Source organism: Haliotis asinina, chromosome 3, assembly GCF_037392515.1.
Source record: "Haliotis asinina isolate JCU_RB_2024 chromosome 3, JCU_Hal_asi_v2, whole genome shotgun sequence".
Taxonomy (NCBI): domain Eukaryota; kingdom Metazoa; phylum Mollusca; class Gastropoda; order Lepetellida; family Haliotidae; genus Haliotis; species Haliotis asinina.
This window is the reverse complement of record NC_090282.1, coordinates 9880371-10439752: the sequence shown is the minus strand read 5'-3', so window position 1 is coordinate 10439752 and position 559382 is coordinate 9880371. Positions and strand designations below refer to the sequence as shown.

The 559382-nt window shown below is 39.0% G+C and overlaps 17 protein-coding genes across 22 annotated transcripts; 5 read left to right on the top strand and 12 right to left on the bottom strand.

The window, feature by feature from the left end:
* Positions 1 to 11083: 11083 nt before the first annotated feature.
* Positions 11084 to 32706, bottom strand: LOC137279208 (sialin-like). The gene is made up of 10 exons (XM_067811709.1): positions 32525 to 32706; positions 18453 to 18664; positions 17564 to 17797; positions 16537 to 16624; positions 15271 to 15491; positions 14726 to 14875; positions 14142 to 14274; positions 13382 to 13537; positions 12794 to 12879; positions 11084 to 12213 (listed from the first exon to the last, which is right to left on the bottom strand). Exons 1-10 carry the CDS (start codon positions 32583 to 32585, stop codon positions 11977 to 11979), a joined length of 1578 nt encoding a protein of 525 aa, XP_067667810.1. The 5' UTR covers positions 32586 to 32706; the 3' UTR covers positions 11084 to 11976.
* Positions 32707 to 34586: 1880 nt separating this feature from the next.
* On the bottom strand, positions 34587 to 37845 carry LOC137279207 (uncharacterized). Its single transcript, XM_067811708.1, has 2 exons — positions 37779 to 37845; positions 34587 to 35685 (listed from the first exon to the last, which is right to left on the bottom strand). The coding sequence occupies exon 2, from the start codon at positions 35670 to 35672 to the stop codon at positions 34629 to 34631; it is 1044 nt and encodes a 347-aa protein (XP_067667809.1). The 5' UTR covers positions 35673 to 35685; positions 37779 to 37845; the 3' UTR covers positions 34587 to 34628.
* A 1820-nt stretch (positions 37846 to 39665) lies between these two features.
* On the bottom strand, positions 39666 to 81312 carry LOC137277445 (glutamate--cysteine ligase catalytic subunit-like). Its single transcript, XM_067809174.1, has 16 exons — positions 80988 to 81312; positions 75511 to 75611; positions 71794 to 71913; positions 71521 to 71586; positions 67449 to 67562; positions 66514 to 66572; positions 65845 to 66062; positions 53934 to 54050; positions 51378 to 51516; positions 50993 to 51105; positions 50678 to 50770; positions 50336 to 50440; positions 47713 to 47794; positions 47313 to 47425; positions 46495 to 46612; positions 39666 to 45679 (listed from the first exon to the last, which is right to left on the bottom strand). Exons 1-16 carry the CDS (start codon positions 81135 to 81137, stop codon positions 45435 to 45437), a joined length of 1953 nt encoding a protein of 650 aa, XP_067665275.1. The 5' UTR covers positions 81138 to 81312; the 3' UTR covers positions 39666 to 45434.
* On the top strand, positions 59617 to 61450 carry LOC137277215 (serine-rich adhesin for platelets-like). The gene is made up of 2 exons (XM_067808886.1): positions 59617 to 60415; positions 60885 to 61450. Exons 1-2 carry the CDS (start codon positions 59617 to 59619, stop codon positions 61448 to 61450), a joined length of 1365 nt encoding a protein of 454 aa, XP_067664987.1.
* A 2467-nt stretch (positions 81313 to 83779) lies between the features above and the next one.
* On the bottom strand, positions 83780 to 96374 carry LOC137277447 (catalase-like). Its single transcript, XM_067809176.1, has 12 exons — positions 95906 to 96374; positions 94307 to 94478; positions 93796 to 93906; positions 92603 to 92733; positions 89440 to 89490; positions 88851 to 89030; positions 88293 to 88484; positions 87645 to 87797; positions 87174 to 87312; positions 86384 to 86535; positions 85845 to 86012; positions 83780 to 84837 (listed from the first exon to the last, which is right to left on the bottom strand). The coding sequence occupies exons 1-11, from the start codon at positions 95960 to 95962 to the stop codon at positions 85845 to 85847; spliced, it is 1506 nt and encodes a 501-aa protein (XP_067665277.1). The 5' UTR covers positions 95963 to 96374; the 3' UTR covers positions 83780 to 84837.
* Positions 96375 to 111142: 14768 nt separating this feature from the next.
* On the top strand, positions 111143 to 136377 carry LOC137279206 (thyroxine 5-deiodinase-like). Of its 4 annotated transcripts, XM_067811706.1 has the most exons (4): positions 111143 to 111249; positions 121081 to 121287; positions 122043 to 122135; positions 124176 to 125709. In XM_067811706.1, exon 4 carries the CDS (start codon positions 124190 to 124192, stop codon positions 124946 to 124948), a length of 759 nt encoding a protein of 252 aa, XP_067667807.1. In that variant the 5' UTR covers positions 111143 to 111249; positions 121081 to 121287; positions 122043 to 122135; positions 124176 to 124189; the 3' UTR covers positions 124949 to 125709. The 4 variants fall into 4 exon arrangements, with proteins under 4 accessions (XP_067667807.1, XP_067667808.1, XP_067667805.1 ...); XM_067811707.1 differs by lacking the exon at positions 121081 to 121287 and having other exon boundaries at positions 111147 to 111249; positions 124176 to 125708; XM_067811704.1 differs by lacking the exons at positions 121081 to 121287; positions 122043 to 122135; positions 124176 to 125709 and adding an exon at positions 134944 to 136377 and having other exon boundaries at positions 111174 to 111249.
* Positions 136378 to 148613: 12236 nt separating this feature from the next.
* Positions 148614 to 155800, top strand: LOC137279205 (15-hydroxyprostaglandin dehydrogenase [NAD(+)]-like). Its single transcript, XM_067811703.1, has 7 exons — positions 148614 to 148821; positions 149777 to 149900; positions 152139 to 152245; positions 153000 to 153096; positions 154298 to 154374; positions 154897 to 155042; positions 155343 to 155800. The coding sequence occupies exons 1-7, from the start codon at positions 148729 to 148731 to the stop codon at positions 155461 to 155463; spliced, it is 765 nt and encodes a 254-aa protein (XP_067667804.1). The 5' UTR covers positions 148614 to 148728; the 3' UTR covers positions 155464 to 155800.
* A 3097-nt stretch (positions 155801 to 158897) lies between these two features.
* On the bottom strand, positions 158898 to 167935 carry LOC137279204 (lim and transglutaminase domain protein ltd-1-like). Its single transcript, XM_067811702.1, has 9 exons — positions 167853 to 167935; positions 166865 to 166978; positions 166043 to 166269; positions 164365 to 165469; positions 161762 to 161921; positions 161163 to 161327; positions 159889 to 160175; positions 159511 to 159696; positions 158898 to 158966 (listed from the first exon to the last, which is right to left on the bottom strand). Exons 1-9 carry the CDS (start codon positions 167901 to 167903, stop codon positions 158898 to 158900), a joined length of 2364 nt encoding a protein of 787 aa, XP_067667803.1. The 5' UTR covers positions 167904 to 167935.
* Positions 167936 to 174070: 6135 nt separating this feature from the next.
* Positions 174071 to 182564, bottom strand: LOC137279203 (hillarin-like). The gene is made up of 10 exons (XM_067811700.1): positions 182482 to 182564; positions 180686 to 180799; positions 179819 to 180045; positions 178498 to 179605; positions 177974 to 178127; positions 177635 to 177808; positions 177143 to 177313; positions 176568 to 176854; positions 176065 to 176244; positions 174071 to 175685 (listed from the first exon to the last, which is right to left on the bottom strand). Exons 1-10 carry the CDS (start codon positions 182542 to 182544, stop codon positions 175635 to 175637), a joined length of 2529 nt encoding a protein of 842 aa, XP_067667801.1. The 5' UTR covers positions 182545 to 182564; the 3' UTR covers positions 174071 to 175634.
* Positions 182565 to 189652: 7088 nt separating this feature from the next.
* LOC137277446 (U3 small nucleolar RNA-associated protein 15 homolog) lies at positions 189653 to 303096 on the bottom strand. Its single transcript, XM_067809175.1, has 13 exons — positions 302813 to 303096; positions 298143 to 298235; positions 286288 to 286472; positions 285473 to 285596; positions 275875 to 275929; positions 275151 to 275276; positions 226591 to 226726; positions 217260 to 217344; positions 204959 to 205108; positions 191300 to 191401; positions 191043 to 191179; positions 190678 to 190736; positions 189653 to 189931 (listed from the first exon to the last, which is right to left on the bottom strand). Exons 1-13 carry the CDS (start codon positions 302939 to 302941, stop codon positions 189705 to 189707), a joined length of 1608 nt encoding a protein of 535 aa, XP_067665276.1. The 5' UTR covers positions 302942 to 303096; the 3' UTR covers positions 189653 to 189704.
* A 202-nt stretch (positions 303097 to 303298) lies between these two features.
* On the top strand, positions 303299 to 375709 carry LOC137277444 (AT-rich interactive domain-containing protein 3C-like). 2 transcript variants are annotated; one of them, XM_067809172.1, is made up of 7 exons: positions 303299 to 303420; positions 303920 to 304462; positions 321913 to 321985; positions 357910 to 358093; positions 363735 to 363964; positions 366050 to 366295; positions 368735 to 375709. In XM_067809172.1, exons 1-7 carry the CDS (start codon positions 303385 to 303387, stop codon positions 368836 to 368838), a joined length of 1416 nt encoding a protein of 471 aa, XP_067665273.1. In that variant the 5' UTR covers positions 303299 to 303384; the 3' UTR covers positions 368839 to 375709. The 2 variants fall into 2 exon arrangements, with proteins under 2 accessions (XP_067665273.1, XP_067665272.1); XM_067809171.1 differs by having other exon boundaries at positions 368723 to 375709.
* Positions 375710 to 409923: 34214 nt separating this feature from the next.
* On the top strand, positions 409924 to 489741 carry LOC137277442 (leucine-rich repeat serine/threonine-protein kinase 1-like). Of its 2 annotated transcripts, XM_067809169.1 has the most exons (29): positions 409924 to 410073; positions 422298 to 422373; positions 439994 to 440202; positions 440418 to 440589; positions 441346 to 441522; positions 442511 to 442638; positions 443133 to 443356; positions 444041 to 444225; positions 445227 to 445393; positions 445683 to 445818; positions 446347 to 446491; positions 447394 to 447591; positions 448726 to 448841; positions 452201 to 452295; positions 452893 to 453021; positions 454250 to 454405; positions 455132 to 455567; positions 456301 to 456428; positions 456644 to 456789; positions 477442 to 477693; positions 478346 to 478578; positions 479094 to 479578; positions 479906 to 480160; positions 480887 to 481111; positions 482206 to 482334; positions 482617 to 482820; positions 483908 to 484090; positions 484920 to 485024; positions 485267 to 489741. In XM_067809169.1, the coding sequence occupies exons 2-29, from the start codon at positions 422355 to 422357 to the stop codon at positions 487127 to 487129; spliced, it is 6900 nt and encodes a 2299-aa protein (XP_067665270.1). In that variant the 5' UTR covers positions 409924 to 410073; positions 422298 to 422354; the 3' UTR covers positions 487130 to 489741. The 2 variants fall into 2 exon arrangements, with proteins under 2 accessions (XP_067665270.1, XP_067665271.1); XM_067809170.1 differs by lacking the exons at positions 409924 to 410073; positions 422298 to 422373; positions 439994 to 440202; positions 440418 to 440589; positions 441346 to 441522 and having other exon boundaries at positions 442561 to 442633.
* A 3952-nt stretch (positions 489742 to 493693) lies between these two features.
* On the bottom strand, positions 493694 to 502365 carry LOC137277357 (uncharacterized). Its single transcript, XM_067809051.1, has 9 exons — positions 502345 to 502365; positions 500088 to 500239; positions 500019 to 500028; positions 499585 to 499754; positions 497284 to 498379; positions 496935 to 497100; positions 495980 to 496260; positions 495535 to 495717; positions 493694 to 493792 (listed from the first exon to the last, which is right to left on the bottom strand). The coding sequence occupies exons 1-9, from the start codon at positions 502363 to 502365 to the stop codon at positions 493694 to 493696; spliced, it is 2178 nt and encodes a 725-aa protein (XP_067665152.1).
* Positions 502366 to 506165: 3800 nt separating this feature from the next.
* Positions 506166 to 521957, bottom strand: LOC137279202 (hillarin-like). The gene is made up of 9 exons (XM_067811699.1): positions 521847 to 521957; positions 516056 to 516107; positions 515345 to 515455; positions 514551 to 514777; positions 513356 to 514457; positions 509401 to 509566; positions 508260 to 508540; positions 506916 to 507101; positions 506166 to 506779 (listed from the first exon to the last, which is right to left on the bottom strand). Exons 2-9 carry the CDS (start codon positions 516089 to 516091, stop codon positions 506642 to 506644), a joined length of 2247 nt encoding a protein of 748 aa, XP_067667800.1. The 5' UTR covers positions 516092 to 516107; positions 521847 to 521957; the 3' UTR covers positions 506166 to 506641.
* A 4839-nt stretch (positions 521958 to 526796) lies between these two features.
* Positions 526797 to 532479, bottom strand: LOC137279201 (lim and transglutaminase domain protein ltd-1-like). The gene is made up of 9 exons (XM_067811698.1): positions 532414 to 532479; positions 532134 to 532247; positions 531464 to 531690; positions 530238 to 531165; positions 529757 to 529936; positions 529323 to 529503; positions 528733 to 529013; positions 528098 to 528283; positions 526797 to 526868 (listed from the first exon to the last, which is right to left on the bottom strand). The coding sequence occupies exons 1-9, from the start codon at positions 532477 to 532479 to the stop codon at positions 526797 to 526799; spliced, it is 2235 nt and encodes a 744-aa protein (XP_067667799.1).
* A 5443-nt stretch (positions 532480 to 537922) lies between these two features.
* Positions 537923 to 544555, bottom strand: LOC137277339 (hillarin-like). The gene is made up of 8 exons (XM_067809026.1): positions 544505 to 544555; positions 541567 to 541683; positions 540992 to 541218; positions 539634 to 540741; positions 539346 to 539511; positions 538765 to 539045; positions 538321 to 538518; positions 537923 to 538006 (listed from the first exon to the last, which is right to left on the bottom strand). Exons 1-8 carry the CDS (start codon positions 544553 to 544555, stop codon positions 537923 to 537925), a joined length of 2232 nt encoding a protein of 743 aa, XP_067665127.1.
* A 5103-nt stretch (positions 544556 to 549658) lies between these two features.
* LOC137279199 (hillarin-like) lies at positions 549659 to 554219 on the bottom strand. Its single transcript, XM_067811697.1, has 8 exons — positions 554154 to 554219; positions 553620 to 553733; positions 552611 to 552834; positions 551290 to 552430; positions 551031 to 551196; positions 550457 to 550737; positions 550033 to 550218; positions 549659 to 549733 (listed from the first exon to the last, which is right to left on the bottom strand). Exons 1-8 carry the CDS (start codon positions 554217 to 554219, stop codon positions 549659 to 549661), a joined length of 2253 nt encoding a protein of 750 aa, XP_067667798.1.
* Between the last annotated feature and the right edge of the window lie 5163 nt (positions 554220 to 559382).

The window sequence follows — 559382 nt, the reverse complement described above, 5'->3', positions numbered from 1 at the left end:
GACAGCAGGGATTCTCAAACTGTGAGCACCGTTTGTTTAAAGTATCGTCATACACTTTCTGTCCCTCCCAACTGGCAGATCCATGCAACTCATTGTTGAACATGCCTCGACCGTCACATACGTGCGTGTACAGTCTCTACGGTAGCTCTGCAGCACGGACCTTTCTCTTTTTTTAAACATTATTTCGTTCCAATGAAAATAAGTATCTTTAGAAAAAAGGGGGAAATTCCACTTTTGAATACTAGTGATACTGCCCTTCATTACATATTTTTCAAGCTAGATGACCTAATGGTATTAATCACTCATATTTACAATGTTTGTCGTGTTATTACAATGCACACGTGAGTTTCCTTGGCGTCGTTTAAATATCAAATTTTGTCCCCCTTGATATCTTTTCAGGCCTGAGACATTCAGGCATTGCGCACTTAATCCTAGACGTCACGGACGTCACTTGACTCCTATTCGTTTCATTATGAAAATGTATGAACTGTTGTTTTCATGCAACTAGATTTCAGCAACTAGATTTTAGTCCTATGTCCAACTCGTCTAGAATTCTAGAGTAGCTAGACTTCTACTGTGGGTAAATTACTGCATTCATAACAGAAAGTCACAGAAATATGTATAATAAGAAAAACATAAAGTTTTGTCCTGAAAAGGTGTTTGAGCAATAATCGCTCCTCGTAGAATGAATGTTGCTTGTAGAAAGTTTGTTATAGTGATAATTTCAGCTCTCCATTTACACACGTTGCTGTTTAACTGTATTGGAGATTTCCACACACATCAGATACTAGCCTAGGGTGTATACAGTATTGAACGTTCACGATAACGACTGTGGTCGGGGAGATAAGCGTGTATCAGAACATAACAACGTGTAAGTAAGTGACATAATGTGATTTTATGTCCAGGTTCAAAACTGCCCTGCAGGAGTAAATGAACCAGTGTCAACATAACCGGTACAACATAGGTAATTATTCACTTGTAAATATGGCAAATGTTGATTAATGGTATTTATTACAGATATGGTGAAACATAACCTTAGGCATGTTCAGAACCGTGAGCGTCCGCGAACGCCCTCAAACGCTCGATCCTGAACGCCTGTGCCCCGACGAGCGCCCGCGAGCGTCTGCGAACCATCCTCACAGCTGCCTCGCCAAGCGAACAAACATGGCGACCATGTTTAATGAAAAAAAAATTCAAATCATCATCATTATTTAGCATCCATCTGACGAAGGGGCAAGGAATAGCCAAGAAACGTTGTGTAAACAATAAAGAGGAAGTTGTCATCCATAAAAGTTTGTCTTATACATGTTCAATGTGTTTCGTCACCACTCGCCCGTTTCCGTAACCTCCAACTAGAAGACGAAAAGATATTCGGCTTGTCCCGGAATAACACGACTTGGTCCCGGATGGTTTAATGTAACCAAGCGCTCGCATCAGTTCAGGGCCCATCCGAGCGCTCGCGGTTCAGAACACGCCTCAGGTCAAAACATTTGTCATACGAGTCTCGTTTCCTGCTGACTGGATTCCGTTCTATCGCGCAACTTAATCAGTCCATACTTTTTAGCCCAACTCATTCAACTGGATATATAGATTTTAACAAGTATTATCTGGTATCCAGACACCCACGAAGGTACCCACTACGACACACAGCACCATCATTGACTGTGTCAAGGGCAGAAGGACTGTGACAGAAGAACAAAATCTTCTTACGCGGAAGCAATATCCCGAGAGACATTCCCCTGTGGAACTGGCATAAACATCCAGCAACACTGACCAAGGCGTGCATCTGGCATCCCTGAGCAAACACTGAACACTGAGTGGTGAACGGTTGCACCTAACAGCTGATAGAATTACCACCCTGCAGGATCCGACTAACTGCTATGACAGCACAAACGGTAATTTTGTATGAAACTAAAGGTCAACATGATTATTGTCTCAATACTAATGCAATCATTTCGAAATTCGTCTTTTCCTAACTCATTAACACAAGTGTCACAGCGTACCTTACTCTACTGCGCTATGTCCTTGGCAAAACGTTGGTATAATATAAGGTTCTGCATGAAGCAGCTAGAACCCTAAACAGTACTCTGTTTCCGGACATGGTTGTACATGGCTTTGATATGAAATGCCATATAGTGCAGACGAGGGTACCGTATTTACGATGCGAATACCGATCTCTAGTAGAAGCACGTCTCTAACGGAGGTCTGGTCACCGCGATGCTCTTGAAATAAGCTTCACCCAGAAAATCTCATGTCTTTCTCTGTAAATCTTAATTTGCCCAGGCGTCTCCAAATGGTGCTATATTAAAGGCCTTTCTTGCTGCTCTAGAGCTAACATATGTTAGAGATCACTCATCGCCATGATCTGAGGATTTAACCCAGTGTGTTAAATTAAAATACTTAATTTCAAAACAGGACCCTGTACCCTGGACAATTGCAAGATTTAGGACAAGGGTAGAAAGTCATCATATGGTTCACAATATATTATCTTGTTGGCAACTACATAAATAAATGAATGTATGTCGTATTTATGACATTTGCTCAATTAAAGTGGATATATTAGACGTTTGTGACATGTTAATTGGTGGCTAACATGAAGGGGGTGCAGTTCTGCATGCGTGCCACCGATGTGTTTCATCTGAAATGACAATCGCGTGTTGAAAATTCATGAGATCATATTTATAGTCTGTTCATACTAATAGTCTGTTCACGTCATTGTTTGATCCAGAATCATATGGTGAAACTCACAGCAGACGAATTTCATAACATATTCGTTTGACTTGCCGACTGGAGTGAAGAAATTTAACAAAATGCTACAAAGTCGACGTGATCGTTGTGATGCAGATCGGTATTCGAACGTGAAGGTTTATCCTCACTGTTGACAAATAATGGGTGCCGAAGTCTACTGGAACAGGTTCTCAATGAAAATTTTTTCTACACTAACATCGCATTGAACGCCTGATACAGCCAATGAGAAAGAGGGTCAAGGGTATTGGTTGGCGAAAGCTGACAGTGCACTCGGTTTTGGGCGTTCTAGAAGTTGGTAAGTCAAAAACGAAACACACAAATTTATGGATTGCAACTTCTTGTGTAATGTTGTCCTATTACATGCTGTTAATCCGTTGTTTGTAACAGCATGTAGAGTATACAAGAGTCTCACCATTTGGTTGTAGTCACTTTTAGCTTGATGAAAATGAAAGAAATTACACAGAAACGTCGCTTAACACAATAAAATAGAAGAATCCATAAAGTTGTGTGTTTCATCTCTGAATTGCGTTTAGATTTGCCATTCACTTATCCTTTAAGAGTCAATTTGTCAAGATTGTACGTTACAGCGTAGTATAGATAAGTCAATTTGAAATGGGTTGTGGTAACTTGCTGATAGTGTGAAACGTGTGTGATGCGATACATTCTGCCAAGTATATATGAAAACAAATACACTTCACACCTTCGAGGATACTTTCTTTTTGTCGCCACTGAACTTTATTATTTTGTGCTGCATTGAATGTGGTTTCTCAGTATCATGCCGATTATTGCATCGTTCACAGAAACCTCTCACCTAGTACTTGTACATGCAACTTGTTTCAGGATAGTGTTAGTAAATAGCCTTACACTTCAGACAACTGGCGCCAAGGAATGCCTTGAAAGTGGTTAACTCCGATATAGTTAGAATAACTAAGAATAACTAAGAGCTTCGGGTGGCTTTTAAGAGAATTTGCATCGTTCAGCATTTTAGGCTACAATGCCATGGTTGTGAACTTTACATTCATTCGATACGAGCATCTGTAGAGTTATACAGTAAAGAAACCACTTTGTTCTGACTTTGTTCGATTCCCGAATGAAATCAACTAATTGATATTTATAGTGAGTTTAGTTTGATGCCGCACTGATAATCCACCAATGTGGCGGCGGTCTGTAGATAACTGAGCCTGCACCAGAAACTCCAGTGATAAACATGACATGTATAACATCAGAATGTAGTTAAAATGCTAGTGTCCGAATTAAACACCATAATATACAGTTCATTGTATACAGTGTAGTGTCATTTCACGATTATGGCCCGGCAACGCGAAATCTGAGATGAAGACAGTGTTGCGGTTCCGGTACTTTTTGCCATTTGTTACGGTTCAGTGATGTCGTGGTTCCGGTGCTTTGTGGAGTCACGTGCACTGTTACGGTACTCATCACAGAAAATCATATTAAGGGGGCTAGGGAATGATACAAGAAAACAAGACACAAGATAAACCTTGTTATTTTTTCAATAATTTTATTGTTAACGATATCTCAATGTTCACTCAATTGTACTGTATATAATCCATTTTTATGTTGCGATGTTTCATTCCCCATCTTGACTCCAAATGCAACAGATCAGACACAGAGTCGGCATACTGCAGCACACCCAACCTGTTGTTGCGAAGATCTTCCTTCAAACTTCGAATTTTGTTGTCCATTTGTCTGTACTTCTCCTTCCTGGCTGGTTCGTTCCAGTGCTGCTCTAGGCGGAGAATGGTGACATCTGTGTTGGATTGTTCTGTTTGAAATAGTTAGACGACCTCATAAATGTTCGGATGGCACTTGCTCGCAAGCTTGTTTAGTTTGGAATTCCAGTCCTCGCCATCATGCCGTCTCAAAATGGCGGGAACTGGGTGCCCTCCGCCCAGGTAGTTGTGATGTAATCCATGAAGGCTGCTACCTAAAACAAATTCAGCATTCATAAGTTACAAAACTTGTAATTACATAAATGATTACAAAAAGTTGTAGTTATAAAAAGAAATACACGTAGCTTGCGTAATGCATGCTTACCTTAGGACCCTCTTGACTGTTAGGTATGGTGTCCAGCCATACATCTTCCACCTGGTCTCTGGGCACCAGGTGCAGAGCAGCAGCTCGTCGAACAACACGCGTCATCATCGCGCTTGTATTCTTGTGAATATATGGCGCCAGGTGTTCCAAGTTCCTTTCCGTCATGAAGACTATAATGTGATCCCCCAGGTTGTGCAGGAACTACTCCCCTCCCTCAGTCTCAGCAAACTTGTCCGTCAAGTTGATCTATTGCCTTGATGCAGGTAATCTTGGCAGTGTTTTCTGTCTCTGTCTGTAGAGGATTGTCTCCATCGACTGTAACCACGGGATTTCTCAGAAGATCATCAGGAACAACGTCGTGATTCTCGATATCTCTTCCCCCAGAGATAGTTGGAATTGGCGTCGTCTGTTTTATCCATATGTAAATAACAAATAAAAAATGGATACATCAATGAACACAGTATAAGTAAATGCTAATATACCATTGAAGGAAGTAAACATAAATAAAAGTTGATGGTTTCATAATAGTTATCTCGTTTAACTCTATGAAAGGTGTAATTTCCATGAATGCACGAATATCTTACCTATGTAACAGTTTCGATTTTAAAGCAGCAATTTCCATCTCAAATTCAACAGCCTCGTGAGTATGTTGTACGCCGAGGGTAGCTTGAAGAACGCCGTTCCTGGTGGTAACGCCGGCTGCACACCCGGGAACAACAAAACTCCAATATCTTGTGTCATTTCTTGTTTTCCTACATATGAATCGAATTCCGGCTAAATGTTGTCCTCCTCTAAGTGTCTTAACCAAGGTAACTCGAACCTGTGCATTTGCCATGTTGATGATGAACATGAACATTTCAGTGAACATATGTATTTGTACTATGAAGGTTCACTTGCATTATATCAAGCGATCATTGGGGGATTTGTCCTGTCTGTTGAAAGGGTTTGCTGACTAGTTGAACCTGTAAAATTATGTCATGTCATATTTTGTTAGAATGAAGATTTTTATGGATATCAACTTCTTTATATGAGAACACAACGTTTCGGAGTTAATGCTTACTCCTTCATCAAGTGATAGAGAATGGGGTACAGAGCTATATTTATATGTGCAGATAAAACAGTAACAAAGTAACAAGTGGAATGAATTAACGAAAGCTGGAAGCCAGTATAAACAAGCACTGATAGGAAGCCAACAGTTATGATAACAATGATGGAAGCCAATGGTAATACATTACAGATGATAGGATATGTTTATATAACACAGATAGGAGATAAGGACGATATACATGATTGGGGATAAGGATGGAAGCCAATGGTGATACATTGCGCATGATTGGATGATGCTACACAACACATGATAGGGGATTAAGGATGATGTACATGATTGATGAGCATGTTTACATGAGGGTTGACGATGTACAAACACAAGTAGATTGGCTATGCATGAATACATAGATAGAACGTACACAGATAGATGAGATTAATTTATGAATGCCCTTCAAAGACTTCATATTTTGTTATAAATATTTCAAGGCAAAGATGTAGATGCTAATTTGAAACTCGTCACAAGAACCAGTGTACATTCGTAGCAAATGTGGAGAGCTAAATGCTCTTAGTACTGTGTCACAAGAAGACACAGATATGACAGTATATACTCATAGAAACACATGAAAGTACAAGTGTTGTTTCATTTATATCTAGAATTTCATTTACAGTGCAATACATACCTTGTGAAGACACCTTGAGAAGAATATACGAACACTTGCACTTTCATGTGTTCCCTTATTCGTTTTCACGAATGTATATACGCTAAATACGAAAGCAAGTCCACATCAACAAACCAAAGAGGTCAGATTGATAAAATCCAACTCATATGTCGATTTGTGACCTATAGCATACACCTAACTACTCATCTGGACAACTGTAAACAGATAACAACATACAAAAACAAAAAAATAGAAACAAAATGCAAACAAAATTACGTATATTGTTGCTCACGGTGTAGCCAAACAAATCATCATCCTGACCCATTTAGCATGTCTGAGCTTCATAAGCAATTGCCTACCAGGTGTCATGTAGGTCATAGTGTCTCCTCAATCTGGCTACGCTCGTTTTACCTACAAGCTAATTCTCCCGTACAAGTTAAAGCTAGGTCACCCACCCACATGTCTGCAAGAAACCATAAATCAAGCTGAACAATTATCCAGTGTGACCATGAGTGATGTGCACATCGACTGGCAATATGTCAGCTTTATCAAATACATCCTCTGTTAACCTTTGTTTATTTTTACGTAGATGTATATCATACGTGCGCGGTGGCTTCAGTTAGATGCTGATATATCAGTTTTTTTCTCTGTGGATGAGTTTGTCTAGGTCTATAAACAGTTCTACAAGAGCATTCATTAGTCAGCGCCTTCAAATGTATTGCACTGAATACTTACATCAAGCATGACCGGCCCTCGTCTGACAGAAACTTAGATCTCCCTTTAACAACAGCACCCTCTCTATCAATCCTACATCATCTGATATCTCCCTTTGAAACGATTCTATTTCTTGACCTAAACCGATGTGTTCTTTAATATTTGTCCATATGATGGGAGATTGCTTCTGACAGTCCCATTACTATGGCATCATATCTCATCCTACAGGACAGTATACCTCCACCATACAGGTCATTATATCTTATCCTACAGATCATATACTTCCATCCTACAGGGCCCTATATCTCTTCCTACAGGTCACTATACCTCCATCATACAGGACATTATACCTCCAGCCTACAGGTCATTATATCTCATCCCACAGGTCATCATACACCCACCCTACAGGTCATTAGATCTCATCCTGCAGAACCCTATATCTCTTCCTACAGGTCATTATACACCCATTCTACAAGTCATTATAGCTCCATCCTGCAGGTCAATATACCTCCACCCTACAGGTCATTACATCTCATCGGACGGTGGGGTAGCCTAGTGGTTAAAGTCACGCCGAAGACCCTGGTTCGATTCCCCACATGGGTAGAATGTGTGAGGCCCATTTTCCGGTGTCCCCTGCCGTGATATTGCTGGAATACTGCTAAAAGCGGCGTAAAACCAAACTCACTCACTCACTCACTCACTTACATCTCATCCCACAGGTCATTATACACCCATCCTACAGGTCATTACACCTCCATCCTAACCTCCACCCTACACGTCATTATACCTCATCCTACAGAGCATATACGTCCACCCTACAGGACCCTATATCTCTCCCTACAGGATATTGTACACCCATCCTACGTGTCATTATACCTCCATCCTTACCTCCATCCTGCAGGTCATTGTATCTCCACCATACAGGTCATTATATCACTGCCTACAGACCATACACTTCCATCCTACAGGTCATTATGCCTCCATCCTACAGGTCATTATACCTCCATCCTTACCTCCATCCTGCAGGTCATTGTATCTCCACCATACAGGTCATTATATCACTGCCTACAGACCATATACTTCCATCCTACAGAACCCTATATCTCATCCTACAGGTCATTATGCCTCCATCCTACAGGACATTATACCTCCAGCCTACAGGTCATTATATCTCGTCCCATAGGTCATTATACCTCCATGCCACAGGACATTGTACCTCCAGCCTACAGGACCATATTGCACTCTTCAAAAACGAAATGAAAATATGGTGTTATCTGGAGAATCTGGTCGATGTATGATAACACCATAACACTCTCCACTCTTGTGCCGTGTCCCGGCGGTACGATGGCGGTCACGTAGGTGGGTTACCCGGATGTATCGAACTTGGGAAGGTGTGGTGACTCTACACAAACACATACACACCAAAACGCTTGACATCATGATGACCAGTAGACAAATTCATTTATTGTGCTATTGCAGGGATACTGATGACTTTGTTTTCTTGTTGCAACATGTTTCATTGTCATAGGTCAGATCTCATACAAATAGTCACATCTACCCCTCAGAAATACTCCTAATGGCTAAGTGCTTTTCTTCAAATGCATCCTGTAGGTCTAGAAACTACACTACCTAAGACTAACACCTGGAAACTGAAGTATGCAGCTTTTGTAGTTAGTCATTGTATTAAGTTCCTGCATGTTTCTCAGTGGCTAATATAATTAAGTCCTGTTTGTAGTGGTCTGGTCAGCTAAATATACATGTGCAACCTGAGGCTCAAGACTTTTGCTTATAGACAACTTCTTTCTTGGAGTGGATGCGACGTTCCTATGTAGATTCTAACACCTCTGCATTACTTCCCCTCTGGACCCGCCTGCAGGACTGTGCCACATGGTGTCTATTACAACACAGTATAGTATAGTTGGCACACACGCTGGCCAGCCAGACCGGGAACAAAATTCGTGTCACGTCTCCGTGTTAAAGACCGCTTCAGTTGTTCTCCAACTGGTACCCCTCCCTCCAACTAGAAAAGTGCATGAGTTAGGCTAAATAACAACGTGAAATGTTTTTCGGGCATCGGCGCGTCACTTTCATTTGTGCGCGTAATAGTTTTTAGTACTATTTTTAAAAAGAAAAATTGACGTTTCCGCGTCCCGATCATCCATTTGTCCACTATAAGAGTGAGTGTCTGTAAGAACGAATGTGTCTGAAATCTACAACTCATTAACACTTTCTCATTAACTTATTTCTGAGAGAAAACAAATAATAATGTGTTCATCCCTCGTCTCTCTTTTTCTGTCAAAAATTAAAACAAACAAACAACAACCAAAAAACCCCAAAGTCTTACCGCCCTCGTCACTTTAGAAAAAAACGTGCCCGAGAAACTTTTAATTATGCTTATGCAGCCTAAGTAATTTATATGAACGTAAAATGACAAAAAATTACATATGTCACATCAGTTATCCAGCAACTGGCGTTACAAGAATTTACTTCGTTTGAAGGGCAGGTACAATTTACGGAGATTTTAATTACAGGACAAATACAGTAAAAGCTTTGGCACAAATCTCAGGTGGTACAATCCTGTGCACAGAGACATGTTTTCAAATACTGACTTCAGATACTGGAAGATGCTAGCGTACAATACCAATACCAGCAATCAACTGTCTCACCTGACTGATCCTCTGACCTTTGGAAGCTGTATGTGTGGGGTAATCAGCCTTACAAGGTGGTCATTTAAATATCTACCGCAGTGGAATATTACACGGCCTACCCCTCAAGGGCTCACTTATTTCATGCGCGTGTAATGCACTAGGCATGGTGAAGATGATCAAAATAAGTACACTTTTATGGGGTTTTTTAAAAGTAGAAACAATTGCCCTAGGTCAGGTGATCAGTGTCCTAGGTCAGTTATTTAAGTTATGCTAATACAATACTTCCAAAAACAACGGACATAACTTTCCCTATTGTTTGTTTTTAAAAATTAGTTATACAAGCAACATATTTGAGGTGAAATGTTGTGTACAATTTCTCTGACAAAATGGGCTGTCTTTTGCGTAATATATTTTCAGTTTCATCACAGTGAAGTTTACTGCAGTGGAACATTTGTCGTTCAGTAACCGGACACTAAACACTCTGGAGAAACGAAAACAGATTAACGGCTGATTAACCTGATCATATGTTAGCCCAACCCTTGTGATGATAGGATCCTAGCATGACTAAGGGCCGCAACTCTCAACAACAAATTCCGTCTTGTTTGACGACTGGAAAGTCCATGACCGCTGATTTAGTACCACTCACCCAACTCCCCAAATCCACCAACGGTTGATTCATGTTTGACTAAAACTGCAACCTTCCATATCCGTCTTCGTGTAGAGCAACATTTCAGTAGCCTCCCAGGTCTATATTTCACAACGTTTGTGGCAAAATCTGTTCTTTCGGAAACGGTTTTTAAAAGCGTCATTTGACACTTAATCACAACAGACATTCAAAACAAAAGATTACCGCCATGTCCTCCACCTTTTTCTTGTCTTATGTGACAGTGATATGTATTTTCAAACAATATTCAGTTTGACATATACTAAAGTTAAACAGAGAAATCTGGAAAGTACCAAGTAGCACATTCATTAGCATCGGAGTAGACCTTTCAAGCATCTCTTGTTTAGGTATAAAATACTGTGAATGAATGGTTGTCTGTTATCTCACAATCCATTCTATTCCATTCCGTCAAGCCTCGCTGGATTACGGTGAATCAGTATCATACTGCCTCTAAAAGTGTACTTGTGTTTTATACCGCCATTGTGATGCAGTTGTATTGATTCACGAAGTGAATCAGTTATAAAATACAGCTGTTGAATGATATAACATTTCTTTGTTACTGTTTGGTTTCATGTTTCACACCTACGTTTTTTATTTTCATGTAAACCAAAGTCTTCCATAATAGCGGCCATTACATAATGGCACATGTATATACATCGACATCATCAGAAATCCAACATATCATGATGTAAATGGCATCATATCAGACGTAGGAAATGATAAACGAATTTAGAAGGTGAGATTTCGCTGTCTTGGGTAATCCATGATTTTGGCGTGGAACTGCGATGGTAGCTGTTTCGGTGAGTCGTGGCGTATAACGTCTGAAATAATGATCCGACTGTGATCATTTATAGCTCATCATTTATAGATCATCGATGCTCACATCGTAGATCACTGGATTGTCTGGTCCAGACGCGATATTTACAGACCGTCGCCATATAGCGAGAATGGTGCTCAGTGAGGCGTTAAACATCAAACCAGCCAACTTATGGAATAGACAACCCAAGCTGCCTGTAAGGCTGAGTCACAGTCCCGTCTCAAGCTACCGGTACCCATTCACTGTCGAGTGAAGACTCGCACATGTAGAACTTTTTCAAAGAGACACAAGAAGCTACATGTGCGTGAGTGTGGGGCAGGAACCTTTCAAACTCGTCACCACAGTCAATCATCAAACACGTTTTGTCAACACGTTCTCTAAACGAGGTCCCATATTAGGAATCTACACGACCACAAGGCACTACTAATTCCAGGTTGTATCTGACCAATATTAAGTGTCCATACGAACATCTATAATATTCAAAAAGTAAGCCCTGGTCCCAATCGATACTGTACTATTATGGCCACATGGAAAAGCAAGTTTGTGCAAAAGCGCTCAAATCTGTTCCTGGTAAAGGGTTGTGAACGACACTGACCAAAGTCCATCAAGGAACAATTACACATCTCAGGAACGGTCAAGCGGTCCTTTCACTGCCCCGCCCTTGTCCATGCTTTCCTCGATGCCAGAGTCTCTGTCATCATCCCTTTCCAGATCCACCACACGGGGTAGCTGTACCCCTTTCGTCGCCACTATCGACCACACCTGTTCCTCACCTTGCGCAAAAACCACGAACAGCATCCCCCCGATGAAGAACAATCCTGCCGTGATAAAGAATACTATCCGCCATTGTGAAGCTGTTGCCTGAAATGCAATACAGTCAGGGTACATTAGTATGGCTGTATCTTTTTCTGTGTTTCTCTCTTTCTTTGTTTGTGTGTGTGTGTGTGTGAGAGAGAGAGAGTGTGTATGTGTGTGTGAGTGTGAGTGAGTGAGTGAGTGAGTGTGTGTGTGTGTGAGAGAGAGAGAGTGTGTGTGTGTATGTGTGAGTGAGTGAGTGAGTGAGTGAGTGAGTGTGTGTGTGTGTGTGTGTGTGTGTGTGTGTGTGTGTGTGTGTGTGTGTGTGTGTGTGTGTGTGTGAACTGTATATGTGTTATGGTTATTTAACGACTCACATTTATTCTTGACGACCTGATGTAAATAATAAAAATATAAAATATCGCGGTAATACAAGACGATGTATGTAAAAGATATTACGGACCAGTTCAAGAAGGTTTTGCATCCCCACGGTTAACGTAAAAGGTTTATGTGGAAAGTGTGGCGAATGGTGTCCCGCCCGCTCATATCAGTGTTCATGCCGTCAACCCTTTGTCTGCCCCGTTACTTGGCGTCGTGATGTAACATATACCTTAGCATAAGACATCATATACCTTTATATACTTACATTGTTGTTGGTGAGAGCGCCGACTATACTTGGGCCAATAAAACCAGTTGTTGTGCCAAATGAATTTGTGATACCCATGAGAATACCTACAATACAAAAGGGTTGACCCTTTAAATGCACAGCAAAGATTATAGTCAAACGACACTCGCTAACGCTGAAATAAATGAATTTCGGCAGTCCCATGGCCTAGTTAATATGATTTGTCTCCCTTACCCATTATGACAACGTTAGGTTGATGTTGAAATGCATATTAATTGTAGAATTTGAAGTATGACTCCTCATCTCGTACCATTTTTAGGCCATTGCTTGTTTTAGAACGAAGATTGTTTTTTTTTAAACAAAAGGAAAAGAAAAGAAAAAACGGTTGAAAATCATGAAACGATCCTCTCCCCCGTCCATATACGCCCTTCTGTCCTTCCTCCCTTGTATTCCTCCATGGCTATTCACTCACTGTTTCGGGTCCTTATTCCTATTTCGAATACTGTTGTTTCACGCCCAATAGAAGAACAACCACGTTGTTTATTTCTGTTATATAATCTTTCCCCATTCTTTCCCCACGAAAGTTGTCTACAACCCGCTCTACATTACCTGCAAAATGTGGAGCAATATCGAGATGGTTGACGCTATATCCCGCCATGGTGAATCCTGTTAACCCGATTCCGACACATAATAGTGCCACTGTCAACATCGGGTGGCATCCTGAGTAACCGATCCCAACCATGACAACCGCCGGCAGCATCAACCCTGTCAACACACAGGTACGACATTGTTCACAATCGCTGCATCAGATCACCATATTAGGAAGTTGTTGATGAAATTTAATCCCAAATTTCATCGACAGATCATCATCCATTACATATTATTTGAATCAGTCACCATACTGAAGTCACCAATGCGTTGCTTGTTTGCTTGCGCCAGAATCACAATATTCTAACTAAATGTCGGCGGGTAATAAATAATCAAGTCTTGAACAGAAAATCTGATGATTGATGTTATGAGCACCGATGCGCGCCGTCATAAATCCATGCTACAATCATTACTGAGTCAGGTCAGTGTCTCCCACTAATCTGACCACATTCTCTAGGCCAATTCAGAGAATGGACGCCGGACCTCAGGTGTGTGTGTGCGTGCGTGCGTGCGTGTGTGTGTGAGAGAGACTTGTATAATTATTATCTCACAAATGTACTCATATTCCCTGATATTATCTCAAATTTCTCACATATCTCAGATGTACTGATTTACACATTTACGCATGCGTCACATTTATTTCACATGCCTCATATTTACGTACATAGCTAAGATATTCATACGAAGTCACATCATGTACATACATTCATTGCTGCCTCACCTATGGAGTTCATCAGTTTCCGTGTGTTTTTAGTGGACAGGAATCCCCTTCGCCTGATAACATCGGCTACTTGACCACAGATGGTGTTGATGAGCCACAGGGTCACGTAGGGCAATGACGACAACAGGCCATTCTGCCATCAACGAAAACCTCTTACACAGGGTTTAAATACATGACCTTATTTTCCTAAAATGGGGAAAACATGCGATACCTGTTGACACTTAAAATGCCACAATTCCTTCAATAAGTAAATATTATAGACTTTCGAAAATCAGAAGGTACTAGTATATACTCTTGAAAACTGGTAAACCAGGCAAGACGAACAGACACTATCAAAATGGTACGAGGAGGAAGGGAGTCGGAGAAATACATGAAGGGAGGGTTTCTTTATTCCAGGAGTTTATCATTTCGCCTGCTGACCATATCAGCTTTGATCACTCTCGGTTAATAACGGTCAGTCAGCTTTCGAATTTTAAGTTATTTTCCCAAAATAAAATTTGTTTTGCTCAAGGCCGAATGTGGTGGTGTGGTGGAACACCAGACTTCGGCCTACAATACACACGGGCGGTGATTGTTGTACCCACCTGTTCAATATTAAACTTGAGCACCTGCTTCATGTACTGGGGAAGGCAGGACATGATGGTGAAGGAGCCCCAGTCCTGTGCGAAGTGGGCACCCACAATTGCCCACACAGCCTTAGACGAGAATATGTCCCTCCAAGGGGGAGGTATTTTCTGAGGAATGGACATGATTGACTGCAATAAGATCTCACGAACACTTCTACCGCGATGCATCGACAACAGAATATGTCTGACTATAGTGATTAAAGGTACTACTGTACAAATCATCCTGCAGACTGACATGCCCTCACAGCTAATTAGGCTTGAGGTAAGAGCCTGTGCAAGTCACGGTATACCGACTATAAATCGAAGCTCACAATTTCAATCACTGGATTGTATGGTCCAAACGTCATTATTTATATATAATGTTTGGAATATCAGAGGACGGATCCTAGTACAAGAATAAACAGGTGACTGATTGTTGCAACTGATTTGTTTGTACCTAAGTGGAAATTGTTACAGCAATATCAGGTGCCCTTCATATACGGCAAGCAGCATTGAACGCTTACATTGTGTTTCCTCCCAACTGAGTTCTCAATGTAAACTCTCTCTGATAAAGCGATGCGTGGGTGCTGTGCCGGTGAGTCGTGCACGAAGATGAACCACATTATTGACCACAGACATCCCACACCACCGAAAACGTAGAACACGGACGGCCAACCACCAGCAAACCCGTACTTGCACAGGTAACCCGTACCAAGCATTGCTACCACCGTACCTATCTGTGCACCTGTAAAATAACCAGTATCATCGTGATTATCATAAAGCAAACCCCCCCCCCCCCCCCCCCCCCTCAAAATATTGGCACTAATATCTTAGATGACGAGAAGCAGGTATTCATTATTTCAAAACATCGATAAGACACATAGTTTCCACTACCCATATCATCGTATCCCAGTCGCGTAGATCGATGCTCATGATTTTGATCACTGGCTTGTCTGGTAAAGACTCGATTTTTTACACCCCACCGCCATATGGCTGGAATACTGCTGAGTGCGCTGTAAAACTATACTCACTCACTCATTCTTCGTGGTCTGTGCGATGTCTCTCCTGTGGCTCCTTTCACGAAGCAACCTTTACTAGGATTAACCTTAACTCACATTCTTTAACACTGCACTAAGGTTACCCTAGGGACTTAAGATCACTTAGTGCTTTGTGAAAGGAGGCCCTGGGCTTCACCGCAAAAGTAACTTTCTAAAACACAGACTTTCCTCTTACACCAGCTGACACGTCATAACGCAGCTGAAGGTGGGTGAGCTGTCTCAAGTCCAAAGCTAGTTAGCTCCAGGTGCCTAGATCGATCCCTACTTGTGACCGGTGTAAAAACCTTCTCGTTAACCGTTACTTGCAGGCTCTTTAAGCGTTGTCACAACCGTAAACTACAGGCATTGTCATTGGAGTGAACGTCATTGGACAAAATATTGTGTCCCAGTTCACCCAACAGCAAATGGGTACCTTATGAGGATGAGTCCTGTGGTAATTCGCTGCGCTTAACACAGTGCATGAGAGAGTTGAGATGGTTAAAACAATACCCCCCAAAAGGCACCCGTCGAGGGAACACCTTGAGCACGCACTAGTTGCGTGGATATGTGCGCTATATATAAATATTCTATAATGAAGCGCTGGTTCAAATCCAGCGCCTTCACTCGGTGTCTCAAGATGTACGGTAGCAGACATTTGGTTACCCAATGGGGCTTCTCTTATTAAACTATGTACTTGATTGTTTCACACGAATGACCATTACTGCACGAATGCTTCTTATTTGTGCCACTTACCTGCGTAAGTATTAGTGATGAGTTTACTCCTCTCCAGTGGAGGCGCCCACTTCCCCCACAGTGAGTGCATCGCCGGGTATGCCACGCCCTGTAAGTATGAAGTATCCATGTGACCTATGTACCTTCGATACTTGTCAAGTACTGACGTTTTCGTATGTATCGCATATGCCCCATTACTAGTATTTCCTATTATTTCCTACAACGTGTTCTATTCATACCTGTCATGTGTCTCGAAAACGAGTTGAAATGTCCTGTACACACATTGAATCGCCCTCGCGAAGTCGTGTTCTTGGCATTTACGAAAAAGAAACAGGTCCTGCAACCCTTGGAATATGTCCTGTACCCCCAGGAATATGCTTTTATTTAAGTCTACGAAACAGGCTGTGCACCAACATGGAATATTTCTTCTAATTAAAGGAAACAGGTCTGAAACTCACCTGGAATATGCCTTCAAAGTACAAGAAACAAGTCCTGTACCCACCTGGAATATGCCTTGAAAGTACAAGAAACAGGTCCTGTACCAGCCTGGAATATACCTTCAAAGTACAAGAAACAGGCCCGGTACTCACCTAGAATATACCAGATCCTTCAAAGTACAAGAAACAGGTCCTGTACCAGCCTGGAATATACCTTCAAAGTACAAGAAACAGGCCCGGTACTCACCTAGAATATATCAGATCCTTCAAAGTACAAGAAACAGGTCCTGTACCCCCTTGGAATATACCTTCAAAGTACAAGAAACAGGTCCGGTACCCACCTTGAATGTACCTTCAAAGTACAAGAAATAGGTGCGGTACCCACCTTGAATATACCAGATCCTTCAAAGTACAAGAAACAGGTCCGGTACCCACCTTGAATATACCTTCAAAGTACAAGAAACAGGTCCGGTACCCCCTTGGAATATACCTTCAAAGTACAAGAAACATGTCCGGTACCCACCTTGAATGTACCTTCAAAGTACAAGAAACAGGTCCTCTACCAGCCTGGAATATACCTTCAAAGTACAAGAAACAGGTCCGGTACCCACCTGGAATATACCCTGTACAACTCTGATGACGACAATCCATACGATGTGGAACCTGACGGCGATGGGGATGAGGAGTGAGAGGAGGGAGGGGACGAGTATTCCAGCTCCGAATAACAACTTTCCTCCAAACCTCTCCGCCAGCCATCCCCCCGGGAGCTGCGTGAGACAGTAGCCGTAGTAGAACGCCCCCAGCACGTACCCCTGCGTCTGTTCGTCCCACAGGAACTCACCACGCTGGAACATGAGGAAATGCAATTGTCTCAATATTAGTGTCATGGTGAAAGCAGAGGTAAAGCAAGGTGCATGTAGTCCAGACGTCCTTAGATTGTAAAAGCTGTTGACGCACGATCTTGTGTCCCTTGGGAGTGGCATGATTCGCTGATAAGGGTTCGATGATGGCCCTCAGTTACTACCAGTGCTTGTTGTCTTCAAGCACTGCATCACTTCTGACTTTCTTCCGGTTAATATACATTCTGAGTAAAAAAGTTCACAGACGGTTCGCATTATTTCGTCCTAAACCAAACTCACTCACTAACTCGAAGACCCCATACAGTCTCCAACTAAATCGCACTGGTTCACTCTGTGAAGCCAAAACCAGACTAGAGGTAATGTTCAAAATGTTCTTTACATAACCTTTCACATGTAATCCAACAAGGACATGGCGTTCATATGCCTCGGGATCTATCTGTAGTTAACATAGTATACTAACCGAGTTCACGTGTATGTCTGTATAAGATAATCAGTAAAGATGATGGCCACCTTATCTGGTTTAATCTCGAAAGGCTCGTTATTTCTAATAAACGGAGATGAGAGACACATTCCATTTTAAAGCTATGTTATCAAGGTCAACCACCTGTCTCTTCATCCCGTATTAAAAAACATGTATTACCTCTGGTTCTGGATTGCTGGACGTATTTCTGTTAGAGTTGCCAGGACATTCGTCATCAAAGGAACTGTTCTGTCGAAGTTCGCTTGATGCGTTCACCATGGCAACCAGTGCCACACTCAGATTAACTCGAATAGCGAACAGGTTGATAAACCCCAGGAAGGACCATATTGCCAAAACATGGCGGGCGGCCACAGTCTTGCATACCAACGAACCTGCAAGTAGAAATATTGGTTTGAAGTTATATACCCACAAAAGTTAAAAGATGACACTTGTCACCGCGTCTGGCATTTGGAATTAAAGGGGCAACACGAGGATTGGTGGGTTGTCATTATGCGGGCGTGTGATTGGGTAACGTATACATATTAAACTAGGATATGGTATCTCCGCAAGCATATAACCTAAAACAGCACACCTATTAAATTTAGGGATAGCATGACAGTTTCACTGCTTGAGTGAGTGACTGAGTGACATAGTAACTTTCGTTTAAGTCTCCTTTTGATTATATTTCAGTTATGTACGTCATGGGTGAGGACAAAGGATCAGAGACGTTCATAATAATGTATAAACAAACCAAACCGGTGTGAATCTGAGATTCGAACCGGTGATCAGCATATTTAATCTTTCAGGAAGGAACGCAACTAACACTGGCAGATGGACTGAGCATGTGTGTGCTGTTGGATGGGTATATTAAGATAACAGGCCTTCATGTCATTGCGAGGATTAGAAGATTTTATAATATATATAATATATATATATGACCCCCGACCTGAAACGCTTCACAGTACAATATGTATCTAGACAATATTGTACTGTGAAGCGTTTCAAGTCGGGGGCCATCTCAAAGTGTTTATATTTTAAAAACAAATCGTTAATCCTAAAAAAATTCTTTAATTCTAAACAAAAACATCATGTTTTTCTTTCACACAATCAAGCAACACTAGCGTGTCGCACTGTTTGTATATCAATAGAGGATGTATCAGTATGTAAGGCAAAATACAGAAGCATCCATAACCCGCTGTATCACATGATACAGGTCGCTTTGGTGGTGATACGGTGTCCAGTCCACAACTCATAGATAAAAGGAATCAGGTGATCCCAAGCGACAACGTTCCCGTGACGAGTGTCATGGGCGACCCCGGTCGGCTTATTGACTCCTGCGCGTTTCCACACCTTGGCCTCCTTTCACACAGCACTGTCTTCATGCAGTGTTAAAGAATAGGAGTTCATGTTAACCTTAGTAGAGGCTGCTTCGTGAAAGGATCCCAGGGTTTCCTTAAACAAGGTACTAAGATGATCGTAAGTCCCTAAGGTAACCTTGGTGCAATGTTAAAGAATTAGAGATAAGGTTAACATAAGTAAAGGCTGCTTCGTGAAAGGAGCCCCTGACTCACAAACTGGCACATTCAGGCAAATGACTTGAAATGTGCCTCTCTCTATTCAGCGAATGGGTGCCCGGTAGGATGTGATACTAATGTGTCTGTGAACCTTCCAGTTCCTGACAGACAGTTTGGTGGTGTACTGAGAATGAAAGTCGAGCACATTCAACGGAGTAATAATCCAGATCACATCGACCCCTTTCATCCGTTGTCCCTAGGCTTTCAATGGGATGCACCGTAATACTATGTGCTGGGAATGTCACTTCAAAGCAGGACATTAACACTAATTCGAATGTTTACTGAAAAGGCGCATTCATACTTCCAAAATCAATGTTCGACTGCTTACCATTAAAATAAGAACAAATATGATCAGAAATAAAAGCACACCGCACCTAACCCACACACAATACCATTCATTTACTGCACATATTACAATTTAAGAAATGATACAGCATACGGTTGTTCCAGTGAAGATGCGCAATGCTCACGCAGAAAATATGGCATTTAGATAATTTCTTCATCCCTATATTCAAACAAAATCATTGTAATGCTAAAATCTTCTTGAAGTATGAAAATTAGATCACTGTAAATATTTCGCATACAGTGAATGAGTTATTCACGGCTCTGTAATAGTCTCTACCCTATAATGTATAACAGACAAACTGTAATGCACCTGAGCCAAAATGACCACTCTTCTCTGATGCGAGAGAAGCGTTTTGCTGTGTTGCTTAACTCACTTGCATTACAGATGCTTGTCTGCAGATAACGTATAGAATTCTCCAGGTAGAATTTTATTTCGTTTATATGACGTCTTCTTGTGAAACATTGTACGTTCAGGTAGAATATCGTTAGTTGTCTACAGGTTCCATAAATAACTACTCTTTTTCATTCACACATTTACATTTTTGGTGTTGTCCGTTTAATGGAGGCTATTACTAACAACGAATGGCAGTGAGTAGTCAAGTCACAGTGACAACGGGAACGAACAGTTTTGTGTTTCAATGAGGAATGTAAGTAATGATGTTACTGTTTATATTAGTTAACATGTGTAAAATACATCGCATAAGACCAGTTTCAAAGTCTTATTACCATCCTTTCAGGTTTTCTGAAATAATATCAGCCTAATCGGGATTCAGCCTTCTGACTGTGTTACCTGGTACTCCATTCCGATTCGGGTAAGTACATGCGGGTACTCGATTCTATTTTTTCTTACTCGTCCCAGCCCGACACAATTACAGTCTGGTCAAGAAATACTTAGCAGCTTACCACCGGGCTCCCTCATCGACTGAACAGAGATCATAATAGTCAACCCAGTCATTAAATGTAATCAAACATGACATGAAGCACGGGGGTTACCGAACAGCATTTCTTTAACGATAAGCCATTCTACAATCACAGAGGCATATGTTCACTTTGTTCCTAATCCTGCGGTTGTCAGAGTTTAAATGCTATGGTTACAAGTTTAATGTGAAATCAAGAAGAAATCCAACTGTCCACTAGAGATGCTGTGAGAAAGGTCGTCCGCCAACCATAAACACTTCCATCAACCTTGTTAGAGAATACAGGAAGATCAACAACCATAAACACTTCCATCACCTTGTTAGAAAACACAGGAACATCCACAACCATAAACACTTCCATCAACCTTGTTAGAGAATACAGGAACATCCACAACCATAAACACTGCCATCAACCTTGTTAGAGAATACAGGAACATCCACAACCATAAACACTGCCATCAACCTTGTTAGAGAATAATACTTCAGCCATATCGTGACACATCTGTAAATAAGCTACGATACGAATACAAGGGGGAGAATTACATAAATAGAACAAAGGGCCTAACAAAAAGGAACAAAACACGGAACTTCACATGAAGATGAAAATGACAGCGAGAAATGAGATTGCCCAAATCCGTCAAAACCAAACATGAATGTGGTTTTAATGGGTAAGCATGTCAAAACGAATCCTATTTCTGGAAACAATTATAGACGTTTGTGAATTAACATTATATAAACAATATTTAGTTATTACATGCCTTGGGCTGGCTGGAAAATATTACCGAGGATGGGGCTAGTAGAATATGATACACACTTTTAAGCATTTTCACCTTGCTCCAAAAGCAAACTTGTTGGGTAAAGCCGGTTCCGCTCATACTGTGTGTAGGGTCTCGAGTTGGAGGAGCGTAGTGTAAATACGACTGTGAAGAATCGATGAGACACCTATCAGTCTCACATCTACTCATTAGTGGCGGTTATCTCATATAAGTAGGGTTATTCTAGATATGACATGGGTAATTCAGCGCTCCTTGACTCCATTTTGAATGATTGACATCTGTATCGACAAGAAGTGCTAAAAATAGTATTCTGGTCACTAATGCCGTAGTAAACATCAGTGAACAATCTGTGAATCCGGGGCTAAACTGTAAAATTGTTTTTAAAAAAATCAATGTGCGTATTTCATTTAATTTCACTGATAAGTATGATAACGAATGGTGACAGTCATAAGTTTAATACTGATTGTCCTATCACAAGATACAGGTACGTTCAGTACAGTGGCGTTCCCATCAGTACCTGGTGAATTCTGGGCCTCCTTTTACAACGCCATTATTAAGTCACTAAGGTTATCATAGTGTAATGTTAAAGAATGGCTGTTATGGTTAACCTTAGTAAAGACTGCTTCGTAAACGGAACCCCAACCTGTGTTCAGTATCACTTCGCCTGCTCGGCGTGTACTGAATCTGTCAAGTAAAATTCCTCCGTTCATCCGCAACTAGTTTGAGAAATTGAGCAAGTGATAGTGTCTTGTGTTCACGTACATGTAGACTCAGAGATCCGAAAGGCTATGGCAAGACATGGGTGTTTGAATTATGAAGGACGTCACAATGGTACCAACTGTGTATTGTGATCTTGTAATTTAAAATAACTACCTTTGTGAGCTGTTGATGGGGGGGGGGGGGGGGGGGGGGAGGTGACGTTGAAGAATTTGGACGTTTTATGGATTTGCTGCCATATTCCCTTGAGCTGAAGTCAGATCTACGTGTGTGGAATATTGCTCCTCACATCATCATACACCATCACTCCCCTTCGACACTAAGGGTGCGTTGCAAGCAGGAAAACGCTTACAGTATGCAAATGAATCGCTTGTTTGGGGCTTGCAACGGGTCGAAGCATTTCCCACTCTTCCAGAAATGGCGGAGCCCTAATAAAATCTAATTGGAAAAAATCTCGATGACGAGTGATGAATTTATAATTGTTGATGACTACACTGAAACTGTGGAAGAAACTGAGGATGATGGGATGTAAGCTGTCTTTGTCAATGAGCCAGTCGAACAATACTTGTTCAGCAGTCGAATTAAAATTTCCCTAAGCCGCCATCTTGGTTTGAGAACGAAACGACCTCATCCATCGATTGCTGCGATTGCAAACCGTTGTAAGGTGAATCGTTGTACATCGCTTGCAAGCGATTGATTGTTTGCAACGCACCCAATGTTTGCACTCCGGTGACAGGTGAATCGCTGTACATCGCTTGCAAGCGATTGGTTGTTTGCGACGCACCCTAAATCAGTCGACGTCGCTAGGCTGTCTTTAGTCTGACCATCTCAGCCAGCCCGACTGCACAAAGGCCACACTTATATTAACTATGAGCTTGTTGTGGGTGCGCTTCAGAATTTTTACACTGGTTTCACAAACGTCATTAGAGTCATCGTGAGCAATACATTTCCTACGACGAACCTCAGGACTTAATTGGTATTCTTTGGAAATAGAGATGTGAATTTCGCTAAGTGTTCCCAGGAGCTATCTCCCTTGCCACAAGTGCACACGCACGCGGATAATGACGCAAACGATAGACGTGGTTGAGAAATTGAATGGTTACCCTGGAATGAGCACAGACCTATGCTTACACTTGTTCACGACAGCAAGTGTGCTAACTCTGCATATGGTGAAGAACACTGCACCAACACTACCAGCAAGACAGCCTCAAGTTGTCACAATATTTCATCATTAGTTTGGTCATGTGTCCACAACTTCGCTGCTACTATCACTGTATACCAATCCTATTGGAACTCACATTCGAGACTGACTTGTGTTAATCCGGGACAAGCCGAATAACGACCCGTGTCCCTCTGGAAGAATTGCACATCAGCGCATGAACATCTAAAACTACTTTACAGAATAACGATATCTCTATCCGTGTTTGATTCCAATGTTTCACCGAAGCAATCGTACATTGCATTGCTGTTTTGATCTTTTACTTATTGATTTCAAAGAATTAAACCTATTTGATACAACTGAAAGAAGGATAAAGACGTAGTGGTTAAAGGCATATTATATGTTATTATATGTTCACTTTATATTTTCAACTATAAATATATCACAAACATATGACAAATATTAACTGTTCCGCTGAATATGCAGATAAAATATACAAGATCAGCTACATTGAATCGCAAGGAAGACCGTCAAGTTTGACTTCAACATATTCCTGAAACTGAACATTCGTGTAACCTGCCTGTGATGCCCCTGGTGGAATTTTTCAATGAAATCGTTGAAAATATCTGAATGACAAAAATTAGTCAGACTAAAATATCTCCAGGCATGTGAAACATAAGCCCAATGTTAAAGATTAAAGTTGGTTAGCTACATACAGATACTGGTAAACACATATAAGATGATCCACGACCTGACAAATGACCCCAATTTGCATACTTGGGAACGCCCCACAGAACGATCCACTCGAAACAAGAGGGAGACAGGTTGTCTGATAAATATCGAGAAGTTCATTTTCCTCGTGCGTCCCCGTGAATTGTTATAGCACACTCGATTTGGGAACAGGTACAATCCCAACGAATTGAATTAACACAGTATACTGAGCAAATATGTTTATGACCACCGATCCATTTCACGAAGCAAATGACATTTTCCTGTTTTTTTTTAAAAACAAAATTGTTGAATATCTAAAATGCTTGTCAATGCCCCAATCATCTATTTGTCTTCGTCTTAACTAAAGGTTGGCGTGGAATATCAGTATCTTGTGCCTTAAATTGCAGGCTTATCATTCGAAGGAATATGCGGTGTTGATTTCATGTCACGGTTAGCATGCATTGCACGTGCATAATCGTCAAGCTACCTGTAGCAGCCAAGTGTACTCACCCAATTCGTTGTACTGCCTCTCTTGTCACAAATGCGTTTAGTGCGCAGGATCATCTAATATGTGTCTAGCAGTAAATATTATTGTTTTGATAATTGTATTCCCATAAAATGTAGGAAACGCACGTACAATCTCAAAAACAAGCCCGCAACACAAGCACCTACACGAGGTAGCATATTTCTGTCACCTACGTTCTTCATATTTATATTCTTTATTGTAATATTATACGAGGAATATTATAATGACGTTGTACGTTCAAGGGGAATGATTCAACATTTTTTTCCTTCTATACTTCAGAATACTGATTTTCAAACACAAAATGGGGTCAAGCGTGCTTATTGCAGCTACGTTGTTCAGGGTATTTCAAGCTATATCACATTAAATTTTAAACAAAAAAATATACAGGATTTGTCAAGCAATTGAAGATATTTTCAAACAAAACAAGATAATTTGATGGTTATAACACAATATGGTTTTAGCTATTTAAGAAAAGCCAGCATGAAATTGTTTCAGAGGACGGCATCTTACATAGTGTTAGCATTAACAGTTCTTAAAAATCGAAATACAATATGAAAATATTAGATATGGTACAGATTTTTTGTCGGTCGACTTTACAATATTTACGGTACTGCACGCGAGACTATAAAAACGTCTTGTAAAATATAGTATGGTACGTTAAATAGTACAAATTACCTTTGAACAACAACTTCCTCCCGCGCGCTGCTTGTTCATACTGTGCATCACTGTTCGTGAACTCGTCTACTAGTGCCGGTGCCATTAGTGTTCACCAGCATGACACGTGTGCACAAATATTTTCAAGTAGGGGACATTTGGTGCGGAATTGAGGGTTGATGTGTTCCGCTTCCAGTACTTGGAAAAATCGACGGGCAAATAGGACTGAATTTGTGTTGTGTTGTAGTTTTAAGGCCAGACTGTACCCCTATATACATGGAATGGCCTTTGATTGCCAGGATATTTATTTTAGAAAATATAGGGTTACTAAAGAAGTCTATGGGAACACGTTTGGTGTCGTGTAGCCTGAAGGCGTGCTGAACACGATGAGAGTCCGGCTGTAATGTTTCCACTGTGATGATTTTACATTCAATCTAATTCAAATAAATATTTATATTTTGTTTTCGGTAGTATCAAGATATACTGCCCGATCAAATGGAGGTTGACAGGAACATTTATTCTAAACTGTTTCTAAACGCATCTATTACCTACGAACACTAGAAAAAACAGAAGATATATCTTTGAAGTATACGATACGATTCATACCCACAGATCAATGAAAAGCTTGCATGCGTTCTAATGTGTGTATAAACCTACATCCTCATTGGCAACGGACAAAACGGGAAAATGTAAAATCATCGTCTGGATTTGGCAATGTTTTCTCACACTTTTGTTGAAGAGTCTGTATATAGAGAAGGTAAACCTGGGTAGCGTTCATCGTGTAACTGACATGTAAATGACCCTAGCCAAACTTCACATATTCAGTCATACATCGCGAGTACCATGCTCCAAAGATCCCAGTGTATATAAAATTAACAATTCATACACAACACTAAATTCTCATATGCAACCATGCATTTTGGGAGCGTTTGATTTATCCCTCTTTCATAATCATTAACAGTATATTCACATAAAAAATTGAAATATTTTGAGCGCGATTAATGCAGTCAAACATTTATAATAAGTAAGTCTGAATCCTTATAAATTCAATTTCGATCTCTCTTTTTTCGTTCCGGCACGCTCGATATGTTTATTCAGATGATGCTTGCTCACATGATCGTCAGCACGTGGCAGGATTCTATTATTGTATTGAGAATGCTTTCGCTCGTTTGATACTAAATCTTTAACGAGTTTAATAAAAATGATATTTCACGGAAGCAAGTTTAGTATTCCGTTTATTACTCGCCAACAGAAATTGACAGAATCTGCCGCGAAATTCCCTACAGTGTGATCACTCTCGGCTTTCCGTGAGTCAAGCAAGGTCTAGTAAAATTGCGACATCGGCATTAGCATTGTGACGTCACAACTTTGAACCATTTTGACGTCATACTTCAAGCGGTATTACACTAGTGCAGTATTGCCGTAAAAATATACTACCGACAGAAAATACGGGAACCAAGAAATTGAATGTAGATGACTTTGACTGTGACAGGGTCCGTCATCGTGGCGTATCTCCCAAACGCAACATCCAATGACAATGGAATTTCGCATAATGCATGCCCAGCACGTGCTACACGTGCTACACGTGCATACAGAAGTTAACTCCTGTAAATGTACTGGAGAAGTCGCAATCACTAATGCAATAGAGATTGACACGTACTGACAGAAATGCCTCCGAGGCAGTATCTCGATGAAGCAACAAAATGGAGAATTGTGGGGATGATAGAGGGGGGGGGGGGGGGGGGGGGGACATCATTATGTGAAGTTGCCCGGCAGATGGGTAAATCAAAAAGTGTAATTTCACGTCTGTGGGATAAGTACCGTCAAACGGGTGGGGTTGCAACGAGACCTGGGCGTGGTAGACCAAAATCAACGACACCACGACAGGATCGTCTCATTACGTTAATTGCTCTACGCGAAAGGTTTAAAATCGGCCCCTGCCATCAATAGAGAATTCCGCACACTCACTGGAAGACGCATTTCAACCTCAACCGTTAAAAACTAACTCTATCAAGCTCGTCTGAAAGCAAGACGGCCTTTAAGGGTGTCACCCTTTCAGCTCACCATAAGCACCAAAGATTGGCATGGGCTAGGCAGCATCAGGGACGGGCTATGCGCCACTGGCGTTACACCATGTTCTCTGATGAGTCAAGGTTTTGCCTACGATTCACAGATTGCAGAAAACGTTGTTGGCGTCGGAGCGGGGAGCGATATGCCAGAGCAGCAATTCTTGACCATGATCGATATGGAGGTGGTATTGTCATGGTGTGGGGTGGGATTACACATGACAGACGATCAGATTTGGTCATCATTAACGGGGCCATGACTGGTCAGCGATACGTTGACCAAATATTGCGTCCTGTTGTGGCTCCATTGGCTAGAGTTATCGGCCGAAAATTTGTATTCCAAGATGATAATGCCAGACCACATCGGACCCGAATTGTCTCCGCTTATCTCCGACAAGAAGGTATCCAGAGATTGGACTGGCCCTCTAAGTCCCCAGACCTGTCCCCAATTGAACATCTCTGGGACGTTCTTGGTCGAAGGGTGTACGCGAGGGACCTAGGACCCGCCAGTATCTTCGTGACGAGTAATAAGCAATGATTATGACACTGCCCAAGCGCAAGGGTATAGATCTACATAGTATACACTAATAAATATTCATGCTTATTTCTCCCAGACAAAACGTAGTAAATGCATTTGGCAACGTTAAACATAACGTCATCATTTTCACTTTTCAGCACTCTGACAATTTCAAACATTTTTGCATTTTCGAGGAGAGTAAACGATAAATAACACTGACGTATTTTCTGGTACCTAGGACAAATAAATAATACACGATACTCGTCTTCAATGTCATGTGTACAAAAGGACATTTCCTATCAATAAATGATATTGTAGCTTCACTCCATCTCGATCATAAGCATGTGGGAACAGAGTTCTCTACTTTTTAACGTCAATATTCGATAAATATTTTTCGAAACAAAGAGTTTCCATATTATAGTGATAAAATCTGGTTTCACTTAAAGTTGACAACTGATGTTTCCACATTTGGTGATATATATCTGTAACCCTCTGTACAAATCCTCTCACAAACGCATCGCTACTGGAAACAAACTGAGCAACCCACACATAGCCAAAACCGAACCTAAACGGGGTATCTCTCAACAATTCTGCCCAATATTCACGATTAGGATTTACATTCAAACTGTCCAATATTATATATCAGAACAATGTATCTATTTGAGATACGTCTCAAAATCTTAATCCGTACAAGCCTTAAAACGTCCATAGGATATGAAGACAGCTCTTCATATAGAAATGATGACAGAGTTAACATTTTCACATATAGAATATGTTTCAGAAACTTGAAATATATCAATTCAGTGGCATCGGTTTCCATAACACCCCAAACCTCACAGCCATGGGAAAGAATGGGGTAAACAACTTATTGAAATAAGTGATATTGTACCTCGGGAGTATTATAAGCATCGATGTTAAATATGTTACATATAGAACCAACTGCCTTTTGACCCTGTTCCGACAAAGTTTTCTGAGCCAGAGAAAACCTTCCACCTAATGAAAATATTAAACCACGATACTTAACATTTCTGACAACCTAAAGATTTGAACAATTATGGGTCCAAGTTTCCGACTTTACCTGCCAACTCCTTAGCGAAAAATAACAATCTTAGGGGTTTTCTGCAGTACTAATACGACTCGTCAATCCCTGTTTTGAACAATAAACATACATCATGCCCAAACCATCTTGTGACACTTGTATTCTATTACTGAAGAGGACCATGTAGTTGACTAATAACATGAGGAGCAAACGCACATTACAAATAACAATACCCAGGTTGTCAACAGTAGATAAATCATCTACTGTATCATTAATAAATAAAGAAAACAATATTGGCGACAAATCTTTCCCGTCTAACAACAACTGACGTGGTAAAAAGCTGGAATGAACATTACCGGTTAGCTTTTCACAAGACGTCTTTATACATACTTTGGACAAGATTTAAAAAATTCGAACTAGCATAGTGCATATCGATTTACATAATCAAACGCTTTTCGATAATAAAAAAGACACACACAAAAAAATAATAACTTTCTTCTTAATTGCAGTACACGTGTTCTGGTTGTATTACTAGTACTTTTTATGTCATATTGATAGAAAACGTAATTTGAAAGCCAAAACGTGCCTCACTGTGACAACTAGCTCTGATGGCCTCTTAGGAAGGCGTTTGGGGGGGGGGGGGGGGGGGGGGGCATGTATATAAACATGGGCCATTTTTCGATTTTCCCTTCGTGCGGAAAAGGTGGGCATTTGCAACAATGGGTTCGGGTGTATATACAAGAACCCTAAGACCCAGAGAAAGGCAACAACCACAAGACGTTCATGTTCATTTTATTAATGCATATGTATAATTATATAAATTATTTAACTGCCACTGTCCTTCTCACTTATCAAAATGTGTAGAAAGTATCACCTAACCTGCGAATGAACCACCCTGCAATGCTTAACCTATTTTTATCTATTAGATGCTAAATAATCAAACATATGCAGAGCACACCTTTACCAGCATTGAATATAGTGGTTGGGGCACGATAGTTCGATACGGGTCCCTCCCATACCTTGAATGTTAGAATGTAAATTTATCATGCAATCTATTTCGACTCAAAACCCGTCAAAGTACACTATCCCTTACGCTTAGTCTCTGAAATTATATAATATACACCTGACTAGCGTATTGCACGTTGGTCAAAGTCATTGCATCAGTCTCAGGAGAGCCGTTCGGGCGCAGGCGAACATTCTGGCAATAACGGTGTGGTCAACACCTTGTTGGGCGTCTCCGACAGCTTTCTGCCTGTTTAGGTTTGCCCCATGTCATATTTTTCGTGTTATTGTAACCACTGTGTTGCTCACGTGTCGTGTATAGGTTGTTCTTAACCGCTAGTACGCACGTCCATTCCGTGTTGCGTCAGGAAAAGGCCGTTTTGGATTTTTGACTACATTTAGGCGATTCCTTAATTCCGGGAAAAGGGGACTGTACTTTTGTGAATTTTTATGCGATACTTTATGGTGCATATGGTTTCTTTTGAGGACTAGTTTCCATACATCCGGGGATATTGCCTGTTCTTATGAAGGCCGCGAACTTGTACCAAAGAACTCTTCCTGTCTGGCTGGGATACCCCTAAGACTGGCCTGGGGACAGTCTGATATCTAGCTGACACTCTAACCCCACATGTTAACTGAACAGTCCCTGAATACTACCTGGGATACACAAAGTCTCGTGGGACACCCATCTTCCACTATAGTTTCAATGTGTGGTAGCGAACAGGGCTGCACCTTAAACATAGATAATTTGATGAGGCCATATCCGCTTAAACAGTTCATGATTACGACCAACGCAGCAACGTACACGTGCATATATATAACACTGACAGTGTGTTTCCTGATTGGTATTCCCCAGTGTATGTGTCATGTTTGTTTAAATTAAATGTACAATAATTATTACTTCGCATTAACCTATATCTACTCATAAATACGGGACATTATCCAGGTCAAATTCATGGAGTTTAGTATATGCATAAAAATGAATTTTTAAGAAGATTTATATAGCATTTTTTATCAGTTTGAAATATCAAACATGGAGGCTGCAGAGAGGTGTGATATCGGTAACGGAGTGCATGATGTTCAGCCAGTTCACGATGACAGCTGCATGATGGCAGTCTTTATTCAGTGGTGTCTGAGTGAGGCAAACCTATACAAGTCCACGTCATCAGGATAGTCGTGTTGTGACCAACATTGGGTACTGGGGATTCATCCAAGAATCGCAACATAACGACATATACATGTTTGTTCCACGTATCTGTCAAATCTCTACATAAGGAATCAGATGTCGATGAGTATAAAATACTAGCAAGTGCAAATTGACATGTAAAACTGTTCTTGGATATCAACCATTAATTCGACTGTAATCCGAAAATGTAACGCTGCAACACAGACCGGTCATCCGTTAATACATACTGTAACATAACATTCACCCGTTAGTACACGCTGTAACACAACATTCACCCGTTAGTACACACTGTAACACAGAACAGTCATCCGTTAGCACACACTGTAACACAACATTCACCCGTTAATACACACTTTAACACAACATTCACCCGTTAGTACACCCTGTTTTCACAGATCAGTCATCCGTTAGTTCACACTGTTACACAACATTCATCCGTTAGTACACACTGTAACAGACCAGTCATCCGTTAGTACACACTGTAACAGACCAGTCATCCGTTAGTACACACTGTAACATAACATTCATCCGTTAGTACATACTGTAACACAACATTCACCCGTTAGTACACACTGTAACAGACCAGTCATCCGTAAGTACACACTGTAAAACAACATCCACCCGTTAGTACACACTGTAACACAACATTCACCCATTAATACACACTGTAACACACACACCCCAGTCACCCGTTAGCGCACACTGTAACGCACACCTGCCATCCGTTAGTACTCACTGGAACACACACAGACACCTGCCATCAGTTAGTGCATACTGTAACATATACACATCTGTCATCAGTTGGTATGCACTGTAACATACACACGAGTCACCAGTTAGTTTACACTGCAGCACACACCAGTCATCCGTTGGTTTACTCTGTAACACACACACACACACACACACACACACACACACACACACACACACACACACACTCTCACACACACTCACACACACACAATCACACAATCACACACCAGTCACCCGTTAGTACATACCGTAGCACACACACACCAATCATCCGTTGTTTACACCAGCACATGCGTTATCCGTCTCTTACCCGATTCTGCTTTATCGGAAGATATTTGTCTCTGAAGAAGAGGTGTACGTTCATCCTCCATGTTGAAAGACGCAAAGATCGCAACTATCCAAGTCGTGTAACGTCATTCCAGACATACATCGTTTCCGGTGCATTTAGCACTGTCATACGTTATCCGTCTGAACTTGGCCTACCCACGTGACAGATAAAGGCATCTCGAGACAGATAGTGGAAGACCCTTGTGACATGCGTGTGACAGCACCGGAGATCCGAGGTTTAACACTATCTCAGTGCGCGCGTGCGTGTGCTCACTATTTACGTGTTACAGTCCATGGGGTTTCATATTAAAAGAGTCCAAAGTCAATGATTCTAAACACAGCGTTATTTGATATCGCTACACGGTCGATCCAAAATAGTCATAACGTTGAGTCGAACTCCAGTCAAGAGTTCAGCGGGCCACGGACTCACATTACATTATGAACTCCTTGGGAATTATGCTCCCAGGATGCTTGTGACATACAGGTACATCACGAACTATGTTACATGTTACATGTTACATGACTATGGAGACACTGCGTGTGCTACATGTAGTTTATTTGTGGTAGAATCTAAGCCCTTGACATTCTCCACTCAAAGGGCCTGTACACGGTGTAAAGTATGAAGTGTATGACGTAATTGTCATCACGAGCTAGAGATGACCCTCTCTCACACGAATCTTTCCCAACAGGAACGCGTCTGTCTACCTGGAACTTCCTGGAATACTGACCTTTACGTTCACATGCACGGAGGTTTGCACAGGGTGAGGGATTACATACACACGCAACGCTAGAATGCGCTAAATATTGGCTCGAATTGTCGGAAACTAAGATGAAAAAGAACTAGGGCGCTTGACTTGTTAGCATCATGTGCGCGTTCGGTGGCCCCATTAACATGATGAACCACAGCAATCTATCTCGTGCTGCATGATGCCCACAACTCTCAGGTTCACAGGTCATTAGAGACATAGTCACCGCTATTCAGCTGCTGAATCACAGACACAGTGTACAGGTCACCTTCATACAGCTGCTGAATCACAGGCACAATGTACAGGTCACTGCCATACAGCTGCTGAATCACAGGCACAGTATACAGGTCACCGCCATACAGTTGCTGAATCACAGGCACAGTGTACAGGTCATCTCCATACAGCTGCTGAATCACAGGTACAGTGTACAGGTCACCTCCATACAGCTGCTGAATCACAGACACAGTGTACAGGTCACCGCCATACAGCTGCTGAATCACAGGCACAATGTACAGGTCACTGCCATACAGCTGCTGAATCACAGTGTACAGATCACCACTATACAGCTGCTGAATCACAGGCACAATGTACAGGTCACCTCCATACAGCTGCTGAATCACAGACACAGTATACAGGTCACCACTATACAGCTGCTGAATTACAAACTGCTGCCATGGGTCGTGTGAGTATCAGACGTTCACCACTTGACAAAACAAACAAGTATGTGCACTGTACCGATAACACGTAATCAAGATAAATCAGGGATTCGAACTCACGATCACAATCACGCCTAAAACCTAGACCATCTGTGGTCCAAACATCAGCACAACAATGGAGAGTATATAGAATAGTGTTTAGATACACATATATCTCCGGAAACCCACACAAACCTCCATGTTGTGTAAATGTTATGTAAATTCCATGTTTGAAATAACCATTTCATGCACAAAGGCCCTATGTGTGAGTGTGCGTGCGTGCTTCACTGTCTTGACGTACTAGCGTCCTTGTTAACACTCCACATACATATAGAAAAGAGAGGGGCTAAACAAACAAAGGGGTGAGACTATTTATTCAAAGGTATATGTGTGATTAACTTGAGTTCAATGCTGTCTGGCATGAGGAATGGTGATGACATGATAATCTAAAGCTGCCAAAATTTACACGTAAATGGAAGGAGTAATGTATAAATAGTTTTGTAAAATTTGTGTCACTAGCTGCCAGTTCTTAACAAGCAAAAGTGGATTCTGGCACATCCAAACCTTTCTCTCTCTCTCTCTCTCTCTCTCTCTCTCTCTCTCTCTCTCTCTCTCTCTCTCTCTCTCTCTCCGTAAGCACTTTATATCAAGATTTCGCCACCTTTGTTCTTTTAATGATTTTTATGCCATCCCACGATTTCCCATCTTCTCTCTGACGAAAAATGATCTGTGCAGGAAAAAGGAAGTTCAGTCCCCAAAAGTCTCCGAAAACGCTTCGAAAGTTTTCATTGACGGGCCGCGTGCACTTGATATCCACCTTTTTAGCGATTTCATATATTGTAAGACCTTGGGAGACGATTATCATTTGACTTACGAAATATATTGACGCAATACAACCCATCGGAACTAATAGATAGGAATGGTAGATGAGTAGAAAGGTCAGTAGGTCAATGTCACCAAAGACCATTCTGTAAAACGTCACAGGTAGAACGAAGTCAGAGAGACAGGACTTAGGTACAAATACGTCGTACAAATACTTCCCCGTAAAATAACCTCCTAAAAGGCCAATAATGGTTGAGTAGAAGGCAAGGACTATGAAGTAACGCTGATTTTTAAAGCCTATGCACGTCCCTACCATGAAACAGTGGTGGTCGCGTTTGAGGATACACTTCTTGCAATAGTCACAGTGGTGGGCCCGAGGCGGGATGTTCATTTGGCACGTAACACAATACCCCCCGGACGACCATTCATCCGTTTCGGAACTGCTGGATAGGCTGCCATTTTTGTAGTGATTTTCGATTCGTCCTACAAAATGATCCGGGTTGTTTTCACACACTGCCTCCACGTTGTATTCTGGGCGATCCTTCGTCCTTTGAAACGAAGTGTCGTATAACATAACACAGAGCCAGTTGGCAACGGCGTTAATGCAGAGGTAACAGATGCCCACTTTGATGTAATACTGGGTCCAAGGGTCAAAATCTTCAAATATATAGGGGACGAGGTACTTGAGAGATACGTAAAGTTGAGTGATGGCTTGAAAAACAAACATTGTTCGCGTCAGGTGTTTTGCCCTGTCATCTTTAGGGTGTCCTTTCGCAAAATGGCGTCGCACCTTCTCCTTGAAGCTGAGTGTCCTGTTTGAGTCGGTTTCTATGGTAACTCGATGTGACGCCTGCATTACGTGAGGCATTTGGCCTTTTCGACTGTGGGAAAAATAAAAAGTGCATATATTTTAATTCTTTTGCGTATAAAACAGTTAACAAAAATGTAAAAGGACTTAATCTTGTATGTGGTTGTTACGTCAAACTGAGCTAATTAATAGCGCGTCAAGTATCTATCACAAATAAAGTTTTTTTCCTGTCAGGGAAACGTAATAACAAGTCAAATGAACAAAATTTCATCCGGATACATCGTTGTAGAGCTGTGTTGGTTTGGTTTTCAACACCACACTTAGCCACACTGTGAATGATCTAGAGTGGACAAGACAACCCAGTGATTAAAATCAAGAGTACTGATCCATGCAACAGAATCATACCATTGTCCGTGACAATGATCATACATACACAATCCCTCTGTAGGTGTTCCTAAGACAAGAATGGGTTGAAAAAGACGAATCGTAGTCCAAATCATATCCCTGCAGATTTATAGCTACACCACATCATAAGTGACTCAGAGTTTCAGTCGATGTCAAGCTTTCAATCGGATGCCACAGACATAAAGGTTGAATAGTACAGGTGTGTTATGTAAGGCTGAGTGTCATTTAAATTTCCTCGTGTGAGTGAGAAAATGCAGTTTGTTTGAAGCTGCTGAAAAAACGCCCATGGTCGCCGGAATACGTTGACTCATCAGTCACTGGGTGAGCAAGTGTGGTTTTAGGTCTCTGATAGCAATATTCCACCAGTACCACGGCGGGGGACATTAGAGATAGGCTTCACACATAGTACCCATGAGGGAACACAGCAATCCACCAAGTGACCGAACCTGGCTACCCGGTCCATTTGATCACCTCCTAAGACAGCTTGCGGAGGACTGGACAAGGGTGCATGGCGGGGTGAACGAAACACAAATACTTTCCTTCCAAAGAAATCTGCCCCATGTCCTGAATACAAAAAGGGTATCAAATTTGGGATCATGGCCAATCGTAAAAGAAGCCTCCCTCATTTTGTTCTTGCTCTCACAATACCTATGCCCGATTCAAGTTGAGATGGGTAGCCTAGTGTTTAAAGCGTTCTTTCGTCGCGCCTAAGTTCGATTCCCCACATGGGTACAATGTGTGAAGCTCATTTCTGGTGACCTCCGTCGTGATATTGCTAAAAGCGGCGAAAAACGTAACTCACTCAAGTTAGGATCCGTCTTCAGCAACCCATGCTTGCTGTAAAGGGCGACTAACGTGATCACTGACATGCTGGATCATGTCATCGTAGCTCAACTGCGTAGATTTACGCTCATGGCGTCAATCACTGGACTGCCTGATCAAAACTCAATTATTTACAGATCGTCGTCATATAGCTAGAACATTGGTGAGTGCCTCGGTAAACAACAAACCATACGCATGTGAATATCTTATGCGACCCGTGAAGGTCCGGGGTAGAATAGGCCATCAGCAACCCATGCTTGCGATAAAAGGCGACAATGCTTGTCTTAACAGGCGACTAACGGGATCGGGTGGTCAGGCTCGCTGACTTGGTTGACACGTCATCGATTCCCAGCTACGCAGATCGATACTCATGCTGTTGATCACTGGGCTGATTATTGATAACGTTATCACATGTTGATCGTAGCAACAACAAAATCTCTCGTACATATTTCACGCTTTACTACGTTAAAATTGTATGAACATGAAACTGTTATGTAATATACGTTTAAATAACAAAACCCCAACTTCATGAAGACAAAAACGTTTGAACGAAAACCAGTGTCTTTTTCCTTCCATGTCACTGAATAATACAAATGATTTAACATCGGCTAACTGCTATGAAACTGCTCGTGTCGCGGCGAGTACGTTCAAGGGAATTAACTCTTGTAGCTCTAGCACCGACGCTCAAAACAAGGCAATCTCACATCAGAATTTCGGTATCCTAACATACATTTTACGATCTTAGCAACATAGATTACACTAATGATGTATTTGTCTTTTCATCGGAATATTTATTGTGTTTGGAAAATGAATTAAGTCTTCTTAAAATAAGAAACGACTGATTCTACAGATTTAGCTCTGGTCCCCCATTAACGATTCACTGCAGATCCAGCAATGAACATGCGACCCGTAATTGCAAGAAAACGCGTTACTGCTTACCTTCACTACGGGCTATTTCGTTAAAATTTAGTCCTGTGTAACAGAACACAACACCACGATACTCCCGATATCGTGCATTGCCTGTTTATTCTTGCACGGGAACGTTGGTTGTTGTGGCGTTGCCCCTGACAACTTCCCATAGATGTGTGTCAGTGCGTGTCAGAGTTCACAGGGCTACGCGTTGTAGCAGATTCATCAATAGAAATACAATAATACCAGGCTTGACTGTATTTCCTATCTATACACTGACCTATTAAGTTTGGTTATACTAAGGTTGTGGTGATAACTATGATACCATACTGGCTAGCGACCACCTGGCTGTGGCGCTTGCGCAGACAGCTTTACTTGTACTTCCGTAGTATTTCACATATTGACACATCCAAAACGCGATAGGTTACAAGAGTTAAATTTACTGTGGGTATTTTACGTTGTAGACATTACAAATATGAATCCATCGGAAGACAAGACCCAAACACGTCAGGGTGGGTGGGGATCACGTGACCATTAGTGTGTTGACATGAAATTTCATAAATGATGAGAATTGAATGAAAATCATCCTGGCTGTGTTGTGAATCTATAATCTCCGACTTGACAATTCCGTCCACAAAAGTGCAGATTTTAATGTGTCTGAACCTACTCATAATGCCAACAGTCAATCACTTAACTTTGAATTGACCCAAATTTCCATCTCCGTTTTACGGACTCGACAGATACCATGCAGGCGATACTGACAAATTATAACTGTCAATTTTCACCTTTATCTTTACGTTTATCCCCGAGAAAACAAACTGCAAACAACTACTCAAAATGTCAAGCTTGGTAAGTTCAGTCCCGCGGTGACATCTCCATATTCCCATCAGCTTATATCAGCATCCTCAACATTCACAATGAAAGCGACCTTAGTTGTTTTAAACTTCTTTTTTTAAAAAGAAATACCAATTATGATATTTCGTGAATATGTCAAGGTTTCAAACACAATAGTTTTATTACCAAGTTTATATCAAATTAGGTGACTAACCTAAAAACTTCAGAAATGGCGATAATTGGACTTGTTAGTTGCAGGGAAAGCAGCGTCTACACTACCGCGCTTCCTGTTGTCCGCGTTGATCGACAACAGTAAACAAGCAGAAAACATCGGTGAATAGCTGATGTATCATCAAGATTAATTTTATTTCATTCTGTTAAGAAATATTGGAGCAAATCGTTAAAAAATGCTCAAAATGGCGATTACTGGTCGCTAATCAGTAGCATCCAGAGACCATCTTGATGTAACTACACAATGTACAAATACCAAATTAACAATTTGTTGACCCCTTCCCTGGACAAAAGCCCTGCCACAAGATGTGTGGTGGTCCTGTTGTCCTGTGCAAGAGCGCAGTCTACATATCAGATGAAGGTCTATGGGTGACCTGTTTGGCAGCTTGACTCCTGAGAGTTTCTAGGACACTGGTCCTGCCCAACAACAAAGCTCATGTGACACCTGTGGTCTTACCTGAGGCAAGCAAATTGGAATTGCCTCTGTTCACCAAGCAGAAAATGGGTACCCAGTGTGATAAGTCATGTGGCTATAAACTAGCACCTTTTAGGCAGCTTGGGTTATCCAGGGTAATATTAAATCAGGTTGTAGCGCTTTGAAGTTCAGCGCACTGAAAATGCCCTTATTAATATAATCTGAGTTGGTCCTTCTGCATAAGTGTGTAACTGGAAAACTTGTCCAAGTCAAGAAATAACTGAGTGAGTCAGTAAGGTCTTTTGCTTTTGCAATATTCCTCAAATGTAACAGTGGGGTACATGTTCAAACTTCACACATTCTGACTTGAAAGGCTGAACCAGATATGTGACTATGGTAAAACAACTTGGTCTGAAAAATACAACAAAACAAAATCGAACACAGCAACAAGTTTACTCTCAATGGTCTTATGATTCTCAACAAATAACCAAAGTTACTTTCATCAACATAAAATCATATGAAAAAGATAGCTTTGAATATCCAGGCTATATATTGTAATTGGTCAATGACTACAGTTTATTTCCACATGACATCATAGCATTTGACACAAATCATGAACACAAGGTGACTATGATGCCTAATAACATTTCTGCAAGCTGGAAATCAAATCCAGGCCATTTTCAGTGACAAGCAATCACATGAACTTTATGCCTAAACCAGACTTCCCTTAAATATATACTACCCAACACCAAGATTTCCTGATATAATGCAAGTGTACAAAATGCATATAGCACAAGCGTTTATCTCTGTACATAATCATCAAGCATCTGTGACCAATCATGTTATTCCAGAACAAGCCAGTAAGGGACTCATGACTCTTAAGACAAGTAGCAACTGCATTTATATAATAGCAAATGAACATAGCAAACTTTAGGTAAACTGCTTCTGAACAGCATATCCTTCAAGCAAGTGGGATTTTTTTTCTAAAATTTAGTCCAAATAGCAGCAACAAATGTTTCTGAACTACATTTATTTCAAAAAGCCTTCTTACATATATGTACTGATAGTCACATTATTTGATATTTTTCTGTAAAATTACACATATGATATACAATGGGGCCAGCAACGGGAGGCTGACAAATGGACTCATTGAGGTTTGTGAGTCAGCTTGTCAGTTAAAGCAGGCATGGAAACCTGGATACTCAAGGTCAGGTGACTGAGGATGCCTCAGTCAACATGTGTATGTAGAGTTGATTATTGGTCCATTACAGCACCTCCTGCATCCTGAAACCGCTTGTGTGTTAGTAACTCCTCCTCAACCATAACCAAGTTAATTCTATGGAACTATTATTCCTTAAGTGATAAAGTACAAAGTAGTAAAACACAGCATATATGTTAAAATTATACCCTGGTTCATTCTTTGACATTCTCCCAAGCCAGTCTTCAGTTGTGGCAACTTTCAAGCATTATGTAATATTATGCACTTCCACTCTTGGAATCCACATGACCCCCTGCACACTCAGATTTCTGGGAGTCCACAGCAACCCTGAGCTCTGCAAAACCTCATGGGAGTGCACTGTCCACATGTTAAGGCCCCTTGCAGATGAACGTGTGCGTAACAAGAAATGAGTAACTGTGAACAAAAACTCTTCGTGGAAAGAGCATGGTAACTTAGATGTTTTGTAAAACTAACAAAAATGAATATCTGTGCACATGTAGATTGTATAACAAGCTACGTAACAAATGTCAAGGCAATAAAATATTTAATATTGTTTTCAGTGTAATTAACACTGGTAAAAAATAGACTCAAATGCTAACAAAACTAGACAACAGTATGCCATGAGCGTGAGACATTTATAAAATCAACATGGTTGTAATATAAAACTATTTGTTATATATCTGGTATGTATCTGGGCAGGACAAAGCCAACAGATAAAGCTGTCTCTGTTGGGGTCATATACAGACATATGGGCAAAAAGAAAAATTTATGTAGTTTACTAGTTTACTAGTACACAAACTTCGCACTGTACTTGTCTAAAAATGATCAAGTCAGAACTGCTATTGGAATTTGTACAAATCACGGGAATAATTCTGTCACTGGGACGTAGATGAACTATTTCAACAAGGCTGGGAAACTGACCATAAAAAACAACATCAGTTGTCAGTCTTAATCTCACTCAGAATAATGTATATTCCTAACATAGGGTAATTACCATAACTACAAATTATCAAAAACAGTATATGTTAGGGTCATATGCATGTAAGTTACCTGCCAAGAGAAATATTTTCAGTGAACATCTCCTTTAGATCACATCAAATTTTTCCATATAAAATTAAAAACTTCTCTCTAAACCATTTCAAAATTAAAACTACCACTTATCATCATTTGAGGTCCTTGTGTTTCATCAATGCATCACTTGCATAAGACTTTCGACAGGGTTTACAAATTAGAGCAACATGAAGACATAAAACCTGTAACTTATGTAAGGAAAACCACTTCTTCATTACTTCCAACAAACGTTCCTGGCTGCTTTGATCCCTTCATCAGATGTGCATGTTCCAAAGATAGACAAAGATAGATAGATAGATAGATAGATCTTCTTCCAATTATTTTTTTAAGTGCATGAAATATTTCATACCAACACTATCCTTCGGGTTCATAAGAAGGAAATTAATATACCTCCGTGTCAATAAATAAGACTTTACTATCCTAATGGATGACTCTATCATAACTTAGCAAAACAAAAAAATGTAATTGAAAATATACTTTTTTAACATGTTTGTTTAAATATAAATCTGAAATCAACTGATTTTTTATTTTAGGTTCAACTCCAGGTAAACATGTGGAACAAGACATGTAAATGATGTCTTATAACACATTTACATAATTTTGCAGTAAACTATCCCTATCAAGTTATTATCGCTCTGTGCTGAAATGTTGAAAAACCGCTTTCAAACATCTTCTCAGATGAATACTAAGATACATTTCAAAGGGATTCATTTAAATATGTAGGAAATGATGTATACTTCTTTCGATTGGGATAATCAAATGTGTCATTTTATATTTACCTATACACTAGACACATTATGGGAAGTTTTGAGTATCAGTGAAATATAAAATCATATCGCTACCAGAGCTGGAGGAGACTCTCTTCAGCAGCATCTATACCAAGTACAGAAACCTGGTTAACAATGTCATACGTGTCAACAACAGCTGGAATCACAGGAACAATAGATGGGTTATTATCAACCAGATACACAATGGCTGGAAGTTAGATTATGAAATACAGAACATGCCGTAGATATATCACATCATAGCTTCTACTGAGACAGCACTTCATTGGAACATAATGTGAGACACCCTACACAACAAATATACTCTAGACAATTTCCGATGGGGATATTAGATACGTGATTCTGTCAAAAAGTAAGAGAATCAGATCTGTGCATTATAAAGAATAAAAGCATACATATGAAATACATATATAGACGAATAACTGAAATATGAATAGCTTTAAGGATGTCTGCATAACTCCCTGTGAATTGACGCATTTAATGACATAGTTATTTATCCTTTATTGCCACCATTCATAGTGCTGAGGATGAAGGTCACAAAATCTAATGATGAACTCTACAACATCATTTAACATAGCAAGGAGTGAAATATTCTAAAAATAAACAAAAGCATCACACCATGTTTGGTTTGTTGTATGACATCCTGGCACATCATTCGGGGATTTTTCCTGCTTTCACAAATTGAGTGAAATGTGAAAGTGTAAAAATAAATCAAAATAATGTGTTCCAACAAACAGAACATTCAACCATTTTGGACACAATGTTAATCAGTGACCGATTGTGTATCTACACAAAACCATGAGTGTGGTGGTAAGTTAACACTACACAACCCCTTTCATGTTTCAAACACAGATTACATCTTGACCATTCAAAATTTAGATAATGCAGACAATTTTAAATACTCTTAATAAAGTCTAGTTGACATGCATATTTCAGAACATGTATCATTTATGCAAGTCTACTTAATGTTTAGCAGTGGAGATCAGGCTTAAGATTGATATTACTAAAAAGATACACATGTAAAAATTACATCAGAAATTTTGAGATTCCTCATTAAACATGATCATATGCTGGTGCATCACTTCACAATGCAACATCTTATGACATACGTTTCTTTGCAGGTTAATATGCCACAGAACACAGGCCAAGTTCCTTGGCTGAAATCAAAAACATAAAATGGATGGCAAACTGATACCAAAACCTTCCCTTGAAATATGCAGGGACAAGTGTATGCAAAGAGGATCGACAGTAAAATGTTAGTGTTAGTAGTCTGCTGCTGTCTACACAAGTTTACCTAAATTGAAAATATTATCGTTATACATCTTTGATAAACTTAAAAAGTGATTTCAAGGGTTGACCGTAGGTGCCAGCCTATATCCCAGGTCGGCCAGTATTACATGATAAACAACAGGCAAGCTAAGTTGCTACATTGAAGATGATCAAAAGCTGAAACACAATGGACACAAAGACATGCATGAACATAGCACAAATCAATTACCATCCAACAAGACATGTTTTGACAGATCATATCAGAAAGTCTCACATGTCATCCCAAGAAATACCTGAACATATATATATCCATAAATTAACCCTGATTGCCTTGTAAAACAAGAGACTGCTGACAACACCAGCAAATCAACAAACTTATAACAATCATCCATTTTGAATTATCTTAAAAAAGGAAATGATTACACCAAGAACATAGAATGAAAGAAGCTCCAGTGGTAAAAGGGGAAAAAGAGCCTTCCAACCAACAGCATATCGTATCTTTCTGTAAATCATGAAATTTATGAGTCTCCAAATTAATGCAAGTGTCAACATCTGGCATAAAATTCATCATGAAATGCATCCCTACGAAAATGAGATACTTCACAATGTGAACCTCTCCTCGACTTGTGACCTTACTTCCATGAAATCTGTTCCAACATATAAAGATATTACAAATTTTTCATATCACATGAGATAGGTCATGTCCAGACAAAGACTGTAAAAAGTTCAAATTTTGTTTCTGTTACACAAATTAGAACAATCCACTGCATGCTATAACAGTAGTGTTGTATATTCACCACAGTGGCTGCTCTTGGACACTTTCACTTTGTGGGTGAGTACCATTTTGTAATTGTGATCTGAGATTATTTAACATGGTTGCTCAGAAACAAAATGCCAATATCCAAGAATGAAATCTGTTGTAGGCACCTGATGATTGGTTACAACTGATCACATCAGGTGAGAACACTATGTTTACTGACAGACTATGTCCACTCGCTGGATCTGTTGCTATGCCTACAGTGGCATCAAGGTGGTTCAATAAACCCCCTCAAAAGGCAATAATGGCCCACTTTAAAAATAATGTCAACAAGGGATAGTGACATCATTTGCATTAATTTCAAGGTCACATTTATTTCATGATTGTAAATTATCCAAACTCTAATTTTATCTAAAATCAATATCCTACATGTTTACAAAAACATATTTTCATCAGTTACAAATATTTTTTTTATTTTGATTTGAATATCCATCATGAACAATGCAACAATTGCTGAAATTAATCTTTTCATATACACAGTAATGTAAGTTTAGCAACACCCAATGAACAGTCCACTAAACAGACAGAAATGAGGATAAAAATCACTGCATCATTGTGGTGGACCTGAAAATGTCTGGCAACCTGATGTAAGCTCATCCCAGCTCTCAACATTCCAGTGGCTTCATATCTGCCATTTTCTGGCATTCCCGTGACGCTTCATCATGTTCCAACTTTGTGATATTGTGGGGTTTTTTTTTGACAGTAAGCAGTTCTGACGTGTGCAACTGTTTTCAAAATGATTATAAAAACTGAATTAAAGTGGGACCAATATTCTATTCAATCACATGCAGTGTAGCCCACAGAAAGCACATGGGTGTTGTTCTGCCCAATTTAGTGTGTTTGTGTAATGTGACACGCCAGTTCTTACAGGACATTACTGACTTCATAATAACATCTGCCAAGATTTGGGTGTTGTTAAACTTTTGTTACTGAGCATATATCTATAACAGCAGGCTTCCTGATTGAACCGTTGAATGCTTATGTGGCCAAACCATAGCACCATCACTTGAAACCAAAAGGGGAAATGATTCCTAATTTCCAGTTTCTACTTCTTCTTACTCTTCTCCTGGTAATACTGCTGTGCCTTGGACACAGCCAATGGAATGGTATCAGCAGATTTAGTTGAATAGGAAAATAAAAGTTCTGGCACATCGGTACTTTCTCGTGAAAAGGCAGCACATTTGGACAGAATGTCATAGGCAATGCTGTCGGACACGACTGAGTCATGTTTGTAGTCTGGATGGTTGTTGACCAACTCACGAACCCATCGTGCCGTTGTCATCAGCTCACCTAAAACAACAAATTGCACATGTATCATATGACCAAAGGCTATGGGAGTTATATTTACAAGCAAATATGTACTATCTGTCATAGGCATCTGATATTTCACCATAGACTTAATAAATCCTCATCCACACTTGAAATCTGGCTTTAGCACTATCATGCCTAAAATCCTCCTAACAGTTCATAGTGGTAAATGTATCCACAGAAATGATAAATACAGACCCACAAGTCACATGGCTCTAAAACCAACCTGAACGATGAAGAAATAATGGCAGCCATCTCTAAAACAGAATGCTGTGAGCACACTTCAGATGGCTGTGATCATTCGTATAATAAGTTCCAGCTTCACACACCTAAGGGTATCAGAGATGTAGACAGTGTAACAGGGATGACATGCATCTGGACAGCCAATTCCTGATTACATCAGCTCCTTTGAATACCAGAATACTGTTGTGAATTACCTAAGGATCTCTGTGAATACCAGGCAGTTATTGTGAAACAGTTACGTGAGGGTCTCTGTGAATACCAGGAAGTTGTTATGAAACAGTTACCTGAGGGTCTTTGTGAATACCAGGAAGTTGTTATGAAACAGTTACCTGAGGGTCTTTGTGAATACCAGGAAGTTGTTATGAAACAGTTACCTGAGGGTCTTTGTGAATACCAGGAAGTTGTTATGAAACAGTTACCTGAGGGTCTTTGTGAATACAAGGAAGTTGTTATGAAACAGTTACCTGAGGGTCTTTGTGAATACCAGGAAGTTGTTATGAAATAGTTATGTGAGGGACTTTGTGAATACCAGAAAGTTGTTATGAAACAGTTACCTGAGGCTCTCTTGGAGATGAGCTGTAGATACTGGAGGACAGTACAGCGAGTGTCCACATCAGTCTCCACACTGTCCATGTACTTGTTCATCAAGGACAACAAGCCAACAAAATCTCCCTGAAACATTCACAACAAATATCAGACTCATGGCTTTCCAAAACAGGAACCCTGTGTATAATCTTATAACACATACTATCAAACCTAGTTTGCATTTTCAACTACAATATCAATATACTGGTACACAGACTCAACTTTTCTTTATCAAAGTACTGCAAACAGCTTTGGAGGTAATAAATCTATGTACTGCTAAATGGCTTCAATGTACAGTTCAATTCAGGCAAGGAAGAATTCCCCTAAAGAAGTACAAAACTGTGTAAATAGCATGATGTTCCAGTGGTCAGGTTTACTCATCAGAATGCAAGTTATAATAAGCTTTCATAATTCCACTCATCATCCCCTAATCACTTCCATTCATGTTTACAAAACATTCTTCTATAATTTGTGGCCAGCTAGGTGTTTGTCATTCATGAAAATGGCCTTGAAAAATGTCAAATCATCACTAAAGGGGCCATCAACACTAAATATGAGAAAGCCTTAACAATCAACACTTGTTGTGTCCGAACAAACCTGTTATCAATAGTTCTGTTAGAACAAACCTGTTATCAATAGTTCTGTTAGAACAAACCTGTTATCAATAGTTCTGTTAGAACAAACCTGTTATCAATAGTTCTGTTAGAACAAACCTGTTATCAATAGTAATAACATCCCAATCGATCCTGCAAACAGGTTAACTCTGAGATTCTTGTTGACCACTCACATTGCCATTAATGATTTCATCAATGCTCATCAAGGTGTATTCATCAGCTATACACTTGCAGGGAGTCTTCTCACAGTTCACCATACACTCTGCTGCCTCAGGTGGGGAGCAATCTGTCAACGTAGCACTACAGAATAACATAGGAACATTGACAAATTACAGTAATCACTGGACTATTGGAGGGCTTGTTGCCAGTCTGACATAATGCTGAACGAGGTTTAAGTCACTCTCACTCACTAACCCTTGGTGGGTGACAATCAATAATACTTCGCAGTCAGATGTTACTCAGAATTCTCTACATTTCACATATGGCCTAAACTTGGTAGTCAGTCACTGACTTCAGTGATGATGAATGATCTATGACTGATCAATAGTACAGCTATGATTGTGACTTTCCCACCTGTGATGACATCCTTCCTGAAGTAGAACCGGCCCTGTCTCACTGCATCTCTCTTGGAGGCAGTCTTCATGTTTTCATCAACCTGGAGTATTAGTATTTAACATCATATCAAGGAACAATTCCTTTTACAAAGTCATGCTTGTCAGTTTGTTTGGTATCAAATATACTAGGCGAACTATTGCCTCTTCCAATGACGACATTGTGTTACGTAAACACTGTAAAAGTATCGAAGATATTGTTTATATTTGTAAACGCTATGAGGATATGCGTCGGCGTTACATTCCAAAAACGGTCCATGGATACTATTATTCCCTCCATAGCATATGTACATCATCAGACATTAATATCATAAATAACTTTGTCAAGTACTTAGAACATGTTTATTCTGCTCCTGTTAGCGTTGTTTCATGAAACTGGTAACCAAAATCACTATTGTACCATCTTGTTCTATGGGTCGTAAGGCCTTTATACAAATAAACCCTTCTTCTTCTTCTGTTTGCTATTTAATATTGCACTCAAGAATATTCCAAATATATACCAGAACTGGACAACTCAGAAACTGCAATTAAAAGCAGTGGTGAGCACTGTCAGGATACGATGACATGCATCAACCAAGTCACAAACTCTGGCCACCAGATCCCTCTTCTCACTACTATCAGAATTGGTTACCCTGGCATCAGTTGTAACCTGAAATCCCCTTCAGGGGACTGTACATAAACTTTTATCTGAACACTGCTGAAGTGTCAACACTATCCAAAACTGGAGGCATTCTTCAAAAATATAAACCTAAAGTGTGCTTCTCACTATGTGTTAGGTCATCTCATGTTTTCCAAGAATAACTGCATTTGAGGTTTTAGTTTTGGAGGGACAGGTTTTACTTTTTGTTAGTAAGACCGCTTCCAAGGGTTTACTTTTCCTAACTTTATATGAACATCAACATTCAAGTGATACATGAGTGTTTGAAATCAATTGGAAAATATCGTTCAAGATTAAAGTCACAATACAAAGGTTTTCCGAAACAGGATTGGAACCGCAATTTTCTCATCCGAAGGCAGACACTCTACCGCATGGCCACCGGGCCGACAAAGGTGAAAGGGTTCAATTATCTACTGTTACTGTTACTGTCATTAAATTGATTTTACGCGTGCTTCAGTTATTGCTATGTAGCTTCATTAAATGATCATCTACATTGTAATTACCCATCACTGACGGTATATGTTAGAAAAAACACTTCTCCTCAGTTTTGGTAGACAATGTAAAACCATCAGGTTCGGAAAATCCCTCCCCCTCCGGTTTTACATTGTCTAGTAAAACCGAGGAGGCATGTTTTCTCCTATACTAATAGTGGCTGAGTGACAGCATTCTAGTTCCAGACAAGGAACCTTTTTTCAGCTACTCACAAATTCAGGAAATGGCTTTATCAAAGTTAGTCCCAAATCACTGAAACAGCATTTCATTCGCATTACTACCTGTCGGCTTTTCAAGTGGGAGACAAGGTACCAGTTTCATGAAACCAACAAACTAGGTATACTGCTGACAAAAGCAAGACAGATCCAGGGCACTAAGGGACACTACTCTGCCTGGTCTAAGGCCAGTGTGTCTATGCTGCACTTCAGCAGGTACACCACACACTAGACACCACACAATATCAGATGTAAGGGCACAGAGAAGGGAATGATCATTACTGACGAACCCCACAGCAACAGGATGCACAATAATCAATGAGCAACATGGAATTACGTGACATGTAGATTATCTTCTTAGTAAATAACAAATAATTAGTCAATCAGGAAAGATATGTAATTCTCTTGTAGTTTATTTTCTCATTGCCTCCATGGCAACTAATGGACTGCACTGGCACAAACAGAATCTTTGAACACTACAGTCTTTGTCCCTTCTTACACAGTTTGACTAAGTGGTGTTCTGTCCCAGGAAACTGCCCTCATGATTACCACTGGACCTGGTAGTGGGCTTCAACAGTGATAAATGTCTGCAGTCAGCATCACTTTGGACTTCCCTCCCGCCAAAAGCTAACAAGCTGTCATGGTACCGACACACACAAAACAGGATGAAACCACACAGCACTTTCTGAATTTACACAAATATGCCCTGAAAAATGTCTAGAGGAAACCAATGACTAAAAACAAAGTTTCACTTTGATTAACTATGATAGCATATCTTGATTTATGCAGTGAAAGTAACCTGAGACTGACCAGTAGTGACAGTGACATCATTATCTCCATCATTCATACTATATAGAGGTAAGAATCAACAGAGAGGGATGAAGACTACTCAAGATTTGAATACTGGCAAAACAGTTCTTTGCATTAAAAAAGCAGGGAATTAATTAGATGTTTGTTTCTACCACTGACTGACCAGACTGACAAAAAGGTAAGAATTTATGGACATCACGTTTATTTTGAGGTAAACAACATATCAGAGTATATTCTTACTCCTTCGTCAGATGAGTAAAGCATACCCATCAAGTTGTGTCCCTCAAACTAACGTTGTTGACATCACCAATCCTCACTTTTATGTTTATCACTTCTAAAGACTGTTCAAAGGCACCAGACTGACAAGGAAGCTGTGTAAATGTCTTTCACTGGTTGCAAGAAGGACCTACCTTTGAGATGGGGATGAGGAAGTTGAGTTTGAATGTGAGGATGACTCGAGTGAGCAGCACGATGAACACTACATAGGCTGCATTCTCAAAGTCTGTCAGCTGAACCTAGAACCAGGACCAGGACTCATCATCAACACAGACAGTGAGGCAAAAGCTGCAAATAGCCCTGAACACTACAAAGAAATATCATAGGAATATAATGTGTTTTTCGAAATCATCAAACCATTATTATGCCTACTTTCCAAAACAGTTACATAGATACATCAACATGACAAGTGCTTGTTTTACTCATCGTCTAACCCATATATTCAGAGCATTATAACCAACACAAGCTATCCTTACCTCCATGGGTCTGAACTCCACCCTCCATCCTATGTCTGAGTTTGGTGGGGGTGGCTTGAACCTCATTGTCTGCCAGTTGGTTGATTGGATGTTCTGGGTGGTACACAAAATAAGCATATCAAAACACCAAGTTTGTCTGGTCATTGTACAAACACACATCCTGAGGTGAAACAAAAGTGTTTTCCCCCAATTAATCTACCCCGCACAAATGAGATGTCTCAAATGTGAAATATTTCGTCTGCTTTCTTGTTTCAAGCTTGAAATGACAATACTCTGCCAGCAATGGATGTTTACATAAACTTCCTCTTGAATTACCTCAAAATGGTCAGTGTCCTCATCATCATTCTGGTCAATCTTTTCACTGAACAGGGAGATTGGGTCTCGTATAAACAGGTGGGCAAGATGGCGTGACAACAGTTCATCAACACCTAAACAAGGACACAGAGAGGTACTCCAAAGTAAAGAAGAGGTGATCAGCCTCTGCAATCATGCTGACACTTAACATCATTAGCACTCAAAGCAAAACATCAGAATAAGGATGACATCAGCAATCTTTCAGTAGTGATAGTCTATCACAATATGATCACTGTATATCATTGATAATAAGACCAATTTTGAAAGAGGGGCAAGCATGTTTATATTACCAAAATATCTAAAAATTTAGAAAAATGAGAACTCCTCTGACTGAATGTGTACCTACCTCCATCGCGAAGCTGCTGGTAGAGTTCCTTGTCGTACACCATGTCAATGTCGTTGTAACAGGCACTTCCAGGAGACAGGTAGCTGTCAATCGAGTCATAGCGAGACTTGTTGATACAGAACTTGTTTTCTTTCAAAGGCTACAACAATAGCAACAAATCTCCAGACACTGAATTCTACATGCACAGTCAAATGAGGAGGATGATAGGGGATTCTGTGTCCACACTGGTATAACATTCTACAAGGATAAGACATTGTATAAGAATAAGACATTCTACAAGTACAGGACAATTTACACATATAGGTCTTTCTAGTGGACCTTCTGCATCTACAGCACATTCTACAGAACATTCTACAGAACTTTCTACATTTACCACACATTCTACAGAAGTTTCTACATCTACAGGGCTTGCAACATCTTTAGGAGTTGCTACATCTGCAGCACATAGTACATTGACATTTTACAGGACATTCTACAAGAACCGCACATTCTAAACTACTTTCTAGATTTACAGGATTTTTCTTATCTACAGCAAATAGTACAAAACATCTTACACTGACAACTTTCAACAGGGCATGCTACATCAACTGGGATTTATACAAAAACATTCTACATCTACAGCACTTTCTACAGGGCTTTCCACAACATTCTACATTGACAGAACATTCTACAGGACTTACAGCATCCACAGCACATTCTACAGAATTTCTACATCTACAGGTATTTCTGCATACACAGCACATCATACAAAACATCAATACGGACAATCCAAATACCAATCTGCATCTACAGCACATTCTACATCAACAGAACATCCTACATACAAGCTATAAAACATTATAAATCAAGAAGATATTCTATAGAAAATTCTACAGCAACAGGACATTCCTCATGAACAGGACATTCTGCAGGAAAGATATTGAAATTCTCAGTCCACTCACTTCAACCACACAACTACTCACACCCTTCAAGAGGGACCTTGAAACCTACTACATTTCTACATCAGCGTTACCACATGTGACAGAGCATAGTAAAAACTATGGCTACCTGAACCTGTTATATGTTACATTTCTAACAAAATATACATTGAATGTGACTCTATTGTGTATCAGGAACAAGATACACCCTTCCTTTCAATAACCTCTAACTGTTTTACCCACAAAAATTATAGTCCAGGCTTTCAAGGTATTTTCAAATTTACATCTACTAAAAATGGCTCATGCTGACAGAAATGTCTTCATGACTCAATGATGTGCACGTTATTTGTAAATAAGCTAGTGTAGAGGATGTCTTCAATAAATCTTCCAGTGTCAACAAATGGGTGCACTGACAATTCAAGGGCATTCACAGTTGTAATTTTTCATTGAGCTTCTATTGCATTCCTTCCTTGGTAAAATTAAGCTAAAAATCTATTCACATATTAAGTTCAAGGTCAGGCTAACTCCTAAGAAACCAAAAAGAAATCATGTTGGATCTTTGTCAAACTACACACAAAACTGTGTACTGAAATTGTTCATTTTCTTCAATTACTCATGTCCTATGCTACAGGATCTGCAAGATAACCAACAAAAAAAACCAAAAAAAAACACCATCACACTTTCAAATATTGAAAAAAAGGCAATTCTCAATTCATCTCAAAAAAATATTTTCTTCAAGGCTGCTTTTTTAAAGTTCACATTTGTTAAAAATGATACACAGAAGACATTAAAAGCTCAAAAAACATGAAATTGCAAAATTACTCCCATACTTTCGATGCCGCAGAAAGCAGTTCTTCAATTAATCAGAGCAAGCAAGCATAACAAAGAAGGAAGCAAAGTGGATTTTACAACTAGAGGTTAGGTCACAGTATTGCTTACAACCATGGAACGGGTAACAAGTACGAGTGTTCGATGTGACAGGGATTTAACAACCAACCTTTCCCCACAGTCTGGGGATCACAACCAATAGATATCAGATCTAGGTACGGATTCACTAACCAACTCAAATAAGTAACTGTTACATCTTGGAGATAATTTAGTTTTAATGCATCTCATATAATCAATACTAAAGTATTCTGGAATATTGCGGAGTATACACATGAAAACAACCAGAAGCAAATGAGGATTGTTGTGAACCCTTAGCAAACTTTCACTGACAATTTGGGTGAGTCAGATATGTTTCAAAACTTCATTTCAATTACATGACTTGATTCAGAAAATGTGTGAGGAGAACTCACATATAACATGGATGCCACAGCACTCAGAAACGAACGAACATGTAGGAAATAAAGGAAATTAATATCTTTCCCAAATTGTTAATAGCTATCATTTACATAATTGATGCGATGTTCCTGATAAAACCATATTGTATTTCACATTGCAATGTATTACCCTAAAGCCAGGAAATCTGAAAATCCTTGCACTACAAGCTGAAACAAGAGATAGTTAACAGAGCACAACTATGCAAAATTATCATGAACACAGGCCATGCTGGCCATGTTTTCGGTATTACTTAAAGATATTTCAGTAAGTCCCACAGGCAGAAAATGGTAAAGTCCAAAGACTGACAGACACTCACTTCAAGACCAAGCTCCTCTCTGGTGCGATCATCCACGGCCTGGGCGATGACAGTCCATCGTGTCTCGATGTCGGCAAGATGGCCCCGGAAAATGGGTGAAGCAGCACTCAGAGCCAGCTGTAGATGAAGGGAAAATAATTAGTAACAGTAAATGCGACAACCTTATATGAAATACTTTACACCTATTCCCAACATTCAACAGTGTTGTTGCACCATCAGTTACTCTATCCTTGGGATCTCAGGGAAATCTATATATACTGACTACATATACTTGTTTCAGTACTGCCAGGACACAGATGTATATTTACTACACAAGATACACAAACATATTTCAGTACCCCTGGAATAGAGATGCGTCTCCACTAAACAATATACCCAAACATATTTCAGTACCCCTGGGATGTTGATGTATACACCTTTCACAATATACACAAACTTATTTCAGGGATAGAGATGTATATTCACTACACAAAATAAAACAGCTGTCTTATTGTCTCTGATAAAGATCTATAATTAAACATGCCATAAATTTACATTGGTACCAGTAGGATATGGATGTGTATTTGTCAAGGGTTTCAACAGAGCTGATACTTTGCAAGCTAAGCCATAATCCAGGATAATCCAGTTTGATTGAGTCTGATACAGGTTCAGTCGTTTGAAGCAGGAAACACAACAAACAGCATATGAAAATAGTTTCAATTTCCAATAATCATAAGCTGCATCTGCCAAAGTATTGGTTGCTTTGCTCTGTATTTTCCTCCCTCATCCTTTCAAATACACCCCAAAGAACAGATGTATCTTATGCAAGATGCAAACGCTGCTTTTCTAAAAAGGGACATGTACATGAGAGGTGTTTCAATCTGTAGAGATATTGATAAATTCCTTGGCTGAGTTCTCACAAACTCAAATATTTAATGACAGTGTGATTCGATTCTGTAAACTAAACTGTTGTCATAAGACTGCCGATGTGTTTACTACTTGACCTTCACCAGGTCAACATTCATATGTAGGAGTGACCTCCCAAATGAGGAAAGTCTTACCCTGCAAACTAGTTTGTACTCCACATTTAATGCATCTCCACATGTAATCAATGTAAAAGTATTGGTGGAATATTGCTGAATCTAAACAAGCAAATGAGGGATGTTGTGAACCCTTAGCAAACTTAGACAATACGTCTTGGCTTGTGAGTCACATGCCAAAACTTTCAGCTTCTTTTCATTAACAAACTCAATAACAAAATGCAGCACATAAAGTTGATAATGGCTCTCCAGTTTGTATTTGCAAGTATGTAGTTTGATACATCATTTATTATGTTTTATTGTGTAGCTTGATATATTTTGTTCCAGTTTGCCTACTGGAGAAGCAGTTCCTGGTTGGAAAAGCTGAACCATAATGATCATTCTGTTACAAGAGCAGTGACTGACAATTGTGTCCAAGAATTCTAATTTCCTTATAAATTGTCAGCAAAAGTCATTGAGAGGGTGTATGATAGATCCCGGTGGGGCATTTTCCCCTATCCATCACAAAAAGCACAACCAACAAATATTTGATGATGATGATGATGATGATGATGATGATGATGATGATGATGGTGATGATGAACCATTTATGATTATGGTAACTACATAACACACACTTCGGCACACATATCACAGTTAATCTGTGCCTTAATATGAACTATGCAATCTTAAGTAGTTCACATATAAATTTGCATGAAAGAAAAAAACAAACCAATATTTCAAAAACATATTTATCCAGCAGTTTTTTTCAGAATGCATATATCACACATAATGCGAATGTATTTAGCAATAGATTTTTTTCTTACTAACATCATGTGAGAAAAGAGCTGTGATGAAGGGACTAATGCAACACTGTGTTAACTGTAATTTCATATCATCATACAGGAAATTCATGTGGAGGAAAATATCATATTGGAAAATGTTTCAAGTTTATAACGTAACACAACAGGAAATCATTTTGGGTAGATTGAGTGAATGAGTGGTTTCAGTTTAAGCCGTTCTGTACAATATTCCAGTAATATCACAGCAGGGAAATGGTCTTGTCACACTGTACCATTGTTGGGAATTGAGCCCGGGTCTTTGGGGTTCTATTCTCCAAATAGGTAACCACTGACCTGCCCCACTGTCTATTTCTGACAGAACATGAGTGAGTTTATGTTTTTAACGTCACATCAGCAATATTTCAGCCGTATTGGGATGAGTCAGAACATGAACATAGGTACGTTCATTTGAAACACTGACAAACTGGACCTAAACAAGAACAGTATGTTGAATACCCAAAGGACACATGCAACAGGATCATGTAACCAAAGTCTCAGAGCATGTAAGTATAAACACAGTGGCTTTAAGAGTTATCTAGAACCCACATGCAATATAGGCCTTTAATAACCTCACTTTGAGTCATCAGATGAAACTATTCCCCTAATCATCTGCAGCTAACATTAACTCACTGAATTAATATATTTATTAAGAGTTTGCTCCAAACAAGTTGCCTTTAATAGCTAAAAAAATGCCTTGAACATGATTGCCAGACAAATTGAAGTTAGGTGAGTGAGCTGATGAGAGGTTTAATGTCTCATATCAAAAACTTTCACTTACATTGAGAGATGCATGGTCATGTTTGTGTGGAATATTTGTACAAGTCCAGACTAATGTTCGTTTTACAGTCTGACCTCAAACCATCTTTCACTTACATGGTGCACTGTCAAGTGTCATGCTTATGTGGGTTACTTGTACAAGTATGTTCGTTTTACAGTCTGACCTCAAACCATCTGTCACTTACATGGTGCACTGTCAAGTGTCATGCTTATGTGGGTTACTTGTACAAGTATGTTCGTTTTACAGTCTGACCTCAAACCATCTGTCACTTACATGGTGCACTGTCAAGTGTCATGCTTATGTGGGTTACTTGTACAAGTCCAGACTAATGTTCGTTTTACAGTCACTGTTAACAAATCATCCCGCAGTATAATGACAATGCCAACTGTGACCATGCTGGTCAGTCCATTGTTTCATCCCCTAATGCCAAGTGTCAGGCAGGGGAACATGTACCGTCTTCTATAGTTCTTGTTTTGTATGCCATCTGGTACACATGTCATACAGGACGAATGCCATTTCTTGCTTGTCAGTCAAAATCAGCATGCAAACAGAGTGAGATATGTAGATAAGTATTATCGGGGACCTCCACATGAATTTAAATTAATAGAGCTGTTGCCATGTAAATCTAAATTATCATTGCTGCATTTGGTTAAGAATATGAAACTGTGTTTGCATATATAATCAGTCCAGTCTCCATTGTCTGGCACAAATGCAAGGATACGTGAAAACAGAAGAGTGGGAGTTACTAGGAGTCCAAGTCTTTGAAACAAATACACAATTGTCTTGTTTTGTCTGTATGTCTGCTTATTGACAACACATGGCTTTCATGACCACATATGTCAGTGTGAGAGGTAAAAAGTACAAATGTGTCAAGAAAACTACACCAACTGAAATGACAGTCACTGCCTAGTTTCTTCTGATACTCAATTTACCTGGCCAGGAATTTACTACAAGTATGTCCCTGTCATGCATTTGCTAACAGTAATGTAAAACCCTGATTAAGCTTCACTTCTTATAATATATAATACATCAGCTGTGGACATGTTACTGTATTTGTAAATATACATTCATATCCATCTCCCTATAACTGAGATCCATGTTACATACATATTCCTCGTATCTACATCACCATTCATGAAAATACACTTACAAGCTTAAGTTCAAAGATTTAATTCAAATAATACCAAAGGGGTGGAAAAGTTAAAGAGCTACAATGCCCAAGTTATTTTTAAGGGGAATTTCTAAATACAACCAGCGTGTCCCACCCACATAGGCCAAATATTGTTCAGGTGACAACACCAGCCTCTTGAATCTGTCCTCCTCATCTTGAACTGAGAGTGAAGTAAAACTGAGAGTCTGGAGGTAGCAAAATATCAATAAAGAATTTGTGCCCTGTATTTACTAAGTGGCATTAGGTGAAGCAATGTTTCCTAAGACGATATAAACATTTGATTCCTCACATTTCATGTTATGAACTAGGATACAGGATAAATTTGTACAGGCTTACCGGCCAAGGCGACAAACACATTTGTTTATATTTATTGTTTACGAAAGAAATAGAGTCAGCTTGTTTACTCCTATAAATGATACTTCATCGAGGAACAGGTCAGAGGACGGTTGAAACAGAGGACTCAGCATTGGAACATTAAGGATTTTCACAATGCTCTAAAAGAGAGTGGACTTGAAGGTTAGTGATGGACTTACACCTTTCATATAATGATACATTTTGCAATTGTAAGGGTACCAGTGTACACAATTAACATATCTTTAAAGAGATGAATACAAAAGAAAATATTTGAGCCTAAGGTACAATCTCGTCTTTGTGTCAGGTGTGTGATTAAAAGGGAATGTAAAACGACATACCTGGTTTCACACTATGGCTAAAACAAACTCAAAGGGACCAGTGATGTTATTTTGTGATGATATTAGTTCACTAAACACATCTGACTGAAACATACAAGTGTCAGGGACCCCATTATACAGTTAACACATCTGTGACGTGGTTACAAGTGTGCTTGTGATAACATAACTTACTGCAGTACATCTGTACTTAATGAACATACTTCAGAAAAAGCATTGTATTATTTGCAGACATAAATATAAAAAAAAGTCCAACCTGTAACATGGTTGATGGTATGTGGATGGCAAAGTATTTCATCTGTTACCTAGGCTCTATATCTCAACCTCATAGTCAAGTTAAAGTATGGCTAATGATGGAAACAAGACCGGTACTTAAATGAAGTTTCCTACTGACAAGCTCAATGAGAGAAGTGTTAATATAATATGATGTGAGTGATCATAAGTGTTTTCTAAGTCAGTGTTACATGTAAACCCAGGTCTGTCAGGCCTTAAAAACATATGCAACTATTTTACATCAGTGACATTTTCTCAGTCAACTGGTTTGAGGTCATAACAAGCCACTAAAAACATTGCCAAAAAGAGTTACATGGAGCAACCTCTCCTGAGGTTAACCTTGACTCCCATTCTTTAACATTGCATTAAGGTTATCTTAGTGACTTACAATCACCTTAATGCTTTGTGAAAGGAGACCCAGGTAAGTTGAAGGCCCATCATAGCCCATACAATCAGAATGATTAAAGAATAAAGCTGAAACTTTACAGTTATCAGATGAGCATATACGTCAGTGTGAAGCATTGGTCACATAGACACTTTCAGTAGCATACCATGGTTTGAACAGTGGTCACATAAATACTTTCAGTCGTGTAACATGTTCAATGTCCTGGATCATGATGATATTGGAATCATTTTCTACAATGCTACCTTCTGAACAACTAAGCTTTTGAAATCATATTAAAATCATATCAAATAAACCTTCAAAATTTAAAATTATGACAAAAATTGCAAATGGTATGAAAGATTTTAAAGAACATTTTCCAGTTTTTCAAAAATTACTGAAAAGTGGTGATGGACCAATCATGTAAAATTTGCTGAGGAGACAATAGTTATTCTCCCAAAAAATCCATTTTGATAAGAAAGACGTCTATCTGGTGATGTTACTTTTACAGACTTGCACCCAAGTAAGAGTGAAGAGCCATCTAGCAACTATGAGTATGGCTGTCACCTGTCTCCACACCGCCATCCTGACCTGTCTCAGTGTCACGCTCAGTGGCAACAGTGTTGACCTCAACACCACCCTCTCCTCCGTGCCAACACTGGCTAGTTCCCAGTATACATCACAATCACCCAGAACAGATGCACACCATAGTATTCATCCGACAAGACCACTGAATGTGACTGAGGTTATTAGCAGATCACGATCCACCCAGCTGACAGGAACCAAGATGACTCCAGCTACCAAGTCCTTTGTCACTCCTAATGCTGCTGAATCTTCAGAAGAAACAGGTGAAATGTCCTCAGCAACACCAACAACAGAAACACCAAAATCAACTTCAACAACTACATCAACTTCAACCACTGAATCACATTCCACTACATCTGCCACAACACATGTAAGTAAAGCGGTTTCAACAAGTTCACCAGGAATCAGTGTCATTAAGACAAATGGCAAGATGAAAAAACTGTCAATAGCAGATATAGCTAACCCAGCCTCTACAACAACAACCTCTGCTGACAAGACTACAACCAAAAAGACAAAGAAAAAGAAACGAAAGCCGAGAAAGATGCAGTCCACCAAACAAAATCAAAACCCCAGATCAACATCTCAGAAATCTACCCAAGGCATACAGTCTAAGAAGAAGCCTGTGACTCCACCCAACCCTACTCACACTGCCACTGCTATGGGTGGTGGGAGAAGTACAACCACCCCATTGTCACCGGAAGCCACAATCAGAGTTCACACCATAGACACCGATGTCAAACCTGTAGCATTTGCTGCAGCCTCTGGTATGTAATGAATAACATAGGCTTTTCTATCTTTCTTGTTTTTTTGCCATGCTCTCCATTATTCTAGATACATGATTGGAGGTTTTGTAGGATCGACATGAGGTACCTCCAGTAGTAAGTCCAGTTTGGGAGAGGTTATCTGTAGTAAGTACAGCTGGCATGTAATGATGGACCTTCTGTAGAAAAGACCTTCAGTAGTAAGCCTAGTTTGGAATCTTCCACAGAAGTCCAAGTTAGTGTTCTTATGAAGCACTGCTCACATGTAATGTTTATTTTTTAAGTAAAAGGAGCTGAGCAATAAACACAAAGGTCACAATTCCCACCTCTATTTGTTCATTTCCCACCGCTATCTGTTCATTTCCTACCTACACGTTGTCAAACAGATATACACAGTACTTATTTACAAATCAAGTACCTTTCTTTCCTAATTTATCAACTAGACATAAATGTCAAATTACCTATTTTCCAGATAAAAAGAAAAATGCAGGAAAAGGGAAGAAAGGGTCCAAGAAAGCCAACAAGGCTCAAGGGAAGAAGGGGGACAGGGGTCCTGCTGGTCCTCCCGGGCCCAAAGGAGCCAAGGGTGAGCCTGGACCTGCTGCCCAGGCATCAATGTCCATGCAGGCTGCTTCATCCTCTGTCCTCACAGAACACTTTGGGCCAGATAAGGATGTCATTGTGCCCTTTGATTTAAAACTGATTGATCTTGCAGACAACTATGACAACACAACTGGTGTTTTTATCTGTACAATTCCTGGTGTATATGTCATTTCCCTGTATCTCATGTCTCACCCAGGTGCCAAGGTAAATGCCCGTATCTTCATCAACAGTCGACCAATCGCAGCACTCTGGGCAGACGACAGTAAGAATTCTGGGTTTTACCCTTCCAGTAGTATACAGACGATCAGTCGATTAGAGTTTGGTGATCAGGTGTATGTCATGCTTGTTGATGGAGGGTATGGAGAGAGTTGGGTCCACGCCAACTATAATGCCTTTACTCTCTTCCTCCTATATGAAGAGATCTTCTTCAAATGACCCACTAGGCACCATCCCACAAAGCCATGGTAGGGCTACAATTATCATATCACTGATCTGGTAACAACAAACATGCTTTGTGGAACTAGTCTCTACTCTCACACTCTAATGACCACCTTACTGATCTCCCTGCTTCTCCTGTATAGTGAAAACAAACTCACAATGTTCTTTGTTTCCTTGTTAAAATTCTGAATATGTAAACATTTTTTGTCACTTCGGCTAATGTGTGAAACTGACTGATTAATATTGATTTTGTGTACTTTTGTAACTTGTGATGGTTGTCAACATGTTTCACACAATGTTTCATATAAATTAAACATGCAAAAACCATATCTTGATATCTGTCTGTTTAACAACCAACTCATTGTGCCTATTGGGGAGTCAGGTGGATGGGAAACAAGTGGTAGTAGTACTACAGGTCCTCCTAGAACTAATAAAACACACACAACAAAGAAACCCATCAACTTGATCATACAATTTAGCAACTTGTGAACATTACAGGTAATTGATATCAATTATTCATCTGATTTGACTGAGCAGACATTACATTTACAGACAAATGGCAAAATTGGTGTACTTGGTGAACATGCAATATAGGAGTCTTGAATCATTCATCCAGTCCTATGTCTGGGCTCACATGGATACCAATCCATACTACTAGTACCCTACTTGTAACAATACATCTGGAGGGGACATATAAAGTATGCAATATATCATATATGACAAAAACTAAACAACATTTGCAAAGTGTCTACATAGTGAGCATGACCACTGAGAATGTAACGTTGCATTCAATCACATTAACAGGCACACTCGCTGACTGGTTTATCTGTGTGCCATACATCCGCAAGTGCATTTAAACTGCTAATCATCATGGTAGATCATACCTTGGAGGAATGGCAGAATTCATACGGAGAAAAGCCACAGAGATAAAAGATATTCATGAACGTCCATTTTAAAGACACAGGTGGCAACAGACTGGCGCACTTATAAAAAATACCACTTAAGATCACTGGAAAAGAAGAGCTTGTTTGTGGACAGAATTTTAACAGTTTACCTGTCCAGGAAAAAGTTCAATTTTTATATGTCTTTCCATTTTGAAACCAACAGGAATCAAGTTGAATGATTCAATGCCATATTATTGAAATCACTTTTACATCTGAAGCATCTTTACTCTCCATTTGTGATGACTTGTCAAACTTTGAGTTCAAGATCATGAGACAAGTTTCTCATCAATGCAGACAGACTCAAAAGAAAGCCACATGCTTATACACACAAAATTGCTACAAATGAGTAAAACATGCATGCAGTTCTGAGGTGTCCACATCAAAGATCTTAGTTGAAGGGCAAATGTCCTCCTACATGAAAATGCAGCTACGCTATGTCACTTTTGTCAGAAGCTAACTTTATCAATGCATAATGCTTTGACAAAAACACAAAGTCCTTGCTCAACATGGGAAAACATTAAATCCTTCTGTGTCTAGGGAATCACAACCCAGTCAGATTTAGATTTGTGGATAGACATTGTTCAATATCCAGGTAATTACTTGACATATATGTGAGATACAGACTCGTGCCAAAAGTATTCAGACACTTGGTGTAATTTCCATAGACTTACATGTTAATTTAGTGTAGCATAAATATTTTTCTTGAATTAAATTTTCCAGGATCCAAGTCAAATTTTGCACCTATGTGAGAAATCATCATACCTAAAATCTCATAATTTCTGTTTAATTTTCTGCTGCTTATTTATCAAATGGCAACAATTTGATCAACATATGTACAGTGCCGTGAACTCCTTTATCATGGCAGTCTATGGGATTGTGCATGGTGGAACCAGACATAAATTGATAAATGTGATGTCATTAGTTAAACAGAGGTCGAAGGATTGAACACAAATTATGTGCACAGAGCAGAGTTGAAATTTACCTTTCAACTTTGACAAAGATCCATGTCACATCATTAAAATTATGTATGCTACACTGAAATAGCATGTAAGTCTATGGAAATGACACCCTGTGTCTGAATTCTTTTTGCAGGACTTTGTATATCAGGGTTCATCAACCTTATCATGCTTATTCAGAGGCCAACATTTGGCCACAAATCTGCAGCAATTCACAAATTTCCCAATTCTTATTGAGGCTTAGCAGAAATAGTATCAGTTCTCAGGCATCAACACATCATCACCAGGTGCCACATGTTTCACTAATATTTCCATTTTCAAACCATAAAATTTTATGAATAGGCTGCATCCTCAAGCATACCATCGTGGCTGTGAAATACTGTAATATAATGAACAACATGATCCAATATCGCGCTCAGTAGGACTGCGAGGCTACACTGATTGTACATATATTCAGTGAATTGTGCCATAAATCTCTAGGAATCCATTATTCACAATTACTTAAATCGAATATTCATTAATCTTGTTAAAGAAAACTGTTTGTGCATGGAAAGTTGCATTAATTAAAGTGAAATATGAAAAATGGAATATATCTAAGCCAGAAGGGACGTAAATCAACATTCATACATATTTAATCTGACAGTCATTTGTCACTTGTCATTGCCATGATAAATAAACATTGTCACATGGTTAAAATATGTTAAACATTACACCTTGCTACTGTTTATCTCAGCAATATGATTAATACCTTATTATATGGTAATGTATTCATTACCCACAACTCGTATAATATTGGCTGCATAGTAAATAGTATTTGTCCTTAGATTTCACACTACTTAATCTTGTGTTTCGGTGTTAAGGCAGCAAGTCTTGATAGCATGTTATGCTGTTTTGCTAGCAATTTGAAATTTTTATCAGACATCATTAGACAAGTATTTGTTTATAGGGTGCAAGACCTCTTTCAAGCAGAGAAATTAATATTACAAGTGTACTCGCCTTGCAAAAAACCAGGAAAATGCTATCAGCTGTTCACACATTTCCTCCCCAAAATGTGGGTGGATTTAGTTCTGAAATACTTTAATGTTGCCAAAATGATAATTTAAAAAAGAGAAAAATGGATAGAGTGGTACACAGAGACTTTGTATCTCTTATGATTAATTTGAATTTCAAGGAGAGTTCTTGGTGAGGTGGTTCTATTTACTGATATTATTATTACTATTGATAACATTTTGGTGGTGAGAAACAAAATAAAAGCTCATTGTACACATGTTACATAAACACTGACAGTCAAATTTAGCCCCAGACGGTATTATACAATAACAGGTAAAGTGCTGATCTGTGATATTAAAAGCAATATTTTCAGGAGTAATATATATGTATATGTATTTTCTTTATTGTATACTATGTTTCATTGTCATTGTACATTGGCAAAAACAAAATAATAATATTTCTCTGCATATGAAAACCAATTCTCGGAGGTGACCATAGAAACATATTACAGTGGAACATCTATGTAAGCCCACACATCTGTTCAACTGATCATTAGGCATGAATAATGTTTTTGTTATCTCAATACCGTACAGTATACTGTACACACTGGATAACATCAAGGGGCACTCTGTGAATTACAACTGTACAGAAGCTTGTTCAAATGGTGAATCCCTCCCTCCCCTCCTCCAAAATGTACCTTGCACCACCACTATCACAAAAGCCATTGCCTAAGAACTAATTCTTATACTTCTCCAGTCTGGCATAGTTACAATTCATGCAACAGCTTCAATGAGGTGACTTAGTGGAATGTTTGGCAAAAAAAACAAGAATTCAAGAAATCACAATTTCAAACAATGCAAAGATTGTTTTCCAAAACGGCCTGCAACTACATTTAGTCCTAGATATATCCCTGTACCTGCATAATAGAACCTCAAGCCAACAGCTAACAAAGGGCACTTTCACATCAGATACATTTTGTAATTTTGTGCACGCTGTTGAAAATAGTGTTCTGTTCGAAATGTTCAATGTGACAAAGAGGACAGTGTAAATGTTCTGTCACTCTGACCCAGAGAACTATGAAAGCAGGGACAGTGTAAGTGTTCTGTCACTGTGACACAGAAGACAGTGTAAGCAAGGACAATGTAAGTGTTATGTCACTGTGACACAGAAGACAGTGTAAGCAGGGACAATGTAAGTGTTCTGTCAATGCAACACAGAGGACAGTGTAAGCAGGGACAGCGTTAAGTGTTGTGTCACTGTGACACAGAAGACAGTGTAAGCAGGGACAATGTAAGTGTTCTGTCAATGCGACACAGAGGACAGTGTAAGCAGGGACAGCGTTAAGTGTTGTGTCACTGTGACACAGAAGACAGTAAGCAGGGACAATGTAAGTGTTCAGCCACTGTGAGCCAGAGGACAGTGTAATCAGGGACAGTGTTAAGTGTTCTGTAACTGTGACCAAGAGGACATGGGGTGTCTTGAGAGTGCAAGAAGTCCTTACCAACATCGGGCACAGTGTAGTGAGCTGATCATACAGCAGTCGAGCTTCGTCGATGTTGCAAGCCTGGAAGGTCACTTGAAGACATGAGTTGCCCATGCCGAAACCCATACAGTCCATGTATATGTTGTCTGGTTTGGCCGCTCTCTGAGCCTCGCCATCATCTCCAAGGGCAGAAAAGTCTTCTATAAATGGATCTTCTGTGTTGACGTCCTTATACACTGAAGGATAGGCAAATGAAGAATTCTGCAATATTGTATGTACAGATATATGAAACATATTTTCAGTGACATTTCTACAAAGACCATGAGGGATGTCCTTAGTCCTGTATACTTGAGGGATAGGCAATGAAGGATTCTGCAAACATGCTGAATGTGCAGATATACATTATGCAATGATACAAAAGGGAGAAATGCTGTCTTGTTCTGTGGTAGATATTGTGTTTGTATAAAAATTTCAGGGTTTAGTAACCATGGTAACATTATGTAACATATTTTTCTTCTTTTGCAAATACATGCATATGATATGGTTAAATGTTGTGACCTCATCAAGCAACATGTTTCTCAGGAATATTTCCAGTCTGATTTCCTGCAGTTTCAAAAGACACAAAAAGAATGATGTGTAGTGTATCAATGGGAAGGTGGGATTAAGGTCATCCAAGTTACTCCTCACCTGGTACATTGATCGTCACTTTCTGTCCACGGCGTTCCCTGATATTCCTGGTTAAAGTTCTGAAACAGGTTAAGGTTCATCTCAGTTAAGACTTCTGACACCATGGATAAGTACAATGCAGTCAATCATTTTATTTAACAAACCTGTCCAGGGATCAAAACAGTCCTTCATTTGCATTGCATTGATAAATATTGAGATGTGGGCCACAGCACGATATCAGGTAACAGTCACTATGATATGTGCAAATCGCAGTGGCTGAGTGGGTTAGACATCCCACTTTGTGTGCTGGCGATTTGATGCCTGACATTGAGAATGTGGGTTTGAATGGGACTCAAACTCAAAAAGTACTAGAATTTGTATTTTACTAGTTAGAATCCTTTTCATGGAACAAGCAATAAACCTGGCCAACTCAAAAGCTCCCAAACCTATTTTGACACCTAATCCAACTGCCTATTGGTGGCACTCGCCATCTCACAGCCTAACATGGGGATGGGCATGGCCATTTTGAATGTCGTTGTGCACAACAGGAAATCATGTTTGGACGATAACAGAGTTTCTGGGTCCAGGACAAAGGACTATCCTTGCAGTCATGATAGAGTTCAGGTTTTCACATTCTTATGTTTACATGGTATTTACTGATGCATTAAACAACAAACTGAAATGAAAAATACAACCAGCAGGAAAGAAGGTTCCAATGTAAGATTACTTGACTACAGCAAGTTTGAACATGACATTTCAGTTGTACTCATGAGGCTATACTACAGAACATACTCCTCTTGTCTTGTCTTGTATAGTTTGCAATCATTATCAAACACAAAAAAAATTTATGCCGTCATTTGATTATATTAAACCCTATGATTAAAATCTTTTCATTATGTAATCAATATCACTGAACATGAACAAGCTGAAGTGAAGTCAAGTAAGCATGACAATACCTGAAGCGTGGATGACCACTATTGATGGCTTCGTCAGGGAAGAAGAGAGATCGTGAAGCCCCAGATGTTGGTGTGGGCTCATACGTTGGCAGAGTAAAATTGGGACACCCGAGTCTGAAAACAGACATTCTGCATGAACAATGTTATCCATACTCATGTCTCCATCTGCAAATAAGACACTTTAATTCATAGCATAATCCTAGTGAAACCATATCAACTACATCTACAAATAAGACACTTTAATTCATAGCATAATCCTAATGAAACCATATCAACTACACCTGCAAATAAGACACTTTAATTCATAGCATAATCCTAATGAAACCATATCAACTACATCTGCAAATAGGACACTTTAATTCATAGCATAATCCTAGTGAAACCATATCAACTACATCTGCAAATAAGACACTTTAATTCATAGCATAATCCTAATGAAACCATATCAACTACACCTGCAAATAAGACACTTTAATTCATAGCATAATCCTAATGAAACCATATCAACTACACCTGCAAATAAGACACTTTAATTCATAGCATAATCCTAATGAAACCATATCAACTACATCTGCAAATAAGACACTTTAATTCATAGCATAATCCTAATGAAACCATATCAACTACATCTGCAAATAAGACACTTTAATTCATAGCATAATCCTAGTGAAACCATATCAACTACATCTACAAATAAGACACTTTAATTCATAGCATAATCCTAATGAAACCATATCAACTACATCTGCAAATAAGACACTTTAATTCATAGCATAATCCTAGTGAAACCATATCAACTACATCTACAAATAAGACACTTTAATTCATAGCATAATCCTAATGAAACCATATCAACTACATCTACAAATAGGACACTTTAATTCATAGCATAATCCTAATGAAACCATATCAACTACATCTGCAAATAGGACACTTTAATTCATAGCATAATCCTAATGAAACCATATCAACTACATCTGCAAATAAGACACTTTAATTCATAGCATAATCCTAGTGAAACCATATCAACTACATCTACAAATAGGACACTTTAATTCATAGCATAATCCTAATGAAACCACATCAACTACATCTGCAAATAAGACACTTTAATTCATAGCATAATCCTAATGAAACCATATCAACTACATCTGCAAATAGGACACTTTAATTCATAGCATAATCCTAATGAAACCATATCAACTACATCTGCAAATAAGACACTTTAATTCATAGCATAATCCTAATGAAACCATATCAACTACATCTACAAATAAGACACTTTAATTCATAGCATAATCCTAATGAAACCATATCAACTACATCTACAAATAGGACACTTTAATTCATAGCATAATCCTAATGAAACCATATCAACTACATCTGCAAATAGGACACTTTAATTCATAGCATAATCCTAATGAAACCATATCAACTACATCTGCAAATAGGACACTTTAATTCATAGCATAATCCTAATGAAACCATATCAACTACATCTGCAAATAAGACACTTTAATTCATAGCATAATCCTAATGAAACCATATCAACTACATCTACAAATAAGACACTTTAATTCATAGCATAATCCTAATGAAACCATATCAACTACATCTGCAAATAGGACACTTTAATTCATAGCATAATCCTAATGAAACCATATCAACTACATCTGCAAATAAGACACTTTAATTCATAGCATAATCCTAATGAAACCATATCAACTACATCTGCAAATAAGACACTTTAATTCATAGCATAATCCTAATGAAACCATATCAACTACATCTGCAAATAAGACGCTTTAATTCATAGCATAATCCTAATGAAACCATATCAACTACATCTGCAAATAGGACGCTTTAATTCATAGCATAATCCTAATGAAACCATATCAACTACATCTGCAAATAGGACACTTTAATTCATAGCATAATCCTAGTGAAACCATATCAACTACATCTACAAATAAGACACTTTAATTCATAGCATAATCCTAATGAAACTATATCAACTACATCTACAAATAAGACACTTTAATTCATAGCATAATCCTAATGAAACCATATCAACTACATCTACAAATAAGACACTTTTTTTAATTCATAGCATAATCCTAATGAAACCATATCAACTACATTTGCAAATAGGACACTTTAATTCATAGCATAATCCTAATGAAACCATATCAACTACATCTGCAAATAAGACACTTTAATTCATAGCATAATCCTAATGAAACCATATCAACTACATCTACAAATAAGACACTTTAATTCATAGCATAATCCTAATGAAACTATATCAACTACATCTGCAAATAAGACACTTTAATTCATAGCATAATCCTAATGAAACCATATCAACTACATCTACAAATAAGACACTTTAATTCATAGCATAATCCTAATGAAACCATATCAACTACATCTGCAAATAGGACACTTTAATTCATAGCATAATCCTAATGAAACCATATCAACTACATCTGCAAATAAGACACTTTAATTCATAGCATAATCCTAATGAAACCATATCAACTACATCTGCAAATAGGACACTTTAATTCATAGCATAATCCTAATGAAACCATATCAACTACATCTGCAAATAAGACACTTTAATTCATAGCATAATCCTAATGAAACCATATCAACTACATCTGCAAATAAGACACTTTAATTCATAGCATAATCCTAATGATACCATATCAACTACACCTGCAAATAAGACACTTTAATTCATAGCATAATCATAATGAAACCATATCAACTACACCTGCAAATAAGACACTTTAATTCATAGCATAATCATAATGAAACCATATCAACTACACCTGCAAATAAGACACTTTAATTCATAGCATAATCCTAATGAAACCATATCAACTACCAATTAGTAAAGTCTTGCGCTGAAGATATGCCCTATACTTGGTAATACCACAATTTTCTTTCTAATAAATGCCCTTGACTGACTGAAGATCCACCATAGCACTGATCTTCAGTAACCTATGCTTGCCAAAAGGGGCAAACGAATGGGTTTGGGTGGTTTTCGCTCTGTTACACTGTATCCCTAAAAATAACACTATTGCAAATAGCATTTGTCGAAATGCCTAACAGGTCTGTGACACACCTTCACATATTAACTACATAAAGTGTAGATATAAATGCAAAAAATCTTTTTTTCTCTATTTCCAACAGTGCTTTTTGAGAGGCACAGGTCACAAATACAATGGAAGTATTGGTTACACGCTCAGCCTCACAACATCCTGCTTCTGGTTTCCACCACAGTGAAGAAATAAACACGAAGCTATTCTGGGACTCTTACACGTCCTACAAAGCAAATGTTTTGAATCTATGTTGCCATAAACCAACCAAAACATAGGCCAATTCACCAACAGACTTGTATTTAGAGGCAGTTAGATGTTTGACCACTTAACAAGAGTAGGAACAACTTCTTCATTGTGTTTGGGTGTGGTGTTTCAGTGTAGGTTCTAACACCAGTATAAGCAAATGATGTACACAGTATCAATGTGCAGCATTATTCCAAACTGAAAAATAGATATTCTGTCTTCTCATTGAGAATGGATGCAAAAAAAAATGGGTGAGTTTTGTCTTTTGTTTGTCTCACTCTGTTTCATGTGCTATCACTGAACTTCTTGTTTCAACACATTTGTCTATATTTATGATAAAATAAGCCATTTCTGAGAACATTATCGCAATTTGCACATATTTATTACACATGTTACATGTTATATTTGAGATGACACTTTCTTTCTTGCATGAAGCCTATTCTACCTTGGACCTTCACAGGTCCCAACACAAGTACTAGTACCAGAATGGGTACTTCACTGAGGAAATGTTATCCAAAACACAACATGTCACATTTAACATTCTAAATGGCATTGTGTATTCAGGACATATTTGTTAATGAGAATTCACTTCGATATGTTTTATTCAGTCATCAACATAAAATGATGTGCATACTTACTTAAATGTGACATGCATATTTCAAGTTTGCACAATATCACATAAATTTAAAATATTGTAGTGAAGTTTAAAGTAAACCTACCTTGGAAAAACTGTGATGGACATGGCTTCCTCATCTGGCTCAAGCAGTGATTGGATCTCCTCTCGTCTAGAAAACAACATATATATATAGAAGACACTTTGTCTTTTCATGACAACTAACATGTTTATCTCATCTTGGACCTGACAAAGGGAATACTTAAAGAATCAACAGAAAGTCCTATGACAATAATGATGGTGTCATGGAGGCAGAGAGAGGTTCTGGTATACACTGATTGAATATTACCGGTTTTTCATTTCCAATGTGCCCACATACCTCAGCTTCATGCTTCTCTCTACCAGGTTGAAGTGAGCCATGAGACAGCCGTATGGCTTGCCTGGAGTGCCCTCCACCATGTAGTCGGCATATTCAGGGTGCCAAGTTGCTGGATAGTCCCTGGAGAAACAAGTCACAGTCAGAATCATGTCAAGCAGACTCTGTTCTTAATATCATCACTAAAAGAATGTATCTGTACCAATAATACGATAAATTAGCAGAGAACAAAGTTTACTAAATGTCCTATTCAACCATTGATTCGTCACTTAATACATTCAAGTATAAGTGAGTAAAAACATTTTGAATAAATAATCTTAAACTTCAGATAAAAGCATGATATGTGTAAGGGGTGTTACCATGCTACAGTTTAACATGGAAACTTTCCACACACACATTATAATGTTATATCTACTAACCAAACAAACCCTTTTTATCTCCTGGGTTAGAAACCCATGTTTGTTGTAAGAGGCCATTAAGAGGATCGAGGGGTTAGGCTCACTGGCTGGCTTGACATGTCATGTAAGTTTTTAACTGAAATTAATTAATTAACCGGACTCATCCTGAAGCTTATCATGCTTATCTTCTTCTTCTATGCAAATGATAGTGAATTCAGGTATCCCTTGTAGTTCCCTTAAAGAGGTCATAAAAGTTCACTCACCCATGAGTTGCCTCCCTTCAACCCTTTCCAAACAAAACAGTCATGTGACTTGCCAAGCTTGTCACTCTCTCCTGAATAAAACCTTGCACCTGGGTTTGCAGGGAAACATGAAGTGCATTCTACGTGGAGGTTGGTAGGGTTTGACACCATGAGTCAGGATAAGCATAAAATATCAATTTTACTTAAAACAATACATATTTTTCCTTATCTTGACACATGCTTATTATGATTAAAAAATAAACAGTGGTGGGTCAAAGCACCTTGTGGATTCATCAGCTGACCTTAGATATGTCCTGTATTCCCCTCATGGTAACTTCATAACAGCACTTCCTAGATCCTGTTCTTCCAAGTTCCGCTGTCAACTTGCAGGGACCACATCTTGTCATATCTTCTCCAAAACAAGTGAATCCTATAGATTTATGTGGAGCTTAGATATACTACTATCTTCTCCTTACTAGTTATCTATAAACAACCCATAAATTATGAAAAGCTCATTACCATAAATGAGTTGCGACCAAGAGCATACAGGTGAGATCATTACCCATACAGACATGATCACTTGGGCTAATCTGCTTTAGATGGTGCGTATGAACTCACAACCAAAATTCTCCAGGGTGAAAGTTATCAACAAATTAACGTGATAAAGGGTGAGATTTCCAACTCAACATCTTCGTGGAACCATTAGAACCACTGCTACAACAAGTGGCCCAAAGTGGTGACTGCTGGTGACGTCTTCAGTGGCGATGTGTCTGAAGTAGTGGTTGGCAAACACTGTGACTTCCAAAATCAGCCATCCATTTTTGATGATATCAAGCAGTTTGTGTGCAGAGTGAGTGTGGATGCTAGTGATCTGATTTTGTATTGCTTGGAAGCTCTTGGAGGTTTTAGTCTTGTTGCTTTGTAGGCCCTTAGTAAAACTGTTCTCATCCAAAACGATATTGTCGTTCTTGAAACTTCTACGGTCGTCTCTGCTGACAAGGGGATGAGTAGGCTTTTGAATTTTCTTCTCCTCATTTTAGTCTTTTTATTACTTTAAGATACATCTTTAGGGTTCTGACAGGATACAAGGATAAGTCTTGGGTGTCCTCTGGTCCGAGGATCGTCTTGAGACTGTCTGGTAGAGAGCCCTGTGTTGTACCGGACATACATGTAGTAGGTCTGTGCTGCCAAGATGGATGAGTTGTCTAAATTGAGGTGGAAACTTCCTCCTCTTCCCCCATGATGGCTGAGTCTCCCAATCGTGAGCATTAGCAAGCGTTGTCTTTAGCCACACTTGTTGGACGAGGATGTAGATCTCAAAAGAACAGGTTTCAAATGCCCATCAAGTGTGTCATCATCATCTTCAGCTAACTGAGGCTCCATCGTAATGTAAACTGCTTCATGAAGTTTCCAGACTCAAAGTTCTGCGTTGTAGGCTGCAAGTGATGCAATGTAGATGAAGCATTCAAGAACACTGTGGCGTCATCTGTGTCTTCTTGCAGCTATGATGAGACTACACTGGTGTTGCCTTTGTTGACAGACGTCTGCGTTGCTGGAGGCTGGTCTTCAAACACTGAGCGGTTGTCGTGATTGCAGGAGACAATTGTCTCACCATGGAGGTAGACTGCATCGACATTCTAGTAGATTTTAACTGGTACTTCAGGCAGCAGTATTGGAGGGTCAGCACTTACGTCTCACTTAGGAGACAGATGTCTGCATTGAATGACCTCTGATGCGTTATTTTACTGGAACGAATAAACTGATAAGGTTCTAGATGAAGATGATTTCTTCTGCGCTGCAGATGATGAGGACTTCTTCCTTTTACCCTCTGATGGTGTCGACTCACAAGTAGCAGACCTCTTCTTAGACATGGCTAAGTCCTGACCGGCAACAGACGACTGCCCCTGTAACGTACTTGGAAAGTCACCTGAGGTATTTCACCAGTAAACCACAGATGGTTATCAACATTATCTCCAGACTTGACTTCCTTGCCCTGTCCATTGCATGTCTATAGATGTAACACAAAATATGATGAAACTGCAAATCTGATAAATTTATACAGTATCTACACACAAGCTGGAAGAACATGGATTAAATTCATTAATGCATGATGGGCACTGAGGATGAGGATCAGCCGCTGATCCTCTGGTACCTGCAATCACCCCAAGATTTCATAAAAACATAAGCAAACTACATTATGATGAATAGATGTCACAAAATATGGATAATTTTCTCAAAAGTCTGACAGATGATAAAAGCTAAATATTGCCAAAAACATTCACAGCTTGATTTGGATAAAATATATAAATATGCTAAGGATATGGTGCAGTATACAGGACTCCATTGTTCGCCCAACCACTGGGCAAAAAAGGTAAGAGTGACATGCATGGCAAGTCACATGAGTGTCTTGGATTCAAGGGAACGTTAACATCCTCTTCATGGGAACTACAAGGGATTCAAGTATTCCACTATCATTTGCATACAAGAAGAAGATAAGCATCATACGCATGCGTCAAGATAAGGAAATATTATATGTTTTTGTCTACATAAATTGGTAGCTTTGTCTGATCCAGACTTTATTATTGAAAACCCACTGACATATTGATGAATTTTTGCAAAGTGCCAAAACCAAAACAGTTCAAGTTTTAAAGTTAATGAGCCAAATTGCAGTACCTGACACATCAATCTCACTGGATCCCCACACACTTCCATAAACATTGTTACAACTTGTGTGATACTGTGACAGCCCACTAAGAGGCACATGTTTTGCATGTGCATATTAGTACACTAAAGCATGATAGTACACTAAAGCACCAAAATTTCAAAATTGCCCCTGGATTCAGGGCTCCAGCTTTGTAGGTAGTGAGAGATTTGTACATATTGACAACAATCCAGTCAAGAAATAAGGACTGTTATGAATGACCACCCATTGCTAACCAAATGCATACCACACTGGATACTCCACCTTTGAAGTTAGTGACAGATAATCTCCACAATCTGGTCAAAAAATGAGGACTGTTGAACAAACAGCTGATGCTATCAATACTAATGCTAACCAACTGGCCACCTCTTAAACTTACTTTGTCTGCCTCTGAACCAGGGCCTGAAGGACCTCCTGGGCTTTGAGAGACAACTGGGTCTTCTTCTTGCTGTGGTCAAACTTCACCAACATATACTCAACCTGAAGAGAAATACATGTATTACAACCTCTTTATATCCTCTTGGGTAACACATTTCTTTCCCCAAACCACAGAGTCTGAGAACTAAACTACAGTGAAATAGCAATAAAAAGGGTTAATAAGAACAATAAAATATTGATACGTTTGGGAAATGTCAATTCAAATTGTACCTGCTACCTACTGATAATGTTCTTCATATTTACGCAGCTGGAACAAATTAATACCACAGGTGGAGTGGGCTGAGTCTTCACATGTGATCATGGTAATACATCGTACATGTAAAAAACATCTGCCATTCACAGCAAACACCCACGTTTGATTTCCCACATGCACAATGCATGAAGCCCATTTCTGGTGTCTGGTGATGTTGCTTGACTATTTCTAAATGCGCCATAAAACTAAACTCACTCACTCATTCATACAGAGAGGAGAAAAGAAGGCATTTCAAATAATATGAAAGGCTTACTACCTTACAAGTGAATACAAAGAATTCTTATGAAATGTTTTCCGTTTCATGCTAGAATATGAAGAAATAGATAACATCTATGATGACCACAACTGGTACCGGGTAGTAGTAGGAAATCTTCATCACAAACATATGCGAAACCATAGCAACACAATCCCAATCCTTTCGAAATTGATTTGACTAACATGATTAAGTGATGATCAACTGAGACAGTTAACAACATGACCTGGAGAAACTTGTTTCCATCATTACCGTTTTTTCAAACAGATCAAAGTTTAGATATTAATTATCAGGTCCTAGATTTTTTAAGCTCTCTTAGAGCTAATGTTAAGTTAATGTTGATATATGGCAGTAAGGCCGACTTAGTGCTAAGAGAGCTTTGAATATCTAGGTCCAAACTATAAATAAACTCTATAAAACCATTAAATATTTACTTTATCAAAAAAGATGAAAGTCAGATTGTTTACAATAATAGGAGCATTCTATGGAATCAAGTCATGCAAAACTGAGGCAATTTTTTGTAGTGTTTACCAACATACTACATGACATAGATCTGAGTTAACAATAACATAATACTTTTTCCAAATTCTAGAAATGTTTTGGTTCAATTGCCCAGCAGAATTTGAACTACAGGACTAAAAAGTCTGAACCCACTCAAGCAATGAGCCTTCCACAACATAGCGACAGTCTAGTTAGCACGAACAGGCATGTGTTCCTCTCTAAGAGAATGGCCGCTGCCAAATAATTACTGAATAAGCCTAGTCTCCAACATAAAACATGCTTTATCTGATTGCTTTCTAAAGGCATGGTGTATGAATGCTTGCAGTAACAGCAGAAATGGGCTTGCTGTTATTCTTAAACTTCGCAAGCTCGTGCTAGTTTGTATGAAGTATACACAAAAATGTTTATCATGACATACTTGAATGACAAAGAAAATAATAGTCACGTGCAGTCTTACTTTGCATCAATATGGAATATGTAAAACATCAGTTCAAATAAGAACATCATTTATTCATGTTCATACAACGAAAACATGACAGTGTGTCATTGACACAAATACTCAAACCTTTAATTCAAAGTGTTTACAATGAACATGGGTGTGATATTATCTAATGCCATTAGAACTTTGTATCACCTCATTTAATAACATTTAACTTGTGAAGATTTGTGTTAGAACTGATTTTTGGCAACCCATGCTGATCGAAAGACGTGACTAACGAGATCAGGTGGTTAGACTCATGATGTTGATCAACTGACTGTCTGGTCCAGACATGCTTATTTACGGACTGCAATCATATGGCTGGAATACTGATGTGTGTGGTGTTGAACTAAACTAACACGATGTCTCAATTTGGTAAAAACCATTAGTAAAATCCATGCATGCATTTTAAAAAAGAACACATCATGTGATATTTGATCAGATTTTTTTTGGAGATGTTTGATTCACAGCATGATTGCCTTAAGTGAGTACGTGAGTGAATTTTGTTTTACGCCACACTCAGCAATATTCCAGCTATATGGCGGCAGTCTGTAAATAATCGAGTCTGGACAAGACAATCCAGTGATCAACAACATAAACATCGATCTGCACTATTGGGAACAGATGTCATGTCTGAACCAAGTCAGTGACCCTAACCATCCGATCCCATTCATCACCTCTTCCAACAAGAATAGTCGCCTTTTAAATGCCTTCAGAAGAGAGGAGTAACCAAAATCTGAATTATGATTGTGTCAACACCTACAAACACTCCTCTCACCCAGCTCCTCCTACAATAATCTTAAACTACCAGTCCCTAACCGATGCTAAGGTTGTTAATATTATCAATACAACAATAATGATTGAGATACCAAAATACTGCAGCAGGAGACCTGGACTATCCAAATGTCTGGTAACCCCAAACCAACTCATACCTACTCAACTGGATCACTTGTTCTCAGTAAAATGAATTTGTGAACATCCTCAATATCTCCATGGTTTACGTTCCGAAGGGTCTTCACTATACCTTGTATGCATCTACAGCTCGGCCTGATAACTTTATTATCTCCCTTGGCTGGCTTTCTATCCAATCAGGTGTCTACACTGGGAAGTTGTGGGTATCAAGCTCCACTCACCTTTGCTTTCAAAATTATCTAACCAATTAACACATGATTAAACTTGGCAACACCAATGATGCAGGAGTACTCGGAAAGAGGCAGGAGTTCTTGCATACATTTTATAAAAGTTTTGGACCTGTCAATTTGTCTATATATTTCCCTTCAAATCTGAGTTGCGCTACGAAAAAACCTTCGCAACTGCGACCACTATCTTCGTTGACACTGGCAATCTCGGTTGTAACGGTGGCTTAGCTAATTGGCTACTGTGAGAATGAGCAGCCAGCATAGGGAGGTAAGAAAATTATTGGGCCCAAGAAGATGCATCTAGGGTATAGTGAACACTTATCAGAATGTATACCCTGGAGATATCAAGGTTTCTGGGAGCAACTAAAATATATATTATTTGAATTATTAGTAGCAGGGACAGGGAATTCAATTAATGTTTCAAATGTATAATAAATGAACTATGGAACTGTTGGAAGCAGACAGTGACCATAGTGTTCCGAATAAAGTGGTCTTAAAGGGGCACTGATGCGGAGCAATTTCCGTGGACTGGTGGAAACTTCTGTTATTGTTTTTCTCCCGTGAGTACCCGGATGATATCCCAGAATTCGTGACGGGTTCGTGACCTCTGCCGCGCAGTCCGTATGCGCAATTGAGAGTTTAATTACAGACAGATCAACTAAGGTGAATTCATTTTTACTTCATTACAAATATATTATCAAAACAAATGAAACACTTTGAACGTTAATCATCTGCCAGTGGCAGAAATGGTCAAAAACTATTAGGACGGAAAAATAACGAAGCCAATGTACGTCTCTGTATTTTGTCTCATAAACGCAATTAGTTTATTGTCATATTTGTGTGATTTTGAAAATTAATATAAGAACACACAGTCTGCTTATACTTTTCTAACATGACAGCAACATTTATACATTGTATAGATTGCCAATGTGGATCCTATTTCACAGACATATGCGATCTAGTGTGTGTTTTCTGTCATATAGATTCTGTTGAATGCTACAACAAATAAATTAAAATGAATGTAAAACAGACTAATTTTACAGCAACTATGTCAGGCTACTACCTTGTTCAGGAAAGTATACATCAATATCCACATAAAAGAAATCGTATTACATTCATCAGCTGGTAAATAATCCTGCTCTGTGTCTTGTGTCATACAACAGTCTAATTTGCGAAAAAGTAACACATCGTTTCACGTCTTTCACATTGGTGAAAACCTGATAAACCTCTCATTGGTCACCCAAGATAGCACACCTGGCAACTAATTGTATTATGTCCGCCATTCTAAGTAATTTAGTTAACCAATAATGAGCAATCAATCAACGCAAGGATGGTTAATTAATTCTTTGAAGGGAGGATGTTGTTTTTACACTCGCACTTTACGACAGGGTGTAGTCAGTATAGATTAGTACATCTACACACACTGCCTTTTGACAAATCGGTTGTAGAAGGGATAAAAGTAATTAATCGGTTAACCCTTTAATCAATGTTTGTTTTTGTAACTCAGCTGATAAACCCTCTTGCATCACTTACATGCACATATTACATAACATACAATACATTTGCCATTACAGACCTTAATTTATGATGTTGAGTATTTACTCCAGACAGGAGAAATGCCAAATGGGAACCTTTGTTGAGTAACCGAAGTGGTGTTACTACTAATTATACCTGTTATAAATTCATTAACTGACCATCCAGAGAATGATGACTAATAACACTTGTAGGCTTACACCATCAAACGCGAGTTACAGAAAGGAAGATGTAATCTCTCCGTCGCATGCAGCCTGAAAACACTTATGGGCCGAAACTGTTTTGAGGATACCAACGGAGCTTTGTTACATAAGGAATACATACAGGCATTTGCTGTGTACTTGGGTAAATAGGTGTATTAAGGGGTTTTTTTACGTAAGAAGATTTTCAGATTTCTCTACGAAAGGCAAAGTCATCGTTTTTAGTTTATGAATTCAAATAAATCAACTGCGTTTTTATTGCCATACATAATAAACCAGGGTAGCTACCATAGCTACCAAAATTTTCGTATGATATTTGCTATCATTGTTATCACAGCTGAACCAACACCCAAAACTATCTAAATATAAAGTTTTGCAATCTTTCGGACTGAAACAATGGCTTGCTACGTGCCTGTAGACATCATATTTTCTCAGAACATGATTAAATATCGAGATTGCATACGGTGGGCATCCGGCCTCCTGCTGTTTAGGCAAAGAAATTCTGCTAATGTGGACAGGAGCCCAGTCCATTTGTCCGTCACGTTCGAGGAAGCGGGCACTAACCAATTTGCAGTTTGCTTTCGTAATAAGACTGTTGGCGAGAAACATTATTCGCTCCACATCAGTGCCCCTTTAAAAGTCAGTTAGTAAGTAAGGATTGGGAAAGACAGGGGCCATGGGCCATTTTGCACATAAGAATAAAAAATGGCCCATTAAAATTTTGAGGTTTACTATTGATGCTAGGGCCATGGCCCATTCTAAATTCAAGAAATGGCTAATAATCCTGAAAATGTCCCATTGTCCAAGTTCTCTTTCCCAATCACATACTCCATGGATACAGATCGCCCTAGTACCTAATCAAGTGTCTCAGATATATTACATTTAATAGCAGTATACTTGCAAGAAAATAAATCCAAATTATGATATAAAACAGAATAAAACCTGACTGTCCAGTAGGAACTCACTTGTCCTACTGAGCCCCACATGGCCATGGCGATGACCTGTATATTACTGCAACTTATGTGCATAATTTCAGAATGACCGATCAAAAGAAGCCTCACCTCGTCTCCCCAGTAAAGGACATCCCGGGTCCGTCCTTTCAGTTTCTTGTACTGAGTAATAAACTGCTTGATGCCATGCTTACGAACGTGCTCGGCGTGTCGCTTCGTCTCTTCCCAGGTCAAAGGCGAACCTTCCGATAACAAACCCATTCCTCAGGACTTGATGAGCGATCTGCACAGATACACCGCGCAAATGCTAGTGCCGATATCGTTGGGACTGTTACTCAAACGCAAAATGACTCTAAATACCTGCTGACATAATATACATCACAGACTATTAGATCCGCTCTGGACTGATGTTTATATCCTGCACTGTAATTGATGTGATCATGTATTTTCTTAACGACTGGTTATATTATATATTGCATCGGATAGTCGTCTGCCTGACTGTTCAATAATTGATTAATTTTTTTTGTTTTCAATTGGTTGATCTAACAAGAATTTAGAGGACTCATCTTTACACTGTATTTTATACGCGTGGAATAGCCCTCTGAACAGAAAATCAAACATAAATATCATTATTTACACATTTGATTCTCGTAATGAAGAATTCCCCCAAACAGCGAGGTGGTTTGCTTGCTTTGTTGAAAAAAAACAGATATTAACATATGTTATATTTGGGATTACACTTTATTAGTAAAGTACAAATTGTAGTACATTTTGGTGGAGTCCCATCTGGGATTCGAACCGGCATCCTCAGAGTCTGGCACCTAATCAGCAGCACACAAAGCCAGTCACACGGTTTTCCCGATTTGTGGCTTCGCCTTTTTGACACAGGATTTATTGACATGACACGCATTTCTTATAACTCTTATTTCTCAAGAAAATGTTTGTTAAATCATAAGAAAACTAGATTTGTCGAAACATGATTATTGAGAAGAAATTTCTAAAGTTATCTGTGCCTCAGTTAATAACGAAAGGGTATGCAAGAAAACAAAATAAATGAGCGAAGTTGGGAGTCGTCTTAAAACTATTCAGAGTAGTTGTTACACAACCATCATGTTGACAAATGGATGAATTGCAGTGCGCATGTTCATTGGAAAGCACCCAAATGACTCAGCAAATCTGCGCGACTTCCAGAAAGGTTGTTTGAGCGATAGTGTACAAACCACATGCACAAATTGCTGTGTCATTGAATCATACTGAAGTCGAGTCACCAACTGTAATGGATTCGATGTGTTTTTTACTGCCAGAAAGTTAAAAAGACATTGTAGCGATAATGCAAGTCATCGTTTGTTGATAAAATCGTACAACGAAATGAAACGATACTTTATGTTCAGACGAATTTCATGTGACATACTTCAGAGCCCTCTTCAGGTCTCATCCGCAATCTAGTGGCAACAAAGAGCTAGTGTACGATTGTCTGATCCAGCACAAGCGTATGTGCATACAATATTCAGTATCAAGGCAGGACATGTTTATATTTTTATCAACTTGCCAATATTTACGTAAGGACAGGTTTCATTCGGACACTAGATCCTGGAGAGAACAGTCGAGACCCGTGTTGTTCAAAATGTTCTGTCAGATGCAGATCTATTATCGTCCAACTTTTGTTTAGCTGATACAGGGAGGAGTGGGTGAGACAATGACTAGTTGATGCAGGGAGGACAGGGTGAGAATGACTAGTTGATACAGGGAGGAGTGGGTGAGACAATGGCTAGTCGATACAGGGAGGAATGGGTGAGACAATGACTAGTTGATACAGGGAGGAATGGGTGAGACAATGACTAGTTGATACAGGGAGGAGTGGGTGAGACAATGACTGGTTGATACGGGGAGGAGTGGGTGAGACAATGGCTAGTCGATACAGGGAGGAATGGGTGAGACAATGACTAGTTGATACAGGGAGGAGTGGGTGAGACAATGACTAGTTGATACAAGGAGGAATGGGTGAGACAATGACTAGTTGATACAAGGAGGAATGGGTGAAACAATGACTAGTTGATACAGGGAGGAGTGGATGATACAATGGCTTGATTTCACAGGGAGGAGTAGGTGGGACAATGGCTAGTTGATAGAGGGAAGAGTGGGTGAGACAATGGATGGTTGAAAGAGTGAGGAGCGTCTCAATAGCTAATTGATAGATCAAGGAATAGATAAGACAATGGCCAGTTCATGTGGGACAATGGCTAATTGATAAAGGGAAAAGTGGGTGAGACAGTGCCTAATTGATAGAGGGATGAATGGTGAGACAATGACTAATTGATAGAAGTAGAAGGTGAACTAGCCATACTACATGCCTGTTAAATATACATAAAGGAAAGCGTTAAGCACCCCCGGTAATTTTACGATCGTCAATATTTGTGATGTTATCCCAAAGGAAGGACTGGATGAAAGAACACAGTGGTGTATGAATGATCTCTGGCAATAACATAGGGTCACAACAACTAGACAGAGTTACTCAATAACTAGACACAGGGACACAATAACTAGAACTCCGTCTGACATGAAGGCGAAAACAGACTTTGTACACAAACGTCACTTCCCATACAAAAATTATGTACGATGAAGTATGGTCCCCAAGACCTCGAAATGTAACAACAATGTTATTTTCTGTTGAGAGATGTCACTGAATGCTTCAAGATGCGATTAGAAATGATTTGAATCGAGGGCAACCTGCATTTTGTGGAAGGCATCCGTTGCTGCGTTCAAAACACTACTAATACCGGTATTCTAAACAAACCATTTCTTCAAAGGAATGAAGTGATGTCACAATTTCAATATGAGGATGCTTAACGTTTGTTTTTTTTTCATGCAGTTTGGTTCAGTCAACATAAAAGGAAGTGACAACGTGTATTTTAAAATTCTTTATTGCATATAAATGAAAAGGAGTATAGCACTAGTCTTCACCTCTCTAGATACAAATACAGAATTGAATAAACTTATAGTTATACATTCCAATTAGGTACATTGTATCTGTAAAATATATATGAGACAAGCTGAAGAATACACTCATCTATGCAGTACTTCGTGTAAGTGTGTGAAGTTCTCAATCTACAGTTATATCTAGGATGTACTGGTTATTAGGTACGCACGCGTTATGGGCAATAGAAAGACTTTCTGTATTCGAAACCTTTCCCTTTGCGTCTAAATTCAGTGCGCTTTTGAAGAAAATAACAAATATTCTTTGCATGTTACATGACATGTTCAGGAAATATATTTAATCCGAACAAGGCAAACTCTGCGAAAAAACACCAACTATTGTGCTTTGATGAGCAGTGTTTTGCCTAAATTCAGAATTTTCATTTAAGTCTCGAAACTGCAAGGGAAATGTGACGTTGGTAAAGTACATCACTGCCAGTCGAGCAAATATCATTGATGTGGATATACACTTAGCATGTCGACTACATGTCCACTATAATCAATGTACTTGACCAAAGCATGCAAAGTGTTGATACGGGTTTAATTATATTTTACTTGAACGGTAAAGAAAACTGACTACATTTCAGGTCTTAGTTCGAGTCAGGTACAAATCAGATTGGAAAGTGTAAACGTTTCACACTTCAGTGACAAAGCTCCTTACTCACTAGAAAGTACGCGCAGGATTATAGTACACCAGTCATACATAAACAATAGAAACTCGTTTTTATAGGAAATCGTAAACTGAAAGGTTTTCAAATATTGATTCGATTATTATTTTTATTTTATTCTATTTGTGCTTGTTTATTACTTTGTATGCTTGCTAATATTACTTATCAATTTCTCGAAACATGGAAATATTGCAAAGCAGGATATATAGCTGATCAATGAGTTACAAATTCCAGGTGTCATCTGTAAGCATTCTTCAGTTATATATTTGATGTGCCCGACCGTCCTGTATTGCGAGACTGTTTTCCACCTTTGTCAGTATCTGGAACAAACAAACAGAAGCATTTAGAAATACCTGTATTGTGGAAACATCGAGGCCACACCATAGCACTAGCATAGACAGTAGGATGTAGAGAGGAAGTAAAGTATATTCCGGTTACTGCATGGCGTTGAAGCTTAAAGTGGTAGGAAATCCCGAGTATTGCAGGTCGATGATGTTAACCACATTTGTGACACCCATGGTGGTTAATCTATGGTATTTAAAGGCCTAGGATTCGAAGCCTAAATTTCTGTTTTCTGTGCCGATCACCAACATAGAAGGGCCACCCAATCATAGCATCGTGCACGGGATTGCGCCGCTTCATGAATACAATTGTCGAACAGCTTCAATGACAACGTCTACAATGATTGAATGATGCTAAATCTACTTTCAATAGTATTTCACAGAGTGTACAGATGACAGTTTACAAATTTTAGAAGGCTACCCGACGAAACGACGAATCATACCATCCTCACCCCCCACACAGACAAGTGGACCACCCTGAACGCATGATGAGATCACACAGTAGGGACGGACTATAAAGCCGAAAGCCTTCAGTTTCATATGAATCCGGGAACGAAAGGTTTCGCCTAATTATAGTCATGTCATTTGACGACTAATATCGTTAATAATGAAGCGCAAGGAAAGTGGAGAAGGGAGGTAACCATTGCATTTCTTATTCCTTTCTCAATTTTCAACCATTTGCTGATGATTTTTCTATAGAAATTGACTGGAAATACCGCTATATCGCTACTCTGCAGTATCGATGCCCCACTGCTCGATATAAGAGGGACCGAGCTGGCCCGGTTACAGCAGTTGACCAATCTGGTTAATCCAAACAATAGGGGTGTGCATAAACCGAGAAACGCGATCAGGAACACGTTGATGTTCCAGCTCAGGACGACAGGGACGACATTCTCAACATGGAACGTACACAGCTGTATGTGATCTTGTTCCCATAGTTACATGGGGCAACCCTTCTCACCACTGTTTCAATAGTCTGTTCTCACCTATGGCTCCACTTTCAAAGCATGAAGGGCAGCCTGGAGACGGCGACCGAACTCGGGATCAGCCTTGCCGAAGTTATTGACAGCTCGTTTCTGGATGAACTCCTGGGCATTGATCAGATGCCCGGCCATGTTTTTGATCAGATGGTCCCGTTCAGCTGCGGACAGGACCTGGACGAGGAAGGCAGGGCACGTTTTAAAGGCATGAACAGTAAGTTTATAGCATCTGAATAGATATCAGTGTGATGTTGAAGGCTAAACAGCAATGGCAATAACAAGAGCAACGAACACATCAGGTGAGGCTACCTGGTGCGTGCGAAGTGTCCTGCTCTTGCCATGACCATCTCCGGTCACGAGTTTCAGTAAAGACTACAGCCACGGTGCGAAGATTTATGCTAATTATAGCAGTATTCACTCAAGGTGGAACAAATAAGACCGCGTTAGTGTGGGTGTAAGGGATAAGAACATGTTGGGGATGGGGCGGGTATAGGGCGAAGTACTCTATGTTTCAACGCCACTGGTTACTGATTGTGAGCATCTACCTTATTCCAGAAGATGCCAGCTTGGCTGAAGTTGTCTTCATCTTCAGTGTTGTATCTGGTCACGTCTCCAGTGATCTTGAAAGGGCACTCAATGGCCTTAGGATCCTCTTGTGGCCCTGAGAAACTGTTGGGGAAGTAATTAGGAGCGCCAGCTGGTGGAAAGGGAGGTAGAAATCCAAAATAAGTCTTTGTAATTTGATGAATGTGTAAATGACAGAAAAAACGTTATGACGACAAAACATCATTGCATGCACTGTGCAATATTTCACCTTGAGTTGTTTGTTTAACGTCTGTTCACAACAAGCTAAGCTTGAGTTCGATTCCCAGCACTGGTAATGTGTGAAGTCCGGTATTTCTCCTTGCCTTCATAGTTTCTGGAATACTACCGGAAGCAGTAAAACCAGTCACACACTGCAGCCTGGTTCCCTGGGTCTGATGCGCCTGCGCTAACGATCAGTGTCGGAGCGTTAGCGCAGGTGCATCAGACCCAGGGAACCAGGATGTTCACACTGACCCATACTATATGAAACCTCCGCACCGCATTGCCAACTGAAATTTGGTTTCGGGTCAGGATTGTTTCCTGGCAACATATATTGTTGGGACAAGAGGCTACCTAATGAATCGGCTGTGTATTCATGACCCGAGTGTATTGATCGTATCTCGTAATATCGACGGAACTGAACTAGTTTCAGACGTGCGACCCGCCACATATGATCTGAATGGCCGTTGAATGACACTCTCACTCACTCACTCAGCCATTGATCCACTCACTATCTCATCCCATTCTAACCTTGGTTGTCGTCCACGCATTGAGGACCGTCACGTTGGTAGTTGCGGAGCCGGGTGTTATAGGGGCAGTTGACGGGGAGCTGCAGGTAGTTGCTGCCGAGGCGATGTCGGTGGGTGTCCGAGTACGAGTAGAGGCGGCCCTGAAAACACAACGAGCAGGAATGTCTCAAACATTTTTCGAAAACATATTTATATTGGATATTTAAAGTAGCTGTGACAAATCAACACTCAGAATATCGTCAGTTTCTCTCGTCAAGCTAGGCATAGGCTTGTTACTTGAGAAATTATCCCGCATTACTGTATCTAAATAAAATATCACAACAAATGTCATCGATCATATCAACATTGAAACAAAATTACCTGGGCTGACTGACAATATGTCATCATTGCAATATTTACCTGGCTGATCAGTAACACGCCTTGTAACACGTGAGTATATTAACGGCAAATACACCTGACAGACACCACCCACCTGAAGCATCTTGTCGGGACTGGCCTCGATGCCTGGCACCATGTGGACTGGGGAGAAGGCGATCTGCTCCACCTCAGCAAAGTAGTTCTTGGGGTTCCTGTCGAGGACCATGCGGCCCACGGGGATGAGGGGGTAGTCCTTGTGGGGCCACACCTACAATGGCCAACAACATCAGTTGTATTGTCAAATGGAGGACCATACGACCCACGGGGATGGGGAATAATTTACAAAGACGTCCCTGTAATGAAGTGATGGCAGGATTATCAGGGTGGGGGTGGGGGGGGTGGGGGGGGGGGGGGGGTGGGGTACAATCTTTATGAGGTATTGAAAGGGTATAAATGAGGCCAAGGGTCGCCGTGATGACAGGATTAGGAGGACAGTGGGTGCAGAAACTTCGTGAGTTATTGGAATGGTATAACTGAGACCAAGGGTCCCCGTGGTGAAATAATGTCAGATTGTCAAGACAGTGGGTACACAACCTCCGTGGGGTCTTGGCAGGGTATAAATAAAGCCAAGGGTATCCGTGAAGAAGTAATGGCAGGATTATGAGGACTGTGGGTGTACAGCCTTCGTTAGGTTTGACAGGGTAAACATGGGATCAAGTGTGGTGGGATAATGTCAGGATTATGAGGATTGTTCGCTTCCTACCTTGGTAAGGTCGAAAGGGTTCCATTTCAAACTCTCAGCCTGCTTGAAGGTCATCACTTGGATGAAGAGAGACCACTTTGGGGGCTTGCCGCTAGCGATGGCGTTGTACAGATCACGTGTTGCGTAGTCGGGGTCGTCGCTAGCTAGTTTATCAGCCTGGGCTCCTGTCAAGTTCTTGATACCTTGGTCAGTCTGTTGACATACGACAGGATGAGTGAGTAAGGTAATCATTAGACCTTGGTAGGAACATTTGAATAACTCATCTAACTCATTTGCATCGAAGCGGACGATAGACGCCCAGCCACCCCATACTCGTCAATCGTCAATGACCTGAGTTACCTCCCTTGGACGCCACACTGGATGGAACAATGTTCAGGCGGCATGTGAAGACCAGGCAGTTCTTTGATTTACATCATGAGCATCAGTCTACGATTTGTTGACATGTATCAATGATACGGCATTCCCGATAACCTGATTCGATCAATGGTCGCTAACAAACATGGCCGCTGAAGACGGAACAGGTTTCGGAGGGGTAGTTATAATGACACCCATGCTTACCTTGAAGTGAAACTTGCAGTACACACTATCCCCTTTAGCGTTGACCATCTTGAAGGTGTGGCTGCCGTAACCGTTCATGTGGCGGTAGCCGTCAGGAGTGCCACGGTTGGAGAAGAGAAAGGACACCTGGTGGGTAGTCTCGGGGCGCAGGGAAATGAAATCCCAGAACATGTCGGGATCCTGACAACAATCGTCGTCACAGAAATATGGCAATTCACTACAATTCGCTATGTTAAGAGGGTAATGGAATATTTCATTTTCACACCTACATGTGTGTCTGTTGTTAACATTACGAACACCCGTTTTGAAGTTGAGTAGAGACAGGACATCAGAACATGCAATATCTTTACCATGTATTTCTGCTATATAAAGGTGACCTAACACTTGGAAAAGCACCACGCTTAACGTTCTGTACCTAGTTGTTTTTCAAAATTTCGACGTGTAATTAACACTCGTCAGTATAAGTATTGTTCAGGTTATTGGAATATAGCCATACTATATTGGATAAGGGAAACACATGTCATAAGGCCAGCAGGCAATTGGGCATTCATCAGCTGAACCTCAACCGAGGGTTGACGGAAAGCTGTACCTTCAGGTTGGTGACCGGGTTTCTCTTCTGTGTGTGGATGAAGCTGGGGAACTGAAAGAAACAAACGATGATGGAGTCGCAAGGAGATTGTCTGTTTTATAGCTCAAAAACAATAATAGGTTTGTAAATAAAGACAAAAACAATAAGCGCCATGGTAAAAAGTACAAACTGTATCAAGAGAAGAACGGTATCTGAGGAATGCTTGAGAGATCCGTATCAAGAGAAGAACGGTATCTGAGAAATGCTTGAGAGATCCGTATCAAGAGAAGAACTGTATCTGAGGGATGCTTGAGAGATCTGTATCAAGAGAAGAACGGTATCTGAGGGATGCTTGAGAGATCCGTATCAAGAGAAGAACGGTATCTGAGGGATGCTTGGGAGATCCGTATCAAGAGAAGAACGGTATCTGAGGGATGCTTGAGAGATCTGTATCAAGAGAAGAACGGTATCTGAGGGATGCTTGAGAGATCTGTATCAAGAGAAGAACGGTATCTGAGGGATGCTTGAGAGATCCGTATCAAGAGAAGAACGGTATCTGAGGGATGCTTGGGAGATCCGTATCAAGAGAAGAACGGTATCTGAGGGATGCTTGAGAGATCTGTATCAAGAGAAGAACGGTATCTGAGGGATGCTTGAGAGATCTGTATCAAGAGAAGAACGGTATCTGAGGGATGCTTGAGAGATCCGTATCAAGAGAAGAACGGTATCTGAGAAATGCTTGAGAGATCCGTATCAAGAGAAGAACGGTATCTGAGGGATGCTTGAGAGATCCGTATCAAGAGAAGAACGGTATCTGAGGGATGCTTGAGAGATCCGTATCAAGAGAAGAACGGTATCTGAGGGATGCTTGAGAGATCTGTATCAAGAGAAGAACGGTATCTGAGGGATGCTTGAGAGATCCGTATCAAGAGAAGAACGGTATCTGAGGGATGCTTGAGAGGTACGTTAACCCCCTAGTGCCCCATGTATCATACATGATACATTTTATTTCCTGGTATCTACTTTTGCCCATGGAGAAATTGGATTTATTTCCCCAATAAGGCCTTGATCCATGCAGCTTTGCTAGTTTCGTATTTGATATCAGACATAATTTCCTTATTATAAAACTTTCAAACCATGTATAGCAATATACTTTTGGAAAGACAACAACATAGGTTCAGTTCTGTTTACACCAGCAATGTGCGTTTTGAGGCGTGGATTACAACAAAGTTTGCCACTCGAGTTGGTCACGAATGACTGCTGATGAACACAAACTAAACGTTTCATAATCATAATCAATACACTTTACATGATATTCAGATTGAAATGATATCTATACTTTCTCATTTGATATCTGATGATATTTTAAGCCATCATGTGACTGATTTCCTTGTGTGGAAAATGAGACTTAACAACTTTTGAAATCTGTGACCCCTCCACGAATATGCTAAAACATGTAGAGATATTTATTAATGTTGACATTCGATTTCATGTTCAGTTCACATGGGCTTCAGTAAAAGATACGTTTTGTGTTGGAGATCGGTTCACATGTACATGTTGGAGGTCGGTTCACATGTACATGTTGGAGGTCGGTTCACTCGGAGTTATTATAAACATATGTGATAGCTTAGTGATTCACTGCAGTTCGATGACAGAATTCAATATCCAAAATACATGTACTTGTCATATATGTATAACTTTTCTAGTCTATGACTGAAGTACTACAGAGGGTAAATCTCAACTCTTTTTCGATAATTATGGCACTTTAAATTCAACTTTACCATATCTTACCGACAGTCAAACACTTACAATATCTCTGTTCACAAAAGACAGCTGAGAGCTCAATTTTCCCAAAGTTGATTCAAGTTACTCTGTGAAATTCAGTTAATAAACAGTTGTTAAGACAAATATGATGTTAGTTTTGATTGTTATATGATATTGTATCATATATAATGTACGATACCCTTATTCCCAAATGTATCATACATGATACATTTTGTAAATCCTTTATTTGTAAAGATACATTTTTAAAAAGTAGATGTGTTGAAATAGGACTGAAAGAAATATTTTACCAGAGTTTTAGAATTTTCCTGTGCATCTTTCATATAGTGGGCACTAGAGGATTACGGCAGCTCGCTATCTCAGGGCTATACACATGCTGGCATCTAAATCAAATTTAAATGTTAAGGAAGTTAAATCTAATCATTTACAAAAATAAATACTAACGTTTACCATTGAAAAGTCGTAATCCTGTGTGAGACCTTTCAATAAACTCCCTTATCTTTCAGCTAAACAAAATTTGGGCGAGGCATTGAAAGTGTTGACATGTTCTACTAGATGAAATCTATGTGACCGTGTTTCCGCGAGCATATCCTCAGTGAAGGCATTCTAGAATCAGAATGTCTGGAGCGGTCGTGGGATTAATTTGTGCTAAATGTAAATGCTTTTCCCCGCTGAGAATAAACACATGCTGACAAAGCTGATATTACTGCCATGTGAAATTCGGGTACATCTAAGGGATGTTAAAATGTCAAGTAAACTTATAGAATACCAATCAAAGAAATGAAACAACTCAACTGTCTTCTACTAAATGGCCAACCATTCAACTACAGTGTATTGTTCCACTTCTGTGTCTACTGAATTAATGGTCTATGGAACAATTCCACTATTGTTCCACTTCAGTGTCTACTTAATTAATGGTCTGTGGAACAATTCAACTATTGTTCCACTTCAGTGTCTCATGAATGAATGGTCCATGGAACAATTCAACTATTGTTCCACTTCAGTGCCTACTGAATGAATGGTCTATGGAACAATTCAACTATTGTTCCAACTTCAGTGCCTACTGAATGAATGGTCCATGGAACAATTCCACTATTGTTCCACTTCAGTGCCTACTGATTTAATGGTCTGTGGAACAGTTTAACTATTGTTCCACTTCAGTGTCTCATGAATGAATGGTCCATGGAACAATTCAACTATTGTTCCACTTCAGTGTCTACTGAATGAATGGTCCATGGAACAATTCAACTATTGTTCCACTTCAGTGTCTACTGAATGAATGGTCCATGGAACAATGCAACTATTGTTCCACTTCAGTGTTTAGTGAATGGTCTTTGGAACAATTTAACTATTGTTCTACTTCGACCAATGGTTATTGCATTACTGTTGGTCGTCGACTCACCAGCATGGGGTCCCTGATGAAGAAGATGGGGGTGTTGTTGCCCACCAGGTCCCAGTTGCCGTCTTCAGTGTAGAACTTGATGGCGAACCCCCGAGGGTCCCTCGCTGTGTCCGCCGACCCCTTTTCTCCACCTACAAGTAGGTAGGATATTGATATGAGTTGATAGTATATTCATATAAGTAAATGGGATATTCATAGAAGTAGATAGGGTATTCATACAAGTAGTTAGGATATTCGTACAAGTAGTTAGGATATTCATATAAGTAGATAGCATATTCATACAAGTAGTTAGGATATTCATATAAGTAGATAGGATATTCTAGTAGTTAGGATATTCATACAAGTAGTTATGATATTCATATAAGTAGTTAGGATATTCACAATAGAGCAAAATGTTCCGTGGAAGGCTCTGTACATATATGTGTAATGCAAAGTACCATGATACACACTACCATGAACACATACAGAATACACCCTAATGTGAAATACATACACAATGAATACACACTACCGTGATTACTCACTATCATGAATACACTACTACAAATACATACTATCATGAATGTATACTGTCTCGAATATTTTGTCATGAATACCAGATATGATGAACACCATTATGACATGCCATACTGTCTACACTACCTGGAGTACATGTTATAATGAGTACAGCCATCGTGAATACATAGTAACTATCATATCATTGATGCACTGGTACTGCACCATCCACAATATCATGTAGAGAAAACCTGCATTAAAGCTCGTAACGGTTGAAAATAACATGTAAAGAAGGACCAAGTGACCTATGTTAATAACGTATTGTTTTTAATTACGTATTGTTCACATTAAATGTTATTCTCGATTATTCTCTCACTCACTCACTCATTCACTCACTCACACTGGCGCGTCTGTTCTGAAATACAGCGAGTAAATAGTGTCACCGATACCTGTACAGACTCGTACGGATTAAAGCCACGAATAAAAAACGACGCATTGTTGACCCTCTGTCTGCCATTAACGCCCTTGAACAGACCGTGTTTTAATACATGTACATTCCTGAGCAAGTGTAAACTTGCTGTTTTATATACCTGCTGTGTAGTTAGGCTTGATGTGGGGGCATGAACACACCTTGGACAACATGATACGACTCTCTCTGTTTACGTACCTTACCACATCATCGTTACATGCTTGCTTACCTACAGTTGAAAACCTGACTGCTAGTGGCGTCTTCTTGCCCACACGTTCAAATATCTTTGCTTTACAATACTTGGTAATGTCGTGTGTCACCTCTAAATAGCCGAACGCTCCTGCAATGATTTAAAATAGAATTAGTTTCCGGGAATACATGATCGGAATTGTGGGTATTGGTTTGTGTCAAGATAAAATACTATAAACTTTCAATCATTGTTTATTTTCCAATGATTTAGTTTATAAATACACCTTCAGCAAGATTTACATTTTGAAAGTTATTGACTTGTCCACTCTTTATTTTCTCTTTTTACAGTTAAAGATGCTATTAAGAGTTGGGATTCTCCAGGATTATGATCCTTGTTTGGTTGGAAAAATCCAGGGTTCCAGAGTTGCATTTGTGTTTGGCATCTGTACCGAGGAGCACTTTAAGTCTTCATCTCAGCTGCCGTGTTATGACCGGAACACCTTTCAGCGCGGCACAAACCCACCCCACTCACTCACTCACTCTGGAAATACCTGCCCCCTTCGCATGCACGACTCTCTCGGGGATCCGTTCTCTGTTGAAATGGGCCATCTCGTCCGTGAACACAAAGTCCTGCAGCAACACAGGTCCCTTTGGTCCCACGGTCATGGTGGCTGTCTTGCGTCCCACAGGGGTACCTGTGCCTGTGGTGAGCACATCCGGTTTCTATAATGGAGTACAGAATATACAGGATATGAATAAAGAATAATGAATACCGTATTCTACATGCTCTGCACCTAGATAATGTGCAACTGAAACGCATTCATTATTTAACATACTTATGATTGCTATATAAAGGCCGATCCTCTGAATTTAACCGTTTTGAGATGTTTATCTGCGAACAGTCTTCGCTCAAAACCAGACAGCAACGAGATGTTTTTCAGGCTTCTGGCAATATTTTATAGGAAAGTGCGGAGGGCATCATATATGAGCTTAACAAGTGGAGAACGAACCTTGGCTTTCGCCGTAACGAGCAGATGCTTGAACTACAAGACTACCAAACTGCCCCACATATGCTAGCAATCAAGTTGGGGTCATCCATCGAGAAGACCATCTGGGAACTGGGCAACATAACATGATACTGCCCTCCAATACACATTGTTAATATTGTAGGTACAGCCATATGTATCTCACCATCCATTTTCCCGTTTTCATATGAATAAAAACATATTACCTTTAAAATCTCATAATTCAGCAGTTTTACAAATATCGACTTATGCCCAGTTTGCCTCAATGCATTTCTGCTGACGCCTGTTCACCGTAAGTACTGCGCAAAACAGACTACGACGGGTTTTTCCAATAAGTCATTGCAGGTCATACAGCCAGATTTTAAAAACGTGAGCCAGATGCAATGACCTACAATATTTCTTGTTGTGTGGTTAAGGTTCTTCCGTGTAAACTGGCCATAAGAAGTGCAATAAACCAACAGTTTTCATCTTACCTACAAAAATGTAACATTATCTAAAATAACAGAATTACGAAACAAAAGTATACTTTTAACTAAATGCCAATATGGTTTAGAACTGACGACAATCAACAAAGTCACCTTCACAATATAATGGCGCAGTATACTAAGACAAGGTCCAAAGGTTCTTTAAAATGCCTAGGATGCATCTAGACATCTGTTGAAGTCTTAAATTCGCAAGGAATATGGTCCATGGTGTGACAATCCGACACTGTGGTTTTCCCCAAAGAGAAAACTGCATTGTATCTATGTCGATATGGACCCACAAGGACCAGAGAGAACCTGAACCATGTTGACACTACTTTTCAAAACCGTCTCTCTACACAAGCAGTAATACAAGGCTTTATACTTGAAATGATGTTCTGAACGTTATACATTCTATGCTACGTGCACATGGTTCGTACATAGCTTGGTGACCTGCACGCTCACCACACCCTTTCATCGTCTAACATAGAAACGGACCCCAACACTGATGTAACAGGCGGACTGGGTATCTCTGACCCATATACTCAATACCACCATGATGCCCATGTTGCCTAACTGCTTAGTCTGTCCCTGGTGGAATTATTTCCATGTGATACTGAAATATCGGTGTATGAGACATAACATCTTACACATAAAAACATACCTTCTGTGATTTGCTGAATTCATTTAGCTGTTCTGCCGCCTTGTCTCTGTTCGCCATGATGCTGTTGCTCTGAAGAAATGCGCACTTTGCACACTTCCCACTGTAGTATATCTATTGGGGTCAAACTGCTCGTTGCATAAACCCGGATCTGTACGACCAGTCCTCCTGCTTGTATAATGCAGACCGAGCTTTCTGCTTGAGTAGGAGAGTGTGACTTCACGGATCTTGCATCAGACCGGATTTATATGTATCGAAAGTGCTCTGTCATCGCTGGATATTGTTAACAAAAGTGGAACTGCCTTCAGATACACCAAGTTTCGTGCTTTAAGAGAGAATATGGCTTTACAAACCCTCAATGGTGCCGATATTGCAAGTCATGACCAGTACAAGACTTATTGTACATGCTGACAAATATACACCATAAAAGCAATGGCCAGACAGGGAGTATACTGAAAAAGGTTGTTATATAAAGAAAATAGGTCATTGCTATAATTAAATGTGAATACTGGGAGTTTTATAGCTGTACATACCCTTGGTAGACACATCAGTTTTTCCCATGACTGCCCAAGGGCTTGTTAAATGAAGCGATCACTTTGGACGATTTACAGCACGTACACCAACTTAATGTACACATGCCCTCTATTGAGTTCCTATTTCCAAATAGCATTTAACTTCACATTTTCATGTCAAGTTTCAATTGACCCAGATTTTGCGCTAATTGTGATTAGAACTATTTATTGAACTACTGATTTATCCCATGGCGTCAGAACCTATTATATAACAGTCATGCCTCGCCATGTTTCCTCTATGGCGAATATTGCAGTGAAAACATCGTTTGTGTTTATGGGAATTGAAATTTGCCATTTTCAACACTTGTAGACAGATTTTTTAAAATTAGTAACGTTAATACATGTGTACTATTCGTTAAAATATATGGTTTCATAGTTTATGTCATGATGTTGAAAATATCGGAATAGAATGAGAGCAATATATCAAGTCTTGCAATAATGACATATAGAGTACCGGGTTATCAACTCTTCGAAGATCTGTTGAATCTGCCGAATTGTCACAACGTCGACCAATAGCAGAAAATCAACAGTAATTGATAGCATGAGCATCACTCTAGGACCGATCTGTACCTGCAATATGTATTAGTGGAACACTATCTTGCTAACAATGTTAGTCCGATAATGCCAACGAGCAGCAATGCTAGTTAACCTCCAGTCCACTACACTGTACAAGTGTTGTGCATATTAGAAAGTCGGATCTCAAACACCAGGATTGACACGAATACAGCTCGAGTGCCTTGCCACTTGGGTTTAAAGTGCACCTGGTGCTCTCGTCGAGTGATCTTCGAGACGATAATATTCAAGGTTGTGTAAGCAGCTCTCTTATCGAGTTTCTGGAGTGAAAGGTTCACGTGTGTTTGGTATTTTTTGTGATATCGATAGTAACCCGTCAGGGAACTATTTACAACTGACTTAATTTAAGTATTCTGTGCCGGGACGGGATGACATGGAGTCATATAACCGGCCCAGATTGCGCCGTAGTAAAACAACTGAAAACAGGCCTGAATGAAGCACCTGATTAATTTGTTCAGTTTAAACAATCTAACGCCAATAATTATTATATAACAATTCATATAGGCATCATGTAAGTATGTGAGTGTGTGTGAGTGTGTGTGTGAGTGTGTGTGTGTGTGTGTGTGTGTGTGTGTGTGTGTGTGTGTGTGTGTGTGTGTGTGTGTGTGTGTGTGTGTGTGTGTGTGTGACAGTACGTGTCTGCACCTGTGACCTATTACCAGAGTAATATATCTATATCTAGATTCAAGTGTGTTAAGGTGTATGAGTGCGTGCGGGCGTGCGTGCGTGCGTGCGCGTGTGTGAAATTTTATGCTTGAACATCAATAGAGGTTGACATAGCTTGTGGACACCTAGATCATACTCGAAACAACTAGTAAAATCGAGATATCATATTGTTGACTGTTACAGAATTCCTGTCGTTTCGGAGTTTGAAGATCCGGGGTAGAATAGGTCTTCAGCAACCCAAGATTACCACTAACGGTGACTATGCTTGCCTTTAAGGGGCGACTAACGGGATCAAGTGGTCAGACGCGTTGACGTGGTTGACACATGTCATCGGTTCCCATTTGCGCAGATATATGCTCATGCTATTGGCTGGTCCAGTCTCGAACGCGATAGCTTTAGAGAAAATAATAAAAGACAATGACTAGTGTCAAACGTATAGAAAACCATTCTGGAGCCTTGAACGTAGTAAGTGAGTGAGTTTAGTTTTACACCACACACAATATTCCAGCTATATGGAGGCTGTCTGCAAAATAATCGAGTCCTGTCCAGACAATCCAGTGATCAACAGCATGAGCATCGATGTGCGCAATTGGGAATCGATAACCGATGTGTCAACCAAGTTAGTGAGCCTGACCACCCGATCCCGTTAGTCGCCTCTTACGACAAGCATAGTCGTCTTCATGGCAAGCAAACGTTGCTGAAGGCCTATTCTACACCGGGGCCTTCACAGGTCTTGGTCACAGTAACCAATAGCAAAATCAGACATGTGACGTGAAACACTGGTAGATAGAGCACATTCGGGTGTACGTGACATGTGGTTAAATATTGCTCGACATGAAGGGAAAATGAAGCATACAACTTTATGGAAGACAACTTCTTGTTTATTGCGTTAAGTGGCGTTTCGGTGTAGATTACTACATCGTTTACAAGCTAAAAGAGACTCGAAACCAGATGGCGAGAAGCACATTTACACAATATGTTGTGACAAGCAGCTGAGGTCATATTGATGATGCCCAACATACCCGAAACAATACTGCTTAAAGGTACTGTTTACATTTGAAAAACCAATTAGTAACATTGACAAATTATTGTTAAAAATATAGTGGATCTCAGTGAAAACTGGCAAATACCTGCAGTGAAGGTTTGTGTTTGGTTCCCCTAAATTAGAGGAAAAATTCATCGCCGATGTAACAACACATACACTGGACAAAATAAGTCAGTGATATTGGTATTTTTATGACTGATATTGTATCAGTGTGCCAATGAATAAATACATAATTAATTTAAAATTATTCATTGACACACTGATAAAATATCAGTCATATAAATACGAATATCCATAACCTATTTTGTCCAGTGTATATGTGGCTGTAGTTTTGACCAGTGTATATGAGGTTGTAGTTTTGTCCAGTGTATATGAGGTTGTAGTTTTGTTCAGTGTATATGAGGTTGTAGTTTTGTCCAGTGAACATGAGGTTGTAGTTTTGTCCAGTGTACATGAGGCTGTAGTTTTGTCCAGTGTATATGAGGCTGTAGTTTTGTCCAGTGTATATGACGTTGTAGTTTTGTCTAGTGTATATGAGGTTGTAGTTTTGTCTAGTGTATAATGAGGTTGTAGTTTTGTCCAGTGTATATGACGTTGTAGTTTTGTCCAGTGTATATGACGTTGTAGTTTTGTCCAGTGTATATGAGTTTGTAGTTTTGTCTAGTGTACATGACGTTGTAGTTTTTGTCCAGTGTATATGAGGCTGTAGTTTTGTCCAGTGTATATGAGGCTGTAGTTTTGTCCAGTGTATAATGAGGTTGTAGTTTTGTCCAGAGTATATGAGGTTGTAGTTTTGTTAATTGTACATGAGGTTGTAGTTTTGTCCAGTGTCAAATCAAGTTTGGGGAATTCGAAGTCCTATCAACCAAGAATCACGTCTTCGCAAAAGAAATACTGTAGGAAGCCATCGATATCAGCAATGGAAAGTTACCAGAAGACAAGCGTCGTGCGTGATGATTGGCGTACCCTTACAGGCTTAGGTGCAAGTTTCATTACTGGTGGTGAGGAGTGACTACAACTGTAACTATTTCATGTGCTTTATCACTACTTCTGCATTACATCACTTCCTTGTACCGACACTTATTTTGTACTGTCATAGTGATACCATTGTACTGAATTTGTATTAATTTGTGATATTAGTTAATATTAGAATACAATTGCTATTTAAAGCACATTTTCTTGCTTGTTTTTCAAACCTAGTTCTTTTATGAACTTCTGGGATTCCTGGCTTTTTACTTTCAACTTTGGAATCAAAGGCGGCGGTCTGTTGATTATGGAGTCTGGTCAGTCTAGTGAGTGAGACCACGAGCATCGGTCTACACAATCCGGATATGACGTCAGCATCACCTGATCCTTTCAGTCCCATTTCATGCAGGAATTTGTTGCTGAAGGGCAATGTGATCCTGATTCGTGTCTGAGTGTCAGTTCCATCTTTGATCTTCACGATTAACCGACAGAAATAATCGTTTCATTAACGTTTCACAACAATAAGACGTTAATTGTGATGATAGTGATCACTGCTACAATTAAACCCGAGAAAACAGAACAGACGGAAGCAAGTCTAGATCGATGCTGAAGTTGTCTAGCTCTTCTTATTTCAGCCTCGGTTAGTGTTCTACATGATACAGAAGAACATATTGTGTACTTCAGGATCATCACGCCCCAGTGACTTGATCATATCTATAAACAAGGGAACCGAGTTGACGGGAAGACCAACCAAAACTATTCATAATTATTTATGTCTACTTCTTGCTCGCATGCGTCTGGAAGTAAACGTGAACCAGTGACAGAAACGACCAACACATTGACCTGTACTTATTCACGAGGTCGTCTTTTCTCGTGACCTATACAAAACTTTGAGCTGCGTCATGCTTTGGTGAACATATCTTTCATAAACGACGTACAATACGACTACTTGTGGCAGAACCAGTCAATTGATGTAAGTGGATCACGTAGCTCCTTGGGGGTAACTCCCATCGCAGAGTGTACCCTACTGAATACACACTTTTATCGGGAATAGGGCGAACTTTATATAATGGTTTGCCTTTGAGTGGGAATACTTTTGACATACTTCAGCTTAGACACACACATATATATGCATGAACATTCCATTTGGCAAGGAAGGTCAATCGAATATTGATGGCTTTTTTCTAATAAGATTTGGGCACAAGGCGGTCGGCAGTGTAGTGGGAGCCACAGATTTGCGGCCCTTGGGCTTGCTGACGTTAAACTGAGATCATATTTCTTCCCTTTCATTGACCGGGGTGTGCGTTCGAGGTAGTGTTAAAAATGCTTGGCTGAGCTTATGGCACGCGGCATCGCTAATCCCATATTAATAAAATAAAATATTAAACAAAATTACTAACCCCCGTAATTTATCCCGCGTATACTCGTCCAACTAATATAGAATCGCATCCGGACCTTTATCCATGGCTAGAGACTTCCCTCTTGTCTTAAGTTACAGTGGTCTCGGGTTAAATCCTATTTCATTAAGTAATGACAAAACCTTCGAAAAATTCTTCACATCGTCCCTCACAATCGTCTACCACCGTTTTGCACCTATGTCTCCCCAATCCTTTCAGCAAATAGCAACTGATGGGGTATTTGTCATCTGCGCGTGGTTTTTGTAACGCCAAGGACAGTGGTTCTGGCGCACCACGTTAAACTCCAGACACGCACGTACCAGCTTGCGTATATCGTATTGAAGCTAATTATTGCAGGCTGATTTTATCAGACAAAATTAATACAAAATACGTCTTCACTGACACAGGTTGCTCACTTACTTTCCAATTATGCATTCGCAATTCATACAATCATTACTGAATAAATACGCGTGAAAACATCAGCTTCTATGATAAAAAGTGCACGTTCGCACCAGTTATTTCAGATTCTTGGCCCTCAGCCTTTCACTAATCGGTCGCAAGATGGTGGCACGTGTTCATTCCACAGGGACCATCTTTCTGTACTGGGGCCTTGCTCAGTACCAGGTGATCTTAATACCCTCATTTTACAGGAACTGCAGCCATCTAAGGTACGCTTGTGCACAGGGTAGACATTACTTTAAGAACTGAGTGTCAGTTTGTGTGTTTGCTCTGAAACATCACCGATGTCACAGCATTGTTCAAACAAGTGTGACCGAGGGAGTATAGTTCATTAGGAACTGTCCTTCGTACTGTGCCAAACCTTTATACTGACTCCACCAAATAGGAAGTCTCCCGAACCCAACAAGAAGACGATTTGATTTTCTCCAACTCGTCCACAGAACCTGTCGAACCTGACTGCATCAGAAAGAAAACTAAACATTGCTTGATGTTGAACACAACCTGTCCAGCGTAGACATCGAGGCGATGTTGCCTCAACCAAGTGTAACTACAGAAGTCCATAAAGGTGGACATATACACACCGCCGAAAGAAACGTGAAATTCATCAATATATTCTGTGACGTACATCCATAGTGTTCAATAGGTTTCCGATATGTAATTGATTCCGCGGCAAAGGAAAATGTTCACCACAGACGCAGCATATATGACGTCGCACATCTCTAAAATGTGTACTTAGTGTTTTCATTTTGCCCATTTGCCTTCGCAGAAACAGGTCGTGAGGTTAGAATTGCATTCTTTGCATGATGTTCTTACTCCTACGATGCTACTTAAGGAACAGATACTGCTTAACGTCTGCTGTCGCATTTTCATGCAACAGTGAGCATACCACGGACGTCAGAGAGCAAGAGGGAAAATCGAGGTGATGTTGGAGGCAGGACCAACGCGTCGCCAGGCATTATGGAACACATAATTCCGCCATCTACAGACTGCTTGACCGCTATCAGCAGACAAACCCCGTCGCTGACCACCCTCGTAGAGGACGTCCACGTGTAACGTCATACTGGCAAGACCGCTACACGTTGTTTAACGTTTGACGCCACGACATAGACGTGGTCGACTGAACTGCTCGGCAGTCCATCAGAAATGGCGCAATGGACAGTGGCGGTACATCGTCTTCTGAGATGAAGGCCGCTTTTGTATCGATACAGCAGATGGCAGAGTGAGAATATGGCGCCGTGAAGGTGAAAATTCTCAGAACCTTGTGTTTTGGAGAGAGAGAGGGGGGCCTTCCCTCATGTTTTGGGGTGCCATAAACTGGGGACGTTATGTTCAATATGCAATCTTTCAGAACAAAGGGCAATGTCGTGGCTAGGGTGTGACTGCGCAGCGCTACATCGACTAAGTAATTCGTCCATTGTTTTCTCAAAGACGCCATCTTGTTTTTTAGCATGATAACACCAGAAAGCACACAGCAAGACAGACACACACGTTTCTCCAGAACAACAACATCCATACCATGGATTGACCAGCTTTAAACCCAGATTTGAATCCCACTGAACATGTCTGGAATGGACAGACAAATTCACCAGCAGCGAGTACGTCCAGTTAGCTTTCAACACCTACAACAGATCGAGTGTTGTTGGCGCTTACAACAACATCACCAGGAGGTTCATTCGACGTCTCTTCAACAGCATGGGGAGGAGACGTGCAACTGTTGCTGTAAAGATAGAAGAAGAAATGACATGTGTTCAGCCATTGTCAATATCATCATTTCACACTATTCGTGTCTTTTTTTGGCGGTGAGCATATTTATCCTATTCGCAAATCCGACAGTTGGGCCCTTATTAAGCACATTACCATGCATGTGCCCATTTGACACTTTCTATTCACTTTCTGAAAAGCCGTCCTCAAGCTGAGATTCACTGTGCGAAGTGCTGTGAAGATTGTAAAGAGCTTGGTTTTGAATCTGATGACGGCGCAGACAGGGGTTTCAACGTGTGCGTACACAAGGTATCAAGACAAGCGAAAAGCTTATATTTGTGCCCATGATGTTGTCTATCGACCCTGACAAGAACACAGACTCTGGATCTGTCGAAACTACTACGTTAACGCCCAGTAAACGATCAAAGATGTAATCGTTTAACCACTTCAGTCTGCATTTTGTTCCTGTACCTTCAGAACTGGCCAGCTGTTACAAAGGAAATCATGTCACGAGGCCGGAAGTGGTGTATAACGTTCGTTTGCCATACCAAGATCTCATGGACGTAGCGACATATGACCAGTTTAAGACTAAGTCTTACATCAATGAAGTATTACATGAATGCGGACCAATATTTACTATAACTGTATTGTGCATGTACTACAGGTTACCACAGGGTACACAAACAGATTCACTGAAAGGCATATATGTCGTAAAACACCAACAAATCTTTAGAAAGAAACTAATCAGACGGTCTACAATTGGCTGCTTGCATGTCACGGTGGCATAATGGTAGAGGTCGTGATGTCCCATGTGAAAGGCCTAAAAGGGACTAATGATATGAATGCTACGGTCGTCAAGAAATACATTTGCACTGCCGTGATGCTGCATCGTAACGATGCATTAGAAATACATTACATATCATGCATTAGCCGCACCTGATACACAATGTGTACGCTGATAGGGGAACTCACAATACCTGATTAATGCAAATGGGCCACTTACTACCCGTTTATAAATTCAAATGATCCGTTGTTGGCAAGACAAAGAATTTCTAGCAATCCGAAACGTGTGATTTCTGGACTGGGTGAGGGTGTGTGTGGGGGGGTGGGGGGTGGGGGGGGTGGGGTGGGGTGGGGTGTGTGTGTGTGGGGTGTATATGTGTTACTGTGCAACCGGTGCGTATTTGTTGACAGTATGTATTGCGATAATCCATCACAAATGGATGTGAATAGAATAATATGATGATGACACAATGTACTCTTACAATAGAACAGCACTTCGTCTGCTGATGGCGTCATGGTTGACGTTGCTGTCAAGAATTTCTTCTGTAGGAGGATCTGTCGGATGTAGCGATCTTTGGTCGGTGTCGTCACTCTCGGTTTCCGGATCTTGGGCGGTCTTGGGTCTGGCCTTTTTGCTGGTAACGGTATATCAGTTATGGTGGCCTGGCTGCAGTTGCGTTTAAGGTTCTTGTCAGTTGACGTTGTTAAGCCCCCATCTTGGCCATACTGATCGTCCTGTCTCGTCGCCCTGGCAGTTGTCTTGGCATATTCGTGGTTGAGACTTGGCACCTGCATGCTTGCTCTGTCCAACATCGGCATTTATGCCACAATCCTGCACATGCAACTGGACTAACATCCCAAATTACCTTTTGCACGTTTGGACAAATGGACGATTCGTGTGTTTCCGGACAGGTGCGATGTTACTGAAACCATGTTGCGTTATGGCGAATGTTTTCTGCTTGAGTTCAAACCGGGTCCAGTTATTTTTAATTTTTTTAAACTAGTACTTTAACATTGATAACTCTCTGTTGCCCGACAATTTGCACTGATAACGGTTTCTAAAAAAAACTAAACCTATGCCAAGATCTTGGGGTTACTCAGATATTATTAATCATAATTGTAGCAGACAGGTCGCAAGCGTCAAATGCAAAGAAATACATATCACTCAATCACATTGCATTGAAGTCAAGGTAGCCTGGGCGCTGGTGTAGCTCACTTGTACTGTGACCGGGATTCAAGGGCAACTTCCAACAATCTTGGTTAGTTTGTTGTTTAACGCCGCACCATACAGGGCAGGTTGTAAATATTCGAGTCTGGACCAGATAATTCAGTGATCAACAACATCGACCTTTGTAACTGGAATACGATGACATGAGTCAACCAAGTCAGCGAGTCTGACAACCTGATCCCGTTAGTCATCTCACACGACAAGTATGGATTACTGAAGATCACTTCTAACCTGAATCTTCACAGTTTGTCCTGTTAGGGGATCTCTTTCCAGCAGTAGCAGGCTCTGTCACCTGATTTTAATGAGATTCATATACGTGTGTTTGGGTACTCTTTCGGGAACAAATTATATGCTGTCTCGAAAAAACACCAAGAAAGCATGATTGCTAGTTCTCTTCTCCATTAGATATCAGTTAAGCGTAGATGAAGTATCGGCGACTGTATATTGCTTAACACCGCGTCTGCAGGTTTAAATCTTTCGCGGCGAGAAAATCTCTTTTATTTTACAATAAGCTGAACAATGTAAAAGTGATGTTGAAAATCACTAAAATCTCAGACGAGGAAGTTGATCATATGATTGACAGGAAATGTAGTGATGGATTTTGCGTTTCTTTCTGATTAAGTGGTTACTCAAAGCTCAAAGGAAACACAGATGGTTTGATTTGAGAATGTTTCATGGACACTGTGGTACCTCCTTAAGGACCAGTATATTCAACATTGGAGAGTACATATAATGGTAAGATCAACAGGTGTCTAGTATAGATGGTACCAAGTCTCCACATTTTGATTTATGTCTTGTCCCCTCTAAAGGTACATCACAACAACCGTTGATATTACGAACATCAAACAATGACCTACCGTTTGAGACTGGTTCAGACTGTCCGCTGTAGTGGAATATCGACTTTGCCCTCTCTGCAGCTCACCTGCAATCGCAGATCAGATACATTATCTCTTTAAATGCCAAGCCTTTATTTCCGAAAGACCCATTTTTACTCCCAATCAATTTCTACAATGGCAGAATCTCTCAGAAATGGAGAACCTTCTCCAATTAAAAAAACAACTTCTCCAATAATAAACATTTTAAGTAACTTAGAAAAATTGGTTTCCAAGAGGCACCAATTAAAATCTAACTTGTAACATTTATCCTCTTTCAGTTAGTTATAATATCTCGGTAAGTGTGTTTTAAACGTCCATGTACACCCCTGCTATCTTGGCATGTACTGTATCTATTTACATTTAATTGTCTCATGGGTATTTGAGAATAAAGATGATGAAATGAGAAGTGGAATCCCCACCCTGGGAACTCGCTAGTTCCAGTTATTGCTTTGGTATATCCACTGTCTCAAGTTCGGTCACATATCCTGTGTAAACAGTTTCGATGTGACAAATATGACACAATACTCATATCTCATGCTGGTTTTATACAGAGATAATGAACCGTTTACCTCATTTTGACCTCACATGCTTTAATACCTATCCAAGCCAAAAGGAAGATTTTACAGCAGCTTCTTTGACTTGCGACAGAAGACAAGGCACAGCATTGTGTTTAAGATCTGAATCGTGAATCCAAGCGCCTTTTCTGATTCATGGATCCATGTGGTTTGTGGATCCAATTCATTTATCTGATTCGCGGATCCAGGATAACAGCGTCGTGTCACGCGTTTAGATGTTCGTGCAACATGCAATCCAGAAGGGACAGACTCAACCTTAGACTTGTAAACTATACTTGCTTACCCATATGTGCTAATGATGCGTATTGCTAGCTGTTAAGCGTCGCCCTCTGCAATGCGCCAGCTCAACAACGGCGGTTTGTAAATAATCAACTCAGATGATATTTACTGTTGACTCACCGTGTCAAGTTCGGTGCTATATCGCGTTAGTAGTTGACATCCTGAGCATGGATCTACACAACAGGGGTACGACGAGATGCGTCAACCATGTCACTAAGCCTGACAACCCGCCGACACTAGTTACCAACTGGGTTTGTGTAACATGACTCGTCATGGGTGGCTTTCTCTATTCAAAGTAAATGTCATGTGCACATACAGATAACTTTAATCACACAAGCTGGTCAACTGAAAAATCACCCTGGTCATCGGATCCAAACTGAACGAAAAAAAATCAGCAGATATGAAGGTATTGTTGAAGCAGATATGCGCAGTTACAGAAACATGGAATATATTGTGTTACATGGTGTGTTCAAATCCTGCCCACTAAATCTTTTTCTTCCAGCACAGATCAAACATACGTCTTCACGACACCTTGTCCATAGAACGAAGCGGCTTTAGCTTGGCGCACAGTTTAGATCGGAATCATGGCAAAAACTTTCCAATCATACCACCCAGACACACCAAAACGTTTTCTTCATATTCTGATGTATGAAACATCGAGACATCTCTACATCTGGAGCACTATTACGACGACGAACTCACACACGAACCTACACATCCATGTTTCACATGTAAAGACCACTGAGTGTAGGGTAAGGCAGACAATATCTTTGTTTTGATACCTTGCGTGTTAACATTTATTTGGCAAACATGTGGGTGCTCACCCCATTTTGGTACGCTGGAAGCCTCAAAGCAGTCATTGTGAGTCCCCTGTTTGTTCTATGCGCCGTCATATAACTGTAACAGGTCTGGTGGAAGACCCTAGAAACTAACAAGATCAGTACGAGCTTTAGCCAGATACCTGTGGCCTGGTGGTAGACCCTAGAAACTAACAAGATCAGTACGAGCTTTAGCCAGATACCTGTAACCTGGTGGAAGACCCTAGAAACTAACAAGATCAGTACGAGCTTTAGCCAGATACCTGTAGCCTGGTGGAAGACCCTAGAAACTAACAAGATCAGTACGAGCTTTAGCCAGATACCTGTGGCCTGGTGGAAGACCCTAGAAACTAACAAGATCAGTACGAGCTTTAGCCAGATACCTGTAGCCTGGTGGAAGACCCTAGAAACTAACAAGATCAGTACGAGCTTTAGCCAGATACCTGTGGCCTGGTGGAAGACCCTAGAAACTAACAAGATCAGTACGAGCTTTAGCCAGATACCTGTGGCCTGGTGGAAGACCCTAGAAACTAACAAGATCAGTACGAGCTTTAGCCAGATACCTGTGGCCTGGTGGAAGACCCTAGAAACTAACAAGATCAGTACGAGCTTTAGCCAGATACCTGTGGCCTGGTGGAAGACCCTAGAAACTAACAAGATCAGTACGAGCTTTAGCCAGATACCTGTGGCCTGGTGGAAGACCCTAGAAACTAACAAGATCAGTACGAGCTTTAGCCAGATACCTGTAGCCTGGTGGAAGACCCTAGAAACTAACAAGATCAGTACGAGCTTTAGCCAGATACCTGTAGCCTGGTGGAAGACCCTAGAAACTAACAAGATCAGTACGAGCTTTAGCCAGATACCTGTAGCCTGGTGGAAGACCCTAGAAACTAACAAGATCAGTACGAGCTTTAGCCAGATACCTGTAGCCTGGTGGAAGACCCTAGAAACTAACAAGATCAGTACGAGCTTTAGCCAGATACCTGTGGCCTGGTGGAAGACCCTAGAAACTAACAAGATCAGTACGAGCTTTAGCCAGATACCTGTGGCCTGGTGGAAGACCCTAGAAACTAACAAGATCAGTACGAGCTTTAGCCAGATACCTGTGGCCTGGTGGAAGACCCTAGAAACTAACAAGATCAGTACGAGCTTTAGCCAGATACCTGTGGCCTGGTGGAAGACCCTAGAAACTAACAAGATCAGTACGAGCTTTAGCCAGATACCTGTGGCCTGGTGGAAGACCCTAGAAACTAACAAGATCAGTACGAGCTTTAGCCAGATACCTGTAGCCTGGTGGAAGACCCTAGAAACTAACAAGATCAGTACGAGCTTTAGCCAGATACCTGTAGCCTGGTGGAAGACCCTAGAAACTAACAAGATCAGTACGAGCTTTAGCCAGATACCTGTGGCCTGGTGGAAGACCCTAGAAACTAACAAGATCAGTACGAGCTTTAGCCAGATACCTGTAGCCTGGTGGAAGACCCTAGAAACTAACAAGATCAGTACGAGCTTTAGCCAGATACCTGTGGCCTGGTGGAAGACCCTAGAAACTAACAAGATCAGTACGAGCTTTAGCCAGATACCTGTAGCCTGGTGGAAGACCCTAGAAACTAACAAGATCAGTACGAGCTTTAGCCAGATACCTGTAGCCTGGTGGAAGACCCTAGAAACAAACAAGATCAGTACGAGCTTTAGCCAGATACCTGTGGCCTGGTGGAAGACCCTAGAAACTAACAAGATCAGTACGAGCTTTAGCCAGATACCTGTGGCCTGGTGGAAGACCCTAGAAACTAACAAGATCAGTACGAGCTTTAGCCAGATACCTGTAGCCTGGTGGAAGACCCTAGAAACTAACAAGATCAGTACGAGCTTTAGCCAGATACCTGTGGCCTGGTGGAAGACCCTAGAAACTAACAAGATCAGTACGAGCTTTAGCCAGATACCTGTAGCCTGGTGGAAGACCCTAGAAACTAACAAGATCAGTACGAGCTTTAGCCAGATACCTGTAGCCTGGTGGAAGACCCTAGAAACTAACAAGATCAGTACGAGCTTTAGCCAGATACCTGTGGCCTGGTGGAAGACCCTAGAAACTAACAAGATCAGTACGAGCTTTAGCCAGATACCTGTGGCCTGGTGGAAGACCCTAGAAACTAACAAGATCAGTACGAGCTTTAGCCAGATACCTGTGGCCTGGTGGAAGACCCTAGAAACTAACAAGATCAGTACGAGCTTTAGCCAGATACCTGTAGCCTGGTGGAAGACCCTAGAAACTAACAAGATCAGTACGAGCTTTAGCCAGATACCTGTGGCCTGGTGGAAGACCCTGGAAACTAACAAGATCAGTACGAGCTTTAGCCAGATACCTGTGGCCTGGTGGAAGACCCTAGAAACTAACAAGATCAGTACGAGCTTTAGCCAGATACCTGTGGCCTGGTGGAAGACCCTAGAAACTAACAAGATCAGTACGAGCTTTAGCCAGATACCTGTGGCCTGGTGGAAGACCCTAGAAACTAACAAGATCAGTACGAGCTTTAGCCAGATACCTGTAGCCTGGTGGAAGACCCTAGAAACTAACAAGATCAGTACGAGCTTTAGCCAGATACCTGTAGCCTGGTGGAAGACCCTAGAAACTAACAAGATCAGTACGAGCTTTAGCCAGATACCTGTGGCCTGGTGGAAGACCCTAGAAACTAACAAGATCAGTACGAGCTTTAGCCAGATACCTTTGGCCTGGTGGAAGACCCTAGAAACTAACAAGATCAGTGCGAGCTTTAGCCAGATACCTGTGGCCTGGTGGAAGACCCTAGAAACTAACAAGATCAGTACGAGCTTTAGCCAGATACCTGTGGCCTGGTGGAAGACCCTAGAAACTAACAAGATCAGTACGAGCTTTAGCCAGATACCTGTGGCCTGGTGGAAGACCCTAGAAACTAACAAGATCAGTACGAGCTTTAGCCAGATACCTGTGGCCTGGTGGAAGACCCTAGAAACTAACAAGATCAGTACGAGCTTTAGCCAGATACCTGTGGCCTGGAGGAAGCCCCCAAGGAATTACTAGATACTGTATTAACTTCACCGAGACACCTAGCTCATATGAGCATTCATATGTTACGGCAATATACATCACCCAAACGATTATAAATAATCTGCTTTATTGACTCGTCATAACACAATGATCGTTGATAAGCGTGGTTTATCAGCGTGTGGGACCAGATGACTGTTGCCTGTTAATAACATTACTTGAAATATTATACATTTTTCATAGATGTAAGTATAGAATTTCCGTCGTTATCAGGAGGACAGTGATGACATATATTGCATCTAGATCATACGCGACAACACATGTTGCCGCGGCGGCACGACAGCATCCGCATTCTGGGAGAAGACCCAGCAGTGAAACTTGAAGAAAGGTGCGTGTCATTTTTAAGACTTTTTAGGAAAACTGTTGATGGCAAATTGTCCTACTGGTTTGGGCAAACACCTTTTATTAAAACTGAGTGTCAGAGGTTCAGTTGTATCATTTTCACATCTATTTGTCCTTTTACACCAAACTGAATCTCTTTCCATTAATTGGATATGACTTTCTCTAGTCCACAGGATAAATACCTTGCACCATGTCTGTATTTGGCTCCTTAACAGTGAAATGTATACTTTCATAGAGAAACGTTGTGCTGTTGTTGTTTTTATCATTATATTCTGAGCTGCAAATTGGCGTGTTTGTTATAGAAACAGGACCGGAAGATACGTGTAGATGAAAACCAGCAATCGTGACGTTCTTTGTCAGAATTTTATTACTCAAGCGCCATGTCTCGGTATTAACGTAATCGCATGGATACGTCTGCAATGTATACAGACTGGTGTTTAACCTCAATGTATACAGACTGGTGTTTAACCTCAATGTATACAGACTGGTGTTTAGCCTCAATGTATACAGACGGGTGTTTAACCTCAATGTATACAGACGGGTGTTTTCCTCCTGTGTTGGTTCCCAGCTCTCCGTGGTAAAACTGTCAGAACGTAAACAAATATGGTGCTTGTTGGTCCTTGTCTGGCGCTCGACATTAACAGGTACTACAAGGGCATAACGTACCTCAGTGAGGCATTCACGCTCAGCTGCGGCATGGTATCTCAGGGAGTTGGCACTATAAAACCTAAGTCTGGACTAGTACCAGCAGCCACGTTCAGACACGCATGCACGTGTCCTGTGAGCGAATTATTCCTAAGTGTGACGTTAAACCCCATCTCACCTCATCTCACCCAGCACTTTGCGGTAGTTTTGGATAATTGGTAGTCGAAAGGAATGTACTAGTATTTTGGGTGATAATTATACTGGTTGTTAAATTTAGTAGATTGGTAAATAGATGCATCAATAGCTCGTTTGCTGATACGACAGAAATTGATAGTGTGTGAGAGAAAGAGAATGAGAAAGATAGATAGAAAGATAGATAGATAGATAGAGAGAGAGAGAGAGAGAGAGAGAGAGGAATATTCAGAATCTTTATGTCCTTCAGAAATCATTCCGAACATTATTGATAAGAATTCAATCACCCATAACATACATTAGTATTTACATACTGAACAATGTCTCTCAGATATCAGATATCAAACATTATAATCAAACATTCATAAAGGGATTGTCTCTATAAAAATACATATTCAATATATGGTGTCAAATGATGGTTGCAATATTTATAGTCACAATATGACACCCAGATAGCATCCAGAGGTTGGATCAGTGTGGCCCAATGTGTATCAACGTTGGGCTAATGTCTGTCAATGTTGGCCTAATTCTGAATGCTATCTGGGATATGTGTTCCATACGATTGATCGTGTGAACTGTGTATCTGCACCTTCCAACATTTCAAAATTTAAATAGGTTTCAGACACCAAGTAGATCAATCAGAGATGAGAAAAAGTTATTTCACAGTGTAGTATCACAAGGCTTTCGTAATCATAAACGTGCTTGTGACAAAGCGAACGTTCTTTTGAGATTTGTTTCGTGATGAAATTTTCAACATAATCGTAAGGCTACTCTGTGTTCAGGGTATAAAAATAAGTTCAAAAGTATGTGATATGTCGGTGATGTATGAGCTCGCATATAACGAGACAGCGCTGCTTCAAAGTGATACTTTTTTTACATCTTTGTAGCTGGATGTAGTCCAGTATTATTTAGCTCCAAGCATTTGAGTGAATTAACACATTGGCTTTCTCTCTAAGAACACTTTCTAATTCTTCTAATTCTAGACTCACATATCAAGCCAGACGTTAGGAGTATATCGTCGTAAGTAGGGGAACATGCTGATACAATGTTTTCATTGCCAACAGTGTAGTTTAAGCTTTACGTTTACTTTTACTAAAAATGGTTACTGTGCTTTTTGCAGGAGTGTATGTTAAGCGCCATTTACTGGCATATGTATGTACAGTATAGAGAGACATTTGAAGTCCATTGGTGAAGTACTAACAAGTGTTGTGTCGTCAGCAAACACAGCACTCAGGACCATACACACTTAGACCATTACTAGTCTGTCTCAGAGAAGAAATCAAACAAGTACACTAAGAAGAACCAGGGCGACATGACCCTGCCTTGGCCAGCACCTTGCTTAACAGGACACCCGTGAGTGTTCACCCTTATATCTTACAAAAGCATAGCTATTTGTATAACTGTAGTGCAGTAGTTTCCAGGTGTTTCCCTGGATACCCAGTTGATGTAACTTGTCAGAGAAGCCAGCGTGCCATAGTCTGTAAAAAACTATTTTCTCTCTATAAAAAGGCGGATACTTTCGATAAGAGCCAAAACAATCATAACTGCCCCATGTTCCTTTCTAAATCCAAACTGGAGTATATCAGGGAAATGAGGATTATTTTCAAGTAATTTAGTTTCAATGCGTTTAAGTAATATCTTCTCAGAACGTTTTCCATGGCATGTCACAGAGTAATTCCTCTGTAGTTTCAGGGAGCGGATATTTCCCTTTCACCTTCATAGACTGGAATGACCATACCAAGTCTATAGTTAAAAGTGAGCGAGTCAATATTCATAGTCACATCGGCAATATTGCAGCCATATCTTGACGAGAGCAGGTAATAATTACATCGTATATCAAGACAATAAAATAAAAGCTAGTTGACGAAGAACAGTAAACCACTAGTGCATCACAAATATCCATTTGAAACTAGAAAATGAATGTAAAACTTTAATCATAGAGGACAATGCAACATAATAATGGGCTACAGATTGGCAACAGCTGAAGGTAGATCACCATACTCGGGACCATGCTTTTAGTTAAAAGGCACATAGCGAAATTTAGTCATTTTGTTAAAAGGGTCACAAACACATAGCGATGTGTAATGAGACAATGACCCCCGTGCATAATGTTCTCCTTTGTAATATTATTATTATTACTAGAGATTAGTTTTTTGCTGGCAGATTTGACAGTCCTCTTTGTCTGTGAAATCACTTTCCAGTCCATCATCGATTAAATAGTCGTCTAATGCTCGTATTCCTCAGCGCCTTGACATATTTCATTTTTACATTTTTCATCAAACATCTATACGGAGGTAAGTCCGCGTAATATTTACACCACAGTCTACATATAACAGCAGGTGCTGACCCATTTTCAGTATAAAGTGTGGCTGTAACATCAGCTGTGGATTTTTGTTTTCTGACAGTTAAGTAAAAGTATTGACATCAGGTTCAGCTGCATGTTCAATTTCAGTCAAAATTCCATGCTTTTTGGATCTTTTGGATTTACGATGTAGTTACAAAATTTGACTTTTCAGATAACTGTGAAAGTACTACATGAAAACCTCTCCTCTGGGCCGTACCTCTGTTAACCCATGCTCTACGACCAGCTCTCATGCATATGGTACTGTGCATTATGTAAATAATCCTGTGTCCAGTAAGACTTGGAAATAGTTTGTGTGATACAGCTGACCCGTGAAAGGCCGTTGGTAATAATCTGACAATGGTTTCCTATTACTGGTCAATGGTCAGTTGCAAATTGGTGTGCAAGGGACATGGACGAAACTGATATATTGTGCTACTTCATACTCAAACATATGTTAGTTGTTCCTGTTAGTTTTGTTCCATTTTGAGACGAGGGTTTCCTTTGAAAATCGTCACGACATATGGCGTGTTCTGAAAAGGACATAAGACAAGGAAAGTGATCGGATACTGAATAGTAGATCTGTAATAAACTAGAGCTATATCGTCAACAGGAGGTGATAAAGTTTTGGTTATAAAGTACGAACCATGTAAAACACCTCTCAAATTCCATGTCATAAAGGATAGCACCATAAGGATATGAATACAAGTTGTATACATTTGTATACATATATATTATGTGGAAACAAGGAATGGAAGTCATCAAATGATATTTGTCAGACCGGAAAATGCGATTTATATTACGCTCAGCCTTGGAATTATGACCGACATTAAACATGCTGTATGTTAATAATGACTATCTTTAACCCAGGCATTTATTGCAATTTCCTAGTATTCTCTTTTAATAAAGGGTTTTCTCTGTTCTTTATCGTGATGCATTTAATAAGGGCATTTTTCCAACGAATCAGGAAACTAGACTCGTGTTACGCCAGCCCTATGTTGTAGATGTAAAGTTATCCTGCCCTTCTCCAGTTAATGTCAATATCTCTAAATCACACACCCATGTAGGTCTGGGATAATGGCGACAAGTGACTCGGCAAAACCTGAGTGTCCAAGCTGCTCCACATAACTGAAGTGTGCAATAGAGGCATACCTGAGCTGCAAACAGGACAAGGCCAACATTGCCTTAGAGTGTTTTAATAGGTCATGACGCGGGCGTTGTTGATTCAGTGGTATTCAACTGGACAGGATAAGGATAATATTGCCCTAGAGCTTTTTAACGGTACATAATAAGGCCAACATGGCCTTAGTGTTATGGCGGGGCAAGGTTAATATTGCCCCGGTGTTATTGAATTGAACTGGACAAAGTCGATATGGTCAGGTGTTATTGAAAGGGGCAGGACAACGCTAATATTGTCCCAGTGTTATTGAACGGGGCAGGACAAGGTCAATATTGTCCCAGTGTTATTGAACGGGACAGGACAAGGCCAGTTTGACCTTAGTGCTATTCAACTAGACAGGACAAGGCAAATATTGTCCCAGTGTTATTGAACTGGGCAGGACAAGGTCAATATTGCCCCAGTGTTATTGAACGGGACAGGACAAGGCCAGAATGGCCTGAGTGTAATTACACGGGACAGGACAAGGCCAATATGACCTTAGTGCTATTCAACTAGACAGGACAAGGCAAATATTGCCCCAGTGTTATTGAACGGGGCAGGACAAGGCCAGTATGGCCTCAGTGTAATTAAAAGGGACAGGACAAGGCCAATATGACCTTAGTGCTATTCAACTAGACAGGACAAGGCAAATATTGCCCCAGTATTATTGAACGGGGCAGGACAAGGTCAATATTGCCCCAGTGTTATTGAACGGGGCAGGACAAGGCCAGTATGACCTTAGGGCTATTCAACTAGACAGGACAAGGCAAATATTGCCTCAGTATTATTGAACGGGACAGGACAAGGCCAGTATGACCTTAGTGCTATTCAACCAGACAGGATAAGACACATATTGCCCCAGTGTTATTGAATGCGACAGGACAAGGTCAGTATGACCTTAGGGCTATTCAACCAGACAGGACAAGGCAAATATTACCCCAGTGGTATTGAATGGGACAGGACAAGGCCAGTATAACCTTAGGGCTATTCAGCCAGACAGGACAAGGCAAATATTACCCCAGTGTTATTGAATGGGACAGGACAAGGCCAGTATGACCTCATTATTACTGAACGGGACAGGACACGGCCAATATGGTCTCAGTATTATTGAACGGTCGAGAACAAAGTTCTTATGGCCTGGGGTTTATTACACGGTGCAAGGCAAGGCCAATATGGCCTGAGCCTGAGTTTTATTACACGGCAGAATGAATATCGGGTCGTGACTGTCTCTCAACTTGCATTAACCAACATCACGCCGCCTGCTCCATGGTACAGATAAACATGTATGGAGCATGACGTTGATTTAGGATATTTAGTTCATCCTTGATCCCTCATTTTTCACACTCCACCTTACACGTGCCAACTGATACAGATGAAGATGTGTGGAGCATGATGCTGAATTTGGATATTTTGTCTAACCTACATCCATTATCTTTAAGAATCCCCGTTACACGGATCAGTGTTTAACAAGTGCTTGAGTTTGATGTGCATGTTGTAAATATCAACATTACACGGACAAGTGTTTAACAGGTACTTGAGTTTGATGTGCATGTTGTAAATATCAACATTTCCTATAATTTTGGGAATGTACGTAGGTCAAGGTTATCCTGGAATACTGACAGAATGTCAACAAGGACTGACAGATTCACCTCCACGTCTCATATATGGCAGTACAGTGATATCACACCAACATGTCTTATGTCAATTTCGTTACAGGTGCAACTTATAAGTGTTTATCAGTTTAATGTACAGAAATACAGAAAGACGTCTTACGTTCACATACACTGAATATATTTAATGTAGCATTTTTAACCTTCTTTGTATGGTTGATGAGAAACATGCACAATCGAGATGACTTCTGATTCGTGCGTAAAATCTATTTCTGTTGTTGCATTCGGTCATCAGTTACCCCCCAGTTCTCCGAATCCCCCTCCCCAAAATAGCTGTATATGTTAACTATATATTGACCATGTCAGACTGATAATCACTAGGATACCACGACAGACTAACATGCATACACGACTAAGACAGTGAAAGCAGGCAGGTTGACCACACTCACCAGGCAGGGAAACAACAAGTATTCTTTGACCAGGGAATCGAATCGAGCTTTCGCTTTCAAGGCATGCGCTCTTTCCAGTAGACCACCAAGATTTATCATCTGGGCTCTCCTTTGTGCTTATAATAGGATCACGTTCGGCTGACGAGCTCATGGTTTTATCTAGAATTTAAGATCGGTTTTGAAATCTTTGGGCAACACTTCAAGGGCAACTCCGTCAATGTATGGTGAATGTATTTGTACCAGACGGCGGCTAGAGTGAGTGAGTTTAGTTTTACGCCACACTCAGCAATATTTCAGCTATATGGCGATGGTGGCGGTCTGTAAATAATCGAATGTGGACCAGACAATCCAGTGATCAACAACATGAGCATTGATCTGCGCAATTGGGAACCTATGACATGTGTCAACCAAGTCGGTGAGCTTGACCACCTGATCCCGTTAGTCGCCTCTTACGGCTAGATGTTACTTTGATCTGGGTGAGATAAAATTCAACATTTTACCTAGCATTACAGGCTGAGAAAGCGTTCATGGTAGGTTTTCCAAGATGTGAGGGTTTTAAATTTACTTATTTCATTACTTATTTACTTATGTTTATGTCAATTTTCAGTAGTTGGATCAAGGACCGCAGTATGTTGCACTTGTCCCCGTGGTCGATTTTGTAGCATTCCTATAAAACGTCTGATGGCATAGGGGGGCTATGGGTATTCATGCATTTGATTACTTGATCTGTGATTGTCTGTGACAATTCCTTTTATGTATACATGTATTGTACACATTATCGTTATATTCAAGTTACATCCAAATCCCTCAACTCTTGAAAACACAACACCATGGTAAGTTCGTTGCTTAATAATATATAGAGCAATACACTAGGGGAGATAACAGCATATGAGGCGAAACAATAGTAAATGTATAAAAGTGAAACTAGTAAACGGATATTACACTCGAGCAACTGGTTTTCTTCCAAGTGCGTATATGTTAATGCAACATTCTGAAACTTTTATTTATCCTATTTACAAACGTTATGTTAAATTTGAGGGGACACAGCGGTTTGTGATAATTGCACTGACATTACATTGTGATATTGTTAGTTTTTCATGTAAATTTGTAAAAAATCCTAAATTCATGGAACAAGTGTCAGGAACTTTGTCCCAGTAACTAGAAGGGGACGCTGCAACAATGTGTAGGTGTTGAATACTGCTTAACATCATCCTCGCATGCAACAGCTGGCCACAACCAACAAAACCTATTTTTTAACTTTTATTTTTGCCCGTGTTGATATAACATTCTGAATAACAGCTTCCGTCATTTATCAAAACAAAAATTTAAATTAACAGAGATGTTTTACATTGTGCTCTGAAATGTTTATCGGATATATTAGTAATCTAATATCGAGTGCATGTAATTTTTTTTAATTGTTTGCAAGGTGTTATATTTGGTCCACGTATTTTTAAAATTCCTGTCTGAATTGAACTTTATTCACTCAAAGAGAAGCATAAGAGATGCATAAACAATATATACATTTATCCAACTTAAACGATCTATATAAACTGTGTGATAAAAGCGATCTACATCGACCAAGTTGCATATGAAGTTATTGAGGCATAGAGTTTTATTCAAGCTCCTCGCATGGGTGGTAATAATTCAACAGAAGTGAACGACGTACAGTGGAGTTCTATTTTACCACATCCTAGATACCGGAAATAACGCCAGCTGAACTATAGCGCATATATTGACGTGGAACGGTTTTCAGGTCGAGAAGTGTATTTGCATTGTTAACCATGGAAATTATGTGTTGTTTTTTGACTCACTTACTTGTCAGCGGTTACATGTGATGTTCGTTCTGCTATACTTTGTCGGTCATCAGTCATCCAACATGACTTCCTCTTGACATCGGAGAACGACAAGACCCTGATCTTTCCAAATGACGATGTCATCCAACGCCTCTCAGAAACTACTGTGCTCTAGTGTGATGGTACCTTCGACCACAGGCAAACTGTAGGGCAAATAGGGTTGTGCAGCATACAGAATATGACCAGTTTTCTTATATGCGAGTGAAGCGAGCAAAGGTTGGCAACGTACTTCCGAATCGCTTCGATTCGAAAAATATTTTTCATGTCAAAATGAAATACCACCACCATCAAACGTACATTGCCATTTCCTCGCTTGGGTGTGCTATGATATTTCAAACCCAGTAATTATTCAACATTTTAAGCGCCACTAGTGGTATTCAGATCGTTCTTCGTCTCCATTCCCCCTACCAAATTAATTCCGGTTCAACGGAGTCAAGAAGCACGAATAAGCAGATATTAATAAGAAATACCATTTTGCGTAGTTTCACCATGAACCTGTTGGAGTTTATTTTTCTCATCTGTAGTCATTATTGTTAGAGTTTTCATAACGTTTATTCCACATACAAAAAAGTTCTGTAGCAGTGGGCCAATGAAGCAGGGGAGGTAACTTCAGAAGTGTTCCATATGGCGGACCACAGGCCGATTATAGCGCAAATGGGGTTGCGCAGCATAGAGAATATGACAAGTCTTGTATAAGCGAGCGAAGCGAGCAAAGTTGTACCCTTCGCTCGCATGTAATTTTCGCTCGCCGGTTATTTTCTCTGTGCTGCGCAACCCCTTTGCGCTACAGTTTGCCTCTAGGCGGACACGTAATTCTCGGTTATGTGGATATTGTTTCGTACATTACTGGCTATTTATGTTTATCAGTGTGTATTGTTGATATATAGTAACATATATCTGTCTTAAAGTAAATGTGAAAAATCTTATATCAATCAACAAGTACGCATTTATTAAAATGCCCAGTAAATATATAAAATGTGTATCAATGTCAACATGTGATGAAATTGTAAAATTTAATAAACTGGAGCGTAACAGACAACTGCAGATGTGCAGCTACCCTCAAGATGAGACATCCCTGCCATAAGGAGCACTGATTACAGTGATGACAACATCACAAGGTGAGCTTATCAAGAAATAATGTTCTGTTGGAGACGTTCATATTTTCGAGGAGATTTTCATACTGTGTCAGTTGCACAGTCATAGGCTCGATCTGTGTTACTGTTGTTATCACTTTAGACAAGCATATAGTCCCAGAACTACGCCACTACTCATCGATACAGTGAAACGTGCACAAGGCGGCATCTGACTAATCTGGCACGGCATTAAATGTGCCGCCATTTTACAACGACATTATGATCACTATATATAACATTGCCTAAACCAGCATATCTCTGAAATCCAGAATGCTTCATGGCAAACATCGAAACATGCTGTTTTTGACGCGCATTGAATTGTATTATTCATCCATGAATATATATATACAAACAATTCATGGATTAATAGTACAATTCAAAGCGCGTCCAAAACAGCAAGTTTCGATGTCTGCCATGAAGCATTCTGGATTTCAGCTTGACCATCATTTAACCGCATTGTTCGGGGTCTGGGACATACCGTTATCATCCCGTCACCGGGAAGTCACCTGATGGCCTATGACCTATTGAACACAACCTACATTTTCGTAACTGACCTGTTCATGAAAAGAAGTAGGGTGTGCCAGGATAGTGTCCCAGCTTCCCTGGCCGATACAGAACCACTGTGGGAGTGTGTCAGAAGAGGTAAGACATTTGTCGCCTTCAGGATACGTTTTTGTTTAGTCCACTTTTGTTTACCGTAACCAGCATAGATCATTGTCCTCAGTTTACGGCATCAAGTGTGTTCTCATTTTAGGACATCAAGAAAACGGCTATTAAAATGTAGTGACAATTAGCTCATCTTTTTCCATTCATAAAGTAGGTGTTTGAATACTGCAACAAACAGCTGGTAATGAGAGATGTTTTATGGTAAATCATTGGTCCATGAGATTTAAACCAAACTGTGCAAGGTTTCAATTCATCAGAAATTTAATTCATTATTTGGACAGCTGCAGCTAACTAGTTCTATGTCGACTTTAAGAGCTGATTAGAACCATATTAGCAGAGAGATCTTTTAATCGAGGAATCATAGACTAAACTCAGGTACACAGTGACTGTGCACGATGTGTAAACAAACTGTGTAGGTAGTGGCAAACTGTAAACAACTCAGAAACACCGCAAACAGTAAGATAAGACAAATTGGAATCAGACATTTTAATAAACAAATAGATAACCAGAAATCTGTACGCACACCAACAAATAAGAAAGTAACGTTACGCAATTGATAAATGTATTCAAAACTGTTTAGATTTAAGGATTTAGATTTAAGACTGAGGAACATGGTCAGTTAGTCTGTAACATTTCCAGTTTTCAATATCACCTACAGTTATAAGATAATGGTAAAACTTTGTCCCCTTTTTTCCGTGATAAAAGAATGATGGTAATATTCCAACTTGCAGTCAGGCCAGCTGTCATCCTCACACGCAATGCTTGTCGTCTGGTGACTTCATATGTACTGTGGGATTAGAGGTAACAGCCTGCCCTCCAAACAGGTAAGCCCTGCAGCTGATTTTTCAATAAACTTTCTACTATGTATTAATACAGCAATAGCTCAAGCGACAAAAAGCAACAACAAAACGCCCATTGTGTCATTATCAAATCAGAAGCCAGTAGCCCTCTAGAGGGTATGATCAATATGTGTTCAGGTAAATATCCGTCGGTTAAACAAGTAACTGTGATTTAATTACTTATAATAACCAATACAACGTTGTACAGTTGGTATGGTCGTAGTATAGATATACACGGAATTGCTGGATTTTGCCGTCGCAAAACTAAGTCGGATGAGGTCACTGACTTAGGGAGTAATGTCACATGTCATGTCATGACATTTACCTGTGGAGACGCCGACGCGCGGAAGTTGTAGTTAAAATGGGCGATGAGAATGCGATGTTTTGAAAGGAATTTTCAAATTGTGAGTACACTTCAGATCACGGGTACAGTCAGTCATCGGTGGCGCAAACACGTGTGGTAGTTCATATCTTCTCCTAAACATTCCATAGATTCATTGTTATGTCCTGAAATCCACGCTCCATAAGCTGACGTGAGATCAGGGGTGCAAGTCTCCATATGTTGAAAATTCAACTAATGTCCATCAGAGCAACTTATCGTTACCTCCTGATCTCAGCAGTAGTATTGCAGTCTGAATTCAAAGTCTTTTTCTGTTCGAAGTCCACCCCTTTACATGTACTTCAGTTGACAGCGTGTCCACATGCATATCTGTAATTACTACATGTGATGGTAGGCCTAAAGGTCTACATTAAGCTCCTGTGTACCATGTACAGCAAGAGTAACATACCCCATTTACACACACTGACAGTTCGACACCTGACAGTACCCTGTACCTCCGTGTTTGGCATTTATATCCACTTTATAAACGTTGTGAGACATGTTCTAAAATGCTTCAGTGAAAGATCAAAGGCGCCGACAATACTTTATCGGACGATATTGTACACTGTTTGCAACACGTCACGATGTGTTGACGTCACTGCGCCATCGAGGAATCGTAATCGAACTTTTTTGCATTACGTCACAATGTAACCGACGTCACGATGGATGTCAGTTTCCATCGCCTCCCACAGTAAACTGCTTCATCGCATCCCAATTCTTAGTTTGCAGTTGCATTACACGGCTAACATCACTGGTGGAAACATTACGTTAATGTTTTCCGAAGGATAAACTGTCTCATAGTTTGACTCAAAATTTTACAGAGACACGGTAATGTTTGCAATGTTTACATTCCCACAATGCAATCGTGGAACGTCGCATGACTAGTCAGCTTCAGCTGAATGTACTGATCTAAACTTTCGTTGGTAGTAGAAATGAGACGGTCATGTTGCCTTGTATGGTTTAAGGGAATCACAGATCTAGAGAAGATATTTAACCCGAACATAAACCGTCACCAAACTGTTCATCATTTGTTTTTCTTGTAACATTTGTCTTAACGTAGGGGGTTGACACGTCAAGAGAACAGCGCGTCCTCGTGCATTAACTGTAATAGTTCAGGGCGAAAGTTTGCTTTATTACACTATACATGGTGGTAGAACGAAATGTATTTCTTAATTATATTTGGGATTACACTGTCTTAGTGATGTACAGATTTGTGTACGTTTTGGAGGCAGGGTGGCGTGTTTAGGCGGCTGAGTTCGTCTGCCTGCGATTAGGTGCTTGACTCTGCGGGTGTGGGTTCGAATCACTGATTGGACTCAACTATCAGAACGTACTAGAATTCGTACTTTACTAAGAAAGTGTAATCCCAAATATAATATAAGCTATATTTGAGTACTTTATAAATGGCATTGTTTATGTATGTCCGTTTTATTCTGCGCAGGTCGGTGCTATTCTCGCCTCCAGTCATACCAGTACATGATTTTGATAATAATCAAACAAAATTAAATGCATAGCCTAGCAGTAAAATAAGCCTCCACCTTATCTGAAACATCGTGAGATTCAGTATCGAGACCTGTTACGAAATGTTGAAACTACTTCCGGTCATATCATGCATGCACTATTTCATATAGACATCACATTTTCAGGGAAAAGCAAAGAGATGGCGTCTCTAACGGCATCCTTGGCCTTGATGCTCCGAGTGTGTTTCCTGTGCTGCCACATGGTTGTGTTCTTTTTCAAACAACAAATACTGGCCCGTCTCTTCATGTCCTACCGCAAGGAACTCATTGACAAGATCGACTCCGTGAATGAGGGCTCTGGGCTAAGCAGGGACGATTGCTCACAAAGCATTAACAGCTTCCAGTTTCTGAGTGCTTACTTCCGGTCGAGATACATGGATCTTCTAAAAACAGCTTCTCTCAATAGCAAGGCTCCCAACCCGGAAGTGATTCTTATGGATGGAAAGACACGAAAGAGACTTCTAGACTTTGGGAAGAAAGATCGCCCTCTGGTGTTGAACTTTGGTAGCTGCACCTGACCCCCATTTATGGTAAAGATGGCGAGATTCAGTGAGATCGTTGCTGACTTTACCAACCTAGCGGATTTTCTGATTGTGTACATTGAAGAAGCCCATCCTGCTGATGGGTGGTTCTTCAGCAACAATGTAGATATCAAGTGTCACAACACCCTAGAAGACAGGGTCACAGCAGCCCGGCGCCTGGGTGAACTGGAACCATGCGATTGTGACATTGTGGTGGACAACATGGAGGACGAAGCCAACAAGAACTATGGCGGCCTGTTCGAACGCCTGTACATAGTGCTAAACGGAGTGATTGTTTATGAGGGCATGCGAGGACCACTTGGGTATAAAATAGAAGAGGTGTATGACTGGTTGTCAAAATACAGAGGAGATCAATAGGAAACGTCACATGGCAAATATGCATTATATCACTGTCCAAAGATATTCTGTTGTGTCTCATACAATGTCTACGCTTAGGTTAGCCGAGAAGGTAATCAGAATTGATGTATTTTTAAGATGGAAAGGGTATACAAATACCTGTGTATTTTACCTATGAAGATCAGGTTTAGAACATTGACCTTCAGTAACCCATGCTTGTCGTAAAAGGCGACAAATGGGATAGGGTGATTAGATTCGCTGACTTGGTTGACATCTCATCGGTTCCCAGTTGCTAAGATCGATGCTTATGATGTTGATCACTGCATTGCCTGGTCCAGACTCGATTATTTACAGACCGCCGCCATATAGCTGGAATATTGCTTAGTGTAGTTTATAAATAAACTCACTCACTCACTCACTCACCTGTGTATTGTACAGACAATAATGATTGGGCCACGGCAGTCTTCATCTTATTCCACTCAGTGGATGTTCTATAGAGTGTGACGTCACTGTGGCAAACTAACCACGGCTGCGGTGACTGAAGTGACTATACACATCACTGGGGAGAATGACATGCCGGCACGTGAGGGGGATGCATTGTGGGATGTATTCGTCACGTTAGTTGTTATTGATAGTTTGATTTTTCCATTAATAATTCTTTTTTCTCCTGTACTTAGAGGTAAATGGCAGTAATTTGCGTGTCCACCAATTCCATTCATGTCTACTGCTTTGAGTGCGATTGTTTACATGCATCCTCTTTCTGATTAAAGATTTGAATGCAGTGTATCTCTTTTTGTCATATGTTCAGACTAAGCAATATGCTTCTGTCAGTAACTGCTCTAGGATATGACTAAAGTGTTAAATCCAGTCCAAGTAAACTTAGTGTCAGTACTTTTCGTTTCCTTACACTACACTACCGAGTCTAACGAAACCGAGTAGGATGTCGCCTCAGGTAACCTCTGAGACTGACCAATCAGAACACAGCTTACCAAATCGCAAAAGTGGACGTTCGCACGTACGTTTTGAACTTTTACCGTTTTCTGATTAGCTAAATCCTATCTCCTGACTCGCGTTTGATTGGACGGTCATAGGTCGGTCAAAGGTTACCTGACGCAACCTCCTACTAGGATTCGTTAGTGTGGAGCGTTATTGCTTAGTAGTATTCTTGCGAGGGGTATCTTATCCTGATAAAGAAAACTGGCTCGTATTAAATTGTCTCATTATGTTCTTTTTTACCTTTTAAGCAGATATGTAACGCTACAAAACGAGTATATGTTTATAATCCATCCAATGTTGACATGTGATAAGTCAAGGTGACCTTGATGAAATGCCATTGTTCTGAGCAGTGGAATATATCACTTATACACAGCCACGAGACAAGACAGGGTATAAGTAGATTCCTTAGCAGGATCCTGGTCCGTTTTAAATCGCTACAAAACAAATAGTTACAGGAATCAATAAGTCGATCGAGCACGAGTGTGTGACTCAAACTAGCTAAGATACATTACGCTCACTAACATGAACGCTATGCAGCACCGCCTATGTCGCAAGTTGGCATGTATAGCAAAGTGGAAGGAGTGTCTTGACAGTTGTTTTTGGTGTTAAGAACACAACCACAATTTTCAGTTGAAGTCACACTTGTTGCCATGGAACGGAAAAACAATATTTCATTCAGAAATCGAAAAGTATTAAAAGTCACAAGTACATCCCTAGATCTGTCAATGTGCCGAGTTTGGTGTAGAAACAGAGAACGGTTGTGAAGATCTGCTCCCGAAAGGACGAATATGCACGAACGCAATACCAATGTGCCATGTTTGGTGAAGAAATACAGAATAGTTGTAAAGTTCAGCTCCCGAAAAGACAAATGTGCACGAACCCATGGACGAGGTCCTTTTTAACACCCTCGCAAAACGCGTTGCATGGGATAAAAATGTTTCAATGCCAAATTATAATGATTACTTTTGATAACAATCTTTGATAGTGACCTTTGATGCAGAATGAATGCCATACCTTGAATTAGAACTGTTTAGGCTTAGGGAATTTCCACGGACAGACATGACCTGGTGTTTTCACCCTGGTAACTTCACCACCGTCATGATCATTTCATTTTTGGGGCATAACTCAAAACCGTTCAACGTTTTTCAACACAAACTGGAATAAATATCAATCAGAGTCTGAAGTAGTGCCTTTTGCTATTTGCACAATTTTTACGTTTTTATTTTTCTCGGTTTGAAACGATAGGACTAGGCAGAAAAAAATTAACCTGGGGACATAAAGTAACTGTTAAATTATTTGTTATATCAAATTTGTGGTGTTCGGCAATATTTGTCATCGTTTGTTGACTCTGATAAATGACAGCAGCCAGTGTCAAAATATATATATAAAAAATTAAAAGGAAAAAAAAGACAGATACAGTACATCATCAAATACGAAGCTGCAAGTATATCCATACATTCCTTCGCTTTACTCCTGAACTTGCCCTTGTAATGGGCGCAGACAGTGTCATCCATGGTTTCTTCTCTGACCTTTCAAACTTGAATATAACAAAGGTAACAGCAGTAAATAAAGTGCATATTAATCATTACCTATCACTGTAGTTTATCATCAGCTTGAACTTATACCTTCAAAAGAACACGCTTCATGCATAATGTCATATCCCTGTCATTGTTAAAGTTCTCAATAAAAATCTAATTGCACCTTGAATGGCAGACTTTCTAAACTGACAATTCATTGATGAATATATCTACAAGTGAATATTTTGAAAAAATAGGGCGCACATGTAGGTACAAAGAAACCATTCATATAAGTTAGACAGGGCTTACAATGCGTCCGTTTTTGAACACATGCGTTATGCGTTGCGTTTTTGCTCTTACTCTATATGCGCTAGTATGCGTTTTGAACATGCGTTATAAGTAAAGATGGCGGCCATGGCTGTGATGAGTATGGTGTTGGAGGAAGAGGAGAAATTCGAAGAAGAGGATGAATTAATCACAACCACAGCAGTTTTATGCGAATAGTATTATATGGTATATTACTTAATATCTATGAAATAATTTAAGTTATATACAAACAGATAAAGCATTCTGGCGTGATAAGTCATCCAGTTACGAGGATTACATGTTACATTGGCTTGTTTCGTTCAGGAAATTACGAAAACAACTCACCGGAAGTGCTCACGTGTTGGCAAAATACCTTGTTCAAATGGCGTCATCAAGGGAATTCCTTCTGCGTTTCAATTTGCGTATTTGCGTATTTTCAACGCGCCCCAAAAACGGACGTAGTTTAAGGTATAAATGATAAAAATGCTAACGCACGACGCAACGCAAGAAAAAACGGACGTAATGTAAGCCCTGCCTTATGCGTGCGCAATAATCGTAACGCGTGCTCGAAAATGCGACAAAGGATTTCCACAATTGCGACCTATGGCTGCATAGCGTTCATGTTAGTGAACGTAAGGTATCTTACCTAGTTTGTGTCACACATGGATGAGCAAATTCTTTATTCAGGTGGTGCGACGTTTCGATACAGATTATTGTATCGTTGCGTACTAGCTGCTTGACAGCTTTACAATAATCTGTGTCGAAACGTTGCACTACCTGAACAAAGATGTTGTTCATTTATACTCTGTAATTTGAAAAACATGCCACTCAGAGATGACGGTGATGTATGATAACATTTTACTCATCACATTCAGCATTCAAATTGTCAGTGTAAGTGCAGTCTCAAATGAAATTACAATGTCGGCTTAGGGAGAGTAAGTTTGCGCTAAAAACCGATATGGGGCCGGATTTAAGTGTTGGAAATCTGAAAAGGGAAATGTCGGTATAGTTTCTTACTTATAGTTCTTAATTCGGGACAAAATCAACATATCGGCTTAGAATAATGTCGAAATAGAGGGATGACGGTTAAGTGCCTCTTAAGTACCTCTTAATCGTCTTACGTACACTCACACCTCTGCATACTTTTACATGTACATGTATGTCAGTGAAAACGTTTTGATATCTAAGTTAGATATTTCCGTTTGATTTTGTACAACCGACTTGTTACGGGGGGAAATATATACACTATTTACATGATGGTGACTATCATCTTTATGAAAAATAGATACTGATACATTTGGAAGTAAACGATCAACATCCGAGAAGTCTTCACTTCTTGATCTTTCAGTGCTCTTTCATTGTCCCCCATCTGAAACGTTTTTATTTTGTGAGATTAGAAAACACAATCAGGTGAACGATCCGTAGTGGGACGTCCTCCGATCTTCGTCCAACCGTTGGGGGATCTGGCCCCGATTTCTCGAAACAAACTTAAGTTTTTACTCAAATCTCAAACAGAGTTTGAGTTTTTTTACTCAACTGGGTTTTCTCAAATTTTCCGTTTCTCGAAACACTATCAACTCAAACTCAACTGAGGTTTTAACTCAGAATTTGAAATCGAGCTCATTTAACTTTTTAAACGTGGTGTAAGCGGCGCTGGCGCGGAAATCAACTTCCGTTTCTAATGTAAACACGGAAGAAGTCTTCTGCTCGCGAAATCGTCTACCGATAGATAAGACTACAACACTGAGAATGGTTTTCAACGGCGTTGGCCCCAAATGAAGGCCGAACTGGACTGAGGAGGGGCGAATCACGTTAGTTGGTGAGGTGAAGAAGAGAGAGGAACGGCTGTTCGGAAAATTTATGGGGTGGTGAGTGAAGAGTTGTAAATTGTAAAGTTGAAAAACTAGGTCGGCAAAGTGCTGAATAAGAGTTACCTGCCCCATACATTATCGCTGCAAGCTGATAGCCCACGGGAGTATTGCTTTACGTTACAGAATGCTTTGCAGTTTTAAGCTTATTCTCAATGTTTATGTCTGTGAAATACCTCATGTAATTGTAGTGGAACCGGTACCACATTCTTAAGCATGAAATATTTGTTTATGAATTATGAGATTAGAAAACACAATCCGGGAGTCAAGTGTACGATCCGTAGCGGGACGTCCTCCGGTCTGTGTCCAACCGTTGGGGGATCTCCATGGTACTGAGATGCATAAAACTCCCGCTCACAAAATAGTTCAAGCTACGTAACATAATTAGGGAGCATATTTTCTATGTGTTGTTTTGTGCTTCATCGTACTGAATGGTTCGCGCCTTTATTAAGCATGGCTCTACTGATCAATGGCTGCTGTTGGGCACCTGGTATATCAGCCTACTCTGTTGATGCATTTACTAGAGGTCAGTCCACAGTTCAAAATCAGTATCCTCCACAACCTTCATCGGTCAAAACCACGCATGTATATTACCAGTATATGATGTCGCCCTTTACACCACCAATTGTGGTGACCTAGAATATTTTACCATAGGCGCTTGACTCATATATATATTTGGAAGTATGACCTACATATATAAGATATAGAAAGGTGTGACACTAACAATGGCGGCCCGGCTCGCCTCGGCTCTTTTTCGGTCTGACAAATGCTTCTGTAGCTTTGATCGTAGAAAAAAACTGCACAGTTTATACTCCGTTGACCTATGTAAAGTGCCTTGCGTATCACTTACCTGCTGACATTTGTTTTCCATTTAAAGCTTTTTATAGTTTACCGTCCATTCTCGGACGAAGTCAGGACATATGCCCGGAAGTAAACAAATCTCAGTTTTCAAACCAGCACAGAGTAGCAGAGCGAGTCTCTGATTGGATTGCGTTTTTTATTATTCCCACCTCTTTTAACGTGCATCTATAATATCCAATCAGGGACTCGCGCCACTATTTGGTGCGGGTCTGTAGCTTGAGATTTGCTTTCTTCCGGGCATATGGTAAAATTTTTGAAAGCTTTAAATGGAAATAAAATCAGCAGGTAAGTGATACGCACGGTAGTTTACAGAGGTCAACGGAGTATAAATTGTGCAGTTGTTTCAGCGACCAAAGCTACAGAAGCGTTTGTCAGACCGAAAACGAGCCGAGGCGAGCCGGGCCGCCATTGTTAGTGTCACACCTTTCTATATCTTGTATATGTAGGTCATACTCCCAAATACGTATCAGTGTCGAGCGCCTGTGTGTTTAGCGACCTAAGGTCACCTCTTAGTTGACACCTAAACCCACTTCACATGGGAACAGTATCTGTCCGTCCAGGAGCCAGCTGTCGAGGTCAGCATTGTTCTTCTTGTTTGCATTCCTATCTTTCATACCTGACATATCTTTCACTTTATGCATGCATCTATATTTATGTCGTATTGTCGCTAATTAAACAATGTTTGGGTAGTTCAGGTAATGGCACGATAACCTTCAATGCTTATATATGAATGTAAAACTTGACAGAATCTAGTACATAGGTATCTTGACAAGTATCTTAATTAGGTGATATACAGAAAATTGCACAAATAGTTGTAGCAAATAGTTACTGTGTTAATGTGGTCATCCAGCATCTAAGCTGACAAGGGGCACAGGAAAAGGCGGGGTAATAACCCCATGTTTGTGGGATCGCTGTTAGATACAAACATGTTTGTAAAGGGCGGTGGGGTTGCCTAGTGGTTAATCGCTCTCTCGTCACGCCGACAAACCGGGTTCGACATACCGTCCCCACATGAGGACAATGTGTGAAACACATTTCTAGTGTCCCCAATATCATATGTATATTAAACGCCTTAAAACTAAACTCACTTGCTGAGTTATGTATAATAAAATGAGTTATTGCTTTAACAATTTGAAATAAAGAACAGCATTGAATGATTAATATTTTGAAATAATTATCACAGCAATAATTCAATTACTGGTAAGGAAATCGTTGTTATCTCAAATATTTTATGTCTTAAATTCTTATTTATTATATCAATAATCCATTTTGTGGCATAAAATCCTTATACATTTTACTTAGCATACACTGAATTTCTGATATTATCAATGTCTTTTCCACAATAACTGCCCCTTTCATTTTTCGAATTTCCACTAGCGCATGCACGGCAGGAAGTGGAACTCTTATTGACTGCCCGCTGCCCGGATACCAACATCGGTTTCATTTTCAAATTGATATTCCATTTCGCTTTCACGTTTCTCTTTCAGACTAGAAAAGCTGGAAAATACTAAGTCAGATGTAAATCATATTATGCCAATTCACAGAAAGTGTTACACAAAACTGCATCACTCACAAGGTGCATGGCAATCTACAACTGCTTACATCATGCCAAGATAAGAACAATCACCCTTTTCAACAAAACTAGATATGTATTGTGGCTGATTTGGGCCATCGCTTTCTCGCCTTAAACATTGGAGGCGAGAACGCGAGAAAGCAATAACGCCAGACGAGAAAGCGATATCATTGCACGAGAAAGCGACAGAGCAAGGAAGCGAGAAAGCGATATCAGTCCTGACTGGGCACGAATGACAACAAACTGGAGTTCAATCGCCATCCGTACTTTCTCAATAGTATTAAAATTAATGGTTTTCAGAAATGTTCGCGTCCATGATAGGCATTGTTTGACTTGATGTTTAGAGAAAATCTAAAATAGATGTAGGCTTTCCTTTGGCATACTATTTGAACATATACAATATTCTAAGATGTTTCGGTGAAAGATCAAAGGCGCCGACAATACTTTATCAGACGATATTGTGCACTTTTTGCATCACGTCACAATGTGTTGACGTCACTGCGCCATTCAAGTCTGCCCCCTCGTAATCGAACGCTTTTGCATTACGCCACGTTATATAGCTAAAATGGATAAAAATTATCATGAAAACGACCGCACGTTATCAGAAATGAGCGGTCCACTGTTATAAGGGTAACGCTATTTTCCACGGCATTATCATTTGCAGAAGCCCGAGGTCTTTCATTAACTGCCCGACGAAGGAGGGCAGTTGAAAAGACCGAGGGCTTCTGCAAATGATAATGCCCTGAAAAATAGCGTTACCGTTATTATATAGCTAAAATGAATAGAATTTTTAATACAATGAGAATACAAACAGTGGCATCGGTTTAGAAGCATTTACTACCAACAACAAAGCGACGAAGGTCACCGGCACACATTTTGCAAATATAGAAACGTCATAAAACAACACAGATGACGTCACTATTGAGAGTGACGACATTCGACCTTGACCTTTGCTCATACTACCAGCCGCCATTGTTTTCAGTCATCAACAACGTTAGACTTCAAGTTGATATTTTCATTGCTGTATGTTGTCATTTATGGTACAATTGTTATGGTGGGTACTGGCAAGAAAGTGCATAATGGCACAGGCACATGTGACGAATGTGAGCCAGATATATGGTCAATAATGAACCCAAGTTCATTCGAGCCGTAGGTGATTGAACTTCAACAGCTGAGCTACTTATGACGTCACCTAACAACGGGCTTGATAATGGCCCGTCGTCAAGCATTTTGCGGGCGTTATCAAGTTACAGTGGACCGCTCATTTCTGATAACGAGCGGTCGTTTTCATGATAATTCTATCCATTTTAGCTATAAAACTTGAGTCAGCTTCAGCTGAATGTACTGATCTAAACTTTCGTTGGTAGTAGAAATGAGACGTTCATGTTGCCTTGTATGGTTTAAGAGAATCACAGTAATCAAAATGATCTAGAAAAGATATTTAACCCGAACATAAACCGTCACCAAACTGTTCATCATTTGTTTTTCTAGTAACGTGTGTCTAAACGTAGGGAGTTGACACGTCAAGAGAACAGGGCGTCCTCGTGCTTTAACTATAATAGTTCAGGGCGAAAGTGTGCTTTATTACACTATACGTGGTGGTAGAACGAACTGTATTTCTTAATTATATTTGGGATTACACTGTCTTAGGGATGTATAGATTTGTGTACGTTTTGGAGGCAGAGTGGCCTGTTTAGGCGGCTGAGTTCGCCTGCCGGCGATTAGGTGCTTGACTCTGCGGGTGTGGGTTCGAATCACTGATTGGACTCAACTATCAGAACGTACTAGAATTCGTACTTTACTAAGAAAGTGTAATCCCAAATATAATATAAGTTACATTTGACGAACTCTTTTGCATTACGTCACAGTGTAACCGACGTCACGATGGATGTCAGTTTCCATCGCCTCCCACAGTAAACTGCTTCGTCGCATCCCTTTTCTTGGTTTGCAGTTGCATCACACAGCTAACATACAGGTGGAAACATTACGTGTATGTTTTCCGAAGGATAAACTGTCTCATAGTTTGACTTAAACCTTTACAGAGACACGATAGTGTTTGCAATGTTTACATTCCCACAATGCAATCGTGGAACGTCGCATGACTAGTCAGCTTCAGCTGAATGTACTGATCTAAACGTTCGTTGGTAGTAGAAATGAGACCGTCATATTGCCTTGTATGGTTTAAGAGAATGACAGATGTAATTAAAATGATCTAGAGAAGATATTTAACCCGATCATAAACTGTCACCAAACTGTTCGTCATCGCCGTCGTTTGTTTTCTGTCATAGATTAATCGAAATTACGCTTAGAAATTATTAAATACGGCATCTTGGAAAAGAAATACAGTTCGTTCTATAGTGTAGTAAGGTACAGTTTCGTCCTGAACTATCATAGCTAAAGCACGAGGACGCTTGTGCTTTAACGATATGACAGTTCAGGGCGAAAGTGTGCTTTATTACACAATGCATGGTGGTAGAACGAACTGTATGTCTTAAATCGCTTTCTCGCTTTACCGCTCTGTCGCTTTATCGACTGACTGAATCGCTTTCTCGCTCTTGCGCTTTCTCGCCTTCTTTTAGTGGTTTCATACTTTCTCGCTCTAGCGCTTTATGACCACGTCTAGTGCTATCGCTTTGTCGTCTCGTGATATCGCTTTCTCGCCTCCACATTTTAAGGCGAGAAAGTGATGGCCCTAATCAGCCACCATACATATGGATAAATTCGTAGAATAACTTTTGACGCCGTAGAATAACTTTTGACGGTGTAATTTCAGGAGCAGCTGTAATTGCTTCAAGTGAATGAGCAAATACGTTTAAGTCTGGTGTGCTCACTGGGTTAGTTTTCATTTGGAAATCGACTCACAGTTCAAATATATTTTCTGTTTCTAACTTTCAGTAAGATGGGCGTAGTCAGACAGGTGGTGTTGCTGTGGCGTTTATTGGGTATAATAGTCAGCCTCTGTGTCTACCTCATCTTAACCATCTTCAGAAGAGTGTTCAAGGCGACTAGACGAAGCCCTGTTCTCTCTAAAACAATAGTAGAGGGAGCCACCAGTGAAGACCTTGCCCGGGACTACGATCGTTCTGTTTTGAAGCTGAGCCACTTCAAAGCTATATTCCGTGCAGCGTATCTGGACTTGTATAAGGACGCTTTCCTCCACGAACTTGCCCCCAATCCTCGACTGCACTCTCTTGACGGAACAAAGATCTACCGACTGCTGGACTTTCAGAAACAAGGGCGACCCCTGGTGGTCAACTTCGGGAGCTGCACCTGACGACCGTTCATGAGCAAATTCAAGCGCTACAACTCCGTGGCGTCCGAGTTTGCCAACATCGCCGATTTTCTTATCATTTATATAGAAGAGGCGCATGCATCTGATGGTTGGCGCTTTGAGTACAATCTTCAGATTGCGTCTCACAAGTCCCTAGATGACCGCCGGAAAGCCGCAATGATATTGGCTGAGAAGAATCCAGTCTGTCCTATCGTTCTGGACAATATTGACAATACCGCCAACATCCAATATGGCGGCTATTTTGAGCGACTGTACATCATCAAGGATGGAGTTATAGCGTATGAAGGAGGAAGAGGTCCTGAGTTCTACAACTTAGATGAAGTACATCAATGGCTGTCTTCATACAGGGGCTCTACAGACAAACATTAGCCAGTCAGTTTCATTATCACTTGCTGCAATACGTATAAAGGAACGGAACGCATCCTATACAATGTCCTAGCTTGCAATCTTAATGTGTACGTTAAGAAAACCACTAATTGACGGTTACATGTTCATAAAATATGAAAATATCTTTTACAAAGACAGAAACATATAGCATATAGACTAGTAAGCATATTAGACAAACCAACAAACTAAGACAGAATTTATAGAATTATAACCAGTTAACGGTTTGGGTTGAAAGTAGTTTTAGGGACAGGTACATGTGAATGTTCCCAAGTGACCCTCCTAAGGCAGGGGCTGTCTTTTTAGCGGGGTCAAGATTGTGGTTGTCTGTCTAGCGGGGTCCCTACTATCTGCTTCTACCTGATCACGTGTGTACAGTTTGATAATTGTGGGTGTTTGATGATAGCACTGTACCATGTCAGGTTTATGTCAATAATTTAAGGAACATCGTGATAAATTGTTCCCTGTTGAACCCCAATGAGTCATGCCTTTATGACGTCACTATAGAAAATCTTTGCATCTACAGTGGCCGACGCCATTGGCTGACGTCAAAAGGGTTAGAACGATGGAAGTATTTTCATGATGTTTCCAGTTTACTCAGTGTAGACATGTGCTACTGTTTTGAATCTGTAATAAAATATACGCTCTGATCATGAAGAGATGTGTATTTACTATGAGCCAATAATAAAAGGCTACGCCAAATGTGAGATTTAAAGTGACCAGGACATACATGTAGTTGAATTGTATCACAGGAAGTTTTACCAGAGAAGAAAGTCAAACATCTGAATGTCTTGTACATGATAGCATCAGTGATAAAGTAAACAAACTGAAAAAGAAAAAAAAACAGAGTTGGAGTAAAAAAGAAACGACCACGCCTTTTCTGTATTTTTCCTGCTAAAACCAAATTCTATTGTATCATTTCGACTACATGTATATTATAACTTAGCATGTGTACATGAATCACCATGATAAAGTGATGGTTCCAGATGTCTTCACAAACACAGGCACAGGCAAGTCAACTTCTCATTACAGTTAATAAAGACGAGGATACTATCTCTGTCACTGATGCGCCAAATTTGGAAATGACCACATGCGCACCATATAACAGAAGAAAATATTATTGAGACATTGAATGATGAAATCATCAAACTACTTTTGAGCCATTTGGTGTTCTTCGAAAAGACCCCCAAAAGACCTCCGTACGGAACCGATGCGAAATGTAGGCAATGGAGCCGGAACTGCTGAAATATGTTTCGACGACAGGAAAGTCGAAATCGTCCTGAAACCCATCTGTCCCAGCCAGTTGTGACATAAATTGTGGCTGCCCTGTATGAAAGGTTTGTGGTTAGTCTCTCTGACAAGGCCTCTGGTAACATAACCGTTATATTTAGGCATTTAGTCTTCTGTAGTTTTACTATTATGTTATGCCTCATGTAAGGCCAAAGTCATGCTTTATTACATCAAAACACAATGTCTTTACTGAAGTGAAACACTGAGGACACCCTTCTTTTCTGTTTGATGCCAAGAAAGACAGGCACTTGGCATATACAGTGCCTGACTCAGCCATAAACTCATACAGGACGTAAGACATATTCTGCCAAAGAACTCGGACAAAAGATATCAATAAGAAGTAGATTCGCCAAACTTGAATGGATTTGCAAGAATTTTGGCAATCTCCGAAAACACCAGGTTCAATTATATTAAACGATTTCACCTTTTTTCGCCAGTACCCAACATGGCACACCCCAGGAATGACGTGGTTCCATTATCAATGAGATGTCACGTGGTGGTGACCAAAGACAATTTCACACACCAACTTGTCAAAAATATAAACAAGGCCTAGTATCATCTGACGGTTACCGAGAAATATGTGACATGCTAGTCTTCCCAATGCCTTTTTAGAACCTGGTCTTCCCTATTGATAATAAGTGACATTTTGATCATGATATTAGACATTTTAGACAAAAACTAGGAATCTCCATGAATGTGCTTTCCTTTTCACAACATGTTGTTTGTATGCATGTGACATCTTTCTAAGTTGGCAAATTAAAACGAAGAAAGGAAATTCGCTTTGGATGTTTAACTAACTAATACCTAATAATAGTATATTGTCAGCGACCAACCTTAAAAGAGGACCGAATGGTCAGATTTTGACTCATCATACGTCGTGTAATGATACTCCTGACCTTCATCTTTCAGTTATTTGGTCCAGAGTCGATTATTTACGACAGATGTGGTAAAACTGGATATTGGCTATTAAGCAACAACCGAACAATGTAGAATGTGGGTCAAGTCGTGTGTCGTATCAAAGGAATGCAGACACTTTTACTGGACGTGACCGACATAGCGTGCATTCATACATGTCGCTCCACGTGTCCAGCATGAACGGCTGTACAGTGACAGTCACGGTATATACGTTAAGTACTTAATCCATGTATACTGGAATATGGTGGACTTTTCAGGCAAATATTGTACGAAATCATAATTTTAAATATATCATTGCATTCTTAATGCTGACTAGATATCCTCAATCACTGTCCGTATACATTTTCATTTGTAATCAACGAATTTGCATGTTTCGGTTTCATTAAAATTTGAGCAGGCATGTGAGACTAGCAAGTCACAGAGTCCATCGTTTGATATTACTGCTGTTCATTTCGAATCCAAATTCTGATGACTGTACATTTTCACCGTTCAAATTCTCCACCTGTTTAATCACCACCAATTGTGTTGGGACTATCGCAATGTTGCCCTCTTTGTAACAGTAGGACACCAAGTATGGAGGCATATTTCACCTGGCCGGCACAGCTGTCAGATGATGACACGTTACTCCAGTGACGTGCGTGTACAGTCACACATTATGCAACTTGTTGATTCAGAAGGGTTTTAGGACGCATTCAGAGCACAATGCCACATACGTGTTTCTGTTTGGCATTGCATGGTGAAATGGGACCTGTTTTGCAGATAACAGTAGTAGTCAATTTAAAGACAACTTGGAAGTGTTTATAGTGCGACTCGACCTAAACTTTCAACCTACTTCGACCTATTCTCGACCTGCTCTCGACCCTTTATCTTTAATCACAGAGTGTATGTAAGCCATCGGACCATAACACATTATGTGCTTGCAGCCATATTTGATTGGCGCTACATTGCACCATAACAAATAAACATCGCTACATTTCTGATGACAAAAGTATTGTTTGAGGACATGACTATAATAAACTTTGGCAAAGAAGGGTACGTATAAAACACACTAAAAGAAAATTATGCTCGTTTTCAATATATCCATTATCACACATGTTACATAGCCTGTCTAGGATTATTTGTATATCTACCTGTCTCAAAACCTAACTGGTGGGAACCACAATGAAACGAAACATGCCAAACAATTTTCAGAACTTTGGTAGACCTGATTCGTTCTGAAACTCGACACACTCAACCCCCAACTAGGTCGAGGAGGTTGAGTATCCCAAGGTAGGCACTGGGACCGCACCATTAAACGTAGAATGTTATACAAATACTGAAACATGCAGGTGACGTACGTTTAAAGAACACGGCAAAATACTGTGAGAATGATGCCTAAGTACACACCTAACTCACTTTTTATTTGAGGTGAAGTGAGGTGAAACAGGATTTTCACATGGCACTTAAGATTATTTCGCTTATATGATGACGTGCATGCGTGCGTATGTGTCGGTGCTTGTACTTGCCCTGACATAAGCTGGTTCTATAGTGTCAGGTCACGGTGATACCATGCCTCATTTAAGAATGAATACCTCACTCAGATATCTTAGACTGACTCCTAACCGACAATATTGACAATACCGATAACATCCAATATGGCGGCTACTTTGCGCGACAGCACATCATCAAGGAGGGAGTTATGAAGGGGGAAGAGGGCCTGGGGTGTACATCTTAGATGAAGTACAACAATGGTTGTTTTCATACAGGGGTTCTACAGACAAATATTGCTGAAGTTTCTTTTTCATGTGCTGAAATACTTTTAAAGTCACGTAACGCATCTAATATACACTTTTCTCGCTTGCAACCTTACATTATGAACGTAAGAATACCACAAACTGACAGGTACAGTTTCTTTGAAAAAGAAGGAACCATACAGGATTGAACCTAGAGATACATTTATAACATTACACTCATGAAATCAATATTTCATTTCATACCTTAAAACATGACTGTTATACATGATGATAGGAAAATGGCGTCAAAACAATTATGCGAATAAAGTGCGTTGTTGTTCGAAGCATTCGTAAAAGGGCAGGTTACTGTCTCACAGCGCTTATTGATATGATGTGCAATATCTATAATATTGTGCTGCAGTAATGAAGGCATTTTACAGATACCCGATGTAGTAGTGTCTAAGTCAACTACGTTATTGCTTCCACCCAGGCCATAGTGTGAACATTGGGTTTTGTTTCGTTTTTTAGTGTTTTGCCACTCCAGCGTACCAATTACCCTAAGTGCTGTATAAAAGACGAAATCAACAATACTCCACGTTTTATCAGCCATGATGAGCTATCGGTTTCGACTGAATGAATCCAGCCAAGTTGCAGATTATTACGTCATGTAAAATACGAGCCCCACTTTACCGTACAGTCACCAGCACTCGCATATGCTCTTCTCAAACGTTTAGCATACATGCCTTGCGTAACTTGAATACGTCCAGCAAAACAATGGGTTTAAAAATATTTTTTGTGCCAAGGATGTGTGAGTAACAACCATGGTTTATCACATTTAAGAGCTGTCGTTGACACGGTTGGTTAGACACCTTAGAGCGATGTAATGAGTTAAGCCTTACAGAGAAAACTGACGGAGTTCGTGAATTACGATAAGCATGTTCTTTGAAGGCCAAACCTCGTGCATGTACTGTCAGGTGTATATGAACGTGTATGTCTCCTGCTGTACGTCTTCAGCGACATCCCTTGCCAATGGATTCTCAAGGTCAGTCCCCCAGTGAATATTTGTGAGGCAAAATGAACGTTTATCAGACTTCGGCACCATCATCTGATGTTAGCACAGCTGCGACAGACATTAATCTGAAATCCCACAAACCTTTCTCAGCCGTCTGGTATCAATGAGGCAGCATTTTCAACGGCACAAACGTAGGAGAAACTCAACTGAAGCAGAAGACAGCTGAGTTTGAAGGTAAAAGACTTTCACCAAAAGTCAGTGGGTGCCGAGTGTGGTCAGTAATATGTCTGGGAGAGAGTTGCCAGTTCGAGGTAAAGAAATACCACTCTCCATGCTGGCTGCTCTGGCAAAGGGGTTCCACCCAAGCCGTGACCTCATCATTAAAATCGAGCCCAATGACAACCGGGACTTTCACAGAGAAATGAACAGCAGGTATTTTGTCTGGATAGGATGAAAGCTGAATTTCTCCCTGCTATACCTGCCAAGTCTTTAATCATCATGGACAATATATCACGTCAAAAAAAGCAAGGCACGGCGTCTCATAGCATTAAAGGAGAGATGATGACGAGGCTGCAAACGGATGACGATTGCGTTCTTTTAAAGAACCTAATGACTACTCCTCTGTGGAATCATCACATCACATGGGTCCGAGGAGATGTTTGGTAATTACCTTAAACTTCAATGTCACATCGTCTTACTGCTTCGCTCCTTCCGATCGCAACCGAGTAGAGCTGATATGGGGTATATGGAGTAGATTTCTGTCCGGTACTGAAAGGCCAAAAGCCTGCAGTGCAACACATTTATAAATTAATATTTACACGCACATGTAATACAATTGCAAACATAACAGCAAACATGGACAGGTATTGAAGTATGGTATGATATTTATGTTTGATTTTTTATTGTAACATTTCATAAGAAGGCATCTTCAGTAAATTTAAACAGTATTTTATAACTCTGATATTTGTAAATATGTGGATCGTGTATTTAACACATCTTCCTTTGCATTCATCGTACTTGATTTACCACCAAGACATCTTTGACATGATTTCAGCATCACTCTTCTGATATCATTGTAATAATTCAAACCCCATATTTCGGTTCCATATAATAAAATTGGCTTAATTTTGGAATCAAGTATGAACTTATATTAATGTCTCCAAGTGCACTAAAATGTTTACAGATGCCTACCATGGTCGTTGTGCTTGTAAACTAGCGTTAATAACATGTGCGGTCCCAGACAAGCAATTACCAAAGGACATTCCCAAATATTTGAAGGTGCATTCTAATTCTTTACTATATACAATCATCTCTCGTTGGTTTTGTTTGTTTGTTCGTTGTTGGGTTGTTTTCTTTCTTTGTTTTTTTTTTTGTTTGTTTGTTGGGGTTTTTTTTAAAAAAAACTACTAGTAGTACTTTAGTTTTACGGCTACATACAGTTACTTAGTATTTGTCACAATTTCTTGCATAAGTCTTTGTAAACCTGCAACAGTGATTGAGAAGACCACGATGTCGTTTGTGAAAAGCAGCAGAAAAATATGTACTAGGTCAGGGTGGAACTGTGTTTACAAGAAAAACAACAGTCCCACGTCTGACGATACCTATCGCGACAAACATTATCTTGAGACGATCCCTCTTATGCTGGCATACAAAGAATTGTTGTGTAACACGCTGTGTCTATCGTCACTATCGTTTTGACCCCCTCTTAACTTGTAAGCATAATAGCAAGGCTGTATGTACACAGTCTTTGTTCAGCAGTGTATATAGAAATAACAAACAGCAGATAATGTCCATTGTCTTGTGCCATATTGACAATCAATTGGACTATTCTCGATTTTGAACTATTTTGCAATTCATCACTCTCCTTTGGAGACTGCAATGACAGCTCGATACTGTGCGCTAACAAGCGAACCCAGGCAACGTTCGGTCGGAGAGGACGTCCACAGATCACTTGTGTTTACACGGTAACGATGCAGCCGCGTTTCATAAGAGGGGTCGTCTCATGATCATCGTAGTCACAAAATGACTCGACTATGTTACAGCCCCCGTGGTCATATTGCTAGCTTCTGACACTGATGATAGCGACAAAACCTGAGGGGACTGTGATAGCTACACCTGAGGGGCCTGTGACAACGACAACACCCACTGGGACAGTTGCTCTGAAAGTACAGATTTACTTTCTCAGTAAACTACAGTTGTAAGCACTTCTGTTTGGTCGAACCCACACTCTCAGGCACCAAATCACCAGCACACAAGGTCAGTCGTCTCACCTACACACCCATCGTGGCTACTTGTACACTTAATGGCAGAAAATCTTTGCTCTGGTACACTGAACATAAAATCTTGTGAACAAACGTCAACGGATAATTAAATACAACTGACACAAACTTAACAGAAATGGACAAGAAAAATGTTCGAAGCGCCTAGAGTGTACAGGTGTAGGTCTGTTTGCTATATGGCCACAATTTACCCATATCCAACAATCCTTGCCTCGTTGTATTTGCGGTCAGGGATGTCGTTGGCCGATTCGGGGTCTGCTTTGCATAAAGTGGGTCAAGGTGCGATCGGGTAAATGTACTGTGAGGATGAGATGCCTCTTCAGGGAGAGTGTATAACGCCATGTGATAATCGTGCCTCTCTGGCCGTACCCCTTACAACATGCAATACTGAATCAACCGTAAAACCTCCTTCCAAAGTCACACTTAATTTGTGTGATGTGTCATTCGTATGTTGTAATTGAATAGATCGTTAGCATGTGTTTAGAAACGCAGTCAGCGATGATAACAGGTGTTCCCGAGTTTATCTTTACCCACAGAGGTATACAGATATTGAACCTTGTACCGGTGATTCAAGGTCTGCAACCATGGGTAATTAGTACTTTTACAGACTAATTTGTACTGGGCATATTGTGTGTCCTGCGAATACTGTGAAAACTATGTATGCACATATAAATAATAAACAGTTTAAATGAGTTTATTGCTTATAAAACAAGAACTCGGGGACTTTGCCCCTTGTCCCGGCCATTGTATATAGCAAGTCGAAGACTCATGCTGATCAGGTGACACTTTATGAGTGAGTGAACTGAATTTAATGCCGCTTGTAATCCCGATAACTCAGTACACTTAAACCGCGGCATGTCTGATTAATGTGGGCGGAAGTCCGTGATGACGTTTACCGATTAAAAGCAGGCCCCCCTAAGTAATTGAAGGAATTACAGCAAATTTGAAGGAATTGCATCTCAAATGTAAACAAACGCAGCCCACTCGCGAAACAATTGCAGCGATATCGGTAATTTAGCGGTAATAACAGAAACACATCGGCCCTATCGGAAGCAATGTCGGTAATACTGGAAACACGCTCGGCCATCTTCGGAGATTTTTCGGTCGCGAGCGGAAACTCACGCAGCAAAACATGGCGTCGTTGGAAGAAGCACCCGTCTCGGTGAGTTTTGTTTTTAGTTCCTACTATTACATTTTTATACTTATCCATCTTTGACCACCCGTGTTGAATGTGTTTAGATATGAGGTGTTGTCGGGGCAATAGCTTATGTTTTTAGGAAAAGATGGTCACTCTAGGAGAGTGTCACAAGTCATGCCCCTGGAGATTGTTTACATCTGAACATCGAAGTCGTGCCGATAATTACGAACGTGCGCTAGATATAACATCATTTGTTTTGTAAAATGTGTTTAAATTTGTCAATTGCACTTCATAGCAAGACAAAGTATGGCTCATAAACGTCTTCATGGCGCACGTTCATGATGTTCGTAATCATGGGCACGACTTGGATGTTCAGGTGTAAACAATCTCCAGGGGCATGACTTGTGACACTCTTCTGCAGTGACAATCTTTTCCTAAAAACATAAGCTATTGCCCCGACAACACCTCATACCTAAACGCATTCAACACGGGTGGTCAAAGATGGATAAGTATAAAAATGTAATAGTAGGAACTAAAAACAAAACTCACCGAGACGGGTGCTTCTTCCAACGACGCCATGTTTTGCTGCGTGAGTTTCCGCTCGCGACCGAAAAATCTCCGAAGATGGCCGAGCGTGTTTCCAGTATTACCGACATTGCTTCCGATAGGGCCGATGTGTTTCTGTTATTACCGCTAAATTACCGATATCGCTGCAATTGTTTCGCGAGTGGGCTGCGTTTGTTTACATTTGAGATGCAATTCCTTCAAATTTGCTGTAATTCCTTCAATTACATAGGGGGACCTGAAAAGGACCACTAAACTCAATTTTTCGGTACTCTTTTTATCACTGCATATGAAAGACTATTGGTTAGTCATAAACGAAACACCATTTTAAAAAAAACAACAACTTGTGGTTAATTAATACCAAGCGCTCAAAAAGTTGCTAAAAAGCCGTCTGCTTCTCTCTCGCCGGCAAAGAAACCGCAGACAGGTTACGTAACTCTGTCGGCAGAGCCCTACAGTGACATCATAGAAGGAACGATATCCAGTTAAATGTATAGAAAATGTGTAGGAAGCTCGTCATTATGCTGATTACGCGACGTCACCAAAGACATGCCGAATTGTTGTGTTGCCGTCAATTGTTTCTTGGTGTCGGATGATGGTGTCACTATGCACAGATTTCCACCAGACTCTGTAGTTTGTGCTTAAATTGGTTGTTAGTGTGTGCGAAGTGATCTTTGTGGAAGCCTGTGGTATATACTAAGTCGGATGGTTCGCCCTCTACCACGCTTCCAGGATAGAAAATGGAGTTTAAGTTTCGTCGAGTTTATAAAATTAAGACTGCTTACTACACATTGCTGACCAAAAGGATTTTGCATGATATAACGCTTTCTTCCTCGGAAACGAGGTTGTGGTCGAAGTGACAATATTATCGTAAGTAATATTATATTGACCCCTTATATTGATCGATTCCAAGGGTGAAATTGTTAAATTTATAAGCAATGTCATGTAAAATCCCAATGTCCATCAATAAAATACATATTTTACTACCAGTAGAAAGTAATTTTGATTTTGTAAGTCGGTGAAAACAAACTTAAATAGCATTCATCCTCAGATAGGGCGCCGCCATTTTTGAAAATCCTGAAGTCACGGGCTAAAGTCCGTTAGATTTATTGAGATTATGATTTTTTCTCATCATGCTAGAAAATCAAAACTACTTTTACTGGTAGTTAAATACGCATTTGAATCATAGTCAAAATGATTTTGCATGACACAACTTTTAACATAAGGACTTCTTCCAAGGAAGCAAGGTGGGGGTCGTAGTGACATTTATATTGCAAGCAATGTTATATTGATCTCCACCTCACGTCCAAGAGTGAAATTGTTATGTTATAAGCAATGTCATGCAAAATCCTATTGTCCATCAATAAAATACATATTTTGCTACCGTTAGAAAGTAATTGTCCTTTTGTTAGTCGGTGAAAACAAACTTAAATAGCATTCATCCCAAGACATGGCGCCACCATTTTTGAAAATCGTGAAGTCAAATCCATTTGAATTAAAGAGATTATGTATGATTTGTTCTCATCAAGTTAGATAATCAAAACTACATAAATATGTATTTGAATCATTACCGAAAGGAGTTTGCATGACACAACCTGTAATATAACCTGAGCGAGGTCGGGGTCGAAGTGAAAATACTGAGCGATACATTTCTTCACTTGCAATATTTACTTGGTTTGTAACGTTGACTCACCAGTATGTAGACACTTGTCAATATATGTCTTTATGCTTGGCCTCATAATCCTAATTACTTTATAATCATACTTGTATGCATTTTAAACTGAATAAAAAGAAGCGATCTGCGAATGTGTAACAGGAATGTAATATGTAGACATTTCATAGTTTTCCTATATGAATCATTATTCGCACGCACGCCCAAGTGTATGTCGTCTGCATCATTACACTTCACGACGAAAACAATGATTCTGTTGAAAGCTACGACAACTTATTAAAAACAAAAATGCAAATATTAATATTAAAGTTATAGGAGCAATGTCAGGCTATTACCTTCTTCGAGGAATGTATCCATCAATATCCACTAAAACAAGTCATATATAATTCATCTGCTGTTTTCCCAAGTGATGTGTCTTGTAACAGTCTAATATACGAAAACGTGATGTATCGTTTCAGGTTTTTCACATTGCTGTATAGTTTCATTGGTTACCCAAGATAGCACACCTGGCAACTAATTGCATAATGTGCGTTATTTTTTTTTAAAGTTATTTAGTTAGCCAATAATGAGCAATCAATCAATGTATTGGCGGTTAATCCTTTGAAAGAAGGGTGTTGTTTTACATAGACACAGACACGACAGAGTGTATTCAGTATAGATTAGTAAATGTACATACATAAACACTACCTTTTGACAAATCCCCCATTTAAATCCCAATAAAACTAATTTATCAATCAACGTGTTATAGGTTAATCCTTTGATCGATCCAGACAAGAGAAATGCCAAATTGGGGCCTTTGTCTGGTAATCTAAGTGGTCTTAACCACTAATTATACCTGTTATAAATTCATTAACTGAGCATCAAGTGAATGATGACAAATAACGTGTAGGTTTGTACCACGGATTACCACCTAGCGACACCAAGTGATTTTGACAGAATCGTCTATGAAAACAAGGGTTGTAACTCGAAAACTAGGCAAAGCAGGAGACAAAGCTAAATGATGGTAGATTGTGAGAACATATAGCTTTCATTTTTCTCAACAGCTTTCGCGATTTCAGGTTTGTACAAACCTGTAAACGAAATAATTTAACCCGTGAAATGTAGATGAATACTGCACAGACCCACATTTCTATACCCACTATTACGTCACGGAGACTCGCCGCTCTGATTGGTTTAAATTTCTTTTGCGGCTGAGAATTGTGCACTGTTGACAAAAAGGACGATTTAAGGTAATTAAAGATCGAAAAGAGCAGTATTAATGACAGGGTTTCATTTATAACGATGTCAGCAAGTGATTTTGCATTTGTACCCTATTAGAGTATATGTGACCTTTAAAATAACGGGAGAGACCGTAATTCGAACACACCTTCGTGTGTATTTAGTGTTCCCAAGTAAGGCAACTCGATAGTGACCATGCGTCACTCACCCAGATCTAACAAAAAAAAAAAAAACTTTTGGGACTGCACAAACAATGAAGGGTATCAGGGCCTCCTTAACACATGTTCATGGTATTCAGTTCGTCGCCCGGCGCCTTACAGAGCTGCTAAGACGACATTGCTGGGAGTCGACTTAACCGAATCAGACCCGACTGAGGTCAAGGAACAATCTAAAACGCTACACCTACAACACTTGTAGCTTGCAATGTGCATGTATATCCTGACCACAAGTGAACCAGTGACCTTATCGATGCTGTCCTCTGTCCGTTATTACTCCACGGATTAAGTTTGAACTGATTTGCCTTTAGGTGTCCATTTCAGTCGAGCCCACTCGTAGTCACGTGGACCTTGTCCGGTGGAAGGTCGGATGGAGTCCCATGGCGTTCCCATGCTAAAATGTGTCTCAGTTGGCTTAAACTGTAATACTTAGACTCACACTTAGTCACTTGATACATATACTGGTGATGGAAACAAGTATTTCCATTTTCAATGGCAAGGCGCTTAAGGAGATGGCCGATTCCTGAACCAGGAGCCCCAACAGTGTGACGAGATTTACTTGTCTTACGTGTGTGTGGTTCAATTCACTTGATTTTTTTTCATAATATGCTAGTGCGGGTTTTTTCAATGTTTTCCTCCAATCTGAATAGTGGCAAGTTTAATAAACATACTCTAGGCCCCGATAGAGCTACATTTCAACAATATTTATGAAATTTGCAAAACGTTCAGAAACTTGTAGTACTTAAATATTACTGACACCATTTGTATTTCTGGAAGAGAAACGGCTTGTCCATGACTTATTCTGGATATATAGGACGCGTCTGTGTAAACAAACTTCACATTACACATTGCAAGTATCTTGACCTAAATATACATTTACATAAGATTGATAACGAGTGTACGTGTGCGGAGTTTGAGCGCAAGTACTAACGTTTCAACGAGGAGACAGATTGTGGGTTCTTCATTCATCTCTTGACCAGCAACACAAGATGAAGATCGAAGGCTCTGTTGCGTTTATCACCGGAGGGGCCATGGGGGTTGGGAAGAACGTGGCAGAAGCTCTTTTGAAGGAAGGAGCTAAGGTTGGGTCAATGCACTTTTCATGCGTGATTGATAACGGTAAAAAATCATTTTGTTTTAATTCAAAGTAAATATGTTTGAAAAGTTAAAGTAAATTGAAGTATTGTTATTATTAGTGTTTTTTAATCAGTTTGCTCGAGTAAGGGCACTTTGTTAAACGTTTATTACAGTTAATATCTTTTAATGGTTCAGGCATAATTCTCTTCATCGTTACACTGGCTACGATAAACCATACTTTATACGGCGTTATCTTGTGACCGTGCAACTATTACCTTGTAATGTCCGCACCACAGTATGTGCTTAGGGAGACCACGAAGACGTTACGTTCAGTTTTGATCATTTTATTTACATAGACTAAGGCATAAAATTATCTTTAGAAATTGGCCCGGTAGGCTTATCGATGCTGCTTCCCTTTATGGTGTCAGATTTACTGTTAAAATTCTTGGGGTGTATTAAACACAGTGTGCAGTGAGCTTTTGAAAACTACGTGAGAATGAGTTTCGAAACAGCATTCCACAATATTTCAAATGTATCTGAAATGATACACAGTGATGCTGATGGTGAATGTGCTGGTGTTGACGAAAATGACCCAAGCTTCAGGAAGCGTGGGCATAGAACGTCCCGTGTGCTCTCTGTCTTCATAAAGCGTAACTCGTATGAACTGTCACTGGAATTAGAGCCAATTATCGATAATTTAGTTTTCTGAGGGCAAACATGACCATTCCCTCACAACATCCCAATGAAAATATAGATTTGATTCGCAACAAACTGCCAAGAAGTATTACACATAACTGTAACGCATTGCAATTGCACAATCTGTAAACAAGTTAATGCTCGAAGAGATGAACACGAGGAAGAAAAGGACGTCGATATTGTCAACTTCAGTTGATTTGTATGATACCTTTATCTGTACAGCATTGAACTGACGGATTTCTTCTACAACTTCCCATCGAACAGGTGGCCTTAGCGGACATTGCCACAGAGCAAGGGGAGGCAACTGCAGATGACTTCAGAAAAGCGTATGGAGAGGATAGGGCTTTTTTCGTTAAATGTGACGTTGGCGACGAACAGTCTTTCAAGGGTACGTATCGTGTTAAACTGCACCTGCTGTAAGGAATATCGTTCAATCACAGGCTAAATTAAATGCATGATACACCTGAATGCTAGCCATAGCTACATGCCTGTATTTAATGAAATAGTAAAGGATTACAGAATTGCCTTTCAAGGAGTGACGTCTTTCTCAAGTTTTCAGTAAATGACAGTTCATTAAAGTTTGGTAATACCCTGAAACCGGTGAGGACCCGGGTAAAGATTAGTCTTCAACAAGCCATAATTGTCGTAAAAGTTGACTAGGGTGAAAATAAGACATCACATTCCCATCGCGTAGATGGATGCGCTTGCACGTCACTGGAGTTTCTCATACGTGCAACTTCTTTGCAAGCATAACTGGGCATAACGCTAAAATCATTCGAATTTATTGTCTCAAATGAATGGATCACGGTGCGGTATAAAACTATCTCCAGTACGTGTGAGTTTCGTCTTGATCTTCACCTCTCCGGGCGGTCGTCTCACTTGACAAGACAACATGTAAATGGTATATAATATTCAAAGCGACTTCAAAAACCACCACTCACTGTACTACATTGTAGGAAGGAGCACGGTCCAGTTAAACATGATATCTGATCACCTCCCCTATGAAGTCCCCGGGCTGTTAGGGCAAAGATGGACGTTTGACCGAAATATGGTAACCCAGACAGCCAGCTAGGCTTGCAACTTAGTGGGTCATCAGAAGGTCTACTGGAACATATGGATTCCTTTGTCCGACCTGCGAAAATAGGTTTCATTTGTTTGACCTATATCCCATCTAAAGGCTATGACAGTCTTTATCACGAGGTTTACCATGGTAAAACAGGGTTGCATTATGGAGGAGCGTGACGTCATTGTAAGCTGTTGTTAACTCAGCCCTTACTCGCACACCTTTTGGCACCAAGATAGTATAAATAAGAAGGGGCATAATTTTTATGTAATCAGAGTCCGTTGTACGGTTTCTAATATACCTGACGCAGATACGGACGAGCACATGTACAGACACGCCATTGACTAAAGTCAACGTAGGGAATATATCAAATATCATATTTGGTCGCTGATGGGTCAAAGTCCTCAGCATGTCAGCTCATTAAGCAATGTAGGTGTCGTGTGACTGGCCTGTTAGACCCCGTTCCTCAGTGTACCTCAATAATGAACACCTCTGACAAGAATACACTATATAGCTAGCTGCTGGTATACTGCTCAGGTTCAAGGACAACTGACTATGGAAATGTCTTGTGTCGTCACGCTAAATTTTCATGCTCTCATTTACCCCCGATTAGCTCGGAAAGCAGGGAAAAACCTCCTTACGTAACCAAGTTGTACGATATCAGTGAACGCGGATTATACACCTTTATCACATATATAGTCTAAGCAGATCACAAAATTGGTATTCACATAATTTAGAAACAAGGTGAGAGTTGAATTTCAAACGTCAAACATCTCTCCTATCGTTCTCCCTCTACAATCAAAATTAACAACTTTAAAACACAAACCGATAAGAGTCTTGTTGACTTTGTGATTGAATATGTTCTGACAAATATTGCATTAGACATATTACAAAGGCATGATGTTTATTTAATACCTGTGTTATTGGAGGGTATGCGGTAAAGCCAAGCATGGTATCTGACTTGTGTGGTAGCATCATACGATAAATCTCGAGACTGATAACAAGGTCGACTCTAGACCGACAATAAGTGGGTAGGTAGATGTCTCGTCACGTTGGGTGTCACGTGTCACATGTGCTGGCATGCTTACAAAAATGCACTAATATTCTGGTTACTAAAACATCTGCACCAGAAGCTGGTTGGTTTAAAACACACTTACTCAATATCTTGATATAAACTGATTTCATAATTGAAAAAAGTAACAATATTTTGCATTGTATGTTATTTGCAATTTGTTTCTTGGGTGAGCGAGCAAAAATTATTTTACTCTCTATTTGATTTTTGAGAACACATACTCACATACACTAACACACATCCTGTTGATGGACGTTCTGTTACCCCATTTTTTTATACACATTCTGACAGTGTTGACAGACATGCGTCTTCTGTTACCCCCAACAATGGGAACGCTAAGTTGATGGACACCTGCATTACGGTGACACGCTATGATACTGACTGGAATGCTTTCGAGAATGTTTTCGAGAAACTTGTCTAAGCTCGATGAAAGTAAAAATAAATTTGGAAATAAATAAAAATATGAAGTGAACAATTTATTCCTGTTACAGATGCCTTTGCTAGCGCCGTGTCGAAATATGGCAACATAGATCTGATGCTGAACAACGCTGGCCTGGTGAACGAGAAGCGATGGCAGATGATGTGCTCTGTCAATATTGTAAGGGTTATACGTAGTTCCATTATTCATCTTATAATACTCAGTGTAACTTGTGGTCGTCTAGGAAATAAAGTCGAGATACAATCATATTACTTTTTCACTTTTTAAGTAAGATTTGTAATTATTTTTCAGCATGTTTTTTATCAGATTTGTTATGTATCTGTGCAACTCGCCCGCATGTATTGTATCTGTGCAACTCGCCCGCATGTATTGTATCTTTGCAACTCGCCCGCATGTATTGTATCTTTGCAACTCGCCCGCATGTATTGTATCTTTGCAACTCGCCCGCATGTATTGTATCTGTGCAACTCGCCCGCATGTATTGTATCTGTGCAACTCGCCCGCATGTATTGTATCTTTGCAACTCGCCCGCATGTATTGTATCTTTGCAACTCGCCCGCATGTATTGTATCTTTGCAACTCGCCCGCATGTATCGGATCTTTGCAACTCGCCCGCATGTATTGTATCTGTGCAACTCGCCCGCATGTATTGCATCTGTGCAAGTCGACTGTATGTTGTATTGTATCTGTGCAAGTCGACTGTATGTTGTATTGTATCTGTGCAAGTCGACTGTATGTTGTATTGTATCTGTGCAAGTCGACTGTATGTTGTATTGTATCTGTGCAAGTCGACTGTATGTTGTATTGTATCTGTGCAAGTCGACTGTATGTTGTATTGTATCTGTGCAAATCGACTGTATATTGTATTGTATCTGTGCAAGTCGACTGTATGTGTTATTGTCTTGTACTCCAGAACGGGGTAGTGACTGGAACCCAGCTAGCTGTGGAGCACATGCGCAAAGACAAGGGGGGTCGCGGTGGCGTCATCATCAACACCGCCTCCATGGTCGGTAAGGAAACAACTGCACATAGATCTAGTTCATCTGACAATTTCTATTCAGATATACGCCCCGTAAATTGTGTTAAAAATGAGCTGTTAATAATTACGGACGTTTCAGGTTCATCTGAAAGGTTTATATGGCAATACTAAAATGTTGGCTATACCAGTAAGTTGGAAGCTCTTATTTCACATAATATTGCGTGTATCTGTTATTGCATTATGTCAAGTTATGACCATATTCATGATATCGCAGTTTCACCAAGGTAGTCATAACAACACCCAGCGTGACATCCCCGCCAGGCAAGGAAGTGAACTCGACTGAAGATGTTCACTTTCCACTCTTGTAAGCTGATGGCTCTCTAAGTTTCAGTTTGGTTGGCTTGGCGAGTCTATACAGAGAAAAAAATAAATAAAGCAGCAAGTCAACGTCCGGTTCGAACGCACATGAGACTACCGTGAAGACCTCTGTCGACAGCAACATCGACGAGTTATGTTACGAGTTATATCCCTTCCACGCCCCTCGTATCGATAACCATGCCACGAGCATTTGCTTCAATCATGACGAAATAATCTTTAATCCCACTAGTTTACAGTACACGTGTTACAAATCTTCCAGTCCAGAAAATGAAACCTTCAAGCCTAAAACGGGAAGGGTGAATTTAGATTTCCACAGCTAGTTTAACTCCCCTACCTAGGGAAGAAACCCCAATGAAAGCTCCTCCTCGCAGTCACAGGGAATTGCCCTTATATTACATGTTCAAGGCCCAGATTTTCGAAGCTCTCTTAGTGCTAAGATAGTCGTAAGTAAATGTTAATGTATGGCACTTACGCCTGTCTTAGCGCTAGGAGAGCTTCGAAAATCTAGGCACAGAATACGCCATTGTGTGAACAGAGAAAGGACGTCTGATGAATGTAGTTTGATTGACTTGCAGGCATTCTGAAACATAGCACGAGTCTACAGCATATTAAATGTACTTAGGCATATGTACTTGACGAGTGGCGTAGGCTTGGGATGTTTGGCACATATTAGTTGGAGATTCAGTCAAACTCGTTCTTACAGACTCTCATTCCTATGGTGGACAAATGGATGATGGGGTCGCGACCAAGTCAAAAGTATTTTTTAAATGGCAATAAAAATTGTTTCGCGCCGATGCAGGAGAAATATTTCATTTTTTTATTATTTAGACTAACAATATCACGATGCATTCCAGGTCTCGTCACCAGATTTGTGTTCCCAGTCTACGTGGCCTCCAAGCATGCTGTGGTCGGTTTCACCAGCAGCTGGGCGGTAGGTTATGTCGTGTTGTAATATATTGCTCAATAACGGGTAACAAGGACCCGTACATGTAACACTATACAACATTTATATGGTATACAAAGTTTCCAGACATTTTCAAATACAAACATTTGTACACATATAGTATTCATACTCAATGACATTTCAGAAACTGTAGACAGAGAGGTAGAGAGAGTGTGTGTGAGAAATCCCAAGTATGACATATGTCATGTCGTGTGTGCGTTAGAATTACAGTACAGTGAAAGCCCTCTAAACCGACATGCGTTGGGACTAGCAAAAATGCCGGTGTACTGACAATTTCTCTGTAAGTAATTGCGTGTAGACCAAATACTCCAGTGACTGATATCATGGATCTAGCAAACTGGGTACGATGACATGCATTAAGGCTACGTGATCGCCATAGTCACGTCGCTGTTGGGGGTGCTGGATCAACCAAAACCCCGATCTTCATGGGTAGCGGTAAACTAGGAGATAAGCAAAGATACACAAGTTCTCACACGTCATTTGTTTCAGAAAAACCCTTACCTTGGTGACATGGGACTACGGTTTGGGACTGTCTGTCCCACAGCAGTAGACACAGCCTTCCAGAAGTTCAAGGACGAACAGTTACTCTATCCGAACGAGTTCAAGGAAATGCTCAAATCTATTTCTCTTATGGGGTGTGTAGAATCGTCGTTTCTTTTAATCTCAGAAAACCTCAAACTCCTAGAATCATCACTGTTCGATATAAATGATTCATAACCACATGCTTAACACATCGTCGGAATAGAGCAGGTAACTGCTTTTAGTGCTCTTATCAGATATTTGCAATTAGCGTGAAATTTTATGCTAATATTGTAACATGATAACATAAATAAATACGAAAACATGAAAAAAAACATTCTCCATGTTAAGTTACTAGGATCACCATAGATACAGGGACTACACTCATTTACTCACTCACTCTTCCGGTATTTCAGAGTAGACCAGGCAGTTGATGGTTTCATGAAAATAATCAAAGATGACGAAAGCAACGGCAAAAACTTAGCAATCACCAAGGACGGTTCAAAGTACACCCATAACGAACTAGTCGACGGCTAGAACCACCATTACAGATGGCTAAGTACGCTTGACACGTCACACGGGACACGTCCGGAGGTGGGATGAGGATTGAGAGTTATCTGCCCGTGGGTGTCGATGGCTGGACGATGAACAACTTTCTTTACTTCATATGCTGAGCGCGCACCATCAGGCAGCAAATACGGGCGTCTAGAAACCTATTTAATTAGCTTCATATGATACAGTTACGTAATTAAGTGTACATATTTTCTTGGACTAAATGTGCAAACAGACAATAATAGATTCCGTATGCCACTAAACAAATGGCTCAAGTAAGATGTGAAACGTGTAGTAGAATAAACAAAATGTCGTATTTGGATGTCATGTTATGGATTTCGTTATTGTAATATCAGTCATTGGATATAATTATCATGAACTATTCTACTGAATGAAGCTGGTGTAGCATCGCTTTCGAGAGGCTAATATGCATTCTGAGATATTTACCCTTTGGTGAAACCCACAAACACGAGTGGGATGCTCACAGAACATACATAACTGGTTCCTGACAGGTCTAAGGGATGCAACTCCATACAGCGAATCAATTCTTATGAGAATACTGTCATTTCATCAAGCTATCGGAGTACATTAAAAGCATTTTATTAAAATTACGTAGGTGCGGTATGCCTACTTATATTCATGATTGTTCAACTTCATGTAATGCGCTGCGCACAATCAGACCCTATTTCGGGTCCACGTCGACCTTGAACCAGTGTTCGAAGTAATTTCCATATTTTACTAGCCAGTCGGGCAAGCTATGCCTGAAAGTTACTAACCCACAAAAGTATTCACTTGGACGAAATTTGAATGTAGAGACCAAGCAAACCATTGAACTAAGGTAAGCTGGTAATAAGACGAAACATTTCTATCAGGCCGTAATTTTGCACGATTTAAAAGTATATTATTACTTATAAGTCGGAGGGAGTGATATATTTACAAATTGACCCCCTGAAAATTTACTAGCCAATCGGGCAACTGACGGTACAGATATACTGGCCCGACTTGATTTGTACTAGCAACGGGCTAACAGGCTGGTGGCTATATCGCACGCTGCCACCTATGCCACCACCGCCTTGATTCTTATAAGTCTAGGATACTGTTGTTCCTTTGGTGCAGAGTCTGTGGTGCACACTTTCCATTCCACTGGCCACAATTTAGTATGTTGTAATATTATTTCATAATATCAAATCACATTATACAAAAGAAGTTGACTACAACAAATAGCAAACATCCGAGATTCTCCATCCCTCGGCGCAGATTTCACTTAAACTGCAAATGAATGGTGAAGATAGTATGACTGGGTCGCGGAAAATGGTGCGCACTGACCCATCTACGTCTATGTTAGTGTATAGGAATTATAACAGAATTTCATTGCATTTGTGCAAAAGCAGGGTAAAATAGGTTCTGTTCAACTGTGCACCAACTTTAGAATGCATGGTATGTACATGCTCAGTAGAGACGTAGAAAATATAACATTATTCCCATTTAATTGTAATAAATTTGTTTTGATGTATCGGTGAATTATTAGAATAATATAGGTAAAGATGTTTGGAAAAGTGTTGCAGTGTAAGGTTCGGTCTGTGAGTTTGATAAGTGAGTAGAATGCATTACAGTTTAAGCCAGACTTAATACTTGAGTGACTGTGATGGCAAAGCCCACCTCATCGGGTTGTATGATGGGTACCTGGTACAGCACAAACTGCATGATTAGAGCAGAAAGACATACCTTGATGGTTTGTACTGCCGAATTGCTACCAGCAAGTACGTTTGAAGCTCCCGTAAAATCTATCTTTTACGAAAATGGACTTGTACAACATACTTCGAGTGTATCATGGTATCCTCCTATCTGCTAACCAGACAAATCAGGGGATGATGTTATGAGCACATTACGATGACGTGATCAATCAAACATAAAGTCAGTGGCGTGACACGATAAACTATAACTTGATGGAGCCCCATCTAGGTACCATCAGATGGCTGTGCTGTATTCTATTTAACTGGATTACTGTTCAGTGCAGCCTATGGGGGCGGTGGGATTGGTTGCCTAGTGGCTAAAGCGTTCGCTCGGCACGCCGAAGGCCCGGGCTCAATTCCACGCATGACTGCAATGTGTGAAGTCCATTTATGGTGTCGTGATATAGCTGGAATATTGCTAAAAGCGGCGTAAAACCAAACTCACTCAATGCTGTCCTCGACGTCACCAGGTTAATCTTTAACATAGAATGGACTTCATGGATAAGAACTTCTTTTAATGGAGAGAGCAACGTTTCGATACAGACTCTTCTACCGTTGACACGCATAACTGAACGTCGCTGTCTCGAAAACGTTTGTTCTATATTGCACTTCCCAACTTCTAAAATGCCACTCATAGACGTCATGATGATGTTGACCAGCTATCTAGTCCGGTCAGATCACGGTGGACAGACTCATATATTCAAACCCCCTTAATCCGAAACCTGTATTTCCGGACACTGTGGGGAAAATGACTGTCAGGGAGGTCGCCCTGTACATGCAGTCATGAAAGTTATCCCAGATGATTTTACTGAAAGTGGTTTCGTTCGAACAGGCGCCATTACCCGGATCAAACTATTCGTGGAATAGCAGATAATAACCAGTAGATTGTATGTAGTTTCAACAAAGAACACAAATCACTTCCGTTTGTGCCTATATTTTACCAACAAGACATAAGTAACGAAATGTACACATGTAGACCAGATGTGAGTATGTAGATAAGTAGGACATTTGCCAGTGAGTTAACAATACCAATATCATAAACTTTTATCACAGATGTGTTGAGTTATAATGTATAAAATATGATACTTAGATAAATTCCCACTTGAATCAGTTACAAGACAAGCTTTGCCAACTTTACGTATGATATTCTTTCAGGGAGCACCACCAAGCATGAAGGAAAATATAACTGATTCTATGCGCCATGTGAGAACATCAAACCTAATGGCCTAGCCGACGTTTTAACGACCAGTTTCCATGTCATCATTCTCCTCAGAAGAGTGCCACCATTCATCTCTGGCAGTGCGCCGCTGTAGTGTTGTGGACCCAGCGTCATCATGGAGAGTATATGGTCGGAGGTTTGACCCCCATAAAATCTTGTCAAAAGACATTAAATGTCCAGACAATAACAAGCACACACACACTCTCACACACGTGCGTACGTACTCGTACACGCACACGTACATGCACATGCACACGCATACTCAAATGCACACATACATCCATATACATGCACGTCGCACATTGTTCTAACGTGTCACCTCTTTCAGCTTCCCGAGGAGTATACAGCTGCCTACAATCTGATGTGAATTGTGATAGTTGTGACGCTCTTCCAATCCAGCTGATACACAGTTTCGTGCATGTTCAATATCAGTGCCGATATATCAAATGTTGTTGCTTTCATCACTCTTAATCATCATAATCGTCTTCATCCTCTTCCTTCGGAGGAGTCAGTGCCTCAACCACGATGTTAGAGCTCTGAAAAAATTGTACGAGGTCAGAAAGGCCGCGTAGCTCTCACACAACGAATTCCAATGAAAGCAAAACATGACCTCGTTAGTCATCCCGATACTGCTGAACCTATGTGGGTTTAATGATATCTGTACCAAGGCGACTCAGTAACACCTTCCTGATTGTAATAAAGCAAGAAGTGTCATACACTCGTAACGCTGCACTTCTCATGGCTATGACGTAGTCACCGCACAACGGTTCATTCTTATGCATATGAAGAGGGTAATATGTAGCTGTACTTAATGAAAGTTGCCTTTAAGAGTAATGTCTTTGTTGACACAAAATGGTGAATACTATTTTCATATTCTCAACGACTAGATATTATTATTTCGAAAGACTACCCTTAATAGCAATACAATCTTCACACTACCTCCACTGAATAAATGAACTGAAGGATCGAGATGTCATTCAAACAACAGTATTTCATCTTGACACATCTTCACTGAATTGTGGCCAAAGACGATGACAGGCGAAGCAAAAGAAGAGACAAAACTGTGTACGAGGTGCATACCCAGACATAGAAGGCTGCAGCCCCAGCGCTGACCACTCGGACACCGTCCACGGTATATTTATCCAACAAGTGTTTGGCCTGTTTGGCACGCCAGGCACTGAGGTCACCAACGTTGAAGTTCTTGATCCGGATGATGATACCACGTCGTCCCGGGAGACGAAGCATCGTCTGCACTCGCTGCCAGATCTGAAGCAATACATACATCCTCATTTACAGTGGAGAACACAATATATGAATAGGTTAGTGTTGGTCAATGTCTATAATCTAGTTTGGTTACCTCTATCGAAGATCCCACAGACATAACCCACCAAAGATCGTCTGTGCAGTTCTATTGTCTATTAACAAACCAAACAGTGTGACGTAATACAGTCAACGTACCTGGAGATCTGCCTTACGCTCGCCCAGGAGAATGTAGGTAGCCATGACACAATCGTGGCTCTGTACCAGGGGGTGGTTATACCGATGGATCTCCGACACCGTGGACGGCTTCAGCTCCAGGACAACACTCAGGTACTTTTGAAGCCTCTTCTGCTGATACAGGTAGCGCTCTGCCCGCCTCATCACCTCTGACTCGTCCAGTTCATGGGCAACAGGGGCTCTCCGGGACCGGTTCAGCAGGTGCTCCACCTCCTTCACATCATTTTCTTTCATCGCTTTCTCTGCCGCTGTGGACATAACATGCATGACATGAAATGTCTGTGGTCACAATCCCGCATCATTCATGTATGATGTAATACTTACATTTCTTAACCAGTGAAGAACATTTTATGCCAAGTGTCGTCTTGTTCTGAGCATACCATTGCAAAATGTACATCTTAGTAGTAATACTGAGGCAACGTCAAATGTTAACGCACTCGCCCTAAGTATCAATGCCAAATAATTTCCTATTCCATTTTGTCCCACTAACCTCACATGCTGAGGAGATATAGCTACGGGAAGATCAAGCAATATTTGGTCATTACACCACAATCAAATTTCATTCCTATCCTCTCTGCCACGGAACATCGTCCGATGTACACATAAGACACAGGCTAGCCCCACTAACCTCTTCAGTCCGTCCTTAATATATTGGTTGCGATCAAAGTTAAGAGTTCCTTCTGCTACGAATGTTTCGGGAATAAGGGCTCTGGTCATTAGTATGCAGCATAAACAGGTTGGAAGAATAATACTAGGTGATAACTAGAAACTCGACCTCGTGTCTTTTGACTTCAAGATATAAACATTTGATCGACACAGTTTTAATGTGTTTGATACTGACAAATTTAGGGATAATATATTCTTATGTTTTGTGTGTGCAATGTTTCCATATAGGTTCACACAATATCGTACTCACAAAATATAAGAAGTTGTTATATATAAATTAGTCAACATTGTACTTATCAACTTCCAAAATGGCACTCAAAGGAGTTATGTGCATTAGTTAGGAAAAGACACTTGTATGAGATTCTTTTGTTTGGTCCATCTGGATTTGAATCTTTCGAAAACTATATATATATTATTCACATCAAAACATAAGTAGCATAAGGAATAAATCCGTCTGCACCAAAACATTTTGATCAGCCGTTGATTTGAAATGGGGACTGAGTTGAACAGTGTGAATTAATAAAGCGACACGCCGTTCGTTGAAAGCATAAAACAATAAACAGAAATACCCTTTTCATAAAGTCTCACAAGAAGCTTCCTCGCCTTGATGACGTCTTCATGGTTAGAAAGGCCGTTTGCTTCACACTCAACTATGGCTTTCTGCAACTCTTCCAGATTCTTGTCGCTCATGGCTTTCTTCAAGTTGGCCAACAGCCGGTCTGGGTCGACTTGGTCTACGTTAATATAACAGGAACAATGCTGATGAATGCTGGTACAATACTGGGGGTCAAGGCATGGGTGATCTGATGTTTGGACTATATGCTAGTATATTTAGAACAGATGATGAATAGTCGACATAAACCAGAGTATTGTAAAACAAAATACGAATGTAACAGGTGGTATAAAGGGCCTGGGGTTCTTTACGCTTCTTCAGAGTCATTTTTCGGCAGCCTCTCGATGTTTATTTCAGATGTAACGAATAAAAGTTAAAAGAATCTAGCAAGAGTTTTCACTGAATTTGACGGATGACCCTATATTGTCCTCGTGCAAGCACAGTACCAGTGGTCTTTCTTACAAGCCTCGTATTAGAGAGTTATTGAAACTACAGGTGTACTGGTATTATTTCAGTCAACACCAGGTGATTCTTGCTGTCAGCAGATAGTCTCACCATCGCTTCCTTGTCGTAGTCGTTTGAGCTTCCTCTTGGCGGTGGCCAGATCTTTGTCATCATCAGACAGATTCGCCTCCTCAAACTCTTCAATTGCCTTCTCTAATTCCTGGGTATCTTCTCGCTTTAATGCCTCTTTCAGTTGTTTCCGAATTCGCTCCTGAATTGAAAGACACGTCAATGATGAGAATGTGTAACTGTTAAGGTCGCTTACCAGTAACGTACCTAAAAATCCAGTCAAAGTAACCGACCAGCAACAGGCCTCCACAACCCTCAATGTACACAGAACCAGGTGCCTACACCACCACTACCTGCTGGCAGATAACACCTAAATATCTGTCTGAACAACAATCCGTACATTCAAAACAAACGCTTTCTTCTCTGTAAATATTTATAATAATTTTAAAGTCCTTACCGACTTATGAAACTTAATGTTACAGTCAACGACAGAATGATATAAAGCATATAGTCGCAAGGGGCAGTGGTGTGCTAGAATTCGACTTGTGCTCTATTTTGACAGTTTCTGGAAGGTACCGAACCTTCTCCACTATATTCTGACCCATGGAAGTGGAGATTCCTCTGGCTTTCAAAGGTGTATAAGAGGATATAAATCTTGCTCCTCATCTCATGAAGGCCTGCAATTATGTAGAGATCATTCTTACCCTTGATACCAGGCGGTAGCAAGCCATTCTTTCGTGTAAGCCCGATAGGCTGGAATTCTTTATAAGCAGATAACATTGGGGGTTTGCCTAACACTTTTAGCAACAATTATATGTAAGCCCGGGGTTGTTTTATAATGGCAGCTACGTCCATTGTTTACTCAGCCTATTTTGGAATGTTGACCATTGTTTTAGTGATGTGACTATAACACCCCGTCTTTAAGCTATTATCACTACTTTTGTATTATGTTGCCATGTATTTGTACTGTCATCTTATTTTGAACTGTCACAGTAACACCTTTTGTTAGGGTTTGTATTAATTTGTAAACTTGGTAAATTTTAAAATACGATTGGTAATGGTATCCAATATGTTTGTTCTTTATTGGTGTCAAACGAACTTCTTTCACGGACTGACTGCAAATAATGTGTAGTTTCAACGGGGGACCCAACACATAGCAAATACCTGTTCATAAATGCGACAAAGCCTTTCCAGAATTGCGAGTGTTAGACGCCAATTAGAAGCGAATGTCAATAGCAGTTGCTTTATTAAGTTGTAGTGTGTGTCATACGGATGTTCACTGGTCAACAAGAACCACGACACCTATTGATAGATGCTATATACATTAAAACGGCCATGATATGCTTTCAATAGCTCAGATGATTGCCTGTATCGATCGATCTTCTTGGTAATAGAACTTACCAACCTTCCAAGTAAAACGACATTGGTTTTATTGAACTATACAAATATCTCCACAAGTGGTTCATGTGTGTCATGGAGGTGTGTCGTGTTAGCTAAGTGCTACGGTCTCAGTTCTATATGTTCCACATGAATGGTCTGCGTTCCTCAACAGGGTGTGAGGCGTTGCAATTCATTATCCTCTCATGAACAGTTATGTTCTCTTTTCAAACGGTCATGCGTTACCAACTGTGCACTGTTCTATTGTACAACTAGGTAGTGATATGCTCATATGAACAGTGTTGGTGTTAAAACATACAAGGATTCTACCAACCCAACACGTTTCTGATACCAGACTTAGTTACATGGAGAATATACACAGATATTTCGATCATGCGTTAGTGTGAAGGATGTGAATCAGTCTGGTGATATTTACATGACGTTACATTGATGGATATGAAAGAATATCTACAGTAAAAACAGGAATCAGTGCTACGTTCATTTACAATGCTATGTAGTTTAAAACCACTAACTGAGCGAGTGAGTATAGTTTAAAACCACTAACTGAGCGAGTGAGTATAGTTTGAAAGCAGAAACGGCCTTCACACATTGTACCCATGTGAGGATTAGAACCCAGGTGTTCGGCGAGACGAGCGGACGCTTTAACCATGAGGCTACCCCGGTCATTACGGATTAAGAATAACGGTTAATTTTCCGTGTATAATCTGTTTTCAGTTGTCACTCATAGTCTCATTTGGGGGACATGAGCGTTTGAGCTAAAACTCATTAATTACAAGGCTCCAGTTTGGTTTGAGTGAACTCGAATTGTATTAGCCAAATTGAACGAAGCTTATTCAGATGATTATTTCTGTCACCTTTATATATCGAATGTCGACACGGTTCCCTCGTTGCAAGAGATGTGTGAATTTGATCATGGAGAGAAAATATATCAAACATTGAGATGAAGTTTAGGTTTTGTTAGGGCGAAACATACTATTAGTTATTTGCGAAAATCAGAAAGTGTAATCCCAAACATAACATATATTAGCTATATATAAGCTGACATACAGCAATATCTCTAATAGTATCATATATCAGTTATATATTATTTACTTGGTAATATGTATCCTTTATGGACAGGTGATGATGGCATGCGGAGATAAAGTCTCCTGTAGTTCTAAAGGTTATCCAATAGAACTAATCTGAAGAAGAAAATGAGTACATTGTTGCCATGGTAACGCAATGACAGATGAAACGCAAAGACTCACCTCATCATCAGCCCCAAAATCCCCCTTATTGTTAGTTAGGAGATAGTTGACGACATTGACCTTTCCGTTGCTGTCCTGGCCATAAATCTGAAGAGCAAACTCTCCATTACCCACGTCTTCTGGCACAGTGACCTTGAACGTGACCTTGTCATCTTTTGTCTCTTTCTCAACACATTCCCTGAGTTTCCCTGGTTCAAGGTCATTATGGCGGAGATGAGCCTCCAGTTGTTGATCCTCACTGAGTTTAAACTGAAATTCGTTTGGTTTGTTTTTAACAGTTTCAATAATTGCCTCGGGTTCGGAAGGTGATTGTAGTCCAAAGTCTTTAGCAGTGTGTCCAAACCCGAAACCGATATCAGGGGTGATTGGGAAAAGGTGTTTGTTTTGCGACACCTCCTTGCAGTCAATCATGAATTCAACAATTCGTAACTTTGATTTTCCACCAATATAAATAATCGTTTTATATATACCAACGACATGGAAACGATAATTAAGTTTCTTTTCTTTTTCCGTTGATTCGAACAAAACACACCGGGGGAGTTTAACACTATCCGGCAATGTACCTTCAGAACGTTCTTCGTCAAAGAACAGTTCGTAAGAAATGTCAGATTTGCAGTTGGCATCATGCTCGAAGGCAATAACTGTTCGACCTCCTTGAGGAACGAGAACAGACTTGTCAGCACTGGTGAGAGTCATATCAGAACTGGTGAAGTAAGGATGTCTGAAATATGGAACATCCATGAACTTTTCAACTGTCCAAGGCTTGACCAACAGCTGCCACTCTTGGCGGTCAGCAAGACAGAAGTACACAAACTGGTCGGGGTCGGTCAAAAACCAAAACTCTTTGATTCCTGAGACGTGTTTCCCTTTCGATGCTGCCGGTTTGTCTCGCTTCTGTTTACCTTGGTCTTCTATCTTCATCCAGCGTCCAGCATCATAGCCCATGATTCCTGTGTAGGACCACAGCCCATGTACCAGCCTCCAGTCCCCGTCCACGTACACGGCGTTCCAGTCGCTGTAGAGGTCACTGGCGTCTCTGTCGCCCACCTCATAGCTCACACTCTTCCCTTTGCCGTGGACTATCACACATGGCAAACCAGCAGCCCTGAAAATAGGATTCGTTACATTGGTCATAAAATTACTTGAAAAACTGCCTATGACTGTTTCTCATTACATAAGTCAAATGTATTACTTGATCCCCAGCGTTTCGACTCACTGAGATTTGACTGTTTTTCTGTCTTCACATTGCCATTGTCTAGTATTTGTTCCTCCAACAATTGTAGTTTTCTATAATCGTTGTCTGTGAGATTGTCTTCATAAGTTCAGGGCCCATTCAATGTTTTAGAAGGTGTTATATTTATGTACACTTAGTTTACGCTTTTTATGAAGGTATCAAGGACATAATCGGGAAATCCTAACTCAATTTCGAGCTTTAGTGCCAGTCCTTTAGCAAAGTAACAGACTGAGCATTTTGGAACCTGCTTTTTTTCCACACTAATGTTGGGATAAAAAAGTACACAGTACTATGATATAGCACAAGGCAAAATATGTTTCGTTCAAAATATGTTTCGTATGTTTCCTTGCAGTTTGTTTTAGCATGCAACTCTATCCGGGCAGGGAGCAGTGGGTAACTCTCTGCCTCAACTCTAAATGAAAGGATATTTAAACAATGACTTACCGGCAAAGTAACGCAAAGAAGTCCGTGTACCACCCTTTCCCCAACTTGATGAGCTTCATGTGACCACGGGGCGTGTGGGGGTCGGTCACGCCATTGTAGAACTGTCTCTCGATATTCAGGCTCCCTACAAGATAGAAAATAGCTCGGAGCTTCTGTAGATCTGTCTTCAGGTCTTTAGTCAACGTCGTCACGAGCTCTTCATAGGTGGTGTCATGCTTGATAGTAATCTGTAACGTTCGAGTATACATAAGTATAGTTCTTGATGAATGATCGTGAAGGTAGTATAGTGATTGCACAGACAGTACTTTGTGAGTCTCTCAAGTGTAAATGGAAAATCAACCTCACAATGGAAAATCAACCTCACAATGGAAAATCAACCTCACAAAGGTGATGATAATGTCCGTCAAAGTTTCAACGGCGCTTTGAACACTTTGAACACTTTGAACACTTTGAACACTATTTCCATTCAAGAATAATTACTGGTACTAATCAGTAGGGCAGGGAGGGGAACCGGTCTGCACAGCTAATTGCCACATGGCCGTTTCTGACCCTTTAGTTAGCTGAGTCGAGTTGGCCTTTGCGTTACATCGGCACTATTCCAGCAATGTAGTGACGAGGTTTGCATTTATTGCCATTTTTACCCTTTAGTTACAAACGTTAAACTCTTTGTGGACGTGACTAAACATGGATGCACTGCATCTACATCAACGGAAGTATCATGTGCCATTGATTATAAAGGGAAAAGACACATTACGTCTTAAACTTTTACGGAGAGAGTTATGATAAAAGATAGACAATAGCAATATGTATATATTTGGTTACTTTGGAAGCATTTTGGTCAATTTCCTTATAATCCTCTGGGACGAAAATGTCATTCTTCTTTGATTTGGGTGGCTGGGGTTTCGGGTATCCATCCTCGGAATCTGGAACTTCGATCTGTAACAAGGTCAGCAGGATTGGATGCTTAGAATAGCACTGTGCTGCACTGCCATTTCCACATCGTACGTTGTAAGGTTTTAGCTGGTTTCAGTGTGTGAGTGAGTGAGTGAGAGAGTGAGTTTAGTTTTACGTCGCACTTAGCAATATTCCAGCTATATGGCGACGGTCTGTAAATAATCGAGTCTGGACCAGACAATCCAGTGATCAACAACATGAGCATCGATCTGCGCAACTGGGAACCGATGACATGTGTCAACCATGTCAGCGAGTCTGACCACCCGATCCCGTTAGTCGCCTCTTACGACAAGCATAGTCGCCTTTTAAGGCAAGCATGGGTTGCTGAAGGCCTATTCTACCCCGGGACCTTCACGGGTCTTCAGTGTGTAGTAATGGTAACAATATACAGAGAAGATACACAAACTGCTGCTGACCGACTTGAATCCAGCGTTGCAGAACTGTCACTTTTCTAACATTCCCAATTAAAGTGTAATCCCAGACATACGAGTAAAAGGAAGATTAGTACATTGTCAGATCTGGATATGACCTAAACATTAAAGGCGCTATTGAAATGTTTCTAGGCAATAAAAGTCGCCGAAACACGAGACACGTGAGGTTAAAAACAGCATTGTATCAGATACATCACCGTCAGATAACTATTTTCAGGGCACCAGAAAACGTTGGGGCATACTTTATTTCGGCCCTCAGCGTATTTTGATACCTACTAAATTAGACTACCTACAAACCATGCGTAACCTGAAAGTGCAAGACGTACATTGATTGCCATTATGATGGACATAATTGTGTAAATAGGATGGCACAAGTCCTTGGAATTATTTACCCGGACAGTACCCGACAACGAGTATGAACCTACCTCGTGTATATCCGGATCATCCGTCAAGGCGTTGCTTGATCCGCAGCCCATGATGGCCACCAACACACAACCAACACTCAAGTCGTTAACATGGACCCTCTGAAATACAGGTGAGTGTATTAAAGGGTTACTATAAACACTATGTGTGAATCAACAGCAGCAATTCAATAGATTCATACATGTAGCCAGCTCGCAACACAATGTGGTTTCTGTTGCCAGTGCACGTCTTACTAATGTGATCACATTACTATTGAGAGAACAGAAGTAGGTCCGACGCACGGACTACCGTGTGAACAGGGTTTAAACGGGTTGTCTTGTTATCTTAGCCGATTGTATTATTCAAGGTAATGAAGTATATTAAAAACACGTGGTAGAATAAATTTAGACAGGAATTAATGCTATCAATCGGATATATGACTTTGATCAGGCACTTTAACGCTATTCCAGAGTTCTTTTTAAGGAGTGATTCAGTGTTGGTAATACATAGCTTGAATATGATTTACATAAATGATTGTACCACTCAGAGGTTGGCAAGGATATTCTCAGTGTCAGCACAAGGACTTCCCGAGATCTATATATTATACAATTGTGGATGACATTTCTTGTAGGTTACAAACTCACCGATAATTTGTCAGCAATGTAACATCATGAAATACCTCACCATGTCTACCAAATGTTGAACAGTAGATGTTTATTATGATATCTGGCGGGTGGTACAGTGATTTAACCTGTTTCAGCCATGGGACGCGACTTAGTTAATTGGTACGGATATTTCGACCTTGACCTCCACTCGCGTGCAGAGAGGCGGGGTCATCACCATCTTGACGATCCCATGGGTATTTATGACAAGTGTTCCAAATCTACTGTTCCAGTTTTGGGCCCCTGTGAGAGAAAATCGTGTCTTAACAGCCACACACTATTGATGTTTTCAGTCTAGCACTGGTCAACCGACATGATGCATCCTGGGCTATAAAATAACATACCCTTACATACGTCTAATTATTAGCAATACAAATGATGACAGGGCGGGTCTCATCAAAACATGGCGGTTTCCTTAGGGGGTTCGTAGAAGGACATGTGATTTATATACAGTGGACCATTAAAAGGTATAACAGTGCATATGAAGCATCATCGTCATCAATGGAAAAGTGTCACCATTAAATCTGGTTATGCTGGCGGAAAAACGGTTTATGATTACTTCTGTTGCATCTAACGTGTGAGCAGGCGAGTTTTCACCTCGGGCAGACATAGATCTAAAACGCCTTAGTTAACGTTATGTTAGAAATAATCTTTCAACCACATTAGTTCATTATGTATTTACGTATGTGTTGTGTTGGCTATTGTGATTACGAGCAGTAACCAATAACAGACTCCTCCCTGGCCTGAGGGTGATACACGTGAATGGTATCAATTCCACACCTAGATACGGGGGTGAGGGTTGAGGTGTGACAAAAACAAGTGAATTTACAGCAGTCACCGCTGAAGTGAAGTTGAAGTGGGCCCAATAAATCACTATCATTTTCAAGTGCCATCAATTTGAAGTTTAATTCCTCCTTGACCTGTGCAGAAAGGCTTTACGTTGTGTGTTAACGTCACCTTGCCTACAGTTCCGTTGTCTGTGGTAACACAGCAACAGTTTCTTATTCCGGATGATTCAAACCTGTAATTCATCAGCTCCTCTTAGTAAAGAGATGCCCTAATTGCATTCAACCTTCAATGGTTGAATATTATGCAGGGATGGATATCACACCAGAAACGAGTCATGAGATGATAACAACAAAGACTACAAAAAAACATTCCAGTCATGGACGTTCAGATAACACTCTAAATTAAAAGCACGCATAAGGGATTTGTGATAAGCGTGGGCATATCAATATCACGGCGAGGGACATACATGGGCTTCACACACCGTCCCTACATGGGGAATCGAACCAGGGACGAACGAACGCTTCACCAACTATGCTACCTACAGCTCCGCTTTGTGATTTAACGGTACTCTAGATCACTGTCTGATCATAGAAGCTTCAGCTGTTGCTGTCTTCTTTTCACTCTTCTGATAAGAGCAGCATGTACGGCGACAAAACATCATCGGTTTATTCAGAAAATAGTGTAACAAAACTTTAAGTCACCTTACATCGTCCGTTCGTCAAGCTGAAGACCCGAGTTCGATTCCCCACATGGATACAATGTGTGAAGCCCATTTCTGGTGTCCCCCGCCGTGCTTTTGTTGGAATATTGCTAAAAGCGGCGTAAAATCATACTCACTCACTCCCTCTATGCAGTACAAAATGGTCATAATGATCATCACTATCTTCATGATGTTTATGATGGTGGAGGTGCGGTGACATATCTTGTTGTTAAAGCGTTCACTCGTCACACCGATTCCCATAACAGTGTAAACAATCCAGTTTCCAGACATGCTATTGATGAAATACTGCTTAATGAATCACTCACTCACTCACTCGCTCATCCACCAAGTATTTGTGGAAAAATCCTGTCAGACTACATTCAGTATCCCATAATATACATTTCCGTGACAAATGCGCGTAAAAAGGTCACTTCATATAACTGTTAGAATTTTATCTCAAACAGTAAAAACAAAGTAAGACTTACCTTTTTTATAACAAGTACTTCCAGCGCATTACCGAAGATAAGAACGACATACACCCTTGTAAGTTAGCGCTCATGAACATTGGACACATGCCACCGCACTTCGCCGGGCCTTGTAAACAGCTGCGTCTCATAGCTACCAGTACAACAGTGACGCTCAAAACATTCTCCCTGTCTGGTCCGTTTGGTGACTGGCTTCACTTTGAACTGGAACTACACTGAATGCTTTCAGATTTCACTGGACAAAGAACTATAGATCTTTCACGATTTGTGTCGAGTTAGTTATCATATGTGTTCGGAAGACCCTGTGGTTAAAGCGTTCGAGCAGTTCCTCCTAGTACTTGGTTTCAATTCCATGTATCCATGTACGCATCAATGGTATTTATGTATTTTATTGTATCCTTGAAACGATATTCATCTCATAAATTGGTAATTGGTAAACGATCCATACGACCCAACCCAAAGCAAGGTAACATATCACAAATAGTGAACCATTTGACTCGTCCGTTCACGCTCTCACTCACTCACTCACTCACTCATCCTATCACCCACTCACCCTCCCAATCACTTCCTCATTCACGCGCTCATTCATCATCTCAGCCGCCCTGTCACATAACCCCACACTCACCCAACCTCTCACGCACTCACTCACTTACTCACTCACTCACTCACTCACTCACTCACTCATCCGTCCATCTTTCTACTCATCCAAGGTCTTCCTCATCCATCCTCTCACTCTCTTAGTCTCTCACTCACTCACTCATATATTCAGGCACTCGACTATGATAGTTTGCCAGCAGAAATTTGCTCGTGCCTCGTAACATGTACTCTGTATGGAGGTGTGTCTGTTCCGACAGTTACGTTTCTTCCGCCCCACTACATATGTTTTATTCAAAAGGCAACAATAACACCCGCATGCATAACTGGAGAGGCAAGTTTTACATTCTTGTTCCCAATAGGCAATGTTTAGATAAGGTAGCTAAGGTGCTATGCCTTGCTGGCCGTACACAATCAATTACCACCTCCTTTTTTAACAGCCCATAACTGGAGTTGGCTGTTGTGTCACTGAGAGACACACCCAGTAATCATCCTCACAGACCGCAACTCTCACAAACCTAAGTGCTATATAGTCATGTGATTTATGTCTTGCGACGTCCTAATGCAGAAAATGTGCAAATTGTCGATCGAGGAGACTCGGATCAATATATCAATGGTATTGTCAAATAATTGCAAACAAGTTTTACTTGCAATTCATATTTATTCAACATTTACCACCATTGTGATATATTCAAATGAATTGCCTCAGTATATGTTCAAATGTATTTTCTCAGTATATGTTCAAATGTATTGCCTCAGTATATGTTCAAATGTATTGCCTCAGTATATGTTCAAATGTGTTTCCTCAGTATACGTTCAAATGTATTGCCTCAGTTTATGTTCCAATGTATTTCCTCAGTATATGTTCAAATGTATTGCCTCAGGTTAAGTTCGAATGTATTGCCTCAGTATATGTTTAAATGTATTGCCTCAGTTTATGTTCAAATGTATTGCCTCAGTATATGTTCAAATGTATTTCCTCAGTTTATGTTCAAATGTATTGCCTCAGGTTAAGTTCAAATGTATTGCCCAAGTTTTTGTTCAAATGTTTTTCCTCAGTATATGTTCAAATGTATTGCCTCAGGTTAAGTTCGAATGTATTGCCTCAGTATATGTTTAAATGTATTGCCTCAGTTTATGTTGCAATGTATTTCCTCAGTTTATGTTTAAATGTATTGCCTCAGTATATGTTCAAATGTATTGCCTCAATAAATGCATGTGTGTGTGTGTGTGTGTGTGTGTGTATATATATATATATATATGTGTGTGTGTGTGCGTGCGTGCGTGCGTGTGTAACTTTCGTGCATGGCGTGTACACGTGTGTACTTGCGTGCGTGCGTGTGTGTGTTATCATGGGTGAATTAGACACAAAAGAACTCTTTTAACCGAGATCATAGTCAGTGAATATGTGAGTGAGTGAGTGAGTGAGTGAGTGAGTGAGTGAGTGAGTGTACGAATGGATGAGAGAGTTCGTAAGGGACGTACTAAGCTATGTTTTAAGTATGGGGACATGTCCACTGAAATTATGGATAGGTATACTTATCTTGGTATCAAGATCCAGTTTTAATTTATCTTAGAGTGTTTAATATCACCTTTCGATACTTTGATAGTCCCTATTTTTATGAATGATTCCGAAATATGGGATTTTCAATGTCTATCAATAATAGAGAAAACTCACCCAAAATTTCTAAAATCTGTTTGTGGTCTTCGGAACGTAACTTCCAGTTTATGCTTTATGAAGACTTAGGAAGATCCGCTACACATCAAAATATGTAGAAGAATAATTTCATTCTGGCATAAACAAGCTACAAACACCCTTCAAATGAAACTGTCGACCTCAGTACTCAATTTCATTACATCTTACCCCAACTATGGAATCCAAGAAGGGCCAGTGTCGCGTTGACACATTACCGCGTTGTCGCCCTCTCACAAACAAACAAAAGGAAATGGTTTAAATTTATCAAAAAGATCTTTGATATTTTACTAAAATGACGATGTGAACTAGTGTTTAGTTGGAAAGAAAATTTTGCAAAGACAATTTATGCTTTGAAAACTACCTTTTCCTTCCCAAACCTATACGAATTCCAGTTCTTTGACCCACGTTATCCAGTCATAATTTACCGACAAAAACAGGACGCTGGTATAATATCCTTAGAGAAAATAGACTCTGTAAACCTTGCTGTTGGGGACGAATTCCATTGTGTTTTCAAAGCTCTCCTCCAACAGCGGATGACAAATATCCAACGGTATTTCTATAATTAGACTAATATGTTTAAACTTTAGAGGTTATTATCAATAAAGAAAACACAACACTTGAAAAGTCCTGCTAGAAGTTTAAATGCCTTGTCAAATGCGCTGAAATCGTAAACGTATTGTGCTATAATAAACATTTATTCACCTGTTCTAGTATCCGCCATCATGATTGTATATTTATGTATCTTTGTATTCTCAAATATACCGTCGTGGTGGGTTTTAGACAATAAAATGTTCTGTTCTGTAACGTTCTGTTCTGTTATGCTCAGTTCAAAACCAAGATGTCGCCATACGTAACACTGAGTGGCTAAAACACCCAGGTTTACTCCATTTAGCTGTGAAGTATGACATACTCATGTCTGGCTAGTTAGGACAACAGTGTTTTGGACAGAGGCTAAAAAACCCAGGTTTGCTCCATATAGCTGTGAAGTATGAAATACCCAATGTCTGGCTAGTTAGGACAACAGTGTTTTGGACAGAGGCTAAAAAACCCAGGTTTACTCCATACATCGGTCTATTACGTGATAACTAGCACGAGTATAACGGTTTGGTTATAGAAAACCATATTCTAGGAGACTGGGTAAAATTCCCTCTCTCTGTTTTACATGCTCGTTATTGCAGGTGTGTTTCTGCCAGGTGTAACGTGCCAGGAAGTTATGAGTGTGAGCGAGTGTGTGTCCATGTGTCGCATTCTTTATTTCCTTATCCATCTTGGATGTTTGTCTCAAAGCTTTGACATTAAGAAACACAACTCAGCGTTTCCTCCAGATAGCATTTAATGTTCGGATACAAACATATCACAGTCACAGCTAATGGTGGTATCACAGTCAAGAATGAGTTTACATAGGTTTTGTAAATAGTGAGCAAAGAATAATGAAATGTTATAATTGATATACAACATGCCTCTATACGACATAGGCTCACTTCCGTACGTGTTTACTGCCGGTATAATGAAACACAGCAAGCTCCCATTAAGACCTGGGTCACATTTGCCTCGGGTGCCCTACGACAGCAATGGCTACGACGTTTGTGTTCACGTTGTCTACTGGCATCGTGCCATTTCCTTGAGTCGAGAAAAACCTGTATGGAAACAGCACAAAAATCGGAGGCTGAACGGTGATCGTGCAGGATCCGTGCGGATATCCCACGACCCTTTAGTATCAAAGGATTGTGTGTGTACCGCATAATCACGTGTGGTCTCCGTGCAGTGGCCGTGCGATACCACCTACAGGCTACGGGTTTACGATTTTTTGCAAACTTTTCAAACTTCGCTCGACAAAATCATTGAGTGTACAGCACCCGTAAAATATATATAGTACGATACATAGAATCGTGCGATACGTAGAATCGCTATGATAACCAACGGTTCGTGTTCGGTGTGTGTTACATGTTATGTCCTGCAACAACAAATAGGGAGAGATCAACATGCTCGTGTAGTGTGGTAACGTACAAATAGAAAGTAATGATTATCACCGATAATGACAGCACGAAAAGGGAAGCAATGATACTCAACAATTTGGGTATAGGAATTAATGGTAACCCAAGGTTCGTATAAGATGTAAAAGCACAAATATGGAAAGATGATTATCAGCGGTTCGTGTAACGTGCAGATGCACAAGTAGGTAGCAATGATAGTCAGCGGTTGGTGTAACGTGCAGATGCACAAGTAGGAAGCAATGATAACCAGCGGTTGCTGCAATGCGTGTACGTACAACTGGACAGTAACGTTAGTCACTGGTCAGTGATGCCTATTAACGTACACACAGGAAGCAGTCATGATAAAAAAATCGTATGTTAGTCTTTATGCTTGCTAGTATACAGTGTATATTCAACAGTGAATGAATTTGCTTGGGCTGTCAGTGTTCTTGGCGTGGGCCTGACAGTTTTGGTCTGTGTAAAGGAATTTATCACATCCACATCAGCTGAAGCTCGGTCGCGTATGTTGTCAGACATTAAACAGAATTGGGAGTAACAGGTGTACTGTTAATGTGTTTGGGTGAATAACAGGTGTCCACGTTTTAATGTGTTTTGGGGAGTAACAGGTGTCCACGTGTTAATGTGCTTTGTGGAATAACAGGTGTCCTAGTGTGAATGTGTTTGGGGAACTGAACATGACGTCTGGCATCACGATAAAAAATTGATCCGTCGATCTCGGTGCCTATTCATGATCGTGTATCGCTGTCTACAGAAGGCCAGTGGTTGATATATATGGGTGTGGGCGTCTTTCCATCTCGATGTCTGGTCATGGTCGTGTTTTGCTGTCTACAACAGGTGGAGGGTTGATGTATGTGAGTGTGGGCATCTTTCCATCTCGATGTCTAGTCATGGTCGTGATTCGCTGTCTACAGCAGCTTCCTGAAGCACGTTGTTGCTCTGAAACGATCACATAAGGCAAACAATATCAGATGTTCTAGAACTTTGTTTTTCAAAATAACACACAAGCTATGAGGTGATGTTGATAGTCACATTCAACAATGGAGACGCATGTGTGATTGCATGCTGGACAAGGCAATGCCAGTGCCATACAAATGCTTGGAGATGTCACCAAATGTGGTAAACATCAAAGACTTGAATCGGACTTCACTCCCAGACTAAGCTTTCATGTGGTCATGTTACTGAAATAGCTCAGACAGAAAAGGTATGAAATACATACATAGACTGAACTACCAATGATGAGGTTATACAGAGATAACATAGAGGTAAAGTTTTACATGAATAATATTATCATATTTCTAATGTATGAGATACCCACCCATTTGTAGAAAGTGGCCAGCCCCGCACTGACCTCTCTGACATCATCAGTCGTATACTTCTGAAGTAACTTCCGGGCTCTGTCCGCCGTCCGGACATGCAGTTTGTCCAGGTTGAAGGATTTGATCCGTGTAAGGAATTTGGAACTTGGAACAAGTTGTTTTTGAATCGCGCTCCAACTCTGTAACAGATCAGAAATCAGTGAAAGGGTATAGAAGAGAGTGAAGCCATGGAACTACTGTACTATGAATATAAACAGCACTGACTGTCAGTGTGAAACTTCCTTCCTTCAACATTAAACTAAATGTTGGTACTGGATACGAAACCACGTACTGCAGACAGATGAAAGCACTATGAAAGCGTTTGATGATCACTTATGTTTTAATAACCAATCTGTTGTAAGCAGAAGTCGTCAACGTAAAGTTGACGGTAAACTGTTAAATGTGTAGAATATCGATGGGATACATGGGGGAGTCGATTACATCGGGGATGTTTCTTCGGTACCTCAAGTTCATTCTGTCTGTGTCCCAGTGTTATGAACGTGGCTTTCATTACGTCCACGATCAGTGGGTTTGTGTCCTTGTAGCCGTGGATCTCTGCAACAGTCCCGTTCTTCATGGCCAAGATTGGGCTCAGGAACCGTTGGAGTCTTTTCTGTTGCTGGAGGAATCTGTGAGCCTTCTGAATAACCTGTGACATCTGGAGCTCCTCCTCAATAGCACTGGCTTCAATGCTATCCAAGGAAGACTCTAGCCTTATTAAGTTCTTCTGGGTTATTTCGTTCTCAACCGCTGCGAAACGTAGGAATACATGCATTCTACGATGACAACAATCGATGTATAAGAAATCTCAAATCCAGACTGATAAAGAGTTTGTCACACAGTATGTCAAGAGAGACGTACATGCTAGGATGTGCATGGTAAAATACTAGGCAAAGAAAAACATATCCGGCCTCGTAGAATCCTGCTATGTAAATATATCATTACATTTGAATGAAACATTACATGGTCACTCCGAATGTAAATTCTCTAATGCTCGTCCTTATGTATTATTTCAGTGTTCATTACAACAGTATATACCTTCCTCATATAGATGAAGCAGAACTGTCCTAGCCTCAGATAAGTCGCCCTTGTCCTGTAGCTTGGCTCCCTGAAAGCGTACCACTGCAGCTTCTAGACCTTTCCTCTTCTTGGCCTTTGTGGCGGTAATTAACCGGTCTCGTATGTCGGATTCCATTTGTCCATCGATGTCTGTACATATGACAATAGTGATACCTTTGATGATGTATATAAATGCAAGTGTGGCAAATGATTGATGTTCATAGTGACAATCACTGGATTATCAGGTCTAAACTCAAATATTTACAGACTGACGTCATAGCGCGAATAGTGCTGAGTGTGTTGCAAACCAGCAAACAAACTTGCTGAGAGATTTATTAGCTAATGTTTCAGCTATTAGCTAAGTCTTGCAAGATATCTTGTTATATCATTATCCTTCGCGTGTATGGAAAGCCCACACATCTCTATCCTAATCAGCCCCAACTCTAACCGGTTGCTCCAGCATGTACTCACCCTCCTGCTCCAAGTCCACCACCATGGCCCTGGCTGTCAACAACACTTCTTGGAGGTCTGGATAACCCGATTCTTCAGCGGCGGCAATCGCCGTCTCCAAATCTATCAGGCTGCGATGTTTCAAGGCCTTCTTTAAATTTCGTTTAAGTGAGTTGATCTCCTTTTCCTTTATTCCTGTAAAATACGTCAATATTCTCTTTCACTATTATATATGTAGGTATGGGGTAGATGTATTCGGAACGGGACAAACCGACTGAAGCAAAAACAATTCATTTGCTTCTTCAGTGTAGTAATAAAATGCGTTATGATGCTTTAACGAAGGCCGGGGAGGTGTCTCACGTTCTTTCCTAAGTTTGTCCAACTTTAGCTTTGCTTTCCTCAGATCCCCACTTGTGTCTTTCAGCTTGGCTACTTCAAACTCTTTGATTGCTCTCTCCAGATCGCTGATTGTGTGGCCACCAAGGGCGATCCGCAGATTCTTCCGAACTTTGTACTAGATACACAAATAAAACACTATGGTTGTCATATTACTCCTTATGAACGTGGAAAGGGTTTTGATGCTTCTATTTGTGAGAGCAATTGAGTTTAAATAGTGGATGCTATAAGAGCCATACCTTTAATGTTGTAATATTATGAATAGTATATAAGATCACAGTGACACAAATCACATGGATTTGTATCATAGGGTTCCGACCAACAAACCATTCGTACAGCTATGATATTCTATATCCAATGGTAAACAATTGAGTTACGACAGGTCATAACTTTGTGGATCGTGACACTTGTCTCATAGGTACCTCCATAAGACTCTGGGCTCGTTTAGTATTAATGGTTTAAAAATAGACATTTATGGAAACACCTACCTCCTGAACCTTCTCGAAATCCTCTTTTCGACTCGTCAGCAAGTAGTTGATGACATTGTTGTCTTTCTTCTCTTCCCCAGTGTAAATCTGAAGAGCATACTCCTCGTGGTCTCCGTCCTCTGGCATCGTTACATGGATCTTAACGTTCTTGTCCCTCACCTCCTGATCCACGTATTGATCCAGGTCCTCTGACTGCATGTTGTTGTGACGTAGCCGGGCAACTACCTGCTTCCTCGTCGTCATCTGGAAACTGAAAGTCTGAATTGTGCGCCTCTGCATCACAACCACCCCTGATTTGTGGGAAGGGGCCGCCAAACCATTAACCTTGGCTGTTTGGCCAAAACCGAATCCAATGGGAGGATTTATTGGAAACATGTTTTTGTTTTCAGCCCTTTCGTTCACGACCAGTTTGAAGGCGGCGATGGGTACAGCAATAATCCCCAGCAAGTTGTATTTGATAGACAGTTTATATATCCCTGCCACGTGGAATCGAACAATAAGTCTCACGCGATTTCCGTTTGTTTCCAGGAAAACACATCGTGGCAGTTCAATTTCGTCTGGTAATTTATCTTTTGACTGTTTTTCATCAAAATAAAGGTCGTATGCAAGGTGTGATTTTGTGTCTTTCGTTTGCTCGAATTCCAGCTCACATTTTCCATTTTCAGACACAAGTATAGATTTATGTTCGCGTATGAGTTTGTAGCCTGATGTGAAGTACTTGAACTGAAAACGGGGCACATTGCAAAATTTATGAAGGTCCCACGTGTCTTTGATAAGCTGCCATTCTCGTTTCTCCGCCACACATGTATAGATAAACTCCTCGGGGTGCGGCAGAAAGAAATCTTCATCTATGCTCCTTATGCTTATTCCTTGTCTGGCTTTAGCTCTCTCCCTTGTCCCTTTGCCATCAGCCTCGATTTTCACCCATTTTCCACTGTCATGACCGATAACTCCCGTAAAGGCCCACATTGGGTGGACAATTTGCCACGACCCGTCAACGTAGACGACATTCCAGGTTCCTATCAATCTGGTGACGTCCTGATCGCCAACCTCATAGCCCACGCTCTTGACCTGCCCCCTGACTATGACGCATGGTAGTTTAGCAGCTCTGAGGAAAATCACAATGAGGAATATATTTTGTAAATGTCTCAGAGTAACTATATACCAGGTAGACTGTTTAAGAAGAACAAAGATGTAGGTGAATTTAGTAGGTACTATACATTGTTATTTGCCCAGTGTTATTCTAGAGTTATTTTACATAGACCTACTTTGTCGCTCGCCCTTGCTTTAGGCCATCTGTATTATTCTCTACACTACGTACCGACACAAAAGGGCGAAGAAGGAGGCGTACGACCCTTTCTTCAGCTTCATCAGCTTCATATATCCCCGTGGTGTTCGACCATCGGTCACTCCTGGGTAGACCTGCTGGTCGAAGTCCTGGTGGCCCAGCCACATGAACAGGGCTCGGACTCTCTCCAGGTCATTCCTCAGACCACTGGTCAGGTCAGAAGCCAGGACTTCAAATGTCGTGTTATCCGAGACGGTGACCTGCAAGTCAGTTGATACAGCTATCATTATATCAGGAAAACGGATTCTCTCAGCTGATGTATGTTTTCAAAATGTGGATTGTTTCATCAGATTTTTACTAACCAATATGGTGTTACCTGTACTCTTTGGTAAATAGTTTCAACCACAGAGAGGTGTCGTCCACTCTATATGTGGGTTTATCGCATGCCATTTAGTTCACAGCCTTTGACACACACTAATATATAGTTATGTACAAACCGAAAGGAAGGATATCATATAACTATCCATTTTATGAGGGAACATTAACACATACTATTAAAAAGTAGAGGATATTTGAATACAAGATTGATCAAATGCAAATGATGAAGTCAAGGAGGATGAAGAAAAAATTAAGGAAGAATGTGACAATTTATTTCATACCTTTCTGTGTAGATATATATTAGTGGTGTTGGCTAGTGGTATATACAAAGACACACACACACACACACACACACACACACACACACACACACACACACACACACACACACACATTTGACCCTGGCGTTCATGTATGGTGCTATTGTTTCTTATTTAGTCATTGTCATATAAAGGTTTAAATACAATCACGAACAAAAGGCTGTGAACAACCGATTACACAATGGCTGGAGTTCAACAATACCTGACTTGCTCGGCTGTCAAGTTCTTTGCTGTTTGTTACGTCGAACACATCTCTCTTCTTCCACTTAGGAGGTGAAGGTGATTTATACCCTTTTGGGACGTCAGGAACGTAGATCTTAAACAAGAGTGCGTTCATTTAGCAATCCTCCCCATCTTTATTCTAATCTATGTTGTGACAATGGTTGGGATAACTACCCGAATCCTGAATCCTGCCCAGGTCTGCCTGTTCTCATGTCCGCGAACGAATCCTGAATACCTTAAAGTTTCCAAAAAGCTGACATGGCGTTACGATCATCACCTATTATGTTGACACTAACTTTTAACATGAACAGAAAAACGTCATATAAATTCAGAGTCATTCTTCGATTCATCATACACTAGTACATTTGTTTATTATGAAAGACTATTATCAATGTAAATCGTTATACAGATATCTGAATATGAACCAGAAAAACCTGTTTTACAGGTTTACTTTTTTCGTTTTTGGCCTGGACGTCAAAGGTGACACAAGAGCTGTGCGTTCCCTTCCTGAGGCATGCAAGATCTTTGATTGTTGGATCAAATCCAGGTTAGACTTTAATACGTCTCCTCCATAATACCTTTCCAAAACATGTTATCTCTAAGTGCAAAATATGAACGGTGAAAGAGAAACAACCGTTAATGCAGAACACGAACAACAATCGTGCTGATAAAGAAGTGTTACCTGACCTTGCGATAAGCTTGTAGAGAATTTTCGAGGTGCCATATTCTAGGATACTTACACTTCCTGGTTGAGATCGGTGTCAGTGGCAACGCAAGGAGAATGTAAACAACAGGTCCACAACAAAAGTTCTATTGCCTTGACGTCAAATTAAAGTGCCATGTGGCCTGTATGTCTCACGTTATCTTCTAACAATTTTAAGACCTGTTGATTATGTGCCTATAACACATCCGTCTTGTGGTTGTGTATTATGGATACAGGTGTTCATTGAGTCGCTTGTAAACAAAGCGGCAAGACCTTTTCATGAGAAATATCTCCTATAAGCATGACACATTGTACACTCCAACTGTCTCAAGAACATGTGTTTAAGAATGAATGCAAAATAATGAAGATCGTATCCAGCTCCACTAGAGACACCCGTCAAAGATACATGCAGAGACAGGTGAATTATTTACAATCATAGAATACTGACTGGTTTACTCCACATGGAAGTGTGGACGTCGCGGTGGCTGAGCGGGCTGGGCGGTTGACTTTGTGTGTTGGCGATTAGGTGCCTGACTCTGGGGGTGCGGGTTTGAATCCCGGTTGGGACTCGACCAAAAAAGTACTAGAAATGTACTTTACTGAGAAAGTGAAATCCCAAATATGACATACGTTGCATCTGACCACTTTCTAAATGGCATCGTGTAATCATGGTTTACTTGCTCTCATCGTAACACAACAGGACGCACCAGTCAAGACGTTCCACAGACATGGGTAGCCTCCTTTGGGTGAAGGGCAATTATACCGGTAATGTGAGCGACTGATCGACGCGAAAGGCAATCGCTGACGTGGTTGAAAACGAATGTCCTGACAGTTTTTCATCATACATGGTAGTTAAGCCACTGTCGTAAATAAAAGGTTCAGTGGGAATATTATGAACGAAACAATATCTCAGCTACCATTTGTCATTTCAGCTATAAGAACCCTCTGGCTCAAGACACAATTAACGCCCGTAAATAGGAAATTCATGCAAAAAAATGAATGAAAAAATCAGTTGCACGATATATGCATGCGATTAGCTCAGTCAAGCTGTTACAAGTAGTTAAGCTACTTACTGGGTCTATGTCTGGATCGTCCGTTAACACCTGCAGCTGGCTGGCTCCACAACCCATCCTCATCACATTCTATGGTGTACCCCCTGAAGGTGAACACAGTTCTAAATTATGCATCACCTTGATTGTGCGTATCGCCCAAAACCTCTTTTCGTATGGAAATCTTTAATAAAACTGACATAACCCATCCAGTCAGAAACAAATTCCATATCATCGCATGTATGTTACAGTAGATACATGCATAAATACTTACGTATGTTAATTAGCAGCTTTCTTCAAAAGGCAATTTCCTTCGGGAAAGACAGATCCCAGTATCCTACAATTGTAGTAGCTAGGTGCATTCAAGGCAACCAAACGTAAGTCTGACCAAACGTACACTCTTCTTCAATCAAAGAAGCAATGGACATGGAACCCACAATGAATGATATCCCTCTCAATGCTTGAACTAAACAGTACCACCAGTGCACAGGTTGTTGCCCCTTTTGTAGGCATGTAAAGTGATTCTACTGTCTCTAGCGAAAAAGTTAATTTTTTTTGGTTAAGGCCAGATTGTTGTTTGAATGAGAGGTATTTTCAGTATGTGTACACAACGATTTAGACATTGCAACGTTGATCGGGAAGTTATCCAAGGGCCTAATCTACTGTGAGCAGGGCTACCCATCACAGTTCCAACAGCCATGTTGTAGCGACACCCCTGGACCACATGCAGCGCCATGACATGAGCAAGACAGGGATCTGTGATGACCTTCTTTCAAGACAAAGAAATATGACCTATCTTTAAATCGTTGTGTTGCATGTTTTAGTTAGGAAAATATGTTACCTCATGTGTTAAAAGTGGAAATGAGACTGTACTTTGCACTTCTTAAATTTCTTATCACAAACAGATCATTCACCTACGTTTGAAAGTGTCAGTATATATGTTTGTTATGATTGATATACTACTGCGGTTAGTTGTCAAAAGCCTCTAACATGGATAGCGGGTTACAACCGAACCACGTTTACTCGGAGCCCTTATGTCCGGAAACCCTTCCGGGCGAATGTTAGGTGAAACGAAACTTGATGAATGTAGTTTTCGCTCTTGGCTTTACGGCGAGATACATGTCCGTCGCTTGGTCCACTAGACCTTCAGTACTCATTGAATTTGGCCTCTGATATCACATTGTTGGTGTTTAATGGTAACTGGAATACGAATGGGACATGGCGGAAGTTTCTTTCCGAAATGAGTGTAAATACAAGAAGGTGTCCTCTTATGAGACGATGTCCATGCACTGACCCGGAAGCGAGGCAATGCTCTATGATACGTTTTGAATTGTCTTGACCATTCGTTCTGTTAGTGAAAAGATACGTCCTAAAGAGAGTACTGTCCGTGTTGTAATGGGACGAGTCTATGACCTAATGCTCATTATCAATTGCTTTGTTTGCTGCATTCATTATTTTATGAACAGTCTTTAATAAACTCAACTGAAAACGCTTTAGTGACATGTATGAATTTTGGATTTGTACCTGTCAGAGTTTGTTTTTAATGGCCAAAAGAAGTAGGTGTTCCAAATGTATGTGTTTGGGGGCAGTATTGTTCATAGTGTAGCTTTGTTTCATGTCTAATACATTGAAGTGATATATTTAATCTTGTACTATGTTAGTTCTGGAAGGTACTACTGGTACTACAACTCTATGGTGCTTTCCACGATATTTTGACCCAATTCGGACGCCAGAAGATCTACGAGACGTCGCCAGTGGAGCAGTGAAGGAGAACAAGTGAGTGGAGAAATGTTCTGTTCATCCATGAGTCACGTTTGATTTTTCACCGAGATGAAGATATGTGTCTACTGGTACATGTGAAATTTACATCATGTTTTCTGGACGGGGCTTGTTTCTTATGGGCTGTTGACTGATTGTCTTTAAATGTCATAACACGTTTTGCCGAAGCCCGTTCTGCATTAAATCTGTCATGAATAATTCGAACAAAGGTGTAGTAACTGTTCTCTGTATAGTTCTGGTTTTGATTGAATTATTAAAGGACCACTAAACTCAATTTTTTGGGTACTCTTTTTATCACTGCATATGAAAGACTTCTAGTTAGTCATTAACTAAACACCATTTTTTTTTTTTAAAAAAAACAAACTTGTGGTTAATTAATACCAACCGCTTAAAAGTTGCTAAGAAGCCGTCAGCTTCTCTCGCGCCCGCAAACGAAACCGCAGACAGGTTACGTAACTGTCGCCAGAGCCCTACACTGCTGTCATAGAAGGAACGATTTCCAGTTAAATGTATAGAAAATGTGTAGGAAGCTCGTCATTTGGTCTCTACGTCACCAAAGACATGCCGAATTGTTGCGTTGCCGTCAATTGTTCCTTGGGGTCGGGTGATGGTGTCACTATACACAGATTTCCACCAGACTCCGTAGTTTGTGCTTAAATTGGTTGTTAGTGTGTGCGAAGTGAACGTTGTGGAAGCCTTTGGTATATACTACTGCTAGACACATATTAGATGATCCTGCGCACTAAACGCATTTGTGACAAGAGAGGCGGTACAACGAATTGGGCGAGTACACTTGGCTGCTACAGGTAGCTTGACGATTATGCACGTGCAATACATGCTAACCGTGACATGAAATCAACACCGCTACTGATTAACACCCGTCTCGCTACTGTTTTACACCTGTCTCAATACTGTTAAACAGATTTCGATATTTATCAGACAACCTGGCTCCCTCTTGCTTCAAGTGGATCGTTCTGTGGGGCGTTCCCAAGAATGCAAATTGGGGTCATAGTCAGGTTGTGGATCATCTTATATATGTGTTTACCAGTAAATCAGATGGTTCCAGGATAGCAAATGGAGTTCAAATTTCATCGAGTTTATAAAATAAAGACTGCTTGCTACACATTGCTGACCAAAAAGATTTTGCAATGGATATAACGCTTTCTTCCTCGGAAACGAGGTTGTGGTCGAAGTGACAATATTATCGTAAGTGATATTATATTGACCCCATATATTGACCGCTTCCAAGAGTGAAATTGATATGTTGTAAGCAATGTCATGTAAAATCCCAATGTCCATCAATAAAATACATATTTTACTACGAGTGGAAAGTAATTTTGATGTAAGTCGGTGAAAACAAACTTAAATAGCATTCATCCTCAGACAGGACGCCGCCATTTTTGAAAATCGTGAAGTCACGCGCTAAAGTCCGTTAGAATTATTGAGATTATGATTTGTCCTCATCAAGTTAGAAAATCAAAACTACTTTTTACCGGTAGTTAAATATGCACTTGAGTCATGGCCAAAAGGTTTTTGCATGACACAACTTTTAACATAAGGACTTCTTCCAAGGAAGCAAGGTGGGTTTCGAAGTGACATTTGTATTGCAAGTAATGTTATATTGACCTCCATCTAACTTCCAAGGGTGAAATTGTTATGTTATAAGCAATGTCATGCAAAATCCTACTGTTCATCAATAAAATACAAAGTTTACTACCAGTAGAAGTAATTTTGCTTTTGTAAGTCGGTGAAAACAAACTTAAATAGCATTCATCCTCAGACAGGGCGCCGCTATTTTTGAAAATCGTGAAGTCAAATCCATTGGAATTAATGAGTGAGTGAGTGAGTTTTACGCCGCGGAATTAATGAGATTATGGTTTGTTCTCAACAAGTTAGAAAATCAAACGTACATAAATATGTATTTGAATCATTATCAAAAGGTGTTTGCATGACACAACCTGTAACATAACCTAAGCGAGGTCGGGGCCGAAGAGAAAATACTGCGCGATAAATTTCTTCACTTGCTAAATTTACTTGATTTGTAAACGTTTACTCACCAGTATGTAGACACATGTCAATATACGTCTTTATACTTGGTCTCATAATCCTAATTTACTTTATAATCATACTTGTATGCATTTTGAAACTTAATAAAGAGAAGCGATCTGCGAATGTATAACAGGGATGTAATATGTAGACATTTCATAGTTTTCCTATATGAATCATAATTCGCACGCACGCCCTTGTGTATGTCGTCTGCATCATTACACTTCACGACGAAAACAATGATTCTGTTGAAAGCTACGACAACTTATTAAAAACAAAAATGCAAATATTAAAATTAAAGTTATAGGAACAATGTGAGGCTATTACCTTCTTCGAGGAATGTATCCATCAATATCCACAAAAACAAGTGATATATAATTCATCTGCCGATTTCCCAAGTGATGTGTCTTTTAACAGTCTAATATACGAAAACGTGATGTATCGTTTCTGGTTTTTCACATTGCTGTATAGTTTCATTGGTTGCCCAAGATAGCACATCTGGCAACTAATTGCATAATGTGCGTCATTCTTTTTAAAAAGTTATTCAGTTAGCCAATAATGAGCAATCAATCAATGTATTGGTGGTTAATCCTTTGAAAGAAGGGTGTTGTTTTACATAGACACAGACACGACAGAGTGTATTCAGTATAGATTAGTAAATGTACATACATAAACACTACCTTTTGACAAATCCCCCATTTTAATCCCCATAAAACTAATTAATCAATCAACGTGTTATCGGTTAATCCTTTGATCGATCCAGACAAAAGAAATGCCAAATGGGGGCCTTTGTCTGGTAATCTAAGTGGCATTACCACTAATTATACCTGTTATAAATTCATTAATTGAGCATCAAGTGAATGATGACAAATAACGTGTAGGTTTATACCACCTAACACGGATTACAACCTAGCGACACCAAGTACTTTGACAGATTTGTCTATGAAAACAAGGGTTGTAACTCGAAAACTTGGCAAAGCAGGAGACAAAACTAAATGACAGCAGATTGTGAGAACATATAGCTTTCATTTTTCTCAACAGCTTTCGCGATTTCAGGTTTGTACAAACCTCAAGTCTTTGAAGGGCATTTAGAAGTGATTGAAGGAGTAAGCATTAACTCCGAAACGTTGTGTTCTCATATAAAGAAGTTGATATCCATAAAATCTTCATTCTTGTACAAACCTGTAAACGAAATAATTTAACCCCTGAAATGTAGATGAATACTGCACAGACCCTCATTTCTATACCTACTATTACGTCACGGAGACGCGCCGCTCTGATTGGCTGAAATTTCGTTTGCGCCTGAGAATTGTGCACTGTTGACAAAAAGGTCGATTTAAGGTAATTAAAGATATAAATGAGCAGTATTAATGACGGGGTTTCATTTATAACGATGTCAGCAAGTGATTTTGCATTTGTACCCTATTAGAGTATATGTGACCTTAAAACTTGAGATCCAAATACCCTCCTTACCCAACTAATAGACATCAACTTCATGAAACAAAACCGGTCTCTCGCTCCGGTGATCCTTCTGACAGTAAAACTTTCATTAAAGACAAACGGATGTCCTGAATGAGGTACTTGAGCCAGCGCCGCAAGGACATTCCAGTGGTGTTATCCAGACTTACCTGGTGTATGTGACATATGCTTGGCAACATAAGACCTATTTCGTGCCTTTCCCTTGTAAATATCTTTACGTACGTCTGTAGATCCTTGCTGTATCTTACAGGTGGGATCAAGGCACTTACATAAGTGGAGGTAGTGATAGAGAAAGTAACACAGATAAGATCAAAAGTTCATGAAATTTTGTGGACAAATAATGGCGCTGTGTTATTACCTTTACAACACCATCCATAAAAAGCACTAGTTGAGGAATTATCAGTGGTGGTACGAAAATAACAGCAGCACTTAATCTAATCTGTGCTCTCGTTTCTATGCTTTAAATGTTGGTAAAGACAGACTACGTAGCAAAGAAAACAAATAACCACTGAGTGTCAGCTTCTGATCTTTCAGTTCAGATTTATACTTTAAGAGGAGTTATGAATTCTCCCACTTAATACTGAGGTAAACAGATTTGGAAAGTGATCTAGGACTGGATACATACAGGTGCCTATATACCAGTTTCATACCTATGTTACCAAGTCCTTGCCCAGCTGGGACACTACAGAGTTGCCCTGGCTCGACTATCTGATGACAGCTTAGCCTTGGTAAGATGAGATGATAAAATATAATGGAGACACACAATCACAAAAATGGCCTGTAGTGTTCACTGTTTGTGTTCTATTAACATAGTGAAAATGTTTGTTCATTTTGTGAAAATAAGTCTTGCAAGAGTAACCAAAGTATACCCAGAATATGCATTTCTGTTAACATTTTGTATTCTTCAAGCAATTATTCCTAAAACCCATACAGTACCCTGTTGTGAATATGTCAATGAGGCCAAACAGACGAGTAGATCACTGTGCGGTGGCTACTTGCTGCCAATCTTCCTTATGGAATCATCTTCACTGGTTGGTCATTACGTCACAGTAACAATATTTTGGCTGTATCACCCAGTATCAACCAGCCACCAGTAGCAGCATCTGTTTTAACAACCTTTGTTGACACAGAACCTCAATCAACTATGACCGTGAACCTTCATGGTGGAGGAAAGAACTGGAACTAAAATGAAAGACTCCATCCTTGATGATGAGTTCTTTGTGTCTTACAAGAGTATTCCAAAACATCAGCGCTGATGACACCATGCACTGCACATGTATGTGGAGTCAAACTCCCAGTCTGGCCAGCTAGTACATTCACCACTACATATCAAACCTTCTCAAGCACTAACAGCACTATTACATTTCCCTCCATCTCACCTTCCTCAGTTTCCGTGGAATTGGCTGCACTCACAAAAGACTGAAAATCTTCCAAAGTCAATGAACTAACTAAGTGGACTTTATACTGGCATATAAAAGACACTGTCCAAAAGGCACACATGTTGTTTTATCAGAAGCAAGTCTAAAGCATGTCACTTCACTGGTCCCTCCACCAAATGAACGTACCAGATGGTGACCAACACAAGAACTGGATCATTAATGGATGGGAGAAGGAATTGAGGGTCAGCAAGCTGAGTACAATGCTACAATAGTGTTCAGTTTCAGTAGTCAGGCAAGCAGGTCTCTTCACACACTGGTCAAACCCAGTGGAATTCTGAACCAGCTTCTTGGCATGTTTCAAGGGTACAATTCTCCATGGTGAACTGCCTCACCTTCCAGTGACCCAAGTCCCCTCATTTTCATCATTAGCAAACAGTAATCCAATCATCACTAACCTACAAATCCCTATGGGTTGAACAAAATCAATCATGTATTCATAATAAAGGACAGTATGACTTCTTTGACTTTTTATTTACAAATGTACATTAGTGAAGAGAGCAGAGGTCACACAGTCTGAGCTGAGGTGGATGGTGTGAGAGTGATATTTGGGGTGGTGTCTGTGTCTCTGTCGGGGGTGGAGAGGGGCGTGGCGGCTGAGAACAAGGTGTCCATAGCCCCCATCAGCTCCAGCAAGTCTTTCATGTACAGCATCTCAATGCCCAGCACCTCCCTCAGCTGACCCAGCTGGTTGTCCAGTTCCGTCCCTTGTCCAATCTGGTCAGAATACAAGTCTGCAACACCACACGAAATACATGAACATAATCAGTTTGAGATCAACAGTCATTAGAAGCATATATGTTAAATCACACTGCTGTCAGTAAATATCCACAGGTGGCCATATCTGTTTGTGTTCATACCTAAGAGATAAACATACGGTGTTGGAAAATCAGAGGCATATAATGAAATTATAGTAGCTCTAAATTTTATTTAAAACCAAATGGGTAGCTTGACTTTCCAACACAGTTTATCTCCATTCAAACATAACCGTGTATATAACATGATTATATATCTCTGAATGCCCTTGACTAACCAATCACAGTCCAGTATTTACTGACGTCATGGTAAATTATCGGTTGACTCCATGAGCAATATCCGCGACCTTTGGAACATAACATACACTCACACGACTAATTTTTCTTCAAGGATGCTGGTGGTCAGATATGGAGCCGTATTATACACTTAAAATTATGACTCTTCACTTGTAGAGTTCTGGAACAGGGGGTGTACACCATTCCTTTTTTTGTCAGACACTACACAAAGTGCCTACAATTTTGACACTTTAAGACTATGACAGTATATGTACCTTCACTCAATCTTGTTCCAACTTTACCTCTGTTTGTTATCCACCATCTTGGCAGTCTAATACCTGGACACATAAACACACCAAACTGCTTTCCAACTTCTAACCACTTTTTCAGAGGACCAAACGTCATGGGTACCATTTTTTGTAAAAAGCAGTAAATGAGTGAAGTCTTACCTATAAGGAGATTGGCCACATCAGTGAGGGTGTGAGCAAAGCGCTGGTCTGTGATGTTTCTGGAGCATATAGCACAGTAAGTTGTGAAATGCAAGCATAATTAGACATGAAATGATAGTGCCATCCATCTAGGCTGAGATTATGGCTATGCCAAAGTAACTATATATTCAAAACTCATTTTCATACGCATAAATTTCTACAGCTGAATTTTATGTAACTATTCTCTAATCATATTTGTCACCTGGCAAAGTACCTTTCTAATTGATGGTCAATGGACAGTACACCCCAACCGAATTTTCTTGAAAGCCTGTGTTGAGTATTTAATATTGGTCATTTTAAATTATTAAACACACAACTGGTTTTACCTCCTGATGAATTTGATGACAGTCTTGAGGTATGACGGAGGTCGACCAGCCAGTGCTGCTCGTAGTGCTCCGCGACGAATCAGTTCCTGGATCACACTTACAGTGATCTCCGGCTTGTCAAACAGTGTCAGCTTGGGCTGCAAGAACACCAGTGAACATCAACATCCATTCTCCATCATAACAATGATCATCATAGCATGGCACTTAACTGCAACTCACTTTGTCACAAATGCATGGGCCTTAGGTTCAGTACTCACATTGAAAGCTGCATCCAGGGCCTTTGAGTACTGGAACTTCCTGAAGTATACATCATACTTGGCCAGGTGCTCCCTCCTCTTGTGTTCCACCACCAGGTCGCCCTGTAAGGAACATCACAATGTAACTATCTGTACATACACAGCATCACAATGTAACTATCTGTACATACACAGCATCACAATATATATATCTGTACATACACAACATCACGATATAAAGATCTGTACAAGCACAGCATCAAAATACATGTATAAAGATCTACATACACAACATCACAATGTAAAGATCTGTACATACACAACATCACAATGTAAAGATCTGTACATACACAACATCACAATGTAAAGATCTGTACATACACAACATCACATTGAAAAGATCTGTACATATACAGCATCACAATGTAAAGATCTGTACATACACAGCATCACAATGTAAAGATCTGTACATACACAACATCACATTGAAAAGATCTGTACATACACAACATCACAATGTAAAGATCTGTACATACACAACATCACAATGTAAAGATCTGTACATACACAGCATCACAATGTAAAGATCTGTACATACACAACATCACATTGAAAAGATCTGTACATACACAGCATCAAAATGTAAAGATCTGTACACACACAGCATCACAATATATAGATATGTACATACACAGCATCAAAATATATAGATATGTACATACACAGCATCACATTGTAAAGATCTGTACATACACAGCATCACAATGTAAAGATCTGTACATACACAGCATCACAATCAAAAGATCTGTACATACACAGCATCACAATGCAAAGATCTGTACATACAAAGCATCACAATGTAAAGATCTGTACATACACAGCATCATATTGAAAAGATCTGTACATACACAGCATCACAATGTAAAGATCTGTACATACACAACATCACATTGTAAAGATCTGTACATACACAGCATCACAATGTAAAGATCTGTACATACACAACATCACATTGAAAAGATCTGTACATACACAGCATCACATTGAAAAGATCTGTACATACACAGCATCACAATGAAAAGATCTGTACATACATAGCATCACAATATATAGATATGTACATACACAGCATCACAATGTAAAGATCTGTACATACACAGCATCACATTGAAAAGATCTGTACATACACAACATCACACTGAAAAGATCTGTACATACACAGCATCACATTGAAAAGATCTGTACATACACAACATCACATTGAAACGATCTGTACATACACAACATCACAATGTAAAGATCTGTACATACACAGCATCACAATATATAGATATGTACATACACAGCATCACAATGTAAAGATCTGTACATACACAGCATCACATTGAAAAGATCTGTACATACACAACATCACAATGAAAAGATCTGTACATACACAGCATCACAATGTAAAGATCTGTACATACACAGCATCACAATGAAAAGATCTGTACATACACAGCATCACAATGTAAAGATCTGTACATACACAACATCACAATGAAAAGATCTGTACATACACAGCATCACAATGTAAAGATCTGTACATACACAGCATCACAATGTAAAGATCTGTACATACACAGCATCACATTGAAAAGATCTGTACATACACAGCATCACAATGTAAAGATCTGTACATACACAGCATCACAATGTAAAGATCTGTACATACACAGCATCACAATGAAAAGATCTGTACATACACAGCATCACAATGTAAAGATCTGTACATACACAGCATCACAATATATAGATATGTACATACACAACATCACATTGTAAAGATCTGTACATACACAGCATCACATTGAAAAGATCTGTACATACACAAAATCACAATGTAAAGATCTGTACATACACAGCATCACATTGAAAAGATCTGTACATACACAGCATCACAATGAAAAGATCTGTACATACACAGCATCACATTGAAAAGATCTGTACATACACAACATCACAATGTAAAGATCTGTACATACACAGCATCACATTGAAAAGATCTGTACATACACAGCATCACATTGTAAAGATCTGTACATACACAGCATCACAATATATAGATATGTACATACACAACATCACATTGTAAAGATCTGTACATACACAGCATCACATTGAAAAGATCTGTACATACACAGCATCACAATGTAAAGATCTGTACATACACAGCATCACATTGAAAAGATCTGTACATACACAGCATCACAATGAAAAGATCTGTACATACACAGCATCACAATATATAGATATGTACATACACAGCATCACAATGTAAAGATCTGTACATACACAACATCACATTGTAAAGATCTGTACATACACAGCATCACAATGTAAAGATCTGTACATACACAGCATCACATTGTAAAGATCTGTACATACACAGCATCACAATGAAAAGATCTGTACATACACAGCATCACAATGGAAAGATCTGTACATACACAGCATCACATTGAAAAGATCTGTACATACACAGCATCACAATACAGAGATCTGTACATATACAGCATCACAATGTAAAGATCTATACATACACAGCATCACAATGTAAAGATCTGTACATACACAACATCACATTGAAAAGATCTGTACATACACAACATCACAATGTAAAGATCTGTACATACACAACATCACAATGTAAAGATCTGTACATACACAGCATCACAATGTAAAGATCTGTACATACACAACATCACATTGAAAAGATCTGTACATACACAGCATCAAAATGTAAAGATCTGTACACACACAGCATCACAATGTAAAGATCTGTACACACACAGCATCACAATATATAGATATGTACATACACAGCATCAAAATATATAGATATGTACATACACAGCATCACATTGTAAAGATCTGTACATACACAGCATCACAATGTAAAGATCTGTACATACACAGCATCACAATGAAAAGATCTGTACATACACAGCATCACAATGCAAAGATCTGTACATACAAAGCATCACAATGTAAAGATCTGTACATACACAGCATCACAATGTAAAGATCTGTACATACACAGCATCACAATGCAAAGATCTGTACATACACAGCCTCACAATATATAGATAAGTACATACACAACATCACATTGTAAAGATCTGTACATACACAGCATCACAATGTAAAGATCTGTACATACACAACATCACATTGAAAAGATCTGTACATACACAGCATCACATTGAAAAGATCTGTACATACACAGCATCACAATGAAAAGATCTGTACATACATAGCATCACAATATATAGATATGTACATACACAGCATCACAATGTAAAGATCTGTACATACACAGCATCACATTGAAAAGATCTGTACATACACAACATCACACTGAAAAGATCTGTACATACACAGCATCACATTGAAAAGATCTGTACATACACAACATCACATTGAAACGATCTGTACATACACAACATCACAATGTAAAGATCTGTACATACACAGCATCACAATATATAGATATGTACATACACAGCATCACAATGTAAAGATCTGTACATACACAGCATCACATTGAAAAGATCTGTACATACACAACATCACAATGAAAAGATCTGTACATACACAGCATCACAATATAAAGATCTGTACATACACAGCATCACAATGAAAAGATCTGTACATACACAGCATCACAATGTAAAGATCTGTACATACACAACATCACAATGTAAAGATCTGTACATACACAGCATCACAATGTAAAGATCTGTACATACACAGCATCACAATGTAAAGATCTGTACATACACAGCATCACAATGTAAAGATCTGTACATACACAGCATCACAATGTAAAGATCTGTACATACACAGCATCACAATGTAAAGATCTGTACATACACAGCATCACAATGAAAAGATCTGTACATACACAGCATCACAATGTAAAGATCTGTACATACACAGCATCACAATATATAGATATGTACATACACAACATCACATTGTAAAGATCTGTACATACACAGCATCACATTGAAAAGATCTGTACATACACAAAATCACAATGTAAAGATCTGTACATACACAGCATCACATTGAAAAGATCTGTACATACACAGCATCACAATGAAAAGATCTGTACATACACAGCATCACATTGAAAAGATCTGTACATACACAACATCACAGTGTAAAGATCTGTACATACACAGCATCACATTGAAAAGATCTGTACATACACAGCATCACATTGTAAAGATCTGTACATACACAGCATCACAATATATAGATATGTACATACACAACATCACATTGTAAAGATCTGTACATACACAGCATCACATTGAAAAGATCTGTACATACACAGCATCACAATGTAAAGATCTGTACATACACAGCATCACATTGAAAAGATCTGTACATACACAGCATCACAATGAAAAGATCTGTACATACACAGCATCACAATATATAGATATGTACATACACAGCATCACAATGTAAAGATCTGTACATACACAACATCACATTGTAAAGATCTGTACATACACAGCATCACAATGTAAAGATCTGTACATACACAGCATCACATTGTAAAGATCTGTACATACACAGCATCACAATGAAAAGATCTGTACATACACAGCATCACAATGGAAAGATCTGTACATACACAGCATCACATTGTAAAGATCTGTACATACACAGCATCACAATATATAGATATGTACATACACAGCATCACAATGTAAAGATCTGTACATACACAGCATCACAATGTAAAGATCTGTACATACACAGCATCACAATGAAAAGATCTGTACATACACAGCATCACAATGTAAAGATCTGTACATACACAGCATCACAATGTAAAGATCTGTACATACACAGCATCACAATGTAAAGATCTGTACATACACAGCATCACAAAGTAAAGATCTGTACATACACAGCATCACAATGTAAAGATCTGTACATACACAGCATCACAATGTAAAGATCTGTACATACACAGCATCACAATGTAAAGATCTGTACATACACAACATCACAATGTAAAGATCTGTACATACACAGCATCACAATACAGAGATATGTACATACACAGCATCACAATGTAAAGATCTGTACATACACAGCATCACAATGTAAAGATCTGTACATACACAGCATCACAATGAAAAGATCTGTACATACACAGCATCACAATGTAAAGATCTGTACATAACATCACATTGTAAAGATCTGTACATACACAGCATCACATTGTAAAGATCTGTACATACACAGCATCACAATGTAAAGATCTGTACATACACAGCATCACAATGTAAAGATCTGTACATACACAGCATCACAATGCAAAGATCTGTACATACACAGCCTCACAATATATAGATAAGTACATACACAACATCACATTGTAAAGATCTGTACATACACAGCATCACAATATATAGATATGTACATACACAGCATCACAATGTAAAGATCTGTACATACACAGCATCACAATGAAAAGATCTGTACATACACAGCATCACAATGTAAAGATCTGTACATACACAGCATCACAATGTAAAGATCTGTACATACACAGCATCACAATGTAAAGATCTGTACATACACAGCATCACAAAGTAAAGATCTGTACATACACAGCATCACAATGTAAAGATCTGTACATACACAGCATCACAATGTAAAGATCTGTACATACACAGCATCACAATGTAAAGATCTGTACATACACAACATCACAATGTAAAGATCTGTACATACACAGCATCACAATGTAAAGATCTGTACATACACAACATCACAATGTAAAGATCTGTACATACACAGCATCACAATGTAAAGATCTGTACATACACAGCATCACAATGAAAAGATCTGTACATACACAGCATCACATTGAAAAGATCTGTACATACACAGCATCACAATGTAAAGATCTGTACATACACAGCATCACAATGTAAAGATCTGTACATACACAGCATCACAATGTAAAGATCTGTACATACACAGCATCACAATGTAAAGATCTGTACATACACAGCATCACAATGTAAAGATCTGTACATACACAGCATCACAATGTAAAGATCTGTACATACACAGCATCACAATGTAAAGATCTGTACATACACAGCATCACAATGTAAATATCTGTACATACACAGCATCACAATGTAAAGATCTGTACATACACAACATCACAATGTAAAGATCTGTACATACACAGCATCACAATGTAAAGATCTGTACATACACAGCATCACAATGTAAAGATCTGTACATACACAGCATCACAATGTAAAGATCTGTACATACACAACATCACAATGTAAAGATCTGTACATACACAGCATCACAATGTAAAGATCTGTACATACACAACATCACAATGTAAAGATCTGTACATACACAGCATCACAATGTAAAGATCTGTACATACACAGCATCACAATGAAAAGATCTGTACATACACAGCATCACATTGAAAAGATCTGTACATACACAGCATCACAATGTAAAGATCTGTACATACACAGCATCACAATGTAAAGATCTGTACATACACAGCATCACAATGTAAAGATCTGTACATACACAGCATCACAATGTAAAGATCTGTACATACACAGCATCACAATGTAAAGATCTGTACATACACAGCATCACAATGTAAAGATCTGTACATACACAGCATCACAATGTAAAGATCTGTACATACACAGCATCACAATGTAAAGATCTGTACATACACAGCATCACAATGTAAAGATCTGTACATACACAGCATCACAATGTAAATATCTGTACATACACAGCATCACAATGTAAAGATCTGTACATACACAACATCACAATGTAAAGATCTGTACATACACAGCATCACAATGTAAAGATCTGTACATACACAACATCACAATGTAAAGATCTGTACATACACAGCATCACAATGTAAAGATCTGTACATACACAGCATCACAATGTAAAGATCTGTACATACACAGCATCACATTGAAAAGATCTGTACATACACAGCATCACAATGTAAAGATCTGTACATACACAGCATCACATTGAAAAGATCTGTACATACACAGCATCACATTGTAAAGATCTGTACATACACAGCATCACAATGTAAATATGTTTGTACAAAATGTCACAATGTAAGATTCAACATACACAACAGGCTCTTACTCTCAACATTCACTCCATACATCGTACTATGAATGGTCACAGAGGATAAATCCACATACTGACCAACAGTTCAGGTGCTGGAATAGCATCCCATTCATACAGGACACTTCCAAGGATTTAAGTTCTGTTGTGAGGCTACATCAATATTCCCCTCTTGACAAACATGGATTCTACTACAGCTAAAAACTTGGACATGCAATACCAATGCCAGAACACACAGATTTCACTACACTTCAAAACCTACACAACACTTTTACTTTAATTATATAAATGTTTCCAGCCATCTTGATATTAAGGTCTTGTTAAAATGGAACCACTGTCTACTAATTACATTATAATTCATCGCACACAACGTAACATGCGAATCAGAATCAGTCAGTTCCTTAAAGCGAAGTGAATTTGCATGATAACAGTTAAGCATCAATGATCAACAGCTATGTCAGGCAGTACTGCTGGCAAATACCTGTCCAATGTCTGACAAATGCTTCATAAAATCTTTTTCAAATTGGCCTCATGCAGTGCAAGAACAGAGTTGTCTCCCATGGACTACAGCCTCACACACTGACTGCCTCTTGTTTGTCAGTGTCCACGTACTTCTGGGGCAGACACATCCAAGATATGACAGATTCATCAAATTTGTTATGCAAAGGATCTTCTGGAAGTGATAGACAAAGTGAAAATGAAATGGTTGATATTCTGTTCCTGAGGAAAACATTGTTCTAACATTTAGATTTATGAGGCAGAATTTACTTTTTCCTAGATTTAACCTTGGAAAGTTACACTTCTTGTGAAGGATTTCCTCTACTTCAGCTACATGAGCTGAAGTGTACTGTCATATTAAAAAGCCTGGGACATCTCTACTGAATATGAAGTGCTTGTTGTTGGCATAGGTACTACAGATATCTACCCCAGGTACGTTTCTGTATAAACTGATTGCCAATGGTATTGTGCAAATAGGATGTATGGATAACGACTTCTTTACTGCGTGATTGCGACGTTTCGGTACAAATGCTTGTACCGTTGTCAAGCTGTTAACAACCATTTCAACAAACAGAAGACTACATTACTGTTTGCTGATTAGACCTACACAGAAAACCTGAAAATGAGAAGGTACGATACAGTGAGCTATCCAGAATGAAACATATGCTTAATGGGCTGATAATCCTAAGTCACCAACTACAATGTCAGAGACTGCTCTCACAGCCGCTGACATTATGTTCAAATGTGCGACTGGAATCTGCATGCTCCACTGAACTTGGAAGTATTTACAGCAACCTGCCAGCTTAGTAACAGAAGGATCAGTTTCCACCAGACCATCTGACTCAACAATGAAAGCTTCTGGATGAACAGAAGCACACAGACAACAATTCATCTACGCACACACACATCCATCTGTCATCACACGCATCCACTGACCAACACACACAGCCATCTACACACATACACATCCATCTACCAACATACACAGACATCTACCACAACACATTCATATACCAAAACACACATCCATCTACCAACATGCACATTCACCTACCAACATGCACATCCAACTACACACACATCCACGTTCCGACACACACATCCACGTTTCAACAAACACATCTACCTACCAACACACACAGACATCAACACAAACAGACATCAACACAAACAGACATCTACCAACACACCCTTCTACCAGCACACACACATATACCAACATACACATCCATTTACAAACACACACATTTACCAAGATACACATACAAACATACAAACACCCCATACAATGAAAATATCTGCCTCTTTTGTCATGCTGCTGGCTTTGACTGTATTGAAGATTAACTCCATGTTCTATTAATATGTCCAAAAGATTCCCAACAAAGATCAGACTGCTTTTCAGTACATCTGGCTCGACCACCAACAGTCGAAACCTTCATCAGATTGTTGTCATCTGAACAATATACATATTTTAAAATCATTGAGTAAATATCTATCACAAGTTTGCTGCATAAGGAATAAATAAATGTAACATACCAACATACACATCCATCTACACATATACATCTATATACCAACATGTGTGCACACATGCACGCGCACACACATACACATGCGCGCATACACACACACGCTCGCACACACACTCATCTACCAACGCACAAAGACATCTACACACATATACATCTTTAACATTTAACTTCTTCTTTTTACACAATAAAAGCACATTATATTGTTTGTTTCAACTTTCTTGACCTTGTATTGTATCATGAATAGTTTTAAATATGGTGAGGTTTATTTGATATTTTTGTCATTTGAATGCCAGAAACAGTCCTCTGGCCTTTTTTCATTTCCAAGTAGACTTTAGAAAGTTGACAAAGGTTCTGTTGAACTGTCAATCCTGATCAAGAGAGAATGCTCACTCTGGCTCAGTAAACTCTTGTACCATTTTCTGTACACAATCACATAAAGAATGCAAAGAAAAAATCCAATGATAAGATGTAGTTCATGAAAAAAAATGGCATTCCATGAGAGCAGAAATACAACCACTGAAGATGATAACAAAAAATCCAGTTTTCAGTTTTCCTTTCTATTTGTTTTGTGTGAAACAAGCCGATGCCAAGGAGACGCTTCAGTGACAAACAATTAACCCTCGTACATTGTGCACGGAGTTTTCTGAACGTAAACCCATCTGAGAACAGTTTCTCACCAGCTGCTCCTCGATTCCAAAACATGAAACTGTTCTTTCCTTTCAGAATCTCTAAATGCATCCTGCTAAACCATTTGAAACACTGTTTCCATGCACATCAGTTTGAAAACACCAGTAGCTCTCTCTCACTTCACTTTCATCTAAAACATTGTCACTTACACAGAGATAAAAATACATGACATCGACATGTCCTGCATGCTTGTCCATAGTCCAGGCAACAACGTGCACATCAACGACAACACCATGCACATTTTAGTCATCACCACATCAAAGAGTGATTTCCCTTTGTTCCATGAGTAAACATCTGACAATGATGATGGCAGTGATTGAAACCATCACTATTTACTTTCTTTTGTCATGTCATTTCCCATTAGACAAAATTAAACACAGTACCTTTTGTGCATAAACAAAATTCCTATAATTGCCAATTTAGAAGTAAAACATTTATGGATTACATCTAAATAAACTTTAATATTGTTTTAATGCTATGTTTTGCTAGAGATGTCTGATCCTCCATCAAGCAAGTGATCAAGACCTGATGAGGAATGGGTGATTAAAGTCATCACAATCTTCATCCCTACATCTGTAACCCATGAGTGTTGTTCTCTGGGTACTTGTTAAATCTTGGGAATATAACTACATTCTATCACTGATCACTTGCTTCATAAAGGTGCCAGATCAGATTGAACCCAGGTAGAAGATGACGACCATCTCCATACTCCTTATCTAAAGCTGACCCTGCTGTGTGGGTCAAGTGCATGAACAGCTGAGCCTCAGACAGCATAAACCCAGCAACCGCTATATTCTGTGCAAAGAACACTGACCCCAACTGTAAACAAAGTTTCAACAATACATGACAGATCCCTTGTAATGTACAACACATATTTCAATGACTGCATCAATAAAACGTACTGATGAATTTCACTTTAAACAAAAAAGCAAGTCAAACATGGTAAAATTAAGATTGTGAATCCTCATATTTTCACCTGCCAAATGAATATATAAATCTCAGAATTATATTCAACTAAGGATAAAAGTTGCCTAAATAATAATTATCACAGTTACAAATCACTTTGTTTGTTTTACAAGGGGGTAATGAGCATTTACTTAGACCAACCCTACTTGTTCTTGGCATTTCACTTAATGTGCGCACCCCCTTGTAATGTTACCCCCTTGTTATGTACCCACTTGTAATACAAACCAATAATAGCAATTGGAAACTATCATCACTTGTTAAACAACTTCTTTCCTGATTTGAATATAATCCTGAGATTTAAATGTTCAATTGGCAAGGTAAAATTATGAAGAGTCACACTCTAAATTTCACTTTATTTGAGTTACCTTTTTGTTTAAGTGAAATTCATCATTATGTTTTCACTTCAAACAGACTATAATGAGCTATCTTCAACATGTGTTTCATGTACTGCATCGATGCTCCTCAATGAGTAATGTTGAACACATGATTCAAGTACTGCATTAATACTATATAATGAGTAATGTTGAACACATGATTCAAGTACTGCATTAATACTACATAATGAGTACTGTTCAATACATGATTGAAGTACTGCATTAATACTACATAATGAGTACTGTTCAATACATGATTCAAGTACTGCATTAATACTATATAATGAGTAATGTTGAACACATGATTCAAGTACTGCATTAATACTATATAATGAGTAATGTTGAACACATGATTCAAGTACTGCATTAATACTATATAATGAGTAATGTTGAACACATGATTCAAGTACTGCATTGATACTACATAATGAGTACTGTTCAATACATGATTCAAGTACTGCATTAATACTATATAATGAGTACTGTTCAATACATGATTCAAGTACTGCATTAATACTATATAATGAGTACTGTTCAATACATGATTCAAGTACTGCATTAATACTATATAATGAGTACTGTTCAATACATGATTCAAGTACTGCATTAATACTATATAATGAGTAATGTTGAACACATGATTCAAGTACTGCATTAATACTATATAATGAGTACTGTTCAACATATGATTCAAGTACTGCATTAATACTACATAATGAGTAATGTTCATACATGATTCAAGTACTGCATCAATACTACATAATGAGTACTGTTCAATACATGATTCAAGTACTGCATTAATACTACATAATGAGTAATGTTGAACACATGATTCAAGTACTGCATTAATACTATATAATGAGTACTGATCAATACATGATTCAAGTACTGCATTAATACTATATAATGAGTAATGTTGAACACATGATTCAAGTACTGCATTAATACTATATAATGAGTACTGTTCAATACATGATTCAAGTACTGCATTAATACTATATAATGAGTAATGTTGAACACATGATTCAAGTACTGCATTAATACTATATAATGAGTACTGTTCAATACATGATTCAAGTACTGCATCACAACTGTGAATGTCGGTCAAACCGACTGAACCATGACGTACCATACCAAGCCCAATACATCCTTCAGAAACTAGATGGGGAGTTTTATGTGCATTCTTCTGTGCAATATCATCTATTGTATACATACACAGGGGACATAAATACAGTTTCATTTGATAAGCCTTTTCAAATTGTTGTTCATCTCAAGACCCCAAATATATAACATGTGCATTACGACAGCATGAGAAACTAGCACCAAATATGTCCATCATTTCATGATTTCTCCGCCTCTGTCACAGCCATTGCTTTCTTTTGATACTATCACATCTGACAATGTGTTTCCAATTTCAAGGTCTATGGGCAGAAGTCGCTATCTGTACTCAACACGCAACAATTCCAAATGTATTTAATACAAGTGAACGTGAAATATTTCACTGTATTTGCAGAAAAGCCAACATATAAGCCTTAATATGCAGTCTATGTTGCACCAAATACAGAAACACTAGAAAGAAGTGGCATTTAAAATTGTTTGAGAGTTACGATCAATCACGTAGAACCATTTAAGATTTTTGGGATAGCCAAATGAACTGCACCTGAAATACAAGGTTGCTTCATGAAACGACTATTCGCAAAAAGTACGTACTCTTACACATTTTTGTCACCATGGCAATTTCATTGGGATGCAAATGACATGCTTTGGATGCTGAACAAGGCACTTTCAGCTCCTTGCTAACAAATTACAACAAAGTTCTTTACAGAGTTTGCTCTTCTTTGATGTCAGTGTAATTTGCTGGTGAAAGGTTTTGATAATGTGATCTACAACATCAGGGTGTGGTTTAACTTAAACAGTTTTGGCACATACAGTATTATCAGTGACAGTGTGGATGATCGTAGGTAGTTTACCTGACCCCAGAGTTCAGGCACACAGGACGCAAATTAAAATCATCCATTGTGACAATTTGAAACAAAGTGAATTTGACTGATGCTGGTTTATTAGATTATTTCAGTTGCATGACAGCATGTCAACCTAAATGGGCTGAAAACTAAAGGTGACACACTTGATACCTATTGAGCAACAGGGCAAAAATCTATGGTGACCAAGGTTCAAAACGAGGGATTCAAGCCAGCATTCATCTGATTCAGTTAACAGAACCTGAGCGTACAACATCTGTTGACAGAACCTGAACCCATGAGGTATGTTGGCAGGACCTGAAGGTGTGAGGTCGGATAACAGGACCTTAACCTGTGAGGTCAGTTGACAGCACATGAATTTGTGAGGTCTGCTGAAAAGACCTGAACTTATGAGGTAAGTTAACAGAAAGAGGCATAGCTCACCTGGTGTGGCATGTGGGTCTTCCCTGCCAGGGTGTAGCGGAAGGAGGCTTTCTTCTTCCTCTTGACTGACACTTCCCCTTCATCCTTCTTCCTCTTCTTGATAGAAAGAAGCCCATCGGCCATCCCAACCACCACCAGGTTGTCATCAGGCTACAGTGAAACATATATGCTGTTATACTTACAGTCAGTACTTTCATCTCTAAACATACAAAATATTTATACATGCAATAGAAGTAAGATATCCTCCAATTCTTACCATGTTGTATAAAAATCAGAAAGAATATGGTATTCCCTAATATTTTTTGAGTAATGCACATTAGACACAAATATATTTATAAGTACATTTTGTACACTTCATACAAAATTACATCTGCATAACATGAGAAAATGAGTTTTCAAAATATCTGTCAAGCCTTGACCTGAAGAGGCAATACTGATTTTTGCTGCCCATCCTACACAAAATATCTTTTCCAGACTGAGGGGCACAAGTGTGCACTAAAGAGCAAACTACTTAATATCTTGCACTGGATTGTCTGATCCCACCTCAATATTTACAGACAGTTGCTTTAAAACTGTAAAATATTGCTCTGTGCTGTGCTTGGAATGGTATGATTTCTCAAAGTCAACTTCTGTTTTGACTGTAATCATTTTAGCTTTAGGTGTGCATAGTCTTAACAAAGGCAGTAGCTGACAAGTCTCAAAACTCATAAACATAATTTGAAGAGTACACACACAGCAGTTTAAGGTTTACGCATGGGCATTCTGAGCTGCAACAATGGTGTTGTTTCCACAGAGTGAGATGTTTGTTTCCTGGTGAATGTTGACACACCTGTCTCATGTAAATAACAACAGGCTTTCCTCTCACTCACAAGTCATAAATCAAGTTCTGTTCACAATACTCGAAGCTTCAGAAACTTCAGAAACTCCATAACACTCCATAACATACATTATTCCTTGATAGTTTAACAGCAATACCACATTATCATATATGCAACATCTGAAATGCAATTACAGTAGCTATGGTACTAACATTGCTGAAATACGTTTAATGATTTAAAAATGAAATGACTTAAAAATCACGTAAAGAGATATGGTGAATGAAAAACAATGTAAGCCAAAGAATTTTACTTCAGATTTAGCTTATAGTTACCTATAATTCTAGGAATATGTCATCACTGAATTTGTTCAAACTAGTCAAGGAAAAGCAGAAAGAGTTAGTTTAACACTTGTGAAAGTATTTCAATTCTCTTTGACATTTAGACATACATCAAAATGGTCTTGTCATGGACTCCATAAAGCATGTCAACATGATAATCAATATCAGTTGTAAAGAAAATCCTGAATATATTAAAAAGATTAAAACACCATCTATGTTTATGATCATCGTCTGTATGCCCACACATGTCAGACCTCAAGTATGTTCTAAACCCTGGTCTTCATAGGGAATCTTTCACACAAATATCTCTTTCCAGCTTCCCAATCTGTCAAATACTGGTGAATCCTTTTTACAAAAATATGTAAACTAACTGAAAACAAGATAAAAAAGACTTCTTAATGATGGATAGAAAATTTTAAGGCAAAAAAGACTTCCTTAATTTCTGTCACACTGCAATAAACATTAACTTCTGTTTAACTAATCTAAAAATTGCATTTTATTTTGAAAAAAAAAAGAATAAAATTCTGAGTAAATGAACTATGAAGGCACAAACAGCTAATTATTTCCCAATATCACACAAGTAGTTGAGTTGAAGCACGGAGATAATGAAAAGATCTGCAAGAAACATCGACGCCATAAATTAACTTTTCCGAAGGAAGCATGATGGCGACTACAAGTATGTTTTGACATTGGAGGCATGGCACAAGCAGACTTTTTGCCCTCATGATGGAGTGAGTGGGCCAAGATTTCAAGTTACCCTAGGACTTTATTTACTGACAAATAATTCCACAAGGTGTCTTTGTACACACAACAAAAGACAGCTGGCGCTTCAGGTTCATATGTACAAAGAAATTACTGATACTTGATAGAAGTATTACCCCACCTCGTGAATTAAAACATAGCCTAAGCAGAGATATTGGACACAACATGTATTGAAACATATGTTAAACTGTACACATGAGAAAAGCTGTCAAATAGGGTAAATCTAAATAGGCATGGCTGGAATTGATAAAAGTTTGGAAACGGGTATTAAATAAAAGTCTTATTTATTGAAGCATATCACTGTGTGTGATTTGAGTTTGATTTTGCACACTCCTTGATAAACAAGCTGCATTTTCCCTTGTTGAAGTAACAGGAGCTTCTTGTTTCAATATGACCTGACAGACATATAAATTACTAACTGCTTTTAATCTTACAATGTTTTAAAGAAGAACCAACTGTCAACATCAACTAAATCTCCTGTGTATAGATGAAGGTAGTAACAGTAAGCATAACAGAAACAACGTCCAAGTATCCCATAAACAGATATATACCTCTGGAAAAAATGTATACTTCTTCAATCACTGGGTGTCGACCCTTCTTCACAAAATATGGAAGTTATCTTAATTTGGAATATAAATCAAGCAAATAAAAATCATGAAACATGTGGCTGGGAAAAGGAAGTATTTCTGAATATATTCCAAGAATTCCGCAAGAACATCCCCAACTGAGTATATACCACTTGTCCAGGTTTTGACCAACTGAAAGACGTTGGGCTGCACACAGTCTGACATTCATTTAAAACATATGAGAAAGACTGAGTGATGGAGACAGGATATTTTTTCAGCAAACAGCAGCAATACCAGATGTTTTTTTAATCAAACTATGACACTGAATTATAAAAAATTACAAACATCTAAAAACAATGTATTTTATGTGGCAGACAATTTTTTTTTTTTCAGTACACTGAAGTATAACGATTTTTTTCAATCATTTTCTGTGAGAAATTATTCTGTCTATCAAATCCCAAACCCCACTCCAGCGTTAAGCATCTGCCCATAACCTCGTGGCAGCCCCATAATCCCACATTCACTTTAGAAATGGGCTTCATACATAGTACCCATGTGGGGAATCCAACCTGAGGCTTGAGCGTGACAGGTGAACGCTTTAACCTTTAGGCCACCCCATCGCCCCTTTCAGGATCAAGACATTCAGCAGACAGTTAGTGCATCTCTACAAAGTTGAAATAATAACAGATAACAGATGAACTTGCTGGACACAACTTGTCATTACAAGTTTCCTTCAACTTGTGGTCCTGAAGAGTTTATAATGTAGCTTGTACAGTCTGTAAGGCCCTGATGGTAGCCATGCACATTTACTTACTTCAGTCCCAAGAATGTGAAATGGCCACCCCAAATAATACGCACTGAGTGCCTGCCAAATTTGACATCACTGATTATGACTGTTCTGGAACATGGCTGATTGTATGTGATTATCCTCCAACATGGCTGATAGTATGTGATTGTTCTCCAACATGACAGAGTATTAACTGCTCTCCAACATGGGTGATTGTATGTGGTTGTACTACGACATGGCTGATTGTATGTGACTGTACTCGAACATGCTGATTGTATGTTTTGTTCTCAACATGGCTGATTGTATGTGGTTGTACTCCAACATGGATGATTGTATGTGGTTGTTCTTCAACATGGCTGATTGTAGGAGGTTGTACTCCAAACTGGTAGAGATTGCATGTGGTTGTACTCTAATATGGCTGATTGAATGAGGTTGTTCTCCAACATGGCTGATTGTATGTGACTGTACTCGAACATGCTGACGGTATGTGATTGTTCTCCAACATGGCTGATTGTACGTGATAGTACTACAACGTGACTGATTGTATGGGACTGTACTCGAACATGCTGATTGTATGTTTTGTTCTCAACATAGCTGATTGTATGTGGTTGTACTCCAACATGGATGATTGTATGTGGTTGTTCTCCAACATGGCTGATTGTATGTGACTGTACTTGACCATGCTGATGGTATGTGATTGTTCTCCAACATGGCTGATTGCATGTGAACTCTGCTATCAACCACTCAACTGTCTGGCCCACCATTTGATAATATAGAGACAACAGATATTACCGGAACGCTTCAGATTGGGGCATATAACAACAAACACTCCCCTCTATTCTAAGATCCAGAACAATACTATCATCACTACACATCTACATAAACTACACCACTACAAATCAACAAACACATTACCACAACACATACTATACCACTACACATCTACACACTACATGTTAGTGGTACAGTAGTTGCAGCATCCGCCCACAGAGTACAAGGTTGTGGGTTCATTCCCCATCCATGTCAAACTAAAAGACAACAGAGTATGGTACTTGTTCCATCAATGCCTGTTGGCATCAATGGGGAAAACAGGGACTGGTCAGCATGGAGTCAGTATAATGAGACTGAGTGGGTATTCCTGCTTAACTGCAGCATGGTGTCTCAGTCAGCTTGCACTATAACCAACTCAAAGTTGAGCTGATGCAAGCAGCCACACAAACATGCATACTGTCATGTCACCTCACTAAATGTCTACATCAAAATGTACCATTAAATACCAACATAAAGTATACCACTACATATCTACATAACATATAGTACTACATATAGTACTATTACATAAAGTGTACTACTACATTTATTTTACCTCACACTAAATGTCGCTTTCTGATTGGCTTAGAGCTATTCTATTATTTTTAATGTACCCAGCTTACAGGTGAAGTATTATTTTCAATGTACACCGCTGGGAATTCTGAACTCTTCTGGTGCTTCATGGTAGTACTTCTTTGCCTCGAATAACATTGAATCACACATGAAGCACGGAAATTACCGATGTTTTGCGATTGAAAATCGATGGAAGGGAGAAAACTCTAAATCTGTTTACTTTGTGTCGTCTGCAAAATGGTGATGCGCTTCGCATTCGACAGAAGTGCTTCAAGCAGTTTAAAATTAAAATTCAGATGTTTGGTATGATAAATACATTGTTCACTGGTCCCTCGGGGGCCACGGGCTTATGTACCCTCGAAGTCGAGCCCACCGGGCGAGGGGAACATAAACAAACCTCCAGGGTACATGAGCCCATGGCCACCTTGTGACAAGTGAACAACTTCTAATGCACACACACTGTAACAGTACATAAAGTGTACTACTACATATGTACATAAAATGTACTGCTACATATGTACATAAAGTGTACTACTACATATGTACATAAAGTGTACCACTACATATGTACATAAAGTGTACTACTACATACGTACATAAAGTGTACTACTACATATGTACATACACTGTACCACTACATAAAGAGTTCAGCTACATATCTGTACAAAGTGTACCACTACATATGTACATACACTGAACCACTACACAAGGTGTACCACTAAATAGAGTTCTACCACATGTCTATACAAAGTGTACCTGTACATATGTACATACACTGTACCCCTACATAAAGTGTACCACTACATGTCTATACAAATTGTACCACTACATATCTACATAAAGTGTACCACTACATATATACATAAAGTGTACCACTATATATCTACATAAAGTGTACCACTACATATCTACATAAAGTGTACCACTACATATCTACATAAAGTGTACCACTCCCAGATACCCCAGCTTCGGGCCGAGTCTAATGACTGAAGCAGACAGCAGTGTGGCTAGCTCTCCATATCAGCATATCTCATCCTACATCATAAATAACTCATTTCACAAAGTAATTTCCTAACTTTAATTGCAAAGCATTACGGTAATTGATGTAACAAGAGTAGAAATCCCATGAAATCCCAATCAAGGCACCCACACACCGATACCCTAATGTAAATCTGCTGCTAACTGTATAATATTTGCTAAATAGCATGTTGAAAACTGCAAAACATAGCCAGTGCAGTGAGCAGAACTTTGTGATTAATTATTCAATAATTGTGTTTAGAAGTTGGTGTAAAGTAAACATGGAGCGCTGACAAGATGGAGAGGGAATCAAGTATTGGTATTCTAAACACATTCCTCCACCCCAGCCACTTCTTACCACTCCAAAATGTTTGTTATGCTTACATACAGACTTATTTTCAAACTTTTCCCAATTTCTTCAACACTTTCTGTTTTAATAATATCTGCCAAAACTCTCCATAACACACATCAGGTTAATTACCAGCAAATGTTCTACTCATATTCTCCATGGCTTTTTCTCAATCGTAAAGCTATGTTGAGAATTCGAATCACCTGTTTATTTCAAAAATAAATTTGTAATCATTCTCAGAATGAAGTGCTGAACAGTTTAAAAAGTTTAATGGAACTTTTAATTACATAATCAAGAAAGCTGAAGTAATACCCTGTGTGCTACTTTTGGTTTGATGGAAAAATAATAAACATAATTGCAACAAAATGTTCTATATTTGCAGTATCTAGGCTATCGGACATTCTGTTAAGTTATTTCCACGAAAACTACCAGCAATTATAAAGCCATTAATGTAAGCCCTAGGGAAAAACTCATTCTCAAGGCTTGCTTTATGAGCTTGAAAACCGTACCCCAAGCTGTGAGAATGCTTAAGAATGAATTACATCTCTTCTAACTAATATGCCATTTTCTTTCATGAAAACATCTTTTTATCCAAAGTACAAATGATTTTAACAGAGGTATTATGGGTAGTGAAAAAAAAATGCCGATGTATGATTTCTGGCCCTATTTCTGTTCAATGTCAGTGCAAATATTTCATTTTCCAGTTAATGACCCATTTTTTAGCCCTCGTCATATAAGCAGTAATATCAAGCAGACTGTAAAAATCTTTATAAATGACTTATAGCCTCCAACACCTTCCATATACCCAAACGAGGAAATCTGACGTTTTTCCTTGAAGTCAAATGATTTTTCCACAGGGATTGAGGCGCGCGCAGGCGAGATATATGATTCCTAAAGTATCAACGAACGCTCAATTAGTGTTATGGGATTGTTACAAAGCCATCCTGGAATCCATAAAGAATAAATCAACCGTATCTAGACCCAGCAATCGCATCATTAACACCGCAAGAAGACAAGATTTCTTTTGTTTATTTGAGAAAATGCAAACAAAAATGGAAAATTGATCACAAGGAGCCTTTGTCAACCCTGAGATTTTGTAAATATAATTTCCGAGAGGTTAAAAACAAACAAACTAGGCTGTTATTTCATGAAGATGATGGAAAAAAAGCATCTTCAAATGTAATTTAGTTGGTGTTGGGATGCTGCTATCAAATTTGCGACCACAAAGACGTAAGGATCACCCATCTTGTTGGTGTTTAATATATAAAAGGAGACGGAAAAAGCGTCAATGGCTTCACATGGCCGTGCAAATAGTTCCGCTCGTGTGGAACAATGAACACAATACAAACAAACAAAAGAAACATAAATATGGCAACAGTTGTGCAGAACATTCATTTACTTCACATCTTAAAGATGAACATTTTCAGATACACAAACAGTTCCTACAAAAATATTTTTTTTCTTGTTGATTCACAGAGGATAAGCTTTGTCTTTTGAACATCTTGTGTTTGAACAATAACTTCAGAAAGGCAATTGATACATAGGATTTACCGGTACTCCAGGAATGTGATTTCCATGTTCCTGTTGTGAGAAGATAATAACCAGATTGTCTCCAAACTGCAGAAGCGTGGTAGTGTGGTCCATCATACATGAACAAAATGAGTACTGATATACTTCCGTAAACTGGAAATAGCATGTCAATAAAGTGTACCGAAGTTATGATTATGCTCGTACGACATATCATTACCATTAAGATAAATTTGTCCAATTCTGCCTGGTCAATAGCCAAAGCATACAGAAGTATATAGGCGGATTGCCCAGGGTGTGCAAATCCTATAAACTGCCAAATCTTTCACATGACACACTACACAGGCTGTACGAACGACTGTGAATTTAGATGGAATGTGGCTACGAAACGGTTGATCGCTTCAAAATTTTAGAGTTGGAATATTGAATATAACATAGCAATAAAATTGTTGCTATCATTTTTTATTTGTTTGCATCAATAAATATATCCAAAACTTAAAACATTTCTGTAATTCACTTAAGGTTCAAACAAATCCTTAAACTTCAAACCTCCCTTCATGACCATTCAGAAAATAGCATGGTGACAAGTTTTTCATCTCATTAATTATTCTACCGAAAGTTGATTATTGTTGTTTAAAGATGAGTAAAAATAAAAGATCTTAATAGTAATAAGGTCCTCACATGGTGTTTTGAAAGGGTGTACGGGACAGTAAGACCCTTGTACATTCAGCATTTGGAATTTACAAAGGTTTTACAGTCCCGTTCACCCTTTCAAAGAACTGTGATGTACTTCTTAAACATACAGAAGGTCATGATATAGATGTTTGTAAATCAACCGGAAGGCTCAGGAATCGTATCAAGGTAAACACCTTGATAGTTGGAGCACAGTTGCTGATCTTAGGAGGAAGATTAATGTATCACAATCAAAATAAATCAATAAGATATGGATATTTTAAGCACAGCTGCTAATAACTAAATGCTGAGTGAAAATGCAACACCTTGTATGTTCTTTCTCTAAAGCAAACAAACAGGACAAACAGAAGCAATGACGTCAGCGAGTCGATGGAAGCAAAAACAAAGTCCGACATGCCAACTTCTCATTCCTATTGTTTATAAAATCCTCAAACAAAGTGAAAGTAGGTACATGTCACCTATCTGATTATACCAGTGAAAACTGTGGACCTAACACATGACATAATGACTGTCCCTGGAGAGACATGAGACGTCCCTGACCCAGACTTACTGTTTCCACTCATGTGACCTGCCAGACTCTGCCCAAACATCTGACCTGCCAGACTCTGTCCAAACACCTGACCTGCCAGACTCTGCCCAAACACCTGACCTGCCAGACTCTGCCCAAACACCTGACCTGCCAGACTCTGCCCAAACACCTGACCTGCCAGACTCTGCCCAAACACCTGACCTGCCAGACTCTGTCCAAACACCTGACCTGCCAGACTCTGCCCAAACACCTGACCTGCCAGACTCTGTCCAAACAACTGACATCATGGACCCTGTCCAAACATCTGACATGACAGACCCTGAATAGACAGCTGACATGATGGACACTGTACAAACATCTGACATGATGGACCCTGTACAAACGCCTGACATGATGGACCCTGAACAAACACCTGACATGATGGACCCTGAACAAACACCTGACATGATGGACCCTGTCCAAACACCTGACATGACGGACCCTGTCCAAACACCTGACATGATGGAAACTGAGCAAACACCTGACATGATGGACCCTGGACAAACACCTGACATGATGGACCCTGAACAAACACCTGACATGACGGACCCTGTCAAAACACCTGACATGACGGAAACTGAACAAACACCTGACCTGCCAGACTCTGTCCAAACACCTGACATCATGGACCCTGTACTAACACCTGACATCATGGACCCGGTCCAAACATCTGACCTGCCACACCCTGAATAAACAGCTGACATGATGGGACACTGTACAAACACCTGACATGATGGACCCTGTACAAACAGCTGACATGATGGACCCTGAACAAACACCTGACATGATGGAAACTGAACAAACATCTGACATGATGGAAACAGAACAAACACCTGACATGATGGAAACTGAACAAACACCTGACATGATGGACCCTGAACAAACACCTGACATGATGGACCCTGAACAAACACCTGGCATGATGGAAACTGAACAAACATCTGACATGACGGAAACTGAACAAACACCTGACATGATGGACCCTGTCCAAACACCTGACATGACGGACCCTGTCCAAACACCTGACATGATGGAAACTGAGCAAACACCTGACATGATGGACCCTGGACAAACACCTGACATGATGGACCCTGAACAAACACCTGACATGACGGACCCTGTCAAAACACCTGACATGACGGAAACTGAACAAACATCTGACATGACGGAAAATGAACAAACACCTGACATGATGGAAACTGTACAAACATCTGACATGATGGAAACTGAACAAACACCTGACATGATGGAAAATGAACAAACACCTGACATATATATATATATATTCCACCAACATCACAGGAGGCAACAGAAACTGACTTCACACATTGTTCTCATGTGGGAAATTGAACCTTGGCCTTGAATAAAAAAATAATTCTCAACATACTTTTAAAAAATAAAAATGATAATAACATGATTTGTTTTCCTGTGTCCATCTTATGACACTTTATAAGCTCAGCTATCATGAAAAGATATCTAGCACCTGACCAATACAGGAGAGTGTGTGAGAGACATAATGCTACTGAGAAGGGCAAGTATCTACCTCATATTTGTGTTTACCAGGTGGGAATCTATCAACATCATTGCATTACATATTTTGAAATACAGTGGAAGCGGTCTAAACCGGCATTCATTGGGATTAAAGAAAGGATCTGGCTTAGACAATGTGCTGGACTGTAGAGCTGATGATAAATGTACTTATTTAGCCTCATGTAAGAATGTCGAGTTTTGATTGGTCCACGTGACTCTGATAAAATACCATGTACATCCATCACGATCCGCCAGCGGGAGTATACGACTTTTATACTCGACTTTTATGCAACCTTACTCGGGACTGATAAAACCCCGTATTTCCCTTGACATGATGTGATAACTTATAAAGTCACGGATGGGACTGAGATTTTACGTCAATAATAACAACTTGCCATGATGGACAGATGCTGCTTCTGACAGTTTCCACTGTAGATATCAAGAAAGCTCAACCTCCAAGAGGGTTGAATAATTAGACCACATTTCCAAATCTTAGAATTACACGTTCTGCATCTACATTTGTGCATCAACATACTATATTACATGCTTGAGGAAATGTCTACTGCTGCTAAACTACCATGTTTATAATTGGTAACAACATCCTGAAATGGGACAACAGTGAGCCCAATAATTCTGCACCTCAACCAGCTTCTTACAACAGAGTGTCATAAGATACCAGAAAATATTTAGTCAAATATCAGCCTTTTTGTCTCTCTTGAGGCATAAATTACCAAAGTAAGGATTGCATGAGTCTTCCAGGAAGTGAGTGTCATCATTGCCACAACTGTCTAGGGGCACGATGGGTATCTGCAAAGCACTGCTGTATGTAGAAATCACATTGCCATCAGATAATGTGTTACTAGTGGAAACAGGCTGCCCTACCAATCTGTTACTCACAACCAAATTCATCACAAAATTATTCTGATAATTTGCTTGATTTTTACATTTTAGAGGCAGGCTAGTTACTGTCATGCATGAAAAAAAATAAGTATTTCACTGTTTATTTCACTGCTGAATGTTTTTTTATATTACATACTGGCGAACCATGATCTAATATATTTCTTGTAATGTACTAGGATGGCATTGCATGTTATCAGATTACTCAAAACATGCTTCTTTCATCCATGAGTTGTAAATTTATTAATAAGCAATATATCAAATGGATGCGACGACAGATTAAGTACTCCCAGGTCAGCTTCCTGGGCACAGAGGGACCTAAAAACATTCAGCAAAACACAAGTTCCAACTTCATGGCACAACTGCCTCATAAACCATCAGTCAGAATTTGGTCATTAATCATCCATCTGTCAAAGGTTAAACATTTGATTGATGTAGATTTCCAAAAAGGACTATACATTACCAATTCATTGCAAAAATATTTCATATACTCCCACAATGGAAATACATTGTTAAGAGAGAGGCCAAGCAACTGATGTGGTTTCAGACAAAATGCAGGGCTTATATTTTCGAATCTCTGTTTTCGCTAAGACGGAAGTAAGGTAATGCTAATGTATGGTGCATACGACTATCTGAGCGCCAAAGACAGCTTTGAAAATCTAGGCCCAGGTCTTCTCATTAACCACTAGACAACATTCCCACCTCACAGACACTCAAAGAAAAATATCTTTTAAGCAATGAAAAATATTTTAATCAATGTATCATTTCAATGCTTATCCAACACAGATATACATGACTGTAGTTAGACAACTGATTAGGATAAAGTTGTGAGATTCCGCCTCAATACGTACTTGTGACAGGACCTATTATGCACGATAATTCATACTCCTTCAATGTCAAGGTAAGTCCACAGACTGACTGCAACAAACACAGAGAAATTCCCACAAGCTACATGCAATTTATTACAGCTTAAACTGCTGGTAACAAAAAAGTGTTGACATTAATTTGACCTGTTTTTCACACCTTGCCCTATTGAGGTGATAACGTGTAAGTAGGTGATACATACAGCAACTGCCAGACTGAGGATAGCTCCTGGATAGTCGAGTGTGTGTACGACTTGATACGATGCAACATCATAAATCTTCACATGCCTGGAAAAAACCCACAAACATCAATTAGGTAATATGTTCATTAGTGGGAGTGATAATTATCAAGCAGATGGTTAAGAGCAAGCTTCTAAGTGTAGCGTGTATCTGTAACAACACACATAAGCAGCTTGTTGATGTAAAATGTTGCTGGGTTGGTGGTACTAATTACAGACTACTTGCACATTACATAACATTCATCTGGAAACAGAGTGAGTGAGTGAGTGAGTGAGTGAGTGAGTGAGTGAGTGAGTGAGTGAGAGTGAGTGAGTGAGTGAGTGAGTGAGCGAGCAAGCCACTTGAAACACTATTCCAGTCCATGTGTGGCAGACTGCTGAGTGATGAGAGCCTGGGGTGATGCAGGTTCTGGACCATTTCCACTTTGGTGAAATCAACAAACATGGGTGCAATGCTGGCAAAACACAATCTGGGTAATCCAGGATTACTACCCACTACCAAAGGTTTCTGCATGCTGAAAGGATGCAACCAAGCACTACTGAACTAAAAAGACTAAGAAAATCTTGCCTGACAAAAGCACAAGTGAGTGAGTTCTACACCAAAACCACCAGCATACTAGCAAGCACATGTGAAATAAATTATAAATAGATTTTCCCTAAAATACCAATGAGTGAAACAAAAAACATGCTGCGAGTTGAGCACATGATTTAAACACTTGTATTCTACACTTCCCTCATGTAATGAAATAAACATGAAATCAATTTCACGGGAAAATTTAAAGAACTATTTCTTTTTAGCACTTTTGTTTACACATGGAAGACTAAATCAAGAGGTATCTTTATTCTTTAAAGTATCGATCGTCTGGGATGTGAATGGTGGGGGGCAAGTGTCACATGGAATGGAAGCATTCATAAAATGTCTTTGAGAGGTTTACACAAACAGCACGGCCAACCACAACCACCTAGTACTGATAAAGTATCCCACTGCGTGAAGGACACAGAACAGATCGATATTGACATGCTATAGACGCAGTGTCCTTGGCTATGTGATAATGACAAAGTGGTACACTGTGATTAAGTCATTATGGCAAGACGTTAGGGTGGGGAGACTACCACGCAATATACATCCAACGCTTGACAGATATTGACAAGGGTCGTCCATGTCAAGCGTATCTGACACTGACAGCAATGAATCACAGTGTCCACAGTCAGCTGAAATACAACAACAAAACAGAAATTGCCTGTCAGTGACAGTTGCAGATTTATCATCCCCCTCTAATTTTTTTTTTTTGGAGCTTTTCATTAAAGGGTGATAAAAGTGAGCACAAAGCTAAATAGAGGGAAATGGGGAATTCCGTGAGTGCTGACAGGAGAAAATGATATAATAGACCCTGGGTTGCAGATATGCGTGCAATCAACGAGACATTCACGCACAGCAGTAACTTAACGCTGCTTTTAAATTTCACTTCCGGTGTTGAATTTTATCTTTGATGCTTTTTGTATCTTTTTGAAAATTTGAAGATTTCTGGTTATTTCAACACATAAACATGGCCCCTTATAATGTATTCCACGTGCTGACAGAGTTTTTGTGCTGGGGTAGATACCATCGGTCTTGCTAGGGAGGGAGGAGGGACCGAGAAAAGGGGCACCATGACCCTGGTGCTTCCTAACTTACCCTTAAACTTGAGCTTCCACCCTGACTCTGACATCAGTGCCTCCTTGTACACCCTTCTCATGATCCCAAGTACACAACAAAAGCTAATCTTTCTTCTTCAGACCTCATCATGCAACAAACCCTTGGTTCTCTACCCCTACCACAGTACATCTCCACCCCAACCACAGTACACTCTACCCACACCCTTGTGTTCTCCAGCCCTATCACACTACATCCAATCTTACTCTTGCTCTTGTGATCTCTACCCCTTCCACAATACATCCCACCCTACCAACACCCTTGTGATCTCCACCCCTACCACAGTACACCTCACCCTACCCACACCCTTGTGTTCTCCACCCCTACCACAGTACACCCCACCCTACCAATACCCTTGTGATCTCCACCCCTACCAAAGTACATCCCACCCTACCCTCACGCTTGTGATCTCCACCCCTACCACAATACATCCCACCCTACCCACACCCTTGTGATCTCCACCCCTACCACAGTACACCTCACCCTACCCACACCCTTGTGTTCTCCACCCCTACCACAGTACATCACACCCTACCAATACCCTTGCGTTCTCCACCCCTACCACAGTACACACCACCCTACCCACACCCTTGTGTTCTCCATCCGTACCACAGTACACTCCACCCTACCCACACCCTTGTGTTCTCCAGCCCTTCCACAGTACACCCCACCCTACCCACACCCTTGTGTTCTCCACCCCTTCCACAGTACATCCCATCCTACCCACACCCTTGTGTTTCCCACCCCTAACACGATACATTGCACCCGACCAACACCCTTATGTTCTCCACCCCTACCACAGTACATCTTACCCTACCAATAGCCTTGTGTTCTCCACCCCTAACACAACACATCTTACCCTACCAGTCACAAGAAATTAAAGAACACCAAATTCTTTTATACTATGTTATTTAATCTGCCAAAGCTGAGTTAGAGAGACAGTTACATTTTTAATACTCTTATTGACATCAGACAAAATATAATGTGACATGACAAACGTCCATTAAGTTCAAATCAGGTAAACCAGAGCAAGCCATTCTCTGGGCATGTTAATAAGCGACTTTTGGCCCAGGGAGCAGCTGCTGCCCAACCAAAACCTATCCATACAAAAGTAAAGGTGTTAGCCTTGTAGGTGAAGCGTTTGTGCATCATGCCTACAGTCCAGGTTTGAGACCAAGACCATTATTATCACCTTCCCACTTACGGAAGTAAAGTTATGTAACACACAAATGTGAAATGAACTAAACTGTAAATGTATTTGTAAAACTATATTTATTTAAATATATATATCTATTTCACAAGTCAACCTTAAATGAGATTTTAGGGTATATTTGAAATACCTATCCTCACCATATCTCACTGTCATCAAGGGCAGACATTTTTCATCTCGTTTCCAGCTTTTGCTGATTACAGTTGCAGTGATAAAGTATTGAGATTATGCACAAACGCCTGGACAAAAACTAAATCAGCTTTTTATTTGTACTCATGTTTACTTCAATCTGTAAACAGTGTTTGAGCAAAGTGATACGATGCAATGCAGTTGGAAGTCTTGTTAACAATAATGCCTCAGTTTTTCATTTGTCTCCAGATTGCAAATTAAGAAGGAAAAAGTTAAGAAGGATTGCTGTGACAAACATCAATGGCAAGTAGAACAGGCACGAGTGAAGGAAATCCCAGTCGAAATCCTCAACAGAGCATTCCAACAGTTGCACATTTCAACAAAGATATATCAATTAGCCAGTCAGAGTACAACATCATCAATCGGCGATCTACACATGGCTGGCTGAATCTTTGAAGCAATCTTGAATTTCTAACAGCAAATGCTGAGAAATGAATACTCCGCTAACAAATTGAAAGCAAGTAGTGAGAGTGGCAGCATTGTGATCAAGCTCATCCTGCAAAATGTACGCTACTGAAATCTACGCCACCGAAACGAACATCGCAATCTACGTTAACGAAATCTACTGAAATCTACGCTGGCGAAATGTACAAGAAATGGATGCCACGAAATGTACATCCTCTGCCACTTTTCCAGCAGCATCTGGCTATGGAAGAAACCAGATCAACTTGTTTATCTCAAACAACAAATGTATCTCCCTCTCCTTACTAGATCTCATCTTGGTTTTCTGTCTTGTCTTCTAAACATCAACACACGTGTCAAGCTGCCAATACTAGTAGTCTGTTGCAACATCAACATTAAAAGAGGACCCAAACTTCTTTTGTAAAGTGGATGGTTGTTAAGCCCTACATATGTTGATTAAGAGCCATCAGTAATGGTCTCCAGTTTCACAGGTCTAACCATCTGCTAGTTTTCAGTCCTAAGCCAGGTCAACTCTGATACGTGGTAGTTTTTGTTTCATCAATTTATTTCATCATCAGATTTCCACTTTTTGCCATAATTATACACTGAATGAAAAAGTAAGAAATATTAGTAATTTGGAGCTTCTTGTTGTAAAGACTGAGCACACAACGTCATTGATACTTCACTATACAAATACTACTAAATGTGCCTTCTTCTCAATTACCTTCTTTCACAATCCATCTACATCTTCTCAACTTTGCATCTATACTTAAGGAAACAGTCTGCTCATAATGTACTGCCATCATATTATCCTTCGTTGATATCACGGATAAGAAGAGGACAGTATCAAAATGGTCAGGTACAAAATCCGGATCACCTTCGTATGTCTCCTCATTGTAATCAGTCACCAGAACTAGAGTATCATCGATCCATTTTGAATTGCACAAGTTACTCCTGTGGTAACAGTCTCTTAATAAAACATCTTTGCATATCTGGGCTGATGGTCATAATCATGTCTATTAACTTCTTTCAAAATGTCCCATATTAGCTTTTGAGAAACTGTGTGTTGCTCTGATAATCAGAACATCTATTGACCTTATTCACAACAGTCACAACACTACTGGTTCGACTCGATCATTCCTTGAAAAGAAAACGTATCCGTTTATGTCACTTGCTTCAGTAAAAATGATTTGTTGAAGTGGGATGATCAAATCAAAAAGCAATACACTAAATTGCTACACTATAACTTTAGCTTTGATTATCATTATTTTAAATTAATGGAACAAAACCTGCACTAAAATTAACACAATGCTTGAGTGTATTTCTTTTGTCAAAAAAAAAAAATTTAAACATTAGTTTTTGGATTGCTGCATTAAATTTATTTCTGCTTTACTTAATAATTAGCATATTTAACCAGTAGGGAAATATGAAAAACAAACTGTTAGTGAAAATCATATTGTCTAGTGATGTTTAAAGTCAGTTTCAAATGAAATGATATGATGTCATTTTTGATAAACCAGAAAAACGTTTGATGAAAGTGTGACTTATAGATAGGCTTATTTCATCTTTATCTGTGGCCATACACAACACTTCACATTGTACCATCTCTTACAGCTACTTCACAATATGCCATATGATTTTGTCAAATCTCAACTATATATCAAAGCCTGAATCAATGCACAGCTAGAATACTATATAATGACATCCCTTCTATGGGTACAATGAAAACAATCAGCAATGAGGTTCACCATAAGCTGACTTGTACTGTTAGCATGAGATACCAGCCTGTAGGGATTCTGGTTTGGAATAGCTCCTAACAACTGGAGTAGGCCTATAACAAATGAAATAGGTCCCTAACAACTGGAATAGGCCTATAACAAATGAAATAGGTCCCTAACAGTTGGAATAGGTCCTAAACAAATGAAATAGGTCCCTAACAACTGGAATAGGCCTATAACAAATGAAATAGGTCCCTAACAGTTGGAATAGGTCCTAAACAAATGAAATAGGTCCCTAACAACTGGAATAGGCCTATAACAAATGAAATAGGTCCCTAACAACTGGAATAGGTCCTAAACAAATGAAATAGGTCCCTAACAACTGGAATAGGTCCTAAACAAATGAAATAGGTCCCTAACAACTGGAATAGGTCCTAAACAAATGAAATAGGTCCCTAACAACTGGAATAGGCCTATAACAAATGAAATAGGTCCCTAACAACTGGAATAGGCCTATAACAAATGAAATAGGTCCCTAACAACTGGAATAGGCCTCTAACAAATGAAACAGGTCCCTAACAACTGAAATAATCCTCTAACAAATGAAACAGGTCCCTAACAACTGGAATAGGCCTATAACAAATGAAATAGGTCCCTAACAACTGGAATAGGCCTATAACAAATGAAATAGGTCCCTAACAGTTGGAATAGGTCCTCAACAAATGAAAAAGGTCCCTAACAACTGAAATAGGCCTCTAAAAATAGGGAAGAGATTGCTAACAATTTCAATCACTGGATTTTCTGGTCCAGCGTCAAACAAGGAATAAACAAAGATATGGGGTACTGAACACTGATGTCATCCCAGTCAGAGCGACACCAGTGACACTTCACTCACCCATGTATGTGACATAATGCTAGTCTTTCACCTCCACTCTATGCTGCCCATCTCTCAGTCATCTAAACCCTCCCAAGTGTTCAATACATTCACATCAACATAACATAAAGAAATAAACCTAACAAGAAATACCCAAAACGAATGAAAGTGGTATCATCACCATATGATTATTTGTTAATATGAGTACATGCAAATAAACTCTGTGTGTCCATGAAATTCAGAAAACATCCAGTATATTTTGATATCCACATTGGTGGATGTACAGAGACAAGAAGCATATAAACCAAGTAAGTGTAGGTATCATCTGAGACTGAAATGTACACTACCAGATGGCTTTCTTCTACGTGGGGCTGTCAGTCAAAGCTGAGAATGACAAGCTCACCAACACTGGAGAGAAGGCCTACCTCCCTAATCTACAGATAGGGCCCATGCTTTGTTGTTACATCTTTTTATTATTAGGATTGTATTTCTGATTCAACATCTGTTGGACCCACTTTCCCACCAATGTGACTCCACACCATGAAGGTAGCACTGGTCCACCAGTGAACAACACACACAAACACATCCTCTGTAGAATCTAGCCTGGAATATTTACACTGTGGGTATTTATTAAATTTAGTTCCAAATTGTAATAAGAGAATGAAACAAATTTACAGATTAAGTACTACCTTGATTTCTGAAACAATCCTCAGTTCTTGTAATGACTGCTATGAAGATGGAAGTATTGTACGGTATTGTACATCGCTCCAGGAACCAACTTGGACAAAATGTACTGATGTCCTTGAATTACTGTATGTCCTAATTTCAGTGGAAAAACCAGCAAGATTAGATGACATCTTGTTCTACCAGCTGGGACAGTGACTTCTCTAAGTAGAACTCACTTGTATCACATGGCACTGTGTGCATGAACTACGATGGATATAATGTCATCAGAGATGGGTCCGAGGCAAAAAACTTCTTAACAAGGAGAGTCAGATTAGAAAGAAAACATTCATCTTGAGAATACAACAGTCTCACATGACTTATGGTCTCTTTCATGAAATAAGAACAATTAAATCTTAACTAGGTTCTCTCTCAGTTTGAAAACTCTGAGTTGAAGGCAACTGTCTTAGCTTGGGGAGGTTTTGTGTGCTGATAACTTGTCGTTGATATGACAACAAAATTAGGATATTTGAATGACAGCTGAAGAAAGAACAATCTGAACTAGATTGGGAACTCAACATAACCTGGATTTTTGAGTTTATTTGGGAGTTTCACAAATTAATAACAAACATATGATCTTGATTTTGAGGTTCAGGTTAGAACAACGATCATCCTTCTGTTGATCTGAGCATGAAGACAATCTCATCTTGACAGGGAGATCCATGAAAAGATCATGATAGGGAGCGCCATGACAAGAAAATCTGATCATCATAAGAAACTCCATGAGAAGAAAACTTAATCATGATATTCAGCCCAATGAGAAAAAAATCTGACCTTGATAGGATGCTCCATCAGATGAAACAATGACAAGGCGTTTCATCTGAAGACCGCAATCTGATATGGATCAGGAGCTCCACAAGAAGAGCACAATCTGATCTTGATTTGGAACCCCATTAGAAGACAATATGGTTGGACATTCCATGAGAAGACACCTATCAGATCTGAACCTGAAGCTCCATGAGAAGACTACAATCTGAAATGTGCTGGAGGCTCCATGAGGTGACAACCATCTCATCTGTGGCAGAGGCGCCATGAGACGACTACAGTCTGATCTGTGGTGGGGGATCCATGAGACAACTAAAATCTGATCTGTGGTGGGGGCTCCAAGAGATGACTACAATCTGATCTGTAGTGGGGGATCCGTGAGGTGACTACAATCTGATCTGTGATGGGGGATCCATGAGGTGACTACAATCTGATCTGTGGTGGGGGATCCATGAGATGACTACAATCTGATCTGTGGTGGAGGATCCATGAGACAACTAAACTCTGATCTGTGGTGGGGGCTCCATGAGATGACTACAATCTGATCTGTAGTGGGGGATCCGTGAGGTGACTACAATCTGATCTGTGATGGGGGATCCATGAGGTGACTACAACCTTATCTGTGGTGGGGGATCCAAGAGATGACTACAATCTGATCTGTGGTGGTTGATCCATGAGATGACTACAATCGGATCTGTGGTTGGGGTTCCATGAGGTGACTACAATCTGATCTGTGGTGGGGGATCCATGAGGTGACTACAATCTGATCTGTGGTTGGGGTTCCATGAGATGACTACAATCTGAAATGTGGTGGGGGATCCATGAGGTGACTACAATCTGAGATGTGGTGAGTGCTCCACGAGATGACTACAATCTGATCTAAGGTGGGGGATCCATGAGATGACTACAATCTGATCTGTGGTGGGGGCTTCATGAGATGACTGCAATCTGATCCGTGTTTGGGGACCCATGAGATGAATACAACCTGAGAGGTGTTGGGGGTTCCGGTTCAAAGCAGTGAAGGTACAAGTTATTATTCCGTATGGAATACATAAAGAGTTACCTCCCATGCTTCATACGCCCACTACGCCAGAAGTGTGTTTATTGTAGAATAATGTTACGAAAAAATCTAACAATAACGCCGACACTTAACACAAATACAATCCAACAGAATCATGATAAAATTAGGTATTATGCTATTTCTTTATAATTTCTGCTTATTCTTGTTCCTTCACTGGCAGGGGTAATGGAGGCGAAGAACGATCTGAATAACACGAGTGGCACTTTAAATGTTGAATAAAACATATTTCACGTGAGTAATTATTAAATATGGGGTTAGAAATCGGAGAGCACAACCTAGTGAGGAAACTGGAATGTACCTTTGATGGTGGCGATGTTTTATTTTGACATGAAAAATACTTTTTGAACCGAAGCGAGGGAAGTGCGTTGCCAACCTTTGCTCGCTTTGTTCGCATATATGAAGACTGGTCATTTTCTCTATGCGGAGCAATCACATTTACGATACAGTTTGCCTGTGGGTGGGGGCTCCATGAGATGACTACAATCTAGCCAGTGAAGTAGCTCAATGACATGACTACAATCTGATCTGGAAAAGTAATATGATCTGATCTTGTCGACACATTTTTTCTTAACCAAATATATGTTTAGACAGCGATGTGAAGAACCCACCATTGGATTACTGAGGCCAGTGATGTTCTCACCTGTCCAGAGATGCAGACAAGAGGCGCTGGTACTTGCTGCAGAAGGCGAGTGCGGTGACTGTCTTGTGATGGTTTGTCAGCGTGGCCAGAAGCCTCCCTCCAGCCAGAGCGTCCCACACCTTGATGACGTTACCACCTTCAACACAATCAAACACAGGTAACACTTGTATCTGTGAGGTATTACCATCAACACAATCAAACAGGTCACTACTATTTCTGTAGGATGTTACCTTCTACACAATCAGAGGTCTCATTTGTGTCTACAGGGTATATGGGTTACCTTCAACACAATCAAACAGATGTCATACTTGTGTCTATCGGGTGTTACCTTCAACAAAACCAAACAGGTCACACCTGTCTGTAGGGTGTTACCTTCTACACAATCAGAGGTCACCCATGTGTCTACAGGGTGTCTGGCTTACCTTCTGTTTCAGCAAATTCTGAAAACTGTAAGGAATCCAACCCAGTCTTCACTTTTTCTCCTAACACATCTTTCTGTTAAGAATTTCCATTGATATAACCGTCACTGAGTTGCCCTTTACCCAGGTGAATCTGTTTCTGAGGATCACTGATATTGGTTATTCCCTGATGTGGCTATTTCATATTTGTTGATATATATGATGACATATTGTTCGAGTTAACATACAGACTTCTATTTTCTTGCTAATCAAATGAGACCAAACCTTGTTTTCTTTGTGTAAAATGCACACTTGGTATACAGCCACAGCTATGTAAAATTGGGAATAAACTACACATAAATAAATGTTTTCCATACACAGTCACAAATTTTGTAGACCAAAAATACTTGTCATGGTACTGCTATGGTTTTAAATTTTATGACCAAGTGTGATGAAAGCCATATTGAGAACACTGTATTAAATCAGCCATCTTTGACTACATGCCTTCCTTTGTGGAATCACAGATTCCTATCTTACATCTCTGAGTGATAAAGAAATGACTTTCAGCTTGAAGCCTAGAGCAGAATTACCCTGACAAACTTCGGTCTATTGAAATCTCAGCCTACACGATTGATATTTTTACACCAATTTCAAGTTCGGGATGCGTATCCACGGTATGCAAACTATCGTATTTGTGATGCGTGGTGGTGTATTTTTGGCACACTGTCAAACAAAAGGAAGCTCATTTGTACATTCAAAGAATTACTCCTGGCAAAAAGTGTGAAATGAAAACATTAAATCTGAGACATAGTCTGCAAAACAGCTGATATCCACATCAAGCAAGTTGTACATTACACTCGCTGTGAGTATGATAGATTGTGAAGATTTCAATCAATATTAGGTAACATTCACCCTCATACTTCCCAGACAAGACAACATTCAGGTCTTCACCTACTTGGAAAGAAAATGCAACACGTGTGCAAAATGTGAAATAAATCCACGCTTATTTCACACTACAAAGTTGTTCATTACTTGTTAATTTCAGTCAAGAGGAAGTACTTGTCTCGTAGGGCTTTCTTAACAGCAACTTGTGAAAATGCATTATGTGTAATTATTGAAGCAAAAAGCATCATTATGATAGTGAATATTTTGGTACTATTTCAGTATGGAGAAATGACATATGGAGCCAATAATGATGACTTTGGTTTGTGGATCCATGCCAAATGTTGCTTTCACAAATCCTCCACAGTAGCTTGATGACGATGACTTTATGAGATCCATAAATGAGTTACTTATAACACTGCCAGGAAAGCAAAATTGGCACCATCGCATACTTAAACAGATGAATCCAGAGCAATAATATGGAATTTTCAATATGGCTGCCGTATGTCTCATTTCCTCCCCCCCCCCCCGTCTATCATTCCTTGTCTAATTGAGAGTACAGCTCTGGTCAGAAACAATGAGGGATAACATAAGAACATCTAACTCACCAATACCATGGAAGTTGAGAATGTTGTATACAATTATATGTATTTTTGCGTGTGTTCGCACATATCAAATTCATGCAAGTGACAGATTACCTCAAGCAATGTGAAGGAATCAGATGGTCTTAAGTTTTGTCTGCAGTAAGAAATCTCAGTAAGAAATTATAACATTGACTTAAGGAACAGACAATCACATTTATTTCAAGCTTCATATTAAAAATACACATATTTTTTAAGAAATCAAAAGCATATTAAAGAGACAGACAGTTTTCTGCAGACTTTCAATTATGTTATTATCCAAAAACATTCAAATCAAGGCAAGATCTGAATGAAGTTGCCTTTATCAAACAAGAATACTACACACTAAACTGGTCACTCGAGCCTTGCCCTAAGTCCATGGATGTATAGTAATTTCTATCCTAGAGGCAAGTTTGGATCAGAGGACAATACAGTCTAAGGAGACCCGTCTATTGAAGGACTATTCATACTGTTGAGAATTTATCATTTAAACTGTTAATGATTACCTAATATACTTATGCAAGTCTATGATGACCCCTAACCCCTGGATGCCTCACTTTGAAGTCAAATAAACTTCTAAATATATCACGCACACAAATATTGTTCACAGTGTTGAATTCCTCGTGAAATTCTGTGTTTCTTGATACCATCCACAATTATCTTAAAGTTAAAGTGTCTAAAATAACCTCTCAAAATAGACTTAATTGTAAATGTTGCCATTTTTCACACGGTACAAAATGGCAATTCACAGCGTTATTTGCAGTATGTTTTGAAATGTGAAAATCGGATAATTACTGGGAATATTGAATATCAAACACAGCATAATCATGATCACTGATATTAAGTTTTCATGAACAACTAATGATAATTCTGAATCGTTGCTGATGAATCCAGAATTAGGTGGGATGTTTTGGAAAATACACTTACATGAATGCCAATGTGCTTTCCACTTTGTGTTTACAAAATCATGTTTCGAGAAGGCCGGTATTGAGACACCAATTACATCACATATTTTTCAAATTCAGCTGCGACAAATGCATCACTGAATTCCCTACACATCTGAGAATCAAATTACAAAAGATCTTAGCCACCAATACCAACTGTCTTGATAAAACAAAGCGAAAGATACTGGGGTGAAAATTAACGCTGTGATCGAAAGACTGCACTTGTTTGAAAAGTAAACAAAGAAAATTTCTGATTTTACACAATGTAGCATTTTCGGAAGTTTTCCAACATTCAGCCGTCTAATCGTTGCTTACAGTGGTTCAATATGTTTAAAATATGCAGGGGAAGAGTATCATAGCAAGAAATAGCAAATTAAAAATAGATACAATGCAGTGATTTCATAATTCATAAGAAACTGTCAAAGTTTTAGTGCAGAACGACAACGGTAATTGTCAGTATTTCGGGTTTCTACTCTTACCTACTATGGAAATTATAAAAACATGTAACACTACAAAGATAGTCAGCATCATTCTGATTACTTATATCTCGTATTTATCTATAAACGATCCCTGAATCAAGGGAAGAGCCCTCACAAAATCCTGTGTATCCTTGTCAGCGAAGCTGCCATTTTGTAATAAACCAGTCATCGGTAGTGATGTCACACATCAACATTGTTGCACATATTAGGCAATTTCTTTGAGTTGAAGGTTGGTTGAAGAAGGGTAATCAAAATCGGCCTACCATTCCGGTTACACTTTCAGAGTTTTGATGTACATTTTGTATATCGTTCAATTATTTTTACAAGATTTTTACAAGATTTTTACAACTGATTTCAATATCTACATTAAGCCTTGTTCCATATCATATCATACATGGATGTAGATTATGTGTTTTTATTCCTTTAAAGTTTTTTAATAGTTTGAATAATATTTACATGGGAAATGACACACTCAGTATATTATACCATATGTTAACCTTTACACAAGTGTTACAAGATCACATGTAGCATTACTGCAACATGTACTTAAGTTCCTGTGATGTACAATCTTCAATACATTGGGACTAATATGAACAGCGATTTAATTCAAACGTATAAGTTAAAATGATAATATTAAGGAAAATCATGTATACATATAATGAAATGTACAGGCACACATATTTAAGAAATTGTCTTTTTCACTGAATTCATTTGTGTCCTTTTATTGACAAAACAATTATGAATATTGACCGGCCATGTGTGTGTTTATGGTTCATTATCATTGTTTTCAATAATAACATGAATTCAAATTCGATCAAAACCTACTGTGATGACAGAATATCAAACTCAAACAAGAGTCATCAAATGATGACATATCCCCCTGGCCCCCAACATGTTTGAAAGGACAATTCATCTGACAGTTACTTGATAGACTAAGTTTGAATTGTTTCCATGGAATTCATGAAAAATATAAATGCCATATATCTGTAATCAGCAAAAGTCACCATTTCAAAATCTGTCACATATATCTGCCAAGATCTGTTGAAAGATATGAAATGGTTTTCGAGTTGTGCTCCGGAAACAAAGCCCATCCCTCCGAAACATGTCCATGGAACTGAGAAAGTAATGAATCACAAAAACCAGTAAACAGCTAAAGGCACCACTTTGGGGTCTGCCACACATATCTACCAAGTTTTACTGACAGATATTAAGAAGTTTTTGAGTTCTGCTCTGGAAAGGAAGCCCATCCCTCCATTTTGAGACTAAGTCCGAAATGTTTCCATGGAAACCGAGAAAATAATAAATCAATGAAACCTGTACATAGCAAAAGGCACCACTTTAGAGTCTGGTTGATATATCCACCAAGTTTTGCGAAAAAATATTGAACAGTTTTGGAGTTTTACTAAGTCCAAAACATTTTAATGGAAACTGAGAAAATAATAAATCACAAAACCCTGTAAATAGCAAAAGGCACTACTTTGGGGTCTCCCACACATTTCTACCAAGTTTTACTGACAGATATTAAGAAGTTTTTGAGTTCTGCTCCAGAAATGAAACCCACCCCACATCAGACTAACACCAAAATGTTCCATGGAAAAACAAAAAACAAAAAAACAAAAATGCCAAACTCTGTAAATAACAAAAGGCACAACTATAGGTTGAGATTATTATATTTATCAAGTTTGATCCAGACAAAATGTTTACGGACGGATGGTCGGATGGACGGACAGACAGATGAGGCGTTGACTACATCCTGGGGGGATGCCAAAATTCATACGAAAATTGTTTAAAAATGTACATGCCAAAATTTATACGAAAATTGTTTAACAAGAGTCATCAGAAGATGACATATCCCCCCCGCCCACACATATTTGAAAGGACAAATCATCGGACAGTTACTTATTGTGTTTTTAGACCAAGTCTGAATTGTTTCCATGGAATTCATGAAAAGCATAAATGCCATATATCTGTAATCAGAAAAAGTCACCATTTCAAGATCTGTCTCGTATATCTGCCAAGATCTTTTGAAAGATATGAAATGGTTTTCGAGCTGCGCTCTGAAAACAAAGTCAGCAACATGTTCATGGAACCAAGAAAATAATACATCAAAACAAAAGGAAATAGCAAAAGGCACCACTTTGGGGTCTGCCACACATATCTACCAAGTTTTACTGACAGATATTAAGACGTTTTTGAGTTCTGCTCCGGAAACCAAACACACTTCTCACTTTTGAGAGTAAGTCAAAAACGTTTCCATGGGAACTGAGAAAGTGATAAATAACTAAAACCTGGAAATAGTAAAAGGCACCACTTTAGGTTCCAGTTGATATATATATATTGAATGACTAGACTAACACCAAAATGTTCCATGGAAAAAAAAAAATAAATAAAAATGCCAAAACTCTGTAAATAGCAAAAGGCACAAGTATAGGTTGAGATCATTATATCTATCAAGTTTGATCTAAAAATATTGAACGGGTTCTGAGTTATGCACTGGAAACAAAATGATTACGGACGGACGCACGGACGGCTAGACGGACAGACGAGGCGTCGACTATATCCCCCTGCATTACATGCCGGGGGGATAAAAATGTACAAGCCAGGTCATGTCTTTATTTGGACAAATCTTACATCCATATTACAATACTTCCACACAAAGAGCAATCTTTGTCATTGTATACTTATTAGGAAAAATAGTTGCATAATCATAAACAAAGAATATTTATATCCTTAATGAATATTCAGGTGCTGTGAAATATTATTTTTCATTTAAGTTAAATTAATGCCAAACTGGTGTGTGTGTTGCTCACAATAAGATACATAGTAAAACCATCTAAGTGTTGACATATTCCCGGACACTACATGAAGGGGTTAAATGGTCATTTGATGTTTTGTAAAATGAGTGTGGAAATCTGCCATAGCAGCCGAGACCTTTTATACAATTAATGGAAATTAGGGGAGATATACTAATCAGCAAACCAGCGTCATCTTTTTCCGATGTCACAAACTGGACAATACATGCCATGACATCAGCTAAAATGTATTATTTTCAGTAATTTCATTACATTGAAGATGTGGCTGTTACTTCATTAATAATGATGCAAAATTAGTCAAAATACATCTATACAAACAGGAGAATATGAGAATCTAAGAACTGACTTAAGTCTCAGATAAGGCCATCTACGTCACTCTTACCTGCTTTTTTATATAGCACCTTGACACCTTTTCTAATAGATTGTGAAACTACCAAAAGGTATCAGCTCACATTGGGGAACTTTGTGTTGGAATAGTTTGGTTCACCATGAACAAATTCTCTTCATGTGATCTGAATTACACTAACCTTATGTTAAGCATAACAGAATTATGCCCCCTTATCTTTATATGTGCATGACATCTTGACGCTTGATGGTTGACGTCATAGAAGAAAATAAATTTTTGACTTTTATTGCAGGTCATTTTTAATGTTGAGTGTAATACGCTTTGCATTGGCACATGAATCCATTTCATATACACTTATGTCGTTACTCCGCTCACACTTTCCGTAACGATGACAAGTTAAAAAAATCCTAGCAGAGTGCTTTCCTTGGTGCATGGTGAAAAGCGGGGAAATTGTTTTTCAGCACATAACAAAATCTTGATCAACATTTAGTAGTGTCTATTTCTCAAACCACTGCATTATCGCAATCATATTTACATCAACAGATAGGAAATTTAATATTCTACATTTCTGTGTAATTTTATAGCCGCATGCAGATCCAGGACCATATGAGCGCCATTCTCGTACAACATTCACTTTTCAAACCCTCATGAAAATGTGTGAAAAAAACTCTGCAATCTAGGGGGTTAAACTCAGTTTTTCTTCCTGACTGGACTGTATCCAAGCTGTGAGTGAGTGAGTGAGTGAGTGAGTGAGTGAGTGAGTGAGTGAGTGAGTGAGTGAGTGAGTGAGGTCATATCACAGTGAGTGAGTGAGTGAGTGAGGTCATATCACAGTGAGTGAGGGAGGGAGGGAGGGAGGGAGGGAGGGAGGGAGGTCATATCACAGTGAATCAGTTTGCAAGTCAGTCTTCACAATAAGATGACATCCTCTGGTTGTACAGTACATGCACTGATGACAAAACCACATGCCCTGGGGAAACTTGATCTACTAAAACATAACAAATTCATATAATGGTAAGAATTTCAATTTTTTGGCACCGCCTCCCTTTTTACACCATTACAATGATTGCAAGAATGTGTAACAGAAGCTATTCTAACGCAAAGACAAACAGCATACGAAAACATGTTGATTGAGAAATCAAATTCATTAAATGCATAAAGTGGATGTAAGGATGTGAACACAGACAGCTGAACCAGTTGGAGGCTGGGGTGCGTGATAACATTAGGAACAGCAGGGGAGAGGTAGAGGGAGGAGGGGGAGGGTGGGGGAGGGGCCAAGGGGGTGTAGTACACCAAAGCCCAGTCAACACTGCTACTGAAAATGGGAACTAAGTTCTAGAATGAGGTGAGGTAGGGATATGAGAAAGCAATTTTTGGCAGATTAATGGAACCTCATGTTGGAATGTAGGTTTAACTGAAGAGATGCCAATGCCTATCCACCACCATTCTTTAATGACAGAGAGATGTTATTGTAGAGTATCCATTTCCATCTGATGCCACTGTTTCCCCGCCTGATTGAAATGAAAGATGGAAGTGCTAAATTCAGATGGGTAAATGCTTTCCAACCTAACCCTGCCATTTTTTTGCCCTCAGAAAACATGATTTATAAAGTTATTTGGTATTATTGTCTAGCCCTCTATCATCGCAAACAGGCCCCATCTGGGGCTAAAGGGTTGCCATCCATTTCCCACCATATTGCCAAACATGGGTGATTAAATGGACGGATTCCAACTCTGACAAATAGTACAGAGGTCTGAAATTCAAAGCAGATGCTGACTACATCATGGATCATGAAATAAATTCTCATCACAGCAAAAGAAGAACACAAATTTTGAAGTTTGTTGCGACTTCCTTGAGTGACGACAGCTGAGCCTGGGGGAGTGATTGATCATCGAAATCTATCTGGTCATTCCGAGATCATCAACATTTATTTCCTTCACATTGCGATTTCTCCAGAATCCGACAGCCTGATTTCCCCATTATGTTCTTTTAATGTTCGGTAAAAAAATGCAGCTGCCTGTATCTAAATATTTAATCTAAATACCATATTGTATGGTGGTTTGGATTTCACGTAGTCTACACCATCTCCTTTCTATTGACATCTCCGCCTTGCTCTCTCACAGGGCCTTTCTTTCCAAGCTCACCTTCGAACAGCTGTGAAAAGTTTCCTTTTGATCAGGAGGCTCATTTTGAGGAATCCCTCAATCTCCCACTAATGAGGCATCTCGTGCTAGTCACTGCACAACTCACAAAAACACAGCCCCACGTTGGTGTGGTGCTGCTGTTACCTGTGCTCAGGTAATCCATGGAAGTCTACATCATGCTGTCAACTGATTCAGTTACAAGGAAATGATGTTGCTGCAGATGATGATATGTTTATGTACACATGCATCAATGGTTTGGGGACAAGCAGGTCTGCTTGTTGTGGGAGGGCACCCTGAAGCAACTCCTGCTCTAGGAAGCATAAGTGATGACTACACATGTCTGACAGATGTGGATGATATTGTCAAATTGGTATGTTAACTCACACACAATCAACCTTCCAAAGAGTGAAGGTGCTGAAAATAGTTGGGCAAAAGCTGATTTAGTATAAAGCTTTTCAGCAGTCATAAGATCTAATATATGGCCCTCTTTTGTATGTTTGTAAGTTCTGTTTGGTGTTTATTGCTGCACTCAGCAGTATTCCACATATAGCACCATATGATGGAGTCCAGACCAGTCGATCCAGTGACCGAAATCAGCGTCTCAAATATGTGGCATGAGGATTTCAGGTAACATATGTTATATTTGGGATTCCACATTCTTAGATCAGATTCTAGATTAAAACCCACATACTCCGAGCCTGGCACTCAACACAACACAAGTACTAGAATCTGTATTTAACTAAGAAAGTGTAATACCACTTTCTAAACATTCTCTTCCCACAGAGGTTACTCCCGCCACATCTTCCTACATAACCTCTGTGCTAATAGGGACCTTTCACAGTGCGAGTGTTCTAGATTAAGTTGTGCAATCAGCGACATTGTTTTAAAAGTGATCATTCACAAAGACTGGTAATTTCCATATGCTTTGGGAAAACAAGAAACTTTTCACCAGTATGATACGCAAACATTTTATTGAGACAGAACCCAGTCATGTAATCGCGAATCAATTGTGTCCTAATCCTTTCTAGGACAAAGGACCAGCTAGACATTAAATGTCATTAAAAAACCCAAAACATCTTGTCAACAGATTTCTGCACTTCATATTGTGCTGTTTCTGCTTTTGAGTTAAACATAGAAAGACAGAAAGAAGAAAGATAATTCACATTGCAATTTTTGGCACTAGGGGATTTTGAGAAATGGGAAATAAAGCTGTAGCCCCCTACCCTCCCCATTGTTTAACGTGTACCCACATATACTTTGGTGACTCAGCCAAATATTGCCCCAATCAAACACATACAGTCATGACATGTTGTAATAAGAAAACAGGAGATATCCATGAAGTTTTTCATCAACTAATTAATGAAAACCAGATTGGCAAAACCTATGTGTGCAAGAAGTGTGAAATGTCTATGACAAGTACAGACATAACTAGTATCACTCACATCTTTAGTTCATCCTTGTTTTTTACCTGGATACTAAGTAACTATGGCTACAATACAACAGCCAGAATGAAACACTCCTGAAGTTGGGTTCATCCACATCTCGCTGTACTCAGAAATAGTCTCCCAGCTATAGGGGAATGGAAGGAAAATGTGGGAGATGTTTGCTTCGTCAAGAATAATAAAGAAACATCATGACTGGCACATGTGTGACATCATGTCCAGCAACTGTGTGATATCATGTCAGTGTCCAGTAACTGTGTGATATCATGTGTGTCCACCAACTGTGTGACATCATGTGTGTCCACCAACTGTGATATCATGTCCCTGTCCAGCAACTGAGATCATGTCAGTGTCCACCAACTGTGTGATATCATGTGTGTCCACCAACTGTGATATCATGTCCGTGTCCACCAACTGTCTGATATCCTGTGTGTCCACCAACTGTGTCATATCATGCAAGTGTCCACCAACTGTGTGATATCACGTGTCCACCAACTGTGTGACATCATGCGTATCCAACTATGACATCATGTCCGTGTCCAGCAACCGTCTGATATCCTGTATCCACAAACTGAGTGATATCATGCAAGTGTCCACCAACTGTGTGATATGTGAGTGCCCACCAACTGTGTGATGTCATGCCAGTGTCCACCAACTATGATATGTTCACCAATCGTGTGATATGCCAGTGTCCAGCAACTGTGATATCATGCAAGTGTCAAGCAACTGTGTGATATCATGATGGTGTCCACCAACTGTGTGATATCATGTGAGTGCCCACCAATTGTGTGATATCATGCAAGTGTCCAGCAACTGTGTGATATGTCAGTGTCCACCAACTGTGTGATATCATGTCAGTGTCCAGCAACTGTGTGATATGTCAGTGTCCACCAACTGTGTGATATCATGTCAGTGTCCAGCAACTGTATGACATCATGTCCAGCAAGTGTTTGATGTGTCAGTCCAGGAAATGTGATATGTCAGTATCCAGCATCTGTGTGATATGATGTCCACCAACTGTGTGACAGAATGTCAGTGTCAAGCAACTGTGTGATATCATGTTAATGTTTAGCAAGTGTGATATCATACCACTGAGCAGCATCTGTGAGATATCAGTGAGCAGCAAGTGTGGTATATTTGTGAGTGAGCAAGTGTGATATCATACCAGTGAGCAGCAAGTGATATCATACCACTGAGCAGCAACTGTGATATCATACCAGTGAGCGACAAGTGTGATATCTTACCAGTGAGCAGCAATTATCATATCTACCAAGTATGTAGCAGCTGTAAGAAAACATGTCAGAAAGTGTCTAAACCCAAGGATGTTAACACAGTTAAACATGCATCTCACACTTGAAATAACAAACATACTTTAACTACAATTATAAACGTCACCATTTTCAACTAATCTTTATTTCTTCTGTCGTTTTTACTCCAAATAACGGTTTCAGGAGACATGGCATCAAGCAATCCAACACATCCGGCTGTTAAAAGAAATACCTTTTGGTTTTAGAACGACCAAGGACATGCAAACCCAACCACGAACAGCAAAATATATGAATGAACAATACCTCTCCACCTCTCACAATTATCTCCAAAAACTATTTTCCTTCATTTTTTAAACCTCTGAGTAGGAATGCCATGTGATACAAATTTGTACATCCAATACCAAATTTCATTCACAAACAAATTTCATTTGTACAAAAAATGTTTCACTTCCAGTCCCAAGTCCAGATAAAATCAACAAATAAACCCAAAACGCATCGGTTTAATTGTCAACACAAATATTTGCCATTATCGGCTTCCCTGATTTGTGGATAAGGGCAATATTAAAGTGGGTAAAAAACTGACGCTATTAAGGAATGCTGGTGACCCGCTACATTAGCATAGCCCAGTGCACAGCGAAAACAATACTGATGTAGCCAGGGATGTGATTGCAACTGTTGAGTATTATGATTCGGCTACTTTTTCCTCCACACAAACATTCCTCAGTCTACCTGAGTCGCGGGAGACAGCTGGGTAACCAATTCAACACATTTATCACGTTTTTTACCTGTCAACTTGCAATAAGTGTAATTGAAACAAGCATAACAACCCTCTGTCGACATCAGTTTTTTCATTGCCAACTTTCAAACTCAAATTAAAGGCCAATAGGGCTCTGAGGAAACAAAGTCTAGACATATATTCCTACGAACTGTCGTGAGCCCATTTGATTTAAGCCACTTTCCACACCAATTAGTGCTTCATTGTTTACAAATCAAATGTGTCAGGCTATAAACATGAAAACAATGGGTGCCCAAGACATGATTCTAATCACAAGAACAATATTTACCTAGAAACTTTTCATGAACAAACTATGCCTCAGTCCTGAAATCTAAATCATGTAAAGATATTCAAAAAACTATGAAATGTTTTGTTTCTTATCCATAATTTAATGTAAGTAATTTACAAGAAAGCATTTTTGCATGTCCCAGTCTGAACTAAAATCCTTTTCTTACTACACAAATGTATCAGCTTTAAATGAACTGAAATTACAATGACGGAAAAATAGTTGGTTTCAAATATAATGCAATAAAACTTAAATAGTATCAACTGACGTATTGTCAGACAAACCATACAATAAAGAGCACAATCACACATACACCACAAAGACGTAATTTCAAATCTGCTTTTTTTAGGGATGATAGGTTACATTTCAAAGGAATACCAGTGAAGCATTGGAAATAAATATCCGTCTGTCTCTTATGTCCTCTTATCAACTATATCTTAGCTCTGCCTGTAATCAAAGAGATTGAGCTATGCTAACTTCCTGATATTAGTAAAGGCACGAGACAATAAACCTCATTACATGATACAAGGCAGCCACATGCTGCCTTCACTCTTCACTTGTCTTACGAGGGGATCACAGACTGTCTGGAAGTGTCTTCATTCCCTTACATCACGTTGATTTCATTCCATGTACATAGCAACTGTGCCACTCTCATCATACTATAGCAACTGTGTCACTCTCATCATACTATAGCAACTGTGTCACTCTCATCATACTATCGCAACTGTGTCACTCTCATCATACTATGGCAACTGTGCCACTCTCATCATACTATAGCAACTGTGCCACTCTCATCATACTATAGCAGCTGTGTCACTCTCATCATACTATAGCAACTGTGTCACTCTCATCATACTATAGCAACTGTGCCACTCTCATCATACTATAGCAACTGTGCCACTCTCATCATACTATAGCAACTGTGTCACTCTCATCATACTATGGCAAACTGTGTCACTCTCATCATACTATGGCAAACTGTGTCACTCTCATCATACTATAGCAACTGTGTCACTCTCATCATACTATAGCAACTGTGCCACTCTCATCATACTATAGCAACTGTGTCACTCTCATCATACTATAGCAACTGTGTCACTCTCATCATACTATCGCAACTGTGCCACTCTCATCATACTATGGCAACTGTGTCACTCTCATCATACTATCGCAACTGTGTCACTCTCATCATACTATGGCAACTGTGTCACTCTCATCATACTATAGCAACTGTGCCACTCTCATCATACTATGGCAACTGTGTATTTTTAAACAAATTTGTTGTCATGAACAAAATACCATGTGCATGTGAATAAGAGAGTGATTTGGGTTTGTGGATATTTGTGGACACAGTATTCCAGTCATATCATAACATGTGTTAAGTGTGCGGAAAGCACAGTGATGTAGGTGTCCAACGCAGGGGAAGTCCCAAGTACAGGACAGCAAACCTGTTAGAAACATAACCAGGGTTACTGGGATTTGTCCAGCAAAGGAACAAGAAACAGTGTCTATCATTACAAGAACGTACGTGAGTGAGTGAATGAGTGAGTGATAGTGAGTCAGTGAGTGAGTGAGTTTCACCCTGCTTTTAGCAATATCACGGCCTACAGAAATGGACTTCACACACTGTACTCACGTGGGGAATTGAACGCCTGTAAGTGGCACAATGCTGTCACATCTCAAGTCACCAGTATGTCACAAGCTGAACATTAAACATAAGTTACATCACAAAGCTGAAATGCTATACATTTCATATCAATCTCGTAAGGAAAAGATTAAAGGAAATGAAAGAATTTATGAGTGATGTCAAAGAGTCCAAACCTTAAGTGATGTGATAGTGGAATGTATGACTGACCAGAAATGACATCACAAATACCAGGAAAAGAGAATATGATGGTACTAGGGTTTCGTAACTATGACAGTTCTTCTGGTTGAGTATGTTTTTTCTACTTTAGGAGTGTTCTTTCAGATTGAAATCACAGGGACATTACAATATTGGCAAAATTAAACCTTGATTCTTTTGTGCTATCATAGTTACTGCAAATATATCACTGCCTAAGGCATAACTGATTGACTATAGTATCACAAAAGAATAGAGCGGTTGCTAAAGTTGTTTTGAGTAGTATATATATCAAGGTCAAAGGGAATCAGGTAGGCAATAACTGGTCATGTATTTTCACTTAAGCTCAGTAAGATCCACCTCAGTCAACACCTATTTATCATCTATAAATTTCATTGGTATTATTACCTAATTCACATCTTTCATTACATAGAACACTGACAGATCTCATATTAGTGTTTTCATTGTGGATCACAGAAATCTAAGCTATGTTTTTTGTAAAAATAAAATTAAACTGACAGTATTCTCACATGGCCTATCCGTCAGCATGAATCTACCAACTCGCGAAACCATTCTGTTGTTCTTCAATTATTGTTGCAACATTTCACATGTTTTTTCCTGCTTCAAAAATACTTTCTTGACATTTTTTATGTGAACTGTAGTTTTTAGGTAAGACAAATGTTCCCTCTCCAAACAGACATTAAATTGTCTCAGACCTAGCGATTCAATCTGTTTGATTTGACATGACAAGATCCCTTGTTTGCACCTTTCTGGGTATCTTCTCAAATAACCAAACTTCTTTCTACAATCTAGATGCACAGCAATTCGACACTATGCAGAAGAAAAAAATCTCTCTCCGGCACTAATTTCTTAAGGGTCCAAGTTACAACCTAAATCAAATAAAAGGGATTGGGTATAAATAAGAATGAGAGAAAAAGCTCGGCAAACGCAGAGTTTGTCAGCTGTGGAAGTTGACAAACTTAAAATCATTATTGGAGTCAGTAGACTTGTCCCTTGATGCTTAGATAGAGCCGACTTTATCTGGTGTTGATGCCCCTTACAACCCCATCAAATGGGCAAAAGACTGGGCCCCCTAGGCCCCTGAGGAATCCGGCAGAGAAAGGCAGGGAAACTCTAGAATTATTAGCCGTACATCTTGTATAGCGTTGATGGACAAACACGTCAGATAATTGCAAACTAGTCCTAATTGAGGCGGAAAAATTTTGCGTCTTGGTGAAGTTTGGGTATCTTACATCTGTTTTGTTACAAGATGTGAATCTCTAGGGAAAGCTATTTCAGGAGACGGACCCAGTATTTATCGAGATGCGACTCGCAAACAAGTACCTTTGTTAAGACACAGGAGAATTCTCACTGAAAAAAAGCATCTTAATGTGTATCATTTTTCCACGAAAAAAAACAAGGTATCAAAAGATTTAAGATTGCAAGCTGAAGGCATTTTGACAGACTGAATGTCCATGAAGCTACCTTTGATGAAAAACACATGACCTACAGAAAGAAAGCAGTAACCACTAGAATTCAAAGGGAATTCAAAATATATGTTATCATCAAAATATGAGTTAGAGATGGAACGAGGAGGGGGGTGGGTTTGGGGCGGGGGGGTTGGGGGTGGTTGCCCTACACAAATCCTGAACTAACACACTGGTGATGGGGGTCTCCTGCCACCCTCACTGTATAGCGTTCTCCTGTGGTAATAGGAATCATCAGTCTCGCTTTGGCCATTGCCACTGGTATGCTACATTGAAACAAAGAGTGATAGTAAAGAACGACAACCTGCCCTGTGGGGTTTTTATTTTTAGCTTGTGTAGAAGAAAACTAAAGCATTTCCCTACAACTAAACTTTGTCTACATTGACTGAAATCTCAGTATTCTCTTGAATTTTGTTTGAATAGATTATCCTAATTGTAAATATGAAACTTACAACGTGAAGGAGGAGGAGCACTGGGTGAAACAATCCAGGACTGATGGGATCATACAATTTTGTTGTACTAAGATAATACATGTGTACTGAAAATAGAAGAATTTTTTAAAAGCTTTTTGCATTTCATAACAGTAAAAACATCAAAACTTTTCACAATTAATTAATGTTTGAATTAAGGACATAAATGTGTTGATTTTATATGCAACCGTCTCTTCTCTAAAACAAGTGTCTAAGTTTCCTCAAAAGTCTTTTGACTAAGGATGACGTCAAATGTTTAAAATAAGCTCACTTATTGTACACAGCAGTTAGATTTGCTTTCTTCTACTTTTTTACTCATGCACGATTACAGATATGTTCATGTGTAAAACAGTTTTTCTTCACATTCAGTGCACATTCATCCTGTAACACAAGAAAACTGGTATCAAATATGGCAATGACGCTGCCATACACGTAGTCCAACAATGTGGTGAGAGGGGCCTGTTTATCTCCAAATCTCAAGCTGTATGTTAGGTATATGAGTGAAAAATGTGGCATAGTCCCAATACAAATGAGAAGAAGCTCAAGGAGAGTAATTTATTTGATTGAATACTGCACATATAGCATGACATAAACGATCCCATCAATGTTATGATAAACCCAGAGTACTGTAGATTGCATCTCTTCATTTCTCACATCATCAGGAAGAAAAATCTACACAAAACAAGAGCCACACAAAGAAATGATCCCATGTTTGTTATTAAAAGCAGCTTTGTCTGCCACTGGGAGCTGCCTGACACCCCTGCCTGTAATGTATGTGTAATGTACGAGTGATGGGCCGCAATAGACAAGTCGTACATCTCACCAGTGTGTCAGATGTCTCCTCTTCCTCTCAGTATCATGTCTATTGCAGTAACAAACACTTGATAACATCTATATACAACATCTATGCAGCACAAAACACATCAACATGTAGTCTCTCTACATGCCTCGCACTCCTTGCTTTCTTGGAGCGGTTATAGATAGTATTCTCTCCCTACTACCAAAATTCTCACCTCTGAAAAAATACGTGTAAACTTGGTGACAGGAGCATGTTGCTTGTAAATTTCAAAATACCTTGAATAAGCCAGTTCTTTTTTATTAACATTCTGAAGTGATTATTTTGTTACTATTTTTTAGTGTAGAAATACACAAAACTTTTGTGCTGTATTTGCATTAATCTTATTTGACTACAAAATGATCATGACATAACAATATAAGGATCATTCAATAGTCTGTTCATTTAGTGATATCGGTGACTGGGGAAATGGAATGTCTGCAACTACTAACACCAGTATCACCAAGCAGTATCTGAAATAAAGCATGAAAACACAATAACCCTGTTTATTACCTATATGGGCAATACTGGGGTTCATATTTTTCATGCGATACCCCTGGGCAAAATACTACTTTGTCGTGGTGAGGCGAGTATTATTATTGATACTACTCGAGTTAATGAACAATGCTATGACATCATGTTTCTTCTATGACATCTCGTACATGCTGTGATGGCGGGTACCCGGTCTATGTTTGAAAGTTGATTTGGGTGTATTTTCCTCAATTTGACTTTGACAATAAATAGAACATGCCCATATCACTATGTTTATGAGACACGTGCCTAAAATATCTGAATATATATTGCTCTTATTACTGTGGAAATAAAAACATTTAGACACTCGTGTCATAAACAAAATATGACATGGGCACTCACATAATGGCCTGTATTTAAGATTTAGGGGTCCTTTGGACCTTCAAGGAACCAAGACCACTTTCTGTTATGTACACTCTCAAGTCTTAAAATGTTTGAGCTTCAGTGAACACATCATATATTTCAGTCATCACAATTATTGCCTTTACTATGTTGGTTACAATGTTTGCAATAGCCATGCCAGATCTCCCTGGAGCCTCTACTGGGGAGATGTACAGTGGCGACAGCCTCAGGGTGTTAAGTGTGCAGAGACCCAGCCTGACATATTACATGCACATGTGTGTTACAGGCAAAAAGCAAGACAACAGCATGCAGTTGTGTGCAGTCATGTGCAGGCAGCGCGAAGATTTTCCAACCATTGCCTGACAATAAAAGCTGACACAAGGACTATTTACACAATCATTTATCCTTTATGATGACTCCTTTAATATTTTTCTAATTCATTCCTGACAGTTACTTACTAAGGAGGCACATACGACTCCACACAATTACAAGCATATCTTTCCTTACAGCTGTGGGTGCTACTACTTACACCATCACAGCCACTACCACTCCCCATCATCACTACCACTTAAACCACTACCACTCCCATTGTCACTACCACCACTTCGAACCACCACTACTACCACACCAATTCTACACAGCTCTCTATCTTCCACAAACACAATCCTTCTGATTTACACCTCCCACTAACAAGGAAACCCTTCTCCTTCCCACTATATCCACTACCTCCCACTACCTCTTCCCGCCTGCCTTCCACTAAATCTACACTATCCTTCTGCCTCCCACTATATCTACAATACCGTTCTGCCTCCCACTACCTCTTCCCGCCTGCCTTCCACTAAATCTACACTATCCTTCTGCCTCCCACTATATCTACAATACCGTTCTGCCTCCCACTACCTCTTCCCGCCTGCCTTCCACTAAATCTACACTATCCTTCTGCCTCCCACTATATCTACAATACCGTTCTGCCTCCCACTACCTCTTCCCTTCTTCCTTCCACATAATCTACACTTTCTGCCCACCACTATATCTACACTATCCTTCTGTCTTTCTCTAAATCTACACTATCCTTCTGTCTTCCACTAAATCTACACTATCCTTCTGATTTTCACTAAACTTTCACTGTTCTGATTTCCACTAAATCTACACTATACTTCTGCCTCCAACTACCTCTACCCTTCTGCTTTCCACTAACTCTACACTATCCTTCTCCTCCAACTACATTCATACTATCCTTACCACTGGAGCTCTCTGACACTGTGAGTCTTGTACAATCAGAACTGATACCAAACAACAAATGGAAACAGCGCTAAACAACAAAAATAGCAACACTGAAGAACATACAGGACAGCACTGAACAACACACAGAATAGCACTGAACAACACACTGAATAGCACTAAACAACAAACAGAACAGCACTAAATAGCAAGCAGACCAGCACTACTGTATCTATTGCTCCACTATTACTGTCATCATAACAGTGTCATGTTACACCACCATCCCAGGGTCTTCTTCAATCCACATTTTACAGACAAGCACCTGAAATCACCTGTGATCTCCTACCTATCACCCTCCCATATTCACCATGACATCCTACATAGATGCTGGAGCTGCAGCAGTAGCACACAGGTGACCCTCATTGCCATGTGTGCAGTCTCACTGATAGGGACCACCCTTGTATAAAGCCTCATATTGTTTTACCAGAGCCCCCTCTTCTTTATTGGAATAAATGTTGGCCAATACATTGCTCCTAGCAAGTGATGTGTTTTGAGGGGATTCTCCCTGCTGTTGCATCTTGAGAAATAAACAATTAAATGTGAAATAGATCCCAGATTAAGTTTTTTCAAAGCCTCAGTTGATGTTGAAATCAAAATGCAATCACCATACCGTATACACAACCACACGCATTACAGAACAGCATGGAAGCTCGTAAAATGATTCACATTTCAAATACATGTTATACACATTTAAGATAATGGCACTAAAGTCCATGTATATTTGATAATTCTGAAATACAACTCTGCCTGATAATGACAGATTGTCCCACTAATGGTCGTTATTGAACATTAAAAAAGACTCTGTACAACCATAATGCTGTCTGTACCCTCTGTACCAAATAAGAAGAAACAGAAAAACAGAAATATTATCGTCTATGACTTATCAGGAGCATAGTTTAGTTCCAGCAAACATGGCTGTAAAGGACAAACTGACAGAAATAGCTATCTGTTACTTACACAGAATAATCATCATTTCCTCTGTATTAAACTACCGCCCAGGACACAATGATAGGCCATTAATGTTAAATGAAAGGCTGCAATCTACATACATATCAAAATGAAAGCTCCTTCTAACATTTACATTTCCATCAAGAAAGAGTTATTTTTTTGGGATAAGTATCAACATAAATCGAGATTAACTTGATATCCTGCCATTCTGTTTCTATATCAGCATGTTAAATGTCCCATCACATCTCACTACTGACTTGGGCCATTAGGCATTTATTAATTATTAGGCTTTCAGTAGTATGTCTTCCGTGCTGTCAGTGGTAGAAATTAGAGGCAGGGGACTTTAAAGGCTGAAATATAACACTAAGTGAATGGGTGAGTTAAACACTAGGTGAATGGGTGAGTTAAACACTAGGTGAATTAGTGAGTTAAACACTAGGTGAATGGGTGACATGGTTAGAGAAGGATGTTTTGGGTGAGATGTTGAGTGAAAGGCTGAGACAGCTGCATTAAGTTGTGTTGGATGAGCTGTTGTGCAAACAGATGAGATGGCTACAGACAGACGTTTTGGGTGAGATTCTGTGTGAAAGGGTGAGATGGTTACAGATGGACGTTTTGGGTGAGATGCTGTGAGAAAGGGTGAGATGGTTACAGAAGGTTGTGTTGGATGAATTGCTGTGTGCAAGGATGAGATGTTACAGAAGGCTGTGTTGGGTGAGATGCTGTGTGAAATGGTGAGATGGTTACAGAAAGCTGTTTTGGGTGAGATGTTGTTTGAAAGATTGAGATGGTTACAGAAGGCTGTGTTTGGTGAGACCATGTGAAAGTGTGAGATGGTAACAAAATTGTAACAAATGTGGTTACATTCAAAGCCTCTGTCATGACTGGAGAAGCCAATGATTATGGGAGTACCAAAATGGCACAACAAGGATTTTGGTGGTAAAGGGGTCAGAACATGTACAGTGAAATGAAGGTGCAAGGAGTTGCATGGGCAAAGGGGTCACTTGAAAGACAAAGAGAAAAGGCCTGCAGGAGAGGCACAGGGCCTACTAATGCCCATTACCTCTGCATTTTGATAGAATGGCTGTGGTATGCATTAGGCAGGAGAGATGTACATAGAGCTCGCTTGGTAGCAATTATGTACATACTAGTGCTATCATGTTTCACTGCCTCTCTTAAACATTGAAGCCCTCATGTACAACACAGTGTAAACTCCCTGGCCCTCCGCATGCCTCTGATATCAAATCATTGGCAGGAATTGGATGCCAGGAACCATTTGCCCCAGGAAACCTAGGCTTGTTTGGACAGAAAACAAAAGCAGGAGAAGAATTAGCCTCCAATCTGACTCCAGCAATCTCTGTCATGTCAAGGAAGAACTCTACACCAAATGTTGTGCAAAATACAAATTATAGGAGTTTGTTGAGAAGGGGGTAAAGGCAAGAGGCCAGCCCTGGGTGGGGGAACCTAGGGATGAGGGGCTTATCTCACATCCAATCACTAATCAGGGAAGTAGAGAAATTTGTCTGGAACATGTGTACAGGAGTGACAGCCTACAAGAATGTATTTGTTAGCAAAATCTGATAGATGCAATTTTCCTCATCAAACAGGGGGCAAATATCCTGAGTTGCTTCACAGGGGCGTAAATAAGCTAGTATGGTTGTCAAGAATGCATGGCTTTCATCGTAAATTGCACTTTTTAACTTGTAGTTCCTCATCAACGCTGCATTAATCTGATGTTTGGCAAAAGAAGCAATATAAATTAGTCTTTCACAGAATACTTAACATAGCAGGAAGTTGGGGAGGAGGCTGCAGCCATCGCAGGGCTCAATAAAAACACTATCTTCAACAATTATTGGCTAATGAAGAAGATTTAATCAGCAATCACAAGCGATCCTGTTACACTTCAGCTGGGACACAATGACAATTTCAAGGCTTTAAGTTAGTTTTGTGGAATGAGATTTTTCAATTGAAGGAAACTCTGTTAAAGTTCCAATTGAGTAAATAATTTCATTATCATACCAGCAGTATTAATGATTTATAACTGAATTTATCGGAGTTAGAGAAAAGTTTCATCTCCTCCCAAAACCATAATTACTACAGAGGTGTCAAGAATGTTGATGAATACCCCACAACAAATCACAAGTATGAAACTTTTGTAGGCACATTAATTCCAGAATATCCATCAGCAAAAGTAGCATATGTCAGAAAGAATACACATTTCCTCTTTCCAACACTGCTTCAGTCATTACACTAAAACATTCTGAACAACACAGTTCTAAAGTCATTGGAGGATGGATCTGCTGAAGCAAATGATGAAATCTTTAAGCTATAAACATGATCAGGGACAATGCAGTTCGCATGAGGTTGGATGCAACATGCGAGTGAACCAAGGCTTCATACAGATCTCTGAAAGCAATGCTGGCACATGGGCAACATCAACTTCATTGTGATCTTTGTATCAATCTGGGAATTATAAGTAGTAGCATGTATGTACAAGAATTCTCCATTTCCATTTACTCTGACTGTCTCACATTGAGAATTTACTGCCTGTAGGTTCCCTCTGGAGGAACACGCTTGATGAACCTCCTCAGGATAAGTGTGGGCATTACCATCACACACATGTAGAAGGTTAATGTCAAACACTAGTGATTATATCCCACATATCTCATGTGTGTAGGCGTCTACAGTTTCCTTTACATCTAGAATTATCAGAGATAATAAAAAAGAGATGAATGTCTCAGATATCTTTGGTCTCATGCAGCAAAGTTATTTTCATGTGGCATGACTCTCATGGCGACATTTAGAGCCCTGAGATGAATTCATGTTTCTCACAGCCAAACTGTCTCAGTATGTGATGCATATATGATTCTCTTATGAAGGATGTCTGAACAGTTTATGATGCATCCTCATATCCATGCTGTATCATTTTGTAATTCACAACCCATGTCTCTCATATCTATGCCGTCTCATTTTGTAATTCACAATCCATGTCTCTCATATCCATGGTGTCTCATTTTGTAATTCACAATCCATGTCTCTCATATCCATGCTGTCTCATTTTGTAATTCATCATCCATGTCTCTCATATCCATGCTGTCTCATTTTGTAATTCACAATCCATGTCTCTTATATCCATGCTGTCTCATTTTGTAATTCACAATCCATGTCTCTCATATCTATGCTGTCTCATTTTGTAATTCACAATCCATGTCTCTCATATCCATGCTGTCTCATTTTGTAATTCACAATCCATGTCTCTCATATCCATGCTGTCTCATTTTGTAATTCACAATCCATGTCTCTCATATCCATGCTGTCTCATTTTGTAATTCACCATCCATGTCTCTCATATCCATGCTGTCTCATTTTGTAACTCACAATCCATGTCTCTCATATCTATGCTGTCTCATTTTGTAATTCACAATCCATGTCTCTCATATCCATGCTGTCTCATTTTGTAATTCACAATCCATGTCTCTCATATCCATGCTGTCTCATTTTGTAATTCACAATCCATGTCTCTCATATCTATGCTGTCTCATTTTGTAATTCACAATCCATGTCTCTCATATCTATGCTGTCTCATTTTGTAATTCACAATCCATGTCTCTCATATCCATGCTGTCTCATTTTGTAATTCACAATCCATATCTCTCATATCCATGCTGTCTCATTTTGTAATTCACAATCCATGTCTCTCATATCCATGCTGTCTCATTTTGTAATTCACAATCCATGTCTCTCATATCCATGCTGTCTCATTTTGTAATTCACAATCCATATCTCTCATATCCATGCTGTCTCATTTTGTAATTCACAATCCATGTCTCTCATATCTATGCTGTCTCATTTTGTAATTCACAATCCATGTCTCTCATATCTATGCTGTCTCATTTTGTAATTCACAATCCATGTCTCTCATATCTATGCTGTCTCATTTTGTAATTCACAATCCATGTCTCTCATATCCATGCTGTCTCATTTTGTAATTCACAATCCATATCTCTCATATCCATGCTGTCTCATTTTGTAATTCACAATCCATGTCTCTCATATCTATGCTGTCTCATTTTGTAATTCACCACCAATGTCTCTCATATCTATGCTGTCTCATTTTGTAATTCACAATCCATATCTCTCATATCCATGCTGTCTCATTTTGTAATTCATCATCCATATCTCTCATATCTATGGTGTCTCATTTTGTAATTCATCATCCATGTCTCTCATATCCATGCTGTCTCATTTTGTAATTCACAATCCATGTCTCTCATATCCATGCTGTCTCATTTTGTAATTCACCATCCATGTCTCTCATATCCATGGTGTCTCATTTTGAAATTCACCACCAATGTCTCTCATATCCATGCTGTCTCATTTTGTAATTCACAATCCATATCTCTCATATCCATGGTGTCTCATTTTGTAATTCATCATCCATATCTCTCATATCTATGGTGTCTCATTTTGTAATTCATCATCCATATCTCTCATATCTATGCTGTCTCATTTTGTAATTCACCACCAATGTCTCTCATATCCATGGTGTCTCATTTTGTAATTCACCATCCATGTCTCTCATATCTATGCTGTCTCATTTTGTAATTCACAATCCATGTCTCTCATATCCATGGTGTCTCATTTTGTAATTCACCACCAATGTCTCTCATATCCATGGTGTCTCATTTTGTAATTCACAATCCATGTCTCTCATATCCATGCTGTCTCATTTTGTAATTCACCATCCATGTCTCTCATATCCATGCTGTCTCATTTTGTAATTCACCACCAATGTCTCTCATATCCATGCTGTCTCATTTTGTAATTCACAATCCATGTCTCTCATATCTATGCTGTCTCATTTTGTAATTCACCATCCATGTCTCTCATATCCATGGTGTCTCATTTTGTAATTCACCACCAATGTCTCTCATATCCATGCTGTCTCATTTTGTAATTCACAATCCATGTCTCTCATATCTATGCTGTCTCATTTTGTAATTCCATCCTCATCTCTCATATCTATTCTGTCTCATTTTGTAATTCACAATCCATGTCTCTCATATCCATGCTGTCTCATTTTGTAATTCACAATCCATGTCTCTCATATCCATGCTGTCTCATTTTGTAATTCACAATCCATGTCTCTCATATCCATGCTGTCTCATTTTGTAATTCACCATCCATGTCTCTCATATCCATGGTGTCTCATTTTGTAATTCCATCCTCATCTCTGATATCTATTCTGTCTCATTTTGTAATTCACCATCCATGTCTCTCATATCCATGCTGTCTCATTTTGTAATTCACAATCCATGTCTCTCATATCTATGCTGTCTCATTTTGTAATTCACAATCCATGTCTCTCATATCCATGCTGTCTCATTTTGTAATTCACAATCCATGTCTCTCATATCCATGCTGTCTCATTTTGTAATTCACAATCCATGTCTCTCATATCTATGGTGTCTCATTTTGTAATTCACAATCCATGTCTCTCATATCCATGGTGTCTCATTTTGTAATTCACAATCCATGTCTCTCATATCCATGCTGTCTCATTTTGTAATTCACCATCCTCATCTCTCATATCTATTCTGTCTCATTTTGTAATTCACTACCCATATCTCTCATATCCATGGTGTCTCATTTTGTAATTCACAATCCTCATCTCTCATATCTATGCTGTCTCATTTTGTAATTCATCATCCATATCTCTCATATCCATGCTGTCTCATTTTGTAATTCACCATCCATGTCTCTCATATCCATGCTGTCTCATTTTGTAATTCATCATCCTCGTCTCTCATATCCATGCTGTCTCATTTTGTAATTCATCATCCATGTCTCTCATATCCATGCTGTCTCATTTTGTAATTCATCATCCTCGTCTCTCATATCCATGGTGTCTCATTTTGTAATTCATCATCCTCGTCTCTCATATCCATGCTGTCTCATTTTGTAATTCACCATCCTCGTCTCTGATATCCATCGTGTCTCATTTTGTAATTCACCATCCATGTCTCTCATATCCATCGTGTCTCATTTTGTAATTCACCATCCATGTCTCTCACATCTAGTTTGAGATTCATCAAATATATATTTGATAAATGTCTCTCAAATTTCCAGTCTCATCATACATGTTTCTCCAATACTTCCAATCTGTTCCAGTTTGAGATGGTCCCACATCTCTCCTGAATGTCTGACATGCACATTGCTGTTGTTGCTGCTGGGGGAGAAAGTGATGTTCCTGTGTGGTAATGAAGCAGGGAACATTGCGCTTTCTTGGAGCTTCATGAAGTAGGTTTACATCACCTGGCAAATGGCTGATGTTACCAGCTGGCTTAATACTCCAGCCATCAGTTAGCGGAGCTGTACAGAAGGATGACAACTGATTGACAATTGAACCTATAGTATTCACATCACGACCCTTGTGTTTCACATGTATGCCAAACACTGTTTATGCTTGCGTGGCAATATGTGCTGTTACAATGCATCAGTAATCAGATGATATGTAGCCTCATTCTTCACGTTGCATCATAGCCAAGGATGCATGACCAAGCAATTTCACAATTAACGAGTAATTACACTCACAATAAGCACACTTGTCAATCACAAAACAACATGCATTTCAATCCTCATCCCAAGTTGGCTCCCAAATGATAATAAGCTAATTTGAATGTAACTCGATATCAAAGATTTCCAGGAAATGTAACCCTCAGTTCCCAATGACAAATCCGAGCATTTATTCCATTTCTCTAACAACAGTTGAAATTGAAGTAACTAGTCTCACACATGCTTCTAGTTGTCTACATTATCCTAGATACATGGTGTATTAAATCAGGACAAAATTCTCCTTGTACCGACCTGATGACATCCCTTAATGAAAATCCCCCTGGCTCACTCCTGCCGCATACAAGGGCTGATGAAATCTACACGGAATTAGTGATGCACTTGTAACAATTCATTCTTGTAATAGGCGAGCATCAGTGACAATGACGTATACAACTGATTTACAGCATTCACAAGATAATACAACATTGCAACAGATTACAGCAGATGCCATAACCAAGGCCCAATGTTATTCTGGTACATGCAGATCAGTGGAATTAATAAATGTCAGCACTTTTCTGACTTTATTGTCACTACAAATATGGTGAAGATCAACATGCTATCTCCAACAGCTTTCCTTGCATGTTGGCAACATAGCGCCAGGTTGGCGGAGGACATGGGACGATATGAAGGGAGAGAAGATCTTTATTCTGATGTAATACTTGGAGAGGAACAGTCAGGGCAGACAAAGGGTGTCTTCATGGATTGATGATCAGTTTAGGAGAAGAGAAGCCATTGGGTACAAATGTGGGGCACAGAGTGAGGGAGAACAAGGTGGAGAAAGGGTTAAGGGTGTGGTATAGAGCGGAGGGTATGGTATGGGGTTAAGGGTGTGGTATAGAGTGGAGGGTATGGTATGGGGTTAAGGGTGTGGTATAGAGCAGAGGGTATGGTATGGGGTTAAGGGTGTGGTATAGAGCGGAGGGTATGGTATGGGGTTAAGGGTGTGGTATAGAGCGGAGGGTATGGTATGGGGTTAAGGGTGTAGTGTAGAGCGGAGGGTATGGTATGGGGTTAAGGGTGTGGTATAGAGCGGAGGGTATGGTATGGGGTTAAGGGTGTAGTATAGAGCGGAGGGTATGGTATGGGGTTAAGGGTGTCATATAGAGCGGAGGGTGTGGTATGGGTTAAGGGTGTAGTATGAGGTGGACGATCATTGTTTCAAATCACTGTTACTCTTTTGCATTACAAGCAGGGTAGAACGGGTAGGGTTGGTCTAACGTAACACTCATCACATACCACCACATTTGTTTCAATGTTCCAACTACTGCGCTTATGATGGACCCCTTGTAATACAAACCAGTAATACCAATTTGAAATTATGACTGTTTGTAAAACAACTTTTATCCTACATTCTGAGATTTAAATAAATGTGCAATTAAGCAATGTAAAATTAAGAGGATTTGAACTCTTAATTTCATATTGATCTATTTTTTTTCGTTTAAAGTGAAATTTATTGGTATGTTTTTACTGCTAAGAGACCATAGCTGTTTGCAGTAGCATGGAAAGAAAATGAACTCTGACTACGTTGGACAGGGCTTGAAGTGAGTCTTAAAAAGATGAAGGAAAAAAGACCTATGACTGTTGCTGTCATGTCAAATGTGCATTTCTGTAGGGAACCGAGACACAAACTTGACACAACACTGGTTTGATATTCTACTCAGATCAAAGACACCTCAAACAAGAAGGTCAAAATGACACATCAAATAAGATGCATGATACAGCTTTCAAGGGGAGAGAAAACACTAATTCTAGAGGGCTTTCAGACTCTCTCTCTATATCATGAGTCTCGGGTGGTGGAGCGAGTGAGTTTAGTTTTACGTCGCACTCAGCAATATTCCAGTCATAAGGCAGTGATCTGTAAATAATCAAGCCTGGATCAGACAATCCAGTGATCAACAGCATGAGCATCGATCTGCGCAAGTGTCAACTAAGTCAGCGTGTCTGAGCACCCGATCCCATTAGTTGCCTCTTACAAAAAGTACAGTCGCTTTTCATTGCAAGTTCAGGTTGTTGAAGGCCTTTTCTATCCTGGACTGGGGGTGACAGGGCCCTGGGTCTGTTGGGAGGGGGGGGGGGGGCAGAGGGAGGTGACAGGGCCCCAGGTCTGTGGGTGGAGGTTATAGAATCCTGGGACTGTGGGTGGAGGTATGTCAGGAGGTCTTGGTTGGAGGTCACATGGCACTGGGTTTCCGAGTGGAGCCATAATCTGAGGCCACACCAGTAACAGGGCCCACGTGGTCCTCAGTTTGTGATGTAAGATGTAAGAAGAGGCATGCACAGTAGAGGGAGATGCAAAAGGGAATGGGGGAGGTGGTGGTTGACAGATTGAGGAGCCAGCAGAAGAGCCCAACAGAAGCCAACTGAAGGAACACATTTAACACAAGAGGTATGCTATGATGTTTATCAGGACAACAACAGGCACAGAAGAAGAAAGCTTTAATCATAGCTTCTCCATGAAACCCAGCCTAACTGTTCCACATCAACCCTACACAACAAATGTCTTCTACCACCGCAAGCAGTATTCAACAGAAGTGGAAGGAAGTGTGACAAACTTCAGCCAGATAGATATTAGTCTTCCATGTTTGGGCTACGATTCAAAGCTTTGACTCTAAGTCACATCAGCCATTATAAAACATTTCCCAAGTATCCAAACAGCGAAATCTCATTCAGATATGTAAATAGCCCTCCACACTGCCTTCTACCTACAGGAGTGTAGTCTTGAATCAATTATAGTTCTATTACACACAACATCAGCTTCAATATACACTCTGTGAAACAGCATCGAAACATGATAGCTGGCAGAGTCTGTGTCAATTATGAGCCTACGTTTTATATGATCTTGAGAGGAAGGAATTAAGCTTGATGTACTTGATATAAGCCCCTGGGGGTCTTGTGGGCACAGTTTCAACACACACAAATGTTAATATCATTTCATCAAATGGCAAAACAAAATTACATTCTTCATGCAGACATCCTGAGTTTTATTAAAACCAGTCATCAAAAAGAACTATTTGGGCCGAATGCTGTTAGCTGTTTTATCACAAGCAGTCTAATATCAGAGTTTTTTCGGGGTCCCCTCTGAGTTAGTTGTGCCCCCTAGTGGCAGGAAGGGTATGATAGCCTAAGGTGGGATAAAGACATATCAAGCTATTTAACATGGTGCCAGGCTAGAGAAGCAAGATAAGGAGGGAGCGATCCCGGCCTCATTGCACTGTTATTGTTTCCATCTTCACAAAAATCTTTCAACTTTAATATTTTACAGCTGTGCTGAGAGGACCTTTTAACCTCTGAGAAATATTGTAACTTTTCACTTATTGTTTATGACACAATCACTAAAAGGAAGAATCTCAAATTCCTCAATTGTCATACTTCATCTTCTCTGATCTCAGCCTAATAATAAAACCAGCCAATAATGTCATTCTTCTGATGACAAGTCATTTCTGACTGATCTTCAAATAGCATTTGCAACAGATATTAAGAAAAGTCTACAGTGAATTGACGAATTCTGATATAGGTGGGATACCATGTTTCAAGAGTGTAAACAAATTTCTGCATTTCCACATAGTGTGAACATCCATTGGGCTGTCTTACACCAAAATCCACTTTGATAATCTGGAAAAGATGTTTAACTTTGAGTATGAAAATATTTTCAGGAAAGGCTGCACTTGGTGAGCAAATGATTAAATATGACAGAAGACATTGTCATGAGGTGCTACTGCTGTCTTCCTGGCAGTAGAATATGCTATAATTCCAGAGAACTTATGTGGGAAGAGAAATGATTACTGCAGGCGATTCAGAACCTGTCAGATTCAATTTCAATCCCTGTTACATTGAAAATATGCAGAGTAGAAGCATCAGGTTGAGCCTTAAACTCAGTGGTCAAGGCAGGACATCTTCAGTGTGAATCCATCCCAGGGGTCCTTAGCTCACCGTGCAGAGTCTTGTTTGGCCTAATACTCCAAGACCCCGATTCACAAAGCCCTTGTAAGCCCATAGGAGAGGCCACGGTGACGTCAGTGTTTTGATCACGTGACGCGCCCGAGTACTTCCGGTAGGCAGAAGTTAAACATAAACACGAGAGAACCACACAAGCTGCATACATTTGATCGTTGACTTGTCATGCGTAACAACTCCTCCCGATCTGGTTTTCTTTTTTCTTTTGGTGTTGTATAATGAGACAGGTACACAACCTTTATTTTTCTAAAACATTTGTGGAAAGTATCTAATTGACAATATCCAGATTTCATACTTCACTCTGGTCCAATACTGCAAGTCTTCGTTTTTTAAAGCAAGAATGTAATGCAAAAACTCCCAAGTGTTTGTCTTGCATTTCTTTCAAACAATACAAATTTTAAACAAATAATCCCTCACATACTGTTTCTTTGCTTACATATTGTCAATGACATAATCAGGAAAGGTGAGTAATCTGCCTCACCTGCCAGTCATACATGTTACATAAACACCACCCCAAACATTCCTTGTCAACTATAACAACACATGCATCTAAATGGCATTGAGTTACCATTTTATCACAGCTTTTCCTTCTTATGAAAACAGATAAAAAAGTAGCATTGATCTAAGCTAAATCTTTAAATGGCATTGAGTTACCATGTCATCACATTAATTCCTACTTATAAAAAACACATACAAAAGCAGCCTTGATCTAGGCTAATCTCACCAACAGGGTGGTTTCAAAACTTTCCAGACACACTTGTAGTAGGCATCAGCAATATATTCTTTATTCCTAACAATTCAATATGTAAGTTAAACAGTCATCTCACAAACATAATTTTCTCGTAACAGATATCCAGCAAGCACAGAGGTATTTTGTCATCGACATTGTGGTACTGTGTCGGAAAAACGTGTCCACTTTCCACTTATTCATATGCTTTCAGTTACTTGAAGGGTCTCACAGATTCGAGGGTGAACTGACCTGGGGTGTCTATCAGATAGAAATAAAATGTTAAGTACATAATCCGACCATTGTTTGCCTTTCACGCTACACCGGTTCCCACTGTTATCATCAACCATTGTGGCTTTCTGCCTACCCATGTCTGAGTGAGCGTGGTTTGTGACGTCACTTCCGTAAACATATGGACACCGCTATGATCTCATAACTTTCCTCATAGCATCCGTAGCTCCTGTGTTAAAGTATAGGAGGTACAATGGCTACGAGAAAATTTACGAGATCTTGCCCTTACGAGAGTATTGTGAAACGGGGGCCCTGGACTCATAACACCATCTGGACACATCCAGGTGTGAGTGAGTTAGTTTCAAGCATGTTTCAAGTAATTAAACAGGACATGGGGCTATCAAGAATGAACACTCAATATTCAATACTGATATTCACAGACTTTACAGCGTGACAACACCATGTTGACTATTATCATCTTGCATTCAGTATCAATGTACTGCACAGGTTTAAGTCCCAATGCTAAAATACTATTTGTAGTACAACACATATCAGCAATACACCTAAAATACTATTGGTCAAACAACATATCACAGAAAACACTTAAATACTATTGATATAACAACATATCAGTGATACCACAGATATTCTATTTGTATGACAACATATCAGTCTCACTGAAATACTGTTGGTGGAACAACATATCAGAGACTGCACTGAAATACTATTGATATACCAACATATCAGGGGGTGCACTGAATACTGTTGGTATTACAACATATCAGAGGCTGCACTGAAATACTACTAGTATGACAATATATCAGAGACCAAACTGAAATACTGTTAGTATACTGATGAGCAGAAGAAATGCAACTCTCTCTCTTCGTCAAGTTTTTTACATTGGAAACATAAACATGAATGCTTACCTTTATGAGATTTCATTTTTCAAACATTGTGTTTTGTTTGCTGTTCAGTATATAGCCACAGTTCAAAGATCCCCTGCAATGCTATTAGTATAACAACATATCAGAAAACCCACTAAAATACTACTAGTATGATAAGAAATCAGAGAAGCTCTTGAAATACTTTTGGTATAACAATAGACACCCCCCTGAAATACTATTAGTATGACACCATATCAGAGACTCCACTGAAATACTACCAGTGTGGCAACATTCTAGAGACGCCACTGAAATGCTATTAAAATGCTAACATATCAGAGACCCCAGTGAAACACCATTACATATCAGTACAGTAAGAAACAACTAGAGCAACACTAAACAACTATATTCATATTTGAGAGAATCTGTAAATCATATTTTAGATGAGTAATCAATATTTAAACCCTTCTATAATGTTAACTGTAAGTATTCAGCAAACAAGACTTGTCTACTGAGGGTGCGGGTTTGAATCCCGGATGGGACTAAACCAAAACAGTACTAGAATTTGTACTTTACTAAGAAAGTGAAATCCCAAATATGACAAATTGACATATGTTGTCTACTTTACATGTGGTCATCGGAGGACCAGCAAATGAGTTTTTCCACACTACGGGGCAGGAGAGAACCTTCTCGCTAGGGTAAGGGTAAAACTGACTCACCCAACAACCCTGTACCATATATCTAAGATATCTCACATTCTCTGACCCTTCTGCTTAACATCATAGATTCCAATCCAACAGCTCTAACCCACCTATCTAAACTGATCTCACCATTTAAGACTCCCCATCCAACAACTCTAACCCACCTATCTAAACTGATCTCACCATTTAAGACTCCCCATCCAACAGCTCTAACCCACCTATCTAAACTGATCTCACCATCTATGACTCCCCATCCAAAAGCTCTAACCCACCTATCTAGCCTGATCTCACCATCTAACATTCCCCATCTGACTCCTCTAACTCACCTATCTAAACTGATCACACCATCTAAGATTCCCCATCCAACAGCTCTAACCCACCTATCTAAACTGATCTCACCATTTAAGACTCCCCATCCAACAGCTCTAACCCACCTATCTAAACTGATCTCACCATCTATGACTCCCCATCCAACTAGCTCTAACCCACCTATCTAGCTTGATCTCACCATCTAAGATTCCCCATCTGACTGCTCTAACTCACCTATCTAAACTGATCACACCATCTAAGATTCCCCATCCAACAGCTCTAACCCACCTATCTAAACTGATCTCACCACCTAAGACGCCCCATCCAACAGCTCTAACCCACCTATCTAAACTGATCTCACCATCATAGATTCCCATCCAACAGCTCTAACCCACCTATCTAAACTGATCTCACCATCTAAGATTCCCATCCAACAGCTCTAACCCACCTATCTAAACTGATCTCACCATCTAAGATTCCCCATCCAACAGCTCTAACCCACCTATCTAAACTGATCTCACCATCTAAGATTCCCCATCCAACAGCTCTAAACCCAACTATCTAACCATCTAAGACTCCCCATCCAACAGTTCTAACCCACCTATCTAAACTGATCACACCATCTAAGATTCCCCATCCAACAGCTCTAACCCACCTATCTAAACTGATCACACCATCTAAGATTCCCCATCCAAAAGCTCTAAACCCACCTATCTAACCTGATCTCACCATTTAAGACTCCCCATCCAACAGCTCTAACCCACCTATCTAAACTGATCTCACCATCATAGTTTCCCATCCAACAGCTCTAACCCACCTATCTAAACTGATCTCACCATCTAAGATTCCCCATCCAAAAGCTCTAACCCACCTATCTAAACTGATCTCACCACCTAAGACTCCCCATCCAACTAGCTCTAACCCACTTATCTAAACTGATCTCACCATCTAAGACTCCCCATCCAACTAGCTCTAAACCCACCTATCTAACCTGATCTCAAAATCTAAGATTCCCCATCCAACAGCTCTAACCCACCTATCTAAACTGATCTCACCATCTAAGATTCCCCATCCAACAGCTCTAAACCCAACTATCTAACCATCTAAGACTCCCCATCCAACAGTTCTAACCCACCTATCTAAACTGATCTCACCATCTAAGATTCCCCATCCAACAGCTCTAACCCACCTATCTAAACTGATCACACCATCTAAGATTCCCCATCCAACAGCTCTAACCCACCTATCTAAACTGATCACACCATTTAAGACTCCCCATCCAACAGCTCTAACCCACCTATCTAAACTGATCTCACCATCTAAGATTCCCCATCCAACAGCTCTAAACCCAACTATCTAACCATCTAAGACTCCCCATCCAACAGTTCTAACCCACCTATCTAAACTGATCACACCATCTAAGATTCCCCATCCAACAGCTCTAACCCACCTATCTAAACTGATCACACCATCTAAGATTCCCCATCCAAAAGCTCTAAACCCACCTATCTAACCTGATCTCACCATTTAAGACTCCCCATTCAACAGCTCTAACCCACCTATCTAAACTGATCTCACCATCATAGTTTCCCATCCAACAGCTCTAACCCACCTATCTAAACTGATCTCACCATCTAAGATTCCCCATCCAAAAGCTCTAACCCACCTATCTAAACTGATCTCACCACCTAAGACTCCCCATCCAACTAGCTCTAACCCACTTATCTAAACTGATCTCACCATCTAAGACTCCCCATCCAACTAGCTCTAAACCCACCTATCTAACCTGATCTCACCATCTAAGATTCCCCATCCAACAGCTCTAACCCACCTATCTAAACTGATCTCACCATCTAAGATTCCCCATCCAACAGCTCTAAACCCAACTATCTAACCATCTAAGACTCCCCATCCAACAGTTCTAACCCACCTATCTAAACTGATCACACCATCTAAGACTCCCCATCCAACAGCTCTAACCCACCTATCTAAACTGATCACACCATTTAAGACTCCCCATCCAACAGCTCTAACCCACCTATCTAAACTGATCTCACCATCTAAGATTCCCCATCCAAAAGCTCTAAACCCACCTATCTAACCTGATCTCACCATTTAAGACTCCCCATCCAACAGCTCTAACCCACCTATCTAAACTGATCTCACCATCATAGTTTCCCATCCAACAGCTCTAACCCACCTATCTAAACTGATCTCACCATCTAAGATTCCCCATCCAAAAGCTCTAACCCACCTATCTAAACTGATCTCACCACCTAAGACTCCCCATCCAACTAGCTCTAACCCACCTATCTAAACTGATCTCACCATCTAAGATTCCCCATCCAACAGCTCTAAACCCAACTATCTAACCATCTAAGACTCCCCATCCAACAGTTCTAACCCACCTATCTAAACTGATCACACCATCTAAGATTCCCCATCCAACAGCTCTAACCCACCTATCTAAACTGATCACACCATCTAAGATTCCCCATCCAAAAGCTCTAAACCCACCTATCTAACCTGATCTCACCATTTAAGACTCCCCATCCAACAGCTCTAACCCACCTATCTAAACTGATCTCACCATCATAGTTTCCCATCCAACAGCTCTAACCCACCTATCTAAACTGATCTCACCATCTAAGATTCCCCATCCAAAAGCTCTAACCCACCTATCTAAACTGATCTCACCACCTAAGACTCCCCATCCAACTAGCTCTAACCCACTTATCTAAACTGATCTCACCATCTAAGACTCCCCATCCAACTAGCTCTAAACCCACCTATCTAACCTGATCTCACCATCTAAGATTCCCCATCCAACAGCTCTAACCCACCTATCTAAACTGATCTCACCATCTAAGATTCCCCATCCAACAGCTCTAAACCCAACTATCTAACCATCTAAGACTCCCCATCCAACAGTTCTAACCCACCTATCTAAACTGATCACACCATCTAAGATTCCCCATCCAACAGCTCTAACCCACCTATCTAAACTGATCACACCATCTAAGATTCCCCATCCAACAGCTCTAACCCACCTATCTAAACTGATCACACCATTTAAGACTCCCCATCCAACAGCTCTAACCCACCTATCTAAACTGATCTCACCATCTAAGATTCCCCATCCAACAGCTCTAAACCCAACTATCTAACCATCTAAGACTCCCCATCCAACAGTTCTAACCCACCTATCTAAACTGATCACACCATCTAAGATTCCCCATCCAACAGCTCTAACCCACCTATCTAAACTGATCACACCATTTAAGATTCCCCATCCAAAAGCTCTAAACCCACCTATCTAACCTGATCTCACCATTTAAGACTCCCCATTCAACAGCTCTAACCCACCTATCTAAACTGATCTCACCATCATAGTTTCCCATCCAACAGCTCTAACCCACCTATCTAAACTGATCTCACCATCTAAGATTCCCCATCCAAAAGCTCTAACCCACCTATCTAAACTGATCTCACCACCTAAGACTCCCCATCCAACTAGCTCTAACCCACTTATCTAAACTGATCTCACCATCTAAGACTCCCCATCCAACTAGCTCTAAACCCACCTATCTAACCTGATCTCACCATCTAAGATTCCCCATCCAACAGCTCTAACCCACCTATCTAAACTGATCTCACCATCTAAGATTCCCCATCCAACAGCTCTAAACCCAACTATCTAACCATCTAAGACTCCCCATCCAACAGTTCTAACCCACCTATCTAAACTGATCACACCATCTAAGATTCCCCATCCAACAGCTCTAACCCACCTATCTAAACTGATCACACCATTTAAGACTCCCCATCCAACAGCTCTAACCCACCTATCTAAACTGATCTCACCATCTAAGATTCCCCATCCAAAAGCTCTAAACCCACCTATCTAACCTGATCTCACCATTTAAGACTCCCCATCCAACAGCTCTAACCCACCTATCTAAACTGATCTCACCATCATAGTTTCCCATCCAACAGCTCTAACCCACCTATCTAAACTGATCTCACCATCTAAGATTCCCCATCCAAAAGCTCTAACCCACCTATCTAAACTGATCTCACCACCTAAGACTCCCCATCCAACTAGCTCTAACCCACTTATCTAAACTGATCTCACCATCTAAGACTCCCCATCCAACTAGCTCTAAACCCACCTATCTAACCTGATCTCACCATCTAAGACTCCCCATCCAACCGCTCTAACCCACCTATGTATACAGATGTCACCATCTAAGACTCCCCATCTAAGACTCCTGACAGTCCCTATGTAAAGTGAACCCTGTAACTCCTACTTTACCATGTTACAGTGTTCTGTGTGAATGCCACCTATGTGGATCCTACTTTTTAATACCATAATAAACAGTTTCCCTATCCCACACATGACACCCTCCTCCCCCATCCCCACACCTATAATCTGATTGGACCCTCTGCCCCTCTGTACCACTCCCGTCCCCCCAGTTGGCCTCCTCCTCCTCCTTGTATCAGGTCAGAGGCTGCAGCAGAGGCCAGACCTTCATGTCTCATTTAGATTTATGATCTGTGATAGTTCACAGTAAATGCTTTTCCAGGGCCTCTCACTTTCCCTTTGTTGAATCTGGCTGTAAAGGTGATATAAATTTGCCTATTATAAACTTCTAGGAGCAGCAAAAATGGCATGACTGGTGCAACATGATACTTTGATTTGCCTGGATGATAGTCTATATCAAGCGTCAGTCCTTTGTGCTGTTTAGACTACTTCTATCTATAGATGTATATTGACGGAAGCCTATTTCATCCCCTACACTTTTTCGCCTAAGGTTTATGTCCGATAATCATGCTTTTTCTCAATGAGCCACATCTTATGGGCTGTGAAACACATTGACGGGAGGAAGCATGGCAAATGAATAATATCACCCTTTAGTCTCTTGTAAATATCAAATAGCCTTTCTACTTAGTATACACTGAACATGCGCAATCTAGACCCCACGATGGAACAAACACATGCTATCAGAAGCTATCATAAAACTCTATCTCATTACTTTCATAAAAGAGAAGCATTTTCCACTACATTTCAGGTAGCAAAGTTCGCCAATAACTCCACATTTTCTTGTAGCAATCTCAAGTTTTGCTGATAGGCACTTTCACTTTCAAAGCGAAGGTGGGGGTTATTTGAATCATTACATTTTACAACATCAAAGCTGTTTGCTTTAAATTCAAAATGAAAATAAAATCATACATCAAGATTTTGTGACAATCATAAATCAAGAATGTCAAACTTCAAGTAAGTGTGAAATTTATAATCCACAAGCATCTCAATTCTCACACAAACACACGTTTCCTAGAATCATAACAAAATATTAATGTGTTTATCCAGTTTTTTCCCCATTTCCATTTGAGTGACATTAATGTTTTCTGGAGGCAGATAGAATTAGATGACACATCAATAATAACTACATTTTACCAATAAAACATCATTGGTTTTCCTACTACTGAGTCTCAGCAGTTCATACTGTTGACCACTAGTTTTTGTAGCTACATACATCCTGATATTATTCTTCCTCAACACAATATGTGTCTGATTATCAACTTCATAAACCAAAGGAATAATGGAAAGAGGTAATGCAGAGGAATTTTTTATCATTTTAGTCAAATTCATCAGTAATATATTTTTCTTCTTCCCTTGATTACAAGAGGAGTAACAGAGGATGAAGAAACTGTCCTTGTCATCTCCACCAGTCAAAATTTTCTGTTTTTACTTTACAGAATTAAAGTAAATTAAAAGTACAGTTAAATTCATTACAGCAATGATTTTACCCTAAATATAGGAAACTTAATATTTCTATGTCTGTCCGCCACAAGAAATGGTACTGATGAGAACAGGATGGGCGAAACAGGCATCATTGCCCATCATCACCCCTTCACATGCCACCTTCACAACATATTCATCAATATTTAAATTCAGGCAAGTTCTAAATTCCTCACATACAAAAACACAATGATAAAAACACTACAAGCATGAGACGGTGCCCATTATTTACCCAGAACTTCCTCCTTCACAAGGAATAATTGATGAGATATTCGAAAAGAGCTGAATCAAGAAGATCATTGTCTTGACTTCAAAATGGGATTAAATTTAATATTCTGCTTGAATCTTCCAGGTGAGATTTTGATAATGATTACTTTATTTGTATGATTATGAATATGACAGGTGGGAGGGGCCTTCAATGTAGAGGAGTGACAGCTGACTTACTGCTCCTGGCATCGATACTTATCTCCAGCTCTAGATTTATCTGGGAAAAACATAGTCACCTTAAACAAGAGTCATAATTTGTGAATATCTACGTACATACAAAATTAACAGAGACAGTAAATTAAAGAAATAATTGAACATCTGGAGTTCGCGTATATTTTTGCCTAATATTCACATCTTAAGGATTGAAAAGCAATGAATGGAGAATATTTATAAAAGATGAAAAAAAAACACTGAAAATGGAAATGTTCTCTTTCATGCACTGACAAAAAAACTGTGTTAATTTCATAAATAAAGAAAACTCTTAACTGAGAAACAATCATGACAGTATCAAAAAGGATCAATTTGAATAATATGGTAACCTTAAACAGAAACAACACAAAAAAAGGAAAAGAAAATCTTTAATTCAAAATTTCAATAAACAAATTTTAACAAATATATCCTCCACAATTTCTTCAAACAAAGCAATCTTGTCTGATACAATTTTTGCATAGGAACAGAAAAAACAAATCTTGCTGGAAATTAGATAAACCTAAGAACTGCCAATACATATCTCAAATGCTCACTCTGAATATTGCTTTCAGATGTTGTGCTGTTATTTCATGAACTGGGAAATTCATTATTCTCCTCAAGATTATTGTATACATGACACTCTGTCAAACAAGGGATATAAAGAAACCTATTGGCATGTAACAGATCCTGCCCCATGCCAACATCTCGGGAAGCCTACCAACTGGAGAAACAGTCTCTGAGTAGTATCTCGACTTGTCATTTATACTTTTTCCTTCTACATCACAATTGACATGTCTCAAGGATGGTAAAATTGAGGAATTTTTCTCTTGACATTTTTCAGATTTGAAAAGCCAAAAACTCCTTCTCATCGCTGCCTTTGCTTTATGATTTATCAGATCTGGGTGGATGTCGCTGGTCTGAGAACTAATTGATTTTACATTGCTTGAACTTATCTGACGATCTCCGCTCCATTAAGATTGTGCCCGCATAAATAACTACTGAAACTGTCCAATGGTGGGAGAAGGATGTATTTACAGCAGACAACTGATCATAACAAGCCAGGCAGTAAGAGGGATAATCCAATTTATGAGGCATACCATACAGAAACAAACCTGAAATGTGATCCTGTATATTTCACCTCAGGAAGCGTCAATTGCAATAGATTGATAAGAATGCATATTTCTCCAGATACATCTGGTGCTATAATCTATATTGTCTGTCTTCCAACATTCCATGTCACTCTCCCCCATCAACCACCCCCCATCCATGATCTCCTCCCCCTCCCCGGGGGTCAGGAGGCATTCATCACAGTGCAAGCAGTTGAAGACTTACTAGAGACAGATCATGTATATTTCCATATATCCATGCGGTAACTGGATAACTGTCACACAAATATCTGCTTCACACTCAAAGCCATACAACACAGTTGAGATTGTCATTTTCATTATGTGTTAAAGCCACGTAATTTGTATACATAAGGTTTGGGAATGTCAAGGATAACAGATACCTCTCCCAGATTTAGTGACTTGGGTTTAATGTCACAGCATCATACAGCATGTCAGTTTAATAAGGGCAGAAAGCCTTAGGTGACTCTTGTCTCATTTGTTTACCATTGTGATAGGACCTGGACAACACTTAAACGTCATAGGGCTTACAAAATTTTTATATTAAACACCCAAATGTTCCTGAGATGCCTTATCAACAAATCACTGTTCAGAGAACACTGCAGGACAATAAGGAGCATATCTGTATAACTTGTCATCAACTGATGCTTCGGGTGGTCATCCCTGGTAACCTGGTGGCTGATAGTACGAGTGTCAAGAATACCATCCTGGTCATGGCCATCCGATCTCCCCACCACATTACAATCCTCAAAACCAAACAGACAACCAATGTCTTCTTTCAGATGCCTCTCATAACAAAGATGACGTTCTACGGACCGGGACTGTTATTTTTTAAACATTCATAGCCCTTAGAATTCTTACTTTGATTGCAGGTAATGTTTAAAGAATGGTTTTGAGAAGTTCGTAGGGTTACAAACGTTTCAAGAATAGCTGGCCTGGACCCCATTTCACAAAGGAATCGTAGAGCTAAGGTGATCATGACTCCCATGCTTAACACATGACAGTCACAGCACTACCATCAACAGCTTTGGGAAGCGGGACCCTTGTATTCGGGAACAATGTCGGGATGTGACATGGCATGTTACACCCAATAACCTCTCTAGTCTACAGATGTATTTGATATATTCTATTCTACAGAATCCTGGTCAAGCACTATCTCAGCATCATCTACAACACAAAGTCTTTCATGTTGTGGGCGTCTCTGTGGCACCAGGGAAACCCCTATTTTCCCATATACTCAGTCAACTTGTCCACATGTCACCATACTCTACATTTCCATATTCATGTGTGCTGTTTTGACACATATAATATTTTATGTACGAGCCAAACAATACATGTTCCATGACATCCTGCATGTCAGTTGACCTTCTTGGTGTAAAATCAAAGGCAAAGGTATAATTTGCAGTTTTAAAAATAACACCCATTTCATGTGTGGTGCTGTAATATATTTCTTCATTCTGCTCAACCTTAACTTCAGTTGCTTTCCTTTGTTGGTTGGGCTTTGAAAATCCACTTGTGGTCAACATCTATAACGGCTTCCGTTAGATGTCACATCCTTCACTGACTATCTCTATTATGTCAACAAACTTCATGTCTCTGAGACTAAATTCCATTATGTCAACCACAATCATGCCTCAGAGATCAAACTCCATTATGTCAACCATCGTCATGCCTCAGAGATCAAACTCCATTATGTCAACCACCTTCATGTCTCTGAGATTAAACTCCATTATGTCAACCACCGTCATGCCTCAGAGATAAAACTCCATTATGTCAACCACTGTTATGCCTCAGAGATAAAACTCCATTATGCAAACCACCACCATGCCTCAGAGATCAAACTCCATTATGTCTGAGATTAAACTCCATCATCCCATCCTGCAAACATTACAGCGAGACTTCAGTATAAAGTGAAAGGTATCTTGGCTCTCACAATACTTCATTTTAGTGAGATCACACCTTATCCAGTACTCCGTCAAGTCTTTCTCATGAAAGACCACCTAACACTGTCCTTGTGGAAAACACAAAAGTAAAATACCTTCTCCACCCCTCTGCCTGTGGGAGGGTTTAGCTTTTTATTTCACTGGACTAGTTCTTCTTGAAATTATGTGTATATGCAGTACAATGAAGAAATATCAATCTACAAATTCTTCCTGAAATTGTCCCTGATTCCAAATTGAAGTGAATCTCCATCTTTCCATGTTCCTCCTTCCCTGTCGGTACTTATACAGCAATCTACATAATTGAATCTACAATACAGATAACATAAAAATATTTCCCCTCACAGTAATCCCCATCCAGACACTCCTTCCCCTCCACCCCCCTCCAGGTCCCAGTTCCCAGAGGTCAAACAGCATTCATCATAGTACATCTCAGAGAAGAGTTAATGTAGAAATATCATATGGCATTCTTTGTGTAATGGCAACAGACATTTAGAAGAGGCAGATTATTTCCAGATAGCCCTGGCAGAGTATCACTTTCATCAGTTTTATCTGGGGCAGTATCAGCACTATAACTTATCCAACACTCTATCATGTGTGTTTACCTTCAAGTCTGTTTATTTCTATTTGTTGTTGGCAACCACTGATGGCTACCATAAAGTCTCTGTCTACATGGTACTATTGTCTTACCAGGCCACCCAATACCACATGTGGGATACTCATAGCCTTCCTCCTGACTGCTACAAAATTGCCAAAATAAAATTGTTTTAGGGAAACGGTATGCAGGTGAGAATGCTGGCATACCTATTTTATTTTTGAGTGATGCTTGATGGTGAATACATACTTCACTAATGATCTCACAACAAAACATTTGGGAGAATAACTCTCTGTTGAGGTAAAATACTGTATGACTTATGATAAGCCTTTTCTAAGTTTAATGATTCAGACAGTAGGACTGTACATATTTATTTCAATAACATACAAAAAAAAAACTCAAAAGACAATAAGGATGTGCTTTAATTTGTAAAGCTTTCTCTAACATGAAATAAATGTTATAAATACATCCAACCTTGCTATCTTCAACAAAAATACAACATTTGATAACAGCTACAAGGATGGTATATGAGACCTATAATGAGAGGAGCACTTAATAATGAGCAAGTTAAGTCTCTTTTCCCTGGTTCTTTGGCAAAATAATACCAAATTCACCATATAAAGTCCCCTACTCAAACAAACACTCAATGACCTCGGGACCAATCTGATAATCTTTATGCTTATAATGGCTTTACCTCAATAACTTACATAACGGTCATTATTTAATATGTATTAAAAAAACCCACAAGAGAATCTATAACTGTAACACAAATTGTCTGTAAAGGCCTAGTTGCAATGTTGGAGGAATGATGCCCAGTGTAAGTACCCAAGGCACTATAGTAGTTGTACAGAATTAAGAATTAGCTAAACCTAAGGGCAGCTGAATTATTGTTGAGAGCATCAGGAGTCTGATACAATAGTTCATCCACAAATCAGCAGATTCTCATCTCTCTGTCTTACAAACATGACGCAGAATGAGATAGAGTGAGCAATATTCCAGTAATATCACGGCAAGGGACACCAGAAATGGGCTTCACACAATCAACCATGTGGGGAATTAAGCCGTGGTCTTTGGCATGACAATCAAATGCTCTAACTTTTAAGCACTGGGCTACCATCCCTCTAAATATAAAATGGTGTAGGATTCAGTTCCTGTCTTATGAGCACAGTGCATCACAGTAGTTTGCATATGATTAGGAAAAGGAAAGAATTGACTAAAAGCAGTGAATAGACTGGGCATTAAGTCAAGCAAGGTCAAAGACCTGTACCACCAATCTCATCTAGTAACACCAAGTATGAGGCACAACAGGGTGGTACTTAAAACACAGGAAGCATGTTGTCAGAAAGTAGTATATCATTATAGTATAGTAACACAGTTCCACCATGTCAGTGATCAAATTTTATGTAGCACCAAACTGTATCTCGGTTCTATCCCAGCTGTGGGTAAAGGATGCAACTCTGATATCAACCATATTGGTGAAACCCACTGCATGGGGTTGTAGCTGACAAAGATCAGTTCCGATCTGGGCTTCAAACCCATGACTACAAGGCCACTCCCCACCAAGCTGAATAACTCCCTACGGCAAATTGCAACGTCTCAGATAACTGGTCCATCCACATTCTTTTCTTCATAATGAAAGTAACCAAAATTTCCTGCAGAAAATCCCCAGTATTAAGTGATCGTCGGAAAGGAGCCTATATACACCTCTAAAAAGGGACCAGGATCCTGTCCTTCAATTGTTGAGTGTGCTGGTTTTAATGTTGCTCTGGACAGTATTCCAGTAAGCTCCCTGTCAGAGAAAAGTCTGAAATGATGCATAGTTGGGACCTTCACAACCGTTGTGAACCACACCAGTATAGGTATAGTGCTGACAAACATGGAGACATAATCAGTGAAGACTGGGTTCGAACCTGTGATCCCTTGTAACGTATCAAAGGGACACAACTCTAAGCAGTAAATTCTGGCCAACTGGGCCATCTGCTACACCAGATCCTCATCAGGAGTCATGTAAGAATGAATGTATTTCTGGCACATTTTACAACCTGAGGAAGCAATCACCACAGCATACACACACATCTCACAAAGTTCAAACACATTCTGACACAGACAATCAATCATAGTCTTCACATGTGTAGAGTACATTCGTGTTAGTGCGGGTAAAATTTTCTCTTCACCAGTTACATATATTTTCCTTTTCCTTTTCTAAATATTTATTAATTTGATGGAAACGTTTCAGTTGACCCCAGTCCTTGAATGTTTCAGTTCTCCCAATCCCTGAATGTTTCAGTTCCCCAGTCCCTGAATGTTTCAGATCTCCAAATCCCTGAATGTTTCAGTTCTCCCAGTCCCTGAATGTTTTCCCTGAATATTTCAGTTTCCCAGTTCAACCAAGATGCCTCCTGTCCAATATGAGAGCATATCTGCATCCATGAACACTAATCCTGCATACAGAGGAGCATCACATGTTTATTCCAGGCTCGATCCTACTACCTGCAACTATCATTAAGGGCAGTTAATACATCATCAACACACTCTAACAGTTATGTTAAATCATACCGCTAATTCCCCAAGGCATTCTAACTTTCTGACACAATAAAGAAGAAATCCAATTCAAAAACAACTTCTCAAATCGACAACTTTCATAAGCTGGCTGATCGGCAATCAAACTTAGTTTATTTGTTTTCATTACTGGCAGGAGCTGGCCAATTAAAATGTCTTTTTTGATGTTATGTGCAAGGGAAATCATCAAAAAACACTTTCATAGCTTCTTCTCATGGTTAATCTGTCTGTTTTGCTGCATAAGACACATTAGCACATTAATATTTACATACAGCGCAATATGGCTGTCTCATTTTCACATCATTTGTCATAGTCATACATTGATAATCTTCGCCAGCTTTTTCTGCAACAATCATTCAAGTTGGAAGAGGTGTGCTCTCCCCGACCCTGCCCAATGTGCTAAACTCATTGGTGACACAATCAAAACCAACGCTTCGGCACACGTGCGTGTTAAAAACAATTTTGTAAAGTTTTCATCTATAACAGATGACTTTGCCAAAGTTTCCTCATGAAGTAAACTTACAAAGTCAAAATGTAGGAAAAAGTTTAATCACTCCCTATTAAGCTTCCAAGTTTAATCTGAGAGGAGTATTATGAGTTTTTGGGAAAAATGTATTTTCAATGAAGGAACTTTCTGTTAGACAAATCAGTGTGTGAGGTTGTAATATCGCCAACTGTGCCTGAGCAAATTGTGGCGTACATCAATGCATCAGTGCATGTCCTGTTATCCATATTATACAACAGATCAGTCCCACTGCAGCTCATTGCCCATACCAGAGAGGTTTCAAATGTCAACATCCTCCATTGTTTGCGTTAACAAACTTAAACACAGAATTTAAACACTTTTTAACGTTCCAGGAAGCGGGTAAAAAGTGTGGTGGAACTTTTTCACCACTACAGTGTTGTTACATATCACGGAAATAGTTGTTGGGGATCCATTTTGAGTGACTTAGTTGGGATTATATTTCAGACGGAACAGAATTTTCGTCACTTAAGTCAGACTTTAGACGGTTGTTGTGTTTCTTTCTTGTTACACCAGTACTCAGGAATATTAAAGCTTTTTGATATTGGTCCATAAATAAACCGGTCTGAAACCGACATTAGATGCATCAACCAAGTCTTTCAATCACACCACCTAATGAGTATTGGTTGGAGATGCATCAACCATGTCTTTCAATCAGACCACCTCATCCTGAGTATTGGTTGGAGATGCATCAACCAAGTCTTTCAATCGGACCACCTCATGATGAGTACTGGTTGGAGATGCATCAACCAAGTCTTTTAGTCTCACACCTTGTTCAGTTATTGGCCTCTTATAGCAAGATTAAATTGCTGACAAACAATTCCAACCCTGACGTTCAACGGTCAGCTTTTAGATGGAAATGCTTTACATGTTAGTGTTACTTGGGAAATAACTTGGGAGGTGAGACTTGGGTCCAGACAGTGGACTGAGAAAAGAAATTTGGGTAGGAATAATGGACATACGTTTTATCACCATTCAGGATATTTTTCAAATTCAATTCTTATGTTGATATAAAACAAAATGCTTTCACAATATTACAACTCTGCATGATACGACCGTGCACTGATATCTTTACAGCAGTCAAACTAAATTTGTGGCTCTAAAAAACTTGACTTCTATTCATTATGGTACACAGTCATTGTATATAAATAATTCTTTTCATTCTGCACCACTGCTAAGTGAAACTTCGACTACCCTCATGAAAGCACTCTATTCGGACGTGGTGATGGAGACTCTGATTGTCTAGATTCTGATCCTTGTTCAGTTCTGAATTCCAGGTTTGATTGCTGAGTGAGTTCAGTGATTACACACACAACATCATCCATCTAGGCAGACCTATCAGCTGACTGCCTTTGGGCAGGACATGTTTCTCCCCTCATAATTACAGCTTAATGTTTACACACATTTGAATGAAAAGAACTGTTCCGATTTGTTTGTTTGCAAATTGTACTATTTTAAATAAGTGAGTGAGTGAGTTTAGTTTTACGCCGCACTCAGCAATATTACAGCTATATGGCGGCGGTCTGTAAATAATCGAGTCTGGACCAGACAATCCAGTGATCAACAACATGAGCATCGATCTGCGCAATTGGGAACCGATGACATGCGTCAACCAAGTCAGCCAGCCTGACCACCTGATCCCGTTAGTCGCCTCTTACGACAAGCTGAGTCGCCTTTTATGGCAAGCATGGGTTGCTGAAGGCCTATTCTACCCCGGGACCTTCACGGGTCCTATCTTAAATAAAAGACTTTCCAAATGCTTCAAAACCAGGAATATTCTATGCTATTGAAAAACAAGAATGTTCTATTTGCTTACTGAAAAGTATTAACACTCTTTTCAGTGACATCATGGCAACAAAACTCTTAAAGTACCTGGGTTTATTATATTGTTTTACATTATTTATAATGAGTAAGTTGGGGATTTGAAAATATACCACACAATCAACCAGTCACCCACAGCCAACCTCATTTGTGTCAGACTTGACAACCAAACGTAGCGTGCAAAACCCACCTGCTGACATGAAGATGCTGCCATGGGGGAACATGATGAGACTCTCTACCGGGTACCCATGGTCGACTGTCATGGTGCTTCCCTTCACCCGCGTGTCAAACATCCGAATGGTGTGATCATAAGAACCTATACAAAACCCAAACTGTCAGTACCTAGATCTACTCCTATGGCAAGTGAAAATCATGATTTTTGTTCAACACATATTCATGGCTCTGACAGAACACTTAACATAAAAAGTAGCTATGGCAGATACTGACTACAGATATCATATATTTCTTTTCCAAAGGAATTTGACTCTAACTTGTTTTATTTGTCCTAATGTGTTTCCCTGATTTTTCCTGTATATATCCTGAACTGTTTTCCACACAATTTCATATTACCTACTGGTACTATTTCTGTTAAAGAGGTCTCACAAGAAATGAATACTTTTACACACATAACAGAAATAGTGTTGGACATTCACACCATGAGAAACAAAAGTAGCTGGGAAATACAGGTATTCCTGCAACAGAATTGTCTATTTATTCATCAAACATTTCTTTAAAATGTCCACAGTCTTCCCTTATAAGAACACAGCGATATTTATCAACTTATTTTCATCAATCCGGGCCTGTGGATTCACAAGGTAGAATGTAACTTTCTGAAGACTGAACAAGACCAAGTTTGGAAATAAAGGGAGAGAACTCTTCTGCTACCTAGCCCTGATTCCCACACTGTATCTCACCTGTGAGAATGATGTCTGTACTGGCCATGCTGGATACGCCACACCTCACATAGTCCTGAAGAAAGACACCAGACAGTCAGGGTGTGATGACAAAAGACATGACAAGAACATGGGGAGAACAACAACATCATTGTGAAGGCTTATTTGTGGTTGACTAAGTAAAGTTTGCTTCATAAATATAAACATGTTATATTATTCTTTTTTATATCATGGAGTGAAAACAACAATGGATAAGCATTAGTTGAACAGAGTTCCAAAAATATATTTCTGAAAAATAAAATCCTAAAAAAATATATTTTCAAAAAGTTAAGAGCCTCATTCTTTAGAGCATTTCATTGCCAAAGTGATGGTAACTCCAATGGACTGTACAACAGAGTCCACAGAACTGATCATGTGGCCTAAGCTTCTAGTCCATCTTTCTGTCTGCATTTAATTCTTTATCACCTTCTTGCACCAGACTCTTATCACAAACCTCAAGTCCAGACGTAACTAACTAAACATTCTCATTTGCTCTGAAAACCTGACAATCATGTTTTTATGTGAAAATGACAAACATGCTTACAACTTTCCTTTTCCTTGAAAGTATCAGAAATCTGCTGGACATGAAAAATCCCACATCCCTAACTACTATAAGGAGCAATTACAGGGACACTACCAGGACATTTACATCCAATACTGACCATCCATTAGAAGGCCTGACTGGAGGTCTTATAACTATAAATACTGACAATCCATTAGAAGGCCTGACTGGAGGTCTTATAACTATAAATATTGACAATCCATTAGAAGGCCTGACTGGAGGTCTTATAACTATAAATACTGACAATCCATTAGAAGGCCTGACTGGAGGTCTTATGACTATAAATATTGACAATCCATTAGAAGGCCTGATTGGAGGTCTTATAACTATAAATATTGACAATCCATTAGAAGGCCTGATTGGAGGTCTTATAACTATAAATACTGACCATCCATTAGAAGGCCTGACTGGAGGTCTTATAACTATAAATATTGACAATCCATTAGAAGGCCTGATTGGAGGTCTTATAACTATAAATATTGACAATCCATTAGAAGGCCTGATTGGAGGTCTTATAACTATAAATACTGACCATCCATTAGAAGGCCTGACTGGAGGTCTTATAACTATAAATATTGACAATCCATTAGAAGGCCTGATTGGAGGTCTTATAACTATAAATATTGACAATCCATTAGAAGGCCTTACTTTGAGGTCTTATAACTATAAATACTGACAATCCATTAGAAGGCCTGACTGGAGGTCTTATGACTATAAATATTGACCATCCAGTAGAGGGCCTGACTGGAGGTCTTATAACTATAATTATTGACCATCCATTAGAAGGCCTGACTGGAGGTCTTATGACTATAAATATTGACCATCCAGTAGAGGGCCTGACTAGAGGTCTTATAACTATAATTATTGACCATCCATTAGAAGGCCTGACTGGAGGTCTTATAACTATAAATATTGACCATCCAATAGAGGGCCTGACTGGAGGTCTTATAACTATAAATATTGACCATCCAATAGAGGGCCTGACTGGAGGTCTTATAACTATAAATACTGACAATCCATTAGAAGGCCTTACTTTGAGGTCTTATAACTATAAATACTGACAATCCATTAGAAGGCCTTACTTTGAGGTCTCATAACTATAAATACTGACCATCCATTAGAAGGCCTGACTGGAGGTCTTATAACTATAAATATTGACAATCCATTAGAAGGCCTGATTGGAGGTCTTATAACTATAAATATTGACAATCCATTAGAAGGCCTTACTTTGAGGTCTTATAACTATAAATACTGACAATCCATTAGAAGGCCTGACTGGAGGTCTTATGACTATAAATATTGACCATCCAGTAGAGGGCCTGACTGGAGGTCTTATAACTATAATTATTGACCATCCATTAGAAGGCCTGACTGGAGGTCTTATGACTATAAATATTGACCATCCAGTAGAGGGCCTGACTGGAGGTCTTATAACTATAATTATTGACCATCCATTAGAAGGCCTGACTGGAGGTCTTATAACTATAAATATTGACCATCCAATAGAGGGCCTGACTGGAGGTCTTATAACTATAAATATTGACCATCCAATAGAAGGCCTGACTGGAGGTCTTATAACTATAAATATTGACCATCCAATAGAGGGCCTGACTGGAGGTCTTATAACTATAAATATTGACCATCCATTAGAAGGCCTGACTGGAGGTCTTATGACTATAAATATTGACCATCCAATAGAAGGCCTTACTTTGAGGTCTTATAACTATAAATACTGACAATCCATTAGAAGGCCTTACTTTGAGGTCTCATAACTATAAATATTGACCATCCATTAGAAGGCCTGACTGGAGGTCTTATGACTATAAATATTGACCATCCAATAGAAGGCCTGACTTTGAGATCTTATAACTATAAATATTGACCATCCAACAGAAAGCCCAACTGGAGGTCTTATAACTATAAATACTGACCATCCATTAGAAGGCCTGACTGGAGGTCTTATAACTACAAATATTGACTGTCCAGTAGGAAGCCCAACTGGAGGCATTATAAGTATGATATTGACCATCGAATTGGTGAGTGAGTTTGGTTTTATGCTGCTTTTAGCAATATTCCAGCGATATCACGGCAGGATTGGCCTCACACATTGTACCCATGTGGGGAATTGAACCCTGATCTTCGGTGTGACGAGTGAACGCTTTAACCACAAGGCTACCCCACCGCCCCTCCAATAGGAGGGTCGGCCCGACTGGAGCTATTATAAGTATAATATTGACCATCCAATACACAACATGTAGTCATGGAATTATTATGAAAAATACTTGTAAAACAACAAACAAAGGAAATAATTCACTAAGGCTGGTGACAGATGCTTGATATTAGCTCCTCTTATAGATAATATCGGACAACAGAAAATTCTGAAAAGACTTTCAGTATACTTCCACAACACATTGGGGATCTGTTTGTTCCCTCAAGTCCTGGAAACAGTTTTATTCTTTTTAAATCCTGAAGCAAAATCTGGGGTTTTTTTTCAAGTATTTTCAGGATTAAATGATGTTATAAATAAAATGGCCAAGCCTCCTCTGACAACCAGTAGGCGACCCCCAGGACCAATCCATCATGGAATCCCATGTGTAAATGTTGAGGAGTTTCAGGATGGCCCTAGCTGCCAACTTTGTCAAAAGTATATTTTTCAAAATGTTTGCTGTTACACATCTTGAAACATACCTCATTTGAAAAACAAGAGAGATTTCTCTTAAAAAGATGTTTTCTTTTCACCAACCTTGCTCATCAACTCTCATCCCATCAAACAAACAATGTATCTCAATCACCATTCGCCTGGTCAAAACCATATCTACATGGAAACCTGATATTACTAATATAGATTTGCATGCTAATGAAGGTGTATATGTCTGTCAGTTAGATTTTCACTCAGGATATCACTAGTAGTGTGCTGACAATGTTCATCTCACTCCCACAGATAGGCCTGGGGATTTCCTGCAGTCTGTCTGCATCACATGGCCGATTACCATCAAACAATACAGTCCAATCACACCATTGTTTTCTATTTCAAACTTCCTGCTTTTTTGCCCATCCTTTGTGAGTTTACAAAACACATGAAAAAGTAAGTTGGTTCTCTGTGGAAACAATGATAACCCAGAGCTGGGTACTGTTGCTGATCTCTTCCGTCCCGACCTCAATACATCACAGTCAACTGAGATCACAACACAGGTAACTCTCAACCCCTCAATCAGGTCGAGGACGCTATAATGCTGGACAATAGATTAACAAGGTGTGAAAATAAACAAGCTTTCGCCCTAAAGATGATGCACCTGTACTCTCTGACCAGAGATGAAAGATGAAACTATTCTTGCACAAAATGGCTATGGAGTCTTTCTTTCATAGCTTTTTTGGGTGAAAACTAATTTTCCAAACATACAACAATCAGCACTGAAATAGACCAAACTAATGTAATACATTTGTCAATGAACACAAAATATGAAAAAATAATTTAAAATCTTTTAAAAAATGAAATCTATAATGTGACTAATAAAGTATAAAATAAAGGTAAAAATAAATTGTTATATATCTCAAGTTTCACAAGTATGAATGACCATGTATATTTCATAACAAAATAATTGTTATGATAATCATAACATTCATTTTCACCATTCCACAGATTGCAGCAGTGAAGGAATTCCAGAGCGATTTCCTCTTGTGGTATCTTCCATTGATTTCTGTCAATTCACAGACATCTGGAATCAGTTGCCTCAGGCAAAGATCTCATTACCAAACCATCAAAGTGTTTTAAATGTTTACTGGGAAATATTGCCCAGTTAACATTGGTAAGCAGGGCATTAATCATGTTTCTCTTAAACAATGTAAGAACGCATTCATTTATTCTTCTTTGAGCTTAGCAAAATCATAAATGAATATTTAAAAATCTTTTAGTATTATTAGTGAAAATGTGTTTGCTTGGATTAGTTAGGAACAACCATAAACTATATTGTGGGAGCCTTTGAATAAATCAATAGAATGTAAAGCATGACAATATTGATAACAAGAAATATCTTACTGATTGCCATTTCCTGATATACATAGACTCATATACATAGGGAGAGAGTCTCACAAATGTACTATGTTGGATGTTAAATTATAAGAGTATTACATACAATACAAACCCCATAAAAATTATCTCATCTCAAGTAATTTCACTAAAATTTAAGACAAAAGTTTTTTTGTGCCACTGAAAGATACTTACTACAATTCAATTGTTTAATTGATTGTGCCTGACCTAAAATAGAATTAAATGTCAGCCACATTCACTCTGACTTAAGACATCATGTTTATTTGTCCATTTCATGTACACAGGTGTCTGTACATCCCAATACACAGGACACACTATCCTGATGTCCATGGGCCTTGTCTTCTGTTATACAGATAACCAGTGACAGCTTTTGCAGCAGAGCATCAAATGACACATGTAGCCAGGGATGTTTCTAAGTGGCCATCTCTCTCATCAGCTGAGTGTTATAGCTTGTTAATATCACCTGACAATCAGTATCATTTACAACACTGACTAATAACCTTTCCCCATGTCACCTGTCATTCACATACACCCTGACTGCAAGGGGCAAGTCAATTTCTCGTCAATCTGTCAATCAGCATACAACAATCACTGGTTGGTCAATGCAGCTGGGTTCAGAGGTCAGTGAGGAAGTCAAGTGTTTTGGGTCAAGCACCGACCTTGGGGTCATGACCTGTCATGTGCTACCCACATGAAGCTTGTTGCATTTCTTCATCGTTGCACATTAAAATGTCACTAAGCTTATTTTTCTGGGAGCAGGGGCCTGGCTTTATTGGACATGTGGGACAGAGATGAATTTGAGAGAAATCAGGAATGGCTATTGCTTGAAAGAGAAGCAAATTAACTGAATGCTCTCAATACCACATCAGGGAGGGGGAAGCCATTAACCAATTAAAATTACCACTTTGTGGATGAATCACTTTATCACCACAGGCTCTGGTTAAAACTCACAAACACCTTCCAAGCTTGCTAATTTCATTTACATGCTTATCAATTAGAAAAAGTAATACAAATATTTGATTTCGATAAGTCCAACTCCAGTCAAAAAGTAAGTCCAAAAATATGCAAAAATAGAACCATTTATTTTTTTCTGAATTAAAAGAGAAGTTAAAGAAATTAAAAACCCACTCTTATTTCTTTAAAAAATCCCTCTCGAGTAAGAGAAGTGCTGACACAAACATATTTCACATGAATAAATATTTTAATTGTTAATCAATAAATCCTATTAGGTCTACAATTACAGTTTGATGTAAGTCAGAAGTTGGGACCAGCACTTACAAATACGAAAATATCATCAAACATGGAGAGAAAAAAAATAGTTGAAATAAAAACCTATGTCCATGAAATATACAACTTCCGGGGAAATCAACATCAATTATTTGGCAATCATCATCAAAAGTGCTCTATTTCTTACGGCAAATTTGATAATAAAAAGACTATTAATCTGCTCGACACATGTTGCAAGACATGGCAACCCCACTGTAGGTATGTAAACTACTCTAGATACGATCGATCAAATTCACAAACTTGTACACAACAGCTATCAAAAACTGATATTTACATGCAGTGTTGATTCCTCCTCCAATGCACAAGCATATCGTTTCTTCCGAGATACGCAACTATTTTCATTCTGCGATTAATGTTTTGAGTCAGAGCAGGAATCCGTAAGTAACAAGGGAAACTATTTCCCCGATTAATTTCACACATGAGCAATAAGCACACAAAATGTGCAAAAAATATTTCCTTTTCAAATTAATTTGCCAAGGACCTACAATTTTAGACCAATGTTCTGCTCTGTCATCAGAGAGTCTGCCACCTTCTTTCTATAATCTTTCAGCACAAAAACCCTCACATTTTTTCATTGATCAATTTTGCCAATTAAAGTCGCAATTAAAGGGGAAAAAGGTCTAGCGAAATGCTTTCCCAATTGGTGAATTTCAGTTGTATGAACCACAGGGGGATTAGAATGTAAGGAGTTTATCCTGAGAGTATCTATGTCAATAACGAACCATCTGACGAGATATGCAGAGTTTGCCGTGCCTGGTTTTGTTGGCAATATGTTAGCACGCTATCACAATATCATGGGATAGATATGTTACCTTCATAAACTACCAAAGTTATATTTGGGGAGAGGAAGAATATTTCCCAGGGAGGACTGGCATCACAATGGTATGGCACTGTAAATGAACCACATGAGATGCGAAAGGAATCGAAAGTTATATCGGGTTTCATTAGAGAATTTGGACAAATTCTACAAGTACGCCAGAAATTCTGAGAATTGTGCAGTAGATGTTGTTAATCATCCCCAGGGCCGTGGATCTGACCTCAGGGTCTCCAGATCAAACCTGGTTAACACCAACATTCCCTACCCCCAGGGGGCTTGCATCACCGCAGGGGGATGAAAGCTGATGGTTGGGGGAAATCTACAACCCTTGTCAATCCCACATTAATGATATTAGTGATCGTGTTTCATGTAGAAAATATTTTGATGGGCTCCATGTTGTTTCAAGTGTGATCATTTAATATGAAGACTATGCAGCCAAAACAAAGTAAAACAGGTACCATTTTAGACACAAGTCTTTAAGAAACAGACATGCCCGTAAATCTGGCATTATCAATGTTATGAAAGCAGTCATGAACACAATTTTCGAATGAAAAAGCAAAATTCAGCTGAAATTGAAATTTATAAAAATTAATGAGAAAATCAAAGTGAAAGACAAAATATCAGTTAACATGATTTGGAGAAATATTCAGGAGTCAGTACACATTCATAAAGATTCACATTATTTCCATACAGAAACTACGATATGAAACTGAATAAGTGACAGATAGTATTGCCAAATGCAAAATCAGCAGTTTTGCTGCTATATACAACACTTTCAGACAGAAAAGAGTTTAAGATGTTTTAAGCCGATCATTAATGAAAGAAACATGCAAACCAAAAAGTATGCTGACGAGAGACCAGAATGTAGGATACATATATTTCCTAAGCCAACGAAGGCTACACTGACTGTTGTAAATTAAAATGTTTTTTTATCAGTCTTAATGTTAATAATTAAAGCTTGAAGATGTCCTCTGATTTAAATACACTTGGAGAAAACTTAATGACCCCACAGCAAGCCTTATGTCCTATTCTAAAAGTGTCTATTCTACAAATGAGTTGGGTTTTGTATTGCTTTCATCAGTATTCCAGCAATGTCAGAGAGGGAACCCCTACAAAAGGGCTTGACACATTGTATCTAGTGATACTATCATGAAACACTGGTTCTTTAATATAGCATGGGGGCAAAAAAACCAGTATTACTGTAATCAGTTTTGATTTTAGAAATGAAAACAGAAAGTTCTTGAAGCAGTGTTTCTATAATCCCCAATAATCAACTAAATATTTTGGCATGGTGTATCTGGGAATCAGGAATACTATGTGTGCACATATCCAAGTCCTTTTGTCATGGAGTTGAGTTTGCAGTGAACAAAAACACCGAAAAATTGACGGGCTGCAAATCCCCTGCACTTCCATATTAGATTCCCAAAGTGCCATTCTCTGAAACCAATAAGTATGTATGTTCTAACACATTCAGTCATAACAACCGTGTCACAGAAACAGATGACACTATTCCTGTAACTACCAAATTACCAGGAAATATTCACTTAATCCGATTTCCTGTCCAAATTTCCTTGAATAAAAACCTTTGAGATTCTTGAAACCAGAAAGTTGAAAACTAGCAAAACTATCCTTCATCATATCTTACAATCAATGTGACAAAACTGGATTCAAGCAACCTGTACAAAAAGCCTCTTGTCATGTCAAGTTTGATGTTTGCATGTCATTAAGTCAACATTTCCAGATAAGTTTCACATGGAACAATGGTGTGTGGAGGTAATGGTTAATCCTCCTGCAAGGAGACAGGTGAATATTGAAATGTGATCTGGTACATTGTGCCCTCCCCGCCACTTGACTTGTACACTTCAGTCTCTTCCAGGCATATCATTTGTCTGTACCCATACACCATCATGACAGGTCCATGTTGTAGATGTTGTTAAAGGGTGAAACAACATTTTCCCATCTCCAGCCTCTATGATACTGCGAAATGTTTAGAATACTGAGCATCAACTCGCTGTAACAGAATGAGGGCAAAGCGGAACCCATCACAAAAAAACATGCCAAAATCTTGCTGTGTTAGAATTTATCATGTCACATTGTGAAAGGGAATCTGGGATCTCACGGAAGAAATTGTCAAACTAAATCTCCAATTTCATCCCCATCATAGTCAACAGAAGCAATTGACACTGCTTAAGGCCCACGCATGAAAAATATTCCCTCATTTCTTTCTTACAAATTCTTGGACTTCCCTTTCCTGTTTAGAATGTCCATTTCAGAGGTTCTGCAATTTCCAAACCCCCATATCTGTCTTCTTCATCAACACAGGAGAATTCAAGATAAAGAACTCCAAAACATCAATAGTGATAACATCTCTGCTCACAATAATATACCGTGCTCGCATGGATCAATCTATGTCAGATTGTGTGAATGTTTAATATTTACTACAAATAGTTACAATTCCATTTTTATCAAACCTAATCTTGCTACACACTATATATGTTAATATATCTGACAGGGGCAAGGCTTTGTTTCATCTAAATTCAAGGGGCAGCTTCCGAGCAAACTGTGCAGTGGTGTTCAAACATATTGTTTATTTGACACACTTTGCATATTTTGTACAATGTGTGACTCTGTCTATGTCTAGCAGTCATGCGAAAGTGACAATCGACATCCTTGCTTTGACTAGTGGCATATGTTAGCCTCTTAAATGTGTGTGTTCGTGTGTGTGACTGCATGTTTGTGTGTGTACATGTGTGTGGAAATGAGTATCAAATTGTGTCAGAGCACTTTTTATCACATATGTGAGCTTTCTTTCAGTCACATGACACAGCTTCACACACAACACACACCATACTTCTTGAGTACACACCTCATGTTCATCGTAAATCATCACAGACTTCTCGCTTGGGACGTCCCAGACACGGACAGATCGGTCATTGGAGCCAGACATGACCCTCACCCGATCCTGCAGAAACCTGGTCACATTTACTGGACTGAAATAAACAATGTGGCAACATATACAATACTGGAAATGCCACCAGTACAACACTGCATGAACAACACATACAATACTGCATAAACAACACATACAATACTGCAAAAACAACATACACAATACTGCATAAACAACTTACAAAATACTGGAAATACCACATGTGCAAAACTGCATAAACAAGACATACAATACTGCAATAACAGCATATACAATACTTCATAAACAATACTGGATTTGGTTGGTTGTTGTTTTACACTCAGCAGCTGGACCAGACAATCCAGTGATACAATACTGGAAACACTACTGGAGACACAACATATACAATACTGGATGAAGAACACATACAATATTGGAAACATCAACTATAAACATAACTATTGAGTGAACAAGCAAATATAGCAAGAAAGACTCTCTCTTGTCCTTGATATATCATACACTCACCCAATTAACGTCCAAAGACACAATATTTCGTTAATTATTCATTAAACATGCCTATGGTTTAGTCGAAATTGTACAATTAATGCTGTTTGTGCATAGCTTCCTTAGATATACCTTGACATCACAAGTTCTGTGAACTCCAAATTCATCTTCAACCATTATAAGTCACCAACTTTGTTCCCTCAACTCATCTGTAATGTCCACATGAATCACTATGTCCCCTGTAACCTGACTGTCATCTCCCCACTCACCCATCATGTCCTTTGAATACTCGGAGCATGGATCCACTGCTTGTGTCAAACAGTTTTACTTGGGCTTCATCACTTCCAGCAACAAGTAGACGACCATCATCCCGAAATGATCCACAATGTGCCACTTCACGGAACCGATTCAAAGTCCGAGTTATCTGGTTGGTCTGTGAGCTGTAAATTTGTACCTGGAGAAGAGCAACAAAGAAACATGTACTTGTTAGAAAAGAGACAACTTTCCTTATTCCTCCAAACCTCAGTCGTCAAGGACAAAGGTGGAACTGAAACAAAAACACTTTCACAGATGTTGGTGTAATACAGAAGACACAAGCTGTGAAATCATAAGCAGATTACTGGTGAATGACAATATGCAATAGAAACATCCACGAAAAGACTATGGACAATGCTTCACATACATGTGAAGACACTACAGATTATTAGATGGCATCAACAATGATAACTAAAATAATACATTCATTAAGTGGGATAAAATTCAAGTATTCAGTGGGTGTCAGATATACAGACACATCACTAGTTGTCTGAGAGCTCAGCAACGGCAGACACATCAGTGGTCTGAGAGCTACAGCACAACAGAGACAGATACAACAGTGGTCTCAACAGAGGTAAACACAACAGACACATCAGTGGTCTGACAGCTACAACTGAACAGAGGCAGACAAATCAGTGGTCTGACAGCTAGATCCCTGTAAAACAACAGACATCACCAGCTGTCTGACAGCTAGAACTCTTCAGACACTACAGACACATCAGTGGTCTGAGAGCTAAAACTCAAAAGAGACAGATACAACAGACACATCAGTTGTCAAAAAGCTACAACTCAACAGAGTAAGATACAACTGATCCTGAGTTTTCTGAAAGGTAAAATCCAAAAAGCATAAATTCTAAGAGCTACAGACCTACACAGCCCAAAAACATCACTAGTTGTCCAAAAGTTGCAATCCTACAGACTCCAACAGGTACAAAAACACAATGTGACACAATCAGCTGTCTGAGAGCTACAACCCTCCAGACACAGACATACAGAGCCCAACACACAAATATGATCAACATAAATGAATGCCTGGCATACCATTAATAATACAAAATATATCACTTAATGTATTTAATGTACCATCATACTTGCTTATTACCGACCAACCAAAATGCTATAACAATCACAATCCTATATAACAATCAAATCATATCACAGTTTCACAGCCCAACTTCCTCAGAAGTCGCTGTAATTTTACAAGAAATTAGCTTGCACAATATCATCGTAAAATGATCTAATGAATAATTCAAAAATGATAACCATTCTGACAACTTGGAACTTGATTGTGCCGATCTGGCTGACAAGAAACGTCATCCTATGAACTCACAACGACGCTTACTCAACTATTCAATTAAACAAATTGAATGAAATTGCATAAAAAAATAATTACTGAATCATTAGACTTGTGAACCTGAAAATACGATTTCACATCAATTCTCTTGATGGATACAACTTCGCCTAGTCCAAATCGAAATCAACCAAGGAATGGTCGTGACATTATTTATTCATGATCCAATGAAATAAATTTCATTGTGTGAAAGAGAACTGAGTTTCATTGCTACTGCTGCATAACAGTGACTGAAGCTCAACTGTTTTATCTACCGTGACCTCGTCCATGTCATCCCGAGCATCACAAGGACACCTTCATCACTAAAGCTTTCACTCACTAATCTTTATGAAGCCCTAAAGCTTCAGAACAGGACATTATTTATGTAATCTCATATTCATGTAATTATTACACATGGGATTAATAAAGCGAGAAATTAAAGACATAGGTGTCTATGGGTGCTAAGAGAACTGTCATTAAGTCTAACTCCATGTAATTAAAGAATGACTTTGTTTGGGAAGAGATAAACCTAGAGTACTTGTTATTACTTAGATATAGGATTGTACTTATGCTGGGATCAATGCCTGCACAATAGCCAGCAGATGGAAGTCATGTCACAGCATTGGGCGTTGTCTTCAGTAATGTTCTAATCACTCTGTACACACTTTATACGCACTCAAGGTGGACACGGGTCACTGGGAAGCGGTCGTCTAATGCTTGACTGGGTAAATAACATAGGAAACAACAACGAATGAAGTTTTCACTTACATAGACGTAAAAGAGGTGTAAATATGTAACTGTGCAATCTTTGTAGACTTCAAACAAACCAGAAGACTGTAGTTGTGGGAGACTATTCAGTGTAAAAAATAATTAAATCTTTCATTAGGTTACATCATTAGTGACTATGATGTCGTCATTGGTGTTGACTTGGTACATCAGGAGTGTTAACTTGGGTACATCATCTGTGTTAACTTGGTACATCAGGAGTGTTAACTTGGGTACATCACCTGTGTTAACTTGGGTACTTCATCTGTGCTAACTTGGGTACATCATCTGTGTCAACATGGGTGCATCATCTGTGTCAACTTGGGTACATCATCTGTGTTAACTTGGGTACTTCATCTGTGCTAACTTGGGTACATCATCTGTGTCAACATGGGTACCTCATCTGTGTGAACTTGGGTACATCATCTGTGTCAACTTGGGTACATCGTCTGTGTCAACTTGGGTACATCATCTGTGTCAACATGGATGCATCATCTGTGTTAACTTGGGTACATCATCTGTGTCAACATGGGTACATCATCTGTGTTAACTTGGGTACCTCATCTGTGCTAACTTGGGTGCATCATCTGTGTTAACTTGGGTACATCATCTGTGTCAACTTGGGTACATCGTCTGTGTCAACTTGGGTACATCATCTGTGTCAACTTGGGTACATCGTCTGTGTCAACTTGGGTACATCATCTGTGTTAACTTGGGTACATCATCTGTGTCAGCATGGGTACATCATCTGTGTTAACTTGGGTACATCATCTGTGTCAACATGGGTGCATCATCTGTGTCAACTTGGGTTCATCATCTGTGTCAACTTGGGTACATCGTCTGTGTTAACTTGGTACATCATCTGTGTCACCTTGGGTACATCATCTGTCAACTTGGGTACATCATCTGTCTTAACTTGGGTATGTCATCTGTGTCAACGTGGGTAGATTATCTGTGTCAAGGTGGGTACATCATCTGTGTCAACGTGGGTACATCATCTGTGTTAACTTGGGTACATCGTCTGTGTCAACTTGGGTACATCATCTGTGTCAACTTGGGTACATCATCTGTGTCAACTTGGGTACATCATCTGTGTTAACTTGGGTACATCATCTGTGTCAACATGGGTGCATCATCTGTGTCAACTTGGGTACATCATCTGTGTCAACTTGGGTACATCATCTGTGCTAACTTGGGTACATCATCTGTGTCAACGTGGGTACATCATCTGTGTCAACATGGGTGCATCATCTGTGTTAACTTGGGTACATCATCTGTGTCAACATTGGTGCATCATCTGTGTCAACATGGGTACATCATCTGTGCTAACTTGGGTACATCATCTGTGCTAACTTGGGTACATCATCTGTGTCAACTTGGGTACATCATCTGTGTGAACTTGGGTACCTTATCTGTGCTAACTTGGGTGCATCATCTGTGTCAACTTGGGTACATCGTCTGTGTCAACTTGGGTACATCATCTGTGTCAACTTGGGTACATCATCTGTGTTAACTTGGGTACATCATCTGTGTCAACATGGGTGCATCATCTGTGTCAACTTGGGTGCATCATCTGTGTCAACTTGGGTACATCGTCTGTGTTAACTTGGGTACATCATCTGTGTCACCTTGGGTACATCATCTGTCAACTTGGGTACATCATCTGTCAACTTGGGTACATCATCTGTCTTAACTTGGGTATGTCATCTGTGTCAACGTGGGTAGATTATCTGTGTCAAGGTGGGTACATCATCTGTGTCAACGTGGGTACATCATCTGTGTCAATGTGGGTACAACATCTGTGTCAATGTCGGTAGATCATCTGTGTTAACATATGTTGCATCTGACCACTTTCTAAATGGCATTGTGTAACCACAGCTTAAGCAGTCTAGACTACCAGTTGTCAGACTTCAATGTGGAAGTCGTAGTGGCTGAGCTGGCTAGACGGCTGACTTTGTGTGCTGGCAATTAGGTGCCTAACTCTGACCGTGGAGGTTCGAATCCTGGTACTCTGCTAAGAAAGTGAAATCCCAAATATGACATAAGTTGCATTTGACCACTTTCTAAATGGCATTATGTAATCATAGATCAAATGTGTTAATCTAGATAGAATAATTGTGCCAACTCCAATGGATCATTTGGTGTTTTGGGTATATCTTTGGGTGTTACCATGGGTAGATTGTTTCATACTACCTTGTTAGATCATTTGGTGTTTTGGGTATATCTTTGGGTGTTACCATGGGTAGATTGTTACACACTACCTTGTTAGATCATTTGGTGTTTTGGGTATATATTTGGGTGTTACCATGGGTAGATTGTTTCACATTACCTTGTTAGATCACTTGGATTTAACTTGTGAATCCATGTTTCAAATATCTTCATTTACGTCAAAACTCAAGAATTGCAGAAATTCAAACTGATGGTGAATCAGCACTTCTGAGATTTTGATGGTGAGGAGAGTAGACTTGAAAGAGTTCCTCCCAGATGAAGTAGCAACATGCATGATTGTGATAGGCAGTGTAGAGCAACATGTGTAAACACATTTGTCCGTGTTAACATACAGTCCTGCCCGTGCAGCAAGCTGATGGGAACAAATCACTACTGGATGGGACAGAGATCTGCAGACCGAGGCCACCTATCATTGAAGAGAAGCCCCCTCAATTAATCACTCATTATTTACATTCCATGAACCGTGGCATCTACAACCAAGCTCACCAACATGGAGGCCAACAAACTCCCCTCAGATTAAATATCCCATCTGGCAAACAACCACAAACTTGAATATCTGTAATGTATCGCAGCCAATAGTCCTCATTTTCCCAACAAAAAAACGTGTCCCCCTTTTCGGGTTACAAGCAATCAAAGAAAAAGCACCAAGCTGGCACTCCAAGCAATACCCTCCTCATTTAAATTGGTGTTGTGAAGGAATTATCTGCTGATAGAATCTAAATGGACTGCCAGGTCTTTGGGCCGATAAGGCGGCAAATGATACAAGTTGAGGAATACATCGCCATCAGATAAGACCTTGATAGGAAACTTCTACCTATCTTTACAAGCCTCATTGTTCAAAGCCATTACCATCTGTGGTTCTAGGGAAGGCAACTTCTGTAAACTTGCCGAGGTTTTGCTACCTCGTAAAACATTGTCAATTACTTGTGAATGTGGAAAACATTAAATAAACTTTCCTGGCCAATGGCCTGAATGTGTAAAGATACAACACTTCTCCTCTCGCTCTCTACGAGGATTTTATCAGACTTTGACTAGCAGAAATTTCAATACTAAAATTCCCTTGTTTTATCACTGATCTTACCAATCTGAAACCATGCATAAAAGTGAGTTGCAAAAGATAAATCTTGCTATGAAATATACATTGTTTCACAGGTAGGACTATGATACACACTCCATCACAGCATTGCCACTCACTCATCAATGTCGCCACTCATTTCAGCCTTTGATTAGTGAGTAGCACACTCACATATTGGATAAGAATAGTTAGGGATATATGTAAATGTTGAAATTATGAATATGAATAATGATGCATTTCTTCATTGACATACTGATACAATATCAATCATAAAACTACCAGTATCCCTAACTTATTATGTCCAGTATATGTTTCTTCACCTGCTGCTATAGACATCACTTACGAACAAACAAAGGCTTCACCTTTTCTGAATATCTTCTGTTTCATTGGTCAAAGCAGACAGGTTGATTCTCTACTGGAAAGGGGCTTAATCTTGTATTTCTTGATTCCACATAGGAAGTTCATTAGCTATGTGCATAAATTATTTAGTAAATGGATTAGCTATGTTCTTGGTTTGTTTGCATGTTTCCTTACAATGTTACATGTCGTCCAGTTTTGATGTTACATAATTAGCTGGTCCTTAGCAGGCTGTTTTAGTATCAGATTGGTCATTGGGGAGGGCATTACAGTTTTTTCGCTTGTTCTCTTGGTTGCTATCCATCGTCATTTCTGAGGACATTGTATCTTTTTTTAGGTTGTCAATCCATTGTCATTTTGGAGGGTATTACAATTCTTTAGCTTGTTCTTTGGCTGTCAAGCCACTGCAATTTAGGAGGGCACTACAATTTTAGAACTTGTTCTCATGGTCATCAAGCCATTGTCATCATAAACAAATTCAGGTTATGATCTTATAGTACATAAATGTTTCTACTGTTGTACACATTCTTTTGTGCCATTCATAATGCATAAACACTTTCTATTCAGTTCATATTGAAATTTTCTTGGGTACATATACTATTGTACACCTTCATGTCTGTTGCACATAATACTTGCACACATCTGTGCATTCTCTTCTGTTCTGCATAATACATTTAGAGTGACTAAGGGAGTTTCAGTTTACTTTTATGCCACACTCATCAAATTTAATATTAAATTTAATTTAAAGTCTGTAAACAATCAAATCTGGACCAGGCAATCCAGTGATCACAGCATGAGCATCAATCTTTGCATTTGGAACCAAGTCAGTGAGCCTAACCATCCGATCCCATCAGTCAACCCTTAGACAAGCATAGACGCCTTTTATTGCAAGCATGGGTTGCCAAAGGCTTATTCTACCTCAGATCTTCATGGTTAACATAATGCATGTAATATGGCCTTCAATAATGACTTAAGAGTCACTAAATGATCCATGAGTGAATCTTCAGAAACATTCCCTATTTTCATTTTCAGTGTATCTTAATTTGTGATGGGTACACAAAGTATGTGATCAAAACTACTAGGTGACCTCCCTTTATTGTTACAGAGTGGGTTTGGCTTCCTGACCTTGTGTTCTGGTGACTAGGTGCCTCAAAGTGTGGGTTCAAATCCCACATGAGACTCAACCCCTAAAGGGATTAGAATCTATACTTCACAGAGAAAATGTACATAACTACACAACATGTTGATTTTTAAAGGACACCGATAAGCTGTTACTGATCACTTAACATTTTAATCATTAATTCACACACAGGAAACGTTCAGTTATTTGGCTGAATATCTGTAAGAATGGTATATGAACAAAACAAGTAAACCCAAGCTATGAACCTCATCCATTGCTAGACTGACTGTCATCCTCTTTCACAGCTATCCATGAACACAGCTAACTATATCCATTTGTCTATTCAACATATTCATGTTACCACCAATGGTTGATCAGCCAGCCACTCAAGAATGTTCACAAACACGAAATCCCAAACACTAACATTTCATTCTCCAGCTAATTCATAAAAAGTGAGTGTCAATTCTTAAATATAACAAAACCTCAAAACAAGAACAAAGTAAACAATGGCTAAATGTATTGAAATAATCTAGCATTCGAATAATCAAAAACTGACCAAGTGTGTACAAATTATAGCATACACGCAACACGGTCTCAAGACCATTCCATCATTTATTTTTCTTCAACCGCTTTACAAAATACAGTAGAAATACCATACTGTGTTAGATAAATCAAGACTCAAAAAGATCTGGGTTAAAATTGATCTTCAGTAGCCCATGCTTGACGTAAGAGGCGATGAACAGGATTGGGTGGTCACTCTCACTGACTTCATTGACTGCTAATGCTGCTGATCACGGGATTGTCTGGTCCAGACTCGATTGTACACAGACCGCCACCAAATAGATAGAATATTGCTGAGTGTGGTGTAAAACTAAACTCACTCACCCACTAGATAAAGCAAAGATAGGCTAAACTATAAGCACAGGGTTTCCAACAAAGGGCAGGAAATACAGTTATCAGATTGGAATTATTTTCTCATATAATTAATATCAGTGGAAATTTCAGACAGGTGGATTATTATGCAATGATGAACATTTGGCGGGGTGATTACATACCTGCCCTACTAATTAATAGCCCATCTACCTGTGCTCCCAAAGCATGGAGTCGGGGAATGCCTGTGTGTGGAGCCAGATGCCACCTATCATCTGATCATAGGAAGATTCTTCTTGCCAGGTTCCATCAGTGATGCAGAGCTAGCTATCATTTTTATCAAAGAGAAGAAGCAAGTTAATTTTGCTTTTTCCATAATTTCAAACATCATTGACAGCAATGATGATCCGGTTTCGCATGTTTGTAATTTCCGTGATTTTATAGATTATGGCAGGGCGATACTATAAATTTCCCAGAATATCCCAGAAAAACATTTTATACGAAGCAGACTTTGGTGAAAATGATATGAAAATATGCTGTGTATACACAGCCTATGTTGATGTGCCATTTTGTGATATTTCGACTTGCAGAAGCCTACAACCATATCCTCATCTAGAACAAATTCAAAGGCAAAAAACACGTTTATATGTTCATGCCGGATCATAACATGAGATGCAGAGCGCTATAAAACAACATAGCTAGTGAATAAATCTGACTGTCAGCATATGGAAAAGTGTAATTTGCTTATAAGTCGCTTGAGATTGTAATACAGATACGCTACGCTTTTGGAAGGTAAACATGAGGCAGACGGGCATCAACACATATTTTTTCATGGCTGCCAGAAAAAGATATAGTTTACATACAATATATGTACATAGAATATTTGGACAACAGAGATTTTCACAAACAAAAAACCAACACAAACGACATACAGATTAAACTCAAGATGCATATCATGTTAATCACATGCTTTTTAGCCATTACAACAGAACATCACTTATTTTACATGTTTCAGCGACGCCATGGATTGCATGCTGTTATTAATATGCACACATTTCTCAAGACTTTTCTTTTATAAAAAAACAAACCAAACATCAATATCACATGTAACGAACACAATTGTTTGATGATTGGAGTTATGTTGAGGTAGCATCCCACCGTTTCCTGGTCTACATCAACAATGGGTGCTCTCCATGGCACTTCCCAGAACCAGTTGTGTTAACTAATAGTTTTGTTTGACAGGATAAGTGAAGAAAGCAGGGTACTTATCACATTCAAACCCACTTTTTAAACTTTGTGCCTTGTACAAGTTACACATCTATGTACAACAGTGACAAAACACAGAAAGTACTTTCTCTAACGATCCTACCAGGACCACGAGCAGAACCAACAACAATGCAATCAGCACATTCTTGATGCAGGAAACCTGAAAGGTGTGTTCATAAAAGGCAAAATGCAACTGAACACCTGTATTGAGAGTATCAGTATACTTCCAAACCAATATTTTAAAAAACAGACAGAGAACTCATTCTCAAGGTACTTTTTGAAAAATTTAGTAAATTCAGTTTGACCAACTCAATTTGTTTTTACGGCACACAAAAATTTATTATCAGTCATTACCACTGCAAGAGATAAATTAGGATTCAAATATGTTGTATTGGTAATAATTATATAATTAACTATGAATTTTTGGATGAATTATTATTCCATGATACCAATTCTAGCAATGTTCTGGCAATATCATGGCAGGGACATCAGAAATAGGCTTCATACAAAGTATCCATATGGGGAATTGAACTCTAGTCTTCAGCATGATGAGTGGATGCTTTTAACATGAGGCTACCCCACAAGTTTGCTGTATGTTATGCTGTCAGCACTGTTATATATCTGTCCTTTATATATTATAGATTATACATCTCCACACCATCAGTTACATGCATGGCTGGATACAGAGTTTAATGGCTTTAACTAAGGGTTGCAATGGCAGCTAGATCACAATGTACTTTTAGTTACATAAACAGGAGGTTTTGTAACTGTAAGATCACATGTCAAACCCATCACATACATAATGAACAGATTCGAAGGGGTAACTGATTGTAGTCAATGGTAATGAGGTGATTGAAAAGATATGTATCAATTGTATATCATACACCTGGCAAAAGAGTACTTTTAATATGTTTGTTAATGTGATAACAAAGTCTCCAGAAACCTGTGGTGAACAGTGTAAACACTAAACTGCACTAGTGGAGTACAATGATCAATAAAGCATGGTCATTTCTAAAAAATCTACAGACTGTTGCCATTTAGCTAGAATATTGCTGTTTGCAGCATTAAACAAACTAAACCAATAAATCCCATTTTCTGCATAGATACAAGACTCAATTGACAAAAAGATAGACTGTAGTCTTGTGGGAGACAAGACTGTAGTCTTGTGGGAGACAAGACTGTAGTGTTGTGGGAGGCAAGCCTGTAGTGTTGTGGGAGGCAAGCCTGTAGTGTCGTGGGTGGCAAGCCTGTAGTGTCGTGGGTGGCAAGCCTGTAGTGTTGTGAGAGGCAAGACTGTAATGTTGTCGAAGGCAAGCCTGTGAGTGTTGCAGAAGGTAAGTATGTAGTGTTGTGGGAGGTAGTGTTGTGGGGGGGCAAACCTGTAGTGTGGCAGGAGGCAAGCCTGTAGTGTGGCAGGAGGCAAACCTGTAGTGTAGCAGGAGGCAAACCTGTAGTGCTGTGGGAGGTAGTGTTGTGGAAGGCAAGCCTGTAGTGTGGCAGGAGGCAAGCCTGTAGTGTTGTGGGAGGTAGTGTTGTGGGAGGATTAATCTTGAATTGCAGTGCCTGAGGCAACATAGTTGGGTGTTGTTTTCAAGATGTCCTTAAACTCAACAACATGTACTAAATATATGCTGAAATTGTGAAAATGACCTTTAGAAAAGTACATACAAAACATCCTTCCATTTTCAAATTCCAATGAACACTCAAACTACATTGACAAAAAACACTCTTCCAGAACTTATCTTTGGAAGAGAATATTACTCATCTGATGGGATGTTAACAATAATTGTAGCTTAAAAAGTAATGAAGGTGAAGGTCAAAATTTAAGATGAAGTTAAAAGTCAACAAACACATGACCAGTCACCCTCTTTTGATTGCTTGCTCTGCAGTTGTTCACTACACAAAAACATTTTCAAGACTGATTTAGACCATGACTTATACAATACCTCAGTGTATGGAATATGCAAAAATAGTACTAAAGAACTGCTTATTGAAAAACATTCAAGGGGAGTCTTGAAAGCGTGTGAAGAAAATCCAGTGAACCATTCTTGAGATATCTTGCTGACAATCATAACATGCAGTTTCATACGAAACTGTGAACTTGAAAATTATGTGAAGGTAACCAAAATTGACTGGACCTTCGCCCCTCCTCCCCTCCACATGAATATGGAGAAAATCCAGTGAACAGTTCTTGAGATATCTCGCAGACAAACTTAAAGGTCACATGCAATGCATAACACAACTCTGTAGATTCTGATACCTATCAGTATGCACTTACTGAAACATATCATCAAAAATGCCAACTCAACCTATAAAGTTGAAAAACAGTGCGATGAATAAAAAAAGTACACAAATTTGGAGTTCAAACAATTTCACTAAAGACCAAAATCAAAACCAAATTAAATATTCTTACACATTATATATGGTCTCAGTACACTGAACAACATGTGAAGAAATACTGTGTTTGGCACCTCAGGTTAGAGGGTTTGAGGCCAAATCCACAGGGTCACGTTTTCTTTCTGACTAACAATATCAACAGGTGTCTGATAATCACTGATATTGTCCGACAGTAAAACTTCACATTTGATTCACAGTGATTGTTCCAAGAACAATGTTTGTAAGATAGCACTGTTTGTGAGTTTCTTGTTCATACTACAGATATTCTGCTGAAACATTCAGATGAGTCTCGCCATGATTACAACTGCCTTGTCGGCTGACAAGGAAACCTAGCAACAGCTCCGACAATATGAGATCACTGAAGACATCATGGACTGGTAACCAGTACCGACAGACTCACCCGTGTGGAGTTGGTGACAGCATAGTTGTAGGGTTCTGTGGGGCTGAAGTCAATGTCTGTAATGGCACCATATTCCTTCTTGGTCACTGGAACCTAAAACCAGAACCAGTCACAATGAAAGCAACCTGAATGATTACTGATAAAAATAGTTACAAATTATGCATGAGAGAAGATGAAATAGAACAAATAAAGTGTTTCCTTTCACAGGAAAACAACTGGCCCCGATTTCTCGAAACAAATTAAAGTCGTAGTTTTGACTTAAGTTCAAGTTTTTAGCTCAAATCTGAGTAAACACAGGAACACACATTTTCAAGAATACACAGAAATCGCTATTGAGCCCAAACTTTCAAGATCTGAGTTTGGCGGACATATTTCATTAGTTGTGTGGACTTCGTTATTTACAAAAAATGCAGGTTAGTTAAAAATTCAGCTTTTTCAAATTGTCAAACTCAGTTTGAGATTTGAGTGAAAACTTAAGTTTGTTTCAGAAAATCGGGGCCTGAAGTCTTGAAGTGTCACAACCAACAATGATTTCCTTATCTACAGCTGGTTCAAGGCAAAAAGAAAGCCCTCCATCACCTATGTCAGTACATGTAACATCAAAATTATTTAACACACAACATCATGTAGATGGTCAAAACAATTTGAAAAGATATTTAAGTCATTGTTGCAATGGGGACTACTGAGTAGCCACTTCTGTTAATATGGTGACTATGAAGTTTTGCCATCAAGAACTACAATGGCCCAACATTGTTTTGGTTGCAGATCACTTACTGAAGCTGATATTCCCTTGTGTATCCACACACCATGCCAGATCCATGGGAGATCACAGCTAAACCTAAGAATAGAATAGGCTGGAGGTCACAGTCCTCATTGGCCATTACCATGTGTTTAGTGTTTCAACAAGGATCTGTAATTTTGGGGTTTTTATACATGTCACAACAGGCAACACCTGTTGGATCCTCCACTTTGAGTGGTATAAGTACCTTCATTATTATTTTTTACAGATTAGAATGAAAATGCAGCAGAGAGGGTTCGGGTGATCCTGGCACAGTCAGGCTGGTCAAGCTCATCATCAGCTCAGGGCCCTCGCCCCCTCTACACGCAGCCCAGACAGCGAATGGGACTTCTCCCATGAAACACTGCCTAGTCGAACCCACCAAGAACTTTCCAGAGAATATGGAGGCTCCCCAACACTGCAGCCTTCTGCATTACCCAGATTGTCAGAAGGGGTGTGCTCCCAGTGGAGAACCCGGGCACTCTTCTGATCTGCGCCAAGAGATCAGGAGGTACCAAACCAAGGGCACCGAAAACAATGGGGAGCCTGACGACAGTGTACTTGGGATGCAAGCGAGACATTTCAAAGGCGAGGTCCGCATATTTATCATGCTTTTCCTGAATCTTGCCAATCACATTGCTGTCAAAAGGGACAGAAAATTCTATGATATAAATAATTTCATTGGTTTTATCAAAAAGGACAAGATCAGGTTTGTTGGCTGGAATTCGTCTCAGGCTGTATATTGGCCTATTCCAGAGATTTTCCATTTTCCAGCACACCCTGGACAAGTTCAGGGTCGTACCATGGATGGACCTCGGGGTCAAAGCCACAGGCATGGTGGAGACGATAGTAAATGCAGCAAGCCATGCCATCATGTCTTTTAAGATATACTGTTTGTGCCAAGGAAGGGCATCCACTGACAAGGTGTTGGACAGTCTCTGAGAATTCATTGCAAAGACGACATTTTATGTTCACATTTTGATTAAGAATCACATTTTGACAATTGCCAGTGGGAAGTGACAGGTCCTGAGCAGCAAAAAGGAAGCCCTCAGTTTCACATTTGAGATCAGCCGACTTTTCCAGGCGAAGGAGTAGGTTGGATTGCTGTTCTGTTCCACACACTGCATGTACACATGATGCAATGGCTTCTCAGACAGCTTCTCCGCAAAGGACCGACTCTGGGCATACTTGGTAAAGGACGTCACCTGGTTTACTCCCATCGCTATACACTCCAGCAGTATATCGCCATTATTATTGTTGTTATTATTACTATTATTATGACTGGTCACCATGGCCACTCTTCCCTGACAATACATAACATTACACAGATCAGTCATGTTCCTAACAGTTCTCTGTTCCTATTTAAAATGTTTACATATATGTAGTTGTCATAACAAAGGAACAATTCTGAGCAACAAAAACTTGAGTGAGTGAGTTTAGGTTTACGCCGCTTTTAGCAACATTCCAGCAATATCACGGCTGGGGACACCAGAAAATGGGCTTCACTCATTGTGCCCATGTGGGGAATTAAACCCGGGTCTTCGGCGTGACGAGCGAACGCTTTAACCACTAGGCTACCCCACCGCCCCCACAACAAAAACTACCACCAAGAACAGTGTTAAGCATTCTACCTAACACAGTTGATGCTAATTTGTTCAGTGATGACACAACCATGTGAAGGACTGGACTGCCATAGTAGAATTATCCAACAGCATCCAAACAAATACACTTGAGGAATCTTGTGCAATAATTACTTGGTGACAAATAACATCAATATCAGTTTTAACTCCCATCAGAAAACAAAACACAAAGATTTAACGGTCATTTCTTTCATTTCACATACCGAACTCGACTGAACTGTAATCATGCATGCTTCAGTAAAGGTTATTACTTGATAAAGCTTCAGGTAAATGTATTATTGATTTATATACTGTCAGTAAATTAGCCTCAGTGACAAAAAACAGTGATGCATTCACTGGATGCATTTGCAGTGTGTAAGTATGTAAGTAATTGTCAAAAATAGTAATGTGGTGCATGTCTCAGACTTTTGCCAATGTGGTTGAACCCAGGCAGACAGGCATGTTGTTGACAATCCAAGAAACAATCTGGTAAAGTATGACTCAAACTCATAGGATTCTGGGTTGTGCAAGGGACACAACTCAGGGCGGCAACATACCACCACCTGAGATGACCATCCATGCCTCCACAACAAAACACTATCTGTGGTCAAGTGAAGAAAATTTGAAACAAAATGACTATGAACTCTGGCATGTTGCTTCTGGTTACAAATCTATTCAACATAGTCAAACATAGCCTCCTTGCACGGGTCAGACAACAGTTGTAAACATTTTCAGAAACATTGTTTTTAATTGTTCTGGCTCATAAAATGTGTGGCTAGTTCAATAACGGTCAAGTAATTTGCTCAAGACATCAGGCTCAGTGTCTATATTTTGAATACATTTTTTTCTGATTACCATAACTGAACAGGACTGGTTTGCTAAGGAATATTTTTTAGTGTAAACATTCCATCTATGTTTATCAAATGACAGTAAGAATATGCATGAAAAGAAATGATATCTTCTCACCTGGTGTGTGTAAAACATCTTTAGTATAACAATGTATGCAACAGGCATAAATTAATCACATTGTCATAATACATACTGACAAACATTTCCTGGATTAGAACAGAAAAGGACATGGAATTCCCTTGCTAAGGGGATACTGTGGAAATGGTGCTGACTTAAGTCTATAGTTAGGGTGCAGGCTAAAACATCATCACAGCAAAACGGCACCTGGTGAAAACGTCACCGTTTGGACAGAACAGAACCTTCCCTTGGCGAAAACGGCTACAAATGTTATGGTGAAAACGTCACCATATACAATTTTAATAAGGATGAAATTGATGTGATGACTTTATTGTATTGTGAACTTTGGATGAACATAGGGCAGCAACATACCACCACCTGAGATGACCATCCATGCCTCCACAACAAAACACATCATTCATCACAATGCCTCACCACTGTGTGAGTTATGGACTACTATTATTTACATAAACATAAATATGTATGCGGCAATTCATGGTCCCATCCAACAAAACTCTATCTCAACAGTCTTTTTCTGGACCACCAAACAACCCAAAAGAATGCTTGATAATTTGAAATAAACATCTAAACATTACAAACAATTCAATAAAGTCAACATAATAATAAAGTCAATATAACAATGTTTGATATATGGTGACGTTTTAGCCCATTAATCAGTATCCGTTTTTGCCAATTTGGTGCCGTTTTCACCAAACGATTTTGGTGCCGTTCTGCTGTGGTACCGTTTTAGCTATAACCCCATAGTTAAACATCAGCGGAGATGTTACATGAAAGATGATCAGTGTGTTTAGTCAGTTTCAGTTTAACTTGAGGTGGAACTGAGGATGGTTATATTCCAAGAAGTAACTGTATAAAAAGTTATTTTGATAAAGAATAGTGACGATGAAAGTATGAATGTCTCCCAGCAGAGACCATATAATAGATAATATAATATGGTCTCTGCTCCCAGTAACAACCAAACATCGCCTTTCACGTCAATGATTTTATAGCAGACTCATTGGACTCAATGGATTTCATCTTTTCAAAATAATAACAGGTACTTCAAAAGTTGTGTGGCATGTTCAGAAATGTAACAGAAATAACGCGATGGTGAAAAAGATCTTGTTCGCTCATATTTTGAAGTTTGCGTGTTGATACAAACGATAACAAAATGTCAATTACATGTAAACAAAACCACGTGGGTACAGGGACCGGCTACTGAAACTCGTCTTTACACTGACATACAACACACATAAGGATGAGTAACGAGATATAGTGTTTTGGAGGGTTTTGTGGGAAATCAGTACCTCTAACTGCTTCCAATATATGTTATCAGAGGTTTCTTTTTCAGTAATACGTGGATATGCTTTGATGGATGTCTTCTTGTAGGAGGTCGCCATCTTGAATAATCTCGATCCACTGTTGAATGTGTACATTCTCAAACGGAAAGTGTTTCAGCACGACTGGAAATATATATTTGTTTTATCGTCACAATATTTATCATATGAGAAACATAATGTATCAATTAAATCGTAGTTTATATCATTGACGTTTTTAAACAACGGTATCCATTTTTGGTTTGAGATAAACTGGTATCAGAATAACAGCGCGCGTCCTCCCTGCGCATTTACAAATACCGTTAGACAGGCGTCTAGTCTAGTGTTGGCGATGGACTAATCGGAAATCTTCGCTGCTTGGTCGGCATTTGTCGAGAGGTTCACGTGACTAAACTTCTGCATAAATTAATTCGCTATCGGGATAGGATTATTTGATAAAGTGCGCTACCAAAATTGCCCCAAGCACCTTCGACGAGTTGTGTGTGAAAGGACGCTCTTAGCCGTGTTAGAAACTGTCTGTTGGAAAACAGACTCAAGCAGTTATGTCACAGCCCGAGAACAACACAGAAGAAAACATGGTAAGTTACAGCGTGACTTCTGAGGCCGCTGTCAAAATTCGTCTGCTAGGTTTTTAACCTAGGATATTCGCTTTTTGGACTTTTCTCACAATTAAGTCGCGTTTCTTTAAATGTTTGCATGTCACTGCATTACACCTATTTTGTAAAAGAAAGGAAAGTTTAGTTGTGATAACTTTTTACTTTCTTTCAACGAAAGTTTGTGCCATTATTTTTCTTTTTTTCAAACCCTATACTTGGACTTGAGATTTATAAGAAATACATCTTTAAATTAAAATTAATATTGTTTTTGCCTTAGTTTTTTTATATTTCATTTAAGAAATGTGTATATGTTTGAATATTCTGAAATTTATTGAATGATTTCGTTTTGTTTTTGAAGATTTGATAACTTAGTCGTCATGCTTTCCGTTAGTAATTGTATTGTAGCAAAACATTAGTTGTGTCTGTTACGGTATATTTGTTAGCACTTGTAATTTACTAATTCTGTGTTTGTTTCTGTCAGTCCACTGAAGATTTGCAGACCCCATGCACTGATCCAGAGTCCGACAACTTCAGTGAGAATGGTGAAGACAATGATTTGAGTGCTGAAAAACTCGATCCTGCTGACAGGGAATTATATGAAAAATTGAAGCAACAAGAAAGAGAGGAAAGGGAAGAAATTGAAAGAGAACTGAAAGCTCATGAAGAAGCTTTATCGAGGCACCAGGAGGAGCTCAGAGCACGAGAAAAAGAACTTCGTTTGGCTCAGGAACGCATGAGACAGCGAGAGCAGGAACTTCGTACCAAACATACTGATGATTTCAGAGTAGTACACCCTCATCACAGTCTTCATCACCCCCACCCGGCACATGCCTCGTCCCCACGGGACATCAAACTGGAAACCCACTCCATACGTGCACAGAACCACAGTCCGTTCACAGCTCAGACCTCCCCCGACAGATTCCCAAGGAACACCCAGCCTCCCTCTGTTGGGGGGATGCACACCCCTCCTGATGTGGGTGAGGGTCGGACCCATCACTGGACCTTCGAAGAGCAGTTCAAACAGGTCAGTGCGGTACGGATCCTTTTATTGTCAATCTTTTAAAACCTCAAATTGTCATATTAACAGTAAAGAAGTTCGTTTCAATACTCAATATTTACTCAATATATGTCGACAGGTATTTACAATTTGCACAGAACGCCTGCACTTTCCATATTTTCTTATACCAAACTATATCTTCTATATTATGAATTATTATTTCTTATCGCTGTGATATCAGAAAATTATTTTCTTATCATAATCACAGTAATCTGCCATGCCTCTCAAGCCAGCCACCCAGAGAGCTTGCTTACAGCTGCAGTAAACCGCTTGACATTTTACACGAAGTATTTCTACATTATATTTTAGCATGCATCAAATTTTCATGATAACTGATGATGTTCCTGTCAAATATTAGACCACAATATAAGGTATCATTTTTGTTAAACACTACCACGCATATAAATCCTCATAACCATTTGATAAAGGGTTTTTTAAATATCATAATTTGGGCTGCTGCATATTGAAGTATGTATTTCGCACTGTCTTGATTCCCTGCAATTTGTGTCAGTCACTGAAAAGAGATGGTGAACGCGATAACAGTAAATCCATTTCAAAGGACATTTTCACCCAAAATTACAATTATTGATAAAACAGTATGATACTTTAACAGTATCGACTCTTCTAACCAAGAAACCTCACATAACTGTGCTCAGACGTATTAATTAAATGGAAGGATGTCCGTGTTGACGTATTATCGAAAAATAAACAAATATACGTATATCCTATAGTCATTTACAATATCAAATATTGAAGAAATTTTCTGTTGTAATTCTTTAAAAAGACGTTGTCACATGATAATTGTACCCAAAATACACACACCAATAGTCGTATAAGTACATTTCAGTTTATCGGTTTTAATGTTTAAACAAGAAAATGTTATTACAAATTATATACCATGTTCAACCTCGTGAAATTAGAATAGCATCGTCTCAGTGGTACAGAAAAAAACACAGTCGTATGCAGCTGCGCTTTTTGCTGATAAGGTAAATAAGCCGTGTTGCGTTAACGTAAAGACTTGTGTGCTCTCAAGTTGTATGATAACCCTTCTTTCTATCGCCGATCCAATATAGTGCAACAACTAAACAACGACAGTGATGTGTATTATTAATAAAAAAAAACAACAGATATGTAAGTTAAAATTGTTACTATATATTTTGAAATTGAAGTTCATACACTCATAAATTAGTTTGTCTTGTAATCATGTATATCAAAGGATGAACATGCCTACATTGTACTGTGGTTGAGTGATCCACGAATTACAGACATTTGATTGCGATATCTACATTTCGCTCGCGGTATATAATATCGATTAATTGTGTAGCATGGGTAGAGCCTTGAGAATCTCGTGTGACTGTATTCGCCTTGATCACTTCAGTGAATGAGTCTAAGCTCAATCCGTACAACACTATCGATCACCGACTAAATGGCTCTTTGGTTCATGTCGCCAGGATGACTTTGTCTCTTTTCCTTTTTATTTCTAAAAGCCAGTGGTTGGTTCTCCTTAAAGTTAGTTCTTCTTGAGCTCATTAAAAATTCACTTGATTTCTGTATATCGGTGCCAGGGGAGTGGGAAATCAAGCTTCGTGAAGCGATTGAGAGAATAAACTATTTGCTTCACATTCGTCCATTGTTCATTTGATTTCATGTTCCAATAAGAATTTGCGCAGAAAAGTGAGATTAAGATGAAATTTTGATGAAGGCCCATGTTGGGGGAGACATCAGTTGTCTTGCATTATCCATACAAAAAGACTTAAGATCTATAAACGGTTATAAACCAATGGACTGAACTCAATCGCTGAGTGCCCTGGCTCCGGTCTGCGATAGAATCTTATTAATTATGCATAAGATGAAACTATGGATCATCTGTTTTTTCTTATACCGTTACGTTAGTTAACAATGTTTTATCGTTCGACAAAAGACGCGCGTCGTCAGTTGAGTGTATTGTGCCGTTTTTCTTTGCACATTTCGTCCATTGTAAACATGGATCATATTGTTTATCGTAATTAAGAGAGCGAGTGGTGACGTAATGAAAGTACAGTATATCCTTGTTAATTGCTGTAGAAGCCCCGTGGGAGACAGTCAGATCTATTAACATGGCTTTGTCACTTTCTCTGTGTTGACATAAATCAGGCACAAGCGACGATGGATAAAAGCTATACCAACAACGACGAGGGTGTTTAATTAATGAAGTCAATCTTTACTGAAAGCGCCGTTCGCGCTAATTGATTGAAAAGACCGTCTAGTTATATTTTAATTTGTCCTATTTATAGACAGAGATGCTCTGAATGTTTGATGTTTTGAAATTGTGAGAAATTCTATCAAAACGCACCTTTCACTTGAGTGATAATTGCCAGACAATTGGTTCTGACCAAATCCATGTTGACAGGTTGTGTCCTGGGGCTATCTTTTACACATACACCTACACAGACAGAACTTCAAGCTTGTTATTCGAGTATAACTGTATTGGGATTAATTGACATATCGTTGTATTTTATACCAAGCTGCAATATTAACACCACGTCTATGTACATTTAATATGAATCTCGTGCAAACATTCTGTTTCCGTGTCCACTTGCTACATTCGACATGATATAAATGCTATACTTACGAATAACATACGAGGGGCTGACCCAGGGCAATCAGATTTCCTTGAAGCGATGCCGCAAAATAATCGCTGGGAAAATGGCATTGAAAGAAAACTTGTGTCAATATTTGTGATTCTGTGAATGTATTTATATCAAGAAATATAGCTATGCGGACACCAATGACCTCCCCAGCTGTGTGATCCTGCTTATGTAGATCGCCATTGTCGGATACATCTCGTACTTAATGCAAGCACGATATCTTTTCAGTTACTTTAATCGACAGCATCATGTTGTTTATTCAGATATCGTTTTTTATAACGGATCTGTGCAAAATTGAAAAGAGCTTCGCTTTGATGGTACGACGGGGATGAAATCCGGATAGCTAATTTTAACAAATATATCCCCCCATGACTCGCGTTACATACATGGCGAAGACATTATTGAAGAAGTTCATATATTGAAGAGCTATTACAACACGTTTGTTGTTGTCAAGTTATTGGTAACACCAGTCGGGCGAATCCCTGAAGCCTTACGGAGTAACTTATGCAATTTCAGTTTAATCCCGTTCTGCAAATAGAACGGAGCAGACACTTAATGAGAGAAGTTGTGTGGGTTAAAATATTTATAGTGGTTTAATATGGAGGGGTTGAAACAAAACGCCTTTCTTTCCTGGCTCCACGACCAGCTGACAAGAATTAATTTGCCGGGAATTGACGGAATCCGACACATTGAGACAGACGGATCCCTCGCTTCACAACGTGTAATTGTAATTAACAAACTCGACTCGGATTTGGCCTGAAAGGGGTCAGAAGTGAAAGATTAGCCTCATGACCTCAGACCCTTACCTCCTATCACACATCAATCAAAACATGTTGCTTCAATCGCCCTATATTAAAGCCAGATGGGACAATTACGAGGGCACATAATGTGATTTCCTGCTTAATTTAGGAATCAAATCATAAGACCGCATTGAGTCCCTGTGGTCCCAGGATGCATTGCGCCGGCTTTGGTATAGCTGCGAATTTTGATATCGCGAACGAAGGAGACTTTATGGCTCATTTTACATCATAAGCAACTCTCCAGCTGGCCGGGTCTTTATGCGTGGTTTTATATCGTAGGCTTATCGCTAAATTGATACTCGATTTCATATTTTTATCTCGGCATAGCCTTCTCAGGTCCCAAGTGGAATTACACGCTATCTACAAATAACTAAAAGCATTCTTTCTTTATTACCATCTCTGTGTTTCCTATAATGACCTTTTCTCTGTAGCCGGCCCCTAAGAGCTATGGCTTTGTCCTCGAAGTGCCCGGTCATTTGAAGTTCTTTATAGGCAGTAATAGTGATCTGATTCCATTTGTCAGGCCTTTTGCTTTGCTTGAAAATGTGAGAAATCAACAAAGAATAAGGAGAACAAATAGGCTGTCATCCTATTCAAATCGGTTTGTGATTTTTGCCCTATGTTTTGAAGGCCTGCTAAACTGGCACGACGGGCCACCGCAAGCAGGCGCCTGTTTACCTTCTTGGAAGGAACGTGTCGTTAGACTTCTCACCCCCCGCCGGAGTCCCCGGGACGGGAACCCCGACACCATTCAGCGTTTCCCCGCCAACTTATTCTGCTAGAATCAAGTCACAATCTCATTGCAGGGTCAAGGAGGCCAGGGTTCTGATATCACGTGATCGCCTCCGTCTATCGCGGACTTATCCTTTAATTTGGCACCAATATGCCATTTTCCCCCCTACCTCAATATGCCTTATAGTATCCCCGCACCTGAATATGTCATTAAGTTTTCCCGTGCCTTACTAGGTCATTTAGTTTCCCCTTATCTCAGTATGTCACACAATCTCAATATGCCATTTAGTGTTCCCGTCTCCCATACCTCAGTATGCCATGCAATCTCCCCATACCTCAATATCATGCAGTCTCCCCGTCTCTCAATATACCTTAAAGTCTTTCCATACTTCAGTATCTCCCCGTACCTCAAAATGCCATACTATCTCCCCGTACCTCAATATATGCCATACAATCTCCCCGTCCCCCAATATGCCATACTATTTCCCCGTACCTCAATATATGCCATACAATCTCCCCGTCTCCCAATATGCCATACAATCTCCCCGTCCCCCAATATGCCATACTATTTCCCCGTACCTCAATATGCCATACAATCTCCTCGTACCTCAATATGCCATGCAATCTCCTCGTACTTCAATATACCAAATATTCTTGATGTACCTCAACATGCCACAATATGCCATACAGTATCTGCACCTCAGGATGCCATGCAGTCCTCCCGAACCTCAATATGCCATTCCTTCAGCTTAATCATGTCTTGACCTAATCACTCATCTATCCGATTTCTGATGATTTTTGCATCTGCTATTTGCTGATACAATAAAATATATGGACTAGTTCTTAGTCTCTGAATAGATATAATTTGGATAGTAATAATCAAACCTATTATTAACTGAAAAGAAGCCCCATGGAAACCAGAGATTCAGTACCTGAGGAATTCTAGACTTGCTAAATTTAAGGCTCTGCAGTCTGCACAGAACTTGGAAGTCAGGAAAATAATGTGGCTTAGGGGCTGAGAGACAGACTAAAACGGTCATTGAAACATTATTAACATTGAACTAGATCTCTTCGGACTGAGAGAGAGAGGGAGAGAGAGAGGGGGGGTGGGTGGTGGGGGTGGAGAGAGAGGTTGTAGGGAAAATAATGTGGTTCAGGGATTGTGAGACAGAGTCTGTAGATTGTACTAAAGATCTGTTCCGGAAGAGAAAATTAGACTTACAATAAGCACAATACTTTTACTTTAGGTATAGAGAATAATGTCTGGATATCGGTATCACCAAACTTTCCCCCCACGGTGTACCTGCCATGTTCATTGTATCCATCACTGCTTCCGGTCTGTATCTACACCACATTTCCAATCTGTTGAAGAGTACACTCATCAGAGATGCCACGATACTGTTTTTATACGTTTCTCAGTCATATGTAAGCTTAATAAGAATCTTGCATATTAATTTATAAAGATACCGCTTATTTGATACATTCAATCGCAGTCCATCAATTGTGTATGCGCCTCCCCCTCAACCTCTCTCATTCAAATCGTCCCCCACCCCCACCATATCAACTTCCCATCGTTCCAAGAACTGCCCTACCCCTATAACCATTAAGCATTGTCATGGCTAATATTACACTACAGCCTGTAGTTTATCAAGGCAGCAATCAGAGGTAGAGAACTTGAATTGTCATTATGCGATTTTCTATGATAAATTGTCGATTTGATCAACTCATACCGTGAGTAAAAGGACTAACATCCTCGATCCAAGTCTCCCGTAGGTATCTTGAAACCCAACACAGGTTTTATTTGGCAAATTATCCGGATGTATTAATTTCATGTCTGTCTCAGCAGATGATCCATGAAAAGAACGCAATATTCATAATTTCTATTTTGTAGTATTATCAATCCCGTTATCATTTACAAGTACATTAAAGTGTTCGTCTCTTTCAAATATGCATGTGATCGATGTAAAATACATTTTGTATAGATCTTTAATCTCCTTGATGATGATGCGATGTAAGGGAAATAGATTTGGGTTTAGTAACGACATACCTGATTTATGGAGAGCGCGGTTAAGATAAGACAGAAATTGACATATGTTTATTTCAGAAGTGAAATACACCCGATATGGTTAAAGTCGCTTTGTGGCCGATACGTGAGTCACTTTATCGTACGGAGACAATTGTTCCGTTTTTGATACGCTTTAGATCTAGTTAGTTTCTTGAAAGGAGAAATTAATCAGTCAACGGTTACTACAAGAAGCCGAGACGAAAGCCCTTGTGCTGGTTCTCGTGATGTGTGATATTATTCCTTCAAAGACATGACATCAGCAAAATGGTTGATTAAAACGTGAAATTTTAATGAAGGATCTGCTCCGAAAGTTCCCAGACAACGAAAAATGTGTGAATCGTACATTTTACATCTGACCCAAGGCTTCGGTCGTGTGTCGCATCCCGCTACATTCCTAAAGGCTTCGATTTAATTAGATGTAATGTTGTCAATTTTGCAGCAACTATTTGTCTTGTATTATTTCAGATTATTGATTATGTTTTAATTTTGTGGTTGCATGAGCACAAAGCCTTTGATGCGTGTAGCATGACTGTCTCCCCTCACTGTTTCTTACTGACAAATATGTTATACATTGTAACAGCTGAATTAAACTTGTTGACGGGTGTTCACGACTAGCAATTCATCGACCACTTCTCGGTATCATTTATTCAAGAAATAATCACACTAACTAAGGCAAACAGCTTCTCATGCATTACATGCCAGGAAAACGCAGGTTTTCCCAGTTATATCACACAATAAAGGCCTCGGAAAAGAAGATGTATCTCACAATCAACATTTTAACAAAACCCACAAAGGGTAAAGGAAAACTCAGAAAGCAATAAAAACAACGATTCAATATATTTCACGTCCATGCCAACTTCATATGTTTTATACTCTCGTACGTACTGGTTGTGAAGTTTCACATCGAAGGTTGAATCATTGGTACGTTTACAGGTATGAACGTCCAAAAGTAATGGAAATCTGTATCGGAAGAAATCACACATACTCTACACAACACTACACAAATTATCATATGTCTAAATGTCCCATTAAGTAAACTCTTACTTTCATGAAGTAATTTGATACAAAATAAAGTTAAAGTGTTATTTTTGCATCTTTCCTATGAGGCTTTCAGCATCTTATCACAATCTCAGATCACATAACAGCCAGCAAATGGCCCCAAATCGGTTAGAAATATGTAACTTTCACGGGGAAAAAACTTGTTGTAACATTATAAGCGTTTGTTATATTCTACGCTGAATAAATATATAATCGGTGCAATATGCGATATGTATTTTCGCTTTGCTATCGCTGATCTACATCAATGCTCTTCGGCTTCGCGCTTTCTTTGTAAACGTCACGGTGGGTTAAGAAAACAGACAGTTTTACATATGGATATCATTGCACTCAATCTATTTGCGTCTAGTCCTTGGTATTGTCTTCACTTTTTATGTGGAATTTGAAATGTATTCATGTAACACTCTCAACCAAGGGATGCATGCAGCACTGTAGATTCACGTAGGTGTAAGAGTTCTAAGCGACTTTTATTACAACACCATTCTTGTTATACAATAGTATTATTAAAAATAACTCTTAGTAAAGTAAACTTTAAGATTTGTTTCCGAGGCTACTGGGCATGTGTGAAAATCACTTGCACAACAGACTGTTACTAGGATATTCTTCCATCGAAACAACCATGTCAAGTGCACATGCACTGTGCTAATGCTTAACCACAGTCAACGTAACAAAGGGGTCCTAATATCTGCATGAAGCTATCTGTTAAATCTGATGTTTTAAACCTATACAGTCTCGTCTATAGCAGTGAAAGCAGTATTTATATTCATCATTAAGTCTGATTATAATACCCCCAGCCCTTGCAAGACCCCTGACGTCTACAAAACCAAGACTTTGTACTGGATGCGCTTGACGGAATCGATATGATATTTGACTATTAGTAGATGCCATTTTGAGTTTGAAGTTCTGGTCTCTGACCGTCAACGATGCGCAGGCCATTGATGGGGAAGGGGAGAGGGAGGTAGACGATGGGGCCTGGACGGTTGACGAAAGATAAGAATATCCTCTTCTGTACCCTTCCGTCAGTGTCAGGTATTTCCACTGTTCTTGTATGCGGAACAGCATCTAAAACGCACGTTCGAACTGTTTACAGTGCAAATAGAACGCTAATTGCCCCTAATTGTCACATTGTGAGGCAAATTGTTAAACACATATTTTCTTTGTTATGCTCATATTTTCCCTTTCTTTTTTCTTCATTCCAACTTCGTTTTTGTTCTTAGTGATTCAAAATTGTTACAAATATTTTTTTTACTTCTTTCACCTCAGTGGTTATTTCTACATTTTTTTTCATTTGTCTGTTGAAATACTGGACTAATTTCACGTAAATGACTGTACGTCGTGTGTTACCTGTGGGAGTGTCTGTGTCATTATCTGTGTCTTGTGTTGAATATCAATGAAAAGTGAATTTATTTGAAATGCTTATTTGACAAATTGCTTATCCTTACAAAATTTACAAAGGACACAATTTCAAATGATTGATGTATTCATTTACAGGGAAACTTTACAAAAAGTATTTTCTCACTTTCACAAAATTCCCGAATAATTGGACAGATGGCAGTACTGGTGGCTTTACGAACTTCAATAGCTTAGAGCGGGGATCTTAGGGGTAGCTTTCATAGCGGACTGTTTTAAGCGTTATTCTATAACTAAGAAAAAAGTTTTAATTATATTTGTTAAATATGATGAGAGTGGATGACATGTACATCCATCAAGTTCTTGTGTCCTATATTTGGTTTAAACAAAGCTGCCCAATCCTTTCCACAGACATAGGGAGACGTTTTAATGACACGTGCACGTGCCGAAAACGCAGTCATAAATTTCACTCTTGTAGTTTTCCACGCGACATTAGCAAATGCATGATTTTGTGGTTTTAAGTACATAGCGTCTTTAGATCTGCCACGATGCTGAATCTTTAATGGACACATTATATGAGGGCATACATGCGCATTTCAGATTTTCTCGGACATCTTTGATGAATTACACCAATGACTAGTTTATGATAAAGAAATCCACTCCACGTCTGAATGCAGTGAATGCCACATATACAATATCCTCAAAGGACTCTTTTCATATTCAGTCGTTTTCGGAATGTGTTTTCGTTTGTTTTAACTGGCCCCGGACTGGTATTACATTGAATATGCACGCTATTTTATTACTTATATTCGGAATATATTGTCAGCTGGGTTCTCAATCCGAAGAGATCTAGTTCAGTGTTAATAATAATGTTTCAGTGATCTTTCTAGTCTGTCTCACAGTCCCTGAACCACCTCATGTTCCCGACTTCAAAGTTCTGTGCAGTGCTGAAGCCTTAAATTAAGCAAGTCTAGATTTCTTCAGTTTCTGAATCTCTGGTCGCCCCGGGGCTCCTTTTCAATGTATATGTGTTAGTTCATTACTATCAAAATTATATGTATTGAGAGACTAAGGATTAGGCCATCACCGTTTCAGATGTTGGCGAGAGCTAACTCAAGACGTGCAACTTCACGTTGAACCAGTTCGGTCATTAGGTGAAGCTCCCCCTTGATTTTGTCTGACCTTCATCCCAATCCCATCTCAAATTAAACGGGTACAAGAAGTATACGGAGTTATGTATACGGAAAGAATCGGGAAGTATCAAACTGAGACGGAGTAATTTACGGAGTGCTACTTCATTACAGATTTAGCCTTTGATCTGAGACCCATGTCCTTTAACCTTTTCCTGGATGTAACGAGTGTAGGACTGGCTACAGAAAATGCTGATACGAGCCGGTACCTACACGACCACTAAGCAAGAATGCCTGCCTAAATGTGAATACTATGTACCACTTAAGAATTCATAATTTATGTCCTGGTACAGAATTATCTCGGCCCATTATGAAGAGGAAGAAAACTTCTTTATTGCACTCATAGCAGAGAAGGAATGATTCTTGCCCTTCCATTGGGATAATGTAACCACAATGTTTTCATATTTTCATGCTAATTAAACAGTAGTCGGGTTTGTGTAGCTTCCGTCCGCCATGTCCTAGCCTGGCGGTGATCTAATACCAATACAGGCTGAAATAGGTTTAACCTTGTACCGGTCATGTTTTCAGCGACCTTTGACGCCTGTGGTGAGTCTGACTTAATTGTGCGTATTCACTCAATGATATGATTATAAGAAATAGTTGCCACATCCAACACGTTTCATCAAACTGACATACACTCTAAATGTGTTGACGTCGTGTCGGTATTTATGTGACGTCACCAGGGGTGCTGTCACCGCCTGACGCCGCATCATACGGGTTCTCTGATCGCGGGATGCCAATACCACGGTCATATGAATGAATATCGCCCTACTTCAAAGACACGTGAAAACTCCATCCCCGATAGCGATGCCAATATTTCAGGATAGGTTAAAATTAAACAAACAGCAGTGTATCTAAGTGAAAAGAAGACAGTTTGGGAGGACGGCTGAATGAGCGGGGGCTCTGATCCCTTTGAAAGAACCCTACTTGTCATCTCAATCATAAAGGGACATTTCAGGTGTGTTCCAAACATGGAAACGGAATGTTTCAGGGTCCGCGAAGTTCTCTTAATCTCGGACAGGATAAGGAAGTGGGACTTGAAAGCGGTGTAGATTAGCTCAATTCTCCATTAACTAGCGCAGATTCTTATATTGAAAAGTCTCGGGTTTGCCAAGAATGCTTAAGTATACATCTCGCCTTGATCTGCGGCAAATATTTGCCGTGCTCCTAACTTTTGCGATCATCTCTGGCTAGCTCCGACCGCGTCCATGGATTTTGAAGACTTGCTGCGAAAAGACATTTCGTCTGTAATAATGCGATGACATTTGACGTTTTTCAAGACTTGTGCAATAGCATTAGCGCCCGGCTCGCGGTCGCAAGACGACATCTTTATCTGTAGGTTACACGAGACTTTGGGAAGAATGAAAGGGGAAACTAATTGTGGAGGAATTTCCCCGGAGAGTCAAGTGTTAATATTAGGGACAGTTATCAGGAGGCATGAATCCAGCAACGCGAAGGAGAACGAACAGGGGCACAGTCGAACAATGGTCCGTGTGAAAATGCGCCGTGACAGTGACAATCCAGTTTAATATTAAAGTACAATCCTCGTCTCCAACTAACCTAATTGACCGGCGTTTGTTCTTTGGGGGTGAAATTGCAGCACGATGTCGACAAAGTGACCAGTGATCGCCCTAAATCATGCCCCAACCCGCTCGCCCCACCCTCTGAGGTCCCCGTAGAGCCATACATGAGGAGCACACCTTTTAGAAAATTGCTCCAACCACGACTTAATCCGGTTATGTTCGGTATAATTATCGATAAGAGATCGCGAGCTGTGAATCCTACGGCCATCAAGGGCATGTCATTGAAAAAGGGACAATTTCGTAATTATTTCCTACCTAAGTCATTCCTAATGATAGTTAATTCTCTTCAAAGTAGGAGGACTCAAGGAGCCTCAGTGACGTAGAGTGACCTAACATGTCTTGTAATGACACTCGACCGCGACAATTACTGATAATTGTTCGTGTAAAGAATCGTAATGCTTCACAAGACATTTCGTCAAGGCATTTCTCACCACCAAATTTCTTAGCCACAAAGGCGTCTACAATTACATACTCCAACACAATTGAAACTTAGCAGGGGTATCTTATGGACATGTTCTGCACACTAATAATCCTCAATAGAAAGTGTTGCTTTCAAAATTTCCGTTTGACATTACATGTCCAAATCCATGTTTTGTATATATCTAAAATAAAAAAACGGCAATGCATTATAATGATATAAATGTACACTATCATAATCTGATAGGACTAGCGATCCTAGTAAAAACGGGTCGTTTAGACGAGTCAAAATATGAAAATTATATATTTAGTAAGGAGCTAGAATCGTTTCGATTATAAGATATAATTCAATTGGAAAATATTCATAAAGAGTGAAATATTTTAATATTGACCAGTGTTCATTCATATGATCTCATAGCTAATGCTAACTGTTTTTCCTTTTTCTGAGTATTATAATTATTAAGGTATAAACATTCCCCCACTTTGTGGAACTCGTTCGTTGAGTACATTACTCATCCGACTGACAGGGAATTGACGAGGGGTGTCTCATTTGACGTTTTTCATGTTTCCCACGGTTTTTCTGCAGAACAAAAGACGCCTGAATCATTGATGAAACTTCAAATTATTGTTTATAGCCACACTCACCATGGAGATGTATATCGGATAATCTATTGTCCTATGAAATTATCGGCATGCGAAGACGTTGGATAGCTTTCTCACTACCTCGGGAACACTAAATAAGGGCAAGCGAATGAAACCGATCATGTTCTAGGAATCAGAACACAGCTTCATCGAAGAATTAGTTAGACAGGGGATCGCTCTCATTAAGTGATCAATGAACAATGAATATTTGAAAAAGAATGTGAATGGACGCATACCATATTTAAGGAATTATGATGTACATTTGATCTGCTTTGATGATTGTGTGTCAAGTGACAATTAAGCTTATGCTCAACGAACTTCGCAGTAATAAAGAATTAACTCGTCCTACATCGTCGATATTTATGATGGTGAAATATTCCTCAAATACCTGTCTCAGTCTCAGCAGGTGCTTCCTACACGGACCTATTCGGACTAAGAACATAAGAAATGTTCAAATGGTGCAGTTAATGATGTGAGCCCTACAAGACACATTTAAATTGTGACTGGTTTCATTGCAGACAAAAATATATTTTCAGTATTGTCCAGTACTTCTGATTATGACAAGATTGTCCTGAATTAATACCATTAGTTTGAGGTTTATGAAGGGAAACCTGCACCAATATCTGACACTGAAGATATAGCCAGTTTCACCAATCCATCCCTGAAATTTTCATAGCTCTCTACATCACAGGGACATCATTCTTGCGTTGGGCTAACAGACTGTTCTTTGACGTGAGTCGGCCTAGTTTAGACTGGATACCCATTTTAGTTAAGAAAATATTAATGTTAACATTTAAACTAATATGTGTTAAAAATGTGTAAAACCTAACCCTATGTGCCGATCGTGCGAGACATTTGGTTGATTTGACGTCACTTCATGTAAATAGTGCCGTCGGCTCATGACGTTGTTCAACGCTCGTAACACGGGTCGTTGACGGTACCGGTAAGAGCTGAAAAGGACATCTAACCACGGTGCGCTACCCTCTTTTCGCCCGGGGGCGGATTTGTTGCAGGTTTAATCGTATTATGGAGTGTCTTTTGTGAGCAGAAATGTAAACATGTGTTCTGTGTGCTTGTTATGGTTCGATCACTTTCATTGACGCGGTAATCTGGCTTTCTTTGCAATCTTTACCCCAATCGTCCTCTTGGGAATTTATTTGTTATCGCTTTTATTGTCCTTCAAAGTGGGTCCATTTTCTGTGTTGCGATGCTTTATATTCCTCCATGAATGCGTTTTATTGGACACGTGTTTACGGAGGGGCGCAAATAATGAATCTTATGATTTCGCATCCAATATACCTGTTAGTGCTCAAATCACAGACTTCTCGTGGCCGGCTTATTTGTTATTTTTGATTGTTATCCTTATGAGGGAGACCGAGAGGTCACTATCATTGTTGCCAACACCCCTAGTTGTTTCTCAATTTTCGCCAAATTAAACGATTGCCTCGACTAGTAAGGATTAAAGCTACGATTCACACCAACCTACGATATCTCTTTGATGAAAGGAAATTGATCATCACAAAAATGCTATCATCCTACACCTGTTGATGACTTTGAAATTGGAGGAAATTTTCTTTTGATTGGTCTTTACCGTCATACCCCAACCCACCCACCAGACGTCCACAGCCACACAACGCCGACTATCAAAGCCTGCGTTTATTCCCAGGACAAATATTTATATATTTGTAGAAATTTGATTAAATCTTTGTGACCAGAAGCCACGTCTTAGGAAAGAATGTTTCCCGCACAACTAGCAATATCACACTTAGTGATGCGCGCTCCCTTTGATGGTATTGTCAGCTAGTTGGAAAGGTGTTTCACACTTCTCTGATTTCTTCAATATGAGAGTATGTCTCCCCCTTGTAGCTTATATCGACAACAATGTGTGGCGATACACACGTTTTTGATTTACATATTGATGGGATGAAATAAAACATTAATTTACCTTTCACAGTATTTATGAAGCGCTGAGATTCTTTAATCTTTTTCATATATTTAATGAAGACCTTCTATGTGATTCTTGGGTATGAATTTATTTGTGACTTTCATTTGATTCTGAATAAATTCCGTGGGCTTTTGTCGCTATAAGAGGCCGTTATGGGATGAATTGTGAAACATTTGCTCGTGTGGAACAGGTCACAAAGGTCTCTATAGAACCGACAGTCCTTTAGAAAGCTTTATTCATACTGTCAACAGCCACTTAAGAGGAAGCCTGCACAACCCATTGCGCCAAATGATGCAAATGTTTGTCCATTTATATCAAATTCAACGTGAATAGAAACAAGTATTCCGTACCATATGTACAGCATTTATTGAGTCCGTTTGATATTTTCTTAATTTCAGCAATGTAAAGGTATTTTAAATAATCTAATTTCTGTATCATTTGTCCATGTGTTCTCTGTAAAGTCATTGAAACCATGAAAAAATTACATAAGAAATATCCACAAACACATGAGGGCGTCGATTTAGAAAATATTATTTTGTGATAAAAGTATTTAAATTAACATCGTCAGATATGAAAGTGTGGAATGTCATTGGTAACTGATAGATGGACGGAAGTAGTGTGACTTTACCTAGATTTTAGTGAAACCGGAAATAGTCAAAGTACACAAATTTGACTGTTTTTCGATTTAAGATAAAAAGGTAATACTAGGGGTAATTATTCAGAGGCCGATTCATATGATTGGCTTACGCCGAGCCTGTTGGCAAGCTCAGTCGACTAATGAGCGGCGGAGGGCGGTCACTTGCGCTGTTGAAGGCTGGCCTTAGTGGATGGTGGTATAATATACTCAAAGGGAAATTTATTAATTCTTTTTGCTCAAACTCGGATTTTTCTGCATTTCATATATTTTAAAAAGCAGAATTTCATTTCCGATATCACTGAACACTTGGGAGACGTAAATTATTAAACAACGGATTGTGTTTACCTTTCAAAATGTCATCCACTAATATTAAGATCCGATTTATCGGCGAAAACAAAATACTTCTTTTGTAGAAAGGCATGCAATAATAATGATTTTTTTCTGTTTTGAAAATGTGGAATCATAAATTTCACCACCTTGGGAATTGTGTCTGTAGACTCTGGTACGGTGTCAACACCACAGTGCATAAATTGACGAAACATTATACATATCTTAAGAGATCCTCTTTTTAACCGATAGTCAAGGCGGGTATCAGTTATGGTACTGACGGATGAAATTGAATTTATCCCCCACATTCTTTGACACCGATACAACATCCATCTTTGAGACATCATCTTCGTAATACCGATCGCCATACAACTGATGCTTATATTTTCTGGGACGGTCACACAAAGAGAGAATGACAACGTTTACAAAATTAGAATCCCCAATATGAAAATCTAAATTGTGATATGTGTATTGTAACGAGATTGTAACGTTTACATCATGCAGTGAGGGTCATTAGAAATATTTGGCATATGAAGAACAGTTTGCTGTGTAACAGTATCTCTTGCAAGAATATTCATTAATGGCAATAACTGATCAACCGAATGCTTTAGTTGGAATTTGTGACAGGGTATTAAACCCTTTTCCCTGAGTTTCAATATCTAACAAATAGTGGCCAGTAGAAAGTGTATATTATTCCTTGACATGAAGATTTGCCGTCAGGGGAACGGCAATTTACCCATTCAAACTCTAGCAGAAACTGAAGAATTCGACCCAAATTGATTTCGTACATTCTACATGCGCCTAGCGAGTTGCATAGAATTGAAGGATTCGATTACACAAGTAGAAATGCCTCAGGTCATATATACACCAAGTTTTCACTCTGATACTGAGCAATATCAGGCCCATCAATGTTCTAGTCAGATAATATGGTATGCGAACATTTAGATTTTAAAAGTCTCACTCACAAAAGTAGACTTTTCTCGTGTTTCAATTTTCAACACAGGAATATATTTGTACAATGTATAATTAATGTAGTGTATTTAAGGAGATTTTGTTATATACAATGTACTCTGATTGAATATTTTATGCCTCCCTTTCATGAAGCATGCATCTGATCCATACTGCCATGCTGATATTGCATTTATATTTATATTTCCCTTTATATTCATTTCTACAATAACTTTGGGTGATAAATATTTTATATCATATGAAATTTGAGAAATCATATGAATAAAGGTTCAATTTGAGAATAACAGATGCAATTTATCAAGTAAAGGTTCTGAGGCAGTTATTGCAGCCAGTGTGATCAGCTAAAGAAATATAATGTGTGAACTGGAAATGCTATCCTTTTATTCAGTGTACCATGATAAACATACATTTTCATATTAGTATAATCTATTGTGTCTTACCAAGGAGTGCCAGGATTCGATATCTGACCCATTCGTATTCATTCCTAGAAGAAATGCCAAACTATTGGTTCTTGGAACAAAGTATCCGTAAACACATAAAGGGAACTGCAAAGATGTAGCTATTTTTATGGGAAAATAGTTTTGTTTGGGATACTGTTTTTGTAATAATCCAAAATAAGGTATTGTCCCTTAACCACTTAAGTACGAATTGCAGAAATGTTATTTGTCTTAATATGTGTAGTCATTTATAATTTTTAATTCAGACATGCAGGTATATGTTGAAGGTTTGCAGGAAACCTTGAGACATTTAACACAAACATGAAGAGATGCGAAGTGAAACAGGATACGAGGCATGATGGGAGTGAGAAGGTGCAAAAAGATCATTGTAGGAAGTTAAATGGAATTTTGAGAAAAAATATTAAAAAGCATTTTATATGTACACAGTAGCTTAAGAAGAGGTGCAGTGACTGAAGAACCAGACATGAATATGCTATATACTGTCCGTGATTTCATACATGCACACTGTCTGTTTTTTAGACAACTTTATCTGAATTGGCACCTGTTTGATTGTGCACTCATATGTTCATATGCAGATTAAACTCTTTTCAGTTTTTTTAAATAATAGTTATTCTTTCAGCTTTATGAACTCAGTGACGACCCAAAGAGAAAAGAATTTCTTGATGACTTGTTTGCCTTTATGCAGAAGCGAGGTACGTGATTCCTTTAACCCTTGAATCCTTTCTCTTATGTTATACATGTAATTGTGTTCAACCACAAGCCTCTCCATAACTCCATTAATCTGGAACTAACCTTTCAGCATAACTACTGTTAGAGACAAGCAATCATGCTCAGATAATTAGTTGATGTGCTGGATGTGCTTGCCAATCAACAAAATTAAATGCTTTCAGTATGAATAGTTTTAAAGTCTGTTCACAAGCAGTTCACCAGATGCATATTTGAAAAGAAAAAGTGCAAATGTATAATTAATTCACTCATAGCAACATTGATATGGAGACTGGGTTTGAATTGTAATTAATTTTCATCCTGGAACATGGTATGGTCAGAAATACATGGCTGAAAGATTGCAATAAGACTGAATTGCTTGTCTAAGTAGATCTTTGTCACTTAATTGAAAAGTAGGTGTATTTTGTCATGTACCTAAGCAATGTACAAATCAATGCTTATGGATCACTCATATCTGACTAAGGTGCTTTCATCTGAAAATCAAAGAACATGGCTTAATTCAGTAGGAAGTAAGGGCACAATATCTCCTCTAATGTTCAGCTTTCTTTCATTTTCTTGTAATTAATGTAAGGCTATTTAGTTCATATGTCTCTAAGACATTATTGTATTGCATTCAGTTAAATCTGAAAATTGACTCTAATTCGGTTCCACTTGTCAAGATGTGTTTTGTTTGTGTTGTACTAAAATGGCCATTAAGGTGTCTTATTTCGTTAAATAGGAACCTGGACAGGTAGAGCCACACCTGTTATCACCTATATTGAGATCGTTAAGTCACCTGGTGTGCCTGTTTTGTCTTCAGTGGTCTGCAGTTGTGATATTTGTCTTCATAATGACCAATACATGGCTAGGAATACTGTCATCAAACACACAGCCTTTCAATTAATCTGCAGTTGATACTGATATAATAAAGGCGATACTATCAACAGTGAAACTATTCATATGGAGAAATGTTATTCCGACATGAACAGTAAAATGAATGTAAAGATGTTGCATCAATATTATAAGTAAAAAAAACATACTGTACATGAAGCTATAGCCTAGAGGAGCTTAGGGATATTTATTGCATAGTATTCCATCAAGAAACAGTAGCAACATTCCATAAACTACAAATATGAACACAGTAGTTACAAACATATAGAAATATAGATACATAAATCATGTACATTACAACAGTTTACCATATGCAGTGTAATCACATGGAAGCAGTATGAGACAATAGACAGATTTCATTTACAATTGTAAATATCATGACATGTTTAGAAATAGGTTCAGGATTTCTGTTTAGAAAAATTGTTCATAATTGTTCTTTTCTTGAAAGAGTAGCAGATTTTTTATTATGAAAAAGCAATGTTTGTAGAAGTGACTCCCTTTCTTTTCAATGCTTGGTACAAGATATATAACCTGCAGCAAAGTAGGTATAAATCCTATCTTCAAGTCATACCAAAGATTGACATAATCACAGTTATCATACATGGAACCAGTGTGAAATGCTGTCATTTTCTGAAATTATGTTTTGTAAGAATTGAGAGAGCATATTATGTTTATTATAAGCTAACAATGTCTTTGCATATTGGAACCAAATTATATGTACCAATTATAAATACCTCTCTGATTTAAATGAGCTGAGCTGATAAGTAGAATATACAATATTTCTATCAATAGAAGGTGTACTTTGACAATAAAATGCTAAATGTTACTACTTTTGTTTCCACAGTGTATGGAAATAGGCAAAAACTACTCCATACATGAGTCTTTTCAGAGCTAATCAGTCAATCTCATACACACAGATCATTTAAAGGTTTTCCTTGAGGAGCATAATCATAATGTGGATGAATTATTAAGTATTCTGTCTTTTTTACTAAAGCATTGTACATTTATTTGCTATCATTTTTCTGTTTATAAAGGGCAACTTAATGTTCATCACAAAGGAAATGATAATTGAATCGTCAGACACGTGACATGTCCACATGATAGGTTGTCAATTTCAGTATGCCATGTTTTGACTGTTATGCTATTTTCACTTTTCTTTATGTCTTGATTTAAGGAAAACATAGTAAAATATTTTTTTGATATTTTCATTTTGTGAATTTTTGATAATTTTGTGGAAAGTGTTACAGCTTGATATTTATCCCGAACTCATTCTGATAAGTATGCCCATGTTATTACAGTTTATTTGTCCCCCGTATTATTATTATTATTATTATTGTTATCATTACTGATGTTAATAAATCAGTGAAAAATTTATGCGAAACCTAGATGTCATAATCCAAATGGAATGTGAATATCTTGAAATTAATAAAATATCATGTACATTGGGGTAATGTATACAAATTGATTTTATTTTATTCAAGAAATACATACACATTAATCATTTAATTATTCATAGGCTGATGAATTACTCGTGTCTCAAATTACACATCCGTTGAGTAAAGATGTTTAGTGTTTTCTTGACAAATTACATATAAAATGAGACAGAAATCTAAGTTGTTAATATAATCCTTATCTCAACAAAGCCTAATAATATTAGCAATAAGCTGACACATTCATGAGTCTCTTAAACACATTTTCTTAACAAACATGATACTCCTCAAATGTATTATTTTGAAAGTTGACAAGGTCATGTTTTCCTGCAGTGACTAAGTGTTAGAAACAGTTCATTTTACACTCAGTCGACCTTTACCTGCCTTGCCTGAGTCCGAGTGAAGTGTTAGGGTGCAAATTGTAAACGGCACCCGCAAACACAATAAGGGTCAGAAAGAATTTCTTTTGAGAACTTCTGATCACTGACTTCAATGAATGGGATTAAATAAATATTGCCAGTCATTAGAGATAGGCATGTCTCAGTACCATAACTTGCCAGACAGCTTCTCTTAATAGGCACACATCGTGTTAATTTGATACTCCTCTTATTCAAAGAAAACGGCCTTTCTCCATACCCCTCTTGCAAAAAGTTAGAGTTGATCCTTTGCGATCAAGTTGATCGTCGCAGAGATAAGATGCACACCCTGATAGCGACATAGATACAAGGCGGGTGACAGATGATCCCCGGGCCCCGCCACATGTCTTACCTTTGCCGATTACGCTTTATCACGATACGATTCAGCCCCATTAAGTCCTATGAGAGGCTTGCCTGTGAACCTCTATTGTTGGTGGCTATAGCGATGTCAACATAATTTGCGTTCACTTGATCACGCGAGAGCGATGGATGTTCCCGAGCTGAAGAAAGGCTGAAATCAAAGCCTTAACGTACTATTAATCACCAAGAACATTGCCATGAAGACATATCATATTAAAGTCTTTATAGATTCACTTGGAATTAAAGGCCTATCGGAGCCATCTCTAGACACTAGGTGTTCAATTGTCCTAATCCTCAGTGTTTGGGGCGACATCAATGCCAGACAGGGTTCTGTCCTACGCATAGATAATTGAAGCTAGATACCCACGTTGAGTCAAATTTTATGTTCAATTACAGCTTATCTCCATGAATTAGGATATCATTTCATTGCATGCTGGTGATATCAGGCATTATATTTCATGCCATCAAGACCACTGGTACATTTCATTGCCTATGCTAAAAAATTATCAGTAAAGAAACTCTTTCAAGTGTAGATATCCAACATGTGTTCCTAATTGTACATTGACGAACATGTGATAGGTCATAGATCTTGTCATATCGTGTCAACATTGGCGAACAATGTGTTCACACAGACAAGAAGAAATAAGAGATTTTAATATGTTAATGTAATACCCCATAATGACTAACATATCATCCATGAATCTATACTTGAAAACAACACTCTTTACCTTACTAAGTGCATATTGAATTCTGGAAGATTTTTTTAAAGTTAATTATTTTAATGTACATGGTTTTTTAAAAAATCTTTCTTTTTTCATTAATATTGAGAAAGGCATAATTTGTTTAATGGCTGGATATATGCATTGTAAATATACTTTTATTGTATAAGCAGGGTTTTCAGTGGGATATTGATTAACACATGCAGTTTCTCATAATCAACATACTGAAATCTCAATAATGTTTCAGGCTTTTCTATAATTGGGCTTGCTATTTTCTCAATAAAGTACTATAATTAGCAGTGAAGACAGTAGTGTCCAGTAATTAATAAGGACATGCTACAGAGGTATTATTCCTTGTGGTATAAATCTTGTTTTGCTATTTCAAAAAATTAATGATCCTTTAATGAAGACAATATCATCTAATGACAAGATTATTGTGTAATTAAATAACCTAATCATCACAATAAAGAGAGCTGCTAATCTGCCTAATTATTGCAAGCCTGTTAGTTGGTTATTTGAGTGTAATCAGCTGAGCATGATTGCAATACACAAGTGAAATAAACATGATGGACTGAAATAGATGACAATGGAGTCTAGTGATATTAGTCACAATATCACTTGTGGACAAGACTCAGTCAACATTTATCATCTTTCATTGATGTGTTTTGCAGAACATTTATCATTCCAGCTTGTAATTTTTCTACTAGGCTGTAAATCGCTGATAACACAGGACCAATTAGTGGTCAAAAATCCGAATTCACTGTTACACAACAAGTAATTTGGGGGAAATAATGATATAATCTGAAGCATTGGATGCCATGCATAATTCCCTCTTTTCTGTCATTAGTTCATTGTCACATGTCTTCTTGTGTCTTTCTTTAAGATCAAAGAAAAACGTACATTCCTTTTGAAATATCAGTTAATACTGAATACTGATAGTAAAACCAGCTTAAATGTTTGAGGTTATACATTGACAAACTACCATTTTGATGTTTGTTTCAAATGATTATGTTATTAGATGGATATTTTCAGAATTGCAAGCACAAACATATGAAATCCATCATGTTTCATATCTTTCTAATCTATCAGTATTGAAATATGTATTGACTTGTTGACCGTGAAAAAAAAGATAGAAATAATACCAAACTGATCACCTGATAATTTAGTCATATACACAATGGGAATTTGTATAAAAACCATTAATCAACCATTGAGTCACTTTGCTGCTTTAATGGAACAAAATCAGCCACGTATATATCCGATATATACATTTCTTTCTGTTGGTACATCAGACTTTAACAATGGCTCATTGTTATTTGGGAAATTTGTAATTTCATTCAGGTTATATTTCATTGTTATTCCATCTGATTATTTGATTAATTACACTCAAGATTTAAGTATGTATATGTTTTATTACTCTTTATTTCCTGTCCCAACAATTAGCCAGATAATAGTGATTTCATTACAATGAATAATTTCCTGTTTTCATAAGTAAGTAGTCCTACAGTTGTAACAAGTATGCCTTACATATAACACAATAGATATGTTATAAAGAATCTTGATTTGCAGTCTGAAGAAAGAAAATTAAAAGCAGTGAATATTATCACATTGTCTTGCAACTACCTTTGTCTTAAAATATTTTCCCCCAAACTCAGGTGGAAAATCATTCATTCAATTTCCCACATGTAATTGCCTAATTAATAAATAAAAACAAATTTACTTAATTGTATTTGTTTTGCTAAATAATGTATATTCATAGCTGGAGGTCTTTTTATGTGTCATTAGTTGCAGGAATGTGCAAGATGTTAATTTGTTTGCTAAGATGTGATGTGAAACTTTTGATGCATCAATACACCAGAATATCCAGCGTGGCAATGAATTAAAAAATAAGCTATAAGCAACAAAACTATCTCTCTATGTCATTCCTTCAGATAAGATTGGAATTAATGCTGTCATCAGGACAACTGCTCATTGTTAACTCTCATCAGTGGAATTATTCATCCCTAGAATATGATCTAAGATCAGTTCCCAAGCCTCTCTTGGAATGCTTGTCTTTGAAATTGGCTTGAGGAAAGAATTATATCATAAATTATAGATCATGTGACTTACAGAGCATGTCTGGCGTGGTTTGAAGTAAAGATAAGTTTTATGGAAAATGTTATCAAATGTGACCAAAGTTGGTTACTGACAAGACTGAGATGACATGTGTTGGAAACATGAATGTATATATACACCATATATCAGTTGTTAACAGATACCATGATACTACAGTTAACATTGTCAATACAAACAGTTGTGTCCATAATGCATGTATCTCTTGTTCTCCTAAACCATCTTCCGTTAATGTAACTAATTTACTCAATCAAACAAACAGTGATAAAAGACATAACGATCTTGTATATGTACAATATGTGTTAATTATTGCAGCATGTCTTCATTGATGATTTTATTTTTGCTAACACCTTGTGTTGTCATTGATTTATAGCTGTTGATCCAACAGTTTTCACTACTGTTTGGCATTGTACACTGCATGGAATCTTGCATGGCACTGACAGCCCTTGGCATTGTTATGCACTATTAATGACAAGTATTCCCTAATTATGAAAACAAAATGTCCTTTGTCCACATGGAATTGTTGGTCATGGCAATATAAATGTCCTTCCAACTTTGTAAAACAATTTCTGTGAGAAAGAAAGGAGATTTACTAAAGTCATTAATAACAAAACTGGGAAAGTTAAACTTTAAATATTAATTTGAATAATGGGACATTATAGAAATAATTTGTGCATCTTTTTGTAAAATTCATTTTGTAGAATTTACCAGGGATATAAGAAAGGGGTCTGATGTTTGTAAAGTGACATTGATTCTGTGTTTTGTCAGTGTTTTAAGGCAGCGTCTAATACCTGTATGTGCCAGCCCCAGCTGGCAATGACAATTCAATTAAAATAATTACATCATGTAAATAAAACAAGCCTTATGTCTACCCATCACTTAACATTAAGAATTTCTATCACGAGAACAAAGTGAATTGATCGTTTTTAGACAAGTGACCAAATTGATTAACTCTTTCATCAGTTAAAAAGTTAAAGTTGAAATTTCACCAACAAAAATGGCCATTTAAGTGTTGTGAGGTGTACATTAATTTGAAGTGATAGTATCGGCTTAAAGTGACGTGACACTCATCAAGCTGCATGACTTAGGAAAAAGACAAAATTAGATAGGTGAGAAAAAATTCCCCAGAGAAAAGTGTTTGTGGAATTACACGGGATAGTGTTATAAATTCCCCAACTAGTCCGAGAACTGCGGGAAGCTACTCATGACGGGTAATTAAACTCCCTTTGATTTACGCTCAAGAGAAAGGCGAACAAATTCAGAGACTTTCTTTTCATTGTGCTCAAATTCACTATTCACATGACTGTGACATTTTCATGCATAGTGGTGACACATTGTTTACATTTCTTTGCCATTACAAAGAGAGGTTGAATTGGCTGGATATACTCTGTATTGGTGAACTATTTCCAGTTATGTTTGAGTTCAGTGATGTTGAACATGGCCATGTTGTTTTGTATCATTTGGTTAGACTAATATTTGAGTCTTGAATTTCTTACCATGGTAGGGTGAAAAACAAGAAACATGTCAGAATGTTAATTTGGGGTAAACTTTTGACATTTTATGATGATAAATGATGTGTAGCATATTGAAGATGTAGAATTCACATGTTGTGAAAATTGCCCAATGCTGTTTATCAATTAGAGTTAGCTATTGGTAAACGGGCCCATGTTTAAAGTAAGAAACTGACATTTGAATTATATTTACATATCATAAAAAGTTAAAACGTGTAACGTTTTTAGGAAAATTGATTTTTAAAATCATAGCAAGATTAATTTGGAAAGTTCAAGGGAGGTAATTCTGTTGTATTCTCTTGACAGAAAGAGAAGTTTCAGCTTAGGCAGGTATGATGGTAGAATGATATTGAATAACGGTGCTGGTAGATAATTGTAGAGAAAGGTGTACATGAAGGACATTGAGTGGAGTCAGGGTTGGCGAAGATTTGGGGTTGGGTGGAAAGTGGCCACATATATTGGAGGCAGCTGTCATGGAGTAATGGATGATGGGGGATCTCATCAATATAGCATAGCCCAGGCTTGTGTTGCAGATTAATTATGTGGATCTAACTGTATGTCTGCCTTTCTAATCTGGCTTATTTGGACAATTTGCTGAGAGACGAGAGGGATAGGGAAGTATTTTTGGCTGGCAACAGAGCCGATTACAAAGACAGGTCTCTGGATGGTAGAGCAATAACTGACAATAACCTCTACATCAAACACTCCTCCACCCTCAGAAACTTTCTGTAACTCCATATTGCCTGGTGGGGTTTTGTACAAGAGAGGTTTGTAGGAGTGGGGTTTGTACAAGTGAGGTTTGATGGAAGTTGAGCTTGATGAGAGTTAATTTGTCATGAAGTGAGGTTTGATGGGAGTTGTTTTGAAAAACTGCTGTTTGATTGGAGTGGTGTTTTGTGGCTTTTATGTTTAATGGGAATAAGGTTTTGCATGGGTATATTTTGACTAAATGGAGTTTGGGGGTAAAAAGGTTATATTGAAGGGATTTGATGGCTGCAGAGCTTGATATCAGCAAGGTGTTATAGAAATCAGGATTTTAGTAGCTGAGTTTAGATGTTAGAATGAGATTTAGAATGAGAATGGGATTGGTGACAAAGGGGAGTTATGGAAGGGAAGTCTGCAACAAGACTGCAAGCATTTTATGAATATTATATCATTAATTAGGTTGGGGCTTGCTGTGGGTATGAATCCTAACTTGACAAATCTACAGTTGTGAATTAGTTTATAGTATTGGTTTGACAGCAAGACTGCTGCATCAGGATAGAGTTATGTAATGGTCGTTGTTTTAAGGGAACTAGAAAGGTTGGGTATTGCTGTGAAACTTCAAGATGGGACTGAAAGAAAAACTAACCTTGAAAAGGGTTCAGAAAGAAAGGTTTCGGTGAGAAGGGCAGTTATGCTTATATGGAGAATATGTTGATAACATCTTTTCCATATTATTTACACAGTTTTAAGAGGCAGATGCCTTTGGAATCCTGCTCTTTCAGTGATGAATAATTTTAGACATCTCCGTAGTTTATGTCTTCAGAAATTGAAACAGTGAGGATGATTAACACATATTTGAGTCATATGATGCATTTTATTTCCACACGACATGTGGGTAATGATTTAGAACTATTTATCAACATTTGTTGGATATGAGTAATTCCTGACAGGAATTGTAATTGAAAGATTCTCATACAAAAAGTGCATTCCAGGAACCAAGTGTAAATTTCATCTGCAGTATTTCTTCCTGAGCTGAATTTTAGTACTGTCTTGATCATCTGATTAAAACTAGTTGAAACAGTGAAAAACTATAAATCTCAGGTTTAAAAATAACATCTCTCGAATCTTTGTGAACTGTTTCTTGAAAAAGGATGTTTGGGAAAGCAATTAAGAGTCAAATGGAACATCATTGGAAGAAAGTCTTAGTGTTTTTGTGATGTAATTGTTTACCCACATAGACACGATATTCATCATGGTGCAAGTTCCACACAGTGGATGAGAGTCTGTATGGTCACATTCAAACACTACTGTCAGAGACGGGGACACAGCTGAAATCTGGTATTACTTCCTCAGCTCATGATACATAGCATGTCAGTTTCAAAAGTGAATTCCTTTGAATGCTTTCTGCCTAGCATTAGTCATCAATCTTTGTGAACACATGTTCATTTGATTTCTGGGAATTGTTTTCTTTGGTATGTTCTAGAATTTTTTAATATAAATAATAATGATGACGGAAAATGTTTGGCGATGTTAATTGTGTAATGAATATTCATTGGTGTTGGATGTTATCATGAAGTATCTTGGGAAGATTTCTCCTCCAAGTTGATAAGATGTGAGAGTTATGCAATGGCAGTGAGAAAGGTCATTAGAGAACAAGAACAAACATGTAAGCCAGGAGGACTGCACTCATCGCCTCCATCTTGAAACAGGAACTGAAATAATCAGACTACATAAATAAAGTTGTATGGGCCGATGATCACCCCATGGAGTTATGGTGGACTGGAGTGGCCATTAGTGCTGACCACTGGTCAAGCAACAAATTGCCCAGTAGGGGTTCTAGATAGCATTCACAGTAAGTGGCATTGTGACTAGTCCATCTTTATTGTTCCTCTGGACCACTAGAGCAAATGATCCTCTTCACACATGTAACCCTGACAGCTGCTTTGGTACATTTGTAAACATTGTTAGTTGTTGCTCCGAATATGAACAGTTTCAATATTACTTTGAATTCAGATGGAAGGGGATGGGGACAATACTGTGAAATGGAGGGGGATTCCTTCAGTTGTGTTGGGGAGACTTCAGTTCAGGGATGTTGCTGATGAGTCAGTTTGTGTTGATGTGAGTTGAGGTTTAAGCCGCACTTGTGTGTTCAATACACACCAGGTACAAACGCATACACACCAGGTACAAATGCATACACACCAGATACAAACCCATACACACTAGGTACAAACCTATAGACACAAGATAAAACCCATACACACCAGGTACAAGCGCATACACACGAGGTACAAACACATACACAGCAGGTACAAACCTATAGACACAAGATACAAACCCATGCACACCAGGTACAAGCCCATATACACCTGGTACAAACCTGTACACACAAGGTGCAAACCTATAGACACAAGACACAAACCTGTACACACTAGGTACAAGCTCATATACACTGTACAAGCTAGTACAAAGAGACTTATGGTTCAAACCCATCCACTTCAGGTACATAGAAACACATGGTACAACACTGTACAAGTTAGTACAAAGAGACATATGGTACAAACCCATCCACTTCAGGTACATAGAAACACATGGTACAGACCTGTTCACACGAGATACAAAACCATATACACCAGCTACAAACCCATACACTGCATGTACCTACCCTGAAACAATTGGCACATGTCTCAGTTACTTGTTTTCTTCAGATGAACATTTACTTGATTAGAACAGTAAACAGTATTCTGTAACAAGTGTTCCCTTTTTTACCTCATCGGTATATACACATAAATTTGAGAATGATAGTGTTTTCCGTGAATAATTTATACCTATCATTATACAAGTTAGGTACATTACCATTCATACAGCATTATTCTTTGAAGAGACATTTCACATTAATATGCTCAGAAGCAGTCACATAACTCATTTTCTCTTGTGCAGTCTCTTTGAATTTGGTAAAATGATAGGGTCAATTCAACATTTGTACAGCTAATCATCACTCATATTGATCATTTATGCATTTATTCAGTGAGTAATTTGTACTTCATTATCAACTACATCATCACATTAGCAAAGTGAAAAGGACATCATCTGAATCAATCCATTTAATCCGGGAGGAAGCGCTGGATGTATCATTCCCTCCCAATTCCTAGTGGACAAATCAGAATAGTATTATCTAAAACTATGTTTATACAGGACCGCACATAATTGACATGCGGTCTCTCACAGGGGCTATTAGATGACAATATATGCAGGCGATCTCTGATATCCACGAGCCCCACTACCCACCTCATAACATCCTCCCAACATCCCTGCTACTATTGGCTGCATTATTGATGCATCATGGCTGATTGCCTGTATTCCTGCCATAACATTTATCGAGATTGTCATCGAGGCCACAATTATTGAATTAACACGATATCATTCGGGCAATAATCTCATCAAGACAATTGGCCTTTTTATAGCTGTCGTCAAGGCATTATTCAGCTGAGAGTTGACTCGGTTTTGTGTGCGTATCCTGTTGGCCCCAAGGGTGTGTAACTCTGGTATTAATAATTGCGTAATATACGGCATCACAAGCAATGAATCTGTAATGAACACTGGGACTTGGCCAAGTAGAGAATTAGATGAGACGAAGGATTTGTGATCATCAATTTTGCTGTTTGTTGGAGGATTGCAATGATAAAAGACTTAATTCACTATTCATGGATTTGGAATAACGTCTTAATATCTGAATACAAAAGAGCTTTGGCACCCACTCATTGATTAGTAAGATTGAGTTTGTAACAAATATGTCACAAAAACTTTAGAAAGCTCTCCTGATCGCCTTCTACTTCGACAATCTTGAAGGATTACCAGTTAAAACGGACTCATCTGCATTTTATTTTTTTACTCTTTTCTTGAATAAATTATACAAAAAAGGAATTTATTGCAAATTTTGAGTAGGTGCAGTGTGAATGTTTCACTTTTCTCTGAATTTTTAAATAGTCAAACTTGAATTTTATTATATCACACATAATCTATTGCAGCCAAACCTATCATCTAAGATGTTTTTGAATAGACACAGCACATTTTGTGAAGTAAAACTATCAACACTGTCGTCAAGATATGATAAATGAGAAAAAAACTGGTTTTTGAAAAGTGAAATATGCACTATTTAAGATTCAAAAGAAAACTTAATTATATAGATACTTCTCCAGCAACTTAATTCACATCATGTGTGGATCCAGTGATGAATTACAAGGTATTCAAGCAGTGTAATTTAAACTGTGTCCACACTTTCATGGTAAGCACTGGGAACATTTATGTAAATTATATAAGCAGTATGAAACAAAATCAATATAATTTGAAACTTCCTGAGTTGATGGACACATCAGTGTATAATCATGGACACAGTTAAGTATCTGCCCATTATCAACAAGTATTCACCATCTCCATGGCTTGATAATGTATTCACCAGACAGCAGGCTAGAGCACTGAAATCATAACCAAATGTTCGCCTCTCCATCTTGCAATGGCTTCAGAATCCCACCATAAATGCCAATAGTGTTCGTACTTATTATAACATACCGACTTGTCAAAAGTTGATGTAAGCTTAGCATCTGTTCCATGAGAGGAGTAATTTCATTAGAAAAGTAAATTTAAGGCACTTGGAGGGACTGAGACAGGGAGCAGTAGAGTAGCTGTGGAGATCATGCATCCCTTCATCCTTGTAATACAGAATTGTGACATCATCACCGCCAAGCCATACCTTTCTGCTTTATTGAGATAAATATCTCAGCCTGATTGACGTAGAAAGGGAAACTGGAGATATCTCATTTGGAGCAGATTATTGTCAGCCATTGAATGTGCCTATAGATTTATCACTATATATGCATTATATAAGCACTCAATGCTTAGGAGCTCACAATTGTAATTGTATTTTTTCTTCATCTAAATTATTCAAAGCAATTCTTTCCACTATAGCATTAACTTTACTAATTTAGCTTTTCATTAGCCAAATGAAATTAGGTTTTTGATAATATAATTACAGAATACACATTCAAAGGTGCTTTATGTACAGGACAAAAAACAACACTAGTTTGTTGTAGTGAATTAAGTTTGTAGACAGGGAAGTGCAAGGGACCTTCACAGTGGCAGTCCACATCAGTTTTCTGTAACTGATGAACTGATATTTGCTGGTGCTGCAGGGCATGAAATATAGATATCTGTAAAAATACACCTTTCAAGAAGTGATAAGTACATAAGTTTGCATCTATCCATGAAAACTCAATTCATAAATATAATTAAAGTAAACTGTGCTTGAATAGGAGATTTCTCTGAAATTGCATTCACCAAACAAATATTTTTAACAATTCTTTATTAACGGAAATTTCTGATATGTGATGCAAGACTAATGTTTACATGGCACACTGTCAGGGCAGTTAGCATTCCCAAGTTGTACCCCAAGACTTCAAGAACAGCAGACAGCTGGGTATAAATCATGGTTAACTTTATGGAATCATGAAAGCTTAATTTGAATTTATGTCTGTCTGTCATAAGTTGTCAGTCATTACTGGGGTCAGCATGGTTTATCTGTTGATGTGATTGTGTGTCAATTTGAATGGGCGAATCTATAGTGTACATGGTTGTTCCATGGGTGCATCTGATCTGTGTGAAGGGTTGAGAAATAGAAGCACAGGTTCTGGGCTTGTGTTTTTGGATTTACAGCCTATCTTACTATCTCTCAAAACCAAACCTACATTCCAAACAAAATGAGTTAAGTGTCACTCATATATTTTGTATATTATGCATATTTAGCAAATATATTTAAAGTTTTTCTTTACATTTTTAAAACTGTCAGTTTTTTACTGAGGAACCAAGTTTGATTTCCCCATCAGACTTCCAAACATCAAATGCTATGTTGATTGAATTTAACTTTTCAGTGAATGTTCTTTCTCATTTGGTTTGTTGTTTGTTTGTCTTTAAAAGATAAAAGATTGATTTGGAGAAGATTTTCTTAATCTATCTCTCATACTGAAGTCAAGGATTGCTGTCATTGTTTTGACACAATGCCAGGAAACATAAACTGTTTACGTTGTCGATTTGTTTACATCCTCTAATCATCACTTTTAATTGAAATAAAGTTTCAAGATTCTGACCTAAAATTCAACATGTACTCAAGTAATAGAACACAATTCATTTGATCATGATGCAATCCCATTTGTTAATGATTTCTATGTCAATAACATTAATATATCAGGAATGTTCCACAGTCGGTTACAGTGAATGTATATATACGCCAATCATTGTCAGTGCTAGTGTGCCTGTCCCTGCTGGTGGTGATTGAGACAGACTGGCTTCTCCAAATACAACACAAGTCAGTCAATATTTCCTGATCCTAGGCTACCTTGAAGATGTGTTTTATCAGTTAGCTGTAACGCGTATTTGAATCAAAACAAATATCAAGTGAGTTAGCAGTGAGCGTAGAGAATTCAGGACTGTCTGTCAAGCCATTCAAGTTGTGTGCTGACAAAACCTTCACAGTGTGCGTCGCTTCATAGCTCTTCAATGCATCAGGAAGTTAATGATTTGTCTGTCACCCAGTCTTGATACATACAAATAACAATGTCAGTTATCTGTCAATCGGGTTAGGTTGTATATTGCGTGAAGCGTACATGACATAGGCATAACTTTCATAGGTTGATTCCATGTCAGCAGTCTTATCTTTGAATTTATAGAGAGTCAATAATTACACACAATAGGCAAGTCACATACTTCACTCATTACACACGACAGGAGAGTCATTTAGGAGAGTCCTACATTTCACTCATTACATGCAGTAGGAGTCACAGCAGAACAATCAAATAATCATTACCTGCTACACATTGTACACAGGAAAGTAAACTCTTTGTTACAAGTCCTCTTTATTTGACACACAAATATTATTAATATAATTTGAGAAATTTATTTCTTGACATCTTTCTGTCATATTTTTTTAAAGATGCGTAAAAAGGAGAAAAAACAATAACCAACTATACAAAGACACGTGTTCTGTGACATATATCACTTAGTTGTATGTATATTGTCTTGTGACCTGTATGTGTATGTACAATGTACTTATACAGACAATGGTATCTGTGCCTAGCATGTACATTTCTTGACATATGTCATTTTCATACTGTTTTCAAATTTACCAGGAATAAACAACCCTCATCTGTGGTAAATTATACCATAAAAATATCATTTAAAGAATGAATGTTCACATGTTTGGGTTGTAAGTACACAGGACCATGTAATATCTCTCAGTTACTAAGCGAGCAATATGCTCAAGGCTGTCTTAATGTACAATGTCGGCTGGTAATAGGTGAGATTATTGCTATGCTGATGATAAAGCAAAATCACATCAACTCCTGTTGTTAAGAACAATCGAAACTGCCACAGTTTCCATTCGCAGATATCTGTATCGTCTCAAGCAGTAACAGTAAAGGTCACATTACACGTCTAATACTGTAGTGATATGATCATATTTCTACACAATTTCCCAATAAAGTAACCATTTGTTATATTTGTGGACAAAATGGTCGATAGTAAGCTGGGATTGCATGTGCTGCTCACATATAACTTGAGATGTGGATGTTTATTCAGCAAATCATTGTTCAAGTTATAACAAGCATGGCACACTGTTTGCCACAATTCCATCACCTTGTGACTTTGTGTAATTAAAACCTTGCTCTGTAGTGAACAAAATAGCTTTACAAACAGCATACTTTATGTTTAGTGTACAATGTACATTGAGAGTAGGGACAGAATTAACTGGTTTATGAGTATTCTGTAATGCCTTTTTGAAGTGGAGTTAATCTAAATCCTTCAGTTTAGAAACTGACACCTGTGTTATTTCTGTGGTTTAAAGCAGTCAAACAGATCTACACATTAGATGTGGATCTATCCACAAAGATGAAAACAGTTTGCAATTATAGGAAATATTATACTCGAGTTTTCTTTGCTTGTTAAAATGAAAAGAGGAAACAATTGGAACTAGGCGAGAGAACAATCTGCCCTTAAAGTGATACTGTCATTGCGTGCCTGTGTGTACTGGATGAAAATTATCTGCTCCAGCTGAAAAGTAATCCTGAAATGTGAAATTCCCCACCAGAGAGTGAAATGCCCTCACAATACAACTTGTGGAAAGATTATTAAGGGTTAATAATCCAGAACCATCTGACTGACAGGGATGGAGTTCGCAGTCAAATACCCAACAATAAACTACAATCTAAAACATTAACTTACCTGCGACAATATCAGACAGAATGAGCAAGTTTCATAATTTCACTTTTTATGGTTACAACTCATGCAAAGGTGTAGAAATTTTGTTTGAAAAGATTTAATCAGTTGAAAAAAATTGGCCTGTGTGATTTGTTAATTGGAGCATCATAAATCTAGCGAGATCATGGTTCTCCTACAAGTGGTCATTTACAGGCCTTGACCGCTGTTTAACATGCAACTTCCTTCAAATATTTAGTGGTTAATGGGGCAAAACCTCAGTCAAATTTGTTCATGTTTGATTCTAATGGGATATCATGAATTATCAAGCGTGCCTTTGTAATGTGGGGATCAGCCGGTATTGACATTGTCTTTGCCATAGAGAATAGCAATCCCCCTCCTGTGATGGGGTTTAATTCGGCTCCCCTTTAACTTCCTTTCTAATTGTGTGACCAAACATTTGATGTTAACAATGACAGTTTGACTGTGGATAAATACTTTTGGAATCGGTACAGAAGTCTAAACCTGGAATGTGTCTGGAGTTGGCTTTTGGGGGTTGGTTCATCAACAACAGAAGTTGCTGACTCCTGTAATTTTAATGGACAACACTTTCATCTTTCCAGACGACAATTGCAATGAATGAGGAATAGTGTGGCTAGCTGTATGCAATACTATATGGATAGCTATTTTTCAAAATAGCTATATTCAATTCTTTGATGGCTGTATTCCAAAACAGTTAGCTGTATTCAATACTATATGGATAGCTGAATTCTAAAATACATACCATATACAAAGTTGTATTCCATATTATATGGATATTTGCTTTCAGCATTATTTAGGTAAATGTATGAAACATTTTACAACTAGTTGTATTCAACACAATATGACTCATCAGTATGTTCTATGAAAGCAGTCACAATGTATATGTCTTGTGACAGTAAAAAGACAAAGGGACTGTCTTGTGTGTCCAGAGGGAGAGAGATTGGGGGAGGGTGATGAACATTCCAATCAACCAATATCCTTGTGTATTACTGGACCTCAAATGACTACTCCTCCAAAATGATCCCCTGGACAATGATCGGATGGAGTCTAGGTTCTGGTCAGCCCACGGATCAACTTTCTGGCTCTGTCATGAGGGACAAACAAGCCTATGTGGTGCGGGGAGCAGTGTTAATTTTTCATATTAGATTTCATGTAGATGGTGCCAGTTTGGCCTTTATGGTTTTGTTGGCAATTGTTCACTTAGACTGGGATATCTAGTTGCAGTGCAAACTGATTTCCTCTCTTTCATGTGCGATGGTGGCCGGTCTGTTCTGATGCTTGATTACGCTGATCAAGTGGGCTCAACACACATGATCTCCCGGCTTCCATCAGCCATTGAAGGATTTAACATTGGACAAGTGAAAATATTGTCCTAAATATCCGTACCCATTGGAAGCAACTGGTTACTCTGTCATCCCTCACAGACACACAGTGCTTCATGGCTTTAATGCATCCAGTGTTTAAAGTATATAGTTGTGTAGGTACCAGAATTAGGATATTACATCCTGAAAATCTGTGGTCAAAAGATGCTTTAATATTTGTTCATTCATTGACAGAGTTGATAAGGTGTATCTGTTTTGGAAAACTTTATGGCTTAAATCATCCAGTGTGTTAGAAGTATGGAACATATTCAGAACAAATGAAAAATGTGATTAAGGAGCAAAAATCTATTGATTCACTGAATTTTTGTGTGGGGTTCTTTAAAGGTTGTTTGAAACATAGTAGGAAACTGATATATACTATACACAAAAATTAAAGAATGATGGAAATCAAATGTTTCAGTTACCTGTGCAAAGTGGTATGAAATTATGTATAAAATGTGCATGTTCCTGTAGGAAGAAAATCTTTATTTCTGGAATGCAGAGCAACTAATGTTTTTTAGAAAATGTTTGAAATTTTCCAACAACTGGACCCTGAAACTGGTTTTGTCAAGTTTCAGTCTCCCTTGTGTGAGAGTTGGTAGCTGAATGATCTGTTTTGAGATGTAACAATGGCAGTGAGTGATTAGTGTCATGGTATGTGTATCCTACACCTTGGTCCCAGACTGTGGACAATGCGCACACGCCCTGTCTCAACCCGGGGACTCCCACTCAAACAGTGTGGGTAACATAATGCTTTTACACTTGTTGAGTAGAGAAACTTTCATACACCTTCAAAACTGTGAAACTGATTCACTCAATATCGTTTAGAAAACTTGGATATGATAAACAACTGAAATGTGAAATTGAAATAATGATAGTTGTTAGGGATGAAGTCTTGCATTGATATTTAGGGATATGGATTTATGTCATTAAGAATTTTAACTGATGTTATAAGTGCGATGGTGCTGTGTTAGGATGAATTTGAGGAATCAAATTTTGTACTGTGAACAATGCATATTGCTGTTTTATTTATGTCAGAAAAGTTTCATTGTAGCAATTTCATTTACATCAATTTAAGAATATTCTGCTTGTCATACATATTGCAAAATATATCTTTGCAAACGTTTTTGAAACATGATTTTAAATATTTAGCAGACTTGTTTCAATCCTAAAACAAAAGTAAAAGCAATTCTAGTGTAAATTGGAGCTATCAAGATTTCGAAAGTGTTTTTAGTTTGCATGTTTTATGTTTGCAATAACCGTCTGTATTCTATTATATTTCTGAGGAAATTCTTCTTTCCCATTTGCCCATATCACATGCTAATGAAACAACATTCTTGAATATTGATTTCAAAGACAGATTTGCATCAAAGCGTTTACAACAATATTTTGAGGACTGTTTTCCCAAGAGAAAAGTTAGCCAGACTTTTTCATCTCAGAAAAGAATGATAATATATCAATAAAATTGCACCAAGAAGGAAATATCATGTTTTGAAAACACACACACACACACATATTAAGTAGCATGTTGATGAATTATCTGGAGAATGTGTGAGGGTATTAGTGTATGACAACAGCCAGTTATCTGGTAGTGAATCAGGACCTTATAGAGATTTCAGTGAGGCATTGCTTGCCACCTCTATCCTATGGGCTTATTAAGTAACCTCAGTGTGATATCTACAACATGGTCATGTGAACAACAGTAGGCAGCCAATGGCAATATTGATATGTGGTCGGGGTCAGAGTATTACATTGGTAGCTTCTCTATCTGGTCCATCTATACGACCCTACTGTGTTGAAATGTATCTGTTAAGCAGTGGAAGGCAGTCTACTGTCAGATCTAATTTTCATGTCTTCGGCCTGACTAATCAGACTCTGGTTTGTACCAGCAGTAGGAGACTGGCTTGTACTTAGGCTGGACAGATAGCTTGTTAATAGATACCTCTACATTGGTTATAAACATACATCAAAAACAAACGTGGTAGGTTTGGATGAAAACACTTCAGTTAATAACATGTAAATGCAAATTTTTGCATTTTGGATAATGAAATGCAGAAAGTAGGAGTTTTATGATGATTCATATGAAAGAGACTTTTTTTGTTTAAAAGCATAAAGTAAGACATTGATGAAATAAGCGAACATAATGAAAGTTTGTAACGTGGGCCCCATTCCCAGTAGCTTGCCAGCCCACTGTGTTGGGTAATCATTAGATTTGCTGGGAAGATGCACAGATGCAGTATGCAGTGAATTAACAGATTACCAGCACTGTAATAATGACTTTTCCTGGAGCTCACGGGAATGCATGAAATGGCTCACAAATTATAACTTTAAATTAAGTATGAAGTTCCGATAGTAGTCACACATTACAGCATAGAGATGAATTCAAGGGGCTTTATCTACTCATTTCTCTGCGTGGAGAAGTTTGTGGAAAATGCAGGGTAATTATGAGAACGTATTGAGAGAAATTCTGCTTTATTACTTTTCATAATCAGAATGTCACGTGTGAAGGGAGAGTGGAGGGGGGTGTTTTGGTTGCGTGTGGCAAGCATAGGGTTTCCGACCCATCTTTACGAGGGTTTCCTCAGATAAATGAACATATGTACATATGAGGATCGCTTTCCGTTAAAACATTTAAACTTTGTCTTGTGTGCAAAATCGTTCTCATAAATGTTTTTGGACCTAGTAAATCCATAAGGCCTTTTTATAGACTCTAGTCATAAAATGCATTACATGCATTTCAGTGTTTTATACCTTGGTTTTTACGAGTGCAATTGGTTATGTTATAAATTAGGACTACAAGCATAGAGAGAATTGGTTGTTAGATTATCATTTCCCCATACATCCCTACATCAGTGTTGGCTTCTTTTATAACAAAAAACGTGGATTAGCTTCACATTTTGATGCAGAGGCATGAAATTAAAATAGAAAACAGATGTCTTGATGCCTTTTGAGAAAAGAAGATTAAATCGATAGTGCTTTTTTATTGATGTTACGTTCTTTCTAGCCATATTGAAAGCTGATAAACTAGTATTTTATTTAGCTGTTTAACCACATGTGTCAGTTATCTGTTAAATCCTATGAAATACATGTGTCTGTTTCATGTAAATTCATGTATAATTTCACTGTCAAATCACTTAAATAATGTGTGTCATTTCACTGTGGAATCACATGGAAAACAGGTTTTGCTGCACTTCATAACATTTTAAGTGCATGTCACAGCTGTATTTAATCATATTTAATAAATTTGGTTTTTACCTATCTAGTCATTTGAATTAAAAATATCTTGCACCAAATATACAACTCAAGTAAAGTACATATGCCATGGCATTTAGAATTTTCTACTTAAATCTTGACACCTTGTCTATAATATACATCATATTGTCTTTACAAAATTTCATTGCTATTCCACAATCTGTCATATAGCTACTTTTTATGAAGAAATAACCATGTAGGTTATATCAGTTGACCTCAATATCTCAATGGAAGTGTTTGGGCAACCATTACCACATCCTTCAAAATGCATATTCTTTTGTACCAAGACCATATGAACTCTTACTTTCCTTACTGCCAAGGCCATGTACTGAATGTGGAATTCCTCTTGTCTTGTCTTGAACACAGGCCTTTCCTAGTCCCAAGATTACATTCTGTACACAGCTGTCTAGTCCCCAAACCACACATCTGAAACTTAGCTTTCCTACTCCATAGACCACACATCTTGAACACAGACCAAGTATCTAGTACCAAGACCATGGACCTCTAACACAAACCATCCTGAGTCCCAAGACCGTATCTTTTACTCAGACCTTCCCTAGTCTCAAAAACTATGTACCTTGAACACAGTCCTTCCCTAGTCCCAAGACCATATCCTTTACTCAGACCTTCCCTAGTCCCAAGACCATGTACCTTGAACACAGTCCTTCCCTAGTCCCAAAACCATATCCTTTACTCAGACCTTCCCTAGTCCCAAGATCATGCACCTTGAACGCAGTCCTTCCCTAGTCCCAAGACCATGTACCTTGAACACAGTCCTTCCCTAGTCCCAAGACCATGTACCTTGAACACAGTCCTTCCCTAGTCCCAAGACCATGTACCTTGAACACAGTCCTTCCCTAGTCCCAAGACCATGTACCTTGAACACAGTCCTTCCCTAGTCCCAAGACCATGTACCTTGAACACAGTCCTTCCCTAGTCCCAAAACCATATCCTTTACTCAGACCTTTCCTAGTCCCAAGATCATGCACCTTGAACACAGTCCTTCCCTAGTCCCAAAACCATATCCTTTACTCAGACCTTTCCTAGTCCCAAGACCATGCACCTTGAACACAGTCCTTCCCTAGTCCCAAAACCATATCCTTTACTCAGACCTTTCCTAGTCCCAAGACTATGCACCTTGAACACAGTCCTTCCCTAGTCCCAAGACCATGTACCTTGAACACAGTCCTTCCCTAGTCCCAAGACCATATCCTTTACTCAGACCTTCCCTAGTCCCAAGACCATGCACCTTGAACACAGTCCTTCCCTAGTCCCAAAACCATATCCTTTACTCAGACCTTCCCTAGTCCCAAGATCATGCACCTTGAACACAGTCCTTCCCTAGTCCCAAAACCATATCCTTTACTCAGACCTTTCCTAGTCCCAAGACCATGCACCTTGAACACAGTCCTTCCCTAGTCCCAAAACCATATCCTTTACTCAGACCTTCCCTAGTCCCAAGATCATGCACCTTGAACACAGTCCTTCCCTAGTCCCAAGACCATGTACCTTGAACACAGTCCTTCCCTAGTCCCAAGACCATGCACCTTGAACACAGTCCTTCCCTAGTCCCAAGACCATATCCTTTACTCAGACCTTTCCTAGTCCCAAGACCATGTACCTTGAACACAGTCCTTCCCTAGTCCCAAAACCATATCCTTTACTCAGACCTTCCCTAGTCCCAAGACCATGTACCTTGAACACAGTCCTTCCCTAGTCCCAAGACCATGCACCTTGAACACAGTCCTTCCCTAGTCCCAAGACCATGTACCTTGAACACAGTCCTTCCCTAGTCCCAAGACCATATCCTTTACTCAGACCTTTCCTAGTCCCGAGACCATGTACCTTGAACACAGTCCTTCCCTAGTCCCAAAACCATATCCTTTACTCAGACCTTCCCTAGTCCCAAGACCATGTACCTTGAACACAGTCCTTTCCTAGTCCCAAGACCATGTACCTTGAACACAGTCCTTCCCTAGTCCCAAAACCATATCCTTTACTCAGACCTTCCCTAGTCCCAAGACCATGTACCTTGAACACAGTCCTTCCCTAGTCCCAAGACCATGCACCTTGAACACAGTCCTTCCCTAGTCCCAAGACCATGTACCTTGAACACAGTCCTTCCCTAGTCCCAAGACCATATCCTTTACTCAGACCTTTCCTAGTCCCGAGACCATGTACCTTGAACACAGTCCTTCCCTAGTCCCAAAACCATATCCTTTACTCAGACCTTCCCTAGTCCCAAGACCATGCACCTTGAACACAGTCCTTCCCTAGTCCCAAGACCATGTACCTTGAACACAGTCCTTCCCTAGTCCCAAGAGCATGTACTGAATTCTGAGAAGCAGACCTCGCCCTAAGATCACTTCCTGTGTCCAGGATATTTATATACTGAATGTAGATCTTACCTACTCACACACTGTACACAGACCCTCCCCAGTTCCTAAAGCTTCCAAGCTTCTTTACATCTCTGTTCTTGTATCTGTGACAAAATGATCTCATGATATAAGAGTAAGTATGTATTTGATTATGAGCATGTATTGCTTTGATTAAATGAATATCAGAAAATCTGTGTGGGCTATTAAGTAAATTGTAGGTTATCGCCAATGTTACTTTGGAGATTATTTTATATCTGCCTATTCAAAGCCAGATTTGAGATAGAAGCTAAAGTGTCCCAGGCATATGTTCAAACTTATAATCCCATATTTATTCATGCTTCAAAAAGTCTGAGAAACATCAAATGTGAGTTTGGTGGGACTTTCTATCAAGGAAGTGGAAATAAACTTTGATTTTAATGACAGGGTAACCTTCTTCTGCAGTTTCAGCAGCTCCTCATCAGATAGGACAATTCTTGGACAAGGCCCCTTACTTTTATCTGACAAATTTTATGGTGGGGAATGAGTGGAAGAGTAATGGTTGAAGGAATTATCTGTTTTAATTGACTGTGGGATAGGAAGCAAGTGTGACATCTACTGTCTGCAGACTGGGCATGTCCAGATCTTATCAGGCAATTTGTTTGGAATAAAAACAGGGTTAGATATTCCAATGGCGACTGTGTGCTAGGGACAGATAGATTCCTCCAGATTGATTGACACTGGATTCCTGGATGATAAGGGCAGGTGGAACTCATCCCACTCACAGCTTATTGTGTAATAGTGGGATGATTGTGGCAGCATCTGGGGATCAGATTTCTACATCTAAACTGATGAGCTATAGCCCTTGTTTCAAGGAGATACAGCTGAATGGTATGGAAAACAGCAAAAAGGATAATACAGTCATTGAGGAAATATGGCTTGTAGTCCTTGAGAACTAAAGCGCCATAGTTTGAGGTACATAAAAGGTTCCTGGTTCCTTGTCCTTTTGGGAATTGTCTTGCAGACTTTCATAGATTCTATCGAGTTGGAAGTATGGCTCAAAAGAGTAGTTAAGTCCAAGTTCTAAGACTATAGTTTTTGTAATAAAAACATACCCATCCCAGAAACTGAATTTTGACCATTCTTGCTTGAAAGTAAAAGTGTATATACAGTTGATCATGAAAAATATCATTCTGCTTGTCAGAGATCAAATGAGTGTATATTTTGATTTGAACAAGTCTGAAAAGTTGAAATAGTCTAAATCATGAGGCCTTATGATCATTTGACTAAGATTTGTCCACAGATAAGGGAGGTGTGACTCTTCTTTAATCTTGCCCTCTCGGACTGCATGTTGCACACCTTCCAGATCACACCAAGGAGATAGACCTCATACAAACCTATTCGCCATATTAAGATACCCCAGTCTGATGTTCCAATGTAGAATGTCCCAGTTCTACTTCATTATGGGTATTACAAATGCAGAGAATTAATTGTTCCTTCGCACTGATATAAATATCCCAGACTACGTGACATTTCAGTCCCTACCGCTGAGCTGGAGACGTCACTAATCACGAGGCTTCACACCAGTCACCTGGCTTGGTGCATAATGAAATATTTCTCACCTTTGAACAGAACTTCATGTAAATACCTGGTACAAAGATATTCAGTTCCTTACAAATGTATTGCTTTTTCAGTGTGGTAAATCTAGCTTGACACAGTGTAAGAACATCAGCAAGTCACTGTAGCCATCCATAAGCAAAAGTAATTATTTTGTGTGTGCAGAAAGTCTTACAGTGTATTTGTTTGCCAGCTATCATATTGCCATGTTGTTTCATCAGATGAATGTATTAAGTATCTCAATATTAGTGCAGTCAATGAGTTCAGCTTCCAGACCAATGCTTAATTATATTCCTACTCCTAAAATGTTGCACCATGGAATGGAAGTGATAAAAAACATTCTTCAGAGATTTATTTATATGTTTAAAACAAACAAACACCTTAAAACACTAACTGCTGTTGTTGTCTCATTCTTTAGTTGTTCATTATTCTTTACAATAACTGTTGTAAATAATGGTTAATTCCAATTACATATCTACATCCATGGCTTTATTGCATAAACCTTTTATCCAAACTGCCTATATGTCTGTTAAATTTATGTCATAACTGAACACTCCCTCAGAATGAGGAGCCTGCATAGTGAACTGTTTTTACTGTCAACATGTGAATATTTGGTAAGTTAATATAAGTTATTTCCAAGGTGTGAAATGAGAGCATTGTGGATCAACTTGGACTTTTCATTACAAAGAAAGGATTTGTACAAAACTTTGCAGTATTTTAAAACAAACTAAAAGAAGTGTTTAGAAGTATGTTTGATAAAACACAAGTACCTTTATGCGGGGAGCTTTGCATGCTCTTTAAAGCTTCTTGACAATAAGCTTCTGGGATATCAGCGCTGTGTTTACTCCGGGAACAATGTCGCATTCAACCTCGAATTCTTGGCTCCATTCAAAGATGAAACATTTATTGGGTCACATTCATAACGTTTTTGCTCTCATATCAGCTGGTATCAAAATAGGAGAGAAATGTTTGTTTTCATTTGGCATATAAGTGATGACAATATGCCCATGTGAATTTTCTTGTTTTGGGACATTTTGAGGATGTTTGTGAGATTTTACAATTCATAGCTAATTTGTGCACAGAAGTCTAAAAATTTTCAGACAGAAATGACAGAGGAGTTTCTAAATATTTGACAACACAGTACTGGAAATAGAAATTCTATAAGGTTGAAATTCATATTTTGAGATGCTGGTGGCAGTTGAAATGAAACCTGACCAGGGCCGTGACATTGCTAGGAATAAATTAAATATTTCTTTAATAGACTGTGTTTACTGTACTTGGTCTTCATCCAAGTCTGTAATTTCAGACATCAGAAAGTGTGTAACATTAGATAAATAAATAAGATTGTGAATTGTAGAAATCAGAAAAGAAACTTTGTCTGAGAATGTTTCTTAAGCAAACAATCATCTGGTAAATGTTAATTCCCAACTAGCATTTATTCAAACTGTTTCATTTCTATCATTTGCCAAACTTCCTTTGATCCTTGGTAATATGAAAAACATGAGCAAACGGAAACTTGAAAGTTTTGTTATAAGAGTCCAAATCCTGGAGCTCTCAAATTGGATATCAAGTTTGCATTTTTCTGGATTAAAGAGGCGAAGTGGGCCACCTTAAACCATGATCTGTTTTGATTTAAAACACATCAGTGTAAAGTTTCAAAATGAAAACAACTTCCGGAGATACCAAAGTTTTGTATGACAAGTTTTTTGTTAATTTTGCGAATTCTGATCTAAACGGTTTCACTTTGATAATAATTTTTGCAGCACCAGGTTGATATTAGGTTACTGTTTTTCAAAAACAAGTTTAATTTTGTTAGATGCCAAGAGATTGGCCGGGTTAAGGCAAGTGACAGCTTCAAGTCATAAACCGGGGCAGGAAGTCTACCAAAATATTTCTGTAGATGAGGTTCCTGATTATTGATGAAAATATAATGAGGCGCACTGTTTTTTCTGCAGTCTTTTGATTTACTTGTGTGATATGTTGATATCACTCTCATAATATGTCAGAAAGGAAATGGCATGATTTTATTTCCATAATTCTACACTCTGGAAACACAGTTTTTCTTCTGGAAACATAGCTTCGCCACTTACCTAAATATTGGACTGAAAGAAGTAGCTACCTTCATGGATGTTTGATTATCATATATATGTAGTTACAACATTTAGAAAAAAATCATTTTTACTACTTTTTTCAACAATGTAATCTTTATTACCTTTTTCTTGTTTTTGTGTAACCGTCTTTGTTTATTTGATAAAGAAATATTTATTTGTGAATATAGGAATGTCCATGTGCTAAAAACATTAGCAACACCATTGAGTGGCATGGTGATAAGAACAAAGAGGCTTTTTGTGACCTGTGATCCAGAGAAATATGAAAATTTAGTTCATGTAGGAGGTGTATCATTTCTGTTGTCTTTCCCTTGCATTATGCAAATATAGACTAAATCCTTTAGCATGAATGTTAAAGAGAAATCTATACTGTTTATCTGAGTCTTCAATCTAGCTCATATAACTTAAACAAGAAGGTAGTTGAAAGAAAAGGATGATTTGCATTTCCTGTTCTGGAAAATTCTACAAAAAATATATAACTAACCATATGAGATACTGATATTACTTGTTTGAACTTTGGGAAGAATAATGACACTAATCTCATTTGAATTTATCATGTTTTGAGCAGAAGCTGTTAAAAGTAATGCAATCAGGCACTTTGTGGATGAGGCTTCATAAGTCAGATGTACAAGGAGTTGGAAGACAAACAGAAATGAGCAACCACCACAAAAACAACTTGGTTAGGACTGACTCCCTAATTCATTTTAGGGCTTGAGTAATGTTTGCATGTTGAGAGCTGTTAGTGTTGGAAGTCTCTGGGTTCTCATTATATCAATGGAATTAGATGGGCAGGAGGACGGAATATTCGTGATAGCACATTTGCTTGATGATGCCTCCTGATACATGGGCCTGTTTATTCTAATAAGGTAACAATAGTCGTCTCCGGATTTCAATAGCTCCATTTCAAATAGTCTGCAATGGTAAGTTTATAGCGTGATGAATTTGCTAGCATTAACACTGACATAGCCGGAGGGCCTCAGCTGGGAGAGGCAGTACAAGGTGTGAAACAATTTCCCCACTTTGATGGGTTGGGACACACATCAGGCTAACTTGGATCTTCACAGTTCCCTCTGCTCAAACTCTTTCTCTGGAGACGCTCAGTAAATGTACTTTGGATTTTCTAAGTTGATTGAAATCTCATAATTATTTTGTGTGTAATTAAGTTTTATGAGCTAATTGTCCCAAGTAAATTTGGGGAATGACAAGGGATAGATTAGAAGGGTCTTGGTCTCCACATATCAAAGCCGATCAGTGTAAACGGCCGTCGATCACATCATGTGCTCCAGGCTGATTCTCTTTAGAGTAGAGCACTTAAAGAGTTTGTTTGCAGTAAGACATTGTAAGGTCAGTAATACAGGCAGGAACCATTGATCAATTCCAAATAGATGATGATTCAATGATCTCTGCATAATCATTTCAATACAGAGGAAATTGTCCAGTGCAAGGAGTTTTGACTGGTATGGTTAAACAAAACTACATATAAAATGGCTACAGTCAAGAATACTTTTTCATGAATGTTCTCAAGAAAAAGATTTCTGAATGAGTGGAAGGTTATTTATATCAATTTTCTGTGACATTATAAACAAAAGCTTCAAAGGCTTTGGTGACAGCATGTACACTGGACATTATTCTTGCTCTATATTCCAGCATTTGTTTTAGATAGAAGAAAAAGTCGCTGAATTATAGGTATTGATTTTGGAAGTTGGTAATTACAAGTTAATGCTACTTTTGCCAGCTAGTTATGGAGTATGTTGAAGGCAGGAAAAACGGACTCGGTCCCAGTGGATCCATCTATCATTAGGAATTACCGTGAAGAATGCGGCAAGTTTTTACTGATTATAATAGCAGATCACTTGAAATTTCCCTTTTCCTGTAAAACATCCCTTTCCAACCAGTAGGTGCATCAGCAATACTGGAGATCATCGCAGTACTTAAAACAGTGATAAAATAAATCATTTTCCAGTACTTTCTACAAGCAAGGGATCAACAAAAGTAACTCTCATCTGATAATTGGCTAATCTCAATTATTCAATGAAAGAAAATTCCATCAAGTTGTCAAGAAAGAACATGCAATTACAAAATGTCTAGTGAAATTTGAGCTGAAGATATGTAACAATTAGAGACGAGAGAGTATTTAACACTGTTGTCATGTGCAGTGTTCTAGCTGATGTCAGCAGATGTGGGCGGAGCAAGTATTGGCCAATAAGTTGGAGTAAATTCATCATATTTTTCTGTGACTGACAAGTCTGTTACAATGTGACTATAGCCATATCTGATTCCAATAAGTGACAAACAGACAAGGAGGATGCTCCAACTTGCTTCTTGTTAAATAATTTTCTTAGAGGTGTATTAAAACATTGAATTGGAAAAATAGTCTCAGCAATGAACTGTATTATGAATTATCAAATTCCAAATACATTTTTTAGAATGGCTTCACATGTTTCTCAAAATGTTAAATAAAAAACAAAATTCTGCAATCTGGATATGAATATATCTTGGAATGAAATCAGGAGGACTAGATTTTTAAATCTGATTTATGATGATTCATCTTCACCATATGTTTAACTGCGATATACATTTTATAATAAAAAATTAGTTGGTATAATTTCATTTGCAATTTAAGGCCAATGGGCCTTGAAGCAGTCATGATATGATTTTTTTCCTGGTGGTAATATTCTCATGTCAGTTTAATCTCAGACTATTTGTTCACCATATGGACGTAACATGTCTGATAAACAATTATTTATCAGGATCCATTTGCAGATTTTGTTTTGAATTACAGTCTTAACAGCCCTCATTTCATATGTATATCTCATTCCAATTAATCTTAATTAATGTATTTTTGCCAAGGGTTGTTAAAGCATTTGGAATAAATTGAAAATGATCGCGGAAGCGGAAGTCCTTTGACATTTTTAGAAGTTTGAATGAATAATAGCAGTTATAATTTAGGAATGCTTGTAACCTATCAAAATACATACCTGTAGCCCTTTCACCAAATAGAGTTTTTTCTTTATTTTTAACCCACTCTGATATTTGAGTTGATATACATAAATATATATACAAATTAACCCGTCTCTTAAAAGCATTTAACCATTACTTAAAGAATCTTTAATGAGTCTCTCTAGTAGTTGATATTTTATGTAGGAACTGTAACAGCTTCAGGAGTTGATATATTCATGATCCGTGGTAGTTTGACAACATAAAACACAGGCGATGCTCCGTTTATCTGCTGTACATTCCTCACTGTTTACTCCAATAAGCGTTTTCAGTCACTCTATGTAAAAGCGTATGAAAACGACCAAAATATCCATTTTTATGTGTTCACCTCTCATTTAATTCATCTATAATAAGTAGCTGCAGTGAACGCCACCACTGATGCAGAAAGTTAGAGAAATGGCCTTCTTAATGTCTGCGTTCATGGCTGACAGTGGTACACTTCATTTATCAGTGCTGATGGGCTTGGGATTTACCATGAAATTATCTTTCAACAATTAGAGTGATTAATTCTACAAGGCCTGTGGTGGGGTACTAAAATTTAGCCAAGTCTCCTCTGGGGTTGTATTTGAATGTTATCTCCCACCCATTTCAGCTGCTGGTGTAAGTCTAGTTAGGAGGGACTTTTGCTTTCATGGAACAGGATTATTTGTCATGATAGCTACCAAAAAAGACAATTATCTTTCTTTGTAATTTTTTTTGAAAGATGAGGATGTTGCTGAAATGATGTTCCTCCCATGGGTCCAAAACATCTGCCCTGTGATAGAATGTTGCCAAGTTTTCATCACTTACGCTCACTTCTTTTCTGTCTGAGTTTAATGAAGATCAATTTACATGAACACAGCATCTCAGATGGATAGTGCAGTTGTTCATATATTTTGTCAACAAAATTGCATCTGGTACTGAATTCTTGGAAAGAATATTCACTTGCAAAACTCAGTCTTGGCTTAGTAAGAATGAAGCGTTAATCAATAAGGATCTTAATAATTTTGTATTAGTATTTAGCAATGACTTTGTAATTCATGTGTGCTCAAGCAGGAAATTAACATTCATGATGAGAATGTACAGATGCAACTAATCCTAAATGTTTCATAATTCATCAGGTAAGATAATCATAGCAAAACAAAATGTTTGATGATAGTTAATTAATTTTATTGAATTCATAATTTCATGGTATTGGATTAATCCATTAGTGCCAGCTTGAGGAAATGATTAATTTAATGAGATCATCAATGATTACAATCGCTGTAAATGAAAGTGTTATGGTAATATCATCCTTCTTCTTCTTTCTCCATTGAGGAAGACATTGAAGAAGTAAAACATCAAACAGTAATGGAAAGCTGTGGAATTTCTCCTCAGCTTTGCAGTATAACACTTTAGACAATTTTAAGTAGTGTTGTTAAAGTTCATAAGCACATGATCACAGCACAGGGCTCATGGATGGTCTCTTCTACGCTATGGCTAACATAGAAATCTGGAATTTGTTCTGGAATTTGTCTGTGTCGGGTATATACCAACCAGTCGTGGCTCTTTAAAGCAGGGCAAAAGTCAACTGCCTGTTGTCAGAGATTAGACAGAAATCTTTTGCCCAAATTAGAGCGCCTTTGTTGGGAAGGTCAGCTTTGAGGAAGCCATTTGTGGGTTTTCTCCATAGGGTTTCATTTAGTTAAGTGCAAGTGTCAACTCACTTTCATCAGAACAAACCTTTACATTTACTGTTACTATTCAGAGGTCAACTACCAACTTCTAGAAATTGTTTCTAATGTTTGAATATATTTTGATTTAAAACATGTTTTGCATGTCCCTAAGAAATTTATTTATAAAATTTTTCATGTTTAAAAAAGAATATCATCATCGATTATTAATTTGATTGCGTTATGTTTTCCTTGAAAAATGTAATTTTCAAAAATATACTGTGTATCAAGCTCTAAAATCAATCAACTAAATTGTTGTTTTTAGAAAATGGATTTTAAAAGACATTCCTTTAAAAAAACATCCCTCTTTCAGTTGACGTAAGCATTGAAGTGAGACAGAGATAAAATAATTCCCATTTTCAACATTGTATTCCTTCTAATTCCACTAGAAATCTCTCTTTTCCTGTTTGTTGAGGTGTGAGCTGTTGGTGTTTTGTGGCATCTTCACACCCAAGCCCTGACTTGAGCATGAATACACAGCCTACCTGGCTGTGTAGCCAGCTAGTGAAGCTCTGTACTGCAGGACATAATGTAATTAATACAAAAGCCGCTCCATACAGAAAAAATACCCCGCACAAATGTCTCTCATCAATTATTTGATTTTATTTAGATTCATTTCCGACAGACTTCTGAGTAACATCAAGATGTTTGTTCAAACATTAGAGAATACCGCTCTCAGATAACTGTATAAACATTAGAGGGATCAAGACTTGGGAGAAGTGGGGGACTGGTGCTGGTGCCTCGTTATAGCGCTCGAAGAGGGAATCATGTTTTGACGTTAATAGCGGCTTAGCCTTCAACTGTTCCTTTTTGTGATTACTGCAAAATATTCCGTAAAATATGGCCCATCAAGGATTATTAACTGAAAGCATTGAAAGATTTTATGGTAGCTTTGTGCTATACAGGGAGTGCTCAGTAATTTTGTTTGCTTCCCTCGACCCCCACACCATGTGTTTATCATTTAGCATCATTTTATCAAGAATTAACAACAGCTCCCCAGATAAGAGGCACATCTCAGAAAAGGCCTAGCATTAGCAGCATATGCAGGAGACAACTTACATCAAGAGACATTAACTTTAAGGGGGATCAAGGGGCAATCATTTCAAGGGGGTGATGAATGCTTGAAGTGTTGGCGGAAGTTTATAAACACCAGAGGTCACTACTGTTTGACCCCCTGGTGAGGAAGATTAGGCTCCAGTTCCTCAACTCATGTAAATTATGACTTAGATACATTTGTAGCTTTGTCTTTCTGTGTGTAGCCTGGCCCATATGGCATGGATCAAGTTGGTAGGGTGAGGTAGGGGATATTGCAGACTGGTGCTGATGGATGGCAGATAGACTTGCTCTCTCTTGCTGCCACGGTGCTGTAACCTTGTCAACAGGCGCCAGATAAGCTGAGTTACATCACATTAATCAGGTACTCATGAACAGCATTCAACACTCTTATACACTCACCTTGGTGCCATCACTGGATATCCCTCATAGTTCCCCTGTATGTCACACATGCAATATAAACCCAAATAAACACATTCTTCATTATCACTGTAATCTTAATACCATACACAGTTCCGTCTGCAATGGTTTTTTTTTTTTTTTTCAAAAGTAGATATTAAATAACATGTTTGCTTGAATAATAAATGTTCATACATTGATTTCATTGTCATTGAAATGAGAAGCAAGCAAGTTGTTTCTGATGGACAAATCAGGCTATTCAGTTGTGACATGTTTTATGAAGATGCGGCTTGGTATCTGTGAAATTAGAGACTTTTATGGTAGCTTGAATGTCCATGTATATGGGAGTAGCAGTAAATCTCCACAAAGCTGATGTGGTCCACCGACTCCCTATACTGATTTATCCTGGAACAGCTGGTCACATTGATGTGCTGCAATTGTGATGAGCTGTTGTATTTGATATATCGACGCCCCAGCCCACAAAGCCTGATGATGACTTTACCATCAAGTTGACCACTTCTCTCCTTCACGCCCTGCTGGGGGTGAATGTATATGGGCTGTAGCAGTGATACTGGGTACATTTGGGAGGCCAGGGAGCACTGCTGGCTTGTAACGGAATTTACTGGAACAAGCTATGTAGCCATAAAACACTAAAGTTTGAAACATGAACTCAATGGAATTCTGCAATAACACTTAGTATTGTTCAGGCATCATGCTGTACAAGTTGCAGGGTTTTCAGGGGTTAGTCTATGATTAAGGTTTGTTTATTTGTGAAAGAGCATTAATTGATTTATTTACTTAGAGGTTACGAAAATAAAGATCTGTTTTAGATTGATGTAACAATATATGGACTTACGTAATTTCATAATGTCTTTTATTGTATTGGTTCATTGTTGAACAATCAATATATTTTGAAAATTCAATAGTCTTCAGTTGAAAAGGAACAGTGATATCTTTTCCATGCAATACATTTAATGATATTAAGGCAAGAGGTTTAAATTACCAACAGATTGCATTTAGAAAACAGTAAATAAAGACCAAAGTAGCAGCACAGTTGCATGAAACATAACCCACAGTCAATTCACACATTAATCAAAAGTCCAAATAATTATGAAATACTTACAGTCACAATCAATCTCATTTATCTGACAAATATTACAAATCCATCAGGTAGATTTACACCTTTGTACTATGTTCATTTCATTGAAAATTGTTCAACAATAGGTCATGTGGAAAAGTTAACAATAAATATAATTCAGCTTTATACATCAACTCTCTAAACTGCTTGGGAGGCTATTGCAGTTAATACACAGCTACCACCCAGAGTCTGGAACTTGCTTCCAGGAGCCCAGTCTCAGCAGGCAGACTGTGTGTGATATTGTTTTATACCAGCTGCCAATTAAAGGGGCAATGTAATCGAGTTGATAAGAGCTTCCCATTGCCTCCCTTAATGCTGTTATAATGAATAAGGGATGGTGTATTAGTAAGGGCTTGATGGAGTTTTGTAACTCCTTCATGGGTTCAGATAAGTCACTTATGATGTAATACATTTATTGACCCTTATCAAGCTGGTATCGCGGTAATAATGACATTTTCCACTGTGCATTCATCCATACTGCAGATACAAGCTTATCATTACCGAGGAGCACACTGATTGGCTCAGTTAGGCTTGATAGCATTAACAGAGAATTCACAGTTTACATCATGATTTCCTCTTGTAGTAGTTACTGTTTGAATTAATTTTTTATTATTTCTGAATGTGACACAGTTTGTTTATTTTGCCACAGTATGTACGCACTGTGTAGGAATGACACCATGGAAATTATTTTCATCAACTATTATGTCTGAAGATTGATACAAATATTTGTGAATGTAAAATTCACCCAATGAAGGATCAACAATGTGCTGTGAAGTATAAAGAATACAATGAAGTTAATAAAATCCATAAACGTGTCATTTATTTATATCCCTCCAACTTTTAAATGCCTTTCAAGATCTGTAAAATTGTAGTATGTGTAATCAATGACAATGTGAGTACTTCTTTTGAAATTAAAATGTGGATGATATATTCAACTAAAAAATCAGTCTTTTTAAAATAAAAAAAATGTAAGGTTTCCCATTACGGAATAATTTTGGTTTTATTTTGGAGACTATATATATTAGGCAGCCAGATTCAGTGGCTTTCTTTGTGTCAATGTTTCTGTGTGGTAACTCTTTGTTAGGAGTAGATAGTGCCACAGTTTGTTCGTGGTAAACAATGCTGATACAACCAGTGCCTATTTTTGTTTATTGATTTTGTTTAGTGTTATGACAATCATAGTTACTATATGTCTACCTAAAGCACACTGCTGATATTGATGAAGATTTTTGACAAGTGTCAGAAACAAAGTAAAATATGAGATGCACAACAATAATTATGAAAAGGAATGGCTTAAGGATGGCTTAAGTGGGGGATTGGAATGGAAGATATGGGATTGTTTTGTTGAAGATGTATTGTGTGGGTCTGTGATTGAGTGAAGGACTGAAGTTTGACACGACTTTGAACCTACTTCCAGTGTCTTGGTTTTAAAGATGTGAACTGCATGGTACATTAGTGAACATGTATCTGTCACATATTTTACAAGTGTGAATGACAGTGGTTGTTGTTTGCAGGGACTCCAGTCAATCGGATCCCCATCATGGCCAAGCAGACCCTGGACCTGTATGAGTTGTTCCGCCTGGTTGTGTCCAAGGGCGGCCTAGTGGAGGTCATTAACAAGAAGCTGTGGAGGGAGATCACCAAGGGCCTCAACCTCCCATCATCCATCACCAGTGCAGCATTCACACTTAGAACACAGTAGGTGTTGGTAGTAGTTACCTGTTGAAGAACACATTCTCTTCCAAAGCACAGGCATATAACAAGCATTGACTTACAGAACACATTACTGCTTACAGATTACTGCAGCATTCACATAAAGAACACATGCAAACAACATTCATGTCCAGATCACACAACAATCACCCATAGAACACACATAATAATCAACCTCACAACACAGACAACAATCTACCACAACACACACACACAACTATCATCCACAGAACACACACAATAATCAACCACAGAATACACTCCACAATCTGATGCAGAGCACGCACAACAGTCAACCACAAAACACACACAACATTCAGTCACAGAACACAAGCGACATTCCCTCACAGAATACACACAACAATCACCCACAGAACACACACAGTACTCACCCACAGAACACACACAACATTCACCCACAGAACACACACAACATTCACCCACAGAGCACACACATTCACACACAGAACACACCCAACAATCACACACAGAACACACACAACAATCACCCACAGAAAACACACAACATTCACCCACCGAACAGACACAACAATCGCCAAAAGAGCACACACAACAATCACACACAGAACACACGCAGCAATGATTCACAGAACACACACAGCAATGATTCACAGAACACACACAGCAATGATTCACAGAACACACACACCAATCAACCATGAAACACACACAACACTCACACACAACACACATTATCTGTCTCTGTACCTGTAGATCCAAGAAGATTCAAATGACTTCTAATGTCTCAACAATGAATATAGACTGATCAGATTTCCCTGGGCAGGAATTACATCAAGCAGTTTTTATTATTAATGACAATTCTATCTTATCCAACAAACTTTAGAAACTTTTTGTTGTGAATTTCATCTGAGAACTTTCCAAAGAAAAAAATCTGATTGAAAATTTGGGCCTTTACTTTGGAGGGAAATCTAATTTAATGACTTGTTATCAAGCCTTTTGTTGTAATGATATTAAAGACAGAAAAAGTCCTTGATTGGCTGGGTATAATTTCATAATAAGATGATTACGAATTGCAAAAATACCAGCAGTTAGCAGAGCAGGGAATACCCTCGTCTCAGCCCCTAGAAATGCATTAGAGAGGACTGTCTCCCATCAGTTTATTGGAGTTAATTCCCCTTCCTTCACACAATTAAGCCTAATTGTCGTATTTCCCCCTGTCCCTTATAATATGGAACAAATCAATCTATGCCCCATGCTTTGGGAGGGGCATATTGCATCATCCTCTCTATGAGAGGTAATGTGACAAATCACACACAGGCACATTTCTATAGCAAATGAAAGTGGTACAATTAGATAGTGTTTTATCACGTGGGATTTAATGAACAGGGGTTATTCCCGTTACTGGTGTTGAGCACTATTGATGTAGGGAATTAAACTGAAGTTATCAGTAATTATCCGCTGCTCATTGGCACATTGTAGCCCACTGCAAATACTACCTGGGATGAGCGAGTTATTGACCAGCAATATACTCCATTTGTAGCCAGCTCCATCTATCTGATGGCTTACAGATCTGGACGCTGCAAACAAAATTGAATTACTTTCATTTGCTACTCTGATACCAAATGATTTGGACGATGTGTTAAAATGAAATATTCATTGTTGCCACCAAATGTTACCATAGTCAATTATGCGGAAGAACAATCAATTGCTCTGGCCAAATTCCAATTATCCCAGGCAAGGAAATATTATGTAATTCTTAATTCAAGTAAAATATTTATGAAGAGAAGTTGCAAACTCACGTATGTGATCAATTGGTTGGTTATGGAGGTGTCGGTAGAAGGTAGAGCTGTAATTGTAGTGTTTACCTATGGTTAACTGGCAGTGCCAGGAGGGGTCAGGGAGGGGGAGGGGTAAAGCCAGGAGAATAGTTCCTGAAGGTGGAATATTCCAGTGCATATTACCTTCCAATAAGTGCTACAATGTGACCTACAGAGCAGAAAAAACAGCATTTTGCAACTTGGAATGAGAAAGACAGATATTAAGAATCTATATTTAGGAGGATCAAAGAAATGTTCAAATTCCCTTGATTATTGGGCAATTTCGTGTCAGGCAATGTTAATTGAATGTGATATCATATAGACATGAAGAAAGCTATTTGTAGGCTATAAATAAGTGAAAGGAATTCATATCTGAAGTGCTGTATTAGTCTATCGTGTGTGTTCTATACATTTACTTGGCTGAGTTTTAAGCTGATAAATATGGCTGTTATCAAATGGTAATTAAACCGACAGTTTTCTTATATTAGGAATATATTTAAAAAGATTAAATCTTGAACAATGTAAGTAACTCATAATATTTCCAATTTAGCTGTTTTACAAATTTTTTAAGTAAAACTTAGTTGGAGGGTCTCTCTTTAGAGAAAATGTCTTTCCTGTAATTAAGTTAGAATTAAGCTGGTAAAGCAATAACACAACACTGTGAAAGCCACAACCTATTTGATGACACAAAAGGTTAATGGCCCCAATACATAGCTCTCTAGTGAAGATCTTGCAGAACTAATTAAAGATCTGAAGGTTAGAGGGGATTAAGTAATGTATGGGTGAATCAAAGTGACCTCTTAATGTGAGATTGTGGTGATGACTGGAGCAGGCTACCTGAACAAGCAGATGTGAAGAAGATTAAGTTCAGGCATTAGTAGTGTTCTAGCGCCATGGGTTGGTGCTGAGTTTCTATCACAACCTCTGATACTGGATACAGCAAGGCTCCACACATACAGCACAGCCATCATCATTATTGTCAAATACATCACAAACATTGTTCCTGGTCCAGCCCAGACATATGTTTATTCCTCTTTATGCACACACACATGTAAATATTTGGCCTCTGTAGGGATTAGCTGGTACTGGCATATGTCTGTTTGGGGCTATAACTTGCCCCCCATTGCTCGGAGGTTGGGTTTATGTGGGGTTGTAATAGCACTGATGACCTGGTGTCAGACTCAAGTATTGCTTGCTGGTGATAAAAGTCAAACATGTAATACTCTCCATATGCGCCTCATAGCTGCTTCTATCAAGACAGATATTCATAGACGATCTGTAATAGTATCCAGTCCAGATACTTCACATTATATCACATATCTATCAGTGTACATATCAGTTTGGCATTGTGGACTGGAATATACAATGGTGAGAGGTTTCTTGGTGTAGAGCTGTCCATGTGGAATGGGCAAGAGGAACTTGTTTTAATAGTAGTGGTCAGGTTTTGTTTGTATCAAATTCTTTTCAGTTACTTTCAAATTACATTAGGTAATGCTGTGCAAGGGCAATTCAATTCTTGTAATGTTTCATGAATTTCTATTTCTATCAATTAGGTTCAGACATACCAGTTTCATTTTCTTCTCTACACCATGATGCAAACTTCAAAATAAAAGCAAATGCTTGTACTTAAGGACTGATGTGTGAATTTACAATAAAATGATAGAATTTGGTTTGAATTAAAGATCTTCTAGTATGAGAATATCATTTTGAGCACAGATAACCAGTTTAATGATGTAGGTCACCTCCCCTCCTTACAAGTTTCCATGAGGATATGAATGAAAGACAGGCTACAAGATGAGACATGAAACATTTTAACTTGGGAGGTGCTCCTTTAATAATTGCTTCAATCTGGTGGAGATTAACCCAGCTTCCTACAGTTTTTCCCTTGTATTTTGATTCAGTCTATATGTTCCCATTCCAAGTACAATGTCATTAATAATCACAGTGTGTATTATTTACCAGTTTGTTTTTTTGCCTTCCAAATTCCGAATTTGATTTCCCAAGATTCTTCCAGCTGTCCAAACAGATGTAAATTCCACAGCCAGGAGCCTTGCAGTTAATTCCTTCCAAATATGTCAACACGCTTATTATAATTTCCGGCTTTCTTGATACACATATGGCCATCTATATCAAGCTAAAGTAACCACATTCGCTAGAGCATTTAACTTATGCTTTGGAGGCAGACGTGCTCATGCCTTCCATTAATTTAGGAGAATCTAAGAAAACGGCTGACTATATTGAAAGATACCAACATATGTTAGAGATATTTGATAGTGTGCGATTCGCTAACAATCCCACATTATTCTATAACTACATTTATCATGTTACACCTAGCTCGACACCCAACTTTTGTTACTCTATTTTTTGCAGCCACACACAGGATGTTTTTAAAGCAGCACTGAACTATTTCATATACTCAAGGATTTTTTTACAATGACAAGTCCAATTAATTGTGTAATGTTTGTTCGCCTATAAAGACTTTTGGGTGGATTCGTGTTGAGACGCTACACCTGTTTGGGCGGTACAATGAACCAATGTTTGAATTACAATAAAAATCGCAACTAAAGTCTACAACTGCATTGATGTTGTGAGTTAATCATGTATCGAAGGCTTGGATTATATTTACATTGGTCTTGTTCAACAGAAATAATGATGACTATCTTCAGGTGGGGGGCATACCTGCACTCAAAAGGTCATCTTCTACTTCAAGTGGTGCAACTTTCATTGTTTGCTATTTTCTCTGTAACATTTTCCTCATGACCGTCTCCCAATGTAATTTGTAAATTATTTGAAAATTTATGATTCATATCAGTTTATCATTTTATTAACCAGGCATCAATTTCTATTCGATAGAACTTAAACACAAATGATTTGATTTTCTTAAGATCTGGCATGAAAAAAGATGCATACGCTTTGGGCATAAAAAGGTAAATAGAAATTGTGTGCATGCTATCAGACAATGGGGGTATGTGAGCCTATCAGTGCAGAGTGATAATTATCAGCAGAAATATCCAGAATACTACTTTCCTGATGTCAGCTTGTGTAACAAACACGTGAAAAGCCCTGTCTAGACCAGCAGGCAATAACTCTCACACTACACAAACTGTTTTCAAGTGTGCAAGCTGTAATGATCTGATGATGTTTATCATGTGATACAGACAAATCATTAGCGACAATTTCCCATTGTCATCAGTATTTATTTGAATGAAACCCACTTGGTTTGACATCATGATTTGATAATTGGGGAAAATGTGAAAATTGTTGGGAAATTAGAGAAACTGATTGCACCAAGACAGAAACCGTCTCTCATGTTTTCTTGACATTTTTTGTGTGTGCTAAAATATTGAGCAATAAATATGTCTGGTTGAAAGATTTTCTCTAATTTGGAAGTTATGTTAGTGTGACTGTTAAAAAAAACAAACATATTGTATTTGTTTTTTATGAATTGACATTTTTAAGTCCAATAAGCCCTCAGTTTTGACATATGCAGTGCTTTGCTCATGAAGCTAAACAAAACTCTGTGAAATATAGTCTTTTTTTTGTTTAAATGTCAGCTTTTGTTTACTCTTACTTTTCTTACAGTTGTCAAAAAATGTATCATTACACTTGCAAAATATGTCAAACTGCCATATGTAGAAGAGAGGTATTATGAATATATAATCATAATACTTATAGAATGGAGAGATCCTAATTGCAGTTTTAGGGTCCATGTAACGGGGCAAGGGTATGTGAGCTGATGATGAACCTTACCAGGATGACCCTACAATCTTTGCTGGCTTCATCTATTTAAATCTGTAAAACTAAATAATAATTATCTAATTTTTCAGGTATATGAAGTACCTTTATCCCTATGAATGTGAGAAGCTGAAACTTAGTTCTCCTCAAGAACTACAAGCAGCTATTGATGGCAACCGCCGGGAAGGGCGGCGCTCCAGCTATGGATATGACCTGTCCCCAGGCCCCACGCTGGTCCCTACAAGCCATCATCTCAATGGCACTCTACTGAATGGCAAACTTGGAGGTGGTTCTCCAGGCAAACTCTGGCCGGACATGGACAGTAAGTAGATGATGATTAAGTTTAGTAGTTTGATGAAGAGATGAAACGTGCCTTCATCCCTTTCTAAATGTTTACCCTACCCAGATTGGTATTCTTCCACAAGGACCTACATTCATAACAGTTATGTCTAGTTTCAAGGGAGGATGAACTGTTCCATGCAATCTTGTCTGGGTATTATTTTGGTGTAAAATGGTAATAACTTGCTTTTAAAAAATGTTTTTGCCATGATGAGTAGAAAGTGTATTGTTGGCTTTGAATTTGTGTCTGGAAAATTATCTCCTCTTTATCATTTCATTCATATGCTTAAGGATGTACATCCATCAGTTTATTACTCTTGTGTATTATGCTCTCTGTCAGAATTCTTCATTTAAAAACTTGATGATAGGAGATATCAAATTTATTATTTGAGATCTTATCTGTAGAATAATATGAATTTTATCAACAAAGGCTTAGTCATAGATGAGAAATACTCTTGATAAGGTTGACTATAAATTATGAGGCAACAACAGAACAGAACTTGTTCACCTATCACAAGTTGATGTTGTTAGGAAGATATTATCTGTTTGTCGTAGATGAATATTGCAATTGATTGGTTTGATATCAGTTTATATGTTGTCATTTGTTTAGGGTTTGTATGACACTCTCATGAGCACAACAGCTAGCCTTTATAAGTGCTTTTTGACATAAATTACACGAGTAGTGCAATAAAACTGTCAGATTTATCGTAATTTGATCTGATATGCATTTATTCAACTTGAAATTTCTAGTGTGCTTTCGAGGAGTCTTTTCAAAAGCTTGCTCCTGAAACGGGCTGGGTTGTTTCAGTACAGTGGAGGGCTTTAATCGCGGAGGTGTAATTTTGATATCGAATGCCAGTATTGTTCAGCCTGGGAGGATTGAGATGAAATTATAAACCTGATGATTGTACTTGAAGCCTAGTCAGGAGTGAGCAGCTTATCAGATGTAGACCATCGTAAATCAACAATAGAAATGCTGGTCTGTGTCAACTACACTAAGATGAGAAGTAATTTGTAGACTATAATTTCAAAGTAATTTAATCGCTGTGAAGGCCATTTAAATGGATACCTTGTCAGAAAAGTTGGCTCAATGTTGGGGCAAGAGCTGAGGCTTCTGCTGTGAGATCACTGGGATTCTAGCCCCAGGATTGTCTCGCTTGGATTGATATGGTGAGGATTCTCCGATTACTGCTTTATCGGTGGTGATATCAGAACTCTGGTGACCTCTCACCTCCCTGGGTTTATAAATATATATCACTTTATCATGAGACAACAACTTGTGTTTGTGGTAAAGACAGGCAGCCTGGCCCCCAGATCACACTAGACTGCGTCTTCTTTTCTTTGATCTGCTCACACAAGCAATCCATTCAATGTAGTCATGTTCAGAGTCAATTTAAGTTATATCAGGCGATACCAAGCTAGATATCATGTCAAATGCTGACTGCTTTTTTTTATCCAGTCAGAGTTGAGCTAAATCACCACACCTGCTTGTGTCTGTTTCCTCCAATTTTTTTCCCTCTCCTTTTTCTTGCCTTGTCAAGTTTTTCCTCCACTGCCTAATGGAGCAGCCTTTAATCTTGGGAAATATACTTTTATCAAACGGACAAAACAGAAATATCACAGTTCACATGCTTCACAATAATGGTTGTATTTGTCAAGGAACTGATGGTATCACAACTCTGCACCGGGAAAGAAAGTATTTCATTTACAAAATGTGTTCCTTTCTCACGTGTTTTGTTCATCACGATTGTGTTATTTTCATCTGGTGACTTCAACCGGCAATTTCTGCTGTATTACCATCTGTCATATGTGATCATGTTTTATATATGTAATGCTCATGACCTTTTACCTTTCAACTCTATCCACACTCTTACTGCAAACTGAAAAATTAGAATTAAGTCATAATGAAAAACATGACATCCAACTATACAACTTTCCATTAAATCCTGAACCTAATTGGACTCCCCTCGACCAAAAGCATAAAGAAAAATGAAATAGATATATGTGTTATAGTTTGAGGTAGGGATAATGATTTCACATTCAGTGTTTTATGTAATGTGTTTTTTAGATGATGAAGACAGCCTTCCTCCCACCCCTCAGCATTTTCCTCATGGTCGTGGTTTGACAGAGCGTGATGCTATCGCGATGGAGGTGGCAACGCGGGCTATGGAAGAAGCTACCCGCAAGATGGAGGCGGCATCACGCACCACGCCCATTGAGGAAGGTCCACCACGCAAGCGCATGCTGTCAGAGGAAGAAAGAATACTAGCCCATGCTGGTATGCCCAGTGCACATCTCAAGATCACAAGTCGAAGTAAGCTCAGTTACTTTCCGAGACGTTGTTCTCAAATAAATTATTGCTGCAAAGGCATTGTTCTATAGTTTATTGGAAAATGAAGCAGAAAAAATGTCAGAAATAATTATAATTTATAATGACATGATTACAGAGTGTGAGACAACTGCACCCAGCGCCATAAAAAATCTGTACATTCACTGAACTATTGTGACACTGTCATTGTGATGTGCCATCCGTGGAAATAGCTTAATTCAACAGTAGGCTTATCAAAAAGAGATGTTAATTATTGACACACACCTTATATAGAGGACAGATATGTTGTTCTATGCAAGCGTGATATCAGGATGGAATCAAGAGGATTTTTTACAACACAAGATCACGGGGCATAGAATGTGTTTGAATTAGTGATGAGCTGGTGATGGGAAACACTTGACAAAACCACTACAACCTGGGGGCCTCTAGGTACATATAGCCCAGGGGACCAGCCCACAGTCAGGAGGGAAAGCAATGTTGAAGGAACATAACTTAGGTGTTCCAATACCCAACACACTAGAGGGAATGACAATCAGGGCGTTTTTAATACGAAGTCATGTGTCCCCTGGTATTAATATAGCTTGGATGGGATGAAGGTATAAAAATGTGTTCATTGAAATGAGAATGGGAATACATGTGAAATTAAACAGCATTGCCATCATCTAAGTCCTTATGATTTCTTCTGATGATTTTGCCTGCAGTTCATAGAGTGCTTAGAAAGTGTATAGTTAATCATATCAACCTATCGGGTGGCCTCATCATAGTGTTTGCCATCTTTGATGTTGATTCAGAAAGTACTTGGCATTTAGTGTAGGTTTATTATTCAAATTTAAAAAACTGCATGTTGAATATTATCAGTGATTATGCTGTTGATTCTATGGGTTTTCTTCCTAATGTACTGATTGGTCATTGATAATGAGTATCAAGTGTGAGAAATGCTGCCCACATTGGCATGTTTTCTGTCAAATAAACATGAACATAAATAACTTAGAAAATACATGTTGTACTCATTGTCATGTTTCCCTCTATATCAGTTGAGCCCATTAGTATTGTATACTTCCCACTGTATTATTCATGCTAGTGTAAATTACATAACCTAATGTCTATAAAGTGTTCATTTTGTCACCATTGTCATCTGTCATCTGTGACACCAGGCACCATGACCATGTTCCCATATGTTGTCTGTGATCCATACTATATAATCTGATGGGACATCCTTTCATTATGTGACCATGAAGATCTGGGGTAGAACAGGCCTTCAGCAAACCCATGCTTGCCATGAAAGTCGACTAAGCTTGTCGTAAGAGGCAACTAACAGGATCGGTTGGTCAGGCTCGCTGACTGGGTTGACACGTGTCATCGGTTACCAGTCGTGTAGATCAATTCTCATGCTCATGCTCTAGTCTGGTCCAGACTCGATTATGTACAGACTGCCACTATATAGCTGGAATGTTGCTGAATGCAGCGTAAAACTAAACTCAATCACTTACTCCTTTCATTATGTGAGGTACCGTTACTATGTCCCACTTTGTGAAACGCTTATTCTTACAAAGTCCATATCAGTGATCTATAACATGCCTACCTTTATTTATTAAGCGCATGTTTATGACATTGGTTTTAAGTACCACTTAGCAATCTGTGACATGCTTCCATTTATAGAGAGAGATGTTTTTTTATTTAAGTCTCTTTTTCAGTACATAATCATGTAAAACAAATATTTTGGTGAAGTTTAAAAGTACAGAAACCACCCGTGTGTTTATGAGAGACTATGAAAACTAATAAAGCATTGCAAACATACAGATGTACAAACATACGAACATATACATCTTAAGATAACTGAACAAGCACAGATCTGCATATGTAAATACAACAAAATATACACACAAACATGCATGCAAACATGTACACACACCAATACAAACACACATAACAAACATACATGCGTGTGCATACACAGACACATGTATACATATGTACATACTTGCATACTTACACACACACTACATAAAACTTAAGATACAAAATTCCAGTCTGTGATCTCTTACATGCTTCCCCTTACACAATCCCCTTGCATAGTTCCAGTCGATGATCTGTGACTTGCTTCCCTTTACATAGTCCCAATCTGTGATCTGTAACATGCTCCCCTTTACATAGTCCCAATCTGTGATCTGTGACATGCTTCCCTTTACTTAGTCCAGTCAATGATCTGCAACATGCTTCCCTTTGCATAGTCCCAGTCTGTGATCTGTGACATGCTTCCCTTTGCATAGTCCCAGTCTGTGATCTGTGACATGCTTCCCTTTGCATAGTCCCAGTCTGTGATCTGTGACATACTTCCCTTTACATAGTCCCAATCTGTGATCTGTGACATGCTTACCTCTATCCAGTGACATTTTCACCTGGCACTGCTAGTCTGTATTTCAGATGATGGCCGCTCGGAGATTGACAACTCTCTGGTCGTCAGCATGGAGATCAACGGCATCATGTATCAGGGTGTTCTCTTCGCACAGCATCCACGCCGGATCTGAGTGTAACTGTGACCAGGTGTGTGTATAGATAAGACAATCAGGAGCTGTGTGCACGCTGGACGATGGCAATGGCGGCATAATATCTGAGGCCATGTCACTGGTCTCTGAAAGTAGCAGGCAAAGGTGCACACGTTCCCACCCCCAGGCCAAGCAGGGTGAGGGGGCCAGGAAAACAGGACAGTATGACATTACCAAGACTTACTGCCTCCACACAGAGGGTTTCAGGATAAATATCTGCGTGTCTCCGTGAAGGATAATCCTCTGGCGGGACATACACCTCGCACAGACATGGAAATAATGCAGACTGAATTTCGCAGATACATTGTATGTTCATTTTATATGAGGACTATTGATGAGTCTCTACCTGAGATGTCTGGTAAAGCAAACTGTGTCGAATTGGTGATGTCATGGTTTCAGAAGGTCACAAGAAAATGCCAGGCCTACAGAGGGAGGACTGACCAACTGAGTCAGCCTGTCACGTGAGATCATAGTGAGATTAGTGCAGCACTCTTCACTTGTTGGATCCTATTATGACAGTCATCATCATATGCAGGGTATGACAAGGAAATGGTTCAGTATTGAACAATACTAGTACATTGTGATTTAGCTGGCTGATACTTAGATAGGTTTGTTAGGGTTACAGAGAGTAACAGGTGAAGTGTGCTTGCCAGTATACAGCGACAGCCTCACAACATGTGTCCACATCAGTTGTATGTGTTCAGATTCCAAAACAATATGGCTTACTAGAACCAATGTTATTGATGGAACAGTATGGCATATGCAGAGATAATGCTTTGCATTTTGCATATTTTACCTGGGCATGTGTAGTTGGGGTTTCCAGAGATTATTAATTGAGAGATTTTATCATTGTCATTCTGCATCAGAATATGTCATATAAGATATCGCTCTTTGTTGTTGCTTCTGTCATAAGTCATACAAAGACATTGTTTTGTCTCATTTGTTGTACCATTCTGAGATTTTGAGGAGAAAACTAGCATCTCATTTAATCAAAGGACTGCAGAAAGAAAGAGATTTGGGGGTTAAAGGAAGACATTGTTGGGTCCATGTTCTTTAAAGATGCATGTATACTTGTGTGTGTAGTTGTATCTGTACACCACAGAACACTGGGTCTTGTTGTATGTAGAAGTACCACACAGGAAGCAGCTTTATTTTACTGCTATGCTAGCTTCTGCAGGAATTACAATTCTCATCTTGGTCATCAGATATTGCTTATCAGGTTGATAGCTTCACTTCATTATCACCAGATACATGAATTTATATAATATCAGCACAATCTATAACAGTTGTTGCCAATACCATCACAATCTATAATAATTGTCCATTATAACAGTTGTTCCCAATACCATCACAATCTATAACAATTGTCCATGATAATGTCACGGTCTATAACAATGTCTCTGATAATGCCACTCTGTATAACAATTGTTGCCAATACCATCACAATCTATAACAATTGTCCCTAATGATGTCACTGTTTATAATAATTCTTGCCAATAATTTCATGATCTATAACAATCATTGCTCGTATTGTTTCAGTCTGTAACACTTGTTGCTGATATATTCACAGTCTACGAAAATTGTTCCTGTATTGTCACAGCCTGTAACAATTGTTCCTAGTAGGGTCATATTCTGCCACAGTGTGTGACAATTTTTCTTGGTATTGTCACAAATTATAACAATTGTTCCTGGTACTGTCACAATCTATAACAATTGTTTCTGGTACTGTCACAGTCTGTAACAATTGTTCCTGGTACTGTCACAGTCTGTAACAATTGTTTTTGGTTCTGTCACAGTCTCAACATTTGTATCCAACACTGTCACAGTCTCCAACAATTGTTGTTCCCATTGTCACAAGTGAATACAAATACTGATGAAATGGCCTAATCTATAACATTTGTTTTACACTGTCATAGTCTACACCAAATCTTGATGGTAGAGCAGAGTCTTTAACAATTTCAGTACAGACACAGTATTTATCCTACAGTGTACTACAGTCAGTATGCATCACTAACATAACTTGCCTGCAGACCCAGAGAATCTGAAGGACCAAAATCCTGTGAACTCTGTAGTGATTACATATGGAAGAGGGCCACAGGTATAATACGTACACAATGGTTAATTATATATGTTAGCAATATGGATCTTTAATCATTCATATTAATCAGCCTTTGGCTTGAGCAGGTTAGCCATCCATACAGTTAAAAGCATCATAACCAGTTAAGTCTTCATGGTAATGGGTACAGCCTCACAACAATTAAAAGGTAGTCACACTCCCAGTGAGAGATGTTCTTAGGAAATGATTGATTGTTTGGGCTTTGTTCAAGTTAATAAGTAACACATCAAAAGGGCATCCACAATTATTGTTGATCTCCAACTTGTGTGATATTAATGAGATAAATTGCTTGCTCTCTGTGGAGCAGAAACTTGGTAATATAGGATGGAGGTCAGCTTTAGTAGATACATTGTTTCAAGCATAATTAGCTAGTGGATGGAGGTTAAAGCGTACAGTATTCCTCATTTTCATAATAATTTGTCTGTGGGAAAACTTTGAGAAAGTACACAGGTATTCAAAAGCTTGAACTTTCAACTTTAGATTTTGCTAACTTCTGAACAAATTGAACAAGAATCTTGAGGCGAATCTTGAATTTGATAACCTTCAAATGTATGTTCACTTTTTTATTTAAAATTAATTTTGTATGGAGTATTGATCGATGTGGAACTTCATTTTGCCATGGTGAGGTATTATGAAGTCCCTTAAGTATTATTGTTTAAGTATCATGACCTCTATTGTTGACTAAACACATTTGGTGTAGTTGGTAAGTGACAGGCCATTAGCTAAGGTTAGCAAGGACATATTTGTGTGCAAAGAATCTCATTAGACCCAGATGATGCATGCATGGAGCATTTAAGTACATTGCCTTTACAAAATACCAGCTGGGAAGGATGAAGTTTAAGCATGCATCACAGATTCTATTAAAAAGAAAATAAGTTGTTGATCAATATGCAGTGTGATTGGCGTGCAGACGTTATCTGAAGATCTATATTAACTTTGATATTTCATTTTGGCATCTATGTTATTGGGCAAGAATATCTGTTTCGTCATACCTGATTGCCATTTAGTCATGATATATTTAATTTGATGATGGAGACCCTAACTGGTATGCTTGCCATCAGCCTCATTCAGGGTAAATGGTAAGCTTGGATGTAAGAGTCCTTCACAAGAACAATTGTAGTCTAGAAATCACAATGCATATCCATGTTTGGGGCTGACGGTTGAAACTGTTGAATCCTAAACATGGATAAACATCACCAACTTCAGATAACACATAGTTCGTTGTCACAAGATTTACAGTTATTGCACCAGGTTGGCCCCAAAATAGACCATTGTTGCAAGCTGTGGAAGGCTCTTGTTGTAGATTGTGTCTGGTGCAGGTACAGAACTCGATACCTCAATTACATGGACCATTGGAGCTTAATGTGCAAGCTGCAGTCTGTTTCTTGTTTTCTTTTGACACAAGATTTTGTTGTTATTTGTAAATGTTGATGTTAATATTTGTGCCTCTTTCTATGCTCTTAAACTACTTCTCAGGGATGACAACACAATTGGTTCTATGCTGCATGAAATCTTCTGACTCTTCCCACAGTAGACTTCCCTGAGGCCTAGCGAAAATTCATGTGGTAGACTTTCAGACACTTAGGATTACCACTGTTCTTCTGGCAGCCTGTCCTTATATATCCTCTTTGAATGCACACAAATACCAGATAAGTTGGAAATGACTTTTCATTTTTAATGTTCAGGCAGGTTTTAGTCAATACACACCTCCACTTCTTGTGTCTGTTGTGAGTAAACTAACCATTCTTCTTCAATAGGCCCAGGGCCCAGTATATTAATTTGTCAGAAACCTCAAGAAAGGCTTATTCCTGGATATTCCAGGGACAGCTTTAACCACTCAAGGCTTTAAACAAACAGTGAACATGTACCTTCAAGGTAACGTTATTGACAGTACTATAACAATTGAGCATACAATGTTACATTTGTTGTTTTGGATGACTATAGCAACATCCTGAATGTGTACAAATTATGTATTTTGACTCAAACACTATTATTGTCACAGTATTTATGGTATGTATATGAATATTATCTTGTTAAATCCAACAGGTAATCCAGTTTGTATGGCCTGATGCATGGAATCCAAGAAGCACAATACTGATGTCTCCATGCTGCACATATGAATGATGAGTTCTACATAGTTGTCATGGCTACTTGACTAAAGTCTGTCTGATAATTTCAGAACCGACAGTTTACAGATTTCCTCAAAACTTATGTCCATAATAGTTAGAATGTTTGCATGTTACACTGTGTATATATGTACATTGTAGGATTACAGCATGTCATCCAGCAATGTATTGTCTGTTCAGATGATGCAGTCGTACTTGTGAGTAGCGCACACATGCTTTTTGAGATAGTCATCAAGGTGTCTTGTCTTGAATTATCAGTCAGACTTGTAGTATTTTGTTACTGGATACCTGTTCTTGTGGTATGGATGTTTGATGGTCCATTGATGTCCTTGGTTTATGCATAACATTCAGTCTTCATGTATGTTGCATTCAGAGTTCTAGGGACTTGATTAGAATTATGTATATGAATTTGTATATTTACAAAGTTTCAATGACTCATTGTTCGACAATCACTCTGAATGAATGCTAAGCATTGGTCATCTATGGCAGATGCTCAAAAAGTGCAATAAGATATTTCCTTCACAATAAATCACATAAATTAACACAAGACAATCTGATGTTTTATGTCAACATTAAATGTGAACATTAAAGACATTCACTGTGAATGTATGCCACTGGGGAATTGTTTCTTTATTCACCAAGATTAACAATTAGATTTTCCTAATCCATCACCCATCCCTGTACATAGACATTGACATGCACCCATTCCCTAACATAATCCCCAAATTTATTTCAATTTTTCAATTTATTGATAGATATTTTATCAGATGTTTATTTTCTTTCTATCAGCTTATGATATTTGATAAGAAGAAATGTACGGAGATTATTTATTTACACCTGACTACCATTCTAACAAATATATTTGAGCCATATTTCTATGAAGAATTAGGCTTTTGAGTTTGCCAGCTGTCATAAGTGCTTCAAAATCACCCCATTCACCCGTGACATACCCAAAGTTAAGATGGAAGCAAGATGTGATACTCAAAGGCTTTAAGAATTGAAGTTTTGTACTGCAAACAGCAGTCAGTACCATACATGAAAATACTCGATATGGACATGAGATTGGATTTGGTGTATGTTTTCTCTTGGTTTTATATGGGCAGATATTTATGTGTCATGATAGTTGTATGTAGTTTTGTGGAAGATAGTACAGTCCTGAAGTTATTATACATAGCTGATTACCAGCCCTATTGTCTATGTTGTTGATATTTTTAATACTTCTCACATGAAAACATTATATGGCCACTTGTCATCATCAATGTAAATTATAACACTGCCAAACTTAACACTTCATCAGTTAGAAAAGATTAAACCATTTGTCAGATTCAATCACTGTCGTTGTTTTTGCAAAATTGTCGCAATTGTTTCAAGCTATATGCACTAAGTTGTTATGGAGTTCCTATTAATCTCAGTTATAAAATATCATTCTGGAGCAGGTTAGAAATATATCTAGGGGTCCAGTATATCTCACAATACCGACTGCCATAAAATATCAACATATCAGGCTTAACTATAAAAAATGCTCCAAGAGAAAAAAACGTAAAAAAGTTTCTCATCATGATGCTGGTTTTGTTGGTACACAAAATAGGCAATATTATTATGTCAAAAAATGGAAGCACCAACTTCCCTTGTCAGAATTATTCCAACACTGTAGCTAATTACTTTTTATCCTGCTGACATGAAACAAGATGAGCAGGGTGACCTTGTGATTTTTATAGCAAGCTTTTGATGAGAAACAACAACAGCCCCTACATGTAGGTAACGTTATTTTAGGAATTTGATGAAAATGTAGTTATATTTGTGTTTTGAGGTAAAAGTGAAAGAATAATTTCTTCTTAGAGGTGTTTTCCTGGTAAGTAGGACCTGAGAAACCAATGATATTGTTATGTTTTTGGTACTGTTAATACCATAACATATGATTTTGAAATCTGCAACTCAGGGGACATGTGCAAACCAAAGATAATGAGAGCTGTTGGAACAGCTTCGTACTGAACTGAAATGTTACAGAGCTTTATTTCATACTGTCACTTAACTTTATGATGAACTATCAAACCATTGTGATGTTGTTTCATTTCAGTCTGTTTAACTTTTATTCTCCAGCTACCTTCATCTCCCCATTGGATTCAAGTGGATGACTATCTCAATATCTGTCTGAAAGTATTGTAAAGTCTGTGTCTCTCTCTGCTCATTAGCTGTCAGCTTACTTTAGATCAAACTTGGACATAATTTAATCTATTATTTTGCAGAATGTTTTATCTTCAAATCTAACCTTAACTCTCCCTTTTTATTAATATATATTTCACAGTTACGACAATGTTGAGGTTTTGTTTTTCTTTGTGTATTTCATTTTTATTTTCTGAATTGTCAATTTTATGTCAGTTAGACTTTCTTGCCTATGTCCTCTGTCAACTTGTATATTGTACCATAGCCATGTCTTGTACATTTCACCTCTTTCTCAGCTGTCTGTCATCTTCATGTCAATGCTTGTCTATTCAGCTCACAGATTTGAATCATGTATGTACATTTCTTTTTTTTCATTATTGAAATTTGACCCAATTTATATTATTTGCCAGTATTTAAATAAAAACAAAAACATTTGAAAATACTGAAACTCCTATTTTTGTTTGTTTTCTTTCTTCTATCATTGTTGTGTTCTATGCAGTCACTGACAATAGATAATACTGCCCTGGAAACAGATGACACAAGTATGACCACATACAATACTATTCTGACAACTGATTCTATTCTGACTATACTAAGATCAGACGAATCTATTCCAACAGCAGTTCATACTGTTATGAAAGCAAATGATGGCCACAAATGGTGCTCCTTTGAAAACAAGTTCTAGCTTGACAATAAATGGTATTATTCTAACAACAAATGACTGTTTCCAAAACAGTTGATTATACTATTCTGAAATAATATTTTATGACAGCTAATGATATTGTTCTGACAACTGTTTATGCTATTCTGAAATTATAATACTTTTTGTGATGACAATTGATACTATTCTGTCAAAGTATGATTTAGTTCTGACAACAAATAATATTATTCTGACAAATCAATTTATTCTGACAAGAAAGGTTACCTCAGGACACCCACACGACTGTCTTCTCTGTCATACTTGTCTTATCACAAGAAACAGTTGCTACTGCAGTAGGTTTCATTCTAAAAGCTCATCAGTATCAGCTTAAGTTTTCTTACAACTGTTCATGTGTTCTGTTTGTCTGTTTTTCTATACAGTGACAAGCTACTTGTGAATGGGCAACTGAAAACCTGCATCCAATTACTGCCAAGTATTTGCTGGTCTGTACACTTCTTTAGCCCCTTTGGTTGTATCTGAAGGCCTATTATTCTTTAGTAGTCAGTTAATGTTCAACCTAAAATGTGGTGTGTGTTGAACACAGGTAATTGAAATAAGATTCAACTTCCAGATAAGTACTGCTTTGTCATTTCATTTTCATTTGTAAAAATGATTTGAAAAAAACTAATTGTCAAAGGTCTTTGTATTTCTAACTTCTGGTATGTTGTTCAGTATTAAAACCATTTAAAAAGACACACACATATTTATAAAATGTGGAAGATGATAAAAATATTTTTAGATACATTAAAGGTGTATGGTCAGAAGCTTTTACAGTCAAATCGTGTCAAGTCAGATTCTTCAGTAATGCGCTTGCATAAGTGATTTGAACCCAACAATTTTCCTCACGTTATTTAGCTGAAATTCATATACAACAATCATGAAACAAGCTCTTATTCCACAACTTGATAAATTAATCAATGCTTACTTCTTAAGATGTTGTGTATATAAAAAGTTGAAAACACATACTGTGAAATGTTATCCCTGAGCTGGTAAAAATGAAACAAGAAAAAGTATTATACTGAATCAGATTTACTAATGACAATCAAGAGACAATGTGTTTAAGCACATAAAGTTGTCCTCCACTAATCTACCTCTTGGGTTGGCATCCAGTAAACACTACAATTTCAGGTTGAAAGCTCTCATTCTTCAAGCTACTTTTTAAAGACACTGTCTGGTTGCCATAGTGAATTTAAAAAAAAGAAGAAATTTATCAGTTGATTATTTTTTTGCCTCTGAATTATTTGACTTGCATTTTGTATCAGTGATGACCTTTGAGAGGATGAAGTGAACATGTGACATCAAGCATGTGATAGATGAAGATTAGACTAAATGTAGTGGTTATCCCGTGAATAATGATGTAGTGGGGATCGTATATTGTCCAACATTTCTTTACTAATGACAATTAATTTCCAGAGTACCATAAACAAGATTAAACCTATCAGATGTCGGGCCCCTAATGGTATGAGTTCCAGATTTCCTATTCAGCAATGTAGTGCTTTAGTGGACTTGTTTGTGCTTCTTTCTACATCATCATAATGGACATTACAAAATATACTTCTGAAAAGAATGGCAAAAAATGACAGCGTTACTTTAGACATGTGAAAGAATTATTGTGTTGTGTCACTCCTTTTGGGTATTACATAGAATCTGATCTGATGCTGGGGACATGGTGGAGCAAAACGTCAAATCAACAAAAACAGTGATCACAATTTTTATGACAATATGTTCCTTGGTGTATCTAATCTTATAATAATAGTTTGATAAATATGAACATATGGAGTTGGAGCAAAACAAATAAAGTTAAATTTATTCAGTTTTGTTGATCTTAGGGCATAAGTGAAATGTTTAGCCTTACAGCACTTATCAGCACAAATGTTATTCAATGGTGTACAAATGTACTCCCACAGGGTACAAATGTACTCCCACAGGTTACAAATGTTATCCCACAGGGTACAAATGTTATCCCACAGGGTGCAAATGTCATCCCATGGTGTACAAATGTTATCCCATGGTGTACAAATGTTATCCCATAGTAAACAAATGTTATCCCATGAGGTACAAATGTTATCCCATGGTGTACAAATGTTATCCCATGGTGTACAAATGTTATCCCATGAGGTACAAATGTTATGTGATGTGTGTATTAAACAGTTAATTGATACTGAGTTCAAGCTATGCAGAAATTAGAGAATGTTGTTGACAACATTGTCAGGTAATGTCTAGTCATGAAGTCTACAAATGGATATTTAGAAAACTACATGTCAGTGTGTAGGGTACAACAATGTCAGTGTGTAAGATACAAAACTACGAGTCAGTGTGTAAGGTACAAAACTACAAATCAGTGTGATGGATACAAAACTACAAGTCAGTGAGGTACAAACCTACAAGTCAGTGTGTAAGGTACAAAACTACAAGTCAGTGTGTAAGGTACAAAACTACAAGTCAGTGTGTAAGGTACAAAACTACATGTCAGTGTGTAAGATACAAAACTACAAGTCAGTGTGTAAGGTACAAAGCTACAAATCAGTGTGATGGATACAAAACTACAAGTCAGTGTGTAAGGTACAAAACTACAAGTCAGTGTGTAAGATACAAAAGTACAAGTCAGTGTGTAAGGTACAAAACCACAAGTCAGTGTGTAAGATACAAAACTAAATGTCAGCGTTTAAGTTACAAAACTACAAGTCAGTGTGTAAGGTACAAAACTACAAGTGAGTGTGTAAGGTACAAAACTAAATGTCAGCGTTTAAGTTATGAAACTACAAGTCAGTGTGTAAGATACAAAACTAAATGTCAGCGTTTAAGTTACAAAACTACAAGTCAGTGTGTAAGGTACAAAACTACAAGTGAGTGTGTAAGGTACAAAACTAAATGTCAGCGTTTAAGTTATGAAACTACAAGTCAGTGTGTAAGATACAAAACTAAATGTCAGCGTTTGAGTTACGAAACTACAAGTCAGTGTGTAAGATACAAAACTACAAGTCAGTGTGTAAGGTACAAAACTACAAGTCAGTGTGTAAGATACAAAACTACAAGTCAGTGTGTAAGATACAAAACTACGAGTCAGTGTGTAAGATACAAAACTACAAGTCAGTGTGTAAGGTACAAAACTACAAGTCAGTGTGTAAGGTACAAAAGTACAAGTCAGTGTGTAGGGTACAAAACTACAAGTCAGTGTGTAAGGTACAATAATACAAGTCAGTGTGTAAGATACAAAACTACAAGTCAGTGTGTAAGGTACAATAATACAAGTCAGTGTGTAAGATACAAAACTACAAGTCAGTGTGTAAGGTACAAAACTACAAGTCAGTGTGTAAGATACAAAACTACAAGTCAGTGTGTAAGATACAAAACAACAAGTCAGTGTGTAAGATACAAAACTACAAGTCAGTGTGTAAGGTACAAAACCACAAGTCAGTGTGTAAGATACAAAACTACAAGTCAGTGTGTAAGGTACAAAACCACAAGTCAGTGTGTAAGATACAAAACTACAAGTCAGTGTGTAAGGTACAAAACCACAAGTCAGTGTGTAAGATACAAAACTACAAGTCAGTGTGTAAGGTGTCATACCACTTGGTGACAGTACTGCACCTACATCATGGTAGGTGGCACCAGACATGGGATTTACACATTACACCCTTATGAAGAATGGAACCCATTAACCACATTGGTCATTAGCATAATGAAAGATGTTTAGGTAGAATTTGCTGGATCTAGCACCCATATTGATTTAACTGCCTTGATCCAGCCAAACTAGGATTTGGGCATAGTCCTGCCAAGACTACATTTACAAAGGAATCAGCTCTGTCTCTTAAATTAAATTCTTCGAGAATGATCTTTGAACCACAAGATGTTTGTACACGAACTCATCTGTAGCTCTTTAGTAGCAGTTTTGGCGTAGAATTGAAGGCTTTCATGGCGCATTAGCATTTTATATCTTATGATATTTTTATCTGACAAATGTACTTGGCTGGGCCAGACAATTTTCGTGACTTGCTTTACAGGTATGCTTGTTATTGGTGTGCTATTTTCCGTATGGATTTCTGTACTGGATAATATCATGTAAACTTGTATCTAAAATGTGACTGCACTGTCCTCTAGACACTGCTCGTTCTTCCTTGCTTGTTACAACAAAGACTTGACCTGCAGCAACAGGATAATATTACTACCTTAAAAATTCACAAGAAGCAGAAAATATGGCAATAGATTTACCATTTAAAACTATTTTTGCCTCGGACATATATGCTCCAGAAAACCTGTATTTTAGGGATACCAGTATGAGTGTCCTTATCCTGATGTATGTTTCCCTGTTACTCTTGAAAAGGGAGGAATATACTTTGGTCTCCTGGTACCATGCTTTGTTTAAAAGGTTTATCTTGACCTACTTATTGGTACCATATCATAAAAACCTTCATTCTTAAGTATTTCACTTACTGGTACCATACCTTATTCATGGGCTGTACCTTGATCTTTTCATACCATACCTTATGTATGGGTTGTACCTCTTTCTGCTGGTGCCATACCCTATTCATGGACTGTACCTTGGTCTGCTGGTGCCATACCTTATTCGTGGGCTATACCGTGGTCTGTGGGTACCATACCTTATTCATGGACTGTACCTTGGTCTGCTGGTGCCATACCTTATTCGTGGGCTATACCATGGTCTGTGGGTACCATACCTTATTCATGGACTGTACCTTGGTCTGCTGGTGCCATACCTTATTCGTGGGCTATACCTTGGTCTGCTGGTGCCATACCTTATTCATGGACTGTACCTTGGTTCATTGGTGCCATACCTTATTCATGGGCTGTACCGTGGTCTGTGGGTACCATACCTTATTCATGGACTGTACCTTGGTCTGCTGGTGCCATACCTTATTCATGGGCTATACCTTGGTCTGCTGGTACCATACCTTATTCATGGACTGTACCTTGGTCTGCTGGTACCATACCTTATTCATGGGCTGTACCTTGGTCAGCTGGTACCATACCTTATTCATGGACTGTACCTTGGTCAGCTGGTACCATACCTTATTCAGGGACTGTACCTTGGTCAGCTGGTGCCATACCTTATTCATGGGCTGTACCGTGGTCAGCTGGTACCATACCTTATTCATGGACTGTACCTTGGTCTGCTGGTACCATACCTTATTCATGGGCTATACCTTGGTCAGCTGGTACCATACCTTATTCATGGACTGTACCTTGGTCTGCTAGTACCATACCTTATTCATGGACTGTACCTTGGTCAGCTGGTACCATACCTTATTCATGGACTGTACCTTGGTCAGCTGGTACCATACCTTATTCATGGACTGTACCTTGGTCTGCTGGTACCATACCTTTTTTCGTGGGCTATACCTTGGTCTGCTGGTACCATACCTTATTCATGGACTGTACCTTGGTCAGCTGGTACCATACCTTATTCATGGGCTATACCTTGGTCAGCTGGTACCATACCTTATTCATGGACTGTACCTTGGTCTGCTGGTACCATACCTTATTCATGGGCTGTACCTTGGTCAGCTGGTACCATACCTTATTCATGGACTGTACCTTGGTCTGCTGGTGCCATACCTTTTTTCGTGGGCTATACCTTGGTCTGCTGGTGCCATACCTTATTCATGGACTGTACCTTGGTCAGCTGGTACCATACCTTATTCGTGGGCTATACCTTGGTCTGCTGGTGCCATACCTTATTCATGGACTGTACCTTGGTCTGCTGGTACCATACCTTATTCATGGGCTATACCTTGGTCTGCTGGTGCCATACCTTATTCATGGACTGTACCTTGGTCTGCTGGTGCCATACCTTATTCGTGGGCTATACCTTGGTCTGAAGGTGCCATACCTTATTCATGGGCTGTACCGTGGTCTGTGGGTACCATACCTTATTCATGGACTGCACCTTGGTTCATTGGTACCATACATTATCTATGGGTGTACCTTCGTCCACTGGTGCCATATGTAATCTTTTGGTGTAGCATGGTGTGTACCTATCGTACCACACTTCTGGGTTGTTACTTATAGCACAGTTGATTCTTGACCAGACAAGTGATAGATAATAAGAGCAACAATTTGGCCCATCGATGCAAGATAACATTCCAAGTCTCTAAAGATGACAACCTGCTGTATTAGGTTCACAGTGTACCTCAAAGAAGATTGCAGTTGAACTTATCCAGAATACCAACAACTGGAACCTGTAGGTTACATACTATACCAGATTTGTTTTAAATCTATAACCAAGATATTAATCTTGTTGTTATGGCAGGTGTAAAAGGAGCAGAGTAAATAGGTGAACTAGGAAATCACAGACCATACACCAATATCTGTCTTGGTGTATAGTCTCTGAAAGAAGAAAAGAGTACTTCCATGACTGATTAACTTTAGGGATATGAAAGAATATGCTGGTCCTGGAATATTTGTGTTTCACATAATATAGTTCAGTCTGAGACAACAGTAGTAGGAGCAGATATCAGTGTTGAACATGATCATCCAACACAGGCAATAATACATTGCTTTAGACTCGCTCTACCCTCAATGTTGCCTAAGTTTCAGCATAACTAAGTAAAGTGATATTTGTGAAATGGGATCATTAGGCCCAATTTTGTTGTAAAATATTGTTTTAATTATAAAAGAGACTATACCTGATGGCTGAGTTTATCATGTTGCTATTACATGTTGTAATAAGTAAGTGATGTAATGTCAAAATGTTGACTCTAATCATGCTAAATCCATGCTCAGATGTGTTTTATGTGGTTGAAGTTTTGTAAATATACCAATATTTAAACGTTTAACAAAAAAATGTTCATATCTAACACCACCGTCTATGAAAATCAATAGATTTGCATTTTGGTGCAAATTTACAACAGTTCAACTATGGTAGGGTCCAAATCACTTTATACAAACTGCTGAGGGATGGTGAAATATACATAATCAAATTTCCAGTTACAGAAAATATGTGGTGGGCTCTCTTTTGGTTCAGTCAATGAGCACTTTATTTGCCAGCATATGTCGATAGATATCTATATGGGGTTTTTTTATATTAGTTTAAAACACTGCTTTGATATGCTTGCTAAACAAGAAATGCATAATATATGAAAAAGAATATATTTCTTCTAAAGCTGATTCTTTGGCATCTAAACAAGAAATTAATGAAGAACAAATTATTGGCTTTCATGGCAATAAAAATCAAGTCATGATAATTATTATTGTGATTTGATTATCATTATGTCTGTAAACATATTTTTTGTTATTCATTAATGGGTTTTCAGACAATTTAGCAAGTTGTAGTTTCACTATAATGAATTACTGGAGGTCAAACAAGCTGTATAAACAGTGTGTGTGGAGGTGGTGATCGTGGTAGGTGCCTAGCTGTAAGTAGGTGACAGCTGTTCAGTATACACACTACACTGACTGTTAGTGCTCTGTTGTGGGGATGTATTATACATCAATGTTAGCAAGCATTTCATGTCTTCAGATGGCTGAAGGAGGAGTTTTTTTCTGCAAAACTATTTCCATGGTGTCTGAGAGACAAGTATTTTGTCTGAACAATATTATCATTCACCTTTCAGTTTCTGGTACATACAAATCAACAGTTAAAGGGATATTGTAAAGCTATATTCATATATAGACAACTAATGGGTTGGTTTTCTTCCAAGACAGGAAGGAATAGTTGACTCATTCTAGTCAATAATTAGTCTGTGATGCCTTACTGATTAAAATGTTTTGCCACCTATTTTGTCAAACTGACAGTATGTACCTCACAATAGAGTTCAAGGGCTAACACCTGACTGACAATAGTCATATAACAGACACTACTCTCTGAATGCTATCTGACTTAATGAATACCTAAATTACTACAGTAAGTTACTGTCCATACTTACTGTCAGAACATAATGCTGTTCAGACATAACACCAAGATTTATGATTCTATTTCCAACCTGAAGACACTGGTGGCTGTGCTGCCAAATTTGGAATTTCTTTACTTACTCAGAGATGTTCTGCTATCTTGAATACATCATTCTGTTGTGATATAATGCCAAACTAGGGGTTGTGCATCAGTCTGCACATGTTCTCAGTCAGTGGGACTGTATTTCCTTCAGTGGAAGCTGTGGTCAGGGTCCCAGTACAAAAGAAGTCAAGCTAACAAAGAAGATATCACAAATTTGTGAACACATGTGTTCCTAATGTCTGGCACATTAGTAATATGTGAAATGTACAGCTTTCAGCCAGAGCAGAAAATATATGGAAATATATCGAAGGATATATAATATTCAGCTATGTCATTCAAAGACAAATAAAGTTACTGTTTAAAAAAATCAAAATTATAATAAAATGCATTGGCGCTTTTTGGTGTTCTTTTTTGGTATTTTTTTACAACAACGTTGTCACCTGTGCTCATCCACTGACAATAATTTGTTACTGGGATAATACCTGTAATGATACAATCCCTCATAGTGTAAAAAATGGTTCAAAAGTCCTCTACATAATCCTACACATTTGTGGTTTTTAATATTTTACTCACATCAGAGTTAATGCATTAAACAAGGAAGTTTCAAATGATAAAAGGCATATGAGAACAACATCCCCGGTTCCCCGGAGTTTATGAAAATGATGTATGATTAAGACTCAATGTTAATTAGTGAACATCAGCGGCCACTGCTGACAGACACGCGAGGCACGAGCAGGGCGTTGTTATAGTGGAATGTGCATGTGTAGTCACATGTTGAGTGACAGGCCGCAATCTACATGAGCAATTAACGTCTTCTGACATATGTATAAAGCATGTCGCGGGAAGAGAAGGGCCTTTCGGCTATGATGCCTGGATGACGTCAGAGAACCCCCGCGTTCTCGATGACCGCTGTCCGAGCTCTCAGCTGTCCACGCTAATCAAGTACCATCTATCTGGCGCCAATTAATCGTCACTCTGCCCACAAGTCAGTTGGTTCTGGGGATCAGAAGCGGGGTCACTCTTTCAGGAAATATGTCAACAATTTCCATTGATGCTGATCAATTCAGCCATTTCAACAGACCGGGAATGTTTTCTCGCTTTCATTCACCAACTCATGTCGATTGTTCTAAATACTTCACTGGCACTGGCACACTCATTACAATTAAGAAGTATCGAACTTGGTTTTCCTCGACTGGATTTGATCATTGGGTTTATTCAACCTGTGCTAACTTTGTATTAATTGGTGTTGGATTTGCCTTTCCAATAGGAATGAATATACATTGACAGCAGCTATTTCACTACAGTGTATTTGTATCTGTTCCATGAGCTGAAGAACAATGAACGCCATGCCACCCATATATACATATTTGTTATCTTTACACTTATTGGTTATATTTCTAATCATTTCAAAACAACAACACATACATGTGCGTATACATGTACACACCCTTGTGTTTTCATTAAAATATCATATTAAAACATTACACTGAGTTGCTGAAAAGCTTATGTAGAGACGACTAAAATGAACGAAAGTTTGCTTGTTTCTAGTTTGAGGATGCTGGAAATTGTGTTGTTTGGTAATGTCTATATACTTCTTGTTGTAAACGTTTGAAATTTGGTTTGATTAAAGCATAAATTTGATACGAAATATTCTAATTTAAAACCATCTTAATTCACTACGTTGTGTGCACAAAATAAATATTTTTCCACTAATGATCGTCCAATTTCAACAATGTTTTGAACTAAATGGGTCTAATAAACCATCCCTACATTTGCTTTCACTGACAGACGTACTACTAGCCAACCGTCCTGTTGAAGTACAAGATAATATATGACACTATGTTCTGTTTAATATTGAGTGATAGACAAACAAAGATAGGTACACCAATTTTATTGACACTTCCGTTCACATGTCTGGATTCACCAAGAGGCGTTGTACCATGTAGTTACATCAGAGAGTATCCTGTTATATGGAGTGAATTTTAGATAACTTACAAACGCATGTTTTGAGGTACATTCGAGAATGCTCCTTCTGGGAAGAGCATCACATCAAACCCTTGTTCCATGGCAGTTTGATAAGGTTACGCCATTCGGAGCCTTCACAAAGCTTTTAACAAGTTTTATGATAGACACGTGGGTGGAGTTTCAAGACTGAGACCAAACTTATGTGATGCAATTCCTTAATTTGACCCGAGTCATTTGTTCAGACAGTTGGCTTGCCTATGCATGTGTTTGTGACGGATGCAAGTGGTGGGAAAGGACACGTTTACAAGGTAGCGCACCTGTTTGTCAACGATTCATTAAAAATGCTATATAATAGATGAATTTCTTCATTATTTATGAGTATTGATGACGATAATCTTGTATCTAGTATTGGTCGAGAGTGTTTTTACTCAGAGTGTTCTGCATTCAATGCAAACAGTGACTGTGAAATGTACGACGGACACTTTCCGTCTGTATATAGATTAAGAGTGGAAAGGACATGTTGTGGTAAATGTATATATGGGACTAGTGCACGCCCTGTATCACTAGTATTTCATGACGGAATAGGCCAGGGATAATAATCAATATAATGATGATTTTAACAGAAAATGGCTTTTAAAAACAGTCATGAGAAACAAGGGTATTTTAAGTATCCCACCAAAACGTGTTACATGAAAAAATGAGTTATTTATTTGTTTGTTTGTCACATTTTGCACTTGCACAGAATAAACTTAAACCTTTTCATTAGAACATATGCAAAATGAAGTATATTTCGACTTCCCGTGGACAGAACAACGTAAACATTCCTGCTGAACATGTCGTATATCTCGTAAACCACAATCAGTGAGGTAGGGTCTGATTAAAGAAAGACCACGTGGTACAAATCAGTAAGTAAGATCCTGCCTGCCTGTGTACCGGGTAGACCATTTTAGGTACTGGGGATTAGTAATATGTACTAGATTAATATGTCGGATTAATGAGACTAAATTACGTTTATTCAAACATAATGGGTGCTTGACAATATACTACACAGTTCTAAGTCCAGTCTGACCACCTTCACCACTTCACTCACAATATGTGGAAGGGTGGTCATTGATAGGCACATACTGAAACCAAAGTCTAGGAATATGATACTGAGCTTCCCTGTATCATGAATTTAGCAATCATTAAATATCTTATCATTTCACCAGGTGCCACTGATGTGAGGATCGTTCCAAAAGTAAAACTTCATCGACTTGATGTATGGTGATTTCTCCCCTCTCCAGAGCTAATGATAGCTGATATGTTCCTGACGGTGTATATCTAATATATTTACACCTGATTTCTTTACTGATGTTTTTGGCTTTTTACAAACATGCCATCTAACATGAGATGGTGTTTTCATACATACACTAACCAATTTTAACTTGCGATTATATACAATCCAGTCTTAGGTCCTTAACGAGTTTCTAATGTGGCTTTCGCATCTTTCATTTTTTTCTTCTTCATCCAGACGTAATGACAAGAGATCTAGCCAACATTTCCAAATACTTTCTTAATGGCAACACTGCACCCAAACCGACACGATGTTTGTTGTTTGTGGGCACTTTATTGTGTAAAGCAGAAACAAAGTCAACAGTCTCTGAAGGAAACGATAACGGAGACGGGATGAAAGTGTTTTCTTCAGCCCTGTGTGTGATGCAAGGAAGAAACAATTACATATTTCTCATTCTCGCAAAACAACATTAAAAGCTCTTGAATGTGATGTATTAACTAGTTAAATCATATCTTATCTGCTATTTACATCGGTGGAGTCTTTGGAACGCATGAAACACACCACAGCAGATCGCGTGAGATAGATCTCCAACTGTACTGCTATGTGACCGTCCGTCTGAGTTGAAATTCACGTCAAATAAGGACTTTTGTTTTAATAATGATGGATATTTAGTGATAATTTGTTGAATCAATAATTGAAATTCATGCAGTACGTTATTGCCTGTAACTTTGTCTAACCCATGGCGTTTTGATTCCCGATACGTGGGTCGAAATATATACCGCGTTTTAACGTGGATACACTGCAATGTTAATTCCCTATGCATAGATACGTCAGGTTTTAGTATCCAATACCCGGATACAACCTTTTAGTATCCGATACGTGGATACACTGCAATGTTAATTCCCGATGCATAGATATGTCATGTTACAATGGATGATAATATCATAGTTCTAAAATGCGGCATATTTTCCAAAGTCTTTCACAAATATTTTTGGGTTTATAAAATAGAACTAAACAACCCAGTTTGTATATTTTACTCAAAATGAGAATCTTAAACACTGTCTCAGTTAGAGATGATCTTCATTTTCCAAGCTGTAAGATAATTAGCATTGTGTGTTAAACTTTAAGATTACATGTACGGTCCCTTCCAAGTATATAATCCGTCGGTGAGATATGCGCTCGTCTTGATTGCTAAGTTTACTTGATAAGCGTTATGCACTAATTAAGACTATATATCCAGAGAGAAAAGTGAAGATTACTCTATGAGAACACACTCGCAGAGAAAACTGTTAGAAATTTTAGTCACTTCTGCATTCTCAAGTCTTTGAAGCTTTGAAATAATCTCAAGATTCAAGATTTGTAAGTATTGTTTAAGGATCAGTCAGTTGAACGTGCGTCCATATCACGAACCCTGAGAGAAACGATAGTAAATATAAAGGCCTTAATTCGGGGTATTTCACTCATGAAAAGATCCAATAGGGCTAGTTTATACGATATACTGTCATTTTAACTATGCAGCGTTGATTAAGTACACCAGGGAATATTTGTATCATAGTTAGGTCAGACCATGTAGCACATGTCTAAATTTTTTGTGCACATCCAAATGGTTTACAGGGTCATCTAGTAGCGGAAGATACAATATAATTTCAGTAAATCGCAATTACATATAATCGGCCTCCTGGAGGAAAGGAAATTCTTGTGCACGCCTTGTATATTATATTGCGTGTTTGCTATGAAAGTGTATACCAGTGAATGTATTTCTAAATAATTACTGTCTGTTTAATTAAAATGTATAACATGAGATACCTATACTGAACACGCAACACTTGGGAGCGCACACGAACCTTGTTGTTTCATTCTGTTGCTCAAATATTACTACGTTTTCAGTATTGTTAAGCTCTAATTATGTATGCGTTGAACACTTTCAATAATATGCTGTTCGACATATGATCTTGAGTATCTCATGGTAGTCTAGATATAAAGATGTGGTCATATGATTCAACTAGCACACTCACGTGTATATTATTTGTGTGTTCTTATTACTCGTTTAAGTTGTGTTCTGTTGGGAAGTATCGCCTATCATTTACGACCTCCACAAACAGAAGATTATTTTAGTAATTGATGACACATGTACTACGTGTCTTACTGAAGCGTTACCTCAACTGTCTCTACGCTTATTTCTCAGTTGTGCTGGACTCACTTCTGTGTAATCTTTGCAATTGTTTCTTGTAAGGTACTTTGTCAGTAAGGTTTATGTAATTATTAATTCACATGATTTTCATATGTATTAATTGTACAAGCTTGAAATATTGCTAATATTTTATTATGCAGTGACTCACGAAATGCGCCGAATAAAGACTGGCTATTAGTCGATTGCCCGACAACAATTCTAGGTATTATAATACGATACGATGTTTTCCCCGATCTGTAGGTAATGAAGGTTTTAAAGCAAGAAACCCAAAGTTGCTTTTTTATACCCCATTCGCAAATACGCTGACCCCTAATGCGTGGAAGTTCCTCGTCTAGGATACATGCTCGTTGAACATGAGGAGAGTGACACGTGCACGTAAATGGTGGGTAGTCCTGATTTGCACACTTGACAAAGTGCATGGATAACAAAGAAGTCAGTCCTTATTTGTGAAAGAAGTCAGACAGTGTCTTGTTTACCATACGTAACATGGTTCAGTGTAACGGTAGGTATATGTATTGGTGCCAATGTCACGTTAAACACTTTGTGCCTTAGACGTTCTCTTTAGATTTCCGCAAGTTTTGGCTGTGTAATTTAATGTGTGACAGTGCCACTTCAGACAGTCGACATATTTTAGCGTCACGTTAGACAAACATAATGCATTGCAGTGTTACCTTATAACATATGTCATAGCTGGTATTACACCTTCTTAGTAAGGTACAGGTTCTAGTACCGTTTGTTTGGTTGAATTCCATCCTGGACTCGAACCCGCACCCTCAGAGTCAGGCACCTAATTGTAATCGCCAGCACACAAAGTCGCGGTGGCTGAACAGGCTGAGCGACTGACTTTGTGTGTTGGCGATTAGGTGCCTGACTAGCTGTTCTCGAAACGTTCGTAGCCCTACAAACCTCTTAAGCCCATTCTTAACACACTGGCTACGATCAAAGTTAAGAATTTTTAGGGCTACGAACGTAGCCCTTATTCTCGTAACGTTCGTAGCCCTAAGAATTCTTAACTTTGATCGTAGCCAATGTGTTAAGACTGGGCTCAAGACGTTCGTAGGGCTACGAACGTTTCGAGAATAGCTCGCCTGACTCTGAGGGCAGTGTTACGTTAGATACACTTCGTACAGTTTTACATTACACAGTGTCGCGTTAGACAAACATAATACACGGTGGTGTTACGTTAGATATACACTAAATTCATTACATTGCGACGTGATACATTTGTGGATTATTCAAAACAGAGAATTACACAATTACATAAAACATCCAGGATACAACTATCGTGTGGAAGTTTCCCGTTGTACAAACTCAAAGCTTCGCCGTAAGATGTTAGACACATCTATGTCATGACAGTTCCTCGTTTTATATGTTCAATGTTTGACCATGACATGATGTGAGACACATCTAGAGTGTGACAGTTCCTCGTTTTATATGCTCAATGTTTGACCATGACATGATGTGAGACACATCTAGAGTGTGACAGTTTCCCGTTTTATATGCTCAATGCTTGACCATGACATGATGTGAGACACATCTAGAGTGTGACAGTTTCCGGTTTTATATGCTCAATGTTTGACCATGACATGATGTGAGACACATCTAGAGTGTGACAGTTTCTCGTTTTATATGCTCAATGTTTGACCATGACATGATGTGAGACACATCTAGAGTGTGACAGTTTCCCGTTTTATATGCTCAATGTTTGACCATGACATGATGTGAGACACATCTAGAGTGTGACAGTTCCTCGTTTTATATGCTCAATGTTTGACCATGACATGATGTGAGACACATCTAGAGTGTGACAGTTTCCCGTTTTATATGTTCAATGCTTGACCATGACATGATGTGAGACACATTTAGAGTGTGACAGTTTCCCGTTTTATATGCTCAGTGCTTCACATGTGAGACACATCTAGTTCGTGACAGTGTCCCGTTTCTTGTACTCAATGCTCTGACTATGACATGAGAGACACATCTAGATTGTGGCAGTTTCTCGTTTTATATGCTCAATGGCTGACCGTGACATGAGAGAAACATCTAGAGTCTGACAGTTTCCCGTTTTGCACTCTCAAAGCTTGACCATAACCTGTGCGACACATCTAGAGGGACACTCAGTGACTGACCGTAACATGTTAGACACATCTTGTGTGAGACAATTCGCCATTTTACATACACAGTGCATGACCATGCCATGTTTTGTCACATATGTTGTCAGACATTACCATGTGTCTAATACCTTATGTGTGACATTGTTGACGACTGTCACGCGTGATGGATCACACTGAATAACGTTACCCATTCCGGGTACATTGAAACTGAACCACAGTGTAATACCTGGAATCGATGTCAGACACAGAAGCATGTTTAAAAACTACACACAAAGCGTAGCACCTGGCACCGACGATTCAATGTGTGTGTGTGTGTGTGTGTGTGTGTGTGTGTGTGCGGGCGAGTGTGCGGACACGTGTGCGTGTGCCCAGTATTGCGTTAAACAATTAAACGTTCATATTGTGGGGTCACTGAAAGAAAAGAACATTTCCTCACGACGAAAGGAAGGAAAGTTTTAAAGGTACGAATGTCAGCAAATAAGTATATATAACCCATTTTCATATCCTATTCACCGAATAAGGAGATACACATAACCCTATTGTTTTTCATTATATGTTTGTTGTGCCCAGACGTGAGACATTGAAAAGTGAACCACACTTAAACATAAAAAGCTCAAAAGAGCATCACAGTTCCTTTTCTCATTAGTTAAAGCTATTTAATTGCACACGTCTAAGATGAAATGCCAGCACAAGCAAGGTTTTAGTAACCTATAGCGTTTCCAAAACATTCAGGTTAGTTCCAACAAAGTCTGTCGTTAGCATGGCCCACCTTTTGGAAGGCTACCCTGTATCACATACGGATAAGCTTATGAATAGTATAGGCAACACAGCAACATCTCGCAGCAACGAGAGACATTAATTGCCTAGTTGAAAATAGAGTGCAATGTTGTTTTAAATCAAAAAGTTGATATTTTACGCTCTTTCGGCATGTCAAACATGACAAGTTTTCTACAGAGATTGATGAGAGGTAATTTCGAGACAAAACAATAACAGCACTACATCGTGTAGGAATATAGCTCGGACGATAAGATTTCGCTGATCAGGTCGTACTGTTTATACATTCTCTCCGTCATGTGCATTGATTTCAGTGCCACTGCACTGCAGAAAGCTGTATCTTACGTAAACAACGGTTATCGATTAGAAAGGACAGCAACGAACAGAAACTTCATAAACATTAGATTTTCTGGCATGGGGGTGGGATCGCTGATAATGATATGGCTACTCTGGGAAAACATGTACACCTATGCCGTGTCTTGCAATTAAAAGAGGAGGAGGTCTTATCGTGCGAGGGAGGAATGGTGAACAGACGGTTACGTTACAATGAAAGTAAAGCAAGTTAGGTGTACGTCCGTGGTTTAACATGACTGTGAAGAATCTTGTGTGATAACATGCGTTATTTCTCTATGTTGTAAGGGTGTTGCAGGATAATGTGGTTGTGCCTTGATGCATGTAATGTGGTTGTATCCCGCTGTTGTAATTCTGAGGTTGTGTGCCTGCATATTGTGACGTTCATATGGTAGAATTAACAAGTTCATGGTTTACGTGTGGCAGACCATATGGTGCACTCTGGTTGATGATGTTACACTTTTGCATACTACTGCATCCCTTACCAGATATATTTTTAACATTTGTCTATGTAACGTTCACTGCATTGGACGGTATTACCATGGTCCGAGTTCCAACACCCTTTCACTTAATAGATAAACCATTGCTGTGTTCTTTGTTCAACATGTGAGTGTTTGAGTAAAACAGCAATAATTATGGTGATTTACGTGGTTTCAACCTTTAAAGCTATTGGAACAGTCTTGTAACATATTTAAACATAGCAAAGTATGTGACGAAATTTGAAAGAGAAAACATGTATGTATTTATCCATCTTACGTCACAGGTTTACGGATAATTAGACTCATGAAGTTCAACACTGTACCTAGTATAACGCTACTTCAGAACTTTAACACCTGATCAGTCCAAAAATGGCAAGTGATAGAAATAAAAACGTGACTGTGTGTGAAGCGAAATTATCGTACAACCTTTAAAATTTGACATTTGCGGTTATCGAAAAGGTCTCATTGCACGGTTGGTCCTGAATGCACAGAATCCACAGAGGATAAACCATTTAGGAACAGAACTATCATTCCAGCTACAGAATACTGGTCAAATGCCAGTATTCCCCATCTTATCAAATCACTTTTAAAAATCTAACCCCGATATATTTGGACTACCCAATAAAGAAGCATTAAGAGAAGCTAAACGTCGACTTCAATTCCTCAAACTCACTGTATTTCTTATAACGACAACAGTTTCCTTAATGCTGACTGTCTGACAAAGTTCGATGTGTGCTATGCGGAGCTCGTCAACATCTGACATTGGTTCAAGTAGGAGAATCTGGTTAGCTTTCCTCCTTTGCAATCAGCATGGTGTCGGTGCGAGTAATGACTTACGGTAAGGCACATCTTGTAAACTTACGTCATCCCCCATCAGAGGTTCACCCAAAAGCGCAGACAGATATTCAACATACCAATACTATAAAAATCGCAAACATAAATAAGGGACACTTAGCAAAGCTGATCTTTTTAAATAACATCCTAGCTTAGAATAATGGATGAACATAAATTTGAGGATGTCAGTTTCTAGATTATAGTTGCAGCCAGAAGTAAAGATCCATTCGGTCCACACAAAATGTTTAAATTAATACTAAGTACTAACTCATCTAGAAATTCCTGAAAATGTACAGTTGTTTTTGATATGTTCTCCTTCAAGTATCGCCATGCCAATCTTCCAGTCTGTATCCCACCGAGCACTGATTCGCCGATGTGTGTACGGTCCAAGGGAGCTAATGCAGCTAGTACAACACATGAATACATGCATTCAGACATCTTGTGAGCCTTCTTCTAAGCCATTCTATTACTTTGTGAGCCCGCGAGTTTTATGATGTTTTAGCTGTAAATTCAACTACACATCAACACTATACTACCCATACAGATCTACGTAACGATACATAGGCATGTACGTTCTATATTAATCTCGCAGAGGATGGATCTGATACTATACCCGCACCTGCTTCATCTCATTGTCCTTCACAGACAGTTCATGACATGGCAATCTGTTGGTACTCATCTTTTTTTGTGTACAGCAACAACAATCAAACATACTTTTATAAGAACACAAAAATAAAAGTGGATCATTATCTCGTTTATCAGGGTTAGAGATTCATTGCTATATTACTGAGGCATTGTAAGAATTGTTTCATTCAAGAATATGCAACTATAGTCTTGATATAAGACTACACTTATTAAACATTAACATCACTGGTTATATACCTATCAGTGCCTATCAGACAGGCAGCAACTAGCCCGGACCAACTTTGTAAACGTTACATGTTGCCATCGTCCTCGTTGTTTTTGGTTAGTTTCTCTGTTGCATATTTACTTTTTCATAAATCATTATTTTTGCTCAAAAGAGATATAAAACATTTGCATTAATTCCATGTAAGCTGTTACAAACATTCATGCTCACATTATGATTTTAGCTGAATCGTTTAAGATACATGTAAAAACAGTTTAACATCAAACGCATCCATTTATACTTCTTATGTTAATTTCACACTAGATTAGCTTTCGCTAGTTAAACCAACTCTCCAACGAGTGTGTCACTTCGAAAAACTGCCAAAACATTAAAGAAATTATGGAAAATTGAAAACCTCGGGTTCTAAAAAAAACGCAACTGTATCTTTATTTTACAGCTAATATTTACAAGGAAAAAGTCCTCAGCGGTTGGTTTTTGCTTGAGACTAAAGGCTCGATTAGTGTCCAGTTGATGGCTTACAACTGTTGTCGTTTATTCCTCTTAATCATTGTCATTTTACGATGGCGAATGTATGGTGTAATTGATTCAACAGTCGACATCTCCTGCAAACTTCAAAAGGAATGACGCCACACTAGATGGGTCGTGAAATAAAAGGGCTCGCTTCTTAACTCACAGCGAAGTTCTTAGATAAAGCAATTTAGTCCCCATGTTTATGCAAATGCCGGCAGTTTTCAAAAAGCCTCGCTTTGGGTGAATCATTACTATTCTCACTCAAAGTGTCTAACACGGCCGTGCGCATTACCTTTAATTTACGATTATTGATTGACACATTCCATATGGAAATATTTGACTGTGACGTCACAATCGGATGTATTTCACATCACGCACTGGTGTAAATCGCAGTTTTTGCCACGTGGCCCGTGTTCATCATCAACTCAAACCATTTATTGTTTATTATGCACTCCAGTAAATGCTGGAGTTTTTGTGTTGCATACAAAGGGAGACAAATGGTGGGGGCTAAACGAACCGCTGTATGATCCATCACAAGTCAAGCATCTCTCCAAATAATGAGGATAATACCTACGGAATATTTTCTCCTTTACTGTTTCTGCGATAGATATAATTGATCTTTCCCTTCAAGCGCTAGGGTTGAGATCGGAACAGGATATGCAGACTGTCAAACAAGGCGATGATTGAGGGTGACCGTGTGCTGGTGGTAGCTATGAAATATGGTAAAGCTATTATCCTATAGAATGGTAATAGGGACGCCATCTTTGGACTGCCAGAAAGGTAATATATAAAGCCGTTTCCGTGTATTTATATAAAAGAAACATGTTCTTAGGAGTAATGAATTTGTAGACATCAGAACACCCGCTACCAGATTAAAACCAGATGCCAGAAATGATATTCTCCTGAGTCACGCACCGCTTGATGTTACAGAATGTTGCCCGAATGTATTTCAAGAAAAGATGTGTTAACGTCATAAAATACTTACTCTAGTACAATTTCCCATTAAATGAATGGTCAAAATGGTGAAAAAGCATTTCTATTATTAACAAACGCTCTGTCTTCTGTTTTTTGCCCAACAATACTTAAGAGTTGTTTGCAAAATCATTAATCTCCAAATAAATAAGCTGGTCTTGCTCAATGGAAATATAAAGGTGAAACGTCGTATATAGGATCAGACTGAAATCAACCTAAACAGATGTGAACTTTACAAAAATAAATAGCTATGCGACTGTGCAAATAGCAACCCCAACAAAAGTGTGATGGAAAATGACATTGAAGCTGTGCTTATTTCCTTCTTGTAAATTACGTTTGAGAAAAAACATATCAACACAATGCATCCCCCATCTGACAAAAGGAGTAAATCTCTCCACGAATAATGGATCACGTTATCCATGAAGAGGAAAACGACGTATATTAAAAGGATTGCAGGTACAAATAGACACATTTCGACTTTTTCAATGTAGATATGAAGAAACCTTAGATCGAAGGAGATGCCGCTCTTTAGAGCCCAAGGGTTAACAGCGTGTTCCGTGTGAGAAACAACAAATTAAAATGTTCCTTCGTGGCACGAGGTATTTGTATATCTCGGTTTTTATATACCGTTAGGAGATGCGTGATGCGAGATCAAATTAACATATTATTAGATAATGTAACAACGCTCTTAGATGCATTCAAATGACTACTTAGCAGTCCCCTACCAGCAGTTAAAGGCGATACATGCTTAACCTTTGTAACAAAACATAAGAAAGTAAAAATGCCACCTGTCTTTCACACTTCTTTGTTTTATGTGAATGATTCTCCCAATGCACATTCGTTTCCTTCAGCCTTACTACACTGACGTCAAAGGCGCGTCTATCATACTCTTTGCTGACGATGACTCATCGCGGTATATATTCGTCATATGAAATCGTCATATGGTTACTGTCACATCAGCAAGTGTTGCAACGAAGGTGCCGCAGATATATGACAATTCCTTCCTTCTTAGTACCGATACAGATCTGTAGACACTGTTGAAATGGCTCATGTATATATTCTTTCGAATGTCTTTCATAAAACTGCTTCTTTCGTATTTAAAATGAATATAAGCATTTATGGCCCCTCGTAATCTACCAAGTAACTGTTTCTCTAGCCTTGCTGCAAAGCTTTACCGAGAGCTAAATCCATGGATGTACATGTATATCCTTTAAAGAGACAAGTCTAGATAAGCGTGTGGTTCTGAGGACCCCAGTCCGTTAGTTGTTTTATGCTATAGAAATTATCATTTAAACTGTGAATTATAACCTTAGAAACGTGTGCAAGTTTACTGTTGTAATGTTCATGCAATTTTGTTTTTCTCTGTAATTCATATTCCTGGCATCATGATAAGGTACATATCACGGTAACTTCTTCGAGAGGTTTTCCGAAGGATAACAATATATGGATGAACATCTTCATTATTACCGTGAGAGACGTTTCGGTGTAAGTTCTTCACATTTAAATATTAAATATTTACATCTCAATCCTTATTCTGTTCACCATTTGCTTGATGGCGGTATTAGAAACGTGAAACGTCAACCCTGCTGTAACAAAGAAGTTGCCCATCCACCTATAGCCATCCCTCTTAAGAGAACAGAGCCGTTGTTCTATCATCTATCAAAGCAATAACACTCTTAACTGAATCTCGTATTTAAAAGCATATGCTTTTAATATTTTTGAATATATAGATTATTAATGAGCATAAAACATTACTATAAACAAGGAGCACTAAACTCGAATTAGTGAGATATAAATAGGTTCTAAGGTTGTTTTGATTGGGGACATCTTAGAGAAAATGTTATATATCTTTTCACATGGATGTACTACAGGCAGTGTTCTGACACAATAAACCAAAGGGAACTACAATGTTGTGAACGAATTAGAAGTAGCATTGCTCGCTTTTATCCGTCGATAAAAAGGCGGAAGGGGTACATCTTTATATATTTGGTTTAAAACTGTAAATCCTTAGTGCGAGTGTGGTTGATATAACTGTCTTAAGTGTGGAAAACGTGTGGAAAACTATTGTTCCCAAGTTACTGTTGACTGACACAAGTTACTCATGGTAGTAAAACGTATTCCTGATAAGCGGGACGTAAGTTGTGACCAACAGTATATGAAGACATAGTTTATCCCTGCACATTTCGTAAGTAGTAGAGATGGGATATGTTGAATTTAGGTAATATGGATCTGTTGAGTACAAAAAAAGTTTAAGTGAAAAAAAGATGCCGTTACTCTAAATTCAAATTGGACTGATTATTTCATTTAGATATTGTGTGAGTAAATGAATAATGTAAAAACTGATGTGATGTAATATTTTAGACCCAAATTGCCAACACTGTCTGTGACTGAAAAATACGTATTGAAAGCAAATTTTACAAACCAATTATACACTCAATTATACGAGTAAGATCCAAGGTTGTGGTTCCAAATTGTTGAAGTTTCAAGAAATTGTGAGGAGCAAATTCGGTATTATTATATTTCTAGACTAACGCCAAATACTCGAAGGGTGATTTGTTCCGTTTATGAGCTAATCTTCCATTACATAAAATGTATGGTATTACAGAGATTTACTGGAGAGAGAAAACATAACGGTATTTCAGGTGTATCTGTTGGATTATCTTTGTCAGCATCTTTGGGTTTTAATGAACGTAACGACATGATACGTCTTAGTGGTGTGTGGTCCTGTCAAGGTCTCAAAGTTGTACGCGGAGTGTCCTGGAGGTGACCGTGTTTGGCAGCTTGACCCCTGTGAGTTTCTAGGACTTCAGCCCCGCCTGACATCGAAACACTTGCGGTCTCAACTAGGGCAAGTGAGTTTGTTAAAAAAACTGCCTCTATGTACTCAACAGGAAACGGGTACCCGATGGGACAAATCTATTAACCTTCTAGCGCCCCAGAAGCAGTTTGGGTTACCCAGGGTATTGATAATCAGTTTGTGATTACAGCGTTCACTGAACAGCTGTATAAGCGCTACATATAAAATATAAATAAATAATTATTATTATTGTTAGCACTGACTTTTTGTTCTTGTGCGGAAGTTTGTGGAGGGGCTAGGGCCATTACACAATCTAAAGTGAAAAGGCTATCACTGGATAAGTATTAAAATTGCTCAGAGATAACTGCATTGTATGATTCATTCGCAGGTCTAATGTCACAAGTGTAAGTATTTTAATCGAGTTTTATATGATATGGGAGACATATCCGTCCAATAATATTTATTACTTTTGCATGTCGACTAAATATAACTCACGCAAATAGATCGCGACAACCATCACTTTCAACACATCAACGTGACACAATGCATATACTGCGCAGAGCCAGTCAGTGCAAAGAGGCTCCATAACAGTGCGTGACACATTTGTTACACCCTCTGTTGGGAAGGAAGTATCGCTGCGCGGAGTGACAGTGACTTCACGACCAGCGGCGAGCGTCAGTAAATGATTGCGTGTTAAGTTTCAGTTACAATACTTTAAAACACCGAATTTGCTCACAAAAGACATAGTCCTAAATTGCCGACAGCTGAGTACAAGTGATATTGGCCAAAGTTGGTTAGTGATTATCTGTTTCATTAACTAGATATATTTAGGAGAAAAACGTATTAGCAGAGTTTGGTTAGCTGTAAATTTACCCGTGTTAAATTGAATTGAACGAAGCACGTTAAAATTAAAGCTTATTTTTTGTGTGTTAACAAATATATTGGTGAACTGATGTGAGTTGTGTCGGTGTTGATCAAGGATCTAAAGAAACATTCAAAATTGATTTTTTCATTCATTGCGCTGCATATGCAGCAATTTGCAAACGCCCTGTTTTTTCCCATGTATGAAAGTGTGTAGAAGGTTTAGTTCTACCTCCAAAGTAATAAAAACCTCATCGTCAATTGTTAAACATAAAGTCACACTCCGACATGGAAACTTTTTCCAAATCTGGATATACACCAGCTAAGTCGATTTTAGACCTTTTTCTTTGTTTTGCTTTATATTCTATGAATGTGGATGTAAACACACTCTGCATTATATAACCCCTGGTAGTTTACATGTGGTTATCTAATCACCTTTCTAATCAGTGATGGGTGTAATGGCCATTCAGAAGCATTTTCCTAAACAGAGCATTATAAACCCTGCATATGCAATGTAGCAGAAGACATTATCGATCATATACAATTGGTCCGAAGCTCATTTAGAATTAACGGTTACGAAAATAGCTAGAACTGTGGAGAAAAACAATTAAGTGTAAATTCTGGATAAAAACGTTTTGAAAAACCCGCAATCGTTTGTAAAGGGTGTTCGGAAAAATAGTATTTGTTGTTGCCTGGCTGCTCCTTTTTGGGGAGCATGCGGAGTGTTCATGAAGCTCGGACGAACGGACTGGATCAGCCCTAAATCCCAGTCCTTGGACACAATACTGAGTGGTCGTTCCAAGTAAACGTACATACCGTAACATGAGCCTCATTAACCTATTCAGACAATGACCTATTTTTCAGCTGATCCGATTTTTTTGTGTGTGAAAGTGAAAATAAACACCACAAAACACTCTAGTTACACAAAGTTCTAATTCCCTGTTTCATAAGAATATTATATTTACAAATGGATTGTAATTTTAAACTGTAATAACACCGTATTTCTATGTTTTATGGCGAGGTGTTGGCAGCATACCTTAACTTAGAAATCAAAGGCTGTTCCTGTTTGATGAGGTTGTAAAATGATTTATAATGCGCCTGGTTCACTGTTTACACCGATTATGTGTTTTTTTAGTGTAGTTCTGTAACGCACAATGAGACTGATATAAGATCAATTCCGTACCAGTTGCTTGATTGGCATTTGGAAGCTGGTGGGTGACATGACAACAAATGGTGTGGATTTACAACTTCTTTAATGTTTATACTACACGGCGTTTCTGGACTACTTCTTGCCCCTTCATCAGGTGAAACCCCAACCCAGAAACGATGAAACGATGATTCACCTGATGAAGGGGCAAGAAGTCATGCAATTCCGTACCAGACAGTCAAAGTTTTCTAGCGACAGAGCCTCGTTTTGGGATTTCCACAATTTCCAGGTGTCAGAGCTTGCTATACGACGAATTTGCAACGATTTGAATGAGCGTAGTGTTGCAGTATACAAATGCTTAAACATATCAAATCACACTGATCAATAGTTATGCATTCAGTTAAATGAATTAGTCTAAAAACTTCTGGACTGGTTATCGCACTAAATCAGTAAGTAGGAAAATAGGCTGTTCTGTAATTAATGTTTTTGGGAGTCAAATATTATTCGTTTGTAGAGATTTTCAGTCATTTCTGAAATAAAATGTAGTAGACGACAATAGATCCAAATAGATGCAAATAGATCGTGACAACCATCGCTATCAAAATATCAATGGCACACAATGCATATACTGCGCTGAATCAGCCAATGCAAAGAAACTCCATAACAGGGCGTGACACATGTGCTGCACCCTCTGTTGGGAAGGAAGTATCGCTGTTCGGGGAGACAGTGACTTCAGCGAAACACCATGTGCAGTTGCAGCATAGCTGTGTAGTGGCTCCTTATCACAACATTAGTATCAGTTTGATTCGGTCATCCATTGGATCATACGCCGACGAGGATTATATAGCGCGAAATACAAACTACCATAGTCCTTGGGAACACAACATCCAATGTAATCAATAGAAGGAAATATCTTTATTTTCTACTTCGAAAGGTTAATAACTGGGGTGCTGTACATTACAATCAAAACAGTGCGGGACACGCCAAGTTTGCGAACAGTTAAGGGAAGATGAAGGAAATCATTTATTTTGCAAATTACTTTACATTACGCATCGCTTCCGTTCATTGATGAATTTAGTGTTGTAAGATATAATCATCTCAGACTGAAGTCAATGTAAACTAACTAAAGTCAACTGAACAACTGAAGTCAATGTAACTTTAAAAGCTGTCTTGAAGGTGGTGATCAGTGAAAACACTATGCATCTGCTACAGCTGGTTCTTGGAATTATCAGTGTTGCAGTAGCATGTACCTCATAGCGTGATACTTTGACCCTTGTAACATTGGTGGTTCTAGGAATTTTAACCTGAATACTGAATACATTGCTCAGTTAATCTGTTGCCTTGGCGACACGTGTTAACCTCATGTATTAGCTCTGGTACTACTTGCACTATCCTCGAATACATGTTTATATGTTCAAGAGGTTTACAATCTGAGAAATCTTCCACTACATCGTATTGTCGCTGCTATCTTGAGCATCATGGCAGATAAGCGCATTAAATCACTTGTTACAAATAGCCATTTTATGAGCCCTTTATAAATAACCAGGCGGAATACGAATTGCTCATCTGATACAGCTATTTTTTTGCGAACGTTTCAGTGGGTAGGTACCACGAATGCACGGCATGTCGACTGTTTCCGCTCTAGCGCGGGGCTGGGAGGGAGGTGCTCACACTACACAGGCAGTAGGCACCGTGCAACCAGATCATCATGCAGCCCTTGGATACGTGGAAATAACTTGGAGTTTGTTTGTGAAGCAGTCGTAAAATGTGTAGAATGCAGCTTTCGTCTCGCTACAGTTGAACTGGGCGATTTTTTAAGGCGCATGCGTTTTGAAAAAAGGCAAGGAAGACACTCCGAAAGCTAATTTCCCATAAACTCTTTCGATCTGTATCTAAATGAATTGTGTCCTCGTATTAAACAAGCCAATCGAATATAAGCTATAACTTAAACCATCCTTTGTGGCGTCCTTCGTACGTCTGCACAAGAGCTTCGTACGTCTGCACAAGAGCACAGTCATTTTAAAATTGGCGTTCTACGCCTTGGGAGGTCAATATGTATGTCACGTTATGGACGTGGCCGTTATGAACACGGTCTACAGGGCATGAGTAGAGGAAATATTTTGGCGATGTCCTTAGCACTCAAAATACATTTTCCGAGCTGCAATAATTATAAATGAAGGTTTCGTTAATTTAGAATAAACATTTTTAGTGGAAGTATTTCATGTATCAGTTTTGATATTGCTCTGCAAGGGGATGAAATTAATGTAGACACTGTTGGAAATATTTCTTCGGATGGGGAATTTCCTCATGTGTAGTAAAATCTAGAAATGGAATTTGAACAAATTAACAGGTCACCAGATAATGAATTGATGCTTTGCTTCTGAACAGAGTGAAAAATACATTGATCGAACAACTATCAATCGGTTTGGCTAAACTCACTCAATTTCTGAACACCAAAACTTGGAATGCTTGGCACAATGTGAAAACGGGAAAGAAAAGCTAGTGGACGGTGAGGATTTCCGATTCATGGCAGTGGGAAAGGAATGGGTTTGAATCTGAGTAAGGTAGCACACAATTACGTTTTCTTACAAAGGTCTATACAGAACGCCCGCTCTACGTCACAGAAGTTAAAAGCTAAACGGGAGTTAATACGACGGCAACACAGTAGATGGGATTCATTCCGCAAAGTTCTCGGGATGATAACCTGAAAAGCGACTTTACTTTTAGGAATTTGAGTGATTGAGTTCAATTGCTCCCAAGTGAGCAAGATGAATCAGTCAACATCAGATGCGTTCATTGTATACCTTACTGAACACAGGACTCGTCCTGGGTCTTGAAATCGAGCGCATGTTCTGTAGGGCCACATTATTTCCACTATATAGAATCGACACCAGTGTATACATGTAAAGATGGGATGCCATGAAAACGATGGATTTGATGGCACCAGTTCTTGAAAGAAAGTGGTACAAGAACTTTGAATGGGGAGAATTCAGCGAAGTGAGATATCTCCGTCGGGTTCATGGTAGCCACACGGCCTATGTGCGCTGCGCTAAGTGACTGCGGATCATGAGCAAGATGGTTCATGTGTATGGCAGTTCGATTTCATTTGTTCTTTATCGTCCATGCACGTATATATGCAAATATTCCAACAGGCTCATTTCCACCCTGTTCAAAGACGCTGGTCATGCATCAGCCAGCTCTTTAAGGGCTTTGAAAACACCAATATCTCAAAATCACTTTTTGTTTTGGCAATGTTTCATCGTCTCTTTTGCGTTTCCAGATTGCGTTTTAGGTAACGTATATCACAATCAAGTACTACACTTTAAATCTGCCCTGTCCCATACAAACAGATGGTTGACTAAAATATGGTTAAAATGCCCTTTTATGTATACATAAGCACAGGGCTGAAGATCATGTCGGAGAACATGTGTTTGAGAGTTTTGTCTTACATTTACATATCAACGTGTGAGTTTCAGTCACATTGGAAATTTCAACGGATATGTAAAATAATCTTGATGTGTTATCTGGGATGTAATCACTAGCTAACACCAAGAATTATTTGTTTGCATGTGCGCCCAGACGGCGCTGCGTACTATAAACACAAAACGCCAGACTAAACAGATCCAGTTTAAAGGATAATGTGTGTCGACTTGGTAATTCTTAAGTAAAAGACAATTCAGGCTTGGGTTAAGCACACAAACAAAGCCACATTTTACATGTACACACACACATACACACACACACACACACACACACACACACACACACACACACACACACACACACACACACACACACACACACACACACGCCCAGATGTGCCCTTTCTGAGAAGTTACCTGCCTTATTTCTAACTCTGACGAAATGAACGACATTGTACGCTAACGATAAGATAGGGTAAGGCAGAGCTTCGTACCTGGGAAATACATTGATATCACACACAGACAGGGCAAGCCGGCGCTTCCTACCCGCCGAAAATCTGGATCTTACACACACAGATAGGGTAAGTCAGTGTTTCCCACCCGCGGAATACCTGGATATAACACACACAGATAGGGTAAGTCAGTGCTTCCTACCCGCGGAATACCTGGATATTACACACACAGATAGGATAAGTCAGTGCTTCCTACCCGCGGAATACCTGGATATTACACACGCAGATAGGATAAGTCAGTGCTTCCTACCCGCGGAATACCTGGATATTACACACGCAGATAGGATAAGTCAGTGCTTCCTACCCGCGGAATACCTGGATATTACACACACGGATAGGATGAGTCAGTGCCTCCTACCCGCGGAATACCTGGATATTACACAGATAGGATAAGTCGGTGCTTCCTACCCGCAGAATACCTGGATATTACACACGCAGATAGGATAAGTCAGTGCTTCCTACCCGCGGAATACCTAGATATTACACACGCAGATAGGATAAGTCAGTGCTTCCTACCCGCGGAATACCTGGATATTACACACGCAGATAGGATAAGTCAGTGCTTCCTACCCGCGGAATACCTGGATATTACACACACGGATAGGATGAGTCAGTGCCTCCTACCCGCGGAATACCTGGATATTACACAGATAGGATAAGTCAGTGCTTCCTACCCGCAGAATACCTGGATATTACACACGCAGATAGGATAAGTCAGTGCTTCCTACCCGCGGAATACCTGGATATTACACACACAGATAGGATAAGTCAGTGTTTCCCACCCGCGGAATACCTGGATATTACACACAGATAGGATAAGTCAGTGCTTCCTACCCGCGGAATACCTGGATATTACACACACGGATAGGATAAGTCGGTGCTTCCTACCCGCGGAATACCTGGATATTACACCCGCAGATAGGATAAGTCAGTGCTTCCTACCCGGGAAATACACTGATATTACACACGCAGATAGGACAAGTCAGTGTTGCGTACCCGCAAAACAGAGCTACATCAGGGATGTATCCAAGACTTTACACTTGGTTGCTCCCACCGGTCACATTGTGAAAAGAACTCTATATTTTAACGCTATATGTGTTATAGTGTATTAATTGCAACAATACAAGAATTATAACCTATTCCTAGATATTCGTTCTAGGGTTACCGCATAGCCACAAAAGTAGCTATTTCATACTAAATTCTAAAACGTTTGACTGACATATGGTGCAGACTCGGGACGAATATCAGCTTTTGACCAGGTTCAGATAAAGTCGATCGATACAAGTTAATATGAGTTAAAAGGAAAATGTAATTTTAGGGGAGTAGGTTTTGGGAACACGTATTTGTTTCAAGTATGAAAATGCACGTGGATGACATACAGTACTTTCAGTGACTTTTGATTTTTCCACCTTTAAATGTAGTGAAATCAATAATTATTATCATTATAACATGTTCGCTGTACTGTTTGTCATTAAGCAGAATGTATTACCGATCCATACGTATTAAAACATTTAATACAAATGTCAACACCAAATATAATTAGCAAACTGTTCCTTAACTTTGCTCCATACTTGTGTACGTTGTTTATTTGCAAGTGAACTTTGACCATAAATTCCACATAGAAAGAAATCAGGAATCCACTATCTTCACTAAAACCCGCACCATTTTTGTGGTCGATAACTTTATTATTGTTCGCTTGACGCAATACGGTATGCGTGTTTGGAGACTGGTATCTTACGAACATACGCGTTTGTACATCTTGTAGTGAACTATGTAATATCCTGCATCTAAACAGAGATGTGTCAGTGAGCTTAATCATAAAGTTCTAAGGACTCGAGGTGTTTATGGGCAACCTCTAGTTCAACAAGACAAGATACAGTGCATGTGTACTTTTGCAACCCCCCGGAGAAATATACCAAACGTAAGTGGAACTGGTGAGCGCATCTACTCATTTAGTATAAGTTCTCCCATACGTGGTATTATAAGCTGTCTAAATGACATTGTGTAGACATTATTATTCGTATTCAGTGCACGTATTCAGTGAATGTAAAAAAATAGGAGAGTTATTCCTATCAGACTCATTTCAAGACCTTACATTCACATTTTTTTTTATTAAACTAAAAAATTGAATTTCATCTCTATTCAGACAGTCCTTGCTTTCGTCTGAACTCTTCTCGTATTCTGTCATATGTGACTGTTTATAAAGCAATGGCGAAGTTTTGACATTGTCAGTCACGTGGCAGCTAAACACCCGGATGAACCAATCAAATGATATTTCCGGTACACGAACTTCTGGACGCGCGTGCATCTGAGATCGTCTGCTTTCCATGTGAACGCTTTTGATAGGACACACTTACACTTCATAATTTCCTGTAGACTGAACAAAAGGTATGGTTAACCTCAACCGTTTTTCAAGAAATATTTATGAATGTTTTGTTATTTTTACTTGATAATTAGTCTTCTTCGCTGAAAGGAATAGTTGACATTGTCTTGAGAAACGCACGCGTACGTCTGAGTATCAATGTATATCAGCTTAGATATCAGCTTTGAATCATAGATTCAATATCTATGATGAATGACGTTTTTTTCTTTTTCTAAATTATCATCTTCATATTGTCGCATTTACTGTACTGTTTACACAGTCACACACACATTTCGTGAATGAAAGTAGTACGTACAAAAAGGCTGAGATGCAGCCTGGGCGTACACCTACTTCTAAGACTAAGATCGCACGGAGTTATAGTCGGTTTGGAGATCGGGCGGTGACAAAACGCCGTGTCATTTGTTAACATTTTACAAAGTTGAACTATTAGTCACATAACGTAACTGTGTAGACAAACCTACAATCTAACTGATGTTTGAAAACAGGGCATATAATACTTACATACGATCCACGCTTTCCGGTTAAATATTTTGCCAGCGGTGCCGTTACAAGTGTCTCCTTGTACCTATTCAATAACCATTGTAGGCTGTAGAGCCGCTGAAGCTTTGTTTCAAAATAGTCCAGGTGTAAAGGGTTTTTCTCAGAAATATTAAATAGCATGAATAATTTGCAATACTGAATATCAACTGTTACGTCGCAATATCACTATACGAAGAACACACTTGACTGATTGACCGTTGATCCGACACAATGTACGTCGTGTTTGAAACCTTCAAAACCATGTCGTCGCAGCACATTAGTACTGCAAGAGTTATGCCCCCTTATTCACGGCTGGGCACTACAGCTGCATACTTATTTTCGAAAACACTTTATCAATGTTGAGCTATACTTGACTTTGACTTCTATGAGTGAGTCATGGCCGGTTTTTACATAGTAATGACTGGAAACTACCCGGATAGACACCGGCATATCATCATGGCTTTGGTTCAACTTTCACTCTAAAAAAGATTTACGTTTTATCTTAAAATGTCAGGCTCAACTGGTTTGTGATGCAGATTAAGTGCTGTGCGAAGAGCCCAAGTTTTACCTTTCACTTTCTAATGAACATGTTATGAATTATGCTCCCTAAACCCTTTACCTAATTTAGTGCGAAGACATTGTTTCCCTGTATATCAATGTCACCCTCTATAGCACAGCCTCATCACCACTATATCCACTGCTCGACTGCATTTTTGTTAGTGGAGGTCTGTAAGCGTTGGATGATACGAAAAAACATGTGTGAGAACTGCTGTGATGAACTACACATCATACACGTAACCATCTCACGATTTAGATATATGTACAGTTATAGAAACATATACAGAAACATATACATGTAGAGGCGCTCGTAAAATATATGTATAAGCGCCTACAAATCTGGTCGGGACAAGCTCTTTGTGGAGGGCGTTTCAATTTCTTTTCTTGTAAAACCCTAATAGCAGTCCATAACAGTTCTTAATCAAACATATCTAAGAAAATCCGGACTTGTTAAACCGATCTAAAGTTGAATGATTTATGCTGTATTTGGTTTGGGACACAGACTAAACCGTCACATCCATTTGTATATTTCCTGTTTCATGCTGTACTCATAAATATTCCTGCAGTGTGGCGGCGTGGTGTTCACGGTCGAGTCTGTACCAGACACACCAACTTGATTCACTATGGCGAACTATCCACAACAGCCTGGTATAACGACGTAGCCAACTAAGTCACGGAAAATGACAATAACTACATGTGTAATTAGCCAATCTGTTACCGCTAATAAACGTTCGGATACGGAGACTGAAGCATCGGATTAATGAATCAACAGGTAATGAGTTTATATAGTAAACAAGATTGGTTACAGCCAGCTACTGTTCGGATATCGCGGGAATCGGATTGTCGGGGTCCGGACTAACGCGGCCTGACTGTATTTAGTAGTCTCTCACGGCCAGTAGGGGCTACTGGAGACGATTCTATCCCGTATAAACCTTTCGATATTGCTGTATATCCAGTCTGTTTTTGGTGTGAGTAGTCAATTATCTGGAACATATATATCACAAACTGGGCACATATTTGCAAATGAAATCGACCTAAGTCGAGATCCCTTGGATGCCAGTGAAACCGTAGAATACCGGCTCACCTCGCCTTGACGCAAGTTTAGATAGTGAGTTCATCTGCGTTTCAATAGTCATATAACAAAATTTCAGTAAAAAAACAAAGCTGCCCTTCTCCCTCTGGATCCTGCTGTGTACACGTCATATCAAGAAAATTAAATCAGTCTTGACAATCCGATTCACACTCACCTCCCCCCCCCCCCCCACCCCCCGAGTCGCACGCGCACGCACGCACACACACACTCCATCTCCTCCTCTCCCACATACCTCCCCTCCCCACCCACCTGAACTTCCCTACGTCAGAAAACCCTCATGTACGCCAAAGCGCGGGCGATAAATTCATTCTTTTGAAGTAGGTGAAATGAGGAAATGTCTTTTCTCAGAATAGAGGTTTCACTGACGTGAGGTTTACTTGACACCGGCGATCGACAGTCATTGAAACAGGCGGCACACTGGAAACAAGTTGATGTCATGTACAAACCTACCCGGAAGTAAATATGTCACACAGGCAAGGATAGTCTGTGTCGTTATTTACAAGCTGACCTGATCACGTTGTATACCCATCCAGCTGTGAGTACATTCATATCTACATGTTTAAAGCATTGTCATAAAGCATCATACTCCTTATTTGTTTGTTTGACTGGTGCGTTTGATCGGTACATGATGACGAACATGCAACTGGTCTGGTATCAAAATCCTCCTGTAGTATCCTGCTATAGAATGCTATTCAGTCGTACGTTTATGCTTGTAGCACCATGAAGATATAAACAAACAGCGTGTGGGTACCAGTTGATATTGATAAGCGGACATTGAGAGTACGACATGTTGTTAGTGTATTATAACCTTGTCTTGTTTCAGTGTAATTGTGGGGCAATAGGAATGAGGTTCATGAGCTGATGACCCTGGCAAGAAAGGAGGGGGAGTCTGGGAAAGGGGTGGAGGCCGGGTGGGTTTGGGGACAGAAAGGCAGTCTGTCACAAACTATCTTAAAAACTGCTGTTCATTGTATTTTTAAATACATGGTATATAGCTCATTATCCCTTTGGCAGTATAATGAAACAATGTTGGAATGAGTAAGTGCTGTGAGCTTAAGTATTTCCACGAATTTCCCTTTCCCCAAGAAGCTAAGTTTGTTGTAAGCCCCAGCTGCCTGTCACATGGCCCCATTCACATGGGCTAGCTGTGGGATAGATACCTGATTGGATAACTCAGACCTGGATGCTATAAATAGACTGCTCATGTTATATGTATGTATAAATGAATATACACCTGTGATTATATTTTAGTTAAAATGTTGTACTATGTGCAATCTGCTAATGTTTTATGATATTCTAATGTTTGGTACTATTTTACTTTGGGTAATCAGAGTCTCACACGACCTTGTGCTATTCCACCTCCAAAATATTCAACTGAACTAACTGCAATTAATCACTATGTGACAGAAATACACAATGCCATATAGAAAGTGATCAGATTAACATGTAACATCATAATGAATTTCTTCTTATTCAACAGTTGAGAAACCTGTGATAACAACCAGGTTGAAACTGTAGAGATAAATAGTATACTGGACAAAAATAGTTAGGGCTATATGTAAATGAATAATAACCTATGTGTTCATTGACAAACTGATAAAATATATATCATAAATGTACCAGTACCCCTAGCTTAAATTTGTCCAATATAGATGAGAGGCTTGATGTATAGTTTGTGCCTGATGTCATGTGCTTATTATGACTATTATTGTTGTGAACAATAATGCATGATTTTAGAATATAAGTTAGAATATAAACATAATTTCATACCATATTTGTAATACAGTGTTGGTGCTGTTGATAAAGGGGAGTTATTTCCCTTCCGGTAATGACCTACTTTGATTATTGTGAACCCAGTTTGAAAATACCTGACTGGGACTACATATCTACAACATACAGAAAGGGAATGAGAATTTGTGCCATTTCATTTTTGAATGTGATAATACCTTTTTGTTTTCTAATTTTCTAAAGGATTGATAATCCATTAAATAAGCAATATGTCCATTATCTGTGCTATTTTATCCGCACCAGTGGCACAATAATACAAGATATCTTGAAACTGTTATAATAGAATATGTATAAAAACTAAATAATCCAATGATGTACTAGCTCTCTTACAGTTGTTCATCAGTATTACCATGGTTACGGTACCATTGTGGTTTTGGAGACACTGTTTCTCAGTGATGGTCCCCAGCCACTGAGAGTCACTACCCTCTGGACTGAGTGAGAGCTAGATTTAATATATGTTGGGGTGCCTACAAAGTATCATTTTTAAACAATTTATTTAAAATTAACTGAAATTAAACATTAAAAAGATGATGGCTGCTTGAGGATACAAAGTAGGGTGTGCCCTATAAAACCCTACCATGAATAAAATGACCAGACAGAGGGGCTACTTAATGAACTGGCATTGTTCTTTGTTGACAGAGTTACTGGATGCTTGAATGATTTTGTTATTACAAATAACTGTGCTTACTGTGGGCAGGACCACACCTAAATAATACATACACTTCTGGGGACTGTTTCACGAAGTGTTCGTAACATTAGGACCAATCATATCTCCATACTTTAGCATTAGCTTACGAATGACATTGTGCTACAAAAGTTTTGTGGATTGGGACCGGTTCTGCAGCCATGTGTTTTAGTCTCATTTATGATCTTTTCAGTGATAGTGTCTCATATACCGAATGGTATACTTTTTAATGATTATTTTATGTATGACACAACTTAGAAATGTTTACTATGTGACACATACTTATATAAAATATTATGTTATCATATTATTACATAGGTGCGGTGTATATCTTGCTGTCAATCAAAGCATTTGCAATTGCAAGATAAGTTGTTTGATAATAATTTTCCTTTGAACTTTATTATCTGATAAAGGACCTGACAGCAGTCATATCATATTCATGAAGGTTAATGATACCCTTTTCAGTGTCACCTGTAAGTTTTTATCTGCTCTCTTTACTTTGGATGCAAAATAAACTACTAAAAAAAATCAATAGTACTCATGCACTTGTATGTCCTTATGTCCTAGTACTCAAAACACTTGTATGTCCTTATGTCCTAGTACTCAAAACACTTGTATGTCCTTATGTCCTAGTACTCAAAACACTTGTATGTCATTATGTCCTAGTACTCAAAACACTTGTATGTCATTATTTCTTAGTACTCATGTACATGTATGTTAATATTCCCCATTACTAAGATAAATGTCATTATTCCCTAGTACTCAGACAGATGAATGTCATTATTCCCTAGTACTCAGATGAATGTCATTATTTTCTAGTACTGAAACAGATGTATATCACTATTTCTTTGTTCTCAGTCATATGTATATCATTATTTCCTAGTACTCAAGCAGATGAATGCCATTATTCCCTAATACTCAAGTGGATGTATAGCAGTTTGCTGTATACAGTTACCACCTGGTGTGCCAGAATTGATTGTGGAATCCCAGGCTTTACTGATTATGTACCTATGTGTTTGACAGCAACTATGTTTGCAAGATCTTTTATCTTTCCTCCCCACATCAAGTTGTTGCTGAAATGCTGTTCAGAGATCTCACCAATATATTGCAGCACTGAAGGTCCTGTTGTGCCTCTCGAACAGTAGCAAGTGGATGTTCACTGAAATGATACTTCATCTGTTTGTCATCTGCCAGTTTCTGTATTCCTATCATTTGACATAAGCAAAAAGCTTATCTGATCATTACTTGGCTGAAAACTATCACTGAAACTCTCAAAGTTCCAAACATATCTGCAGCGCACATGTCAAGTATGCCTGAACTGTTGTATTTGACACATATGTACTGGGGAGCACCCGCTCCCTCAACAGTGATGGAATTGGGGACTGGGCTACTGTCCTTGGCAGAATTTCTTCAACCAAAACTGCCAGCTAAACAGGGGACACTACATTTGAAAATCTCCCTGAGTTGTCTTGTCTGATTATGATAACGAATCCCAGCAGTGGGGGCTTTTTCTGATTTTGAAATAACTAGCTCGTTTAATCACTGATCCAATTTGATCCTATTTCTGTGTTTCTTACCTCGATATGTAATCATATCATGTAAAAATTATGATGTCTGCAGGCACGTAGCAAGCCACTTGTTTTGTAGAAGTCCGATAGATTGCAGAACTTTGTCTATAGATAGTATTGAGGGTTGGCCCAATCATAGCTAAAATCATGTGTAAGCCTGTGTTTTTTTGTAATGGTAGCTACGCCCCTGCTCTGTTACCTATGATAGAAAAGCACACAGTTGATTTGTTTGAACCTGTAAACTAAAAACAACCAATTTGCCATTGGTAGAAAAATCTGAAATTTTCATAGATTTAAAACTGATTATACCTATTTACCTAGGTACACAGCAAATGCTTATATGAATTTCTTATGTAACAATGAAGATCCCTTTGTATCCTGAAAACAATGTTGGCCCATAAATGTTTTCAGACACTAAAAATTGCATGCAGTACATTATGTCTCCCTTGCTGATAACAGATATAATTAGTGCTAACACCACTCAGATTGCTCGACAAAGGTTCCGATTTGGCATTTCTCCTTTCTGGAATAAACACTCAACATTTTTAATCAAGGTCTGATGTGGCATATGTATTACAAGTTATGTAGTATGTGCATGTAAGTGCAGCAAGAGTAATTATAATTACAAAAACAAACGTTTACTGATAACATGCTGATTGATTAATTACTTTTATTTTCCACAGTGGATTTGTCAAAAGCTAGTGTTTATGTGTGTAGGTTTACTGATGTGAACTGAATACACCTCACTGTAAAGTGCCTGTGTGAAAACAACATCATTCCTGCAAAGAATTAGAGTGGTGTCCGATTTATCTAACACTTCCAACACTCTCCCGACATCAGTCCAACAATTCGGTTACAATTCGTAGGTGAATCAGACCCTGACCCAATACTGCATGGACTTGTCGCAAAAATCAGTAGTGGGTGTAAGAGTGGACTGGACTTCCTGAAGGTACTATTCATGGATCAACTGCAATGCTGCAGCTGTGGGCTTTGTTTTAATGAGTCAGCAACAAACCATTCAACATGATGCAATAACCTTTAGGTCCTGAGAAGAAGGCATAGAAGATTACGTTGTTATTGGGTTTGACTGTGAATACAACTATACATATATATTACAAGTTGTTAGAAAGCTGTCATATGGCATGCCACCAGATGCATGAATAAATTGAGAAGCCATTTGCAAGGTAATACCCAAACTCTGTCAAGCCATAGTGGATGAGTATGCTGATGTGACCCAGTGTCCCACAACTGAACAAGAATGGCATGCAATTACTGAAGAATGCATGAGGTGTTGGAAGCTTGAAACCAATGATCTTTGCAGTCTCTACCAGTATCTACCATAAATTACAGGCATTTCTTCTCAGTGGTCCTCGTGGCACTTTTGGTGCAAAGTATCGTTTTTTGTGGATAGACACCAGTGGTCAAGGACATGTCTGACGCACAGGTATTCAATGTATCTGAGCTCAAAGAGATCGTGTGTTGTGTTCAAATAGGATACCCCACCTAAGCCAATGGCCAGTGGCACCCAGAGCATGCAATACTTTATGATTAGGGATGACACCTTTACATTGCGAGCCCACATAATGAAGCTCTAAATAAAAAGGAATTTAGCTCATACAGAGCAGACATATAACTATTACATAAGTAGACCTTGAAGAGTCGTGGAGAACGCTTTCAAAAAACTGGCAGACAGATTCCAATGTTTCCTGGGAACATTACAGCAACAGCTTAACATTGTGTGTAACATCATAGAAACCTGTGTCTGCCTCATAGCCTGATCCAAATACAACACCCAGCCATGCACAATGATCAGCTGGATACAGAAAATGCCAACCACAACATCAGAGGACCCTTCCAATGATGCAGCATAGCATGAAACCCTAAGACAGTACTTCTGGAGCCCTCGTGGAGGAGCAGTACCTTGACGGGAGAGAATGATTTGGGATAACTGATTATAGACTTTTTTTGGCCTGTGGTGGACTTACAGAAGGATGGCAATATATAAACTGTGTTGCTACCAGCAACTGTTAGAGTACTTCAGTGAATATTGAGTCTAGACATTACTAATTTAATTTTCATACTGAGCAATGTTCATGATTGATTTATTGTTTATAAGTACTTAATATCTTAAAAGTCTGAATGGTGAATCGTATGTGTAAGAAAATTCCAATCAAAATTTTGTGAAGTGGCAATTGCAGCAGTTGTTGTTGATTTGTTGCTTCTTTGCCTTCTGTCTTCGAACATTTCTGTTCATTCCTGGACCCATCTTCAGGATGCTTATGCTGTAGTGTCCGATGAAAATCTGCGAAAGGAATGTCAGTTGACCCTCCTTTTTGAGTTTTTTGGCAGTCACATGTCACTGCTTGCTGTGCAATGTGTCTTGGATGGTAGTTGAGTTAATGAGCGGTTACCCTCTGAAGTCACAAGAGATAACAATCGGACGATGCTATATATCATGTTACCCTTCGACAAAATGTGAGAATCCAGAAGTACAAACCAGCTCTACCAACAATTATACTGTCAAATGACAGAAAGCTATGTTGCCACGTAACCCAAATTGATGCTTATGTAAATTGTATGTATGAGTTCCGAGAAAGCTGTCTCCTGTGCTTTACGGAGACATGGTTCAGCAAACCTATGGACAACACAACTTTGGAAGTCAGTGGCTTCAGATCAGTGTTGGAGGAGGTATGTGCATTTATGTAAACAAGCATTGCAAGCAGCATGTGGTTTGAGAATCTATCTGCAACAAGGACATTGAACATTTGTGCATTTGACTCAAGCCTATTATCTTCCTAGAGAATTTGGACAAGTTTTTCGTGACTGGTGTATATATTCCGCCTGGATGTTAGTGTGAAATGAGTTGCTGACACTATTCACACCACTATTGACAAACTTAATGGTTTTTCACCAGAGACACAAAAATTCATACTTGGAGACTATAAAGCATATAACTTAAAACATATTTTGCTATCATACCATCAGTATGTGAGGAGTATGACAAAATGTACAAAAACTATTGACATGTGCTATGGTAATGTAAAAAAAGCCTTTTGCAAAAGCTCCAATGAGGACCTCTGACCACCGTGAATACTGTTTACCATATATTACTGTGTATAAGCCAGATTTTGAGGACAAAAAAGCAGTCTGTAGAAGGGGTTCTGCTTATCTATGAGATACAATTTCATGAAAGTATTTTTCAGGTTGTCAGGGCACGAGGATGTCCTGACTGAGTGGATACTCGAAAAGAGGCAAGTTAATTTCATTGTGACTAGGAACATGATTCGTCACTGAGCGCTGACAATATACAAAGTGAAGAAGGATGAGTTAGGACTGCCCTCTTTGTTTAGAGCTTCATCAACCTTGTGTACACGATTCATGGAAAGGAGGAATTTGACCCTGAGGGAAAGGACACACATTGCCCAGAAATTGCCGGACCAAGTCAGCACAAATGTGGACTTATTTCACACTTTTGTAATCAAGAAAAGAAAGTCTGTCAAGTATAATCTATCACACACAGGTACCATGGATGTTACATTAGTTTCAATATGCCTGGATCAAAGACAGCCAACATTAGAGGAGCAAGGACTGTGAGTGTCTGTGAAGACAACAGGGAACGAGAAGCAACACTTCACAGTCGTACTTTCCTGTGTGGCAGATGGAACGAAGTTGAAGCCAATGATTGTGTTTAAGCCTAAGACAATGCCAAAGGAAAAGTTTCAGTGAGGGAGGGGAGGGGAGGGGAGGGGTGGGGGTGGACTAGCTGTAAGAGATACGATTTTGACACTGATTTTGAGGGTCAAGCTGGGAAGATTGGCTTATCTACGGGGTCTTCTTATCCACGGTAATATACGCTATTTAGTTATTTTGTATTGTCAAAAAATAAAGTCAGAGAAGCTAGTCTTAAGAGCATGTAAAGTCATGGACAAAAGATTGTTTAGGGCAGTTGAGAGGATGTTTGATTGTTAAAATGGTGATAATTTAAATGGGTCTACAAATACTGTAACTGATTATATAAATTTCCTTGTAGAAAACATTGTGATGGTCAAATGTATTGAAATATTTCCTAATAGCAAGCCTTGGGTAACAAAAGCGTTTGAATCAGTTTTAAATGAAGAAAATAGGGCTTTAGTGCACGGGATAAGGTCAGAGTTAAAGAGATTCAGAGAGAGAGTGCTTGTTTAACAAGGAAATGTAAGGATGAATACAAAACAGTATTTGAAAGACAATTTTTGGTAAACAATCTACATAATGCATGGATTGGCATAAAAACTGTCATTGGATCAAATATCAGACCTCAGTAGTTGGAATCCAGTGATGATTTATCTTTTTCAAATGAATTGAACTCATACTCTCAATTTGATCCTGGAAATTTTACAGATGAAAGGAAACTTGTATTGAATTGCATCCACCTTGTGAAATGTTGAACATATGAACAGATGATGTGATTAATTCATTCACTAAGATAAATCCACATAAATGTTGTGAGCCTGATAACTTGTGAGGTATTGTTCTTAAGGAATGTAGAGTGCGACAGGCTGTTATATTTCAAAAGCTATTTCAGATATCATTTAATCCGCATAGTGATCCCATTCTTTGAAAAGCCTCTAGAGTTATTCCACTGCCCCAAAAGAAAAATCCCACTGTTAATAATGATTTCAGACCAGTGGCCCTAACCTCTATTGCCATGAAATGTTTAGAACATATTGTTAAGATCTTACTTTTAAATGAAGTCACCATATTCTTGACCCATTTGCATACGCAGGAAGGCGTGGGATAGGTGATGGTACACTCACTCTGTTAAAGGGCACATGAAACCAAAAAATCAAACAGAATTAAAAGACAGTTATCACTTATTCATAACATATAAAATGCATTGCTAATTAGGAAAAAACAAAGCAACAATTTTATAAGCATATAATCGCAAATCGAAAGTGCAATATTTTGTACTTGGGTTAACCTCCCTCGAAATGACGCAGCTATGATACTGAACCCAGTCAGATCTGGTGGGTGTGCACTCAGGTGTAACGAAGCCTCTTCATTGGCCACTGGTTCATTTGCTGATACGCTTAGGCAACTCTTTGTTTATGGCTTATAAACCCAATTGGTGTTAATTTCAAATTGCATGTGGTCAGTGATTGAAGTTGTGCATTGCATGTTATCAACATATAGGTGTCAATAAAACAGACATTGAGTTTTCCGTGTGACAGAGTCTGCTTATCACAATCAACATGTTTTTTTTATGTAACAAGTAGATTGTGTACTTGTTGGTGTATACAATCAAGATTAGACAGACTACTGCTCACGACCTGATATATACTCTTGGCAGACATACTGTTTCAAGCTCTGCGAACCTATTCACTGTGAGTGAGTGAGTGAGTTTAGTTTTACGTCGCACTTAGCAATATTCCAGCTATATGGCGACGGTCTGTAAATAATCGAGTCTGGACCAGACAATCCAGTGATCAACAACATGAGCATCGATCTGCGTAATGGGGAACCGATGACATGTGTCAACCAAGTCAGCTAGTCTGACCACCTGATCCCGTTAGTCGCCTCTTACGACAAGCATAGTCACCTTTTATGGCAAGCTATTCACTGTGCATGTTATGAACGCAGCATAGCTTTTGAAACCACTTTTTCCCCCAGCGCTGGAGGAAAATTAGTGATTTGTTTGAAGTCGTGGACATTTTTTCATCACATTTTTCTCAACTTTATAGCTTTTTTGATGATTTGTTTCGGTAAGTGCATACCGAAAGGTGTCAGAATCTACAAAGTTATGTTTTATGTTGCATGTAACCTTTAAACAATGTCTATAGGCCTTTAAAAAACCATGGTGCTTATGTGAGAAAGATGTTTGTTGATTTTTCATCACCATTAGTACTATTTAACCTCATTTGTTAAATGATAGACTTTCAAAATGAATGCTAATTCTAACATCATCAAATGGATTGATTCATTTCTAGTTAGCAGACAGCAATTACTACAGGTTAGTAATGTGAAATCATCAACTGTAAACACATCAGCTGGTGCTCCACAAAGTTGTGTTGTTTCACCAATGATGTTCATATTGTACACTAATGACTGTATCCAAGACAAAAACATGTTTTACAGTCAAATTTGTGGATGCTGCTGCATTGGTAGGCCTTATTAGGGAATCAGAACTTAGTTAATGAGCTCAAATTTCAATATTTGTAGAATGGTCTAAATCACGTTTTATTTTTGAATGTGCAAAAAGCCAAAGAAATGATCATACATATTAGAAAAGCTGTAAATATTGAAGATAATGAAATCAAAAGAGTAACTGAATGCAAATATTTGGGTACTGTCTTAGATTTGAAACTCTCCTGGAATGAAAACACTGAGAAAATATATACAATGCTTGCATTTTTCATGGAAGTTGAAACATTTGAATATCGATCAAGCTATCATGATGTTATTTTACAAAACCGTTATTCAAAGTCGCGTAACCTTTAATTACTTGAGTTTATTCGGGAACATGTCTGTCCAGAATAAAAATAGCGTCTCAAAAATTGTAAACACTGCTTCTGAAATTATTCAGCAATTGCTATGTGCATCAAATTCCAAAAAAGGCAAACAACATTTTAAGTGATCCTACTCACATCCTGTTTCCAGCATATTCATGATTGCCTTCTCGACGCAGGCTGCGTGTGCTGACTTTAGAACAAACTGGGTTCACCACTCATTTGTTCCAGCTAGTATTACATGTATTAACAACAAATTCATTGAATGACTTGTCTTCTAATTGTCCAAACTTAGAGTCAATATCTATGTTTCTTTACTAAATTGATGTATCTTTATCCTGAATATCTTAAACCATAGTTTTGTGAATATCATTTGCATTGTCATAAATGACGGCTTTATGAAAGAAAAAACTGGAGAACTGCATGTGATGAAAAACAAGTGTCCATTGGGGTAATAAAGTCTGCTCTTATGGTATCTTATCTTCTCTTAGCTAATTTGCATTAGTGTTCTGTAATTAGTCTGGATGCCAAAAGTATTTGTTTTATTTTCATTGACGGTAGAATGTAGTCCTTTGTGGAGGATATGGTATACTGGTACCTATATGTGTGAAAATCTGAAGACCACCAAACAAATTTTGATCCCGCAGGTGTCTTCTGGAATTACCAGTAGACTGGTTTATTTCCCAGTATGTTGAAATGTTCCTATTGTATTACTTCCTACACTGAAGGAAATGGGTCATGATGACTGGGTTGAATATTTTCATGCCTGACTGATACATATTCTACAACACTGGGTTCAGCAGATTGTGAGGCTTTTATAACCAGTGTGGAAAGGGAAGTACAAGCCAGTACATTTCCTGTGTTTAGTCACAGCTGATTTAATTTTGTTGTTATTTGATTTGTTGGCAGAATTACTTTCACCATTCATTCATTAAGCACTTTTGCTCATAAACAAATACATGCACACATTTACAGCTTCAAACTTTCTGTGGAATATGTGTCTTTCATTTTCCAATTATGATAATCCTCAATAATACATAATCCTGGTATTATGCAAAAACTATATTTCTTAACAAATCCCATTACTCCAGTAATCTTACTCTGCTACCAAGTAGTCACAATATGAGGAATGTAAACAAGCATTGCCATGTAGCTCGTCTCTCCAAATGAATGATCTAGCCAAGATTAATGGCAATATGGAGGAGAAGAAGAAGCAAACTATTTCATATTGTGTCCAATGCTAATAGGCAGCACATGATGACATGAGTAAAAGGTTTGCTTTACATTTGAGACCCATATCACAGTTAATGCACATGTAGATAAAAGTGTATATTGCACATACATCACACATCCAATTTTTGCACACATACATACTTCCATTCATGCATGTATCAAACGCACCCACACACTCACCAACACTCACAGCCACCCAGCCTGACTACTCCCCAACACCCCCTACTAAAAGACTAATAGTCTAGTTAAATCAGCTCCATGAGAAAACTGTAGCACAAATCTGAATGGAATGGGCAACTGATCAAAAAATCATCTCATCCTCCACTGAGTGGGAGTCACAGAACTGACATAACTGATGCTGAAAAGAAAGATATTAAATGGTTGGGAGAGCTGTAAATATTAGTCTACCATTGAACAGTTTGTTCCCTCACCTAGATAGGGGAGATATAAGGTATCTCATTATCAGCAACATGTTCTTCCAGAAACTGTCTCTTCACTAGCTGCCTCACTTGCTAATGTAAATCTTAGTCTGAATCATTGGATGGTCCTATTGATATGTTGAACAAGCCAAAATGTTTGTAGAAGTCAGTTACTGTGATATTAACAATGTCTTTGAGGACAACTTACAAACATTGGTGACCTTAGAACTTGTCAGATCTTTCCTTTCTATTAAACCGAATCAGCATTACCCAGTAGAATGGAGTAGATATCCCTCCAACTGAACTGAACAAGTGCCTATGGAAATATTTCTGTTGGGTTGAGAAAAGATGTTTACTTGCTGGATTTAGGTGAAATTTAGGTCCTCTGATATGTGATGTGGTATGTGATACTCAGCATGAAATTCCTATATGCTTATAAAATTGTTGCTTTGTTTTTTCCTAATTAGCAATGCATTTTATATATTATGAATAAGTGATAACTGTCTTATCTTATCAACTATGATTGATGTTTTGGTTTTTAGGTAGACTGTCATGTGAGTGATATCTTGTGATTTCTGCAGGTGTGGAGTGTGCAGCAGTTTCTACTTGAGGATGACCGGTCACCATCTCCAGCAGACATGACAGACTGGGAACAAAGTAAGCTAAATAGTTTGTTTGTTCTATAGAGGGTCACTGCTTCATGCATATGGATCCAAGTGTCTTGGGCATGCTACCAGAAATAGTCTTCCCTCCCTTTGGTGTTGGTTGTGAGTTACACTGAACTATGATTCCAGTACTGAAATAGTGTTGGGTGTGTACTCATGCGTGCAGGGTGTCTCCACAAATAACCATGTCAGGAGGTGAAACAGTGTTGGGTGTGTACTAAGGCGTGCAGGGTGTGTCCACAAATAACCATGTCAGGAGGTGAAACAGTGTTTGGTGTGTACTAAGGCGTGCAGGGTGTCTCCACAAATAACCATGTCAGGAGGTGAAACAGTGTTGGGTGTGTACTAAGGCGTGCAGGGTGTCTCCACAAATAACCATGTCAGGAGGTGAAACAGTGTTGGGTGTGTACTAAGGCGTGCAGGGTGTGTCCACAAATAACCATGTCAGGAGGTGAAACAGTGTTGGGTGTGTACTAAGGCGTGCAGGGTGTCTCCACAAATAACCATGTCAGGAGGTGAAACAGTGTTGGGTGTGTACTAAGGCGTGCAGGGTGTGTCCACAAATAACCATGTCAGGAGGTGAAACAGTGTTGGGTGTGTACTAAGGCGTGCAGGGTGTCTCCACAAATAACCATGTCAGGAGGATGCGGTAGTGAGGTAACCTGTGTTTAGGAGGGCTGTTGGGCTGTTCAAGTACAACACTACTATTGGCAGACACAGGAACTATATCTTTCCTATATCTCTGTGTATATATCTTTCTTATGGATGCAAGTACATGTGTATACCTGTACATACATAATGTGTGTCTGAAAACTGATATCTGTTCTTTCAGAACAGTACTATATACATGGATAGAAAACTTCTACTTAAAGTATGTCTGCTAAGGGCATGTTTTAATACATTGTAACTGCAGTGTTAGGCAGCTGGCGTTGTGTGCTGGTGATTAGGTGCCTGACTCTGAAGGTGTGGGTTTGACCCCAAAAAACTGCTAGAATCTGTACTTTATTGAGAAAGTGTAATCCCCCAAATGACTTGTGTTACAAGTAAAATGTTGTTATTATATTATTACTATCATATTGTAATCAGTGTGATCTATTGTGAGGTTATGACATCATGTATGTTGGTGTATGTATATTTTTGAGTCCAGGGGATGGAGCCTAAGTTTAGGGTTTCTTGGCATTAAATTGGGTGTCATTTGGAGCACGCTACCAAAAACACATGCAAAGGATGACATGCTTTTTCTACACAGATGGGGACTTCCTTACTCAAACTGAAAATTGATGATCAATAACAAAATATGACACAGACTCGGTGAACATATATTGTATTGCTGATGAGAACAGGAAGTGAATCTTGTGCATGTGCATCTATACATATGCCTGTCTGTCTTATTATCAGTGAACACATTTATGTGTAAGCTGTTGGAGAGCTAGAAACAGGATATGTGTGAAGTATTAGAGAGGTCATGGAAACCTTGCATAGTTTACTGAAGGGAAATACTGAGCTGCCGTTGCTCTTTACAGAGTCATTCCCCATGGAGAGAACCTGAACTGGAATCTTAAATCAGGATACACCCATAACTTTGATTCTAAAGTCACTGACTTGACCTTTAATCCTGTGATGAGGTGTATCATAATGTGCTGATGTCTTGAGGCTATTTGAATTACCTCTCCTGGGATCTAACATATATTTTGCAACAGTATGGTTTCATAACACATGTGCACTAAATTATTAACCAGTGAAATCCTTTGCTTAAACTGGGTACTTCCTTGTTTGATTGGCTTGGTAGAGCTATTATAATGAAGTTTGTCAGTGCTATGTCATACACCCTATATTGCTCCATGTAAGGCATTAGTTTCTACCTGGGCATTGAATATTAAGTTTCCCACAGTTCTAACGATGGCATTCTGTCAGAAATCAATACTTATCCATTGTCTACTACATGTTACTTAGTAATGTAAAGTGACACCACATAGGTTTGACTGGTGAGGTGAAATGGGTTTTAACAACATAATTAAGAATATTTTGCTCATATGATGATGTGCATTCATGTGTATGTGTCGCTGCATGTTCTAGCCTGGACTAAAGTTGATCTAGCTTACTGAGATACCATGCCCCAGTTAAACATGAATACCCAACTCAGACACATAATGCTGACTCCATGCCCACAAGCCCTTGTTGTACCCATTAACTATTCAGGCAGGGACCAAGTTACAATAGCATATTTTTACGTCTTTTGTGATGGTGTGGCTCAGGATAGAACCCTCGACGTTCCGCTCACCAGGCTATTACGTGAAACAGCAGTTGTGGTATGCACTGAAAAAGGGTTTCCTGCCACTTCACCTAATTTTGACCCGTTAAGATATGGAAAATGAATTAGGTGATGTGGGAGTGTCATGCCTGGTTGATTACTCGGGATAAGGTGTAGTTGGTGTGGGAGAATCTGTGTTAATTTACCATTACCATTTCCATAAAATGAGAAAAAAATATTGTTACTATATGTATAACATCACATCAAAAAAGGCATGTTGCCAGTGCATACCGGTATATTTGTTGCATCAAAAATAACACTATTGATAGAGCATGTTATCTTTTCATGTATCATGTAGAAGACATCATGCTGAATCTTACTGTGAGGCAGTCATTTAACCTAATAGTTTGGGGTATTAGTCACGTATTAATGAAATTCCACTTCACCAAAACATCATCAAAAGTGAAAAAAAACAACAGATCCACTAACTTTAAGAAAGTAATCACCTATCTTTATTGATGGCACTGACCATCAAATCCATTTGTTTGTAAGAACTTGTTAATCTATAAATGTGTTGGGAACATACAGTGCATTGTTAAGGGTGTGTTTTACATGACGTTATTATAAGAGTAAGACCTTATATATAACGTATGTACATGAATACATCATGTGATAGGGACTATGCAACCTAGTTCCTTTTCCTGTGTCCTTTATTTGCACTTTATGTGGCCCATAATAATGACTGAAAATGTTCTTTTTGAGAATGTGCACCTTCTATGCTAAGTGACAGATCATTCACTCTCCACTTAACAGCCACCAGTCCACTTTTGTTAACTTTAAAAAATGATCTTTATTTTATTTCAAGTAATACTATGTCTTAAATTCAAATTGAATAGTGCCTAGATATGATGTTGAAACAGTTTCCCTTACTAGACACTCAAAAACAGATCAAAGATTTCATTTCATGACAGATATGTTACCTCTTGATTGCCAGTTTGGGGACAGGTTTTTATGTAATTAAATTTTTCTTGCAGTTTGAAACGCATTGATCTTAAATCAGAATACTTAGGAAAAGAAATGTGCATTAATTGAATGGTTTTTACCTTTAGTGTAACAAAGTATTCTATTTTCTTATTTTCCTGATATTTCTCAGTATAATTTTTCATCCAAATGCCTATGAGCCAGTTGTTAAGTGGTAAGGGTAGACATGTTATTCGTTATTCTAGAGAAAGCTGTGTTATGTATTCTCAAACTTCATAAGGCATAATTATAAAAATGTGTTGCCAGTGATGCAAGAATTATATTTCTTAATAGAGTTGCAGAAAGTAACGTATCTGTTATATCTTCAAAGTAAGAACACAGAAGTCTGTATCTTGAAGAAAACAAACTTATATTTTTCCTGATGTGTCAAGAAATGTTCTCAGTTAACATGGCTGTCAATGTTTCACCACTTAACATAGCAGTCAATGTTTCTCCACTTAACATTAGCAGTCATGTTTCTCCACTTAACATAGATGTCACTGTTTTTCCACTTAACGTTAGCAGTCAATGCTTCTCCACTTAACATTAGCAGTCATTGTTTCTCCACTTAACATTAGCAGTCACTGCTTCTCCACTTAACATTAGCAGTCACTGTTTCTCCACTTAACATAGCAGTCACTGTTTCTCCACTTAACATAGATGTCACTGTTTCTCCAGTTAACATTAGCAGTCAATGCTTCTCCACTTAACATTAGCAGTCACTGCTTCTCCACTTAACATTAGCAGTCACTGTTTCTCCACTTAACATAGCAGTCACTGTTTCTCCACTTAACATAGATGTCACTGTTTCTCCACTTAACATTAACAGTCAATGCTTCTCCACTTAACATTAGCAGTCACTGTTTCTCCAGTTATCATAGCAGTCAATGCTTCTCCACTTAACACAGATGTCAATGCTTCTCCACTTAACATTAGCAGTCAGTATTTCTCTACTTAACATAGATGTCACTGTTTCTCCACTTAACATAGCAGGCAATGCTTCTCCACTTAACATAGATGTCACTGATTCTCCACTTAACATTAGCAGTCAATGCTGCTCCACTTAACATTAGCAGTCACTGTTTCTCCACTTAACATAGCAGTCACTGCTTCTCCACTTAACATTAGCAGTCACTGTTTCTCCACTTAACATTAGCAGTCACTGCTTCTCCACTTAACATAGCAGTCAATGCTTCTCCACTTAACATTAGCAGTCACTGTTTCTCCAGTTATCATAGCAGTCAATGCTTCTCCACTTAACATAGATGTCAATGCTTCTCCACTTAACATTAGCAGTCAGTATTTCTCTACTTAACATAGATGTCACTGTTTCTCCACTTAACATAGCAGTCAATGCTTCTCCACTTAACATAGATGTCACTGATTCTCCACTTAACATTAGCAGTCAATGCTGCTCCACTTAACATTAGCAGTCACTGTTTCTCCACTTAACATAGCAGTCAATGCTTCTCCACTTAACATTAGCAGTCACTGTTTCTCCACTTAACATTAGCAGTCACTGCTTCTCCACTTAACATTAGCAGTCACTGTTTCTCCACTTAACATAGATGTCACTGTTTCTCCACTTAACATTAGCAGTCAATGCTTCTCCACTTAACATTAGCAGTCACTGTTTCTCCACTTAACATAGATGTCACTGTTTCTCCACTTAACATTAGCAGTCACTGTTTCTCCACTTAACATTAGCAGTCAATGCTTCTCCACTTAACATTAGCAGTCACTGTTTCTCCAGTTAACATTAGCAGTCAATGCTTCTCCACTTAACATAGCAGTCAATGCTTCTCCACTTAACATAGATGTCACTGATTCTCCACTTAACATTAGCAGTCAATGCTGCTCCACTTAACATTAGCAGTCACTGTTTCTCCACTTAACATAGCAGTCACTGCTTCTCCACTTAACATTAGCAGTCACTGTTTCTCCACTTAACATTAGCAGTCACTGCTTCTCCACTTAACATAGCAGTCAATGCTTCTCCACTTAACATTAGCAGTCACTGTTTCTCCACTTAACATAGCAGTCAATGCTTCTCCACTTAACATAGATGTCAATGCTTCTCCACTTAACATTAGCAGTCAGTATTTCTCTACTTAACATAGATGTCACTGTTTCTCCACTTAACATAGCAGTCAATGCTTCTCCACTTAACATAGATGTCACTGATTCTCCACTTAACATTAGCAGTCAATGCTGCTCCACTTAACATTAGCAGTCACTGTTTCTCCACTTAACATAGCAGTCAATGCTTCTCCACTTAACATTAGCAGTCACTGTTTCTCCACTTAACATTAGCAGTCACTGCTTCTCCACTTAACATTAGCAGTCACTGTTTCTCCACTTAACATAGATGTCACTTTTTCTCCACTTAACATTAGCAGTCAATGCTTCTCCACTTAACATTAGCAGTCACTGTTTCTCCACTTAACATAGATGTCACTGTTTCTCCACTTAACATTAGCAGTCACTGTTTCTCCACTTAACATTAGCAGTCAATGCTTCTCCACTTAACATTAGCAGTCACTGTTTCTCCAGTTAACATTAGCAGTCAATGCTTCTCCACTTAACATTAGCAGTCACTGTTTCTCCACTTAACATAGATGTCACTGTTTCTCCACTTAACATTAGCAGTCACTGTTTCTCCAGTTAACATAGCAGTCAATGCTTCTCCACTTAACATAGATGTCACTGTTTCTCCACTTAACATAGCAGTCAATATCTCTCCACTTAAAATAGCATTCAGTGTTTCTCCAATTAAGATGGCAGAATATTAATAGAATATTGCTAAAAGTGGACTAAATTAAACCCACTCACTTTGAAGTGACCACAGCTCATCCAAGTTGATTGACAGTAAACAAACATGAGGATTGACGATCAGTGTTTTCTGATTACAAAACTTTAGACACGTAGATATCATGGCTACATAATGATTAACTTTAGAACTCCATGTTCATTGAAAAAAATGTTGTCCAGCACTGGCTGCAGAGACAGATGTGAGGCATATTTTGGGTGGCACAAGTAAAACACCAACACAGAAACATGAAATACCAATACAAAGCTAGTAACGGGGATAAAATGAAACTGTGTATTATTTCCACATGGGTATATTATTAGGTGTACATTAACTGTAGAAAGGTAGTTGTATTATTACACATTCTTGTATACCTGCTTGAGAATGATACTAGAATCTGTATCGAAATATCACACCACTTGAATAAAGCCATAATATGGCTCTCCAACTTCTACAACATGCCACTAAAAGAAATGAAGAAGTTGTATGTATACATAGAACTCCCCTTTGTCAGTCACACAAACTTCCAAATGCAACTGATACAAGTGACTTGAATGAGTGACTCTGTCTGATATATTATTTACCATACTCAAGAGGGTTGGGTAGACTGGTGATTAAAGTGTTTGCTCATCACGTCAAGGGTCCAGGTTTGATTCCCCACATGGGTAGTAACTGGTCCTTTCTGGTCCCCCCACGTACAATATTGCTGGAATATTGCTGAAAGTTGCCTTAGACCATACTTGCTCATGATCATTGATATTTATGGTCCTCTGTAACACAGCTTGAATATCACAGTGTACCATACTTTTGAATTTTCTTGCATGTCTGACGCTAGAGTGGTTTGGGATGGACATTATTAGGTCATGACAATTGTTAAGTGTTGATCATGACAGGAAGTACATAAATTACAACCTTTCATTTATCACATTAACAATAGCAGCAGGAAGTGTTTGTACACATTACCTTATCATGATAGTGGGTCTGTCTGCGGTTACATGTCAGTTTAGTACAAATTTTCACTTTATATGATGGAGCTCAGAGTTTTAGGGTTGGGGCTGCTTTCACTTTGTGGGAGTTTGACAAGCCTTGTGAATATTTACAGCCTGAGAACATAAAGACCTTACATTATATGGTGTTTGGGACATAAAATAATGGAACAGGAAACACCTAGTCTAGAATATGTCCAACATACAAATGAAAGAATTTGCTATCGTAAAGGAGCATTGTGTTCTTGCAGTCATTTTATCTTTCTTCCGGTAAAGAGAAAAATCCCTTTGGACTGAATCCTCGGACAAATTCCCCACTGGAGAAAATAAGAGCCCCCCCAAAAAACCAAACCAAACAATCAAACAAGTTATAGATATCCATATAATTATTTGTCAATATTTCAACAATGTCAAAGAGCACATAGCACATATTTTGAGGACATTCACTTCATTCATTGCACATCTGGTTTTATTTGACATTGTTAAGTAAGTTTGTTCCTTGATCGCTGTGATTTGTGAATCCATGATTTACTTTTAATTGAATCTTTTATTAGTTTTAGCTGTTTAACTGACTTTTTTAGCTCATCTGACTGAGAGTCATCTCTGTTATGTTAATTGTTTGTTGTTCATCTTCTTTAGTGTGTTAGAAAACTGCAGTGAAAGGGACACTGACATGTGACATGCTCATTCCATCTTTGATGCAATATTTTGTCTTTCATGAGTCTCATCTGGTATCTGATTAATCGATAATTGTAATTGTGTCATTTTGGTTCAAAATTTAGTAAACTGTGGCAGCTGTTAAACTTCTGGATTTTACAATGTTTCATATGTTGACAATGTTTTTACCAAGTTATTTAGTTGATCTCAAATGTCGTATTTGGCTTAGTGAACTTCTCCCATGAAACTTCCAGCATGAATGAGTTCCCCAGAAATTATTCCATGTACGACTGAAAATGGACGGAATCACAGATGGATATCAGGTAATGATTACCACTGCTTACAGATAATATCTCACTATCAGGTAATACACTGTTTACTGTCAGGTCATCAAGGCATAAGGTTATACATGTTTAACAGTGTAATCTACTGACATGTTAGCTGCAACTCTGTCTGAGCACCCAGACATACACATAGTCTGCTTTTGTGTATTTTGAACATTATTGACGTACTCTGCTCTCTTGACACTTAGCTTGATTGTTTGTTTAATCGACAAGGAAGACAAATGTTTTAGAATCCTGATATTGTTGATCGTGGAGTGAGAACTACTCTACCTTTGCCCTGCAGGACATTACAGATCTTAACACAAGGAAAACTGAGGTCATATTAAAAGCTGTACATCACTAATCACTATCAACTTTGAACCATGGGTGTATGTGATGAGTTTACTCTCATGACCAAAAGGCAGACCACTCAAAATGCAGATGAAAATAGCACACTAATTAATTGGGATATGCTTCTCACCGTTATTAAAGACCTCATTATAACTGCTCATTTTGATCTTTAATTACCTTAAATCAACCTTTTTGACAGCAGTGCACAATTTTCAAACGCAAACGAAATTTCAACCAATCAGAGCTGCACGTAATTGTAGGTATAGATATGAGGGTCTATGCAGAATTCAACCACATTTCAGGGGGTAAACTATTTCGTTTACAGGTTTGTACAAACCTGAAATTGACACAGCTGTTGTGTAAAATGAAAGCTATATGTTCTCACAATCTACTATCATTTAGTTTTGTCTCCTGCTTAGCCTAGTGTTCGAGTAAAAACCTTAGGCCTTGTTTTCATAGACGATGGTGTCGTCACTTGGGAAATCTACAGATGAAATATATATCACTTGTGGATATTGCTGGATACATTCCTCGAAGAAGGTAATAGCCTGACATTGCTCCTATAACTTTAATTTTAATATTTGCATTTTTGTTTTTAATAAGTTGTCGTAGCTTTCAACAGAATCATTGTTTTTGTCGTGAAGTGTAATGATGCAGACGACATACACTAGGGCGTGCGTGCAAATTATGATTCATATAGGCAAACTATGAAATGTCTACATATTACATTCCTGTTATACATTCGCAAATTGCTTCTTTTTATTAACTTTCAAAATGCATACAAGTATGATTATAAAGTAATTAGGATTATGAAACCAAGTATAAAGACTTATATCGACAAGTGTCTACATACTGGTGAGTGAACGTTACAAACCAAGTAAATTTAGTCAGTGAAGAAATTTATCGCGCAGTCTTTTCTCTTTGACACCGACCTCGTTGAGATTATGTTACAGGTTGTGTCATGCAAACTCCTTTTGGTAATGATTCAAATACATATTTACCTACTAGTAGAAAGTAGTTTTGATTTTCTAACTTGATGAGAACAAACCATACATAATCTCATTAATTCCAGTGGATTTGACTTCACGATTTTCAAAAATGGCAACCCCCTGTCTTAGGGTGAATGCTATTTAAGTTTGTTTTTACTGACTTACAAAAGCAAAATTACTTTCTACTGGTAGTAAAATATGTATTTTATTGATGGACAATAGGATTTTGCATGACATTGCTTATAACATAACAATTTCACTCTTGGAAGGGAGGTGGAGGTCAATATAGTATGCTGGCAATATTAATGTCACTTCGATCCCCACCTTGCTTCCAAGGAAGAAGTCCTTATGTTACAAGTTGTGTCATGCAAAATCCTTTTGGCCATGATTCAAATGCATATCTAACTACTAGTAAAAATTTTCTAACTTGATGAGAACAAACCAAAATCTCAATAATTCTGATGGACTCTAGCCCGTGACTTCACGATTTTCAAAAATGGCGGCTCCCTGTCTGAGGATGAATGGTATTTAAGTTTGTTTTCACCAACTTACAAAATGTTACAGATTTACATAACCAGTCTGCAGTTTCGTTTGTGGGCGAGAGAGAAGCAGACGGCTTTTTAGCAACTTTTGAGTGCTTGGTATTAATTAACCACAAGTTTTTTAAAAAAAAAATGGTGTTCCGTTTATAACTAACCAGAAGTCTTTCATATGCAGTGATAGAAAGAGTACCAAAAAATTGAGTTTAGTGGTCCTTTAAGCGCCAATACATTGATTGATTGCTCATTAGTGGCTTTGATTTTGATTGGCTTTGACATTCTTTGATGAATGGCCTGGCCACAACAACTTCTTGAGCAATATTTTGCTGTAGAGTTATACACTGTTACCTTGGTAAAAGTGACCACATCTAAGAGAGGAACAGATCAGGATTGTATTCTCATCAGTGTTATTACCAAAATATCCAGGGAATATAGTCATTGTTACATCATCAAGAGCTGTACATCATAGGATAACATTAAATATGTCATATGTAACATGGTACTTACAAATTTACATATCGTATTTTCTATATCGGTGTTAGACCGTGGTTCTGGTTTCAACTGGTACAGTTTTACAGTAGATGTATGTATTCATAGTGTGTGGTGCTAGGCAGGTGCTTAGCATTAGCATCAACAACAACATAATTAATACCATGTAGTACAAAATTAGATGAGCCTTCCTATATAGAGACTTCACGCCTGGTTTGTTCGTGTGACACTTGTGTTTATATCTGTTAGGTTTAGCTTATCCACGAAGTTGTATTCATGTTCTGTCTGAGGTTTTACAAATGACTTATGATTTATATCATTTATATTCTGTAATCTTGATGTTTACTGTATATATCTGCCATTATGTCTCATGTACCACTGTGGGCAGTTTTAAAAAAATAGAAATGAATGAATGTTTTTCAAATTGAGTACATTTAATATTTCATAAATAATGCTTAATATCCATCAGAGTTTATAGATTTCATAATTTTGTGAGAAAGATAAAGTGATTGGCCCGTTTAGGATTTGATTACAAAAAAACAAAGGGCCTGGAAGATGGAAGGTGGGCTATGTTAGTGAAAGGATTGTACAGTTCTTCATCAACAAGGAAGCAGACTTTGTGTTTCAGGACTGGTAAACCCATTGCAAAACTCTGAGTTCTGTCTTCCTGATCACATGGCTATTTTAAGTCGTGTATGAGCACAGAGATGATATGGTCTCTGGAAAGCATTACTAAATTTGTGTCATGTCTGACGGATCAGCATGATTTGAAAAGGATGTGATCTAGATTCAGTAAAATTGACAAATCTAACTTCCTTATGATTGCCAACTCTTCCATTTTCATTTTGTGATGTATTGTGAAACAGATGGTTTAAGTTAATGAAATGACTGTTTCCTTTCTTGTGAAAAATGCCACTTGCCACTGTTATGACTCAGATGTGATTGTACAAAAGATTGACTGAAAATGGTTCCAAATTACAGACTTTGCTCTGAAGTTTTGAAATGGAGAAAAAGAGTCTGCAGCGGTGTCTGCCATTTTAGTTTGATTTTCAATTCAGTGAGTGCCAGTACCAACCTATTCTTTTTATAGGTTGAGCATTTATGGGACCATCTGGGGCAACAGACATTGTCTGCGTGAGCATGGTTTTGGACACGATTATGGATTTTTAGAGCCCGCTAGTAGAGCGTCTATAAATTACATCCGAAAGTAACAGCAGTGTTGGTAGTTGATGGACTGACACTTTAGATGGTTCAGTTAAAGAAATTATAACTATGTGTTTGAATTCCACATCATGAATGACCAGTGTGTTGTGTTAAACACAGTCTTATAGCATGAAAATGGGTGGTGCTTAATTAATGCTCCTGTGTATATGATTAATAACAATTCTCAAAACTATTAATGTATAATGATATGAAGGAAAAACAAATGTTGTTAGTATTTTTGTCTACGTCTTGAAAATAACTGACCAGGGTCACAGAAATTGCTGATCATATTGGGTGAAGCTGTTCGCGAAAAGTATACCACAATATATCGTATTGTAAAGTTTGTATAACATTATATCGGTTCACCAGTATTATCACCCACCCCTAATACCATTCATACATGCAATGTATGGTATTGTTTGACAGGTATTTAAGCAAGCCAACATTGAATTATGTGACACTGTGTACAATGGGACATTTTGTCCCAGTTCTAGTGAGTGTCAGATTGTACAGAGTCCACTGCATATATTTAGGGAATGATAATGGAATCCAGTAATTGTAAACAATGAACAGGACAACAGAATAAAGTTCCATCTTTTGTCCCATTACACCTATTGTTCTGTTGAGTATGTTTACACTTCATGTTAAGGCTAGACCAATTTTATGTTGGATTTACAGTTCACAGGTTGTATTAATTTTCCCTGCTCCAAAAATAAAATCCTTACGTTTTTATTATCCAAAAATGAACACTTATGAGAAGTCTCTTTTTTCATGGTGTTTTGTGCTCCATATACACTTCTGAAACTGCCAAAAGTAAAATACTTTTAATATTTAGATGAAATATTACTTTGACCATAGATTTTATTTTTATTCTTTTCCTTCCTGTCTTTAGGTTTTTACATATATTGCTCTAAATTATTTATTAGTCTTTGTTTAAGGAGAAACATAAAATGATTAACAATACCTGCATCCTCACTGACCAATTCATATCCAAAATAAATGAATATAATATTTTTTATATTTTTTATATTAGTTGAAGATGTTTCATGTCCAACATCATCTAATAATTTCAGCATATTGTAACAATGTTTTGAGTCCATTTGGGGTAAGTGCTAAAGGAGACACCAATATTTGATAGCCAGTTACGGTAGTTACAGATGCTGTCACATGATTATTTGTCTCTTCTGCATGAGTGACAGGAGGTAACTCTGTTTGAGTGAAGTGTACATACAATTGTGTCTTCAATACCTACTGATAATGCTACGACTTGATTGTAATGATGAATACCATTGTTTAGTTCCATGTGACTTGTGTATAATAAATTTATGCTCATGTACATATTTCAGAAAAATGCATGTTTGTATATGAGCTCTTTCTTTGGTGTGACTGTAAGAAATGTGAGGAAGTCAGTGACTTTCAAAAACAAGTGCTGGTATGTTATGGTGTTAACCTCAGCAGGCCAGGGATTGGGAAAAAAGGGATTGGAAAAGGCTCTGTTCTGTTCTGATACTTGCACTGGCATTTTGTGAAAAACAAGGTTGAACTAAAAGTTATAGAAAACCTTTTTGTGTTTTTTGCATAAATCAATTCATAGTGTGTACACAATATATTAATAATTCTCATTTTTTTCATGATGAAGTTAATGCCTGTTTTCTGCATTGATGTTGATCTGTCCTTTACAGACAGATCCAGATGGAGCTGATGGTAGAATACTTTCTACAGCTGGGAGGGGTCATCTTGGTTTGGGTTATCAAAGTCTAGTCATAATGAGTGACGATGAAGTACATGTATCTTTAAATATCCTGTAATGGTGATGTGGCCGACAAACCAGTCGTTTCTCTCAGGAGGGTAGTATGGGGCTACAGGACTGCAATGCAAAATGCTTATGTACTTTATATAGGGATTTCCAAAACGAAATGGTGCAGCTGTGTTTGAGTATATCTTAGAGACACTCTTTGTGTGCAGATACTTTTGAACCCAACCCCCAAGACAGGAATACGGAAAAACAAAATGGAATCCAGCGCAGAAAAACAAATGTCCAAGGAAAATCCCCGAATGATGGTGCATCCCAATTAGATACATGCAGGTACACAGGCATAGAACAGTGCCAGGAACCAAGCTATTGCATGAAGCCTATCCGATCGAGTTGCTTGTCTCTGCGGAAAGTGAAGAAGAAATACCACATATTGCAAGCCTGATACACACAAATATTGTGTGAGTCTGATAGGCCAAAGCTTTGAGACCCTGTTGGAGAAGTGTTCCCATGTCTTGCTCTCCTACTGAGAGAAACAAATTCTGTTGTAGAAGACAGCAAAATAGTTGATTTGGTCTACAATTACCTGCCCAACCGATTTCAACCTGCAGTAGGCTTAGCTCTGAATAATTCTCACTGGTGACTATGATTGGAGAAACAATTGCAGTGTATGGTTCAAGATGCCGCTGGAATAGAATGCCGCCAGCTGGTGGATGGACTGTTCATGTGCAGACTAGGCAAAATCTGCCACTGGCCCATATCGAACAGGAAAGATGATCAAGAAGTCGAGTTTCAGTTCCCCAGAAACTAGCACATGTTGTGCTGGTCTCCAGGTTTGGCTGCATGTTTGGGTGTTGATTTCATCTTGCCTACCTTTCATATGACTGGTATAGGGGCCGGTGTGCTGTGGTGCTTCCATTGGGCGACCTTCCATAGAAGCACAGCGGCCATCAAAATGTAGACTCATCTTTGTGCTCTGCTTTGTCTAATGCCTCGAATGGGAAGTGAGGCGGATTTCCTCAGTTGTATACAACATGCATGCTCGAGATGTACAGTGTACACACAGAAAAATATATATTTCCAATTGTGTACTCACAATATTGTTTTTGACTCCATATGGTTTGGTTCCATGTGTTGGACCATGGAAACTGGTTTGGGCATTGCTGTCTTCTCATGTACTTTTCATTCGATTGGTGTGCTGTGCTTCTAGATCTTGTGGACGACCTTCCAGAGAAACACCTTGTGGATATGGAAATGGGTCTCTTCTTCTCAACATTTTCTACACTCTCCTGGAATTTGTTGTTGTCTTCATTGTCATCCAGCCTAGATAAGATGTCAACTAACAAAGTCACTGTTTGCTCCACATGACACAACAACATTGATGCGGCTTGCTCCACAAAGCCAACAAGATTGTCGTGTTTTGCTGCACAGGAGCCTCGATCTTGCCCAAACAATTATAGAAGTCCTGGATTTGGAGCTGTCTCTCTAGTGGGAAAGATGGTCGACGGTTCTGCAGCAATCAATATTTCTGTACTGGAGGGCAATGTTGGATTTGGAGCTATCTCGCGAGTGTGCAGTGGGCTCTCACCATAGCTGGTACAGTCTGGTGGACATAATACCGAAGTGCTTACTGACCTCACTTGCAGGGATCACACCATGAAGGGAGCATATTTCTTGGATGTCCTCCGAAGACAAACATCTTCTTAGTGGCATAGTTTTTCCTGGATATATATATATATCCTATACTTCACTATATATCTATATGGAAATCCCAATCCTCTTCCAATCCTCCCAATTCCCTCACAGTCCTTTCCCAATCCTCTTCCAGGAAAGAATGGAGGCACCACAGCACACCCACAAACAAAAGGTAGGCGAGAAGACAGCATTGCCCAAACATGCGGCCAAACCCAGAGGCCTCCACCACATGCTCTAGTCTCTGGTTAACTGCAACTGGACTTCTCTCTCCTTGGGCCCGCCGTAGTTGTGCAACAGTGTGTCCCGAATACTGTTTTGATATCCGTGGGGTGGCTGTGCTTTCCCCGCTAGCTGCGAGAAAGTACAAGAATCTTTCTTCTCATATTCTCACATGGACATTTGTCTGCCAGTCTGTTGAGGAGAAGTTTGTGTCGAATGCACAACCGAAAGCAGTTGTCGTTATACAGGTTCTCTATGTTTGAGAAACAGCTGCTGATCTCAATTTCTTCCAGAACCTCAAGCGGGAAGTGTTCTTGGGATGTGTATCTTGCTGCCAATGCAGTGGTCGATGGCACCGCACTTGCAATTCGAGTTGTCTGCACTGAAGACGGTATGGCGACGAGACAGTGCATGCAGTGGTTGTGTCTTTCTTTGGGTTTGATTCAGAGTTTGCCTGCTGTGGGTTGAAATTCGTTGGGTCAACTATTTTGCTGTCTTCTACGTACTCACAAAAGTACAGCAAATACAGTTCCAGTAACTGGTGAGGAATCTGGTAGTGCTCGTAGAATGTGTGGCCCAATTGCACTAGAATTTGTTTCTCCCAGGAGGAGAGGGATCACTTCTCCAGCATGGTCTCAAAGACTTCGGCCATGTCAGGCTTGCCACAAATTCGCATGTATCAGACATGTGATATGTGATATTTTCTCTTCGTTTCCCGAAGAGACAAACGACCCTATCTCGGCATAGGTTTCACACAATAGCTTGGTTTCTGGTATAGTACTATTCCTGTGTACCTACATGTATTTAATTGGGGTGTAGCTTCTTTGGGGGTTTTCCTTTGACAGTTGTTTTTCTGCTCTCCTCGATTTTATTTTTTCCCCCTTATTCTTGTCATGGGGGTTGGGTTAAAAAATATCTGCATACAAAGAGTGTCTCTAAGATATACTCAGCTTCACCTGAGCAGCTTCACCTCTTCATTTTGGACATCCCTACATAAAATGCATAGGGATTTTGCATTGCAGTCTCGTAGTCCCATTATGTATACTTCTTAGGAATGATTTTTGGGATTTTAAACATTTCATCAATCAGAAGAGAACATTTCTGCTAGCAGTCTAGTCTTAGTTAGCTTCTTTAAGTGGCATTTGGAAGTTTGTATGATGACGAGGAACACTTTTTATGGATAGACAACTTCTTTATTGCAATGTCTATCCATAAAGAGTGTTTGTCTTCATACTTCGGTGCAGAGATGATTTTATCAATTATCATTGGAAACCTAAAAAAATAAGACCCGTGAAGGTCCCGGGGTAGAATAGGCCTTCAGCAACCCATGCTTGCCTTAAAAGGCGACTCAGCTTGTCGTAAGAGGCGACTAACGGGATCGGGTGGTCAGGCTGGCTGACTTGGTTGACGCATGTCATCGGTTCCCAATTGCGCAGATCGATGCTCATGTTGTTGATCACTGGATTGTCTGGTCCAGACTCGATTATTTACAGACCGCCGCCATATAGCTGGAATATTGCTGAGTGCGGCGTAAAACTAAACTCACTCACTCACTCAAAAAATAAAATTTCCCAAACCAAAAGAAATCTCTACAAGAGTCCCCATGTTTAATTCCAGAATTTATACCACAGTGCAACACATGCCATTTGAAGAATTCTAGAAAAGAACAGAACCATTTTACTTTCATGTGTGCAGTTATTTGTTTCCATGAGTATATGTTGATAAGGAATTCTTAAATATCTATTTGGGGACATTTCAAAACAGATCCTTTACCACAACCCGGCTAATGGTGCATACGGATATGTCCTCATATAGATATTAAAGGCATTGTAATTCATCAACTGAACTCCTAAAGATGGCTTTCAAACAGCTGCATTTTTCTTGTTTCAATGTCATGTGTATTGGTATTTTAGAATTGTTATTTCTGAACAACAATTAGAAATCCTAATATCATGATGTCTTCCAAAAATAGCACAAGACGTTTACCAACATAGTCACAAATTACACATGAAATGTCTGTGAATTGTAACAATCTCTTTCGTGTTTCATGTTGTTTTACCTTTGACCTTGTTACTATTCATATGGCAATTATGACTGTTATTTGTAGGAATAAATACCTAAACAACTAAATTGTTGTTAATGGAAATTGTGCAAACTAGTCATTAAGATTTTCATCCAATGCACCCTTTCTGTATTAAATGCCTTACAAAGATTTGATCCACTCACTGTTGTAAACATCATGCTATACAGCTACAGAGATGCATCACTTTGAATCTAGCTGGACAGTAGTAGCATTATTTTCATTGTTTTTTGTTTTTTTTCTCTTAGATTTTTCTGATGCTATTGCAAATGCAACATCAGCAGGAGATAAGGAAGATTTGCTACACATACTGACTGACTGCATCAATCCATATGATGTTGTTACTTACATGAGGGACAACCCAAATGTCTTCCATGAGCTGTGCAAGGACACCTTCCTGGATGTTGTCCACTGTCTGGTGGAATATGGGGTGGATGTCAACTTGGAATGGGCTGGGGTAGGTGCTGCTCTATCATTGGCTGCCTTTGTTTTGAAGTTTGGGAACTGTGTAAACCTGATGAGGAAAAAAAACGTGTCAGTAGAATGTGCAGCTCTCTGGTATTACTACAATTTGAACTTACTTTAACTTTGTTGTTTTTTGTGATTTTGTAATGTTTTGTTTGAAAGTGTGTGTGTATCTGCCTCATTAGAGATGTTTGTACCATGTTACAGTTCTCTCCCCTACAAGTGGCAGCAGCTGCCGGGGATGTCAAGGTGGTTACATTCCTGCTCTCCAAGGATGCCTCTATGTCGAGGGACGTCTGGCAGGAGACTTCACCATTCTACCTGGCATCTCTCTATGGACACTACGACATAGTCGTCCAGCTAACAGATGCATTTCCATGTGAGAGCTCATCTGAAAGCAGAATATTCATTAAACATGAATGTGTGGGCCACACAGTATCAGTAATATGGTTTCAATGCAATTTACCTTCAAGGAGTTTGGGAAGCGTTGCATGCTTTTATTAGCTTAGTTGCATGGAGTTTGGGAAATGGGGAAAACCGACTGGTGAAGGTTTGTGGTGAGGTGACAGAGGTGTGAAGGGTGGTGATGAGGTGATGGAAATGTGAAGGGTGGTGGTGATGTGCTGCAGGTGTGAAGGGTGATGGTGATGTGCTGGAGGCGTGAAGGGTGGTGGTGATGTGCTGGAGGCGTGAAGGGTGGTGGTGATGTGCTGGAGGTGTGAAGGGTGGTGGTGATGTGCTGGAGGTGTGAAGGGTGGTGGTGATGTGCTGGAGGTGTGAAGGGTGGTGGTGATGTGCTGGAGGTGTGAAGGGTGGTAGTGATGTGATGGCGATGTTAAGGGTGGTGGTGATGTGCTGGAGGTGTGAAAAGTGGTGGTGATGTGTGAAGGGTGGTGGTGATGTGTGAAGGGTGGTGGTGATGTGTGAAGGGTGGTAGTAAAGTGATGGAAGTGTGAATGGTGGTGAGGTGATGGAGACTTGCTGGCGCTAATCAGAAGTTTTTCAGTATTAATGATTCATAAAAATAACATTTCACTGATACCATGGTGAATTTCATGCTACAATTTTAATTTACAATTCGTCAATGTATTAATACATGTGATTTATTTTTTTTCAACACTTGGACTGTGTATAGCTTATGTGAAGGACCCAGAAAACAGGAACAGTTTGTTTTATGCCGCTTGCAAGGGAGGTAATCTGTCCATTGTCCAGTTCTGGTATCTCCCAGGAATGGACCTTAGCACCCCAGTCCAGCTGATATCATCTTTTGAGAACTGTGAGAACATGGTGCCACTTTTTGCAGCCTGTGAAGGTAAGAAATTGTCAAAATTCTGGACAATCTATATAAAACTGTATGGAAAACAATAATCCAACTTTAAAGTGCAATTAATTCATGAATTGGGTCTATGAGAAGCATTGGTTTTTATATTTTTTTCGCAATGCTTACCCTTTGACACTTTCCTTAGGACGAGGAGGAAAGCCTAAAAACTTGAATGTTTTTTTGTGTGTAATTAACTTAATTCCACCTAACAAAGTTTGATGGAGATGAAGAAGCAGGCTGTGTACATTCACCATGTTTGGTTTCCATTCAGTACTGTTGTCATGTTACTTCAGACCATGTGGCATTTGCTGTTTAGAAATGGCTTGTTTTCAATTGCTCATTCATTTACTTGTCACATAGCTCATTTCGTCTTGTGTTAATGTTGACTTCTCTGAAACAGCATGTACAGTGGAAGCTGTCTAAACTGGCACTCGTTGGGACTGACGGTGTAATCTAGTTTAGACAATGTGCCGGATTGTAGAGCTGATGATAAATGTACAAGACACAGATGGGACTGAGATTTTATGCCGGTGTTGACAACATGCTGGATTGGACAGAAGCCGGATTTGACAGCTTCCACTGCATATGGAATGAAAACTTTGTATGAATGATTGCAACAATGTTATCTCTTAAAACAAAAGATATTTGGTGCCACAAAAGTGGAAATGCTGTTATGGACAATAAAACTAAAACTTGATCCAGAATTAGAAAGTAACTGCATATGTTAGACATCACTGCACATTAACCTAACTCATTGTTTCAAAAAGACTGTTGGTATGCCTTGGAACAATGGCAAATTGTTGATTTGTGTAAACTTGATTTTCAGCACTGTTACCAGAGGAACCGTTTGTATGGAAGATGATATCACACAAGTTCCAGGCAACTGAACTAGTCACTGATTGAATGCTAATGTTTTTGTCCAACTTCACAAGATTTTTCCTGAAGCTGAAATAACAGAATCTGTGCTTTACTTTTCCAGGTAACCACATGGATGTGGCTGAGTTCCTCCTAGACAGTCAAGCCATCATTACAGATAATATCTGTCAGCGGTTTCCACAGATGACTGCTGAACTCATGAGTGGATGTTTTAAAACAGGGAAAGGTCAGGTATGGACAGAAACTTGAGACAATCATTTCCAAATTTTGACCATAACATAAAGGTGAATTCCTAATCTGCCTCAAGACTTCACAGCAATGACAATGAAGAACTCATGACCCATAGGGTTCATCCACGATCAAGAATGGATGTATTTGGACTGTTAGGTCAGTAATGGTTCTTACATCTGCAATAGCTGTATGATATGGGCAACTGCATCCCACTCACTGAGTTAAATACTTTCATAAGTAAATGTAGTACTTGTTCTCCTATGTAAATGAAGAATACTTGATGTCTTGATGTATGCCAATGATGAGGTTGCAGCACAGAATTATGGAGCTTGTGTACTTAAATTATTGATGTCAATGTCTATTTCTGAGGGATTGCCTCATATTCAGATTTGGTATTGTCTGATCATTTTAATCCTGTGTTGTTGATATTACTCGGTGTCTGTAACAACAGAAATGTATGCTTCAACCAGCTGATGCTTGTATCCCTGTAACAGACATTTTCCGCTTCCATGAGTCACCAACACCTGGCCAGGGTTCACCCATTATGGTTTGAACCTCACCTCACTCACCTCACCGAAGTGGATCTGTCAGATAACAGACTCAAGACCTTACCTCTGGAAATCCCATGGAGTATGCCTCACATAAAGGTGTTGAATGTTTGTAAGAATAGACTCAAAGACTTTTCTGGACCCAGCTCAGATGATGGCACATGTTTGAAGTAAGTGCAATCTATAATTGATATATTTGGTCGTTCTGTGCAGCAGACAGATTTTCCTTTAATACCGTAAACTTACTAGATTGGGTGTTACTTACTAGATTGGCTATCTGACTAGGCTGCAGCAGCTACTGTGTCTCAGTTGTGTAGATGTTCATAGACCACCATCATCTACTGAACAACTTCAGAAATGCATCACCCTGTGATCACTGATCATGGATTATGCAGAACAAATTTTGAAGCTAAACTATTCTTGACAGGTAAGCCATGATACACACCAAGAAGCTTGTCCATCTCTCCGTGTGGTCACATGACCCAGCATTTCATGAAAGTCACATTTCACCAGACATTCATGTGACAATGCATAAAATAGAGCTGTTCCACAACACATTGGCAGGTCATGCTACTGTCTACCAAAAATTATACCAAAATTTCCTTTAATTTCCATCTTGATTGACAATGTCAGTCATTCAGAGTCAGAAGGAGCAAGATGCTTTCTTCATTTTTACTTGGAGATTTAATGTTTTATCCTGTACGTTGATGTATTTCTAAAGTACTTCAGTATGTATAAAAACATTCCCAGTGTGTTATAAAACAGCAGAAAAATAATTTTCATTATCCTCAAATTTACAGCTTTGATGTCTGAGATTTTTTGGTTTTAGGGATATTTGTGTGCTTCTCTTTCAGCCTGGAAACTGTGAACCTGTCCAATAATGAACTGGAGGAAGTATGTGTGGAGCTGTTCTGTATTGGCACTCTGAAATACCTGGACTTGTCAAACAACAGACTTGAGTACCTCATCAAACCGACCCATGTTCAACCCGAGCTTCACTGGTCCAGGACACCCAAACCATCATCCCCTGTAGAGTCAGGTAAGCATGTAGCAGACATAACATCCCCACAGAACTTACATGTCCTCAGGAATACATTGATGTCTGCTGAAACACATGCCAACCATTGCAAAAGTCTTTCCAGTCACCTAGATGATTGCCGCTGTGAAATGATGTGTACTATTGGAGATTATTTGAAAATATTATCTCTAACATTTTTTATGTGTGTGTGTGTGGAGGGGATAAATTAAATGTTTATGTTTGACAGTAACTATTTAAAGAGATGCATTACCACTCTTAAATTTTATTTACATAGCCTCTAGAGTTTTAGTTTACACAGCCTCTCAGAAGTTTGTCTTGACACAACCTCTACGGATTTATTGTTGACTTTGTGATTTTTAGGCATAGTGTATATGTTTCATTTTTAATCAGTCACTGTAACAGCAGAGGTAACTCAGGGTTTAAATCATTGTGTTATTGAGCACATCAGTCCATGACAAGTCCATGTTCTCAAAATGCTGAACTAGGCTGGAAATTCTGGACTAATGAGCCAAATAATTAACACATACAGAAACTGTAATTTGCTTCAATGAACAACATGTCAGTGACCATGCAGACCTTGATCATCTGTAGGATTTGCCTGTCAGCTGGACCTCAAGATATATTTTCCTTATTTTTCATGCTTTAGTCAGTGAAAGGAAGCAATTTTATGCACTTCATGTGTAAGATTTAATGCAGATCTTGATTATAGATAGGATCATTTGAGTTGACTGTGCCATTTTGTTTGCTAGTGATGTGAGAGACTGAATTTGATTGGTCAGTTAGACAGGCATAAAACAAACATAACTTGCAAAAACCACAAGTGGCAGTATTTGAAGTGGAGCTGCGAAATTCCTGGATGGAATCTGAATTTTTTGTTATTAGTTTACTCCGATCACTCAAGGCAATGCATGGATCACTTCTGTTCATTTTTCCCAGTGAAACATTATGTCACCAGCTAGGACATCTGACCTGCTTTCTCACAGTGTTCTGACATGTTACAGAAGGACTAGGGGCACATATTGGCCTCCCATGCCTAACTCAGCTGAACCTATCTCACAACAAGTTGAAGAAAATCCCAGAAGAACTTCGCTTGAGCGGTGCCTTGACAAACCTCGATGCCAGTGACAATGAGCTGTATTCCTTCATCTCAGCTTGGAGCTGCCCACTGGTATGTAGTACACATTATGCATGTTTCATGTAGGTGGTTGATAGCAAGTCCCTTCCTGTTTAACCCCTATTTGATGGTGAAAGATGCAAAGAATCTGTCTTTCATTGAATCCACTAATTTGCGGCTGTATTGCCTTTTGCTGCCAATGGAATCTCCATCTTTTGTAATCATTACAATTAGTTATTCTTTAACATCAACATTTAGTATTATAGGAAAGATAAGCATAGAGTTGAAAGAGTCTGATTCCCATGACTCTGGGAGTTTTCTGACAATGGTCTTCACTGTCCAGCACTACCTGAACCTAAGTGACAACTGCCTGGAGCGTTTCCCCGTCAGTGTGGAGGAGTTCTGGAGTGGATCTCTTGCCATGCTGGATCTCCAAAACAATAACCTCGAGGAGCTTGGAGAGAGCATTGTTAAACTTAGTAAGTTCTGGTATATGTGTCCTGTTGATTGGGGTGTCATGTCTCTGTCTCTTGTGTGTCTAGTGTGAGAGACTCTTACTAAACCTGAAATAAACCCATGCCAGTACCAGCAGGTCTAATAGTACAGTACAATCTACAACCTTTACAAAGATTACTAGATATTATTTTATGTATGAGATGGTACCAGAAAATGCTTGAGAAAACAATGTTTCTTCTGAAGTGGACAAAAAGAAATTGTCAGACTCAAAGAATATATTAATGGGAGCTTGGATTTTTAAAAGAAAAATATTTGGGATCATAGTTGTAAGCAAAAGAATATCTTATTCCCTCAATGCATCATAAATAATTTCAGTAACTAGTGTGTGAATGTTTGACTCAGAACACCAGTATTGCTCCATGTCTGCTCTTTGCAATGTCTCATGTCACAAGAAATTACAAGAATGCTTAGCAAAGTTTATGTCTCACCTATAAATGCATTATCACATTTTGAAGTTGACATATTGTTATGACATGAATGCCTTCTTGAAGGTGAGTTGCGGAGCTTAAATGTGTCCAACAACAGGATTGACCACCTGCCGGAACCGTCCGTGTGGGACTGTCGTTATCTGGAAACCCTCAACTTGGCTAACAACTACCTGGGGACTGCATACACTCAAGATGAGATGAATAAGACGTTAGTGTCTTGCATGCTGAAATGGATGCTGGATTGGCCAGCCCAGGATTGTACAGTTCCTCTCATTAATATACTACTTAAACATTTTAGACCCACTGAAAGCAGTAACCAATTGTAAACCTAATGCAGATGAACTGTATGAGAATCATGCATCAAATTGTTGAAAAACATGTGCAAATATTGTGCATGTGAACAGTTTGTGTAAACATTTGTTAAGAATTCACCAATTTTCACTGAGTTTCATCTATTATTGATCTCATGACAACAGTCATTTCAATGTTAAGAATTTCTTTTTTTTACAATACGTCAATTCATGTGTAAACAGTCTTTAAACAGTATGGAATGTTTTGCAAAATCTAGTTTAGAACACATACTTTGGCTGAAGTGGCTACAGTGGCACTAGTGAGTCTAAACCTTTGATAGGTAGTATATTTTGTGAAGCCTACCTCAGAACCTGGCTAACAAAACAGTCTTTGAAGAATTACTATTATTTTATCCAGTATCGGTGAGTATCATTTGACTACAAGCAGTATCAATCATACTGAAAATTACAAGCATTTTCAGATGATCATCACTGGAATGCTTTGGATTTTAAATTATTAGTTGCTGTAAAATACCTAAAATGTAAACTCTGGGTGCAAACCAGAAACACTGAAGGACCTTTTTGTTTCAAACACTGCTTATTGATAATATAGGACTTGTGTCGCAGACTAATGGAAGAAATGTTAGTAAAATATCTCTGGAAGGTAATGCTTTTAATAACAAAGAAACTTTAGTGGAGTCTGCAACAGGGCCAGAATGAGTTGATCACTGTCACTAGTTAGATTATGGGAAGTTGTTTAAGGAACATCTGCATCTTTGATTGATATTTTGTTTTATGGATTGTTCATTCTTTATGACAGTTCTGCAACATCACCAAAGACACTGAAGAACTACCTTCGGCGCTGGAGTGGCATTGATCAGCCAACTTCCAAACAACTTGTGTTTCCAGAAATCCTGTCTTTTAATCTGAAATACCTGATTTTGAGAAACAATAACCTCATCCACGCTCCTGTCAGTGTCAGTCAACTTCAGAACCTCATCACGCTAGACCTTAGCCAGTGAGTTATCTCCTTTGTATATACCCTTTAACCTTCAGTTCAGTCATTTAAACTTGAATGCCTTTAATGGGAAACAATACATCTACTTTGAGCTTTACAGCTGCCACGATTTACTTAGGCAGTCTGTTGCCTCAGATTCGACCTCACATCAAAACAGATTTTGACCAGCAAGAGCGTGCCTCGTTTGAAACCAGTGGATTCCCAGTGATTTCTTTTATGTTATCAGATTACGGTTATGAAAACCTGTCAATTTTCAAATTTAATAAGTATATGCGTAAATTTGCATGTGCAGTTTTGTATTTCAGTACATAGGAATAACATTTATATACTAGCATTGCATCACGGAAATTTGATTGATGTACCCAAAAAACAGTGATGACTTTTACCCTGATCGTTAAGCATTCAATGCAACATTTTCTATTCCCTTCTTGTCTCCCATGGTTTATTGTATGATCCCTAAATGTGTGATGTTGTCACTGTTCACTTGATGCGTAGTTAATGCCTTAGTTCACAATGTATTTGTAACTGGTGACAGCACTTGGATGACCTTGACTAGTTCAGCACTGTCTCAGAGAGTGTCAGTGATGTGTTGCAATCAGTGGTTAACAATTGCCATTTCTCACATAACTGCTCAGTCTGAGGTTGAGTTATAAAAAGGTTTGATGGTATGAATGTGTTATATGTTATAATATGCATGTGGCAGCACAGCAAGAGAAATGCATCGATTGATTCATGACTGCTATCTTGCACAGTGCATTTGAGATCTTAGAAACATGCAAGTACACTTGGTTAATGTTTCTTCAAAACATTTTCAGTCATGTCAGACTTATTTCCGTTTGACTTTAATGGGGTTTCATATTTCTGAACAAAAATCAACTTAAAAAGAAACTCATTGATATCAACTTGCAGTTTTGGAGAGCAATTGCCAGTGTTTTGAAACTTGTGTTTGGAATGTATTGCTAACCACAATTCATAATCTGCCCACAGAAACTGTAAGGTGGAAAAATATGCCAGTTATTGAAACTATGTATATGAACTGATTTAGGTGATGAATTTCATTGCTTATTTTTATGTTCATCTTAACACCCTGATGTATGGTATGTGAAGTATGATTTATTTGTGCTTGCTGTGTAGAAACCAGATGATGAAGACTCTCCCGCTGGAGTTGGGGTTGTTGAAGCAATGTCAAGATTTGTTGTTGGCTGGCAACAAGATCACCGACCCACCAATACCACCAGACCTTCTCAGTGGTAGGAACTCAAACATGTTTTACTTCATAAAAGTGAAATCTTGCTTTGTGAAGAAGCAGTTTGCTTAAAGGAGAATACTAACGTAAAACTATTTTTTGATATATGGAAAAACACATTCTAAAGATCACTTTCCGTATCAAAATTTCTCAAAAAGTTTGTAAAATCTCAATAAAAACGTGACAAACGACCTCGAATTTCTGCTTGTTACGGAAATAGCCGACAGTTAATGAGCAGAGACGGTATCATGTGACATGACGTCACATGTGACTATTACCGGTGGCTTCCTCTTGGGTTACATTTGACAACTAGACAGTGACCATGGATTCTGAAGCTATAATATATGTACCCGACGTCATGTTTTACCTGTAAGTTAGACCGTATCAGTACTAACTGATTTTACTTTGAGCAGAAGAAACTTCCAGTGAAGATGAAGAGGACGAATCAATCGAATTGGAGGCACCAATTTGATTCCATTCAATTCAGTTTATTTCTTCGGTAGTTTGGCCATGTGACCCAAAGTACAATTGATTGTGACGACTTGACATGTGACAGGAAGAACATATGCACATCTTCATGAAAAGGAAAACACATGTTGCATGAAAATTGTGACAGAAGTTATGGTACCGAGGACAGGCAGACTTTTATAATTATTTTGTTCCAAAATGCGCATACCTTTCACATACAAATAATACACATGGTACTCATCTTTGAGAACTTCTAGATTACAACATACGTACATAATGCATGCAGGAATGTGCTTTCATTAGTAAAATGTTTTTTATCTCAATAAATTAACCTTAAACTAATGTGTATACATAAATCAATAGGTAATTAACGGAATGGCATGAATCAAGGTGTTATCACTTAGTGGTGTAAGGTTGTAATAATGATTTGAAAGGTGAGTAATTCCTTAAGGTTGTGGATGTACAATGTAACTCATGCCAAATCTGGGAATATATATCATGGATTCTTTGCACAGGAAAGATATAGGAATAGATAACACTGGTGAGGAAGGTGGTGTGATTCCATTCTTAATACTTTTAATCAAAACTTTATAACACGCCTTTGAGTAGAAACCACACCCACCCAATATGGCATTATTTGATGCATACTTACAAACATTTTGAAAGGACTTTAAGCATGTATTTTGACCATATTACCTCGAAGCAGTAAGCGCGTGTTATGGTTGGTGGGTAAAGTTGATTGATTCTCACTGTGATGAAGAGGAAATTGTTGATTACATTGTGTGAGACTCTGATAAACAGCACGGCCTGTTTAGGCCCACGAGACACAATAGCACAAGGATAAATACCATGATGATATTAAAATGGCAGGCACACACACACACACACACACACACACACACACACACACACACACACACACACACACACACACACACACACACACACACACACACACACACAGAGAGAGACACAGACAGACACACACACAGACACACTCACACAGACAGACAGACAGACACACACACACACACACACACACACACACACAGAGAGAGAGAGACACAGACAGACACACACACAGACACACTCACACAGACAGACAGACACACACACACATACACACACACACACATCAAACAGTCCGATTGTTTTAACAGGTGAATTACATAGATGATGGTATTACAGTTCACACACACACACAGATGTTTTCATTGTACTTTAATATAGTCTTATGTGGGTGTGCTGTGTGCATTTCAACTGGTCTTGAAAGTAAGCGCTCCTGACTCGGACTGAACTTGCCTAAATCTGTCTTTATACTTGGAAAACAAGTGAAATGGTGGTTCTTTTCACTGTTCAATGATTCCATGCATCCCCAGGTAACTGAATAAATCATCGTACCATTTGCTAAAATGTCAGAGACAACACGAATTGTATAACTGGATCGCTTGGTCTTTAGACACTAGTCACATTTGACATCACGAGTGGAGAGGTCACGTTACTTGAGTTGGAGGGATTGATTGCATGATCAGTCAGTCAATCAATCTAGCTTGTGATGTTTGATAGGCTCTGGAGACTAATCCATATGAATAAAAATGAAATGTGCATGTTTCTTATCATTATGTTTGATGAATCAAGACATAAATAATTGATGTAGTTTCTTGATGCTTAAGTCTGTAGTGTAAACAACACTACTTGCTGGTCTCAACAGGAGGTATTATCAGTTTTTTAAGTGTTAGTCAATGTCTATTTCATATGCACAGTGTTACGACTGTATCCTGTTATTCCCCTCATAAGTTTTGTGGTGAGGTTTACAATTATGTTTGATTATTGATTGTTTATTTAGCAACTTTCAGACAATTCAGATATATTGTTTGATCATATATCTCCAATTCTGTGTATAAACTAGAAAGACATATGGAAAGATATCTGTACTTGAAGGGATGATTTTGGTTAGAATCAGTCATCAGTAAAACATGCTTGTTATGAGAGGCACGGTATTGAATGAAGCAGACTAATGGGAGAAGGTCAGGCAAGCTGATATGTTTAACACTTCAAATCCCAATTGTATACATCAATGCTCATGCTGGCGATAACTCGATTGTCTGTTCCAAACTTAATTATTTACAAACTGCTGTCAATTAGCTGGAATATTGATGAGAATTAAACAAAGAAACCCAAGGGGACACGTTTACATGAAAATAAATGATTCTATCCTGCACTTTTTCAACACAGAAGTATTATTTTTCTGCTGGTTTGTCAGCCCACACAGTACAGACATCACATGGAAGTTATATGTGTGTACATTATACTGATTTATTGATACTGATATATATTTCCATAATAAGCACACAATGGCTGATATCTCATGTGATTTGAGATCACCAGTGCCAACTGTTAAATAAATAGAAGATACTAAAAGACCTTCTGTGTGATACCGTTTTTATTAAACAAGTTAATGATTTGGTATGAAATGAGCGGAAGCGAGTTTGATACTAAATCTTCAACAAGTTTAATAGAAATAGTATTTCACAGAAATGCTATTAGTATTCTGTTTATTACTTGCCAACATAACTTGACAGAAACTGCAGCAAAATTGCCTACTGTGTGAGGACTCTCAACTTTCCCCGTGTCAAGCAGTCTAGTATGATTGCGACAGCGACATTAGCATTGTGACATCACAACTTTGAATCATTTTGACGTCATAGGTCAATCGGTATTACACTAGTGTAATACTACCGTAAAAATATTACACTGCAGTTTCTTCAATGGGTGAGTAATAAATGTAGTGATTAGATCATATCAGACCCATTTCATGTTGTGTAGGTACAGCCTACTGTTTTAGTCCTCTTGGCCATTTGTGAAGATACTGTAAAACATTTTTTGTTGTAACAGACACAAAAACAACAGAACTTATTGACTATCTGAGGCAGCTCCTGAGAAAAAGTGAACCGAACAACCGACTGAAACTAGTTGTTCTTGGACCACAGGTGAGTCTACTACACTATTTTTACCTGAGGGTGTTGGGATGCCTTCTCCCTAGGAAATCTGTCTGACTACTCTTCTGATCTTTCAGAGTTTGATTGACTTTAGAGGCCATGTGAGATTTTTGGTGCATAATAATAGGAACTAGACTATGGATCTGTTGACTAACATTATATGACATATATGGGAAAATAAATTTGACTTAGCATAACAAATGTATTTACTAATTCTAGGGAAAGACATGTAAATTTGTTACATGAATGAAACTGTCCAGGAAATATCAAATACAGACATCCCAAATAATGGTGATCTTTCTTGATCTAAATGGAACAATGGAAAAGACAACCTAATATACGGGTATTGTTCATCTTGGTGCTGGCTAGAGAAAACATTTACTGAACAACTGCAGCCATCACATCTACAGCTGGATTCCACAAATATTGTGCCTTGGGACAAACTCCTCCAAATCCAGAGAAAACCGTGGGAATTTTTTCAACCACGGCTAACTGGGACAAGTTACTGCATGCATGGCTCTTGCCATGTCCTAATGTATGTCAGTCAGAAATACGTTTGGTTAGTTTGAAGACCCTGGTTGTTTGTAGGACAAAGGGAAGACAACTTTGTTGAGCCTTCTTCAGGGTACAGCAGGACATCAGCATGGCGACAAGATCAACACTACAGAGTGGAAACTGACGGCCAAGGGAGTCTACCAGATGCTGCTGCCATCTAGTGTGAGACATTTCATTAGAAATATGCTCCTGTTGAAGTAGTATTAAAATAGTGGGACTGAACAACACTTTTCTTCACAAGTAACTATGACACAAAGAAAGTACTTTAAGATGATCTGAACGTTCTGTGCTATTTTCGCTGGTTGATGTCACATTATTAAGAGTCCATTATTGAAAGCAATATCACCAATAGTACTACATTCAAGTAAAAACATCATTCTAATAGCTGCCTGCCTGCCTCTGACATATTCACTAACTTCACATATAGGGATTAATGTTATTCACAGAGTAGCTGTTCAATAGATATCAGTGTTTATTGTCATTACCTTTTACCATATGAAGTGAACACAACTTTTCTTATCTCTTACAAATGAACTGACTTGTTTTTGTTACATCTGGTCACAAGGCAAAGGAAGATATGCCTGTTTGTACCTCAAGGGTGAATAGGACTAGTACTTTGTAGTGACTACTGGGGCTTTTAGACTTCTACTATAGTATTGTGAAAGTTAATTGTAATAATGTGATGTTTGTATAATTATGGTATTCTCAGCAGTGTATGATTGTAGCAAGTCACAACGACAAGAGTAACAGCTATAACATTTGGGGACAAATTTTCTGTAATTGAAATAAAAAGCACTGTAATTTAAGGGGGGTAACTCTTACTGGTTACTCATGCAGATATCAGATTATCCAATCTGCAGTTATTGTTAGAACTACTTCTAGTGGAGATGTAAAAAGGCATGTGGTAGAGTGAACACTATGGACATAACTTGTACATTACTTTAATTGTTATAATTATGTCTTATCAAAATGACTCATTGTCACAGGGTAGATGTATATACTAGCAAGTTCATCTTGTCATTGTCATAGGGAAACAATTTAACAGTAATAGTACCTGTCAATACTAGTTGTTATGCTTGTAGTATATAAACCCATCAGTATATCAGAACATAATGAAAGAGCATTTGATACATGTTCAACATCACATTACCATGGAAAATGTTCCATATACTTTTTATTTGCCAAGCAGTTAGATTTTATTCCTTAACAAAATAATTTCTATAAAATTTTCAAAATAATTTCCATAAGGATTAATTACCTACACATCTAGAGTTTCTGGAACGTGTTCAAGTCATATTCAGAAGGTACATGCTGTATCCAGGGCACACACAAAAGACATTTTTCACTGTTAACAACATGTTTAGCCCTGATGTTTTCACTTTTCCACAAGAAACCAGATATCAAGTTCAATGTATGGGAGTTACCAGGCAACCCTGACCTGACCATCATCCATCAGTGCTTCCTTACCCAGAATACTTTGTACTTGCTGGTATTTGACTTGCGAAAAGACTATCAACATCTGCAGGAATGGCTTTGTCAGATTCAGGTGAGTGAAACCTTACATCAGATGTCTTACTCCTGTTTAGTATACACAAAAAGGCTCAAGTTCATTGTCCAGTAAATATTTTTCAAAATCAACAGATTTCAAACAGACATTCAAAGTGTGATGTATAATTTATCTATAATATTGCATAATGAACAATAGCTACATCAGTCTTACTTGTCAAAATGCAGGTTCAGTACAGTCAGTGAATACCTTTTTAGAATCAGTGGCAAACACAGTTTTATGAATGTCACAAGTCTTTTTAAAATATTGATATCAGAATGATGAAAATAGTGCCAAATTACCATCTTTGATGTGAAGGTTAGAATTTGTAGTATATGTTTTATCTGGGAAGGTGCGGTGGCTGAGTGGGTTTGGCGATTCAACTCTACAAAAGCTGTAGAATCTGTATGTTACTAAAATGTGTAATCCCAAATATAACATGTTACATTTCACTACTTTCTAAATGGCATTGTGTATTCATGACAATTCGTATCAACCATTTTGTCTGTTCAAGAATGTGAGTATTGAAATAATGAAAGACTATGATCATGAACGTGATAAGACTTACTGCAGTTTACTACACTTCAGACAATTTCTTGTCACTTGCTAAACAAACTACTCAGAACTGTTTCACAAGCTACCTTGACCTCCTCGTGAACAATCACTGTAATGTACACCTTATACAGTCTAATGGAGATGAACATAGCTTTGATATTTGTTTTGCAGGCAAATGCACACAAAGCTACTGTCATCCTGGTTGGTACGTTCTATGACAAACTTGACCCTGTGACCAGAAACATAAAAGTTCAAGATCTTGCTGGCAATATAGTCAGGACATTCACCAGGACAGCAGTAAAAGAACACTATCCTCTTCTCAGTCAATTCAAAGTAGTGTCCTGTGCTACCAAGGAAGGTGTGGATGAACTCAGGAAAATAATCTATGAGACAGGTATTAAAATGGCCCATGCACAGCGAAGTCATGAGTGCTTAATTGGTATGAAGATTCCACAGTCCTATCGCTTGTTGGTGGACTTGGTCCGCAAGAAGAGGAAGGAACTGGAGAAGATGAAGATGCCTCCGTATCTCACAGAAGAGGGTTTTCAGAATCTACTGGATGAACTGCCTTACAATGACATTCTTGTGCTGGATGACACAAGTAATGGTGAGGTGGTGTTTTGCACTCAGAGATATGTTATTGTGCTGTAGGATCAAATAGCAGATTTGCCTTGAATATGATCATAGTCATGTCACCAACATGGCTGTTTTCAAGGCCCAGGGCACGTTTCACAAAACTTTCGTAAGCCTAAGATCTCATAACTTTTATCATAGCATTTGTACCTCTTATCCTGTAATATGGGAGGCCTGAATACTATGAGAAAAGTTATGAGATCTTAGGCTTACAAGAGTTTTGTGCAACGGAGCCCTGTATCACAGTGGGCTTGCTTTCCTCAGCAAGCTGACATTCCATGACATAACTGAAACAATGTTTTGAAGGTCTTAAACCAAACTTACTTACTCATCATGAAGTAAAATTTTGCATTCACATTGCCAGTATGTTGTTCTTGTCTGTAGAGAAAACTGTTGTGACCTCCTGATAGTGCCCCGTCATCATGCCTAACAAAATGTATTATAGGCTTTGGACAGATTTTTGAAGCTCTCCTAGTGAGATAGTCAAAGTGCCATTCATAAATACTAACTTACAACTATCTTAGTGCCGAGAGAGCTTAGAAAATCTAGGCCCAGGATCACAGTCATCTGGTAGTCATAGTACTGGACTGTGGAGGCGATTCTTCACTGGCCCTCTGTGATAATTGCTGAGGTATAAAACAACTTTAACCTTCTTTGTTATAATTAGTTTTTGTGTTGTTGGTATGCTGTGTTGTTGTATTGTGCAGCTTTGAAGTACCTGCTGGAGGCTGGGTCTCTGCTTCACTTCAATGAACAGCTGCAAGGTCTAAACTGCTTGTACTTCCTTGATCCAGTCTGGCTGCAGGAACTCCTAGCACTCATCGCTATCGATACGGTAAGTTGAGTGAGTGAGTTAGTCAGTTAGTCAGTGTTCCAGCATTATGGTGGTGTGGGACAACCAAAATGTTTTGTATTCCAACTGTACCCAAGTCGTTGGCAATTTGACACAAACTCAGTGTAAGTTAGTGTGTTAATAGTTAACAATATCATGATAAAACTTCTTTGATATGCATGGGGTCATAATAACCTCTCTTTGAAATGAATCTTCAGAACAGAATATCGACAACTGCCAAGATTCCAGTGACACAGTTATATCAGCGGTTCAAGGAGAAGATGTTTCCTGATGACCTCTTTCTTCAGTACATTCAGCTGCTGAAGCGCTCTGAGATTGTGGTGGAGACAGATGATGGCAAAAAGTAGGATGGTGATTCATTCTATCCATGTGCACAGTCTATGCTTTAGCCACTAGTCCAAAGTCTTTTAACATTCTGATGCTCCAGTCCGTGTACACCATGTCTATGCTTATAATAGTTCATATATGATACTAGTAATCAGTCTGTGACATTCTGATGCTCCAGTCCATGTACACCATGTCTATGCTTATAATAGTTCATATATGATGCTAGTAATCAGTCTTGTAACATTCTGATGCTCCAGTCCTCTCAGCTTATAATGGTTAATAAATGTTACTAGTAATCAGTCTTGTGACATTCTGATGCTCCAGTAGTCTTGGCTTGTAATAGTTCATGTATGATACTAGTAATCAGTCTTGTGACATTCTGATGCTCCAGTAGTCTTGGCTTGTAATAGTTCATATATGATAATAGTAATCAGTCTTGTGACATTCTGATGGTCCAGTAGTCTTGGCTTGTAATAGTTCATGTATGATACTAGTAATCAGTCTTGTGACATTCTGATGCTCCAGTAGTCTTGGCTTGTAATAGTTCATGTATGATACTAGTAATCAGTCTTGTGACATTCTGATGCTCCAGTAGTCTTGGCTTGTAATAGTTCATATATGATAATAGTAATCAGTCTTGTGACATTCTGATGCTCCAGTAGTCTTGGCTTGTAATAGTTCATATATGATAATAGTAATCAGTCTTGTGACATTCTGATGCTCCAGTAGTCTTGGCTTGTAATAGTTCATGTATGATACTAGTAATCAGTCTTGTGACATTCTGATGCTCCAGTAGTCTTGGCTTGTAATAGTTCATATATGATACTAGTAATCAGTCTTGTGACATTCTGATGGTCCAGTCCTCTCAGCTTATAATGGTTAATAAATGTTACTAGTAATCAGTCTTGTGACATTCTGATGCTCCAGTAGTCTTGGCTTGTAATAGTTCATATATGATGCTAGTAATCAGTCTTGTAACATTCTGATGCTCCAGTCCTCTCAGCTTATAATGGTTAATAAATGTTACTAGTAATCAGTCTTGTGACATTCTGATGCTCCAGTAGTCTTGGCTTGTAATAGTTCATATATGATACTAGTAATCAGTCTTGTGACATTCTGATGCTCCAGTAGTCTTGGCTTGTAATAGTTCATGTATGATACTAGTAATCAGGCGTGTGACATTCTGATGGTCCAGTAGTCTTGGCTTGTAATAGTTCATGTATGATACTAGTAATTAGTCTTGTGACATTCTGATGGTCCAGTAGTCTTGGTTTGTAATAGTTCATGTATGATACTAGTAATCAGTCTTGTGACATTCTGATGCTCCAGTAGTCTTGGCTTGTAATAGTTCATGTATGATACTAGTAATCAGTCTTGTGACATTCTGATGCTCCAGTAGTCTTGGCTTGTAATAGTTCATGTATGATACTAGTAATTAGTCTTGTGACATTCTGATGGTCCAGTAGTCTTGGCTTATAATAGTTCATATATGATACTAGTAATCAGTCTTGTGACATTCTGATGCTCCAGTAGTCTTGGCTTGTAATAGTTCATGTATGATACTAGTAATCAGTCTTGTGACATTCTGATGCTCCAGTAGTCTTGGCTTGTAATAGTTCATGTATGATACTAGTAATTAGTCTTGTGACATTCTGATGCTCCAGTAGTCTTGGCTTGTAATAGTTCATATATGATACTAGTAATCAGTCTTGTGACATTCTGATGCTCCAGTAGTCTTGGCTTGTAATAGTTCATATATGATAATAGTAATCAGTCTTGTGACATTCTGATGCTCCAGTAGTCTTGGCTTGTAATAGTTCATATATGATACTAGTAATTAGTCTTGTGACATTCTGATGGTCCAGTAGTCTTGGCTTATAATAGTTCATGTATGATACTAGTAATCAGTCTTGTGACATTCTGATGCTCCAGTAGTCTTGGCTTGTAATAGTTCATGTATGATACTAGTAATTAGTCTTGTGACATTCTGATGCTCCAGTAGTCTTGGCTTGTAATAGTTCATATATGATACTAGTAATTAGTCTTGTGACATTCTGATGGTCCAGTAGTCTTGGCTTATAATAGTTCATGTATGATACTAGTAATCAGTCTTGTGACATTCTGATGCTCCAGTAGTCTTGGCTTGTAATAGTTCATATATGATAATAGTAATCAGTCTTGTGACATTCTGATGGTCCAGTAGTCTTGGCTTATAATAGTTCATGTATGATACTAGTAATCAGTCTTGTAACATTCTGATGCTCCAGTACTCTTGGCTTGTAATAGTTCATGTATGATACTAGTAATTAGTCTTGTGACATTCTGATGGTCCAGTAGTCTTGGCTTATAATAGTTCATATATGATACTAGTAATTAGTCTTGTGACATTCTGATGCTCCAGTAGTCTTGGCTTGTAATAGTTCATGTATGATACTAGTAATCAGTCTTGTGACATTCTGATGCTCCAGTAGTCTTGGCTTTTAATAGTTCATATATGATACTAGTAATCAGTCTTGTGACATTCTGATGGTCCAGTAGTCTTGGCTTGTAATAGTTCATGTATGATACTAGTAATCAGTCTTGTGACATTCTGATGCTCCAGTAGTCTTGGCTTGTAATAGTTCATATATGATAATAGTAATCAGTCTTGTGACATTCTGATGCTCCAGTAGTCTTGGCTTGTAATAGTTCATGTATGATACTAGTAATTAGTCTTGTGACATTCTGATGCTCCAGTAGTCTTGGCTTGTAATAGTTCATGTATGATACTAGTAATCAGTCTTGTGACATTCTGATGCTCCAGTAGTCTTGGCTTGTAATAGTTCATGTATGATACTAGTAATCAGTCTTGTGACATTCTGATGCTCCAGTAGTCTTGGCTTGTAATAGTTCATGTATGATACTAGTAATCAGTCTTGTGACATTCTGATGCTCCAGTAGTCTTGGCTTGTAATAGTTCATATATGATACTAGTAATTAGTCTTGTGACATTCTGATGGTCCAGTCCTCTCAGCTTATAATGGTTAATAAATGTTACTAGTAATCAGTCTTGTGACATTCTGATGCTCCAGTAGTCTTGGCTTGTAATAGTTCATGTATGATACTAGTAATCAGTCTTGTGACATTCTGATGCTCCAGTAGTCTTGGCTTGTAATAGTTCATGTATGATACTAGTAATCAGTCTTGTGACATTCTGATGCTCCAGTAGTCTTGGCTTGTAATAGTTCATGTATGATACTAGTAATCAGTCTTGTGACATTCTGATGCTCCAGTAGTCTTGGCTTGTAATAGTTCATATATGATACTAGTAATTAGTCTTGTGACATTCTGATGGTCCAGTCCTCTCAGCTTATAATGGTTAATAAATGTTACTAGTATTCAGTCTTGTGACATTCTGATGCTCCAGTAGTCTTGGCTTGTAATAGTTCATGTATGATACTAGTAATCAGTCTTGTGACATTCTGATGGTCCAGTAGTCTTGGCTTGTAATAGTTCATGAATGATACTAGTAATCAGTCTTGTGACATTCTGATGCTCCAGTAGTCTTGGCTTGTAATAGTTCATAAATGATACTAGTAATCAGTCTTGTGACATTCTGATGCTCCAGTAGTCTTGGCTTGTAATAGTTCATATATGATGCTAGTAATCAGTCTTGTGACATTCTGATGGTCCAGTACTCTTGGCTTGTAATAGTTCATGTATGATACTAGTAATTAGTCTTGTGACATTCTGATGCTCCAGTAGTCTTGGCTTGTAATAGTTCATAAATGATACTAGTAATTAGTCTTGTGACATTCTGATGGTCCAGTAGTCTTGGCTTGTAATAGTTCATAAATGATACTAGTAATTAGTCTTGTGACATTCTGATGCTCCAGTAGTCTTGGCTTGTAATAGTTCATGTATGATACTAGTAATCAGTCTTGTGACATTCTGATGGTCCAGTCCTCTCAGCTTATAATGGTTAATAAATGTTACTAGTAATCAGTCTTGTGACATTCTGATGCTCCAGTAGTCTTGGCTTGTAATAGTTCATGTATGATACTAGTAATCAGTCTTGTGACATTCTGATGCTCCAGTAGTCTTGGCTTGTAATAGTTCATGTATGATACTAGTAATCAGTCTTGTGACATTCTGATGCTCCAGTAGTCTTGGCTTGTAATAGTTCATGTATGATACTAGTAATCAGTCTTGTGACATTCTGATGCTCCAGTAGTCTTGGCTTGTAATAGTTCATATATGATACTAGTAATTAGTCTTGTGACATTCTGATGGTCCAGTCCTCTAAGCTTATAATGGTTAATAAATGTTACTAGTAATCAGTCTTGTGACATTCTGATGCTCCAGTAGTCTTGGCTTGTAATAGTTCATGTATGATACTAGTAATCAGTCTTGTGACATTCTGATGCTCCAGTAGTCTTGGCTTGTAATAGTTCATGAATGATACTAGTAATCAGTCTTGTGACATTCTGATGCTCCAGTAGTCTTGGCTTGTAATAGTTCATAAATGATACTAGTAATCAGTCTTGTGACATTCTGATGCTCCAGTAGTCTTGGCTTGTAATAGTTCATATATGATGCTAGTAATCAGTCTTGTGACATTCTGATGGTCCAGTACTCTTGGCTTGTAATAGTTCATGTATGATACTAGTAATTAGTCTTGTGACATTCTGATGCTCCAGTAGTCTTGGCTTGTAATAGTTCATAAATGATACTAGTAATTAGTCTTGTGACATTCTGATGGTCCAGTAGTCTTGGCTTGTAATAGTTCATAAATGATACTAGTAATTAGTCTTGTGACATTCTGATGCTCCAGTAGTCTTGGCTTGTAATAGTTCATGTATGATACTAGTAATCAGTCTTGTGACATTCTGATGCTCCAGTAGTCTTGGCTTGTAATAGTTCATAAATGATACTAGTAATTAGTCTTGTGACATTCTGATGGTCCAGTAGTCTTGGCTTGTAATAGTTCATAAATGATACTAGTAATTAGTCTTGTGACATTCTGATGGTCCAGTAGTCTTAGCTTGTAATAGTTCATGTATGATACTAGTAATCAGTCTTGTGACATTCTGATGCTCCAGTAGTCTTGGCTTGTAATAGTTCATATATGATACTAGTAATTAGTCTTGTGACATTCTGATGCTCTAGTAGTCTTGGCTTGTAGTAGTTCATATATGATACTAGTAATCAGTCTTGTGACATTCTGATGCTCCAGTAGTCTTGGCTTGTAATAGTTCATGTATGATACTAGTAATCAGTCTTGTGACATTCTGATGCTCCAGTAGTCTTGGCTTGTAATAGTTCATGTATGATACTAGTAATCAGGCGTGTGACATTCTGATGCTCCAGTAGTCTTGGCTTGTAATAGTTCATGTATGATACTAGTAATCAGTCTTGTGACATTCTGATGGTCCAGTAGTCTTAGCTTGTAATAGTTCATGTATGATACTAGTAATCAGTCTTGTGACATTCTGATGCTCCAGTAGTCTTGGCTTGTAATAGTTCATATATGATACTAGTAATTAGTCTTGTGACATTCTGATGGTCCAGTAGTCTTAGCTTGTAATAGTTCATGTATGATACTAGTAATCAGTCTTGTGACATTCTGATGGTCCAGTAGTCTTGGCTTGTAATAGTTCATATATGATACTAGTAATCAGTCTTGTGACATTCTGATGGTCCAGTAGTCTTAGCTTGTAATAGTTCATGTATGATACTAGTAATCAGTCTTGTGACATTCTGATGCTCCAGTAGTCTTGGCTTGTAATAGTTCATGTATGATAATAGTAATCAGTCTTGTGACATTCTGATGCTCCAGTAGTCTTGGCTTGTAATAGTTCATATATGATACTAGTAATTAGTCTTGTGACATTCTGATGGTCCAGTAGTCTTAGCTTGTAATAGTTCATGTATGATACTAGTAATCAGTCTTGTGACATTCTGATGCTCCAGTACTCTTGGCTTGTAATAGTTCATGTATGATACTAGTAATTAGTCTTGTGACATTCTGATGCTCCAGTAGTCTTGGCTTGTAATAGTTCATATATGATAATAGTAATCAGTCTTGTGACATTCTGATGCTCCAGTAGTCTTGGCTTGTAATAGTTCATATATGATACTAGTAATCAGTCTTGTGACATTCTGATGGTCCAGTCCTCTCAGCTTATAATGGTTAATAAATGTTACTAGTAATCAGTCTTGTGACATTCTGATGGTCCAGTAGTCTTGGCTTGTAATAGTTCATGTATGATACTAGTAATTAGTCTTGTGACATTCTGATGCTCCAGTAGTCTTGGCTTGTAATAGTTCATGTATGATACTAGTAATCAGTCTTGTGACATTCTGATGCTCCAGTAGTCTTGGCTTGTAATAGTTCATGTATGATACTAGTAATCAGTCTTGTGACATTCTGATGGTCCAGTAGTCTTGGCTTGTAATAGTTCATGTATGATACTAGTAATCAGTCTTGTGACATTCTGATGGTCCAGTAGTCTTGGCTTGTAATAGTTCATATATGATAATAGTAATCAGTCTTGTGACATTCTGATGCTCCAGTAGTCTTGGCTTGTAATAGTTCATGTATGATACTAGTAATCAGGCGTGTGACATTCTGATGCTCCAGTAGTCTTGGCTTGTAATAGTTCATGTATGATACTAGTAATCAGTCTTGTGACATTCTGATGCTCCAGTAGTCTTGGCTTGTAATAGTTCATGTATGATACTAGTAATCAGTCTTGTGACATTCTGATGGTGCAGTAGTCTTGGCTTGTAATAGTTCATGTATGATACTAGTAATCAGTCTTGTGACATTCTGATGGTCCAGTAGTCTTGGCTTGTAATAGTTCATATATGATAATAGTAATCAGTCTTGTGACATTCTGATGCTCCAGTAGTCTTGGCTTCTAATAGTTCATAAATGATACTAGTAATCAGGCGTGTGACATTCTGATGCTCCAGTAGTCTTGGCTTGTAATAGTTCATGTATGATACTAGTAATCAGTCTTGTGACATTCTGATGCTCCTGTACTCTTGGCTTGTAATAGTTCATGTATGATACTAGTAATTAGTCTTGTGACATTCTGATGGTCCAGTAGTCTTGGCTTGTAATAGTTCATATATGATACTAGTAATTAGTCTTGTGACATTCTGATGGTCCAGTCCTCTCAGCTTATAATGGTTAATAAATGTTACTAGTAATCAGTCTTGTGACATTCTGATGCTCCAGTAGTCTTGGCTTGTAATAGTTCATGTATGATAATAGTAATCAGTCTTGTGACATTCTGATGCTCCAGTAGTCTTGGCTTGTAATAGTTCATATATGATACTAGTAATTAGTCTTGTGACATTCTGATGCTCCAGTAGTCTTGGCTTGTAATAGTTCATATATGATAATAGTAATCAGTCTTGTGACATTCTGATGCTCCAGTAGTCTTGGCTTGTAATAGTTCATAAATGATACTAGTAATTAGTCTTGTGACATTCTGATGGTCCAGTAGTCTTGGCTTGTAATAGTTCATAAATGATACTAGTAATTAGTCTTGTGACATTCTGATGCTCCAGTAGTCTTGGCTTGTAATAGTTCATGTATGATACTAGTAGTCAGTCTTGTGACATTCTGATGCTCCAGTAGTCTTGGCTTGTAATAGTTCATGTATGATACTAGTAATTAGTCTTGTGACATTCTGATGCTCCAGTAGTCTTGGCTTGTAATAGTTCATATATGATACTAGTAATTAGTCTTGTGACATTCTGATGGTCCAGTCCTCTCAGCTTATAATGGTTAATAAATGTTACTAGTAATCAGTCTTGTGACATTCTGATGCTCCAGTAGTCTTGGCTTGTAATAGTTCATGTATGATACTAGTAATCAGTCTTGTGACATTCTGATGGTCCAGTAGTCTTGGCTTGTAATAGTTCATGTATGATACTAGTAATCAGTCTTGTGACATTCTGATGGTCCAGTAGTCTTGGCTTGTAATAGTTCATATATGATACTAGTAATCAGTCTTGTGACATTCTGATGCTCCAGTAGTCTTGGCTTCTAATAGTTCATAAATGATACTAGTAATCAGGCGTGTGACATTCTGATGCTCCAGTAGTCTTGGCTTGTAATAGTTCATGTATGATACTAGTAATCAGTCTTGTGACATTCTGATGCTCCTGTACTCTTGGCTTGTAATAGTTCATGTATGATACTAGTAATTAGTTTTGTGACATTCTGATGCTCCAGTAGTCTTGGCTTGTAATAGTTCATATATGATACTAGTAATTAGTCTTGTGACATTCTGATGGTCCAGTCCTCTCAGCTTATAATGGTTAATAAATGTTACTAGTAATCAGTCTTGTGACATTCTGATGCTCCAGTAGTCTTGGCTTGTAATAGTTCATGTATGATAATAGTAATCAGTCTTGTGACATTCTGATGCTCCAGTAGTCTTGGCTTGTAATAGTTCATATATGATACTAGTAATTAGTCTTGTGACATTCTGATGCTCCAGTAGTCTTGGCTTGTAATAGTTCATATATGATAATAGTAATCAGTCTTGTGACATTCTGATGCTCCAGTAGTCTTGGCTTGTAATAGTTCATAAATGATACTAGTAATTAGTCTTGTGACATTCTGATGGTCCAGTAGTCTTGGCTTGTAATAGTTCATAAATGATACTAGTAATTAGTCTTGTGACATTCTGATGCTCCAGTAGTCTTGGCTTGTAATAGTTCATGTATGATACTAGTAATCAGTCTTGTGACATTCTGATGCTCCAGTAGTCTTGGCTTGTAATAGTTCATGTATGATACTAGTAATTAGTCTTGTGAGATTCTGATGCTCCAGTAGTCTTGGCTTGTAATAGTTCATATATGATACTAGTAATTAGTCTTGTGACATTCTGATGGTCCAGTCCTCTCAGCTTATAATGGTTAATAAATGTTACTAGTAATCAGTCTTGTGACATTCTGATGCTCCAGTAGTCTTGGCTTGTAATAGTTCATGTATGATAATAGTAATCAGTCTTGTGACATTCTGATGCTCCAGTAGTCTTGGCTTGTAATAGTTCATATATGATACTAGTAATTAGTCTTGTGACATTCTGATGCTCCAGTAGTCTTGGCTTGTAATAGTTCATATATGATAATAGTAATCAGTCTTGTGACATTCTGATGCTCCAGTAGTCTTGGCTTGTAATAGTTCATAAATGATACTAGTAATTAGTCTTGTGACATTCTGATGGTCCAGTAGTCTTGGCTTGTAATAGTTCATAAATGATACTAGTAATTAGTCTTGTGACATTCTGATGCTCCAGTAGTCTTGGCTTGTAATAGTTCATATATGATACTAGTAATCAGTCTTGTGACATTCTGATGCTCCAGTAGTCTTGGCTTGTAATAGTTCATAAATGATACTAGTAATTAGTCTTGTGACATTCTGATGGTCCAGTACTCTTGGCTTGTAATAGTTCATAAATGATACTAGTAATTAGTCTTGTGACATTCTGATGGTCCAGTAGTCTTAGCTTGTAATAGTTCATGTATGATACTAGTAATCAGTCTTGTGACATTCTGATGCTCCAGTAGTCTTGGCTTGTAATAGTTCATATATGATACTAGTAATTAGTCTTGTGACATTCTGATGCTCTAGTAGTCTTGGCTTGTAGTAGTTCATATATGATACTAGTAATCAGTCTTGTGACATTCTGATGGTCCAGTAGTCTTAGCTTGTAATAGTTCATGTATGATACTAGTAATTAGTCTTGTGACATTCTGATGCTCCAGTAGTCTTGGCTTGTAATAGTTCATGTATGATACTAGTAATCAGGCGTGTGACATTCTGATGCTCCAGTAGTCTTGGCTTGTAATAGTTCATGTATGATACTAGTAATCAGTCTTGTGACATTCTGATGGTCCAGTAGTCTTAGCTTGTAATAGTTCATGTATGATACTAGTAATCAGTCTTGTGACATTCTGATGCTCCAGTAGTCTTGGCTTGTAATAGTTCATATATGATACTAGTAATTAGTCTTGTGACATTCTGATGGTCCAGTAGTCTTAGCTTGTAATAGTTCATGTATGATACTAGTAATCAGTCTTGTGACATTCTGATGGTGCAGTAGTCTTGGCTTGTAATAGTTCATATATGATACTAGTAATCAGTCTTGTGACATTCTGATGGTCCAGTAGTCTTGGCTTGTAATAGTTCATGTATGATACTAGTAATCAGTCTTGTGACATTCTGATGCTCCAGTAGTCTTGGCTTGTAATAGTTCATGTATGATAATAGTAATCAGTCTTGTGACATTCTGATGCTCCAGTAGTCTTGGCTTGTAATAGTTCATATATGATACTAGTAATTAGTCTTGTGACATTCTGATGGTCCAGTAGTCTTAGCTTGTAATAGTTCATGTATGATACTAGTAATCAGTCTTGTGACATTCTGATGCTCCAGTACTCTTGGCTTGTAATAGTTCATGTATGATACTAGTAATTAGTCTTGTGACATTCTGATGCTCCAGTAGTCTTGGCTTGTAATAGTTCATATATGATAATAGTAATCAGTCTTGTGACATTCTGATGCTCCAGTAGTCTTGGCTTGTAATAGTTCATGTATGATACTAGTAATCAGTCTTGTGACATTCTGATGCTCCAGTAGTCTTGGCTTGTAATAGTTCATATATGATACTAGTAATCAGTCTTGTGACATTCTGATGGTCCAGTCCTCTCAGCTTATAATGGTTAATAAATGTTACTAGTAATCAGTCTTGTGACATTCTGATGGTCCAGTAGTCTTGGCTTGTAGTAGTTCATATATGATACTAGTAATTAGTCTTGTGACATTCTGATGCTCCAGTAGTCTTGGCTTGTAATAGTTCATGTATGATACTAGTAATTAGTCTTGTGACATTCTGATGGTCCAGTAGTCTTGGCTTGTAATAGTTCATGTATGATACTAGTAATCAGTCTTGTGACATTCTGATGCTCCAGTAGTCTTGGCTTGTAATAGTTCATGTATGATACTAGTAATCAGTCTTGTGACATTCTGATGGTCCAGTAGTCTTGGCTTGTAATAGTTCATGTATGATACTAGTAATCAGTCTTGTGACATTCTGATGGTCCAGTAGTCTTGGCTTGTAATAGTTCATATATGATAATAGTAATCAGTCTTGTGACATTCTGATGCTCCAGTAGTCTTGGCTTGTAATAGTTCATGTATGATACTAGTAATCAGGCGTGTGACATTCTGATGCTCCAGTAGTCTTGGCTTGTAATAGTTCATGTATGATACTAGTAATCAGTCTTGTGACATTCTGATGCTCCAGTAGTCTTGGCTTGTAATAGTTCATGTATGATACTAGTAATCAGTCTTGTGACATTCTGATGGTGCAGTAGTCTTGGCTTGTAATAGTTCATGTATGATACTAGTAATCAGTCTTGTGACATTCTGATGGTCCAGTAGTCTTGGCTTGTAATAGTTCATATATGATAATAGTAATCAGTCTTGTGACATTCTGATGCTCCAGTAGTCTTGGCTTGTAATAGTTCATAAATGATACTAGTAATCAGGCGTGTGACATTCTGATGCTCCAGTAGTCTTGGCTTGTAATAGTTCATGTATGATACTAGTAATCAGTCTTGTGACATTCTGATGCTCCTGTACTCTTGGCTTGTAATAGTTCATGTATGATACTAGTAATTAGTCTTGTGACATTCTGATGCTCCAGTAGTCTTGGCTTGTAATAGTTCATATATGATACTAGTAATTAGTCTTGTGACATTCTGATGGTCCAGTCCTCTCAGCTTATAATGGTTAATAAATGTTACTAGTAATCAGTCTTGTGACATTCTGATGCTCCAGTAGTCTTGGCTTGTAATAGTTCATGTATGATAATAGTAATCAGTCTTGTGACATTCTGATGCTCCAGTAGTCTTAGCTTGTAATAGTTCATATATGATACTAGTAATTAGTCTTGTGACATTCTGATGCTCCAGTAGTCTTGGCTTGTAATAGTTCATATATGATAATAGTAATGAGTCTTGTGACATTCTGATGCTCCAGTAGTCTTGGCTTGTAATAGTTCATATATGATAATAGTAATCAGTCTTGTGACATTCTGATGCTCCAGTAGTCTTGGCTTGTAATAGTTCATATATGTTACTAGTAATCAGTCTTGTGACATTCTGATGCTCCAGTAGTCTTGGCTTGTAATAGTTCATATATGATAATAGTAATCAGTCTTGTGACATTCTGATGCTCCAGTAGTCTTGGCTTGTATTAGTTCATGTATGATACTAGTAATTAGTCTTGTGACATTCTGATGCTCCAGTAGTCTTGGCTTGTAATAGTTCATGTATGATACTAGTAATTAGTCTTGTGACATTCTGATGGTCCAGTCCTCTCAGCTTATAATGGTTAATAAATGTTACTAGTAATCAGTCTTGTGACATTCTGATGCTCCAGTAGTCTTGGCTTGTAATAGTTCATATATGATAATAGTAATCAGTCTTGTGACATTCTGATGCTCCAGTAGTCTTGGCTTGTAATAGTTCATGTATGATACTAGTAATCAGGCGTGTGACATTCTGATGGTCCAGTAGTCTTGGCTTGTAATAGTTCATGTATGATACTAGTAATCAGTCTTGTGACATTCTGATGCTCCAGTAGTCTTGGCTTGTAATAGTTCATATATGATACTAGTAATCAGTCTTGTGACATTCTGATGCTCCAGTAGTCTTGGCTTGTAATAGTTCATGTATGATACTAGTAATTAGTCTTGTGACATTCTGATGCTCCAGTAGTCTTGGCTTGTAATAGTTCATATATGATACTAGTAATTAGTCTTGTGACATTCTGATGGTCCAGTCCTCTCAGCTTATAATGGTTAATAAATGTTACTAGTAATCAGTCTTGTGACATTCTGATGCTCCAGTAGTCTTGGCTTGTAATAGTTCATATATGATACTAGTAATCAGTCTTGTGACATTCTGATGCTCCAGTAGTCTTGGCTTGTAATAGTTCATATATGATACTAGTAATTAGTCTTGTGACATTCTGATGCTCCAGTAGTCTTGGCTTGTAATAGTTCATATATGATAATAGTAATCAGTCTTGTGACATTCTGATGCTCCAGTAGTCTTGGCTTGTAATAGTTCATATATGATAATAGTAATCAGTCTTGTGACATTCTGATGGTCCAGTAGTCTTGGCTTGTAATAGTTCATGTATGATACTAGTAATCAGTCTTGTGACATTCTGATGCTCCAGTAGTCTTGGCTTGTAATAGTTCATATATGATAATAGTAATCAGTCTTGTGACATTCTGATGCTCCAGTAGTCTTGGCTTGTAATAGTTCATATATGTTACTAGTAATCAGTCTTGTGACATTCTGATGGTCCAGTACTCTTGGCTTGTAATAGTTCATGTATGATACTAGTAATTAGTCTTGTGACATTCTGATGCTCCAGTAGTCTTGGCTTGTAATAGTTCATATATGATACTAGTAATCAGTCTTGTGACATTCTGATGCTCCAGTAGTCTTGGCTTGTAATAGTTCATATATGATAATAGTAATCAGTCTTGTGACATTCTGATGCTCCAGTAGTCTTGGCTTGTAATAGTTCATGTATGATACTAGTAATTAGTCTTGTGACATTCTGATGGTCCAGTAGTCTTGGCTTGTAATAGTTCATATATGATAATAGTAATCAGTCTTGTGACATTCTGATGCTCCAGTAGTCTTGGCTTGTAATAGTTCATGTATGATACTAGTAATTAGTCTTGTGACATTCTGATGGTCCAGTCCTCTCAGCTTATAATGGTTAATAAATGTTACTAGTAATCAGTCTTGTGACATTCTGATGCTCCAGTAGTCTTGGCTTGTAATAGTTCATATATGATAATAGTAATCAGTCTTGTGACATTCTGATGCTCCAGTAGTCTTGGCTTGTAATAGTTCATGTATGATACTAGTAATCAGGCGTGTGACATTCTGATGGTCCAGTAGTCTTGGCTTGTAATAGTTCATGTATGATACTAGGAATCAGTCTTGTGACATTCTGATGCTCCAGTAGTCTTGGCTTGTAATAGTTCATATATGATACTAGTAATCAGTCTTGTGACATTCTGATGCTCCAGTAGTCTTGGCTTGTAATAGTTCATGTATGATACTAGTAATTAGTCTTGTGACATTCTGATGCTCCAGTAGTCTTGGCTTGTAATAGTTCATATATGATACTAGTAATTAGTCTTGTGACATTCTGATGGTCCAGTCCTCTCAGCTTATAATGGTTAATAAATGTTACTAGTAATCAGTCTTGTGACATTCTGATGCTCCAGTAGTCTTGGCTTGTAATAGTTCATATATGATACTAGTAATCAGTCTTGTGACATTCTGATGCTCCAGTAGTCTTGGCTTGTAATAGTTCATATATGATACTAGTAATTAGTCTTGTGACATTCTGATGGTCCAGTAGTCTTGGCTTGTAATAGTTCATGTATGATACTAGTAATCAGTCTTGTGACATTCTGATGCTCCAGTAGTCTTGGCTTGTAATAGTTCATATATGATAATAGTAATCAGTCTTGTGACATTCTGATGCTCCAGTAGTCTTGGCTTGTAATAGTTCATATATGTTACTAGTAATCAGTCTTGTGACATTCTGATGGTCCAGTACTCTTGGCTTGTAATAGTTCATGTATGATACTAGTAATTAGTCTTGTGACATTCTGATGCTCCAGTAGTCTTGGCTTGTAATAGTTCATATATGATACTAGTAATCAGTCTTGTGACATTCTGATGCTCCAGTAGTCTTGGCTTGTAATAGTTCATATATGATAATAGTAATCAGTCTTGTGACATTCTGATGCTCCAGTAGTCTTGGCTTGTAATAGTTCATGTATGATACTAGTAATTAGTCTTGTGACATTCTGATGGTCCAGTAGTCTTGGCTTGTAATAGTTCATATATGATAATAGTAATCAGTCTTGTGACATTCTGATGCTCCAGTAGTCTTGGCTTGTAATAGTTCATGTATGATACTAGTAATTAGTCTTGTGACATTCTGATGGTCCAGTCCTCTCAGCTTATAATGGTTAATAAATGTTACTAGTAATCAGTCTTGTGACATTCTGATGCTCCAGTAGTCTTGGCTTGTAATAGTTCATATATGATAATAGTAATCAGTCTTGTGACATTCTGATGCTCCAGTAGTCTTGGCTTGTAATAGTTCATGTATGATACTAGTAATCAGGCGTGTGACATTCTGATGGTCCAGTAGTCTTGGCTTGTAATAGTTCATGTATGATACTAGGAATCAGTCTTGTGACATTCTGATGCTCCAGTAGTCTTGGCTTGTAATAGTTCATATATGATACTAGTAATCAGTCTTGTGACATTCTGATGCTCCAGTAGTCTTGGCTTGTAATAGTTCATGTATGATACTAGTAATTAGTCTTGTGACATTCTGATGCTCCAGTAGTCTTGGCTTGTAATAGTTCATATATGATACTAGTAATTAGTCTTGTGACATTCTGATGGTCCAGTCCTCTCAGCTTATAATGGTTAATAAATGTTACTAGTAATCAGTCTTGTGACATTCTGATGCTCCAGTAGTCTTGGCTTGTAATAGTTCATATATGATACTAGTAATCAGTCTTGTGACATTCTGATGCTCCAGTAGTCTTGGCTTGTAATAGTTCATATATGATACTAGTAATTAGTCTTGTGACATTCTGATGCTCCAGTAGTCTTGGCTTGTAATAGTTCATATATGATAATAGTAATCAGTCTTGTGACATTCTGATGCTCCAGTAGTCTTGGCTTGTAATAGTTCATATATGATAATAGTAATCAGTCTTGTGACATTCTGATGGTCCAGGAGTCTTGGCTTGTAATAGTTCATGTATGATACTAGTAATCAGTCTTGTGACATTCTGATGCTCCAGTAGTCTTGCCTTGTAATAGTTCATATATGATAATAGTAATCAGTCTTGTGACATTCTGATGCTCCAGTAGTCTTGGCTTGTAATAGTTCATATATGTTACTAGTAATCAGTCTTGTGACATTCTGATGGTCCAGTACTCTTGGCTTGTAATAGTTCATATATGATACTAGTAATTAGTCTTGTGACATTCTGATGCTCCAGTAGTCTTGGCTTGTAATAGTTCATATATGATACTAGTAATCAGTCTTGTGACATTCTGATGCTCCAGTAGTCTTGGCTTGTAATAGTTCATATATGATAATAGTAATCAGTCTTGTGACATTCTGATGCTCCAGTAGTCTTGGCTTGTAATAGTTCATGTATGATACTAGTAATCAGTCTTGTGACATTCTGATGCTCCAGTAGTCTTGGCTTGTAATAGTTCATATATGATAATAGTAATCAGTCTTGTGACATTCTGATGCTCCAGTAGTCTTGGCTTGTAATAGTTCATGTATGATACTAGTAATTAGTCTTGTGACATTCTGATGGTCCAGTCCTCTCAGCTTTTAACGGTTAATAAATGTTACTAGTAATCAGTCTTGTGACATTCTGATGCTCCAGTAGTCTTGGCTTGTAATAGTTCATATATGATAATAGTAATCAGTCTTGTGACATTCTGATGCTGCAGTAGTCTTGGCTTGTAATAGTTCATGTATGATACTAGTAATCAGGCGTGTGACATTCTGATGGTCCAGTAGTCTTGGCTTGTAATAGTTCATGTATGATACTAGTAATCAGTCTTGTGACATTCTGATGCTCCAGTAGTCTTGGCTTGTAATAGTTCATATATGATACTAGTAATCAGTCTTGTGACATTCTGATGCTCCAGTAGTCTTGGCTTGTAATAGTTCATGTATGATACTAGTAATTAGTCTTGTGACATTCTGATGCTCCAGTAGTCTTGGCTTGTAATAGTTCATATATGATACTAGTAATCAGTCTTGTGACATTCTGATGGTCCAGTACTCTTGGCTTGTAATAGTTCATGTATGATACTAGTAATTAGTCTTGTGACATTCTGATGCTCCAGTAGTCTTGGCTTGTAATAGTTCATGTATGATACTAGTAATTAGTCTTGTGACATTCTGATGCTCCAGTAGTCTTGGCTTGTAATAGTTCATATATGATACTAGTAATCAGTCTTGTGACATTCTGATGCTCCAGTAGTCTTGGCTTGTAATAGTTCATATATGATAATAGTAATCAGTCTTGTGACATTCTGATGCTCCAGTAGTCTTGGCTTGTAATAGTTCATGTATGATACTAGTAATTAGTCTTGTGACATTCTGATGGTCCAGTAGTCTTGGCTTGTAATAGTTCATATATGATAATAGTAATCAGTCTTGTGACATTCTGATGCTCCAGTAGTCTTGGCTTGTAATAGTTCATGTATGATACTAGTAATTAGTCTTGTGACATTCTGATGGTCCAGTCCTCTCAGCTTATAACGGTTAATAAATGTTACTAGTAATCAGTCTTGTGACATTCTGATGCTCCAGTAGTCTTGGCTTGTAATAGTTCATATATGATAATAGTAATCAGTCTTGTGACATTCTGATGCTCCAGTAGTCTTGGCTTGTAATAGTTCATGTATGATAATAGTAATCAGGCGTGTGACATTCTGATGGTCCAGTAGTCTTGGCTTGTAATAGTTCATGTATGATACTAGTAATCAGTCTTGTGACATTCTGATGCTCCAGTAGTCTTGGCTTGTAATAGTTCATATATGATACTAGTAATCAGTCTTGTGACATTCTGATGCTCCAGTAGTCTTGGCTTGTAATAGTTCATGTATGATACTAGTAATTAGTCTTGTGACATTCTGATGCTCCAGTAGTCTTGGCTTGTAATAGTTCATATATGATACTAGTAATCAGTCTTGTGACATTCTGATGGTCCAGTAGTCTTGGCTTGTAATAGTTCATATATGATAATAGTAGTCAGTCTTGTGACATTCTGATGCTCCAGTAGTCTTGGCTTGTAATAGTTCATATATGATAATAGTAATCAGTCTTGTGACATTCTGATGCTCCAGTACTCTTGGCTTGTAATAGTTCATGTATGATACTAGTAATTAGTCTTGTGACATTCTGATGCTCCAGTAGTCTTGGCTTGTAATAGTTCATGTATGATACTAGTAATTAGTCTTGTGACATTCTGATGCTCCAGTAGTCTTGGCTTGTAATAGTTCATATATGATACTAGTAATTAGTCTTGTGACATTCTGATGGTCCAGTAGTCTTGGCTTGTAATAGTTCATATATGATACTAGTAATCAGTCTTGTGACATTCTGATGCTCCAGTAGTCTTGGCTTGTAATAGTTCATGTATGATACTAGTAATTAGTCTTGTGACATTCTGATGCTCCAGTAGTCTTGGCTTGTAATAGTTCATATATGATACTAGTAATCAGTCTTGTGACATTCTGATGCTCCAGTAGTCTTGGCTTGTAATAGTTCATGTATGATAATAGTAATCAGTCTTGTGACATTCTGATGCTCCAGTAGTCTTGGCTTGTAGTAGTTCATGTATGATACTAGTAATTAGTCTTGTGACATTCTGATGCTCCAGTAGTCTTGGCTTGTAATAGTTCATATATGATACTAGTAATCAGTCTTGTGACATTCTGATGGTCCAGTAGTCTTGGCTTGTAATAGTTCATGTATGATACTAGTAATCAGTCTTGTGACATTCTGATGGTCCAGTAGTCTTGGCTTGTAATAGTTCATGTATGATACTAGTAATCAGTCTTGTGACATTCTGATGCTCCAGTACTCTTGGCTTGTAATAGTTCATGTATGATACTAGTAATTAGTCTTGTGACATTCTGATGGTCCAGTAGTCTTAGCTTGTAATAGTTCATGTATGATACTAGTAATTAGTCTTGTGACATTCTGATGGTCCAGTAGTCTTGGCTTGTAATAGTTCATATATGATACTAGTAATCAGTCTTGTGACATTCTGATGCTCCAGTAGTCTTGGCTTGTAATAGTTCATATATGATAATAGTAATCAGTCTTGTGACATTCTGATGCTCCAGTAGTCTTGGCTTGTAATAGTTCATGTATGATACTAGTAATCAGGCGTGTGACATTCTGATGCTCCAGTAGTCTTGGCTTGTAATAGTTCATGTATGATACTAGTAATCAGTCTTGTGACATTCTGATGGTCCAGTAGTCTTGGCTTGTAATAGTTCATGTATGATAATAGTAATCAGTCTTGTGACATTCTGATGGTCCAGTAGTCTTGGCTTGTAATAGTTCATGTATGATACTAGTAATCGGTCTTGTGACATTCTGATGCTCCAGTAGTCTTGGCTTGTAATAGTTCATATATGATACTAGTAATCAGTCTTGTGACATTCTGATGGTCCAGTAGTCTTGGCTTGTAATAGTTCATGTATGATACTAGTAATCAGTCTTGTGACATTCTGATGCTCCAGTACTCTTGGCTTGTAATAGTTCATATATGATAATAGTAATCAGTCTTGTGACATTCTGATGCTCCAGTAGTCTTGGCTTGTAATAGTTCATGTATGATACTAGTAATTAGTCTTGTGACATTCTGATGCTCCAGTAGTCTTGGCTTGTAATAGTTCATGTATGATACTAATATTCAGTCTTGTGACATTCTGATGCTCCAGTAGTCTTGGCTTGTAATAGTTCATATATGATAATAGTAATCAGTCTTGTGACATTCTGATGCTCCAGTAGTCTTGGCTTGTAATAGTTCATATATGATAATAGTAATCAGTCTTGTGACATTCTGATGCTCCAGTAGTCTTGGCTTGTAATAGTTCATGTATGATACTAGTAATTAGTCTTGTGACATTCTGATGGTCCAGTAGTCTTGGCTTATAATAGTTCATTTATGATGCTAGTAATCAGTCTTGTGACATTCTGATGGTCCAGTACTCTTGGCTTGTAATAGTTCATGTATGATACTAGTAATCAGTCTTGTGACATTCTGATGGTCCAGTAGTCTTGGCTTGTAATAGTTCATGTATGATACTAGTAATCAGTCTTGTGACATTCTGATGGTCCAGTCCATGTACACCATGTCTATGCTTATAATAGTTCATGTATGATACTAGTAATTAGTCTTGTGACATTCTGATGCTCCAGTAGTCTTGGCTTGTAATAGTTCATGTATGATACTAGTAATCAGTCTTGTGACATTCTGATGGTCCAGTAGTCTTGGCTTATAATAGTTCATATATGATAATAGTAATCAGTATTATAAAATTCTGATGGTCTGATACTCTTGGCTTACAATTGTTCATATATGATAATGCAAATCTATTCACATTGACAGAATTACTGTGCTGTGATATACTGTGTAGAACAGGTTCCTCCTTGAGGTCTGCTGACTATACATTTACATCAGTCACACTCTCCCAAACTGCTTTCATCATATATGGTATCTTTGTATCAACCCTGTCCCCTTCAGTTTTGTTTCCTCTCCATCTGACATGCCACAGTAGTTTTTATACCCTGTAATTCTTTGTGTTGATACATTCTGCAAAAGTGGTTGTAGTCATATTTCTAGTGAAAGCTGGAAAGAAAGCACCTTGGGCAGCAACTCCAAAATCAAACTGAATCAATAATAATCTAATGGGACAGGTCTGACACAACCCTTTGTTTCTTTTAAAAAATTAAGTGCAAAGTTATTGTTTCATTTTACTGTTGTAGCTTGCTGGTTCCCTACAAACTACCCAAAGAGAAGCCAATCATCACGGCAGACATCACCCAGAGTGCTGGCAGTAGGAAGATCTACCGCCTGTACAAGCTGACATACATTCCCGCCAGACTCTGGAGCAGGTTCATCATTCGCTTGCTGAAAGCTACTGAAAGATTCTCTCAGACTCCTTGGTTTTTGAACACACAGAAGGCAGCAGAAAGGTCCAAGAGGCTGTCCAGTGAACTAAAGCATAGAGGCAGTAGGTGAGTAGCTCTCACACATGGTACTTTCAGACCTCCTGCAGTGTCTTCTGTTGGTAGTTGCTTTGTAATGCTTAAATATTGACCCCTTTCTGTTTGTCTTGTTCAGCTCTACCAGATGACAAAATAAGTCGATGTGGGTTTCTATGAAGTTAGTACTACATGTATCCTGTTTCTCAGATAGTTTTTAACAGTATGATATATTTTACAAGTGATATAAATCCAAATACATTTGTGAATATCTAAAATATTTATGTAGATCTTGACTATACTGTTTGATTAACTATAAACTTTTCGAATGAACAAATATTTGAAAAATATGTTGGTATGTATTGAAACTTTAATAATTACTTTCATCATTTCAATTTCTAATATAGACGTGCTAATAGAGACCATGGGTTGAATGGTTTGGTAACTGTTTTGAACCAGCTGGTTAATTGAAGAGTGAGTGTCATTGCCAAGCAAATGGTGACACAATCAGGTGACACCATTTGCTTGACAACGACATTAGTATCTATGTCGAAACGTCACACTCACTGAATAATAGAAGCTGTATATCCATAAATCATAGTCCTCACTCTTCATCTACTCAACTTCTAGAATGCCTATCAAAGATGTCAACTGGTTAATTGTTACACTCTCTTACCTATCCAAGTCGAGGTTTTGTTATCAAGAACAAGGACATTACCTACTGGAGAGAGGGGATCCGAGTGGCATCACCAGAAGCTGGCTACTTCCTGATTGAGTCAGTCAACTACCGCAAACCTCCCCCGGAAGACCTTGGAGTTGGCATCCTCATCACCATTGTTGCTCCTAGCAGCCGCGGTCTGTCAGCAATGGGTATCATTGTGGATGAGCTGGACGACATACTCAGAGACTATTTTCCAGGTAGACTTGTTACAGTATTGGATGGCTACATAGGGCTTGAGGTAGTAGTACAGGGCATCTCTTGTGTGTAATTTCTGCTCCTGTGAATTATTTGTATGTTTTGTTTCAAGTCTTTTTATAAATGCTGAACGTAATGGAGAGAATTGATGTCAGCTTGTATATTCTTTAGGATCCACTGTTGCAGCATACATGCTTACTCCTCTGACAGGTAATAGAGAAACAGTATGGCAAATACATGTACTCTGAAATTTTCACTTTTTCCTAGATTGGGAAAGTTCAGTTCTAAGGGGCATATTTGTTCAAAGAATTATTGTTGTTCTTTCGAGGAATATTATATGAAAACGTTGACTGGCATGTGTGTATGTATGGCTATATGTGTTCATGCGTGTGTGTTTGTGAGGACATGTGTGTGTGATGTTGTGTGGATGTGAGGGTGTGGATGTATGGGTGTGTGGGTACGTGGGTGTGAGGATTAAGAGGACATGCAGGATACATGTAGATTATGCTTATTCTAGGTTTTCAAGATTTCTTGGATGAACTTCCCAGCGTGCTTACAGTCTGCCCATATTGCTATGACCCAGTAAAGGATGATGCGGGCATTGTGGTCAACATGACCCATTTTGATGTCCAGACATGCGCTCTGACTACACTCAATCAAGGGGAAATTGTCTGTCCTCAAGGAAAAAGAGTTCAATTGGAAGATCTTGTCCCTGAGATGTTCTTCAAGGAACTACCGAAGAAATTCTTTCTGGATAATTCCCTGATGAAGATGAGTAATAATCCCCTGGGAACTGGTGCAGCAGGGGCTGTGTTTCGGGGTCGGTATAAGGACATTGATGTTGCAATCAAGATGTTCCACTGTTCCATTGCTGCAAAGAGCCCACAGAGTAGCCTAGACAGTGGCTCTGCCAGCATGTCCACAGAAGGGAGCCAAGATGCTGGTGTCTATGGAAATGTTACACAAGAGAGGAGTTCAGTAGAAGAAGCAAACAGTTTGAAGGTGAGGTTAATAATCAAATTATAGCTTGAGCAGAGGTGTTGCACTTGCTTCTTGTTCAGACTGAGCCAACAGAAACAACATGAGATTATGTTTCTGCAAGGATTGAAGTCATCCATTCACAGATTGCATTATTTTGTTTAATTTAAGAGTAGCATCTTTTGTCTCATTTTTGAGTGACAGTAAGTCTCTGTGAGGTATTTGGATCAAAGGTGATGGTATTTAGGGCACTGTTGAGCAATGTTTATATTAGTGTACTTAAGAACAATATCGATTCCATCTTATGAAATAATTCAGCTATCAAATGAGGCACTGACGAATTCATTTCAGGCATACAAGGCTTTTTCCGAGTTCCGGAAGGAAGTTGCAGTTCTGAGCAAGCTTCAACATCCGTGCATCGTGTCATTTTTAGGCCTGTCCTTACAGCCATACTTGTACATCACTATGGAACTTGCTGAGCTGGGCTCACTCAGACATGTCCTGGACATGGAGGTAGCAAAGTTACACTTCAACAAGTTCCAGGACAAAAACAAAACATACCCTTCAATTTTGAGTAAGGATATCACATACAAGATCATCTATCAGGTAAGTCTTGCTTTCACTTCAATTACCTGTTTTCACTCCTTAGCTAACTGTTACCTCTCCTGAATATGAGATGATCTCAACAGTTTTATTGCTGCCAATATGAGTTAGAAGGTATATTGAAAACAATTTGTGCATTGTTTAAATATTGTTTGTACACAATGAATCCTAACGAAAGTAATTATTCAATAAATTTGAAAATTACATGTTTCACTACACTGACAGATTTAAGGTATCAAAGTATCAAGATATCCATGCAGATGTGAGTCTTTTAATTCTATATGTATACATGTACTTATATTATCAATTATGTGAGCTTATGTCGAAAATTGCTAAGAACTTAGGGTGAGCTACAGGGCCTGCTGGCATTATCACTATAATCTTTGCAGATCATGTTCATATTTCATCAGGATTCAATTACCCTCATGGGTAAAATGTGTGAAGCCCATTTCTGGTGTCCCTCACTGTGGTATAACTAGAATATTGCTAAAAGTGTCATAAAAGAAAGCACTCACTCACTCACTCACTCACTCACTCACTCACTCACTCACTCACTCACTCACTCACTCACTCACTCACTCACTCACTCATGTGAGGGAGCCAAGAAAGAGTGAGTTTTAGTTTATGCTACAGTCAGCAATATTCCAACTATATGGCAGTATCAGTCTAAGAGAAGTGATGTACAAATGCATGCATTTCACTTTCTGTAAGTGTATGTCTGTGCAATAGGTGGCAAAAGGCCTGGAGTATCTTCATCAACACAGCATCACCTATCGGGACCTGAAATCTGACAATGTACTCATCTGTTCTCTTGATGTTACTGACACACACAATGTCAAACTGTCTGACTATGGCATCTCCAAATTTGCAACATCACAAGGACTCAGCGGGTTTGTGGGCACACCAGGGTACATGGCACCAGAAATCATGAACAGACAAATATATACTGAGAAGGTGAGTGGAGATGGGATGAAGGGAATGCTATAGCACATACAGAGAATTTTATTTGCATGCATGTGTCTTGCAGCTGTAGATCTTATCAATGTGTAGGCACCAAGCTCTAGAAAGACCAGTCCTAGTTATGAAATATAAGAAAGATGATTTTTTTTAATTTAGGATACATAACAGTCTGTTGCCACTTTAACAGCATTTTCTATCAACGTTGTCTTGAATCAGAGACTTGGTCATCTAATTTTATATATTGTTCCTGAAGCCCTTAAAACCTAATGTCTTGCTTCTTTTCTCCTTCCCATAATGTGTTAGTGTTAAACTGAAAATGAAACTTTGCTGTAGTTAACACATCTGATGGTTTCATGTGAATTGCTTAGTGTTCCCATTTTCCAAATCCAGTTGAAGAGGAAAATGCTATTACGTATGGCTTAATGGAATAGCATACGGGATGAAAATTTAGTCAATGAAATGCTAAACTTAACCATTATATATATTAAATCTTATTCACAGACAGTTGTAAAAAGTGTAGTCCCTGTTTGTAATATTGCATGATAACTTAAGTTTGTGTTAAAGTTGTTTCTTTTTTTGTGTGTTGATCTACATTTGGACAAGTTGATGTACATTTCAGATGTACATTCAGATATGCAGGTGGTACGTGTTTATAGGTGAATGTATGTTTACAAGGGTTGAAATTCTTTCACATGTGTTGATGAACATTCGTATGTGTTGATGAACATTCGTATTTGTACATGTTAATGAATGTTCGTGTGTGTTGATGAACATTTGTGTGTGTTGATGAACATTTGTGTGTGTTGATGAACATTTGTATGTGTTGATGAACATTTTATGTGTTGATGAACATTCAGATTGGTTTATGAACGTGTAGATTTGATGATGTACGTTCAGATGGGTTGATATACATTCATTTGAGTTGATTCAGAAGGGTTGGTATACATTCATTTGAGCTGATTCAGAAGGGTTGGTATACATTCATTTGAGCTGATTCAGAAGGGTTGGTGTACATTCATTTGAGTTGATTCAGAAGGGTTGGTACACATTCATTTGAGTTGATTCACAAGGGTTGGTATATATTTCAGGTTGACATCTTCTCCTTCTCCATGGTCATATATGAAGTTTTGAGTGGCCGACTTCCTTATGACGAGTATGTCAACCTTTCACAGATCATGCAGGCAGTTATCAAGGACAGGAAGAGGCCAAACTTAAAAGTAATCTCTTATTTCAATGGAAACAAATTAATCTTCAATTGATTTGAAACAATATTTCTACTCAGATTTTGAGATATAGTTCCATGTCATGCGATTTTTAAAAATCTAGGTCCTGGAATCTCAGAATCTTAAGTCTAAATTTCAGTGTTGAAACATTGCAGATATGGAATATCACCCATCCATTTTAAAAGAAATTTGGGAAGGAATATTGACCAAGCTGGATTAATGTGCTTCATTTATGAGTATTGTGTGAGTCAGGGAGATCATGTTCCTCTGTTACAGAACTTCAACATCGTGTCCCATTTCCCTTACCTGGAGTATCTGATGTCTGAGTGTTGGAACCATGACGCCAGCCGACGGCCATCAGCAAGGGAGATCACTGCATTCATGAGGCTGCATCAGCTTGTAGGGCAGTGTGACCTTCTGACCCAGACTGGACCTGGTGCCAAGTTTAAAGATGTCACATGCACTGCAGTCACCTCTGAGGTACCGATGGTATACATCACCTGAGAACTGCCAACATTATTGTTTGTCTTATGGAGGAGTAATCATTAATCTTGTGTGTTTATTTAGAGTATGCACACATTATGATTTAGTTCATATTTCTGTAAATTTGCTGGTAGATGAAGTCAGTTTTTGCTAAGGAGTATGTAAAAAATAATAGCTTCCTTGACTGCTCACTTTGTAGTGAACACATAGAAACCTGTAGCCAGCACAATGATTCAGCACAAGTTCCATCCATTCTATTATCCAACTTAGGCCACACATAAATGTATTCTTGTTTCTCATTTCTGACTGGCCCAAATATTCTACCCAATCCTAGGATTGTTGAAACACTGGGAAGATGCATCTTTGATTCTCAAAATATGACAGAATTTTTCACACTTCCACCTTTTGATTTTCTATCGGATAAAAGTGTGTAAGTTTCCATATAGATTATGGGGTTAGAGGCATAAAATATAAGAAAATGTAAAAATAAAATCCACCCTCCTGACCTATATTTTTTGAAACATTGATGAGAACAAACAAATACAGTGATTTGGAATTATAATTGTTTTTTAAACAACTTTTATCCTTAGTTGAATGAAATTCTGGGATGTAAATGTTCAACTGGCAAGGTGAAATTATGAGAATTGGCAATCTTAATTTTGCTTTATTCGATTTGCTTTTTTGTTTAAAGTGAAATTCATTGGTACTTTTTCCATGTAAACAGACTATATGTGGTATAAGTGCTCTTTTTATGATTCAGAAAACAGAAGTCAGACAGTAGATGTGGACAGATTTGTTTTGATTTAAACGAAACATTGCTTGATCAATCAAGCACTGATGAGCCACAACATGAGAGTTGTAATCTGATTTTAGTAATCATAGAATCTGCTCATTTTGTGATTTATCAATTCAGATAACAATTCTTTCAAGCATACTGTTTTTTTGGTACAGACCTTCGCCCAGTTTCACAAAGTGAGCATGGTGTTAACAGAATGGTAACATAACATGCTGATAGTTCTTACCAGAAAGACTGCTTGGCCCTGTTATGATGGTTTTCAATAATGGTGTGATGTGTGATGTACAGACCCGCTCTGCTGACACTAAGGCCAAACTGTGGATATGGGAGGCGGCAGATGAGGAACAAGTTCGGTGCTACTCTATCTTCAACCTTGACACGTCCAGCTTCCATGTGGCCCGCAAGGAGTGCCCAGGGGCTGATGTCCGTTGCATGATCAAAGCTGGGCGATCAATGTTTGTTGGAACAGAGGTAAACATATAACATCTACACAAGAGATGAACCAGTCTCAGTAGTCTGCCTAAAAGATTCAGCTGCTAATTATATGAATGGATTGTTGCAATGATACCAGATGTTAACAAATACCTTACCCTACTGGTAGCACCCATCACACACCACTTGGATGAAATATAGATGTCTGTTTGTTTTATGGGCATAACTTTTTCAGGTTTTGTTTCAATTAGATCACTTATATGTATGGACAAAAATTGCAACTTAGTAGTCATGAACTTGGTAAGTAAATAGTAGTCTCTGTGACCTCCTTCAAGATTATTCTGCATGTAATGGTTGCTTTGAAGGTCATATACAGAGTAGGTTTGCCTGTGTGACTTTGTTTTCTTTATTAGCATCATATGGCAGCTAGTGGTTTAGCAGTTATTGAACTACAGTACAGTGAGACATTTACCATCCACAAATGCTGACCCATCTTTTCGTTACTAGGAAGCTTAAAGTACTTGAGATTAGAACTAGAGTATGTGAACATGAACTTATTCAATAGTCAGCATGTAATGAGAACAGAAACTCAGTGTCAAATGTGAGCTATGTTCAGTTCAGCAGACTGTTCATCTGAGATAATTAGAATAACAGACCTGTAACTTCACCATATACATCAGTTGCAAGCCAGTTCAGTTCAACATTTGACTTCAGTAATATCATATTGTAAGGAACATCTGCCATAGTGTTTTTTCTGAGGAAAGAGAGAACACTGTAACCATGATGATATCAACCATTTTAATGAAAAAACACCTCTTTGTTTACTTTTCACACTTCTATGTGTTTGACCAGCACCTGTGTGTTTCAGGCGAGTGCGATAGAACTGTTTGGTTGTGGAAGCATCGGTGTTCCAAAGTGTCAGGAACAATTCTCACTTACTGCTATACCAACATCAATGATCTTTCATAAAATGGTATGTAATATGACTATTTCATTATTAATTCTTACAGAAATAAATCATCATATACCTGCAAGCTCATAAACTTTCATATTCAGCATTTGTGACACATGGCTGTCTTCATCTGTCATTCCATAATATTGCTGGTATCATGGTTGTTCAGTTCTATTTTAACATGAATATTGTTTAATACATTCATTAATGCTTTGACATATGTATTTTACAATTAAATCCTATGTTTGATACATCTCCTTCAGACTGATAATGAAGAGGAGAGTATGGGCCATGTCTTTGTAGGACTTGACAATGGATCTGTTGTTATCTATGCACATCAGCCCAACATGAGGAAAACAAGCAAGACATGGAGACAGTTGAAGACTTTAACACTGTCAACTGACCAGTCAGTATGTAGCATGACTTTGGTCAGTGAGGGCAGAGAACTATGGGTAGCTTGTGGACACATGATGGTGATTGTCAGTACCCAGACACTTCTCAAAGAGGAAGAGATTGACATAAAGCAAGAAAGTATGTCAAGTAAACTGGCAAAGAATCCTGTTATTCAGCAACTAGTTTCTAATGAAAACAAGGTCTGGTGCTCCTTCAGAAAGTCCTCAAAGGTGTTTGAGTATGATGCAGAACTGAGACAGCTGTTGTTTTGTTTGGATGTGCAAAACAGTGATGTCAAGTATAAATATTTAGCCGGTTCCAAAGACACTGAAAGTAATACAGAGTCTGATTTTGGGTCTGATGATGATGAATTTCATGCCACTAATTTGGCATCAAAGCCATCCAATTTAAGTACTTCCTGTCAGTCAGTATCTTTGGTAGACTTGAGACCAGCTGCCCCAACCCCAAGTGCAAGTGAACTAACAAATCCTAGCCAGAATGTGTATGATGAAGTGGATCAGGAACAGCCAGTCACAATGAAGCATAGATCCTTGGAACCACATGACTATTTAACACTGTTACCTGACAGGCATGTTGTGGATGAAGCCAATGAGGATGAAGACTCCGACCTGTATGAATACATTGAGTCACCAGGAATAGTAACTGACAAAACAACATCTAGAAAACTGACACTGTCAGAGGCATCTCATGTACCACCCAAGCCCTCAACACTGTGTACCTCAGATTCAGGCAATAAGTCACTCAGTGATTCAGTTCCAGTTAGGCCACCCAGGAATAAAAATAAAACTATGTCGATAAGAGCAGAACCAACTAAGAACAGAGAGACAAATCCTCCCCTTCATCCCCGTGGACCGCGTTCAGTATCAATGTCAGCAGGGGAGACTTCACCTCCCCCAAGACCCCCGAGACTATCCACAAGATCACTAGAAGAGACCCAGCAACCTGTGCTACCACCAAGGAAATCTATATCCACTGAGTACATTAGCAACAAAGCCAGTGACAAAGGTGAACGATCCAAGTGTATTAAGGGTATGTCGGGTGATGACAACGCTCCACCAGTTCCGCCTCGCAGATTGACTCTGACTGTGCCCTGTCCACCAGATGTACCAACAAGATCAGCCTTTATATCCCCACGACAATCACGCAAGCTGGACCTAGACTCAAATGTATCACCTGACAAGCCCCCAGCTATACCACCAAGAAGCCCAACTGCGAAGAAAACCAGTGCCTCTTCTCCAGACCTTCAACATCATAGCACTGGACGTAATGAAGCTTCATCCAGTTTATCCACTAAATACAACACAATACCAGCAAACTTTAAGTCCCGGAAATCACCTGTGACACTTGTATCGTCCATGCAGGTTATACATGATACACTATGGGTTGGAACCAGCAATGGCAAGATACTTATTATTGGCATCAATAAGAACCTTCCTAATAACGGAAGACCCAAGCTGTCAGTACTTGAGAATGTATCAACCCCAAGGCTGGAGGATGGGCAGATTAAAAGAGGACCGGTGTATATGATGACAGCAGCAGGTAACATGGTTGTGTCCAGTGTTCGGGTGAACCCAAAGCAAGAGTCTCTGCAGACAGAGTTGACAGTGTGGGAAGCTATGGGAAGAACGAGGCTGGATGATATTACCAATTTTTGGAATAGCATCTCCAAGGAGGAGAGGGAGTTGACAAACAAAGACAGTCTTGCTTCTTAGGTGCTACCTGTTTCACAGCAGACAGGCTATAAAATGATGCTATATTTGGCTCCTGCTATTATGTCTGCTTTTAGATCCTAAGACTTTTGTAGCATTAATAGGAAGAGATTTCAGTATTGAAATATGTGCCCCATATTAAGTTTGCACACCTCTTTTATATTAACTGTAGAATGTATTTACATGAAGTGAAGTCAGTATTAGTAACAACACCATGGCAAATGGTCACTCACTATCTAGCACTGAGACTCAGTCAAGGTTTACACATATATCAGTTTTATCAGGTTTTGTCATGGTCCTCTTGTTTTACCTATCAATAACTGTACTTAATGTGTCCCTGCCCATGCCAAGTATTAGTTTACAGTCATTTAAAGTAGTTCTCATGGTTCATGATGTGGCTGCCTTTGTAGCCATGATCTCTCTGTACAATTCAGCCATTTACACGTAGATATATGCTGTAGTTCAATTACAGTGCAGGGTCCTGACCCACAAAGCATTCATAACTTGTAACTCTATACTTTATCAAAGGCTTATGAATGTCTTAACACTACAAATATACACCTTTTTTCTTATGGCGGCATGCAATAGATACAAGCCAAGAATGCCAGGCTTAGTTCACTTGTCACAGTAGTGACAGCTGTTATTTTGTTCATTGCAAACCGTACATCACACAAGCAGTTGTTTTTCTTGTGTACCATTGCTAAAATATACTTTGCGATAATGGAGAATTCTGCTGCATACAAGTTATCATTTCTTGGATATTATTTCGCATCTTTGCTACTTAATTCTACACTGAATATTTGATTACTTCAGTGGGAGTCTGTGAAAGAATTTGTTCTGACTGGTGGTTATGCTGGAAACTGCTGCCACATCTGTGAATATTATGTACCCAACCATTATCTTACTAGCTCCTCTGATGTTTCCACTGCTTTCTTTAGAAACTATAGTAATGATAATGTGAAATATAAGGATAGATTCCCTCCCCTGCACCAGCGTTAATAATCCATCTGTGGGTGATGTTGTTTATTGCCATATCAGCAGGTTCTTTTTCCTGAGATGATGTTGGGTTAGATGATTATGTACAGTGACTTGACCCTGGCTACTCTTAGATGACATTGTTCTGGTGTGTCCTGAATATGTCATCAATGTTATAACAAAATCAATATATTTTACTGAGTCAAACAAGATTGTAGCATAATGCGGGACATGTTTCTTCCATGTGTTAATTACACCACTCCATGTGTTCTATTTCTGTATTTGTGTTGATCTATGTATTTCTCAGATGATTTTACCATTCCACGCATATCTATGCATGTAGCCATATAAATGTTGGAATATAATGAGAGAATATATATATTAGCCTTGTTTTATACTTCATTGTTATATTCCTGTTTTATATTTAGTGATTAATATGTCTGTGATATCTAAATGCATGATGACAAGGTTCCTGAATTTAGACAAGGTCTTGAGGACAGAGGCCAGGGAATGTGGCATGTTATGAGTATATGGAATGTTGTAGAAGTTTCAAGATTTTCTTGATATAGAAAATTATGTTCCAAACCAGTGTTATTTTATGATATGGGACCATCCCTGTCTAGGGGAAGGTGATTGAGAGGTATGGGGTGGACGTGGGGTTGGGAGATCTGCATGTGAGGACACCCTTTCTAGGGGAAGGTGATTGACAGGTATGGTAGAGGAGGTCCGCATGTGAGAGGACACCCTTTCTAGGGGAAGGTGATTGACAGGTATGGTAGAGGAGGTCTGCATGTGAGAGGACACCCTTTCAAGCATAACACACACACAGACACACACAGACACAGACAGACAGACACACACAGACACACACACAGACACACACACCAGGTGGGTAGTCCCAAACAGTATGGAGTTTCATTTGGTCAGTTACAAGATGTTATTTCAATCGATAGGTGTGGTCCTCTTAACACATGATCACAAGCCAAGCGTACTGCATGCTCTGGGAAATGTTCTGCTGGTAAGAACATATGCAACTTTATGTGTACTTTTGACATGCATGTTTCATCTAATAGTCAGTGAAGATTTTGCAATCAAGAAAACATCTAGTGGGTAAATGTTGCTGTTTGTTGAAGTGAGTGTTTGGTATGTGATATGCGAATAGTAAGCTCTAGTTGGAAGACAGGTATCCAGGTAAACAGAGTAAAATTCTCTCAGTATCCTTTATGTTGGGGAAAGATTAAGGAAACAATACCTCTCCTCACAGAAATGTTTGTCAGGTAGCAGTTGTATACTCTAATAATTACTTTAGCCCTTATGCACTCAGTGATGTTTTCACTTAGAAATTGTAGACATATGTTCACTTTTGTTTAATAAGAATCCAAATGTCTGTAATTAAGAACTTGAAATGGCACCCTCTATGAAGAGTTTGAGTTTGCTTGGCAAATACAGTAGAACTGTAAAGGCAATAATAAAAAGAATGTTATTGTTTTGATACAGTTTTGATACAGTATTCAGTTTTGATAACAACATGCTCATAAATCAGTAGTATGGACTATAAAGGTGTGAAGAATCCATCAAAATTGTTATATTTGTTGTTAATGATTTACAGTGATAATAAATCACAACATGCTATTTTTGTGTTTGTCATTTTGCTTTATTCAGGTGTATATTGTCAGGTGTTAATTGTGGATGCTGACAAAGAAAATGTTCCTGGTTTGAACAATCATGGTAGATACTCCACTTCCGTAGCCGCAGAAGCTGTGTAAGAGACCAAGATGCAATGTCTTTGTATATGATGGCAATCCATGTTGGGTCCCCAGTATGTAACTCCTCTTGTATAAAGTGACTAACAATGGTCAGGTGGCTACAATCTATTGTTTTTGTCCTTATGGCATGTAGTACTGTGAAGCTATCAAGCATTGGTTTGTGTGGCATGGTTATAAAACTGGGGTATTGCTGGAGATATTACAGCTATATTTCTACTTTCCTTCCACCTATATACCAGCCTATTGATTATGACCTTTGAATGTGACATGCAAAGCAGAGCATGGTAATAGCAAACTGACATGTACAAAACTATTCTTCCAAAAGAGACAACTTTATGTTCAAATGTCAGTGGAAGACAATATACCCCACCCCAAAATATATTTCCCAACCTTGTTGTTTTAGGGTGACCAATAACATCCTTCTGGTCAGGATAAACACCCATTTGGCCTGTCATCAGAAACATCCTTGTCAAGGCAGTTTCTGTGAGGCTATTAGTTACATGATCACACTTATGATTACACATCTACTAGTCTTTGTCACCAGCAATTTAGCACTGTTGGTAAATAACACATTGTTTTGAAACAGTTCATTGTCATATGTTGTGTGGTGTGGGAATTAAGTAATGCTCAGTTTTACAGGGAAACTCAAACTCACGCACACTGTTTTGTAAAACAAACGTCACTAGCAACTTGGAGTTCATTATAACAAAGTTATACAGTGTTCCCAGAAATTATTGAGAAAATCTTTGTTTTTTTTCTAATGATGCTAAGATTGGAAAAAAGGGCTTTCACTATGCACTAAACATACTAAATAAGGGAGACAACTCTTGAAGGCTTAGAAGGCAGCTCATTACGTCAAGAGTTATCTCCCTTGTCTGAGCAGACGGCTTCCTGTGTTGACATGGCAGAATTTACAGCAAGAGAGAAAAGAAAGCTCATTCTAGATGATTTTGAAAGGGGTGAGGCTGATGCTAAAGTGTTAGCTTGTAGACATGGTATTCCTCTGTCTACAGTATACAGAACTTTGAAGAATATTCAAACAGGAACCGGGATAGAGCACAAAGCAGGGGCAGGTCGGCCAAGGAAATTCAGTGTTGTGGATCGCCGAAGACTTGGGCAGATTGTGAGTAGGGGCAAATTAAAAAGTGTTGAGAACATCAGAAATGAAATGATTAGCAGAGGAAGTCCTCAGGTATGCAATGAAACAGTTAGGCAGGAATTACAGACTTAATTGGGTGAAAAAACGTGGAATTCCCTCGCCGTTGATGAAAGATGCACAAAAGGAAAAACGTTTAAACTGGTGTCGGGCTCATGAAAATCAAGATTGGGATAATGATTTCTTTTCGGATGAAAGTTCTGTTTGGCTTTTCCCTAATTGTGTGAACATTTGGACCAAAGATACTGTCAAACCTATCTTCCAGCGGCCAAAACATAGCCCGAAGTTTCACATGTTGGGTGGCATATCGGCTCTCGGAGTGACGCCATTGTGTGTTTTCACGGGAAACTTGACAAAAGAAAGATACGTTGACATTCTAAATGGTCACCTTCTTCCAACAGCACAAACATTGTATGAAAATGATTGGATTTTCCAGCATGATAATGACCCAAAACACACTGCGCGCTACACAAAACAGTGGTTGTCGGGCGAAAATGTTCAAGTTTTAGACTGGCCCAGTTACCGCCCAGACCTAAACCCAATTGAGAATGTGTGGGGAGTCATGAAGGACAGAATAAACCAAAAGGGACTGAGAAATATTGAAGATATGAAGGCCGAGGTGGTCCAATATTGGGATACCCTGTCACACGATTACCTACAAACTTTGATGGGTAGTGTGCCTAGGCGTATTCAGGCATGCATTGCTGAGCGAGGAGGTCTAACAAAGTACTAAAACAAGACTCAGACTGTAAAAGGGTGATGTTTTAACCTGTTTATGTAAGTAAAACGCCAGAAGTTAATAAACGTAATGAGTTACATGACGCAACATGATTCTCAATAATTTCTGGGAATACTATACTGTGACATGTTTTTAAAGGAACGTTTCAATGCAGTGGAGTGGAGTGGGGATGAACCTCAGTGTTCCATGTTTGTGAGACTAAGAAGGATTCTGCCTTCAGGGATGGTGACAGACTGACTGAATGCATATTCATTGCATCCACATGTAGGAGCTACTGCTTATTTTACTGACAACTCTACAAAGAATGTTGTTCTAAGTGAAACTGTCTCGTAATATGAAATGACAAGGAGAGGTATTGAAAGCCAAGGTGGTTCAGACACATGTGTGAAGGAACAAGTTTTATGGATGATCAACTTTTTTATTTTCACAATGGCGACATTTCGGTATGGATTCTTATACCTTTTTCAAGCATATGGGAGGACAAGGTGTAACAGTTTATATACAGGTACATCAGCTATAGCTGAGGAGATTAACAATAACAACAACATAATTGAGGAGATGAGATAACAAAAACATGAAATGATATAACTAGAGTTGTTGATATAACCAGTGATTAATGTGAAGCCAGGGGTGGGGGGGATTACAGCGTTGAGGGGACCAATTAATGGAGGATTAGTGACGGAAGCCAGGGATTAATATTTGTTGATTAAAGTGTCGAATTGGTCAGGTAGAAATATACCCTGATCCCTGTTTATGGAACGGTTCTGTCTGTGGATGTGAATAGCTTCCCCCAATTTTCTCTGCTTGTAACCATGTTCATTGCTGGAGAGTGTTTTGATAGTGTCCCAATTGATTTTGTGGTTAGAAAATTTGGTGATGTGTTCCGAAATGGCTGATTTTTTGTCTGCTTTGTTTGTTGATGTCTTGTGTTCTTTGATGCGAATGTTTAGTGGTCTGGATGTTTCCCCAATGTAGTTGCTGCCACAGTTGCAGCTGATGTTGTATACCACACCCTTAGGCTCTTGTTTTGCTGTGGAATGTTGCCTACCATTTCCCCTGATGATGGTTTTGATGGGTGTGGCTGTGGTGAAGTATGTGCCTGCTTGTTGCTTGAGTAGACAGCTAATGTGGTGTGATGTTTTGCCAATGTAGGGAAGTGAGATGCGAACAGGAGCTGAGTCAGACTTGGTAGTGTTTAGGTGCTGTTGTCAAGAAAAACGGTATAAGAATCCATACCGAAACGTCGCCATTGTGAAAATAAAGAAGTTAATCATCCATAAAACTTGTTTTTTCATCTTTAGCTCAGCAACTTCTAAAATGTCTCTGAAACAATTTAGTGTGCGTGCGTGCGTGCGTGCGTGTTTGCCCATGAGTAATAGCACTAATTTTCTGGATTGTATCAGAGATACTCTACAACATATATAGGCTCCCTGAAAGTATGGAGTTTTGAACACATTATACATGAGGTACAACCCAACATGTCAACCTATGTCACAATATAACAACACATGTTTTGTCATCGAAAACAAAATACAACGATACGAACATAAAAATCTGTCGAGACCATGTACAGTGGTATTGAAGTGAAATATTCATTGATATAAAGCAGCTGAATGGGATTTGTACTTGCTAGTTTCGTTTATGGGAAAGAATCTTGAGGCATCTGAAAACATTCATGAAGTACAAATGCGAATAAATGACTTAAGAAGAACTGTTCATGAATACTTCCGTAATAAAGACGCCATGTGTTAGAGGATTTATTGTTTAACTGTGCCAGGATGTGAACCTGAATCCTCTTTGTGGTGAAATTTGGCTAGAAATAGTTAATCCGGTTCAACAAACGTATGGACAGTATGTAGTTTCCAACCGCTCTCAAATGAAAATGAAGGCTGACTGCTTATCCTTTGTGATCTAGGACCCATGTTGGCGGCTCAAGTGAAAGTAAATTCTGCAGGTGAAGGTTGGTTGTAAATACTTGGTGACCTTTGAGTCCCGGGTATTCCTCCATAGCCGGTCACGATGTTCACAGCCTGTGTGGTAATCATTCAGAGAGGTATCAAATCAATCAACTTCAGACAGGTATCAGTAAAACAGAAAAGTATCAACAGTATCACCTGTTACTTGCTATGAAACATAGTTTTTTTCTGTCTATTAAGGGTATGAGATCTTATTTAGACCTGTATGCTGTCATTACCATTATTATGAATCAACATAACTTCATGGACACTTCATGTTTTCTTAAATAGGACCATACTTCACAAACACCTCACACCACCTAAACCTCGCTCACAGATCAGGGATAATGAAAAGATGAAAGAATGGCTGCTTTTTCCTTTACTTTGTTTATTAGATAAATAATCAAGGTACTTTCATAAGTTGAACGTTTTAAAAATTTGAAAAAATAAAATAATGCTTAACATTATGTTCTTTAGATGAGTGAATATCTGAATATTGATCTATTGTGACCGTATAGTTAATGTTAAAAGTGAATTCAAGTTGATTATTTTTGAAACCTGAACCTCTACACAGTTCTAACACAAATTTAACCACTGCATATTCTGGTTCAACAACTCACTGGTTTGTTTACAGGAGTGTTGCTGTGTTACACCATGTTATAAATAATTACATCCCAGGCGTGTGGCCAGGAAAATACAGAGTGTAAGCACTATTGATGAAACATTTTGAAACCAGGGAGACTATAGCATATCTAACAGTAAAACATTTTTCTGAACACTTAAGCACACCCTAACGAAGTAAATATTGTAAATACAGTTACTGTAAATAACCCAGTATTAATACCAGCGGGACCAGTCTAAATATTTGTCAAGTCTGCTGGCTCAACAAAGACAGTACATGGTTTCGGAGTGTCTGATTTAACAACTGGCGAGGAAAACGAAGTAACATTCGATTGCATGTGAACATTTTGAAGATTTCCTACTCGCTTATGCACATAACAAAAGATACAGTACTTAAGGGGTAAAACAATTTCAAAGAATAGATCATCTATGTGGTCTGTAGACTAATCGATTTTGAACTGAAGTGTCACACTTTTTTCAGACATAATTTATTGCGCAGTGAAGACAAAGACATGTTTTAGCCATAAAACATCATCGAACACAAAAGTTTGTGCTACGCTGTAGATACTCAACTGCATCCATCTTGTATCTATAAACTACTATGGGTGACAGAGCCTTCTCAGCTGCAGTCCCATTACTCTGGAACAGCCACCCTATCACTTGGAATCAACCGTAAAAACTCTTTCAATAAGGCCTCAAAGCCCATCTTGTTCACCGTATCCCTGTCAGGCTTTTCTAAGTCACTTCTTGATCGCCCTTGAGAAATAGTTTTTAGAAGCAGACGCTATACAAATTCATCATCGTTATCATCATTGAGCGAATGGCAGATGTTACTGGCATGACGTGTTTATCAGAACACCTGGTGTTCGACTGGAGATTTACAGCGGTCCATTAATGTGATTTTAACAGTTATTTTGCCTTTAGCACCAATCATGCCATCTACTGAGGATTGTCAAGACTGGGCATTCTTTCGACCAGACGTTTTGTATTTTCATCCCAAATAAAAACATGGATTATGAATTAAGACAGCTCAACAGCCTGTGGCATTTGATGGTTAGTACAGTATATTTGTACAGATAAATCTAAAAAGGTGGGTTCAAGAATGTTTCAGGGTAAGTGATATACCAAATATATCTTCCTTCTGACGTTCTTAAGCATGACTCTTGTTATGTCTATTTTCATTTGTTACTACTCACTTCCTTGTACATCTTGTGTGCTGGGGGGCAGGTCCTAGCTAGTCGTTCTTCTGGAGTTTTGTCCAGCAGTTGCTTGGCTTCCATTACTGCATCTGCTGGAGCTTTGTCAATGGAGACCTTCAAACGATGGAGCAACTCATCTGCCGTGTGTCGTTTCAGTTGAGCGAGAAGGTATTGCGGATCCTGATATTGTATTAATGTGATTAGCAATATCATTTGGGCATACCACTCGCTATGGAAACGGTGCACAATATAACAACAGACTTATAATTTCTTCTGACATGTGCAACAGGTTTCATGTTACATCATGACCTTCTGTAATGAATCGCAACTACGATGTCATCTGATTCACAATGGTAACATAGATGTGATGTGTAAACAAGGATTACCAGTGGTGGTACTAAGTATCTGATATTGTTATCCTCCCACGAGGTCTAGCATGTACCTGTAACGTCCACCTGTCTTCTCCAAGCAGTAGGAACACCGCAGTCAGGACATTTTGGAGAGGCACAGTTAAGTGCCGAATGGCTTTCAGTTCAGCAATGTTCCTGTTGTTGACCGGCGATGTTTTCCGAGGATTGGCCCGACGCTGTAGGAGCTTTCTGAGAACCACCTCAGCTTCATTGATATTCGTCGATAGTGTCTCCGCAACATCAGATGATTTGGCTCGTCCGATAGCCTTGTACAGCTCGTCTGCTCGGTTTCTCAGCACAGCTTGTCTGAGATCTTTGGAACAAAGTTACACAAATGAAATGCTAAATGTGACTGTAGTCTCTCTTTTTAGCATACACACTTGTAAACTTGTTTTTCGTTGTAATTTGCAAATATAAATGTATGTGGTCATATGTTCCGGTTGATCTATCAGACGAACTTTATATGTCGTGCCATGAAGTCTATGTACAGTTTAACGTTTTACAGACAGATTTATATCAAATTTGTGACGGGGAAGCAGTGCATTAGAACTGGGAGGTAACAGGTAACATGCCGGATTGTAAAGCTGATAACGTTCGGTTACCAAGAAATGCCTATGATGGAGAGGGTAGGCAGGAATGTCATTGACGTATTTCCCTGATGAAATAAAGAAATGAGTTTCTGAAAACGGTATTTCCGTTATTCCATGGACCATCACCTTTATATGGGGTGAGTGATCGCAGGTCTAAGACGTTTAACACTACACTTTGTTGCAATCCACGAGCACGTCCGTGTTGATGACAAGTGTAGATTCGAACCCACCTCACAGGTTTCTGGAAAGTCTAAAGTGCGCAGCTCTACACGGAGTTTCAACACATTAGATGACTGGTCCAACCATGGCCAGTTAACTGAAATCACGGTGTAAGTATAATCCAAGATAACTTCCATCTTGTCTATCTGTACGTACATGTTTCATACAAATTGCTTACTTTGTTTGATTTCTAACGTCTCCAGTGATTGCCTGGCTTTTGTATACACGCTGACGTTTCCCATTTGAAGTTGCTTGAACCGTCTCATATATTTGATGAGATCTTCTTTATTCTCCAAACGTGACGCTTCCAACAAGCGTTCGCGTACCATTCTCTCATCAGTTGGCTATTGGTATAAAACAGCAAACTGAAGCAACAAGTCACAGATCTGTATATATTTACCGTTTATCATACATGCATTGAACGGAAATTGATGATGCTCATATAGCGTTATTTTGATTAAAACTGCGTGGCATTACGTATGGAAACTCTGAATAAATAAATAAACCTGTACACTTCATCACATTACCTCTCTGTCGCAGTTCAGTCTTTTGTTGGTAGGCCCCGATTCTATAACATAATTAAGGACATTTTTCCGTTCTCTCGTCTTTCGACCGACTGTGTAGATTTGAAGAGCATAAGTCCCGATTTCGGGTCTCACTGTGACTTGCACATGCTGACTGATGACTGTGGTAGAAACATATTGTCTGGTTTCAACCAAAGGGAACGTCTCACTCGTCAGGCTTGCCTCGATTTTCTGACCCTTTTGGACATTGAAATGAACCGTCATGTTTTCATCCCGTTTAACAGGGATGATCCCTGTTTTGTGAGAAATACCTGTGATCCCCGCGGCCTTTGCAGCTGGTCCAGGGCCCCAGTTGATGTCAGGTCTCGGAGGTGGTTTGTAGTTGGCCAATGTTTCCTTGCATACAATCTTGAAGTCCCATAGACATAAACTTGTAGCATCTTCCATCAACCTTAGTCTGTACACTCCTGTTACTGGGAGATTTATGGTGAAGTTGATTTCATCCTCATCGTTTTTGTTCTCCATGATTACATATCTATCAGCTGACGTTGCCTCTGGGAACTGTCGTCCTTGATCTGTCTTGTAAAATAATTCATACGTCAAACCGTAGTTCAATTTTGATAAGATTGCTACTTTGCACTGGCCCGATTTCGTTTGCAGCACTCCGGATTGTATGCCCTTAAATGTGAAACCGTACTTAGGAAAATCCGGTCGAATGTAGGGGCAGTCAAGAAATTTGTCTTTAGAAAACGGCTTCTTCAATAGATGCCAGTGTTTCTGTTCTGATCTACATAACATGTTTAACTGCTCCGGTTCTATAAAGAAGTAATCATCATCTGGCTTCATGTTCCTGTTCTCGCCTTCACTTTCTTGGATGTTTTCGCGTACTTGCTCCCCTTTGTGTTCCACCTTCAGCCAGCCCCCGGTGTTACGGCCAACCAGTGAGGTGAAAGCCCAGAAACAATGCACGAACCTCCACGCTCCCTTTATATATACAGCGTTCCAGTCACTGATGCTCCCACTTATATTCCTGTCTCCGACCTCGTAATCCCCTGCCTTACAGTTGCCGGTCAGAATCACACATTGCAGGTCAGCCTCTCTTGAACAGCAAAGATACATTTGAATCAGGGCAAATGACCATGAAAAAGCATGTGGCAAATTTTATCAAGATCTGAGACCAGTGAATTATCATTACTTGTCGCCACATCTACATAGTCTATCTTCATATCACAGAGGAAAAGTGTAAACTCAGAATAACTTTAAGCTTGTGATCCATTACTCATATGGTAATCCCGTTTCACATTCATTTCGAAAGAGTTGATGCAACATGTTACTAGACTGGTTACGAGACTGGGGAAAGAGCATCATGTTATCCGCCATTCATGAGAAACAACAGCAATACGCGATTCCATGTTGAGACGTGACCTTTCTTGACCTGCTTTGTCCAAATTCAGTTATGGATTACTTGAACTGAATTAAACCCATCTTGAATATTTGATATAAATTGAACATTTCTCAAATGCAGTACTGTAAATTATAGAATAAATCTAAATATTCCTGACATGATGAAATTACTTCTTTGAGTGGCATTGTTTAGTTGGAGAGTAGTATATGGGGAAGTTTTATAGAAGAGCAATTCTTTATTCAGATGAGGCGACGCTTCGACACAGATTTCTTGTATAAATAAGGTAATATGTATGTATGTATGTATGTATGTATGTATGTATGTATGTATGTTCGTATGTACGTATGTATGTATGTATGTATGAGATAGTTTTGATAACCTCGAAAAGACTTGTTTAATATCTTAAACTGAATTATCAAAATATGATTAATTTTAAAGATGTACAAACGTACCAATATCTTTAGAATTACAGATGTGATAGGCAGTTTCGTAATAAATGTAAGGGGGCTTGCCATACATTAGCGCCATACGCTTGATCCGCGTGTTGCCAGTTTGGCCTCGAATTCGATTGACCTTCGTGTACTCTCGTCCTTACATACAGTTTAATCCTGTAGCTTTATCTGCCAAATCCAATGTTGTTGTCTATTGCATTAATTCCTTAGAGCGCTTTCACAGTCTAGTGGCATCTCTACTGAGTGTTGCAAGCATGACTGCGTGGGCATAACTGCGTAAACATTCCCGACTATTACAAACTCCTCGAGCTCCTCCAACCCAACACACACACCCTCCTCACACACATGTGCATAATATGCTATAAAACTGGTTTTACCCGGGAAGAGACAATAAAACCAATTTATCTCATCTCACCAGATAAGTGCAAACGCGGAAATTAGAAATACCGGCAAAGAATGGCAAACAGGACAGAATACAACGACGTGTTCTCCTTCATGCGCTTCAAATATCCGTTTGGTGAGTAGGGATCTGTTTTATTTGGATATTTAACATCCAGGAGGTTCTTGTATTTCCCGAGATGAAATTGTGGAACGCTTCCACATTTGCATAATACAAGCTTCACAATTTTGTCAAATGGATCAATGATGATCATAGTTTTTCATATCGTTCATTGAGAGTGTTAGTCAGAAACTGAAAGATGATATTACCGGCACAACACAAAACCCTTTTTAATATTGGCTAGAATATGTGTTACCTGGACATCTAGCTATAATATGTATAAGCAGTCTTCCGTACATATTCGTGCACATCAAGCCATTCAATACATTTGAATTGCATATGAAACCATAAAGTGTCAGTGACGAATTATGTTTAGATGCACGTGTGCTATTCTGCTTCATCTTGATGTCAACTAGCGGCGCACAGCGTCAGCGGAATATTGGCTGTATACAGTAGATGAATATCACGCAAAATGTTACATACTTGCTTCACTCGCTCGTCTAGGTCTTTGTAGTCTTCTACATTGAATATGTCCCAGCTCCTGGTCCTTGGAGGTTCAGGCTTACGATAGCCTTTCACAAAGGCAGGAACCACAAAGTAGTTCTTAAGAATACAAAAGCACAGTAAGATTAACTGATTATTCACCCCCTGGACATATGATATGATAGTACATGGTACATAGTACATATGATAGAGATTATATTCATTTTGTAATATTCAGATATCTGCCCGTTTACAGTATCACAGGTTCCAGCATTGCGTGTTTAATCGTTGAATCGTTAAGCGCCTTTGCCTGATTTAAAACGATTACATACAAGGACTTACATACAAGGACATTTCTCCCCTACACTCATCGGTCAGCTCCAACTATTGTTTGTTTAACCAAGAACAGCATTTAAAGAATATAGCTTCTTTAACTGTATTTAAAAAGATCAGTACTTCGTGCGCCCCTGTGTGATGTACGTGAGATAAGCGTATGGGCATTAAGCACCAAAAGATGCTTTACTCGGGCAGATTGGTTGTGTTAAGAGCCACGTTAAGTTGAGGTTCATATTTGATTTTGTTTCCACAATATGTGCAGTATGTTACAGTTATCATTTCAATACATAAGATACGTGGCTGGTGCATGTGAAAGTGTCCTCAAAATTTGATAAAGTCCTAAGACCATGTTACCCCTATTCCAATGCCAAACGAAAAATACTGAGTCAAAACAAAAAAATTCACAATTCATATTTGTAAATAGAATTATGAATCGTTATGGTAGACAGGTTTCGGGTATCATAATATTAATCCCCAAGTGTCGACTGTAGCAAAAATCTCACCGGAGCACATTTAAGTGAATCCAAATGTCGTGCAGCCAACAGTAGTGTTGAATCGTGCCACTGGCCACGTGATTTTATCATCGCAGTTGCATTCGACCGTATATGTTTCTATCAACTGCGGAAAGGGAAACTGCTAGTGCTTATGACGTACATGCTGCAAACGGGAACGTCAGTGAATGACGTTGCAAGGACCATGGGCTGATTGTAACAAACCGGTAACACTGCTAATCGCTTGTCAACCACATGTGACGTCACAGGCTGAGAACCGTAACCTCCGTAATTATCTTTACAGATGCAGGAACCAGATATGAGCTGTTTAGGGGGTCCATTGTCTGGACAAACCATCCGAAACTGGTTGCGATCTGCTCACTGTCGTGTTCCACTACCTTATTGCAGAACCAGTTTGACGTCCTTACATCGACTTCAGCGTTTTCTGTGGGTCCGACGACACCCCCGAAGGACTCGCGAGATTTGAATCGAGTTGTTTCAGCCATGAATCAAGATCTACCCACAGATTTACTGGTGGTGGGGTGGGAGTGTGTAGACGACGCCGTGAACGTTATGCTTAGTGTCGTGCACAGGAAGTTGACAGATTTGGGGGCGGAAGTGTCGTGGTTTCGGGTGCTTTCTATGTGGAATTGCGTTTTCCCGACTTCTGGTTATCAGTGAAAACCTTCGTGCTGCATGTTACCAGGTTCTAGCCCCCGAATATATTCAATTCGTGGAAGCTCACGGTCCAGGCGAGCACTTTAAACGTGACATTGCATGACCTCATACATCCATTTTGACTTTGAATTGCCTGCAGAACGCAGGTTCAACGTTCTTGAATGGGTGTCAAGTTCACTTGATCTCAGTCCAATCGAGCACATCTGGGATGCACTTGATAGAAATCTGCGCACTCTCAGAAACCAACTCCAGAATGTGCAAGATCATGGTACTGCTTTGCAGGAATAAAGGCACAGAGCCCCCAATATTTTGTTGACACGCATTATCAGACAGTCCACGAGACGTTGCTTAGCTGCTTAGTGAACGCACGAGGTGGCCATACACGCTACTCCATGTTTGAAACATCAGGAGTAGTTCCCTATGACTTGACACTTTGTTTACGCCTTATATTGATATTCTGTAAACAACACAAGGCCGATGTTTCGCATTGCAATTATTCTCAGTTCATCCTATCAACTTTAATAAAAATGATAACACCACATTTTTGTGTCCTTTATTTTTCATGTATCATTTATTACATGTTTGTTATTACATATTACATGTTTTCTAGCTTGACTCAGTATACCCTGCCTCCATATAATGCATTTTAGAACATTACGCCTCACTATAGCTTTGACCCAGTTGAGTCTATGAACGCTATTGGAACAATAGGTGTCCTACCTGTTTATCGCCTTTGTCCATTACCGTAACCGATCCTGTGTCAAAATATGTTCTAAATTAACGTTTCACACGTTAACCAAATCATCAGTTGCTAAAGGTGAAGAACTACAGAAAAGAATACACACGCGCTCACATACCCAGATACACGCACACACGCACAGACAGTGTAATTATGTGAGATCTGGAAACATTCATGCGATTCAGATACCAATATCAGAATACACTCAGCTACCCAAATCAGAATACACATGTTTCTCAATTAATGATTTGAATTGAGAAAAAATATGTTAAATTCATATGCTGGGAAACACTTTAGGCATTAAATTTTATACACCACTGTCAATCAACTAAGTAAAAATTAATAAAAACAGTGCGTACTCTGATTGTCTACACGATGAATTTTTGTTAATTACAGAACTGCATTCAAATGCCATTATCATAATTGTACTGATTAAAATATACCAGATAAAATAAGTTATTGATGTTGGTATTTATATGATTGATATTTTATCAGTGTGTCAGTGAGAAGATATATCATTATTCATAATTTCAAAATTTACATATATCAGTAACTACTTTTGTCTATAATATATCTATTGAAACGTGTGAAAATACTTACTTATTTCCGTCTGTTTATGTAGATAACTGAGTATGGTATGGCATGTGCATCTAAGCTGGGACGTTGTTGTCACCTAACGACTTCGTAACAACACTGTTATCTGATACCGCTTCTTGGTTGCACACTACACCAAAAGCCAGATTTTACATCTTACAAACAAACTCCTGCACAGCAGCACATGCATGCAACCGGAGTTGCGTCTTCACTAATGTGGCTACAACTTCACAGGCACAAGCATGAATGCCGTTGGTTATAAATTTTTTTTATTCATTTCAAACGTTCAGGTATCCCCGGTTTGCAGGCCCTTGTTTACTAAATGGTGACTGAATAGATGGCGTGTCCTGGCTCGGTGATTTGGATAACTGGGTGTTACTCGTACCCCGGCGAGGTGGACTGTTGCTACCATTGGAAACACTGAGCAATTTCTCAAAGGAAATACTATGTTCAAGTTTGTTACATATACAACTCAAGACAGGTTATTTCTTTATCTCTTTGGCGTATCAAATGTACAGAAAGAACACATCCACACACTCACACATATATACAAACACACACAATACACACACACACACACACAGACAGACACACACACAGAGACACACACACACACACTGTCCCATTTCAGCATATTCGTTGATGTGATTTATGATAATACACATTTACGTAAGGAGATTTTATCCATACTGCAGGTAAATACATACACGTTGTTTTTATTAAACAAGCTTTTGATTTTGGAAATCAAGATAAAGTTTGGAACTTGCTCTGTCGTAAACAGTATAATGTTACAAGCATCTATGAGTGAATATATATGTCAGAGTACAATTCGAATCCACGGGACATGTTAATTGTCCATTTGGTTTACGGTAGTTATGCATTATCAGTCCGTTGTTGTTCTCATTATTATCAAATGAGCTTTCTGTAGAAACCACAAACGTGCTGTCCATTTACTTCCAGACGTACTAATTTCTATTGGTGTTATTTGGAGACAGCATGAATATTCTTCTTGTGATTTCTCGGGTGGTCGTCAGTGCCACCCAGACATTTCAGAATCGTATGCAGATACGTAGGGATTGCCTGTAAATTTATCGAAATCTAAAATTCTAGTTTTTAGTAGAGGCTGGAAATTAGCCTGCAAGGGAACCTGGCTGTATAATGGAAGTAAAACTGAAACGGTAAACACCTACGAAGATATAGGTTTTAGGTTCACTTGTAGTCTTAATCTTAAACAAAGAGTCTCAGAACTTGCAGTTCGTAGTAAGATTGCCTTTAATGGAATTAGTTAAATAATATTAAGTTAAGAAAACTGGAAGTAATGCCTCTGGAAGTATTTTGAAAATATATGTAACATCCAAATGCAGATGAAGTCAGTGAAATTTCATCTTGAAAAAGCCCGGAGCGTCCCTAAAGTGTTTTCTACAGTAATGAACGCAAGGTGAAATACCTCACATGTAAAATCCAAACAATAGAAACACCCGCACCAAGTTGACCAGCTGATTTAAAGATACTTACATTTTGTATGTACACGTAGCATAATGAGAACAAGTGTATGGCCATATACGCACAATAATCATAGACACTTATTATTTAGCCACACTATGCTAGTGTAATACCCCGGTGACTTCACCAGATACACGAAGACTTATAGGAAACGGCCCTCAGCGTTAGCGCATGTAATGGCCATTACCGAATGTAGTAGCATGCTCATGTTAGTACAACACATATCAAAACGTAACTGTAGTGTATTTTTATTGTGACTTAAGTAAAAGTTTATTTGTCACATGAATCTGGAATAACACGTTCTTGTCCTAACTTGAATATATTCGGGAAAGACTTACTTGCACCTTGTGTTGTGCAACCGGGATCGACACTGATCTGAAGGTAACGTACGGGGTCAAGTGTATCGATCTGGTACTATCATATGCAGGTGGGGGCACACATGGCACCATATACAGACATGTTGTCTTGGTCCTGTAACACATCAACAGTGATCAGAACAATAATCACGCAGCTCACCCAGTCTTACTGGTTTACCTGCATTCATAGACAATCTTCGGGCACCGTAATCTGGAAACGCCTCCTCCCCTCCCGTCAACCGTAACATATATCATTGCCTTCAAATTCCAATGTGTTGATTCTCTCAATCCGAAATTCAAGTTTAGTATTACGCTTAAAGGAAAAGGTCAAAAAGAAGAACCAAGTCTGTCGGAAACGTCGCCTCAAGTAAGTTACAACAGCAAGCGAGCAATCGAAGATTCTTACAATGTAGGCACGGATGGCCCCAATATGGACCATTCCGATGGCTCGCTCTCTGCAGCTGTAAGACGTGGCATTTCTTTGTGTTTTTCTCTTGCAGTAAATGATGGCGAGCCTTCAAATCCTTGTCATAATAACAATGCACTTAACGTTTTTCACGTGTCACGTGATTTTCATTTTCACATTTTCACATTTTCACATGGGACGCATCATCTGTTGTATCGAGGGTTGATGCGTTCTAGCGATATGTTTTCTTCGGTAGGCGAACCTACAAACCACTTTTCTCTCCAGTTGTTTCATTTATATATTTGTAAAGTTTATTATCTAGCGGAAACCACAACGTTAACGAAGGGACACGACTCTTATCTGCTTGGCATGTCAGTCATCATTCGTTTCTCTGAAAGCGTAATCCAGGCGTCCAGTTTCCTCGAGAAAAGTATCATAACTGATGTCGACTATTCTGTAGAAGATGATACATTTGCGTACACTATATTCACATGTAGGTAAATGAAAGTAATTCATGTACAGGTATGAATGGTGTTTTATGTAGATGAAGGTTGTGGTGTTGTGAAGCATAACGGCACTGGACGCCTGATGTTGTGTAACGACAACGACACTAACACGCTTGTACAGATACAAATTCGTTTGTCTCAGCATAACTTTAGTGTACAGCATCAGTTCCTTTGGTTACGAATTTCAGATTCAGAAACATGGGGTCACTTTATTATTTTAGAGGGATCTGTTCCTGGTTTTGTCAAATATTTAATGGTAATATACAGACCTATATTCTCTCGTGGATGTTGTGGTCTTACAATGTTCAAAGGGACATCCATGTTCAAATATTGCTGGAGTCTTTCGGTTTCTTTCAATGGCAAACCTTGATGCGTCCAAATGGTTCCCGAACAAGGGACAACATAGATTCCATTCAAAGCCAGCACCACACAGAATAAACTTAAGCGCTTTATTGACTTAAAACATCAAGAAAGAAATGATTTATATCCTGTTTAATGTATGTGCAGGTCCCGTGTTTTCGTCATAACGGATCAAATGCATCTTCGTCATGGGTACAATGTGTGAAGCCCATTTGTGGTGTCCCTGTCGTGTTATTGTTGGAACATTGCTCAAGGCGGCATAAAATCTTACTCACTCACTCGTCATAACGGAATATTTTTTCATAGTCACAATGCTTTTTTTGAACACGTGACGATTACAGCGTTTTCAAATAATTGACCTGTCTAGATAAAGATTCAGTGTATCGTAACAGAAACAAATAGAACATTAAAGCCAAAGAAAAAAAAGAACAATGATATCACATGAGATTTCAGTTGCCAGTACACATAACTAAAATGAGAATACTGTCCACCTCACTGAGAAAGAAGGGAGCTTTAAACCCCAGTGCATACTTTGTGTACTACAAATCGTGTTTTAGTTGACCTGGGATGAAGAATGTATGTTTGTATCTGTATCGTCCGCCTCCTGGTCGTCCACGACTGGAGACGATGAGCCATCGTTATGGATACTAGGTGACCGCGTCAATGTGTAACGGTCCACAAGGTCCTTGCCCTGAAAAAGTGAATTAACTCAGGTAGTGTAACAGAGTGACACCATTTAGTATTGATATGTAATGATGTTAAGTCTGTGTGTGTTTGAATCCACATACATGTAACTATAACTGTGGTTTCATCAACTATATATCCACCTTCTGATATACTTTCCCGACTGGAGCGCAGATTCGGGACACATTGTCGTCCTGATGCCTCTCCAACAGTTTCTTGGCTTCATGTACAACTTCCGGTTTAACCTGACTGGGTTGGAATCGTTCTAGCCGCGACAGTAACCCATCTGGACCACTTCTCTTCAACAAGGCCAAAACGTAGCCGCTGTCCTGCAACAGATACTCGTAACACTTCAGTGAGTAAGTGAATTGAGTTTTACGCCGCGCTCAGCAATATTCCAGCCATATGAAGGTGGTCTGGAAATAACTGAGTCTGGACCAGACGATCCAGTGATCAACAGCATGAGTATCTATCTGCACAACTGGGACCCGATGACATGTGTCAACCAAGTCAGCGAGCCTGACCACGCGATTAGTCGTCTCTTGCGACAAGCATAGTCACCTGTTATGGCAAGCATGGGTTGCAGAAGGTTTATTCTACCCCGGACATTCACGGGTCGTAACACTTCGGACGGAAGAATACGTATCCTGTATTATATTAATGTTCTGGATGAGACGTTATCCCTGTACATCATGCCGATAGACCCAACTAATTATATCGTGCCAAATACGCAATTTGTGCCCGTGTTGTTGCCCCTGCTGTTAGACCTGCCTACAGTGGGTTATCTGCTTATTAATGCCATTGTTATTCTTTTATACACTGACATAACCTGGTTATCAACGAACCAGCATTCTATGACGAAGTGACCAAGATTCAATGGTGTGCTTAGGGACTATTTCTAAGATTCCATTATTTAATGACAGGGACCATTAGATTTGACTGTTGTTTGACTCGGCTCTCAACAGCGTTCCACCTATGTGGCAGTCTATGGACAACATAGTCTGGAACAGACATTCCACTGACTGTCATCATGAGCGCTGATCTGCCCAGGGAATTTATGACGGTCATCTACCAGATCAACAAGCCTGACCAGCTGCAGACAATCCCGTTCGTCGTCTCCCACGACATAGATGGGTTGTTGGTGATCACTTCTATTCGGATCTTCATAGATCCCGAGGTTAGACGGATGGCGTATCACTGGTTACCAGCTTAAACAACAGCTCTAATATTTTGTAAAATAAACTCTTGCATTTAAATACAGATGTTGAATCTGAGGTAAAATTGAAAGTCACCTCCGAGTAACAATTGTGTGCAACAATTACATCGGCAATATGCTACAAGCTTGATGTCATTATCATTGCTGGACGTGCTCCCAAATGTTATACTGGACGTAATGCATCCTAGCAAAAGGTGCTATTTATCTGTTTATTGCAAGGGATCAGAGAAGGTAAATACAGAATAGACAATCTTACTTCTTTTGTGTTTACCTGTAGCCTGGATCTGTTTTCTCCCAGTAACAAGAAAAGAGCAGTGAAAATCTCTTGAAGGGGAACGGTCAGTGTTCTCAAGGCTCGCAGCTCGGCAACGTTTCTTTGGGTGACAGCTGATAGATGCCGTGGCACAGAGTTGCGATGGAGAAGGTTGTTCAGTGCTGATTCAGCTCTCTCTAAGTCAGCTTCCAACTTCACGCCGACATCTGATGATCGGGCTCGCCTTATCGCTTTCTCTAATTCGTCAGACCTCTCCCTCATCAAGGCGAACCTCAGAGCTGCATACATATCGAACATTTATAGATTTTACCGACAAAAGATTTAAGTTGTGTGCTGAAATATGCAAGCAAATCTTCAATGACTGGTGTATGAACAAACTGGTGTAATTTGAACAATGAGATGCTCACTGTAGTTCAACACTTTCAAGAAGAAACAACATTCAGAAATATTTGTTTTTAGGAACATTTCCACACCAGTACAGGCAGTGGAACGATGGGCAAGTTGTTTCCTACCTACAGAAGCATGTACATACTTATCAAATATAACAAAGAGTTCAGGTTGCTAGGGTGCTAATGCACAAGCAAATCTTCATGTTACAAGTTTGCAAGCAAGTTTTTAATGATTGGCGTATGAACAAGTGGTTGTTAGGGGTTTTGATTCGGCAAAATGTGCGCTATCGCACTCCATCAGTGTAGAAAGGAGTTGAGGCTACCAACCACCAATGTGTCCCACCTGTAAGTAATAATGCCGCCGCGATATAGCTGAACTATATCTAAATACGACATAAACAGCATACAAACATACAAACATACAAACAGTACTGGTCTTAACTGTCTCTTGACAAGTCGCAGTGTACATCGATTATCGATTTAGATGCTGCTTATGTAGTCGCAGTATTAGGTGCCTTGATCCAGAGCAAGTGGAATATAATAATACTTTCCTGAAGTTTCACATGGTTTGAACATAGGATTTTCATTTCACTATGTGTCGTAATAATTTAATACATCAAACTTACTGCTAATACGCAGGCGGTCCTTAAATCTTAAGGTTTCAGAGCACTTGTCATGGCGAATGCGTTAGTCGTATTTTGGTTGAATACTGACGTCGTACAACAAGGAACAACATACAAAATACATACTTTCTCTGATCTCAATACTCTCCAGAGTCTGCCTGGCTTTTGTAAGATGTCCCTTGTCCTCCAGCTTCATCTTATTGAATCTGGCGATGTAGGCAATGATGTCGTCTTTTCGTCTCTCTCTCGTCGCCTCCTTCAGCTGCTGCCGCGTCATTCTCTCTGTAGCATTCTAAACACAAACAACACCCCACCTACACAAGTCTGTCACGTCATTCTCTCTGTAGCATTCTAAACACAAACAACACCCTAACCTACACAAGTATGTCACGTCATTCTCTCTGTAGCATTCTAAACACAAACAACACCCCACCTACACAAGTCTGCTACTGCTTGACACGCATTAGATGAGCCTGCGCAGTAAACGCCTTTGTGACAAGTAGGCTGGGCAAGGAATGTAGACGAATACCCTCGGCTACTATAGGTACATGAGGTAGGTCGGGGACTAAGCACGTGTAATACACGCTGACGGTGGCGTGAAATCAATACTGCTACTGTTTATCACGTATCCCGTAGAGAGATTTCGTTAAGCAAGACACGATTCGCACGAGGAAATTGAACATTTTAATATTTAAACGACAACCTGTTTCCCTCTTGTTTCAAATGAAATGTTCTGGAGTTCTGGAGTTCTGGAAATGTTCCGTGTTCCCATATATGCAAACTGGGGTCATTTGTCAGGTCGTGACTCATCTAATACTTGTCAAGCAGTAAGTCATTCTCTCTGTAGCATTCTAAACACAAACAACACTCCACCTACACAAGTCTGTCACGTTATTCTCTCTGTAGCATTCTAAACACAAACGACATCCCACCGATACCACTCTGTCACGTCAGTTTCTCTAACATTCTAAACAGAAACAACACCCCACGTACACAAGTCTGTCACGTCATTCTCTCTATAGCATTCTAAACACAAACAACATCCCACCTACACAAGTCTGTCACGTCATTCTCCCTGTAGCATTCTAAACACAAACAACACACCACCTACACAAGTCTGTCACGTCATTCTCTCTGTGGCATTCTAAACACAAACAACACCCCACCTACACAAGTCTGTCACGTCATTCACGCTTTAACATTCTAAACACAAACGACATACCACCGATACCACTCTGTCACGTCAGTTTCTCTAACATTCTAAACAGAAACAACACCCCACGTACACAAGTCTGTCACGTCATTCTCTCTATAGCATTCTAAACACAAACAACATCCCACCTACACAAGTCTGTCACGTCATTCTCCCTGTAGCATTCTAAACACAAACAACACACCACCTACACAAGTATGTCACGTCATTCTCTCTGTAGCATTCTAAACACAAACAACACCCCACCTACACAAGTCTGTCACGTCATTCACGCTTTAACATTCTAAACACAAACGGCATCCCACCGATACCACTCTGTCACGTCAGTTTCTCTAACATTCTAAACAGAAACAACACCCCACCTACACAAGCCTGTCACGTCATTCTCTCTGTAGCATTCTAAACACAAACAACACACCACCTACACAAGTCTGTCACGTCATTCTCTCTGTAGCGTTCTAAATACAAACAACACCCTAACCTACACAAGTCTGTCACGTCATTCACGCTCTAACATTCTAAACACAAACGACATCCCACCGATGCCACTCTGTTACGTCAGTTTCTCTAACATTCTAAACACAAACAACACCCCACCTACACAAGTCTGTCACGTCATTCTCTCTGTAGCATTCTAAACACAAACAACACCCCACCTACAAAAGTCTGTCACGTCATTCTCTCTTTAGCATTCTAAACACAAACAACACACCACCTACACCACTCTGCCACTTCAATCTCTCTCAAACATTCTAAATACAAACAACAGCCCCCTGCACCATTCTGCCACTTCAATCTCTCTCAAACATTCTAAACACAAACAACACCCTAACCTACACAAGTCTGTCACGTCATTCTCTCTTTAGCATTCTAAACACAAACAACACCCCACCTACACTACTCTGCCACTTCAATCTCTCTCAAACATTCTAAATACAAACAACAGCCCCCTGCACCATTCTGCCACTTCAATCTCTCTCAAACATTCTCAACACAAACAACACCCCACCTACACAAGTCTGTCACGTCATTCTCTCTTTAGCATTCTAAACACAAACAACACCCCACCTACACCACTCTGCCACTTCAATCTCTCTCAAACATTCTAAATACAAACAACAGCCCCCTGCACCATTCTGCCACTTCAATCTCTCTCAAACATTCTCAACACAAACAACACCCCACCTACACAAGTCTGTCACGTCAATCACTCTGTAGCATTCTAAACACAAACAACATCCCACCTACACCACTCTGCCACGTCAATCTCTCTCAAACATTCTCAACACAAACAACACACCACCTACACAAGTCTGTCACGTCAATCACTCTGTAGCATTCTAAACACAAACAACACCCCACCTACACAAGTCTGTCAAGTCATTCACGCTCTAACATTCTAAACACAAACGGCATCCCACCGATACCACTCTGTCACGTCAGTTTCTCTAACATTCTAAACAGAAACAACACCCCACCTACACAAGTCTGTCACGTCATTCTCTCTGTAGCATTCTAAACACAAACAACACACCACCTACATAAGTCTGTCACGTCATTCTCTCTGTAGCATTCTAAATACAAACAACACCCTAACCTACACAAGTCTGTCACGTCATTCACGCTCTAACATTCTAAACACAAACGACATCCCACCGATGCCACTCTGTCACGTCAGTTTCTCTAACATTCTAAACAGAAACAACACCCCACCTACACAAGTCTGCTAAGTCATTCTCTCTGTAGCATTCTAAACACAAACAACACCCCACCTACACAAGTCTGTCACGTCATTCTCTCTGTAGCATTCTAAATACAAACAACACCCTAACCTACACAAGTCTGTCACATCGTTCTCTCTGTAGCATTCTAAACACAAACACCACCCCACCTACACAAGTCTGCTAAGTTATTCTCTCTCAAACATTCTAAATACAGACAACACCCCACCTGCACCACTCTGCCACTTCAATCTCTCTCAGACATTCTAAATACAAACAACATCCCACCTACATCACTCTGCCACTTCAATCTCTCTCAAACATTCTAAACACAAACAACACACCACCTACACAAGTCGGTCACGTCAATCTCTCTCAAACATTCTAAACACAAACAACACACCACCTACACAAATCTGTCACGTCATTCTCTCTGTAGCATTCTAAACACAATCAACACACCACCTACACAAGTCTGTCACGTCATTCACGCTTTTACATTCTAAACACAAACGACATCCCACCGATACCACTCTGTCACGTCAGTTTCTCTCAAACATTCTAAATACAAACAACACCCCACCTGCACCATTCTGCCACTTCAACCTCTCTCAAACATTCTAAACACAAACAACACCCCACCTACACAAGTCTGTCACGTCATTCTCTCTATAGCATTCTAAACACAAACAACACCCCACCTACACCACTCTGCCACGTCAATCTCTTTCAAACATTCTAAACACAAACAACACCCCACCTTCACCACTCTGCCACGTCATTTCTTCTGTGGCATTCTGAAACACATCATTCTGAATAATTTAACGGATCAAATAAAGTGTAGAAAACACTTTCATTCCCCTGGTGAAATACTATGGAGAATGTGCTTGTACACATGTACGTCTTGTTTGTCATATTTCAGAGGTTGACATCTGTAAATTGCGTCCTTTTTAAAGGATCAAATAGTTTAAAACAATGACTGATATACATGCTTAATATAAAAGCGACAGGGCCATTTCCATAAGAAGTCTCGGCTAAGAGCAGCTCATATGCTAGCCCGAATATTATCATAGGCATCACTATCACTTTCCAGTTCCTATGACACCAGCTGTTTGCAAACATAAGTTTCTCTTTCAAACAGTCCTACCTCTCTGAATCCCACTGGCCTTCTGTTGGGCTCGCCTGCTTCGATAATGTAGTTAAGAACATTCTTTTGACCTGCATGTTCCTTTTCATTGTCAATCACAAGGGCATACTCCCCATCATCAGGTCTCAGTCTGATGTTGACGGTGCCGTTATGGAACGATGTTGAGATGAACTGCTTCATCTTTTTGTCAGGGAGACGGGCATGCTTGAGACGAGGTTTGATTTTCTGTTTCCCCTTTACGTTGAACGACACTTCGATGTTTTTCCCATCTTTGGATTCAATTATCCCATCATCGTGGGATATGTTGTATAGACCTTCCGATCGTGCAGTGATGCCCGGTCCCCATCCGATAGCTGGGGTTTCTGGTAAAGGGTCACAACCAGCCTTGCGTTGTTCACATACAAGCTTGAAGTCACACATCCACAAGAACACCTTGCTCTTTTTCACGAACAATGAAAGTTTGTATGTACCTTCTATTGGAAAACGAACTCTGAACTTGACTTCGCCATCTTGGTTTCTGTTGATCATCGCAACATACCTGTCAGAGCCCTGGGCATCAGGAAACTCCTTGCCGGAGTCTTTCTTATAATACAAGGTGTAGTTGAACTGGCACGTCCTTTTCTGTGCTCTGATGATAACGTCGCACTCCCCCATGTTGGATCTGATGGTTCCTTCCTGTCCAGATCTGAAGGATAAACCAGTTTCTGTAAATGCTGGTCTCACAAAAGGCAATGCTATGAAGCGTTTAATAGAAATGGGGGACCGCAAAAGCTGCCATGCGTCTTGCTTTGGACGACAGAAGTAGATGAACACGTCTGGATCCACGAGGAAGTAGCTGTCATTGAACTCAGCTTCGTGCTTCCTCTCGCCATCACTAGTTTCAGCATCTTCTGTTACTCTCTTCCCATCTTCCTCGACCTTCAACCAGCCGGCAACGTTACTGCCAATGACAGAGATGAAGGCCCAGTTACAGTGGACAAACCTCCACCCTTCCGCAACATACACAGCATTCCATGTACTGTATCCTATCTCTTTGTCTCCCACCTCGTACCTTCCGGCCTTCGCTCGTCCACTCAGAACAACACAAGGGATTTCAGCCTCTCTGAAAAGTATAGATTATTTTAATTCACGGACGATACGGTATTTTGTTAAACCAGAAACTCATGATTACTCTACACGTTTTTCGACTGGTTACCTGCAAAGGATGGCAAATAGTTTAGCATATAATGACGGATCCTCCTGAATTCCCTTAAGAAATGCTCTGGGGGTGTATGGGTCTGTTGCATCCGGGTACTTCGTGTCGAGAACATTTTGGTTTCCAATCCAAGAGAAGATGGCCCAGACCTTCTGAACGTCAGTAGTCAGACCGTCTGTCAGATGACCCACTAAGGCTGCGAAGTCACTCAGGTTCTCATCTGGTATCTGTGTACAAGAATTACTCATGCCCATGACGTAATCGGGCTACATCGGACTGTACTTTTTGATTCTGATATTTATCATGGCCATGGAAAGACTTCAGTTACTAGTTTACCAACATCGATACCGCTAATTCTTGTATCAACTTTAGATAAAAACGAAATAGTTGCGATGAAAAATACAAATGGCTATTAGTTTGCTAGTTTATATGTTAGCTTGTTGTGTAACGTCGCACTCAACAATATTCCAGCCACGTGACCTCGGTCTGTAAATAATCGAGTTTGAACCAGACAATCCAGTGATTAACAACATGAGTTCGAGATGCGATGACGGGTCGACGAAGTCAGCGAGTCTAACTGCTCGATCCCGTTAATCGCCGCTTGGTGTTTCGAGACCATTTCGAATCCGTATCTTAACGGATAAATGGTATATTACCTATTCCGAAATGAATATCATTATAAATAATGCTTGAGGTATATTCGATTGTAAATGATGTTTAAGACATTTTAATGTTACCGTTATTATGTAGTAGATGATGTCACAGTTTCATGTTCATGTTACCGTTTCACAAACCTGAGTTGTGTGGATATCGGTGAAATCATCGGGGTCGAAGATATCCTGCTTCCTTTGTACAGGCGGTGCTGGTCGAGGGTAGTCCTTCACTAAATATGGCACGTCTTTGGTCTGGAAGAAAAGATGTCATGATATCGTGTATCGAGTATAGATGTCTACTCAAAATATTCCGTTGAGTAAGTTGTTTCAGTAGTGTCGTGAATAAGGTACCTCTTACATTGATATGCCAAAAGAAGTTGAGACTGGTACACTTGTTCCTCTGCCTTGCACATATAACCACACACATGCGCACGCACACAAACTAACACATCCACACGCTCGCGCGCGCACACACACACAAAGAGAAAGCACATGTATTGTTATATAGGGGAAAGGCAACACTGAATATCATAGCGTGCCAGGTATTCAATTCATCTTTTAGGCGCCCTTTAGCAGACGCATACAATGCACGCTATGTACCCTGAACAAAACATTATACGAGAGTTAAATGGGGAAGGTCTTGAAAGGCACTTAGAAGTTGGACGAACATGACAACATGACACGTTTTTGTGTATAACAACTTGGCTGTATTCCTTACACCACATTTCAGAGCTAATTCTTGTTCTCTTTATCAGGTGAATGACTGGGGAAGATATGTAAAATGAGTACGATGACGTATAGGTATGTTTGACTTATAATGAATTGCTATGGATATTGTGCATTTTGACGTACCGGTTGTGTGGTACCTGCATCTCTCCTGTCTTCCATTGCTCTTCCCCGCCTCCTGCGAAGATATTCCAAACTGACATGATTTCGACATTTTAGACATGGCGTGGACATGGTCAAGCGATGTCCGGGGTGAAACCGACAACATCTTTCACCGATGGTACTGAACGGATTCATTGCTATTGTCAAAATGTTCTGTCAATCTATTCCAGTCAATCTACGTAACACAGGGACCATGTTCTGTTCTGTGTGCCAACCCCATCTTTTGACTTAATATTTCTTGCTAGTGCGGATCAAGTAATCTCTGTCAAAGTAATCAATCACGGACTGAAACACGGGAAGAATTAACTTACCGTAACTTATAGTATCAACAATAGCCGGCATTGTTTTCATTGTATTAAGCGACATAAATTTTCACTTCATGCTTCCTCCCTCGGTTGACAAGTTCTCATGGCTATGACGATGGTAGGTGTGATAACCCGTTGCCTGTGTGGCAAGATCAAAACGTCTACATGATTACAGAACAGTACTGGCCATTGGTGAGCAATGTTTCTGTGTATTTCTGAGAAGGAACCTCACTAATGGATGCATGTTTATCGCTTGCACGTCCAGTGGCCGTATTCGTGTGTCGGACGTAAATTCTAGCCCGGGCGTTGGTAAAATGTCCGCCCAGGCGTAACGTTCAACCGGTATGCTTGTCTTAGACGTAGAAACATTTGCGCTAGGCCTTGCGCTCTATATTTAAGCCACTTTAATGCTTTACTTATCAGTCACACACCTTACTTTCCACAATCGATAGGTTGACCCTGAAACAATCGAGGTTTGACACAAAGTGATTGATGCCGATGTGAATTCTCAGCGAGAGTGTATAAGAGAAGATAAACTACAAATATAGTTCTATATTGTGTGTCCGTGTTCGTCAAAGTGCAAAGTCACCTGGAAATCCGGTGGACATTTAAGTAATGTCAAGTGTTCCGTGTTCGAGACAAAAGGACAGACTCAACAGGAGCGAAGATCATAGACCATGGTTCCGAAAACATAAACTGTTTATTGAGCAATACAGTTTTCGAATGAACGATATTTCACTGAAAATGCTATGTACGGATGGTGTTTCCAGCATAAGATATAGATACCAGTTGGCGGAAGTCGCTTCACAGAGTTGCGGGCGTTCTAGCGTCGCCATGTTTCTTATTTGTAACCTCCGGCCATATGCAGATAGTACACGCTAAGGCTTGTATCACTTCCGGCTTTCCTCATGCATGGAGAGATGACGCGTCATGATGTATCTGATACATCACTCAACGCCACGCCACTCATCTCACTCACAGCAGCATAGGATGTTTGTGTTGGTTGTGCATATAACAGATGTTACGACACGTGCATACCAGAGACCATATATCGGTATATGGTCTCTGGTGCATACTAAATCAAACGTACGGGTAAATGCCAAGTATAGATTCTTAATTGTCACGAGTTTTCCCCACACACTGTACTCAGAACGCAAATACTGTAGTACAATCGTACAAAAACACCATCTGAATCACGAACGCATGCGTATGGCGCCAAAGAATGTGTCTCAAAATCTCCTTGTTGTCAACAGCTGATCTCAATACCCCCCTAACAGAAGAGCATGGTTGTTGAAGTTTGTACTTTAATGCTGTCGTGAATTCGGCAGTAAGCCTGATCATTGGAATGTTGTGTAATCTTCGTGCTGCAGTAGTCTACATACTCTACATCTCAGTGTGTACGTTTAGTTCAGATCTACATTAAAGCTGACTGCCTGTGTAGGAGGGCGTGGAGGGGCTGCCTACGGATGACATCCGTACTTGGTCAACTTGCCACCGGAATCATGGTCAGTAGTCATGAGGACAAGGCGTCCGACCACGCCAGGTATTGCACCTTCCGTTCAGTGTCCGTGCTAACAAGGCAATTGTAGGGTGAACGGTTAATAATTTGGTTTACCTAAATAACAGGCACAGGTTGTTTAGCTTGACCTGATCAAGTGAATACTAATGCATTGCGTGACCGTGTCACAATTGGTCGGGTCTATTATTGTGAAGGGGTGCGCAATTGTCAGTTGATTGTTAACATGACAGAACAGCCGAAACAAGGTCGGTGTTTGACATCTCAGAGTCGCGAGATCGTCAGCAATGTGCTAACATTCTCTAAACAATCAGCTGTAGACGGTTTAATGTTTCCCATTCGGGCTTTTAGGCAGCGAGCTCGTTTGACCTCCCGGCTCATGCATATGTAAAGTAGCTCAGGTCAAGCTGCACACCGCTAACGCTATTTTATCATTTGCAGAAGCCCGAGGTCTTTCGTCAACTGCCCGACGAAGGAAAACTGAACCAGCACCCATCAGGATTAACATTCCATACCAAGGCCAGATTAGCCATCACATCAGCCGACTCATTAGAAGAATAACAAGTTTGGATGTGACATTTTATTCTGATAAAACTTTAAAAACCATCCTGAGAGCAAATGAGAGAGGTGGCAGTAACCAGAATGAGTCCAATTCCAGGGGATGTATATACCAAATTTCTTGTATTTGTGGAAGCAGCTACATTGGAGAAACTTGCCTGCCTTTCAACATTACACCAAAAGAACACAAAACTTCACTTTGAAAAATCTGATCTTAAATCTGCACTCTCAGAAAATCAAAATCAACTGGCAACACTCTCAAATCTTGGTGTCCATCGTCAATATTTGGCGGAAAAGGAAACTTCTTGAGTCAATCTTCATTAGAAGATTAGTACCGGAGATCACCAGAGATCTAGGGTTTTACCTCCTTAGTGCATCACCCAAACATTATAGTAAAAACGACTGACAAGAGCACCCATGGATGAACAATAATGCTATACTTGTAATACATTTATCAAAAATCTCTGTACATGTCTAAACTTACGGTTTGGTATAATAAGGATCTGTCATTTCTAATTTAATCCAACAACACTACTATATATCCAAATAAGATGTATTCATTCTGTGAGTCATGTTAGTTGTAACCATTCACTACTAATTCTTGTATGTTGTCATAGCATTCCTGTTAGCTACTGGTATCATGTTGTCATAGCATTGTGACGTCATAAGCATCGTGAGGTCATGGGCAGAGTTAACAATTAAGCCTTACTGTTCAGTTCAGCTCAACCTGGTGAGGGGGCTAGGATAAGCCCCGAAACGTCGTGAAAATAAACTCAAGAAGTTGCTATCCTTTAAAAAAGTGGCCATTTTGTGGTCATTATCAAGCTACAGTGGCCCTCTCATTTCTGATAACGTGCGGTCGTTTCAATGACAATTTATCCATTTTAACTATAAATTGACTCAAACCAAGATCCAACAAAAGTCATATTGACTTGAGTTACTATGACGTCAAGCTATGACGTCATTCTACAGTTTACATGTCACGGTATTGTTGACATAACGTTATTGGTTTAAAGTGAAAATTGAATTACTCTTCTTGTCTAAATGGACATGTTGAGTAATTGTAGTATGTGTGTGTGTGGAATACACGTACATGTTTTGTGTTGAATACATGTTGAACATCAGTTTCTCTGCGCAAATAGTCCCAACAGAAACATAAATTTTCGTTTCGTGCATGTGATAAATATCAGTTTAACACTTTTACAAAGACATCATATTTGTTTCCCATGTAAGTATGTGGCAGTCGATTGTATAATAATTCGTGGCGGGGCTTTTGGTGTGAAGAGAGGACGATTTAACCATTAGATCACCCCACCTCCCCATTTATACAAATAGATCTCTTTTCAAAGGATTTGCATTTATGTGTTGATCTGAGTTGATTAACTTTCGATTTAGATAGATACACGCACAACCTCTCGAAGTGCGAAACGTCAAACACCACACAACCACCAGTCTCGGTCATATTCTGTTACAGGGTACTCTAAGTTGGTCAACGAAGCTCCGTGACGACACCATATGTTTGAATCGCTCACACACTCTGCACAGGAGATAAGTAGTCTGTCTCACAGTCCATGGGTATCTGTCTCATATTCCCATTACGTCCACCCAGCCCGTGGTGTAATGATATAGTTCATAAGGAAACAAGTCGAATTGCCGCTGTTTTTAATCACAACATTGCACATGGTCTCCTTTCCAGGTTATGGTGACTCGTGTGTTTCTACAGAACTTCTACATGTTCAGAGACAGTCAGTCTAATGTCGACCAACTCGTTCGATATGTCCAGGCACCGGCAAGCATGACGGGTCAACTGTGGGAAGGGCTCAATATGGCGCACCTTGTGTATTATGTGACGTGAACTAAGGGGGTAAACCCATATCCTCCTCAGTAAGGAGATAAGGACCCATAACATCACACTTGGCAAACGAAAAAGACCATGTTTCAGTATTTAGTTTGGACATGTGAAACTGTCACCGTTCCGTCCAGTGGTAGTTTGACCATTATCTTATTTTTACTACTGTCAGAGTATATTGCTTCATATTACTATCTTTGATGTTTCATACCGAAATCGGGTGTAAACCTCTTTTGAATAATGTGTCTTAGTGCCTTCTGTATCATTAGCGTGACATGCCAAATACTACTCCTTTCAGCTAACCAAACATTAACCCTTTCACCTACAACAGCCCTTCCACCTACCCAAATACTGACCCTTTCACCTACAACAACCCTTCCACCTATCCAAACAGTAACCCAAACGTTAACTCTTCACCTACAACAACCCTTCCACCTATCCAAACAGTAACCCAAACGTTAACTCTTCACCTACAACTGCCCTTCCACCTATCCAAACATTAACCCTTTCACCTACAACAGTCCTTCCACCTACCCAAACATTAACCCTTCCACCTATAATAGCGCTTCCACCTAACCAAACATTAACCCTTTCACCTACAATAGCCCTTCCACCTATCCAAACATTAACCATTCCACTAAAATGGTCCTACCACCTACCCAAACATTAACCCTTCCACCTACAATAGCCCTTCCACATGTCCAAACATTAACCCTTTCACCTACAATAGCCCTTCCACCTACCCAAACACTGATCCTTCCATCTACCAAACGATGGCCAAACACTAACCCTTTCACCTACCCAAACACTATCCCTTCCACTTGCCCAAACATTAACCCTTTCACCTACAATAGTCCTTCCACCTACCCAAACACTGGTCCTTCCACCTACCACACGATGACCGAACACTAATCCTTTCACCTACCCGAACACTATCCCTTCCACCTACCAAACACTAACCGTTTGACCTACCCAAAGACTAACCCTTTCACTCGCCCAAGCACTGACCCTTTCACCTATTCAAACACTAACTTTTTCACCTACCCAAAGACTAACCCTTTCACTCGCCCAAGCACTGACCCTTTCACCTATTCAAACACTAACTTTTTCACCTACCCAAAGACTAACCCTTTCACTCGCCCAAGCACTGACCCTTTCACCTATTCAAACACTAACTTTTTCACCTACTCAAACACTTACCTTGTTAACTACCCACTGTCTCTCGACAGAACAAATAGATAGTTTTTACATATACTCTCTAGAACATAACATGCTATGTAAGCAAGAGCTGTAGACATCCAAAAGACCTTTTGAAGAGATTTGAACGGCATGCTTATTACATGTTCAGGTAAACGTATTCGTATCACAGATATGACATGTACATTATCAATACACACAGTCATCTTATTGTGTGGAGAGACAGATATAGTATGTACATTACCACCAAAACAAAATATTGTAAATTACTGTGTGGAGAGACAGATGTGGTATGCACATTATAAACAAAAGAAAATATTGTAAACTTACTGTAGAGAGACACTTATGGTATGTCTGAAGTCAAATGCATAGATAAGAAAACCCAAGATACCAACAGTGTCCTGGGAGGATCTTGGTACAAGTGTTGCTTTGAGTCATGATAAATGTCAGTTGGTTTAATCCGCGCTAGTAACACTTGAAGGTATGCCACTCTGACCCCGTCGCATGGCAATACGACACATGTACACACAGTTAGGTCCACATGACACGTCTTCACAGCAAAACAATATATCTCCTTGTCTTACATTTGCAAGTTGGTTTATGAACGCTTTTCCCCAAAACGTCGTTGCAACGAATTTTAACGCTGTCACCCAGCAACGTAGCAAATGAGACGGTTTCTGTTGTCTCAAAATGGTTACATTCCAATATTGACGCGTTTCCAGAAATATTTTTCTTGTACCTCACACAGTTGGTTATTTCAGGAATGAGTTTACTTAAAGCATAGGCTGATGAATAAACATCAGTGTACAAAGGAAGATATATTTTAAACAAGTCGAAGAAACGGGAGGCCTAAAATGAGTATTTAATATTGTTCCGTGATGGTATCAAGTTATATTTAAGAAATCATAATTCAAATACAAAAGGTTCTTTGTATTAGCCAAGCCTGTTTGTCTGTCCATTATTTAATAATTTATTACTGCTAATATTTTGAATATTTAAGTATCATTGACCACCCCAAACTGTTAATAATATGGAACTTGGGTGATCCTGCTTCGTGAATGTAAAAGAACGCCAACACAATTACGTATATGTCAAATTTAATCAATTGTAGTTACGATGACAGATGCACACTGGCTCATCGCTTCCTATACATTCTAAATCAACATGCATACATTCATATAGGCAGACCTGGCGTAATACAGGTACATACACGAGGAGTAAGCAGATCAGTATTGTAAACAAACAATATATATATACATATGGAAATTAATTAAGCAACACCAAATTCAAAGACACATAAAAACTTAACAAAGTTTAACGAAGTAATTTTGATGATTGATTATTCAATTTTGATGTATTGACATACAGCATGAGCTTTTCATGGGTTGATATGACGCGCGTGAAGCTTGCACAGCGCACGTGCATTGCTTTAACCTCAACTTTCGAAAAATGCACTTTTTCCCTGGGGTGTTTACAAGCGCAGGTTGTCGATTGCATTCGGTTTTTCATTCATTTCAATGTCATGGCACGTAGGAAATTATCAGAGGCCACTCGTTGGCAAATAATCGGCATGAGGAATGCTGGTATGTCTCTAAGACAAATCGGGACTCAAATCGGACGACATCATTCCATAATTTCAAAACTTTTGAAAAAATACCGGGCCACTAATGAAGTTAAAGACCTGCCTAGACCAGGAAGACCCAGGAAGACCACAGTCCGGGAGGACAGAGCTTTACTGAGACTTGTACGGCGCAGGTCCTTCGACTCGAGCTCTCGGTTGAGACAGGAGTGGCTTCCAGGGAGACCCATCTCGAACAGGACTGTTCGGAATCGTCTGAAAGCTGCAGGATACCGGGCAAGGAGGCCAATCAAGCGACCCAGACTGTCTCCAGCCCATAAGGCAGCCCGACTGGCCTGGTGTAATGACCGTTTGCACTGGAACATTGCCTCTTGGAGGAAGGTCCATTTCTCAGATGAGAGCCGGTTCTTGCTGCACATGGTGGACGGTCGTACTCGGGTCTGGAGGCAGAGGAACACAGCAATGGCTCCACGGAACATCCAGGAGACTGTGGCCTTTGGGGGAGGTTCCGTTATGGTATGGGGGTGCATTTCCATGAACTGCAAGTTGGATATCATTACCATCCGTGGCAACCTTAACGGTGTTCGTTACCAACAGGAGGTTCTTGACAGGGCTGTGGTACCTCATTTTGAGAACCATCCTCTGGCAACGAGACCCATATTTATGGACGACAATGCTAGACCTCACAGGGCGCATGCTGTAAATGATTTGTTGCGGCAAAATGCAATTGACAGAATTCCATGGCCTGCCATGAGCCCTGACCTCAACCCCATTGAACATTTGTGGGACTTTATTGGCCGTCGTGTGAGGCAGAGAGACCCACCAGTCCATAATCTCAACGAATTGACGGCTGCCCTGCATGAGGAGTGGAACAGGATCCCCCAGAATCAGATCCGGAGACTCATCCAAGGAATGAGGAGGCGTCTGGAATCGGTGGTGCGTGCGCAGGGAGGACACACTAGATATTGATGAAAGTCGGTGTGCAGACTCTCAGATGACTGTTCTTTCTTTCCATGTGACATTTGTGTTAATACACCTGACAACAACGTCTGTGGATGAATAGTAAATTGTGTCCATTTTTTCATGAATTTAAGACAGTTTTAAGAATTTGGATTTCGTTGCAATAAAGCAAAGTCTTGATACTTTTTCCCTTTAAGTTGTTTGTCAGAGATCGTCTGTTGAATAAAAAAGTGTCAAACTATATCAACCCGGCATATTTTGATTGTCAGAACACTTCAAAGTTGCTCCAATAGAAAAAATTGGGGTGTTGCTTGATTAATTTCCAGGTGTATATATCGGCTTAGTGTAACAACAATAGCAACACCACCAACAACACCAACACGTTTTCACTACTTTAGTAGGTACATAGACTGTTTTTTGCAATGCTATGAAGATCAACATTAACGTCTTGACATTTAGAAATGAGAGACCCAAAGGTGACATTTTACTACGGGACTTTGCTTGTCCCGTACCTGCCCAGGGAAAGAAGACCAGTTTGGTTCCGATCTGTACAGACAATAAAGAACCTGTGTGTACAATGAGAAACAATACGGATCCGGTCTGTAATATGAAGAAGATACGGAACCGATCAAATAAATAAGGGACAACACGGATCGATCAATACAGACAGTGATGAACAATAGGGACCCGACCAACACAGAAAATGAGGAACAATATGGACCTGATCTACACAGACAATAAGGAACAATATGGATCCGATCAATGCAGTGATAAACAGTATACACACAATGAGGAACAATATAATTATACGCTCGGTAGCTGTACAGACAGTGAGGAACAATACGGACCTGAGCTGTATAGAAAATGAAAATCCTGGTGAATGTGGATTTTCTACAGGAGAGATATTTACGTACAAAACAGTAATGGAACTTGTTCTCGAAACCTCTTCTCGAAAGCCCTTATTCTCGAAACGTTCGTAGCCCTAAGAATTCCTAACTTTGATCGTAGCCAATGTGTTAAGAACGGGCTTAAGAATTTCGTAGGGCTACGAACGTTCGAGAATAGCTAGCCTGACTGTTATATCATAGATAGTATATACTGATAGGCCTGCTACAGAACAATCACATGTGCATTATCGAGGCAGTTAGGATTACACAGTCCTATTAACGCCATCCTCATTATATCAGATTAAATATTCATATAAACTATCCAAAAATACCATATTTTCATAACTAATGTAGTTTCGGGAACATATGTTATAAGAATATTCATGTTTATTACTATTTGCGTTGCTGTACACATTCCGAGTTTCAGGTCACGTGGAATTTTAAGGTAGAAATAGTGTTTTTCCATTATGCACAACAGTTATAAGAATATCACGGTAAGCTCTCCAATGTTGCTACCAACCTTTGCGTACAGGTATGCGACACACCATCAATGCCATCCATATAACACTTAGACAATACTCAGTACACATTCCACGGCATAATACATTCAACTACGTTCTAAGTAATATCATGTCACTGTATCGAGGCGACCCGAAGTTCGCCTGTCGTCATCCTCAGAACACTGGAGAACATTGAACTGTTGTAATACTAATTGTGCAAACATTTAAACTCATACATATCTGTCTATATACACATTACAGGCAGTCAGGATAGTCCAGTGGTCAAGGCCGCAGACCCCTGTTCAATTCTCCACAAGCCCATGTATGAAACCCATTTCTACTGTCTCCCGTCCTGATATTGCTAGAATATTGTTAATAGTGGCGTAAAACGAAACTCAGCTATTCACTTGTTAACTATACAAACATTATAGAACTATATACATTTCAACGCGTGTTGTAGATATTTAATGTACAATTAGCTATAATTACCCACATCTGTAACATTTCAATATGTATATCAAGTTTGTTTTATCGATCGCCGGGGTTTAGGCCACAGAATGTCAGATCGATCATTAAAACCTCATGCACCATCACGATTGTCTCTTCCGGAATGACAGATGACGTTGTGATACCCCACACTATACTCCACCGTTAGTATTTGTATGTGATACACGGCATTTTGTACTGTAGACATAGACTTGACTAAAGGAATACATTTCGAGTTACCCCCTGGAAGCTTGTACCCGAAGTCAACGGAGCGCATACCAAACATTATTCCCTGACGGACAAGCCTACAATAAATCTGTTTAATCTCAGTGCGTATCGATTACAATTTGAAAAAAAAAATGGTAGGTCGCCATGACCGCAAATGACAGTTCTATATTGCAGGCTGTCTGCATCCCGTACATCTAAAGTAACTGTTATGATACATTGAGCGACAGCGTTTCGCTCTTAGGAGCTTGAACCGTAGAGATAGCGGGGAGCGGACAGAACGCTGCACAATGTCTTGGCACATGTTTGCAAGTTGAATACTACTCAAGACTACAGAGGAACTGATTACAACGTCTAAACAAGGGTAATAAGGTGTTTTACATGTCATGTACCTCTTGGTGTTTGTGTCAACCATTCATCACAATGAGCACATTCACCAGTGACACATGGGCAGGGTTCCAATATCACGTAAGGTTAATTCTGACTGTCTTATGTCTAGGATTTATGTTGGACGGGCGGACAAAATCATAAATAGGCATCGCCTCTTGTGATTTAACGTGACCGTGCACAGCACGTTCTGGTTGACAAGAGAAGAACGTGAGCGCATTCATGGCTAGCGACGTCACATTTATGGTTGACGTCCTCAGTTTTCCTCCTTCCGTTTGAAAGCGTTCCTTGTTGTCGAGATCTCGGATTCTATGACAACATCACGACACTGAAAATAGAAAAAAAACAAGTACCATGTACCAATATTTAATTGAAATCAGATCGCCACCGTGGTACAGAGATTAAGCGCCTGCCTTGCTCTAGTGGTTACACATGTCAAACTGGCGTGCATGCGATGTCTATTTGATCAGCAGTATATCTCTCACAACAATGAGTATATATAGTCTTAGTGGGGCACCCAACAGGATATATTCTACAACAGTCAGTGTATACAGTCTATACAGTGTATACAGTGGGGTATCCGAGAGTATTTATCTCACAATGGTCTGTGTAATCTATGCAAGCTTAGAGAGGTATCCGGCAGAATATATCCCACAGCAGTCAGTGCATTCAGTTTTGGTGGGGTATCCCGCAGTATATCTCTCTCAACAGTCAGTGCCTACAGCCTTAGTGGGGTATGCAGCAGTACACATCCTACAACAGTGATTGTAAACTTAACGGGGTATCCCGCAGTACATATCTCACAACAGTCAGTGTTTTCAGCATAATTATGTATAAGGGGTATATATACATATAACATTACAAAACAATATTTTAAAGACATTGTTCTTCATGAGGTTTTGAATGAACAGTGAGTATGATCGTGTTGCGATTCGGGATGTCCTCTCAACCGAGAAGCCGTTGTTATAGTTTTAGTATCTGTTTCGTTGTGAAGAGAAGCGGCAGTAAACTAAGCTTCCTTATCGTTGGCTCCAACAAACAACTCGTGATCCGAATAGGCAAGGGACACAACTCTCCGTGGCGTATTGGCTCAATGTAGTCCTCGTGCCCGTTATATAGAACGACGATCGAATTTATCATTTAAGGTGTTTTAAACATTTGCGTGAATTTTGTGGGGCGCATTGCATATCAAAATTAATAATACCCAGAGTCAAAACTCGCCCTCCTTATACACATGCACACGCAGAATTAAATGGGGTCATAACTATTCAAGATAAAACATTCTCATGACTGTCTTTATGATAGATTGTACAAGCGCTTCGCGCAGTGTCGACAAGTTTTAACTCCGGTTATTCTTTGACGTTTTGGTACAGGTACCAAACCCTTTAACCAACAGTTGATCTACTTTATGATAAACCCGCCTTTTGAATTCCATCAATAGTTGCACGCTTTTCAGATACACAATGCTCTATAACTTCAGATATATACGGTACCAAGGTATACAGCCTTATTAAAGCAACCGCTGTCCCTTTCCTGTTGGAGTATATATGTACATACCCAGACATAGAAGTGGCCAGCGACGATACTGGCTTGTGTAACGGTCTGTTCGTTGAACTGATCCAAGAGAGCTTGCACTGCCTCTATCTGTTGTTTGGAAGCTTGGATGACGTCAAACTCCATCAGTCGATAGATGAGGCTATTCTTGCCAACCTTTCTCATCAGATTCTGAACAAATTCCCACGACTGAAGCAGACAGACATTGATATCATGTAAATTCATCCTGGCCCAGTTCATGAAGTATGATATTCAGGATAAGAAAAATTAAAGTGTAAGGCTATTTCCACGTTCATACCATATCTCTATATAATGAAGAGACCATGGTAAGCTTCCGACTGTACTATGCGGTTATGAATCAAATAGTTTAGTAACCAGGTGTCCGGGAGAATGCGAGCGTATCCTGTCAGTTGTTTACCGGACCAAACACAGAACCTACAATACTGCAACCCTGATAAGGTTTGAGGAAAGGTCATACAGCGCTTTTTGAAATCATCGCAGAGTAAGGAATTCGTAGTTACTTTCTCCTAGCACGTATACTGTTCTTATGTACTCACCAAAAGATGGAGCTGTGGAAATATTACTCGACAAACTTACCGACGTCCTTTAAACAGTATCAAGCCTCCGTCTACTCTCACCTCGAGATCGGTAGGATTCTCTCCAAGAAGTATGTAGGTAGCTCTCATTGTGGCATGGATGGAGTCAATTGGGCGCTTGTAGTTATGCAGTTCAGAGAGGGTTGGCTGTTTGATCTCCAACACATGGTGAAGATACTTCCTGAGTCTACCCAGCTGCTCACGCACCTCGTCCGCTTGCTTGATGAGATAGTCGAGATGAGTGGTGTGTTGAGACTGATGCGCAGCAGTAAGCGCACGATCCAGGGCGTCGATGTTGCGACGGAAAAGTGCAGCCTTTAGATCTGGAAACATAAACGCGATACGAGACACACAACACAAAACCTTCATAACTTTTTCATCATATACTATTAGTTGTTGGTCAATCGTAAAGTGGCAAAGTATGTGCGGAACTGCATTTGTAGCAGTCCAGAATCTCATGATCTTTGGTTCCTATCCGTGCTCAGTCCATTTCTATCTCAAGAGTTGATAATATGAGAGACATGTGTCAATTGGAACTTTCCTTCCATCAACCTGGTGCACAGTGCAATAGCTGAAATTCTCTCCAAAGCTCACTCACTCACTAACTCATTTATTATGATATGGAAACAAACCTCTCTCGAGCAGTAGTATTTCTCTCCTGCCACTGGCGCCAATGGAGACTAGGCTACCGTTCTCCATCGTCTCTGGTTCCGGGGTGGTGTCACATGTGGAAATGATGTGCTCAAAATCCGCAATGTGCTCCCGACCGTTGATCTCCCGGACATTGAGACGGTTTCGCCACTCCATGGGGTCCTGCAACAACGTAACTTAATGTATACCAAGTGACTTGCATAAAACCTTCCAAGTAAGAAGTGTGTTTCTCAGTGTGATGCACCAGTACACATGCTACTACATAATCAGAAAATGTACCGATGAAGTTACTAAACTCCGTTGAAATCCACATTTTGATATTGCCTTCCATTTGAAATGATAGCTCCAAAATGTCACCAAGATGTATCTAAGGTTGTGACATTTCCTTGTAGGGTGCTCTGACGCGAAGACTTACCCTTGTAGAGTTCTGTTTCTTGTCAATGATAATCAGATAGTTGACGGCATTCTTGTACTTGTCATTAGTTCCCGCTTCTCTGGTAAAGATCTGGAGAACGTACTCCTCCTCTATCTGGGTCTCCGGTATATAGACATAGACAGACACCGTGAGATCCTTCATCTTGCACGTAACATATTCCTGGACATGCACAATACTCATTGATAGATGCAACACTATGAAAAAAATCTTATGTTTTTTAGTCAATCCAAACAAAATTAAAATTAATCTAAACACAAATTTAATACTTGTTGGATCATTTTACCTTTCCATATAAGAAATAAAATACAATGAACCAGAACTTCATTTTTCTCCAAATATGTGAACACAGAACATAGCTAGAAAATGATTGTCTAGCCATACTATCGCAAACCTCACAGCACATAGGAGACAGGGCACAACAACAATGACTACTTACAAAGAGGAAATATTTTAATGTTACCTTGAGAAAATCAGATGCAAATTTTATATGAAGGACAGTCGTCATAATTTCCATCTGTCTGATCATGGTGAAGTTGAAGATCCTACCATTTCCTGATTCGACCCTCACCACACCACTATATTCTGAGGGTAGATCCAACCCTGAATCTCGTGCCTTCTGGGTAAAGCCGAACCCTATTGGGGTAAACAGCGGCAGGGGTCGGCAGTTTTTGAGGGGTCGGTCACAGTCCAGTCGGAAGTCACACAGGTGGAACAGACGGTTGATGCCGCCGTATATACGTAGTCTATATATCCCCGCAACTGGAATCCTTACGAAAAAAATCTTCTTGTCCTGTTTCGTCATTACAAGAACATGTCTGTCTAGTTTTATTTCCTTTGGTATTTTCTCAAATGAGGCTTTTTGGTCAAAGTAAAGCTCACATGCAAAGTTCATGGGAGAATGTTCAGGTGCCGAAAACACAATTTCTACAGTTCCCTCCCTTGCTGGAAGTATACAACGGTGCAAGCTTGTCAGCGTAAGTTCATAAAGGAAATACCTTTGACGGAAGTAGGGTGCAGTGACAAAAGCCTCCCATGACCAAGGCGTTTTTAGCAATTGCCATGCTGACATGTCAGCAGATGGTCGGCACATGTAAATAAATATTTCCGGTTCCACCAAAAAGTAAAAGTCGTCCGTTGCACTGACTTCTGTACCCTCCGTCATCTTTTCCTTTTCACTGTCAACATACGACTGTTTCTGTTTGGTCCACCTGCCTTTATCGAAGCCCTGAACCTTCTTGAATGTCCAAAGTGGGTGAATGATTCTCCACGAGCCGTCCACATACACACAGTTCCAGCAGTTCCGCAGGTGGTGGATGTCGCGATCACCCACATCATAGTCAAAGCCTTTTGACACACCGTACACTATGACACATGGAAGACCAGCTGCCCTGTCACAGAATTAAAATATGCATTCAACAGCAAGTCACGGCTCAACCAACCACTCATCCAGACTGTTGTCACAAGCACTTGAACAACATATTCCCACATAAGGAATTACATTATCAAATACACAATGGTAATACTCATTATTATAATGCAATAGCCACGTTGGGCAATGCAGCGGTGGGACAAATACGAACTGATAACTGATGACATAGATGTTTGTACAATGATAAACAATCCCCGTCAAAATGGTAGCATCCTCTTATCACACAATGTATACAAAAACGGAGGTGTCTCACGTACCTGCATAACAAAGCGAAGAGGGCTGCATAGCTTCCTTTGCCCTCCTGCATAAGCTTCATGTACCCATGAGGACTGTCACTGGAGGTCGTCTTGCCGTAGTTGCCTCCGTACACGTCCTGAGACCCCAGCCACGTGAACACTGACCTCAGCTTCTGGAGGTCGTTGATGCAGTCTTCAGTCAAGTATTCTATTAAAGCATCGTATGACTGGACATGCATCACCGGACACTGCCAAGACATGAAAGATTAAACAGTATATTCAGACATTTGGACATTTGTGCTATATACAGAATGTCACATGGATCAAGTTTTGAAAGTTACAGTCGGAATTGCTTGACTTTGTGTTCGTTAGAACCATGTGCGATCTTTGACTCAATAATACAAGTCCGTGTGAGCCTTGGAGGCAATATGTTCAGCTACTGACATTAAAATAAGAAGCATAATCATGCCTCAAAACACTTTATAAAAAGGTTATTTGCTGAGTTGACTGCTCGTCTGTATCGACATGCTTTTGAAATCATTACAAAAAGAACTTGAGAATGCAATGTGTTTGCTAAAAGGGGAGCGTACATAACACATGCCATGCAATAGCGAGTAAGGTTTTCACTAGAAAAAATACACCCATGACACAAAATAGGGAACTACACTGAACAACGATCATAGCAACATACGTTGGCAGCCTTTTCATCTATTTCCTTGAAGTCGTCAATGTGAAATATATCCTCTTTCTTGCTAGTTGGTGGACAAGGAGGCGGGTACCAATCTTCTGTCCAAGGAATGTGGAGCTGTAAATGAAAATAAAAGGAAATAAAATATTAAGTAAACTCAAATCTTAAATCATTATTTATCAGCTTATTGAATAATTACAACCCCGATCCCATCGCAAGGGAATTCAAGGAACGTGTTATCTTCAACTGCTTGACAAACCCCCTACACGTAATAGTTACTCACTGGTTCATATTCGGGTTCCAAGTCGCCTGGGTCACGTACTCTTCCTGTACCCAGATTGCAGCCCATGTTGACGTGCTCAGTGATGAGTAGAATGAAATCAAAGAGTCATCACCTTATCTGGAGAAAAGCAAACATAGGGCACATTAAGTCCAGCTTGCAAGGATTTGTATAACGTAGCTTGTCTAAACGACACTGGCATTAAAACCAGAGTCTTAAAGGTGGCAGCGCTTGTCAGCAGCAGCCGTACTGTGTTTTGCTCTCACACAACTGCAGTTTTCCTACAGAAGGAAACTTTGCCGAGTCCTGAAAGGTGGCATATTTTCAAGTTACTTAGGGGATGTATATTATATTGTCCTCCTGACAGTCTATGTGCATAAAAAGGAGAGGCAGCTTGGGTCCCTCTCAAGCACAGAAGACTCACCAATGTCTGCGAACAATGAGAGAGCCAGCGGGGATTACATCACCATGTCTCACCTACATCCAGAGTGACTGTTTATCAATCAGAGAAGGTGTGACTGGTAGGCTTGATACAAATCGGTGGATTCATTTAACATAAATAAACCCAAAACCAAGAGAGGCTGCAGAGGTGGAAAAAATCGACGCTTTAGAAGAAACACTATTATATCAGGTTCTGTTCCAAACAGTGAACCTCACTGCAATCTAACAACAAACTCAAACAAGTTTCTCAAGATGACTCTTTGGAATGCTCAATCTGCTCGAAATAGAACAATAGAAACTACTGATACAATCCGGGATGACAATTGAGACATTCTTTTCATCACTGAATCATGTTCTACTGAGGGTGCTCAGTGATCTCAGGTGCTCGGCAGACAGGTGAAATGTTGTATCACTTGTACTGGTTGACTTAAGTGCAGCATTCGACGCCATGGATCACAACATCCTCCTCAAACGTCCTGAACACCAGATGGGCATCACCGAACCATTGGGATGGTTCTCATCATATCTGACAGGACGCACTCAGAGAGTCTTAAGAAATCATTCCCCATCCACAACAGCGCATCTCACATGTGGAGTTCCACAGGGATCAGTCCTGGGGCCCACCCTCTTTCTTCTTTACTTGACACCCTTGAGTAGCATACTGGTAAAGTATGACACTGCTCACCATTCGTTCGCAGACGATACCCAGCTGGTAGACTCTTTTGCGTTGAATCAGATTGACCATTCCCTGGACAAGACAGCTATCTGCACAAAGTCCATCAAATCCTGGATGTCATCTATGATCCTCAAAATGAATGACGACAAAACAGAAGCTATGCTTGTCGGCAGTAAACATCGCCTGAACAAAACCTGAAAAAAACCTGAGAAAATCAAAATAGCTGATGCAGAGATTACTCTAGCTTCATCTATGAGAGATATCGGAGTATTCATAGATCAGGACTTATCACTTGATGCTCAAATCAGTCATCTATCAAGAATCTGCTTCTTCCACATTAAAGCTATTATTAACATCAGTCAGAATTTAACAAGAGATGCAGCTCATACTCTCGTTTGGTCTCTTGTTCTATCTAGACTGGGCTACTCAAACAGCATTCTGTTTGGACTCAGCTCTGCACACTCGACGAAACTCCAGAAAATCCAAAATGTAGTAGCCAGAATCGTATCCCTTACGTCTAAAAGATCTCACATAACTCCTGTTCTAAAGTCTCTACACTGGTTGCCCATCCAAGCCAGAATGGAATTCAAGACCCTGTCCATCGTGTTTCAATGTCTACATGACCCAGCGCCTCAGTACCCCTTTGAACTCATCTCTGTGTACACACCACCACGACAGTTACGGTCACACCAGCAGTGCCTAGTCGAACCTGGACAAGTTCAGGGTCGTACAATGGATGGACCTCGGGGTCAAAGCCACAGACATGGCGGAAACGACAGTAAAAGCAGCGAGCCATGCCATCATGTCTTTTAAGATATGCTGTTTGTGCCAAGGACACTGACAAGGTGACAGTCTCTGTAAATTCATTGCAAAGACGACATTTCATATTGCTATTTTCTTTAAGAATCACGTTCTGGCAATTGCGAGTGGGAAGTGACTGGTCCTGAGCAGCAAAAACGAAACCCTCAGTTTCACATTTGAGACCAGCAGACTTCATCCAGGCGAAGGAGTCGGTTGGATTGCTGTTCCGTTCCACACACTGCATGCACACACGATGCAATGCCTTCTCAGACATGTACAGCTTCTCCAGAAAGGACCGACTCTGGGTAAAGGCCTTCACCTGGTTTACTCCCATCGCTGTACCATCCAGCAGTACATTGCCATCAGCAAAATCAACCTTTATCATTATTATTATGTTGAAATAATCATACAGGCAAAATTGAATTTTCACATATTAGTCTAAACTGCTTTACCCCAAAGACCCGTGAAAGTCCGGGTTGCAGTAACAAATGCTTGCCGTAAGAGGCAACTAATGGGATCGGGCTGTCAGACTCGTTGACTTGGTTGGCACATGTCTTCAGTTCCCAACTGCGCAGACCGATGTCATGCTGCTGATTGTTTGGTCCTGACTCGATTACTTACAGACCGCCGCTATATGGCTGGAAGTTGCTGAGTGCTGCCCAATAGTAAACTCACTCACTCACTTTACCTCAAAATGCCAATTTATTATGCGTGAACATAATAGAAAAGACACACATGACGTTGTGACAACTCTATGATGCTTCTGTAGTCTTTTTCGGGAAACCAAGAACAATACAAAACATGAGTCGTATTAGCTAGTCATCAAGAGGAATGCGTGTGCGTGAAATTTTCTGGACTTTGGAAGACTGCAATGAACCCATAACTTGAAACCGTACGCATAATGTATATAAGATCCTAAAAGTATTAAATATATATTATAAATATAATCATAAAGTTTCAGAAAATTTGGTAGTTACAACAACTTTCAATGTCGTGGTTATCCCACAATTTTTATAATAATATAAATTAAGTCAAATTCATAATTAAAATATACCTGTCTTAAGCATAGACCGACTCCCACTACCACTTGAATACATGTTTAATATTCGCGATCGTATACTGGTTATGCCTAAACTATTAAGACATTCACCAAGGTGTCAACCGTCCAGTGTTTGTTCAGGAATGTGCCTACCTTAAACATTTTAGATAAATAAATTTAAGGTAAGTGAAAAGAAACAATGTATCATTCATACCTGAGGTCCTTGAAGGCAGAAGGACATGATTCACTGTTGCCAAATTCTTCCCACGTTAGTGTTATACATGTTTAATATATGCGCCCTGGAGCTTATCCCGAGGGAGTCATGATCGTGTGGCACCGGGGCCAACATCAAACGCAGCCTAAGGACAAGCGATTGAGCTCAGCGATAAGCATATACTATACACCAGACCAAGACGGAGAAGCTAGCCAGTGTAGGAGAGATGGAAATCGTACTATGGTTGTTTTCTCATATTTGGACAGTTTGCGTGCGCTAACAACTATCTACGTTATCTTGATGTCTCACACAATCTCCAGTGTATATATATGCGGGTTGCTAAGGGATACTAAATGTAGGTGATTAGCAAGGAAATTGAATACTTTGACTGTATGCTTCAGGTGATATCTTGACAGTGTTAAAGTTGATTATCATGTATTCACACAGCTAAATGGCAAGGAAGAACTAATTTTATACAACGTCTATAGTAATTGCTACACACCTGCAGTAATAGGTCACATTTATTCACACACCAAAAGTCTCAAAACAATAACCACCTTTGAAGAATAAGGAGTTACCAAAACATATATATTTATGTTCTTAGGAATCTCAGTTATCTACTGTTCGTTGTAAAGGTTGCTTTTAATGTCAGCCGAATTTCAGCCATATCGGAAACTAAAGAAATATAAATCTATAGGCATTGTTTACGACCATCCGGAATCACTATGTCCTTTTTTACAGATTGACATTGACATTTCATCATAAATATAGTTAAAATATATTTGAGAAAATGAAACCCTGAGCATCTTTTTCATAATTGTTGATGTAATCAAAATATATATTCCCTTAATTTTAGTTTAATTGCATTCCAGTTATCGTCTTATACGTCCGAAACACCTTTTCAACACAATTTAAAATGTTTTTCCACATACATGTCCCCTCGCAGTATCCTGTAACATGCAGGATCCATTTCATAATCGTTCGTATTGTTCAAAAGAGGACGTTTCAGATCCCATTCCTCAGCGGTATGAATGTCGCACGATGTTGTGTTCATGGCGTGCCTTACGTATCATGAAACCTAAAGCTAGATTGAATCGGAATTTGTTGCTTTGGCCCACAGTGCTCGTGGTCATGGTTCGGCTGTTAATGCAGGGTAGTATTGCAACCGACCAAGAAAAACGGTCTAGGTAGAAGGTATTTTGTTTCCTTACACATACGTTCATGCCACCAATTAGTTTGTCTGGGTAACTATTGGAACAGAAGATATTGTCTGTAAAATATTACTGTGGTATCCTGTGATACAAGCCAAGGGACATTGACCTGAGGATATTTAAGGAAACCTACTGTTGCTTTATTAGAAGTACGCTGGAGGATAATATATTCAAACGTCCTAAGAGAATGTTGATGCAGAACATACTACACATGCATCAGTGACTGTTCTTTCCAAGAGATCAAGTTTTTCACATATTTACTTCCAACATTCACGTCTAAAGCATTCAAAGTTCTGAACGCAACTGCCCATCTCTTCGCAGCAGTTATATTACAATAATATACTTACAAACAGTACACACTATTTCAGGTTGGCGATACCACCCTCTATCTTCTTCATTTATATGTTAATTAATAAATGAAGTGAAAGTCGCACTTCAGTGAAAAGATCCTTTATTGTTCTCTGACAGTTTCATCGTGAGGGGAAACACCACACCAAGCTGACTACAAGAAGCAGCGTTACATACATTTAAGGGTAGTTATTCTAAAATTAAGCAGTATACATTGAAATAGCCACAAAGTATCTCTCGCCATTTGTCTCAATGAATTCTTTAATAGCGTATATCTTCTATACATTCAGTGGAAGTTACTCAGTCAGTGTTTACTACAAGGTATATTCCCCTGCACCCCCCTCCCACCTCCCCACCCCCCTCCCACGCACTCCAACACCCCATCATCCCCTATTTGTACCAACAAACATACGAGGCACAGTGTTGGACTAAACCTACTAAACCTACTAATTTCACTAATGCTTCAGCAAGCATTACAGGAACAGTGTTGGACTAAAGTTATAATTTCACTGATGCTTCAGCAAGCATTACAGGGACAGCGTTGGGCTATATATTGTTGGTCTATCAGTTTTGCTGATGCTGCAGGATTACAGGAACAGTAATAGACTATATCTACTAGTTCTACTGATGCTGCACCGAGCATTGCAGGACCTGTGTTAGACTATCTACTAGTTTTACCAAACCTGCAGCATTACTGAAACTGTTCTGGGTCATATCTACTTGTTCCACTAAAGCTGCAGCATCTTTAAAGCAGTGTTGGCCCATATCTACATCGTATCGTCTTAGGCCTCATCATTTCCGATGTCTTCATTTCCCTCTGTATCCTGCATCCGAGCTTCTTCTCGCCTCTCTAGAAGCAGCATGGTCTGAAAGATGATAGTAATTACAATATCATGGACATACGTTTCTGTTGAATATGTGCACATATCCATTTTGATCTGTGTGATTCGGCACTATTGACAATAGGTTTGACAATCTTCTCTCAGTATTACTACAAGGAGGCTTCCTGTGAAGATAATCGAGTCTCGACTTATCTGACCACATGTCGGTGGGAAAAGCAGATTGTGGAGGTTTGCGCAATACAACCGACTATAGCTTGATGACTCACTTCTGAACTTCACCTCTGACATCATATGCTAGAATCTAACCATAATCTAACCTAGATTCAGTTCGCTATTACCTGTGAAATCAAGGCTTCGCTGGCTGGTGACATCTTGCCTATAGTCTGGAGATCATATTGGTTCAAGATCTCCCTAGCCTTGCCTTCAGACAGAAGAAGCTCATCGTTATTTACATCAAAACCAGGATCATTCTGCAATCGAAAGTCAAGGGACTCGCGACCACTCTTGTGCAGCAAGGCTCTGATATTGGACCATGTCTGTTAAAGAACAAGCAATATATGGGAGATAGGAATACTAACAACCATTGTCTCTGGGCTTAAGTGTGACTGAATATCTGTTTTCACAAAAGAGCGTGTAGTGGTGTAATACTTGAAATAAACAATCCATCTATTAAACATGTATAAAGTTTTGGATATAAATTGATTTTAGTATTGCAGTTATTGGTATCCGATATGAAACGTAAAGCTAAAAAACTATGTATCTCAAAATGATGCGCTGCTTACGTCCAGCATGTAGCTTTTCTCTCCCAAAACCATGTATGTAGCCTTCAGAATTTCATGAACAATAGCGGGGGGTGTCTTGTAGGATTTGAGGTCGGCAACAGTTCTTTTGGTAACTTCTGGCCGTCCTTTGTTTGCGGGAACTGGGACCTGTAGCTTATCCTTCTGTTCAATGGCTGCCATGACGAGTGACTGGAACCGTTCACTTCTAGGGGAGTTCTTCGCCTTTGTGATTGCATTCTCCAGCTTGTCGAAACGGTTTTTTAACATAGCAAACCGTAAATCTAAACAAATAACCATAACCAGTATCATCGTGAAACTAATATACAGGACTTGCATAAAACACTTTCATATTTCCTATTCAGTACCGGATGTCTGTTTCCAAAAGGCATACAAGCACAATTGTGGTGGTCATTACTCCAGGTGTTCACAAAAGGGGTAAGCATTGCCTGTTGTAACGGTAGCAGCAGACACACAAGCTGTTTCAATTAAGACGTAATGTTTAAGCCAATGCCCCTGCCATAAGAGCCTTTTAAAACAAAAACGTTTGAATTTGAAGGCATAGTATTGTTATAAACGTTTACCTTCTTTCGTGTCCAACTCATCCAGGACCTCAATGGCCTTGGTAAGATCACCCTTGTCCTCACACTCCTGCTTCCGGAATCTATCTATAGCTATTGACAGGACTGTTCTGTTACCAGCACGGATGGCCTCTCTCATGTTCTGCCTCGCCTTCTTCTGGGCTGCATTCTGGATATAAGTGGACGGAATAATTATATTGTATTTGTTCCACATTGCAACACGGGGATATTGGATCTAATCAATACTTTTTTTCTGAGTAGTGTAGTATGTATTCATCTCTTCATACTTACATCTCTGCCTTTGTACTTCCTCTGTTTCGGATCCGACTCGATGACGTAGTTCAGGATATTTCTTGTGTCCGTCTCCTTCTCACTCTCCTTCCTAGCATCGATCTTCAGAACATACTCTCCATCATCTGGCAGCACCACGGTAATTCTAACCTGATCATATCTGATGTCAAGTTTTGCTGCATGCATCAGTTCATTGTCCGGTTTACCGTCAGATTTCAACTGAATTTGGAAGGTCAGCGTCCGAGACATTTTGAAAGACAGTTCGACCATCGTGGCATCATGAGTTAGGACCAAGCCATCCTCGTTGGAGAATCCATACAGTCCATAGTGTTTAGCCAGTGGGCCTGGACCCCACCCTATTTCCGTGAGGAATGGAAAAGAGGAGCAGAATGGCTTTGCCTCGTCAGAGTCTATCTTGAAATCACACAGCCAGTATTTCTTTTCTTTGAATTCTTTGTAGATTCTTAGCCTGTAAGTTCCTTTCACCAGACATCTCATGAAAAATGGTATGATGCCACTGGATTGTATGTTGCCTTGGATCACCAAACCCTCCTTACCGTTCAGTAGCGATGTGTCTGTCAACTCGTTTCTTTTCAGGAACAGGTCATAGGATAGCTTTGGTTTGGAATCTGTGGGCGCCGACAAGGTAATTCGACATTCACCATGCTCGGCCTTCTGACTGCAACTTTGAGATCGCTTAAACGTTATGCCAGATTTGAAAGCGTGTGGTTGAGCGTACGGCATCGACGTGAACTTTTCAACGGACACCTTCAGTTTCAGCAGTTGCCAATGAGGTTCATCTGGACAACAAAAATGGATGAATATTTCAGGATCTGTTAAGAAAAAGAATTCATTGATGACTGATTCTTCCTTGCCTATTTTCTTCGGTACATCCTGACACATTCTCCCGCTCTCTGACTCGAGCATCACCCAGTCACAGTTCTCCTGGCCTGAGATCCTAGAGAACGCCCACTGTACATGAATGAACCTCCATCCTTCTGCCACATAGACAGCGTTCCACGAGCTCCGACCTTTAACGTCTTCACCGACAATGTAGTCTGCCCCTTTAGCTAGCCCAGAGAGGACGACGCACGGAACACGAGCCTCCCTGTTGTAAGGACCCATTAAATGATTACATAAATCGAGTTCATACACACTTTGCAAATGCTCTGAAATGTAGAAGGTTGAGTTAAAATGTGTGAAAGTCTTCTTAATACTCTTAAGCATGCTACAGCAGGCAAACATAGTTATATTCATCATTCCTTAAGCACTGAAATATATATGATAATCATTCACATGCATAGATGGTGTGTATTTCGAACAAAAAATATCCTACAAAGAATTGACTGAGTATTTACCGACATAACATGGCCATGATCTCTGTGTAGGTACTCCTGTCTTGTTGGACTATCTTCAAATAGCCCTTGACAGTATCATGAATTTTAGACTTGCTTAAATCCATGCTCAGGACTTTCTGTGCTCCTAGCCAAGTGAAGATTGCTCTTACTTTGTCCAGATCAGTAACTAGGCCTACGGTAAGTTTGGCAACCAAATCACGCATGTTGTTGACATCATCTATTGACACCTAGAGGAAATGATTCAAGACGAAAGCATATTTCACATGACACGAAACGAAGGACACATGTTTGAAATAGTTCCTTCATAATAATAATATACACGTAAGAATCAACTGGACTGGCACTACCACCGTCAAGGCAATTTTAGATATTCGTATGGCATTACTGGTTTTCCGAATTCCTTTTGTTTCATCGAAAATCTAATTATGACTGTCATTGGACATAAGTATAATTTATGCATTCCTTATGTTACTCATGTAACATATTGTCACTCATACAACCCCCTTCCATCTTTTTGTTCTTGACTTTAATCCTGTCTCCCCTTTGTTAACTTATTAGGCATTTCGTTGTTTTACCTCCTTTGTCTTCTTGTCTTGCATCCTGTACTGGTCGAGTACGAATACGTCATCTTTCTTCTGCCTTGGTAGCTCAGGTCGAGGGTAACGGTTGTTCCATTTGAAGTCTAGGCATCTCTGGAAAACAGCGTAAATAGTTAACCAACCACAAGGATGTATTTAGTTTAATAAATCAGCTGTAGATCATTACACTGTACACGTATATGTGCCGCCTGTTTAGTGTGGAGTACCAAGATTCAATCTGTACATATATATTTACCAGTAACATAGTTCTACAGTACATACGTGGCCATATACATTGCAACACAAAGCTAACAGGACATAGGTACAAGTAGACATATCACCAGATACAATGTAACACAAAGCTAACACGACATACGTACAAGTAGACATATCACCATATACAATTTAACACGAAGCTAATAGGAGATCAGTACAAGCAGACATATGACCATATACATTGCAACACAAAGCTAACAGGACATAGGTACAAGTAGACATATCACCAGATACAATGTAACACAAAGCTAACAGGACATACGTACAAGTAGACATATCGCCATATACAATTTAACACAAAGCTAATAGGAGATCAGTACAAGCAGACATATGACCATATACATTGCAACACAAAGCTAACAGGACATAGGTACAAGTAGACATATCACCAGATACAATGTAACACAAAGCTAACAGGACATACGTACAAGTAGACATATCGCCATATACAATTTAACACAAAGCTAATAGGAGATCAGTACAAGCAGACATATGACCATATACATTGCAACACAAAGCTAACAGGACATAGGTACAAGTAGACATATCACCAGATACAATGTAACACAAAGCTAACAGGACATACGTACAAGTAGACACATCGCCATATACAATTTAACACAAAGCTAATAGGAGATCAGTACAAGTAGACATATGACCATATACATTGTAAGGTGAATCTAATAGGTCACAAGTACATTTATATATTTGACCATACATGTTGTAACACAAAGCTTGTAGGATATCAATACAAGTATATATACTAAGCATCAAAAGAAACGTCAGGTCGGTAGTTTCCTTACTGCGACCATAAAACTGAAAACTTAGCAAATGTTGTGATTGTATTTTTGGGTCAGAAAATCAAGCTTTACGTGACAAAAACCATTTGTCTCCGAACACAAATTCGAACCCAGGAAAGGTCCACCAAAACGCAGCATGAACATGAAGAGGGTACGGTGTTCTGCATGTAGTGCATGCATCAAATGCTGCACGTGCTTTTCTCTTGATCCAGCCCTATAAAATGCACCCCCAAACATGGTTGAAACATTAACGTCAAAACGTCAGCAGGATGCAACGTCTTACGTCAGCTCAGAGGAACCAAGCCATAGGACGACTAGAAGCTGGTCACACTGCCCAAGCCGTTGCTAACCACTTCCATGTTAATGTTCGGACCATCTACAGGCTACAGGAACGCTTCCGGACCACCAACACCACAGACGACCGTCCCCGCACCGGCAGACCAAGGGTCACCACGAGACGTCAAGATCGCCACATTGTGCGACGCCACGTACAGACTTCTTTCCAACAGGCCTCTGAGACAGCACGTCAGACAATTGGGACATATGGGCGACCGCTCAGCACTTCCACTGTACGCCGACGTCTTAGCAGCAGTAACCTTCAGTGCCGCAGACCTTACCGTTGACCAATCCTCACGCCACGTCATCGTCGTGAACGTCTACAGTTTGCCCAGTACCGTCAAAACTGGAGACACAGACAGTGGAGAACTGTTCTCTTCACAGATGAGAGTCGGTACTGCATTTCTACGGCAGATGGCAGAACAAGAATTTGGCGACGTCGCGTTACGCAGACGAGTGTGTGATGGAAAGGGACGCACGGGGAGGTGCCAGCATCATGGTTTGTGGGGGAATTGGCCTAAACCAGAGAGTTGGTCCTGTGGTATTCCAGAATCTTGGTCCTGGAAGAGGAGGCGGCATCACAGCAGCGCAGCGCGTTACATTGACTCAGACCCAACGTTATACCACATTTTGCTCGTCAACGTAACAACGTGTTTCAGCACGATAATGCCAGAGCCCACACTGCAAGGGCTACACGGGACTTCCTACAGCAGAATGGTGTCAATGTAATGCAGTGGCCAGCCCTAAGTCCCGATTTAAATCCAATTGAACACCTTTGGGATGAAATTCAAAGGCGGTTGAATGACGTCATCCCAAGACCAAACACAGCTGATTTACTGCGTCAAGCCTTCCTAAGAGTGTGGAACCAGGTCCCCATGGCATTCATCAATCGACTTGTGCACTCCATGCCTCGACATTGTGCTGCGGTCATTGCCTCCCGTGGTGGTCACACGAGGTACTGAAGTCAGGACTCTGTTTGGACATTAAACGTTAACGTATTCCAATGAAATGCTGGTTAGTTATTCATCAATGTGTGTAGAAACTGTAAACAAAACCGTTTTTCCATACACTTATTGCATCACATTCTGTAATGAATTGAATAAAGTGCCTGTCAAATTTGGAATATCTACTGACGTTTCTTTTGATGCTTAGTATATATGACACATATATTGGAACAATACACTGTAACACCAAGGTAATAGGAGATCCGTACAAGTATATATATGATTTATATATTGGAACGATACAGTCTAACACCAAGTTCATAGGAGATCAATACAAGTATACATATGACATATATATTGGAACAATACACTGTAACACCAAACTAGTAGGAGATCAGTACCGGTATGCACATGGCCATATTTATTGCAATGAGACCCTCGCGTGAAATATATTTGAAGCGATCTGTAAATTTGGATTTACCATTTAGAAATTAGATCGTTGTTTTGTACACACACTGTATGTTAATGTTAACAGTGACACAAAGTGAAATCTAAAAGAAGCAGTCTGATCAGCGGTACCTGTTTTGCCGTGTCTGGAAACTCGTCCTGGGCTCCCAGTGAAACCTCCATGGTACTGGTGATGTCAAATTGGATGTTGTCAGAATTTCAATTCTTGGCGGGACTACGAGAAATCATTGCATTATCCTTTTGTAAAACACATGCACTAGCAGACGCACATAACTGTCCCTTCTTCTTTCAAAAACTAAAGATTTACAATTGAACAAGCTTTTACAAACAGCGTCCTGAAGTAAAACAACTGACTTGCCTCTGTGTTTAAGGCAGGTCCCACAACCGAGTCATGAATGATCCCCTCTTTGCGAACGTTTGCTTTTATTATCAAAGCAATTCATAAATATATATTTATGATTAAATTAATGTATTTATGGTAATTCATTTATGGTAATTAATGTACCTATCCCTCAAATTTAGCAAAACCACAAAATTGTATTTTTCACAAGACAACCTTAACAGGAATTTTTTGTTTAACTGTGTGCCTGCAGCCTGTAAATAATTGAATTTGGACCCTAAGTTAATGTCACGGACGTACTTGGGAAGCTATGACCTACAACATAAGTCAGCGAGCATGTCCATCCGATCCCGTTAGTCGCCTCTTACGACAAACATGGCTTGAAGACCAATTCCAACCGGGAACATCAAGGGTCTTTTTCAAAAGAACTAAGATTAGAGCAATATATTCCATGTTTCCATATGACAAACTTGAAAAGTTCTGTGTTTTCCATGAGATACATACGTCATAAATGTATCTTGTTTCGTCCGCTACATATCATCTATCATAGTTAAAAAGATAGGTCCTGCCCGAAAAACTCTGAACTACAGGTAAACGAACAGTGAGATTGGAATAAGGCCAAATGATACCATTTGTCTGTTGGAGATAAAAGAAGAACATGACAACTGTACATGTCACCCTGTACTGATAGAAATACGATTTGACACAATCCATGGCACAGCTTGTGTGCCGTTTACAACATAACAAATTGTAATTTAAAATCTCACAGTAGATTGTGGTATACTAAAATTACATTTACAGCTTTAAAAAGACCAACACGTCAATTCAATGAAGATAAAGCAAACTTACAATGCTGTGTGGCCTACAGGTATCGGTGACTGTGTGTCTGTAGCGTCGTGACCAGCGAATTACCAGTCTGATACATGCGTGTATTCATTACATATAGATATCTACTGTATGTATTTATCCATGTTAGCTACCATTTAGTGGAATAATTATTGTCGCTTTCCTTTATCAACTGCAACAATGAACGCAAAAATAACTCAATTTTAGGTTCAGTTTGTTGACGGCCAGTGTGGATTTGGTTGAAGGGAACCATTGTCCAATTACATTTACCCCGTTGTTATTGCTTGTTGGGCTATCTGCTTTCGTGCTGTGGTTGATCTGATAACATTCACGTGTTTGTTTTCAGTTTGTGTTAGTTCTATGGTTACAGCTCATCGCTTGTGTTTCTGTTGGGTAGTAACGTGTATGCAAGGAGAATGGTTGATCTGCTATACCTTTTCATGCCAGATAAACTACAGTAATCATGCATACAGAATTGGATGATGTTTATAGTGTTGTACACCTGTACGTCTACATGTTTAACAATACATTCATAAATGTTTTTTCTTTGATATGTATTCATGGAAACGAATAAGGGAACACATTAAAATACACGTGTCTGCTTTATTCTTTTCCAGGTTTCTTCACATGGTATGTATTGCACTGTGGTGACATTCTGGAAATAAATACGGCAACACTTGCACTTCCATGTTTTCCCGTTTTTGTTTCCATGGGTATTTTGGTTTTTTTTGACTGGGTTGTGAAGCAAAAACAAATGTTAAAAATTGACGCTTTCCGATTTTTTTGTTATCTACAGGACACTCATGATTTTCTGTACTATGTGACTAAATATAAGTTAAAGGTTTGCCATTAATTTGTATCCATTGTGCACTGAGTGTCTACTCAAAGTGATTTCGGGGCGTGTTCAAAGCAGGGGCTCACGTTATGACCATGTTCGGAATAAAACCAGGGTCTTCGGCTTGACCACTTAACCACTTCACTATCCCAAGGACCCTTCCATTTTCGAAAGGAAGCAGATCGATATACAGCCATTATGGATGTCTCCATTCCTTATGCGAGTGTGTACCTTAATAGCAATCCTGTGTTTTTGTGTGCCTGTCAAACAGAAACTGTCAAACATGTCCCATTCTCAACTAAGTTCTAATAAAAACATTTCCACATTCATAAGAAAAGAGTCGATTGTGCAATTGTGAGTCCATCATGAGTAGTAGTAATACATACAATGATGTAGTACAATGGAGTCTGATCCAGACGGTACAATGATTGTTACACTGTGATACCATAACACAGTATGTGTTTATGAAATAGTGATGATACCAGGTGTTCTCGAATTCCTGCCAAAGCGGTGGTACCCGTCACAAACACATGCGACGTCTAGGCAACTGTTCAAATGAAGTAATTAGGGAACACATAGCATAGTTCAACATAGGAGATTGCACATCGGACATCAATGTTCTCACTGTTGTAATGTCTAGTTTTTGATAGCTTTACCGAGGCCTTGAACGTCGTAACCTTGCTCGAACAACCTCTAAGCACGCGTGGTATGGCGCTCTGTGAAATCTTGCACGGTTGGATCTTGGATTTCACGTCAGTAGTTGTGACATGTAGGCTAGAGATGTTGGAATATTGTTCGACATAAAATGGAAGTTGACTTTTTGAAAATTGAAGTCATTGAATCTGTAAGTATAGATCTGTACATGAAACGGTCTCGCATGTCTCACTCATTTCAAATTCATGTGGGTAAACCTGTGGAAGAGCATTGACTGTATTCGAGGGTTTTTGAGCGACATTCGAACGATCATCGATGTACGTTAAACTTCTTTGCCAAACTTGCCCATTAAAACTTGTCAATTTAAAAGTTTGAAAGGGTGAGTTTTATACCCACAATCACCGGATAAGCATGTAGTAGTAATTAAAAAAAACTATACATTACTGGCTTAGCAAGTTACACAGATTGCACGGGGTACTCTGCAGGGATGTTTGATGTGTGGATGTAACTATATCCGAGCTTCTCAACATTGTTATAGAGGCAAACATCCGGCTCTGAGGCAAAGGTTATATACCGAGAAGATAAGACTAAATTGGCACTAAATGCCACAGTGGCAACATATGTTTGTGTTGCGAATTCTCAATATGGAACACTGGAAACACCAAGGCATAGCATGGAGAGCATTATGTGCAAATATTTACTCCAGAAATTCTAAATCAGTCTTCATCCATATCCTTTCAGGAAACAGCAGGTCGTTATCAGATTTTAAGCAATCCACAATGTTGACTTCTACGGCAAATAAAACGTTCAATGATAGAGGCATGCTAAGTTTTTCGGTGATGTTTTATATCATACACAGGAGCGAAGAGTCCTCTGAAGCTATAAGGTAGGAAAGGGACACAAATACAACCTTCTATGATATTGTTAAATATTAGGAGATTCGAGTAAACCATCTTGTCAAAGGGGTGTTGAATTTCACAATGTCCTCTGAAAGTCTACCCTTAAACGACCTAAAACGTTAAAGCTATAGTAAGGATTTATATGGTGTGACCTTGATCAAGACACGCACTCAACAAGGACACCCAACATGATCATACGATCCGTTCAATCGAATTATGCGATCAGTACAAATTAAAACCAATGCTCACCTCGACTCCCATGGAATGCAACATGCAACCGAAGATCAAACGCATCTTGTATCGAATGTATTTATTTAAGACAAATCACCAAATGTTCATACAATTGGAAATAACACAGAATAAACATGCTATATAATTGAGTCAGGGACAAATGAAGATAACATCGGTTAGAGGCTACAATAAATAAAGTCATAGTTCCAGTACAAGGACCAGAAACCACTCATGCTACAAGCAGTTATAAACACGATCACTTAGTCTCCTGAGTGGCTCTGTATATCGAGATTTAAGGTACACATTTGAGGAACAAAAGCTATCTTTATCTGTGACTACCTGTCATGAGTACAGTTAGGCTGATCAAGTGATTCTCTTAATCTAAGACATCAATAAGCCTGTAAGGGTTCAATCTATTTCTGGCATCGTCGCTGAACTAAACATTACATGTTTTTTTTAGATCCCGAGCTGCAGTTGTGAGTATAATGTAGGCCAAATAACGATAAAAGCGCGCGCGCGAGCGCACACACACACACACACACACACACACACACACACACACACACACGAAAAAACAAAACGAAAAAACAACAAAAAACAAAAAGACCAAAAAACAAAAACAAAAACAACCCCCCCCCCCCAAAAAAAAAAAAAAAAAAAAAAAAAAAAAAAAAAATACGTGCATGTATATGTCCGATCGACAGACCTACACTAAATTTACAGCCGTAAGTAATAATTTCTGTGGAAGAATGCTTCACAACACTTTTACTCAGAGACAGAACACGACATACGCTCACGGACTCTGAACAACATCATTTATGTACCACTTTTTCTTCTCAACCAATGTCTCATGTGTATAACACTCAAGTTTATGTGCTCATCTCTTATCCCTGCGTCGTTCACACATGGCAAACCCTATTGTCTATAAATCCACAATTACATACATGACACAGGCGCACACCAGTAGCATTTTGTCAAAGGTTAGGTTAAGTTAGCCGGGCCGCACAGAGGTAGGTTCAGTTAATATACTTGATATTCAATTTAACCTGCAAATGTAGAATCGGATCTACTTATGCAGGTTTGAACTTTAGGCTTACAATAGTAAATATCACAATGTCGGGATGTAGCACACACTTACATAATCAACCATGCATTTATAAAGCCACACAGTATATGAATTAACACCAATGGTAAAGTATTTTTATGTATAAGAGAAAGTTTCTGTTCAGCACGGTGGAATATAGAAAATATTCTTGGGGTGCATATCTCGGACATGTGTATCAAAAGCATTTATTCGTATGAACAGGAAACTGTATTCTCCGAGGATGTGAATAAGTACCAGACATGGCCCCAATACGGTGCCAGACACAGAGCATATGGTAGTATTACAAGTGGTTACACGTCACTTGGATGCTGCTTTGTCCATTAAAGTATTCACACTGTTGAAACCTCAACACATGTCATCCACGTCTGGCTCGGTACTTCTGTATCTCGTTGTGGAGGGATACAGTCAACTCAACCACGATATTTTGGCACTGAAAAGACACAGACAATATCTCATCATTCAGTGAGTAAGTGAGTTCACTCAGCAATATTCCACCTATATGCCAGCTGTCTGTAAATAATCGTGTCCTGACCAAACAATCCATTGATCAACACCATGAACATCGATCTGCGCAGTTGGGAACCGCTCTCTGTCAAAAAGGTTACTGTGAAACGTTCAACAAAACTGAATGAATTCAGCGAATATTAGATAAATGAGATTGAGTTAACAAAAAAGCGATTTTAGATTTTGAGGTTCCCGACAATATAATATATCTAAAAAGACACTCACCCACACGTAGAAGGTTCCCGCTCCTGAGCTGGCCTGCCTCACTGTGTCCTCGTTATACATGTCTATGATAGACTGCACTTTGTCGACGATGTCAAGCTGGACACTGACCACATCGAACTTACGGAGACGACTGATGAGACTGTTTCGTCCAACCTTCCTCATGAGGTGTTGTATATAGTCCCATCTCTAGAACATGAAAACAGTCGACTATAGAGCTTAAACAAAATACATTCAGTATTGGATGCACATGTGTTTATGTTTACCGTTGCACACAGGACTATTCTAACGGTATGGGGTCAGTAAGTATTCAAGAATGGCCCAGACTGCTCAGTTGACTGATATCACGAGCATCTATCTGCACAGTCTGCTTGTACAGAAACAATTATTAACACGGTAAGTCGCTACAGATAAGGTGATGCCTTACCAGCAAGTCTTCCTCGTCTTCACCAAGCAGAAGGTATGTGGCCACCATGATGTTATGGATTACTTCCTTTGGTCTCTTGTAGTTGTGCATTTCTGAGATGGTTGGCTGGTGGATTTCCAGGACGTCGTGCAAGAACGTGGTCAGTCGTCGGAGTTGCTCCCTGATCTCACACGCCTCCTTCACCAGGTAGTCCAGGTGGTGGTCACCTTCCAACCGTGCTGCACGGTCCAGAACACGGTCAAGGAAGTCAGGCCGTCGTCGAGCAATCGCAAGTCTCAGATCTGAAGGAAAATGTGTTTGTATTTATAGTTTTATCATTATCACGTCTCAGTCAGCACAGACGGGGTGAGCTTGTACCAGACAATCCAGCGACTGACACCATGTGTATATACATAATTTACAGTGATATGAAGACATTCCCCTGTCAAATCTTCGCGCCTATTCTAATTCGTCTTTTTACGTTCAAATCTAATCGGAGTCTTCAAAGGGCAAAAGTCCTCTAAAGGTTTGGTCTCAGATAACTGATGAAATATTCTGTCTGACAGAACGTGTATCACATTTCACGCAAACGCACCTCTCTCAAGAATCAGTAGCTCCCGCTTCCGTTTGGCCTCAATCAAATCATCTTCGCTTTCCATCCTCAGACGCTGGACCCTCTGAATTGCATTGTCCAACTCCCCAATGTTGGACCTCTCTATGGCCGTTTTGAGATTTCTTCGGGCTTCCATCTCATAATATTTCTGTAATGAAACATCAAAAAGTATATTCATATGAGACATAGGTACTTGAGAAGATTGGCATAGCATGATTCTCGTAGACCTCATTATACTTACTTCAACTTTTCTGACTTTCATCTTAGGTTCTTCAGGCCTTCTGGCCATTATGAGAAGGTAGTTGACTGCATTCACATACTGTCCATTTGTCCCCTTGGGCCTCGTGTAGATCTGCAGGGAATATTCCTCTATCTCCTCACTGGCAGGAACGTTCACATAGATGTTGAAGTACCCTTCTTTCCTCTTTACAGCAATACATTTCTTCAGGTCATCTCTCGTGAGCTTATAGTGCTCAAAAAGAGCCTGAATGTCAAGCTCTTCCATATAGGCAAATGTGAAGATTTTGCCTTGTCCTGCTTGCAGTCTGATAACGCCTCCGAACTCCGATGGGTAATCTAATCCACGATCTCGTGTGCTTTTTGTAAACCCGTACACAAGGCGCTTTGAAAACGGAAAGGGTTTCGAGGGGTGATTTGGCGTTTCCGATTCCAGGCGAAAATCACAAAGATGGTACATGTCACCGACACCACCGTAGATTCTAAGTTTGTATATACCGCCGACTGGCAGCCGGGCTTTGACAATGACGCTTGATTGTTTTCTACTCACATAAGCATACCTCTCGAGTCTGATGTCAGCCGGCAGTTTATTAAATGATGCACGATCATCAAAGAAAAGCTGATAAGCAAACGTCATCTCGGGTTCTTCTAAATCTTCGAAAGCTATCTGCACTATTCCATTCTCGTCGGCATGGAGAATGCACGAGGGCTGGCTGGTCAAGGCTATTTTGTACTGGAAGAACCTTTGTCTGAGCACAGGCGCATGTATAAAGTCCTCAAAAGTCCATGGCTGCTTCAGCAACTGCCATGCAGCCATGTCAGCAGCTGGTCGACACATGTGTATGAAGACGCTGGGTTCAACAAGGAAGAAGAACTCATCCTGGGAAAAGACATCTGTTCCTTCTAATTCTTTCCGCTCGTCTATGTTCACTCCCTTGTCCTTATCCTTCCGGATGGTTTGCCATCGTCCCTTGTTGAACCCAGTCACTTTCCTGAAGGACCAAAGTGGATGAATGAGTCGCCAGTGTCCGTCCACATATACAGTGTTCCAACAGTTCCTCAGATGGTAGATGTCGCGGTCGCCGACGTCGTAGTCGAAGCTCTTTGATATACCATACACTATCACACAAGGTATTTTGACTTTCCTGAAATGGAAGATTGTAAGTTCTGAAATAGCAAAATATATTATAAATATTTTCCTGCATGTACGCTTAGTATATGGAAAGCTTCATTGGATTCATTCCCCCAGTGTCGTAGAAATAAGGATTGTGATCACGTTATATTAAATATGATCAAATATTGAAACTATTTCCAAAAGCATAAACCTGAGTAGGAGAGCTAAGAAGGCGGAATAGCTTCCCCTCTTCTCCTTCATAAGTTTCATGTAGCCAGCCGGAGTATTCACATCCTGTGATTTGAAAGATCCTTCTGCAATATTTTGAGATCCAAGCCATGTGAAGATGGAACGTAGTTTCTCCATATCAGTTGTCAAGCCCCGGGTGAGGTAGGTGAGCAGTGAGTCATACGACTCTGCTTTGGCTGCGGGACACTGAAAACATAAACTCAGTTATGACTGATTCAGCAAATCTGTAACGTGCACATGACGAAGTCATCATTGGCTACGTGTGATGGAACTAGAGGTGAGAATTGTTACGCAGCCAACACAATGGCATTTTTATCACGACAGCCTGCTTGAGTAAAGACTGAGGTGATTGGGGCATGAGACATCGTCATTCAAGTCATAAATTGCATCTGGCCGGTTTGGGGAACCTCGTTGCTGAAACCGTCGCTCGTCTTGCTTACATATCAAACTTATAGTCACTCAAGTCATACACGGCAACAAGCCGCCGCAGATGATTTATTGGCATTAAGAAGTTGGAAAGTAAGGTTTTGTTTCAAAAGTGACGGGGTGGTAGGACTTTGTTTTTAATTTTTGACATAAAAACGTGACCGGGGGAAACGCACTGTTATTTTATTCTCTCGGAAATACAGCTTGGGAAGATTAGCACATGTTAATACGTTGCAGATTCAGTCACACTCGTTCTTACAGAGACTCATTCTTATTGTGGACAAATGGATGGTCGGGACGCTGCCAAGTTAAAATTATTTTTTTAAAATGACAATAAAAACGTGTTCCGCGCACAAATAACGTGCCAATGCCGGAGAAATTTTTCACTTTTATATTTAGCCTAACGTGACAACCAGTGGTATGGATTTGCAACTTCTTTAATATTTACAACAGTGCTACTTATTGCCCCTTCAGCAGGTACATTTGGTTACCTAGTGGCTCAAGTCGTCGCCCGTCACATGTACTTACGCAGGCGCCATACTTACATGTCTTGCACGTTCATCTATATCAACAAAGTCTTCTACGGCAAACACCTCCGAGGATCTTGTTTTGGGGGGATTAGGCGGAGGATAGTTTGGTACAATCCATGGAACCTCCAGCTACACAAACAATGACACAATTACAAAACATAATGATTCATTTCATTTGTAACATTTCGCTTCCTGACGCCATTATCTGTAAATACATAAATGTATAGGTAAATGTGTTGTTACGCAGTTTCATTTCGCTTGTGATTGGTATGGGAGTGGTGCACTATTGAGTAGAAACATGAACAGAGATAGATGGGCAAAATGACACAGTCAACCACATTTGCGAATGTGAAAGCCGTGTCTCTTTTGAGGGAACCCATGCTTGCCCATGATCCCAAATCACCAGAATCCCAAATTGGATAGATCAGAGTCAGATGACACTGATCTGCAATGATATGTGGAATCAGTTAACAACCTCTTACATAACCACGAATGTAAGGTGTGTGGCCAACTAGTGTCGCTTATTTGAAACAAATATAATCTACAGACTGCCTCAATTTCTGGTTCGAGATCCTTCGCCTCATCCTGTGGCTGAACAGAAACACTGCATCCCATCCTGTCTCTGAGGTGAACACTGACGTGGTTCCGGAGGTCTCCTATTTGATCTGATGTTATAAACACAAATACACAAATACATACTTAAACGCAAAACAAAGCATTGTTACTAGTCATAAGAAAAACACAAGATGTAGCATCAAGACAAACATACGTTATACAAATAACACTTTATAACATCAGTCCCTGCAGTACGATTGTACATATAGTTTGTATCTAATACCTTCGACAATCATGAACAACAATATGAGAGTAACGATACATCTAGGTTCGGTTGTACAAAAAGATGGGTAGTAGCAAATAAACTGGGAACAACAAATCCAGACGTCTGCGTACAACGCCAAAATAAATCAGAAAGAATCCATTTTAAATCTCTACGGCTCATAGAATCTGCATTATCCTGACACATTACGCGGAGCAAAGTTCAACTGTTCCAAAATTAGTGCTCAAATTACACCGACATTTGTGCTCAAAATGTTCCAATATTTGTCTTCCAACTGTTCCATCATTTGTGATCGAACTGTGTGTGATCAAACAGTGATATATTTCGTTTTTAGGACAGCCAAACATCTCTGCGAAAGTATCCACGGAGTGGTGTCGGTAGTCCGTCAATACTGCCGTTCAACATGTAGCACGCACTGAGTGAAAATCTTATTTTATATGAACACCTTAATGACTTCGTCAAAAGGAATTTTTTCACTCAGCGGTGATTTTATCGAGTACAATTACATACGATCCGATTGCTCTAAGTGGATAATGTTCAGGGCTACGGTTACAACTAAACATCGTTTCATAATGTTTGAGATCCGTGATCTCACTGTAAACACTGTCCTATCCATGACGGGATATGTAAATTGGGTGTACAGAGCACAGTAACTACAAACGACATTCGCAGTAGCGGATACCTGCCTACTTTATCAATGTGGAGGAATTATTTTTCGACTTTATGCTGTCTTCACCAGACTGGAGCCAATGCTATTCGATATATCCCAAAGTCTTTATGGCCACTATGTGTGGCTGCATAAGGATACCAGAAGTATACCAACTACTTTGGACTATAAATTTAGTCTGTCGAGTCTGGACCAGGCAATCCAGTGATTGATATAACGTGCAACGATCCACGTCATCGGGTACAATGGCCCGCTTTAAAACCAGTCATCAATCGTAACCGTCCCATAGCGCATCCTAATGGGATATAACATATCTACATACCTACATAATGATCAATCTCGAAGGGAATCTGTTCGTACGAAACTACGTCATCCTCTGCTGGTTGTAGATGAATTAGTGTATGAAAAAGGCCCTGTTTAGTGAAAAAAACTAACATTGTCAGCATTGGGTTTAAACACTATTGATAAAATGTCTACATTTTAGTATTGCTATTTACGTTACTGACATGAAGCGTATAGGCATTCGCTGCCTCTGTGTACGTATCTCCGTTTACAGGTAGCACACTGGGGTACTATCGTGCAATCTAGACACACTCAACAGTGATAGTCAGATACAGCCAGACAATAGCATAATTACTGCACAGACTGCACATGTGTATAACAGAGATAAATCATACGTCTCTTTCCCTCACGATATGACCTTTGTCCCGAGGCTGTAACTATGGCGACCTTCCATCTGCACATGTTCAATGACATTTGAACCCAACTGTATACATACCAACATGTAAATAATATTATTCTGACATGACATTTTATATTAATATTTTCCCATTGTTCAAGAAGTCAATTAAAATAGGTTAAATGTGCGTTTGCCTTTACCGAGAATAAACATTAAATTATAAGCACTTCTAATATAGGTTTTACTTCAGAGATAGATTGTATATACAAGTAGAACATATATGCCTTGTGCCGAAATCTAATACTTGGTTTAAAACAAGCATAACATGAATGATTGATGTGATTATGTAATTGGTTTTGGTCATATTGGTTTAACAGCCCGCATATAATCTGTCTGATACATACAATACATTGCTGCGAATCACGATATGACTGTCCTTTAATGCTTAAACAACGTGTAAATCCAGTAACACTGAAGACTACGTTTTAAATAACAAAATATAGGATTTATCCTATACATGGATAAATATGGATACTTATTCATAGTAATATGTTGAAAAGTACCGGAAAAACTATTGGCTTGCATTTCTGATGTTAATATTCCACACTTGACTTACCATTTGTGTAGGTCTTGGAAACCTTGAAAATATACGTCATCAAAATAAAACTATTCAGAGAGGAATGGAAAATAACAAAACGTCTTACCGGTGCAGTCGTCATGCCAAAGTCGTTATTCAATAAAACCGTGTTTAGGTACCAAACAGTGAAAGTCAAACACGTGTGTTTTTCCGTTTGGAGATCATGGGTTGTCCCCCATGTGCTTCTTTGTTACAGGTCAGGCGTTCTTCTCTGTTCGGGTTGGTAGCCACGTGCTTGGATACCCGCTGATAGCATCTCTCACACGTTGTCAAAAGCCATTTCACTACACGCTAAGAGAATCGCCTAATGTGAAATAACATTCCTAATATTCTCTAGCGAAACGATTTAGCGTCACAGTTATCTCATAAAGGGTTGAATAACACCGTTTAATACATGGAATATCATTATACAGTTACACATAGGTTATCTTCAATCTCACAAATAAGAAATGGCCCACGCTAAGAAATCTCCACACGATATTTGTCGCGATATACAGGGAGGAGAACCTATATTATGCTCGATGGAAGAAATCTTTTCATTATGTGTAATTATCCGTTTCGATTACAAAGTGTGTAGAACTGTAAGAGATAATCTATCACAAATGATATCATTAATACTGATTCAGAATGTTTTAAACTTGACGCTATATTTATCTCTAATCCCATCTTTAAATCAAGACGTGAATTTTAGCAACACAGTCCGGTGTTTTGAGGTGTTCATAGCGTGCTTATAAATCTGATAGATCGGTGGAGCTCGTTGATGGGGTGATGCTATTCATTCTTACTACCGATTCTTGGCCTTGAGAGACAGCGTGATTTTGAGGACCAAGTCTTAGCTATACTGAGCACTAGAAGTCATGAAGACCCATGTAAATCCAACACACTATGAGCTTCCATCAAATAATACAATAATAGTGTGAAATGAATCCTAATTTGCAAACTTAACTTGTCATTTGGTTTAGTGGACAGGCCGCCTTTCCACAGAGGGGCAGGACCGTGTCACGATCTCCAAACATCACAATAAAATACGTCAAAATGCGATACTGAGTCTTGTAGTTACCACCCTGTCTGTTGCTAGGCATGTTATGGTACTGTAGCGGACTGTCAGACACAGGCACGCACGAACACACGCAGACGTGCACCCACGCCTGAAATCGCGTAGCTTGGATCACGAAATCCAGTGATTGAAAGCATGAGCAATGATAAAGAACCTGCAATTAACCTTTCTATAAACGCCCCCGACTACCCACCGTATCTCAGGAAAGAGGATATTGTCTCCTGATAACAGTTCACCTGTGGTGACAAATGAGGCATGATGGCGGCTCCTGAAGCCCGAACACAACCCCGTCTAAGTCTGCCATCAGATTAGAGACAGGCGAACAGAAACACAATAGCAGAACAACCTTCGGTGTTCTTGTGACGTGACTCATCACTTCTGGCAGACCTGGGGTGCACGCGATAGATAGTGACCAGTTTATGTTTGTAGTGACCCCAACATGGGTGTTAAAAGAACAAAACATTTAATACACTTGTGACAACATTGGACTGTGGGTGACATATGCCACACAATTGTAAATATGGTCAAGGATCAACACGGATTACCAACTGCGGGGTTACACGCATCCGTGTGGAGTGACCTATGGGGTAGAAACATATCTGTCACATTTCAGCACTTTGGTAGTAGATATCTTAAAGACTATAATTTCGCCTATCGCTCGTAATGATAATAGCTATGTTTCAAGTTAGAAGCCAACGAAATGTAAGCAAAGTAAGGTTAGCTGCCGAGAGTACTATAGACAAATGTGATCCCGGGTACTTCTTCTTCTTCCTCCTCCTCCTCCTCCTCCTCCTCCTCCTCCTCCTCCTCCTACTACTACTACTACTACTACTACTACTACTACTACTACTACTACTACTACTACTACTACTACTACTACTACTACTACTACTACTACTGCTGCTGCTGCTGCCGCCACCACCACCACTACTATTACTACTACTACTACCACTACCACTACCACTACCATCTTCTTCTACTTCTTCTTCTTCTTCCTACTACTACTACTACTACTGCTGCTGCTGCCGCCACCACCACCACCACTACTACTACTACTACTACTACTACTACCACTACCACTACCACTACCATCTTCTTCTACTTCTTCTTCTTCTTCCTACTACCACTACTACTACTACTGCTGCCGCCGCCACCACCACTACTACTACTACTACCACTACCACTACCACTACCACTACCATCTTCTTCTACTTCTTCTTCTTCTTCCTACTACCACTACTACTACTGCTGCTGCTGCCGCCACCACCACCACCACTACTACTACTACTACCACTACCACTACCACTACCATCTTCTTCTACTTCTTCTTCTTCTTCCTACTACCACTACTACTACTACTGCTGCTGCCGCCACCACCACCACCACTACTACTACTACTACTACCACTACCACTACCACTACCATCTTCTTCTACTTCTTCTTCTTCCTACTACCACTACTACTACTACTGCTGCTGCCGCCACCACCACCACTACTACTACTACTACTACTACTACTACCACTACCACTACCACTACCATCTTCTTCTACTTCTTCTTCTTCTTCCTACTACCACTACTACTACTGCTGCTGCTGCCGCCACCACCACCACCACTACTACTACTACTACCACTACCACTACCACTACCATCTTCTTCTACTTCTTCTTCTTCTTCCTACTACCACTACTACTACTACTGCTGCTGCCGCCACCACCACCACCACTACTACTACTACTACTACCACTACCACTACCACTACCATCTTCTTCTACTTCTTCTTCTTCCTACTACCACTACTACTACTACTGCTGCTGCCGCCACCACCACCACTACTACTACTACTACTACTACTACTACCACTACCACTACCACTACCATCTTCTTCTACTTCTTCTTCT

Excerpts from the sequence above, each read along its gene's own strand:
- LOC137277446 (XM_067809175.1), bottom strand. The coding sequence starts at position 302,941 with ATGTACACATTCAACAGTGGATCGAGATTATTCAAGATGGCGACCTCC. Across the intron at positions 286,473-298,142 it reads CTGTCACCAACTCCACACGG|GTACAAATTTACAGCTCACA; the intron begins GTGAGTCTGTCG and ends GCTCTTCTCCAG. Across the intron at positions 190,737-191,042 it reads GTCATCAAATTCATCAGGAG|AAACATCACAGACCAGCGCT; the intron begins GTAAAACCAGTT and ends TATATGCTCCAG.
- LOC137277444 (XM_067809171.1), top strand. The coding sequence starts at position 303,385 with ATGTCACAGCCCGAGAACAACACAGAAGAAAACATG. Across the intron at positions 321,986-357,909 it reads TGCCTTTATGCAGAAGCGAG|GGACTCCAGTCAATCGGATC; the intron begins GTACGTGATTCC and ends TGTTGTTTGCAG. Across the intron at positions 358,094-363,734 it reads GCATTCACACTTAGAACACA|GTATATGAAGTACCTTTATC; the intron begins GTAGGTGTTGGT and ends CTAATTTTTCAG.
- LOC137279203 (XM_067811700.1), bottom strand. The coding sequence starts at position 182,544 with ATGAGGATGGGTTGTGGAGCCAGCCAGCTGCAGGTGTTAACGGACGAT. Across the intron at positions 180,800-182,481 it reads ACGATCCAGACATAGACCCA|ATCTACGTTCCTGACGTCCC; the intron begins GTAAGTAGCTTA and ends CTCTTGTTTAAG. Across the intron at positions 175,686-176,064 it reads TGGCCACTTTCTACAAATGG|AGCAACAACGTGCTTCAGGA; the intron begins GTGGGTATCTCA and ends TGATCGTTTCAG.
- LOC137279204 (XM_067811702.1), bottom strand. The coding sequence starts at position 167,903 with ATGGGCTGCGGATCAAGCAACGCCTTGACGGATGATCCGGATATACAC. Across the intron at positions 166,270-166,864 it reads TTGACCAAAATGCTTCCAAA|ATTACTATCAAGCATGACAC; the intron begins GTAACCAAATAT and ends CGAACGTTACAG. Across the intron at positions 159,697-159,888 it reads AGCGTAAGGCAGATCTCCAG|ATCTGGCAGCGAGTGCAGAC; the intron begins GTACGTTGACTG and ends GTATTGCTTCAG.
- LOC137277442 (XM_067809169.1), top strand. Across the intron at positions 447,592-448,725 it reads ATCACGCTAGACCTTAGCCA|AAACCAGATGATGAAGACTC; the intron begins GTGAGTTATCTC and ends CTTGCTGTGTAG. Across the intron at positions 482,335-482,616 it reads GGAAGAGGCCAAACTTAAAA|AACTTCAACATCGTGTCCCA; the intron begins GTAATCTCTTAT and ends CCTCTGTTACAG.
- LOC137279208 (XM_067811709.1), bottom strand. The coding sequence starts at position 32,585 with ATGGAGGATGAACGTACACCTCTTCTTCAGAGACAAATATCTTCCGAT. Across the intron at positions 14,876-15,270 it reads CAGTTGGGAGGAAACACAAT|AAAATACCTCCCCCTTGGAG; the intron begins GTAAGCGTTCAA and ends TCCATTCCTCAG. Across the intron at positions 14,275-14,725 it reads TCAAGTTTAATATTGAACAG|AATGGCCTGTTGTCGTCATT; the intron begins GTGGGTACAACA and ends CGTTGATGGCAG.
- LOC137279205 (XM_067811703.1), top strand. The coding sequence starts at position 148,729 with ATGAAGATCGAAGGCTCTGTTGCGTTTATCACCGGAGGGGCCATGGGG. Across the intron at positions 148,822-149,776 it reads TTTTGAAGGAAGGAGCTAAG|GTGGCCTTAGCGGACATTGC; the intron begins GTTGGGTCAATG and ends CCCATCGAACAG. Across the intron at positions 153,097-154,297 it reads CAACACCGCCTCCATGGTCG|GTCTCGTCACCAGATTTGTG; the intron begins GTAAGGAAACAA and ends GATGCATTCCAG.
- LOC137279201 (XM_067811698.1), bottom strand. The coding sequence starts at position 532,479 with ATGGGCTGCAATCTGGGTACAGGAAGAGTACGTGACCCAGGCGACTTG. Across the intron at positions 532,248-532,413 it reads TGGAACCCGAATATGAACCA|CTCCACATTCCTTGGACAGA; the intron begins GTGAGTAACTAT and ends TTTCATTTACAG. Across the intron at positions 528,284-528,732 it reads AGAATCCTACCGATCTCGAG|TCGTGGGAATTTGTTCAGAA; the intron begins GTGAGAGTAGAC and ends TGTCTGCTTCAG.
- LOC137277357 (XM_067809051.1), bottom strand. The coding sequence starts at position 502,365 with ATGGACAAAGGCGATAAACAG. Across the intron at positions 500,240-502,344 it reads TGGACAAAGGCGATAAACAG|AACTACTTTGTGGTTCCTGC; the intron begins GTAGGACACCTA and ends TGTATTCTTAAG. Across the intron at positions 498,380-499,584 it reads CTGTTTGCCATTCTTTGCCG|AGAGGCTGACCTGCAATGTG; the intron begins GTATTTCTAATT and ends TTGCTGTTCAAG.
- LOC137277339 (XM_067809026.1), bottom strand. The coding sequence starts at position 544,555 with ATGGAGGTTTCACTGGGAGCCCAGGACGAGTTTCCAGACACGGCAAAA. Across the intron at positions 539,512-539,633 it reads GGAAGTACAAAGGCAGAGAT|AATGCAGCCCAGAAGAAGGC; the intron begins GTAAGTATGAAG and ends ACTTATATCCAG. Across the intron at positions 538,007-538,320 it reads GCGAAGCCTTGATTTCACAG|ACCATGCTGCTTCTAGAGAG; the intron begins GTAATAGCGAAC and ends ATCATCTTTCAG.
- LOC137279207 (XM_067811708.1), bottom strand. The coding sequence starts at position 35,672 with ATGCCTCACGTAATGCAGGCGTCACATCGAGTTACCATAGAAACCGAC.
- LOC137277215 (XM_067808886.1), top strand. The coding sequence starts at position 59,617 with ATGAGTATGGCTGTCACCTGTCTCCACACCGCCATCCTGACCTGTCTC. Across the intron at positions 60,416-60,884 it reads AGCATTTGCTGCAGCCTCTG|ATAAAAAGAAAAATGCAGGA; the intron begins GTATGTAATGAA and ends CCTATTTTCCAG.
- LOC137279199 (XM_067811697.1), bottom strand. The coding sequence starts at position 554,219 with ATGGGATGCAGTGTTTCTGTTCAGCCACAGGATGAGGCGAAGGATCTC. Across the intron at positions 551,197-551,289 it reads TGAAAGTCAGAAAAGTTGAA|AAATATTATGAGATGGAAGC; the intron begins GTAAGTATAATG and ends GTTTCATTACAG. Across the intron at positions 549,734-550,032 it reads CGGGAACCTTCTACGTGTGG|TGCCAAAATATCGTGGTTGA; the intron begins GTGAGTGTCTTT and ends GTGTCTTTTCAG.
- LOC137277447 (XM_067809176.1), bottom strand. The coding sequence starts at position 95,962 with ATGGCGAACAGAGACAAGGCGGCAGAACAGCTAAATGAATTCAGCAAA. Across the intron at positions 87,313-87,644 it reads GTCCCGACAAGATGCTTCAG|GGCCGCCTCTACTCGTACTC; the intron begins GTGGGTGGTGTC and ends TTGTGTTTTCAG. Across the intron at positions 86,013-86,383 it reads CTGGCATCTTCTGGAATAAG|GTCCTGTCCGCAGCTGAACG; the intron begins GTAGATGCTCAC and ends TTCCTCGTCCAG.
- LOC137279202 (XM_067811699.1), bottom strand. The coding sequence starts at position 516,091 with ATGGAAGACAGGAGAGATGCAGGTACCACACAACCG. Across the intron at positions 514,778-515,344 it reads CCGATATCCACACAACTCAG|ATACCAGATGAGAACCTGAG; the intron begins GTTTGTGAAACG and ends TCTTGTACACAG. Across the intron at positions 507,102-508,259 it reads AAAACAGATCCAGGCTACAG|GACAGCGGCTACGTTTTGGC; the intron begins GTAAACACAAAA and ends TATCTGTTGCAG.
- LOC137277445 (XM_067809174.1), bottom strand. The coding sequence starts at position 81,137 with ATGGGTTTGTTATCGGAAGGTTCGCCTTTGACCTGGGAAGAGACGAAG. Across the intron at positions 75,612-80,987 it reads TCCTTTACTGGGGAGACGAG|GTTGAGTATATGTTGGTGAA; the intron begins GTGAGGCTTCTT and ends ATTTCTCTTCAG. Across the intron at positions 51,517-53,933 it reads GAGAGGAGCTTGGTCTTGAA|CCTTTGAAAGAAAACAAGTT; the intron begins GTGAGTGTCTGT and ends CTATTGTTGTAG.